At 40.4% G+C, this 576,716-nt stretch overlaps 10 protein-coding genes across 22 annotated transcripts; 6 read left to right on the top strand and 4 right to left on the bottom strand.

Moving 5' to 3' along the window:
• Nucleotides 1–7,689: 7,689 nt before the first annotated feature.
• Nucleotides 7,690–8,392, top strand: LOC128736837 (uncharacterized). The gene is made up of 3 exons (XM_053831332.1): nucleotides 7,690–7,748; nucleotides 7,815–8,165; nucleotides 8,227–8,392. The coding sequence occupies exons 1-3, from the start codon at nucleotides 7,690–7,692 to the stop codon at nucleotides 8,390–8,392; spliced, it is 576 nt and encodes a 191-aa protein (XP_053687307.1).
• A 53,901-nt stretch (nucleotides 8,393–62,293) lies between these two features.
• Nucleotides 62,294–135,780, top strand: LOC128738712 (septin-7). Of its 3 annotated transcripts, XM_053834036.1 has the most exons (11): nucleotides 62,294–62,481; nucleotides 92,466–92,914; nucleotides 102,950–103,060; nucleotides 103,606–104,047; nucleotides 104,112–104,322; nucleotides 104,395–104,647; nucleotides 110,619–110,811; nucleotides 110,874–111,036; nucleotides 111,507–111,672; nucleotides 111,741–111,874; nucleotides 131,977–135,780. In XM_053834036.1, the coding sequence occupies exons 2-11, from the start codon at nucleotides 92,579–92,581 to the stop codon at nucleotides 132,026–132,028; spliced, it is 2,061 nt and encodes a 686-aa protein (XP_053690011.1). In that variant the 5' UTR covers nucleotides 62,294–62,481; nucleotides 92,466–92,578; the 3' UTR covers nucleotides 132,029–135,780. The 3 variants fall into 3 exon arrangements, with proteins under 3 accessions (XP_053690011.1, XP_053690012.1, XP_053690013.1); XM_053834037.1 differs by lacking the exon at nucleotides 102,950–103,060; XM_053834038.1 differs by lacking the exons at nucleotides 62,294–62,481; nucleotides 92,466–92,914 and adding an exon at nucleotides 62,686–62,755.
• A 26,601-nt stretch (nucleotides 135,781–162,381) lies between these two features.
• Nucleotides 162,382–165,644, bottom strand: LOC128738714 (uncharacterized). The gene is made up of 6 exons (XM_053834039.1): nucleotides 165,488–165,644; nucleotides 164,041–164,185; nucleotides 163,140–163,978; nucleotides 162,979–163,080; nucleotides 162,708–162,910; nucleotides 162,382–162,642 (listed from the first exon to the last, which is right to left on the bottom strand). The coding sequence occupies exons 2-6, from the start codon at nucleotides 164,176–164,178 to the stop codon at nucleotides 162,470–162,472; spliced, it is 1,455 nt and encodes a 484-aa protein (XP_053690014.1). The 5' UTR covers nucleotides 164,179–164,185; nucleotides 165,488–165,644; the 3' UTR covers nucleotides 162,382–162,469.
• LOC128736836 (uncharacterized) lies at nucleotides 164,505–165,286 on the top strand. The gene is made up of 3 exons (XM_053831331.1): nucleotides 164,505–164,789; nucleotides 164,857–164,969; nucleotides 165,145–165,286. The coding sequence occupies exons 1-3, from the start codon at nucleotides 164,505–164,507 to the stop codon at nucleotides 165,284–165,286; spliced, it is 540 nt and encodes a 179-aa protein (XP_053687306.1).
• Nucleotides 165,645–187,335: 21,691 nt separating the features above from the next.
• On the top strand, nucleotides 187,336–214,501 carry LOC128733781 (glycerol-3-phosphate dehydrogenase [NAD(+)], cytoplasmic). The gene is made up of 6 exons (XM_053827573.1): nucleotides 187,336–187,827; nucleotides 188,676–188,853; nucleotides 210,820–211,399; nucleotides 211,464–211,617; nucleotides 211,682–211,774; nucleotides 213,907–214,501. Exons 1-6 carry the CDS (start codon nucleotides 187,784–187,786, stop codon nucleotides 213,920–213,922), a joined length of 1,065 nt encoding a protein of 354 aa, XP_053683548.1. The 5' UTR covers nucleotides 187,336–187,783; the 3' UTR covers nucleotides 213,923–214,501.
• Nucleotides 214,502–224,928: 10,427 nt separating this feature from the next.
• Nucleotides 224,929–320,949, top strand: LOC128738727 (kinesin-like protein KIF13B). Of its 6 annotated transcripts, none has more exons than XM_053834058.1 (13): nucleotides 224,929–225,072; nucleotides 225,705–225,855; nucleotides 236,873–236,960; nucleotides 268,934–269,366; nucleotides 292,798–296,185; nucleotides 304,737–304,882; nucleotides 305,987–306,074; nucleotides 306,194–306,283; nucleotides 306,865–307,311; nucleotides 316,459–316,962; nucleotides 317,019–317,152; nucleotides 317,218–317,398; nucleotides 317,463–320,949. In XM_053834058.1, the coding sequence occupies exons 2-13, from the start codon at nucleotides 225,804–225,806 to the stop codon at nucleotides 317,516–317,518; spliced, it is 5,607 nt and encodes a 1,868-aa protein (XP_053690033.1). In that variant the 5' UTR covers nucleotides 224,929–225,072; nucleotides 225,705–225,803; the 3' UTR covers nucleotides 317,519–320,949. The 6 variants fall into 6 exon arrangements, with proteins under 6 accessions (XP_053690033.1, XP_053690031.1, XP_053690030.1 ...); XM_053834056.1 differs by having other exon boundaries at nucleotides 224,929–225,243; XM_053834055.1 differs by having other exon boundaries at nucleotides 224,929–225,263.
• A 7,895-nt stretch (nucleotides 320,950–328,844) lies between these two features.
• Nucleotides 328,845–329,668, bottom strand: LOC128734629 (uncharacterized). The gene is made up of 3 exons (XM_053828915.1): nucleotides 329,605–329,668; nucleotides 329,379–329,460; nucleotides 328,845–329,301 (listed from the first exon to the last, which is right to left on the bottom strand). The coding sequence occupies exons 1-3, from the start codon at nucleotides 329,632–329,634 to the stop codon at nucleotides 328,928–328,930; spliced, it is 486 nt and encodes a 161-aa protein (XP_053684890.1). The 5' UTR covers nucleotides 329,635–329,668; the 3' UTR covers nucleotides 328,845–328,927.
• Nucleotides 329,669–339,681: 10,013 nt separating this feature from the next.
• LOC128737916 (serine/threonine-protein kinase N) lies at nucleotides 339,682–554,244 on the bottom strand. Of its 6 annotated transcripts, none has more exons than XM_053832685.1 (13): nucleotides 491,164–491,444; nucleotides 479,627–480,423; nucleotides 438,520–438,841; nucleotides 424,061–424,500; nucleotides 361,261–362,245; nucleotides 360,956–361,188; nucleotides 359,609–360,115; nucleotides 349,979–350,617; nucleotides 349,724–349,913; nucleotides 349,477–349,658; nucleotides 349,308–349,415; nucleotides 349,105–349,245; nucleotides 339,682–341,306 (listed from the first exon to the last, which is right to left on the bottom strand). In XM_053832685.1, exons 2-13 carry the CDS (start codon nucleotides 479,720–479,722, stop codon nucleotides 341,163–341,165), a joined length of 3,987 nt encoding a protein of 1,328 aa, XP_053688660.1. In that variant the 5' UTR covers nucleotides 479,723–480,423; nucleotides 491,164–491,444; the 3' UTR covers nucleotides 339,682–341,162. The 6 variants fall into 6 exon arrangements, with proteins under 6 accessions (XP_053688660.1, XP_053688663.1, XP_053688661.1 ...); XM_053832688.1 differs by having other exon boundaries at nucleotides 359,609–360,076; XM_053832686.1 differs by having other exon boundaries at nucleotides 479,627–480,442; nucleotides 491,193–491,444.
• On the top strand, nucleotides 421,886–423,930 carry LOC128737917 (UDP-glycosyltransferase UGT5-like). The gene is made up of 2 exons (XM_053832692.1): nucleotides 421,886–422,303; nucleotides 422,365–423,930. Exons 1-2 carry the CDS (start codon nucleotides 422,112–422,114, stop codon nucleotides 423,748–423,750), a joined length of 1,578 nt encoding a protein of 525 aa, XP_053688667.1. The 5' UTR covers nucleotides 421,886–422,111; the 3' UTR covers nucleotides 423,751–423,930.
• A 16,160-nt stretch (nucleotides 554,245–570,404) lies between the features above and the next one.
• On the bottom strand, nucleotides 570,405–572,622 carry LOC128735033 (conserved oligomeric Golgi complex subunit 6). Its single transcript, XM_053829492.1, has 4 exons — nucleotides 572,314–572,622; nucleotides 571,357–572,250; nucleotides 570,748–571,299; nucleotides 570,405–570,688 (listed from the first exon to the last, which is right to left on the bottom strand). The coding sequence occupies exons 1-4, from the start codon at nucleotides 572,500–572,502 to the stop codon at nucleotides 570,458–570,460; spliced, it is 1,866 nt and encodes a 621-aa protein (XP_053685467.1). The 5' UTR covers nucleotides 572,503–572,622; the 3' UTR covers nucleotides 570,405–570,457.
• Nucleotides 572,623–576,716: the final 4,094 nt, after the last annotated feature.

The raw sequence follows: 576,716 nt of genomic DNA, 5'->3' as shown, positions 1-576,716 counted from the left end.
AAGCCTTAGACCGTTTTCGTTGGTTGACAGATAAACGTTGTCTTCCAATGACAAGACGGAAGAATTCCTCCCTCCCGATTTGCGCATTTGTATCTCCGATGATGTTTTTCTCGTCATGTTTTAGGCACTCTCCATTGGTCCTCTCGAGTCTAACACAGAACTCGTCCTTAACATCATCGGATTTATCATTTATCGGTGCGTATAAGTTGATTGAGCTGTAGTTGAAGTTTTTTTTTGAAACGATGATTCTACAATTGATGAAGGGACGGTAAGGGAAAGTAATGAAGGATTTTTTTTCGGGAATGAAGGGGAAGGGTGGAAAGGAAGGGGGGGGTAATAGGTAGCTATGCTTAACAAGTTGTCGTGACTCCTATCTTTTGTCCAATGCTGGAAGATGCATGGGTCGAACCAAGCTGTAATCAGAGATTATAACCGGATTTGAACCCACAACACCTGCCAGGGCGTGTCGCTCACTGGTACCCGTGTACCCTTTGAACCACAGAGGCGCTGGACAAAAGAAGTCTGCACAACCCCCCTTATTAACCATAGCGACATGGGTTGGTCTATTTTTAGACACAAATTGTGCCTCTTCCCTTACCGTTTCTTCATCAATTGTAGAATCATCGTTTCAAAAAAATATTAATATATGCCTGACCGCATTTCAAGGTCATGACTAAAGTCACGAATTTGGAATTTAGTTGAAGAATTTGCACTTAATTCGCTCAACACGCATATACGGTCATCTACGGGCCCCCACTTGCTTTCCCAATACTACGAAACCGACTCCATATTCTACCTTTCTACCGCCACTATAGTAAATGTGGTGCCTGCAATAGGGTCTACTGCGCGAAACTCCCTTTCTTCGGAATTTGGCCATCGAACTTCCTGAATAGCAGAGATCTGCACTCCGAGTCGCTGTAGCTCTCGAGCAAGCAAGCCATGGAAAGTTTCATGCCGTGTCCCGTGTCCTATGCTGTTTGCGGTGGTAAACCAGAGTTTTGATATACTACCTTACCGGGGTCACGATACATATATCCCGCTGACGGGTATGCCATGGTAGGTGTAGCTTACGGGATTCAGCGTTTCATATTCAGCCGCTCGCTCCGAGACAGACGCTGTTTGAGCTGCCCCTCACCCAGGGAAAAGGCGCATTTCATACCCTATCTCCAAAAATACAAACTTTCAAAAAAAATCGAGATCACGTAGTTAAAATTATGCAAATTTTTCGTTTTATCTTCTTGTTCGCCAAATCTTTCAGTGCTTTTAGTGATAAAAGTTTTACGATAGAGCTCTTTTTCGTTCTTGAGTTATGACCAAAAAATCAACTACTGGCCATGCGCCAACTCGAAAGAATTGTTAAAATATTTCTGGCCCTACGATCATAGGTTTTTTTTGTATGTCAGAAAGGCATTGGGTTAAAAGGCCACTGCGACAGTCTTAATGATCGTCTTTTGTGGCAGGCCCCGATTGCTGTACACAGTTTACGGATCGCTCATACCCATTGATGGAGTTGAGCGGAATAGTTGTAATCCTGTGCCCCAATTCGGTACTACATGGTTTACAAAGCCAATGATCGTTTTGGGATTTAGGCTCCATACCCAAAGTAATAGTAGTGCTGCTTGGCTGTCCGTGGAGATACCGATTTTCGCATGCCTGTACTTTCGTTTCAAGCATATTGTTGCACAGATGTACATCGCATATACTTCTGCTTGAAAAACGGTGGGCAACTTTTCTAATGGGATAGCTTCCCTGATGCCGGGTCCGTAGACTTCGGAGCCTGTGCAGGCCCCCATTTTTGAACCATCTGTAAAAAAACAGATAGTTCCAGATGGAAGATCGGGCCCTCCATTATTCCACATTGAGCGATCTGTTTCAATCACCTCATATGGAACGTCCATATTGGGCCTGGCTTCCATGCAGTCAGAGACTGAAGTTACTAAGGGTGTCAGATTGAATTCCCGAAGTATGCGAAGATGACCGATTTGGTCACCTTCGAGTATGGTTTTACTCCTTTGCAACCGTAGTGCACCGAGCTCTGCTTCCTTCTTCACATGATGATGCAAAGGCAGTAAGCATAGCATTGCCTCCATGGCTGCAGCGGGTGTTGTACGCATGGCACTGGTAACTGTAAGACAGGCCAGGCGCTGCACTTTGTTTAGTTTGGCTGTCACCTCATTCACCTTTGACCACCATACGACTGCAGCATAGGTTATCCTAGGCCGTACAATAGTAGTATATGATCAAAAGGCTAGTTGAGGTTTCAATCCTCAGATTTTGCCATTTTTGACCCAGATTTTGCCATTTTTGCCAACACTGTTATCGAAAGCACTTTCAATATCAAGAAAAGCACAAAGCTGTCTCTTGATATTTAAGCGATTTCTCTATTAACGTCACTAAGCAGTGCAGTGCGGTTTCCGTAGATTTACCGTGTTGGTATGCTTGTTGACTTACATGTAATGGAGAGTTTTTTAAAAACTCATTGCGGATATAGTTATCCGTGATTTTCTCCATCAGCTTAACAAGCGTTGAAGTCAGACTTATCGGTCTGAAAGTTTTTTGTAACAAAATGGGTAGAATACCATCCGGACCTGGAGATTGCATTGGTTCAAAAGAGCTGAGTGCCCATTTGATCGAAGCCTCCGTGAACAATCGGCGTGCAAGTAGAACCGAGTCATTTGGCAGGCACATTGTGTAATGACCCATTCCGCTCCTGCCCGCCTATGTCTTGTCCGGTGGTCACTGTCGAGCCAGGGAAGTGCGTGTTCATTAGAACTTCCAGAGTTTCCCTGGTGTTAACAGTGAGACTCCCATCTTCTTTTTTTAGACCATTGCAGTGGTCCTTGGACATCGCTTTCTGCAGACGCGTAGCCTCTGGCAGAGTTTGTATGCTTTCGCAAAATTTAACTCGTGATTTCCTTTTGGCTTTTTGTAGCTCAGCGTTGTATTTGGTGAGGGAGGCTCTGTAGTCATCCCAGTTAGACGTGATTTTGGCGCTGTTGAACAGACGCCTTGCCTTCCGACGGAGATTGCTAAGCGTCTCATTCCACCAGGGCACATCACGGCAAACTGTTCGCGTGTTTACGGGACAGTTTGTGTTGGATGCGTCTGTGATCCTGCATTGCAGGTCACTAGCGGCGATATCCAGCTCAGCTGGAGTTCGTATATCATTGTGACAGAAATTACGTGAGGCAATCAGATGATCTCTAAAGGAACTCCAATTGGTTTTCCTCGGATTCCCGAATTGTTCTCTCTTTAGAGGATTAGCCTCGATGTCAAAAATGATATGTCTGTGGTCTGATAAACTTGGTTCATCAGAGACATGCCAATTTTTGACTTTCTCAGCTATAGAGGGGCTACATAGAGTAAGGTCTAGAACCTCTTGTCTGATAGCGTTTATAAGGGTGGGGTCATTCCCTACATTGATTACATTGACATCGTTAGAAGTAAGATATTCAAGTAGGTACTCACCCCTGTTATTTGTGTCAGAGCTACCCCATATCGTGTGGTGCGCATTTGCGTCGCAGCCTATCACGTACGGCTTGTTGACTGCCCTGCAGTACCGCACAAGTTCAGCAACCTCGGGCGGTGGTATTTCGTCCTTGTCCCCTGGAAAGTAAGCGGATGCAACGACTATCTCCTGCTTCCCTCTAGTCGTCGGGACTACCACCGTAATGGCAACGATGTCGCGTTGGATGAATTCTGTAATTGGAGAAAATGTTATTCTCTTATTTAACAGAATGGCACTCCTAGGCTTGGACTGTGTATTACAACAGATCAACTGACCATTAGCGTTGGATAGACCGAGGATCGTGGTATCGTTGATTCATGGCTCCTGGATCAGAGCAGCACTCAGCTGCTCATTGGTGAACCTCCGGCTTAGGACACTAGATGCGCCCTTGGCATGGTGGAGGTTCACCTGAACGCAGCGAAAGCTGCTCATTTTGTGGCAGGATTACCGTTTTCAGCTTGGTCCAATACTGGATCGAGCCTTGGCGAACGGGTACCAGCAACGTTTTCGCTGAGTTCAGCGGCTGGGTCGCCCACACCGGCAGGCTTCGGTGATGCCGTTTGCTGCAGCCATTTTTGACCGTGTTCTGGTCAGAGCAAGACAGTATCAAGTAGCCGTTCTTGAACTCGCAGCTCCTGAACTTGGGTCTAATGTCTGGAGTCTCCTGGTCAGCTATTTGATCCAGGAGAACGGCACGGACAGTCTGGAGCTGATCCGTAGTGAGCAGGGAAACGGGATAATCAGCCGTAGTTATGGCTACACTGAAAGCATCCACCATTTCCCTCTAGGTGCACCCCGAGGCTCGACTACGTGGTCTCTTTTTAGTGGGACCTTTGTTGCTGATGTTCGGCGACGTCGTATCAGCGGATCGTTGCCTTTTGGTAACGACCAGGTCCCGCTGGCTAGGCTGGCCGGCCGGCAGAAGGGCAAGTTCCTCCGCTTCGTCCTTTGAGTAGCCCTTGCTCCGATACCACTTTTGCCGTCGCCGTTGCGCGTTGGTGAGACGCTTGGCCACAATTCCGGAAGTCTCAGGTTGCCCCTTGACTTCAGGTAGTGTCGTCGGATCGGGAAGGTCGCTCTCCGCATTCCCTGTCTCGGTGAATTCAGGATCAGGGATGAAGCCGAGAGTCCTCCTTCCAGCGACATGCTGTCGAGGTTAAAGTCCTCTTCCATCCCTGTATCCATCTTTTCTCCAGTATCGTCCGTGCCGATCGGACTGCGCACTTACGGTCTACCGTCGTGCGCCACCTCTACATCTACTCCAGTGTTTATCACCAACTCTTGGGGGTCGTTGGTTGCCCCATCAATTATTTTTCAAGGCTATCCATGGCGATGGTTGTACTCTGCTGGGGAGAAAATCAACGGTTCTTTACCAGCTTGGAACAGAGGGAGCAATTTACTGCACAGGGTGCTCTGGTACCATGCAGGCTCCGTTCGACTTTGGGAAACTTTATTAGACCCCCCCCCCCTCAAGCATTCATCTCTAGGGACGGGTCGCGTTACACCGAGGATTGGGGTCCTCCTCCGCACTTTGCTCAGAATGCAGCATGCTCCTAGTCTACTTGCTACATTGAGAGCAAAAGATTTTTACAAGATTTGCCGCGGAAGAGACTCGATGTGCAGTTCCGGATGAATCCACCATAAATTTACCATGGAGCCATCCGGAGCTGCACGCCGAACGACAAATCTCCACACGCCTCCTTTATCCTGGCTTGTGACAGACAGCTCGGGTCCCGATCCAATTTCCCCATCACTTGTTCACTCTTTTTAGGGAGCCACCCGTGGCGGTTCATCAGCGAAGGTCCGTCACTGGCGGAGTTATCGATCATAGGTAGTAGGATCATAGTTAAAAGTCCTCGAAAGTAATACTCCGCAAGTCTCAGATCACGCTTAGCAAGGTTTTGAAATAAAAAGGAAATATTTGAGGGTCAAACACACCAAAACAAAAAAAAACAACTTTGAAGTGATTAAAATTTTCGATCCTTCCTTACCTTCTATGATTATTGAGATCGGTCGAAGCTGCTTTTGAAGGTTTCGACTAAATAAATCGGGTCCAAATTAACATTTTTACAAAACATGTGGTGTTCTTTTTGTTAAACTCAAGGTTAGTCAAGAAACAATAATTAGATTCCTAGTTAGTTAGGTTAGAAAATTATTTTACGTCATAGAAACAGGGATCATGGCACGAATTACTGTGCTGTGATCCCTAATGAACATTGATACCTAATCGCATACGATTTTTATTTGATAGCGATCACGGTTCTCTTTATCATAATAGCATAATCTGAAAAAGCATAACTTTCGCTGTGTAAATGGGAACTAATAGAATTCCTTGTTCGCAAGTTTAACAGAGGGGTAAAAATTGTTGTGGCTACAGCTATAACACCAACCCAGCAATCTGATTGGGTTTAACTGAACCGAAGCACGCGCGTCAAAAAGTTTAATTTAGCCGTGGCCATGAACAAGTTGTAGCACCGTAATCTGGGAAAAGCGGGCAACCGAGGCCAATTCGCGACGCTAAAGCTTCGCCTGAAAGAAAACTAGTGCACTCCTAACTAAACCAATCAAATAACAGATACCTACGCAGGGTGAAATCGTAACATCGCTATGTTTGAGGAGCACCGGCCTGCATCAATATGTAGGCTAGAGCTACTCGCCACCTAATTATAATTGAGTGATAGCCTATAAAACTGGTAAAGGAACAGCGGTTTCGGTTGTCGGGTGCCAACAGCCGCAGCCTTTTATTTCGTGTGAACTCGATAACCCTAACCCATAACACCGAAACATCGCAACGACCGTTTGACACGCAAGGATCGATGGGCTTGTTCAATTTGGTTTGATTTTAGATTTGCTTCCTGGTCAGTCGCTAACAAAAAAAGAACTGAACTCGAAAAAAAAAACACTGGGAGAAAACTTGGGAAAGTTATAAAACTTTTCAAATTATACCTGCACACCACTGTATCACATCAATCAGACTTTATCGAATGCAATTGATCAGCACCAGTTTTTCAAACACGAGGTTTTTATCGCATGCGCCAGGTTACTCTGATCACAATTTAAAACTCAGAAATTCAACTAACCATCAGGCTGGTTCGATCAGTAAAGTCCCTTCTGTAAATTGTTGTAAAGCCGTGAAATTTGTTAAACTGGTAACAGTTTGTGAATAAAATTTAAATAATTACATTGAAATTGAAAGCCCAGATTTGAATTTGACTTCATATTGTTTTTAATAATGTGGCCCTTTCAAAATGGGTTTTTAAAAGAAGGCTTCAATTTTTAGAAAAAATTCTATTAAACAGGCCTAAAAATTAGTTTACACCATTCAACAACCTGTAGCAGCTGAAGTAGTCTGAACCCTCTTTGATATGGAGGAAGCGCGAAAAGCGCCAGCCTTCGCTCTTGTGGTATCGCTTCCGTTGTCTATGCTGAAATGCACTTAGAAGGGTAAAGCGGGGCAAAGTATAAAGCTTCTAAGTTATCATAATTTTACTCTTCTAAAACTTTCAAAGCCTAAAGTCACCTAACGGTGATTTTCAGGGACATTTATAAAAACATTAACTTTTTTGTGGCCGTATGTATAAAAGAGTTAGAGCAAATGCTCCCATAAGATTTACACGGGAAAAGTAAAGGAAACTGTTTTATTTATACGGTCTATTGTCAAATTCGCGTGGATATTATATTCGCAATAACCTTTTTGTTCAACACAGTTTGACCTCACATTACCCTGTTTTACCCTTACCCTTCTAGACTTTTTGCGCGCTTTTTTTATAATATCCAGGTTGTAGTAGAAACTATCAATTGCAATTACCTCACTCCCCCATATTGAACGTTACGGCAGTTCCTCCGTCGTCGGGCTGGCTGGCTGGCCGTGTCGCTCGCTGATGGACGGACAATGTTGCTTTCGAAGCTCTCTGGAATGGTACTACTTAACGGGAAAGTTGTCAGTTTTAGAAGTGAAGTTTAGTTGCACGACCTACTATTTCTATGTGCACAGTGTTATCCAAATCGGGTTCGAACTACAATCCTAGTTCCCCACAAAAGGCAGTTCGATTGTTGACTTCTACGAGAACGGACAACATAGCATAGCGGGGACGGTGTCTAATTTGGAAACCAAAAAATTTAACCGTTTTCCCGCAACGGAGTGAAATTGCATTTTTTCTGCGCTTGCAATCGTGGGAAAAATGATGGCCAACGTAGCAATGCAGGCCTGGGGAACACACCAGAAAAGTGGCAATTGCAAGTAAGATTTAAACGTGTTTGAAATTTTTAAATCTGATGCTCCAATTTCTGTTACATAATTGTAAAGCACTGCTAATGCTGCTAAACTCACGCGTTCCCCAAGTAAATCCAGCGCCAGTGGTGGTCTGTTCAGCGAAACCCTTACGGCCGCGCTCGGAAATATACGAAAAAGCCGATTCAAGGAGATAACCGAGGAATTGAATCAGCACATCAACAAGGAAGAGAAGGACGAACCGTACCAGAAGCCGCTGTTCAACACGGATAAGATCCGACGCATGATGCAGCGAATCATCGAGCGGCAGTTCGAGGTGGACGAAGAGGAGCAACGGTATATCTACGATCCGTCCAAGAATCTCAAGATGTGCCAGAATATTTCCCGGCAGATTAAGGACCGTGTTAAGCACATGAATTATAAGCGGTTAGTTTTGGCAATGATTTAAGGGAGATCTTTTCTTAATTATTGTTTGTACGTTTTTCAGGCACCGAATTATCAGTTTGGCTACAATTGTGGAGAAACAACAGCAGGGTATTTACTACAAAATGAAGTACATCCTGGATCCAAAAATGGACAACTACATTCGGTATTACCATGAAACTCCGCACTTTTATGTGGTGGCAACCGTTATTCTGGTACACAAGGATTAGTTCGAATTTAATATGGACGTAAACGAAATAAATAAAAAATCATTTTTGGACTAACATAAAGAATACCAAATATTTTTGCAGTAACCATCGTAAGCGATAACTTAACGTGAACTAAATTCACCGTTTATAGATTAAATTTTTTGCATCAGTCATCGATCACTTGTAACCTCTTTCTCATTGATAACGAAACCGACAAGGGTTCCGTTTCAGAGTAGAACACACAGATAACACGGTGCTGTGGAAGTAGTTTCAAATCTATTTCGATAATTTAATTTTTTAAATTCAAACAACTTATGAATGTTATTATGAAAAAGAGCTAATTTGATAAACCTTTTAACCCGTTCAATAACTAGCTCGGAAGAGTTTTGCTATTTATTTACTATATTAACAACCTTTGATGCATGGAACATGGTACATGGAATTTAGCAGGGCTTTTGACTGGATTGATCCAACAATGGTACTCTTATAATAACAAAAATAATAGCAGCAAGGTTACCGAGTCTGCTTTAACAAGCGAGTGCTCGTGGGGTCGAATCTTAGTGGAATCATGCCATTCATTGTCCAGTGACTTTAGCATGAGGTTATTCTCAGGTTTTCATTACCCTTCTTTCATACTGAATTCTATATTACCCCGACGAAAGCTCTTGACAGTGAAAAGTAACTCTTATAGTTTAAGTGCACTGGTCAGAGGAACGCAATGAGTTCTCGTTAGGGACAGCTTTGATATGGGATAGTACTAGCAGCGAGGAACGAGTGGGTAGTAAAGTAGAGCATGCTTTGAAGGAAAACACTATTTTTACAAATACAGGGGATTCCGAAACTATTCTGTAAGTCTCACGGTTAATTCTTGACTTGGTTTGGTGAGTTCTGGGCGAAGTTTCGATATGAATTAGGAAAAAAATAATACCTTTTTGGTAAATTTGTAATTTATTTCGTTTTACTCGTTGCTTACTCGATATTTCAATTTTGTATTGAACAATCAATAGCGATAGTGAAAAAAAAATTAAAAAAAACGGTTAATTTTTGTCACGATTTGATTCAAGCTCTTCGCTGTTCTTTTTTTTCTACAACTGGGCTAAACTAGAGTTTTTTCACATTTTGTGCCTTTTTTCTTTTCTGTACCGTTTTCTTAGTTTAGTTAGTTTCTCTTTCCTTCTGTTTTTAATTTTTTTTTCTCGTTTTCCTGTTATTCTGTCCCGTTTTCCTTGCTTCATTGTTCCATTTTTCTTTCTTTCCATTTTTTCTTATTTTTAATCCTGCTTTCCTCATCTTTGTCGCTTATTATTTTGTTGCTTTCTATTCCGTTTTTTCTGTTCTTCGTTTTTTTGTTCTCCGTTTTTTTCTTACCCTTTTTTATCTCCTTTCCTTATTGCCTTTTATCTTCGTCTGTTCCGTTTTTCATCTCTTTGAGGCCTCGTTTACTGTCTGTTCTGCCACGTTTATTCTATTTTTGGCTTCCTTTTTCTCTTTCCTCTCCGGTTCATCTCCGAGTCCTGTTTCATCCTCAGTTTTTCGTCATTTTTACTACCGTTTTATGTTTTTTTATTGTTCGTTTTTCCTATTTTTCCCGTCCTCTTTTACTGTCCCATTTTCCCGTTTTTTGTCCCATATTTCTCATTCTATTTCTTGTTTGACTTTATCCCGTTTTCATCGTTTACTTTCTCGTTTTTTCTCACTCGTTATTCTTATTTTGTTTTTTTTTTGTTTTGCTTGTTTTTTTGACTGAAGTTTTTGGAGCGGCTTAGTAGAATACGAAACTTGAAAGTTAAATAAAAATAAAACTTGTCCAATTTAATTCTACTATACATAGTAGAATTAAATTGGATAAGTTTTCTTTTTATTTAATTTCCGGATTGTTCCGTGTTTTGTTCCGTATTCCCTTTATCGTTACCTCTCTTATTCTGGCTCGTTTTTCTTTCTTCTGCCCGCTGTTTCCTCTTTCTCTGTTCCTTTTCTTTTGTTCCTATCCTGTTTTTCATTTGTTTTCAGCCCGTTCTTGCTCTTTTTCGATATATTTTACCCCGTTTCAACTTTTTTTCTTTACCGATTTTGATCGTTTTTCGCTGTTAAACTCGTTTTCTATGCCGTTTTTCGTTTTCGTCTGTTCCGTTCTTCCTCTTATTATGTCCTGATTTTTTCTTTACTGTCATATTCCGTTTTATCCTTTTCTGTCTTCCGTTTTCATTTTTTTTTCTGCCTCGTTTTTCCTCTTTTTCTGTTTCGTTTCTTCCTGCTAACGTATTTTCTCCTTTTCTATCTTGTTTTCTTCTGTTCCTTTTTTATTTCTGTTTTTGATGCCCCGTTAATCCGTCTGTTCTGTCACGTTTACTCGATTTTTGGCTCACTTTTTTCCCTTTCCTCTCCGCTTTTTCTGTTTCGTCGCCAGTTTTTTGTCACTATTTCTTCCGTTTTATGTTTATATTTCGTTTTTCCTGTTTTTCTTCTTCTTTTTATGTCATGCCTCATTTTCTTGTTTTTTGTTCCATCTTTCTTTTTGTATTTCCTAACCTTTTTTGCCGTTTTCCTTGTTTTATCTATCGGTTCTCTCTCTCTTCCTTTTCTATCCCGTTTTTCTCCTTTTTTGTCGTTTTGTCTCCATTTTTTCTCATTTTCTTGGTTTTCTTTGAGGGTTTTCCTTATTTTCTCTCATTTTCCTACCTATTTCTTCTGTTCATCTTTCTTGTCCCCTTGTTTTCTTTGCCTCGTTTACTATCTTTTTCTTTCTCGATTACTTCTTTTCTGTTCCCGATTTGCCTCCCGTTCTGTCACGTTTTTTTCTTTCTTTTTTGCTATAGCTTTAGCGTACTTTTCCAACGCAGATGTCAAATGTGTGTAGGTTTAATCGTCACGTCGTAAGGAATTTGCGATCTGTTGGCTTTGGGACAAGGAACTTTGTCACTTTTTCTGGTGCATTTTCCTAGCACAGACATCAAATTGGTCCAGGTTTATCGCAGTTTAAAAAAAACTTTATGGGATAAGGAGAGGAGGCCTTTGTCGCTTTTTCTGGCGCACTTTCCAAACTGGTCTAGCTTTAATCGTAAAGAATCTTCGACCTTTTGAGAGGGGAAGCTTCTGTCACTTTTTTCTAAAAATACGTAGAAGCTTTGATGCCGTCTTATCCAACCAATCACGAAGCGAGGATTTCTAGTTGGACAGTGCTTCATTATTTTCAATTTTTCAATAGTGCACACTTAAGAACCAGCAGCGTTCTTTGGATCATTTGGGTCGACGTGTAGAAAGTTTTCCGAACGATTTGAGCAAATTAGCGTTCAAAACCTAGCCATTTTTCGAGAGATATTTTGGAATGACTTCCTGTATCACACAGTAAACATTTTATTTGAAGAGCAGTTTATACAGCCAATTTCCAGTAAACGCTTGATAAGCTATTATACAACAAAACTGTTTGTTGGCCGGCTACCTTCCTGAACGACGTAATCCTACGTCAAAAATCCCAGATTACATCAATCATAGAGCAACCAATCATCAAGGTAGATTAAACAATCGTATTTCGTACATATGTTCAACGGAAGCGCATAGCAGATAGAACTACCGCGCGCACAGCATCATCACAATCGCAACGGTTTCCAAGCCTGATTAGTCACCTGAGAGCTAGCGCGAAGTGAGTCAGCTTCGCTTCGAGTGTCCGCTCCGCATTGTGCAAAAACTATCCTAAAGGTCGTAAGCTAGAACATGTTTTCTGATAGTAAACAATTTCCATTCGTAAAGTAAACTTATTTTGCGCGTCAGACGTGACATTTCACAGTAATCTATACACAAAGAGCTTTCGTCAAAGCACTCGAAATTATGATGCTGTTATAATTCAGCCTACTATGAACTAGCGATGACACGGTCTAAGGTTCATGCTGCTCTGTTGTTCTTTCTAGCAGCCGTACCTCAATTAAGCTGCCCAACCAAATGCAAAGTACTCGAATTCAATCAAAATTTGGATTTTCCACTAACTGGTGTTGGTGCCCGTTCCGTTAAAATTGCTTTGACCGCAGACATGTGGTGGGAATCGCGGTAACTTTTGCCTTAACCAGAGCCAGAGCCAGAGCCCATCATAGCATGGTTGTGCGCTGCCCGTAAGTGGCCTGTGTGCGTGTGCTGATGTGCAGAGCGGTTGCGGCTCAGCTCAGTCAGTCAGTCAGTTGCCAAAGTACACGCTAAAAGTACGCGCGTAGTTCAGTCTCAAGTGACTTCTCGCTACGCAAAGATCGCTCGTTAGTGGTGTGGTTCGACCGCGGTTCTGTAGTATCATATCGCATACATATGCACACAACAGAAGACAGACGGCCGTTCTATCGGAATCTCCAGGTTAGGCGTGCAAATGTGTAATTACTTTTGCGTTTAACGTGAGCACTGTAGAATATTCAACTCAGTCGAGAGCGAAAGCCGACTGCGTCGGAGAATTCGAGGTGTGCTTTTCAGTTAAGGATTATCTCCATCTTCTCAGTCTCCGGTGGATCGCGATCGCGTACGATAGAAATATCATTTGCGGTTAACCGCCGAAATCCGTCCAAGCCGGTCTCGTATAACCTTCAAATGTGAACACACATGTCGGAAGAGTGAGCCAAAGTGAACTGAATAATCCTCGCCTCTTTAATGGTACTTAAGTGCTTAAAGTTTATTTAACGCCGCAACATACCAAGCCAGCGTTAACAAGAGAAACCCCCTTTTGTATAGCGAATTTAATGACCCCTACCAATATCAGTGCATTGTGTGAAAAGCAAAACAACACCGATAAAGTGAAAAGTGAAAAAAAACGCAAGCTGACCAAAAAGTTGATACGTTTGCAATTATAATTAATGCTACGGGAGATATAACGCACCAAACAAAAGCCACTAAAAGTGTACCGTAGCCGCAGCAAAACAACGGAACAATCATGAGTATCAAGGCGGAAAATAAGATCTCACTGAAGATCGAGTCATCTAAAAATAACATGATCAGATCTCCAAGTAAGTACAAAACCGACCTGATGGACTTTTACCGTGACAGTATCTTTCTTTCACCCGCACGCGCCCGACGACGTCGACGACGACTACGACATCGACGAAATAAGTGACTTAAAAAAATTGTCTTGCTTTGCAAGCTGGTTGCTGGACTGCCTTTGTGCAGTGCGTATAGCGTTTTGCAACCAAACTTCGCCCAGGCCAGGCCAGGCCAGGGAACAGAACGGCCGACGACGCGTTATTTATTATTTTTTGTCCCATGCAAATCTTGCACAGAAATGCACATTTTTACCCGTCGATGTCATATTTTGGTTGGCTGTTTCCTTTTTTTGCATTTCTACAGTGTACGGATAAATACGGTGCTGCAGTTTTTTTTGGACTGATTTGTGAACTGAACTTTTGTGCTATGATTTCTATGAGCAGCTGAACACAGTGTGAATATTTACTAGCGTGCGATTACGATCCTGAATTAAGAAGGCGACGATGTCGCATTCTCAGTGGGCTAGATACGGTAAATGTATAACCGATAAGTATATGTAACCGGAAATGGGTTTGTGGCAATGGTGAGAGCAAGTTGTGATCTGATGCTTGAAACCTAAAACTGCAGCTGTGAGTCTCTACGCTAATCATTACAAGGCAAACGTGAAATTTAAGTCATCTCTTATCGAACTTCCTCAGCACTGACTGTGAGTTTTAACTTGACTGGTTAACAAAATAGAAAAAATGATTGATGTAAATTAACGTCCAGCTAGATTATGACATGGAATTTATTATTGGTTAATGGTTATGTACATAAAACTACACGATTCCAAAAACCAACATTTAGTAAAGAATCTCCATGATATTCATTTCAACTTACTTTGACGTAGAACTACGTGATTGTTTACTATACTGGGTGGCACTTTCCTTTGTGAAACCGAACACAAAACTGTAACGTTAGATTAAAAAAACTTAAACACCAATAACATTTTTAACAACTGAATGGAATATAACCGTCAGTATGTCGTTGGAAAGAGAAAAAAATAAAAAGCTCTATTCCTAAGGACAGGAACGAAGACTTGGTGTAGGACTACGAGTACGTGGGTACAGTTGTACCACTTAAGAGGAAATCTCCGTCGAAGATTTTCTATGAGCTTTTTTGCTTATTTTGATACTAGTTTTGTAGCGAATCAACCGCGTAAAGTGGATGAAAAATCCTATGATAATCCTTCATATTGCAGTCAGTGCCTCGCGGAACAAACTCAGCGCAAAATTATGTTATTTATGTTCTGTTATTTTAAGGTTCCAGTATATCTTTTTCTCGGAAACTAAACAACGTATTGAAACAATTATTTTTTTGTTTTGTTGGTATACGTTAGGAGAAAACTCCCAGCTTTTGAGCTGCGTAAACGAAATAGCCAGATCAAAAAGAAGAAGCTGGTCGACACAATAAAATGTGGCCTTCTTTCTCTTCTTCTGCTTCTTTTTTCTTTGTTATTTGATCTCTGTTGTTCGTTTATAAAGCCCAAAAGTTGTAAAAGTCTTCTCCAAACGTATGCCAATAAAACAAAAAAAAAATCATTGAGGCTATGTTATGACTAGTCCAGTTGTTGCATAATGATTTTCTTACTAACTTTTTTGAGATAAATTGATGGCCCTCTTAAATGCCCTTTAAAAATGGTGATTCACATTTCCGCTTTAGCAAAAATCTTATTTTGAGCATTTACGCAATCTTTCAAATCCAAAAAGTTAATGATGATTATTTGAACCTTAAACTTCTTACCTCGAGTTGATGGCACTTCTCCTGCATCCCAACCAATAATGCTTGGTAGCGCCTTACACCGAGCCCGTTTGGTGTCGGTTCGCAACATTTTTATCCTGTTGATGCACTCTGGCGTGAAACATTGCTAACTGAAATTAGAAGACAAAAAACAATTTGTCCCGTGTCAGTTCAAATACTTGCACTTCGAATGGGCGGATTTTCGCCAAAATCTTGCAGATCTCCGAAAGATGAGAAAAAAATTTTCCCGTTAAAATTACAGGATGTTGTTGATCGGCAGCCTTGGGTGTCCAACCAAGTTGAGTAAACTTTTGACAGTTAGCATCTGATTAACTGATCGTTGACAGATTTGTTTCTTGTGAGATCTTGGAGCGGCATTCGATGCAGTTAGCATCCCTTTGTTGACCTGTCCGATGTGCCCAGTTATACGTTCAGAGTATATCAGAGAATGAAGTAATTTACGATTTCGTCACTAAACGTGAATGACATTAGCTGGGGCTCGTTTGTGTAGGGTTCAATTTTATCGTGCAAAATACTCCATAACGTTTGTTTTCTTTTTGCAACTTCGTTCATACCATTTAGTGCATTGAATGGTATTTTCGGCATGCTTATAACTATTGGACCTACTTTGTTTTCGGTGTTATCTGTACCTGAGGAACCAGTTTCTCGCCAGAATTAGTGATGATTTCCCCCTAGGGTACGGAGAATAGAGGGTAGGCCCAACCCTCTATTCTCCTGCAACCTTGGTAGTTGTTACACGTAATGAAAGTGGGGCTACGTCAGTATTAGAATGCAAGAATTGCAAAAAACTTGGGATGCACTTTCAAAAAACTTGGGTGGGGCGCAATGTACTTAGTCCTTTGCTAGTCGTTGCCGTTCAACTTAACGACAAGGTCGTCAGAGTACATTTATGGCAGTTAGTATGGCACCGAATATCACCTTTCCTTTCCTTTCTTCAGTGTACCAACATGATCCCTTAGACTCGGGAAATCATCACAAAAAAATAAAATTAGTTCACCTAACGTGCTAGCCGTACTAAGACCTTGCAACTCGAAGTACTAAACATTATATTCTATAGGTTTTATTACTTTTTGGGGCATAAATTACACTAAATACTGAGATTTTTGCCCAAATAAAATTCATCACTATGGGCTCTATTCTGTAAGTCACGTCGAGCAACTCGGCTCGACTCAGTCACTGTCGAGTGTCGAGTGCAAGAAGAACGGGCAGCATAGCGGCTCAATGCACGACCAAAACAAAGCTAGCTCAGGCGTCACTTGCTAACCGTTTAGTCACTAGCTTTTTGGCGGTGGACTCAGTCGAGTTACTCGACAAAATCGGGTCGCCTGTGACTTACATAATACCAAAAGTCGACTAGTCGAGCAAAGTGACACTCGACGTGACTTACAGAATAGGGCCCATATTTTCTCTTTTTCGCCGACAATTTTTTATTAATTTTTTTTGGCCGTTCCATTCGTCACATCACTCTCAAAACTAAACTTGAGATACAGGAAACTTTAATTTACCAACCAAACAGTTGTTTAGTAAGATATTCTTATGATTTTACCCAAACTGTTCACGATTCCGAATCCACGCCCGCGTTGTTGATACGTTTCCAAGGAAACGGACGCATATATAGAGTGAAGCCAACGTAAACATTTGAGGATGAAATTGACCAATAATTTTCACTATTAAATTAAGGGTTGTAGTGCGTCGATAATATACTTATAAAATTCGCTGATAATAAAATTCACCGTAAACAACATTTGATGTGATAGAATTACTGTCGGATCTAGTTGAACAGCAAAAATAAATACGCGATTCTACGTTTCATAATTGTTCATAACAGATTATTACCTACTACTAGCAACTCAGCATAAAATTAGCATAAACAAAACGATAGTGGCAACAAGTACTGAAATCAGTAAAAAAGCAGCTGGTCTCTGACGACCTTCACCTTATGTAGGGCTCGTCATCCTTCACCGGAAAGATGTTTGTTACCGGCACCTTCAGCTGTGATTACCTGCTGCTCGGATATGGCCGATCTCCACTGACGCGTCTACATAAAAATGTTCATTTTGGAAATGTACTTATTCACCGATTGGCTCTAATCTCCCCAAGTGCGGAAGGCAGAGGCCACCTTGCTCTCGGTTTCCCTTTTCAGCTTTTGCTGCACTTAACCTTTCACCATAAGGGAGAGGATGTTGTATGTGTCGGATCGGCTATATTTGACGGACACAAAGCACCTCAGGATATTCAACTTCTTTACTCCGTGCTGAAACTGTCAGTACGAACAAAGCATCGAGTGTAATTGCTTGACTGTTTTCATCATAGCTGCTGCAAATCAATTGATAATGCTGTCAAAAAATCACTGCTGCATCATAATAGGGTTGCTGCGATTAGCGGTAGGTGGATTCATCGCCAGTTGGCTAGTTAACTGCATGAATAATCGCTAAAATCAGTTCATTTTTATGCATATGTTATGTCCAGAATTAGTAATTTCTTTAACATTTAATATGAGAAGATCAATTTATGTAAATCAGAAATCCGCTGTTTTTATTTTAATCTGGCACTATTTTTGCGATAAATAAATCAACTGCGTAAAAATATTTCCAGTTCCAAGTCCAGATATAAATTTCATTTCAAGTTTAGATTTTCAATTTTAATTTCATGCCTAATTTGAACACTGATTTCAAGCCCAATTCCAAATACAATTTTAATGTAATGTTAATCCAATTTCAAGTCCAATTTCAATTCTTACTTTACGTTCAATTTCAAGTCTAATTTCATGTCCACTGCCAGGTCTAATTTCAAGACCAGTTTGAAATTTGATTTTAAGTTTAACTTCAAATACAATTTCAAGTCAGATTTCGTGGCCAATTTTAAATCCTTTCAAGTTCAACTGTAAGTCCAATTTAAAATCAATTCATATTGATTTTAAGTTTCAAGTCCAATTTTAAGTTAAGTGACTACAATTTTAAGTTAAGTGAAAACTACAAAGAAATGTAGTAGAAAACTTTCCTCTCCAAAGTAGAAAACGGGAGAACACACATAAAAAGAGGGAGAGTGGAATAAAAATGAAGAAAAATAAGTGAAAAGAAAGAAATACGCCAAAGAAAACGAGGCAACCGAGAAAGCAAATGGAGACAAACTGGACAAAAAAATTGACAAAACAGAACGAAAAGGAGGAAAAGAAAAGAATAAAATAAGGGAGCAGGGAAAGGGAGTAAGAAAAAAATAGAGAAGAAGTTAACAAGACAGAAAACAAAAAACGATACTGTAAAATAAAGACTGAAAATGTGCTTTAAAATGAGAGCAAACGGAAGGAAAAAGACGGCAAACGGAGCAAAAAAGCGAAAAATAAGAGGAAAATCTGGTCTGAAAAAGGTGAAAAATGGGAAAAGAAAAGAAGAGAAAGAGGAAACAGCAGCCGGAACGAAAAAACGAGAGAGACATGGAGGGAAAACGAGACAAATAGAGGAAAGAAGAGACAAAAACGTGATAGAAAAAGTGGGAAAACAAGAAAAGAACGGAACAAAAAACAAGAACAACCAAAAGAAAAAAGAAGAATAGTGAGAAAGAAATAAGTAAACCGATTAAGGAATCCAGCAAAACAGAAAAAAAGGTCAATCCGGATATAAAACGAAAAAGATGGAACAAAGTGGAAATTGGGATTGGGATGGGAAAAAGGGGTAGAAAAAGAAAACCTGACCAAAGAAAAAGGTAAAAGTTGACAGTAAAATGACTAAAAACGGGAGATAAAAAATGAAAACCAGAAAGCATAGGGAAAAAGGGAGCTAAAAACAGAATAAACGTGACAAAAAAGAACAAAACAAGGACTTCTAGAAGGTGAAAACGAGAAGGAGGAGAGGTAGAAAAAAACGAAAAATGTAAGCGACTAAAGGAAAAAGGGAAGAGAAAAGATGCTAAACGGGAAAAATGAGTGAAAAACAAGGGGTCTGAAAAATTAGAACAGGAACCTGGAATTAAATAAAAAAAAAGAAAGCTATTCCAATTAAATTCTACTATCCATTATTATTCGTGACAGATACGTATTTCGCCTACGACTTACAGGCTTCATCTGTGTTTGTTTTCGGAGTTCAAAAAAGTAGCGGTGCTACTAATAACATCCTCTCACCTTTCCGCTCTTTCTCCATCACCCTATAGGGTTTAAAGCTTTTTTTTTTACCGAATCCGTTGTTCATCCGTTAGCGTGTTAGCCGCGATTCTCAACGCGGATCTTCGGGTTGAAGGCTCCGTTCCTATGGGACAGACCAACCTCGTGTTTTGGTCTTGACCTGGAAGTGAGGTATGGTATATAAATTAATATTTTTTTGAAACGGTAGCTTTTTACAATTGATGAAGGGACGGTAGAAGAAAGTAATGAAATTTTACACACTTAAAATTTTTTACCGAATACCGTAAATTTTTGACGAAATTAGAACTGCTGAATGTTGGGTAAAAATTTTGATGATGCCAAACGTTACTAGAGGTCCAAAAACGTTGATATCCATCACGGAAATATTTACCGAAGACCGTTCCGTTCAGCAGTTCTAATTTCGTCAAAAAATTGCGGTATTCGGTAAAATTTTTTAAGTATGTTAAATTTCATTACTTTCTTCTACCGTCCCTTCATCAATTGTAAAAAAAAACTACCGTTTCAAAAAATATTAATTTATATGCCTGAGCTCACTTTCAGGTCAAGACTTAAACACGAGGTTGGGATAGACATATGAATGAAGCTTTCAACCTGAAGATGCGCGATGAGAATCGCGGCTAACGCGCTAACGGACGAACAAGGGACGTCACGTGCAGTGCCTGTACAGTTTCGTCGTCCCCAGAGTAAACCGAGTTAGATTAAAACTTCTCAATTCGGTGGTTCGATTACAATAGATCGAGGAAGAGGCACAATTTGTGTCTATAAATAACCCAACCCACTAGATGGTAGAGTTTGAAGATGCGTCGCGCAGGAAATAAGGTATGAAATTGAAGTTGAAACTAGAATTAAATTAGAATTTGAACTGAACTTAAAATGGAACATGCGTGTTGGTTGACTTAAATTGGATATGAAATTAGACTTGAAATAGGTGTTGAAAGTGGCCTTGTAACTGAACTTGAAATTTACATGAAATTGGACTCAAAACTCGGTCAATTTACCTTGCTTGGTTCTACGTCAAATTGAATTTAGAATTGGTTTTAAAATGGGACATGAAAGTAAAACGGTGGTTAGACATGAAATTTGACATGAAACTAAACTTAAATTTGTAGTTTAACTTGAAATTATTTTATTCTATATTGAAGTTTTGAAAGATAGTGGGGCACGTGCCCCAGCTTTTTGGTTACCTAGGTCAACGCCAAGCCAGATTACGCAGGGACAATCGTATAAATCTTCTTTGCACTCGTTCAATTCGATGGTTCGAATAGAACTGGTGCGGGGTTCAAATTAGACAAGCGTTTTCGAGAAGCAGACCGCTCATCTGCTTTGAAACATCTGCTTTGATTTCTAAAGTCTCGTCCAATTTTTGCAATAAGTCCCAGTTGGCGGGTTGCATTTGAAATTGTCATTGCAGGATGGTGAGGATCAAACACCATTTTCTGGTCAAGTGTGATAGCAAGATCGTTAGCATATTCAACCCTTTTCAATAAGGCCTGACCGTTAATATATACGGCGATATAATACAGTGGAATGTAATTACCTTAAATTTAGCAATGCCACTAGTCATGTAGTTCAGCTTATACCAATTCGCAAATGTGTCCAAAATTGTTTGAAATCGATGACAGATCTTGATGCAACGAATTGTTAAGTAGATCGTTAGCATAAAACAATCTGCAGCCAGTTCCATGAACAGAGGTAGCGTCGTAGAATAATTAAATAAACAAAAGTAGTCCCAAGTTACTGCCTTGAGGTACACCAGATTTATTTGTGAACAGCGACGCTAAGTTAGACCCTATCACACAAATACGAGCGCCATGTGACAATTTGTTGCGAGCCACTCAGTCGTTTTTAAATTTATTGTTTTCGTCCATAAGTCTAGTTAAACTCTTCCCTTGTATAAAATTTCATAAAATTTTGGAATGATTTTTTTATTCTCCTTCTTTGAGTGTATACTAACTGGAGTGAACTGAACTCAAAACTATACAACGCCATACTTTTGCACCAAATCAACACCCTCCATTGCATCGGGCACGGGGGATTCGTAAAAAGTCAACAGAGAAAGTGCAGAAAGAAAGTTCAATGTTTATTGAACTAGTTGAACTTCCCAACATCGACAACACAGGAGGAACCTCGTTTATTTTCCCATGGGTGGTAATTGCACTCGCGTCTAGCTCGCTCGGGGCTTTCTTCGGCTGAAACTGGTATGTTTAGTATATCTTTCCGGCTTTCATATCAAGATTCTGACTCAACGCATGATGTAGGTAGAGAATGGATGGGAGGTACTAAGCGACTCGGTGACGCGACAAAGAATGTGCTTCGTTTAATCTGTAATGTACAGAGAGTAAGATTGTTTACACTCATATCGGAACCAGATTGACTGGACTTCGGTTGTTGTACTACTGCTATAAGTAAACCAATTATCCATTTACAGTGGCATTTGCAAGCGAGAGGGCAGGCGATTCGTTTATCTTGGAATGTGAATCCACATGCCCCACTCACTACTACCTAATGCGATTATTACTAGCATCAAACGAACAGCTCAGTTTTGTTTGTTGCCCGAATCAACAATCAGAATCGGTTCATACAGTGAGTTCATGTGCAATGTAGCTAGGTATGCCTAGCCCAAAGCAGGATGCTCGATAATTGAATGTTCAGTTTACAACACCAGCCAGCCAGCCAGCGGACCACAGTCAGTAAAAATCTTTGCAAGATGGGATTGGGGCGAAAAATTGAGTTTTCCGCGCGCGCGTTCCCTCAGTTCAGCTCGGCACCTAATTTATTTTTCAACCAGCTGGCGGCGCTTCCCGTTCCAGTTCTGCCGAATAACAAAAGAAAAATTTGCCCGAGATGAAAAGAAGCAAATTTTCAATTAAAAGTGGAGAAAAAAACCGTTCGAACTAATTTTTCTCCCATTCCCGCATTCCTTTCGTGCGTAAATCATTCCTCTGCTGCTTCCTAGTTGGACAATGATGCAGAAAAAAATTCATCTTCATATAGGCGTTGGGATGTGCGATGTGTACGTAACGTACATCAACGTAGTTGAACCTTCGTTGCGTTCGAGTTAATATTAGAAATTTTTATTTTCACAGAGATTTTGGAATGATGTTTCAATTAATGTTTCACTTCCTATCTTGTCATGATCGGATACGCTAATGTAGAGTTACTATGTGGACCTCCCGCTATTTTCTAATCAGTTATGTAAATTGCACTAGCGTGAGCCATAAACAAAAGGTGGGACAGCCGTCCTTCAGAAGAAAGTTTTAAACTGGAAAACTGGAGTAATCGTAGGATGGCGAATCTATTATTACTTGACATAAGATTACCAGCCGATTCGGTTGCAAACTCCGGATTTTCGGTTGTAGCTGGATTTAAAATTAGAGTTGAAATTGGACTTAATTAGACATAAATCTGAGAATTTACTCCAAACTTAACTGGAAATTGGACCTAAAATTGACTTTGAAATTAACATTAAAGTTGAACTTACAATGATAATTGAAATCGTACAAGTACGGATATAAACTGGACATAAATTGGATTCAAATTGTACCTGAAATCAGAGTATACATTTAACTTAAAATTGGAATCAAATAAACTTGAAATTGGGCTCATGCGATGAACTCGAAATTTAACTTGACATTGGACATCAAATTAGACTTAAAATTGGACTAATTTTTCGTCTTATTCTCTCACACGTTTTACATCTTTTCTGTTATATCTTTTCTCTTTTCCTGTTCAATTCCACTTTGTCCCATTTTCGTTCCGTTTTTTTTTCCTTTTCTCAACTGTTTGTTCTAGAGTTTTACTTCTTAAATTTTTCATCTTTTTCTCTCGTTTTGTCTCGTGTTTCGTGTTTCATTGTTCCATTTTTCTTCATTTCCTGTCCCATTTTTTTAAATTTTCAGTTTTGTTTTTTCTCATGTTTTATAACAAAGGAAAATAACAATTCTTTTTCGTTTTCCGTCGTTTCTTCTCGTTATCCCTTTTTCTCGTTTCCAGTTTTCGTCGTTTTTGTAACTCTTTTTAGCTCCTTATCTTTTCCGTTCGTCTGTTCTGTTTTTCCTCTTTCCCATCTTTCTCCTTTTATATCTCGATCGACCTCTTTTTCTCGTTTGCTCTTTAGTTGCTCTGTTTTTTTTACTCAAAAATGTCGCGTCTTCTGTAGTTTTTCCTTTTTCTGCACACCGTTTCCTCTTTCTCTGTTCCGTTCTTCCTTTCTCGTGTTTTCAGGGCCCTTTTCAGCTCTAGCTTCTGATTTTCCTTTAGTTTTTCTCTTTTCTGCACCGTTTCTCGCACGTTTTCTTTCGATTTCTCTTTTCTGTCTCATTTTTTGTCATTGTCCTGTCTTTGTTTGTCTTTATACCTTTCGTCCCAGTCCCAGTTTTCGTTTTTTCCCTTGTTAACTCTCAAATTATATACAACTGTTCTGTTCATCCTCTTAATATGTCATGCTTCTCCTTGTATCCCGATTTTCTTCCATTTTTTCATCATTTTCTGCGCTGTCTTCCCTCCATTTTGGCTGGTTTTTCTTCCTTCTCTCTCTCGTTTTTCCTTCTTTCTGCACACTGTTTCCTCTTTCTCTGTTCCGTTCTTCCTATCTCGTTCACCCTTTTCAGTCGTCTTCTCTGATTTTCCTTTTGTTGTTTTCTTTTATGCATCGTTTTACGCATTTTTTCTTCCTTTTGCCCTCGTTTTCTGGACCATTTTTCCTCTATTCCTGTCTCATATTTTGTCGTTCTTTGTCTGTCTTTGTTTCCCTTTAATCATTTTTTCGGTCCCGGTTTTCGTCTTTTCCCCCTTTTAACACTTTTCTGCCATTGCACTGTGGTCCAGAAAGCCAAATTAGGTGGAAAAAATTGTTTACTCAGTAGTCGTTGATTTTAGACTATTTACGTCTTAGCAACAAAATCTTGATTTGGGATGGCGCTTTTTTTGGTATGAGCTATTTTAGGGAGACCCTTAAATTAACCAAGATCCAGAAATTATCTTCAAAACGAAACAAGATAGAGCGATATTCACTGCAGCAATTTCATAGCTTGAAATATTTTGAGTAATATTGTAGAAGACGAAATCCTTCTATCTCGAACCGTTTCCATATTAGGGCGATTTTCCTGAGTCAAGTTAGGGTGACCCTGCTATTTTGCGATTTTTCTCCATAACTTTTTTATTTTGCATTTCTCGCAAAACACTTCTTCAGATGACTTTTGAAGCTCAATAAGACGCAACTTTTGGTGAAAAAAGAAATTGGCTATCTATTTTACTTCTACACTTATATTAAATTTTATGATAAAAATAGGCCGTTTTCAAATGTTAGTATCTCAGAAAGGTGCAAGCAGAATTAAAATCGGTTGATTGCGTTTGAAAGATCGTGATTTTTTGTGCATAATATCAAAAAATTGGAGAGTGGATTTTTTTCTATCTCAAATAAATCAACTTTGAATATGTGTGGTTTTAACATATTTAAGTATATAAAAGTAGACGAGTTGCGCCATAACTCCGGAAGGCCTTGACTGTTCTTGATTAAACTTAGCGTACATGTTTCTTGACATAAGTAAATCAGTACAGGGGGTTGACAAAAGCGGGGTGGTCGCTAAAAATGGGAGCGGGAGGTACAAATAAGTAGAAGTGGCTGTAATTATATTGCATTTAAACCGTTATAAGTTGTGTGAGTGGTCCAAATCTAAAAGAGAATGTATAAACTTAACCTCGTGTTTGTTGACTTGAACTTTATCATGAGGTTAGACATTAAAAATGGTAGACTTTCCAATAAACAGAGGGAATGGTAGACAAAGTAATGAAATCATATGTGTTTCATAGTATCATGGAGTGGAACTACCGAATATTTGAGATAGAAAAAAATCCACTCTCCAATTTTTTGATATTATGCACAAAAAATCACGATCTTTCAAACGCAATCAACCGATTTTAATTCTGCTTGCACCTTTCTGAGATACTAACATTTGAAAACGGCCTATTTTTATCATAAAATTTAATATAAGTGTAGAAGTAAAATAGATAGCCAATTTCTTTTTTCACCAAAAGTTGCGTCTTATTGAGCTTCAAAAGTCATCTGAAGAAGTGTTTTGCGAGAAATGCAAAATAAAAAAGTTATGGAGAAAAATCGCAAAATAGCAGGGTCACCCTAACTTGACTCAGGAAAATCGCCCTAATATGGAAACGGTTCGAGATAGAAGGATTTCGTCTTCTACAATATTACTCAAAATATTTCAAGCTATGAAATTGCTGCAGTGAATATCGCTTTATCTTGTTTCATTTTGAAGATAATTTCTGGATCTTGGTTAATTTAAGGGTCACCCTAAAATAGCTCATGCCAAAAAAGCGCCATCCTAAATCAAGATTTTGTTGCTAAGACGTAAATAGTCTAAAATCAACGACTGAGTAAACAATTTTTTCCACCTAATTTGGCTTTCTGGACCATAGTGCATTGTCCTGCCTTTGCTTGGTATTCTTTTTTTCATTCCCGGTTTTCGCCTTTTGCCCCTTTTAAGGGGACATAAACGACTAAAAATTTTGAAAAGTTCATTATTTTTTTATTTCATATTTTGATTCTTCGGTCTTTTCCGCCTATTTTGATACTAATTTCATAATGATCCGATCATGGGAAGTGGCCGAAAAACGATCATACACAAGAGCGTTCCAGTGCGGCGTGGAACAACTTTGACGGAATAAAACGCCGCTCCTGAAAACCAATGATTTTCAAACTTTATGTACCTTTTTCTCAGAAACTACACAACGTATTGGAACAAACTTTTTTTTTGTTGATAGTAGTTTGACATAGACTTTTATAACTTTTGATCTTTGTAAACGAAATACAGCTTGAGAAAAACGAAAAAGAAGAAGAAAAGAAGACTGAAAAAATCAAATTTTGTCTTCTTTTTCTTATAAACAAAATCTGAAGTAAATGAAGTTTTCGAAAATTTTAGTCGTTTATGTCCCCTTAACTCTTTTCCGATCCTCTTAATATCCTCTTAATAAGTCATGCGGCTCCTTTTTTCTACTACATTCTGTTTATCTTCTCCATTTTATCTCTTTTGTCATCCTTTTTCATTTTTCCTTTTTATTTTTCTCTGTCCCGTTCCTGTTTTATTTCTTTTTTCTGTTCCCGTTTCTCCATTTTTCCTGTTCCCGTTTTTTTCTTTTTCCGCTTTTCAATTCTGGGTTTCTCCCAGTTTTTTGTGTTCAGTTCTTCTGCCAGAAAAGTAAACCAGAAACCAAAAAAGCAGACAGACAGAAAAAACTGGACATAAAAAGAGAAAAAATGGAGAATGAAAACGGAAGAACGGAACCAAAGAAGGAGAAGTTTGCAAAATGAAGAGAAAGAACAGACGAAAACGAAAAAGGTATGGAAATGAGGCAGACTAGATAGAAAAAAGCAAGAACCGAACAATTGACACAAGAAACGAGAGAAAAGAATAAAGAAAATGAGGATGAATTGTACAAGAAGAAAAACGACTTTGCAAAGGAAAAAAGAACCGGAGAAGCAACGCACAGTGGTCCAAAAGGGCGAAAAGCGGAATTTTTTTCCTAGTGTCTTTTGCTTTCTTTTATTATTTATGGTCTTCAGCACTTTTGTTCATATGAATATCCCTCTTAATATAGAACTGTCAAAAGTTCGTCATTGCTTACTATAGAAATAAAAAAAAAACTTTTTTGTGTTTGAAAATATAGACATTGTTTCTTCGGCAAAGTTGTAAATATTGTTAAAACAAGCAACTTTGCTGAAGAAATAAAATTTCTATTTTTATCGAGTGCTGAACTATAGGGCATATTCTCTAAAACTTCTTTAAAAATTGGTTTTTATACTTAGCTTTTGTTAGTTGTATTTTACAAAAATACAATATTCTAGGCAATTATCGAAGCTCTCAAAATACACGTTTTTTCAGAAAACCGCAAATCTCTTGGACCTTTAATTGCTGAGTTATCGCATATTCAAGCTTTAAATTTCCATAGCTTCACGAGCCCATGGGGTAAAATGGGGCAAGCGGATTTATGAAATCAGCACTTCATCTCAAAGCTTAAGTCGAGTACTATAAACTTGTATGGGTTCCGCTTGCCCCAACCACCCAAATGAGAGTACGGAATGCATACGTTTTGTGGGTTTCGCGTTCGCTAAAGGCTCCATACACGTCCATTTTTTGTGTTAGTAGATAGACACATGGTTTCTTCGGCAAAGTTATACCAAATCTAAAGGTAAACAACTTTGCTAAAGAAATGACATTTCTATTCCTATCGAGTGCAGAGCTACAGAGCGTTTTCCTTGGAAATTTTTAAAAATTAGTTTTTCATACTTAGCGTATTTTGGTTGCATTTTACAGAAATATATGGTTCTAGGCGATTATTGAAGGATAAAATACCCCGCTGTATCGCTTTAGGCTCGTGAAGTAGAGGAAAAATAAAGCTTAAATAAGTGATAACCTTGTAAGGAAAGGTCCTAGAGTTTTACAATCTTCTGCAAAAATATGTGTTTTGAGTCTTTCAATAATCGCCTAGAACCATATACTCTTGTAAAATGCAATCAACATACGGTAAATATGTAAATATGTAGTATGTAAATATGTAAATATGTCAGCACTAGATAAAGATAGAAATTTTATTTCTTCAGCAAAGTTGCTTGATTTTACAATATTTACAACTTTGCCTAAGTAACTATGTCTATATTTCCTAACACAAAAAAGTTATTTTTTTATTTTCATTATAGTGAGCAATGACGAACTTTTAACAGTTTAAGATTAAGGGGGATATTCATACGAACAAAAGTGCTGAAGACCATAAATGATAAAATGAAAATAAGAAACACTAGGAAAAAAGTGCCATTTTTCGCCCTTTTGGACTACTGTGCAACGGGAGTAGAAAAATGGAGAAACGAGAAGGGAAAAAAGTCACAGAACAGAGGCAGAAAAATAAATGAAGAGAAAAATTTAAAACGAATTAAATGGAAAAGAAAAATTGTTAAATCGTAAAAGCATTTAATTATTTCCCATTTTAACACTTTTCTGTCATTGTCCTGCCTTTGCCTGGTAATCTTTTTTTCATTCCCGGCTTTCGTTTTTTGCTCCTTTTAAGGGGACATAAACGACTAAAAATTTTGAAAAGTTCATTTTTTTTTTTATTTCATATTTTGATTCTTCAGTCTTTTCCGCTTATTTTGATACTAATTTCATAATGATCCGATCATGGAAAGTGGCCGAAAAACGATCATACACATATCCGTTCCAGCGCGGCGTGGAACAACTTTGACGGAATAAAACGCCGTTCCTGAAAATCCACGATTTGCTTTATAAACTTTATGTACCTTTTTCTCAGAAACTACTGTTGATAGTAGTTTGACAAAGACTTTTACAACTTTTGATCTTTGTAAACGAAATACAGCTTGAGAAAAATGAAAAAGTAGAAGAAAAGAAGACTGAAAAAATCAAATTTTGTCAGCACTTTTCTTTTTCTCACATTGTTTGTGAGAAATCTGAATCTGAAGTAAATGAACGTTTCAAAAATTTTAGTCGTTTATGTCCCCTTAACTCTTCTCCGATCCTCTTAATAGGGCTCCTTTTTTTGCTACATTCTGTTTATCTTGTCCATTTTATCTTTTTTGTAGTCCTTTTTCATTTTTCCTTTTTCTATTTCTCTGTCCCATTCCTGTTTTATTGCTTTTTTCTGTTCTCGTTTTTCCATTTTTCCTGTTCCCGTATTTTCTTCTTTTCTTTTTCCGCTTTTCAGTCCCGGTTTTCGTCAGGTTTTTTTGTATTCAGTTCTTCTGCCATGAATAAGTTTTCTTCTGTCATTAAAGTAAACCAGAAAACCCGACAAAAAAACAAACAGACAGAAAAAACTGGACATAAAAAGAGAAAAAACAGGATAATGAAAACGGAAGAAAACAGAATGTGAAACAAAATGTAAAGGAGAAGTATGACAAAATGAAGAGAAAGAGCAGACTGAAAAAACAAGAACCAAAGGATTGATACGAGAAACGATAGAAAATAATAAAGAAAATGAGGATGAATTGTAATTTAATATTTATTGATTATCATGTTATTATAGTTATGAAGCGAATTCTTAGATTTAATTTTTTAAATTGCCCTTATTGATACGAGCATCCTAGTTGTTTTTGTTCGAATCCACGGATGAACCATTCTCCGGAGCATTACCCAAGTGGCGGGCAGAATTAATCGACGACGGCAGTGCCAGCATATCCTTCAGCATGTCGGCATAGGCGTGCAGTGCCGCAATATTTATTTTGAGACACGCGTTCCTGCTTACGGGGTCCTCATTTCCTTTTTCCAAAAGTTGCCTTAATTGTACGTTTATCGGTGTTCCTCGCGATGTCGGAAAACCCTGTTGATACTGTTCTGAGTTGTGCGATGGTTGTTGAACGACACACTGAGCGGTGGCGTGAAATTTCCTCGATTCTGATGCTCGATTACGCCTTTGAATAGAGCGGCTGGAGGGTAACAGCGAGCTCGATTTTTGGCGCTTGTTTTCCATTATTACTGACTTTGATGTTGATACTGGCGAAGTTCCTAGTAGAAGCACTATCTAACTGTGAATGTTCTTGACTGCAGCTCCAGCGATGTTTTATACGATCATAGGTACGTAGGTATCATAGGTACGTACACACTTTCAGGTAGATTCGTTACCTATATCAACATGCTAGGTAATAAGGCTCCGTCCTCCTGTGTTTAGATTGGTAAGAAGAATGCAGTGAATACACTTCCGTAAACAGAACCCCGCTTTTGAACTCAAAAACTACTTCCGATATTGGGCTTTTCGACGAGAAGTTAATGACTGCTAATTTCCCGTTAAATCCGCTTATTTTCTTTTGCTTATATCTCCGCAAATATTAAGGCTAGAAAGGCGTGGTACACAAATTACGTAACGCAAAAAATCCGGATTTTTTACCCCCTCCCTCCCCTAGGTAACGATAAGTAACGCTTGGCATAACCCCCCCATTAAATTACGTAACGTTGGCCAAACCCCCTCCCCGCTTGGCATTGAAAAAAATTCACATAAATCGTATAATTTAAATAAATTGAACAAAATCATGTTAAAAACAACAATCAGGCACTAATCCATGTTGAAGTCAATTGTTTTTCAACCATAACATTGTGTCGCCAGTAATAAATTGGACTTCCGGAAAAACGGCAAACGAATTTTCTTTAGTACCATACATTAAACCTAGTGTCGGAAGTAGTGCGCTATAGCAAATGAGACGTGCTATACAGCACACTACTTCCGACACTAGGTTTAATGTAAGGTACGGAAGAAAAATCGTTTACCGTTTTTTCAGAAGTCCAATTTTGTCCTGGATACACAATATTTGGAAATGAAGTAGGATCGTCTTCATCAGCTACAAACTAGAATTTTTAATTTGAATCTCCATCAGTCTAAATCAATTCACTGTTTCACACCATCAACACGTCCTTTCTTCGTTTTGCAGCTGTTTTTTTGGTGTTCATTATTTTGTTACGTAACTATTCTTCCGACTCCCCCTCCTCCCTATGTAACAAAAAGTAACGCAAACTTGACCCCCCTCCCTCCCCTCCAAGCGTTACGTAATTTGTGTACGAAGCCAAAGACACTATTTTCATATTTTCAAAGAAAATTGTCCAAGCTATTCGAAAAAATAGTATTTTTTAGCACCAGTGCTGCCTGTATTTTGATTCGATTTGAAAACTAAATTTGTATTTTTTCACAATGAATAAAATTTGATCTTAAAAATTCCAACTCTATCGTATTCCCCAGATTTTTTTTACATAAGGATCATTTATCTTCACGAGGTATTCCTTCCGATCCAAAGCAAAGATACAGCGTTTTGAAGCAAGCAACCTCCAATTTCTCATGCAAAACCAAGAGCAAAATTACTTTTTCATGAAGCATTGTTAAAGCATGTATAGAGCACTATAGAGTATGTAGTTAAAAATTTGTTAACAGTGTTGCCAAATTCCAAAATGTCCAGCACCACAACAATAGGCTACAGGACACCCAGATTAGCACTCTTTCTTATCAGTCTGAAATATATCGTGACATGATACCACAGACAAACAGACATAACACTCGTTTTCCATGCTTCCTACCAATTAAACCTTCATTTCAAATTTGAGCTTAGCTGGGAATGTCTCCGTTTTGGTCAAAGTGGCGCTTTTTGACGAAAGAAGGGGTATTCTCCATAAAAAATACTTGCTACTTCGAGGGATACCCATGTTGCTATTTGATAATTGGGAATGTCGATCATAGATGGTGCTAGTGTTCAGGCTAAATGTGAGGTACGATAATTTTTGTTGATTTTTCTTCTAATAGTTATGTCTGTTTGTCTGTGATGATACACTTCGCTTATACAAAGTTGTCGTTCTCGTTATCGAATAAAACCTCTAACCAGCCAAACCCCAGTTCACCGCGTAATTAATGGTCGTGAAATTTCTCTAAAAGGATTGAAAATAAGAAAAAATGGGACAGGAAACGAAGAAAAACAGTGAAACAGTGAACCTAGGACAATAACAAAAAGGAATACGACAGAGAAAAAACGAAAAGAAAAAAACAAAACAAAACAAATTTTCATGTGTATTATGTTTGAAAGATTGTATCTCGAAAGTTGTAGAAAATTGATTTCTGAACATAAAAAAAATATCCACCGGAAAAAATATTTTACCAATTTTTCAAAACTTTGAAAAATACCATCTTTGAAAATTTTTAATTTTTTATTGGAAAAAATAGAAGTAATTTGCAACCTTTTAAAAGTTATCCTAAGATGGAGCAACTTTCATGGACGGACCTCGTAGAACAACGACTTTCATGATTTTTTTCTAACTTGGGATTTTTCAAGTAATATATGAATTTGTAATGCAAATAACAATTCTTTATGTCATTTACAACAAAATTAGTCATAACAATTATTTTTCTAAATGCAGCCGTTTTCGTTACGTTTAGGTAAATCTTGTAAGAGAATAAGACAAAATGTCAAAAAAATCAATCCAAAATGTCAGTCCTAATTTCAAGTAAAACTTCGTGTTTAATTCCGTGTTCATGTCTGGCAAAACTTGAATCTGATTTGATTTGTACAATTCCAATTAGTCCAAATACAAGTCTGACATAATATCTAATGCCGAGTTTAATTTTAGTTCAAAATTAAACTCCGATATCAAATCAATTTGAACTCAAATTTCAAATGTGATTTAAGTCTAACCTCAAGTTCAATTTAATTTCAAATGAATTTTCAATTTCGAGTTTAATTTTAAATCCAATTTCTAGTCCAATTTCAACTTTAATTTTAAATCCAATTGCACCCGAAAGTCTGGGGTTTCAGCTTAATCGGCTGGTATTTTTGAGATAAGTTATAACAAGTCTAGGCCAAAACATTCTTGAAAGGTTAGGTGCCTTTTGTTTGTATCTGGGAACGCTAGTGACTGCAATTAAAATTGGACCTAAAACCATGACCTATTTTACGCAATTAATTTACTTTTCATCAAAATAGTGGCAAATGTTCAGCCTAATCAAAATAAGATCGAAATAACCCATTTCATAAAACCCACTCACCTGCGTGAAATACTGAACATCAGCAAACTCAATCGACTATGCAAAGGTCTTTGATCGTGCGTAGCCGGGCGCAAAAAAAAACGGCCTAAAACTTGACCAGTCGATTGTAGTAAGACTCCAGCTGTTTACTTAATCGCGAAACAAGATGTATAAAATATAACGTGGTTCAACCACTGTACCGAATAGCTGCTACAGAAAAAAAAAATTGTTGTTATTATTTAGATTCGTTTTTTCTCCTTTCTCATACTAACTTTATTGTTGTTATTATTTTTTCCCGGTACTCGTCTTCGTGCCTTTCGTCACACATCGCCGTAAACTGATGGACGTCTACGCCATGCCGCCGTGCCGCCGCCGTGCGCCGTAACTTCAACAACGGACCACGTATCGTGTATCGCCCAACCGCCCTTCTGCACACACACCCGGCATGCTTACAACCGGCTCCCTGGTCCTATCCATCCAATAGCTGTAAGTATCAAATTTTCATCAAACTTCTAGCTAGCTGGCTAGCTACCCGAATAAAAATGTATAGCGAAAAAACATTAAATTTCACTGTTACAAACATTGAAAAACTTCGAAAAACCACATTGAAACAGTGAAAATCTTTGTAAAAGTTACACTGAAGTTACCATGAATACCGCTGTTTTCACAGTAAATTTTAATGGAAACCGCCAATTTTACAGCGAATAAGGGGGTGATTAAGTGATGTAACACTAAATTTTTCGGCTTTTTCCCATACAAATAAAAACCAAAAACAGTAAAATTTGTGGTACATTCACTATAAGTTTTACACTGTTTTACAACGAAGTTACAATGAAATTTAAGATAAGTTCTGCAAAAAAAAAAAAGTAGGCTTTCGGATTATTAGGACAAAATAAAACCGGCTGATTAATTACGGTATTTCATGTTTTTGAAAAGGTATGATGACAATGAATTTGATAGGCTTCGAACTATTATGATTTTCGATTCGCATTCATCGCTCATATTAGGAAAGTATTAGAGGTCAGTACACCTACTTAAACACATTCCACTTTTTCCAATTTACGCCTTATCTCTATCTGTTAGATCCTATCGACTCTTTATTTCATTACTGTCTTCTATCGTTCCCTCTGTCAATTGTAAACACCCTTATTCTTGTTTTCGTTCGAATGACATTCGATTCGTATTCTTGTTTTCGTTCGAATGACATTCGAACGTTCGAACGCCCCTTCCTTTTGCTCATACGAATATGAGAATAGTGCTTCCCGATTCATTCGAAGCAAACTATTCGTACGAATGCAGGATCCGGCCGTAAACAAGAATAAAGGTGAAAATCTACCGTTATAAAAACTTAATTATATGCCTGACACCTCATTCGATGTCAAGACGTACACAACGAGGTTAGTCTATTCCATAGGAACGCAGTCTTTCCCCGAGCACCCGCGTTAAGAATCGCGGCTAATATGTTGACAGACGAACAAGTAAGTCGCAAGCGCCTGCATAGCGTCGTCGTCCCGTCAGTAAAACGAATTAGATTAAACTTCTGGCTCGTCGGTTTCTACAGTAGACGGAGGAAGAGACACAATTTGTGTCTACAAATAACTCAACCTACCAAGGATTGGACCTTAGATAGATTATTTCCTGCTTCGAAACAATTTGCATTGTTGCCGAATTATATGAAAAATTTTCCAAGAACGGTACAGTGAAGTTACAGCATAAAGTGTTGCAAACAGTAAAATTCATTGTAATCGTAAAGTTTTTACATTAATATGAAAAAAATTCTAAGAACGGTACAGTGAAGTTACAGCATAAAGTGTTGTAAACAGTAAAATTCATAGTAACCGTACTTTTTTTACATTAATATTCGTTATGCATTTCTACCCGGGTAGCTAGCCATATTTGCCAAGTAAACTTGTCCGATCGTTCGCTGGACGCAGTTTCCTTATTCTATCACGACGACCTCGGCCAGGGGCGTAAGCCGATACGCAGAGTTACGCCCGAGTTACCGAGTCTACTATATTTAGTGCGGTTCATTATATAGCCGACATCGCGTCAAACCGCCGCGGTGGACATTGCATCAGTCAGCGTACGAAATGGTAGCGATTTCCATCACGTAAGAATTGCATCAAGACGAGGAGAAATCGTGTGGCTTTTCAACCGCGCACACTAGAAGTGCATAAGCTAGCTTGCACAGTATTAAGATCCGCGCTTAAAAATTATGTTTAATGTGGTTCACCGTCCACCTCAATTTTATTTCATGGAAAATCATGAGCCAATAATGTTCTGGGAAAGTCTCAATAATCAAATTGGCAATAACATGACCGTTAAATATCATGAGCGAACAAAAATAGCGCTTCGTATAGGTTAACTCTACTTGTGATTTGTGAATTAATATGTCAGTCTGCTAAACACATCTTCAAGTACCGACCGTTGAAGGGACCGGCGAGGGTGATGACGAATTTCCCGAGAATACAAATACCAGATATAGACTTAGTTACTATTAGCTTAGAAACTTGATATCGAACTGCGATTGATGAATCGAACTGGTTCGATTTGTATTCACGGTTGCAAAGTGTGCTTATATATTGCATTCAACGATAGTTTGTGCTTAAAATGACAAGCAGCTGCTACTTGACTGTTTTTGTTTCATTGCAATTTCTACTTATTTTTCTAGTTCAAGTTCGAATGTTTTTTTCCTCGCTTTCACTAGCCCTCAATCTCCTGTTCCCAGCTATCATAAACGTGAGAACTTATGATGGTTACTGTATTTTAACGAATGTGTTATTTGTTTTTCTAACAAATAAATAAATAAACGCACCGCCAACGTGCGGTGCACTGCGGTTTGATTATGTTTTAACGTGACAAATAAACCGTCATCGCGTTGTGCATTCCATCACGAACCGAATTGCCGAAATTTGTGTTCCACTTTTTTTTCTAGATACCGTTGGAATAAGCTAGGCCTAATGCTGTTTAAAATACAATTGCACACAGAACTGTGTTATTTTTATGCTGGACTCAATTGTTTTAACTTAATTCGCAGACAGTGCCACTAGTCTCTGCCTCATCTTCTTGTTAATATTCCCAAGTAACAATTTGGGTTTTATTACACTCTTATGATGCCATTTAAGACCAAAATTGGTCATGAAAACCACCATAAAACTACAATAAAACTGACATTGTTGCTTGGGTTTTACGTTATATTTTGATGAATTCCGAAAGATGCATATTTGATCGCGCAATCTGGCCATGGATCCCTGCCTACCACAGCCTGCCACATTATACTACCTCCACTATTTCAGCATATTTGTATATCTGATTCATGCATCTGCACTAAACGCTATTTTCCATTTTACCACCAAGTATTTATTGCAGAATTTACGCTCATGATTCATACTCGTAAAGGGAGAATTAGCGCCAGTTTTATGCGAATTTGCAAACTACGAGATTTCAGCTGGCTACGTAATCCGTATAGAAAGCCCAATTCGCAGCTGCAACTCGCTATTTGAATTCCCCTATTATTTCATATGGTTCCCCATCTAGCTTTCCCTCGGCGCCAACACCTTTTGGACTCCCACGTTCCTTGCCAGTAACTATGTACTTCATTTTGGCGAGGTTAATGGTAAGTTCCAATCTCGCTGCTTCCAATTTAAAAGGCCTAAACGGTTTAGTCCAATGATATCTACGTCATCTGAAAAACCAACGCCTGATCTCAACCCATCTAGCGTCGCTCAAATCAGCTTAACTAGTTTCACCGGAAAGCCTCTTTTTAGTAATATCTGCTACAGCTCATTTCGTTTGATTGAATGGCACGCCGCCTTAAAGTCACAAACAGATGGTGAGACCTCCCGGAACTTTTCTGGTAACTGACGCAGGGTAAACAGGGTGATCCGTCATGCATCGATCCCCACGAAAACCAGCTTGGTACTTGCCGACGAAGGACTCCGGTCCAGTCTATCACATGTAATAAAAGATTAGACTTTAACAAAATTTCTTTCACTTAGAACACATTTTCTCCTATATTCCTGCTTCTTCAAAGTTAAGAGTTAAAAATCCACCTCATCATCACATCCACCTCAGTGTCATATGAAATCTGCACACAGACCAGAATGGTCCATGTTCCATGTTGAGAACCCACAGCACACCCTGCACCCTGCACACAGTACAGCGGATCGGATCAGCCCGGTACATGGTTATAAACTCGTCGTCCCCTACACTGGACATCATCTTACGCTTGGATATCGAAGGAAGTGGCCTTTAGCGGCTCTGACGGCAGTTGAATATAGGCAGCCCTCACACGTGAAAACGGCAGCTTTTCCCCGACAATTAACTCCGGAACCTTAGCCATGCGATGGGCAATGAAATGATGGATGTCAGCATGTTCTTCAACATTTTCGTGGCGTTGACGATCAGCTTCTTCTCCGTATTCACGCAGTTATTTGAGTTTTAGGTTCCCCCAAAATTTTTCTAATGGTCTCATTTGAAAGATTTGTTGGGAGGATTAACGGTCTTCGGTTTATCTTCAGCCGGTCAATCTCTTCCAGTGATCTCTTGGTATAATGGATCCAGACCAGGTCCGGCTAAAAGACCAGATCCTCCTTCGCGCAGATACTTCTTAATGAAGGCTGCAACGTCCGACAGGCACTTTATACTGTATATTTCCCTGTTCACCGAAAACCCCGAAGGGAACAATGGCGGCTTGGAAATTCCCTTCTCGGTGATCGTCTACTGCAGAAGGACCTTCGTGGATCTTAAGATCTTGAATTAGGACTAATTTGGGTTGAAACTTTACTACATATTGAACTGGAAATTGAACTCAAAATTGGATTTAAAATTAGATTTGAAATTGGAATTAAATTTAATTTAAATTGAACTTGAGATTGGACTTGAATTTCTATTTGAAATTAGACTTGAATTTGGACTAATTTAAACTTGAAGTTAAACTTGAAATTATAATTGGCATTTTCCGTCTTATTCTCTCACACATTGTAACTTTTTAGTTCCTGGAAAAAGAGAAAAAATTCCAGTCCCGTTTTCCAACTTTTTGTTCCATTTTCCTCTCTTCTGTACCGGTTTCGTGACTATCTTTTCGTCCATTTTTCCTCTTTTTCTCTTATTTTCCTTTTTATCTGTCCCGTGTTGCTCGTTTCATTATTCTGTTTTTTTTTTCATTTTATGTCCGATTTTGTTCTATTTTCAATCCTATTTTTCCCGTTTCCGTCCTTTCTCTTCTCTATTCTCCTTTTTTTTCCGTCTCCAGTTTTTGTCCTTTTCTTGCTCTTCATCTCATTGGTCAATAACGGAGTAGCAGCACACGGGCGGTATCCTATGCTGCTTTTCTTGCTCTTCATCTCCTTTCCTTCTCGTTTTTTGTCTCTGTCTGTTCCATTTCTCTCACGTTTATTCTGTTTTTGCTTACCTTTTTTCCTTCAATCTGCGGTTTCCTTTACTATCTTCCGTTTTACTTAAAGTTGCTTATGCTTAAAGTTTAAACGTGAAAACCAAATCTATTCTTGCTTTTAATAAATACGTTGTTATTTTTCATGCAAAAATCCACGAACAAAAAAACAAAAACGAAAGAAATTTTTTCGTTTCGAGTTTCGGAAATTCCACTGTTTAAACTTCCATTTCTATTTCGTGCTAGAAGCGTTAACTCAACTCATACACTCATTTTGCGTGTTTTTCAAGCCGTTGAGCCCACAGACAATTGATTTTATAAAAAAAATTAACTCATATCCTACAAATTTTTTTTTTGCCCCCCGATTTTTCATGCCAATTTCCAAAGGGGGGGGGGGGTTGACAAAAACTTTGAAAATGATTTGCAATGGCCTTATTCCCTTTTATATCTGGTTTCACTTATTTTTCTCAATCGGCTTTCTTCTTTCTCTGTCCCTCTTCTTCTTTTCTCTTTTGATTTCTATTCTACATGCTTTGCTCTCTTTCTTTGTTCTTTTCTCTTCTTTTCCTGTCTACTTTCTCGCAATTTTTCTGAATCCATATTTTACTCTGTTCCGTTTTTCGTATTTTTTTTTCTCGTTTTTAAGCCAAGACCAGGCGTTTCTTTGTCATTTTCTGTCCCGTTTTGACTATTTTCTTTTTTTCGGTCCCGGTTTTTCTTTCAATTTTTAACTCAAGTTCTATCCCGTTTTTCGTTTTCGTCTGTTCTTTCTCTGCTTATTATATTTCCCCTCTTCTGTCACGTTCTGTTTTTCTTTTTCGTTTTATCCCTTTTATCTTCCGTTTTCGCTTTCTTTCTGCACTTTTTTCTTTTTTTGTCCCATTTTTTCTCTTTCTTCATTTTCCGGCACAAGTATTTTCTATTTTTCTATCCCATTTTTTCTCCTCATTGTCCTGGTTTTCCTTATGGTTTTTCCTTATTTACTCTTATTTTTTTCTTTTACTCCCTTCCGTCTTTAATCACTTTCTGCTTTCGTTTTTTCTTTTTTTCAGTTTTAGTTTTTTATCTCGTGGTTTTCCTTTGTTTTCGTCCAGTTTTTGTCATGTTTTCTTAGATGCTCCTTTCCGTTTTGTACCCTTCTGTGTCATTTTTCCTTTTTTGTTTCTTTTTCTGGAGAGAAGCAGGAGACGGACTGCTTCTAGATACATCGATAATCCATCTGTGATCATGCTAAGACAATTTATTAACATTTTCATAAGGATCATAGGAAGTTTATTATTTACTTTACTTTCTCGGCGACAATTCGTTTATCGAATTCAGGAGGGGTCTCCACAATACTCGGGCTCTTGGGTTGCCGCTCTCCAGTCGCCCCTAACACCCGTTGTGCTAGCATCCTCGTCAACAGCGCTCATCCAACGGGTACGGGGTTTGTCCCGAAGCCGTCGGCCTCTGTTGGGTGCTCTACTATATATTGTTTTCGCTGGTCTCTCATCCGGCATCCTTGCTACGTGGCCAGCCCATTGTAGCCTGTCGTAAACAAATTCGTCGACCACTTCAAAAGTATCTCCATCTATCACCACCGCAGTTCCAACACCCGAAGGGCTACCACGCTCTCTACCAGCCACCATATACTTTGTTTTGGTAGAATTTATGATAAGCCCTATCCTCGCAGCTTCCTCCTTAAGATGCGTGTACGCTTCTTCCACAGCTCTACGGTTAACAACGATGGTATCGATGTCGTCCGCGAACCGCAGAAGTATATGAGATTTCGTGATGATGGAACCGCATCTCAGTTTTGTTGGAAAACCATGTTCAAGCATAATCTGCCACAGCTCGTTTCGTTTAACTGAATCGTACGCCGCCTTGAAGTCTATAAACAGATGATGAGTCTGCAAGTTGAATTCCCGGAATTTATCGAGGATCTGTCGCAAGGAGAACATTTGGTCCGTCGTGGAGCGTCCCTCTCGAAAACCGCACTGGTATTCGCCAACAAAGGTTTCCTGTAACGGCCTCAGTCTGAGAAACAAGATGCGGGAGAGAATTTTGTATGCAGAATTGAGGAGAGTAATGCCTCAATTCGAGTCGATGGCCCTTTTTGTAAACAGGGCATATGAGACCTTCCAACCAGTCCGTAGGTAATTTCTTCGCAGTCCATACTTTTAATATAACCTGATGGATTGCACAATACAGCCGTTCGCTCCCGACTTTCAACTGCTTTGCCGTTTTTCGGCACTCTCGCTGCTTTCCTAACCTCGTCTAAAGTTGGTGGATCCACAGCTTGTCCATCATCCTCAATCGTTGTCCTGTTTCTGTTGACCGCTCAACCTTGTTCAACATTCAACAATGCATCGAAATGTTGTTTCCAACGCCTAACCACCTCCGATCTTTCGGTAATCAGGTTCTCCTCCTTGTCATTGCACATAACAGGAGTTGGCACGGTCCAGTTCCTGATTCTGTTGATCGTATTAAAGAAGCTTCTCGTATCGTGCCTCTCGAAGCAATTCTCCGCCTCCGCAAGAACGCGATCCCAGTGCTGACGTTTTTTACGACGGTGAAGTCTCCTTTCGGCCGGTCTAGCATCTCGGTATCTCTCTCTGCTGGCACTCTGCGTCAAACCACTCACTGGAAGTGGCTGCAGCAGTAGTACCCAGCACTGACCGCGTCGTGGATGTGTCTCCACTTCACTGTTCGTTCAGGTTTCGCTCATCAGTCTTCCGGGAGTACTCTGCAGCAACTCCTTCCGCTGATAACCGCCGAATGTTCAGTCGTATCTTTCTCGTTGGTTTCGATTTGGATACGTTGAACAACCGGGCGCGGATCTTGCTTACTACGAGATAGTGGTCCGAGTCAACGTTTGGTTCCCAGAAGGATCGCATGTCTGCGACATCAGAAAAGTCCGGGCCATGAACCAGAACGTGGTTGATCTGAGAGCAGGCCTCTCCATTAGGGTGTTTCTAGGTGTGCTTCCGAATGTTCCATCGTCCAAAATGGGTACTACAGATAACCATTCCTCTGGCTGCAGCGAAGTTGATTAGCCTCAGGCCATTTTCGTTTGTATCGTTTTACTTATTGGAAATATAGTAGCCTAGTAAATTAAAAACTGCGGACTTTTGGGCTACAGAAATTATTTTACTTTACTTTACTCCTGTACTAAAATTGGCCTTTCAAATCGCTGAAATTTTATGAATGTATAATTTATCATAAGACCTTTAGCAGCCTTTTGCTAAGTTGAATATTTGATCATTTCGTAACATCTTTAAAATAAAGTCAATATCAATAAACAATAGGACACACTTTATATTAGTGAAGCCATTTTACAGCTGGGCGGCGGAAAACTTCTAGCCTTAACGATAAGATCGTCAGAGTACATTTATGGCAGTCAGTATGGCAGCGAATATCATCCTTCCCTTCCCTTCTTCAGTGTACTAACATGCTCCCATAGACTCAACTCAAAGCACTAAACATTGCATTCTACAGGTTCTAACATTGAGATTTCTGCCCAATTAAAATTCATCACTATATTTTCACTTCTTCGCCGTCGATTTTTTAGTAATTTATTTCGGCGCAACTTAACTTGAGGGAGGCACAGAAAACTTTAATTTACCACCCGAACGGTTATTTAGTAAGATGTTATAATGATTTTGCTCAAACTGTTCACTTGAATTGGTAGGAAAAACTTCCCTTCGCTTCGATTGCAATTCCGAATCCGCGACCGTCGTCGTTGTATGTTGCCAAGGGAACGGGCGTTTATATGTAGTGATGCCAACGTAAACATTTGAGCATGAAATTGACGAGTTATTTTCGCTAATAAATTAAAGGTCGTAGAGTGTCGATAATATACTTATAAAATTCACCGTAAACAACGTTTTATGTGATAGAATTACTGTCGAATCTAGTTCAACAGCAAAAATAGATAAGTGAATCTACGTTTCATAATTGTTCATAACAGATTATTACCTACTACTAGCAACTCTATTCTCAACAAAATGATAGTGGCAACTGGCAACAAGTAATGAAATCAGTAAAAAAAAAGCAAATGGACTCCTTCACCTTAAATGTGAAAAGAAACATCTCTTTCTGCACCAACACAAATATAATGACCCATTTTTACTCGCATTTTTAGAATAAGTAAAAATTATTTTCAATCGTTTTAGTAGAAATCACGAATTACGGGGAACTAACTGGAAATGATTAAATGAATTCCTTTTAGTGCTACTATGGTTTGACTAACGTCAGGAATACGTATTTCGGCTACGACTTGCAGCCTTTTTCAGCGTGTAGCAATTTTTTTATATTGTTCTAGCACTGTAATTACACGACTCCACAGCTTTGTTGCAATAAGCGTGTAATAAAATAATATATTTTTTTACAGATAAATTTCTGCCGCAATCATTTTTACTGTCTCATTGAGACTGAAATGGTAACTGTAAACTACTTTACATATTCCCCAGCAATTAAAAGCACGTCCCTCTAACGAGGCCAACTGGAACGTGTCCTCATGAATAGAGTAATAACGAAAGTTCCACTACCTCTTTGATGGACACCTATCGCTTTCATTATTGTGTAGAACCACAGTCGGTATAATATGAAACGTATAGCCGTTGCTTTCAGTTGCATTTTAATTACTGTTCGTAATACATACTAACATCAGTTCACCGATCTCAGGTGAGAATCTTTTCTAACTGACCTCAATCTTACCACACGGCTTGGGGTTAGTTAAAAATACGGCCACTCCCCTTAGATGGGGGTACCTGCTGCAAATGAAATTGAAGAAAAATTGTAGAACACTATGAACCGATGAATACGATTACCGGGCATGTACATATATGTCTTCATGGTTTGCCAGTATGGGGCAGGCAGCCACAGCGAGCGAACACCAATGCCAGTAGCGTTTGAATACAGATAGCCACATTAAATCAAATTCAGCAAATTACAGTTACCGACCGATGATGATGGTTCAATCGAAACCGAAGCAGTGCTTTCCACATCCAACCACAACAACAAGAACAACAAGAGCTTGCATACGGTCCTGCTTACTTTCCTCCGCAAAAAGCCTTCAGCACATGGGCCAATCCGTTCACAAAAGCTAATCGCTTCCGGCTACCAAAGACGTACAAGAATTTTCGTCTTGTGAACGTTGGAAAGCCTGAGTGACATTCGTCAGAGTTTCTTTTCGTGTGGGAAGCTGATCCATGATAGAAATGTTAGATGTCCACGGCTTAGTATCTTGGTGTTGCTTCCGACTTAAAATTTGCTTTCTTAGTTGTTTATCAATTGGTGTTCGTCACCTGCTCAATTCCAATTGCCCTACCACTATGGGAAGAACATTGTGACTTATAAACCGCAGATTGAAAAAGGCCACAAGAACACCATTTTTCAATTAGGCACAAGCTCTATACGGAGCTATGGTGAAGTACCGTCAAGTGCACCCGGGGTGTCTCACGTGGAGCATTTTAAGTTCTCGTTGCAGAAAAATCAAATCTGTGAATATTCAAATCATAAATGAATCTAGGCATTTTATCATATTAAGGATCGTCAGGATAGTAACTTCATTCTAAGCACCTCATTAGTTTTGCTTGGAGGACAGCCTATTTCGAAGTGTACCCACCCTAAGGACAGATTTTGTTTTCGTTTCCCACCATTTGCGGTTTGGTCACATTTGTATATTTACGACACATTGCCACTTACGCGCGACGATTTGCTGCGTCGGTGATAGAAAACAATGATCGCCGTCGTTGTCGTCGTCGTCGTCGTCGTCCGCATTATAATAAAATATTATTAATGACCTCGATATGCCATGGAGTGCCAGCAGTGGCACTGCCAGTGCCAGTACATACACTGGTTCTGAGTAAGGAGTTTCAATAGTAGAAAAGGGTCAATTGTTCACTGCCATGCCAGCCCAGCCAGTAGCGGCGGCGACGATTGGTTTCGATATGGGGAAGCAATGTCAGGATGTTCCACTTACACTTGATGAGGCGAGAAATTTTGATTTACATACAACATATACTGACGAGAACTGCTTATTGACCAACTAACGAATCGCCAATGGAATAAATTAATTGCCCATTTATGAGGGCAGCGGGATTCGCGTTTCAGTGAGCGGTAATTACCGTGAAGTCGATACCATTAGCTGCGCCGCTTAGCGCTTACGATCGGATCATTTCACGAATGCATTTATTGATTGATTGCGTGTTATTGTTATATACCAAACCTAGCCCTTGCAAATCGTTTACCGCGACTTTATTCGATCGCTAGGAAACCGATAAATTTCAATGCGGTAGATAGTTTTATGACATTGCCATCACCAGCAAAAAAACGACTTTATGCGGATTGTGAGTTGTTAGTAACTGATAAATTGTCTGCAACACCATAAGTATAATTAAAAAGATACTTGATGAATGATGTAAACCTTCGAAAATTACATGCAAAGTCTCTGACAAAAAATCGAATACTTCAGTACTATTATTATTAAATATCTTGCACAACATTTGAAAAAGCTAAAATGTAGGTAGGTCTAGCGATCATTTGTCGCGAAGTCGCTTTGCTAAATGTGGATTAATTACATATGAAACATTCACAACATTTCTTAAAATTAAAATCTCAAATATAACCTGTTTTATTATTAGGAACGTTATTCAAACAAGTTCTTCATTTGTTTACAAGCAGACTATAAAACCTTCCACAGGCAACCAAAACGGTTGAACCGACGCTGAGTTGGAAGTAATAATTACTCGTACCTTATTTACGAATAATTACTAAACCAAGAAAGGCATATATTTAGTACCTAACCAAACGCGAATCACAATCTGATACGGCGGAGACATAATCATTAATTTTCACGCAATGCACAGATAGGATCACGCACGACGAAGCGTACATTACATATATGAGTGACAGACATTATATGAGTGAGAAGAGCAGCGAAGCAGACAGTTTAATTTTACTGTTGTGTTGTTCATTTAAGTTGGAATTAATCACACAGATGCTGGACACTTATTAACGATTTCATATAGGGAATTTTGAATTTAATTGAAAGTGTAAGACGTAATCGTATATAGACATAAACGTGAAAGTCATAATCAAGAGAGTTAATTTAATTCCTCAGTCGTACACAACAATTTCATGAAATATTTATGCCTAAACTCAAGCAACTGCTGCTTGGAAATTATTTGAATGAACAATAGCTGTTGTAATAGAGAGCACAGACATCCAAGCTAGTGTGCTTTACTCGGGAGTTTTTCAAAATTACGTACAACTTTGGGCCGAATGGCCTCAAGATTTTTTAAAATTTTATTCATGAGCATAGGTTAAGGACAAGGCCGTCAGAGTCCATTTATGGTAGTCAGTATGGCACCAAATATCACCCTTCTCTTTCCTTCTTCAGTGTATCAACACGCTCCTATAGGCTCGGGAAACCATCACAAAAAAAAAAATAAAATTAGTTCAACTAACTTGCTAGCCGTAACCAGATCTTGCAACTCGAAGCACTAAACATTGCATTCTATAGGTTCTATCACTTTTTGAGGCATAACTTACACTAAATACGAAGATTTCTGCCCAATTAAAATTCATCACTATATTTTCACTTTTTCGCCGTCGATTTTTCTTTAATTTTTTTTTTGGCCGTTCCATTCATCACATCACTCGCGAAACTTAACTTGAAACACAGAAAACTTGAATGTACTACCTGAACAGTTATCTGGTAATATCTTACCAGATTTTGCCCAAACTGTTCACTTGAATTGATACGAAAAACTTTACTTCGTTTTGATTGCAATTTCGAATCCGCGACCATCGTTGTTGATCGTTACCAAGGAAACGGAAGTGACGCCATATTTACGTTGAGCATGAAATTGACCAATAATTTTCACTATTAAATTAACGGTCATAAAGTGTCAAAAATATACTTATAAAATTCTCTGATAATAAAATTCACCGTAAACAACATTTTATGTGATGTGTTATGTAAGAATTACTGTCGGATATAGTTCAACAGCAAAAATGGATACACGATTCTACGTTTCATAATTGTTCATAACAAATTATTACCTACTACTAGCAACTCAGCATAAACAAAACGATAGTGGAAACAAGTACTGAAATCAGTAAAAAAGCAGCTGGCCTCTGACGACTTTCACCTTAATATGAATTGATGAACGAAAACAATACTGTCGAAAAAATCGACACATCATAAAACTTTTATCACTAAAAGCACTTGACAAAAAAAGAAGATTGACAGTTTTCCATGGCGAAGAAAATAGTTTTTCAACTTTTCTTTGGCGTTTTCCACCACTGGAAAATGTTTTGTAAAACTATTCTCAACTACCAAATGGTTTTCTGGATTGCCGAGAAAATTTACATGGACCATTATAAACATTTTATAAAGATTTTGTCCTACCGGTGTTGGGCATCTGAAGAAGGAAGTGAGGTCAAAGAAAAACAATATGTAGGTTTAAAAAAATGAGCTTAAGTAGATTTAAATGTAAATGAGTGTAATAAAATTTCACGTTTGTTCTTGAAAACAACTATTTTTATGCACCCGAGCATAGTTGTATGTATGTATGTATGGGAACTACCACCTATCTTAGCATAAACAACTCTTCATAGCAATGGGCATATCTTGACAAGGGGAATCGTACAAACATCACGTTTGTTTAATGCACCCGAGCATAGTTATATAAAAACAAAATTTCAAAAAATTCGAGGTTTCTTACTTTCCCAGACAACTTCAATGTAAATTTTCCGATTTACTCGAACATCGAAAACAAAGCCTTGGGCATAAACGTATTTAAGACTTGACCGTTCTATATCGACAGACTTTACAGCCGGCGTGGTATAGGACAATTACGGGGCTAGTGCAACGATTATTCTGGCTGTATATAGCTAAGAGACAGATTATTTCTATATGAATGCAGCAGCGGGGTGCTATCCGTATCTTAACGAACGGTGTTTGACAGTCCACTTAACGAAGGGCGCTATTTCAAAAAATGCAAGAAATAGCGCCCGTCTGACAGGTAGATTTGCTGCCAACCTTTGTCGAGATGTGCTGAGATGTTGGCAACAAAAACATGGCACCCATCGCAAGCCCCTGGAATGCAGGTCATAGCAATAAAAATAAAATTGGGCCTGTAGTGAATGACATACAAAGGTAACTTAAAACAAAATTACGTTATGTTTCAGTTGAATGTACTTGTTTAGACAATTCTTCGTTAATAGAGAACTTCGCAATATAAAATAAAGAATCTGTCTAACTTATAACATTTCTCTGAGCGTTTCATCCAAGGTTTCAACATGACACTAGTACAATGAAAAAACAACCACTGCGGAATACTTTCCGGGATACCTGGTCATCCGGGACAAAACATGTCGGGCCCTGGGATTGTCACGCAAAATTCAGAATGCCTGATTAGTTTAGATCACAAATTACAACGATTTATGAAAAATCGTGCTCTGCATGTCGATCACCGCTTTGAAATTGGATTTAAAATTAAACTTGAATTTTTGTTTGACTACAAATAGGACATGACATTCAACTTGATGAACCAATTTAGACTAGAAACTTTACGTCAAATTGAAATGGAAGTTAAAGTAAACTTGAAATTGGAGGTAAACTGGATAGCAGACTTAAAATTTGAGCAGAATTTCTGCTTGAAATTCGACACTGAATCGGACTTGAAATAGCATTTAAACCTTCCGCTCCGTGTTGTACCAGACTTGTAGATTTTTGGATGCCAGTTTATTTCAAAGTAGCAGATCGATGTCAAACCAATGTGTATTCTTCAGTAAATTTATGATGAACAAAATGACATAATTATTCAATACATTATTGGTTTAAATATTCTGAAAAATAGACAGCATAAACCGAAATCGCAGAAACGATGCAAGCGACGTGTGAGGGGTACCGCAAATGGTCTCTACTGGAATTTTCTCTCGTTTCTTCATAAGAGAAAACAGTTTTTGTGTGCAGCAAAATTATTCAGTAGTTAATGATCATTCCCAAGGTGTACAAAAGTTCGCAATTTCGTTACTGCACGGCGCTAGTGTATGGGTCAGTTTTCTGAATGTGTTGTATCTACGGAATCTGTTTATTCGCAAGGTCTTGCTTTAAGAAAATGTTTTAGTGGACCAAAAACGCTAGGCAAATGAACGGAAGTTTTAAATTTTCACTTTAGAATATTACACTAGAATATTACATCATTTAGGAATGATAAAAGGATCTTTCCTAATGCAACAACCTGTATATGGCTGCAATTGTAGGATGTACAGTTTACAGCGCATTTGAGCGCCGTTTGGTGACAAACTTATAAAATAATATCTCCCAAAGGAAAGGTATTGACCTCTGATTAACTTTGCTGAAGAAAGTAGTTTTCTATATAAGCAGGATTCCGAGATATTCCGAGATAAAAAGTGTTGTACAAAATACAACGCGCGAGTATCCGTGTTACAAAAGTTGGCGCGAGTAACGGAAGGTTAAGGAGACATTTACCTTTCAAATCACTATTTGTTTTAGATTTCGTATCTGCAGACTTTTTAGCTTATTTTAATACTAATTTTGTGGTCAATCCCGGTATAGTGGTTAGCATTCAAGCCTCACACGCCGAAAACCCGGGTTCAATCCCCGTAGAAGTCACGAAAGACCCAAACTGTTAAAGTGACTGTAATCAAACAAAAATAATAATATTAATTTTGTAATGATCCGTTCACGGTGAATGGATCCAAAACGAACATATCTACACCTGAATATTCCAGTACCGAGTGTAGCAAACTCGACGTAATAAAACGTTGCTTCATTGTTAATTTTAATCTACTTCCTGTGGTCGGATCATTAAAAAATTGGTATTAAAATCTAAAAATAAACAAAAAAAAACGTAAAATCGAGCTCAGAAATAAAAAAAAATGTGATTTTGTCAAAATAATTCCCTTTTAAAAACTATAAAATAAATTTGAAATTGAAATTGAATATTGAAATTTTATTTGAGATTGGACTAGACATTGAATTGGCCATAAAACTAGATTTGAACTGAATTTTATTTATTTTTTTTTTATTTTTATGCAGTTAGTTTATTTAGGTACCGTAAAATACAGGGCTATTAAATATGAAACTTTCATTAGAATCTCTGCACTTTTTTTAACAATAAAATTAGGGTGACGATGACGATCAGTTTCAACTTTTCATTTGTCGTTATCGTCGGGCCACTGTTATGGTCGGGCCATCACGATTTTGCAGTTTTAGTAACTCGTGATATCTATGATACAACCATTATAAAACTCCTTACTGTGATAGCTAACTTTTTACAATATTGTGAGTTTCAATCGTGTATTCAAAACACCCGTACTGAATTTAGTGACTAAATCTTACAAAAAAAAAGTTTTCCAGGCGCAATGAACTTTTCGTAAAGAAATGATTCATGAAATGCAATTATCGACATAAATTTTGAAAATGTGTTGTGCTGCACACGAAGACTATAGAAAAATCCCCTCCAGTAAGATGTTTGGGAAGGCTAAGGTGAAATACTAGAAAAGCGCTATTTGTAAAGGTCGGGCCACTTGAGAAGTCATGGTTGGGCCACCATAATTTTAAACGCAGAAGCGCAATAAACGCTAGAGAATGTCAGTCACGTAAAATGTGATGAAATAAAGCAAAATTAATACGATAAAAACCTAGATTTTTGTTGCTTTTTTCATTGTAGTTGTACACTTAGGAAAAGGCGGTTGTAGCAATATTGATTTTACAAGATCGCCAAAATTTCGCAAAAATGCAATTAAAAATAGGGTATTTGTACCTATATGACCCGTTGTTCACGGAATTCATTCTTTTCATGTCTCTATATAGAAATTCAATACGCATGTCTTAGATTTTTTGCAGTGGCCCAACCTGTACAACATGGCCCGACTATGACAACATTTTTTGTCTTCACGTAAATGCCTATAACACAACTTCTTAGGAAGTTTCCTTCTTACTCCATATCAGGTATGCACTATGAGATATCAGGCGGACAAAAATCAGAAAACTGACTTTCACTAATCCGCTTAATGAAATTTTCTATTGATAGCAAACACTTCAATTAAGAAAAATCCAAAATAGCAAGTCTCTAGTCGATGTTGTTTCTGAGATAGAGGATGTCAAAGTTGAAAAACGATATGACATATACGCTTTTTGCCATCCAAACACGTTTACTTTCGAATCAATTTTTAAATACTATTTCCAAAATTAAATCTTATGTATTATATATCATTAGAAAGGTAATGAAATGAGCTTTCCGAAAAATAAATGGTTTAGACGGCTGGAGGAGAAATTATAATAATAAAAAGCATGAGAAGAAGGAAAATATAAAAAATAAGAGAATTTTCTGCTTTCTTAGTCGAGAACTTTTTTTCTCCAGATATCTCCAGGTTAATTCCTCCTTCTGGGTTAAATCTCAGGTATATACTATCAACCTATGAAAGAATTACGTGCCACCATGCGCCACTCTGCGAAATATAGTGTTTTGAAAATTTCTAGTCACCATGAGAGATTTCAAGATTAAATATATTTCCAGCGAATAACACACACACACGCACACACACACACGCACACACACACACGCACACACACACACGCACACACACACACGCACACACACACACGCACACACACACACACGCACACACACACACACACACACACACACACACACACACACACACACACACACACACACACACACACACACACACACACACACACACACACACACACACACACACACACACACACACACACACACACACACACACAAACGCGCGCACAGCTAACTGATCAACGTGAAATTATGTGTCAACAGAAGAAGCATTAAGTATAATCATATTTAGAAACTGGGTTAAACAGATTTCAATATGAAGTAATTCATAGGGAGTCACCATCGAGATTTCCTCCATACAACGTTAATGGAACTATGGAGAAAACATGCGCCCCTCCTGTCTTCGAAATTTTTAAATTGCAATCCATATTGAGTGGGCTGAATTTTTAGACCTATGGCCTATTTCAAGATATGTTCTAGATCTGCTGAACTTATGGACCACTTTCGGTAAATCTTACAAAGCTTACATGGGACGAATGAATAACTTAACTGGCCTGATAAACTCCATTAAGTTAAAATATTGTTAAGAATAGGGGAAAATCAGCAAAACTTAATGCTTTCCGATGACAATTAAGGAAGGGGTGGGCACAATGAGATTTGCCGGAAAATTTTACATAAGGTCAGTTATATTTGATCAATTGCCAGGCACTTTCTGAATTTCGTTCGTTTTAGGCTAGGCTTTCCCGTAGTGCTAATAAAGCCATTTTCAAAATTACTTCGTGTGAAACGCATTATATTGCACAAATAAATAGCACAATAGAACTATAAAAATTTGTACGAAATTATTACTTTTATTTAAATACATACAAAAGTATCCAGAACATCAAAATTTATTATGTTGAAAATGCATCTTTTTCATTAAAATACATTATTTAGTCATAAAAATGTCTGGAAGCTTCAGGTAAACGTATCTAAACATACTTTTACTAATAACTCAGATAGAATAACGCCAGCCCCGGATAGTCAAAACACCATATCTCCCAAACTACCAATATTGTCTTGTATAGTTAAGTGATTCTTATGTAGAATTTGTCTGGGAACATTTTGAGCATATTTATTTGAAAATAAAATTGAGTGCTTTGAGATATTCGCATTTTTGGTTTTAAATTGCAAAAAAATGTATGATCTTGACAAATTAGATAAAAACTGATAACATCATTCGATTGCGCGGTCGAAAACCCATAGAAAAAGTATATTGGCATGTCTTCACATCAAACTGTTGCAGAGATATTTAAACCCGAAAAAATGACTTTTTTTTGAAAATCTGTAAAAAAGGAAGCAGCGCCACTGCTAGGGGAATTGATCAATCGGCGTAAAACTTCGGGAAATTGGTTGTGGGGTCGAAATGAACAATTATGCCAACTTTGGTTGAAATCGCTGATGGTCGAATCCAAACGTTTGAGATGGAATGACCCATATTAGTTTTTCACATATGACAAAGGTAAACAGTTAAACCCTTTTCAAAATATGTTCGTGAAATGTTTGCAAATGTACTCTAACAACATATTTTAATCATATAAACTATAAAAACGTCAAAAATCCTAGAAAAAATTCGAAAATATTTTTGTCCGCCTGCTTGTATGGAAATCCCCCATAGTGGTATGGAGCCTAAATCCCAAAACGGTTATTGGCTTTATAAACCATGTAGTAGCGAATTGGGGCACAGGATTACAACTATTCCGCTCAACTCCATCAATGGGTATGAGTGATCCGTAAACTGTGTACAGCAAACGGGACCTGCCACAAAAGACGATCATTAAGAATGTCGCAGTGGCCTTTTAACCCAATACCCTTCTGGCATACATAAAAAATGCCTACAACTTTTTTATTTTTCAAGCAATCAGTTCAAAACTTGCCGTAAATATACCTTATTCTTAGACCTTTGCAACGATGTATTTAGATTTCTAAAATTCCTTTTGAAACGAAAGTTATGGACGAATTCCAAAACGTGGCCCAACCACGACGACACTCTCTTACATAGAGAATAAGACACGTGTTCCACTGGTATAACAATACTGAAACCACGTCTTGGATTTTCGGAGGGAACCTTCTTTTCAGCTAACGATATTCAGATATTTGTGCATGCATAAATTTGGGACCCTACCGTTTTCTCACGAGTATTTTATTTTCTCGATCTATTGTCAATTGCAAGTAAAATTGTACCATCCAAAGTGCGATATCGCTCATAAAAGTGCTATTTTGCATTAAATCGTTTCGGTCTCTTCGGCGCACTTATTGCTGTTCCGTTTTACAGAATGAATGAGACATATTTGTATCTCGTTATTGTCCAATAAAGTTAAGTTTTAATTTGTTTAATGTACGGGTCGTGTTCATATTCATCTTATCGGTCACCTCCGAACGCGTACCGTAACAAAAATGTAGCCCAAATTCTGCTCTAGGTCCAAAATCTGGTTAATTTGATAAAAAAATATGGTCTAAAATGTGGTCCAAAATCTAGTTCTAATCTTTTTATGTCCGGCCGCACTATGGGGGATTTCCATACAAGCAGGCGGACAAAAATATTTTCGAATTTTTTCTAGGATTTTTGACGTTTTTATAGTTTATATGATTAAAATATGTTGTTAGAGTACATTTGCAAACATTTCACGAACATATTTTGAAAAGGGTTTAACTGTTTACCTTTGTCATATGTGAAAAACTAATATGGGTCATTCCATCTCAAACGTTTGGATTCGACCATCAGCGATTTCAACCAAAGTTGGCATAATTGTTCATTTCGACCCCACAACCAATTTCCCGAAGTTTTACGCCGATTGATCAATTCCCCTAGCAGTGGCGCTGCTTCCTTTTTTACAGATTTTCAAAAAAAAGTCATTTTTTCGGGTTTAAATATCTCTGCAACAGTTTGATGTGAAGACATGCCAATATACTTTTTCTATGGGTTTTCGACCGCGCAATCGAATGATGTTATCAGTTTTTATCTAATTTGTCAAGATCATACATTTTTTTGCAATTTAAAACCAAAAATGCGAATATCTCAAAGCACTCAATTTTATTTTCAAATAAATATGCTCAAAATGTTCCCAGACAAATTCTACATAAGAATCACTTAACTATACAAGACAATATTGGTAGTTTGGGAGATATGGTGTTTTGACTATCCGGGGCTGGCGTTATTCTATCTGAGTTATTAGTAAAAGTATGTTTAGATACGTTTACCTGAAGCTTCCAGACATTTTTATGACTAAATAATGTATTTTAATGAAAAAGATGCATTTTCAACATAATAAATTTTGATGTTCTGGATACTTTTGTATGTATTTAAATAAAAGTAATAATTTCGTACAAATTTTTATAGTTCTATTGTGCTATTTATTTGTGCAATATAATGCGTTTCACACGAAGTAATTTTGAAAATGGCTTTATTAGCACTACGGGAAAGCCTAGCCTAAAACGAACGAAATTCAGAAAGTGCCTGGCAATTGATCAAATATAACTGACCTTATGTAAAATTTTCCGGCAAATCTCATTGTGCCCACCCCTTCCTTAATTGTCATCGGAAAGCATTAAGTTTTGCTGATTTTCCCCTATTCTTAACAATATTTTAACTTAATGGAGTTTATCAGGCCAGTTAAGTTATTCATTCGTCCCATGTAAGCTTTGTAAGATTTACCGAAAGTGGTCCATAAGTTCAGCAGATCTAGAACATATCTTGAAATAGGCCATAGGTCTAAAAATTCAGCCCACTCAATATGGATTGCAATTTAAAAATTTCGAAGACAGGAGGGGCGCATGTTTTCTCCATAGTTCCATTAACGTTGTATGGAGGAAATCTCGATGGTGACTCCCTATGAATTACTTCATATTGAAATCTGTTTAACCCAGTTTCTAAATATGATTATACTTAATGCTTCTTCTGTTGACACATAATTTCACGTTGATCAGTTAGCTGTGCGCGCGTTTGTGTGTGTGTGTGTGTGTGTGTGTGTGTGTGTGTGTGTGTGTGTGTGTGTGTGTGTGTGTGTGTGTGTGTGTGTGTGTGTGTGTGTGTGTGTGTGTGTGTGTGTGTGTGTGTGTGTGTGTGTGTGTGTGTGTGCGTGTGTGTGTGTGTGCGTGTGTGTGTGTGCGTGTGTGTGTGTGCGTGTGTGTGTGTGCGTGTGTGTGTGTGCGTGTGTGTGTGTGCGTGTGTGTGTGTTATTCGCTGGAAATATATTTAATCTTGAAATCTCTCATGGTGACTAGAAATTTTCAAAACACTATATTTCGCAGAGTGGCGCATGGTGGCACGTAATTCTTTCATAGGTTGATAGTATATACCTGAGATTTAACCCAGAAGGAGGAATTAACCTGGAGATATCTGGAGAAAAAAAGTTCTCGACTAAGAAAGCAGAAAATTCTCTTATTTTTTATATTTTCCTTCTTCTCATGCTTTTTATTATTATAATTTCTCCTCCAGCCGTCTAAACCATTTATTTTTCGGAAAGCTCATTTCATTACCTTTCTAATGATATATAATACATAAGATTTAATTTTGGAAATAGTATTTAAAAATTGATTCGAAAGTAAACGTGTTTGGATGGCAAAAAGCGTATATGTCATATCGTTTTTCAACTTTGACATCCTCTATCTCAGAAACAACATCGACTAGAGACTTGCTATTTTGGATTTTTCTTAATTGAAGTGTTTGCTATCAATAGAAAATTTCATTAAGCGGATTAGTGAAAGTCAGTTTTCTGATTTTTGTCCGCCTGATATCTCATAGTGGGCCGGTCCGGAAAACAAACGGATGAAATCAGAAATCTCCACTGCTGACGGTTACCCGCCTTGGCTTTTACCTGTCGCCAGGACAGGTTTTCGTCTACAGCCCGGATGTCATTGGCTAAGCTGCGTCGCCATGAGCCTCTGGGTCTGCCTCTTCTACGCTGTCCTTGTGGATTCCAGTCGAGTGCTTCTCTGCAAACCTCGTTCGCTACTTTGCTCAAGGTGTGTCCGACCCACTTCCACCTGCGTTCACGAATTTCTGAGGCTATCGGCCATTGATGACACCGACGATGGAATTCCTCATTGGATATCCAGTGATAATAGTTCTAATCTGTTTAATTTTATTTTGAGTTTATCTGATACAAATGTAGTCCAAAATCTGCTACAGGCCCGGAATGTGGTCCCGACCAAGATTAGTCCTTTGATAGATGTCAAAGTCTAATCCACAATCTGGCTAAAAAAAATCTGATCATAAACGTGGTCCAAAATTTGGTTTATAACCTAGTCCAGTTCCAGAATCTGGTCCAAAATTTGATCCAAAATTAGATTGAAAATGGGACCCAAAATCTACTCCAGGTACAAAATCTGATAAAAAGTGTGGTCCAAAATATCCAAAACCTGGTCATAAATTTGATAAAAATGTGGTTCAAAATTTGGTCCATAATCTAGTTCAAATCTGTTCTAAAAACTGAAACAAAAGCTGATAAAAAATCAGATTCAGATCCGGAGTCTGGTTCAAAACCTGATCCAATACCTGGTTGATGGTTTAAAACTGATCAAAAACTTGTGGCCCAAAATCAGCTCCAAAATCTAGCCCAAAAAATCTGATAAAATATGTGGTCCATAATTCGGTATAAAACCTGGTTCAGTTCCAGAATCTGATCCAAAGTTGGATCCAAAGATCCAAAGCAATCTGATAAAAACTGTGGCTCAGAATTTAGTCTAAGTTCAGAAGCTGATCTATGGATGGTTTGAAATCTTATCAAACATAATAAACTTGGAAGGAACACTGAATTAAGAAACTCGGGAATGCTAAATCGTGTCTTCGCCAAGGGCGCCACAATGTCGCGCTTCGGTTCTGCCTTGGTACGCTCGTGACATGTGGCAACGACATAAACCGCGAAGTAACATGACAAATTACAGTTGCGAATGGACCATTCTACGGATTCCGTAACCAGCTGGAGTCCCGTCCTTGGTTAGAAAATTTTCCTGGGAGGGGCTTGGAGAGTGCCTTTCAACAAAAAATCAAAAATCAAATGTATGAAAACATCGATCTACTAGTAACTGCAGAAATATAAAGTCTTCAGCATGAACAATGTTTTATATTACTAAGTCGTGGCGTCGACGTAAAGAGAAATGAGAATGTTCAAGTGGATAATTCTCAAACCCAAAGTTTATATAAGCACCATCGTCATCGTTGTCATCAGCAGTATAGAACCGGGGTGGCCCGTGCTATTTCAAGCAGTCGTCTCCATTCAACTCGATCTTAGGTGCCAATTTCCCAGTTGTCCCAGAAGTAGCAAATCACTTTCGACCTGGTCAAACCATCCTGCGTGTTGAGCCCCCCTGTTCCAGGTGCCGACAGAATTGTTGAAGAGAACTATTTTCCTCGCATCGCACTATTTTCGTACGATAGGAATCTCTCCAAGCAGTGCCTGTAGCTCGTGATTCATACGCCTCCGCCTGTCAGTTTGTATTCCACCAAAGCAGCAGCACTTTCTCGAACACGGTTATGTCCTATGTATTCCTGGCTATGATATCAAAGTCATCTTAAAAATCGTAGGAGTTGGCTACTATTGATGAAAGTCGTCCCTCTCGTTTCGAAAACCGCTCGTCGGATCACCCCCTCAAGAGCGATGTTTAACAGCATGCAGGATAAGCCATCACCTTGTCTCAACCCTCGCCGCTTCTTGAAGGGACTCGAGAGTGTCCCCGAGATGTACACGAAACACATCACTCGATCCAAAGTAGCTCTGATCAGTCGCGTCAGTTTATCCGCAAAACCATGTTCGTACACTATCTGCCATCGCTGGTCTCGATCGACTGTATCGTATGCTGCTTTGAAATTAATAAAGATGTGATGCGTGGGCACGTTGACCTCCTAACATTTCTGCAAGATCTGTCGGATAATCAGCCCCCAGCCAGCGTGACAGGAACTGGGAGAGTACCTTGTAGGCGGGGTTTACCAGCGTTATGCCGCGGTAGTTGCAGCAGTTGAGCCAATTATCCTTTTTCTAGACCTCTCCTTCGATCCATACCTCATGTATCTTCTCCTCCCAAATCCTTGAAATAACCTCACTGAGCCGTTGCCAGCGTTTCTCGGCCATGTTTATAAAACTCTGCCGGTAGACGGTAGACCAGCGGTTTTGGTGGTCTTTAGTAATCCAATTTCTCGTTTGACTTCTTTGAGATCTGGTGCTGGGACATTACTATCTTCCATGGACACTCCTAGCTCAACTTCCGTTTCACTTGCTTCAGCAACTTCGCAATTATGGACGCTGAAGGAAGCTGATCGATGAGTGCTTGGGGTTTTCGAGCGTAAAATTCTGCGATCAATACTTAGTAGCAACCCATAAAACATTTTTGATGAATAACAGCTTGTCAAACGCTTGTTACTTAGTAATTAGCTGTACAATGGTTGTTTGCTGTACAATTGTTTGTTGGGAAAATGGGGAAAAGGAGTTTGGCGCAGATACATGAACCACGAGTTGTATCAAGTATACAAATATCCCAAGGAACAATTTTTGCTTATTAAACGTTTTACCGACAGCTTTTATTCAGCACATGCTATATAGCTGCTTTTCAAGTATGTCTAAACACCTCTGTTCAATGCTTATACAGTTGGTTTTGGAGAATTTAAACAGCACAGTGCTGAATATGGGCGTGGAAGATGCGTTTGTATGACTGTTATGCAACGTATAGTAAAATGTTTATTCAGTACGTATAGATATGTTTATTAAACTTTTGCTGATGGTACTGAAGCTACGTTTATTCCACAGCAGTTCAACCTTTAGCAAGCAAAAAGAAAAAAAATATGCAGGAAGTATTTTTATTTTATTTTGTGGGTTTCGTTATTTTCATGGCCATGTTGCATATATTATAATTTAATAAGAGGCTTAGGTAGGAAATCATTGGTTGGCTCAAAATTCATCAAGCCTGCCATACACTTTTTTCATTCACCCGGATTCGAACTTACATCCTGTCGGTCGGAAGCCGTCAACGAACACATCTGAGATAATCTGACATATGACAGGCGCCGAGTTTTTAGCCGATGTAAATTTACCAGACCAGCTTAAGTTTGTCAAGCGTGGAACAAAAATGGGCTAAAATACATTTAAGCGCTGAAGAGTAGTTTCTTAAATCATGTTTGGCATCTGCTATACTAGATTACTTTAGAAGTATTTATTCCGCACATGTTAAACATTTAATAAACTATTTGTACTAAAATAAAGCATTTCGCTTGTACCACCAGCAACATAACACACTTACAACGCCGAGGAGTTTTTCATTTTGAATATAGACGACGGTGAGTGGCGCTATTGAATAAAATTCACTGGAAACTAGAAATCCAGAATGTTCGGCTAGCGATTGTTCATTTAGTTAGCAGTGATGTGATTAGCAGCAGCAGTGATTAGTTAACAGCAGGAGTGATTCGTGCTAGTACTTTGCTGAGCTTATTGCTGCTTTAAGTCGCTCGCTGTCTGTGCAAATCTATTTGTCATCGGCTCTGATTTAGTTTTTTTCATCCAAAAAACAAAAAAGAGCAGCGGATGGCACGAGAAGCAGTGGTGTTATCGCGCACCGGCAGCGGGAGCGGGAGCTAGTCACACGATTACGGTGCTACCAGCAGTGGTGGTGGTATCGCCACTATACCACCCGATCATAACAATTCTGGCGACTTCAGCCCGACGAAATTCATCTCACTGAGCAAATCCATTGTGAGTAACTCGCAAAGTGTCAAGCAGCCAGCTGTCTTTGGATATAAGTTTGTTAAATTTATCGGTACGACGAGGGATAACGACACGCCGAGGGCAAAAATACACACCGTACAGGCAACAACACCTAAAAGGAATTCCACTACCAGCAAAGATTTGCGGCGGCTAAAAGTGGTTATGCAAATGTTTTCTATTCTGATTGTATCTAAAAAAAATAAAAATAAAGTGTACCTAATATAAATTTAAAGCATAAATTATAAAGTGTAAAGTATAAAGTGTCATTCAAGTTATTGGTGTTATTGGCTGCCATCAAGCACCTTTTATTCCACACCTGCTCTTGGTGGTGCTACTGATACGTTTGTACGACGATTATTCGACACATACTCCATAATTCCTCTTAGCAATGCAGCTGATGCGTTTGGGCAACTTTAATTCCACTCTTATTCTACACTCGCTCTCAGCAATGCTGCTGATACGTTTGCGCAACGCTCATTCCACACTTATTCCACTTTTATTCCACACTTTCTCGTAGCAATGCTGCGCAACATTTATTCCACTGTTATTCCACACTTGCTCTCAGCAATGCTACAAATTCGTTTGTACAACATTTATTCTACTGTTATTCCACTTCTATTCTGCATTTGCTCTCAGCAATACTGCTGATACGTTTGCGCAACGCTCATTCCACACTTATTCCACTATTATTCCACACTTGATCTCCGTAATGCTGCTGATACGTTTGCGCAATGCTTATTCCACTCTTATTCCACTTTTACTCCACAATTGCTCTTGACTGACACGTTTGCACAACGTCTATTCGACATGCATTTTCATGGTAGCTTTTAAGCAACCATTATTCCACACCTGCTCTTAGCCGTACTGCCGATACGTTTGCATAACGTTTATTCGACTCTTATTCTGCACTTATATAACAACGTATAGATGTTGATTAGAAGCTAGAAAAAATATAGGATATGACGTTTAAACAACAGACAATTCAGCAAATTCGCTTATTCAGCACCGAATGCTACCACACAACTCTTGTTCCACACCTGCTTGTTTAGGTGCTGCCGTTTTGTTCCTTGGGATGCTACTATAGTGAAGGTAGTATAGTACAATGTGGCAGACTGCGGTGGGTTGGGCACATGGCAAGAATGCCCGATCAAAGGGCAACCAAAACTATTTTCACTAGGCAAACAGGACGAAGCCGTCGACTGCAAGGTAGACCCCAGATGCAACTTACCTCCCAGCATGGGGCGCGCATTGCGCGTATGTTAAAATGTTAAAGTAAAAAGCAAACCAAAAGCTGTTGAAGTACATGAAAAATTGCGGAGCTTGCGCTACGATCCTGCTGGCTAATGGCTTATTAGACCAGCATCGCACCTCGAGGCCAACTCGGAGGTTGAGTGACGAAATATTCAGATTAAAAACTAACTCGCCTAATTTGAACGAGGTGCCATTTATGTTAGCGGAGGTTCTCGGTATCCTGTAGCTAATAAAGTAGCTGAAAAAAGGACAAAAACTATTTTCTCATTAGGGCAATGCACCACTTAAGGGTACCGCCAGAGTAAAAGTGACCTGCAACCCGATGCGACTTTTTTTGTTCTAGTTACACGCGCAGCCGTTTTTCGCCCGAAATAGGACTGTGCATTTAACGACATGTGGGCTGTACGGGCCCTTTACTCTGTACGGGCACTGAAACCATCAGTATTATTATTGGTGTACCATACGTCTTGGATTTTCGGAGGGAACCTTCTTTGAGCTGCCGAAACCGGCAAAACCTTTGGCAAAACAGCACAGCTCTGTGTGCACTCGAGCACATTACTCCCAGCTCTGTTTCGAGTATGAAACGTCAAATGTTAGTACAAGCAAAACGTTTGCGTCTGCAGCCACCAGCCACACTTACACATTGCCGAATGTATGCATGCGTCCTTTTAGTAGGGGTGTACTAAATGCATCTTTTGCGATCTGCGCTGGAGCGGGTTGAGCTGAGCGTTTTTTTCTCTTCTCTCAACCCAAAAAAACACCCGGTTTATTACCGCGTCCAGTGTTGCTATAATTAGATATCTTTTTCAAACTTTTATTGTCAATTGCAAGGAAAATTGTACCATCCAAAGTGCGATATCGCTCATAAAAGTGCTATTTACGGTATCTTCGGCGTACTTATTGCTTGGAAGATAACGAAAAAGTGCGCCGAAGATACCGAAACGATTTAATGGAAAATAGCACTTTTATGAGCGATATCGCACTTTGGATGGTACAATTTTCCTTGCAATTGACAATATGTGAAATTAGAAATAGAAATTCGTGACTACGGAAATGAAGCAGAATTTTGGCTTTAGTTTTCAAAAGGTCGCATAATGCATGTAAAAGGGTTGATTATGCGACTTTCTGAAAACTAAAGCCAGAATTTTAATACCCTCCCGTGCCCTATCATGGTAGCATCAAAGAGATGAACCTGCCGCAGGTTGAAAACCATAATTTGTATATTTCCTATTGATTTTGCTGTATCAAAATCACGTTCAGCTGCAGATGGCGTCAGAAATAGGTTGGTTGCCCTAATTTTCATGATTCGTCGAATTAATTACAAATTAATTTGAAAGTGTTCACGAAGCTGTTCTTGTAATCATATTATAAGCAAAGTAGCAAAGTCCCACAAAACCAGCACCACTGTTTTCTTCTCTCTTTCTCCCCGTCAGGCAGCATAAACGCGACCCACCCGCTCGCTAAGCGGATCATCACGGTGTTGTGTTCGTGTGCGCCCGCTCCGCTCGTACTCACTTCGCTTGGTCGCTGGCAAATTGTGGTGTCTTCTTAAACGCACTCTTTAGTCCGGTCGTGAATTACACTTGGAACGGGAGTTTTCGAAAGGTGCATGCTTTGTGTCGTCGTCCGGTGCTCGGGTAGCGTTTGATTTCTGTCTGTCACATTCTCACATACAGTTACAGGAAGAAGAAAGGAAGAAAAATTCGTTGTTGGTCTCGAGAAAAAGTGATTCGTGTTTTTAGTTTTTCCGCATTATTTGGTGCATTTTGGTGGGTATATTTGGGTGCGACGTAAAGTGCAACGGTGCTGCGATATTTTGCGTATCAATTTCCCACTGTGAAGTGCATTTTTGACCGAGGAAACGGAGTTGAAAAGTGCAGATGGAATTTCGTCTGGATAGGCCGAATAGGACTCCGCTTTTTCCTGTCGGAGTCGGTCTTGGTGGTTGTGTTGTGCGCGAGAAGGCTGAAGTGTGACCCATTGCATCGTTTTGGATAGAAAATTATTGCCAGCTTGGATAACCGATTCCCCCGAGGGCATTGTGTAAGTCCGTCGGTAGCCACGCCAGTGAAAATGTCAAGGATGTTGTGCGAAAGCATCAGTGAAATCATATTCTCTCCGGCTGAGGCAGGACATTTTTTTCGGGGACACTCTTTTATGCTTACCATTCACATTTACACCAATAAGGAGAAATGCGATAGGGTAAGGCACCACATAAACAGAAGAACGAAGCAGGCTATGCTGTACTGAACGGAATGGATGTGGAAGGGTACGCGTGGAACGATGGGTGACAGTTTGCTGTGAATGGCCAAAATTGTACCTGCAAGGAGCTTCACTGAATGGTTATTGATCTCTAGGTTTATCCCTTTTTGCTCTCTCTTTCACTGTTAATTGTTTTTGAAATTAAAATTGTTTTAAAGTTGTTTGCTAGTTTTCCGTTACATACAACCCGCTGTGCAAGAGTCGCCTTACGTTTCGGTTGTATTGGTGTAAGAGCTTCGTGACTCAATTACGCCACAGCAACAACAACATGAAATGAACGGCGAGGCGAAGGCGACAGAACGAACCCGCAGGCCGCAGTCGGAGCCTGTCGGTTGGGTTGGGGACGGCAGGAAGCATCTGTCATGTCGTGCGTATGGTTCTCCAGATGGCAGCAGAAGAAGTCGACAAGCCAAGCTAGTTCCAATCCATTAAGAACACTTTCCGGAATTGAAGAGGAACACCTCCCGAGTTGGTTGCAATTATGTTCGCGAGGAGCGTCATTCTTTTTGTGCAGCTAGCGGTTGCCCAGATGAGTGATGACTATGACTATGACTAGTGTTCTTCTCCGAGAAACAGCATATTTATATAAACCTCTAGCCCGGCCAACACCCTGAAATTGCATGCTGCTACTCTCGGGCAATCAGTCTGGTTTTGTTCGGAAAGGAAAAAATCAAGGTTACGAGGCACTTTTTGTATTCTTTTGTTTGGCATCATGCTAAAAACTTGATTCTGCACTAAGGCCAAATTTGTTTCAGCGTTGTAGGTTTTTTTTTGCTTTGAAAAGGAGAAAAAATATGACTGCTGCAGTCCTTTTATGTTTATTGCCGAGCGAAGCCAGTGTTCAACTGCTATTCACAGATATGGAAACATGTAACTTCTAGTGCTGGAAGGCATGAATCACTTACAAGTATGATTAAGAAAAGCATTGACTTACACTTCAAAGAATACATTTGATATCTACATGAAACGCTGGTGAATTGTTTTACTGTTAGCTTGTGGCAATGCATGAACTTGTTTCTTATTTCAAGGTTCGATATGCAAAATATTATAGAATTGAAGGAAACCCTGTGTTTTATTTAAAAGCGGACAAAGGTAACAAAATTGTTATAATGGATAGAGCTGATTATGATGAAAAGATGCTCCTTAAAACTGAGAACGGACCATGCAGGCAACGGAGGACTAATGCCCGAGAATAAAGGGACTCCCAAAAATTCACAAACCTGATAACGAAATGAAGGAAATTACCCAATTCAACCGAAAAATTTCCAAGGACAGGAGATTTTATTGAGTAACGAACGGTAACATTGGAACTGAAGAAATTATGATATCTTTCGATGTAACGGTCTTGTGCCCTGGTTACTGTCTTTCAACGTAGTGGAAATGAGTGGAAAACAAAGGTTAAATGCTACTTGAAACTGACCCAACTTTGTATGGAAGAAAATTATTTCGAATTTCGAGGCAACTTTTCTGAGCAAACGAAGGGAGCCCCAATGGGAAATCGCCTGTCACCTTTCTTATGTAAGTTATTTATGGCAAACATAGAAAATAAAATTAAGGGGCATAAATGTCTTACCAGATGGCTGGTGAAAATATGTGGACGACATCATTTGTATTTGAAAACAAGGGGGCTTCGATACTCTTCAAAATAATAAATAAAATCATGTTAATTTTACATTGATTAGAGAAGAAACAAAACAACAGACTTCCATTGGTAGAGGTTGCTATTGGAAATTGCACAAGTTATGATTCCGAAATACAAAACGGGCGATTCCTATCACGTCCCTTAACTCCATTTAAAACAAAATAGTCCAGAAAATCTAAAAATATTCCTCAGAAACTGCTCTACGATACTAACATCTACAACAGAAGTTCTGAAAAGATCGACTGTCGAGTATGATGGTGATTTGACACTCCAACTCCATACGAAATTTAAAAAACATGGAATGGATAATGTCTGCACTAGTAGAAATAACCAGGTCCAAACACGAATATGGTTTACAAAAGATCCTATTGATAAATTAAGCAAAGCAGGAGTTGGACAAACTACAGAAAAAAGAATTTTACCATTTTAAATCTAATTACTTCTGAAAACATCAATTTTATCCACCCTGTCAATAATACTTGGAAGCTGGATGTTGTCGAATCTCTTGAAATTTTTAATGTAAATCCATCTAAGCTGCTAAATAATCAAGCGGGTAGAATTACATTAAATAAGATTCTCCAACTGTAGTAAGGTGTGCTTCGGCCAGACGAGCAGAAATTTAGAAACTCGCTTCAACCGATTTCAATTTAAGTTTTTATCGGTCTCAAATTAGCAGTGTTAAATTTGACGTAGAAGTAAGTGAAACCGTTAAATTCAGCAGTCAAATCTGCCTAATTTAAATATTGCCACTAGAAGTGCAAAAGCAAACCGCATATCATCTTTGCTAAAAGCTCAAAACCTGCAAACCGTAATTTTTGTTCAACCGCATCTTGCTTGGAAAGCAAACAGACCATTTTTCCGTGGTTTGGCTTCTCGTCGGCACCGTGTGCTGTGCATTAGAGAAAGGATCGGCTGCCTAGTGAATTCAACCAATTTTCACCCATTCACTCTGCACCAAGTCGCTGCTGGCAGCAGCACCAGCGGCAGCGGTGGCAACAACTGCAACCGAAACCTCCATGTGATGAGTTTTGCGTTTCGCCTTAAAATCTCGCATAATTCATGCTGCTCACTTATCTTCATCGTCCACAACAGCGGTGTCGATGTTACCAAACACCCGAACGACGAGCGGCTAGCAGGCGAGTTAAGTGTAGCCACTATCGTGCGGTGCCGTCGCGCAATGTCTGCTGAATTTCGACTTAATTTATGTGAAAGTTTTCACCCAACTGAAACTGGTTACCGGAGGCCGGAGTCCAGTCCAATCACAACCGACCAATTTTAATCACGTAATAAAAGCACGACATCACCTCACAATCGTAAAATTCACCTTGATAACAGCAGATAGGTTTCAGAATAATACGGTTTCATAAAATTGAACTCTCACTATCAGCGTCCAAAGAGGTGCGAAATGATTGACAATCAAAACTGGATTTCAATTCCAGGGCTCCAGGCTATATCGCAGTTGGCTTTTTATTTTGATCATTTTGATCGACTGTATGACAGCTCAGCTCAGGTGCCAAAAATACACCTTCTTCTAGTCCATCTGATGTAGTGGCGGGTTGAGTTTCGTAACCAACGCAAATCGAGGCGTTACGGGGCCGGCCGGTCGGGCAGCGACGTGACGTGGATAAGTCCTGCTGCCAGCAGCTATAACAACACGGCTATCGCGGAGAAGTGTGTCGAAGAAGTGGTTTTTGCGTTAATGTAATATAATAAACATCTTTTTTCTGGTACGAGCCCTTTTCGCGTGCTGCTGCTGTTCTGTTTGCGGTTGGCTGGCTGCATTGCACGCCCGAGCTTTGCTCGGTGGCATCATCCTATTATTTCACTTAGTGTTGTATTGATTATACAATGAAGTGGTGAATTGGAAAACCAACCAAGCCGCAAAGGGATTACAATTCCGAGGGTATTTTTGCACACTACCGCTCTGTTCGGAGCGAATCGAATATGTATTGCCCCGTTCGGTCTGTATAATTACGAACATTCAATTTTACCCTCCTGTTTAGTCGTTCCTGCTCGATGTTTGGCTGGTTTAACTGTTGTAGTGATGCTGGCTGAGTACCCAACCCAGCCCGGGTAGGTACGCGACGCTGAACTTGTTTGATGCGTAGGATTTTCAAGGCCAATCGACGACATGAGTAATACCATAAAACAGGAATCGGAACGGGATGGTACCGGGTTGTGCTGTGCTGTGCTGTGCTGTGCTGTAAGGGGGTAATGGAATTGTGCTGCTCGATTATCTGATGCTGTTTACGAATTCAACAGTTGGACTGATGTCGTTCGTTGGTTTTATCGCCAATTTTTGAAACGACTTGTGTGTGTTATTCGAGGTAGCTTTTTATCGGTTTTTATTTATTTATTTATTTATTTATTTCGTCAACCGATGTAGACTAGTATAATGCATATACAGTTTCTTATGTAGAAGTCTTATAATTAGATGGTGATTAAAAAGTGTTCTTATTCCTTTGTTTCGTTATCTACGCGTTATGATTACGTATTGAATTAAAGTGATGTTTAAGTCTATGCCGAGACATTGTAAAGTCAATGGTTTCGCAGTATTGATTGTACGCTGCCATCATACGATTTAGTGGACCGAATTTTGCATAATTAGTACGATAATGGCTTATGGCAAATAAATTTCGATTACGAAGTTGCCGGGTAGGTGTATAAAAGTTCAGTTTTGATAAAAGTGTTGCTGAGTCAATACGGTGCGAAACGATATCGTTTACAAATGAGACCATTGCATAAATACGACGCTCTTTTAATGATTGTATATTTATAAGCATGCAGCGTGCTTCGTATGATGGAAGAGGAAATGCTGTCCAACCTAATTTACGAAGAGCATATAAGAGAAATTGTTTTTGTACTGATTCTATTCTTTCTTCGTGCGTGATTGAAAAAGGAGACCATACAATACTGCAGTATTCCAGTATTGACCTCACATAAGCAATATATAGTGTTTTGATGGTGTATGGATCTGAAAAATTATAGCTAAAGCGTTTAATAAAACCTAGCATGTTGTTTGCTCTGTGTATTATTGTGTTATAATGGTCGATGAAAGTTAGTTTGGAGTCTAAGATAATTCCTAAATCCCTAACTTTTTCACATTTTTCTACTATTTGATTTCCTAATATGATTGATATTTCCGGTGTAATTCTTTTTCTGCTAAATGATATAAGGTTGCACTTTTTGACATTAAGTTCTAATAAGCTTTTTTTACACCATATGTAGAATATGTGTATTTCGTTCTGGAATACATTGATGTCTTCTTCATTTCTTATTTCCAAAAAGAGCTTCATATCGTCGGCATATATTAGCACTTTAAGTTCCTTGAGAATGAAGGAAATGTCGTTTACATACAAGATAAAAAGAAGAGGTCCCAAATGAGAGCCTTGAGGAACACCAGAAGTGACTTGAATTGGATTCGAGGTCTTTCCGTTAAATTTAATTATTTGTTGGCGATTAGTTAAATACGATTCAAGCCATTTCAGGAGCCCTGGCTCAATTCCAATTTTTTGCAATTTGAAAAGCAGCATTGGTATGTCAATGCGATCAAATGCCTTGCTAAAGTCCGTATAGAGTGCTTCTACATGGTTTCCATTATCCATTGCATTCAGTGAGTGGTCTATGAATTCCAGTAAATTTGTCGTAGTCGAACGTTCTTTGAAGAAACCGTGTTGCATTTCTGTAATTCTGTTTTTAATTTGAAGGAATAGTTTTTCATTGATAATAGCTTCAAAAAGTTTTGGAATGCAAGAGATAATGGCAATACCACGATAATTACGTACGTCAGATTTCCGGCCCGATTTAAAGATAGGCACCAGAAATGAGCTTTTCCATATTTTTGGAAAGATTCCGGATTTTAGTGATAAGTTAAAAAGCCAAAACAGAGGAGCAGTGAACTCTATTGCAAGATTTTTTATGAATACTGGAGGGATTCCGTCAGGCCCAGGACCTTTTGAGGCATCCACATTTTTCAAAGCCTGCAAAATATCCTGAGCCTGAAGTTGGTTAACGCCAATATCCATTGAAGAATCCGGAAAAAATGCAAAATAGTCGCGATCGCGATCTTCTTCAGAAAATGTTGTATAGATTTCTTGGAAAAATTTTGCAAAAAGCTTACAAATATTTTCCGAGCTATCCCCAACATTTTCATCAAGATGCATTATGGATGGAAAATTGTCAGATTTTAGTTTAGTTTTCACGTAATTAAAGAAGTTTTTAGGACTGGACTTTATTTCAAGTTCAATTTTTGAATTGTACTCTTCAAACGCATTGCTGATTGCAAAATTTAGCTGGTTGCATACGTCCAAATATCTTGCTAAATTTTCAGTACTGGCATGTTTTTTATAATTTTTATGGGCCTTTTGTTTGCGATTTTTCAAGTTCTTAATCTTACTGTTATACCAGACTGGACTTTTTGTATTTTTGTGACGTCTTCTTTTCTTTAACGGTATGTTCTGTATCATTACTTCTAATAAAATTTTATAGAATGTGTCTACAGCAACTTCGACATTTTCTTCATTCTTGAGAATAAGTTGCCAATTAACACAGTTTAATCTACGTCTAATGTTTTCATAGTTTGCCTTTTCGTATTCAAAAACTTCTTCGAACTCGCAATCGTTGGGTCTAAGGTATTTGTGTATAAATAAAGAATATTCAATTGCTGTGTGAAACGCCTCATTTTTCCATAGTGGATTTAATGATTCAGTCACACAGAAGTCTTCATAAATGTTCGTAAGCAAAAAATCTAGATAGCAATTTTGTTGGTTTTTAATATGGTTAATTTGGTTCAGCCCCAAATTGGCAGTTTTATCGAAAATAAACTGCAGTGTTTCATTCTCCCCAACGATTGGGAGTAAGATGCATTCATTTTCAGAGTCTGGAATGAAGTCAGCATGGCGTTGATTGAAGTCTCCATAAATGTGAACTTTAACCTCGGGAGGCAGTTGTGATAGAATGTGTTCGGCAATTTGGAAAAATGCTTCGTAAGTTGTTTTATGAGCTTGGTCTGGAGGAAAATACACCGAGGCGAATACATGTGTTTCTCCTGCTAAATGTGATTTTACCCAGACATGCTCGAATTCTTTAAATTTTGTTGTCGTTATAATTTCGGAATTGAAATTAGACGACAAAGCTATGAGGACTCCGCCACCCGACTTCTTTTGAGACTCAAGAAAATTTCTGTCGTCTCTGAATACGTTAAAGGCACTTCCAAAAATTTCTTCACTTTTTACGCTTTCATTCCAGCTTGTCTCAGTTGCCAGAATAACAGAAAAGGATGAGCTATGTAAATTTTTATAAATTTCCTTCATTTTGGCTGGACTTTTCATGCGATTGAAATTTTGACAATAAATCAATATTTCAGTCACATTCTGTTTTAGTGAAGAAATTGACGGAAGAGGGTCGGTTGAAGAAATACTTAAATTAGTTACCTCTTTCTCATCGAAAGGAGTCGTTACTTCCGAAAATTCTGGTTGGTGCTTCGGACCGGATGGCTAAATTTACCGGCGCTTTCCCTCGCACGTTGCAGGTACTGGATTCTCTGATTGTTGAGATGCCGTCGATAACCTTCCAAGTCGTCAGATGCTGCCTGTTTCGGTACACCAAATTCCTCATGTACCTCGAAAAAGATTTTCTGCAGGTCCTGCGCAGAGACCGGTAGTCCTTCTGAAGCCAAATTCACTTTTATGCTGGTGTTCGTCATACCTTCGTAGCAGAACGTCGGTTCCTTGTCGTGCATGTATGCCAGGTAAAGACGAATGAGATACATAATTTTCGGATCTCGCAGTCGCGCTTTCAGGAAACGTCCGTCTCCGCCAGCTGATTGCTGCGTTAAGCTGACGATAGGTGGACGCATCGGGTCGGGTGTCCAGGTAGATGTTGAGTGCGATGATGACGTTGACGGTGTTGACGCAGTGCTATTTCCCGCTGGTGGTGATTCAATTCTATTGTGTTTTGTCTGGTGGCCCGTGTGGTAGGGGTTTAGAATTTCACCCTTTTGGAAGTCAATAAACTTTGGCACTGAAAGTCCTGCAATTGGGTGGTCCGTATTTGATGGTGGACCAGCAAATTGTACTTTCGCTGTGGCCAGTAGCTGTTTGTCCGAAGCATTCGTACGGGTTTGGTTACCGATTCTATGATTGCTATTTATATTGTTCTTAGTTTTGATGCGCTGTTGTTTACTGCGTTTTCTGCTACGTCTGGCTTTTTCCGCAGCTCTTTCCTGAAGCCTACGAGTCCGTTGTTTGGCGTCATACATCGACCAGTTCTGCATCCAGCGCCTGGAAGCTATTTTGGTTGGGCACAACCGCCCAGCTAGCTTCGAGATACGATGCTGGTCTAACAAATCAGTCGTATGTTCGAATCTCGTCGACTAGGCGGTGCTGCTGGATTGAGTCAGTAGGATTGTTACACTAGCCCCGTAACTGTCCTGTACTCTAACAGCCGGCTGCGAAGTCTGTCGATAAAGAAGGGTAATGTCTAAAGACGGTTATGCCCAAGGCTTTGCTTTTTAAGATGCGTGATGGATCCATAAGTTGAACTCCCGGGATTTATCGGAGATTTGTCACAAAGTGAACATTCGGTCCGTCGTAAAGCGTCCCTCTAGAAAATGGCACTGGTATTTACCAACAAATGTTTCCTGCAACAGCCTTAGTCTATGAAACAGCTGCTGCGAAAAGAAATTTTAAGGAGACTAATAGCCCGATAATTGCTGCATCTGAGTCGATCTCGATGGCCCTTTTTGTAAATCCTGCTCAGGCCATACTTTTAGTCTAACCTTACCAGGGAACAGGCGCTCACGGCTATGTCTAAATAGGAGACTGAGGACCCACTACGGGGTCTGTTTGATGCCTTGCCGAGTCATACCAGTCTAATTCCAAAAGCTAGCTTTAGCTAGTGGCGATAAATAAGGGTGATATTCATACCCAACGTTGTCACAAGTTGCAACTGGAGGAGGGGTCTTCCTTCCAGCGGTCTCAGGCCTGAATCTTTGCCTGAAGTGTCTTCACTTTCCAGCGGCTTTATCTTTCTGCCATCTTCTCCGGAGCATACCACCCTCGCGCGTTGCGCTGTGATATAGCTCATGTTGTTTTGTTGTTTTTTTTATCAAAATGTACGAGGATTGCGGACCAAAATCGACGACTTCACTGCTATGGCGGAGCCAAACTTCGATATCATCGTGTCTCAACGAGAAAATCTACTCAGCGCATTTTTTTGGCGATTCATTCATGGTTTTTTCATTGCGATCGGAGTTTATAAAATGGCAAAAAATCACGCGGTTGCGGTGTGCTTCCCCAGTGCTCAGCAGAAGATTTACAAAAGAAAATATCGACGTGATGGGTCTAATTCAAAAGCCCTGGGCGAATAATGGCAGGGTATTAGGTTGCTCTCTACATTTTTGTAAGCTTTTATTTGACGACAGTGAGTCCAGACCTAGGACAGCAATTTTGGTAAATAGGAAGACAAAATTTGTCCCGATTACTGAATTTATTAGTAGGGATATTGTTGCGATTAAGATGGAGGTACCAACGACCCAAGGAAAGACAGAAGTATGCATTATTAGAACTTGTTGATTCTTTTGGGTGAGAATCGGGGTTACGTAATTGGTTGTGAGTGATGATGCAGAATTGACGCGTTATTGTAAGTGATAAATTAGACCAATTAAATGTACTGTAATTAAGAAATCGACTGAAAATTTTATGTTATATGTAAAATGTAATAGTAAATAAATTTTATAATTGTTTTGTAGACGTCTGATGATGGCCGAAGGAAAACAGTAGGCAGAAACGTCACACAGGGTGGCAACTACCTGGAAAAACCTGGAATTGTCAGGGAATTTGAAATTACCTGGAAAAACCTGGAATAATCAGGGAGTTTTTAACAAAATCAGGGAATTTTACAAACAACCCCAATGATCGATTCATTGAATAGTCAAGAACACTTAGAAATAGATAAAGAAGTACGGCACACAAGCGTTAGATTGGGTTATCGATAATTAGCTCAGTGTTTTGCAAAGGGCCTTATTCTGCGAGGCAAGTGAAGTGATATAACAAAATTAGTTTGCACTCACTTTGCGCGTTTCGTTTGGCGTTAGTCAATGTCGAATCGAATGTCTTTGAAGTTTCAGGACGGACATTTTGCGGCACGTGACACAATTCGCAGAACATCGAAGTAAATGCCAGTGGCACCGCAGCGAAATCCGGTTTTCGAGAAAAATGTTGGAGAAATTCCACTGACTCACGGCAGTACATAAACTTGCCATACTGTTGTAACAAATTGTAACCGAAATGCGGGTGTAGCGACCCTACCTTCTACGTTACGAATTTTTGGCTCTATCTTGGACACGGAAGAGTAAATCCCGATCAAACCATGCAAAGTGAAATAAACCGCGCTGGTCAGAAAGTAGAACAGCCACCAGTGGTAAAGCGAAATTAAAAATTAGCTCAATTAAACTGCTGTTTTGCATGGCTTATGGCTCGAAGAACGAACATTAAACATACGAACATTTCCGCATGGCTGGCAGGAAAAGTACCACGGCGGGTTCGAGAGCTAGCCGCAATGGGCACTAAAACTCCGCTTGCGCCTGAGTTTGCGAATAAACTTGCGCGGGAAAAAGAACAGATGAGGAACTTACGGGAGGAGTGTAATTTGCTGGTCGGCAGAATAAGAGAAAGTGATTGAAGAATTCGCCTAGGGAAATAGAGTAGGTGGGGAAATTTTTCTCAATACCTCGTAGATTGATAAACAATTCAAATATCAATGATCCAAACACATTTTCAGTTAAAATTATATCGCAATATGAAACCTAGAATTTTATTAAACACCGGGAAAAACCTGGAAAAATCAGGGAATTTGGTTTTTCGTATCCAGTTGCCACCCTGTTATGGTCAACAGATGCCTATCGTAAAGCTTGTGAAATCTTCACACCTTCCAGGGTTGAATGGGCATTGGGTTCTTTTCAGCCTTTCAAATCAGCTGGGAAAGATCAAATTTTCCCAGCATTGCTCCAACTAGGAAAAGAAATTCTTATTCCTCTGTAGACTGAATTATTCAGAGCAAGCGTTACTTTGAGCTACATAGCAAAAGCTTAGAGAAAGGTTAGAGTTGTTTTCATACCAAAAGCGGGAAAATGAGATGAAACAACTCCTAAAGCCTATCAGTCAATCCTCTGTTCTATAATAATAACGGCGCTACAATCGCTAGTTAGCAAAATCGAGAAATTGTTTCAAGCCAAAGAAATAGCTTTGGTTGCGTTTCTCAATATTGAAGGAGCATTCGATAATGCATCCTATAGCTCAATGCGTTCCGCAATGGAAGCGAGGGGCCGGGATAACTGTATTATCGAATGGATAATGGCGATGTTGAGATGGTGCAGAACAGAGGGCTTAAATGTAAACCCTTCTAAAACTGTTATAGTACCTTTTACTAAAAGGATCAAGCTAAATTTAACACCACCTATTCTAGATGGGGTTCCAATTCAGTTTGAAGAAGAAGTTAAATACCTTGGTGTCACTTTGGATAAAAACACAGTTGGAACTCCCATCTAGACAAGGTTATGTGGTAAAGCCGTGGGGAAAACATGGGGACTACGACCACAAACTGTCCATTGGATTTACTCGGCAATAGTTCGTCCGAAAATTACATAGGTACGCGTCACTTGTATGGTGGCCCAAAATTAATGTGGTAGCCGCTCAAGTAAAGCTAGGAAAACTACAAAGGTTGGCTTGTATTTCAATAACCGGAGTAATGAAAAGTACACCATCAGTTGCTTTGGATGCCCTTCTGCATCAATTTGTGAAACAACAGGCCGCAAAAAGTGCCCTGCAATTCAAACGGTATAACAAGATTTTAGACGGTGATCTGACAGGACATTTAAGGATCGTTAAGGATTTCAGGCTAAACTCAGATATTTTTACAATGGAATATTGGATGACAACGAAGACAAACTATGACGTTTCCTTCAAAGTGGTTAAATCAAACTGCTATGTTTGGGAGTCTGGAGGGCCAAGCTTGTGTCCAGGTTCAATTGTGTTCTATACTGATGGGTCATAGCCCAACAGTATTTCAAGCAGAAATTCACGCCATTATTGAATGTGCGAATATATGTTTAAATAGGATGTACAGATTTGCAAAGATCTGCATATTTTTAGATAGCCAAACGGCTCTCAATGCGCTTATGGCTTTCACATGTAAATCGAAGCTAGTGTGGGAATGCATTCTCTCTCTTAGGCAATTGGTCAGTAGGAACGAAGTAACTTTATCGGGATACAACGGATACATCCAGACAAGCACAACGATTCATAAGACCAAGTGCAGCAAAAGCCCGGATCTTATTAAATCCTAGTAAAAAAGATCTTCGGGTAATTACTGGCCTGTTGATTGGTCACTACCCGAGCAGATATCAAGAGCAGACATAACAAAATAGGTAAAAATGATACTACTAAATGTCGTTTTTGTCGATTAGAAATAGAAACTGCTGAACATATACTCTGCAACTGTGGAGCATTATTCAATCAAAGGATGTCAATATTTGGAAAGGGGTTATTAGAGCCTTTCGAAATTTGGCAAAGCGTATTAGGGGTATTAGGCTTTATAAAACTAGTCGAGCTCAACTGGGACCATGTGCTATGTTAACCATTGTCCATCACACCTTAATTGTGATAGGATATCTAACTAGCACTAAATCAAATATGGGTCATACAACAAGAAAAAAACAGACCTCAAAGTCGACTCCTGTTCAAAAGATACACTTTACGAATGCAATCCAGCTTGGGTGGAAATCCAAAACTAATCTGGTCGTTCGTGAATTCCAAGAAAAACGAGACAGGACTACTCGTAAACATGCTTCTGGGTACCCGTAGTGCGAATACAGTAGAACTTTTCGCCGCTCGCTTCAAGAATTCTTTTAACACTTTTGTTGCTTCGTAAGCTCAAATATTCGCTCGCTGCTAGATCAGATGGGAATTCCTTCATGTGTACTGAAGAAATGCGCCACAGCTGTTGTTCGCCCGCTGGCAATGTTGTTCGAAACTTCTTTCCGGCAGAATGTAGTGCCTTTTTTATGCACTTATGATAGGAAAGACGTGAAAAATTATCGTCGCTTTGTGCCTGCTCGAAGGTGTTGGAAATTATAATCCACGACGCACTTTTTATGTGCAATTCGCAATACTTATCCATCGATCAGCATGAATTTTTCTCTAGAAGATCAGTCGTCACCAATCTAACGCAGTTGGTAAACACGAACAGTTTGCCGTGATGTGCCCTGGTGGAATGAGACGCTTAGCAATCTCCGTCGGAAGGCAAGGCGTCTGTTCAACAAGGACAAAATCTCGTCTAACTGGGAAGACTACAAAAGGAAATCACGAGTTAAATTTTGCGAAAGCATTCAAACTCTGCCAGGGGCTACGCGTCTGCAGAAAGCGATGTCCAAGGACCACTGCAATGGTCTAGGGCTATTAAAAAATGAAGGATGGGAGTCTCATTGTTACCACCAGGGAAACTTTGAACACGCTAATGAACACGCACTTCCCTGGTTCGACAGTGACCACTGGACAAGACATAGGCGGGCAACAGTGGAATGGGTCATTACACAATGTGCCAAATGATTCGTTTCTACTTGCACGTCGACTGTTTTCGGAGGCTTCGATCAATTGGGAACTCAGCTATTTTGAACCAATGAAATCTCCAGGTCCGGATGGTATTCTACCCATTTTCTTACAAAGAACGGACGGTGTTATGTCTGAGCTCATCAACCGCTTTCGAGCCAGTTTCACTTTGGGGTATATCCCGGAGAATTGGCGGAAAGTAAGAGTGGTGTTCAAACCTAAGGCTTTCAGATCGATTAGTCTGACTTTAACGCTTCTTCAGCTGATGGAGAAAATCACGGATAACTATATCCGCAATGAGTTTTTAAAAAACTCCGTTACATGTAAATCAACATGCATACCAACACGGTAAATCTACGGAAACCGCACTGCACTGCTTAGTGACGTTAATTGAGAAATCGCTCAAATATCAAGAGACGGCACTTTGTGCTTTTCTTGATATTGAAGGCGCTTTCGATAACACGTCCTTCGCGTCAATTAATAAGGCTCTCTGTCAAAAGAGAATCGACCACAACAAGCTCTCACAGCTTGGTTATGAGACCATTGCTTGCGCCGACGACGTTGTACTTAACGTCAGAGGAAAGTTTGACGCAGTATTGTCAAGTCGCTTGCAAGGAGCTCTAAACACTACCATGTTATGGTGCTCACAAGAGGGACTTAATGTTAACCTCACCAAAACACTCGTTATACCATTCACTAGGCGGAGGAAACATACCATTACTCCCCCTATACTGAATGGTGTCAGACTGGGCTTCAGTAATGAAGTCAAACACCTCGGAATAATTCTCGATAAAAAACTGAACTGGGCTGCCCACCTAGATTATGCTGTTAAGAAAGCAACTTCGGCTATCTGGGCAAGTAGCTCACTGTTTGGCAAAACCTGGGGATTGAAAACTCAACTAGCCTTTTGGTCATATACTACTATTGCACGGCCTAGGATAACCTATGCTGCAGTCGTATGGTGGCCAAAGGTGAATGAGGTGACAGCCCAAGCCAAACTAAACAAAGTTCAGCGCCTGGCCTGTCTTACAGTTACCAGTGCCATGCGTACAACACCTACTGCAGCCATGGAGGCAATGCTATGCTTACTGCCTTTGCATCTTCATGTGTAGAAGGAAGCAGAGTTCGGCGCACTACGGTTGCAAAGGGGTAAAACCATACTCGAAGGAGACCAAATCGGCCATCTTCGCATACTTCGGGAATTCAATCTGACACCCTTAGTAACTTCAGTCTCTGACTGCATGGAAGCAAGGCCCAATATGGACGTTCCATATGAGGTGATTGAAACAGATCGCTCAATGTGGAATAATGGAGGGCCCGATCTTCCATCTGGAACTGTTTTTTTAAGGATGGTTCAAAAATGGGGGCCTGCACAGGCTCCGGAGTCTACGGACCCGGCATCAGGGAAACTATCTCATTAGGAAAGTGGCCCACCGTTTTTCAAGCAGAAGTATATGCAATATACATCTGTGCAACAATATGCTTCAAACGAAAGTACAGGCATGCGAAAATCGGTGTCTTCACGGACAGCCAAGCAGCACTACTGGCACTCAAGTCCGCCAAATGCGTGTCCAAATTAGTTTGGGAGTGCAGCACAGCATTGAGGGAGCTCTCCCGCCAAAACAAAGTTTTATTTCTTTGGGTGCCCGGTCACTGCGGAATCGAGGGCAATGAATTTGCTGACAACCTAGCAAGACAAGGATCAGCTCAGCAATTTATTGGTCCTGAACCGTTTCTGGGCACCTCCACATCCGCCGTGAAAGGCGAACTGATGACATGGGAAAACATCCTGCTGGCCGCAGTTGAAGCGATTAGCGGAATTCTTTAATTTAAAACAAATAATTAAAGAATATACGCGTATTTCCAGGTTCAGTAGAACTTTAATAGACCACGTTTACGTTAACTTTGACTCTGTTTTGGCAGTGGTGTGCCCTGAGTTAGAAATTACTGATCATGAGACGATAGTAATAAATATCGATCGTAGCAGGAACAGTAGTAGTAGTCTGGTGAAATTAAAGACCTGGAAAAATTACTCGAAACAAAAGGTATCAGAACTTGTTGCACGAAGCTTGGATTTTCCATTAACAGGGAGCCTTGATCAGAAAACGGCGGTGCTTAATGACACCTTAAAAGCATGTACCAATCAGTTAGTCAAACAAAAGTTCGTTGTTATTCGGAACTCGAATAGCTGGTACAATTTGGATTTGCTGCGCCTTAAACGCAAAAGAGACAAATGGTACAAACAGTTTTGTAAAACAAATAGAAGTGATCGTTGGTACAACTATACCGTTTCGCGGAATATGTATTCACAGTCTCTAAACAAGACACGGAGTGAATATATACAGAGGAAAATTGATCAACACAAAAACAACAGCAAAGAGTTATGGAGAATACTCAAATCTTTGTTAAAACCTGGCGATTGTAAACCGCGGTCCCTAACTTTTAACGGCACTGAAGAGCAATCTGAACAAACAATCGCTTCTAAGTTTAATAATTATTTCATCGATAGTGTTTCTTCAATTAATCAATCTATTGAATTAGTTGATGAACCAGATGAAATAAAACAACCGATTGCCACTAACTGTTGTTTTAGCGATTTTCATCCAATAACATTAGTAGAATTTAAAAAGATTTGTTTTTCGTTGCAAAAAACGACTGGAATTGATAATGTTAACGCTAGAGTTGTACAAGATTGCTTTCATGTCATTGGACACGACCTGGTGAGCCTTATAAATGAATCATTGCAAACTGGGCACGTGCCACATGTTTGGAAGGAATCGTTAGTGGTTCCAATTCAAAAAATTGCTGGGACGATTAAAGCCGAAGAGTTTCGCCCTATCAATATGTAGCACACTTTAGAAAAAATTTTAGAGCTTGTTGTAAAAGGCCAGCTGTTGAACTATATTAACAATAACGATTTGCTTATACCAGAGCAATCAGGATATCGGGAAGATCATTCTTGTGAAACTGCATTGAATTTGGTGTTAGCAAAATGGAAAGAGAATATCGAGCGTAAAGATACTATTGTTGCGGTGTTTTTGGATTTGAAACGTGCTTTTGAAACGATTTCTAGGCCCTTATTGTTGCAAACAGTAAAGCGCTTCGGAATAACGAGTAACGCATATAAATGGTTTGAGAGCTACTTATGTGACAGAACTCAAAAGACAATTTATAATGATTTTATCTCAGATCCCGTGAGGAACACTCTAGGTGTACCCCAAGGGAGTGTATTAGGGCCTCTATTATTCATTATGTACATTAATGACATGAGACGAGTCTTACGTTTCTGTGACATCAATCTTTTCGCTGATGATACTGTGTTGTTCATAGCAGCTAAAAATCTCGATTATGCCATAACACACTTGAATGTAGATTTGCGCTCGCTGAGTAGATGGTTGAAATTAAAACAACTGAAGTTGAATACCAGTAAAACCAAATTCTTGGTAATATCGCGCAACCGTTTCAATGATCACGTTGATGTAGAGATTGACGGTGAAATCATTGAACGGGTACACGAGATTAAATATCTTGGAGTAATTATTGATGACAAACTCAAGTTCAATACCCATATTGACAATGTCATCAAAAAAATTGCCAAGAAGTACGGGATTCTCTGTCGTTTGAAAAAAGATCTGAATACTTTTAGTAAGATTCATCTCTATAAATCAATCATCTCTCCCCACTTAGATTTTTGCACTTCCATATTATTCTTAGCGAATGAATCACAAATATCGAGGTTATAGCGTTTACAAAATAAAATCATGCGTTTGATTTTGCGATGCAATAGATTCACTTCCTCAATGTTGATGCTGGACGCTTTGCAATGGTTGTCGGTGAAGCAACGAATTGTTTTCTTGACAATGGTGTTCATATTCAAAGTAGTTAATGGATTGCTGCCTCGATATTTGTGTGATCGAATTGTAAGGGGAAGTGACATCCATAGATATAATACTAGAAATGCGGCAGAGATTAGAACACCTAATTTTATAACTAGTGCTTCTCGAAATTCTTTGTTCTTTAAGGGAATTAAGATATATAATTCGATACCTAGGCACATCAGACGTACAACGACGCTATCAGAATTTAAGAGACAAAGCATTTCACACGTAAAGGCTGTATTTTGAGTTTTTTTAGTATATTTTTTTAATGTAAATAATATTTGACGAAGTTCTTGCTACTGATTATTTAATTTGGACATTTGTTAATCAAGTATTTGTTAGAGATTAATAAAGCACATTAAAACTATTATGTTCGTCATCATGGTGATGATGGATTTTGTAATTGTTGATGTAGTTTAAAAAAAAATAGAGTAGTCTTCAAAGGTTTGAGAACCGCGCGCGTTAAACAGATATAGAGGACTGATTTTAAATTTGACTGTTCTTTCTATTAGAAATATATGACCTTACTACTAGTAATTGACAAATTCGTGAGTGTTCAGGAAGATTTGGATGCTTCTGCTTGTTATTAGATGTATATTTTCCTAGCCAGTCAAGGATTTTTTCGGGTTGGAAATTTTCTTGACTTCCCTGGGTGGGGATGCCCTTATAAGTCTCATACTAAGTTGAAGGTTGGACTTTGCTTTGCTTGCTGATTACAGCGGGAATGGCCTCGTCGGGACTGCGTCGACTTAGTAGCGGGCTAAACTGGGTATCGGCTTGACCAAAATGATATGAACATCTTGGTAACTGGCAGAAGGTTGCAAATTGATACTGGAGATTCTTGGTTTGGCAATAACTTGAAAAATCATACATTTTTAATAGTTGTAACTTGTATTTGAATACTATCGCAGGAATTTATATCTGTGTCAAAAACCAGATCGTTTTGTTTGCTTACCTGGTTCAAATGTATATTCACTAATTATCTATTAGATAAATCGACTACCTCAAACCGTTGTAGGGGAATGAGGTGGGCTTCATCATCATCATCATCTATCAGAAGTTCCTCAGGGAAGCAACTTGGGCCCCTTGCTTTTCTCTGTCTATGAGCGGTTTTACGCTGACGATGTTAAGATATACCTGTCCATAAACTGTTTGAGATTGCAGCAGCTGGTGGATCTATTTTTTAAATGAATAGAAAAGCACATTTTTTCCAATAGCACCAAAAAACTTCATTCTCGTCTTATCTTTTAAGGTTATTTTTCTCCGGAGAAATTATGTAGTTTTCCAATATAAATTTATGTTATGCTGAAACGACAGCATTTTTGCTTAACATGTGACAAGTGATTTCTAGATTTCATAGAACGCGTGAACATTCTTCAAATATGTTTATCTCAATGACTGATAAAAACCTTCGCACAATAATCTTTGTTTACTCGTATGCCTTCACGATTCCAAGCTAGTTCTGTGAAATACGATGGTCACACTTCAACAAACAAATGGCGAAATGCATATGCAAACAATATAACCGCTGAAAAGGCAAAATGTCAAGCGTAAGCGTTTTTCGCTTATGCAAGGTTTCGTAGGAGACTATACACTATCGATGGCTGATATGGCAATCGGGCCATCGATCGACCGATTCGTTCGGGTTCTTATCGGTCAACAGGCGTAGAGTGTGGTTGTGACCGCACCCGGTTCTTCGTTGAGGTATTTGGGTTGAGTGAGTTGAAATTTCTCTGTATCACTGACTGAAACATACCAACCTGTCTTTTTTCTACCTGATACGAAAGGTAATGAAGAATTCCGTGATAGTTATGTTCCCAAAATGTAATCGACAGTTTGTCAATCATTGCCGAGAGCCTAAGTAAACCGGAAGAAAGCCAAACTGTGGAAAGAAAACTGTGTGGAATGGCTTGGTTGGTTGGTTTATGGCTCGAAGCGGGCTGACCATGTTTGGCATATTCAAATAGCACCAAACAATAACATAGAGCACAGAGCAGACTCGGGGTTAATGTTCCGGGGGTGGTGGATCAGCACAGCCTATGCTATGGGACGATTTCTCTCGGCTTTTTCCTTTCTTCTATCGTAGCAAAGAAGTTTACTGGAAAGAGAACCGGAGAACCATAATCTCATTTCGGGTTTTACCCCGCCGGTTCCAATTTCTCCTTCTAACCGCCCACGCATTCTCTAGGTGACACGAGCGAGTCCAGCCGCTTGAATGTCTCGACCCAGTCAGTGGTGTGAGTAGGTTTCGAGCTTTTGATTTCGAGCTATTTTTGACCGGGGTGCGAGTGGGACGTTCTCGCTGTGCTTTGTGTTAAGCGAAGAAATTTCCTTCCAACTGCTAGCATGAATGTTAAATACACACCCAACATGGAAATGTAGAGTCTATAAGGGACTGGTAACGGGTTCGAAAGATTTCAGGCGCGCATCTTTGCTAGAACGGATAGAGAAAAAAAACAATGCATTCAGTGTTGTTATTAGTGATGCAGCCATCGTACTGTCTCTTGAACAAATAATACATTTCGAGCTGTTGGGATTTGTTTGTTTAGCTTTCCGTAGGATAAACGAATGAGAACAATATTTGTCTTACCGGGACGTTTCCGGATAGGATTATCACCAATTTCTAGTAAAGAACAATGGATGTCAGTTCATTTGTTAAATATAATTTAGGTAAATATCGATTAATCAGGTTATAATTTTTCTAATGCGTCTCTGACACCATTCCAGGGAAAGAGTTCCGTTTGTTTACTTCTGTCCACCACCAACCAATCGGTAGCATGCTTCTAATTTGTTCTCACTTGCAAGTTCCCGAACTTCCGCACTGGACCCTGCTTCTCCAGTTCTGACCACTCCGAAAAATAAACGCCATCCGATCCGCCGTAAGCAAGCGAACCACTGCAGCATCTCTATCATCGCAGTCATCATCATCGTCTTCATCTCGATGCACGAGCGTGAACAAATCGACCTATTGTTTGAATTAAGTTACATTTACATATCAACCCTTCGTTTCCTTTCCCCCTTCCACGCTTTTCCGGCCAACCGGCAGCAGGAGTATCGGATGGCAGCATTAAACAAGTACGCATCGTCGTCGCCAGTCACGCCGGGGTACTGCGTATTCCGTATGCTTCGCACAGAGCGCATAGTGCTCTGAATGCATCTTGCATTCATTATCGCTCATTCGTCTTTTCACTCCATTTTCCTAAAATTCTCGGAAACGGCTGCGGAGCGGCCGGTGGCGGCAAGCATGAATGGTGGCGCTTGATAGTCCAGAACCAGAAGTAATGCAGCAGATAAGCGCGGGGGAAACGCGAGGCTATCAACGAAAGTTTACCGTTTAACCTCGTTTGTTTGACTTGCGCTATTTGATAAACCTTTCCGTTACGTCACTTCTTAACCGGCGGATCATTAACCTTTTATTGGTCTTGTTCCCATGCCAAGCCGCGGAATTACGCGCATTTTCGATTTGTTTTGGCAGCGAATTTAGCGCTAGCACAAATTTTGATTGATGAACGGCCGAGCAGGCAGGCAGACAGGCAAGGGCCGTTTCGAGAGCAACCGTCCATACTGCTTTCATATTTTAGCTAACAGTACCTCCGCACTGGAAAGTGTTGTTCTTCTCTTTTGCTGGCCGTATTTCCATACAGCAACAGCAGCAGCAGCGGTACCGAGTGAGAAGGCAAGCGAACCTACATGTGCCAGCGAAAGCATTCCACGAGAAAATAACAATCATAATAAAGAGCCGAGGAAAGAAAAATCGCTCGAAGAAGAAAATACGACAGCCGATATCAATTTCGAGGGTAATTATAAAAATGTAAACAACTAAACGCGCGCACACATCCAGTGCAGCTTGCTTTTGCTGCTGGAAGGGAGAGTTATTCGCTAGACGGACTCTACGTTTTGGACCGTGGCAAGAAACCACGTACTCTAACAGCTCTGTGAATGACAGTATCGTATTCATGAGTCTAACGATGTGCTTGGAATTAATTAAAATATGCGATATGGTATGAGGTGATATAGTTATTTGGCACTAGAAATGCCGTCCTAAATTCATACTTTGAACATTCCAATGAAAAGCTTGTCAATCAACTCAAAATATGTGTTGATTATGCATCACTGTAAAAGGAATTCCAATGATTGGGAAGTAGAAATGGAAGGTAATGGAAAATTACTTCAATTTTTGTCCAAGAATCCACAAACGTGTGGAGATGAGTGGATAACAAAGGCTAAGAGCTACTTGAGACTGACCTAACTTTGCATGGAGTAAAATTATTTTGAATTTAGAGGCAACTTTTATAAGCAAATGAAGGGAGCCCCAATGGGGAATCCCCTGTCAGCTTTCTTATGTGAGTTATGTGAAATCTCTTATTTTAAAATAAGAGGACTTTGAAAATACTCAATAATGTCCACAGAGATATTAATTTTATATTCGAGAAGGAGCAAAACAACAGACTTCCATTCATAGAGCCTGTGGAATTTCTTATTCCACAAATTTCCATGTTATGGCATGAATAATAAAAGGAAATTTTTACTTAGAAATTCCTTTTCGACACTAATCCATATAACAGGAGTATGATAGTGATTTAACACAGCAGTTTCATACAAAATTTGAAAAATATGGGTTGTATATTGTCTACACTAGTAGAAATAACCAGCTCCAAAAACGATTAGGATCCACAAAAGAACATATTGATAAATTAAGCACAGCAGGACTCTACAAAATTTCATGTAGTCACTGTGATAAGGTCTATATCGAAAAAAAACAAAAAGGAATTTTGGAATCCGATAAAAAGAGCATATTTCAGAAGTAACAAAAGCTAGGAAAGAACTACAGGAGAAAGAATTTGACCATTTCAAATCCAAAGTAGCCGAGCACATTTTTGTAGAAGAACATCCCGTTACCTCTGAAAATATCAACCTTTTCCGCCCAGTCAATAATAATATTTGGAAGCTGGATGTTGCCGAATCTCTTCAGGTTGCTAAAGAAAGTTCATCCAATCTTCTAAATAATCTAGCGGATAGTAACATTTCACCGCCTTTCTACCTATCCCCGTCAATTGGCAAATCGTCATCAAATAAAAATAATTCCATTGATGTTCACGCAATTCATTGTCAAAAAAGGAACGCACCTAATCACGTACAATTGCGTTTTTCAAGACCACAACCAGTCTGGTTTTTTTTTCACACAAAGCATCACATGTAGTACCTAGTACATGTAGTTTTGCACCATGCAAACTCGGCAATATCGGCTGACTTTAACTCTCTCTTTCGGCACTTTAGTGAAGTCAATAATTGTGATGTAACTCAACGCAACCAAAAAAAAAAATAGGTGAGCTAGGAATGTAAACTAGCACCGGGCGCCGGTTGAACAAGCACAAATCTACACGCAATTTTTGATTAAGTCTGGGACTTGCATAAAAAAAATATGTTCCAAGCTGTGGTAATGCTCGATCCGACAGACCAGACAGCTTGTTTTGAATCGTATCATTTTTCAATGATAACAGCGTAAAGAGTGGTTGTTATTGTGCTGCTCCAAAAATGGCAAGAAGATGTTTTCCGAGGCACTCAGTCTTGTTGTAATTTTCACTATCGATAGTACCTTTTTTGTGAGGAAAATTTCACTCCACTTGCCTTAGATACAGATGAGATGGTCTGCCAAATGAGATGTTTCGATGCGAATTTCTGCATTTTCGTCTCTTTGAAACCTTTATTTGAGCATTCACTTTGAACTTATCAACATCTTCGTGAACAGCTTTCAAGCACAAATTTTGGCAACAGTTTGCAGGAGTTCGTTGCGGTTTAAAAAGTTTCAACCCTTCTAGCTTTGTGAAACGCCGACCGACCTTGGTAACATCACGTGTTAAAATATTGGGATTTCGGGTGAAATTAGCCTTAACTAGGGCAAGACAATCACGCCTTGTCTCGCACTGGAGACACTACCAACACTACACCTTTGTTTCATTACTTTCTTCTACCGTTCTCTTTGTCGATTGGAAAAAAATCCCGTATAAAAACCAGGCATCAAAACGCGGCATATTCGAAGCACTTCAAAAACCTTAATGCATTGATGGGGCACAGATCAATGGAATAGAAATAGCTCGCTACCAAAATGTGCTTATTCAAGTCACCTCTAGGGTACCCCAGGGTTCCCACTTGGGACCACTATTATTATTATCGTACCTCACATTTAACCTGAACACTAGCACCATCTATGATCGACATTCCCAAATATCAAATAGCAACAGGAGTATCCCTCGAACTAGCAAGTATTGTTTGTCCCTCGAACTAGCAAGTATTGTTTGTAACTTTAACATGTCGCAAAGTTACTGGTACACAAGCACCGAAAAGAAATGCGAGAACGAAAACATCTCTTGGTCTACGTGTCATACACTCTTCGATATCGGGGAGAAAATGTTACCAGTCTTGGAGACACTTTTTTGTATTCTCTTTTGTTGTTGCTTACATAAACCAAACATACAGCTTTCCCCTAAACAACACGGTTTTAAATAAGAAGGTTCCCAATACACCTTGTTCTCCATCACTTTTCCATACTATTCCAACCACAAAGCAAAGCAAAGCAAAGCAAATCCTAGGTGCTACATTCCGTTATCGAAACTTGACCTTCTGTTTTTATACGACAGACTTCGCAGCCAACTGTTAGAGTACAGGACAGGGCCAGTTGCTACGATCCTATTGACTTTAACAGCCTCTCCCAGGCGAGATTCGAATATGCGACGACTGCCTTATTAGGCCAACGTCATACCTCGAAGCCAACTGGGAGGCTAACGAATTCCAACTACAACTGTAAACAAAAAGCGACAAATGCATGTCATTTCTACACGACATTTTGGTCGGCTGACATACGAAAATGTCGTATTCGGGCTAGTCTCGACACGTGCAAGAGATAGGCACTGTCGATGCAGAAACAGTACAGAGCGATGGTATTGGTTAGAGTCTACCATGGAATTACATGTTGGTAAATGTAAAGAAAAGATGTAACCGTTTTGGTTCCTGTTCCCAACTAAGCCCAAATTTGAAATGACGGTTTAATTGGTACGAAGAATGGAAAACGAGTGTTATGTCTGTTTGTCTGTGGTTGCAGGCTACGGGGCCTCAGCTGGCTACGTAATCCGTAGAAGGCCGTGTTGGCAACCGCTATCCGGCTTTTCATTTCACGGCTCGCATTGTTGTCGCAGGTCACTAACGTACCAAGGTAAACAAATTCGTCGACCACTTCAAAGGTATGACCATCTACCACCCCCGCACTTCCGACAACCGAAGGCTACCACGGTCTCTACCAGCCACCATACACTTTGTTTTAGTAGAATTTATAAGTCCTATCCTCGAAGCTTCCTCCTTAAGATGCGTGTACGACTCTTCTACAGCTCTGAGGTTAACACCAATGATATCGATGTCATCCTCGTAAATCCTAAATGCTATAAGATTTCATGATGATGGTACCGCTTCTCTGCACGCCTGCCCTTCGAATAGCACCTTCCAATGCAATGTCGAATAGCAAATTCGATAGCACGTCACCTTGCTTCAAAACATCTAACGTCACCAACGAGTCCGATGTCTCGCCCGCTATTCTGACGCTTGCTTTTGAACCACCAAGGTTAGCACATATCAGCCTAGTCAGTTTTGTTGGAAAACCATGTTCAGGCATAATCCGCCACAGCTCATTCCGTTTAACTGTATCGTACGCAGCCTGAAAGTCTAAAAACAAATGGCGAGTTTGCATGTAGAATTCTGGGAATTTTTCGTTCAGAACTTCTGCCTAATTCCTATGAATATATGTGCCTCTGGTACTTTTCCAGCGAAATCAAATTGGATTTCGGCAGGAAGCAACGCTAAGCTGCATTTGCTGCTCATTCTAGAGTTAAAAATTAGCAAGTCTGCGACAGCCAAAGTGGTTCGAATAAATACAAAGCACGAATGCGTCAAACACCAAACTTGAGTGCAATATTCATACAAATTCATTGTCGGGTTCGAAGTGACCTCCGCAGAAATCCGATCCAGGTTTTTGGAATATTGTTAAATCAAAACGGAAACATTCTGCCGTCCCTTCTAATGCATTTCTCGATCGCGCCCAAGCAAATAGTACTTTAGAAACATGTAAGCTGTTGCGAAGTTCTTAGCTTCTATTTTTGTCGAAAAATCTGTTTTAGTGGACATAGGTACTTTCGAAATAACTTCCGATAGGATTCTGTTTGTTTGTATTCCAGCTCTAGTCTTTTAGCCCGTTGTGCCAATGGCAATCATTTGAGTGTAGAAAATTTCCGACGATTTGGAGGCAATCATTCATGTTCTTTGGTTTTAAAAGTGGCAACCGTCGGTCGGAACGTTCGAAACGTGGCCTCGCTAGTTTTTCTGCGGTGTTCAAACTATTTGAAATAGTAGTGAGTAATTTTATTCTGGCTAGAACAAATCTCCCCCGACCAACACGGATTTATACCAGGTCGATCCGTAAGCACGAACCTTTTGGATTTTACGTCTACTTGTTTATCTCACATGAAACAAAAGGCGCAAATTGATATGATCTCTGCGGAGGTAAAGGCTGCGTTCGACTGTAGACAATTTTGCGACCTGCTACATCTGGTAATTTTACGAATTGACTCAGTTCCTATCTATGTGAGTTATACGTGTGCAGCTTGACTTATGCTTCTCTTTCTGGTTTACCAACCTCTCGGGTGTACCTCAAGGCAGCAACATGGCACCTCTTCTGTTTTTGCTGTTTGTGCTACCAAATAAATGAGCATGTGCTTACAAGAGTCGATCAACATTTTTGTGTAAGAATAGCTTATTCGACTAAAGTACAGCTAAGGCCAGGAGAATAAGTGCTTGATAAGCTATTATACAACAAAAATGTTTCTTGGGCTAAAATTGCACGTGAGTTCAGCGATCCTCACTGGTTGAAGGCGCTTTACTTCTCTTTAGTACGCCCGCTGATTGATTTGATGGTTGGCTTTAGTTAGGTGCCCCTATCAATTGCAGTGAAATCTGCATATCCAACGGGTACAAAAGCGTTTCCTGAGGCTTGAGAGACTTACCATGGCACGATCCAGCGAATCTACCACCGTATCCCGATCGTTGCCGTTTATTGGGTCTTCAGACACTTGAGCAGCGTCGAAAGGTTCAATAAGCTAAATCAAGCTAAATCTGGTGCCTTTCATATTTTGAAATTCCCAGGAATCTATGTATATTCTTATAAGGATATTTATTAATCCACTAAGTTCTTTACGACATAGATTAATTAATTAGATTTGTTAATAAAGATAGAGCAATACTTCCTTCGAGGTTATAACTAATTCTATACGTGAGTGACTCTTTGAAAATATGCTTGGTTGAGGCGGTACAGTCCAAAGAGCAAAACCAAATCAAACAGTGCGTACCAATTCTGCCTCCGATAGGAAAAGGCGTAAAAGCAGTTCAGAGTGTCTGCTACCTGGAAAAACCTGGAAAACTGGGAATCCTCAGGAATTTTTATTTACTCTGGTAAAACCTGGAATTCTCAGGGAATTTCAACCAACCACAGCGAATTCATAAAATTTATCGCAATATTTTCCTCACAGCACTGTACCCAGACGTGGATAATGACCCTTCCCTCTATCTGATCGAATTCAGAAATTTAGCCTAGACCCAGAGGACTGAATCCCGGTCAACCCATGCACAGTAAAACCCGGCCGACTTAGTCAGAAAATAGAACGAAATATGGCATAAAAATGGCATAAAAATACAAAACATTTAATATTCTCCGAGGGTGCGCTCTATGAAATTGAAGGTTAATGAACACATGCCCGGAGGCTCGGTGGCCCGGTGGCTCGGAGAACGAAAATATTTGCAGCAAACGACCACGGCGGGTTCTAGTTAGCCGAAATAGGCGCTAAAGTATTCGGTGCTGCGAGAACACATCACGCATCTGTAAGCGATGAAAATGCGAATGATACTCTCCGCTTGATTAATTTGTTCATCAATCTTTCGATCTCCGCTTGCGCTCGAGCTTGCGAATGAACTTGCGCGGGAAAAAACGGGAAGGAACTGATGTGCGGAGTGTAATTCGGCGGTCGGCAGAATAGAACTCGCCCAGGGAAATAGAGTAGATGGGGAAATTTTCCCTTTTCGGCGGCTTTTGTTAAGACCCGCTGTATAGAGAAAATATACGACAATTGACAAGTCCATCCGGATGGTTAGCACACGGAGAAAATGCATTTTTCTTATTCGCGGCCGTTCGCCAAACTTTTAGGTAGGGTACGGGAAGGTATTTGCATATATTTTTTTCGGCCTAGGCCTAGTTCTAGTGGAAGAACAGATGGTTTTGATGTACCTTCAATAAAAAACAATAGATTACTAACATTTTTGAGAAAATATTTATAACATGCTTAAGTTATATATTATTATTTTTTATCCTAATATTTTTTGCCGCAAATGTTTCTTGAATAACATAGTTTAAAACTTATTTGAGTAATCTGGATTTTTCCTCTAATCCTGGAAAACTCAGGGAATTCTTTTTTCAAAACTGAGCGGACACCCTGAGTTAGCACCTGTCCAAAAAGAATCAAACTCAAAAGTAACACAAAAAGCTTGCGATGGGGTTGAATTTTGTCCTTCCTTCTTAGTTTAATATTGAATGCAATAGTTTCAATCCAGTATCTTCACCTTCTGCCTAACGGGGTTCCCAAAACAGCCAACTCCATAATCCAGCAGGTCCTCAGCATTGGTATTCCCTTCGGTGCGGTGGTCTTCACTCGATAAAAAACGATTAAGAAAGAGTTTTAAGTAGGAAGCCAGAACGATTGCTAGTGTTCTAGTGCCAAATTTTATTTTCGTCTCAGAGTCACTAAGCGTATTCAACTTGTAACTATTTCTCGATTTCACTATTCTTACTACTTCTTACACTATTGTACAAAATGAGCGCAGGTATAACCGGAGCAGATAATCGGAACACCGTCCTATTTAAGCAAATAACTTCCTCTTTCCGACAAAGCGGTTTCTTGATTTTGCATGACACTCGGATATTCAGTACGGCTTCAGTCTCTTTGTCAGAGCTTTTCTGAGCTAATAGCCTACGTATTATGTCGTCGTCGTCGTCGTCGTCAAAACGACAGTTAACAACCGCGCTCTGCACTTATCATCTCGTCTTTAATAAGCTCATCATCACATGCTTACACGCGTTGCCATTTTGCTTGCGATTTATGCTCTCCGCACTCTGGCGGCCCATTCACAGTCGTTTTGTGTTGTTCATCAGTCCGAAATTGAGACAACTCCAATTCAAGCCGTCGTATGCCATATGTGCTGTGCCGTCCGTTTATAATGGTTGCTCTTTGAATCCACCACACTCGGAGTGCGAGTTAATCAAAACGGCCCGCTTTATTGTGGTAATTTGACTGTTTAACGCTTGGAATCGGTTGCAATTAACGAACGACTTTGGTTTACATCTTGTAACTTTGCAGTCAGGTTTCGTATGTTCTTTTGTTTTTTTTTTATTAACAATTTAGACATCACTTACTTGCTGGCTTTAGCGCAGGCATTGTATGTCTGCAATTATAAATCACAACCCCAAGAGCTTGTTTCCGCGTGTAAACCTCCAACACGTTCATTGGAGGGTTGGAATTGCATCAGGGTAGAAAAAAAACACGTTGGGAGTAATTGAACTTCGCCAACGAGGCGCAATGCGATTCATTTCGCGATGTTCGGCCAGAAAACGTTGGTGGGAGACAGAGATAGACCGACCCACTGGTACGCGCCTCTGGGAGAGCAGCGGCAGTAATTTGTTCCAATTATTCGTGTGTGCTACCGGCTGGGGCTGTGCTGTACTGTGCCTCCAGTCGGCAAACAGCGACCAGTCGTCGTACCGCGTAGTTCGGCTTCGTATGAGTTCAGAGTTTGTGTGTTGCGACGTGTGAATGTGCGAGGTGAGAGCGTGCCATGCGAGTCCTCAAGGAGCGCGTGTGCTTCAAATCGTACTGTACTGGAGTAGTGATTAATGAAACGCTTGCCGCTCTGCGCAGTAAGTAAGCCGAAGTGAGGTCGATTGAATCTAGATCAATCATTGTCTTGTTTGGAATTCTCCCCGACGTTCATCGCGCGAATCAGTCTATTTGAGTCGGCAGAAAATTGATAAGCGAACGGAAGCTGGGGCATATTTGTTTGCGTGTTAATGCGTGCCTTGCATACTTCTAAGGACGACAGCCATGTCATGTGAAACGAGATCAGTGGGAAATTGATACGGTTGCTGCAATACATTACTGGAATCGTTGTCGGTTATGTTGTAAAATAAAACCTTCACGAAGCTTGACGCAGTGCTAGAAACAAGCACCGTGTTGGTGTGATTAATGTCAACAATTAGTGTCTAATTATCGTATTTCCAGCTACGGGCAAATAGATTTCCACGAGTGATAACAACAGTGATATAAAATTACCCCCTTAGTGTAACCCAGAGTGTAAATAGCGTAGTGTTTGCCATCAGAAGGATTATGAAAATATGAGTGCATCGACACCAACGCAGCCACCAGCCGGACCACCGGTTCCGCCGGTGAAACCCATTCTGTCGTCGCCCGGTGCCTACATGGCAAACTTTCAGTCGAGTCCACTGAACTCGACGGCCGTCGGGGCCGGTACGACCCCGGCAGCGGTCGGCAGCAGTCCGGCGGCCCCGGTCACCGCCGGCATCCACAGTAGCAACAAAACACACGAAAAGCCAACGATAGCGGCCCGGCCCATTCCACCTCCAACGCTGCCAAAATATTCGTCCTCGTTCAACAAGATCGACCGCGATCGCAACGAGTTCACCAAGATCGACAAAGCGGAGCGCGAGAAGGTTAGATATCGTGGTTGAAGTTGTTGCTTTCAGTGTTATTATTTATTTTAGTTACTTTCACTGTCTGTTTTTAATAGTGGTCAGAGCGGTAATTGACCTGATTATTACAATAATTTACTTTAGCACTGTTATTTTTATCAAGGTTTTTGTAAAAAACTCATATTTTCTTTGCCCATGAACACTTCAAAAATTTAAGTTTGTTGTTCCGTATAGATGAATCATTTCTGTATTTAGAAAAAACTATGTTTCCAACAATTCCTATAACAAACCAAAGCCGCTCCCATGTGTAATACTCTTTTTCCTTGTCTTTGTAAACTTTTTATGGCAATTACCGAAATGAATTGGGCTTAGGGTTAGGGGAATTAGGCTAAAATAATGTATATTTGGCCAAAATTACCGGAAACAAACAGTAAACATACACCAAATCGTTGCATTTCAAAAAAAAATCTTTTTCTGACGAAAAAGGTTACATTGGATCCAGCGGAAACCCGAAATATTTACTTTTGCATTAAGAAACTTCCCAACAAATATTTTTGTTTAAGAATAGCTTATTCAACTATTGCACAGCTAATATCCGTGAAATAAGCGCTTGATAAGCTATTATACAACCTTAAAGTTTCTTGGATAAGGCATTCATTTGATCAAAACAGCAGGAAACAACCATGTGCAAATACAATGCTATTATGGCGAAACTAATTTATTTTATCTCAGCAGAATCCAAAAATATCCATCGAGAAAACTAGCGTAAATTACCTTTCATTTGGCCAAAATTGCTAGAAAAGGACGTGTGCCTCAGACAAACACTAGCCACTGGAATCCTCACAAAAAATATTTTTCTTTTGACATCAATCGTTTGAATCTGGCTCAGCGACATGAGGAGATATTGAAATTTTCTATGAAATTACCATTTTATAAAATGGCTTGTGGCTGTTGTCATAATGCTTAGATTGAACAAACCAAAAGATATTTTGGATTTCATATTTGCTTATTTCCCAGTAGTCCTAAAAAATACTTGGAAAGAATTTAAACTCGGGATTTATTCTTATTTTTTTTGTCGACAATGTTCAATGGACTGCTAATATCAAGCGTGTAAGGCGCTAATATCTCTGCATATTAGCGTTGGCAAGAATTTTTCAAATAGAATTTTTCGGAATAAATTAACAAAATATGGTTTTTTATAAGTACCATTACCATTATATTAAATTTAAAAAAAAAATGTATTTTTGATCTTAATTTCAATAATTACTGACTTACAAGATAATTTTCGAATATTTAGGTTGGTCTCATAGCGCCGATTATTAAGTATCGTTTCGTATGACTATTTAGCATCGTTTGCTGTCTTGCCTCGCAGGTTGCATTTTTCCGACAGCGGTTATGCCAAATAGTCCACGTTTGTCTCGAGACGGCTTTCGCGCATAGCAACAAACGTCTATCGGTATCTAATAACCGCTCGCACACGATTTCGAACGGATCGAATGGGTTGATAGCACATAATCTTCGGTGTCGGTAAACCGATGTCTTTTAATTTTTTTTCTTATATCGATATTTCGGATTTCCACTAGGTAGCAGGAACCTGTTTCACAATGACCACGTAATCAAACACGTCCCTAAATTGTGCGCGAGCTTTAACAACAGCGGTCGAACTACCTGCCTCGGTGGATCCAGATGAATTCCTTTCCATTAACAACTCCTTCTGGTGATATTTGTGGATGATACAGAGAATTCCTCGGTTTCTAGTAGTAGCAAGTGTCGGACAAACATTCCTTTCTCTCCCAAATTGAACTGTATTGGATGTGACCGGCTTTGCTTTTGATCATCACAAAGAAGCACATCTTCAAGCATTATTCTGATAGTTCTTTGTGCAATTTCAGCTAATCTGGATCAATCGCGGGCAACTCATGGGCTATGCTATGCTATGCTATGTTTAACAGACTGCTAGTATTCCACGTTTTGCTTTTTTGAACCTTCCCCTTGTCCACGGCCACCCTAACTTCTTCTTTCAGAAATCCCTATTTATCATCCAGCCCCTGTACAACTGCTATCGGTCCAAATGCGCAATAAATGCACCCCTTCACCCTTTTAAACCTTCCTCCCGCCCTTGTAAGAGGCTGTCCTTCCCTTTTGTTAACCACCCTGTGTTGATTTTGTATGCCAAAGAACGTGTGTATCAAATTTAAGCCAATTATGCATCTGTTTGCTTTCTGAAAATTCCCATAACAGAAGCGAACTCCCCAGTGCTGATTAGCTTATGTCAAGGAACCTGTGTGCCAAGTTTGGTGGAGAACGGGCAAGGCGTTCTGGAGCCCGATCTAACTAGGGATCCCTTTGTCTCTCAATCAGTACATCTACTATTGTAACGAAAATTCTCACAATGCAAGAAACAAAACCCTTTTTCTTCATTGGAATGTATCTACGCCCTTTGTCTCTTTGTCAGTTTCCCTCCCGTTGTCTCCCAGCCATTTGTAATCAACGCAAAGCCTTTACGTTTTTGAACCTCCCTCTTGTTAATGGCCATCCTATTCTCCCTTTCATAAATCCAGCCACTTGTGCACAAGTGCTATCGTTCTAAATGCAAGAGAAATGCACTCCTTTACCCATTTGAATCTTCCTCTCCCCTTGTAACAGACCGTCTCACTCTTTTGTCAACCCCACTACGCTGATTCTTTCATGTCAAAAAACATGTGTTTGACAAACGACGTTTGTTGAACAACCGTCCAGCCCTTCCGGAGTTATGGCGGAACATACATTCATACTCACGTTACACGTCTCCCCCCTGTTGGCTTCTTTCCAATCAGCTCCCCTTTCTGTCACGTAGCTAGTTATCCCTGTAACAAAAAACGAAACCAAGGTTTTCTTTTCCATATATCCCTGCTCGATGGTACCCCACTCTTTTCTCACAGTCACTTGCACAACTGCAATCGGTCTAAATGCAGTAGAAACGACATCCCTTTAACTTATTTGTGCCTCCCCCTTGTTTGGGCGTATGACCGTTCGGCGGTTAAAACCTCGCAACCAAAATAATTAAAGCTTGTAATTTTACCTAAAGCTAATAAAGCATAAAAAGTTTTCCATTTACATCTAGAGTAATTCCGCAAGTCTCGGCTGGGAGAGGCTGTTAGAGTCAATAGGATCGTAGCTACTGGCCCTGCAATTGTCCTGTACTCTAACAGCTGGCTGCGAAGTCAGTCGTATAAAAACAGAAGGTAGTTTCGATAACGGAATGTAGCACCTAGGCTTTGCTTTGCTTTGCAATTCCGCAAGTTTATTTGAAGTGTGCTAAACTTTGCATGGAAAGGGATTGCTTTACATTTCAGAATGAATTCTATGGGTCAATCAAAGGTTTATCTGTGGGACTATATGTCGAAAATTTTCCAGTTCTTCCAATATATCATTCTTCCATCCAGACCCAGTTCCAGATCCAGACATGCTAGACGCTTCTTCACTTTCTAAAAAAGAGTTTTACGTTTGACTGCGTACAGTCGGAGACAAGTAAAATCAAAACAGGTAAAAAAGTCAACATGTTCGATGAAAGTCAATCATCCTTCACATCAGTCTGTCATAACAAATGGTGTTATTTTCGAAGAAATTGATGAAAACCCAGATTACTTGCTTATTAAATAATTTCTTTTCAATCAAAAGTTGTGCGTTTGGATAAGTGATTGTGACCTAGTAGTTTAACCCTTTATAGAACTACAAATTTTAGGAAACTGGTAAAAATGATACACAGAGCACAGCCATTTGGAAAATTTAATCTCGAAGCCAATATAATAAATGTCAAGCATTATCGGATTGCCCACACATGCGTAGATTTATGTCAACCCTGCGTTCATGAATTCCCCTACACACAATCATTCAAACTTTTTAAACATGCAGCGTGCTTCGTATGATGGGACCACAATAGATCAAAATAATGGTCGCAGTGGTCAAATCTTCCGACAAAAAAAATGATGGGAGAGAAAATGATGTCCTATCTAGCTGGAGCATGTAAAAGAAATTGTTTTTGTACTGATTTTACGTTACAAATTTATCATTTGCGAGAGAGATTTCGTTGAAAGTTATTAGCCGTCAAGTTGAAGTCGGACTAACCGTAGGGTTCGTTAGGCCGCATTGCTATAAATCGAAGAGGGTCGTACAGTCCATAGTTTCATTCCGTCCTTGTAGGTGCAGGAAATACCTAGTGCTGAAGTGTCATTTAGAAGCATACAAATTCAGTTAACCTCAGAAGGGCGGTGCAGTCAATATCTCCTAATAACAATCTAGCCAGGGACGTGTCTTGAGCGTTGGTACATCTTTCAAGAGTCTCCAAATTAAGCAAACGGCAGAGTTTCCCATATGGTGTGGCGTACCGTAGAATTTTTCACTTTACTGCTTCGATTGTAGCGATCCAAATTGATTGATATGGACACTGGATCACTGAACCGAATTCCAAAACAGACCTTACAAGTGCATAATAGAAAGATTGAAAACAGTACGGGTTATGGAACTCCTTAGCGATTTTGAAAATAAATCCAAGTTGCTTATTGGCTCCGTTGTAGTGTATACGGAAAAGTAGTGCGCTATCCAAGACACCAAGATCACGAATGTTATGGACGCATTGGACCAAACGTTCCGCGCAGCTAAAGGCTGTAGGCTTATTTTTACGGTAAAAGGAGATGGCGACAGCCTGGTGCCAGGAAAACTGATAGTTCATTTATAAAATGAGAAAAGAGCAACAGTCTAAGGTTGCTCCCCTATGGTACCTCAGAAACGTTGCTGAACGAGTCGGAAAGCTCGGGTCCGATCTTCACATTCATCCTACGGCCTACGGCCTACGCTGTGTTAGGTACGAGTGTAGCCAGTTGCAGAACGGTGCGGAAACTCCCAGCTTCTCCAGCCTAGCAAGGAGGATGCCGTGATCCACCCGATCAAACGCTGCTTTCAGGCCCGTGTACAATGCGTCCATTTGCACCCGTTCATTCTGTTGCGCAGGCAGAACGAGACGAAATCGATGAGATTCGTGGAGACTGAACGTTTTGGAAAAACACATGCTGGTCTGAGGAAATGTAGGGTTAACAGCTAAATAGCGAACAAAGCGTCGTTCGCGATTATCTCGAGCATTTTAGAACTGGAGCATAATAATGTACACTTGTGTACACTTGTACAGGGAACATTACTGATTCTTTCCATAGAGTAGGTAACTTACACTGCTGGATTAATGTATTGAACAATTCTGAAAGAGGTCTAGCGAGAGCAGAACATTGTTCCAGGATGCAAGATGATATTTCATCTTCCGACCAGATCCGGCCGCTAACGAATATTTTCTCCTCCGTTACACGAAAAACTTTGGAGCTGATGACCTCGTTTGGTCTGTTATTCCTAACAGCAGGGACAATTTGTTCGCAAGAAGCAGAAAAAACTGCTGACTGGTTGAAGTGTGTAGCAAAGAGATTCGCGAGCAACGTTTGCTTTACGATCGTCCAAAGACAGGTGGCCTGTCTTTGTTTTTCTTAGAATTGACAAACAAACTTCTTCGGATTTCTGCGAAGTTATCCTGCATTCGTAGAGTATACTGTTTATACAGAAAACGGTTTACGCTCGAAAATTGCTACAAGTACGGTTAAAGTATGGCTTGGTCGTGTGATCTTTGAAATGCGCGCAGAGCAGAGGATTTTGCACGTTTCAATCGGCGAAGATGCGCGTTTCCCCATGGAGGCTTGCGAACGGGTCGATGTATGGGGACATATACGGCGATCAAACTGTTCAAAGTGCGAATGAATTGATAAACAGCGGTGTCAACATCAGGAGGGGCTGGTACCGAATGGCCGAAACACAAATGGTCGCAATCCAAACGGCCGAATTCCAATAACAGTCACAGAAGGCCGAATCACGAAAGGCCGAATCGCGAAAGGCCGAATCACGAATGGCCGAATCTCAAAAGGCCGAATTTTCCCGGAATGCTTTTCGTAAAATTCTGTACCTTAGTTTCAAAAAAACAGAACATACTCTGCGTCTTATTTTTTTATTTCGGTAGATATAGTACAGGTGATTGATAGTTCTTTCTTCCCCTAAGCGCCGTCGGAAGCGCCGGCCACTGACTAGTAGGGACTATCCCTTAGTTAAGTCAGAATGAGCGGCAGCAAGTAAGGACAGCGTATACCCAACATTTGTGTAGGCTGGATACCGTGATTATTTTCGGCCGAATATGACGTTCGGCCATTTGTGTTTCAGCCTTTTGTGATTCGGTCATTTGTGTTTCGGCCATTCTTCGGTAATCCATCAGGAGACAGTAACAAATATTGCCAGTCGACCTGCGCAATAGCCGTGGCCAAGCCATTAAAGTCAGTTCTATGGAAATCTAAACCGTTGCCGTTGATAACATCCTCAAACACGACAGGGATCGGAAAACTGAATGTAATATCAAGAACGGGGTGATGGACATCAAGCAAGCGTAATAGTAGGTTCGCCCGCCTCGGAAATCGAGCAAAGTTGAATGGCGGGATCATTGGCAAGTATCAGATCCAACAGTCGATTATTCCTGCTTAACACTGGATTAATTTGTGTCAGACCGTGGAAACAGAAACCGTCTAAAAACGCGGTCCGAGCTGCGGAAACGTGAGAACATTGATACTTGATGCTAACAAGAACATTCCAAACTACAATGGACTAATTGTATTCACCGAACAGCAGTTCAAAAGAAGACCGACAATGCGCCCCCGAATAGCTGTTGCGAGTGAATCTTGTTGTTAATCCAGGTTCCCGTTAATACGATTACTACGAAGTTCAACTCAGTTACAGCAATAAAAAAAATCATCGATTTTGGTTCGATGTCCGCGCACGTTCTGGTAGTAAATTAGCATTGGGTGATAAGAGTTCAGCTGCGGGTCAGGCACAGAGCTGGAAACGGAGACTGTGTCATCGAAGGAATTGTTATAGGTGTTGTTGCACTTGCCTGCTGTGGAGTTTTCCGTACACCCACACCCAGGCCTGGGACGACTGTTGTTCGCTGGTAGGAATAACTCGGCTGAGGTGGGGGGTCGGGGCTACCATAATACCGAAATCATTGCATCTCGGTACAGCCTCAGACGTCGGTAGAGACGCGATGAGCTGTCCAGACTGGTATGCTCGATGGGTGAGTCTAGACTGATGGGGAGATCGATGTGTGAGGTGACGCTTGGGTCAAAGTGTGTATCAGCGGTAGTAAGGAAATAATCGCACTGATACTTACCAGGGTTTGCGCTTTGGAGGCTTCATTCATCATTCGGGACGACTGATGTGCACTGGTAGGAAAAGATCGACTATGGCAGGGGGAACAGGAGTGGATTTGGATTTATCCTTGGATTCATCCTTTTTGGTCAAGGAAATGATCTTGAATGGTCCATCGCACTGCAAGCATTCTTTAACCAAATCAGTTACAAGTTTGAACCATTGATCTCATATAGACAATATAGGAAGTGTTTTAAAGACATTTGGGTAAAAAAAGTTGATAAATCCTAGCATTTGCTTTCCGTATTACCGTGAACGTACTATATTCTGCGCAGTTAAGACATTTTTATGATTCTTCCGCTATTCTAAGTATTCTAGATTTAAATTAACAACGTGGATAGCGGCAACGTGTAGTGCTACGGTCTATAATATCTGGTAAAAAATATGGAAATTATAAGTCGACCAACAATTGAGTATATTTTTCGTTTTGTAAACTAAGCCACGGACGGTGCCTAATTCTGCGCACTTTCTTACCCATGTTCCTTATTCTGCGCATATTTGCTCCTAATTCTGCGCATCCAAAAAACGAAAATAAATACTCCTGCCGTGCTGTTTATATCTTTATACGCTGAAGGCACACCAAAAAATCCGGCATTAGCCATTACCATAATTAAATCCATGATCCGGCCTTCTTGTGCTGTCCAGGTAGCAAAGGAATGTTGTTATCATTTTGATTGTCTCATTTAAAATATTTTATTCTCGATAACGTGAAGGGCGAATTGATTCGGGTTTTCTGCATACTAAACATTACACTGTAGACTAATACTAAAAATTGTGTTTTCATATAGAAACCTTTTTCCCACTCTCTGACAGCCCCATGAGGTTGGACATTAAAAAAATAGAAGACATGGTTTCATGAATTGGCGCTCATAGGTTCGAACCCCGAGACACAGCACAGGATGCCAATCAATGCAAGTTAAAGATTCTACTTGAATTTTCATGCCTCTGTACCTCAGCCATTTGGGTGAGATTGCGTATTCTTTCGCGATTTCTTCGTAGGATACGTTACTGCGCAGAATTTGGAACATGAAGGAAAAATCTGTGCCTAAATCTGCGCATTATTGCATCGCATTTTTCTAAGGAAAGCAATGCATGCAATCTCTCTTTTTGTCTAAAACATGACTAAAACTAATTATTCTTTCTAATTATGCTAGGTAATTTGATCATTGCAAAGAATTTAGATCATACATTTGTTAATTTTCTAGAAGGACAATCTTAGCGTTGGTGCTAACGATGATGTTTTCTGCCATATAAAATACTTTCAGTTTCACGTTAAATTATTTCGCTCGCAAATATTATGGCCCGTAACGTAATGATCATAGTTATGCACAATGTTAAAAAATACTGATGTAAAGAAAAATGCGCAGAATCAGAAGCGGTCACGGTATGTATTCTAAAGTCATGTTAAAATGAAAACAAAGGTAACACTCACAAGAATAGTTTCAAGTCATAGTAATTAATAATAATTTCTCAAAATTTAATATTTCAACGTAGGGCAGGTAGAAATACGAGGAAAATTTTACAAAGAAATCCGCACTGAAAATTCTTCCTGGCAGTGATGAAACAAATTCATCACCTTCTCTCTATGACTTATGAGTTAGACGCAGAAGTGATATAATGTAGTTGCCGCCATCCATGGTAAAAGTGGCCAAATGACGTTTTAAGGAAGCAATTTAATACCTCTGATGTTCATTATTGATATGAAATTATTTCTGATTCACTTACAGTTTACCGCTTTGCTTCTCCAAGCGCAAAGTTTGATCGTTAAGTAAATTACTTTAATTGTGCCACAGTTTAATTTGCTCGTAAAATGAAGCGTAGATAGACAATGAAAGTTATATTAACAAAGTACAGGACAGAAAACTTATCTCTATATAACCACGTAGCGAAAGTAGCCATGAAAGTCAACTCACTGACTGACCACCGTCAATAGTGTCTCGCCGTAAGCAGGAAAATATATCTCTGCATCATTTTCCTGTCTAGATAGTTTTCCCCCTTTTCGACCCCGTTTGTCAGTAGGTTTTTCGTACGTAAATTTATATCCCTACAAGGTTGCTGCTACCAACCAACTGAAAAGATTTACGTTCTGTAATGTTGAGTTCACCCCTTTTTTTTCGCTGGGCGGCGACGGCCCCCGATCATCACAACACAACGGCGAGCGAGCGAGCGACCGAGCGGACAAAGTTACGTCCATTCACGACAGCTTTATGGGCTTATTTCGCAAAACTTTGCGGATAATATTGCGCTATTTTACTAGGGCACTGCAGTGCCCGGAAGGTTTCGCTGCTTTCTACAAGATTTTCAGTGATTTCAGCTTTATGTATTAACTGCTAGCTCTAGCGACTTCGTTTACTTGCTTGTTAGTTAAGTAATTATTAACAGATTTATATAAAAATGTAACCTTGAACAGCATCAAACTTCTCCCCGACATCCCCTAAAACCGCAGCGGAGAGGGTGGCGAACGCGGCACCGTTCTGTCAGTTGCATGTCCAGTTCCAATCCGTTTCACCGCACCAAACGCTTCCAGCCGGTCGAAAGAACGGCTCCCCCTTTCAAATCAATGTTCCGTACTGCACACCGGCGGCCAAAGCAAATGAAGCAACCAACAACGTGTGCACTTCATGCTTCCTTTCCAATCTCCCCACCAAACATTGTTGTTGTTCTTTGTTGGTCGTTACTCTGTTATTCAGAGTAAGAAAAAAAAAATTTAAACATCAACAGCTTCAAATTGGCTTCAAAGCCCCTTCTAATTCTCCCCTTCTCTTCTTGTTGTTGTGTTGCCTATATTTACAGCTCCAGTCAAAGCGTGAAATGTTCTTCAAATCGGAGAGTAACAGCCCGTCTGGGCCACCCCCGAATCCACCGGTGCTGAGCAATCTCAACTTGGCGAACAATAACATAGTGGTAGGTGTTGTTCACATTCCCTGCGGCCCGAGTTTGCGAAATTCTAGATTTGGACACACTTAAATCGATTGGCCACCAGACTTACTCACTTACAGAATACAAAGATAAACTTTTATTCCGGGTCGTCCGGACGGAGTAGAGTCACGGAAGACTTACTTCTTGAACAACAACAACAAGTAGCACATCGTTTGAAATTGTGAATGTTTAAGCTTGTTTAAACGCTGTCCGCCTCGTAGTTATTTATTGCTATGACCCGACCTTTTTCGTGCTTCATTTGCTGCCACACGGCGAGATTTTTAGACAAGTAAAGAACAAAACTGCCTTAGTACCGGGTCATACAATTTAATGGAGGCGCACGGTTATCAGCAATGTCAGCAAATTAGCATACAATCCATTGAATTAATTATTCGCAAATGCATAGTATTCCATTACCAAGCCTATTAGCATTGACCGGCATAAGTTGTTCATTACCTTACCGCATACACTCCCTAGAAAATTTCTCATGAATTATGTTTTTTTTTTATTTCTGTTCCTTTCCGCTGCAGCATAACAGTGCATCGCATCTAAATAATGCCAACTCCGTCGGCGATAGGCATTCAATTAACTCGCATACTAATAACTCCATCGGCCTGTCGTCTAACGTGACTAACATGAACAACAACATCAACAACAATAACAACAATCACAACAACGTCACAAGCAACGGTACGAGCGTGAACGGACTGGCCAATAGTTTAACCAATATTTCGTTAAAAGAAAAACGTGACGCAATCCTAAATGCCAACAGTCATCACGACGGGGGGCTGCTGCAGAACAATGGCCATCTGGACTCGAACAAGCTGCTGCACGAGCGCCACGAGAAGGAGAAACCGATCATCAAATCGAAGCCCAAGGAGCTGGACGGATACGTAGGTTTCGCGAATCTTCCCAACCAGGTGTACCGAAAGGCGGTGAAGAAGGGTTTCGAGTTTACTCTTATGGTTGTTGGTAAGTTTTTTATTAGTATGGCAAAAAAAATTTGAAGTACTTAACCCCTAACGTTAAATTACAGGTGAAACTGGTCTCGGAAAATCTACACTCATCAATTCGATGTTCCTGTCGGATGTGTACCACCCAGAACAGCACCCGGGACCGTCAAAACGAATCAAGAAAACAGTAGCGGTGGAAAGCACTAAAGTATTACTCAAAGAGAACGGCGTCAATCTGACGCTGACCGTTGTGGATACACCAGGTTTCGGAGATGCTGTAGATAACAGCAATTGGTGGGTTTAGCTCTGACAATACGAATCACTTCTAACAATTTATCGATGCCCTGTTGCGTTCATTCATTACAGCTGGAAACCGATTGTGGACTTTGTCGAGAACAAGTACGAGGAATATCTGACGGCGGAGTCGCGCGTTCAGCGAACGGCCATTCCGGATACACGTGTGCACGTGTGCCTGTACTTTATCGCTCCCTCCGGGCACGGGTTGAAGCCCCTGGATATCGAATTTATGCAGCGGCTGTGCGACAAGGTCAACATCATTCCAGTTATAGCCCGGGCGGACACACTGACGCCGGAGGAAATTACGCTGTTCAAGAAACAGGTTAGTTTTGCTGTTTTTTTGAACTATTTACCGGACCTAACATGGGCAATTTGATTACATTTTGCTAACTGAACTAGACAGTCTCGAAATATAGACTGTTTAAAACAGCAAGGATGATCAATTTTGGATTTCAATGTATTAAGTTCCTTGCAGTTTTGCTGTATTTGATGTACATATTTCAAACTTAGTTTTTCAAATAGAAAAATAGATGATAGTGGGTTGCCCATTGGTGCCCACTTTAGTTGTTTGTAGAAGTTACCTCTGAATTTAAAGTAATTCTCCATATACATTCGATAAGAGTTTTAAATACTCTCCTACTTTTTTCCTCTGCGGGCTTGTATTGTGTTGTTTCAAATCTAAGCATAAGACGCTCAAGGATTCATTGATGAAACTTGCAAGGTGTAGGCAACATACTTATTACTTGCTTGACCAATGTAAGCAATGTCCGTTAGGAATTAACCTGCATTACAATGTTCCGTCCACATACTCGGTCCATGATAGCTGTTTGTCTCACACTTCCTAGATCTTGGTTTACCAACTTAGCTCGCTGCGCACTCCAGCGCCTTTGATACCAACCGGATTCGAGGCTTACACCATTTTTCCGGCATTCTCCAAACATTTTACCCTTCCAACTTTAGCATCTTCCTGGAATAGATCATGAAAAGGGAGTGCAAGTTGACGGTGGCTGCGTGAATGCGTACGCTTTCTGCATTCAACTTGCGCTCCAAGAGTGGTCGTTTGACTGGTTTTTGAATGCAGTCAATCTGCCGCTTGCTAAAATGCATACAATCCATATGTGGCCTTTCAAGAGAATCCAACGGTCCGGACGGTGTTGACTGTTTTGCAATCATTCGGTGCTCCAAACGGTAAAGGAAAGTTGATCGAAACGAATACGTAAAAAAAAATCAGAACGCATTCGTTCTGCTGTACAATCGGAGGTATGACAGAACGAAGTGTGGCAGTACTGTGCATAGCGTTCGAACTCCAGCTCAAAACAGATGGAATGAACGGTGGGACTGACTGCTGCAGAAAAAATGCTGAATTCGTCGAAGGGTTGCGCCAGCTCATGGTCTATCCTCCATACACCCGTCAAAGATGATCCTTAGCACACGACATTCTAAAATGGGCCCCGTCGAGTATGGTTTCGTGCCCGTGGAGAACAGCCGCTCTTGTTAGCTCTATTTGTACATGACACACTTAGTACGGCGGAATCTTCACCGACCAGACCTTAGGCTCTTGTGGGATCCGTAGTAAGCACGACTTCTAGTAAGAATACGTTGGCGGATTTCTCCGCTGCAGTTGTTATTTGACGTCACGTCGCGCCAATTTCGATTAACAGGCATGCTAAACCCGAGCAAAATTCACTTGTATTCACTTGTACAAAATTGTATATTGACCAAAATATACCGAGCAGGGCCCGTCAACATCATCTTCAATTACATAGCGTCGCTTAACAATGAAGTAGTGAAGCTTCAGTTTTAACAATAGCAGCACCGCTTTGCTTTCAAACTGGCTTCAATCAGCGTCAGTGAAGCGGGTTTCACTTCATCATGACTATCGGTTTCAACTTTTCATTTGTACTTTTCTATCAAATATTCAGAAAAAGGCCAGCAACTTTGAATGCAAATGAATTGAATTTGAGTAACATTTTGTATAATGCAACGCATATTATAGTTAACGTAGTCAATGTCGGCAAGTCGTGCCTGACTTTCTGCCGTCGTCAATTGAAACAGTCATCAACTTCAACTGAAGCTTGCTTGAAACGTTCTGTTTAACAAATGAAGCAAGTCACTTCATGTATGATGGGAAGGTAAGAGAAAGTCAGTTTCATTTATTTGTTTCGACGATGCCCGGCCCTGATACCGAGATAAAGTTAACGTTGTCAACATGGACAAAATATAGCAGTGAAAGCTACCCAAAGTCATCTGAAAGTCACCTGAACATCGTCTAAAGCTCGCCTGAAAGTCGTCTGAACACCATCTAAAGTCGTATAACCGGAAAGTCAGGAAAGTCATCCAGAAAATCGTCCGGAAGTTGTCTGAAATTCTTCTGAAAGGCATCTGAAAGCTCTCTAACGGTAGCCTGAAGATCCTGCTGAAAGCAGTTTGAAGACGCGAAAAAATGACTCAAATTTATTTGAAAGTCCTCTAAAACTCGTCTGAAAATAATCCCAAAATTACCTGAAGTTCGCTGAAGATCACCTGAAAGTCGCCTAAAAGTCGTTAATATCCATCAAAGAGTCGTAGGAAACCCTTCTGAGAAGTGAGCTGAAAGGTCGCCTGAAAAGCGTTTAAATGTCTCGAGAAGTCAGTCTAAAAAGTCACATAAAGGCCATTAAAAGGTCGTTTGAAGGTTGCCTGAAAGCCGTTTGGATGCTCTCGATAGAAAGTAGTCTGGAAAGTCGTCTGAATGTCCACTGAATATTATCTGAATGTGGTCCGAAAGCCTTTTGAAAGATGCTTGAAAGTCATTTGCGAGTCAAAAGTCGTATAAAAATCAGAAAATCGTATGAAAGCTAGCAGAACGTTGACGGTCGGATGAAAGTTGTCTCAATCCGTTTGAAGATGTCAAAAAGCTATTTAAAAGCCATCTAAAGCTCTTTCGAAAATCATCTGATAGTTGTTTGAGATTTGTTTAAAAGTAACCTAAAAGTACACGCCGTCTTTACCGTCAGAAAGTAATCTGTAAATTATCTGAGGTTCACCTGAAAGTCATTTGAAAATCACCTAAACACCGTCTAAAAGTCGTCAGAAGACCACCTAGTGAAAATCGTTTAAATGTCTGCTGAAATCAGAATCAAAGCCAACTGAGATCCACCAGAAAGTTAGATGAAGGTTGTCTGAAGTCACCTAAGGTCATTTGAAGGCCATTTAAAAGTAATCAGAAAGTCGTTTGAAAGTTGTCTCAAGTCGGTTGAAGACGTCAAAAAGCTGTTTGTGACCATCTGAAGCATCGTCATCGAACAATTGTCTAAAATCGTCTAAAACTTGTTAAAAAATCCCCTGAAAGACATCTAAGACTCGTCTGAAAGTGATCTGTAAATTACGCGAAAGTCGTTTGAAGGTTACTTAAAAAAAGCAAAGCCTTGGGCTATAAACGTCTTCAGGACAATTACGGAGCTTGTGCAACGATCCTGCTGACTCTTGCAGCACCGCCCTGCTTTTTATTAAAGTCACTTAAAAGTCATCAAATCTTAAAAGTCATAAAAGTCATCTATCGGAAAGTCGTAGGAGTCATCTGAAAGTCAGCACATGAAACTAAACTGAAAGGTCAACTGAAAATCTACTCATACGTCTCCTGAAGTCAGTCTAAAAGTAAAATGAAAGCCGTCAAAATGTTTCGTATTCTACTAAGTCGCTTGAAAAAACTATGGTAAAGCAATTAGGGAAAGTTGTTTGAAAGCTCTCAGGAAGTCATTTGACAGAAGTTTCAAAGTCATTGTTCCAGGTATACAAATTCATTTACAACCTCGAACTCGTCACCGTCGACACCGCGAGCGGCGAGCTGCATATTTATTGGAGTAATACCTACATAATAAACAAACAGTTAAAATTTAGGGCTGAAAAGGTTATTTTTTATAACGGTTGTCTTGCGGGTGTATTAGGTAAACTTATCGGCAGAATTAGTTTCCGCTTGAGAGATTCGAAGTTTCTTGTTTTCCTGTGAAACGACTCGGCCCCATTTTCTCTCCACTACTTTGAAATATGCTTGGACGGTGGAATAGAATAAAATGTAAAACGAATGCGCGGCCCAGTTTCGTCAAGGGTGCGCGCAAAGAAATTGCGGTTAAACACCTTAATTAAATGGCTTCTTCTGCGTGCCTTGCGGCTCGGAGAATGAATTAGATATATGAACATTTGTGCGTGCCTTACAGAAAACGTCACGATCGTTTATTTAGATAGCCATATAGGCGCTACAGAGTTACCGCTCTGCAAGCCGGCATCTCAAAACCACACGACGCTCTTCATTCAGCCAATTTTTGTTTACTAAACTGCGCCCACCGCAGCTTAAGAATGAATCTGCGAACGAGATAGACAAAAAGGAACTCAGCGCACGGTACGGAATCTACGGCTACTGCCAGAATAGAAGAAAGCGATTCTCACGTCACGTCGAGAAATCGCTTAGGGCAACAGAGTAGGTGGGGAAATTTTCACTCTAGGTTCAAAACTAATGTTCACAGTGAATATGATTAATATGATTAGAAAATATCAATATTTTTTAAGCTTCAGATTCCAAACACGCCCCGTTAATACCGGTTCAATCGTTTACACGGTGGCCGGCATAGATGTTTGATCTACTGTTGTTCGTCCGGATCGATTGGGAGGATCGTAATTTCCGCGATTGCCCGCTTGTATTTGCTACCCGCCACGCGAACATGACCATCTGGACCGGCGACGGTTTTCACAATACGGTCTCCACTCATTGCTTCCATTTGGACCGTTTTGTAAGTGGCATAAATAGTCCCTTGGCCATCAGCACCTAAGATCCTATATTTCATTTTCTATAAGCTTGACCCTGATGGGATTGAGAACAGAGGTTCTCCGACAAAGAAATTTCCTGTTAGAGACGAAATATCTTCGGGAGGCCCGGACAATGGAGCCAGCGGACGATAGTTAAGGACGAACTCGATTTGCGCTACAACGCTGTCAACAAATAATCCATAATAAAAGTCCTGTTTGACTGACTTGATACCAGCTTCCCACAAACCCCCGAAGTGTGCTGAGCCGGAATGCATCGAAACTCGGTGCCACTTTACAGATAGAAGTTACTCTACTCAGAAGCCCGGTGTTGCTCGGCAAAGGCATGACGATATTACACTCGATGGCCATTAAATTACCAGCTAGAATTCCTCGTGAGACCCTGTCTGCAGGATTTGGTTCGGATCGAACGTATCTTCATAGTGATCCTTCTGTTAGATGCTGGATTTTAGCTACACGGATCGAGACGACTAACTTCCAGAAGTTAGTAGTTAGGATTTTATATCATTAGCACTATGGTCTAGTCAATTAAAGAAGTTGTTGTATCACGTCAGACCGGTAGATTGGAATTGTTTAGTCGTGCAGTGGAGCGACCCGAGATTTGGCTGTCAGCAATCTTGGATAGAGTCCTCTAGTATTGGCTACGGAGACCGGAGACGACGTAAATGCAGCATCCATAACCAAGTTCAGATGCACCAAAAAAACAATGTGGGGCCATACTGTCGATTAGAGCTTGCAAGCACCCTTCCCGGGAATCTCTAGCGATTTGAAATGAAGGATGCATAAAAAGACGACCTGGCAAAATCTTTAAATGGTTTTGTGGTGGACTGTTTTTCGACAGCTAAAGCTAGAAAGGGAAAAGAGAGCCGAGACAATGTCTTGAACAAAAAAGTTACGCATAGTCTCTGAGGTTCCTCGCAAGGAACCGTATGATGGAATGCTGCAGAAGATTCGTACAGAATGCCTTGCTTATGAAACTAGAATTCTTGTATGAGAATCCAAAATTGTAGTCCCCGTGAAACCTATAACTAGCAAAAAAAAGGAGAAAGAATCTGAAAATTTTATAAGAATTTGGGTAGTTTTTGCAGAGCGTTCTGCTGCCTCCCATAGTCCTCCAAAATTGGGAGCACGCTGTTCAATCAGCTACCAGATAATAGCTTGTCGCTCAGATCCTCTACTTTACTGCGTACTGCTTATTGAGATTCTTGTACAACTCGTATAAGGCAGGTAATTGAAATCTTTCTACCCATTGTGGCTATAGCGTTTCCGGTTAAAGCCACCCGCAGCGAATCTAATGGGATATAGTTTTTGTTTCCCACGATGACGAATACTGAATGCAGTCGTTTACAATAAAATATCTTTACCGCATCTAAAATGGTACCTTTGGAACGACCAATCCCAAAATAAAGCAGGTTCTGGACAATCAAACCTGATTCAATTAAACATGTTGGTTGCCGAAAATATTCAATTAAAAATCCTCTGTTTCTTAACAGATTCTCAACGAAATTGCTCAGCACAAGATCAAGATCTATGACTTCCCGGATCCGTCGGACGAAGAGGAGGACGCAAAAACGCTGCGACAGTTGCGAAGCCGCGTTCCGTTCGCAGTAGTCGGTGCTAATGCGATCGTGGAAATCGACGGACGCAAAGTTCGTGGCCGTCGGCACCCGTGGGGTGTCGTTGAAGGTAACCTACTTCTTTTCCAGTCATCAAGTGCAAACACTCAACATCTCATGCAATATTTGTAGTCGACAATCTGGACCACTGCGACTTCGTCGCTCTGCAAAATATGGTCATCCGTACCCACCTGCAGGATCTGAAGGACGTCACAAACAATGTACACTATGAAAACTATCGCTGTCGAAAGCTGGCCGGATTGGGTAACGATGGAAAATCGAAACTGAGTAATAAGTAAGTCGATCGGCCGGACGGCCGATGCCATTAAATCGTTTGTAAATAGTAATTTTATAATAATGCTTCTCTAAACTGGCCTTACAACTCCCATCAGCTAGCACTTAAATCTCACTCCGCATTTAATATCTGCACACTCACCGACGATTCATTTTCATTTATCACACCTTTCACCCATTCAGCATATGCAATATTGGAACAATTAACGCAAACTCATTCGGTACTGGATGGTAAGTTTTCCATTTCCTCTTGGTTTGAGGTATTAAACTGTTTTCCCATGCTTAATTAAAAAAACATCAATAACAAAGGGTCAAAATTGGACCGCTAAAATTTGCATGCCATATTAAATTCACCTGATCTAGTTCACAATCATAAAAGATCATTTCCCGATAATTCCTAAAGCAGGTCATCACTCCGATTGCTAATCATTTTGCATTTTTCACGCCTCGCGATCGAACCAAACCTGACAGGAACCCACTAGCCCAGATGGAGGAGGAAAAGCGTGAGCACGATTCCAAGATGAAGAAGATGGAAGCCGAGATGGAGCAAGTGTTCGAGATGAAGGTCAAAGAGAAGAAGCAGAAACTGAAGGATTCCGAAGCTGAACTGACCAGAAGGCACGAAGAGCGAAAAAGGGTAAGTGGTTTGTCACTTTTGTTTGGAAATTACCGTCTAGTAACGCCGCTTATTACGCATTCCGTTAGGCCCTGGAGGTGCAGATTCGCGAGCTAGAGGATCGCCGAAAAGCGTTCGAGATAGAGAAGGCCGAATGGGAACAGCAGAATGGTGTAACGCTGGAGGAACTCCGGCGCAAAAGCCTCGAAGCCAACAGCAAAGAGTAAGTTCAACTTTCAACCTTTCTTCCAATCCAATATCGAACGCTTTACTTCTTACTTAAAAGTCGGAAAACATTCGGTTTTACCTTCTTTAACTCATCGGTTTTCTTCGTTTTTTTTTAACTTTCTAACCGTCAACTGAGTTTTCCTCCCACATAAACACATACACAGCTCAACCTCTATTACTCGTCCACACCCAAAAAAAAAGGTGGATTGCGCTTTCCTCAAGTTCGCAATAGTTATTTCGTTGCGGCTTTTCACTTTGGTTTTACGTTTCGTTTCTTGCCTATTCTTTTTTCGAAGTCTAAAAGTTGGCCTAACGAGAGTAGGCCCTACTCTATAACTGTACCCGCCTTACGCACTATCTTGGTAATGGACACGGTTTTTTAGTATTATTTTTTTTGCGCTACAATCATTGATGAACGCGTTAGTGAACTACTGGGATATAATACCGACCGTCTGTCTGCGGCTAATTGTTATCCGCCACGAATCGGATCGGATATGTTCTACTTTCTGCCTTCGGATTTGCGCACGTGGCACGTCCAAGGGAACTTTTTTCCTCAACATCTAAGTGGATAATGTGTATTTATTCTGTGTGGTTACCAATTGTGTTAAATTTTGTTTGATGGTTTAGTTTTGTTTTCCGTCATTCGCTTTGGTCTAATCTGCCTAATCTAACAACACTGTCACATCTCTCACTTTGGCTTACTTTGGCATCTTCCGTTTTGATTGATTCGCTCCATTCGACACAGCGGTCGAACTGGGATCTCTATCGCAACAGACATCATTCCGCACAGAAACTTTCCCATTATTTTTTTTTTGTTTAACAAACAAGCAAAACAAACACCCTTCTAGGTCTTGCAAAAAAAATTGAGCTAAAAGACATATTTTAAAGAAATGAACTTAATTTCTTTTCCTTTTTTTTACATTTATTTACACCCTTCTCCTCTATTGTGTGTGTGGTTATGCGCAAAAATCGATCTATCGATGAAATCAATGTTGTTGTTACACACTGTCATTGAATCACATGAATGATATGACACAATAGGAAAAGAAATTTTTGTGTGAGTAATCCCAAATATGCTGTTTCGCTTTTCTCTTTTACTACTACTACTATAACTACTATCGCTAAGTCACATATCAATATGCGTTTTCGTTTTTCTTTCTTTTTCTTTTTTATCGAATATACATACCATCTTCTTCTACTACTACTACTACTACTTACTGTCTACCAACCTATCACTATCACTATCACGTATCTTGGTATAGACTTTACCGTTTTGTTTTTGGTAAAACACATTAAGTTTTGAAGTTTTCGGTTGTTAGATTTTTGTACGATTCGTTTCTTGTTTTAAATATATTTTGGGTTGTCTGTTGATATACAATTAGTCGAGGAAGTTTTGGTCTGCTGGTAATCATTTTGAGATGAAATGGATTGGTGCAAGGTGTTTTTTTGATGTAGAACTTAGTACAATCGAGATAAAGGAAAATATTTTTGGTTAAAACAAGTTTTTTTTTGAAACCACAACATACCTTAGCTTGGAGTTTGTTCTGCGCTGATAGAATGGCTTCGATCGTATCTTTTAAATCAACTGTTCTATATAAAGATAGGAAATCTGCATATTTCTTGAACATTTCCGGTGTTCCACAGGGCAGTAATTTTGGACTATTGCTTTTCAAGCTGTTTATGAATGACGTTTGATGTTTACTGCCGTTGGATTACCGATTGCTTTTTGCAGACGACGTAAAACTGTTCAAGAGTGTCAAAGACTGTGTAATGCTCCAGCGAATACATAGTTGATTTTTTTCCTCAATGGTATTCCAGCAACCTACTAACGGTTAGCACTGAGAATGGAATGTGATTTCATTTCATAGAAAATATTACGCGATTACGTTCAATTATACCATATTTGGTAAGACGGTAACTAGAATAAACCAGGTTCGTGATTTCGGCGTTACCATGGATATTTCGCTTAAATTCAATCCACACTATAACGAAATAATTGCCAAGGCCAATCGACAGCTAGGATATTTTAAATTGCTGAAGAATTTCGATCACTTTACTATTCTCCGGTGCGTTCCGTCATTGAGACCAACTCAGTTGTTTAGTGCCCATTCAATGCTAATTGATAGCAAGAATTATTAAAGCCGTTCAGCGGATTCCTTCGATGGAAGTAACACCAGCTACATCCGTATGTAGAGCGCTGCCAGCTTCTTGAAATGCAGACTTTAGAGCGAAAGTGATTCGAAACTCAAGCTGTTTTTGTGGGAAAAAATTCGTCTGGCGAGATCGATGCTCCGAGTATTCTACAGCTGCTTAATATGTAGGCACCGGAAAGGAAGAGATCTGCTCTTCTTACCACAACAAAAGACAATATAAAATGGACATGAAATTGAACTTGAAATTGAATTTGCACCTAATATTTGACATTAAATTCTAATTAAATTATATTTGGAATTGTACATATCTTGAAATTGAAGGAAAAAGCAACAGAAGAAGGATCTCTGTTATGCATAATGAGAACAACTAGAGTAGGGCGGGGCATAAGTGCGATGTTTGAAGTGGTCATCAATTTTCGTGAGATATAAATATATTTTATAGTGATGCAGTAACTCAATGTCTTTGCATTCAATTATAAATCATCTGGAATAATAGTGTAATGCGAAATAAATTCTTCATTCTACTGATCAAGTGCCGATTCGCACTTTTACCCCACCAGCGGGGCAAAAGTGCGGAGCTCGAATCCATGAAACTAGCACTACAGTATCTAACAAAACCATATTATCTTCAATCTACGGTATGTTTCGGAACGGAATATTCTTAATCTGTGCCTTTCCTATTTTGCGCTGATGTATTGCAGCTCCCGTCAGATCGAAACTTTTCCAAACATTTGTTTTTTGTTTCATCAGCGGAAAACATCGTTTTCCTTCGGCCAACATCTGAAGAGCACACAGTTTTCTGCAGATCTTCCATTTCTAGTATCTGCAATACAGTGCCTAATACTGCATATAATTAGCAATACATTTTTGCCACGTCCATGAATCGCACTTTTGCCCCGTCCGTGAATCGCACTTTTACCCCGCTAGGTGCTTGACGGGGTTTGATTAAATTACGGAAAAGCGAAATATATTTTGTTAATTCTTTTCACCGTATTTTCAAAACAGATATGTAAGTGATGTAAAACGCTGCCACAAATTTTCAATAAGCAATATCCTCCTGTTGATATCGTATTTGCCGTATAACGAAAAATTACATCAAAACCGCCCTAAAATAACATTTGCACATAACTCATAACTATGCTTCGTGAGCAACCAAAGTTTTCGTTAGATTCAAGCTGTCAAAGTAGTCACCCATCCATGCCAATCTAGTCAATCTACTCGGAATCCGCACTGATAAATCATTGAATCGCACCTTTACCCCTCCTTACTCTATAAGGTGAATCAACCGCGTAAAAACTGCATACTGAAATCTGACACAAGAACAAGAAAGGAAACCTTATCATAAACGACTGCGAACTGGAAGAGATGCTGCAAAAAATCGGCCACCCGAACATCAATAAAGTTGCCGGGAAGAACCACAGCACTAGTAACTGTAGTTCATTGGATAATTTTCAGGATTTAGGACGACAAGAAACTATCGGAGGAATGATTGAAAGTGGAATTAAACATTCTAATGAACATTCCTGAGTTGTATACAGCATAACTGGCTCTTCAGAAATATTTGCATGATTTCTATTGTTTCCTTTTCTCGGCTCGCCTCAGCCTGCGCGCCGATTGTTTACAAAGGTTTTGATCAAATCAATGGGTACTTAGCTCTTTTGAATTAATGAAAGTTACAAGTCTGGAGGGTATTCTACCTATTTTTATACAGAAAAAGAATGACGTTTGAATGTCCGAGCTCATCAATTTTTTTCGAGCCAGTTTCGCTTTGGGAAATACCCGGAGAATTAGCGGAAAATAGAGGTGGTGTTCATACCTCAAGGGAGATCAAAAGAGAAAACCATGCATAAAGCTTTTAGATCGATAAGTCTGACATGAACGCTTCTTAAGTTGATGGAGAAAATTACAGATAACTAGGTATGTTCGCAGCCAGTTTTTAAAAAGCTCTCCGTTGCATGGAAATCAATATACATACCAACACGGTAAATCTACGGAAACCGCATTGCATTACTTAGTGACGTTAATTGAGAAATCGCTCATTTTGTACTTTGCTCTATTTTGAATCACCGCACTGTGTGCTTTTCTTGATATCGAAGGCTCTCCGTCAAAAGGGCCTCACTGCAATGAGCTGAATGCAGCAATGCTCTCGAGCAGAAAAATTACAGCATCATTGGGAGATACGTCGGTCACGATTTCGTTGATCAAAGGATGTCCACAAAGAGTTCTCTCTCCCTTGCTTAGGACACTGGTGGTCGACGGACTCCTTCACAAGTTATAACAGCTTGGTTTTGAGTTTTGAGACTATTGCTTAGGCAATAGGTTGACCCAGTACTGTCAAGTTGTTTTTTGGGAGCTCTAAACACTACCTTACGTTATAAAGCTCATAAGATGGATTCAATATAAACCCCATAAAAACAATCGTCCACTGGGTGAAGAAAACGTACTATTACTTCCTCTATACTGATTGGTGTCAGGCTAAGCTTTAGGGGGGCTCCGTAGCCGCAAGGTTATCGAGTCTGCTTTGACAAGCGAGTGGTTGTGGGTTCGAATCTTAGTAGAATCAGGCCATTCGATGTCAGGTGACTTTAGCACGGGTTTATTCTCAGGCCCTCCATTTACCCTTCCTTCATGTTGAATTCTATATTTACCCTCTTTCGCCTCTTGACAGTGCAAATGTCCCTCCTATAGTTAAAGTGTACTGGTCAGAGGTACGAATGAGTCCTCGCTAAGGACGGCTATAATATGGGATAGTACTGGCAGCGAGGAATATGCGGGTAAAGTAGATCAAGCTTTGAAGGAAGGGTAAACCCCAATACACACAAGCACGCATAAAACTTAATAAGCATATCGCTCATTCAATAGCGATTATAGCTAAAAGAAATGCAGTGCAGGTCATACAGCAAACACCCGGGCGATATCACAATAGATCAACTATACTGGTCGCAGTGATGAGTCCACACATGAAAAAAAGCTTCAGTAATGAAGTTCCTCGGAATAATTGGGCAGCCCGCCTAAATTATGCTTTTAAAAAAGCATCCCATTGGAATCAAATACAGGATTGTAGACAAAACAGTTCAATTTATCTCCGCAAATCCTACAGTAGCTAAAAAACTACTCAACTTAACCTGTACCCACAATCCCGGGTTTCCTAACTGGACTCTGTCCCGCTCTTTATCTTAAAAAGAATATCGGATGATACCGGAAGCTGCCGCTTTTGTAACCCTGAACCTGCAAGTTCTGTGCACCTGCTCTGCAATAACGGTTCTTGCTCTATCTAGACATAATTTCTTTGAAAGTTCCTTCTGACTCCTTCTTACTCCATATAGAGCCTAAATCCCGAAAGGCAGGGGCGTAGCCAGAAATTTTTCTTAGGGGAGGCTCTACAAAAAAAAAATTGACATAGCATAACCTTAAGGAGTTTATTCAGGAAATGGACAATTATTTTCAATCATCATAAGATGTTTTGGTTTATACTCCAGGTTCTTCATTTGACAAAAAAATCAAATTTATATAAAAGAAGGTAAATGTTGAAATTGCGCCTCCCAGTTGTGGTACGTTGTATATTCAAATCTTGGCTGGGAGACACTATTAGAGTCAATAGGATCGAGTCCTTTCCAGGCGCGGCAAAAGTCGAGACAAGTTGACAGCTGACAGCCTTGAGAAGATGATCCGGCGGAGCGAGAGACTTAATTTTCAACGAAGATAGAAAACTTCTTGGCTACGCAGATGACTTTGATATTATAGGCCGAAACTTTGCAACGGCGGAGGCCATCTGCGCTAGACTGAAAGCGGAGCAGTCCAAACACCCCAAGTAACAACGCAAGTTTTATTGCACTCTTAATGCGGTTTTCCCGATCAATTGTGGTCATAAAAGCCATCATAAGAGTGTAATAAAACCCAAATTGTCGCTTGGGACATGATTGTTAGAGGCTCAAAGAGACGAACGTGCACTTTTCATGGACGGTTATCGTTGGGATCGCTGGTGACCACGGTAAACACAAATAAGGAGATCTTGTGGCGCATTTAAGCAGAAAATTGAGACTACTTTGCCCTTCACAAAACGCTTCCATCCGCTAGCCCCGATAGCCACCGTACGATGCCGACAAAATACATAGTCCTTATTGATGAACCGGTAGTTCTTATGGATTTGACGATACTCACGGAGGACATGCCCGCACTTGCGGACAATATTTGATGGAGCAAAAGCTGGAAGCGGAGAGCGGCGGAGATACACTAGAATCTCTTTTTACGTCCATTTATTTTACGTGATTTCCTTTTGCGCCATTATTTTTACGTACGGAATTTGAATTAATGTCGTCTCGTTTTACGTCTAAAATTTGAATTAACGTCCACCCTTTTTACGACCAATTGTGCTTACGTCCCAAAGTAGTGGACGTAAAACGAGATTTGCGTGGATATGAATCACGAGCAGCAGACACAACCTGGGAAGATTACCATCGGACATCTGGTGAAGCATACGGTAAACTACGGTGGACCGGACAGTCATAAGGAAAACGATTCTATTTAACAACCCCACGGGCACCCAAAACGGAGGGACCCTACGAGCGAGATGGCCCAACTTGGTCTTACGATTTGCGCCTTCTGGAATGCCTGGGAAATAGGCAATGAGTAACTCAAGATTGAGTTGCATGCAGCCGACTAGTTGAAACAGCACGAGGTCTATGCTACTGACGACGACAACGAGGATCGTACAACTGGTCCCGTAAATTTTCCTGTGCTCTAAGCAATTGGTAGCAGAAACTTCAAGCTTCAAAGTGTAGAATAAATTTTCATCTGTGGATTTTCATATTTTAATCTGCAAAAATTAATTTTCACGCTGGGCTCATCAGTGGCTCAACATTGTATTAAAATTGGGGCTTGAATTTGAAGTTTAATTTGAGATTGGACTTGAAATTGAACTAGAAATTGGAAAAATTAGTACTTAAAATTAGACATTCCTGGTCCTTTAGAAACATTAAAATTGAAACTAAAATCGGAGTTGGTACTTGACTGTAAAGTAACAAGTTAAAAATCAAAAGTATAAAGTGAAAAGTCAAAATTAAAACTCGAAAGTCATTTAAAAATTTGAAATTGGAACTTGAAATGTCAAATGTTGTACATCGAAATTGAAAAAAACATCAAAACGCTCTCAAAACGTGAAAAGCTCACAAATCAAAAAGCGAAAGCCCAGAGTCGAATCAAATTTCTGCTTTTTAAAGTCAAGTTTTTTTTTCATAACTTTCGCTTTTCTAAGCAGTTTTTTCCGCAATGCAATCAAATTGCTTATTTTTGGGATTTGGAATTAAATTGGACTTCAAACTGGACTTGAAATTTAACATGAAATTAGACAGTAAATCGGGGCTTACAATTTAAAATTTTACCGAAAAATGGCTTCAAATTGGACTTGAAATAGGATGTGAAACTAAACATCAATCTCTGTTGGATGTTACCTTCTATACGCAGAAGAATATTTTCTTTGGCAATGCTTTGCTCTGCTTCCCAATGAGCATCAGTTTTGTTCCATCTTTTTTTTTTCTGCCAGAGTACTACAGAATGCGTGCTTGTTTCAGTCTGTATAAGTGCCTCTTTGGTGTACGGAGAAAATAGTCTCTAGTCGCCCGTATATCGAGAAAAGATTGGGTTTGCTTGTAGTTGTGCCCTTTCTTGTATGATAAGTTGTAAGAGCAAATAGTATTTGGTATAATTCGGAGGCAGAAGCAGGTTGACAAGAAAATGAGAGCTGTGAGAAGAAGATTTTTCTTTCTTTATTCTTATGCTTATGATAAAGGTGAGCAAAAACAAGCCTGTCGATAGGGACAGGGCAGAAATTGATGATGGCTTTAGCACGAAGTGAAGAAAATAGTAAGAGAGTTAAAGAACGGCATCTTGTTCCACAAACTGAGGCACTTACAAAAATCCTTTGTAGGCGTATTCTAACGTGGGTTACGAGGGAGACGCTTCACAATGGATTAGATGAAAAGATGTTCATTTTGTGACAGATCTTCGATAATTTTTGAGAATTCAGTTTGTAGACCTACCATCTGTTTATAGACTTCAAGGCAGCGTGCGATTCAGTACGGTGAAATGAGGTATGGCGGATTCTGATTGAACATGTTTTTCCGATCAAACTGATTAAGCTGATATGTGCCCCTCTGAATGGTTCCACGGCAAGCGGAAAATGTTCTCAACATTTTATGTGTACTGTAGTTCTCTAACATCAAAAATTCACCTGCACCAAGCGAAAAGAAGGCTCCCAGCAGTCCTTCACTAGTGAGTTCCAGTATTCTGTAGATAATGTTTTGTACATTTTGTATCATAATCGATTAATGTGTGGTTGACGATATGATCGTCAATCGAGTGACCTGGCTTAGTAAAAGAAAAGAAGCTACAAGCTGTTTCGCGCGTACGAGTGACAACCTTTTTTCCAAAATTCTCTATCCTTAAGCTAGAGGATAGGCAACATACTTTTTTGTTTTTACTTTCTTTCAAATCAAACACTTACTGATGTCAAAACAACATCCAACCGTCCACCCTCCACCACCACCAAAAAAAACAAACCTTTATCTTCACTCCCCGTGTCCGTTGTTCGCATTTGGACCATTTTTGCAGGACCGCGTCACTTGCATCAAGAAGTTCCGATGAGTCCAAGGGCAGACGCGTCTTCGGATCGCTGCTGCGTAGGCACACTAGCTTCGGCGGCCCCGATACCATCCGTGGCGGGGCCTCGGCATCCTCTTCTACTACTACCATTACTGCTACCACCACTAATAATAATAGTAATAACTGCACGGTACCACCCAGTCCGCAAGAGAACAATGAGTCCTAATCCAACCGCAATGAATGCAAGCAAATCAAGTCAATCGACACCAATAAATAGTAGCAAGCTGAATCTATGTTAGAAAAAAGTTTAAAATTGTGCTAACGACCACAACAACTACTATTACCACTTATTCACACCGAATGTACGCGCAGAAAGGACAAAATGCTATTTCGTTTAGGATGCACCAACTGTTGCTAGTGCCGGAGCCAATCTGGTCAGCAAAAACTGATATCACATGCACACCATACACGCGCGTGCATCGCAATCTCGTAGGACTGTATAGAAACTCAAATAATTGATACTCAAAAAACGACACTTATCGCTAATCAATGTTTAGAAGCATACCCAACATTTGCTTTTTTTAATTGCTACTTTCAATTCTCTTATAATTCGATTGTTTGTGTTCGTTTTAATTTTGGAGAAAAAAAAATCGATAACGTTACGCAAGATTTCAATCAACAATAAATCATCATTACATGTAATTTCGTAATCATAAATCACCAATCAATAACTCTGTATAATGGATAGGGACGTACGTATGTTTTAGTTGAAAGCGAGCGAAGGATCTCGTAGAAAGGACTCTCATTAAACGTAGAATTAGTTGTACCATCATTCGTAACTATATCATACCGCATAAAATCATATGTTTCTTCTGGACGAAATAAACATTCGAATGTACCGAAAACCAGCAGCAACTAGTTATCCTTTTCTCATCCTTCTCTCCATCGTATTTTTCGACGCTATCGCCCCGGGTCTCTAAAGTCTGGATCATACCAACAGTACTTGCTCGATGTTTTCTACCTTTTTTCCCTATTGTTTTGTTACGTTTTAGTCTATCATTTGTCATTTAACATGTAACAAATTCACACCGTCATTTTCGCGTTCATGTTCATTAATAGTGCCATTAGTTTCTCACCATCTGATGCCAAACAGTTACCGAGAACAACGTAACGTAACTTGCATCTCGCTAGATGTGTTTGTGTGCCTGTAACCTGTCCTGTTTGTGTTTGTGTAACTATCAAAAGTGATTGTTTGTACTCTAACCAAACCCTGTTGCCCTGCAGCATGTTATTTTTTCTTCTGTAAATCGGTTACCATGCAGCTACTTTGTCCGATTTATTTTATCTTAGAGTAATTCACTACACATTTACACTTTAAAAGGAATCTATTCAAAGCAATCGCTTTTACCTGTAGTTTGTGTTAAGTTTGTTTGGCCGTAGTAGTTATAGTAGTAGGGTTTTTTGCAACAAAATTTGTGTTTACGAGTTGTAGTACTAGATCAACCCTTTCGACATTACTTGATTCGTTGGAAATCTTATTCGATTAATCAGTTAAAATGAATCTATTACATGCTAGAGAAATAACAGCGTTCAATAGTACAAAGGTTTCAATATAATTGGGTTCCCTATAATGTTGAATTTCCCACAATAAGTACTGGTTGACTTCAAACATCGTAAAAGGCATGCCCATAATTTCTCCAAGGTTGGTATTAGCTAAAACATACCATTAAGAAGATTGAGTACTGCTGTCGAATACTATTTTGATACTTTTGCAGGAATGAAAAGTCTACCTTCTTGATGGGATGTTTTTCAATTAAAACTAAAAACAAAATTATTGAACACTGTTCAAATCTTTTTAATCTCGTCTATCGTAATTATTGTACCAGCTCAACTTTACAACACTAAACTTCTGTACAACAAACAATATCCACATATGTACAGAGGGACGCAAAAGTCAACTGCTTTTTTTTATTATATCCCAGTATGTTTTCGCTAGAAAAAAAAACCACACGTGTTTACCGTATCAAAAGTAATTGTAAATTCAAACTACCGTGAAAAAAATTACGTTTTTTATTGTTCCTAATTTAGCTCACAGCATTTTCACCTATGTATCGCTTGCTTCATCTTCACAGAAACTCTTTTATTATATAATACAATTTTTCAATACGGAAAATATTCCTTCTTAATGTGTCACCGTGTACATGCAACTCGAAAAAAAAAATCTTCTCATTAAACTACAACTTTGCAGTTCCTAGAAAACAAAGTTACTTTTCATAACAATCGAAAATAAACTTAATAAAACTATCAGAAAATTACGTGAGTGTAAGTTCAGTCATAACTCTGATTTCTGATTATAAAATCAGGTCTTTAGATTACACATTCGATAAAATCTTGCCTCTCACCACGAATTAACCCTCTTAGGGCAAATTTTAGCTCAATCTATAAATCCGTAATCATCAAATTTGCAAGAACAGCTCTCCCTTTTTTGAAAAATATAATAATGATATTTTCATTTTTGATGTTAAACGCCGATTAACTTTAGAAATTTTTGTGCCATTTTGGAGGACGTCGTATTTACCCTAGAGGATCGGTTACCGACAATTGCAATTTGGTTTCATGTTTCTATTATAGACTTGCTCGACAAACGTTACGAGAGCAACATACATTGAAGTCGCTTTTTATGCCTTTGTTTACGCGATTTTCAAAATTTACGCTTACGCTTTACGCGAATTTTAAAAAATTCGAGGCTGATTCTATTCCGATTTTTCCGATTTTCTCGAACATCGCCCATCTCAAAAATGTACAGCTCTTGAAATAAACATCGTAGAATAAACATGTTTGTATGGAAATGTTTTCACGAAATTTTCCACAGTAGATTCTCATATTTCAAAAATACATATATCAGGAACCGAGCACCATAGAGGAAATATTCTTTCATGAGTATGTAAATTAAATTTCTCAAAAATTGAATTCAGAAAAAATATTTGAAAAGGTAATTTAAAGGTTGCAAATCACACGATCTAGGAGATCAATTTACAGGCCCCAAAACGACAAACCAATGAGAAGTCAACCATGCCTGCTCACACGCGAAAGAGTATGGGAAAAATAGCATTCAACACTTACGCCGCACACGCAGGCGTAAAAGAAACAGCCGCCGGTGCTGTGTGAGATATTTTGTTACTCACACACCCGCGCACAGTCATCCTCACATCGTCTTCCTGCATGGCTTATTTCCGAGGCAAAAAACCCATTTCCCACGAGTCCCCGTGAGGTTGGTGGCGCACTGGGATACAAATTTTGCATTACTTTTTTCTCTTCTTCATCTTCGCCCTCGATTCTACTCAAGGGCGGGAGCGCGATCAGCAGATCGGGCTGTAACGACGAACGACAAGTGACAACTGTAGCTGTTAGCTAAACACATACGCGCAAAAACTCGTTGCACTGCATGATGAAATAAAAGGGGGAGCATTAAAGAAATTCTCATGCCGGCGTGTTCGTTAGAATGAGTACGCGTGTGCGAGAAAATTAAACCACACGAGTGCGGGCTTCGCAACACTGCGACAAGCCTCATATCTTGTTTCGCGTACCCTGTAACAAGTAGTGCCGTCTTGTGGAGACTACATATTGGCCCGATCTAATCCTTGCAATCCTTGGCCAAAAAAATTCGATGCCCGAATCGGTATCGCGTTCCATTGAGAGTGACGTGGTCATGGTCATTTTGTTCGTCTTTGAAAAAGGACAGTCCGATGATTCCGTTCGAGAATACAAGAAAAAATGAACACTTGAGTCGATGAACATCCCTAATGAATATACTCTATCCGTTTGCTTCACCAACGGATTTTAAACGGTTTTCCTTTACGCACTACGTATACTCCGTGTAAAAAAAAAACTGAGTGTATATATTCAATTGACATCCAATTCAATTGAGTCCTAAAACCTCTGACCAAATGTGATAATTTTATTTGCTGACGTTTCCATTCAATCAGCAATGAGTTTCACCACTGAACACAATTTTTCGGTAATAAAGCCACCGTAAAGTCCACCGGTCAAAAAATTTGCTTTGAGACAGGTCATTCTAAAGTACTAGTTGATCCCGAATCTTTTTTTTTTTTTTCCATGTGTGGACTCATTACTGCGACCAGTATAGTTGATCTATTGTAATATCGCCCGGGTGTTTGCTGTATGACCTGCACTGCATTTCTTTTTGCTATAATCGCTATTGAATGAGCGATATGCTTATTAAATTTTATGCGTGCTTGCGTGTATTGGGGTTTACCCTTCCTTCAAAGCTTAATCTACTTTACCCACTTATTCCTCGCTGCCAGCACTATCCCATATTATAGCCGTCCCTGGCGAGGACTCATTCGTACCTCTGACCAGTACACTTAACTATAGGAGGGACATTTGCACTGTTAAGAGGCTTCAGAGGGTAAATATAGAATTCAGCACGAAGGAAGGGTAAATGGAGGGGCCTGAGAATAAACCCATGCTAAAGTCACTTGACATCGAATGGCTTGATTCTGCTAAGATTCGAACCCACGACCACTCGCTTGTCAAAGCAGACTCGGTAACCTTGCGGCTACGGAGCCCCCCGAATCTTCCCGAATCCCGAATCTTACGATCTGGAATATATAAATGTCTGTTCAGAATTCAGAAAACTGCGGATACATTCCATTGACCAATGTTTGAGTTCTTATATTGCATAATATAGCTCTAAGATGTTGTACATAAAAGAGTCATAGCCGGAAACTGAAATAAACAGTTTTCATGGTGGTATTGCATTTTATTTAACTGAATAAAAACATTATCTCCACTGTGCTGATTCTATAGGATGGCAATATAGCTCTTTTGTGTGAGTGGCTCTGAACCGTCTATTGTCTACCGCAAACCGATTAATATGGTCAGTGTTAAGTCAGACAGAACCGTGTGGCAAAATTCTGACTTCGAGAAAGACGCATTCAAAGTTTGCTGGATTCGAAATCATCTAACTCTGGCTGTGTGCAACATTTATGTAGTCTGATTAGAGTAAAATGTTACCTAGAAAATTCTTGATCGTTTGCTATCATTAACTCATTTTTTTAAATTTTGCGACTTGGTCCGGTCTGATTTAACACCGACCGTATGATATCGCGACAAGCAATCGAGTTGAGCATGCGAATCGAGCAGTCGAGTTGAGCAGTTGAATCGAGTGGTCGAATCGAGTAGTCCAGTCGAGCAGTGAAATCCAGCAGTGAAATCGACCAGTTGAGTCGAGTAGTTCAGTCAAGCAGTTGAATCGAGTAGTCTAGTCGAGCACTTCAATCGAGCAGTCGAATCGAATGGTTTAGTTAAGCAGTCGGGTCAAGCGGTTAAGTCGGACAGTTCATTCGAGCAGTTAAGTCGAGCAGTTGAGTCGAGTAGTCCAGTCAAACAGTTTATTCGAGCAGTTGAGTCGACTAGTCCAGTTGAGCAGTTAAGTCGAAAAGTTGAGTCGAGTAGTCCAGTCGAGCAGTTGAGTCGAGTAGTCCAGTCGAGCAGTTGAGTCGAGTAGTCCAGTCGAGCAGTTGAGTCGAGTAATCCAGTCGAGCAGTTGAGTCGAGTAGTCCAGTCGAGCAGTTGAATCGAGCAGTCAAGTCGAGCTGTCGAATCAAACAAGCCAAGCAGTTGAGTCGAGCAGTGAAATCGAGCAGTCTAGTCGAGCAGTTAAATCAAGCTGTTCAGTCAAGTAGTTCAGTCGAGCAGTTGAGTCGAACAGTCGAGTTGGGCAGTTGAACCGAGCAGTCGTGTCGAGCAGTTTAATCGGGCAGTTAAGTCGAGTAGTTTAGACGAGCAGTTGAAGCGAGTAGTCTAGTCGAGCACTCGAATCGAACAACTCTGTCAAGCAGTCTAGTCGGGTCAAGCGGTTCAGTCGAGCAGTTAAGTCGAACAGTTCAATAGAGTAGTCCAGTCGGGCAGCTGAATCGAGCAGTTAAGTCGAGCCGTCCAATCAAACAGTTAAGTCGAGCAGTCAGATTGAGTGGCTAAATCGACCAACTGAATCAAGTTGTCAGTTGAGTCTAGTAATCAAATCGAGCAATCGGGTTGAGTCGAGCAGTCTATTCGAATAGGCCAATCGAGTAGTCGAGTCGAGCAGTTAAGTCCAGTAGTACAGTCGAGCAGTTGAATCAAGCAAATGCGAACTTTCCGCATTCAAACTTCGCTTTTTGAACGATCATTTGACTGTTTTTTGAATCCAGTCAATCTGCCGCTTGCGCTGCTGCCATCTTACAATTCATGCGGCTTCTCAGCAAAAGCAACCAGTCGATCTCCCGTTTTGCTTTGCGCTTTGAGAATATAAACTGCAAACTGACTGGAAGCATACGGTGACGTATTTTTTCGTTTCTCTTTTTGTCTCCAAATCGGCTGCTCACAGTAATAGTTTGTCACCCGGACGTCGGTCCGACGCAAGCAAAATATTCGTATGTATTGGACGGAGTCCGACCGACTCTTTCCATGCACATATAGTGGTTGTTTTTTTGTAGTATTGAATCATACGATTGTGCGGTTGCTTTTCGTTAGCGTGGCGATTGCCAGTCATTTGACTGTTTTGCAGTCATACGCTTCTCCAAACGGTAAAGGCAACTTGATCGAAACGAAAATGTTAAAAAGCTTTAGAACGCGTTCGTTCTACTGCGTGCAATCGGCGTTTGACTGAGCAAACTGCCAGTTGTGTTATGCATAGCGTTCGTATTCCAGCACTAAACGGACGGTGTGAACTTGAATGTGCGTTGGTGTGACTGCGGTAGAAAAAAAGGATCGGTCGAAGTCCTGGTCCTGTCAGGGACTATTTTTAGTTACCGATAAGCCTCTTATGATGTCCTGTCCTGTTTTCGGTACAGACATAAGCCTCCTATATAAATAGATGGCAATGAGGTAGTACGGCGCACCAATCGAACTGTCGAAGTACCTATCGAACAAAATGGCTGCTTCTATATTTTGTCTCGAAAACTTACCGGGTTTTATCGAATTCTGTATTCTTTTTTTAGGTGGAAGTTAACTTTTCAACGCAGAACTTGAGACCTTAAAATGAAAACAAAACTTGTAGTCAACGCATTCTTGCTAAAATTTCCCGGCTGCCGGTTTAATTATTGAGTGGCAATGTTGCTAAAGTTAGGGAGCTTTTTTATTGCCATACTTACTTATCCTGGTGCGAACAATGCTCCGCCAACAAACTCGGTCCATGGCTATTCGCCTCTAATTTCTCGATTGTGCCACGCTTTCCAGGTCATGTTCCACTTAGTCTAACCAATGAGCGTGCTGCGCATCTCTACGTCTGGTACTAAGCGGATTCAAGGCAAAAACCTTTTTGGCGGGGTTGTTGTCCGGCATTCTCACAAAATGTCCCACCCAGGACTACCAATCTTATTAGCGTTTTGTACATGGTACATTTGGTACAGGAGTGAAGCTTACCAGACCTTAGGGTCTTGTGGAGTCCGTAGTAAACACGACTCCTGGTAAGAATAAATCTGCGTATTTCTGTGCTACAGTTATTGACCGACGCCATCAACAACCCGAGGTATACAAACTCGTCCACCACCACAAACTCGTCCCCATCGACTACCATACTTTTGCCTCGACTGCTCAGCAACCGCCTGCTACGTTCTTCCGACAATATCCACGTGGTCAGCGTAGCAGATAAATTCGATAGATTTATCGAAGATCTAGAACACCTTCTAGAGTGATGCCGAGCGGAGACAGGAAATACCATTCAAACGGGCTTGATAACGCGCTCGATATCCTCACACGGCAATGTACACCATCCATCGTGGCTTTAATCAGTCTTGGTAGCTTTTCGGGAAAGCCGTTTTACTCTCCACGGTCGATAGTATCATAGGTGGTCTTGAAATCTATGAATAGATGGTGCGTAGGGGCTTGGTATTCGCGACAGTTTTGGACGATCTGTTGCAGCACAAAAATTTAGTCCGTTGTCATCGTCTGTCCACAAGCCGGCTTGATAACTTCTACGCAAATCTACTGGCTAGCGGCGATAGACGGCGAAAGATGATCTGATGATCTCACATCTCAACTTGTTACCGTCCAGTAATATTGGGCATATTACCATCCACTCTTATGGTAGCTTCCAGATCCTGACTATCAGCCAGTGCAGACGGGTCGCCAACCTATCCGAGCCCATCTTGATAAGCTCCGGTGCGATGCCATCTTTGCCAGTAGCCTTGTTAGTCTTGAGCTGCTTGATGTCTTCAATCACTTTTGTGGGAGATGTGCCGACTCCGCTGTTATCCGTCGTCTACTGATGTAGTCATCACTCTTGATGTCTTGGTATCATTGTAGTGCTGCTTCCACTTTTCGATCACCTCACATTCCCGATTCGATTCCCGACATGTTTCGGCTCGTGGAATAAAGCCTTTGTGGGGTACGTTCTGTTTATGGTAGAATTTGCGCGTTTCCTGAGAACGATACAGAAGTTCCATGTCTTCGCACTCCATATCCCACTTCTTATCCCGGAAAAACTGGGTTTACTGTCTTCGTTTTTGTCTATATCGTTCCACAGTTTGACGGTTCCCCTGCTGCACCATCATTTTTCTCGTCTATCATCCACTGGCATTCCTCGTCGTTACGTCGACTCCTTTAACGATACCCCAGCAATCCTCAAGAGGGGCTTGGTAACAACGGATAGTCTTTGGCGCATTTTAACCATCAAAGGGTAGTGGTCAGAATCGATGTATGCGCCACGGTAGGTTCTAACGTCGATAATATCGGAGAAGTGTCTTCCATCAATCAAAATGTGGTCGATTTGTGAGTCGGTTTGTTGTGCAGATCTTCAGGTGTAACGATATGGGAGGCTGTATCGGAAGTAGTTACTTCATATGGCCATATTTATGGAGGAAGCGAAATCAATGAATCGATGGCAGTTTTCAGCGAGTGTGCGCTGAATTTTCCAATAACCGGTCTAAATTCCTCCTCCTGGTCAACCTGACTGCTTTGAGATCGGAATAAATCGGAAAGAATGTAGGTACCCCTCCCAGAAAATTGAAAGACTTGCACTTCCATGTTCCAAGCTTCCATTCATTAGTTCTTTTTCGTTCGTTTTCGTTTCGTTCGTAAAAAATTAACAAATTTTTTTAAATTTGATAAACATAGTCAAGTTTTCTTAAAACTCGTTTTGGCCTCGAAACTATTGGACTAGTTTCTCCGTTTGAGGTTCGTCCGAAAATGTTATATCGGTCGCAGCAAACGGACGTTGGGAGGGTTGGTGGTTTTCGGATCAACGTTTATCTTCAGTCAGTCCGTCAACTCCGGTGATCTCTTGGAATAATGGGCCGACACCAAAAGACCGCGTGAAACTTCTGTATGAAAGCGGTATCTTCCGGCACTGCGTACTATATTTCCCTGTTCATCGCAAACCCTGAAGGAAAGTACATCGTTAGCCACAAAAGGGCCTCCTTCGGAAACATAGTGTGGTGGCAGATATTCGACATCATCGTTGGAGGGGCCTGAGAATAGACCCATACTAAAGTCACTTTAACATCGAATGGCCTGATTCTACTAAGACTCGAACCCACGACCATGTAAACCTCGTCATCCATTATGATCACGATGTCACGTTTCGCTGGAAAGATATTTTTCATCAACATCTTCAGCCGTTCCTACTGAATGATTGCCAGCTGCTCAGACATAACCGGCTTCGACGGACGCTTCCGCGCATGAAAATGTCCATTTTGGCCAGGTACTTCTTCACCGTGTGGTCGGTGCCCAAGTTCGACGCTCTCGCCTTTCTTCAGAACGGAAAAGTTGTTGTAAATGCCGGATGGGATATATTCGGCGGATACAAAGTGCCTCACGATGTCCAATTTCTTCGCTCCGGGGTGGAGCTGGCAGTACGAACGAAGTATCGAGCGTAGTTGCTTGACAACAATTTTGCGCCGTGGCTGCAGTAAATCAACCGATAACCGAAACTGGACCTTCTGTTTTTATACGAAAGACTTCGCAACCAGCTGTTAAGAGTGCAGAACAATTGCGGGGCCAGTGCTACGATCCTATTGACTCTAACAGCCTCTCCCTGTTCGAATCTCGGGAACATGTGATGACTGGGACTGGGATAAGGCCAGCGTCGCACCTCGAGGTTAACTGGAAGACTCAGGCAAACGTTACTACAATTAAATTTTAATTAGGGGAAAAATAGTGGTACAGCTGGAATAGTGAGTCAACGGAAATAACTTCGCCTTAAAATATTCCATGATCTTCCCATTTTGTCTACCCCGGATTTTATCAGCTTTTTATACCGGTTTTGTCAGCCTATAAATTTTGTTTAACTTTTGTGCTTTTAAACATGATTTATAAAACTTTTCAGCCTGCAAGACACTATTCTGATTTTCTGGGGAGAGTTTTTGAATAAAATGATGCCTTCTTGCGAGTAATTCGAGGTCAAAATTAGGGTATTTTCATAGTAAAAGTTCTATAGTTCCTAAACAAGCAAAGATAGAGGTATATTACATTCAGTAATGTTGCGTATTTTTACTATTTGTACAACTTTGTGAAACAGGAAAAAGTCATACAACAACTACAAAAACAGCTAAAATAGAAAAACTGATTTTAACGATTTTTCATTTATGAGAAATAGAATTTTTCTATCTTTGTTGAAGAGATAAAAGGTTAGTCTTCAGCAAAATTTCTTGTAATAATATGCTGTAAAACTTTGCAGAACACATCAATGTGTTATATTGAAACTGAAGAAAAATAATTTTTTTATTGCACTTTTAGGGGGATTAATAAAAATTTGAATTCCGCTGAACGATAGAACTTTTAATTTTAAGAAACTCTTCTAAAGGTTCCATAAACCTAAAACCAAGTTTTCCCGCTCAAAGCTAATGCGCACCAAAAAAGGCGAACCGTTTTGTGGTATGTGATAGAGCATTGTTATGAAGAGAAATCATGCTTTGTAGCCTTTTTTTGAATTTCTGGTTATTTTTTGACCTACGGAACGATATAAACAAATGATAAGATCTCTAAGCAATAATATAAGAGCTGTTGTTATGGGAGTTAAATTTATTCGATAGCACACTCGAAGCTGCATTTTCAATTTCAAACAGTCAATTATCATCACCCATAGTTGCATGTGCCCTTTTTTAAGTCTAAAACCTTTTTCTATTAGCTTCGTAACAAACACACACAGAAACACACAACACACACATAAAATGTACACACGCATTTTTTCAAATGCGACATTACTAGCGCGTTCTCAGTATATCACTAATACTACAACACCTAGCCCACCCCGCCATTAGTAAACCGTAGATCCGTAGAAGGTAACCGAACATCAGTTTAATTTCTATTTTCTTTATAATTTATCCAACCCACTTTTCAGAACAATGGACAGTAATAAAGATAAAGGTAAGAAGAAGAAGGGTCTGTTTTAAAAAAGGCAGAAACAGAGTAAAGACAATGTGGTGATGTTGCGTTTCCCTTCGATCGTTCGATTCATTCGAGTTCGTCTAGGGCTTGTTGGGGAGGAAACCCTCAATAGGAAACTGCGCCAACAAATGCTTAGTAGACGATCCTTTCTTCCGAAAAAACAGACACAGACACGTGCATCCCATGTATGTGTGCATTGAGCAACCTTTTTCGACTTCTGCTCCTACACACAACTATTACTACTACTACTATTAGTACTACTCTCACCTATTACTCCACAACTTACCGCTCTAGTAGTATTGGATCTACCGTCACCAATGTTAGTGTACTACTGCTACAACTACTACTACTACTATTACTACCGTAACTATCGCTAAAACAGCTCGCATCGGTTTAAATGCGAACAACACACAAACAACGGTTTGGTTTGGTTTGGTTCAGTAGCTAACGAGACCAACACGAAAACACGACTCCAAAAAAAAAACAAAACAAAACAAAAAATAAATCACACAACAGTTCACTACAACATCGAGCAACAGTGAAAGCATAACAGCAATGGACAGTAGATATGTAATTGTAGGTTAAATTATAACGGAAAAGCGCACGCAGCAGCGGGCGCGCTTGCTTACGGTAAATTTAAGTAAGAAAAAAAAACAGAAACAAAACACTGATTTCCTGTACGTTTTTACTTTTATGTTTTCTTGTGTAAGCCTATTATGACAAAAGATGTGAAAAATTATGATATTCATGTGTATAGATAATGATTGATAATGAGACGAGTATATTAAGTGTAATGATTTTTATTTAGTCCGGCATTTTCGCATTATGAAATAAAATGTGGAAAACGCACGCACACATTTAATAAACTTCACCACCCACAACATTCACAAGCGATTCGAGTGCGGCAAAAATGCGCGTATGTGTGTGTGTGCGTTCGCTTCCGGTCGGTGACGAAATCGTTCGTCGTCTTTTCAACCCAATCGAAGAGAATTCAAAAATTAGGGCCGACAGACACACACACATTTGAAACAAACAACAGCAAATAACAACAACAATGTGTAATCGTTTAACGGATATGCCATATATATTTAGAGTATGTATATTTATTAAATTATTTTATTTTTTTAAAAAAATTATTTTTATAAAATAAAGTTTTTTGAAGCAATTTTATACACCCTTTCCCCGCGCGTTAGTACACAAACAATACAGAGAAAAAACATGCATAACTACAAGCAGCCTATAGAAACAGCAGATAAAAAAAATGACATAAAAATAATGATACACCACTACACGCTTAGTTTTTCCACGTGTTAAAAAGCACGCCGATTTCTTCGCAAGCAACAAAAAAGGCGAAAAAGAAAATCCTTTTTGTAAAAAGTAAACCACCAGGGGTAAGAGATATATCAATCGAAGAACCAGAAAGGAGGAGGTACGCTCTCTCGAATTTTGAGTAATCGAGGAAAGGCAAAAAGAAAAACAATTATTCACGTAAATAAGCATCAGATACGAACAGATCAAAGCAACCAAGTAGGCGAAGCAAAGGCAGAATTTCTCTCATTTTTTGAGAACAACAGGTTTGAAGTGTAATTTTATCAACGATTTCAACTTAGCAGTAAAAAGCCAGTTCAGAAAATAGTTACATTTTAATCAATTATTATTGTTCACCAGAACAAAAAAAAAACGATGAGTGGAAAAAAACTTGAAAGCAATTTGATAAAGCAGACAAGCAAATAAAAAAACGGAAAGAGTTGAACACGGTTTTAATAGACGAACTTTTTCGTAGCAGCTAAAATCTCATTTTTATAAGATTCCGATAAATTTGAAGATTTTAATACCATTAATACCAACTCTAGCAGTGTGGTGTCTAACTCGGACGGTCGGTGATTCGTGGCAAGTTTTTTTTTGCACAACAATCCTGCTTACCGAGCACCGCACGCATTTTCTTGAGGAGGATGACTCAAATAACATAGAGACTTAACTTTTGTCAAACATGAAACAAAGCATAATACAACGAAGGTAGACACTCAAACCGGCGCTTTTGAGGGCGTATCGTTTTTCCAAGTTAGACTTTCCTCTTATTCAAACTGTTTAAAGTTAATGGCGATAAAAGCAGCAGCTCAATACAGCAAGCAAGCAAGATTTCATTTGTCGATTTAATCAATCTAAAACTAACTAAGAACACTGGAAGTTGTGGTATTTTGCGGGTTTCTCACTCTTCGCCGTTTAAACCTTCCACACACACATAGAACCTGTCTGTTGTAGATCTGTCCGGCTTTGTGGGGTGTGGGTTTTTTTCACACAGCCTACACTCTTAAATATTACCAAACTATTCAGAATAGTTTTCAAGTCTAAAAACTTAAATTCTGAATAGTTTTGAACCAAAATATCGGTAGGAGAAACTCAATTTCTAACCATGAATGGGTAGAATGTGAGTTTGTGCGCTTTAAAAGTATTTCAATAACTGTAAGGGGATAATATTTGGGAGTGTAAAACATTAGTTTTTGTTGGTCGTTTGTTATTGCTAGTGCGGTCGGTACCTTGGCACAAATCTCCGCTGCCTAGTTTTGCCAAATGACCAACAATGGCAAATGTGTTGTGAGCAAGCTTAACACCAAACGACAGCTTTGATCAATCTGTACAAAGAAACATTTCTGCTAAAACTTAAAAAAAACAATTACTAGTAATTTAAAGATATCTTACAAATATAAAATGTAGGATAAAAGCAGAATATATATATTTAGTATCGGATCGCTGTAACGTAAGCCGCGTAACGCATATATTCCCAACATTCAAAACTCGTATAAAATATATTTAGAAGGCAACTGATGGAAAAAAAAAATAAAAATAAAAGAAAATATCTGAGAGACTGATACACTATATTGCTCAAAAATTCTATTACGAACGCTACGTTTGATACGAGATTTTTTTTGTTTCTGTTTCGTTCGAAGCCCCACGATTCGCTAATTGGGTCGATCCCCAAATGAAACAGGCAAAATTCAAGAGATGTTTTACTTCTGGTGTACGGAAAATGTGAGATACACCTGACGTAAGCAACCTTTGTTAGATGTTCTTTGGCTTTGGAGAAGCATAACACCTCCATCTCCATGGTGAGCACTGCAATGGGCACACGCTGCTGGTGGTGTACCAATCATAATAGGCCATGTGAATAAAACATCTTTTGAAGTCGAAATCGAAAGTGACAAACAGTTGGGAAGCATTCGCATAATTATTTAGTTTTGTTTTACTGAAATCTTAACGGTAAAAAACCAGAAAAAAAAACTTATTTTCACCTTGATCATGTGATTCGAGTGTTTGACTTTAATAGTGTACCGGATGCTGACTTTTTTGTTTTCAAAACCACGTGGTATTAAGAAAAATTCCTACTACAGTGAGTGCTTGTGTTTTTTCCATACAACAGCACAGAGTTAGAGGGCAGGCAACGAAACATAAAATTGGAACGGGAAAACCCCCATTAAAACTACTAGACCGCGCGCGATAGGTATCAGTCTATAGCATATAAGGAAAAAAACTAAAACTTTCTAATGGAAACTGAATCACCCTCACACAAAACTTTACTTATATATACAAAAGAAACAAAAAAAAAAAAAACAAACAAAACAAAACGTATGTACATTCGACAGCAGGCGATCGTAGATGATATTGAGATTGCACAGACTATAAGCAAGCAAGTGCAAGTGTGTTGTACCGCGGATAAAACTGGGTAAGAACGAACTTTAAAACAACTACAAAAAAAAAATTCAACAAAAATATTCAAATAAATTTGAAATGCTTGAACGTTTCAGGATTTGCTCATTTTTTGTGAAACCTCCCGCATCGTTTAACACCGTGAAGCCGTGATTGGGATAGCAATAACACATTCGCACACGGGTTAGCAGCAGCAGCAGCAGTGTGTTGCGTCGTGATATCCAATATTTTATCTAATCTAGACCCGATGTGGCTCGAATCGGCCACAGTCCAGCTAGCTAGCTAGCTAACTAGATAACACCGTCAATCCGAAATCGTCCTCCCAGTGTTATATTTCGCTCGTAAGCAGTTTATTTTAAGACTGGTGGTGGCAGCACATCAAAAACTGTTCCGGTGGTTGCTTATTTCCGGTCATTTTGTTACCATTGAAGTATTAGCTGGCGGAAGTTAAGTCGGAGTTTCTTCAATGGGACTCTACATCGTGATCCCGTTGATTATTTTTGTGCTGATCATCATTTGGATGTCGGTGGTAAGTATCGAATGAAACTTTACTTAGACTTATTTCAGCGGTGTAAACTTCGATTCTCGTCAGTGCTAGGTTTTACAGTTCTTTAAATCCATTTACGCGACCGACCGAATTGTGGTGTAATTGCATACGACCTTATCGGCTGATTGCACAAACAAAAGCGATGCAACTCGTGAACAGTTGAACAGTTGTACAAAAGACTTCACAGTAAATTGAATGACCATTACATTCATCAGTAGGTATTATTTAGCAATTCGAAGATTATGATTCATAGACTTTTAACAAAAGATCGTTTAAGGTCGTAATTTACTGTCAGGTATGGGGTGTCCCGAAACAAACGTGTTTAAACAAGAGTCTAACCAACACTGAATCGCAGTGACAAAAGTACCCAACATGGAAAAAACACTGAATTTATCATCGAGCAGAACCACGTTTTGTTGAGACCTGCATTCGAATGACGCTTTAGTCACGTTATCTATCACCTAACCCAGAAATGTAGAACGAAATAATGAGGATTATAGACAAAGCACCAAAACGTGTACCACTGTTTTAATGCTCAGTTCTAGCTTGAGTTTAGAAATGGCGAGGATTGGATGGCTTACAAGAACCATCATCAGCAACCCGTCGAATTGACCAATTAATTCAAAATTCAGAAAGGTGAATAAATTCATTTGATACTGCGCACAAAGACTAAAACCGAGAGTGACGTAGAAACTCGGAACCAGCGAAAAGAAGGCGGAAGAAGCTATCACGAGCTCTTAAATGCCCTGGTTGGACTTCAGCACCAAGTAGTTTCAGTAGATTCAGTAGACAGCGGAATTCATAAGATGGCAAGTGGTCATGGTTGATCCAGCGTACGTTTCTAAGTTGTCTCTTGAGTAAGCTGTCCAGGTCAGCGTTTTGGTACACATCGACGCTGAACTCTAGAGCAGGATGATATTCGCCAAGTGGAACTAGAGGGTCAATGACACGGGACGGGACAGAGTAACTAGCTGATTTGCTGATGAATATGAGGTCGAGATATCGCATATAAGGATTACAGGTGCCATTAATCTATAACAGATTGCATCTAGCTGCACCATCAAGTAGCATCAACATCACAAATAGCCGCAATTTCCACGTCAAAATGGGCTGGTTTTAGTGACCAGCCACAATTATTGTATCATAAACATTTGAAACTTGGCAAACCTTTTCAGTACAATCCACATGTGCTTGAATAATCCCGAGATCAGCACGTTTATCTGGGGGCAAATAGAAACCTCCCACAAATAGATGGCTGTTTCTTAATTGAATTACAACGAATATTCTACGCCAGCGGAATGGGTGACTTCGCAATAGGTTGAGTCAAAATACTTTCTGATGGCAAACGCAACACCAACCCGACGGACACTGTCTAAAAGCTTTCGATCCATTCGGTAAACAGCGTACTGATTGCTAAATAGTTGTACAGAATTGATTCTGTCAAGAGCCAAGATTCTACTAGCATGATACTGTCATAATTCTATCCGTCATAAAGCTATCAATGGATCAGGCAAAGTTTCCACCAGAATGGAAAAAGTCGTTCATGTTCCCGGTTTTAAAAAAGGCGTACCAGGACGATCAGTTGATACAAATTTGCTAGCTTTTACTACATTTTGTATTAACACAATTGACTTAGGTTACCAAGTAGATGCCATTCACACAGATCTTAAGGCCGCGTTCGATCGGATTGATCATGATATTGCTCTGAAGAAGTTTGCTAAACTTGGGTTTTGTCAACGCCTTTCTCGCTGGTTGAAGTCATACTGGAAAAACAGGAAGCTACAAGTTAAAATCGGATCATCGCTTTCTGATATTTTCGTTAATGAGACTGGAGTTCCCCAGGGTAACAACCTTGGCCCGTTGTTATTTTCACTGTTTTTCACTGTCTCGTAATTTCATTCCAGCGAAATAGAGCCGTGAATTTTTCGAATTTGACTATCGTATTAATGATCAGATACTTGAACGTGTGGAGTGCATCAAAGAACTTTGGGTTTTGTTTGACACAAGGTCAACTTTTCGGAACCATCTCTCAGCAATCATCGATAAAGCAAATAGACAACTGGGATTCATGTTCAAAATTGCCAAAGAGTTCGACGACCCACACTGTCTTCGTTCATTATACTGTGCACATGCCCGATCTGCCTGGCGCGGTAACCATAGCATGGCGGTAGAGGAAATGCTTCGTCAAACACGAGCGTCTGTTCACCAAGGAGGTGCGGCTCAAACAGCGTCTGTTCTCCATGTTAGGGGCGGCTGATTATTATACTCGTCCTTATGCCAGCAGGGACTCTAAACAGTGCTGTGCACGATGGTCCTCCGGCGAGACAGGGGGTTAGGGGCAGGCCCAACAAGCCGCCCTGGAAAACTAAAAGTTACCAACAACGAAGAAGAAAATAGGGATCGGAACAATCGGCGTCGACCCACGCGACGAAATAAGGACTACGATTGGAAACTCGGGACATGGAATTGCAAATCGCTCGGCTTCCCGGATTGCGATAGGATAATATATGATGAACTACATCCCCGAAACTTCGAACTCGTAGCGCTGCAGGAACTTTGCTGGACAGGACAGAAGGTATGGAAAAGCGGGCATCGAGCGGCTACTTTCTACCAGACCTGTGGCACCACCAACGAGCTGGGAACCGGCTTTATAGTACTGGGAAAGATGCGCCACCGTGTGATTGGTTGGCAACCGATCAACACAAGGATGTACAAGTTGAGGATTAAGGGCCGTTTCTTCAATTACAGTATCATCAATGTGCATTGCCCACACGAAGGGAGACCCGATGACGAGAAGGAGGCGTTCTACGCGCAGCTGGAGCAGATGTATGATGGCTGTCCAGGACAGGACGTGAAAATCGTCATCGGTGACATGAACGCGCAGGTAGGACGGGAAGCTATATATAGACCGGTAATCGGGCCAAACAGCCTGCATGCCGCAACGAACGACAACGGCCAACGATGCGTAAACTTTGCAGCTTCCCGCGGTATGGTAGTCCGAAGTACCTTCTTTCCCCGCAAAGATATCCACAAGGCCAGGAGATCATTAGACCAACGAATAGAAAACCAAATTGACCATATTCTAAAAGACGGTAAATTCTTCTCTGATGTTATAAACGTTCGCACCTAACGCAGTGCGAATATAGATTCGGAACATTTCCTAGTTGCAGTCTGCATGCGCTCAAAACTCTCGACGGTGCATAACACGCGTCGAAGTCGTACGCCGCGACCCAACATCGAGCAGCTACGAGTCACCGGAGTTGCCCAGGAATACGCGCGGCAGCTGGAAGCAGCGCTACCAACGGAAGAGCAACTTGGCGCAGCAACTCTTGAAGATGGTTGGAAAGGCATTAAGACCGCCATCGGTAGCACTACTCTAGCGGCACTAGGTACAATGAATCCGAACCGAAGAAACGATTGGTTCGACGGCGAATGCGAGCAATTAGTGCAGGAGAAGAATGCAGCACGTGCGAGGATGCTGCAACACCGTACGAGGGCGAATGTGGATCGATATAAACAAGCACGGAACAGGCAAAACTCGGTCTTCCGGAGAAAAAAGCGCCAACAGGAAGATCGGGATCGGGACCGTGCTAACGATAAACGGAGGTTCTACGAGAAGTTAAGTTCGCACCGTTCGCGCAAAGGCCATGTGCCATAGGCCGATATGTGTCGAGACTCAGACGGTAATCTTCTGACGAACGAACGTGCGGTGATCGAGAGGTGGAAGCAGTATTATGACGAGCACCTTAACAGCGATGTAGCTGAACATGGAGGTGACGATATGGCAATAGATCTTGGAGCACGTGCAGAAGACGACAGAATACCAGCCCCCGACCTCCAGGAGGTAGCAGAAGAGATCGGTCGGCTGAAGAACAATAAAGCGGCTGGAGCTGATCAGCTACCCGGCGAGTTGCTGAAATACGGTGGTGACACACTGGCTAGAGCGCTGCACTGGGTCATCGTCAAGATTTGGGAAGATGAGCTACTACCGGAGGAGTGGATGGAAGGTATCGTGTGTCCGATCTACAAAAAGGGCGACAAGTTGGATTGTTGCAATTACCGCGCAATCACACTGTTGAACGCCGCCTACAAGGTGCTCTCCCAACTTTTATGTCGTCGATTATCACCATTTGCAAAGGAGTTCGTGGGGCAATATCAAGCGGGATTCATGGGTGCCCGTGCCACCACGGATCAGATTTTCGCGCTTCGGCAAGTGTTGCAGAAATGTCGCGAATACAACGTGCCCACGCATCATTTATTCATCGACTTCAAATCGGCGTACGACACGATCGATCGCGATCAGCTATGGCAGATTATGCACTACTACGGATTTCCGGATAAACTAACGCGATTGGTCAAGGTGACGATGGATCGAGTAATGTGTGTTGTTCGAGTATCAGGGGCAGTCTCGAGTCCCTTTGGATCTCGAAGAGGGTTACGGCAAGGTTGATGGGTTTTCATGTTTGTTGTTCAACATCGCTATGGAGGGTGTGATAAGAAGAGCGGGTATAGACACGAGTGGCACGATATTCACGAAGTCCGTCCAGCTTCTTGGTTTCGCTGACGACGTTGACATCATTACACGTACCTTTGAGAGGATGGCGGAAACGTACATCGGACTGAAAGCTGAAGCCAAACGGATTGGACTTGTCATTAATGTATCGAAAACAAAATACATGAAAGGAAGAGGTTCTAGAGAAGTGAATACTGACCTCCCTCCCCGGATTCATTTACGCGGTGATGAAATCGAGGTGGACAACGGCAGAGGCAGACAACGACACCAGCAGAGAAATACAAAGACACATTATGGTCGTGCCTACTTTGGACCCCGTAGGACGCTGCGATCGAACAAAATTCGCCACCGCACGAAGTTAACAATCTACAAGACGCTGATTAGACCGGTAGTCCTTTACGGCCATGAGACATGGACTATGCTCGTGAAGGACCAACGCGCCCTTAGTGTTTTCGAACGGAAGGTGTTGCGCACCATCTACGGCGGAGTGCAGATGGAAGACGGAACGTGGAGAAAGCGAATGAACCATGAATTGCATCAGCTGCTTAGGGAACCACCCATCGCTCACACCGCAAAAATCGGTCGCCTGCGATGGGCTGGGCATGTCGTGAGGATGTCGGACGACTGCCCGGTTAAAAAAGTTCTCAATAACGATCCGACTGGAACGAGACGGCGGGGCGCGCAGCGATCACGATGGATCGATCAAGTGGAAGGCGACCTGCGGACCCCACGTAGACTACGTGGCTGGCGAATTGCGGCCATGGACCGAGTGGAATGGAGGACGACTTCTTTGTACAGCAGATGAAACCACGGCCTGGAGCTGATTAAGTAAGTAAGTAATTAGCGAAAACCAAAGTAACGCCGCTGAAGACAGTTTTAAGTAGTCGGAGTGGCGCTGAGTACCAAGTAAGCAAACTGTTACCGGTCTAGTCACTAAGTGGAATAAATTCCTCTCCGTGTCTGTAGACAATCTTTGATTCCAAGTACCACGGTTCCCCTACGAGCTCGAAGAGCGCTGATCTGAACAGCGAATGGTTATTGGAAGTGAGGAAGAATTCCGTCTTAGCCATTTCTACGTTTAACATTTTGCCCTAAATGAGATATTCGAAATGTGAACACCACACTTGAGATCTGTATATAAGAAACTCGCCCGCTCGGTGAAAATCAAGATTGGGATAGTCCTGAATGTTCCTGAATGAATGAAACGCTGAAGACTAAGCTCTTGGAAGCCGAGGGTATGATCCACCACTTCAGACTCCAGACCACCACTTTTTATGTTTATCCTGTTGGAGTCTGCAGATGGACATCCACTCAGTACTCCGAAACAGCTGGAAGTGGGCAACATGCTTCATCGATGCTTTCTGGCAATGGTGGCTCAAGATCACTCAAGTGCCTCTGTGTGATCGGAGATGCAAGTATGGAGATGAAGGACTTGGAGTTTGCCGACTAGGTGCTTTAAGTTACGAATGTTTGAAGGTCCGTTTTAAGATCTATTTTTAGCCAATTTTCGATCTGTTTTTTCGCGTTAGATCTGTAATCTGTTTTTTTCTGAATCCAAACTCAGAGAATTTTGGTTTTGGGTTCTAAACTCTAAAGCAAAACCTTGGGGTCGGACATCTCTCAAAGATTTTACCGTTGTTTATCGACAAACATCGCAGCCGGCTTTTAGGTGATCGCTAAGGGATCACAACTTGATAGGCGGGCTCGATAAATTAAATTGTCAATATTTCCTATTTAATTTTTTTGAATTATACACTAGCATAATTACACTTCCTATTTTCTCTACAGTACACATTCGATAAACGATACAATAGGACACGAATTTTGGAAACACGGGGTAAGTATACTTAGCACAATACTTAGAGCCTTTTGTGATGTGTTTAAGATTGTTCTTCGTCTTTAGAGACTCTTTTGCTTTAACCATTCTCAGCATATTTTTTTTTTCTCAGCACTAACTTATAGATTGCTGAAACATTCTTAATCGCTTCCCTTAGATTCTTCTTAGCAATTTCTTTTCTAAATACAATTGCGAAACCAAAATTTAATTTTATAACCAAACAGTTCAATCGCCAGTTTCAGAAAAAAAATCGGCCTCATAAACTGACGCATATGGAGGAATGATTCCTCTATCATTTGACAGGCCTTATTTGGAAGAGAGCTTTTATTCACTGGAAATGGTCGATTAACGCTTTTGATCACAAGAAAAATTTTCGAATTTTTTATATTTTCCCGCACTTCAAACTTTAAGATGAAAGCTTTAGTGTTCCCTAAATACCATAAATGCCATAAACCATACCATAAACCTAAATTCCCCATACCATGATCGTTGATAAATTTTGGTATCGTGGTACATTCTGTTTATGGCCTTGGAACGTCCATGATCGAAACCGACCACAACCGATCATTTTGAGCATGATACGGTGTTTGAAGAACAAACAGCTTCTCATTAGAATAGACCGCTTCCGTTAATCCATGGATTTTACGTTTTTTGAATGGTTTGATATGCAGATCCATTTTCGAAATTTGCCGTGATGTTTGAGGTCATGAAAACTAGTGCCGCATATAGCACCGTTCAACAATTTATTTATTATCAACGACCGTAACTCAAATTATGGTACGTGCACACCGAACAAGACACAATACGAAAATGAAACTATGTCAAGTAAGACTTAAGTCATAATGTCACATACACATGGTCCTAGTTTGATTGTATATGCTGCTGCAAACATAAAATGATTTTTGTTCGAATATATATATGTGTCACACTGTAGATTGGCAACATGTAGAGTAAAGTGGAAAATTTTGAATTAGCAAAATTTAGCCCCAAATTCGATTTGACTTTGAGAGTTGTGGGTAACCGAAAGAATTTTACATTTCTGACACTTCTCTTAAACTCAATAGCGAAATATGATAAAGTATGATGATATCACAATGAATGACCATCGAATTCGGTTATCTTTCACGACAAAAAAACTCTTATCATAATGCACAACTAGCGGTTGGTATTCAGTATTCTCCACGAGCTCTACGAGAAAACGTTCTCCGGTATTCTGTTTCACAAAGCGGGTGATGTCAGTGTTTGGAAACAAAGACAAAAATTGCAATTCATACCTACTATACGCACTGGCATGAACTATTGCTGCTGAAAAATGCACTACTACTATTTGTTTGTGTGTTTGATAGGGGTGCTTTTCGCAATAGTAATATTGGTATGATAACACTTTATCATTTTATCACGCAGCTGAATTCGAGACAATCAAGTGCATTTCCGGATGTAAAATAACAAATCGATTCGTACAGTTTATGGTCTAGCTTATCTCTAGCCAGTCAATCAGCCCACCTTTTTGCAATTTTCCACAATAATAACATCGTTTGAATATGAACGATACAATATCGCCGACGAGTTTAGCAATGATCAATAATTGTTGCGTGACTGTTTTTTTGGCAAATCCAATCACGCAAAGACCACTTATTTTACGAATTGATATTTAAATTTTAGATAGTTTCTAATCGTTGTGAATTGGTTCTAGTATCGACGCTATCAGCACAAACAAAGACTGTTGGCACTTGGTAAGTAAACGGCACGGTTCCTCGTTGTTTGAACTATTGCATTCCAATATTTTAATAGCTGAATGAATCGTAAACTTCTTGAACTAAATAACGCAATATGATGAATTGTGATATCACAATGAATGATCATCATCGGTTTTTGTTATCTTTCACATTCGCATCAGACTCTTATCGTCGTCGTTCAAAACTAGCAATTAAAATTCAGTGTTCTCCAAGAGGCTCTCGAGAAAACGTTCTCCACCAATATTCTGTTTAGTCTAGGAAAATAACATTCGTAAACAGGTGATGTCAGTGTTTGAAGACAAAGACTAAAATTGGAGTTAATACCTACTACGAACTATTATCGATTGTTGCAGAAAAATGTAATACTATTCTCTACTTTGGAGCTTGTTAGGGTTGATTCTCGCTGTACTATTATTGGTAATGAGAAAATCGAAATATGCGTCCATCCTCGAACTCTAATTCATGATAATCTAGTGCACTTCTAGAAGGGAATTTAAAATTCAGTTCGTACAGTTTATGGTCTCAGAATTTTCAAACCACAATAACAACAAACAAAGAAACACACCTGGCAAACAGTCAAATTTCTTCAGATAATTTGATTTTTTGGCAATCAATCTTTGTACAATTTTCCACAACAAAACAAATTTTTGCCGCACACACAGTAGAGACCTCTAACTCTGCGAATCGCTAATAAATCAACCGATTATTATTTGTGCGAAAAGTTTCTAATCGTTATAAATCGACGTTCTAGTTTCGACGCTATCATCACAAACAAAAGCTGTTGGCGCGTGGTAAGTAAACGGTACACACGTTATAAATTACTAGTTGAGCCCGAATCTTACGATTCGGAAAATATAAATGTCTGTTCAGAATCAAGAAAACTGCGGATACATTCCATTGGTAAAATGTTGCTTAGAAAATTCTTGATCGTTTGCTAACATTAATTAATCTTTTAAAATTTTGCGACTTGGTCCGGTCTGATTTAACACCGAACAGTTGGTATCGCGACGAGCAATCGAGTTGAGCAGGCGAGTCGAGCAGTCGAATCAAGCAGTCGAGTCGAACAATCGAGTCGAACAGTCAAGTCGAGCAGCCTAGTCGAGCAGTTAAATCAACCTGTTCAGTCAAGCAGTCCGGTCGAGTAGTTGAATCGAGTGGTCGAGTCGAGTAGTCAAGTCGAGCAGTTGAATCGAGTAGTCTAATGAACACTTGCGTCGAGCAGTCGAATCGAATGATTTAGTCCAGCAGTCGGGTCAATCGATTAAGTCGAACAGTTGAGTCGAGTAGTCCAGTCGAACAGTTTATTCGAGCAATTGAGTCGAGTAGTCCAGTTTAGCAGATGAGTCGAGTAGTCCAGTCGAGCAGTTAAGTCGAGCTGTCGATTCAAACAGAAGTCAAGCAGTTGAGTCGAGCAGTCAAATCGCCCAACAAACACCGAAGCTGAATTAAAATGCTACTGATTTGGTCACAGCTGATTTAACTCTGAATACAGGTGGTAGACGCTGAATAAATTGAAGCAAAGGCCTCTGTATTCTATAAGTGATTAGGCAGCCAACGAATGCGCTGTAAATCAGCTGCTTTACATAATAGTGTCACAAGCAGATTAGGCGCATCTTCAACCTCTCCACAATCCGTTAATATTCTCAATAATTGTGCTATACTAGCTAAATAAACGAAACCCACGAAACATTTATGCGTTGATTAAATATTTTAGCAGCAATTATTATTCAGCCATAGCTGAAAATGCATCGAAGAATAAAATTTATGCAAACAATTCTACAATACTTATTCAGCCGAAATTGGAGACCTTATACAACCTATTTCGTTTGGGGCAGAAAGAACACTTTTTAGGCAATTATATCGCCCTTTATATAACCTCTGTGCGCCTTGTCTCTAGCGTTGCGCAAATTGGTTATTTAAAAACGCGCAAAAGCCTCTATTAAGCTCCTTTGAAGCGTCGAAAGCAGCTATTAGCAAGCCCGAAGCTTGATAAAATCACTAAATATACATGTTTAAGAGCTGAAAAAAGATTTTTATTTCTAAAACTAAACCATAGTTCAGTCACAGGTAGAATAAATTCAGCTATAAAAGCGTTTGATCAGCCTGAAATTGTTGCTTGGATAGCCGCTTTCAAAGCTGCAATGGAGCTTAATAGAGGCTTTTGCGTGTTTTGAAATAACCAATTTGCGCAATGCTGTCAATTCTATTTTTAGAACGAGAAATAGTTTTGCAATGTTTCTTCAGTCGCTTAATCAACGTCTCATCAACCTTTATGCAGCCAAAAAATAATCTATTTTTAAATTTCAAAAATGGAACGCGTCAAATTTATTGGCGTCATCTATACCTATAAAGAAGGATTTCTGTCTGTCTGTCTGTCTGTCTGTCCGTATGTTCCTTATAGAATCGAAAACTACTGAACCAATCGGCATGAAAATATGCATGTAGAGGTTTTTTGGGGCCAGGAAAGGTTTTAGTGATGGTTAGAAACCCCTCCCCCCACTAAGAGGGGGGGCTCCCATTCAAATGAAACACAAATTTCTGCATAACTCGACAACTAATCAAGCAAATAGAACAAAATTTGGCATGTGGGTGTTTTCGGTGACAAGAATTTATTCTATGGTAAATTGAGACCCCTCCCCTCTTTATAAGGGGAATTATAACTCCTCTCCTCTTTAAAAGGGGGGGCTTCCATACAAATTTCCTCATAACTCGAGAACTAATCAAGCAAATGGAACCAAATTTGGCATGTGAAGGTTTTCGAGGGCAAGAATATTTTCTATAGTAAATTAGGACTCCTCCCCATTTTAAGAGGGGGGGGCTCCTGTACCAAAGAAACACAATTTTCCTCATAACTCGAGAAGTAATTAAGGAAATGGAACAAAATTTGGCATGTGGGTGTTTTTGGAGACAAATTTTTTTTCTATGATCAAGCAAATGGAACAAAATTTGGCATGTGAAAGTTTTCGAGGGCAAGAATATTTTATATGGTAAATAAGGACCCCTCCCCACTTTAGGAGGGGGGGCTCCTATACAAACGAAATACAAATTTCCTCATAACTAGAGAACTAATCAAGCAAATGGAACAAAATTTGACACGTGGGTGTTTTTGGAGACAAAATTTTTTTCTATGATGAATTGGGATCCCTCCCCACTTTAGGAAGGGGGGCTCCTATACAAATGAAACGCAAATTTCCTCATAACTCGAGAATTAATCAAGCAAATGGAACCAAATTCGGCATGTGAAAGTTTTCTAGGGCATGAATATTTTCTATGGTGAATTAGAACCCCTCCCCACTTTAATAGGGGGGATCCTATACAAACGAAATACAAATTTCCTCATAACTCGAGAACTAATCAAGCAAATGGAACCAAATTTGACACGTGGGTGTTTTTGGAGAAAAAGTTTTTTTTCTATGATGAACTGGGACCCCTCCTCACTTTAGGAAGGGGGGCTCCTATACAAATGAAATACAAATTTCCTCATAACTCGAGAGCTAATCAAGCAAATGAAACCAAATTTGGCATGTGAAAGTTTTCGAGGGCAAGAATATTTTCTATGCTGAATTAGGACCCTTCCCAACATTAAGAGGGGGGGCTCCTATACAAACGAAATACAAATTTCCTCATAACTCGAGAACTAATTAAGCAAATGGAACCAAATTTGGCACGTGGGTGTTTTTGGAGACAAAAATTTTTCTATGATGAATTGGGACCCCTACCCGCTTTAGGAAGGGGGGCTCCTATACAAATGAAATTCAAATTTCCTCATAACTCGCGAACTAATCAAGCAAATAGAACCAAATTTGGCATGTGGAGGTTTCTGGAGGCAAAAATATTTTCTATGGTGAATTAGGACCCCTCCCAACTTTAAGAGGGGGTGCTTCTACACAAATGAAATACAAATTTCCTGATAATTCGAGAACTAATCAAGCAAATGGAACCATATTTGGCATGTGGGTGTTTTTGGAGGCAACCATTTTTTCTATGATAAATTAGGACCCCTTACCTTTGTAAGAGGGGGGGCTCTCATACAAACGAAATACAAATTTCCTCATAACTCTAGAACTAATCAAGCAAATGGAACCAAATTAATCATGTGGGTGTTTTTGTAGGCAAGAATATTTTCTATGGTATATTTTCTATGGATTTCCCACTTTAAGGGGGGGGGCTCCTATACAAATGAAAAACAAATTTCCTCATAACTCGAGAACTAATCAAGCAAATGGAACCAAATTTGACATGTAAGTGGTTTTGGACGCAAGATTTTTTTCTATGGTGAATTGAGACCCCTCTCTTCTTTAGAAAGCGAGTTATGGCCCATCTCCCCTTTAAGAGGGTGGGCTTCCATACAAATGAAATGCAAATTTCCTCTTATCTCGAGAACTAATCAATCAAATGGAACCAAATTTGGCATGTGGGAGTTTTAGACGGCAGAAATTTTTTCTATGGTGAATTACGACCCCTTCCCCTTTTAAGTGGGGAGCTCCCATACAAATGAAATTCAAATTTCCTTATAATTTGAGAACTAATCAAGCAAATGGAACCAAATTTGGCATGTGGGAGATTTTGGAGTCTTGAATTTATTTTACGATAGTTAGAGACCTCTCACCCCTATGGTAGGGGGATATGGAGAAATTTTTTGCGAACTCAAAAACTAATCGAACTCGAGAAATTCGAGACTCTTCCATAAAACATTAGTCAATACAAGACCACAAAAACAATCTATAGTAACACTAGATCATTCAGGACGAGACGGTCGCGAGTGTTGCCGGTGACCCGCAGTCGGAAGCGCCGCCCACTGGGGGACTTGCAAAACTCGAGATTGTGACAAAGATCATCCGAGATTCATGATTTATGTACAACACAGGTTGATTTGTGGCAATACGAAGTTTGTCGGGTCAGCTAGTAAGCTATATTTTGAGATTATGGATCAGAAGATGGCGGTTCAATTCCCGAAAGATGACGATATGCAATTTTAACTAACTTGCATATACGAATTTAAGTTATTCAAAATTTAAAACATAGCATACGACGCGATAGCAAAATAAATATGACTCGTTCTATTCTTTTTTAAATTTAAAAATAGGTCACTTTTTAGCTGCATAAAGGTTGATAAGACGTTGATTAAGCGACTGAAAAAGCATTGCAAAACTATTTTTCGCTCTAAAAATAGAATTGACAGCATTGCGCAAATTGGTTATTTAAAAACACGCAAAAGCCTCTATTAAGCTTCATTGCAGCTTTGAAAGCAGCTACCCAAGTAACAATTCCAGGCTGATCAAACGTTTTTTAGCTGAATTTATTCAACCTGTGGCTGAACTTATGGTTTAGTATTAGAAATGAAAACATTTTTTCAGCTCTTAAACATCTAAGTCAAGCTTCGGGCTTGCTAATAGCTGCATTGAAGCTGTAATGTAGCTTAAATAACCAATTTGCGCAAACTTTGAAACAAGGCGCACAGAGGCGATATAACTGCTTAACAAGTGTTTTTCCGCCTCGAATAAAATAGGTTGTATAAGTTCTCTAATTTCGGCTGAATAAGTATTGTACAGTTGTTTACATAAATTTTATTCGATGCATATTCAGCTATGGCTGAATAATAATTATGGCAGCTAAAATGTTTATTCAGCGCATAAATGTTTCTTGGTCGAGCAGTTAAATCAAGCTGTTCAGTCACGCAGTCCAGCCGACCAGTTGAGTCAAGCAGTTCAGTTGGGCAGTTAAACCGAGCAGTCGAGTCGAGCAGTTAAGTCGAGTAGTCTAGTCGACCAGTTGAATCGAGCAGTTGAGTCGAGCAGTCGAATCAAACAGTTAAGTCGAGCAGTTTAGTCAAGCAGTCGGGTCAAGTGGTTCAGTCGAGCAGTTAAGTCAAACAGTTGAGTCGAGTAGTCTAATCGAGCAGTTGAATCGAGCAATCGGGTTGAGCAGTTGAGTCGAGTAGTCCAGTCGAGCAGTGGAATCAAGCAGTTGAATCGAGCAGTTGGGTCGAGCGTCGAATCGAACAGTTGAGTCGAACAGTCTATAGTTGACCAGATGATTCATGCTGTCCAGTCAAGCAGTTCAGTCAAGCAGTCGAATCGAACAATCCAGTCGAGCAGTTCAATCGTGCAGTTAAGTCGAGCAGTCGGGTCTAGTAGTAAGTCAAGCAAATGTGTCAAGCAGTTGAGTCGAGTAGTTAAATCGAGCTGTTCAGTCAAGCAGTCAAGTCAATCTGTCCAATCAAGCAGTTGAGTCAGGCAGTCGAATCGAATAGTTCAGTCGAGCAGTTCAGTGAAGCAGTCCAGTCGAGCAATCAAATCGAGCCGTCTAATCGACCAGTCCAGTCGAGCAGTCTAGTCAACCAGTTGAGCAATCGAGCAGTCCAACAGTCGACCAGTGAGGTGACTGAGGATATAACTCATTGCTATGAAAACAGTCAGGGGCCTGTCTTTAGTTATCGATAAGCCTTTTATGACGTCCTGTCAGAAACCTGGTTTTCGGTACAGACATAAGCCTCTTATATAAATATAATAGATGAATGGTTCTAATATTTTTTTAGTCAACGTTTTCCAGTTACGAAACAAAACAAGACCTACGATTGTACATATTAGAGTCAAACAACAAAAATAGAATGACCAATAAACAGTAAAATTGTTATCAACTGTAAAATTATCAGCAAGTACTTGGCGCAATCGGTGATAGGAGTACCTAAATCGCATTTCGACGAGTGTGTTTCCCAAATATTCCGCTTCTTCAGTATAGTTCATTTGCTAGCGAGTCGAAGGAAAGCGTGAAACCAATTTCCAACCGAGTTGTTTGTTGGTGGTGTATTATTGTTAGGAAATTAAAACTATCAACAATCAACCATCGGCAATGGCGGAAGTGGTCGTCATACTGTTGATAATGGCGATAGTTCTTTTTACATTGTCATCTATGGTATGTAACCTGGGTAGAGAAAGGACTTCCGCTGTTTAATTAAATAATGTATCCATGCGTGGAATAACTTTCCTTGGGTTTCATTTTATAGTCATATCGGCGATATAGGCGAATACATAAACAAACGACTCCTCCAGGTTATCCAGGTTAGTGACTGATTAACGTTTTCGTCAATAATTGTCAATAATTGTTTAATAAAAAAGTGGACAAGAATTCCCATTAATTTTGCAAAGTCATTGTTATAAGGCTTTATTTTTTTCGTTTTCGTACGAATCAAATCGAATTAGAACTTATATTCTGTTTTTATTCGAACAAAGTTTCAATCCGAATAACTGTAGCCTTTAGCAGTGGTTTCCTATTGGGGTTCGCGAAAAATTCGGCCGGTAATGGTCGATAATTTGATTCTTACTTACTTACTTACTTACTTATAAATGATGAATGATTCCAATATTTTGTTTTAGTTTTAACCATCATTCCAAAAATAGACCTAATTGATTGACTGGCGATTTTTGAATGATTGGTTGAACGTCATCGTTTTCCAGTCACGAGACAAAGTAAAACCTACGATTGCATTAGATTTAAACAAAAAAAAAATAGAATGACTAATAAACAGTAAAATCGTTATCAACTGCAAAATTATCAGTAAGTACTTAGCGCAATCGGTGATAGGAGTACCTACTTATATCGCATTTCGATGAGTGTGTTTCCTAAATATTTCACTTCTTCATCAGTCCATTTGTTAGTGAGTTAACTGGAAGCGCAAAAACCATTTGCAACCGTGCTTTTTTTGGTGGTATATTAAAACTATCAACAATCACCGCCAGCAATGGCGGAAGTACTCGTGATACTGTTGATAATGGCGGTGGTTTTCTTGGCATTGTCATCTATGGTATGTAAAATGGTGGTAGAGGAAGGACTTCCGCTGTTAAAATAATATACCCACGCGTGGAATAATTTTCCCTAGGTTTCATTTTATAGGCGCTATCGGCGAATACATAAGCAAACGACAACTCCAGGTTAGTGATTGATTTATAGGTTTTTTTGTCAATTAATAAGAAAGTGGACGGGGATCCCCTGCATTTTTGCAAAGTCATTCTTATAAAGCTTTTTTTCGTTTGAATCAAATCGAATTTCAGAACCTATCGGTTCGTATTCTAATTTAGGAGCCTAAAAATAAGGTCCATCTCACTATCGTGGCCGCTAAAAACTGATTCAATCCCCGTTCTTGGATCCATCGAAAATCAGAACTGCGTAACATTAGCAGAGCTGAACAATTTAGCCACAATCCGAATAGCCTACAGCCTGTAGCCTATAGCAGCGATTTCCAAAATTATTGAGGGGGGTCGTGAATAATTTGGATTAATGGCAGCCATTTCGATTCTTTTACTTTTTTGTGTTAAGCTTCGAACGCCAGCATTGAGAGGGCACGAGTCAGACCTGCTAAGACAGCATCCCTTCAATGATACGCCGACCTGAAGAGGCCTGCCTGTTAAAATTGCGCCTAGGGCCTAGCTTAACTCCCTAGCTGAGGAAGGAGTAAGGACCGCCGTGCATGAATCAATGCAAATATGCTACTCAACCACAGAGGTAGCCAGCTTAATTGTTGGGCTGAACAGTTTGAGCAACTTTTCCGGAGCTCAACTATCGCAGGCAAACAAAACCAGTAGCACGTGACATCCAGAGTACGTCTGAACCGCCGTCGTCAGCGAAAACTTAAGCAGCACTCAAACGCATGAAGTCCAGCAAAACACGAAGATAGACTGCATTCGGAGTTGTAGAAAGCTGATTCAGTATTATCAGCGCAAATGCGCATCAGCTTTTTAGCAATGTCTGAGAAACCGCGACCTTTCCAGTAGAGCGTCAGCGTTTGCGGGGCAGTCCCCAAGAAATCTGAATACGTGAACCGGTCCAGCATTATGTTGCTCTGTATCACTTTTACAGTACTCTGTAAGGTCTTAATCGGCTCCAGGTAAAAATTGACGCTACTCTCCAGCGGCAGCAAACTGGATTCCGTTTTGGCCGATCATGCGTTGATCATACCACGACTCTCCGTATTTTTTCACCTAATTACTACTTTGCCTAATTTGGCATTTGCCTCTGTACTCTTCGTATTTTTTCTTCCATTTTCTTGTTGTTACTTAAGGTATGTCTCATGTTGTTAGGTCGTCCGGTTCTTCTCCTTTCATTGGCGTATTTGCAGCAACCGAGTAATATGTGGTGAACAGTAATTGGTTCGCTGCAGAGATCACATATCGTAGGGGGTTTCTTTTCCAACAGGTGCTCTTTATTTAGCCGGGTATGCCCTAGGCGCAATCTCGTTAGTACTACCTGTTCTCGCCTTATTTTTCTGTCGTTCCATTTCTTTATGGTTCCCTTGATGGATCTAAGGCCTCTTGTATCTATGGCATTCCAGTTAGATTGATGTTTTCTTTGCAACATATTTTTACACCAGCCAACCGCATCTTTTGCAGGATCTGAGTGGTACACCAGCTCCGCATTTCGTCCTTCGCGCGCCATATTGTCCACCTCTTCATTTCCGTTGATTCCCTGATGACCGGGTACCCAGCAGAGAATAATTTGCTTATCTTTTATTTCGTTTTCAATTTTTTTGGATATAAGGATGACGCGATACCCCCCTTTTTCTAATTCCTGTAGACAGCTTGCCGAATCGGTGAATATTACACTTTTATTTTGTATTTGTTTTGTGGCTTTCGCGATTGCAGCAGCTTCCGCTGAATATACGGAACATTCATTGCGAAGGCTTCCACTGAGCCGGTAACTTGGGCCTAAGATTCCAACTCCAACTTTCGATAGTGAAGCTAGTGAACCGTCTGTAAACCAAAGATCGCAATCGGCATATTTGTTTTCCACATGTTATTGGAATAATTCTTGGGCAATACGACGCCCTTGACCAACTTTGAAGCGTTTTTTTACAAACCAGTCGATTTGTGGGTCCGCTTTATGCCAAGGTCTGCCTAGTTTAGTGTGAATTTTTGCGATTTTCGGCAGTTGTTGACTGGTTAGGGTATCGAGTGCTTGATTGGCTTTTTCCCATATTGTTTTTGTTGAAGCCTTTTCTCTTTCCATGGTTCTGCAAGTCTTTTTTGCCAGCGTTAAGGTTCCACAAATTCCCACGGAAGTTGTGCTGCTTTTACCATCATTGGTTGTATTGGTGTTGTTCGGAGGGCACCTGATGCCGTGCGGATAACAGCGTTATAGATTGAAGTGAGCTGGATAACGTTCTGTCACCTGCGTATCTCGAGTCCATAAAACAATTTGGATAGGACGATAGCGTAGCAAATTCTTTCGAGAGTGTTCCTATCAGCCCATAGAGTAATAGCTTTCAGTAGATTAAGGCGACTTTTGCATTCTTCGACCAGCTTTTTGGTGTGACTGTTGAAGAAGCATTATCTGCCGAAAATCACACCAAGGATTGTAGCGGTTTTTGGTCTTTGGAGTTCGACTCCGTCCATGATTATCTTCCGTCCTTCGAGTTGCCATTTTCGGTGTTTTTTTTTAATTTGCAGCAGTGCATAGTTGCAGATTTATCGGCTAAAATTTCGAAACCAACGCTGGCAGCCCATTTCGAGATCGCTTGGGTGGCTCTTTCTAATCTTACTCGCAAGTATTTTACCATTTTTCCAGTACTTATAACCACGATATCGTCCGCATAAACAAATACACGAACGTTCTTAGGAGCGGCACTAAAGATGGGGTTGATAGCCAACAATAATAGTGTCACAGATAGCACCGACCCTTGGGGCACACCATTTTCTTGGATTTTGGCTTGCGATAAGGATCCTCCAAAGCACACTTGAAAGAATCTTTCGTCGAGGAAATTGTTTATGAATTGTATCATGTTCTTTCCCGGGTGGTTGCTGATAATCCTATCCATCACGTGACGGTGCCATACACGATCGTAAGCCTTTTTTATGTCCAGAACGACGATTTCACAGTGCTCTCCCTGTTGACGTAGGACTACGTCTTACGGCAAGATTTGAGATAGGGTGTCATTCCAAAAAATCGAAAAATGCGAGTGTCACGAAAAATGATAGGTTTTGAGCGCTAATAGCTCAGCGATTTTTCGATCGATTTTCAATATTCTTACACCAATCGATTGGAAAATCTTCTAAGAATTGACCCAAATGAAGAGAAGCATGGATTCTTGTTGTTGAACTATTGAAAAATTGAAAATGATGAACCTATGTTGAACAAGTGGCAAAGTTTCCTCATTTCAACAAGATTTCTTAACACCGCGGTTAAACCTAGACCATTTTGATGTCCTTGCTTGGGAAGTATGCCAGAAAGAGTGTCAAAGCCCCCTCGTTCCAACAAATTTCTTACGAACGCGATTAAACCTAGTCCAATTTGATGTCTGTGTTAGGGAAGTGTGCCAGAAAAAATGACACAAGTTTATTGTCCCAACAGATCGCAAATTCTTTACTGCGAGACGATTAAACCTAGGCGAATTTGATATCTGTGTTGGAAAAATGTGCTACAGCTGTAGTGTTCGGTTATAATATGACTCTGTATGAATACGCATGCTTGCCGTTTCATTAGAAGTGTAGTGAAAAGATATGCTGTTGATAAAATAGGATTGAATTGGTAAAATCCCTTCAACGTGGGGAACCATGGGTAATAAAAACAATCTTTAATTTCTGTAAGGTACTGTGTTACCTGACTCATAACGAATATACGTTATATACGGGGGAGGGTCTCGTAACTCACAAACTTTGTGGTTTTTCGTTTAATTGATCATAAATTCGAACAAAGTATACAAATATCAACTATATAACATAAGAAATTACATGTTTACTCCAAAAATAAAAGCATGAGAGATTTTAGAATTTCGGAAATAGGGGTGCGTTATGAGTCAGGTAACACAGTAGTAGGAAAGCAATAGTTTGTGTTCTTGATTTTGTTAAATTGTTACCAAATGCACATAGAAGAACTCTGAAATCTTTTTAGAATTGAACGTATGCAATGTTACTACTTTGATAAATGTTACATACAACGCACGTCGCAGGTATGTATGTTGCATATAGCATGTATACATGAAGAATCGAATGATTACAAGCATGGATACATGCTACTATCACTACAAAGAGACTTACATACGTAGTCCTGCGTCACCTGTATATGCGGTCGTGTCTTGTACACAACCCCTCTGATTTTTTCCATCCGACGGAACTTACGGAAAAGTCGGAAGCACAACGTGTCCAGATGTATCACATCTTTATAGACTTCAAAGCATGATACAATACAGTCGATCGAGACCAGCTATGGCAGATAATGCAGGAACACGGTTTTCCACCGGCACCACCAGGAATAGTGGGGCAAACCAGACTGAAAGCGACTTTTTAAGACGCCTAGGAACGCAAAGGGAATCGCAAAAAGTTTTCCTGAATTCGCTACATCGTACAGTGGTCCAAACAGTGAAATACTTGATCGGGTGATATTGCGCCAAAACGTGAAGTTTTTCGCATATAGTGTCTTTAGGAACATTTCTTGATCTGCCACCATTTGCCATCTTGGGAAATATTTAAGCTCAAAGTAGTACTATTTTTCATTAAAAATGCTCAAAATCTCCGAAACTGCAGAAAATTACTTATAGTAATGTTTTACAAAAACGTTACATAAACAACTCTCTATAACACTATGAACACGGAAAAGTTGACCAGAATAAGTCAGGGTTTAAAAACTGTTTTGAAGGGTTTGTCCTCGAATAATGCTTCATAGACAATTTCCATGAAAAGATATAAGTATGGTGTCTCTGACAAAGCTGTTTGTATTGATATTTACTACAACTTTGCCAAAAGTACCAAACCTGTATCTCGAATATACGAGAAAATAAATTTCGTGTCTCACTTTTAAGGGAATTAATCACACAAAGATTTCTCTCACAAGAATGGGCTCGTTATACCAAGAAGTGTTCCTAAAGGCACTATATGCAAAAAACTTCGCGTTTCGGTGCTATATCAAACGATCACGTATTTCGTTGTTTGGACCACTGTGCAGCGCAAGAATTTGCGTTACGTGAGAGGAAGTCCAAACCGGGGAAGCATACTCTAAAATGATGCATACGAGAGAGCAATACAGCGTCGTGAGGCTATAAACGTTAGTCAATCAAGACGCATGACATCGCATAAAATCAAGCACGGTGTATGCTTTAGCAGTGACTATACTTATGTGCTCGTCGAACCTCAATTTCGAGCCGATAGTAATGCTTTAATCAAGGACAGAGTTGATACGTTCCAGACAATCAGGTCCCATGTTGGAGAAAAACGGTGTTAAATCGAGTAGTAATTATTCGAAAAATGTTAAGACCGACGGAAAAAGAAAGTTTCGATGATGAAAGTAGCTCAAACAGATCATTGAGATTTATTTCAAAGATGAGAACTCCAAGCACACTGCCTTGAGGAACACCAGACGATATGTCAAATATTCTGGAGCGCACGGAGTCTACTGCGATACATTTGGCAAAAAGTGGGGGCTTAAGCCGAGGATGATTCACTGGATATATTCGGAAATTGTGAAACCCAGACTGATATATGCTTCGCTATTGTGGTGGCCTAAAACCACACAAATAACAGCTCAAAACAGCTGCTTGGAAAGCTACAACGTATGGCGTGTTCTTCAAAAACTGGAGCAATGACCAGCACACCTTCGCAAGCTCTAGATGCTCTTTTGTATCTTCTACCGTTGCACCAATTCGTACAACTTGAAGCAGAAAAATATGAGGGATTGTGCACATCCACCAGACACGACCGATTAGCGATAACAGGATGTATCCATGCATGTAATAATACGATTCTTCATGTATACAAGCTACATACGTAACGTTTATCAAAGTAGTAACATTGTATACATTCAATCCTCAACCGATTTTGGAGTTATATCCATGAATTGATTGAATCAATTTTATTAAAACGAATGGAAGTCACACTAAACCAAACAACAAATAAATTTTCATGATCTGTTTCTACGTTGAATAATGCTTTTCTCTGGTAATCGGTAGACGGTACGCGCGAGTTTTCAAAAAGCTGTAAAATTTGCGCAAAACTTTTCTGCAGTTTACAAAAGAAGAACATTCATAATAAAGCATTTACAAGTTGCAGACATTTTGGAAGTAGCTGAAAATGTCGCCCATGACCAGTGAACTTATTCCCGCCATTTGTTGGTCATCCGCAATGGCGAAAAACTCAACTTTTCCCTCGTTGCCTGTGTTATTATGGCATTAATTGGGCAAGAAAATATAATAAACTCTTCAACTGCAAGTGACATGGCAGAATTCTGGTCCTTTTGTAGTCGCGAGTGGCATATTTTGGTAGTTGACTAGGTTATAGCAGATACTAACAACGTACCAAAAATCAACTTTATTGGTTAATGGGCAACCAAGGAATCGCCGTGGGCGTACAGCACCACCCACCGCGTTATTCGGGGAACTGCTGTACTTTCCTTTCCTCAGCAGCCGATGGACACGACCAACTGACGACGATGTGCACCGTAAGGCAAACAATGTTTCAAATACAACCTTTAAAATTATGCCACGGATGTGACTCGAAAGCTGCCTGTCCGATCCGATGTGTCGCAAGCTAGCTGCTTGCCGATGTGTCGCCAACGAAAGCCGCTGACCGACTGACGATGCGCAGTAAAAGGCATAGCAGCCAAAACCATATCGTTCACTGGCGGATGAGTCGATGGATTCTTCGGTTTGTTGGCGTCTCGCTTGGCGAATTTGGATGTCTTCGTTGCCTTATCCGGGTAAGCAGCAACAGCTGTAGCTCAACAATTTTCGTCCGATTCTATAGGGTGTAAAATAAATACAATCATAAGGAAGCTTAACCTTATATATTTCTGTCATCCGTGCTAGGAAAGCACGAAAATTGACTGAATTATAAGCCGATGCGTGAAAACGCATTTCCACTTTGATGACGTCATTTCCAACAACCAATCACGAAGCGAGAATTCTGGTAAAACATAGGTTCATTATTTTCAATTTTTCAATAGTTCAACGTCAAGAATCCATACTTTTCTTCATTTGGGCCAATTATTAGTTGATTTCCCAATCGATTGGTGTAAGAATATTGAAAATCGATCGGGAAACTACTAAGCTACTTTCGAAGCACTTTTCGAGAAAGAGTTTTGGAATTACCCCCTATACCAGCTACCTTCCTGAAAGACATTTTCAAGATGGAGATCTCAATGGACACCTACGAATCCTCCGAGGTAACACCCTGGTAATCATGAACGAAGACTGGATGGAAACTAGGACAAACTTCGATATACCCTTCAAAGTAATCGAAACCGCTCGCAGATTATGGGAAGAAGATGGTCCTAAGACTCGTCCGGGATCACTCCTGTTTTACACCGATGGCTGGGGTTACTCAACTGAATTCGTTGGGCCTGAGCCATTCTGCGGGGTGTCTACATCCTGGTTAAAAACTGAGCTGAAAGTCTGGGAATCATCAACGATTGATGCCAATTGGAGAGCTGTTCCAACATTACGACAATCAAAGCGTTTCATTACGCCATGCAAAAGCATCACACGCAGCTTAATCAGTTTGAATAAAGTGGATTTGAGTACGCTGACCGGTCTTTTAATCCGATCACCTCAAAAATATAGGTAAGCTGACAGATGATATTAGTAAAAATATTGGTTGCGCATTACGAAGATGATTTCGAAGCTGAGGGGACCACCACGATTGCTTGAAACTGGAGACCAAGACTTGTGTTTTTTAGGCACACATCGAGTCATAGCACCTAAAAGTGAATCATAACACTTCTCTTAAAGCTATGTCTGTTAACATGAAAATCAAAAACATCTAAATAATTCAACAAACAACAGACAGGTTTTGACCAAACACTGTTCTACGTCTAACAGTTGGGATTAACAAACGTTGCCGGAAGTGATGCGCTGGAACAAAAAACTTTCCCGTAAGAGCTCTGGGCAGACAATCCGTTTGGTCAATATAACAAGAAGATGACTACCTTGCGGCACACCAGATGGAGTTGAAAAACTGCCTGATTTGACCAGTCCTAGTTCCAGGACAGCAGATCTGTCCGATAAGTATGATTGCCATCACGAGATGAGCCAGAGAGGAAAACCAAGTTTTTCCCACGTAAATGCTGTTCACGTTGCAGGGCATATCTAAACTAGAGTTGAGAGGGCTGGTATATGCCATAAAGTTCGAGGTGTTAGAGCGATTTTTCACAAAGCCGTGTTGGTATTCACTTATTATGGGTTTGGTAGCAGAGTACAATTTATTGTGGATCAGAAGTTCAAGCGTTTTTGTCAGACAACAGAGAATCAAGATCGGCCGGTAATTTTTATTATCGTGTTGATATTACCCTTGTCTGGGTAGATTGCCTTATAAAGGTACGCTACCGAATCTCATGATGGGACTGTCATCTTAGCTTTAGTGCCGAGATAACACACGTCTTAACTCAGCTTCCTGCTCGGGAACAAAGGTTGTCGTGAGCCGCCGCTCCTAACCTGGAATACTACCGCTCACTTGGTCGAGCAATCGTTAAGCCGTCAGAGCCGATTCTGACATGAGAACAAACGCTCAATGCTGACAACACGATTCCTTGTTGTTGCCTATGAGTGCCTCCTTCCCTATCGGCATACGACCTTAATTTCTACCGAGGTTGATTACCCGACCGCCACTAAGGTTGCCCGTATTCGGGCTGATACTACGAGGAAGTATGGATAGGAGTTGCTGGATAAGAAGCCTATTTCTTATAAGGTTATATCTTCACTCGTTCGTGTCCGGGTGAGGATGGGAGATCGGCTTCTTCGATAACCTCAATAATATTAGAACCCTTATCGCTACTATTTCCATTACTATTTTTGAGAGGCAAGTATTGCAGGAGTATTACGTATTGTTACTTGTTATTAACTGTTTGAATTTCCCAAGCAAAATGAGTCCTTTGAAACCGCTCATAACTGGGCTCGGTTGTGGCATTTGCCGCTCGTGAATTTCGCTTTCAAACCCTGGTTAATTTGGTCGATGTTTGGTTGAATCAGTTGATCTTTTCCCTTGTGGTAGCCCAGGATCGGGGTGTACCAAAACGACCCGAAGCGACCGAGTAAAAGGATGCATAATTCCATACGACCGATCCGAATAGCTATAGCCACTCGCGATCAGCTCCAAAACTTTTAGTTAAACGTCGGTTGTTAATCACCATACATTTAAATTTATGAGTTAAATGCGTTAGAATCTCAGTGAAAAAATAGCTCTTATTTTTTTAATATTTACCTGCATTTTATCAACCAAAAACTGCAATAAAACTTGTTATAAAGCACGGCACGTAGAAAAACTGTAAAATATCTGTCAGTATCAGTACAGCAATCAATAGATCAAAGCAACCATTGGTTGCGAGGTAAAAATATGGATTGTTTTTTGAATTATGACATGACCGGCGTGACTCAAGACTTGTCAACACAGGGAAATAATATTTAGAATATTTTAATATTTAAAAAAAAAATGTCACTTTTGTTTGTCAAAACCATACTTGTAACGGAGGTACTGCACAAGTGTAGTTAAAAATTTGATAAAACGGATTCTAGGGGACAACATGTGTATTAATTGAATTAAATGATTCTTCACAAAAATCTAGGAAGCTGTTCTATTTTAAAGGCTTTTAAATGATTCATTTCTCATTCAAAAATGCTACGCAAAAGTGCTCAAATCCCCAGCGACAACTTAAGGAATATATTTTAATGGTGCATTCCCCATTTTAGCAGCGGCAACGGAAAATACTGCTATCGTCTACACAATCCCAACGACCCAGCCCACTGGTCAAACACCTTCGGTAGACACCGGAGGAGGAATACTGTTTCCGAATCGCACGACGCCCTACAATTTGCGGCCAGTCAGTAGCGGTAGGAATATGCCTGGTTGATTCGTACAACATAACGGAATTTTCAACGTTTTTTACCGTTCACAGATTTGCCTCCATCGTACGATGATGTTACCAAGAATATGGCGCCCCCGCCTACGGCGGCGGCGGCAGCTGCGGCCACGCCAGCCGTTACTAGTTAATGCTCTAAGGCCTGTGATAAGCGCACACTACTCTTCCTAGCAGTTAAGATCTCCGATTCGATTTTTTTTAATAAACTAACAGTGTTTTTTTTGTAATAAATACCATCACTATTTTTACAAAAATAAAAGAAAAACAAAACCTGACTCACTTGCCTTCAGCGGCCACCACGGGCACCGGTTTGGGTTCCGGGGACTTACTGCACTCCAACAAATCCTTGAGCTTCGGCCCGTGCCGACCGTACGGATCGTCCGGCAGAAAGAAGGCATCCTTGGCCCACGTGTAGCCGATCACTCGAGTTTCGATTATTTTTTTCCAAGCTGAAAAACAAAAATCTTTACACACTCAACAACGCACGCATACCACGGGTCGAGCTTAAACGTACAGTCACTTTCGGTCAGCAGGTCGCGGAAATTATCGTTGGAAATCACCACACCGTCGAACTTTTCCGCTACGGAAATGATGAGCCGGTCGTCGTAGGATGACGACCTTTGGCCGGGCAAGTTTTTGCTCGGAGCCAGCAGCACGTCGCCGTCTTTGTACAGTTTCTCCAGCAGCTTCTGGTCGGTGCTTTTGTCCTTCTTAAGTCTGCAATTGAAATTAGGGGTAGTTTAAGTTTGACCCCAGTTTAAGTTTAACGCTTGTTGAGAGCATACCGAAACTGTGGCACAACTGCGTTGACTTCGTGGCCCATTTTTTTGAAATGTTGGATGCAAATTTCCAGCCCTTTGACTGAGAAACCTTGTCCGCACGTATGTCTGTCATTGGAATGATTGTTTGTTACACTTTTAAATTAATCCGAACGTGATTAACTCACCCAAAAGCTACATTATTTCCATCGATGACAACCATTCTTTTAGAGGTTGTTTCCTCCGTAGTTGCGTTTTCAGCATTAGCAGTATTACTACCGTTATTGTTACGCTTCTTTCGTGGTGTTCTTTTCTTGCGGCTCTGGCCGTCCAACTCGAATCCAATGGGAATAAATTCCAGTGCCTTTTCCTTCGCCGTATCATCCCGATCTAGATCGATCACTTCCGAGCAAAATATGACCGAACAGTCCTCCGAGTCTGCACGTTTTGGGGTTGGCAGTGCCTGGTCTCCCAAATCCACCTCATCGTCAGAGATCGGTATCTCTTCGGCGTTTATTGTGTTGTTTATAGCGTTGCATGTCTCGTCCGCGTCGCGGATCTCACCTTCTTCTAGCATGCTTTCCATCAGCACACCCTGATCGGCCTGAGTCTGCTCGCCATCATTATCCTCCGCATGATACCGTGGCACATATGTCCTCAGTGGGTATGGAGTATCGGGCGTCCGAATCAAAAAAACCTTATCATAGCTTGGCACCTCCTTATCGTTGAAACCTCCGAGCGTGTCCTCGTAGAACAGTGGGACCGGTTCCGGTGGAACCAGCGAATCATCTTCCGAATCGATCACAATCGTTTCGGCGTCCATTGTTTTGAGCTGTCCAATTGCCCGGTTTCGTTGTCTTTGCGGCGACCGCGACGTCGACGGTCGATTCAACAGATGATTGGGTGGCGGAGGTGGCGCTATCGGTGGGTAGAGCATCGTTCGACCCGATGACGACGGTTGATTGTTGTTGCGCTGTTTCCGCTTTTCCTTTTCGAGCGATCGGCGGAGAAGTCTCTGCTGCACGCGCTGTAAGTGTAAAAGTAAAACTTAATTTAATTTTGATGGATGCAACCTTCTTTAGTACTTACTTTCTGTACCCGTTTCATTTTACGTCGGTTAGATTCTCTTATGTCAGGTAGTTTAGGTTTTGAGAGCCGATTGCCTATCGATCTACGCGGGGTTTTACGGAGACCCGCGCTTCGGCGTGTTTTCTGATTACGTGCCATCTGTTATCTATTAAACAAAAGTGATTCTTGATTTCGAGAAATGATTCAAAACAAGCATCGTCCTTGGACGAACCCCAGCCAGTACCGATGACAACAGTAACGAATAAGGGGAAAGCAATTCCGACCCTCTGTCAAAGTGCACGTGTCCAACCAGTTCTGCGCATGTGTCCTTGACATGCTTCAGAAGGCTGATTTTTGTTGTAAAAATCATATTCACATAACTTCTTTCGTCGAGATAAAATCAATCTTCACCTGTCTCCGTTAAGTTAAGTCTCAGTTTTGGTCCAGTGATCAGTTCAGAGCCCAATTCAAGGCATCATTATACAATGGAATCAATTTGGCAAAACATTACAACGGCACTGGAGATCCCGTCGGAAGTGGCCGATAAGTGGTTAGCTAAATTGAAACAACAGTACAACTCCCAATCGAATCGACACTATCACAACGAAGAGCAGATGATTCACAGGAAGGCGAAACACCTGGCCGGAGCTAGTATTTGCGTTCAGCTGGCCTGTCTGTTTCAGTACTATCACTTCGACGCTGGGAAGGATTGTGTCGAGGAAAACTGCGGTGCTTTGAAGGAATTTTTCGCCGAGGCCAAACTGGAAAATGTTAGTTTGACCCAGAGTGACCGGAAGCACCAGCAAAAGAAAGTTATTTTTTTATTTCCTTTTTTAGAAATCATTGGAAAACAACACACTGCGACTGCTGGGAGACGTTGCCGTTGAAAGCAGTGACCTTCCGGAAGAGGATGTGCTCTTTTTCCAAGATTTAGACCTACTAATTTTAGGGTAAGTAGTTGAAATTATTCCTTCCCCAGATATTTACGTCCCAATTTTAGGTACCCTTCAGAGGAATATAAGCAATACACTGAACAGTTAAGAAAAGAATATTCTGAGATGGACAGTGGGTCTTATAACAAAATGAGATTGAAGGTACTTTCCGTTTTTTTTAATCTGAAAGCAGACGGTTAACAATAGTTTTTCAGATCCTTCAAACTTTGAATCGAATCCCATCGATCTACGCTTCTAAGGAATTGGGAGACAAATACGAACAAACTGCCAGAACTAACATCGGAAACGAAATCAAGGAATTGGAAAACCAGTAAAATTTACGGACGAAGCTCCAACAGCTTGCATTGTATCAAAGATTATTGCCATCAAAGGAAAAAAAATATTTATATACATAATACAATGTTTCGTGTGTTGTAACCCGAGAATAATAACTTTACGACGAAGGGTTTGAATTACTGTCAACAAAGCAGGTGCCTATTTTGGTTTCTGAAACAGACCGAACTTCCGGAACTTACCGATAAAACTAAAACACTTCTGCAAACGGAATGAATTACACGCACTAATTAAATTGATTCAATTGATTAATTAACAAACTGATTTTTTTATACAAGTAAAACTCCACCAGCACATGCAGGCTATCCAGAAAACGCTCCAATTTATGGCGCAGAATTACTCCAGCTGCCAGTGCCAGTCTGCCAAGTAAACACAGAAACAAAAAAAGCAAAGGCTGCTGCTGTCAGCCAGACCAGAATGCATTTTTTGTGTTTCGCTTTTGCATTCACAGGGTGGCTAATAAATGTTCGAAGATTGCCTGTACATTACGTTACGCAAATAGTAGTGACCCAAGTAACAATTTATTTTAGGCTGATCAAACGCTTTTATAGCTGATTTTATTTAACCTGTGGCTGATCCTAGGGCTGATCTATGGTTTAGATTTGGAAATAAAAGTACAAAGGCCATGCCTAGTGGCCCGGGCGCAGGCTTGAAGTAGGACTACGAATGTAGCGCAATTCGTCTCCCAATGCTAAAGCCGGTGATTTTTGTATGAATTACATATATGGATGCTCAAGTTGCGCATTAAAAAATTGTGTTCTCACATGTGAGAAATTCATAATTTCAACTCTTCAGCTAATTTATATGGTGGACCTGAATAGGTCCGTTTGTTAATCTCTAATTCTCAAATTTCTGACTCGTAGTGTCCATTGTCAACTTTCGTCCTTCAGATGGGCTTAGTGATGTCCGTTAATCGTTCGATTAATTCAACTAATCGAATAACACAAGGAATATTCGAATAATTTTTAATCGAATAATGCCAGCACGAGTAGTTGGATTAATCGAATAGTTCAATTAATTGATTAGTGCAGACAAGGCTCACCGATTAATCGGTAATCGAATAATTGAAAATTTCGGACATCACTATTCCCACCAATTTAAACCCTTCTGCTTCCGCGACCAAAATTTGGGGTTTCTAGCTTATTTAATATTCTATTATAGCAGTTTATTGTCAATTGCAAGTAAGTGGTATTTTGCATTAAATCGTTTCGATCTTCGGCGCACTTTTTCGTTATCTGCCAAGCAATAAGTACGCCGAAGAGACTAAAACGATTTAAGCTAAAATAGCACTTTTATGAGCGATTGCGCACTTATTGATTGGACAATTTTCCTTGCAATTGACAATAATAGATCGATGTTTCGAATCCAACACGGTCGGCGTAATTTTCACTCCACACCAAACAATAATTGGCTGCTGCCGAGTTTTACCACCTTTGCCGCGTCCGGATCCGGACGGGGAGATAAAATCGTAACTCTCATTATTATTTGTAACCCAAACAACGCGAAAATGATGCCGTTCACAAAATCAATTCAACTGCTTCATATACTTATTCAGTAGTTCTTAAAAGAACTGATTGTTTTCTACCAGCTGTTAATAATACAAATCGAAGAAATTTACTGCTTGGCAGCAGCTTTTTTCGAACCGCATTCTCCGTTAAAACAACTTCTTTTGGCTTTGGAGTTGTCGGTGCCTTTGTTATGGTCTTCTTTGACTTAGTAATCTTGCTTCTCGCTAGCAAGTTTGGTAGGCGAAGGAACCGGAAGCGCCAGTTCTTTGTTTGGACCAGCTTTCTCTTGTTGAAAACTAACTTCAAAGCCTTTTTCACGAATGTGTCCAACCTTGAAACGTCACAATTGAGCTGGCGGCGATATACTTCTAGACGGCTTGCAACGAGGATCCGTTGACTCTTCGGTTTATTGGCGTCTCGCTTAGTGAATTTGGATGTCTTCGTTGCCTTATTCCGGGGAAGCAGCTGAAGCTCAACGATTTTCGAGCGGATTCTATAGAGCGTAAATTAAATACAATCAAACTTTGATCCCTTTGATTCAAAAGGAATTTAATCCATAGCTCTTCTCCTATATATTTCTGTCATCCGTGTTAGGGAAGCACTGGCGTGAGAAGGCAAAAATTTTTAGCAAAAATAAAATTAAAGCAACGTCATGAGTTGGAAGACCGCATGGTGAGTCACCACATATTTAACGTTTTATAGATCAAATCAGAAGAAATTCTTCATGATTTAAAGAATCAGCGACATTTGGAAATTTAATTAAAGAAATTTAGTATACAGAAAATTTTCATCTCTTCATAAACAAATTCCTTCGTCCTGAAAAGGACGGGTTGTGGTAAATTATGTGGTTGAAAATCCGGCCAGCAGAATGGCTTGAATGTTTGAATTTTGAAACAACACCTCCCAGGGCAATGGTGACAATGGTTACCGAACAGAGCATTTTCCATTGATTCAAGGTCTTCCGCTCCCGCAACCAAATATTCTAATACAGCTGATAATAGATCGATGCTCCTGTACCAACGCGTTCGGCGCACTCTACACCAAACAATGATCCGCTGCTGCTGCTGCTGCCGCTGCGCTGCGTTTTACCAGTTTGCCGAGTCCAGTGAGGGATCCGCAACTCTCTGCTGTCTGCTCTGTACCGTACCGATGCCAATGCGAAAATGAAGCCGTTCGCCGGCTTACTTCTGATTATATACCAGAGCAAACGGCAGCAAGTTGCAGGGTGGCCACTCAATTTCAAATTTCAAATTCCCGATTTTTTCCCGACTTTTTCCCGGTTTATGTATGATTTTCCCGACCGAAAAATTTTTCAACTGGTCGGATTACTTTAAAATTGTTTGACCGTTTGAGAAACCGTTTTGAAGTCTTGATAAAGATAATTGTTCAATTTAAATAAATTAAGCTTAGATCGTTTAGAAATGGGGCAATTTAATTTGGCGATAGCGGTGCTCTCAGTCGGATATGCAAGTTTTTGACTGCGTTATGTTGCTTGTAAACAGTTCTGCTTGATTTATATTTTTTGTAGTCTAAAACTAATGTTATTCCGAAATATTTATCATGTAAGAGGAGAAAATAAAAATGATTGACACAGTCAACCCCAAAATCCATCAGCGTCAACTCAGGTGCAGGCAAAACTGCTGGATTATCCCAAAGTTATAGAGGCGTGAGTTATCAAAAACTTTTTAACAAAATATGTTAGAAAATTCTCACGACTGCCCGCAAAGTGCAAACCAAACGTGGGAGTGAAACCCTTGATCGTCAACTGCGGGTAAAGATCATTCGGAAAGTTTTTTTTTCGGAAAGTTAAGGTTAATCCCAATATCTCAGATTGATTTGGAGAAAAAACTGAAGATGGCTGCTACACTGTACGGCGAATTTGAAAGGCTCCAGGTGGTACCGAGCAGGCCAGAATTCGGGCATCTAAGTTGTACGACTAGATGCTAACGAAGCGCAATGGATCGTGGAGGAGAAATTTATGCGAAAGTCGATTACAACCAATTATCGGGGGTCAAGTTTTTCAAAGCTCCTACTCGCGGGATGGTTCTTAACGGATGCAAGTTTGTTTTAGCGGATAAGTTCGTGAAAAAATGTATGATATGCATGCATTTTTGCATGAATATCAAATTTTGAGTTAAATTTCATGAAAAAATATTCATTAGCTTGTTCACATTATTTTTTCTATGTTGCCCGTTAGAAGGTTAATTACTGACGTGTCAAGGTTCCATCCCACACTGGGGTGGGACACGTACCATTAGGCCGTATGAATAAAAGAGTTAGAGCAAACTCTCCCATAAGATTTACACGGGAAAAGCAAAGCAGCCTGTTTCATTCAAGTATGCAAGTATGCAAGCAATAAGAGATTTTAAACATTTTGGCATGTTTTATTCAGAAATATAAGTCTTTAATTGGTTTACATTATGATTTCTGATAAGTGTCTGGTATTGGGAGACACAATTTTTAAGTAATGATTTTTTTCGATTTCTCATTTCGCTTCTAAAATGGTTCATTAGTGATTCAAGTACGTGTATCCTTTTTTATTGGAAAATAGTTTTCTATATTACTCTTCCAGTGAAAAAAACTGAAGTTATGCAGTGTTGCTTTTATATATGTCAAAATCCTTAAGTGTCCGGTTATGGGTGACTTGCCCCTAATAATGCCTCACAAGTCTCCATAAGATTTTGGAATATTTTGTTTTCCGCTCGGTGAACGACTAGTGAAGGTGCCATTTGCTAGTGTGGTGTCGATCTAACTCGTAAGTAAACGAAGTACGTATTGACCAGCCCAACTAACACACTTCGGTCAATTGGACGCTGTTAATCGAACCAAGAGGATAGTGGAGCGGGGTTCGGGTTCAAATCACAATTCCGAAGAAGTGAGCCGAATGAACTGAGCTGAACTCAAACTGAAGTGGCGAGATGAAAAAAACCTGAAAGGCGCCCTGAAGATTGTTACGTTTCAATAATAAGCATAGGCTAATAACTGTTAGATTTAAGGTAAATTGTTCAATCACCCTCAAAACACACCAATCAGGATAGAAGTGTACAGTTCGAATCAAATTTGCCATATGGGCAGTACTAAAACTGTCTTGAAAACAAAAGCAGAGCAGGAATTAGTTCGCGAAAGACGTCATTGCTGCTCGCTGCAAACCACACGCACACTGCTCAACACCATTTCCGTCAAAGTAAAATCAATCGAGTCGTCGTCGATGTCGGCTGCGAATTCGGCTCGTCGTGTCTCTTGCTGTAGAATAGCAGCGTGCCTGTCGCGAAAAATTTAATTAGTGCCATTGACCGCTGCTACGATCGACAACGATAATAATCAAGACGTGCAGCAAATCTCCGTAAGTACGAGATAACCATTTTTCGTTCGACAACACTAAAACGGGAAACATTTAGCAGGTCCCGTGCGACGAATTACCACGTGTCAATTGAAATTGGCGTCGATCGTCGAAGAACGAAGAAATCGTATAGCCATTCAGCCACATTCAACTCCGTAAGTTTGAGAAAACTATTATTCGTTTCATAGCGCTAACATACGAAACATTCGGCAGATCCCGAGTGTCGAACCGACACGAGCCAGTCGAGAAAAAACTCAGTGGCGCTGATTGCCTGGAACCGAAACGATTTACACGTCCAGCGGGAATTCAGCCCGTAAGTGTAAAACAGCTATTCTGGATTCAATGGCGCTAATCTCAATACTTTCGGCAGATTCGAATTGACGAATAGGTACGAGTTAAACAACGCTTACGGCACGGCAATTGATTGCTCAGAGAACAACGCACCGTGCGTGCATACGAAAAAGCCTTCCTATCTACAGGAGGTAAGAAAGCGTACGACTTCGTCACCTGGCAGATCTAGTAAAAGGCGTTCTCGCCTCAGGGCTTTTTTTTTCTGGATTTTGTTTTATTTCACAGTACGTGCCACTCGCTGTGACGAGGCTAACATCTTGCGTGAGAAGCGAGCATCGCTGTGTTGCTCATTGCTGGTGGTCAAGTGAGGACAGATAGCTAAACGACGCCCATTCGTCTCTACGAACGCGTCAACCTGTAGTTGCACGAACGCTGTTCGATGCGACAATTTGTGTGCGACGACAACCATCCGACCTGTTGCAGTATGGCGTGTTGGTAAGCAGACGTTGTGGCTGACTCAGCGTCGCGACGACAGTGCAGCGACGTGCGACGAAGTGAAGATACAATGGAAGATGCAGCGGCTCCGTGAGTAAGCGATTGTATAACATAAAATAAGATGATCAAACGGATAGGAGATTTATTAGGGTGAAGAGCAGAATAGGATTGGTGACGTTCATTAATGTGAGGAAAGAATATTAGAATAAACATGAATTGATATTTTGTATGAGTAATTTGCGTGTTTTGGGCTTTTGATCTGTTTTTTGTCAGCTAGTCGGCGGTCGTTCGGTACCAAGATCCAGTACGAACGTATTAACATTACAAGATTTTGATTGAAAAAATGCAGCTATTGAAAAAAAAACTTCTCGGGCGGGTATTTCCCGGTTTATTTGTGAAATTCCCGGCTTTTTCCCGGTTTTTTCCCGACTGTTAGTGATTCCCGACTTTTTCCCGGTTTTCCCGATTTTCCCGACTTAGTGGCCACCCTGAAGTTGTAACAAAGGCGGATCAACGTAGGGCAGAGAATCATAGACACGAAAGAAAGGCGGTACAACGAAACCGTACTCCGTACATTGTTTGAACAAAACCGGTGTCCGGTGCTTCCTTAATAAAGAGCTACCAGTTTCTGCAGAGCAACCTAATATGAAGCATCGTCTTCATGCCACCGAAAACCAGTGGAAAGGCCGCAAAGCGCGATAGGAAAAAGAAGAAGAAGCCACGCCACTTGGTGAGCAGCGCTATTTTCTTTCATTTATTGCCGACAGGGATGGCACGGCAACGGGCATGGCAGAAGTGCACTCACAGTTGTGTGTGGTTGTGCCGGGTGAGTTTGCCAAGCGCACCGTCTCGGAAGGTACCAAAGTATACCGGCCTATAGTAAATGTATCTGGTCAGGCTTCTGTAACTATACAACAATTAGCCCTTTTTAGGGCCTAATATATAAATGAAAATGCAATTCGATTTTCTCACTAAACGCTTAGTCTCGAATTACGAAGTGGCGCAGTTTTCTTTTGCCAGATAATGTGGCTTACTCGTTTCATGCTTTTAGAAAGAATCTTAAATTCGTATTATTTTGCATGTGTAGGTATATGAACAATTTGGTTCAGAAATATTCTTCGGAAGGTTTGTCTTAAGGTTCAAACACAGGCAATTAATTTTCATGATGATCATGATTTCCGCAGAGTGTGTACATACGCATACAATGCACACACCACTAAAGCAATTTTTCTTCCCGATTTTGAATAGCCCTACCGTAATTTCTACAACTTGTTTCTGAAAAAAGAAACAGTTTATACAGAAAATATACCCCACTTTTGTTGAAAAATATCTTGTATCTTCCAATAATCCTCTCAATGAAAAACAGTAGTGAAAATTAAAAAGCTTGTTGTACACCGCGATTGTGTTGTTTACATATATACGAATACGTTGTACTCTTTCTACTACTACTTGAGCGGAATTATCATTAAACCAGCGATGCCAACTTTAGAGCCAATACTTTTGTGACAGTTTTTATCAAATCGCTGTTTTTTTCTAATTACTCTTCATTTAAGTAATTACAATCTATTACAATTTACTACTGAAAAATCAAAAAATCAAAATTGATTTAAAAACCCATGTAAAACACAATCATTAAACCGTTATTTTTTGATCCAAAATTAATGTGGATGTACAAAAGCCATAAACTTGGCTCCTATGCTGGATTGGTTTCTCCCTGAGAGAGATTCGCGCAGCCAGTACGATCTGTCAAATGCAGCCAGCCGTTATCGTTGGTCAAAAATGGAAAAGTATTGATAACTCGCAGTTGGCGATTTTTGAAAAACCCTCATTTAAAATTGATTTAGTCTTGTTTTTTCCCCTGGAAATTGACTTTTTTGTAAAATGTGAAATAACCGTGGACCAACTAGCACCAACATATATCATTCTAAAACGCACAGTTTACATGCACAATGAAGATTTCACGCACAAGTTTGATTTGTCATCCCGAAAATGAAACCAAGAACAGCCAAAGCATGAGAAAAAGAGGACCGTCTTCGCAACTCTCTCTCAGGGTTTTCTCGCAAGAGTAAGCTACACAGAAAGAAATTTCATGGTAGAGTATACTATATTAGAACGTAAAAATGAAAGAACGCACCAGTAAATATTGGCTAAAAAGATTTTTATTTAGCCCTAGCGTTGTTTAGTCAAATTTATTATATGTTACTTTCGGCGTTATTTCAATTTATAACAAAAATAATAGATTCGTAGTAAAAATTTCTAGACATTACCATGAAAGGTTGTAAAATTGTCTGAGAATATGTTGCTTATTCAAGAATCACAGTAAATTTAATTAGCTTTTTTATGGTACTTTCAATAGCAAACGTCTTCATAAAAATGGTACGAGTTACCATCGTTCTCGTTTCAATGTTGCGATGCTTTTGTTTGAGTCTGTTGAAGCATTTTCAACTGACGTTTTTGAAATTTTGACGATGCGGTATAGCGTAGGCGGAAAGCTAAGGCTAAAGCTTTACTACGAGAGGTAAATAAACGCCTCAAGCAAGTGGATCCGGGAATTGAATTGATGTCCGATAACCGGTAGAGATGATGATTGTAAAGCAATTATGAAATAAGCTTTACGAAAGCGATGTGAGGAAAGTTGATAAAATTTACCGGGATCGCACGTACACCGGTTAGTATGAGTGCAAGCCACCAATAATTCAAGTGAAAAAAGCGAAACCTTGGGCTTAACCGTCCTTCTAAGACTTGACCCTTTTTTATTGACAGGCTTCACAGCCTTGACACACAGAACAGTTACGGGACTAGTGCAACAATCCTACTGACTCTATCTATCAGTGCCGCCTAGCTTTGCATTTAATATTCATGTAAACCCAACCGCTTAGCTGGTTTCGAGGTATGATGCCGGTTTAACAATCCAGTCGTCGTATTTTCGAATCTCGAGAGCTTTATAGAGTCAGTAGGATTGTTGCACTAGCCCCGTAACTGTCTTGTACTCTAATAGCTGGCTGTGAAGTCCGTCGATAAATAAGGGTCAAGTCTTAGAAAAGACGTTTAAGCCCGAAGCTTTTCGCCTAGCTGAGATTCAAAAATACGATTACTGGCTTGTTAGGACATCATTGTACCTCAAAACCAACTAAGCGGTTGAATTCACGTGAATGTTACATGTAAAGTGCGGTGGATGAGAATTACCTATGTTTTCACGTAAACTGGACGTGACGATTTTTTTCGGTGTAGGCAGTATTCCTGGTCGCGCGTCATTTTCAAACCTGAAATTTGGTTGTGCAAACCTCACATACACTATTACCAGCTTTCACAAATACAACAAAAGAGTACTGATTTTTTTGAAAGAAAAAATAATAGAAACGAACTTTTATGATGACCCGTGTTTGAACCTTAATACAGTTTAAGGTTCAAACACGGGTCATCATAAAAGTTCGTTTCTATTATTTTTTCTTTCAAAAAAATCAGTACTCTTTTGTTGTATTTGTGAAAGCTGGTAATAGTGTATGTGAGGTTTGCACAACCAAATTTCAGGTTTGAAAATGACGCGCGACCAGGAATACTGCCTACACCGAAAAAAATCGTCACGTCCAGTTTACGTGAAAACATAGGTAATTCTCATCCACCGCACTTTACATGTAACATTCACGTGAATTCAACCGCTTAGTTGGTTTTGAGGTACAATGATGTCCTAACAAGCCAGTAATCGTATTTTTGAATCTCAGCTAGGCGAAAAGCTTCGGGCTTAAACGTCTTTTCTAAGACTTGACCCTTATTTATCGACGGACTTCACAGCCAGCTATTAGAGTACAAGACAGTTACGGGGCTAGTGCAACAATCCTACTGACTCTATAAAGCTCTCGAGATTCGAAAATACGACGACTGGATTGTTAAACCGGCATCATACCTCGAAACCAGCTAAGCGGTTGGGTTTACATGAATATTAAATGCAAAGCTAGGCGGCACTGATAGATAGAGTCAGTAGGATTGTTGCACTAGTCCCGTAACTGTTCTGTGTGTCAAGGCTGTGAAGCCTGTCAATAAAAAAGGGTCAAGTCTTAGAAGGACGGTTAAGCCCAAGGTTTCGCTTTTTTCACTTGAATTATTGGTGGCTTGCACTCATACTAACCGGTGTACGTGCGATCCCGGTAAATTTTATCAACTTTCCTCACATCGCTTTCGTAAAGCTTATTTCATAATTGCTTTACAATCATCATCTCTACCGGTTATCGGACATCAATTCAATTCCCGGATCCACTTGCTTGAGGCGTTTATTTACCTCTCGTAGTAAAGCTTTAGCCTTAGCTTTCCGCCTACGCTATACCGCATCGTCAAAATTTCAAAAACGTCAGTTGAAAATGCTTCAACAGACTCAAATAAAAGCATCGCAACATTGAAACGAGAACGATGGTAACTCGTACCATTTTTATGAAGACGTTTGCTATTGAAAGTACCATAAAAAAGCTAATTAAATTTACTGTGATTCTTGAATAAGCAACATATTCTCAGACAATTTTACAACCTTTCATGGTAATGTCTAGAAATTTTTACTACGAATCTATTATTTTTGTTATAAATTGAAATAACGCCGAAAGTAACATATAATAAATTTGACTAAACAACGCTAGGGCTAAATAAAAATCTTTTTAGCCAATATTTACTGGTGCGTTCTTTCATTTTTACGTTCTAATATAGTATACTCTACCATGAAATTTCTTTCTGTGTAGCTTACTCTTGCGAGAAAACCCTGAGAGAGAGTTGCGAAGACGGTCCTCTTTTTCTCATGCTTTGGCTGTTCTTGGTTTCATTTTCGGGATGACAAATCAAACTTGTGCGTGAAATCTTCATTGTGCATGTAAACTGTGCGTTTTAGAATGATATATGTTGGTGCTAGTTGGTCCACGGTTATTTCACATTTTACAAAAAAGTCAATTTCCAGGGGAAAAAACAAGACTAAATCAATTTTAAATGAGGGTTTTTCAAAAATCGCCAACTGCGAGTTATCAATACTTTTCCATTTTTGACCAACGATAACGGCTGGCTGCATTTGACAGATCGTACTGGCTGCGCGAATCTCTCTCAGGGAGAAACCAATCCAGCATAGGAGCCAAGTTTATGGCTTTTGTACATCCACATTAATTTTGGATCAAAAAATAACGGTTTAATGATTGTGTTTTACATGGGTTTTTAAATCAATTTTGATTTTTTGATTTTTCAGTAGTAAATTGTAATAGATTGTAATTACTTAAATGAAGAGTAATTAGAAAAAAACAGCGATTTGATAAAAACTGTCACAAAAGTATTGGCTCTAAAGTTGGCATCGCTGGTTTAATGATAATTCCGCTCAAGTAGTAGTAGAAAGAGTACAACGTATTCGTATATATGTAAACAACACAATCGCGGTGTACAACAAGCTTTTTAATTTTCACTACTGTTTTTCATTGAGAGGATTATTGGAAGATACAAGATATTTTTCAACAAAAGTGGGGTATATTTTCTGTATAAACTGTTTCTTTTTTCAGAAACAAGTTGTAGAAATTACGGTAGGGCTATTCAAAATCGGGAAGAAAAATTGCTTTAGTGGTGTGTGCATTGTATGCGTATGTACACACTCTGCGGAAATCATGATCATCATGAAAATTAATTGCCTGTGTTTGAACCTTAAACATGTAATTTCTGACGGGCTCATACTTCGAACGCTCACACTAAACTGCTAACATCACTTTAAGATGTGAGAAAAATCAATTTAACTGCTTCGTATACTTTTATTCAGTAGTTCTTAAAAGAACTGATTGTTTTCTACCAGATATTAGTATTGCAAATCAAGGAAATTTACATCTAGGCAGCAGTTTTTTTCGGGCACCTTCTCCGTTGGAACGACTTCCTTTGACTGGGGCTTTCGGTGCCTTTGCTACGGTTTTCATTGGCTTAGTAGATTTTTGTTCGGGGCACCCGCATATTTACTCCAGTAGTACAGCTTTAATCGGAGCCGCCTTTGCAGCAATTAGCAAAAATATTGTTTTCGTCCGTTTTATCAACCTTGAACAAATCGGAAGCGCCTGTTCTTTTTGTTTGGACCAGCTTTTCGACAGCTAATTTCAAAACCTTTTTCACAAATGTGTCACACCTTGGAATGTCACAATTGTGGCTAGCGGCGATTTACTTCTAACGGTTTGCAGCGAGGCTCCATTGATTTTACTGGGTATTGATAGCAGCAAAAACCATATCGTTCGCTGGCGGGCGAGTCGGTTACTTCTTCGGTTTGTTGGCGTCTTGCTTGGTGAATTTGAATGTCTTCGATGCCTTATTCCGAGCAAGCAGCACCCACTGAAGCTCAACAATAGAGGTTTTCCGTCAGATCATACCCCTCCTTTTCTTATTTTTTCTCGAAAGTACTCCCAATACGAGTGACAATGGTGCAAAAATATATTTTTTTCGTTGACTCTAGAATTTACTACGATTTTTTAAATAATGCAAATTGCAAGAATGTTGAGTTTCTTTTCACCAAATCACGAATGTTGAGTTTTAAAAAATTCGTTTCGGCTGCACTGCTTATCAAAACTTCCAGATTTTCTGGCAGCATTGCACAACAGTTTTTGACATATGTGTATCAGCGGTAGAGTGAAAAGGACAAAACGAATGAAAAGCTAATGATTATCTTCTTTTTCATTTCGTTTGTTGCTTGCCACAAGAGTAAAGAGTGGCACAAATGGTTTCGAAGTGGTGAAAATAGAGGACACTGGTACAAAAAGCCATGTAATACATCCGAGAAGTGACGGATTGAAATATACTTATTTTAGTTTTCCATTTCTACAGTAGTTAGAGGTTTTAATAAAGAAAGTTTTATATGGGTATCATTTCTAAGAGTTAAAACCGAACATTTAGTGAAAAAAAAAATTTTGACGGAAAACCTCTATTTTCGAGCGGATTCTATAGAACGTAAATTAAATACAATCAAAGGTCAGCTTAACCCATAGCTCATCTCGTATATATTTCTGTCATCTGTGCTAGGGAAGCATTGGCGTGGGAAGGCAAAAACATGAAAATAATGGAATAATGAATATACGTCTAATATTTTCTCAATTATTAAACGTCTGTTTGGAAAACATGGAATCTATTGTATTGTTATGGATTTTTTGAAAAATTTCCAATCGATTGATACCAATATCTCTAGAATCTGTTGACGGATGACTGAGTTATAAGCGTGCAAACCATAACCACTTTTCGTTACATGTTCCCTTTTCGTTTTTCTAAAGTGCACCCCAATATAGAAATCAAAGAAGTAGTCCTACTTCAAAAACCTTTTTTCAGCTCTTAAACATCTAAATCTGGTTATTTTATCAAGCTTCAGGCTAATTAATATCTGCTTTCGAAGCTGCAATGAAGCTTAATAGAATTTTTATGCGCTTTTAAATAGCCAATTTGCGCAATGCTGTCAATTCTATTTTTATAATGAGAAATAGTTTTGCAATCTGCTTTTCCAGACGCTTAATTAACGCTTCATCAACCTTTATGCAGCCAAAAAAATCTATTTTTAAATTAAAAAAATGGAACGCGGCTTTTTTTATTTTGCTGTGAACATGTTTCGAACGCGATATTTTTAATTTCGAATAACTTTAATTCGTGTAATAGGGCTTTTGCTACACACACATGGAAGACATCTGTTGGGCACACATTGCATATTTTCCTATTAGATGCAGCAAAAACGTGCTGGATAGAATTATCATTTTTTCGGAAATTATTCATCATTTTAAAGCAATTAATAGTTAAAGTAACCGACAAATGTTCCCTGAAATATATGCTGACTGTTGGTAACTTGGGTTTCGGTGAATTCACGTTAAATCGGTGTCCCAAATATACTGTTTTTTTGAAGCAGTATACGGCATAGGCCAAGTTGAAAGTAACGGAATATAAAATTGGTTTTAGCATAATAAATTGCTTTCTTAGCCGAAAGCAACTGCTGGCTTTTAATATTTGTTTAGTTTTATCCCGCTAACCTAGGTCAAAGTTACATTTTGATCATTGCTACCGCGTCTTAGCTTATTTATTGAAAATAATTTTTTTATTTAGTAAACAGATATATTACCTTGCCATATGTATGAAGCAATTTGTAATTTCTTTTTTAAATGAAGAAAGTAAATCATTTAAAAAATTTTGCTCTTCCCAGCCCGTGTGTTTTATATGGAGCTGTCACTTTTGCCTGCCCAACAGATCACCAATACATATGCACTCTGCAAACACCCTATTAAAGCTAGCTAGCTAATTAAAAATGCACGTCTTTTTTCCGGGAATTGAACCCGCCATCTTTTGATATCCATAAGCACTCACTGTATGATCCGTCCCATTTGCATCTGCAGAACAGATACTGAGAATATCTTTACACTCGAAGCCTAGCCCGCCTAGCGTGAAGCAGTCGATAATGTCGATAACTGACAAACTTTTGCTGTCAGCCGAATTGCGAAATTCTATGATGCTGTGAGCCGAAAGAAAACTTGGTAGAAGTTTGTAAAGCAACTTTAACACCCTTAAGCAGCTTTCAAGTAGTTTGAAAGCTGCGAGTCTAATGAAAGCTTCCACTCTACACTTTAATACCTTTAAGCAGCCTTAAAACGGTTTGATGTTTATGGCTGTTTAGAAGCAGATTGTTTAGCAGAAAAATCCGCTATTAAGCTTGTTTATCCGCTTTTGGGAGAGAACTGGTTTGAAAAACTTAAAGTAGCTTAAGCATCGCTTATTTAAACACCATTTAAGTGCTTACTTTATACAGCTTTAATCGCCTTAAACCAACCCGTAAACAGTCATTACTCTTGCAATTCAGCTACCGTTGTTACTTGAGATTGCATCCGACCATCACCTTGTTATGGCTGAGATGCGTTTGCGCGTCGCACGTGTCTACCGAAGTAACAACGGTAGCTGAATTGTAAGAGCAATGGCTGTTTACGGGTTGGTTTAAGGCGATCAAAGCTGCATAAAGTAAGCACTCAAATGGTGTTTAAATAAGCGATGTTTAAGCTACTTTAAGTTTTTCAAACCAGTTCTCTCCCAAAAGCTGATAAAAAAAAATCAGAGGGGTTGTGTACAAGACACGACCGCATATATAGGTGACGCAGGACTACGTAAGTCTCTTTGTAGTGATAGTAGCATGTATTCATGCTTGTAATCATTCGATTCTTCATGCATACATGCTATATGCAACATATATACATGCTACATGCGTTGTATGTAACATTTATCAAAGTAGTAACATTGCATACGTTCAATTCTCAAAAGATTGTGCATTTGAAAACAATTTAACAAAATCAAGAACACAAACTATTGCTTTCCTGCTACCTTACTGAAATTAAAGATTGTTTTATTACCCATGGTTCCTCACGTTGAAGGGATTTTACCAATTCAATCCTATTTTATCAACAGCACATCTTTTCACTACACTTCTGGCAAGCATGCGAATTCATACAGAGTTGTATTATAACCGTACACTACAGCTGTAGCACATTTTTCCAACACAGATATCAAATTCGCCGAGGTTTATCGTCTCGCAGTCGCAGTAAAGAATTTGCGATCTGTTGGAACAACGTACTGTGTCATTTCTGGCACACTTTCCTAACACAGACATCAAATTGGACTAGGTTTAATCGCGTTCGTAAGAAATCTGTTGGCACGAGGGGGCTTTGTCACTCTCTCTGGCGTACTTCCCATGCAAGGACATCAAAATGGTCTAGGTTTAACCGCGGTGTTAAGAAATCTTGTTGAAATGAGGAGACTTTGTCACTTGTTTTGGCTTACTTCCCAAGCACAGATATCAAGTTGGTATAGGTTTAGATCATCGTAAAGAATGTTCCAACCAATCACGAAGCAAGAATTCTGGTAAAACATAAGTTCGTTATTTTCAATTTTTCAATAGTTCAACATCAAGAATCCATACTTTTCTTCATTTGGGTCAATTCTTAGAAGATTTTCCGATCGATTGGTATAAGAATATTAAAAATCGATCGGAAAACCGCTGAGCTATTAGCGCTCAAAACCTTTCATTTTTCGTGACGCTCGCATTTTTCGATTTTTTGGAATGACACCCTATATCAAAACTTGCCGTAAGACGTAGTCCTACGTCAAAACTTAATAGCGGATTTTTCTGTTAAACAATCTGCTTCTAAACAGCCATAAACATCAAACTGTTTTACGGCTGCTTAAAGGTGTTAAAATGTAGAGTGGAAGCTTTCATTTGGCTCACAGCTTTCAAACTACTTTAAGTCTGCTTAAAGGTGTTAAAGTGGCCTTAAGGCCCAACCAGAATGCTGCGTCAACGCATCCGTTAGCGTCAATTTGACAATAAACCCATGGGAAAACTGTCAGAATGACGCCGACGGACGCGTTGACGCAGTATTCTGTTTGGGCCTTTACAAACTTCTACCAAGTTTTCTTTCGGCTCACAGCACACATACTGTCAGATCATAGAATTTCGCAATTCGGCTGACAGCAAAAGTTTGTAAGTTATCGACATTATCGACTGCTTCACGCTAGGCGGGCTAGCCTTCAGGTGTAAAGATATTCTCACTGTCTGTTCTGCAGATGCAAATGGGGCGGATCATACGGTGAGTGCTTATGGATCAAAAGATGGCGGATTCAATTCCCGGAAAAAAGACATGCATTTTTAATTAGCTAGCTTACTTGTACGAATTAAAGTTATTCGAAACTAAAAATATATCGCGTTGACCGCGAAATATAAAACGCGACGCGTTCCATTTTTTTAAATTTAAAAATAGATTTTTTATGGCTGCATAAAGGTTGATGAAGCGTTGAATAAACGACTAGAAAAGTAGATTTCAAAACTATTTCTCGTTCTAAAAATAGAATTGACAGCATTGCGCAAATTGGCTATTTAAAAGTGCAAAAAAAGTTTCTATTAAGCTTCATTGCAGCTTCGAAAGCAGCTATTAATTAGCGTGAAGCTTGATAAAATCACCAGATTTAGATGTTTAAGAGCTGGAAAAAGGTTTTCATTTCTAAATCTAAACCATAGATCAGCCACAGGTTGAATAAAATTAGCTATAAAAGCGTTTGATCAGCTTGAAATTGTTACTTGGGTAACGATGGGAGGAGAAAGTTGGGTGCCGTTACGACGTACGCCGATTGGGGAATCCTGAGATGAAAAGAGTGTTTGTTTGAACAATTTGAATACCGGGCATCGGAGTTGCCTGAATCGTAACGATCCGGCACCAAGAACGCCTTCATCACGACCAGTAACGAAACCCTCGGCAAAGCACGTTGCGGGCGGAGGGAGTGGCTATCGGATTAAATTTGGAGGAAGACCGACGGGTGGAGAAAGCGGAAAGTCGACATTGGGCGAGTGCAAACCAGATCCGCTAAGACAGTCGCCCGTCAAAGTTACGCCGAACTGAGTTTGTAGGTGAAACTAACTCCCTAACCGAACCAGGAGAAACTGCCGCAGCCAATACCAGCCAGGATGAATACAAAGATTCCATTAAAAGACAGGGCTGAATCAGTTACTGACTGACCGTTCAGAACTAAGCGATGGGCTGAACATTTTGAACAACTCTTCCGAGTTTCAAACGTCAGAGACCAACAAATCAAGCAACATATGACGGTTCATTGAAATAATCGCGTCAACTCGGAGCCCAACAAAAATTTTCACTGTATAACAGCTTATTAAGCGCCTGCTACCCGGCAATTAACTATGCAACGGTTGAATAAGCAACTATTCAACAAAAATGTTTGTTGGGAGGTGCCATTCGGTGCCATCACTGGATGAAATTGAAAGCGCCATCAAGAGTATGAAATTCAATAGAGGCTCAAGGATAGACTGTATATCAGCCGAGATGCTCAAAGTTGACCCATTTTTATCAGCTCAGATGATGCATCAGCTTTTCAGCAATATATGAGAAACAGCGACTTTTCCGGTGGACTGGATGCAGGGCATATTGGTCAAAGTCCCTAAGAAAGAAGACCTAACTGAATGCGGTAACTGGCGTGGCATCACGTTGCTCTGTATTACTCTCAAAGTACTCTGTAAGGTAATCCTCAACCGGATCCAGGAGAAGATCGACGCTACTCTCCGGCGTTAGCAAGCTGGATTCCGTGCTGGCCGATCATGTGTAGACCATATCACAACGCTCCGCACGAGTAGCTCAACGAATTCCAGGACTCTTCTACTGGGGATCGTTGACTTCGAAAAAGCGTTTGACCGACTCAACTATGTATACGAAAACCTTGGACGCACTTAGGCGTAGAGGAGTTTCTGGTAAACTAGCCCATCCCATCGTGGTTCAGCACGAGGTGTTCTCGTGCAAGGTTTTGCACAATGGCGTCTTGTTCGACCCTATAAGGGTCGAACACTATCGACACTGAAATATGGCAGTCCCATCCCGAGACTCGGTAGCGTAAGCCCTATAATACGGCTACCTATCTAAACCCAAAAAACTAACAACAAGAGTCAAGAAATATCTTCGGCATGGACCAAGGCGACGAAATAGGGACATGAAATGGAGACTTGATACCTGGAACTGCAGATCGCTAAGCTTCGTTGGTGGCGACAGGGTGCTGCTCGTTAAGTTAAAACCCCGAAAGTTTGGCATCGTGACACTGCAGGAGATCTGTCGCAAAGGCGAGAAGGTGTGGAGGATCCGTGGCGGCAAAGCCCAATTTTTCCAGAGTGATGGAGCGCCAACGAGCTGGGAACGGGCTTCGTAGTGTTGGGCAGAAGGCAGGATCGCGTAATGGACTGGAAAGCGATCAACGAGAGGATGTGCGTGTTGAGGATAAAGGCCGTTTCTTTATCTATACCATCATAAACGTGCATTGTCTACATGAAGGTAGACCCGACGACGAGAAGGGAGCGTTCTATGCGCAGCTGGAGGCAACGTACGACAGCTGCTTACGACGGGACATCAAAACCGTCATCGGGAATATGAACGCCCAGGTCGGCCGGGAAGCAATGTATAGACCAGTGATGGCCAAACCGCGGCCCTTCGTGATGTTTCGTGCGGCCCGCGGACTGGTTTGAGGAATGGCGGACTTAATAATTTTTTTGATTACGCAGAAGTCACTCAGATCAGTCGTAATACTTCGTGCATATTGTAGATCGGATTGCTTTCCAGTTTAAATCTAGTGGCGATTCCTAAAAATCGACTATTGCTGCCGCCTATGTAACATTTTGTTATTCGCAGAAATGGCCAGAGGTCATTGCGGCCCGCGGACTCATGGGGCGATCTAATTTGGCCCGCCCCACGCCTATGCCTGGGCACCACTGGTATAGACCGATTATCCGGTCGCATAGCCTGCACACCGACACGAACGATAACAGCCAGCGATGCGTCAACTTTGCGGCTTCCCGAGGCTTGATGATCAAAAGTACCTTCTTTCCCCACAAAGATATCAAAAGGCCACCTGGAGATCACCTGACGAACGAACCTCGAACCAAATCGAGCATATTCTCATCGAGGGCCAGTTTTTCTCGAACATCACTAACGTACGCTCCCTACGGAGTGCGGATATTGACTCGGAACACTACCTAGTAGCAGTACATGTGCGCTCAAAACTATCGACGGTTTATACCTCGCGACAAAGTCGCCCTCCTCGGCTAAACATTCGGCAACTAAACAACCCGCTAACTGCCGGAAACTACGCGCGCGTACTGGATGAAGCTCTGCATTCCTCTGTGGAGCAAGATGCTTCGAACCTCGAAAACGGATGGAGTAGGATACGCTCGGCCGTCAACGAGGCAGCAACCGCGGTGCTAGGTGTGGAAACCTCGAGTGCATGAAACGATTAGTTTGACAGGGAATGCCAAGAAGCGATAGAGAGGAAAAAAAGAGCTATCTGAGCCTATCCACGAGAGAGAATTTGATCAAGTATCGACGAGCGAGGAATGAGTTGACCACGATCCTGAGGAGGAAAAAGCACCAAAAAGAGGACAGATCGTTAGGAGCTAGAACAGCTATTCGGGGCTAATGACACCCGCAAGTTTTACGAGAAGGTGAACCAAACTCGCAAGGCCCACACACCAAAACCTGACATGTGTAGGGACGAGGGAGGGGATCTAATCACAAACGAGTGTGAGGTGGTCGACAGGTGGAAGCAGCTCTTCGATGAGCACCTCAACGGAGATATAGCAGCAGAAGACGCAATGGAAGTTAACCTCGGAGTACCTACAAACGACAACAGCGTACCGGCTCCCGATCTCGAAGCGATCCGGCGAGAAATCGGTCTGCTGAAAAGTAATAGAGCCGCCGGAAAGGACCGACTCCCGGCAGAACTCTATAAAAACAGCTAAGAACCGCTAGCAACGGCACTTTACTTGCTGATTTCAAGGATTTGGGAAGAAGAGAAACTACCGGAGGAGTGGATGGAAGGCGTAGTCTGTCCCATCTACAAAAAGGGCGACCGGCTAGACTGCTGTAAGTACCCCGGCATTACGCTGGTCAACGCCGCCTACAAGGTGCTCTCCCAGATATTGTTGCGTCGTCTATCCCCAATAGCAAGAGATTTCGTAGGGCAGTATCAGGCGGGCTTAATGGGGGCCCGTGCTACTACGGATCAAATTTTTACTCTCCGACAAATCCTCTATAAATATCGTGACTACAACGTGCCCAGGCCTACGCACCATATTTTCGTGGATTCCAGAGCAGCATACGATGCCGCTGAACGCGAACAGCTATGGCAGATAATGCATGAGTACCGTTTTCCGGACAAACTAACGCGGCTGATAAAAGCTACTCTAGAACGAGTGATGTGTTACGTGCGCGATTTGTTGACACTCTCAAGTCCTTTCGAATCGCGCAGAAGGTTACGGCAAGGGGATAGACTGTCCGGTATGTTATTCGATATCGCTATTGAAGGTGTGATTCGGCGAGCGGGCATCGAAACGAGAGGAACGATCTTCAGCAAGAGTAGTCATCTCTTAGCCTTTGCAGACGACCTCGATATCATTACTATATAGAAATCGTGGGACGGTGGAGGCAATCAACGCCAGACTAAAAACGGAGGCAACTGTTTTACCTGACTCACTGCGAATATACGTGTTATTGAAATAAAATGTAACCATCCGTTTTATTTGTTTATAGCGCATATGCAGCTAATATCGATAACAAACGATTTTTTATAAGTTGTGTCTTTGTTATTGCATTTAACTTGTAAAAAGTTGCATAAATAACAATTCAGTTTCACAATACAATCATTGCGTACTACGGGCACTTGAAATATAACGTTTAAGTACGTAATTTTGAGTGATCAAAACTAACGATATTTCGTGCTAGATGGCTCGACCAGGTTGAAGCCGCCTTACGTATTGGTAACGGGTAGTCCAGGACCGAGTACAATGGAGAGGAATTCTTGATACGGCAAGAACCACCCCGGATCTCGGCTGAATAAGTACGTAAGTAAGCCTGGTGGTCTGTTAACTGAATATCCAATGAGGAACTCCATCGTCGGTGTCATCAACGTAGGTGGAAGTTAATCGGACACACCTTGAGGAAAGGAGTGAACGAGATCTACAGAGGAGCACTCGAATTGAATCCGCATGGGCAGCCTAGAAGAGGCAGACCCAGAGGCTCATGGCGACGCAGCTTAGCCAACGACATCCGGGCTGTATGGAGGAAAACCTCTTCTGGCGACAGGTAAAAGCCATGGCGGGTAACCGTCGGCAGTGGAGATCTCTGACTTCATCCCTTTATTCTGCAAGACCGGCGGACATAGACTTATAAGTAAATAGGTAAGTTTCCATCGGTTCCCATCCAACTACAAGTTGAAAATCAAATGGCTGAAATTTTCGGGACAAAAAGATGCAATTGATGCGCGTAACGTTTTCATTTGTTCTCGGAGCTTTTCACCGATATGCTCGGTAGTTTTAACAGAGCTCAATTCAAGGTGCAAATGTCACACAAAACTACAAAGAATTATGTAAACATGGCATCATAAAAAAAAACTATTTTTTCGCGAACAAACAAATTCCTGTTAGGGTAATTTTTTGGGTTACAAAAATTAAAAATAATAGTTCATGTTTACGGAGAAATATGGCCAGTTACAAAGAAAAAAATTGGGATTTGTGAAGCTTTAATAAAAGGATTCCATAAATTACCATCATTATTCACATCTATAGATTCAAAGATTCACATTACAAACTGTTATAAGCGCATCGTTAAATAAATATAAGCCATCGTTGTTATTTTTATATGTTGGGCCCGTTAGACCCTTTTACTGATGCACATCAGAATCAGAAGTGTCATCATTTTGTTGCACTTTTCTTTCATTATTCGTAAATTTCCTTTTTCTCACAGCTGACAGCTCACAGCACAGCAACGGAAAACTACGACGTCAACGTCAAGACGCCAGCCAGAGGTTTGGTTTGGCGAGCGCTTACTGGCTGGCTGACTGTTTTCATTCATCATCAGTCGCCTTTGGTTTCTCGTCCGTTTCGGAAGTTGTTGCAAACGTAAACGTTTGTTCGTATAAGAAAATCGTCTCTGTTCATTATCATTCCTTCTATCGCGGAGTATCAGGCAGAGAATCTTTTGAAAAAAGCTGCATCATAAAACCCGAATCGAATAACAAAAGCTACAAATAAACACCGCGCGCCAGTTAGCGGAGGTATCAACACTTGTTTTTTCGTTGATATACAATTACATAAGGTTTTTGTTTCGGTCGCGAGTTGTAAATTTCAAGAGCAAGTGAGCAGATTTTTGTTTTGCCACAGTTTCCACAACCGTGACGGATTTTAGTCAGTTCAGTTCAGTTCAGTTAGTTCAAGCCAGACGGAAGCCAACGAAGGTTGTGTGTTCCTCTCAGTGTTCCTGTCTGCTGTCTACTGTCCTTTTCGCAAATAATAATTCGTAATGGCTGATAAGGTGCGCGTCTGCATCGTTGGATCCGGAAACTGGTTAGTACTGCATATATACTTTTTCTTGCGTTGCAACATCAGAATAACATTAATGTTGAAAGAGAGAAAGTAGTGCTTCCGTTGTGGCATCTTAAATTGTCGTGAAAATAATTATCATAGATGAAATTTCAGTGTCGTAGGGACTAGATTACGTAAACTTGCTTGCCAAGTGCTAAAGGGCTGATAAACGCAGTAAAGTGCGAAACAAAAGTCATTTTGCTTTCTGACTATTATTCTTTTTGTGTAGAAGAAAGAGTGGCAAGAGACAATAATATCAACCATGTTACACAAAAAGGAGAGAAAGCCAGCAAACGATGATTATTATCCACTGTTATCAAAATAAAACAGGTTGTGATTTTCTAGCAAGTTGTGTTTGAGAGCGCTTCTGTTTATGTTTATTATTTTCTAATACGAATACAGAGAGGGCAGCATGCGGACTTCGAGCAAAAATGCGGTTTGCCGTGTTGTCAGTATATTAGATAATCAGCTAGCGTCTTTGTTAGATTTAATTTATTGCATTTTGTACATTTAACTCATGAAGAAGGATTAATTTAATTGAGAGTTGGGAATTATCAAACCTATTGCATTGAATTGTTGCGTAGTCTGATATTGTTCCACATGCTGGAATCGAAGCATGCCCTGTCCACAATATCTACGTCCAGTTCAACAAACAAAATATGAAATTTACATTAAACACCCGAAATGATTACAAATTTACTCTTTATGGATGAAATATTCAATTGGGAATGAGGGTCTTATCAGTTTCTATTTCTAACCAACAACTCCTGCAGAGCAATAAAAAAATCCGCTGACAGATTATCTAACGATGGTTTTTCCTTTTTTTTAAGGGGCTCGGCAATTGCCAAGATTGTCGGCGTGAATGCCAAACGGCTGCCCAATTTCGAAGACCGTGTCACCATGTACGTGTACGAGGAAATGATCGACGGCAAAAAGCTCACGGAGATCATCAATACCACACACGAGAACGTCAAGTACCTACCTGGACACAAACTGCCAGAGAATGTCGTAAGTACCCTGCAACCGGTCTTAGAGCATATTTCTATATCGACAAACCAAATTGTGCAGTGAAGTCTGCTGTGCAGCAGCATTTGACGTATTTCTGTAGGTCCACAATAGTGAAAGCTTGAAGCTATTTTTAGCGATCTTCAGTATTGAGCAGCAGCCAAGCAGATCGATGCCAATGAAATAAGACAGTTGATCAGACCTTGAAGCGAACCGCCAAACCGGCTTAAGGGCATATCCTTCCCACCCACCTACTCACCCAAAGGTGGTTGGCAAATGCGAAAGATCAGCTCATGTCCGGTCGCGTCGCGTCGTGCCGTGCTGTGGGAGAATGCGAGCAATTGTTATTTTTGAAAATTTCCATCACCAACTTGTTCGTTGCTCATAAACAAATTTCATCGCAGACTGAAGAAAAATTACAAATATTCAACGAGACGCGCGCGTCGGCTAACAGCGTGTTTGTTTGATTTCATTCCTCTAGTAGAGTGGACAAAGCTAACTGGCCTGATAGTGACGGTGCAATATTGCACTCACTCACTTGTAATGATTCTTGATTAGCCTCTGCCCACTTGTACGGCTGCCGGGCCAACGCCAACGGGAGACGTTGATTATACTTTATCTTATCAATAACTTGTCAACACCGCAATCCTCCGAGCATGACCGGAGATGTTACCCCATCGTGTGCTGGTTACGGTTCAAATAAGTCCTAATGAAATTATGGTTCAAAGATTATATAATTCACGCTGGTGTATTATAAAGTTGAACTGTGTGTGGACTTTTAGATTGCGTCGACAAATTTCGTTCCATTAAAGCCATTGCATTGTTTTTCTTTTTTTATTGTTTGGGGGGCAGAGTCCAAGTTTCAAAATTGGACTGATAACAGGTTATTCCTGTTCACAGTACACTTTTGTTATTTCGCTTAGTGCCCGAAAGCAAACTATTTCCACTCTGCTTAGGTTTGTTTAACGGTAAATTTGTTTCGAATGTCAAAATGTGAAATTCTGTTTGTCTTTCCTAATGGAATTTTATGCCGATCAGATTACACCCGAAAGGAAAATGCAATGTATTGGCCGTGTCATAATGGTCTCATATTATCGAAGACATTGACTTTGATCGAGGCCATCATTCGTCCGTGGTATGTACCTCACAGAACAACTTCAATAGATTGGTAACATTCCGTATCGGCGAAAATAGGAGTACATCAGCAAGGTTACACTGTAGTATCTGAGGCAACAGAACGGGGGAGCCATTTAATACTACACCGCATGAGTCAAGTGCAATGCTGAAATAAGCGCCAAGACAGCTGTAACGATAGTAAATAGTAGACGCGAGATGTATGCCTGGTTTGTAATAGCCCTGCCATATAGCTATGCATTGCAGTTGCAGTCCTCTTGAACTTGCAGTCGCTGCTGCTGCTACTGCACATGGTTGCATTGATGATGTGAATAATCAATGTCGGAGCCGTGTAGTCGTGTGGAGTAAAATTAGCTGGTTCTTTTCCGCCCGTTAGTGTACCTTTCAGCACACAGTTTTGTTATGCACGTGATGATTCCGGCTCGAGAAGAGGCCTTGCAGCGAATTAATGTTACAGCACAAAACTTACATAAAGCTATTTTTATCCCATATTTTTGGACCTGACCAAAGCAAATGCTGTAAGCGAACCTCAAAACTTTCAGTTGATTCTCAAGCGTTATGTAACTGTTCAGTAAGCATATAAAAGAAGAGTATTAAATTGCATTCCTATTGTCATTCAACGGAGAGGAGAGTTTTATTTGAAATAAAACTTGAAACTTATCCGTAATCTTATTCGGAACTGGAACTATTAACAAAATATAAATCAAGAAGAGAACAAACGCTAAATATAAAAACTAGATACAGCAATGCTTTGTTCATCAATACTGTCAATAATAACTAGCCTCTACAAACGCTACATACATAACTTTTTTTTTAGATTCTGCTTGGCTCAGACGGTATCTACAGTCAAATGAATCTAAATCGAAACGAAGTGATCGTGGCATGCTCTCGTAACTGCAGTTGCACAATCAAAATTGTGCCCTATTTTATTCAGTCCATCCAAACCGCTTTGAACCGGCTTTTATGCCGGATGATTCTCTGGTAGAAGCTGCTCTAAGATTGTTATGCGTTTGTATTTTTCCGTTTCGAACAAATTTACTCAAACTGTCCCCAATTACTGTTAGACTTCTGTGCAAAGTATTGAAATTCTCTAATGTTTTACCGCCCTTTTCTTACAAGGCATTTACTAAAACAATAATTTGCTATGGCATTACAAGCATCTTTGCAGAGCTAATCGCACCTCGTCTTTTTAACGCAATTATTGGCAGACTACGTGAGAGATTAAGCAAGCCATGACCTAAAATAAACGTCATAATTTTACGTTCGCGTGGATCGGGATAAATTTTTATTTTACATGCTAAAATATGCATTTTATTTTGGACTCAATTGGGATGGTAGTTTTTTAATAGATAGTAAAAAAGTTTCATACGCAAGAAGCAGAAAGGGTGTATAATAATAAGAATAATTCTTCTCAAGGGCAATGCCGTTCTGATATTTGTGTGTTCGAAGCTTGTGATTGTTCGAAGTTTGAATCAAAACAGTACTTATTTGCGGTACTTATCCTCCTCTAGCAGCTTACAGCTGGGGATGCTCATGATGTATTAAAAACTTGTCTTGATGGTACTCGACTCTGGGCCAGTTCGTTGAGCGTTTCGACACTCGCAGGCCAGCTTCAACTATGGGTCGTGCTATCCACAGTACGTTGGGCTCCTTCATTCCTGGGACAGGCTGGAGTCGTCCGGCATTGCTGCGGCGTGGTCGGCCCACAGCAGCATTCTGACTTTTGCCAGGTGCATGGTGGGAATCTGTCCAAGTAGTGCCTAAAATTTTCTTGGCGACAAAAGATAGGCAGACTTCCAGCTTGAATGCGTCACTGAATCTCCTCCCTCGTGTTATTATTGGCGATGACTACTAGAGATCTCAAATATGTAAACTCATCAACCACTTCAATTTCATCGCCGTTAATAGTCACTATCCGTGAGACGTGAACGTTTTCTTTGGAACTTCTTCCTACCATAAAGTTGGCTTTAAACTTCTAGCCTACGTTTCTCGCCTGGCGTAGATTGTCTCCGCCGTCCCATAGTTTCCAGTAATGACGTCAAAGTCGTCTGCAGAGCCTGTAAGGTGGCTGTGAGTTGGCTACTTTTGCTTAAGATTGATACTTTCGTTTCGCTGCCGGTCGTCGGATCACACCTTCAATAGCGATGTTTAATAACATATAGGATCGTCCATCCCCATGCCGAAAATTAGCACCAAAACACGAACGAAGCAAATCACTCGCTCCAGGGTAGCTTTGATTAGCCGCGTCAGTTTGTAGGAAAAACCATTTTCGTCCATGATCTGCTATAGCTATCCGTGCTCGACTCTATCGTATGCTGCCCTAAAATCCTCGAAAATATGCATCAGTACGCTATCCTGCCTATATTTCTGGAAGATTTGTCGGAGTGTGAAAATTTGATCCATAGTAGCACAGGCTTTCATAAAGTTTTTTTTTAAAGCCGGGGAGCGTTTGGTGCGAAAAATGTTAGACTGAATACTGGGCAAGTTATCGATCTGCGGCTAAAAATATATTGGGTTTAGTACGTGGCACTGGGACTCCAACCCAGAATTTCTCGATTAGTACTCGAGTGCTTTACGCATCACAAAAAATACACCCGGTGTGGTTTAACACCGTTGTGCCTCGACGACGGTAGGCACCAGACTGTTTGCTTCTACACAATGCAGTCGATAACAGTCTCGTGTAGAAGCAAAGGGCAGTCATATTACAAATAATAACCGTCCGAAACCGTTCGAAAGATGGAATGCTTAGACTGGTAAACTAGATCTGAGACTAATTAATACATGGGTGTGGTATAGTTTAAATGCGTAAAGCACTCGAGTACTAATCGAGAAATTCTGGGTTGGAGTCCCACGAACTAAACCCAATATATTTTTAGCCGCAGATCGAAAACATGCCCAGTATTCAGTCTAGCATTTGTCGCACCAAACGCTCCTCTGTTTTAATCAAAAAAGAGTTTACGTTTGACCGCGAAAAAGTCAGTACCAGTAAAAACAAAAAAAAAAAACATAAAGTTCACCTCCGAGAGTTTCTAGTTCCTCCCAAAAATTGAAAATTATCCAGTAAAGTGCCGTTTATAATAGTTTCTAATCATTTTTGTAGAGTTCTGCTATGAATCGGTCCTTTCTGCCCGCTCTAGTAGTCTTTAGCTGTCCGATTTCTCGCCGGATCTCTTCGAGATCGACAGACAGAATACTGTTTTCGTTTGTAGGCACCCCTAGATTCCACCTCCCACGGATCGTCATTGAGATGCTCACCGAAGAACTCCTTCCAGCTGTTGACCAGCTCGCGCTCGTGTGTGATAATTTGTGATTTCTCTCCTTGATCCCTACACATGTTAGGCTTCGGTATTCCTTTACAACAGAGGTTCCCAAAAGGGGGTTCGCGAAAAATAGAGGAAAATAGACTGCTTTTCAACCTTACTGACTTACTTATTCAGCCGAGAGCCGGGGTGGCTCTTGCCGTATCAAGAATTCCTCTCCATTTTACTCGGTCCTGGGCTACTCGTCGCTATTTCGTTGCGCGTCTCGACACACGCAAGTCGGCTTCAACCTAGTCGAGCCATCTAGCACGTTGGGCCCCTCTATTCCTGGTGCCGGTGGGGTTCTTGAAGAGAACGGATTTCACTGCACAGTCGTTCGGCCCACCGTAATCTTCCAATTTTGGTCAGGTGTACGACGGGAATCTCTTGAAGTAGTGCCTGTAGCTCGTGATTCATACGCCTCCGCCTTGGCATGAATTCATTTGGCGAATTACAATGGATCATTTGGCATAACGACTAGTTGTTATAATTCCTCAAAGGTCGTTTTATGCCCAAATGATCGATTACCTAGATGATTCAGGGCGAGACGGTCACAGGGGATCCGCCGTCGGAAGCGTTGGCCACTGCAGGGCGTCAGAAAACCTCGCATCAATCACCTCTACCTGGATTTATTCGTTTTACTAAATTTACCGACAACAAGTAAGTTTTTCTTAGTTCTCGTATGGATTCGCCTTTGGGGAGACAACAAAGCGGTGTAGCCGCATTGTGTGTTTCTGCCTCTTGTTAGCAAGCACCAGGGCTTGAAAAGGGATCGCAAGTTGAATGTGACTGCCGTGAATGCGAACTTTCCGCATTCAAACTCCGCTTTTTGAACGATCATTTGACTGTTTTTTTAAATCCAGTCAATCTGCCGCTTGCGCTGCTGCCGTCTTACAATTCATGCGGCATCTCAGCAAAAGCAAACAGTCAATCTCCCGTTTTGCTTTGCGCTTTGAGAATATAAACTGCAAACTGACTGGAAGCATACGGTGACGTATTTTTTCGTTTGTCTTTTTGTCTCCAAATCGGCTGCTCACAGTAATAGTTTGTCACCCGGACGTCGGTCCGACGCAAGCAAAATATTCGTTTGTATTGGACGGAGTCCGACCGACTTCTTCCATGCACATGTAGTGGTTGTTTTTTGTAGTATTAAATCATACGATTGTGCGGTTGCTTTTCGTTAGCGTGGTGATTGCCAGTCATTTGATTGTTTTGCAGTCATTCGCTGCTCCAAACGGTAAAGGCAACTTGATCGAAACGAAAATGTCAAAAAGTTTTAGAACGCATTCGTTCTGCTGCGTGCAATCGGCGTTTGACTGACCAAACTGCCAGTTGTGTTATGCATAGCGTTCGTATTCCACCTCTAAACGGACGGTGTGAACTTGAATGCGCGTTGGTGTGACTGCGGTAGAAAAAAAGGATCGGTCGAAGCCCTGGCAAGCACTAAACAACAAAATTTGGCTAGGTTATAAATTAGCAATGTGCCAATTCTACGAGATTCCTGATCACGAGGACCATTGATTCAAAAGCAGCAAGTACCGATGTATTACTTTCCTCGACCAGGCAGGCCACTGCGTTCAATATATATACACTAGCAGATAACTACGTCGCTTCTCATCGATATCTGGCGTTTCTTACAATGGGAACGCTTCCTTAGCATCCTTAGCACATGTGCATATTTGGTTTGGTTCAACGGTTTAAAAACCTGATTCGAAGAAAACTGTCAAATTGTTTTAACCATGCAGGCGTTGCAGTGTGCTGAACGAACCTTGTGGGTTGTGGAAGTTAGCCCAAAACGATGCTTACCAAGACAAGTTGTGTATGCTTAAACAAAATCAGGAGCAACCGGATCAGCGCATAAGTAGGGCTAGATAAAAGCAGCACCATCCATAAATTATCGCCGTTTTTAGGTTCGTATAGTATATTGCGAATGGAAATAAAACCAGATGGAGATAGTGTGGCTTATGATACAAAATACCCAGTAATTTTGCCCAGCATCGCATTACCTTTGACTTCCTTGACTAAAATGGGTTGCCGTCCTAAGTACAAGGTTTCTCCAGTTAACTCGGGCTATCGCTCCCCGATTCCTAGGACAGCGGGTACTTTCCGACCGACAGATCTCGCCCTACCTGATCTAACTATCTTGCTCGCTGTGTTTCTGGTCGTCTTGTTTCTACTGGATTTGAAGCGGACACCATATTTGCAGGGTAGTTGGCATTTAGTTGGCATTGGCATTGGTAGTTGGCATTTTTCCTACATGCCCAGCACATCGTATCCGTCCAGCATTAGCAACCTGTTGGATTCTGGGTTCGCCTTGATTCATATCATCGTAAATACGGTCATGAAAACAGAGAAATAGTCCTCTATGAAATTAGAAATTTCTATATTTCTCGATTGAGAACTGAGGCTCGATGAGTAGCTCGTCAATGTCAGAGGTGTCGAATCTATGAAACCGTTCCTGTACTCCCGAGGATGGCTGTTCTTTCCAAGAGGGTACGTCCGTTTAGCTACACGGGAATTGATTTTTTTGGACCGTATCTTATCTGAATTGGTAGGAAAGTCTCAGTACGGATTCGTGTTAAAAAGTCATCAGTAGATTTATTGCCTGCAGATTGTCTCCACAAGAAATATTCACGGACCAAGGTGCGAATTTTGTGAATGCCATTAGGGAACTAAAAAAGGAGACCATGAATGTCAATCAGGCCCGCACCTGACCCACACGTTCACCGACAGCAACTCACAGCGGTATTTCAACCAACCTTTGGCTCCACATTTTGGCGGATGCTGGGAGTGGATGGTGAGAGCAGTGGAAAGAACGATTGTGTGTCTTTCAATCTTCAAGAATCTGAATGAAGAACAAAATGAACATTGTTGGCAGAAGCTGACATGATGGTGAATTCTCGGCCCTTGCCACACATACCCCTGGAGACCGCTGAAAAAGAATCAAAAAACTCCAAACCATTTCCCTTTGATGCATTCATCTAGTGTAACACAGTCTTTTAAGGAATCCGTCGACAGTGGTCAGGTCTTGAGGAGTTGTTGGAATCGAATTCAATGCCTATTAGGACAATTCTGGACTCGATTGGTAAAAAGCTGTCTTCCAACGATTGCACGAAGAACAAGGTGGTTCTCTGACACAAGACCAATTGCGATGGGCGACTTAGTAGTGATCGTGGGTGAAAACTACTTATAAAGGTTTTTGCGGGCAGGGATGGTAGTGTTCGTCGAGCAGAAGAGCAGAAGCAAACAGCAAACAGAGTAACCTGTAGTAAAACTTGCACTGTTAGAAAGGGATTCAAAAGGTATAGCTGAGATCCAGCCGCCAGTAATACGGGCGGGGGAATGTTCCTACAACAACAGTGAGGCTGAAAATCGAGTTACACCTGTAAAGCCAATGGAGTGATAAATCAATTTAATCAGCGTCATCAGTCACCACTGATAACACCGAATCGTAGCATCATGATTAAGACAAAAAGCTTCGAGTAAGAGACACGTTTCCTATAGTTTTCTTATAAAATATTTTCTCAATAGTTTGAAACAAAATATGAATTCGATCTATTACAACAAACACTGAAAGGAGCTCTAAAATCTGTTGCTTGCACTTCCAAATTAGTCTGGGACTGTGTAAGACTGCTTCAACAGCTATCTACACACAACAGGGTAAACCTCTTTTGGGTTCCCGGGCACTGTGCTATAGAAGGTAATGAAAGAGCAGACGAGTTAGCCAGATCTGTATCTGCTATGGAATTTATAGGTCCCGAACCTTTCTGTCGGATATCCAATAGAATGTGCAAGATGGAACTGAAAAAATGGGAAGAGAATCAGGTCATATTGAACTGGAATAATACTCGTATTAGCCCGTCATGCAAAACGGTTTATTAAGCCAAATGCCTCAATCACGCAAAAGCTATTGAATCTTTCAAAAAAAGATTTGTGAACTTTTAGCGGAGTGTTTATTGGTCACTGTCCAAGCATAATCATCTGAAGGTAATAGGAAAGCTTAATGATGATAGATGTCGTTTCTGCAATCTACAGTGTGAAAGTGCTCATCATATACTGTGCGAATGCACGGCATTATTCAATAAAAGGCGCAAATTTGTTGATAAAGGACTGTTGGAGCCTTCGGAAATATGGGCTAGTTTTCCTCAGAAAGTAGTACAATTTATTCTCAACATATTACCGTGTTGGGATGATGCCTTCAATTAAAATAACAATTACTAAACGACATAGTAGCTGTTCATAAGTAAAGGCATACAGCAAAAGAGGACACACCACAATAGATCAAAGAACTGGTCGCAGTGGTCCAAGGTCCCCAACAAGGAAAAAAAAAGATCCGTAAACATCGATATGCACCACCGAAATTTTCACCGAACGCTCGGTTGTCCAAATCTCGGTAAATTATTTAAGTGTGCACATCAATTAAAATTTTCACACTTATTTACTGCTAAAATTAAACATTTTAGCTCCAACCTTTATAGAGCTTTATAAACATGACGGAGAAACGCTAGCAAAGGCTCTACACTGGGTTATTTCGAGGATTTGGGAGGAGGAAAAGCTACCGGAGGAATGGATGGAAGGAGTGGGGTGATCGGCTAGACTGTTGCAACTATCGTGGTATTACGCTAGTAAACACCGCCTACAAGCTACTCTCCCAGATTCTGTTACGCCGGCTGTCACCGATAGCACAAGGTTTCGTAGGGAATTATCAGGCGGGTTTCATGGGGGCTCGCGCAACTACGGACCAAGTTTTTACTATCCGACATATCTTGCAGAAATGTCGGGAGTACAACGTGCCCACGCATCACATCTTTATTGATTTCAAAGCAGCATACGATACAGTTGATCGAGACATGCTATGGCAGATAATGCACGCATACGGTTTCCCGGACAAACTGACGCGACTGATCAGAGCTACATTGGATCGAGTGATGTGTTTCGTACGCATCTCTGGGACACTCGAGTCTCTTCGAGACGTGACGAGGGTTGAGACAAGGTGACGGTCTATCCTGCATGCTGTTCAACATCGCTCTTGAGGGGGTGATTCGACGAGCGAGCATCGAAACGAGAGGCACGATTTTTACCAAGAGTAGCCAACTTCTAGGCTTTGCAGATGACTTCGATATCATTGCCAGGAACTTTGCGACGGCGGAGGCAATCTACGCCAGACTGAAAGCGGAGTCTAGGAGAATTGGGCTAAAAATAAATGCGTCGAAGACCAAATACATGAAAGGAAGAGGCTCAAAGGAAACAAATGCGCGCTTCCCACGGACGGTAACCGTTGACGGCGACGAACTAGAAGTGGTAGAAGAGTTCGTGTATTTGGGATCGCTGGTGACCGCGGACAACAACACTAGTAAGGAGATCCAGCGGCGCATCCAAGCGGGAAATCGGGCCTACTTTGCCCTTCGTAAAATGCTACGATCAGGAAGCATACGCCGCCGCACGAAGCTAACAATGTACAAAACCATTATTAGACCGGTAGTTCTTTATGGACTTGAAACCGTGACGCTGCTTACGGAGGACATACGCGCCCTTGCCGTGTTTGAGCGGAAAGTGCTGCGGACGATATTTGGCGGAGTACAAACTGAAAGCGAAGAGTGGCGGAGGCGTATGAATCACGAGCTACAGGCACTGCTTGGGGAGACTCTTATCGTACATCTAGCGAAAGTTAGCAGGTTACGATGGGCCGAACACGTCGTAAGGATGCCGGACGACAGTGCGACGAAAATAGTCCTCTTCAACCACCCCACTGGCACCAGGAACAGGGGGGCTCAACGTGCACGATGGCTCGACCAGGTCGAAAGCGATTTGCGACTTCTGAGACGACTAGGAAATTAGCGACGAGTGGCCCAAGACCGAGTTGAATGGAGACGAGTGCTTGAAACAGCAGGAGCCACCCGGCTCTATGCTGCTGAAGAAGAAGAAGAAGTTCCAACCTACATCCGAGTTAAAGACGTCCGAGTTCAGTTTCGTAGTAACTAGACTGAGGCCACTACAAAAATGCTCTGCTGGCGACGGACCAATTGTTTATCTTGTGACATTTGCATTTTTTTCTCCTCTGTCCTCTGTCCACTGCGTCCATTATTTTGAACTATTGTGGTATGCCCCGTTTTATTATTTTACTATACGCTTCAAGCTTACCTATCACTTATTAAGGAAGTGACAGGCTGGTAGCTGGAGCGAGACATGTGCCGATCAGGGATGACTAGGTTTATGAACCTAGTTACCCTGATCCGTTTTTGAAATACTGCAGTCTGCGTACTATTTGTGCTCTACAATTGTAGAGCAAGTGTTCCGAGGTAAAATATCATCTTGTACAAAATCTTGATTCCGAAGATGATATTTGTCGACTCACGAGTCGGCGTGTTGAGGATAGACGAGGATCCCCTAATCTCCTCTCCACCTCATTCGTTTCTTTGTTTTTCTCGGCAGAGAGAGCTTGCACGGTAAAAAATCGTCCACTGCATCAGTGGCTGGCTTGATGCAGCAAGGGCAAATTGCTGTGGAGGGCGCCCTGGTACTCCACAGACTTCGTTGCGGCGAGAAAATTTATAGAACCCCCTTCACCATTCATCCCTCGGCACGGGTCGCGTCACACCTTGGATTAGGGGTTTATACATTCAAGTTTTTACATAATACCCACGGATAACAGCTATTACAACCATTCCCTTTAGGGGCTTTGGACCCTCTGCTTTGGTTCCTGGGAGTCGAGAGAACCGTCCTGCAGGCGGAGAGTTTACACTTCAGCCTTCGCATGAGTGCCCCCTTTTCTGTCCGCATACGACCCTAGTTTCCACCGGTTGTCCGATTTCCACTAAGGAACGTATCCCGGATGGTACCACGAGGAGGTAGAGATAAGAGTTGCTGGATAAGAAGCTGTGGAACCTCATGGTGGTTCTGGACATTTGCATTTATTTCTTTCCTGATCGAAGCCTGGAAGTGATTTCAAAGGCAGTTTTTCGGAATGTAGAACCAGTTGCGTGGCCTCTGAGTGACGTGAAATCATCGTCAATCGTTTTTCTATCGAATGTTGATCTTTGTTTATGTGCGACATGACATACATTACTTACTTCACTTTAGTGACGACGGTCCAATATCGATCCTGCGCTGAACGAATTAAGGTTCTCCAATATCAATCGATTTTGAGCTACGGTCCTCCATTTCCTTTGGATAGCAGCTCAACAGGTGTCATCCTCGAAAGCGCCCATTCATCGGGCGCGGATCTGCTCTGAAGTAGGCATTTTTGGCAATAGTTTCGCCGGGCATTCTGGTTACGTGTCCAGTCCACCGCAGCCTGCCACATTGTACTACCTTCACTACACTACCAGCATATTTGTATACTTGATACAGCTCGTGGTTCATGCTCCTGCGCCACACTATACTTTCCATCGCCATAATGTTCCTCCACAACCCTCTTATACCTTCTTGCTGCTGTTCTACGATTCGTTGATCAAGCTCTCTGGCATGTCCCGCTGCACAGCCATCTACGGTCAATCACTGGATGTTGTCGGTGCGTAGACTTGTATTGGACTGTAGTTGACGAACTTCCCTGCAGTAGGGCCTACTCCAGTACACGGAACTCCACAATTTGGCCACCGAACTTCCTGATTAGCAACTATCTCCATTACAAGTCGCAAACCAGTTCGTGCCGATTCATGGAGAGTTGGGACATTGCTGCTACCGAGTTTCCAATTGTTATCGAATAATCGTTTTCTTGTTCTTTGTCGTATCCTATACCGATAATTCCGTTCCGTATTTCCATTTTCGTTGTTCGTCATAGTTGTTGGAGCTTCGGTATACTACCGGTAATGGGTTTGCCATCTTAGGCATAGCTTATGGGATACAGCATTTAATATTTAGCCGCATGCTTCAAAATACTAGGCTTGGGAGAGCCAGAAAAATTTTTACTGTTCTTCCAGGTAATGCTCCTGGAATTACTGATGTTGAAGTGTCCTTCAATGGGAACCGTTTCCGGATTCTTAGTGTTCCCCAGGATCCGGATGGCGCGTACCATGACTAGTAACCGCAATAAACTAACTGATATGAGGCCATATCGCGGTACCCCAAGGAACGCTGAAATAAGTTCGGGACCAAGAAAAATCACCAAATAAAAATCTAAAATTGGTCTGGTTTAAAAAGGTTTTCAATTGGAACGATTTTGAATTAGCATCAATCGATCAACTTTTATCTGTGATTGAATCATATAGCGGAAAATTGCGTTGCTAAATAAAACAAATTAACTGTAATGTTAGCTTTGACGAGCAAGTCGATTATCATCCCGGTGATAAAATACCATTCAAAGACTATCGCATAGTCTGAAGTGAATTGCGGTAAATGCACAATCGTGCGCATTCTCGCTTCTACATAAAACACACTTCTACGTGGATTGAAATTGTTGTTTCTCGCAGTCGCATTCCCAAGACGTGCCTTCAAAACAAAAACCAGCTGAAAATATGTATAAATTCAAAAAGTCCACCCACCCACGACCGCGATGGATGATGCTCTGGTTCGTTCAAAAGTTACCGCGCTAACAAAAATAACCTGTCGTAATTATCACACGTCCGATGCAACAAAAGACCAGCCAGCGCAGCAACTTGATTGATCGCTTTCGAAGATTCATGTGCAAAATAGCCAAAACAATGGCCTCCCAAAAAAAAAGAAAAATGTTATTGAAAAACAATTTTGATCAGATGATGGTGAAAAAATTAAATAAATAACGAAAATCATTTCGACTGGTTGAGTGACGTATAAAACTGTATCAGGTTCTCGAAACAGCGATCGACTCTAAACACGCGATTAACCGTTTTGGCATCTGTGCGTTGTGGACAGTAGTAGTAAACAAGCAATTACCTACTAGGCATGTGGCAGTAGGAAACTGCAACGTTCTGCATGTTTCACTGTTTTGCTGCGCATACATTTGAATATTTAAAAGTAAACAGCCGTAGTAAAACGCATGCAAATGGGAGCTCTAAACAACTAAGAGGTTAATGCACTACTTAATGTGCAAAGGAGATAAATTCATTGGTTGCAGTCGCCTATGTGCGATTCCTGTATCACGCCGGGAGAACATCCGGTTAATTATCACTTTAGTTATATTCATCAACTTCTAGGCTAATTGATCAATTTCTAGATAACGCAGCTTTGTTGGCACATGTGAACGATCGACGAATTATTCTGAATTAATATATATTGAGTTACATAATGATATCGCATAAAGTATATAGTTTAAGAGTAAAAACACACACGACTATTATCGAAAAAAGTGGTTTTTCCTATAATTTGTGACGTAGTTTAGTTATGCATATATCATGCAGGTTTTTTTTGCCGTCTAGTTTGAACAGAATGACGCTCATCGGGCACACTTTTAAGTATCTAAATTACCGCTCGAATGGCGCAGATAAAGGCGTAATTACGGCAAGCGTTCAAGGGTGTTCAAGCTTAGTTAAGCAGGTTTATAGGTATCTGTGTGAATATTAGACTGCAAGTGAGTGAGATAATTATTTACTGCCTGTTTACTCTTCGTCACGATTAGATCAGATGGTTGGTCAAAGACGGATGATGGCTGTCACTCGTTATGCCTCCTACACAGAGTATTTATACTCATTCAGATTCGTTAATGAGAATGTAACTTAAGCCCATATGTAGATTGAGTGTCAACTTTTTGTGATTAATACATGTAACATATTACATATTATAAAAGCCAGACTCTGAATGGGCACGTTAAAGCTCGCAAGCGTGTTACGTTTTCGGTCAACTAATGGCTATAGTTGAGAGCATGTTAATAACTTAGGTTGGCACCTTCTGCCTTTTGTAGAAAAAACCACATAAAATATAACGAATAAATGAGTAAACTTATTGCTACTGCTGATGTACATCGTGCATGACTAGATTATATAATTTGCACGATGAACCAACTAAAAGCCGGTAAGGAGAACTGATCTACAAGATGAGTAGTGATAACTGTCAGACCATTTACTTTGGTCACAAAAATGAGACGTTTGCATGATTTTTAATTCTGAGTAGATTTCGTGTAAAGTATATCCATAACATTTGCTTTAAATTAGTCCAATTCAAATCTTTCTCGCTTTGCTTTAATTACCAGTCGCAATCGTTGTTAAAAAGTATCACAGCTCTCATTCACAATATTCTGAGGCATTACCCAAATCTTCTCCAAACGTTGCTTGAAAGTATCCACAGTCAATCCTTTGGTACTCCCTAGTTTCTTGGCACTCTTTTAAAGACATAAAATCCGAAAAATTGTTCTTACACCAAGCCTGTGTAGTTTTCGCCTAGTGAGACGGTGCAGAATCTTGTTGGAAGCAGTATGGTGCATTCTTGTAGTGTTTTTGACGACATTATCGTTGTAAGATTTAGTGTTGATTTCGTGTTAACCAGATTCAATAAACAGCAATGGAGTCTTCAAATTTTTGTAGACACATTTACATACCATCACCCTGGAAACATTCTGGAACCTTTGAACAGCCAGTTTGTCCCTAGGAATACCAGAGAGATACGCTGCATATGATCCTATAGCAGGAACATTTTTTCGTCCGAAAACAGAATTTTACACTTTCCGCTTGAGCAGCTGCCGACTTCTTTCGACGCTTACAACCTTCTGCTTTTCAAACAAACCGTGCACGCGTTGTTTTCCGTACCGAATCAATCAAAAATTATTTTTTTTAAATATTTTTCATGGTTAACTGCGAAACCCAGTTCCTTGCCCGTTTTACGTCCAAACTGATCCGTCCCATTCGCTTTCTTACTCGTTTGATAACTTTCGGTATCCTTACAGTACGTTTACGGCCAAGTTTGGGGAGTATTTTCCAAGAACCGGTTTCCTTGTATCGCTTGATGGTCTGAAAGATGATTCTTTCGTTTATTCCGAGGGACTTCAGCTTTTTTTTTAAACACATTCATCACAAGTTCCATTTTTGCGTCGATGATTACCACGACTCTTAAACGAATAAAAATTCAAAAGAAACTTGCAAGCTGTTTTGACATTTGAATACATTTTTAACCCATCACCCAAGGGGCGGGCAGAATTAATCGATGACGGCAGTGCCAGCATATCCTTCAGCATGTTGGCATAGGCATTGGCATATGCCGCAATACGCATTTCGAGACACGCGTTCCTGCTTACGGGGTCCTCATTTTCTTTTTCCAAAATTTTTACTGTTTACGGAAGTGTATTCACTGCATTCTTCTTATCAATCTAACTAAACACAGGAGGACGGAGCCTTATTACCTAGCATGTTGATATAGGTAACGAATCTACCTAGAAGTGTGTACGTACGTATGATACTACCTATGATCGTATAAAACATCGCTGCAGCTGCAGTCAAGAACATTCACAAGTTAGATAGTGCTTCTACTAGGAACTTCGCCAGTATCAACATCAAAGTCAGTAATAATGGAAAACAAGCGCCAAAAATCTAGCTCGCTGTTACCCTCCAGCCGCTCTATTCAAAGGCGTAATCGAGCATCAGAATCGAGGAAATTTCACGCCACCGCTCAGTGTGTCGTTCAACAACCATCTCACAACTCGGAACAGTATCAACAGGGTTTTCCGACATCGCGAGGAACACCGATAAGCGTACAATTAAGGCAACTTTTGGAAAAAGAAAATGAGGACCCCGTAAGCAGGAACGCGTGTCTCAAAATACGTATTGCGGCACTGCACGCCTATGCCGACATGCTGAAGGATATGCTGGCACTGCCGTCATCGATTAATTCTGCCCGCCCCTTGGGTGATGCTCCGGAGAATGGTTCATCCATGGATGTCAACAAAAACAATTAGGATATTTGTATCAATAAGGGCAATTTAAAAAATTAAATCTAAGAATTCGCTACATAACTATAATAACATGATAATCAATAAATACTAAATTACAATTAATATTTGTTTCATTCGTTCACTTTTCAAACTGTTGGTTGTCACTTTACTGATCACTCGCATTGGTTTTCTAGGTATTGAAGAAAATTTTTTTGAATCAGTTTACGGTGCGTTCATTGTTTGATAGTATCTTGACAAAACTCGTGTTTTTAGTCTTTGACCTTGAAATGCGGTCAGGCATTAATGTTATTTTTTTGAACCGATGGCTTTTACCACGCTTTCGGACGAACAACGTCACACGCAGTACCTTGCAAGTCGTAAGGGCCTGCATAGTGTCGTCGCCCTGAAAGTAAAAACAAGTTAGATCAAAACTTCTCGGTCGGTGGTTTCTACAGTTGACGGAGGAAGAGGCACAATTTGTGTGTCTAAAAATAACCCAAAAAACAAGATAGGTCGCTACATTAATAAGTGGGTTGCGCAGTCTTCTTTTGTCCAGCGCCTCTATGGTTCAAAGGTACCAGCGAGCCACACGCCCTGACAGGTGTTGTGGGTTCAAATCCGGCTATAATCTCTGATTATAGCTTGGTTCGACCCATGCACCTTCCAGCATTGGACAAAAGATAGGAGTCACAACGACAACTTGTTAAGCATAGCTACCTATTACCCCCCCTATTACCTTCCCTATTACCTATTACCTTCCCCTTCATTCCCTAAAAAATCCTTCATTACTTTCCCTTACCGTCCCTTCATCAATTGTAGAATCATCGTTTCAAAAAAAAATATTAATATAATTAGTGTTTTGCAAAATAAATACTTCTTTCGTCTGATCAAGTGCCGATTCGCACTTTTACCCCACTAGCGGGGCAAAAGTTCGAAGCTCGAATCCATGAAATTAGCACAACAGTAGCTAACAAAACCATATTATCTCCAATCTGCGTTATGTTTCGGTAAGGAATATTCTCAATTTGCACCTTTCCTATTTTGCGCTGATGAATTGCAGCCTCCGTTAGATTGAAACTTTTCCAAACCTTTATTTATTTATTTCCCAGCTAGCATTTTCATATGTATAAAAAAGGTAAAAGTCAGCATTACGTACCGATATACATGCTAAATAAATCGTATTTCATGCGCAAAAATGGCATATCCGTACTATTTTGGAGGCGATATACGTGATTACGAATAATTTTGAGCGTTACGACTATATACGTATTTTATATACGATAATATCCGATTAAGCTCGAGTCGCTCCGTACTACTCTACGATTTTGTGCTGAAAATCGTATGTAAGTCATTCATTATCATTATATACGACAAAAAATCAACTTGATCCCACTTAATCCGGCTTTAGTTACGATTTCGAGTTTGTTAGGAGATATTTACGATAGTTTTCGTACATTGATATACGAGTTGGTGCTAGTTGGGTTACTATTTGATGGGGCTTTCAACCGTTGGTTGGTTCGCCCCAATTCCAAACCTTTGTTTTTTGTTTCACCAGCGGAAAAACATTGTTTTCCTTCGGCCAACATCTGTAGAGCACACAGTTTTCTGCAGATCTTTCATTTCTAGTATCTGTAATATAGTGTCTAAAGCTGCATATAATTAGCTACACATTTTTGACTCGTCCATGAATCGAATTTTTGCCCCGCTAAGCGCTTGTCGGGGTAAGATTAAATTACGGAAAAGCGAAATATATTATGTAAGTTCTTTTCACCGTATTTTCAAAACAGATATGTGAGTGATGTAAAATGCTGCTAAAATAACATTTGCACATAACTCAGCAATTATGCTTCGTAGTCAACCAAAGTTTACGTTATATTCAAGCTGTCAAAGTAGTCACCCATCCATGCCAATGTAGTTAATTTACTCGGAATCTGCACCGATAAATCATTGAATCGCACTTTTACCCGCATCGCACTTTTACCCCTCCTTACTCTATGGGTAAAAATAGAACAATCTCACCAGCAGTCCTTCGTATGGAATAGAGTAGCGTCCTTTGAGGTTCTATAAGTGCTTCTAATAGTTAATTTAATTTTTCATTCTGGTATCCATGTGCAGTATTAAAACTCGTTTTGGCCAAAGTTTTTACTATATAGCAGGAGATGCTTCATAAGCTAAAACGAAAAAAATAATTAAAATAACTCATTAGGCTTACCTATTAGCTAGGCCGTGTGGCTCCGCCGTCTGTCCAAACCCAAAAACGCCGTCTTTTTGTATGCCAGAAGAGCACTGTGTTCAAAAAGACCACTGCGACAGTCGTGGAGACTATCTTTTGTAGCTGGCCCCGATTGCTGTACACAGTTTATGGATTGCTCATAGCCATTAAAGAAATTGAGCTAGGTTGTAAGACAGTACCCCAATGAGGTATTATCACGATTAATAAAACCAATAACCTTCTAGGAATTGAATCTCCATACAGAGTATGGAGATAATAGGTAGCTTTCAAAGAAGCTGTACTTGGAAGACGCAAGAGCTCTACAGGACCAGAGCAAGTGCGCTAAACTTTCTAGTTCTAAGTTGCAAAAGCGGCAAATGTCAGTTAAGACCTTGCCAATTCTCTTTAAATGATAAAGAGAGGGACAATGCCCCATGAGGAGTTCCCAGGTCATTCAGAAAACGGTTCGGAACCAATAACTGTTCGGAACCAAACTGCTGAGCAAATCCTTGTCTCGCTGGGGCTGTCAGCAAGCTCATTGCCCTCGCTTTAGCAGTATCCAGGCACCCAGAATAATGAAACTTTGTTCTGGCGGGAGAGCTTCCTCAATGGTAAACTGGTTAAAACCATATTAAAATTAAAAAAAAATGAGCTTCCTTAATGTTGTGCTGCACTGCCAAACAAATTTGGATGCACATTTAGTAAACTTGAGCGTCCGTAAAGATTACGATTTCCGCATGCCTATACATTCGTTTCAGATACATCTTTGCACATATGTATATTGCATATACTTCCGCTTGGAAAACGATGGGCCAATTGCCCAGTGAAAGAACTTCTTTTATTCCGAGTCCGTAGACTCCGGAACCTGTGCAAGCCATACCATACCATACCATACCATGAACCCTCCCAGTTGGCTTCGAGGTATGACGCTGGCCTAATAAGCCAGTCGTCGTATGTTCGAGTCTCGACTGGAAGAGGCTGTTAGAGACTGGAAGAGGCTGTTAATTGTCCTGTACTCTAACAGCTGGCTGCGAAGTCTGTCGTATCAAAACAGAACCTAGGCTTTGCTTTACCATACCAACAGTTTGATCTGTATCAATTATAATGTACGGAACATTCATGTTAGGCCGTGCCTCCATCCAGTCGGAGCTGATTGTCGGTACTGGAGGTGATAGATTGAACTCGCTTAGTACGCAAAAGTGGTCAATTTGGTCCCCCTCAAGTATGTTACGACACCTTTGCAACCTTAGTGCACCGCGTTCGGCTTCCTTCTTCACATAAATATGTAACGGCATTGCCTCCATGGCTGCAGTTGGTGTTGTGCGCAAACATGCCAGGCGTTGAGCTTCGTTTAGCTTTACCTGCGCTCTTGTCTCATTCACCTTTGGCCACCATACAAGAGCGGCATAAGTTAGAGGTTTCGTTTCTGTTGCAGTTTCGCTATTGAGTGAGGAAACTGCTGAATATTCGTGCTTGGTTGTCGGTGTTTTATGTTCTTACTACGTTTCGTAACCAATTTTGCTCCTAGCGCCAGGAAGTGCAGAAACTAGTTATAATTTGTTTGTGGACAAGAGGTTTCATCGTCGGTGAAGGTAGATTTCGGCACAAAGATCGGATGCGGAGGAGCCAGTAAATAAACCCAGGTTATTGGTGTATATGGTTCCCCTTTTCCTTGAAATTTACTACTTTGCATGAACAGTTTTATTTCTGGAACCAGGAAACTTGGTCCATAGTTGTAATTTTCCCTAGGAAAACATCGTTAAAAAGTGTAGATATCAAAGGCCCTATGTTACTGCCTTGAGGATCATTTGTACTGTTGAAACAATTAGAGCCCTATCGACGTATGCACATTAAAAATAATGAACTAATTCCGGATAACGATGCATGAAAAAAAAACCTTAGTCATGGTCGATGAGAGGACGGATATTGGCATGTTCTTCGTGGCCTTAACGGAGAAGCAGTTTTGATCAAGAAATTAATGGGGTAGATCCCAATTAGTGGAGTTCGTCCAAAAATTTGTATCGGTCGCAGGCGAAGAACGTTATACAAACTTAGTAAGCGTTGCTTTAATGACCTTACTTTACCTAATTGTTCGATCTTTCCCCTTCACGCTCCCTTCTACCGGCCTCTTTGTCTATTGTAAAGACAGCCGCTATGAAAAAGTGCATCTTCAGCCGGTCTATCTCCTACACTTATCTCTTGGCATAGGGGGCTGAGACCAGGTCCGGCCATCCTCTTTCGCGTGATGCGTCTTGATGAAAGTGGCACCTTCCGGCTGGTACTTCGTACTGTATATCTCCCCGTTCACCGCAAGCTCCGAAGGAAAGAACAGCGGCTTGAACACAGTCTTCTCGATGGTCGTCAGCCATAGAAGCAACTTCTTCGGAAACTTGGTGTTCCGGAGATATATTTGACGTCATCACTTACCTCCTTAGTGAGGGATGTAACGTAGCCAATTGCCGTCCAGCGTCAGCTAGGCTTCGCTGGAAAAATGTTTTTAACCGGCCCCTCCTTCTGTATGATTGCCTGCTGCTCAGACACGACCAGCCTCAACCGACGACACTTTGGCCGGTAGCTTCGACCATCCGGTCCAAGTCGCGGAATGATGATGACACCACCTTGTTGTCCAATTTTCCTTTTCAGTTTTTGATTGGAACCAGGCTTCCGTTCGCGGTTCTCGCTTTTGTCCGGAAGAAGGGAGTGGATGGGTTAAATGCCGGATCTGTTAAGTCCGGCGGTCACAAAGTGCCTCACGATGTAAAACTTTTTCGCTCCGCGGTGGAGCTAGCAGTACGAATAAAGCATCGAGCGTAGGTACTCGACTGGCTGCTGCAAATCAACTGCTAATGCTGTTTATATTTTTCTGTACACCTTTTTCCTAGAAGGCGGCAAGCGAATTTTTCGGATATTCTTAAGTATCGCTTATTTCAAAAACCCTAGGGCAAAGCATCGTATAATATTTTGTTCTGTGAAAGTGCAAGGAAATAGTTTTTTTGTCTATTCGTGTTCTTTTAGTGTTAAAAAATTCATGAAAGCGTTCTTTATTGCTCCTGAGTTATGACCTCAGTTGGAGTTAGAGCTCAAGAGCGCTCCATGAGAATTTCCTAAAGAAATACGATTACGTCGTTAACGTCCTGTAGAACCGTTTTCGGACGAATTTCTGGACAAGAGTTTTATGCCTGGTTTAATTCGGAAGGCTCTAAATTCCCGAAAAACTTGCTTGTTTGCTGCAGCCCGGATGGAAACGTGACGCCTTTGTTACTTCTGGAACGCTGAATCAACTAATTTGTCAAACGCAATGCACTTTGAAAAAGTTGCTGCATTTTCTGATGGAGTAGCGTGAGATTGATTGCCTTTTCTGGCTTGACGACTTGGCAAGCTGTCACTCTACAACTTCGACCAACAGTGGTACAGCGCCAATGGCGTTACTATCGTTCCAAAGGAGTGGAAATCGGTTTTCTCTCAAACTGCAAGACATAATTAAGCGATGTTATAAGTTGTTCAGCACTTGAATAATGGATTATTGCAATTCTTTTACGTCATTTCGACAGGTCGCCGTTCCGGACGTCGTGGAAGCAGCCAAAGATGCCGATATCCTTATTTTCGTCGTTCCGCACCAGTTCATTCGCGGACTCGGTGGCCAGCTGCTGGGTAAGATCAAGCCGACGGCCGTTGGCCTGTCGCTGATCAAGGGTTTCGACGTGGCGGAAGGCGGCGGCATGGAGCTGATTTCGCACGTCATCACAAAGCACCTGAAGATCCCCTGCTCGGTACTGATGGGCGCCAATCTGGCCGGTGAAGTAGCGGAGGAAAAATTCTGCGAAACAACGATCGGTTGTCGGGATATGAAAATCGCTCAAACCCTGCGGGATCTGTTCCAAACACCGAACTTCCGGGTGGTCGTTGTGGATGACGTAGATGCGGTGGAAATTTGCGGTGCCCTGAAGAATATTGTCGCATGCGGAGCCGGTTTCGTGGACGGCATGGGACTAGGGGACAACACCAAAGCGGCCGTCATCCGGTTAGGGCTGATGGAGATGATCAAATTTGTCGATGTGTTCTATCCGGGTAGCAAACTGTCGACCTTCTTCGAGAGCTGTGGTGTGGCGGATTTGATCACCACTTGCTACGGTAAAGTTTTAAACCTGACCTAAGTGAGAGTATAATATAACGAGGTTGTTTTATTTCGCTGCAGGTGGCCGAAACCGCAAGGTATCGGAAGCGTTCGTAAAAACTGGTAAAACAATCAAGCAACTGGAAGACGAAATGCTCAACGGTCAAAAGCTACAGGGACCGATCACCGCTGAGGAGGTCAATTTTATGCTAAAAAGCAAAAGCATGGAAGATAAGTAAGTGATAGTTTAAAACAAAATTCCCGACGGGACCAGGTATAAACGATTTTCTACTTTTCAGATTCCCTTTATTCACGGCAATCCATAAAATTTGCACCGGGCAAGTCAAGCCCCAGGGCTTCCTGGACTGTCTCCGTAGCCACCCGGAGCACATGTAAGTCGATTGCAAATCCACCAACCACCAACCACCACCACCAGAAATTCAGTATCCTTGTGTTGGCTCCTAATTTTCATTGTTTCTTTAAAATTATCGCAAATGTCGACTGCAAAAATTCTCGCACTTCACAAAAGCAAAAACACGGGTTCAAAGCAAAACCAAAAATATCCATAACTACTATCCGTCAATGTTAGCAAGCGTCGCAGCGTGACTAAGTTACACCATTAACCTGCAGGCCATACCGGATTATCGGTCGTTAATTATTCACAAAGTTTTTGTTTTTAAAACATAGAAAACAGTTTCTGTAGAAACTGTTTATATTGTACATTTGTAATAACACACTTGCCACAGCACGGGTTAGGAACTAGTGCTTCACGTGCTCAATGATGTATAGTAAATTTTTCGCGCTCTATTTGCTAACTTTTTGTGTCATAAAGGTAGTTACCATGTGCAATTATATTATCGTTTGAGTGTTTAGTTTATCATCGGTTGTTGAATTTTATGTTTGTTCGTATCAAAGTAAGGCATAATGTATAGAGATAATTATAAAAACTGGCAAAAGACGCAAATTGCGTTCAGAATTGGTGTTTTTCTTTTACCAGTCCATAATGTGTTCATTGTAAAGTAACCGCGATGTTATCGTTTTTCACTAAGTGAGACGTTCCTGATTCTAAGATTGTTAAGCAGTTGATTGTAGTCTCAGTAAAAAACCTATTTCGATGAGCAGTAAAAAAGCGCACACATTAAATTACGAGTCAATTGTGTTCAACGCTAACCTAGCGATGTATAAGGTAGAGTACAAAATGAGTTTAACTAATGAATTGCCAATCTACTTGCCAAAAAACATGCTTAAACAAACGTAACATAATACATGACACCCTAATTCTGAATGTCAATCGGATTAATCAGCGCTAGTAAAGCCATTTTCATTGTTTCCAGTCTTGAAGCTAAGAACCTACTCCTCTTCTAAAGGTGGCCCCCGCCCTTGTGTGCTTCCATTTCACATCACGCTAGTGCATGCGTCTATTGGCTTTCGATTTCGACTGTTATAATTTAAATTATGCTTGTTTTCTGTCTTTTTTTTGGAATTTTACACCCCCAAATAAATTGTGTCGAATGAAAAAAAAACATATCATCCATAAGTGTTTGTTTCATCTGTTTCTTTTTCGTACACTTTTAGGATTCAACGAGCAAGACTTTAAATTTTCCAAACATTACTGTTAATACACAAACGCATCACGCGCACACACTAACTACCGGGTGCATTAATTATTGGGTGTGTGTGTGTGGGTGTACGTTTTCATGACAAAGATTCCTTGCATTTAACTGATAAAAATGAAAAGACTATGCCAGATATTGCAGAAGCCGTGCCATCCAGATTTGTACTCGATTCTGCCGGCATTCAGTAAAAGACTTGAGAGCTAGGAGATTACCCTTTAACCGATTAGTACTGTCGATGGTAATGAGTGTGTCGTTCCATTCCTCTACTTCCTATGAAATTTAAGGTCATTTTAGCAGATAACTTGAACGAATGAGTTGCTTGTTGCACACTTTTTTTCCAAAAATCATTCGTTCCATTACTAGTTCTTTTTTTTTGTTCAATGTTGTGCTTTACACACCGAGCTAGTAAATAAAAACCAAAAGAAAATACTGAAAGAGATTGTGTCAGCAAATAAATTACGAATAAAATTTTAAACTTCGCACGAATTGGACGCTAATTGGTTTTCTTTCTATACAGAGAAATGTTCTCAGTTTTGGTTTTTAGCCATGTTTGGACTAACACTAATCAGTCAATCCCGTGTCCCGTTTTCCTTTGCGTATCGACATTTCCTTCGGTTTTCTAATTGAACATTAGCTAAATTAGTAGTCATTAGATCATCGTACATTTTCGTTTAACCTTCGTTTTTGTTCGGTTATTAGTTACGTTAGAAAACACTGCCCCATTGTTACACAATTAAATTTTTCGTTGTTCACTTGTGATCATGATGGTTCAACATTTCTGTTTTCTGATTTACCTGGGGTAAGTATTTTATTTCCATAATTTCGTATTTAGCTAGAAAGCTACTGTAATAAGTCGTGCGTCTATTGATTACTGTTTAATTTTTCACTTTTTGTTTTTTTTATTACAGGCAAACTTTTTCCTAATTTTTCATAGCAAAATTGTCACACCCTGTACGCTACGTTCCCTCGCGTTCTAACGCGAGAGTATCAATAGACCCTCGAACGTTCAACGAAAGTACAGTTGTTGTTTGTTATATAGGTACCTAATTGAAAAACAAAAGATATAGGAAAAGATATTATAGTCAATATCCCAACAAGAGCCCCCTATTGCCTCCCCAACGAGATGCTGTGTGTGTGTGTAACTTTGGCCTCAGAAAAAAAACGAAGTTATATTTAGAAGCTTACCAAATTCGACTCGGAAAAGGTGTACCTATCATATGGTCTTGCACAGTCACGTGACAGAGTGACTGGCTGAGATATATCTTCCCCAGAATGAGGCGTACAAAAGTATTTGGTGATAATTTAGAACGATATTTTATTTTGAAACTCTAGTTGTACTGTGTCGACCGAAATACATACATATTTTGTCTCTTCGTCTGTTGCATATGAGCAGAACGCGCGATACGAACCGTGTTTGTACTGGAGAAGTGTAAAGTGATTCTAGACGATTAGTAAAAGAGTAAATATTTTTACGAAACGCCGGTAGTTTAATGGTATATTAAAGACAACAACTAATGGCTGTTTTTTGTGGCATTATATCCGAAAGCATCCCCGGTAAAGCGTTTTGATACAATAATGTAGAATAATAAAGAAAGAAATAAAGAAATTGCCTCTAGCTTCTTGATCGAAACGTCTTGCGGAAGGAGAAGTAGACTCGATTTCCACCTTGAATGTGTCGAATCTCCTTACTCGTATTATTATTAGCGGTCAACAAAGATCCCAAATATACGAACTTATCAATCAGTCAATTCCAGTTCACCGCAGTCAATATAGTCACTGTCCATGAGAGGCGAACGTTGTTTTCTCTGGAGCCTCGTCCTACGATATATTTGGTTTTTGACGCATTGATTTGTAACCCAATCCTCCTAGCCTCCGTGTTTAGTCTGGCGTAGATGGTCCTCACCGACCCAAGGATTCTAGGCTGGATAACACCTTCAATAGCGACGTTAAATAACATACAGGACAGTCCACCCCCTTGCCTTAACCCTCTGCGCGATTCGTCGATACCCTAGAGTGCCCCCGAAACGCGCACTAAAATTTTTGGGCTGAAATGCGTTCAAAGTGGAAGAAACATGCTAATTCAGTAGCATCTTCAACTGTGCAGGGCTCGAGAAAGTTCGAGATTTGATCGGAACCAGAGAAATGCAATAATACTGAGTAAAAGTACTGCACTCGAGTCATTTATGGGGTTTTCTGCGACACTTCAGTCCCGACAGATTGCTCTATGCGTCCAAATTTACTTTAACCAGGTTTTACTGAAATGTATGTCAGCTGCACCTAGCGTTGTTGCTGTGTGCAGACATTCTGCTACCTATACACTCACGAACGCACAGCCTCATATCGTCTTTCTGCATAGCCCACTCGTGAGTCAAACAACTCGTGAGCAACCAGCTGCCCGTGCGGGCTTCAGGCGTGCTGGGGTCCATTGCAGCTAGTCTAGGCCGTTAGCCTAATATGCGTGCTTGTTCGCCGCCCAGGTGAGAAGCGGCTCAAACAGCACCTGTCACGGAGCGAGCGGCTGAATACGAAACTCTGGATTTCGCAAGTTGCACTTAAGATGGCAGACCCATCAGCGGCCCCGGTAAGGTAGTATATACTAAATCTTTCACATGCCACGAACAACGCAACTGGACATACCGAATAGATACTGAAAAGAACAAGGAAACAATTAATGGATAACGATTGGAAACTCTGTGCATGGATTGTCTGAACACTTCGTGATCGGCACGAGCTAGCTTGCTAGCTCTCGAAATTCACGAGAAAGAGTTCCGTACAGTAGACCCTATCGCAAGCACTACATCTACAGTGGCGACAGAAATTCCACGTTCTGCCTTTCTGCCGCCACTGTAGTAAATTCGTCTTTCGACCGATGATAATGGTGTGAGGCTCATAAAGTTTGACATACCGTGTCACCTAGGTGACAAAGCGAATCACCTACAGGGTGTTCAATAAGTTCGAATACAACTTTTCATCATTGTGTGATGAAAACACTGCTCGTCAAACCAATTTGCCTCGCCTATGGTAGTGATCGTCTTGACATTTAATCGATTAGACTGTGGATAAAAGCTATCTTTTGTTACAAAGAGCAGATTGAACAAAGTGGTCGCCATAGAGAATAAATAGTGTCTTTTCTTTCTAAGTTTATAATTGCAATTAAATCAGTAATTAAAATTGTACTAAATCATCAGTAAGCTTTCTCGAAAGGGTAGTGTAAGTACCGATTCTCAGTATCAGTTAAATTTATTATCATATCATTTAATATGCTATAGTGCCACAAGTGATACGTACTTTGCAAATGCTTTACGGCAGGCCCGAGCAGCTAATTCATTCGCTGCTGAATAACGTCAGGAATACGAAGGCACCTGAGCAAGACCATTTAGAAACGTTTATACCGTTTGGGCTAGCAGTACAAGAATTATGTGATCACCTAGACGCTACGTTCAACAGTTCCGGTCGCATTGTACCATAAGCGAAAGGCAGTGGCTACTCTCGCATACTTGGATGAGGGATCGTCTATGACCCTTGTGGAAGAACAGATTATTACCGAACTCGGAATGACGGGTAAGCCACAACCATTAACGTTGCAGTGGACAGGGAACATCACCCGGCAAGAGCTGGGGTCAGAATGTGTCTCATTGCAAATTTCGGGAAGCAACGAGGCGAAGAAAATGATTTTGAGTGAGGCTCGAACGGTGAAAAAACTCTACTTGCCAAAACAACGAATCGATTTTGCGGATATCGTTAATCGTTATGAACACTTAAATGGACTTTATGCAGAAAATCAAATTGGAAATAAGCCTAAAATTCTCATAGGACTAAATAACGTCCACCTGCTGGCGCCTCTAGAATCACGTGTAGGAAGGACCAATGAACCAATAGCGGTCAGGTCACAGCTTGGATGGACTATTTACGGGCCAAGAGGAATATCGTCTACTAATGAGTTTCTTGGTTGTCACTATGATCGAACTAACCAGGAGCTCCATGATCAAATGCGTGAATACTTCGCAGTAGAAGAAGCAGGAATTACCGTTAAGCAACTTCCAGAGTCTAAAGACGAACGTCGCGCGAAAGAGCTGCTGGAGGGCACAACAGTGCGAATCAATGGACATTTTGAGACAGGACTATTATGGAAGTCAGACACCTTCCGATTTCCAGATAGCTACGCGATGGCCTATAGACGATTATGTAGCCTGGAACGCCGTCTTAGAAAAAATCCTACGCTTGAACAGACTGTGCGTGAATTGATAGACGAATATCAGGCGAAAAACTACGCGCATAAGGCTACGGTTCAGGAATTAGCATCAGCAGACCCACAAAAGGTGTGTGTTTTTACCGCTCAGTATAGTTATTCATCCCAAAAAGCCTTACAATGTTCGGCTGGTATGGGACGCCGCCGCTCAGGTAGATGGCGTGTCGCTAAATGCCATGCTGCTTACCGGCCCGGACATGTTACCTTCGTTTCCAGCTATAATTCAGCAATTTCAGGTGCGAGCGATAGCCTTTGGAGCGGACATCAGGGAAATGTTTCATCAGCTGCGCATTAGGCAAGCTGATAAACATGCGCAACGGTTCCTTTTCCGGACTGATCCTTCAGCAGAACCGGACATTTTTCTCATGGACGTCGCAACATTTGGTGCGGCCTATTCTCCTGCATCGGCTCAATCTATACCTATAAAGAAGGATTTCTGTCTGTCTGTCTGTCTGTCTGTCTGTCTGTCTGTCTGTCTGTCTGTCTGTCTGTCTGTCTGTCTGTCTGTCTGTCTGTCTGTCTGTCCTGTGTTCCTTATAGAATCAAAAACTATTGAACCAATCGGCGTGAAAATTTGCATGTAGAGGTTTTTGGGGCCAGGAAAGGTTTTAGTGATGGTTAGAGACCCCTCCCCCCACTAAGAGGGGGGGGCTCCCATACAAATGAAACACAAATTTCTGCATAACTCGAGAACTAATCAAGCAAATAGAACCAAATTTGGCATGTGGGTGTTTTCAGTGACAAGAATTTATTCTAGGGTAATTTGAGACCCCTCCCCTCTTTATTAGGGGAATTATAACTCCTCTCCCCTTTAAGAGGGGGGGTTTCCATACAAATTTCCTCATAACTCGAGAACTAATCAAGCAAATGGAACCAAATTTGGCATGTGAAAGTTTTCGAGGTCAAGAAAATGTTCTATGTTGAATTATGACCCCTCCTCACTTTAAGAGGGGGGGCTCCTGTACAAATGAAATACCAATTTCCTCATAACTCGAGAACTAATCAAGCAAATGGAACCAAATTTGGCATGTGTGTGTTTTTGGAGACAAAATTTTTTTCTATGATGAATTGGGACCCCTCCCCACTTTAAGTGGGGGGGGGGCTCCTATACAAGCGAAATACAAATTTCCTTATAACTCGAGAGCTAATCCAGCAAATGGAACCAAATTTGGCATGTAGGTGTTTTTGGAGGCAAGAATTTTTTCTATGATGAATAAGAACCTCTCCCCACTTTAGGAGGGGGGGGCTCCTATACAAATGAAATACAAATTTCCTCATAACTCGAGAACTAATCAAGCAAATAGAACCAAATTTGGCATGTGGGTGTTTTCGGTGACAAGAATTTATTCTATGGTAAATTGAGACCCCTCCCTCTTTATAAGGGGAATTGTAACTCCTCTCCCCTTTAAGAGGGGGGGCTTCCATACAAATTTCCTCATAACTCGAGAACTAATCAAGCAAATGGAACCAAATTTGGCATGTGAAGGTTTTCGAGAGCAAGAAAATTTTCTATGGTGAATTAGGACCCCTCCCCACTTTAAGAGGAGGGGCTCCTGTACAAATGAAATACAAATTTCCTCATAACTCGAGAACTAATCAAGCGAATTGAACCAAATTTGGCATATGTGTGTTTTTGGAGACAATTTTTTTTTCAATGATGAATTGGGATCCCTCCCCACTTTAGGAGGGGGGGTCCTATACAAACGAAATACAAATTTCCTCATAACTCGAGAACTAATCCAGCAAATGGAACCAAATTTGGCGTGTAGGTGTTTTTGGAGGCAAGAATTTTTTCTGTGATGAATTAGGACCTCTTCCCACATTAGGAGGGGGGGCTCCAATACAAATGAAATACAAATTTCCCCATAACTCGAGAACTAATCAAGCAAATAGAACCAAATTCGGCATGTGGAGGTTTTTGGAGGCAAAAATATTTTCTACGGTGAATTAGGATCCTTCCACACTTCAAGAGGGGGGGCTTCTACACAAATGAAATACAAATTTCCTCATAATTCGAGAACTAATCAAGCAAATGGAACCATATTTGGCATGTGGGTGTTTTTGGAGGCAACCATTTTTCCCATTATGAATTAGGACTTCTTACCTTTTTAGGAGGGGGGGGCTCCCATTCAAACGAAATACAAATTTGCTCATAACTTTAGAACTAATCAAGCAAATGGAACCAAATTTGGCATGTGAGAGTTTTAGATGGCAGAATTTTTTTTCTGTGGTGTATTACGACCCCTTTCCCTTTTAAGAGGGTGGGCTCCCATACAAATGAAATACAAATTTCCTTATAATTTGAGTACTAATCAAGCAAATGGGACCAAATTTAGCATGTAGGAGATTTTTGAGTCTTGAATTTATTTTATGATAGTTAGAGACCTCTCACCCCTGTGGTAGGGGGATCTGGACTCTCATACAAATAAAACAGAAATTTTTGCGAAACTCAAAAACTAATCCAACTCGAGAAATTCGAGACTCTTCCATAAAACATTAGTCAGTACAAGACCACAAAAACTATCTATAGTAACACTAGATCATCCAGGACGAGACGGTCGTGAGTGTAGCCGGTGACCCGCCGTCGGAAGCGCCGCCCACTGGGGGGCTTGCAAAACTCGAGATAGTGACAAAGATCATCCGAGATTCATGATTTATGTACAACACAGGTTAATTTGTGGCAATACGAAGTTTGTCGGGTCAGCTAGTATATTATAAACTTAAACGCTTCACAGCATGCAGAAGAATTCCCGGATGCGGCTAAAGCTATAATATGTCGGCATTACGTCGATGATTATCTCGACAGCACTGATACGGTGGAAGAGGCGGTGGATCGAGCTCAACAGGCCCTGGGAGAAAATGCTGTTAAAAATCAAATTCCGCTGCAGATGAACGAAAAGGCGACCGAACGAGTTCTGGGAATTATATGGAATCCCCATCAAGATTATTTCACATTCTCAACGAGTGTACATGTGGACCTTCAACCGTACCTTACGGGCGATAAGCGTCCTACCGAGATGATGGCTCTCCGCTGCATAATGAGCCTCTTTGACCCAGTTGGACTAATGGCACCTTTCACCATCCACGGGAAAATTCTGTTACAAGGTTTTTGGCGTACAGGATACGAGACAAAATCAACCTCTACAAAATTTAGTTCCGAAACCACGTTAACATTGTGTAAGTGCGCATCACGTGCATTCTGTGTATTGGTATTGGTGTCAGCTTTAGCCTTATAGAGCTTGCTAATTTGCGGTTGTGTTGGTGGTTTGTCTTCCCCCAGTTTGAAAAACGTCATGGAAAAACCAACAGCAGCAGCAACAAATCGCGTGTACGTATATGCGGCATAGTGTGTGTACGGTAGCTGCCAGCAATCTCAATATAATCAATATATAGGCTAACCCACGCGCAAGGTGTCGGCTTGATGTCATTTGTTATTTGTTTACCGCGCGCGATGAAGGAGTACCGCAATGTCGTAGTAGTTTTTGGCGAGAGGTGAGCGACCCGGCGACATATTTCGGCGGTTGAAATTCCACGGGGTGAAGCGGAATTTCATCTATAACACCATTCATCGGTACCGAGAGACGGGCACGGCCGAGGACCGTGCTAGATCCGGGCGGCCGCGTTCCACGAGGACACCAGCAGCCATCAAGGTGGTGAGGGAGCGGGTTCGTCGAAAAATGAACCGCTCGATCCGGAAGACCGCTGTTGACCTGGATGTGTCGATCGGTACTGCCCACACCATCATGGCGAAGGACCTGAGATGCAAGCCATACAAGAAACGCAAGGTTCATGGGGTAACGTAGCCTACAACGAAGAATACTGGACAGAGCAAAACTGATACTTTCGCGGCACGCTGGTCAGGAGTTCGTGTTTTCTGATGAGAAACAACTCTTAATCTTGCAACAGCCGCACAATGTCCAAAATAATCGGCTCTGGGCGCCGACGTTGGCCAGCATTCCCTCGTCCTCCAGACATCCCGCGGTTCCAGAGCGCCGTGTCGGTGATGGTTTGGAGAGCCGTATCCAAGTGTGGGAAGCTTCCACTGGTGTTTAACGAGAAAAACGTGAAACGCCGAGTACTATAAGACCGAGGTTCTGGAGAAGGCCGTGGGCCCGGCACTTCGTGGCCTGTACGGGAAAGATAATTACGTCTTTCAACAGGACGGCGCACCGACCCACATGGCGAATATCATCCAAGCGTGGTGTCGGAAGAGTTTTACTGGTTTTCTCGATAAGACTTTGTGGCCTCCCAGCTCCCCGGATCTTAATCGCCTGGAGTTTTATGTATGGTCGTACATGCTGGCCAAGCAGAGCGCACCTAAAGAGAGCACTATGGACTAATTTAAGAAGCTCATTTCCAAGATCTGGGACGAGATGCCCATGGACCAGGTGCGTGCCGCGTGTGATTCTTTTTAAAACCGTCTCAAGCTCGTCATAAAGCACAAAGGGGGGGGGGGGGGAGGGGGGGTGCTTCCACCAAATATGTCGTAAAGGTTCTCATTAAACACTGCTTCAATAAAAATTATCTCAGAAAAGGATATCTTGTATTTTCATTTTTAAACACATTTTTAAAGTGTATTCGAACTTATTGAACACCCTGTAGGGGTGACTCCAAATTAGTTACGTCACTCGCCTCGCAGAATAAGGGTGATTGACTCGAGTATAAAAATTATTGAGGCTTTACATTACTCAATTCTGCCTATCCGGTTCTGGTTTTTACGACGCATCAGATGCTTATCCTGCATCAGTCACTAGGTAAGACCAGACGAAACGAGAACCTTTTCTGGCGGTGGCGACAGGTAAAAGCCTTAGAGATCTCTGATTTCATCCCTTTGTTCGGCCGGACCGGCGGACACGGGCACATAAGTAAGTTACTAGGCAAGTTCCGAGAGTACATTTTACCAATAATTGGTAAAATAATTCATTGATGAATTATTCATCAATGGTTTGCGTATTGTCAGCGACATACGATTCAGCCAAGCGAAATAAGCTATGGCAAGTAATGCTAGAACGTGCACGTGGTGTTCAAACTAGTTTAGTTGATTTGGGCGTCACTGGGTTTTTTCAATGTCATGAATCAGTCAGAATGGCGGGTAAGAGCTCAGCCGCTTTCGTGACTTTAGATGGACTGAAGCAAGGGCTATTCAACATTGCCGCAAGGTGCAGGACATTCAACACTGCCTTTGAAGTCACGCTGCCGGAAAAGGATCAGCTGGATGTAGTCCCTCTTGAGGACTGTTGGTGTACCGTGAAAACTGCCATTAACAGTGCACCGGAGAACGTCTTAGGCCGTGTGACACCGAAGAAGCACTACGATGAACACATGAATGGCGTGCAGGCGGAAGACCGTGATAGTGGAGAAAGTGACTTCATTGGTGCAGCAAGAAGAGGAGTGGAAAGGCGGGGTTATTTACCCTATTTACTAGAAAGGCGATAAGCTGGATTGTGAGAGCTACCGAGCGATCACTATCTTCAATGCGTCCTATAAAGTGCTTTCCCAAGTAATTTTCCATCGACTATCGCTAATCGCCAAAAGAGTCGTGGAAAGTTATCCCACCCACGCAACACCTGTTCATTGATTTCAAAGCCGCATATGATAGTGTAAACCATGGAAAATTCTGGACGAAAATGGCCCTTCGGGTAAGCTTACTAGACTTATTATGGCTGCGATGGATGGGATCCAATGCTATGTGAGAATCTTGGGTGGATTGTCGGCGGTCCCGTTCGAATCTCGCAGGGGACTTTGACAAGGAGATGATTTTTCCTGCCTGTTATTTAAAATTGCGCTTGAAAGTGTTATAAGACGAGCTGCGATCGAAATGGGGGGCACGATTTTCAATAAATCCAGTCAATCTACTTGCTTTGCCGATGATGTGGATGCTGTCAGCAGAACATTTGAGGCGGTGGAAGAACAGTACACCAGACTAAAATGTAAAGCAGACAAAATTGGGTTGAAGATAAATTTATCTAAGTCTAAGTATATGTTGGCGGGCGGGAGCGAGCGCGACAGGGCACAATACCGTGGGCACGACAGAGACAGTACCGTGGTAATCGGCGTCTCTACGGCGAACCCAGTATTCAGAAAGTGGCTAAAGCTGGGCGGATACGTTGGGCAGGTGGACATGTTGCTAAAATGCCAGTTGACTATCCTGCAAAAATGGGTTTCGCATCGATACTGGTAGGAACAAGACGAAGATGGGCACAACGAGTGCGGTGGCAAGATCAGGTGGAGCGAGATCTGGCGAGCACTGGGTGCCCGCAGCTGTCATGGACCGAAATAGATGGAGAAATTATTCTCCGCAGGCCTTGTCATAAGACATTAGGCCAATTTAGTAAGTAAGAGGGAAGGTACAATCTGAAGCGCGAACGTGGAAAGGAACGTTAATCGTTTGGAAAGCAGAGCCATCGACTGCAGCAATTATCGAGGAGTAACTTTCCTCAACTCGGCATACATAATTTTCTTCCGCATCTTGTGCCGCAGAATGAGATCTTTACAGGAATCTTTTTTTTTATTTTTATCAAATACCAACGTGGTTTTTGGAAGGATGCTTTATAACGGACGATGTGGAAGTTCTCCAGCGAGTAAAGCATGGTAGGTTACAGTGAGCCGGACTTGGTGCCGGATGGAGGATGGCAGCCCAATTTTATTACGGATAATCAAACAAACATGAATGCTTCGCTCACGGGAAGCATTGGGAATGCATTTAGTTTTAGACTTGTTTCAAATTTTGCTTGAAGTGAGGTTAAATTAAGAAAGAGTACACATTTTCCGTTAAATTCTACTAGTTATTTTATTATTCCAACCTTTGAGAATTCATTGCAGTTCAAAGTAGAATCTTTAAATCGTCCTTATGCAATCGAACTAAAAAATGCAATGCAATCGCAATCGCGTACAATCGAACTAAAAAATAGTGCTGCTGCTACTCCGTTACTAACCAAGACCGATGAAAATCGCAAAATGATTGTTAGAAAAAGCATGTAACCTGTTCCTCATTGGTCAAGTTCATCAGTTGGGATGGAAAGGAAATTAGTTCAAGACTTGTTAGTTGGTACTAAGAACCAGGGAGTCCCCTGCATCTTCACAAACATTTCAGGAAAGGAATTGTTAGTAGAAGAGGAACTAGATCAGAATCCATTTAGAATAGATGGGGTGAATTATCGGCAAAAGCTATGAGTGGATTCTGTATGGCTTTATTAAAAGGCGCGCGATTATCTTGTTTGTATCGTAGCTTTCATCAAATTATCCATTTGATTTTAAATCTGGCTATGTTTCATGCATCCAATGTTCTAAAAATATCCAGGATATTCCCAATATTTCTTCTCATTCGTAAAGGCCACCCTTACAAACTGTACGAATTCGTTTCCGAAGGGCGAGATAGGTCAACTGACAGATCCATTTGTCAGGTGCGAGTTCAACAATGAAACGCTGCGATTGCGTTTTCTCTCTTCAACTCTACCCACACTCATTCTCAGCCAACGTAAACAAACAGTACCGTTCTCATTCGCACTAACGTTATCGCGGTTGAATGAATCGAATGGAAGGTCCGCTATCCCATTCATACGTAACCAACACATCGAGCGCACTACTCTGTTTCTCGTACCTGACGGAGCGACTGCTGCTTGCACTCGTTGAGGAACTGTCATTCATTATTCAATCGTCCGTCTGCTTGCTATCTGTGTGTTTCATTGTCATTGTGGAATTCCTTCATCAATGCAGCAGCGCACAAGTAGTACGGTTCGACCGATGGATTTTGTGTAAATTCGACTTTCGCGACGACAGGAGGTGCTGCTTTCCAGTGCGTATTAGCTTCCTGAAAACGGCAGCGGTGTGCAATCAAAGAAACAAAAATTTTCAACGATATGAAACCAGAACGATCGAATGTGCAAGTTTTTCTCTAGCCCCGCACTTTGGTTCGGTTGTGTATCGGAATTTTGCCAATCTTTTCGAAAACAGAAGATAGCTGCGGAATTAAGTGAAAACTAACGAAAAAGAGCGTGTGCGTACGGGTTTTTTTCGGTATATGGTGGTGAGAAGAAAAATCCTTGATCCCTATTGGATCGACCGTGAAGGCACAAGGGAAAAAATTAGCCCCAAAAATCAAGATGGCGAGCAGCCCTCGTCACTAGTGTGAGAGAAAGGAAAAGATATCCTCTTCGCCTCCTTGTTCGCTGGAGTGGAGTGTGTTGTGTCATTCAGCTTTAGTGCTGAAACATCGCATCGCGGCTCGGCACGGCAGGCAGTGAAATCGCTTTTTTTTAACCAGTAGTGAACGAGGGCTTTTCATATTGCTGTCATTATTCCACACGATACACTATGGTGTGAGTCAGCGAGAAGAAAAACAAGTGTACAAAAAGGTGTAAACCCCTTCGAACAGTGTTATTTTGCTGCCTGTGAAGAGTTTTCTGATTGAAAAATATTTAATTCATTCATTCGTTCGCTTATTGTTCATGTTTTCAGTGTGTTTCCTAATTTAGTTGATTTAGGATTAGTTTAATGTTGCAATCAAATTGGTGAGTGATTGTTCGAGAAAAAGGATAAAACAGCGAGCCACCGAAAATGTCCGATAAAATAAAAGTTGCGGTGCGGGTTCGACCGTTCAATCGACGAGGTAAGATTTTTTTTTCTTTTTCATTGACTCATTTCCTCATAATGCTCCCCTCGCTCCGGTTTCATCACATGGATCCAGTTTTCGATCCCGTTCCGTCTACGGGTTGCGTTGCTTTGCTACTACCACTTTCGTCAAAGTTTAGTCATCATCATCATGCTTTGTTATGGTTGTTCACTTTTTGACCCTTGAGCCAAGGTGCAGGGGCAGGCAGGCAGCAGCATATTCGTTGGCTCTACAAAAAGAGAGATTTTTTTTCTATACCTACACGTAGAGAATCGAAATCAGCGTTTGACCTTCAATTATTAGCGCAACCGTTGCGTTGTAAAGTAGCAGTTTTGTATTGGAAGGTGGAACAGAAGCGTCTGAAAACGGCTCTGCCTATAGACAGCTCAGCTCCAAGTATTTATTGGACTAAAGTGGGTTTATTTCTTCTTTTTTCTGCTAATGACCTGTTCGTCAAAGCAGGCGAACGTGCAATTTAGATAGAAACATTTAACAAACTTCAATTTAGAGCGGTGGAAAAATATTAAAATCAAACGTAATGTGGGTGAGAACTATTGAATTCGACAAAGTTAAAGATTTCTAATCATTTGTAAGCAGGTTAAGATTCAAATACATTCCGTCGAAATGGAGATCAGTTCAGGTCATCTTCATACCGAAAGCTGGTAAGAGAGACAGGACGAATCCTAAATCCTTCAGACCTATCAGTCTATCTTCGGGTCTATTGAAGACAATGGAAAAAGTTCTGAAAGATTATGTCGATTCAACATACATGCAATCATATCCATTATCTGAATATCAGTTTGCATATCAATCTGGTAGTTCAACAGTAACAGCACTTCATACGCTTGTAGGTAAAATTGAGAAATCTCTTTCAGTAAAGGAAATTGCACTTTGTTCTTTCCTGGATATTGAAGGAGCTTTCGACAATACTTCTTATTCATCTATGAAAGATGCTATGAAAAGTAGAAAATATAATACGCACATAATCGACTGGATTCATACCATGCTGGCAAAAAGAGAAATCACTTCTGAGCTTGGAGGGTACTCTATGACACTATGACAATGAAGGCAATGAGGGGATGTCCACAATGAGGAGTTCTTTCACCACGTTTGTGGTCTTTAGTTGTAGATGATCTACTTAGGAGTCTAGAAGCTGAAGGTTTCGAGGTTGTCGGCTTTGCATATGACCTTGTCATCATGGTGAGAGGAAAATTTGATAACATAGTTTCGGAAAGAATGCAATAGGCTCTAAGGCTTTCCCAATCTTGGTGTAAGAACGAGGGCTTAAGCATTAATCCGACAAAAATCGTAATTGTCTGATTCACTAAAAGGAGAAAACTCAACTTAAAGCTTCTCAAGCTTGAAGGAAAGCAAACAAAATTTAGTGAACAGGTAAAATTCTTAGGTTTAATTCTGGACGCAAAGTTAAACTGGAATGCACATCTCGACGTAGCGATAAACAAGGCAGTCAGTGCATTATGGCTATGTTCAAAAACCATCGGAAGGAAATGGGGCTTAAAGCCAAAAATGATAATGTGGATTTACACATCTATTATAAAACCGAAAGTTACGTATGCTTCGTTAGTCTGGTGGCCAAAAACAAAGGACGCTACTGCTGAATCAAAGCTTGCAAAACTTCAACGACTTGCGTGCATTGCAATAACCGGAGCAATGCGTAGTACTCCATCGAAAGCATTAGATGCAGTTCTCAATCTGCTTCCTTTGCATGAATTTGTCCAATTGGAAGCAGAGAGATGCGCTCTGTGGCTTAATAAATTTAAAAATGTTTCATCGAATCATTCTGGTCACATGAGCATTCTGAATTATTTTAAAATAGGGCCTGTGTTAAGTATGAATGGAGATTGGATGAAACCTGAGGATAACTATGACACTCCCTACAAAGTGTGCGAAACATCATGGTTCGTCAAGGCTCAACGATATTTTTTACTGATGGCTCAAAAATTGGTTCAAAAACTGGTGCTGGAATCTATGGTCCTGGAACAAAAATATCAGTAGCAATGGAAATATGGCCAACTGTGTTTCAGGCGGAGATTTTTGCAATAATTGAATGCGTAAATGTTTGTTTGAGGATAGAAATATAAACATGCAAATATTTACATCTTCTCTGATAGTCAAGCAGCACTGAAGGCACTAAGTGCTTGTAAATGTACTTCTAAAATAGTTTGGGATTGCATTATTTCTTTGCGACGTCTATGTCAAATGAACTCAGTCAATCTGTATTGGGTTCCAGGACACTGCGGCATTGAAGGCAATGAAATAGCAGGCGACTTAGCAAAGGAAGGCTCTAATTCATAATTTATTGGTCCGGAGCCTTTTGCGTAATATCATATTGTGCAATAAAAATGGAACTTAGACGCTGGGAAGAACAAAAATTGACAGCCAATTGGATGGCAGTCAGAGGATGTAACCAATTCCAAAGATTCCAAGATTCCAATTCCAAAAACCACCAAAAATCTCACAGAGCTCAATAGGAGAACTCTCTGTACATACACTAGCTTTGTAACTGGGCACTGTCCGAGTAGATATCATTTTAAAAACATTGGTCGGATTGGTAATGATATCTGTCGCTTTTGCAATCTTGAAAGTGAAACTTCGGAACATCTGTTATGCAGTTGTGGTGCGTTATATACGAGCAGATTTAAATTTCTCGACAAAGGTTGTTTATCTCCCGGTGAGCTTTGGTCAGCTAATCCCGGGAAGGTTATTGGTTTCATAAACCATATCATACCTAACTGGGAACGTGTAGCGGGAAATGGCCAATCACTTGAATAATGGTGTTTGGTTTGCCTGACACGTACAGCAAATAAGGATATACTACAAAAGTTCAATTCAATGGACAAAGTAGTTTAAGTCCCCCCTAACAAAAAAGCAGGTTTATTTTTAGTAACAAGCAATCAGTTATAATGTATCGTAATTGAAAAGTTAGTCATGTTTTCTTATAAACAAAAGTTTCCCTCATGGATAAATGGCTTCATACAATTTCGTTTGTGTTATTCCTAGCTATCAATTTAAACGGATTTTTATCTCGAAAATAAATCTTTATTTTTGGGAGAAACTGTGTATTACTCTCAACACACGCGTCATGGGACGTAAGCAATACAAATACAAAGGAGATAAATGATTAAACAAGAAACCTGCCTTTTAGTTGAAGGTAGATAAGAAAGTGATCGTCGCCAAAAACAATAAATTGAAGGAATAAGAATAACAGTGGCCCATGTTATCAACAGACAGCTTTAAAGAAAATGTGTACAAAAATTCAGATACCTACCCACGGTGGGAGGTTCAATGAATACCTTTTCATTGGAAATTATACTCTTCTAGAAATCTTCTACTCATAAGTAAAAAGTAACACAAGAGTAGTGTCGTCAGAGTTTATCCGATTACATATAATCACAAGAATGACTTGTTCTATTATCGCATCTCAATCCACTAGATGCTTTCACTTTGCATGTGGATATTGCTCATTGCAAGAAAAATGTTATTGTCAAATGTGCGCAATCCCTCATAAAATGCTTTTTAAGGTTGAATCGTTTCGGTATCTTTGGCGCACGTTTTCGTTAGATTCCAAGCAATAAGTGTGCCAAAGACACTGAAACGATTGAATCTCTAAAGAGCACTTTCATTAGTGATTGCACACTTTTCACGATCAAATTCAAATTTTTCATTCAGTCAGTAGTATACAGTATTCAGTAAAATTGTAAGCATAAAAGGTTAGACTTAAGTCGCCGAGTACCAGTCAGCGTTCAGTAACAGCGCTTATGACGCCTACGCTCTCATCGAAACCTAATCAAAATACGACGACTAGCCAGCTGTTTAACGACTCCTACCCCGTTTACCGACAGGATCGGTTGCGTTCAAATTATTGCAAAAGCACAGGAAGTGGCGTCTTGTTAGCTGTTCGCCCCGGTTTTAAGTCCCGCACGGTCCAAAAAGCTCAACAGTTGAACAATTATAGGTCTCGATTACCATTGTTGACACAATATTCTATTTCTGGACCCTTGATCTGTGCTTCGTTAGCATTATACGTAGACTACGCTTACGAAAGCTCCACTTGTAAAGATCTGTAGGCATCATTCTCCTTTACTAAGCCAGCCACAGCAACGCTTCCTGGATACTTCCTAAAGCCTCTCATATTACTTCAGTGCGATCAATTTCAACGGCATGAACGATTTTCTGGTCAATGTTGGTTGGGATGAGGATCTGGGCGATTATGATGTTAGTCTCGCTGCACCGACCATTTCTAACATTCTTGTATATACAATCGATCAGTTCGTGCCCGTTACATCCAAGCGCGTACCGCCTAAACCAATCGACTGGGCATACGCTGATCTCAAGCACCTTAAAATGATGAAACGTGAAGCCCTTAGACAACACAGCACTGATGCTTCGAGAAAAGGATAAGTAGAAATAAAGTGTAATAAATAATAATAAAATAAAGCTACTCAATGATCGTGTGTATAACGCCTACCAGAACAATTTGCAACACCGTCTTAAGGCAAACCCAAAAAGTTTTTGGCGCTACGTGAAAGAGCAACGTAAAGAATCTGGATTGCCGTCTACGATGTTTAATGGCCTGTTCGAAACCGACTCCACCGCTGACGTTGCCGACTTGTTTCGTTCTGATTTCAGTAACGTTTTCACCAATGAACATCTCGAACCGCAGAATGTAACCATCGCCACCGAAAATGTTACACGATTTTCTATACCCAATTGCGGATACCCAGTAAAAATTTCGTCGTTACACAAAATGAAATTTTCCAAAATTTTTATTCCAGTTAAACTCTTTCTACGACTCACGAATGTTCAATTGCTGGGGCCCCATGATTTATGAAATCAACCGATTTGATTTCATTGAACCCATGAATATTGTACTGTCGGCTTAAGCTCCATACTTAGTTTACTTCAGTGGCGACGGTCTGTTATCGATCCTGCGCCGAATGAATTATGGTCTTCCAGTACTCAATCCTGGACTACCTTTTTTCAAACCCCTCGAACACCAACTGAACGTGCATCATCTTCGATAGCGCACATCTATCAGTCTACTCCGAAGTACGGCCTCTTCTTGATTCTCTGCTTAAAATAATTTTGGCTACTCTTTCGTCGAGCATTCTCGACGCATATTTGCATTCAACAGGCTATTTGCATTCTTAATACAGCTCGTGGTTCATGCGTCTGCGCTACACTCCATTTTGGATTTTGCAAAATTTTACGCTAAAACCCCATGCATTCGTCGATTAGCTACTTTTAGCGTCCATGATCCATGTCCGTAAACAGCCACCGAGAGGGTTAGTGTTCTCTAGAGCGTCAGTTTTATTTGCAAGCTATGGGGCTTCCGCTACAAAATGTAATACCTGCGTAAAGGCCAATTCGCAGCTGCAATTATTAGTCGTTTTATTTTGCGACTTACATTGTTGTCACATGTCACGAGCATACCAAAATATATTCAGTTCCTCTGCGGCACCAACACCATTTGGATTTCTACACCATGTACTTCGTTTTGGTGGTGTTAATAATAAGTCCTAATTTCTCAATAAATGACCTAAAGGCTTCTTTCCCTGTTCTACTTTTGATTTTTACTCATCCAGCGTCACACGAATCAATCAAACTAGTTCTATGAGAAATCCATGTCCTAGTGTTAACTGTCACAGCTCATTTCGTTTGACTGAATCGTATGCCGCTTTGAAATCCATAAAAATATGATGAGTCTGCAAGTTGTACTCCCGGAACTCGTCAGTTACTAGACGCAGGGTAAATATCTGATCCATCGTGAAGCGACCCTCATGAAAACCAGGTTGGTACTCGCCGACGAAGAACTCCGCTAACGGTCTCAGTCTAAAACACAGGACAGGGAGAGCACCTATCACCTATGGCAAAATTCTTGCACCTGACCGTTTTGTAGAAACTCCGTTTGTCATTGCTGGCGAACCTCTCCTCTTCCGTACTTCCGCGCTCCGTACTTTCTGCGGCCTCGTAATGGGTCACAGCGCAAGTAAAAATCCCTTAAAACAGCTAGGAAAATTGTAAGATGACTCTTGCCGTTTCTGTAACCTAGAAAGTGAAAATGCGGAACAACTACTGTGCAATAGACCAAATCATCATACTGTCAATTGACAGATACTGTCGCCCTTGTTTACATTTTGGAAAATTTTTCTTTTCATTTATATCGAATGTAGCCCCAAGTAGCACACGTTGTCACAATTGAGTCGCAGCGGCTGATATGCGACAAATTTAAATGTAAAACTTCGGTTACAGTAACCTAAAATATAACAGTTGTGTAACCGAAATAGCGCTTATGTAACTAAATATGGTTACATTAACAGTTACTCAATAACCAATATGTAACATGTATAGTTACAAAATGGTTACTATTGAAGTTACACATAAACTGTAAATTGACTTTCAATTGGTGGCAAATTAGTTATCTTGAAACTTTTATTGCGTAGCGAAAACAATGCAGCAGGTTTATTATTTCAATCTATGGCTGTCAACGTCAAGCAGTAAATTTAACTGTTGAATATAGAAGAGTGTATAAATTTCGGTTGTTATTTCAACACAAATTTTAATGCAGTTTCAAATTTATGGTGAAACGCATGATTCTAGCTTTGGAAAATTCACGCGCTCTTATTTAATCTAGCTTTTCGTTACTTACTTCATTGAAAAATTGATTTTTTGTAAAACAAATATGTACAAATATAAAAATTTTAATTTTAATTTTCTGATTTTTTAATTTTATTCTTAGCAATAATGAATTAGTGAAGCATTCTCCTAGAAATCATTAAACAACAAATTGTTTTCGCTATCACTTAGTAAAATTTATAGCCATTTTGCCTTTGGTTTTAACTACTACACCATCGACCTTGAAGTTTTGTATCGTTTTCGGCATATTGCATGAAATGATATGAAGCAGACATTGCTCATAGATATCGGGAAAATGTGTTTTTAGTGATTGTTGTGAAAAGAAAGTGTTAATTTAATATCAAAGAATAGTTTCAGTTTGAATAATACAGTTTACCAGCAGTGTTAATCATAGAAGGTTACATTTCAGTTACATTCTAGTTACACGTAACCTTAGCCTTCGACCTGGTTACGCTATCGGTTACGGTAACCAATATTGAATCTGTTGTGGTCACTTATTTCTTATGTCATCATTTCTAAGTTACATTGTAACCTATTTTCATTGCCGGTTTCGTTTCGATGTAACTTGATCGTTTTGACGTTTGAGAATAATCAAAATTAGTTTACTTAATACCAATGTCTGTGCGGAGAAGATTCCAAGTACCATCAATTAAGTAAATAAACGCATTTACAAGAGCATTTTACAACCCGTGTACCAATTGTTTATCTTTACCATAAGTAAAATTCTTGAGATCTAGTTTTTGCATAATCCGTTGTGTTTACAAGGAACAGTGAACAAGTTGTTGCGAAAATGTTACTAGCCGACTTTTGTTGACTTCGTAACTGCTCGTAACGGAAAATTAACTGTTTTGCGACCAGCAAGTTGATGACAGTTTGGAAAAAGGTTTCATTTGTGTCACTTGATAACTATTTGGTAACTCGTAACTGAAAGGTGACTATTTTGCGACGACCAAGTTGTTGACAGTTCGAAATTAAGGTTTCAATTTGGCCATTTGGTAACTACCTGGTAACTTTTTGAGATTTTTGTCACTAGAAAACTAAAAAGTAACTATTTTTAATTTTATGTAACCTAACTCGTTACAGGTATCCTAAATGTAACTGCTGTGCAACCTTTTTGTATTTTTTTATATTTATGATTAGTTACAAGTGCTACTTGGGGCGTGTGTGTTTAACATTTTACAGGTATAACAGCTTTTTAATTTAGTCAGTCCACAATCATGGGTCACACACAATTGTGGGTCATTTGCCAATTTCCGTTTGAATATCACCTAATGATTGATCAAATTGTTAATTTTACTTTAACAATTTCTTCAATCAATTAGTATAATATTCACGCATTAATCGGCAGGAAAAGCTAAAATAACCCATAATTTTGTGTGACCCATGATTGTGGACTGACTGTACTCTTTCATAAATGGAAAACATTTTTTGACACGGTTTAACTACAAACTTCAGATGTGTGAATGAGTTCTGCCAATTATTTGTTACATAATACGTTAGTAGGACAATGCCATCAATTAGCAATTGGAAATCTTATTTTTCTTCTTCAGCAGCATAGAACCGGGGTGGCTCGTGCTGTTTCAAGCACTCGTCTCCATTCAACTCGGTCTTGGGCCACTCGTCGCCAATTTCCTAGTCGTCTCAGAAGTCGCAAATCGCTTTCGACCTGGTCGAACCATCGTGCACGTTGGGCCCCCCTGTTCCTGGTGCCGGTGGGGTTGTTGAAGAGGACTATTTTCGTCGCACTGTCGTCCGGCATCCTTACGACGTGTCCGGCCCACCGTAGCCTGCTAACTTTCGCTAGATGTACGATGGGAGTCTCCCCAAGCAGTGCCTGTAGCTCGTGATTCATACGCCTCCGCTACTCTCCGCTTTCAGTTATTACTCCTCCAAATATCGTCCGCAGCACTTTCCGCTCGAACACGGCAAGGGCGCGTATGACCTCCGTGAGCAGCGTCACGGCTTCAAATCCATATAGAACTACCGGTCTAATAAGAGTTTTGAACATTGTTAGCTTCGTGCGGCGGTGTACGCTTCCTGACCGTAGCGTTTTACGAAGGGCAAAGTAGGCCCGTTTTCCCGCTTGGATGCGCCGCTGGGTCTCCTTGCTAGTGTTGTTATCCGCGGTCACCAGCGATCCCAAATACACGAACTCCTCTACCATTTCTAGTTCGTCAACGGCTACCGTCCGTGGGAGGCCGCGATTGTTTCCTTTGAGCCTCTTTCTTTGATGTATTTGGTCTTCGACGCATTTATTTTTAGCCCAATTCTCCTAGACTCCGCTTTCAGTCTGGCGCAGGTTGCCTCCGCCGTTCCGCAAAGTTCCTAGCTATGATATTGACGTCATCTGCAAAGCCTAGAAGTTGACTCCCCTTGGTAAAAATCGTGCCTCTCCTTTCGATGCCCGCTCGTCGGATCACCCCCTCAAGAGCGATGTTGAACAGCATGCAGGATAAACCGTCACCTTGTCTCAACCCTTGCCGCGTCTCGAAGAGACTCGAGAGTGTCCCAGAGATGCGTACGAAACACATCACTCGATCCAATGTAGCTCTGATCAGTCGCGTCAGTTTGTCCGGAAAACCGTGTTCGTGCATTATCTGCCATAGCTTGTCTCGATCGACTGTATCGTATGCTGCTTTGAAATCAATAAAGATGTGATGCGTGGGCACGTTGTACTCCCGACAATTCTGCAAGATCTGTCGGATAGTAAAAATTTGGTCCGTGGTTGCGCGAGCCCCCTTGAAACCTTGTGCTATCGGTAACAGGATCTGGGAGAGTACCTTGTAGGCGGCGTTTACCAGCGTAATACCGCGATAGTTTGCAGCAGTCTAGCCGATCACCGTTTTTGTAGATGGAACAAATCATTCCTTCCATCCATTCCTCCGGTAGCGTTTCCTCCTCCCAAATCCTCGATATAACCCAGTGTAGAGCCTTTGCAATTGGAAATCATCATACTAATAATAGTGATACGACACCCTGATGTGGCTGACAATAAACAGGGGCCTGCCACAATGTATCAAATAACTGGTCGTAGTGGTAAATGTACTCAACAAGGAAAAAAGCAAGCTAAAGTGGTTATTCACCAGAGTACCAAAAGAAAAACTAGAGTGCTCAAAGGATTCGTTAGCGAGAATGCTGGACGAACGATCAGTTTAGACAATATTCAGAAGGAACCCGAAAAAGGCCGATGGCTTTGAGATCTTTCTCGGGTGTTTCGGAAGATTGGAAGATTGGAGTGATGTGGATGTGGAGGACTTTTGAATTTGTCATAGGATCGATATTTGCAACTGATATTTTAAACTTCTCTTTTATTAAAAAATTGCTTCGAGGGTTGTTTTTAAAGTGGTGTGAGATAGTTTTTAAAGCTCTAAAGCACTAGCAATGTGTAATAAATATAATTCAGTTACTTTAAACTTTAAACAATCACATCTGCGAGTGAAAAATTCATCTGCCATGCAATCACCATTGATAATATGTAATTTTTGATCAAACATCAAATACCTGTTTGATTCCCTACAACTGGCAATCACGTTCGCAGCAGATTCGCAATGAACATCAATTTCCTTAGCTAAATTACTAAATGAATACAGTTTAGTGCGTTAGCTTACTCCCATGGATTGATAAAATGTTCAGCCCACCATTGCACTCGTTGCCTGACGGTCAACAGTCTCGAGTACCGGGCCAAAATTTAATCACTTCACTAGCAAAAAAGGACCTGTTTCGAAAGTGCAAAGCAAAAGCAACTTGCTGATATATGTATTTGCATAGCAAATTTGCCATTAACTAGCGTATTAGCAAGTGCACTGCAGTGAGCAGTGACGGTACCGTACCGGCAACAAAAAAGTCATCCGCTCAGAAAGCAGCAGCTGAACGAGTGTAACCAAAGTTGTCCAATCCGACGGACTCGTTGTAGGTGAGTTTTGTTCATTTCCTAATTGGATTATCCGGTGCGATGTTTCGCACCCTTTTCCGTCAGCAAAAAAAATGAAAAGGGTGGTTCTGTCTGTGCAACGTTCGTTCGACTCATCATTTGACGTCCCAACAGAATCACGAGCGCAATCTACGAACGAACAACTCGACCTGTTTGCGTACTGCTTAGAGCTTGGCAGTGGGGAAGGCAAAATCCTATGACCGAATGGGTATTGTACCGTGTTTGAAATTGCAACTTCAAGATGAAACTGAACGAGAGTGTGAGAGTCAGAGAGCTGGAAACGCTTCGAGGTGACCGACGAGTGTGTGTGGGCTTCAGCCACGAACGACTTCCTTTTCTGTTTATGCTGCGCGTTATTAAGGAGTTGCGAGTGTGATTTCACTACTGAAATGCTTCTTTTTTTCTTCTCTTCTGTTCTACTTTCAGAGCTCGAACTTGCCACCGAGAATGTGATAGAAATGAATGGTTCACAAACGATTTTGAAATATCCTGCCACACTAGATAAAATGGAGAGGTAAGTGAAGGTCGGGTAGAACCACGCATTTAATGTTTACAGGTGACGTTGTGGGCACAATTCTGAACGCTAAACGCATTCAGATTTCTATGAAGCTTCGATAGTTCATAATACGCATTCATGGATATATAATATTGAATAAGTTTTTTTCCACTCTGGAGCATTCCGGCGCCAGTGGCCGCGCACCTTTCTTTGATAGCATATGCCGAACGTAATCTAAACGAGTGAAAGAGAGGTGCTCCGGAATTCACCCGGTGACGATGTTTTTTTTTCAAGGACCTTTGTGCGTTCCAAGCATTCGGTTCTCACCCCACCCACGACTTACGCTCCGATACTGTTGGTTGATCCATGGACGACTGGGGCTGCCTGGAGGGGCACACTGTTTTTATGACCGTCCTTCCGATACGAAAGCAGTATTGTGCTTCTCGACTTAATTTGAAATACACATTCAACCTGGGGTTCCATTCATCTACTTTTTCTTCGAAGAGAAATTTATTCATAACCTCACCAACTTTGTTTTATACCGTTCGTTCGCCGGGTGATCCTGGCTGGAGCTCGTTCCAGCCAGGAGCGTGCATTGTGTGCTTCTTATTTATTATCTATTAGGTTATTTATTATCCCGACGAGCTAGAGGAAATTCTTGTTAGCAGTTTTGGTTCGTCGGTGGGGTGTGCTTGGTCCTTTATAATAGAACATAAACGGTCGGGATTGCGTCACGGATTTCGCGGTTAGCGAACAGACGCGCGTAGACGATGCTCGGTTGTAATGGTAATTCCGTCAAAATATTACCTTATGCTCGACACGGCTTGTTGTTATTTGCTAATAATAGTTAGGTACCTGTTTCGTCGTCCCAAGTGCAATGATCTCGCTTCAACTAATGGCTAGTTACGATGGTTGCGTTACCACAGCACCTACATAGGATCTTATCGTCATGTTGGATTATTCATGATGTTTTGATGTAGCCCTTAGTGCTTTTATTTATGGCTTGAAAAGTCTCGACAATTCGTGTACATTTTTCGTCAGTTCCGTCGGTTCTGATTGTTTTCCAGATAAGAAAAACGTAACCAATTTTGACACTTAATCAATGTCAAGTGTTGAGCATAAGAATTAGATCTTTGCTTCGTAACATTTGCAGAACTGAAAGTTCTTATTTGAATTTTCTGATTTTTTTCTGACCGCTGGATTAAAGGTTGTAAAAATCAGAATCGATTTTGCTGAGAACAATAAAAGAAATTACTCCGTTTTATCAATGCTATCCCATCAGACAACATGACTGTATTCTATTTTGGAACGCGCGAAGATCAATCACGTCTACTCGTTTTCATACCTATAAAGAAAGAAGAAAGCCGGCACACATGCGAAAATCTTACCGTAAAAAGTTATAAACAAATTTATTTTTAACTTTTAGTGCATGCATTTATTTTTGGAATTTATGCGAAACCTATATTGGCTCACAAGCGCAGTTTCATCTAGAATCGAACGTCGTTCGCTTGTCGTGATCAAATCTGGGTTAATAAATCGTTTGATTTTCAATGACGGCGAACAATGCCTGCACAAATTGGTTCTATAGAACATGTGACGCAGTGATTTTTTGCTGTCCTCAAAGGCACGGCATCCCGAGGCCACTTCCTTCCGATGCGTGCGTGCCTGCTGATGTACCTTCTGTCTCACTATGTGCTGCTGCTGACACACGCGATTCGTTTTATGTTCGTTTTATTCAGATAAGCTATAATGTGTGGAATGTTAGAGACTTTTCCGGATTCGCTTTTAAGGAGAGTTTTAATGGAATTTTCTCTTATCAAATATTAACGGTTCAACTAAGGTTTTTCTTTTTCCTCGGAATAGTAAGAACTCAATAATCTGTAAGAGCTTTCTTTTCTGGAAGTAATGGACGTATCATTTCATACAATAATTTTGCAAAACAATCATACCTGTGTTTTGCGTCCATTCGAGATTATATTTGTCAATAGCTTTGGGCCAACAATTTTTCGACAAAGGTACTCCGTTGCAATCGCTTCTAAAATAATTTAGCAAGAGCCTGTGATGCTTCGACGAGCTTCAATGCTGCACCGTCAACGTGCACTCCCATTATTCAACCACCGATTTTAACCCTACTGAAGAGCCCAACGAAAAATGATTGGAGGTGAGCGCTGGGCATGGGCGGTCGACTGTTTATAATATTTTCTGCGTCGATCAGGTAGCTTTCACGTACCTCGCTCTTGGATACTTGCTGCGGCGACTTTAGCTAGGATGTTCTTCACAGGTTGGACGAGCCTCTCCCAACAGCCACCCATATGAGGTAATGTGGGAGGTTTGAAGTACGGAGTACCACGACGTTCTTGGTGTGTTAAATTTGCCTATCACTATTAGTTTTTCTTAGTCTGAAAGAACTACCGCTTCTTTAAGCTCCTTATCCGTGCGCAAAACCCGAGTGTTCAAAGATTCGGTGCTGCATATGACGTTTACGGATCTTTACTAACGTTTGGTATCATAAAAATTTTACCAAATGCTCGGCTGTCCAAATCTCGGCAAAATTTAGCCGACTTCGGTGCTTTTTTTAAGTGTGTATGAACTGGTCAGTACGAGATGTATCGCTCTTGCCGTAGGACATCAATCCCCAACGTTTTCTCATAAGGATAAATAGAATTCCCGAAAAAAACGAGACAAAATTGGCCTAATCTCTTGTAATTCTACTATATTTTATGCGACCTTTACAGAGCCAGTCCATAACTTACCACACTGATGACGGTTACAAGTCGTAGGCAAACAGTAGTCCGGAGAATTCAACACCTCCGTACGAAAACGGGACACATCTTTTATTCTTTTGACTCCAGAAGCCTGCCCAGCCGAGATTCCAACATACGAGGACAGGTTTGTTAGACCAGCATCGTATCTCGAATCAAACTGGAGAGAAGTTTGCACCAATCCGACCCAAAAGAAACTCTAATCTTCCAGCCTATCCCAGACGCAATCCCGTCAATGGCCGTCGGGTGTAACATAGCATTCGGATTTCAAAGGACACTGATGTCGCTTTTTACGCGTTTTTTTTACGCGACTATTTTTACGCGAATTTCGGAATTTATGCGGTTTTTTACGCGATTTTCGGAATTTACGCGGTTTTTTACGCGAATTTCGGAATTTATGCGTTTTTTTTACGCGAATTTCGGAATCTACGCGGGTTTTTTACGCGATTTTTGGAATTTATGCGGTTTTTTACGCGAATTTCGGAATTTATGCGGTTTTTTTACGCGTATTTCGGAATTTACGCGGGTTTTTACGCGATTTTTGGAATTTACGCGGTTTTTACGCAAATTTTCGAATTTACGCAGTTTTTTACGCGACTTTAGGAATTTACGCGGTTTTTTACGTGAATTTCGGAATTTACGCGGTTTTTTACGCGAATTTCGGAATTTATGCGGTTTTTAAAGCGTATTTCGGAATTTACGCGGTTTTTTACGCGATTTTTGGAATTTACACGGTTTTTTACGCGACTTTCGGACGAATTTTGGAATTTACGGGGGGGTTTACGCGATTTTCGGAATTTACGCGGTTTTTTTACGCGAATTTTGGAATTTACGCGGTTTTGATTTACGCGGGACGTATCCTTCGCGTAAAAAGCGACTTGAGTGTAGTACGAAATGCAACTAAAACAGTCTTCAGTCAAATCACTGTACCCGAATCGACAGTTTTTGACAGATTTTAGAATCTAGCTAGACTTATAATTTGGTCTCGTGAATCCCAATAACTATCAATTATCATAGAGAGTGCTTGTTCGTCTTGCACAGATAGAGGATATTTCTACTGTAGTTCAACGCTTCCAGAATCGCGGATCAACACTTGATCCTGAAGAGACATACTAATAAAGAGAAAGAGAAGAGGTTTCAGCGAATCTCTTGGCTTGAAGTTGGCTAATAGTCAGATCTGTACATGTTCAAACACTTCTTGCACAACCAACATTACTACTCGCAACGATCCTGGCCACTCCAGGGTCGCCGGCATGTTCGAAAGATTGTGGGAAAAGCGTTACATTTTTTTTGGAGTAATCCCCGAATGGCAAGCCAACAAACGGCTCCGTTGCCAGCAAAATTTGTTACACTTACAAAATTTGTTAAGGCTTTCGTCATGCACCTTTCTCGAACAATTCCGGATGGCAGAGTGAAATAGCTACTACCTGGAGAGCGGCGTCCAGTTTCGATCCGTTTAGGCACGTTCTGCACACTTCGGAGGTTTGTGGGAAACCAACATCAAATCATTCCAATATCAATTCCGTCCTGTTTTTATTAGGGTAGTTTTTTACAATCAACGGAGGGACCGGTAGAAAAAGGTAATGGAATAAAGGGTCTTATAGTATTCAAACAGAGTGAAACAAGACGTGAAGAACGGAAAATTAGGTAAGGGAAGGTCTTAGAAGCAACGTTCATTTAAATTTGTATAACGTTCCTCTTTACCCAATCCCCCAGCTCTTTCCCATTATATTTATTACTTCCTTCAACCGTTTTCTCCGTCGATTGTAAAAACTAGCCGTAAAAAAGTAATGCGCATAATGGGCTCACTGGTAACGGCGGACAATGATACCAGCCGTGAGATTCGCGTATTATCAGCGGAAGTCGTGGTTACTATGGGCTTAACAAGCAATTGCGGTCGAGTAGACTAAGTCCCCGTTCAAAGTGCACCCTGTACAAGACGCTTATTAGACCGGTTCTTCTACGGGCATGAAACATGGACAATGCTCGAGCAGGACCTGCGAGTGCTCGGAGTTTTCGAACGACGAGTGCTAAGAACGATCTTCGGCGGCGTACAGGAGAACGGAGTATGAAGGCGGAGGATGCACCATGAACTCGCACAGCTCTATGACGAACCCAGTTTCCAGAAGGTGGCTAATGCTGGACCGATACGATGGACAGGACATGTTGCAAGAATGCTGGACAACTACACTGCAACGATGGTGTTCGCCTGAAATCCGGTAGGAACAAGACGACCAGGAGTGCAGCGAGCAAGATGGTTAGAGCAGGTGGAGCGAGATCTGGCGGAGAGTACTCGGTGTCCGAGGAATTGGAGAGCGGTAGCCCTCAACCGAATTACATGGAGAAACTTTGTTCAATAGGTTTTGTCTTAGGGCGGCAAGCCGTATAAGTAAGTAAGCAATGGGCTGCAGAGCATTCACTATGTTCAGTCTTTTGATAGCAGTAGCGCAAATCGAATCCGTTCTTAACTCCCGTCCTCTGGCTCCTGGTATTGTATAATCCATTGCCGGTCCAGATGGTCATGTTCGCGTATTTGAAAACAATTTCATGCAAATGTTACGCGCAGCTATGCTCGAATTGGCCTATGCGAACGCATAGACGCACAACTTATCATCTCCCTAAGTCTTAATTGTTGTTCGTTTATCCATACAGACGAGAAACGTAATGCAACCCCCACTAAAAGGTAGCGTAGAAGTGTCAAACCACACCGGCATGTAGTGCCGTCTTGTTGAAACCGTACATCGGTCGGACCGAATGCTTACATTTGGTACACAGATAATGTTCGTAATCATTGACCGATAGCGGGCTTCAGTAACGTGGCAGTAACAGTAGCGTGGCAGTCATCTTCATCTTTTTTTCATCTTCAGCAGTTTTTTAGAATTCAAAAATGTTTGACTAATTTAATACTAGTTGTCATCATGGCAATGGTTTTTTTTACCGCTCGATTAGCACAAATATGATGATGTTCAGCTCATTTTGTCTACATATGGAAATATATGGAAGTAGGTAGAGGATAAGTCGACACGGTATACCGACATCAATGCTGCGTTCGATCGCGTTGACCACACCATACTGCTGCCCAAAATCTGCTGCGTTTGTCCGGTGGTTGAAATTCTTCCTTGAAAACCGCTGTTTATCTGTGAAACTGGGAGCGGTGAGTCTTGCGACTTCCGCAGTATCTGAGGCGTTCCTCAGGGCAGCAATGTCGGACCCCTGCTATTTTCAATGTATTACAACGACGTCTGTATGATAATTCCTCCTGGATCCAGAATCGTGTACGCTGATGACCTCAAAATCTACCTTTCAGTTCGCTCAGTTGCTGTTTGTATTGAATTACAAAAGCTGCGAACGACATGGTTTATGTTTGGTGTGTATGCAATTGGCTTAGCATCAGCGGTACCAAGTGGTTGATAATCAGTTTTATAGCCGAAAGAAGGCTCCAATCCAATACAGTTAGTCCATAAACAGCCAAAATATTGGATGCGTAACGGTCGTCAAGGTCCTTGATGTTCTTCTGGATACTGTACTTAAATTCCAGGACCACTTCGCTTCTGCTTTGGACGGATCCAGTCGAACTTCTTCCATGCCAAATTGCCAACACTGATGTGCTGCGATCCTACCGGCTCTAACAACCTCTCCCAGCACGAACGAGGTTCGAACTTACGACTATTGACTTGCTAGAACAGTGCCTGGAAGGTAAAAACCAACGGTCCAGTTGCTAAAAAATAATCATATTATTACTTAGGGAAACTCAGAAACAATTATTTCAATGAGGAATGCTTTTATCCGTGGAAGTCTAACAAAAAAAACATTTGCATCAATGAACTGCTTCGAGTTGTGTTCCATAACAATGAGTTACCTGATTTATTATTGACTTACGCTTCTTTCCGCATTAACAGAGCTAACTATGTAATGGAAACAAAGCATAGTTTAAGCTTGAACATTTCCGGAAATTAGTTCTTACATGCATATCAGAACTTTATTAGTTTCGCATCCGTATTAAGCTGGCGAACGCAGTATTAAAAGAGCTTCCGATTTTTTTTTCAAATGTGCTTGCTGAGCTGTTACATTTTTAGATATTCCTTCGGGTAAATGATAAACGTAATACTTCATAAAATTCACGTTGGAAACGTAACGATTTCGTGATTCTAATCCATCTTTAATTGTATCCATAAAATTATAAATTGTTTCTAGGTGTTCCGCAAAGTGCATCCTTGCTCCCATTGAAAAACATAAAAATGGAAAATCTGCTGCATTCAACGTGAAACGTGAATGAACAACGCAGATTTTCACCACCCCCGTAATATACCTGTATATTTCGTCTGATTCTGACGAACGGAACCGACTAGGGCTAGGGCTTTTGTTCGAGCCTTGATTCTTAGCTGTAGTTATCAGAACAAATGGAACAGCCTTGTACATGACTGAATACAACATACACAAAAAAAAGCACAATCTAAATAAAAAGCCGCCAAAGTCTGCTTTCAAACAAAACAACACGTCGGCGGCGGCGGCGCTTCACATGCTCCAAGCCGTTCACAGGAACTGTAAAAATGAATGCACAAAAAAGGGGAGAATGGTGCAACTGCTGGTGGAAAAAAGTGTACTACATACAAACCAAATCTGAGGTGCGCTGAGCTCTTATCAGTCAGTCATATAGCACGACCCATATATGTAGACAACGATGGATCGCTGCTGCCGTTCGGTAAAGTAACCGAGAGATATGCTGCAATAGTTATTTTCGTGTTTGTCTTTCTCCAAATCGAAAATATGGCCTGGTTTGTACGTGGTGCGACTTGCAGCCTAGCTCTAGCTGGTGAAAGATAATGGATTGCTACAGAGAAAAATACTAGCCAGCCTGCCAGCCAGCGAGCCCGGAACTGGGATAGCGATTTTATCGTGTGTAGCTGCTGGCTGATGACGATTAATAACCTACGGAACGGAAGAAAAGCTAACTGGCTGTGCTAGTGCTGTTTTAATGCACATTTCAGCACCGACGAAGTTGAAACTTTCAGAACAATAGTGGAGCCACACCATAGATAGATAGGCTAGGGTTTGCCTCTAGCCAGAAAGAAATTGATTTTGAACAAAAACCCAGTCGAAGTTCTTTTAGTACACAGTTGAAGAAAATTGCAACTGTGAATTATAATGACTTTCAAGCCTAAGGTTGTTTTTAAGCATATTTAATTCTCTGGGCTGAACTGTAATGCTCGGTGGCGAGCTCATTTATTCACAAGCAGCTTTGATAATTTCACAAATAAACGACAGGAAATATGCAACTATTCATAGTCCAATAATAGTAATTAATTTGTGACTGGTTTACCACCGAAAACTCAGACAGTAGAGTAACTTTTTTAACGGTAAAAGCTGATAATGTAACTGTCCAGCACACTAAATGTCATTTTATTGATATGATATCATCGTTCACCAATGCCAGCTGCTCTATATCGGAGGCTTACAGAGGAGACAGCAACCATTCCCAACAAAATTAGAAAAGTAAATACTCACGTACACGTTATCAAACGAAACTTTGAAATCAGCGTTAACAAAGACCGACCAACCGACCGATGTTACAATACAGGAGAATGACCTGAACGAAATTAAGTTGAAATTGTGACGACACCACGATTGAATAACGAGCTAAATATATATTGATCGAGGCAGGTCTAATTGAAGCCACGGGATAGTAAATAACCAAAGATCAACAACGAGCAATCCTACACGCAGCGTCAGCCAGCTGTTGCCACGATCGTGTTGTTTGATTTCACTTATGATTAACTTCTTTATGACTCATGATTAACTTTTTCGTAACTCGCAAAGACGTTTCCAAAACTTGCGAACTGGTTTAAAAATATACCTAGGTGGAGAAGTACACATCCGACTTAAACAATACAAAAACAAAGTCAATTTAAAAAACTTCAAAAACTTTTAAATGAATTAGTTCATAAGCAATAGCACAAGCATTAGCAAAGCATAACGCCCGTGTCCCACTATTTTTTTTATTTTTTTATTTTTTTTTTATTTTTTTACTAGCTGACCCGACAAACTTCGTATTGCCACAAATTAACCTGTGTTGTACATAAATCATGAATCTCGGATGATCTTTGTCACAATCTCGAGTTTTGCAAGCCCCCCAGTGGGCGGCGTTTCCGACGGCGGGTCACCGGCAACACTCGCGACCGTCTCGTCCTGAATGATCTAGTGTTACTTACTATAGATAGTTTTTGTGGTCTTGTATTGACTAATGTTTTATGGAAGAGTCTCGAATTTCTCGAGTTCGATTAGTTTTTGAGTTTCGCTAAAATTTCTGTTTTATTTGTATGAGAGTCCATATCCCCCTACCACAGGGGTGAGAGGTCTCTAACTATCGTAAAATAAATTCAAGACTCCAAAATCTCCCACATGCCAAATTTGGTTCCATTTGCTTGATTAGTTCTCAAGTTATAAGGAAATTTGAATTTCATTTGTATGGGAGCTCCTCTCTTAAAAGGGGAAGGGGTCGTAATTCACCATAGAAAAAATTTCTGCCATCTAAAACTCCCACATGCCAAATTTGGTTCCATTTGATTGATTAGTTCTCGAGATAAGAGGAAATTTGCATTTCATTTGTATGGAAGCTTACCCTCTTAAAGGGGAGATGGGCCATAACTCGCTTTCTAAAGAAGAGAGGGGTCTCAATAGGAGGGCCTCACCATAGAAAAAAATATTATTGCCCTCGAAAACTTTCACATGCCAAATTTGGTTTCATTTGCTTGATTAGCTCTCGAGTTATGAGGAAATTTGTATTTCATTTGTATAGGAGCCCCCCCTCCTAAAGTGAGGAGGGGTCCCAGTTCATCATAGAAAAAATGTTTGTCTCCAAAAACACCCACGTGTCAAATTTGGTTCCATTTGCTTGATTAGTTTTCGAGTTATGAGGCAATTTGTATTTCATTTGTATAGGAGCCCCCCCTCTTAAAGTTGGGAGGAGTCCTAATTCATCATAGAAAATATTATTGCCCTCGAAAACTTTCACATGCCAAATTTGGTTTCATTTGCTTGATTAGCTCTCGAGTTATGAGGAAATTTGTATTTCATTTGTATAGGAGCCCCCCCTCCTAAGGTGAGGAGGGGTCCCAGTTCATCATAGAAAAACTGTTTGTCTCCAAAAACACCCACGTGTCAAATTTGGTTCCATTTGCTTGATTAGTTCTCGAGTTATGAGGAAATTTGTATTTCGTTTGTATAGGAGCCCCCCCTCTTAAAGTGGGGAGGGGTTCTAATTCACCATAGAAAATATTCATGCCCTAGAAAACTTTCACATGCCAAATTTTGTTCCATTTGCTTGATTAGTTTTCGAGTTATGAGGAAATTTGTATTTCGTTTGTATAGGAGCCCCCCCTCTTAAAGTGGGAAGGGGTCCTTATTCACCATAGAAAATATTATTGCCCTCGAAAACTTTCACATGCCAAATTTGGTTCCATTTGCTTGATTAGTTCTTCAGTTATGAGGAAATTTGAATTTCATGTGTATAGGATCCCCCCCTCCTAAAACGGGGAGGGGTCTCAATTCATCATAGAAAAAAATTTTGTCTCCAAAAACACCCACGTGCCAAATTTGGTTCCATTTGCTTAATTACTTCTCGAGTTATGAGGAAAATTGTGTTTCTTTGGTACAGGAGCCCCCCCTCTTAAAGTGGAGAGGGGTCCTAATTTACTATAGAAAATATTCTTGCCCTCGAAAACCTTCACATGCCAAATTTGGTTCCATTTGCTTGATTAGTTCTCGAGTTATGAGGAAATTTGCATTTCATTTGTATAGGAGCCCCCCTTCCTAAAGTGGGGAGGGGTCCTTATTCACCATAGAAAATATTCTTGCCCTCGAAAACTTTCACATGCCAAATTTTGTTCCATTTGCTTGATTAGTTCTTCAGTTATGAGGAAATTTGTATTTCATGTGTATAGGATCCCCCCCTCCTAAAACGGGGAGGGGTCTCAATTCATCATAGAAAAAATTTTTGTCTCCAAAAACAACCACATGCCAAATTTGGTTCCATTTGCTTAATTACTTCTCGAGTTATGAGGAAAATTGTGTTTCTTTGGTACAGGAGCCCCCCCTCTTAAAGTGGGGAGGGGTCCTAATTTACTATAGAAAATATTCTTGCCCTCGAAAACCTTCACATGCCAAATTTGGTTCCATTTGCTTGATTAGTTCTCGAGTTATGAGGAAATTTGTATGGAAGCCCCCCCTTTTAAAGAGGAGAGGAGTTGTAATTCCCCTTATAAAGAGGGGAGGGGTCTCAATTTACCTATTTAGAATAGGAGTAAATAAAGCTTAATTTACTCTTTAGCATTGATTCGATAACGAGAATTAGCTGAAAACCGGCTAGAAGCCTGCAGGACAACTACTAGGAGTCTAATATCAGACCACGCTGCCAGGCGGCCATGTTTTTGGAGCTAAAATGTCCATCGCAGCATAACAACATGACAAATTGCCACTACGAAAAAAGCCGCATTTACTGTCTAACCTTAGACTTATCAGTATTCTATGTGCCCTGTCAAAGGCGTTTGAAAAACTTCTGAAGCAACAAATGTCTACGTTTATCAAGGAGAATGATTTGCTATCTGAGTATCAGGCTGGTTTTCGTAAAAGGCAAAGCATTCAAACAGCAGCAGTTCGCGTTTTCGATGATCTAGCAAAAACGATCGACAGGAAGGGTTCGGCCATATTGCTACTACTGGATTTTTCTAAAGCTTTCGACACCATCCATCGTCGTAAACTTTGTTCGAAGCTGAAAACTCAGTTTAACTTTGCCGTTTCTGCTGTTAACCTAGTAGTAGAGTTGTATCTGAAGGAACGAGCCCAAACCGTGTTCGGTTGAGATCAGCAGTCCGAAGTAGGGTTTTCAACATCTGGAGTTCCCCAAGGCTCAGTGCTCGGACCTCTGCTTTTTTGTTGTTATGTCAACGATTTGCCCTCCGTACTGAGATGTTGCTCAATACAGCAGATGTATGCGGATGACGTTCAGCTGTACATCCGCCGCCTTGGTCCCTGTTCTCATGAGTTGATTAGGATTATGAACGAAGATCTAACGAGAATAATGGAATGGTCTCAACGTAACCAGTTGTTCGTCAACCAATCGAAGAGTACAGCAATGTTTTTGAAGAGTCGTCGTAGAAACACAGATCAGACCAACTTTTTACGTTCTGTCACCATGGACGGTCAAACTATTGAGTGGACAGAGAGTGCGAAGAATCTTCAGTTCATTTTCCAGACGGATCTGAAATGGGACAGCCTAGTAAATCAGCAATGCGGGAAAATCTACGCAAGTGTTCGATCGCTCTACGGTTCTACTTCTGCTGCTCCAACCAGCACACGCCTGAAATAGTTCAAAGCGTTGATTTTACCCCAGTTCACATTTGGCGAACTACTTCACGTTAGACCAAGTGCGGGCTCCATGGACAGAATAAAAGTCGCGCTGAATTCATGTGGACGTTTTGTTTACGTGTTGAACCGCTACGCGCATGTAACTCAACTGCAGGAAAACCTGATCGGATGCCCACGGGAGGCCCATGTGTGTTCCTACGCAAGCTGATCAGAACGCAATCTCCGCCAGTACTCTTTGAGAAATTGTTGCTATCCCAAGGGCGTCGGCTACAGAACCTGATAGTTCCTCTCAACAACTCGACTAGCTACTCAAGCTCACTGTTCGTCAGAGGTGTGATAAACTATCACCTTCGATTGTTAAACGCTTAACTTCTGAAACAGTTTTTAAGAGGGGCGGCCTCGGATATTGGAATCGCAAATAATGTTAGCAGTTAAGTATTTTGTTAAAGTTAAGTTTTATGATGTACAATACTAAGACATCCGCAGGGAGCAAATTTGAAAAAGGTTTACCTTTACGCTACTGGGTAATAAATAAATACTACTGCTAAATACAAATCGCAAACATTTTTAATGTTTGCTTTTGGCGCTTTCAGCGCTTCCGATTTAATGCTTTTTTTCCGTGTTGGGGACTTACCACCGCGACCATTATTTAATGTTTGATGCTTCTACCAAATTTGCCAAATGGCAATTTGAACGCACCGCCACAATTAAAATCAAACAAAACAAAAAAAAACAACGAAAGGTGTTTGTTTTGGGTCGCATTCAATACGGCCTGCGATATGTGGGATGCTGTCAGTTGCAGCAGAAATGGATAGGGTTGGCAGTCCCCTGTGAAGACTATTGATAAATTCCTGGAAGACTCCAAAAACTACTGGAAACCCTCTGGAAGATAGGCCTGTAAAGCAGCTGGCAGACTACTATAAGTTTACTGACTGTTGAAAGTGGTTTATAGAGAGAAGACTGTCGAATACTGCTGGAAGATTACTCAAAAACGGTTAGAAAAATGCTGTTGAAAGACTGTCAGGGAACTAATGAAAGGGTGTTGGAAAAACAGCTTAAATACAGCAGAAACAGACAGGCGGAAAACGACTGTAGCACTGCTACAAGGCAAATAACAGTTGAAAGACTAGGGATGCTATACAGGTTTTACCGAAACCGGTTTTACCGGTATTACCGGGCTATTTTCCAATACCGAATTACCGGTTTTTCCACGATCAAAAACCAGTATTTTCGGTATTTTTTGCATGATCAAATAACAACTCAAGAAGCCCGAATCGCTGGAAAACTTTTAAAGCATAGGGTAAACATAATTTCATGATTGAAGGTTCTACAAATAATAGCTCAATTATGCAGTTCTTACAACGGGAAACCCAGAAATACCTCACCGCAGTCAGCATAGAGCCGGTGTGCCTCGTGCTGTTTAAGCAGTCGACTTTATTCCACTCGGTCCATTCCATGGGCTACTCGTCGCCAGTTTCCCAGTCGTCTCAGAAGTCGAAAATCACTATCCACCTGGTAGAACAATCTTGCACGTTGAGCTTCTATGTTCCTGGTACCGATGGGGTCGTTGAAGAGAACTGTTCCCATTGTACTAGCGTCCGGAATCCTTACAACATGTCCAGCCCACCGTAGCCTACCGAATTTCGCTAGCTGCACGATGGGAATCTCTCCGAGCAATGCTTTTAGTGCAATGCCTCCGCCACTCTCCGCTTTCAGTTTGTACTCCGCCAAATATCATTCGCAGCATCTTCCGGTCAAACACGACAAGGGCGCGTATTTCCACTGTGAGCGACGTCACAGCTTCAAGTCCGTAAAGAACTGTTGGTTAAATAAGGGTTTTGTACATTGTCAGTTTCGTACGACGACGTATGCTTCTTGACCGTAGCGTTTTGCGAAGGGCAAAGTAAGTCCGATTTCTTGCTTATATGCGCTAAATAATTAAGAATATTGCACAACAAAAGAAATGTGCGCTATACAGTGAAGCTGTTCAGGAAATCTTCAGTGAAAATTAACGGAGTACTCTAGAGAAATGTCAGAACACATCACGGAAGAGGAATTCATTCGGTTGCTAGTACAAACTGGAATAGAAATAACTTTATGATTAGTTTGAATAACCTGTTGGCAGGGCTGAGCCAATTCTACGGGCTCCAATTATCACCTCGAAGGTCTCTGTCCGATCTAAAAAGCAAGTATGCGCTTTACTTTAGCGATGAGGAATTCATAAAGAAAGACGAAATTGTTGCAGTGCTAGAACCAGTCTTGGCTGCTGCCGAAATGCTGCATCGAAAAAATTGCAAACTCTACGAACTCTGAAACTAACTACTCTCGGAACTCGGTATCGTACCATTGCTCAGAGAGAGTTCGTATATTTGAATATATTGGTTTTATAATTAACCGCACTGTTCGTGATGACTTTGTAATATTCTTCAAGTACAATGTTTTGATAATAAAGTTTTGCAAGGTTTTATTATTTTAAAAGTCAAAGGAATAAATTCAGAAACCGGGCATGCAGAGGAACCAAATCAACTGAACTTTCACTACTTTCAGTATTAATTTATCATAAATGTCAGTATCTAAGCCGCCTGTTAAAAGCAAAGGTTTTCCTATACCACATTTATAATTTAATTTCTAATATCTAATAGATTCTCAGCCTCCGGAAGTTTTTTCATAAAATTTTTTTCTCGTTTAAAAGATTACACGGTAAACTCTCAGCATTGTTAAATATTATTTTGTTAATGAACTAGTCAATTACTTATGCCAAAAGAAATTGAGTACCATTGATTATGGAAAGATCTTCTTCAAATCATATAATTTTTGAATATAATTTTCAAGTATTCACTTTTACCGGTTTTACCGGTATTGCATTTATGAATACCGAAAACCCAGTTTTCGAAATACTCCCCGGTATTGTCATCACTATGAAAGACTGCTCGAAAATTCGGAAAGACCGCTGTAAGACTGCTGAAAATTGCTGAAAGACTGTCGTATGGTTGAAAGAACGCTTAAAGGTTGCTGAAACACTATTGTACAAATTCTGAAAGACAGCAGAGAGATTACCTAAAATCTGCCGAGAAGTAACTGGACTGGTAGACTACGGTAAGATTGATGAAAGAAAGCTGGGAGGTCGTCGAAGAGCTTCTGCAAGGTTGCTGTAAGATTGCTGATAAAATGCTGAAAGACCGCTGGAGGAATGCGGAAAGATTGTTGAAAGACTGTTGTAAAATGCAACTTGAGACAGCTGGAAGACTGCCGGAAACCCGATGTAAGAATGGTGGAAAAAGGCTGAAAGACTGCTAAGGGATTGTTGAAGTCTTTCAACAGCATGCTGAAAGTTTGCTGGAAGACTGCATCGAAAACAGCTGGAAGACTGCTGAAAAACATCTGGAAAAATAGTGTAAGACTGTTGAAAGGCTGTTGGGATACTGCTGGAAAATGAAATGTAAGATAACTGGAAGACTGCCTGAAAACTGATGAAAGACTGCTATAAGACTGTTGAAAGACTGTTTTTTTCTTGTGTGGACTCATCACTGCGACCAAGGCTAGATCTATTGCGATATCGCCCGGGAAAATGAAAATAAAAAAAAATGAGTTGCGAAGCACAGGAGATAATAAAGGGCGAAGAACTCAATAGTAAAGCCTATCTGCAGCCAAACTACCAAACGAAACTTACTAGGGGTCAGTCCCGGTGTAGGGGTAAGCATTCACGTCTTTCACGCCAAGGACCCGGGTTCAAATCCCAACGCCGCTGAAGTCTCGAATGACCTAAACTGTTAAAGTGACCTAAAAAAAGAAACTTACTAAATGTCAAACTAGAGGACTTAAAAAAATACAAAAATAAATTTCGCAAATAATTGACTGCTTTTTTATTTCAAATATGGTCTCAAATTGGTTCGAGATAAATGAAAGAGAAAGAGAAGCGTATCCGCTTCTGTTTATCAACAGAAGGACACTAAAATTGAAAGACTGAAAACAAAAATAAGAAAAACAGAAAGCGAAAAATGTAAAGAAATAGAGGGATTAGACAAAATGATCGAAACAGGTCAAATTTTGACGAAATTCAAACGGCCATAACTTTTACAAAATAAGTCACGAATTGCATTCGCCGGGGATTTTTTTAGTTTTTCTACAATGCTTCGAAATTCACAGTAGCCAGTGAACACCTGAAATATTCCTGGTTGTCCGGGGTATTTCAAAAGTGATTTTATTCATTGCTGATATCTTTTTCTGTCATGGAAATTCAATAATATATATATATATATATATCATATTCTGAAGACGTAGTAAATAAATAAATAAGTTTATCCCAAAACTAGCATTTATTTCCAGTGACAAGAGACCGGAGATCCGTCGAGAAATAACCTAGACATGGCCCTTTTAATACCTTTATGGCCATTGTAAAACATGACCCAAACCACACCAATATGGATGCCAAAAATTAAAACCCGTATTCATATGGTTTCGAATATTCCTTGAAATGATCACTTTCGCAGGGGTCCCTAGAACCTGCTGCAGGGTAGCCATGGCAAGCTGCGGACCTGGCAATGCTTCCAGTGCCAGTGGCTCATAAAACCTTAAAGTTTTTACGCTCATATTAATATCTACAAGCGAAAAGATATAATATAAAAAATCAATTTTTGACATACTCCCGGACAACCAGGAATATCTCGGTGCCCACTGGCGACTGCCAATCTTGAAATATTTTAGAAAAAAAAAAACTAGGAAATTCCTACGTTAAATGCAATTGGTTTGTCTTATTTTGCAAAAGTTATGGCCGTTTGAATTTTGTCAAAAATTTTCCTGTCCCGATTATTTTGTCTAACCCCTGTAGAAAAACTAGAAAGACTATGGGACATATGGCAAATAAAATAAAGTGGATTACAATTATTTGCTAGGGAAAATTATTAATATTAGGCAGTGCTTTCTAATTTGTCTCATAAATAACATGGCGCTTAGGTACTGACTATTTTTTCGTACTGCAGTTCAGCATTGTTTGGCTTAGTGCCTCGCTCGTTGCAGAAATTTTGTAAAACAACATTTTATGTAATTTTAAACTTTTTTGGTTGTATGTAGTAATCATTGCACGAAAAATAAAATGAAATAAGTGATATATATTCTGTTTCAAGCATATATAGATTCTAAATATTTTTGAGGCTTCGAATGCATAAAACTGCGTAAGATTTAAAATTTAATGAGTAGCTCTGTCAGAACTTCGACGAAGACCATGCCAGACGTTACGAAACTATATTGTTTGATAATATTAAAATGATGTTTTGTAGTTTTTTGTGAAAAATGTGTATCGCAGTCTTGGTCCATTTGATAGCCACAATATTTGGCCTAATGAGCGAACCATTCAAACCACAATTGACAAATTTTGCGCGTATTATACTCTAAGGGACATCAAAATACCGATCCGGCACCGCCAGTCTAGGACTAGGACCGTAAATTGAAGATCCGTTACGGCTCTTGACAATTGGGTTCGAGTAAAACATGGTCAAATGGAAGACTCGAGGATAAGAAAAACATTTCGAAAAAAAAAATCCTTCCGCCACCGAAAAAATATAATTTCCTAATTACTGAAAAAAGTTGCTTGAATAGTTGATGTTTGGTTCATGAGATATGAATTTTTGAAAAAGGCAATGGCCGAGAAAATCCGAAAAAAATCCCTGGTGTTTTGTGGGACAGTATGTGATCCCGAATTTTTTAAATATTGTCTATTGTTTGCCTGTTAGGTATGTATTGTATTGAATAATTCTGGAAAATTTCCATGTCTTAAGCTTTTACGAATTCATATGTCAATATTTTCGTTTAAAGTTTTTATCGATTTTCATTATTAAGCAATTGAAATTCAAACCCTGTGAAAAATTCCTTGCCATTTTTGGGGCAACTATTTTAATTTATTCATACAAATTCATTCTGAATAGATAAATATTCTAAATAAACTGCGTCAGAACAAAAAACACCGGCTGTCTGTGGCAGAACTGAAATGAGCTTAATTCTTTACCAATGCTGCAATTGAAGCAGCCCGAAAAGGCGTATAAGCTCTGGTAATTGAGTTACTTGTTCTAGCATGCACGGTCTTTTATCCCCTCTTAATCCTGACCGATGTAACATATCGATTGATGCACGTGTGGCAGGTACATTCAATCTGCTGACTGCAGCCATTGAAAACCCATTTTCTGCTCTTTCAGTGATTTCCAATGGACTGAACTATCACTGCCGGTTTCTGTCGTGACAGGATAACTGTTAGGCTCTGCTTTTTTTTGAAATAGGATACTGATCACATTTTGATTAATTGTCGATACTTCTCTTTTATGTTTGGAATCAAAAAATGGAGGAGAATATGGTGTAGACTGTGCTGAATAACTTCAATTTTTTGGTGAAAAACAGCAACATATTTACTCAATTATATTCATGAATTTGATATGCTAAAAACGACGATCAATTGAAATGTATCAATTTTCTATGTGGTTTGAATAACCAAATCATTTTTGTGAAGATCTATCATAATAATCCTGAAGACATATTTGGTTTACGCGAATTTTTGTATCATAATTGCACCTAAAACTTCAAATAAATACTAATCATTTGAATCTTTCATAGGTTTCATTCATCGAATAGCCCCGATGTTCTATATAAATTTTATCATTAGTGGAAGTCAAACCAGTAGAAGCAACTACCTGCACACTGTTGTATCACTATCGCCGAATAATTGAGTTCAAGCGAGGTAACCTATTCGAAACACCTTGCTGTAGCAGAAAAGTAAACGGACATAATATGAAGTTCTTTATAATTGTCTCTTTACATAACGATAAACCCAAAACGATAACGTTTTCATTTGTTACTTTAGGAGGTGGCGACGACCCTCACATTTTTCTATTAAAATATAAAAAATTGAGTGTTTCACCTGAACGTTAGCTGCTTTTTTTATTCCATGCTCTCTTTATTGAATCCAACGTAGTAATTTCAAACACCCCGCCAAGGTAATTTCGTTACAGACTAAAGAGCCATCCCGTAGCCGCGAAAAAACTTGTGTGCAAATGTGTTGGCTGACTCGGCCTGGTATGTTGTGCCTCTGCTATGTTTCCATTCCGGTGAAATTCAGACCGGCCTGACGGTTGACCTGCTGCTGCTGCTGCCTGCTATCAGTTTTGAGAGGCAGCAAGTTGAAAAAACACACTCGCAAATATATTTTTCTGCTATTTTTCATTCACCGAACAGCGTTTCGAGGGCCGTTCAATCGTATGCATCACAATTGTTTTCGGTGTATAAAACAAACAACATTGTACCTACAACTGCGGCCCCGAATTGGGGAGATTTGTGACTACTAGCCCGCGAAGCAATGTTATGTTTATGATGGGGTGACGGAAAGGGAGTCAGCAAAAAAAAACCCAAATCGATATGAAGCTTCAAAGCAATAACTACCATGCCACTAGAGCTGTGCCCGTTGCCAGCCACGTCAGAAGCAACGCCGTATAGATCGTACCAGGCAAGTCTAGCCAACAACACACAAGAGCACCACCGGGCGTGACTCGGCCAGACTGAACGGCATCGGAAATGGTACCTTATTTCCGTTTTTGTCACTGCCTGACGCTATCCTGGGCTATTTTATACTGCCTCCGCTTTTTCGGCTCAGCTCAGTTCGGCTCGGCTCGGGCCGGCTCTTGCAATCGTCTATTTCTATTACCTAATAATTGCGGAGGTTTTCTATCCACAGGTAACCCCGTTAGATGAAACAATTTCCCCTCTGTGGCCACGGCGTGCTTATTTTAGCCGACCGAAGGTGAATCATGCTGGTGCTGCGCTGTACTATCGGTCAGGAAACGTCGCCCATACGTTTTCGTACACTTTGTTTGTAGTTGCAGTGCTCGATTTAGCAATAGTAAAGGACTTACTTTGAATATTTAATATATTTTGGGAAACCCTTTTACGATGAATTTCGCTACTAGCTTCATTATTCTACCCCAATTCGTTCAGGACCATATCCCTTCAAACATGAATATATTATTAAACTTGTAACGGAAATGAAGCGCTCTATTTCAGGTGAATACAAAATGCTTTCTTAGTTTTGTTAATCTTACCAAGGAAAGCATCGCCTATAACTGTATCTATAACTATAAAGTATCTACCACAATAGCTATAAATACTGGTCGCAGTGGTTAATTATAGAGTCGCCAGAAGTGAATCACCTCTGGCGAGTGAATCAAGATTGTAATTCTAATTGATGGAGTTTGAATGCTTGCTATAATCAAACAATGAGCAGAAGCGATAATCTGCGAAAATTTATTACGTATTTACCTACCGCAGTGTCTGCCGGTTGTATAGAATATGCCGAAGAAAATGATACCGAATTATCTATCTTGTGGCAGACCGTTTGGATTGTCACAACATCTTATCATAAATTTGTTTTGCTATCATACAGTATAATGGCCAAGGGTTTCAACACTTTCTGATTATTTTTTTACGGGTATGAACGACAAAAAAAGGAAAAAATCATTTTTTTCGTATAATCGGAAATGAATTATTTCGATCTGTTAAAATTTTAAAGGGTAAAAATTTATAACTCATCAATTGAGGAACGCAACATCTAAAACAATATGACGTGGGATGTTATTTTCGACAGGCTTCGGCTATTCTCCTCTTTTATGTTTCACGAATTTAAAGAAAAAATATTCACTAAGAAAAGCATGAATAGGCAAGCAAAATTTATTGTTTAGAAATAAAGATTGTTTTTCTCACATAATATGGAGTGGCTGAACTCATAAAACTTGAACCCATGGTCGAAAATTACAGCAAAGGAATTGATATTCACAATGAACCGGTAAACTAGCCGTTTTGAAAAAAGCTGTAACAGCACAGCAGTTGCATTGATATTCAAGTAGATAGGTTGACAATTAGCATCTACATGCATAACAAATGCAATGCAATGAAATATATTTTTATATAGATAGAAAATTATTTCTTTTTATAACAAGTTTAACAATAATTTTTCCGTCTTGTCCATTTGCTGTATTTGAAAAAGTATAAAAAGAACATTATTCAGAAATGAATGAAAAACAAAAAAATGTGAAACAAAAAGTAAGTAGTAAGTAGTAAAATATTTATCATCTTATAACCAAAACAGACACAACAAATAATCCCAAAAATATATTAATCAAAGGACAATAAATCCTATAAGAAAACATCAAAAAATTTTAGTCTTGAAAAGCGAAAAAGCAATCATTATTACCAAAACACATTGTATAAATTAAACAAATTTAGAAACGATTGGAAACGTTAACCTTTTCGAATAATTACAATTCAATCATCCTTTCCTAAGGGGGGTGGTGTAGTTACTTACTACTAAATACTGGTAAAATTTCGATCTGCGGCTTAAAAATATTGGGTAGTTTGTGATAGTGGGACTCCAACCCACAATTTCCAATATTTTTAGCCGCAGATCGAAATTTTACCAGTATTCAGTCTAACATTTTTCGCACCAAACGCTCCTCTGCTTTAATCAAAATAGTTTTTTGACTCTATTGCATCACGCCCGACTCAACTGAATTTCTCTAGAAGGCTACGATGACCTTCCCGTGCGGGCACTGATCAGTAAACCCACCCACACCCACACAGTAAACACATCAGTACGATATGGCTTTGTGCAAGATAATTGAATATATCAAGTGGGAACATCAGTGCTACTACTTATTTAGAGATTATGAGGTCTGTTCTTTGAACCAGTTAACTCATCTTAACCTAATTACAAAATATAAAATATGAACATGATACTCAAATTCACTCACATTCCTTGAAATTAACTGAAAAGACTGTAATATAATTATCCTCTAAAATAAAATCTCTCTGTCTCTCTCGCTCTCTACTGGAACGCTAGAGATAACATGTTTTATATTGAACTGATTACCCGATCTTACTCGGGGCTCCTATGTCTATCTGCTACTTTTACGTCTGTTATTGTAACAAAAATTCTCATAACGCTAGAAACAAAACCTTTTTTCTTCATTTGAATGTGTTGCCCCCAAGTCACTAGGAAATTTGTCTTTTTTTCGGTTTCTTGTCGGTAATTCCAATAAAGCGAGGTAGTGCCTTTTTTAGGGTTTTGAGGACCTCGCCTTTGTCAATGACCACCTTATTTTCCTCTTTCAGAAATCCCATGCTGCTATCGTTCCATACAAGACAGACGCACCCCTTTACTCATTTGAACCTTTCTCGCCACTTGTAAGAGACTGCGGCCTCCTTTTGTCAACCTCCATACGTCAATTCTTTTATATCAAAGAATATGTGTGACATGTTAGATGAAGAACCGTCCAAGCGTTCCGGAGTTATTGCGGAACATACATTCACATTCAGGTACCACACCTCCCTTGTTGGCTGCTTCCCAGTCAGCTCCCCCTTCTGTCACGTAGCTAATTATGCATCTGTTTGCTCTCTGAAAGTCCCTTTGACGGAAGCGAAACAAAGCTTTTTTTTTTTCATATATGTAGTGCTTCTTGGTGGACCACCCCCTTCTTATGTCCCAGTCACTTGCACAACTGCAATAGGTCTAAATGCAATCCCTTTTACTTATTTGGACCTTCCCCTCTTGTTAGGGACCCCCCTTTTTATATACTTCCCTGTGCGGATTCTGTTATGTCACGGAACATATGTGCCTAGTTTGATGAAGAACCGTCCAGGCTTTTCGGAGTTATGGCGGAGCACACATTCATATTGTCGTTAATTGTCCTCCCCCGGTTGTTGGTTCCCTCCCAGACAGCTCCGCCTTTCTTCTGTCATGTAGGTCCTCCGCCTTCTTGTCTCCCAGCAGCCACTTGCGCAACTGCACTCGGTCTAAATGCAAGAGAAACTCAACCCCTTTTACTTATTTGGACCATCCGCTCATGATAGGGATCCCCCCTTTTATTAACTCCACAGTGCCCTTGATACCATTGTTTAAGGAACATGTGTGCCAAGTTTGGTGGAGGACGGTCAATGCGCTCTGAAGTTATGGCGGAACACACAAAAATTCGTTCACTTTTAGATTAGTTAGAGTAAGGAGGGGTAAAAGTGCGATGCGGGTAAAAGTGCGATTCAATGATTTATCGGTGCAGATTCCGAGTAAATTAATTACATTGGCTTGAATGGGTGACTACTTTGACAGCTTGAATCTAACGTAAACTTTGGTTGCTTACAAAGCATAGTTGCTGAGTTATGTGCAAATGTTATTTTAGGGCGGTTTTGATGTAATTTTTCGTTATACGGCAAATATGATATCAACAGGAGGATATTACTTATTGAAAATTTGTAGCAGCGTTTTACATCACTCACATATCTGTTTTGAAAATACGGTGAAAAGAATTTACAAAATATATTTCGCTTTTCCATAATTTAATCAAACCCCGTCAAGCGCTTAGCGGGGCAAAAGTGAGATTCACAGACGGGGCAAAAGTTCGGTTCATGGACGAAGCAAAAATGTATAGCTAATTATATACAGCTTTAGGCACTATATTACAGATACTAGAAATGGAAGATCTGCAGAAAACTGTGTGCTCTACAGATGTTGGCCGAATGAAAACAATGTTTTTCCGCCGATGAAACAAAAACAAACGTTTGGAAAAGTTTCGATTTAACGGAGGCTTCAATACACCAGCGCAAAATAGGAAACTCGCAAATTTAGAATATTCCTTACCGAAGCATAACGCAGTTTGGAGATATTATGGTTTTGTTAGCTACTGTTGTGCTAATTTCATGGATTCGAGCTTCGCACTCTTGCCCCGCTAGTGGGGTAAAAGTGCGAATCGGCATTGATCAGAAGAAAGAAGTATTTATTTTGCAAAACACTTACCGCAGATGATTTATAGTTGAATGTAAAGACATTGAGTTACTGCATCACTATAAAATATATTATGTTGTTGTCCTGCTTTATATCTCTCGAAAATTGATGACTTCAAACTTCAAACATCGCACTTATGCCCCGCCCTACTCTACTAACCAAAATTGAATTTTATGGTTTAATGGTTTCGCTTCACTATGGGGTAATAAGATGATTAGATATTTAAGGGATAGGGAGTGGCGGAATCCCCCCTTTATAGAGTAGTTGAAGTGACTGATATGTGGCTAATACAAGTCATAACTAAGTTAATTCAACTGAATGTGGTAGAGGGTCAGTCCCAGCGTAGTGGTTAGCTTTCACGCCGAGGACCCGGGTTCAAATCCCAACCCCGCAGAAGTCACGAATGACCCAAGGCTGGTTAAAGTGAGTATAATTTAAACAAAAAAAAAATGTGGTAGAAGCGTGTTACTTGAGATGTGTTTTGTTTTCGAACTGTTTTGAGAAGCGTTGCAACAAGGAAGGAAAGAAAGAGATCATTGCCTCTGGTTTTATTATGGTATTACGCAATACCAAAAGGATACGAATCAAAACACACTTATAGTTAGCTATAAGTCCATAATAAAACTGTTAATAAAGTATATTTAGTGTGGTTGCTTTAGCCCAATAAAACTAGTTGGCTGCACCACGTCTCTTATAAACTAACCATAAGTGTGGCGTAGCAATAAAGTATGGCGCACCAATCATAATTGTTCTTATTACGGTTGCTTGTCAAACCGCATTAAATATGTTTAGTTTAGTCGGTTTGTTTTATAGAGCTAAGCTAATAAAACGGTTACACCCTGACCAAATAGATTTAATGTCGCTATTATAAATAATACTTATGACTTCAACACCGGAATTTTTTTATGCGAGGTCATATTGGCATATTCTAATATTTTGTTTAAGCGCGCAAAAAAAATCATCAAAGCCAAGTGTTTTGCAGAAAGAATTATTATCAATCGGTTTTTCTGTCACAGCAAGTAACTAAGTTTTATCGACCTATTATATCAATATGTACGATAAAATTTAATGCGCATATGCTGCCAACGAACGGAGAATGCTCAAAATATATTAAATATCGTTGATACGAACGCGAATTCATCGATACTTAATTTAAAACCGCCACATGTCGAACCATCTCATTAGTTGCTCGGATATGAACCGGGGCGCACGCAACTAGACACCATGAGAGCCCCTGTTTGGCTCCGATCCAGTTCGCGACTTTTAGAACAAATAGCCACAGCCCTACTGTATCCTGCCATCAAAGTCGTCCTGATGTTGTTGTCGGAGTCGAGGCAGGGGTCTCTCAGCCTGTACCTCCAGGCAAGTGCACGTCAATATCCCGTATCGTTCTGCCCCTGAAATGTTTTTGCCCGCAGAGACATGATTACGAATCCACTAGAGTCCAATAATTGAAGGTCAACTATCGGATTGCAACCGGAACGCACACAACAAGGTCCCTTTTATCTTTGATCCCGTCGTGACCTACAGAACGAACCACTTTAGCCGGGCTGTATCCTGCCATCAATATCATCCCAGTCCTGTGATCGGTGTCGTAAGTACATTATCCCAAGGCATCGCACTATGGGGCAGAACCCGAAAAAGCTCGGACAAAACCTCAAAATTTTTATTTGAGATATTCTATCAAACTTAATATTCTACGTATAGTAGACACATAATCTATAAGAAATATACATAAATTGTTTTAATAAGTAGTTTTTCAATAGGCATTAAAGAAGGTGAAACACAGTGTAAAAAAATTTTGGAAAATGAAAAAATAAATATCATTTAATCTTTTAGTATCTGGCTACCATGCTGCTTAAAATTCTATACTTTTCAAGGACAATTCACACTAATAGTTTAGGTGATATTAAGACAGATTTTTTACTAGTAGGCTTTGTTCTGACGAAGTGTTTTAGAACAAAATATTTGTTATTTTTGACAATTTTCAATAGTGTGTAGAAAAAGATTTCCACTGATTTCCGCCCTGACACTACCATAAAATCAACATTCAGGGTGTTAACTAGTAATAAGCAAAAAATTAGCTGCTACTAGTTGCGATGTTCGGAGATATTCAAGTTTTCCGAATGCATGTTTTCCGGCATTTTAGGCTACAAATTAGTAAATGCGCGCGCCAGTGCGAAGTTCAATCCTGCTGTACGTTAAATAGTCATGCTTGTGTATGTAAGACATAGCATTATTATCGTTATGAGATACATCGGAGTCGATAAGGGGAATTCAGGACATTGTAAAGGCGACCACTTAACAGCTTTTTCACAATTAGCTTTGTTTCAAGTCAAGTCAAGACTTTCAGCTCGATTGAACTAGCCTCCATTTTGTTTATTTAGAGTCGAACATGTTGATACGTGTTTGCAGAATAAACAGATTGCTATACTCTGTCAGTTACTCGTTATTTTTTGTGCCTCCTGCCAGGATTTGGCTGAGGCCGATGACAGCCTATCTCGCCACTCGTATCCTTTTGCTTGAATTAAATGAATGAATTAAATCAAAAAAATTACATGAATGCACTAAAGCAGATAGGAGGGTAAGTTAACCTATATAGTAAACCCTCTACCTTTAATGGAAATGGATAAAATTTCGGTATTTATTAGCTTATACTTCTTATTTCTGAGGATATAAAACATAAAACAGAACGTACTAAACATAACACACATTTGAGTTAATAAAATTTTAGCTGCATTGCATTATTAATGCTTTAAAATTGACGTTTTCAACAAGTGGGTCCATTATATACAATGCAAAAAATGTCGCCATTACCGGACTCTCTCCATGCAAAATACACTAAAATTCCTATAATGGACCCGGTCGTTATTCTATTGTAAACCACAATGGTCCATAAAAGGAAAGTGGACATTCCAATCTGTTTTGAAAAATCTGTAAAATATAGAGATTTGCAGCAGAAATTGATACATTTAGGCTTATTCGAAAGTTACTAACATTGTAAGTGCCATTGGTTGGGTTTTTAGCGTAACGAGTTCAAAATAATGTATAGAAAGGTCCACAAATGGTTGATTTACCCTATACCAGAATAATAATACTAAATTACTCTTGATATACAGATTGTGATAATTTGTATAGGAGGTCGTCAGACTACCAATTTCGACTACATACTTAAAAAAATGTGTTTGAGTATTTAAAATATTTATAACTTGATTCCCGTAAGTCCTATTTTGGTATGTTCAGTAACTTTACGTAACTTTACAGGACAAACAACTTTTCTGAAGGCACAATATTTCTAAAGTCATTAATTAAAAAGTTAGATCTCAACGCCATCTATAGGAATAAAAATACAACTACTTAAAATTTACAGAAAGATGCGAAATTTTATAACAAACAATGTTGCTGAAGACAATAAAGCTCTACGAAGCATATGAAAGAAGTTATGAGGTTTTGTCCGAGCGCCGGGTCAATCTGCCCCACTGTGCATCGGTCTGCTGTCGGAGCTCAGCCGGGACGCACACTGCAAGCTACTATGAGAGCCCCTGTCGGCTCTGACCCAATCGTGACCATCAGGACGAATTGCCGCAATCCTATTATATCCTGCCATCAAAGTCGTCCCGGTCTTGTGGTCTTAGTCGAGGCAGGGGTCTCACAGTCTGTACCTCCAGGCAAGTACGCATCAATATGCCGCCCCTGAAATATTTTGCCCGCATAGACATGGTCACGAATCCGTAGAAGTCCAATAATCCAAAGTCAGCTATCGGATTTCATCCGGGATGCACTCAACAAGTTCCGTTTTAGCTCTGATTCCATCGTGACCCTCAGAATGAACCACTGTAGCCGTACTGTATCCTGCCATCAATATCATCCCAGTCTTGTGATCGGTCTCGTGAGTACATTTTCCCAAGGTCGTCGGCACCAATTCGTACAACTTGAAGCAGAAAAAGGTGCTCTTAGGCGTAGGCGTGTTAAACATTTTCAAGATGGAGATCTCAATGGACCCCTTCGAATGCTCCGAGATTTTCAACTGAACACCCTGGTAATCATGAACGAAGACTGGATGGAAACTAGGACAAACTTATTGTTAGATATTGGGAAGAAGGTGATCCTAAGACTCGTCCGGGATCACTCCTGTTTTACACCGATGGTTCTAAAATTGGCAAATCTACAGGAACTGGGGTTACTGGACCAGGAATCGACATATCAATGGGACATCCAATGGGACAGTGGCCCACAGTCTTCCAAGCAGAAATACATGCTATATCAACTTGTACAATCATTTGCTTGAGTAGGAAATACAGACATGCCAATATCTGTATTTTCTCCGATAGTCAAGCAGCTCTAAATGCCTTAAAGACATACACATGCCAGTCAAAGCTGGTATGGGAATGCATCATCTCCCTAAGACAATTAGCTTTAACTAACAATGTTAATAAATTTATACTGGGTACCTGGTCATATAGGTATAGAAAAAAAATGAAATATGTGCCGATCTCTTAGCGAGTACTGGTTCCTCAACTGAATTCGTTGGGTCTGAGCCATTCTGCGGAGTGCCTACATGCTTCTTGAAAGCTGAGCTCACTTCCAACATTACAACAATTGAAGCATCACATGCGGCTTAATCAGTTTGAATAAAGTGGATTTGAGTACGCAGACCGGTCTTTTAGCCGGACATTGTCCGAGCAGATATCACCTCAAAATATAGGTAAGCTGACAGATGATATATGTCGTTTCTGTAATTTTGAGGTCGAGAGCTCGTAACACATACTGTGTCAATGCAGCGCACTAATTCAACAAAGACTGCGTATTCTCAGAGAGGGCGTTCCAACGTCTAGCGAGATATGGTCTGTTGAAACAAAAAAGGTACTGAAATTCATTAAGGAATTAATAGGGCAACCAACACTCTGGCTCATAGTGATGAAACGAACTGATTATGCAAACAGCAAATCGGAGTATACCACAATAGATCTAACTAATGGTCGCAGTGGTTCAGGCTTCCATAAAAAAATCCACCTATTGATATATGTACGATAAAATTTAATGCGCATATGCTGCCAATGAACGGAGAGTGCTCAAAATATATTAAATATTCTATGGAATGAGATGAAACAGGGAGAGGGAGAGAGAGATAAATGCGACAGGGAGAAATTGAGAGATGAGTGACAGAGGGAGAGAAGAGTGAAAGAAGTAGAGATGAGAGAGAGAAATCTGCAGTGATCAAGTTAGCGTCTTTTTTCGTAAATCACTTCGAAGACTTACAATTTTCAATTGCGTGCTTAATTAGAGTGAAACAGCTACAATTTCTAATTTACTGTTATACTTTTGCGACAAACGAGGTAGGGTGCTGGGTGCTATATTCCGTTTTCGGAACTTGACCTTCTGTTTTTATTCGTCCGAACAGTACCCTAAAACAAAAAAAAAACGATAAATCACTTGGATTTTATTTCTATTATTAGTTAGTTACAAAAGCGTGCCTTCGGTTTCCTATTTATGGTTATGGTTTAGTCATACATTTAGCTTGTTACAACATTTAGGTAATCTGGTAAAAGTCAAATGTAGCTTGAGAAATTCTTATTATTAAAAACTCAATTTTTCTGGTTTTGCGGCTTGGTTCGGTTCGGCTTAACACCGATCAATTGTGTTATGACGCTTAGTTGAATGAAACCGCGATAGGTCCCAAGATTGAAACGTGCGATATTTTTCTAGGGGACTTCCTTTAGCCTTAAGTCCAACCGAGCGACAGTGTGTAAGGATGGAATATGCATGTGCATCGACGATCAAACCAGTTGAAACACACTCTTAGCAAGCCGCCTGCTAATATTTGTAAAGTATGGAGTTAAAAAAGAGTTGTTTGGTTGAATGAATCAAAATTAGAATTATTCAATAAAACGGGATTATCTTAGCATATGAGGAAAGAGTAAACATTTTCATTGTCTGGGATTATTTATAGGCGTTATTAATCTGGTCATGCTAGCATATCTAGTGCATATTTAATGTTTTTCTGTCCGTATTTGTTCAGCCTTTTAGTACCTAGGCATCACCGACAACACCCAATCTGTCGTTCTATAAGAATCTAAAATTTAAAAAACATAAACTACCTATGGATGATAAGTAAAAATAAGCAACAGAAACCGGTTAAAACGGTTTGTTAACGATTTCTGTAGTTTTCGATATATGATTCTAACCAGGTTTGAACCGGTCCAGTTACTGCTGAGAAAATCGATTGAGTTTATGTTCCATCATATAAAGAAAACACATTATGTATAAATACATAAATCACTCCTAACCTGATGAACATCCAACCAAGACAATATACAATAGTGATCAACCGGGAGCCCTGCTATCTGTATTTATGGCCCGAAAATGTCTGCACCTATGCTGCCTGATGGATGACCAAACCAGTTTAGGCTGCTCAATCAGATTAGTTGCTATTGACCATCCGTCATAGGCTAGTGATTGATTCGTCAATTCTAATAAATAATTGTTATTCTGGTCAAGGCTGCAGGAGCTGCAAAACTTTCATATAACACTCCGTTAGGTGTGAAAAACGAACGAACGAACGGACGGAACTTCCGTCCCTTCCCCGGCATGTATCCTGTATCCTCGTGCGGACATCGATGCGATCGCTTGTGGAAGGCTATTATGTGTGTCATGTACGCCGCCTCACCGTGAACAGAGTAAACTCGGTTGACGTGCCCGAGTTTTTCATTCATTTTCTCACTTTTGCTGTGTGCCACCCTTCGGCCATTCAATACTCAGACTCACTCGCTGTAGAGGAAACGTTAGGCCACACAGCCAGCAACAACGGGTAGCGAACGACCGAAACAATTTGCAGCACAACCAAGTGCATCACGTCCGCCGTGCAGCACGTATTAAATTTTCCGCCCTGTTCCACATTTTTTGACAGCCGCTGATCCGATACGGTTCAGTATCTTTATAGCTATCCCTACCTAGCTAGAGGAGGAGAGCAAATATTTTTTTAGCCTAAGTTATTCCTGACAGCACATCGGCGAGATTATCTTGCGCTAATTGAAAAGCGAGCAAAATTCTGAGGTGTTTAATTCCTGGATGATGAAGGCTGTCACGAAATATTTCTAGGTTTATGCATCTCCTGGAAATTTCCAATATATTTTGGCATTATTCCAAACGACGAACTAAGTTTGCTACAGGTGTGCAACTTTTAATTAATCACAAACTGCAATTTCCAATTCAGCTCCATATTGGCTGGTTTGAAGCAACGTACCGTAAATGACGATTAGACCTTCCAAATCGAGCCGAGCAACCGATTTGTGCATTGCAGCAGTAATAAGTTTCGTGGCCTCGAAATATTTGCTAGCACTTTTTTTTTCTTCTTGAGTTACAGTTTTGCTCTTTCAGCTCGATGAGGAGTAGCACGCCGTTTGCTGGTTTTGGTCAAAACAAACCGATGCGCGGCCAGCCGGTGGATTACGAAAAAGAAACCGGCTTCCAAACGTTTGTAAATTGCGAAGGATGATGTTCTACTATACAGTACATGTACAGCTGCAGCTGAGTTACTTCGAATTGTCTAGCTAATTGATTGTTTTGTTTAAACGGAGGTATATCTTTGTTTGCAGCAAACTTCTTGGTAACCAGTCTTGATGTATGCGGAACTACTTTTCATTGTCGAAGAGATGACACAATTTTGTAAACTATTCCTTTTTTCCATTGACAAAAATTTATGATGGAAAACGCACATTTCAGTTAAACGAAACAGAATGCTAATCAACGATAGTTGAGCATGATGCTGGCAAACTTTTTTTTTTTTAATTTTCCAAACTAAACCCCTTTGATGTATGTTCGCTGCTCCACAGCCAAAAAGTTTTGTTAATTAAATCAAGTACCACTACAAAGCGTTGGAAAATTTCTAAACGTTACCCAACTTTTGCGGCGGTAATCGGCCTTATCCATTCGTGTCGGCTCTGCTCCACCTGACTGACTGCAGCAGCGCGCCGCGCCGTCGAAATACACTTTAATATCTCGTTATAGTTTTATAACACTTTCTTTTTTTCTCTCTCTCTCGCGTTTTGTGTGTTTTACAGAAAACCGCCAAAAATGTTCGCTTTCGATCACTGCTTCTACTCGACCGACACAGAAGCTCCGCACTTCGCCTCCCAGCGGTTGGTTTTCGACCAGGTTGGCCGGGACATTCTGGACAATGCATTCCAGGGTTATAATGCGTGCATCTTCGCCTACGGCCAGACCGGATCGGGCAAGTCGTACACGATGATGGGCAACCAGGAGAACAAGGGCATCATCCCGAGGCTGTGCGACGAGCTGTTCGCCTCCATCGCGGCCAAACAGACCGACGAGCTGTCCTACAAGGTGGAGGTGTCCTACATGGAGATCTACAACGAGAAGGTGCACGACCTGCTGGACCCGAAAACGAGCAAACAATCGCTCAAGGTGCGGGAACACAATGTGCTCGGTCCGTACGTGGACGGGTTGTCCCAGCTGGCGGTTACATCGTTCCTGGTAAGTAATGTCAGCTTTAATGTTAATATAACTCTTTTTGAACCACTTTAAGTTTTTATAGCCAAGTTTGCAGGCAATAAATTGTCCATCAATTTTTAATTGTTGGTATTGCCTGTGAGATTTATTTACCATTTCAAAATAAACATTTATGATAATGGCAGATGTTTCAATTTGGAATGATTCTTATTTAATAATAAAATTTTATGAATTAAAACTACTCATGAATTCTTTTCGTAAAGCTTGTCATGGGTTAACGTGAAAGTTATTTTCGAAAACAATGAGCAATATGATTCTGGTTTGTCATGCATTCTTCAGGCGTTCTATGCTGGTGCTTTATCGAATTAATGTTTAATGCAATTTTATTGCAGTCTGCGGGAATAATTCCCCATTAAAAAATGTGAATTATTTTACAAACCATTATTATGTGAAAAGATAATTTAAAACAAACAAAATTTTATTTCAAACTAAATTGAAAGGGATTGCGTGTGTTTTGAAGTTTATGAAAATATGTAATGTTTGAGCCATCCTCTCTTCGATATTGCTATTTTTGTTTTTTAGAGAAGGTTGTCAGTTCTTCAACTGAAAATGCTTAAATATCTGCCATTTTGTTAGGCGATCGAATTAAAACAAGGATGATTCAAACAATCAATTCGTCTTTCGCGTAATCGAGAAAAAAATATTTGTAATGAATCAAAAATTATGGTATTAAACGTCTGTGCCCCCTTAAGATGCATTGGAATTTGACTTTTAAAGATTCATTTGAGTTTACTGTACAGAATACCATCTCTGAATGTTGACATAGTCCAAATTTTTAAAGGCAGAAATGTTATACAAATGCAACTTTTAAAACATAAGTGTATTTTTTGTATATCATTTCCGTTATTTTGACAAAGGAGAAACGGTCATCTCATCTTCGAACTCAACCAAGTATTTAACGTCTGCTTAGAACGTCGTTTTATTGTATCAAGTGTCTGCATTTTCCAACAGCTGCTTTCTTCCGCCGTTCGCTCAAAGTACATAGAAAAAGCGCATGCTGGTTTATTACTAAAATGTGCGTGGTTTGCGCATCAATATCGATAACTTTGCCTTTATTGTGGTGGAATCGAACTTTGATATCGTCGCCCTCATGAAAACCTGGTGTGATGAGAAAATTTGCGTCAACCTTTCTGGTCTTACACTATTATTCGTTCAGTATCTGGGCTTGATAGGAAATTTTCTGCAAGTCTACGGCAGTGGTTAACAGTATGCGATGGCATATTTTGGTGGCTTACTTGGCTCTCTAAGAAAGCTTTTACTTCCAAGACTAAGCGCAAATTAATACGGCAGTTAACAGAAGCTCGCACCTTCTCTCGGGTTTGTTTTGGACATCGAATTTACAACTTCGATTTGCTAAGTCCAGAAAGTTGTCGAACCTATAGACCCGTTCGGAGCTCATCGTCCGACCTTTGAAGTCACAGATAGATACCGAAATATTAGAATTGTTGTTATTAATAATCTAGAAAATTTGTGATTCCGAATAAGAAAACGAATTCCATGAGAAAGAACATAAAAAAAATAAGTTAAAGCGACCTTTCTTTGGAATCTTCGACCAAATTTTGCGAAATTCTCCTTTCTTGCTTTACAGTATTGCTGTATTGCTTAGAAAACTTACTTACTTTTTATTACACACTAGCTGACCCGACAAACTTCGTATTGCCACAAATTAACCTGTGTTGTACATAAATCATGAATCTCGGATGATCTTTGTCACAATCTCGAGTTTTGCAAGCCCCCCAGTGGGCGGCGCTTCCGACGGTGGGTCACCGGCAACACTCGCGACCGTCTCGTCCTGAATGATCTAGTGTTACTATAGATAGTTTTTGTGGTCTTGTATTGACTAATGTTTTATGGAAGAGTCCCGAATTTCTTTAGTTCGATTAGTTTTTGAGTTTCGCAAAAATTTCTGTTTTATTTGTATGAGAGTCCATATCCCCCTACCACAGGGGTGAGAGGTCTCTAACTATCGTAAAATAAATTCAAGACTCCAAAATCTCCCACATGCCAAATTTGGTTCCATTTGCTTGATTAGTTCTCAAGTTATAAGGAAATTTAAATTTCATTTGTATGGGAGCCCCCCTCTTAAAAAGGGAAGAGGTCGCAATTCCCCATAGAAAAAAATTTCTGCCTTCTAAAACTCCCACATGCCAAATTTGGTTCCATTTGATTGATTAGTTCTCAAGTTATAAGGAAATTTAAATTTCATTTGTATGGGAGCCCCCCTCTTAAAAGGGGAAGGGGTCGCAATTCACCATAGAAAAAAATTTCTGCCTTCTAAAACTCCCATATGCCAAATTTGGTTCCATTTGATTGATTAGTTCTCGAAATAAGAGGAAATTTGCATTTCATTTGTATGGAAGCCCACCCTCTTAAAGGGGAGATGGGCCATAACTCGCTTTCTAAAGAAGAGAGGGGTCTCAATTCACCATAGAAAAAAATCTTGCCTCCAAAACCATTTACATGTCAAATTTGGTTCCATTTGCTTGATTAGTTCTCGAGTCATGAGGAAATTTGTTTTTCATTTGTATAGGAGCCCCCCTATTAAAGTGGGGAGGGGTCCCAATTCACCATAGAAAATATTCTTGCCCTCGAAAACTTTCACATGCCCAATTTGGTTCCATTTGCTTGATTAATTCTCGAGTTATGAGGAAATTTGTATTTGATTTGTATGGGAGCGCCCCTTCCTAAAGTGGGGAGGGGTCCCAATTCATCATATAAAAAATGTTTGTCCCTAATAACACCCACATGTAAAATTTTGTTCCATTTGCTTTATTAGTTCTCGAGTTATGAGGAAATTTGAATTTCATTTGTATGGGAGCCCCCCCTCCTAAAGTGGGTAGGGGTCCCAATTCATCATAGAAAAAAATTTTGTCTTCAAAAACACCCACGTGCCAAATTTGGTTCCATTTGCTTGATTAGTTCTCGAGTTATGAGAAAATTTGTATTTCATTTGTCTGGGATCCCCTGCTCCTAAAACGGGGAGGGGTCCCAATTCATCATAGAAAAAAATTTTGTCTCCAAAAACACCCACATTCCAAATTTGGTTCCATTTGCTTAATTACTTCTCGAGTTATGAGGAAATTTGTATTTCTTTGGTACAGGAGCCCCCCCTCTTAAAGTGGGGAGGGGTCCTAATTCACTATAGAAAATATTCTTGCCCTCGAAAACCTTCACATGCCAAATTTGGTTCCATTTGCTTGATTAGTTCTTGAGTTATGAGGAAATTTGTATGGAAACCCCCCCTCTTAAAATGGAGAGGAGTTATAATTCCCCTTATAAAGAGGGGAGGGGTCTCAATTTACCATAGAATAAATTCTTGTCACCGAAAACACCCACATGCCAAATTTTGTTCTATTTGCTTGATTAGTTCTCGAGTTATGCAGAAATTTATGTTTCATTTGTATCGGAGCCCCCCGTCTTAGTGAGGGGAGGGGTCTCTAACCATCACTAAAACCTTTCCTGGCCCCAAAAACCTCTACATGCAGATTTTTACGACGATTGGTTCAGTAGTTTTCGATTTTATAAGGAACATACGGACAGACAGACAAACAGACAGACAGAAATCCTTTTTTATAGGTATAGATTTTTAAGGGGTTATAAACGACTAAAAATTTTGAAAAAATCATTACTTTTTTATTCCAGATTTTGATTCTGCAGTCTTTTCCGCTTATTCTGGTGCTAATTTTGTAATGATCCGAGCACGGGAAGTGGCTGAAAAACGATCATACACATAAGCATTCCAGTGCGGCGTGGAACAACTTCAGCGGAATAAATCGCCGCTCCTGGAAAACCACGATTTTCAAAATTCATGTACCTTTTTCTCGGAAACTACACAATGTATTGGAACAAACTTTTTTTTGTTTTGTTGGTAGTAGCTTAGCAAAGGGTAAGTTCCGAGAGCAAGTAACTTTTTGAGCTTTAGCTTCCGCCCCAATCTCTATAATTCCTTGTGTCCCTCTGGATTCGACCTGCAATATAATAATGTTTTTCTAATCTAATCTAATCTCACACTAACGCAGCCAATTCTGGAAGGCATCCTGGAAAATGACGATTATTTGAATCAGTCATTTTTCTTGTTAACGGCCAGGCCAACTGCGCAGCATGTACCGCAGAGAGAATTCCAAGGAATCAAGTGGAACCAGAAAAAATACCTAATTCCATTAGACTCCTTGAAATCAAGGGGAAGGAAGAAAGCGTGGACTTCCCGTACCAAACGCTTCCCATATCCATAGATTATGATTTATTTACAGTCGTTGGGAGTATCTTTGCTAATAAAGGTTAAGTGAAGTGAACTAATGGCATTTAGACCAGAAGCCAGGCTACAGTTGACCCTTCCCCATTTCGTACCCTCGACCTGCATAATAATGTTTTTCGCCAACAAACTCGGCCCATGGTTGTCCATCTCCAATATCTCCCACACTTTCCAGGTCATGATCCACTTGATCTAACCATCGAGCACGCTGCTGCGCACCTCTGCGTCTAGTACCAACCGGATTCGAGACGGAAACCAACTTTACGGTGTTGTTTTTCGGCATTCTCACAACAGGTACCGCCCATTATACCCTTCCAGCTATAACAACTTTCTGGATACTGGGTTTACCGAAGAGCTGCGCCAGCTCGTGGTTCAACCTTCTCCCCTATACATCGTTCTCATTTACACCGCCAAAGATGGTTCTAAATACACGACGTTCAAAAACGACCAGTGCTTTCAAGTCCCCGTCGAGCATTATCCACGTTTCGTACCTGTAGAGGACTACTGGTCTTATTAGCCTATTATACATGGTACATTTAATACGGGGTGAAGCTTACCAGACCTTAGGGTCTTATGGAGTTCGTAGTAAGCACGACTTCCGGCAAGAATACGTCTGCGTATTTCTCTGCTGCAGTTGTTATTCAACGTCATCAACGAGCCAAGGTATGCAAATTCGTCCACCACCCTAAACTAGTCCCCATCAACAACCACACTATTGCCTATGCGACTGCTCGATCACGCTCGATTCCTTCTGCTAACAGGTTGTTTTTATACGTATTCACCACCGATCCAACCTTTACTGCTTCATGTTTCAGTTTGGTATTGCTCAGTAACCGCCTGGAACGTCCTTCTGATGTTCACGTGGTCAGTGAAACAGATAAATTGGCTGGGATTTATTGAAAATCGTGCTCTGAATGTTAAAACCTGCCCGTTTCATAACACCTCCTAGCGCGATGTTGAATAGGACAGAGGAAATACCATCGCCTTATCGAAGTCCCTGCGTATTTCAAACGACTTTGATAACGCGCCCGATATCTTCACACAGCACTGTACGCCATCCATCGTGACCTTAATCAGTCTTGTCAGCTTTCCGGGAAAGCCGTTTTCATCCATAATTTTTCATAGCTCTTTACGGTTGATAGTATTGTACGCTGCCTTGAAATCTATAAATAGGGGGTGCGTAGCAACCGGGTATTCGCGACACTTTACTTTTGAAAAATCTGTCGCAGCACAAAGATTTGGTACGTTATCGATCGTCCGTCCTCAAAGCCGGCTTGATAACTTTCCACGAATCTACATGCTAGCGGCGATAGACAGCGAAAAATGATCTGAGAAAGCACTTTATAGGTAGCGTTGACAATGGTGATCGCATGAAAGTTCTCACATTCCAACTTGTCGTCCTTTTTGTATATTGGGCATATTACTCCCTCCTTCCACTTCTCCGGTAGCTGTGTTGTTGTTCTTGAGCTGCTTGATGGCTTCGATCACTTCACCTATTTTGGCCGTCTCTGCGCGACTCTCCATACTTCAATGCAGTGCAAGAACGAGCATGGATTGTCCCCGTGAGTTCTGAGGCCTAAGCTCTAAGTCACTCCCGTCCCACTACATGTGATCTACTTGCTTGGGCGCTCATGCAGTCAGAAGATGCGTAGAGTTGTTTCATTTTACGTTATATGGACATATTTGTTTCACAGGCCAGATTCTCTACTAATTTCACGGAAAATAGTATAAATTCATCCTGTGAAAACGTTTTTGTATGTCGTATTTGTTGGCTTTCTTAAATAGTCTCCCTAATATCAGAAAATTTATATTCTTACGAATTTTTGACTACGAAAAGTAATCTTATCTGGAGTAAAAATGATTTTTTATTTTATTAAGAAAAAGGGATTACTTTTAAATAAAAATATAGTTTTCCCGTTTCATAATTATTTTTGTTTTACCAGGCTAAGCTAGGCCAACAAAGGGGAGGGAGAAGTTAGAAAGCACGTAATAAACTTCTACAGTTTTAATAATGGGTATAATAACCCATTAAGTCTTACACTTATTCCAGCATAGATAAACAGCTGAAACTTTAAGAAAGGGTTTTTTAGAATAACTACAGATTCGTAAATTAACTTACAGACGAGTGGGAATACTGTCATTAATATTCTCGCTTTCAAGTCCACGATTTCTGGAGATAAATTTACAAGTTTGAATTGCCTAAAAAATAGCAAGACCTGTTATGTTTACACAGCTGTAATTTTATTATATGCAACATTTGAATTTTGGACAAAACCAAGTCGAATGGATTTTTCTGTACCTTTCTTTGTTTTTTAGGTCCAAGTTGATAGCCTTCCCTAGAAACGAAAAAAGACTGCTGAGAGGAAATGGGTTAACCTATTTTTTTTTTAAACTCCCGAGCACGTTTCCTGCAAGTTTTAAAACAAACATTAAAAAAACATTCGTCAAGCATCCTCCAGTAACCAACTTGCGCTCTGTGAGCCATAACTAAATTAAACTACGCCATCATAATACATACACGCTTTGCCAGTAGCGGTTCTGCACTAACCTAAATGCTTGTCGACGAGTACCTACCCGGTGCCCGGTGCCCCGGGACCCGGGGTTAAGCCAGAGAAATGCATCACTGTTTTGATTTATTGGTTGCAACACTAAGCCAACCACTACCATCATAATGGCTTACACCTACGACCTACCGGCAGCCCACACGTTGTGCTATAGTATTGTGGCGGAAAGTCGACCCAACATGGTAATTTCTTCACCCAGTTTCGCTCGCTTTGTGTAGAGCTTTCGACGATGAAAATGCAGAGTAACCGCACATGTTGCTCGACGCGAGTGAGCCAAACATTTTCTGTATCTGCCATGTAGTCACGGATGTCTTCTGGTGTTGTACGCCTGGCTTAGTCTACTTGGCGGTCTGGTTTCTGACTGGCACTGGAAGTACGCTACTGATGTCAAGTGTAGAGGCGACAGAAAGAAGCTGTGATCTCCGTTGCGTGGGACTGGTGAGTGCCTCGAGCTACTGACGATTACATGTATGTATGTTTGTATGCATTCGTTCTCAAGTTACGATGGTAAATGACACAGTAATGACCTGGTGGTTTACACCTTTCGTTGATGGCCCGGCGCGGCGGTTTGCGAAGACGAAACCATTTATCGAAACAGAAAAAGAGCTTAGCGGACTTTACTGCTACTGTTAGAAGCAAATAGCAGGCAGCTCAAAAGGTTACCTGTTAGTTATCTGCGACTCCCTTATAATTTAAGTTCATAAGTATCCTTCACGGCATGGTACGCTATGTAATATCTATCTTCATAGCTGCTTTGCTCACTTACTGCCTCGCCGGTTGTAATAAGTCTGTAAGTATGCCGCAGTGGATCCGACGTGTAAATCGATGGCGGAAAGCCTTGAACCTTCCTTTTATTGTGGCCGTCGTTAGTGTTGTTTATTCCTACGAGCGTTCGAGCCTGAACGTTATCAGGATAGGCCCCGTTTCCTTGTGTGTTATAAAATGCGTTTTCCGCCCTCCGGGCCGGTAATATGGCGGGTTGGCTGTGGATCGTAATGCATACCTAATGAAGCCAAATGACGTGTAGAGAACGTAGGTAAGTGCTTGTTGAATTTTCCGCATGTAACAGAGCTCTTGGCAGGGAAAAATTTCCGGCGCTCTACTGATGGGAGCCAGTCGCGGGGATACCGCATAAAGCAGTGTAACTGATTTGAATATAGCCGTTTCAAAAAGAGGCATACTCATTCGGCTATTGTTCAGTTATAGTTGGCACAATTTACAGGAAAATGCAAGAGTCACCTCGATTGCAGCTTACTTGCCGGTAAAAATAGTTTAACAGTCATTCTCAACCGGAATCATGAACAGAAAAGCAATATGGTTGTAGACATGTGACAACGTTAGTTGCATAGTAATATTCTAAAAATGTAGGCAAAATTTGGAAAATGTTCCGTTTTAACCCGGCACTGACTCGTAATAACAGGTATAATGAAATTAAATTGAAATAAATTCTTAAAACTTACAACTAAATAAAAATATTGAACTATTGAAAATATGTTTATACCTGTGCCTTTCAACTTTTTATTGTCACAGGAGTTCTATAAGGAATTTCATTGATCGTATCCGTAATATCTCACAAAAGTTGTGTACGATGATCACATTTACAGTATACATTCCTTGAAATCCATCAACAGTGAACTGTTTCAAACTGAATTAGAATTGAACAAGAATGAGCCGCTAAATCTTGGAGGCCTCTTAGTTCAGGTTCGATCATTCTAAAATCTTGTTTCATATCTTTTGATTACTTCCCCTAGATTATTTCGATTAAACCAATCTTGTTGGACCAAACCAAAATGCACAGAAACGATAAATTATAACGTTGCACATTGTTTCGACATGATAAACAGGTGTAACTAATCTTTTTTTTTTCCTTCAATCTTTCGCTTATGATGTTTATAAGTTGCTAGCGAAAAAAAGGGAGTCAGCCGGGCGGAGTGGTACATACCTGCTTTAAAGTGTTTTCTGTAAATAAATTGTCTATTAGCAAGATAGTCTTCCCGGCCCTTCTTTTAATCAAACATTGTTTGTGTTGCAGTTCCCCGTCGGATAAGCTTTAAATATTCATAGCGTAAATATTTGATGACTTGAATGAACTTCGCCGTCCATCAGATGAACTTGAATTATTTCCTAGCTCATTTGGGGAAAGTCCAAGTTTAAAAGATGGCGTAGAAAGGTAGTGAATTCAGTACTGCTTAATTTAATGTTGTGAAAGATTTTTTGTTCAAACCTAACACTAAGTAAATAAATAGTGAGTTGCTTAGCACTTTTCTGGTTCTCTTAATATCCGGCTCATTTAATATACTTTTGAACAAAATTGTTAACTGTATTTAGATATTCAGCATATTTAGCTAGGCAGCAGCTTTAAACAATTTCACTAGTACAACTAACAGAACTGATACCACTTTTCGATCACTTATTTTGCTTTAGCTGTTGAAGCTCAGATCCTACGGATTGACATGAGACGATCCGAGTCTTACCAGCACATTTAAGCTGTTTTGTTCCCATCAATTTCGGAGTGACTTGAGACGCAATATAAGTTGATTTGGTTGTTACAAGACAGGTTTTGGTTTGTAGTATAGCTGGAATCGAAATGTCTATTCCTGGACCAGTTACCCCTCCTCCCACATTCACGAACTTTCTGTGCAAAAAAATAGGCTAAAAATCATTCGATCCTGGGCGGAATTCGGGACGTTCATCTTTCCAAGATTTACGCCTGAGCTCAAATTCTATTTTCTCCCAATCTAGTCCTCGTTATTGTCTACAAGACGATTAATACGTTAATACCGTTAATACCGTTAACCTGCGCAGTTGAGATATTTGTATGATTCTTCCGCTATTCTAAGTATTCTAGATTTAAATCAACAACGTGGATAGCAGCAACGTGTAGTGCTACGGTCTATAACATCTGGCAAAAAAAAATGGGAATTATAAGTCGACCAACAATTGAGTATATTTTTTGTTTTGTAAACTTATTCACGGTGCCTAATTCTGCGCACTCTCTTGTCCATGTTTCTAATTCTGCGCATGTTTGCTCCTAATTCTGCGCACCCAAAAAGTGAAAACAAATACTCCTGCCATACTGTTTATGTCTTTATACGCTCAAAGCACAACCATAATTAAACCCATGATCCGGCCTTCTTGTGCTGTTCAAGGAATGGTGTGCAAGGAATATTGTTATCATTTTGATTGCCTCATTTTAAAGATTTTATTCTCGATAACGTGAAGGGCGAATTGATTTGGGTTTTCTGCATACTGAACATTACACTTTAAACTAATACTAAAAATTGTGTTTTCATATAGAAACCACTTCCCCAATCTCTGACAGCATCATGAGGTTGGACATTAAAAAAAAGAAGACATGGTTTCATGAATTGGCGCTCGCAGGTTCGGACCCAGAGACACAGCACAGGATTCCAATCAATGCAAGTTAAAGATTCTACTTGAATTTTCATGCCTCTATACCTCAGCCATTTGGGTAAGGTTGCGTATTCTTTCGCGATTTCTTCGTAGGATACATTACTGCGCAGAATTTGGAACATGAATAAAAAATCTGTGCCTAAATCTGCGCATTATTGCATCGCATTTTTCTAAGGAAAGCAATGCATGCAATCACTCTTTTTGTCTAAAACATGACTAAAATTAATTATTCTTTCTAATTATGCCGGGTAATTTGTTAATTTTCTAGAAGGACAATCTTAGCGTTGGTGCTAACGACGATGTTTTCTGCTTTATAAAATACTACCAGTTTCACGTTAAATTATTTCGCTTTCAAATATTATGGCCCGTTTGTGAATAATGACGTAATATTCAACAGACATTTATAAAAAAATAACGCAATGATCATAGTTATGCACAATATTAAAAAATACTTATATAAAGAAAAATGCGCAGAATTAGGAGCGGTCACGGTAGTTTTTAAAATACTGAGAAGACTTGTGAGATCGCCTTCAAGGAGGTTTATGTATGGTTTGATTCTCCGAGCATTCTTTTCTATTGCAATGGAAGCATAAAGAATAAAATAACCAATGTCTTCAGTGGTGTGCTTTTCATTGCTCCAGTTGTGAAACAGGGAGTAGCCTTTTTCTAGCATTTTTTGAGTAACTTCCTTTTTTAGTTTTGGCCACTAAACCAACGAAGCGTAGGTAATCCCGGGGATATTGGATAATAGATTAGAAGAAGGTAGTGTAAACGGAGCACACACTCGTCCGGAGATTTAGAATTGTGAGTTTCAGTCCAAACTTCGTTCAGTAAATATCATTAGCTCCAAAATTTAAAAAATCCAATCCAATCCAATTTTCTAATTTTTCATTTTTTACATTAGGCAGTTTCGAAAACCTATTAGCAGTCTTGTAGCTAAATGCGATAATATGCAGGAATGACTGATTTTCGATAACTTTTTTATATCAGATCGTCCCTCTCCATAAATATCGGAAAATAACCGAAAGTTGTTATCTTGAATTTTATTATAGTACTAGCTGATTGCGCTACTAAAGATCGGCTCACTCGGGGCCTCTTTGTCACTACATCTTTTTTACGTTTTTTTACGTTTTACGTTTTTGAACTTCGCCCTTTTTAATGGCCGCCCTATTCCCCCTTTCAGAAACAAAACAACTTGTATAACTGCTATCGTTCTAATTGCAAGAGAAACGTACCCCTTCACCCATTTGAACCTTTCTACCCCTTGTAAGAGACGGTCTCCCTCTTTTGTCAACCCCCCAGAATAAAAGAATCATGCCAAAAAACATGTCTTTTACCAACATTTCGTTTAACTAAATCGAACGCCGCCTTCAAATCTATAAACAAATAGTGAGTTGGGAAGTTGAATTCCCAGAACTTATCGAAGATTTGCGTTAAGGTGAACATTTAATCTATCGCGGAGCGTCCCTCTCGAAAAAATGTAAATAGGCCATATGAGACCTTCCGATCAGTCCGTAGGTGGTTTCTCCTCAGTCCTTGCTTTTAGTAGATATTGTATAACCTGGTGGATTGCACAATATAACCTCCCGACTTTCAAAAATTCGGCGGGGATGCTGTCCTTTCCAACTGCCTTGTTTTTTTTCAGCTATCTCTCTAACCTCGTCAAAGTTGGTGGATCCGCAGATTGTCCATCATCTTCAATCGTTATCCTATTTCTGTTGACAGCTCCCTCTTGTTCACCATTTAACAATGCATCGAAATTTGCAATACCTAGCCACCCACTTCCGTTCTTTCGGTAAGCCGGTTCCCCTCCTTGTCGTTGCATATAACAGCAGTTGGCACGGTCCAGTACCTGATTCTGTTGATCGTATTAAAGAAGCTTCTCGTATGGTGCCTTTCGAGGCGACGATAAAGTCTCTTTTCGGTAGCTTGAGCATCTTGGATTTCTGCTCAGGTGTGTCTCTGTTGCAGCCAATATGTGACTTTTGGCTCGATTCGTTGGAACACTGCGTCAAACCACTCCACTGTAAGTTGCTGTACCAGCAGTACCCAACACTTCTCGCGTTGCAGTACTAATCGCGTCGTGGGTGTGCTTCCACTGTTCGTTCAGGTTTCATTGATCCTCTCACCAGTCTTTTGAGAGTACTCTGCAGCAACTCCTTTCACTGATAACGGTCGAATGTTCAGTTGTATCTTCCTCGTTGGTTTCGATTAGAATACATGGAACAACCGGGCGCGGTTCTTGCTTACTACGAGATTTATTTATTTAACTGTTGGGAAAGAATAAATGCTTAATGCGAGAAATGTAGATTCAGGCAAACTGAAAATTCTTGATATTAGGCCAAAAGTATAGACTTAGCGAAGGTGAGAGACGAACTCACAGCTTTCAATCTTTAGTTGCGATTTATTTAACTACATATCCATGTAATACAAGTAACCTTATAATGGTTTTCAAAGTTTGCGTACAATGTGATTTCTGCTAATCAGTTTTCTGCTGAGAAGAATGTTTTGCAAGATACTTTGAAGGCGGCATAGCTTCTACCACTTTTGCGCACACTCGGCAGACGGTTCCAGAAACAGATATTACGGTGACGAAAGGCTTTCCTGCCAACATCAGTTACACAACTGGGTTAGCAAAAGATTGTTTGTTCTATTTGATTGGGAGAATGGGTAAAAGTTTGAAAAATAAGTTGGCCCATCAAACAATATTTTGAATGTTTGAGTGCATATTCGAAAGCTGAGAAAATTTTTAAATGTGTACCAAACCAATGCTACTTGAGCGTCCCACTTCATATAGCTTTCCATAAGTATGCCCAAGTTTTTGACAACCGCTGAAAAGGGAACAATCTCGTTTCCAACCATAATTTGAACAACTCTATCAAAAACCACTCTCTGCTTTCTGAAAATGATTGCTTGAGTTTTTCCAGCATTTAATCGAATACCATTTGAGTTACTCCAATCCATAATTTTCTTTATGTCCATATTAATTTTATTTACGAGAATGTCAATATTATCGCTTTTTCCGGGAAGGTATAATTGAAAATCGTCAGCATAAAGAAGAAATTTGCAGTATAGCAGTTGCTCAGGAAGATCGTTAATAAATATCGAGAACAGAAGCGGTCCTAAAATTGATCCTTGCGGAACTCCGCTTGTTACGTTAGCCAAGTCTGATTTTATGCCGGCCAGACAGATTTTTTTTTGTATGCCAGAAGGGCATTGGGTTAAAAGGCCACTGCGACAGTCTTAATGATCGTCTTTTGTGGCAGGCCCCGATTGCTGTACACAGTTTACGGATCGCTCATACCCATTGATGGAGTTGAGCGGAATAGTTGTAATCCTGTGCCCCAATTCGGTACTACATGGTTTATAAAGCCAATGACCGTTTTGGGATTTAGGCTCCATACCTGATATGGAGTAAGAAGGAAACTTCCTAAGAAGTTGTGCCTTGATAATGCAAGAGCTCCGCAATAGCAGAGCAGATGCGCTGAACTTTCAGGTTCAGAGTTACAAAAGCGGCAGGTGTCAGATGATACCTTGCCGATATTCTTTAAATGATAAAGAGCGGGGCTGTGTCCTGTTAGGAGTCCCGTGATCGTGCGTAGTTCACTACGAGTTAAATGGAGTAGTTTTTTAGCTACTGCAGGGTTTGGGTAGATAAACTGTTTAGCTTGTCTACAACCCTGTGTTTGATTCCAACTGGATGCTATTTCTAGCTTTTCCCATGTCATCAGTTCGCCTTTCACGGCGGATGTGGAGGTGCCCAGAAACGGTTCAGGACCAATAAATTGCTGAGCTGATCCTTGTCTTGCTAGGTTGTCAGCAAATTCATTGCCCTCGATTCCGCAGTGACCGGGCACCCAAAGTAATAAAACTTTGTTTTGGCGGGAGAGTTCCCTCAATGCTGTGCTGCACTCCCAAACTAATTTGGACACGCATTTGGCGGACTTGAGAGCCAGTAGTGCTGCTTGGCTGTCCGTGAAGATACCGATTTTCGCATGCCTGTACTTTCGTTTCAAGCATATTGTCGCACAGATGTATATGGCATATACTTCTGCTTGAAAAACGGTGGGCCACTTTCCTAATGAGATAGTTTCCCTGATGCCGGGTCCGTAGACTCCGGAGCCTGTGCAGGCCCCCATTTTTGAACCATCTGTAAAAAAACACATAGTTCCAGATGGAAGATCTGGCCCTCCATTATTCCACATTGAGCGATCTGTTTCAATCACCTCATATGGAACGTCCATATTGGGCCTGGCTTCCATACAGTCAGAGACTGAAGTTACTAAGGGTGTCAGATTGAATTCCCGAAGTATGCGAAGATGACCGATTTGGTCACCTTCGAGTATGGTTTTACTCCTTTGCAACCGTAGTGCGCCGAGCTCTGCTTCCTTCTTCACATGAAGATGCAAAGGCAGTAAGCATAGCATTGCCTCCATGGCTGCAGTAGGTGTTGTACGCATGGCACTGGTAACTGTAAGACAGGCCAGGCGCTGAACTTTGTTTAGTTTGGCTTGGGCTGTCACCTCATTCACCTTTGGCCACCATACGACTGCAGCATAGGTTATCCTAGGCCGTGCAATAGTAGTATATGACCAGAAGGCTAGTTGAGGTTTCAATCCCCAGGTTTTGCCAAACAGTGACCTGCATGCCCAGATAGCCGAAGTTGCTTTCTTAACCGCATAATCTAGGTGGGCAGCCCAGTTCAGTTTTTTATCGAGAATTATTCCGAGGTGTTTGACTTCATTACTGAAGCCCAGTCTGACACCATTCAGTATAGGCGGAGTAATGGTATGTTTCCTTCGCCTAGTGAATGGTATAACGACTGTTTTGGTGGGATTTACATTAAGTCCCTCTTGTGAGCACCATAACATGGTGGTGTTTAGAGCTCCTTGCAAGCGACTTGACAGTACTGCGTCAAACTTTCCTCTGACGATAAGTACAACGTCGTCGGCGTAAGCAATGGTCTCATAACCAAGCTGTGACAGCTTGTGAAGGAGTGCGTCGGCCACCAGTGACCAGAGCAGGGGGGAGAGAACTCCTCCCTGTGGACATCCTTTGATCACCGAAATCGTGACCGACGTATCTCCCAATGATGCTGTAATTTGTCTGCTCGAGAGCATTGCTTGAATCCAGCTCATTGTAGTGTGGTCGATTCTCTTTTGACAGAGAGCCGTATTAATTGACGCAAAGGACGTGTTATCGAAAGCGCCTTCAATATCAAGAAAAGCACAAAGTGCCGTCTCTTGATATTTGAGCGATTTCTCAATTAACGTCACTAAGCAGTGCAGTGCGGTTTCCGTAGATTTACCGTGTTGGTATGCATGTTGATTTACATGTAACGGAGAGTTTTTTAAAAACTCATTGCGGATATAGTTATCCGTGATTTTCTCCATCAGCTTAAGAAGCGTTGAAGTCAGACTTATCGGTCTGAAAGCCTTAGGCATGGTTTTGTCTTTTTTGCCAGCCTTAGGTATGAACACCACCCTTACTTTCCGCCAATTCTCTGGGATATACCCCAAAGTGAAACTGGCTCGAAAGAGGTTGATGAGCTCGGACATTATAACACCGTCCGTTTTTTGTAAGAAAATGGGTAGAATACCATCCGGACCTGGAGATTTCACTGGTTCAAAAGAGCTGAGTGCCCAATTGATCGAAGCCTCCGTAAACAATGCACAATCCGTAAACGGCGTGTAAGTAGAACCGAATCATTTGGCACATTGTGTAATGACCCATTCCACTGTTGCCCGCCTATGTTTTGCCCAGTGGTCACTGTCGAACCAGGGAAGTGCGTGTTCATCAGAACTTCCAGAGTTTCCCTGGTGGTAACAGTGAGACTCCCATCCTCTTTTTTCAATTGCCCTAGACCATTGCAATGGTCCTTGGACATCGCTTTCTGCAGACGCGTAGCCTCTGGCAGAGTTTGAATGCTTTCGCAAAATTTGACTCGTGATTTCCTTTTGGCTTTGCGTAGCTCAGCGTTGTATTTGGTGAGGGAAGCTCTGTAGTCTTCCCAGTTAGACGTGATTTTGGCCCTGTTGAACAGACGCCTTGCCTTCCGACGGAGATTGCTAAGCGTCTCATTCCACCAGGGCACATCACGGCAAACTGTTCGCGTGTTTACGGGACAGTTTGTGTTATAGGCGTCTGTGATCCTACATTGCAGGTCACTAGCGGCGATATCCAGCTCAACTGGAGTTCGTATATTATTGTGACAGGAATTACGTGAGGCAATCAGATGATCCCTAAAGGAACTCCAATTGGTTTTCCTCGGATTCCTGAATTGTTCTCTTTTTAGAGGATTAGCCTCGATGTCGAAAATGATATGTCTGTGGTCTGATAAACTTGGTTCATCAGAGACATGCCAATTTTTGACTTGCTCAGCTATAGAGGTGCTACATAGAGTAAGGTCTAGGACCTCTTGTCTGATAGCGTTTATAAAGGTGGGGTCATTCCCTACATTGATTACATTGACATCGTTAGAAGTAAGATATTCAAGTAGGTACTCACCCCTGTTGTTTGTGTCCGAGCTGCCCCATATCGTGTGGTGCGCATTTGCGTCGCAGCCTATCACGTACGGCTTGTTGACTGCTCTGCAGTACCGCACAAGTTCAGCAACCTCGGGCGGTGGTATTTCGTCCTTGTCCCCTGGAAAGTAGGCGGATGCAACGACTATCTCCTGCTTCCCTCTAGTCGTCGGGACTACCACCGTAATGGCAACGACGTCGCGTTGGATGAATTCTGTAATTGGAGAAAATGTTATTCTCTTATTTAACAGAATGGCAGTCCTAGGCTTGGACTGTGTATTACAATAGATCAACTTACCATTAGCGCCGGATAGACCGAGGATCGTGGTATCGTTGATCCATGGCTCCTGGATCAGAGCAGCACTCAGCTGCTCTTTGGTGAACCTCCGGCATAGGACACTAGACGCGCCCTTGGCATGGTGGAGGTTCACCTGAATGCAGCGAAAGCTGCTCATTTGGAGGCAGGATTGCCGTTTTCAGCTTGATCCAGTACTGGATCGAGCCTTGGCGAACGGGTACCAGCAGCGTTTTCGCTGAGTTGAGCGGCTGGGTCGCTCACACCGGCAGGCTTCGGTTGCCGCAGGCGACAGGCCACAGATGTCCGACCCGCACTTAACGGCGGATTGAGCCTCTGAGGTCTGCTATCGACTGGTGATTGCTGCGTACGCCTCTTGCGAGGTTTTCGCGGCGCTCGCCTAGTCTTCGCAGGATTGCATTGTTTAGGTGGCGGCGGGGCACTTCCAGTGGGAAGTTCCGCACTTTCCACCCTCAACGTTGCAGGATTGCATTGTCTTGGTGGTGGCGGGGCGCTCCCAGAAGGGAGTTCCGCTCGTACCTTCCTCGACTTTGCAGCAGAGACTGTTGCGCCTGTGTTGATCAGACCTCTACCAACCTGTCGCATGCGTGCTTTGCCAAACATAAAATTTAGCGTAAAGCGCTGCTCAGTGATCTGACTTGCCGACTTTTGGTCAACCTCCATTAACAGTTCCACGGTATTTCCACGCACAATGCGACGGCGTATCTGCCACGCTTGCGTTGAAAAGCCGTCGTTCTGATTCTGGAGGAATCTCAGGATTTTCTCGTCCGTGGTACCGACACTGTCCTGGAAGTACCCTATGAAGGTGTGAGCCTTCGGCAGGTCCTTCGTGTCGTAGGCCCGTAGTTGTGCTCCTTCCCACGGGACGAGAGTAGATGCCGTTTGCTCCAGCCATTTGACCGTGTTCTGGTCAGAGCAAGCCAGTATCAAGTAGCCGTTCTTGAACTGGCAGCTCCTGAACTAGGGTCTAATGGCTGGAGTCTCCTGGTCAGCTATTTGATCCAGAAGAACGGCGCGGACAGTCTGGAGCTGATCCGTAGTGAGCAGGGAAACGGGATAATCAGCCGTAGTTATGGCTACACTGAAAGCATCCACCATTTCCCTGTAGGTGCACCCCGAGGATGGTTTTGGTGCCGAAGGACCCGCGCAGGCTCGATTGCGTGGTCTCTTTTTAGTGGGACCTTTGCTGCTGATGTTCGGCGACGCCGTATCAGCGGATCGTTGCCTTTTGGTAACGACAAGGTCCCGCTGGCTAGGCTGGCCGGCCGGCAGAAGGGCAAGTTTCTCCGCTTCGTCCTTTGAGTAGCCCTTGCTCCGATACCACTTCTGCCGTCGCCGTTGCGCTTTGGAGAGACGCTTGGCTACAACTCCGGAAGTCCCAGGTTGCCCCTTGACTTCAGGTAGCGTCACCGGATCGGGAAGGTTATCCGCGTCGCTCTCCGCATTCCCTGATGGTGAATTCAGGATCAGAGATGAAGCCGAGAGTCCTCCTTCCAGCGACATGCTGTCGAGGTTAAAGTCCTCTTCCATCCCTGTATCCATTACTTCGCCAGTATTGTCCGTGCCGATCGGACTGCGCACTTCCGGTCTACCGTCGTGCGCCACCTCTACACCTACTCCGGTGTTTATCACCAACTCTTGGGGGTCGTTGGTTGCCCCATCAATTATTGTTTCAAGGTTATCCATGGCGATGGTTGTACTCTGCTGGGGAGAAAATCAACGGTTCTTTACCAGCTTGGAACAGAGGGAGCAATATACTGCACAGGGTGCTCTGGTACCATGCAGGCTCCGTTCGACCTTGGGAAACTTTATTAGACCCCCCCAAGCATTCATCCCTAGGCACGGGTCGCGTTACACCGAGGATTGGGGTCCTCCTCCGCACTTTGCTCAGAATGTAGCATGCTCCTTGACTACTTGCTACATTGAGAGCAAAAGATTTTTACAAGATTTGCCGCGGAAGAGACTCGATGTGCAGTTCCGGATGGATCCACCATAAACATACCATGGAGCCATCCGGAGCTGCACGCCGAGCGACAAATCTCAACACTCCTCCTTTATCCTGGCTTGTGACAGACAGCTCGGGTCCCGATCCAATTTCCCCATCACTTGTTCACTCTTTTTAGGGAGCCACCCGTGGCGGTTCATCAGCGAAGGTCCGTCACTGGCGGAGTTGGCCAGACAGATATGAATGAAGGAGCTTAATAGCACAGTCTTGTAGTGAGAATAAACGCTTCAACTTTATACAAAGTAAGTCATTGTTGATTAAGTCAAAAGTTTTGCTAAAATCAAGGAGCACCATAGCTGTAGCAAACTTTCGATTCAACACGCATCGAACATCATCTTCGATTTTGATGAGCGCTGTGGTTGTGCTGCAGTGCTTACGATATCCTGACTGAAGAGGCAGACACAGCAGACTATTTTACACCAAATAGTTATTCAGTTGTTTTGCTATTAGACCTTCAAAGAATGCTGATTGGACGATAATCAGTCTCGGTGGAAGGATTCTCATTTTTCGCAATAGGAACAACGCGAGCAGTTTTCCAGTCACAAGGGAAGAATGACGTAGTTAATATACAATTAATCAGGTCGGTAATAAAAGGCAGCTTGACACAAAGTGTCCTTTTTAGAACATGCAATGGAATTTGATCAGTTCCGGCAGAATCACATGTGGCCGAATTGAATTCGGTTAACACTTCATCTTGAGATAAACTTCTGAAAGAAAAATTTTCCTGAGTTATATCCACAGTTAAATCGTAAAGATGTGTGGGATTAAGTTGAGAAACAAAGATTGTGTTAAGCGATGACGCACTGACGTCCCCGCCACCAGCTCTAGAAGACGCCTCTTTGAGACCCAGCTGTTCGATGTTTCTCCAGAGTTTGTTTGTTGAAAGTTCAGGGTTAAGTTGAGAAGTGAAAAATTCTTGCTTGGATCTTTTTACTTCACGATTCACAATATTTCTTAACCGCGTAAAGTTGTTCCACTTACTAAGACATTGCTTATCTCTTTTCCAGCAATTATATGCATCCAATCGGTTTTTAGATAGCACATTTAAATGGTAAGTGATCCAAGGACATTTGGGATCGATGCTCTTTTTCTTTCACAAGGGAGCATGTTGATCGATGACGGATAAGAGGGTGCCGTTCAAAATAGCTAATTTATCATTTACATCAATACATCATTGTATTGTTGCATTACAGAGAGATCGGCATTGCGTAGATCCTGCGCAAACTTATGGTAATTAATTTTGCCATATTCACGAGTCCGATGATATTCGAGAGCAGAATATTGGCTTTTTATTCTATAACCAAAGCAGATTAGATCATGATCACTAATACCTCCAAATGGGGGGCTCTGTAGCCGCAAGGTTACCGAGTCTGCTTTGATGAGCGAATGGTCATGGCATGGGTACGAATCTTAGTGGAATCAGGCCGAATAGTGACCGCAGAGTTGTCATTTTTTGGTTGAAAGGGACGAACTATCACTCCTTCCGGCCAGTAAAAGCTATCTCCTACAGCAGCTTTCAGATCAGCAGACACTGACACTTTGAACGAGACGAATGTCAGGTCGCTAAGTTGCTTGCCCCTAGGCACAAGCTTTGTGCATCTCACAGAAGAGTTTAGAAGAGATAGTGATCCGAGTCGACGTTTGACTTTTCTTTCACTCAACTTTCGTATTCTGCTAAGACGCTCAAAAACAAGCTTTTGTTTGTGTGCTTCCACAACAGCGCAATGTTGATTCAGATTAAACCAAATTAATTTTGCTTCGTTTGTTATTTGCTTATTGCTAAGAAATTTAATTTTGTTTACAGTTTTGCATGAGAAATTGGGAATTGTTTGTTTCAAAACGCTATATCTCGAGAACGGGACGGAACACCTCGTGGTTTTGAGTGATTCTTATGTAGAAAAGTCTGAGGGACACGATGGTGTTGAAATTTTTGAGATCAAATTGTACTCATTGAGAGAAAAATACAAATTTAGTTTTCAGATGGAAAATAAAAGTATTTGGCAGCACTGCCGCAAAAAACTAACATTTTTGTCGGATTCCTCAGATGATTTCCCATGAAAATGTAGAACAAAGTTTTTTTCTTAATTGAATATTTACGAAGATATGAGCAAAAGAAAATAAGCGAATTGGACGAAAATGATGCTTCTTCTAATAAAAGGGGGGGGGTTCCCAAAAATCGAAGGAAAGTCCAATCGGCACTAAACTTGGGATTTTTGCTTCTTGACCCAAAACGAACAATCTGGTCGAGTTTGGTGAAAATCCGAGAAGGTCGATTATAGGTGACTCGGACACTTGACCTGTCTATTTGCTCGGCAGTCATACAAAAATAATTACCGTTGGTGAGGAAGCGTGTGGTACATCTATGGAATGGTAGAATTGGGGAACAAAATTGGATAGCGAGAACGGCGGTAACTTAACGCAAAAAGCCTTCGAGTACCAAACGAATGATTGTGGGTTGAAGTCACATCTGCCATTACACCATCCGATATATCTTTGGTCTATATATCGAAAATTTTCCAGCTCATACAATTTCTTATTCTTCCTACCAGACCCTTCTTTACATCCCAAAAAAAGAGAAATACACAGGTAGTTTCAGTTGGTAATGTCCTAGACCTTTCATGGCCACAGTCGATTAAAGCAAATTATCAATTTTTATATTTAGTCCTCTTGCATTTCGGTAGTAGACCGTATTCCACCGAAGCTTGACATTTTTCAAAATTATCGTATGGGTTTGGGCCGAAGAGTCTGCGAATTCCATATCCAGAAAATACAGAGAATTATAACTGGATGCTCCGGTTGCTCGAATTTTGTCAGTCAATTCTGGGTTAAATAATGTTAAGGAAATTGGAGAATATCGATTGCAACCGGTGCGGTGTGTGAAATTCTACTTGAATTTGTGAATGTTTGTCTGGTTAATCTAGATAGAGTCATAAACTTTCACAGATTTTTCACTGGTTTTTCGTTTATCTACCATTCAAACAAACGCGTAATATCGATATGTGATGCTTTTCATCGTTGTTATACTTGAGATTGTTGGCAAACTAAAGTATTATCTCTCGCTGTCGTCCAACTCGTTTTCAACTGTACTGCCCTGCAGAGTATACTTGGCAGAAACTAGCAGTTATTGTCATTTTCCAACCCATTATTTACACGTGAATAATTCTGCTGGCCAAAAAACGGACAGGTTTCCACGCTGCTGTATCGATTTAAAAAGAAAATCAATCTCCTAATGGCACGGAAGACAAACTTATTTTTCCAGAACAACAATTGCAATTTTGCGGCGGCTCTACCGCTACTGGGGTAAAGGAACTCCAAACGGCACTTTTTTGCCAAGAAATTTTTTCCAGCCAAACCGAAACTTTGAACGGAGCAAAACACACAAACACAGCAGACGACCCAAATCTTGAGTTGAGCTACGCTCCCAGCGAGCCAGCCCAGTGAATCTCGATAAAGTAATTTATTGTCCTCTCAACCGACCACAGTGGCACCACCGGAAGCGAAGAAGTTGATAGCAAACTCTACCACATTAGTCGCAGTTTTAGTTTAACTTTCTGCTCAAGCAGACAGTCGGACCGCTTTTGTCGCTTTCCCATGATGCCCCCTGTAAGATGCCGCCTTGCTGGTTGCTGCTACTAGCTATTAATGAAGCTGTTCGTGCTCCTAAATAATGACACTAAGCTTGCTCACAGTCATGCCTGTGCCTGGTTCTTCTACCTTAACAACACACTGTCATACTGATATAGCGCTACATATATTGTCCGAAAGTAGCAGGGCGGTAAAAGGAAATATAAAAAAAAATCAAACGACTCTCAGGAGATTCTCACTTCATCCATTGTCCTGCCGGGCTGGTCGGACTGGCTCGGACCGTGCCGACCGCATGCTTTGGCTCTGGTGGCATCAGCTCGTGCGGAACATGCGGATTACGTCAGGTTTTATTCAATGGATATGGATGGGTCTGCTTGGGTGTTATGAGTTTGTAGCGTAGCGGAACGATTGCGATTGCGTGCGATTCCCGCAGTAGTGATTCCCCCGGGATGATTGTCCGAGTATAGTCCGAGCAAAAAACAAAAAAAAAAAAACAACAGTTTCCGTTATAAACGGGGACATAATTATATTGGATTTGTTGTGTGCCACTGCTATGGCTATAGCACCTACTGAGGTTGCGGATTTGCGGTATATTATTAACTCCGGTTGTTTTTTCGGGACATCGCGAAATTATTGTTTATTACCTCGGGGTGTAGTAGATTTGGGGGGAAAAGCGCACGTTGTTTGATCTGATTTATTAATTTATTGTTTTGTTTTGTTTCAATCTCGTTTTAGGACATCGACAATCTGATGGCTGAGGGTAACAAATCGCGGACGGTTGCGGCGACCAACATGAACTCCGAATCGTCCCGATCGCATGCGGTCTTCACGGTGGTTCTTACACAGACCCTAATCGATACACTGTCCGGGGTGACGGGCGAAAAGGTGTCCCGTGTTTCGTTGGTCGATTTGGCGGGCAGTGAGCGAGCTGTGAAAACCGGTGCCGTCGGAGAACGTCTTAAGGAAGGCTCGAACATCAACAAAAGTTTAACGACTTTGGGTCTGGTGATATCGAAACTGGCCGATCAGACCAGCGGGAGCAAGAATCGGGACAAGTTTGTCCCGTATCGAGACTCGGTGTTGACATGGTTGCTGAAGGATAATCTCGGCGGTAATTCGAAGACGGTGATGTTGGCTACCCTGTCGCCGGCAGCGGATAATTATGAGGAAACATTGTCCACTTTGAGGTATGCTGATCGTGCGAAACGGATCGTCAATCATGCCGTTGTCAATGAAGATCCGAATGCCAGAATTATTCGTGAGTTGAGAAAGGAGGTGGAGACTTTGCGGGAGATGTTGAAGCATGCCACGGGTGGAAGTATTGGCGACATGAAACGAGTGGACATTCACGATAAGCTGGCCGAAAGTGAGAATCTTATGAAACAGATATCTCAAACGTGGGAGGAAAAACTCGAGAAGACGGAACAGATTCAAAGTGAGCGCCAGCAGGCGTTGGAAAAGATGGGAATCAGTGTACAGGACAGTGGTATTAAGGTGGAAAAGAACAAGTACTATCTGGTTAACCTGAATGCTGATCCATCGTTGAACGAACTGCTTGTGTACTATTTGAAGGACGTCACCTTGATCGGGGGTAGAAGCAACGACACCAACAAACAGCCCGACATTCAACTGCTGGGATTGGGCATTCAACCGGAACACTGTTTAATTACCATTGAGGACGGAGAGCTGTTTATGGATCCGATTGAAAGTGCTCGCTGCTGTGTGAATGGTTCGGTGGTAACAGAAAAAACTCTTCTGAACCATGGCGATCGCATCCTGTGGGGAAACCATCATTTCTTCCGAGTAAACTGTCCAAAGTCCAGCATTAGCAACAACAACATGCCCTCGGAACCTCAAACACCCGCTCAACACATGGACTACTACTATGCTCAAGAGGAACTGATGCAGAACGAGTTCAGCAATAATCCGATCCAAGCGGCAATCTCTCGGTTGGAAAAACAACACGAGGAAGATAAGCAGGTCGCCCTGGAAAAACAACGCATCGAGTATGAGAAACAGTTTCAGCAACTGCGCAACATACTGTCCCCGACGACTCCGTACGCTCCGTACGCCCCGTACGATCCATTCCGTCTGAGCAAACTCCCTCCAAACACGCCAACCGCTCAACTCCGCGTAGAAAAGTGGGCCCAAGAGCGGGACGAAATGTTCAAACGATCTCTGGGACAGCTGAAAACCGACATTGTTCGAGCGAACTCCCTGGTCCAGGAGGCGAACGTTCTTGCCGAAGAGATGAACAAACAAACCAAGTTCAGTGTCACCCTGCAGATCCCGCCGGCCAATCTGAGTCCGAATCGCAAGCGAGGTGCTTTCGTCAGTGAACCAGCGATCCTGGTACGCCGCATGAACTCCGGCAGCCAGATTTGGAGCATGGAAAAGTTGGATAACAAACTGATCGACATGCGTGACATGTATCAGGAATATAAGGACAACAATTTCACCGTTATGGACGAAAACAAAAACAAATCGGATCCCTTCTATGAGTCCCAGGAAAATCACAACCTAATCGGAGTGGCGAACATCTTCCTGGAGGTGCTATTCCACGACGTAACGCTGGACTATCACACGCCGATCATCAGCCAGCAGGGCGAGGTAGCCGGCCGGTTGCAGTTGGAAATCACTCGAGTGGCCGGCCAGTTTCCGCAGGATCGTATCAACGAGTCGGCTTCGGAAAGCTCGCAGAGTAGCCACGAGGATGACGATATGTGCGAGACGCCCAGCAATCAGGTGACCTGCCGGATCAGCATCAAGCAGGCCTCGGGGCTGCCGCTGTACTTGTCCAACTTTGTGTTCTGTCAGTATTCGTTCTGGAACCATGATGTGGCGGTCGTTCCGGCGACCAATCAGGAGGTGGCTGCACACAATCAAAACAGCACGTTTAAATTCGATCACGAAGCGGATTATATAGTGACGGTGAATGAGGAATTTCTGGAGCATTGCGCCGATGGCGCATTGTCGATTGAGGTTTGGGGTCACCGGTCGGTTGGATTTTCGCGAGCAAAGGATTGGGAGGTGGAACAGCAGCAGGCGAAGGCTCGCTCGCTGGCCGATCGATGGGCTGAGCTTTCGCGAAAGATTGAGTTGTGGGTGGAAATTCACGAGTTGAACGATAATGGCGATTGGGCTGCGGTTGATGTTCAATGTTCGAAAGATATGTTAACCGGAGGAGTTTATCAACTGCGTCAGGGATTCCAGCGGCGCATTTTGGTACGTGTTAAGCCCGTTCAAAATTCCGGAACGCTGCCCATTATATGTCAGTCGATCATAAACGTTTCGGTGGGATGTGTGACCGTTCGTTCCAAGCTGCAGAAACCGATGGATTCCTACCAGGAGGAAGATCTGAGTGTGCTGCGGGAAAAGTGGAGTGAAGCTTTGGGTCGCCGTCGGCAGTATTTGGATCAGCAAATTCAGAAGCTGATCAACAAGGAAGATAAAACCGAGCAGGAAAAAGAACGCGAGCAAAGTTTGGTCAATCAATGGGTGTCACTGACGGAGGAACGGAATGCCGTTCTTGTGCCAGCTCCTGGCTCGGGAATCCCTGGTGCTCCGGCTTCGTGGGATCCACCGCTGGGAATGGAACCGCATGTACCTGTCCTATTTTTGGACCTAAACGCCGATGATTTGTCAACGCAGAGTGTCAACGACGAAGTCCCAATTGCCGGTATAAATTCTATTCTGCCAAAGGAACATGGAAACAAGTTCTACAGTTTGCAAATGATACAACACTTGGAGAAGGATATTTGCGCCGTGTGCAGCTGGGATTCGTCGATACATGACAGCCCCTCGTTGAACCGAATGACCGAAGCAAACGAGCGCGTCTACTTGATTTTGAAGACAACCGTTCGGTTGTCGCATCCGGCACCGATGGATTTGGTACTGCGCAAACGGCTGGCGCTGAATATCTACAAGCGGCAGAGTTTCACCGATCGGCTGAAGAAGCTGCGCATCGGTCGTACCGATTGCAGTTCGCTGCAGTCGGGCGTTACCTACGAGGTCGTTTCGAACATTCCCAAAGCATCCGAGGAACTGGAGGATCGCGAATCGTTGGCCCAAATTGCAGCCACCGGGGAGGATGTTTCCGCCAGCGATGGAGAAACATATATTGGTAAGCTAGAATTATGCTCTTTTAAATTTTCGGTATTAACATTGTTGAGGGTTTCATTAACGACACGTGTGTACAGGAGAAAGTTACTTTATTGACTAACTGTGTTGCTAGCGCACAGTTCTGCCTCTGATTTTTTATCGAACGTTTTATTATCCCAAATTTCCGCATTAAAGCTCGTGAGTGGATCGCCAATGTTATTTTTTCCAGGAACGTGATGAATAGAGTACCGATACGCTTGCATCCTCAGCAACTCAGCTCTTGCCGTTTGTTTGGTGTCGAAGTCTTATTAAAAATATTGGTCAACGGCTTGTGATGTTTAAAATGTGTTTAAAATTTTAATCATGTTAGGTACCGTCGATTCGGGCGAAATTGATCAGTCGGGTGAAATTGATCAGCTTGGACTAACGAGTAAAAAACTCTTTATTCTACGTTTATAGTGATTCATAAAGCTGAATATGCACCCATCCATATAAAGATTGAGTTACAGGTCGAAGTCACTTGGCTTTCAGCAAGATTGATCTTGTAAATGGCTTGATTTTTTAAAATTTACTATTTTGATCGAATCGCAATTTTCAACATGCCCGATAAAACTCCTTGCTGTTAACACAAATTTCGTTGCAGAAGGAAATTTTGATAGAACTAATTCGATTCTCTAATTATCTGGCTGTGCTTTGATAATTTCCATGAATAAAATTATGCGATAGACATTGTTTGATTTGATCTTTTACGAAATAAAACGATTGATAACATCATGAACTGAGGCAACATAGATTTCTAGATCGCTATGGGTGCGAAATGGAGCTGCCACCTGCGAAAGTTTATTCTTTCTGTAAAGCAGAATGGAGATTTATAAAAGGGTGCAAAAGACAGACAATACTTTGCACAAATTTTACAAACGCTCCATATGGCAGTTGCATGAGAGTGCAAGAGATCGGTTTGTGCTTACATAGCGAAATGCAACTACACATTCAAAGAGACAGTCAAGCTCCCGTATATGAGGAGAATTAAATTATTTGTTTCACTAGATTGGTGAAGATTGTATACGAAAATCGTACATTTACACATATATACAGCAATGTTTAAACAAAAACAAACGATTACGATGCTAAAATTGGCTTAATATCTTTTCTATCGTTCATATTTATTTAGCAGATGCATCAACCATGCTAATGTAGAGCTGACTGTTTGATTTTTGTGCTAGTTGCTGTACGTGACATTGTTGCCTACATACAGGCAATAGCTCGATTACGCCAGATTTTATACTGCACGATAGGTTATTGCTGTCAGAGCGTATGGTTTAGTAGCAATATCGTCTTGATTTCTACGTGATCAATTTCACCCGTTATTTGTAAATTTTCAATTTCACGATTACATTAAGTTTTATCTAAAATAAAACTATTTATATAAGATATAGATGATACTGTCGTGTAGCCAGCACTACAGTACTTATTTTAAAATTGAATCATCTTCCTAAATATGTTTCTATTCAAAGATATTTAAAAAATATTCGAAAAAGTGATCAATTTCACCCGAATTCACGGTACATTCCAAAGCTATCGGCTGCCTCTTTGTTGTCCGCGGCTGCCTTGCAGGCTTTTGTTGTCCGCATGATGAATCCTAGAATGTGATTTGCTTTGGCAATTATACTAGAGTAATGCTCGTGAAAAGTGAGACTCGTATCCAGGATCCAGGATAACATTTTTGGGCGGTAATAGTCACGTAATTTCTCAGGCACCAGGCTTGAAAATAATCAATCATCCGCTGAAGTTCCATGCAGTCCTCAATGCTCCATACAGTAATGTATATCTTTCGGTCGTCAGCATATACCAGGTGTACTCCAGATGGAAGCATACCTATACTACTGGTCGTTGAAGAATATTGAGAATACTAGTGGACCAAGGTTAATCCCTTGGGGAACTCCAGAACTATTTGTGAAATAATCAGATTTCACAGCAGCAAGTTTGACGCAAAGGCGACTATCTATCAGGTACGAATTCAGCCAACGTGTGAGAAAAAGGTGGAGCATCTAGTCGGTCCATTTTTGCAATCTATATTCGATGGTCTACAAGGTTGAAACCTGCCCTTAAAATCAAAATCCATGTTGAGCTTTGGAAAAAAATATTTAGACGCACAAAACAGAACCTGCACAAAGCGATGTGATCCCGCGATAGTTGGCCACGTTATTTAGGAAGAATTATGTTCATGCCATTTTTTTGGATGCACGTGGATTGAAGCAAAAAAGTTTTCTTCAATCAGGACAAAATCAGAAAATATTTCTTTAAATTTTCCGACCATTCGGTTCGATTCAGAGTAGACTGGAAGAAAATTTATTCGTTTTTCTCCATCCCGGAAGTGCATATTCAAATGTCCCCTAAAATGTCTCGAAAAGTATCCCAAAAAATGTTTTGAAGTGTGTGGCAAAAAATGTGACGAAGTGTTCTAGAAAGTCTCCCAAATGGTATTTTGAAAAGTCTCTCGAAATGTCTCTCAAAAGTCTTCCAAAAAGTCTTCAAAACAGTAACAAGAAAAGTCTTCCGAAAAATCTTTTCAATACTGCTGAAAAGTCGTAAAAAATGTCATACCCGAAAAGTCTTCTGAAGACTGTTCTGAAGTTTTTCGAAAAATATCTCCTAAATATTCGAAGAGCCGCTGGAAATTCTTCAAGTTTCATGAAATGTCTGATAAAATGTCTCTTGAAAAGTCTCTCGAAAAATTTCTTGAATAATCTCCGGAAAAGTTTCCAGAAATCTCTACCACAGAGTCTTCAAAAACTTGCCCTGTCTACTGAAAAATGCCTTGAAAAGTTTTTTAAAAAAATCTCCCGAAAAGTCTTCCAAAAAGTTTCTCTAAGAGTCTCCCGAAAAGTCGTCTCTCAAAGATTCTCCCAAGAAGTCTTCGGAAAAGTTTTTCGAAAAGACCCCTGAAAAGTCTGTTGAGAAATCTTCTGCAAAGTTTCCTGAAAAGTCTCAAAAACTTTCATGAAGTCTCCCGAAAAACCTTTCATGTAACATGAAAAGCCTGGCGAAAAGTTTTCTCGACAAGTTTTCCAAAATGTCTCCCGAATGGTCTTCTGAAAAGTCTTCCGAAAAATCCCTCGAAATGTCTTCTATTTGGAATTTGAAAATTAAGTAACAAAATCTATTGATTTAGAATCTTCTAGCTGGAAAACCATTGCTCATTCTGTAGCGCAGTTGATAAAATACCATCGAATTCCAATTATTGCAACACTAACCTTGCGAACACATACTGGATTCCTGTATTAGTATCCCGAGCATTCCTATTTCATAGTAAAAGGGATTCCTTTACCGAGTTATAGGTATCCTGAGTACTCTCATAAGAGAATCCTGGTTCTATAGGCAAAACATTCTGTACGAACCTTATGCAGAATTCCTATACACGAGTCCAATGCGAGGAATCCCTGAGAATATTTGCGAATCTGTTTGATTCGTCCGGGTAGTCTCTAAATAAGTTCCCCGAAATGTCTCTCAAAGGCTATTCCAAAAAGCCCCCTGAAAAGTCTCCCGAAAGTCTCTAAAACAGTAACAAGAAAAGTCTTCCGAAGTTTCCCGAAATATATCTCTCAAAAAGTCTCTAGTAAAATCTCCCAAAACATGTCCCAAATATTCTCCCGAAGAGTCTTTGTACAGTTTCTTAAAAAGTCTTCCGAACAATATTTTGAAAAGTTACCTGAAAAGTCTCAGAAAATGCCTCCCGAAAAAAAACTCTTCTGAAGTTTCCCGAAAAATATCTCTCGAAAAGTCTTTGGGAAAACCTCCCGAAATGTGTCCCAAACATTCTCCCGAAGGGTCCTTGAAAGGTCTCACAAAAAGTTTCCTGAAAAGTCATTCAAAAAATCTCTTGGAAAATCTGCCGTAAACTTTCCTGGAAAGTCATCCGAAGGATATTCTGAAAAAGATCTTGAAAAGTCTCCCAAAATGTTACCTGAAAAGTCATCCGAAAAGTCTGCAGAAAGTCTCTGTAGATCATCTGTAAAGTCTCCCGGGAAGTTTCTTGAAGTCTCCCGAAAAGGTTTCCCAAAAGTCCTCTCTCGAAAAGTTTCTAAAAAATTCTTCCATGAAGATTTCTGAAGAGTCTTCCAAAAAGACTCCCAAAAAGTCTTCAGAAAAGTCTCCTGAAAAATCTGCCGCCGGTTTTGTTTTTTTATCACTGCACACTTCACTATGAATCACAAGAATACCCAAATCAGTTGAGATCTATCTACTCAATAAATTGTCACCTTCTCAACTATTTACCACAAAGATCTCCACGCTGAACGATCTTCTTACGCGTTCAAATAATTGGTTTCACGCTCACTAGGATGTATAGACATAGACAGAAGACTGTTTTGGCCTGGAAAATCACAAAATCACATAAATACCGACCGATTGGGTTGAAAACTAAGGAGTGTCGGGTGCAATCAGATTGGAACCGGACTGGAAATTAGAGTTGAAATTGGATTTAAAATCGGACTTGACATGTCTTCGGAAGTATCCTGAAAAGTGCCTTGAAAATTTTTCTAAAAAATCTCCCGATAAGTCTTCCAAAAAGTTTCTCTAAGAGTCTCCCGAAAAGTCGTCTCTCAAAGATTCTTTCAAGAAGTCTTCTGAAAAGTTTTTCGAAAAGACCCCTGAAAAGTCTGTTGAGAAATCTTCTGAAAAGTCTCCTGAAAAGTCTCTCAAAAAATTTCCTGAAGTCTCCCGAAAAACCTTTCATGTAACATGAAAAGCCTGCCGAAAAGTTTTCTCGAGTAGTTTTCCAAAATGTCTCCCAAATGGTCTTCAGAAGTCTTCCGAAAAATCCCTCGAAATGTTTTCTATTTAGAATTTGTATTTGTGCACTTTAAGGGCATTCTAGCAAGCTACATGCTTTTAGTTTTAAGTAAGCTTAACGAATTTTTAGGTTAAAACTTTACCGAGTTATAGGTATCCTGGGTACCCTCATACAAGAATCCTGGTTCTATAGGCAAGGCATTCTGTACGAATCTTATGCAGAATACCTATACACGATTCCAATGCGAGGAATCCCTGAGAATCTTTGCCAATTTGTTTGATTCGTCCGGGTAGTCTCTAAACAAGTTCCCCGAAATGTCTGTCGGACGGTATCTCGAAAAGCCCCCTGAAAAGTCTCCCGTAAATCTCCAAAACAGTAACAAGAAAAGTCTTCCGAAGTTTCCCGAAATATATCTCTCAAAAAGTCTCTAGTAAAATCTCCCAAAATATGTCCCAAATATTCTCCCGAAGAGTCTTTGTACAGTTTCTTAAAAAGTCTTCCGAAAAATCTCTCGAAAACTTTCCTGAGTAGTTCCCTGAAGAGTACCTCGAAGGGTCTTCTGAAAAATATCTTGAAAAGTCTTCGAAAATGTTATTTGAAAAGTCATCCGAAATGTCTCTCGAAAAGTCTTTCGAAATGTCTCCCGAAAAGTCTTCAGAAAGTCTCTCAAATAGGTTCCTGTAATGTCTTCGGAAGGCGCATGGAAAGTTTTCCGAAAAATCTCCCGAAAAATTCTTACGAAAAGTGTCCTAAGAAGTCTCCCGAAAGGTCTTCCTGAATGTCTCCAAAAAAGCCCAAAAATCATCTGTAAAGTCTTCCGAGAATTTTCTCAAAAATTCTTCCATGAAGACTTCTGAAAAGTCTCCAGTAAAGATTCCTAAAAAGTCTTCAGAAAAGTCTTCTGAAAAATATACCGCTGGCTCTGTGTTCTTTACGCTGCACAATTCACTATGAAACTCAAGCATACCCCAGTCAATTGAGGTTTTTCTACTCAATAAATGGTCACCTTTTCCATTATTTACCACAAATATCTCCGCATTAAGGGATTTTCTCACGCTTTGTAGTGGTTGTTTTCACGACCACTAGCGTGCCCAGACACAAACAAAAGGTGCTGTATTGGTCTGGAAAATGCGCGTAAAAATACCGATAGGTTGAAAACTAAGGAGTGTCGGGTGCAATTGGATTGGAACCGGACTAGAAATTAGCGTTAAAATTGGATTTGAAATCGGTCTTGACATTGGGCATTAAATTAGACTTAATTTTGGATTGATGTGAGCTAGAAGTTCCACTTCAAAGTGGACTTGGACACGAAGTTTTACTTAAAATTAGAATTGACATTTTTTCGTCTTTTTCGCTGACACATTTGGCCTCTTTTTTGTTTTCCGTGTTTTCTGTTTTGCTGTCCCGTTCGTTCGTTTCCTTTTTTTTGGCCCGTGTTTCCTGTTTCATTGTTTCGTTTTTCTTCGTTTCGTGCTCAATTTTTTCTTATTTACAATTCTGTTTGTCCTCATTTTTTCACTCGTTTTTTGTTTTTCCAACTTTTTGTTCTCTTTTTCCCTTTTTTTCGTTTGAATTTTTCGTCTTTTTCTAACTTTTTTCATCTTCTTTCATTCTGGTTTTGCCCCGTCTTCTGTTCCGATTTTCTTCTTGATGATGCCTCGTTTTTCTTTCTTTCCTGTCACGATTATTCTATGCTTGTTCGCTTTTTTCCCTTTCCTTTTCGGTTTTCCTTTTTATTTCCCATTTGCGTCTTTTTCTCCTCCATTTTACCTTTTTATTTAATCCGTTTTTCCTGTTTTTTATCTTCTTTTTCCCATTTTTTGTCCCACCTTTCCAGTTTTATACTCTGTTTGACCTCTTCTTCTCGATTTCCTTCTTTCATGTATCGGAGTCTTTTTTATCTCACTGTTCTTTTCTTCTTTTGGTTCCTCTTCTTTCCCCTCGTCTTTTCAGTTCCGTATTCCCTTTCTTGTCCCGTTTTCCTTTTTCCAATGTTTCGCTTTTTTTGCTTTTTTCACCCTTTTCCTTTGTCCTGATTTTCCACTGTGCCGTTTTTTGATTTTTTTCTTTCGTTTTACCTCGTTTGAAGGCCATTTTTTCCCTCTTTACCTGTCTCGTTTTTTCGCCTTATCTGTTCAGTTTTTCTTCGGTTTCTTTTCTGTGTCTTATGATTTTTTATCGTATTTATTCTATCCTCTAGTTTTTCTCTTCAGCTTCACCTCTTTTTCTTGTCTCTTCTCTTCCGTTTTTCTTTTATTTTTTTCTGCCCCAATTTCCCATTTTTGTCCCTTTTTTCTGAGTTTCTTGGTTTTCTTTATCAATATTCCTTCCTTTCCATAGGTTTTCTTTAGCGTTTTCCCATTTCTTCTCTTCCGTTTAATCATTGTCTTTAGTCCGTTTTTCTTTTCTTCTTTTTCTATCCCATTTTCTCAATTTTTGTCCCATTTTCTTTCCGGGGTTCTTCGCTTTTTATCGTTTATCGTTGTTTTCTCTAGTTTTTCTCTTCCATTTTACCGTATTATTTTCTGTTCCGTTTTACCTTCTCTCTCTTCCGTTCAATCATCTTGTTTAGTCTGTTTTTCTTTTCTTCCTTTTCTGTTCCATATTTTGTCCATTTTCTTTCTCGGTTTTTTAATCGTTTTTTCTTCTTTTCTTTCGTTTTTCTCTAGCGATTTGGCTATTCCTTTTCTCTCTTGTTTTACAAAGCAAAGCAAAGCCATGGATATAAACGTCCTTAGGAACTTGACCCTTCTTTATCGACCGACTTCGCAGCCGGTTATTAGAGTACAGGAAAATTACGGGGCTAGTGTAAAGATCCTATCCGACGACTGGCTTGTTAGACTCCCGTTTTACCTTTTTCTTTTCTTTTATATCCCGTTTGACCTATTTTCCCATTTTCTTCGTTTGTCGATTTTCCTTTTTTTCTGCCCGCTGTTCTCTTACTCCGTTCCTTTTTTCTTCGTTGATTGTGTTGATCTTCCTGAGTCCTGAATCACCTCCGTTCCGTTTTTGTCTGGTTTCTTTCGTCTTATTTTTCGTTTTCAGGCCCAATTTCCCTATCTGTTCCTGTCTCGTTTTTTTGCCATTTTCTGTCCCGTTTTGACCTTTTGGTCCCGGTTTCCGTCTCTCTTCGCCTTTAGTACCTTTTCTATCTTATTTTCGTTTTCGTCTGTTTCGTTCTACCTCTTGTTGTGTCACGTTATGCTTTTTATTTCCATTTTATCCTTTTTGTCTTCCGTTTTAATTCTTTTCTCCATTTTTTCTTTTTCTGTTCTCGTTTTTCCATTTTCCTATTCCCGCATTTTCTCCTTTACTTTTTTTTCTTCTTTTCTGTTTCGTTTTTCTACCCTTTTTTGTGCCGTTTTTTCCCGATTTTGTCCTTTTTTTCTTCTTTTCTGTTCAATTTATCCTCATTTTTTTTTCTCGTTCCATTCTTTATGTATTGCCGTAAAGTGTCCTCGTTTTTGCTTCGTTATCCTGCTTTAGTGTTTCGCATTTTCTTCATTTTCTATTTTTTTATTTTCGCGTTCCGGTTTTGTTCTATTCTGTCAAGTTTTTTTAAGTTTTTCTTTTTTTTCATGCTAGACTTTTTTCCCGCGTTTTTTCACTTTTTTCCATTCTTTTTCTGTCTATTTTCATTGGTTTGATACCAAACTTGAAACCGAATCCCGAAACCGACACGCGTGTGGTATACAGGGGAAACTAACTTTATTAACTGACTGTGTTGCTAGTTTTACAGGATAATCTCAACAAATATTCTTCTTCATTTTAATATTTCCAGAAAAATATACCAAAGGAGTATCGGCGGTGGAGAGCATTCTCACGCTGGACCGCTTGCGGCAAAGTGTGGCTGTGAAGGAACTGGAACAGGTGCGAGGACCGACGCTGTCGATGCGTAAAACTGCCAGCGTGCCGAACTTCACCCAGGTACAGTATGAACTCCCGGCAACCACCACCTCCACCGCATCCCGTTTTTTGCTCTCTTCTGTTCGCTTACAACAGCATCGTCGTTGCCGATGTCGTCTTCGCTGTCGTCGACGGGACAACTTGCTTCAAATTGTCAAAGTTTTTATCACTGACACGGTTTTCGTCCTTCCTTTCCTCCTTATAGTGAAGTTTTATTCACCTACCTCTCACTGTAAATTTTTATCATGCTTTGAACACAGTTCAGTTTTTTTCCCTATATATTTTTAATATTCACCTTTTTGAATTTTGTTTTAACGAAACTTAGAACAGCACCGTTTATTTCTTTGAACGATATTTTCCTCCACGTACAAAATTATCTCCCTCTCTCCTTAAAAACCCTCCAAAATTGCGATCTTGTATTGATATTGCTCTCTGTTTACCATCGTTTGTGCATACGCTTTCACACTTTGGACATATATCTCTCTATTTATGCATATTTATCTGCACGCTGCTAAAAACCATTGTCAATAAAAAAAAACAAAATTTCGAATCCACCCTTCCGATAAAACTAAAAATCAATTACGCCCAATTGAATCACAAATAAAAAAAACCAAAAAAAAACGTTAAAGGTCGTAAAAGATACCCGGGAGCACTGCGGCCTCAAAACTTCGATGACCGTAAGTATAGTAGATGTTGCTTTTAATTCACACACACAATCTCTGTTCGTCTTGTTCTCTTCGATTCACTTCACTGTTCTGTCTGAATTGCGTTTCTCTTGCGTTGATTTTGATCTCCAGTAAGTTCCGAAGTAAGTTTGTTCGGGCCCCTCGTGCCAGAAAAGCAGAAAGGATTCTTGTTTTTTCCACAGACGACTGTCCTTTTCTCATGGCGTCGTGTTTTAATTTGATTTTTACTTTTGTCTCTGTTTGGTTTTTTCCGTTTTCTTGCCGAAACAAGCTTCAACACATTAGCAGAATCGTTCGATTTTGTCAGATTTTGCTTAGCATTAACAATGTCCTTAGTTCCGATAAGTTTGTACATTAAAATATTCGATCCAAGTCAAACCCGAATGGATGGGCTTCTAACTTGCGCATTTTTTCTCTCTGATAAATCTATTCCTTGCAGATGAGATTCTTTGATGCTTCGCTTGAGTCTCTGATGGGAATCGGTCGCTCTGAGTCTTACGCTGACTTGAAGGTGGGATTAAACACCGGTAAGTTAGCATAAATAACCATGCGTTTCCATCGACTGCAGCTGTTCGATGGAGTCGCATGGCTTTTTCGCGAAGCGAAAGTGTGATTGTTTCTTTTTTCCCCCCGTTTCTTTCATTAGCTCAAAGCACCCGTGAAACAACAGTGAACCGGCAAAAGCTGAAGAGTCCTAGCAGCAGTGGAGAGGACACGAACAGCTCTTACGGACTAGGTAAGTGTTTCTTTGCTTCTCCGGTGATGGCGATGGTCTCGATCCAATTGCTAGAAATCCCTGTGTCTAAGTACCATTTGAACACAGCCCACTGTAACCATACACCTACATATTATTAACAAACGATAGCTCGTGAGATGAAAGTTTCCAGTTTGTGTGTTTTAAAAGGATTATTTGTGTGCACACACAAACCAACATCATCAGATGATGGTAGTCCGTCTTTCCATCATTCACCACGAGCTCCACTGAATCCACGACGAATCAACAAAACGGAACAAAACGAATCCTTGTGACTAATTATGCCCATTGTCTTGTATTTTTTTTCTTTATTCCACTAACACTTTCACGGAATGCAGCTCGTCCCACATTCCTCAATCTTAACTTAAATTTGAACTCCCTGAGATTACAGCCAACCAAGCGTACGTAGAGAGCGTATTATGCAATTCTCTTTGTGTTTTTGTTTATTTTTTTTAGATCTGATGTGGTATTTCAATGATTACATTCCTTTGTTCTAACTCATCAAACTCTTCGTTTTTTGTGCTCACATTTTCATTAATCATCGGTTTTCTGATTCTGTACAGCCTCGCCAGCGGCTAGCAAGCTAGCGCAGCGGATGACCACGCTGCACGAGGAACCGCTAATCAAACAAATCTGCTACGAGGAGGAAGGTGAAGATCGGTTCAGCGAACCGGAGTACTCCGATTACGATTATTACGAGCCACCGAAGAAGTCCAACCTATCCAAGATGAAATCCTCGTACACGGTGGAGTCGTTCATCGATATCGACAAGCGGCCACGGCCGGATCTGGGTGGAAAATTCGTCGCCCAAGCCGGCGAGCGGACGGGTAAAACTGGATCCGCCGCTGGCAGCAGTGGTAGCAGTGGAAAGAGCCAAACCGTTGCTGCCGGAACGCCAAGCATGAGTTCGTCCACCTCCAGTGGTTACGGTTCGCAGGCGGTGTCCTGCAGTAATCTGACGAATGACGACACCTACTCCATTCGGTCACTGAGCGTTGGAGAAAGTCCCGGTGAGTAGCATATGCAAATCATTCCTCTTGAGATTATTCGGTCTAGAAAACGTCTGTTTAGAATCCACCTCGCGAAATGTCTGGTTAGAGGTTAGTTAATATACCTCATGCGGCCACGTGAAACTTAACGCGGCTTTCCAATTTCGCTTGTTTAGTTGCATGTTCCCTAGCTAAAAGATTGATATCTAATTACTGTTGTTAACATTATTCTGCTAGGTAAGAATTGAGATGCTGTATATCGCTTTTAGAGGTGTGCTGTATCTCTCGAACTGCAATTCTTTACTGGTTTAAAAGCTATTTCTCTGACTGCTTCACCAAAAGTATTGTATAGAAAAACATCTAAGTGAAATTGCTGTACTTTGATTTATTCCATTTTCTACCATTAGTTGTCGTTTGAAGTGACTTGCGTAATGTCCAATACCAACTTCTTTGAACGATGAAAAGCATTTTCTTAAACGACGATAAAAGTTTATTAATTCTTTTGAATATTTTGAACATTTGGAACCATAGTAGAAGTAGGAACGCTTTACGACGGATAAGATGTTGTTTTATTTGCAGTGCAGTGTGTAGACCGTGATACAATATATTAAGCTAAGCTTATCCTAATGTTACCTCTAAAATTAATTTTTGAGATAGTTTTCTATTGTTATGGATTTGAATTGTGTATTGTCTTGAAATATTGCTTCAATTTCGTTTTATTCATTGTGAAGTCAATAAAATTACAATGCTGATTGTATAACTCCATCATTTGATTTATGATCCCGAATTCAGCATAATTAGTTCGATAATGATCCGTGGCAAATAGTTATTGTTGTTGTTGTTGTTGTGGATAGTGATTTTATGTCGATGGCTAATAGGGTTCGAACACGTAAATTTTTAGAAGGCGCGTAAAAATTTGATTCAGATAAGACTGCCTCAGAGTCAATACGTTGTGAATTTGTGAGACTATGTCATTAATAAATTTACCCTGCGTCGGTAATTAGACAAATTCCGGAAGCACAACTTGCAGATGATCATCATCTGTTTGTGCACTTTAAGACGGCGTACGATTTAGTCAAACGAAATGTGCTGTGGCAGATGATGCAAGAGCACGGGTTTTCGACGAAATCGACGATCTTTAGATCGTCGGCATATACCAGTACGTATTCGGAAACCAGCAGAATAGCAAAGTTACTGAAGTACAAGGCGAAAAGCAAAGGCCCCAAGTTACTACCTTGTGGGACCCTAGAAGTATTGCTGAATGCACGTAAAACTATGGAATCCAGTTTGACACGTGAAGTACGGTCTGTAAGATATGAGTTCCACCATGAAACCAAACTATCAGATACAACCAGTTTAGAGAGCTTGTCCAAGAGTATTTGATGATCTACTGTATCGAACGCTGCCTTAATATCTGTGTACATCGATTTGCGTTCCGGCTTACATCTGTGAGATGCAGTTACTGGTGAGTTCGATCAAATTAGGTCTACTGATGGTCTACTGAAATATAGTTTTTGGTTCAGATTTACACTACTGACGATGATTTCAAAAACTTTGATCCAGCAGAAAAACCTGTAATGCCTTTGTAGTTCCGTTCCGCCCAGGATTATACTAGAAGGAATGGAAGAGCTTTTCCTCTTGGAGTTTACGAATGTCCAAAAGGTTTTAGGATTATTTCGAAAACCAAATTGCACCCGCTGTACATAGGATTTGTAGCGAGGGGACTAGTCGGCCTTCGAACTACTTGGCAAGCGTCACTAACATCTTTGAAAGCGGTCGTTGCTTACGAGTAGTCTCTGTTTTGCGTTCCAATGCCGTTTTAATCTGCGCAGTTCACTGTTACTCCAGGCAGGGTTTAAAGGAGGTTTAGCTCTAGATCTGCCAATCGCAGACAGTATCGCAAAACTGCAATGGCGTATCATTCACGTCCATATCGCTCAACAATGTGGCCAAGTCCAGAGTGGACAGGTATTCATCATGTGCCTTATTCGTGATCAAGTGATCGAAGAATCCTGTTATTTTTACATTCCTTTGGCGCAAGAAAGGTTCAACAAATTTCTTTGTTAAGGACTAGGAGATACTCTTATAAGACATTTTGATCAAGGAGTATACACCGCCGCACAAAGCTCACGATGTACTTACTTACTTACTTAGTAAGCCTAACGTCTTATGATAGTCTAATGAGACCCCTTACCCTTTTAAGAGGGGGACTATCATACAAATTAAATTCAAATTTCCTCATAACTCTAGAACTAATTAAGCAAATGGTACCAAATTTATGTGGGGGATTTAGAAGGCAGAATTTTTTTCTATGGTGTACTGAGACCCATCCGTCTTTTAAAAGGGGGGGGGGTTCCTATACAAGTAAAATTCAAATTTCGTCACAACTCGAGAACTAATTAAGCAAATGGAACCAAATTTTTCATGTGGGTGTTTTTTCGGAGGCATGAATTTACTTTATGATGGCTTGATATCCCTTACCCCTGTGGTGGGAGAATAATGACTCTCATACAAATAAAACAGAAATTTTTTGCGTATGTGCCATATTTTCTGCTCTGCAACAAACGGTAAGCTGTGAAAGTGAACTAGTAAAACCTTCTCGGAGCAATTCATGTCAAAAAAGAAGGCCATTCTAATGGCACGTCATATTTGCGATGAACGTGCTTTGGTTTTAATGTTATTTATAGCCAATGGCCCTACCTGGCAAATAACGGAGTAGCAGCACACGGGCGGTATCCCACGCTTATGCTTAATGTTATTTATAGCCAATGGCCCTTTTGAAGGCCACAAGCGAGTTAAAGTAAGGTTATTGAAACATATCGAGCTACGAATAATCATTTTTAATACAAAAAGCTGTGGGCTCGTCATTCATTACTATTTCAACCTTTATGATGCACAAAAGTGATTTTTAAAAGAAATCTCTATGTCTTAATGGTTGCAGGCGTTGTACTTATGAACCCCCGTCCACGTATTTTCAAAGCCACCATTGCATTCAATGAAGAATTGAATCTCAATATTTCACTTTTCTCTTTTAAACATTCACTTAAACAACAATTCTTATAAACATTTACATTAGGCTTTGATCTAATGATCTGATATAGTCCTACGGCACCCTTTCGTGCAACCTGTAGGGATGTATATCTTGTAGTTTTTTAGATACAAATTATACTTCGTCCCCCGTCCTGTGTAGTCAACCAACATACGAGAAGTTAAATCTAACAGGTTTTCTAACCGGGACGCCGTCAGAGTAATCCTTCATTGCAGCACGATCAATGAATCCGGCATCCGGGGGTCAGTCCCGCCGTAGTTGTTAGCATTCACGCCTCTCACGCCGAGGACCAGGGTTCAAATCCCAGCCCCGCAGAAGTCACGAATGACATAAGCTGTTAAAGTGACTATAATCTAAAAAAAAAGTGTTTCTTCAGTATTAGCTGATTCTGCACTCCTCACATTCGATTCAGCCCATGGGCATGTGTAGTCCCAAAGGTAGGTGTAGTTCACAAAGTCGGGACGGAAAGGATAAATGCTGCATGTCCAAAAGCCATTTTAATGGTGTCCTTCTTAATTTCAAAATCTGTTCCATTCTTCTCAATTTCAACAAAATGCTTAGTTGTGAAATTTTCTCCGTTATTTCTGCCTTTCCAGGTATTTTTCGTTGATATGATAATCGCAACGTTTATGGTGATTTGTCTGGTAACGTGATCTTTTTTGTGTTCGGGTAAAGGGTGGCTACCAACCCTGTACCCAGTTTCAAACAGCAGAGGTTTGCTACTTCAACTGCCGTGTGCGATGTGTGACCGTCAACAAAATTTATTATTGGAAATAGTTTCCCTCTGAAAACGGGTAAAATACTTTCCTAATACAAAGTATGAAGTTAGCAGTATCCATCCAGTCTTTGGCAGCTATTTTACGTCATTTTCGTGGGGAGTCACAACACGATTCACCACTGATCCTAAATTGGAAGAATCAGAATTGGAATTGGAATCAGATGGTACAATACTGCCATTATTGTACTATGTACAACAATGTCCAGCCATCTGTTAAGATTTGAGCCGGCTAAAGTTATGCTAACCTCACGGGCAAATAGAAGAAAATAAAAAAAAACAGAATTGGAGAAAAATATTACAGCTTACGTAAATTAACTAACAGTTTTACAGTCGAATTAGGAAGGTCTTCAATATATGAGCCGCTCCGAATTATAGTGGTATAGTGACCATTTAGCAGAATTGTCTCACTACGTGGCGTCAGTGTATATGTAATATTCATATACAGGCTTGCGTTGCTGACTATCTAGAAGGTTGTGGTCTTCAGGAAAGTTATTCCAATCACCCTTATTCTGCGAGGCGAGTGACGTGACTATTTGAAGTCGCCGCGAATCAGGTGACAATTGTCACCTAGGTGACTCACTTTGTAACCTAGGTGACACCGACAATTGTCGTATTGAGTCACGTGACTCGCAGAATAAGGGTGAATGACTACCAGCTTTAGGGTGGTTTGGAAATAGCGCAGAATTGTCTCACTACGTAGCGCCAGTGTATATGTATATTACGTTTTTTTGATACGGCGGTTCCTTCATAGAAAATCATAATAAAAAATTAATTGTTGCTAGTGAATTTTAGATAATTTCTCTTTTACCGTCAGGAGAAGCGTTTTCCTTTTCTTATTCACTGTCAGTATCTCCATATTTGAAAATAAGATCCATTTTTACGTTGAACAATTTGTTGAAAATAACACGACGGCTATTGGATATTCACTACGGTCTGCACCAAGGATTTGTAGATCTTGGAATGTGCAATAAAGGGACAAAGAAATCCAAAGTTATTTGCCTTTGACTTACCTATGCGAGGTCCGTTGATAAAAGAGATCGATTCTGGATATGCCTTGCGCACGATGGCTAGGATCAACAAATGTGGTTTCTAAGGCTACGATATATTGCTTAGCAACGTACAAACACTCAATCCCAAGCTATAGCAAATCTTTGCATTTTTATAAAAATAGTATTAAATGATAATAGCTTACAAGATTTCGATTGCTACGATCTATTGCTTAGCAACGTACAAACAATAAACTCTATGTCATTTCTGTAGTATTTCTACCTTCACATCTGTCTTAATCTTCATATTTTCGAAAAATAATGTAATGTAGTAAAGGAAATACGGATTTAAAGAAATCAACCAAAATTTGTTGAAATTTATATGCTTTTCCAAAAACATTTGCCATGATCCTTGGTTAGCATTATCTCGACTTAAGAATTAAATTTGACTGTAATTTTTGTAATCTGGGTCTGACGCTGACTATAAGCGTCCTTATCCAAACACATTATACAGGATGAAATTTTCCTTCGGTGTTCACTATGAAGCGATCAAAAAACGCGTCCACTTTAGAGCACAGTTCAAATCAAGTGACGGCTCAGTTGTCGCTTTTATTAAACGTCAGTTCTTATCGAGTGTCAATATATTTAAAAGGGTGGATGCCACACTATCACCCCTATTCTGTATTTCGAACGAATCTTTATTTCGTGTGACTTGTTTCGAACGAGATGTTTCGCCCATTTGATTTTTCCGGCGGAAATTTCGTTCGGAAAAACTTTCGTTCGAAATACTAATCCGTTCGAAATATAGAATAGCGGTGTATATTAAAGCGGCAAAGTGTTCTGTTACTTTCGAGAACCATCCGTAGATGTCCGACTCAGTTCTTCGAGCACATGCTTCCGCTCAACGTAATGTATGTACCTTGATTCTACATAAAAAAACAGTTAATCACTTCACTATCAGCTAGAAATCAAAATTTCGGGACAAACATAATTGCGGTTTACCGGCATGTCTCAGCCCAATGTGGTCTTCGGCAAATTTTTGAATGAAAATATGATGCATCTTTTGAAGGGGTCGTCCAATATATAGGTGTTACCTTAACAACAATTTAAGTAATAACTTTTTGAGTACATTTTTTTTTCATCTTTTTGGTTTCAAAATTTTAAAGATAAACCAATTTCAAGTATTTTTTCTGAGCATGTCAAACTTCTACCTTTTACCCATTTTCAGCAATAGACCTATGTTTATAAACGACCCCCCAAATCACATTTCTACTTGTAGCATGTTTATTTCAACAGATAGCTCGATATGATGTTCTAGAAAACATTTTGCACATAAAAGAGGCATATATTTGCTGAAGACTGTTTTGCTTTATCTGTATTAATAAATAGGATATAACTGATTTTAGGTTAAAAACCGTCCGATGAAAAATCCGAATATCTTAGCCATCTGCAATTAGTTTGTATACCAATTTGTAGGGAATCATTTTAGCCATCTGCCCAAATGTTCATTTCAGAGAATACCTGGGAATACCATTCACTTTGGTCCAGACATTAAAATTTCGCGAAAATAAAAACTAAACTTTTTTCTAACCTATGGATCCATAGGTGCTGCGTATTCCAAGATACTGCGAACTAATGAACAGTACAACGTTTTTAGAGCATAGACGTCTATGAAATCCGAAGCATTCCGTCGTACGAAACCAAGTACAGCATAAGCTTTCGATGTCACTATACTGATATGCTCGTCAAATTTCAACTTGGTATCAAGTGTAACACCCAGATCTTTGATAGAGCTGCAACGTTTCATTTCATTTCCGTTCATTTGATATGTGAAATGCTGAGGGTTACGGAGGCGGGAGAAAGTGATTACGCTGCATTTTGATACATTTACCTCCATGCCGTTTGTAACGCACCAGTACAAAAGGTTATTCACATCTCGCTGAAGAGTATCGCGATCAAGAGAACTAGTGATGGTACGAAAGATTTTGAGATCGTCGGCGTAAAGTAATTTTTCGGATTCAAGGCTATCACAAATATCATTAACGAAAAGTACGAAAATTAGTGGCCCTAGAATGCTGCCTTGAGGTACTCCAGAAGGTATATCAAAATAGTCCGATTCAATTCCGTTAAGATTTACAAAGGCAGTACGACCTGTCAAATATGATAGTAGCCAATTTGTTATCCAGTCAGGTAGGCCGATGCGCTTCATCTTCTCGATTGCTAGCAGGTGCGGAACCTTGTCAAAAGCCTTGGAAAAATCAATATATATTGCATCTATTTGTAGGCGTTTTCCATGCGTTTTGAAATATTCGTTACGAAACTCATCAGATTTGGGACAGTCGATCTGTTTCTAACGAAACCATGTTGATACTCAGTAATTACATTACGAACAGCTGAGTATAACCAATGGTGCACGATTTTCTCGAAAACTTTTGATATGCTGTTCAGAATCGAGATTCCTCTATAGTTTTCAATGTTATTCCTGCTGCCAGACTTATGAATTGGTGTAATGGAAGCATGCTTCCAAATGCTAGGGAAAACTCCGCTGGTGAGAGAGCTGTTAAAAATCATTGTAAGCGGCTTCGCCAAAGTCGTAGCAGACTGCTTCAGAAATAATGGAGGCAATCCATCGGGACCCGGTCCTTTAGAGGAATCTACCGCGGCAAGAGCGCTCGCCACTTCACCGGTCGATAATGTTATAGAAGGTAAAAACAGGTTCAGCATTTGTACGTTGCTGATCGCTTCACGTTGAGATGTCGGAGGGTCGTTGCAGTACACGGTTTTGAAGAAATCAGCAAATAAGTTCACAGAATCTTCTGCTTTGGATGATTTTCTATCATGATAAAAAAGGTTTGACGGAATTCCTTTTGAATGCTTGCGACTTTGGGCGAACTTCCAGAATGAAGAAGGGTCTTCTTTTACTTTTGATTCAATCCTATGTATACTCCCTGAAATAAGCATTCCGATTTGCCTCATACTGTTGCTCGAGATGACGAAGAGATTGTTTGTTTTGGTCTGATCTATGCTTGAAAAACCGTTTGCGTGCTTTCCTTAGTCGATTGCGAGAATGGTTTAATTCCGAGTTCCACCACGGTTGATGATTGTTGGACATTTTGCGTAGTTTTTTGACAGGAACGTGCTCGTTGATCAGAAGATTAATTGTATTATAAAAGCGAGGGACTGCTTCGTCAGTAGGGCAATGCTCGAGAAGATTGTGCCAGTTAATATTTGCTATGGCATCGTTAAAGTTGCAGAACATACTAAAATAAGCAACTTTGCTGACTAAAGTAACTATCTATCTCTTACCGGTTGCAAAATATAATGATGTGTTAAAAAAGAGCACTTAAAAATCAATTAGGGGAACTGTGGGTAAAATGAACAGGGGGGGTAAAATGAACAGGCAGCCAAATTCCCAATAAACCGATTAAAATCTGTTCCAGATCAATAGGTATCTTCTCCTAAAAGTATTTCAAGCTGTTTGAGACAATATGTGATGATCATAAGCTTTCCAATGTGAAAAAAATGGAAAAAGTAGAAAATATTTGCAGAAATCTGACGCTGATGGTAATTTCCACTATTAGTAAATAAGCTATTTTGGCGAAACAACTTAAATTTCGACTATTGGTATCATTCAGTGTTGTTTGCTTATCACTATCCTACGGATCTGTCGAAAATTCCAAATATTTTTATCAACTGTTTGTTTATAATAAACACTTGAAAACAATTGGTGTTTTGGGGGTAAAATGAACACCTCACTATGGGGGCAAAATGAACAGTGTGTATCATGATGTTTTACTTTCCATTTATCAGTAGCTACGAAATAATTATAATTCAAGCAACAAAAATAATCGAGTCTCTCGAAAAATAACGGAAAATGACGGAGTGCTGGAAAATGCTGCGAGCTAGAAGCCAAGCATTGTATGAACGTGGCGAAGATACATTATGTTAACTTTGTGGAGTCCCATTTTAAATCCAACAGCCCTGTTGAATACCTACGGCTTATGTAGAACAATGATAATATAAAATAATGTTTAATTTATCCAAACTGCATGTTAACTTTAGTTTTCTATGACATGTTCATTTTGCCCTCACTGCATGTTCATTTTACCCACATAAAAAAAATCAGGCTCGAAAGTGACGCTTTCGAAAAAAAGGATTTTTTCATGACAAACAGTCCTTTTTTAAACATCTTTATATATTGCTACGTGGAATATGAATCCAGCTTTCAATTCATATAGTGCGATCAGCATTTGGTTGGTTCCTGGGGGAGAAAATGGCGAAATTGCTAAGGGTGTTCATTTTCCCCCCAGTTCCCAAACACTCATAAATCTGACCATATCCGTTTCAATTCACAGAAACCATGTCACCGTCCAACACGCGAAACGAGCACACTCCTCCGAACGCAGAAAACCACTTCAGTACTGGCGGCGGCGGCACGGTCATGAGTACAGAATTCCCGAAACGGGTGAATCCCTTCCTGAAGAACATGAACATGACCAGCTTCGACGAGATGAACGGCAACCGCGGCGGTGATCATCTGCTGATGGATGACCAACAGCACGCGCTGCTGTTCAACAACAATGCAAAACGTTCCAGCGAACCGGCCATACTATCGTCGCACAGCAGTGCCCAGGGCATGATTGACGAAGAGGAGGCTGACGATATGATGGATCACCGTGAAGACGAGGAGGAAGAGGTTGATCGTGATAGCGATCGCCAGCGGCGAAGTTCCGCCGAACCGGAGGAAGATCGGGTTGGTCAGGATAGTGAGCGCACTGCGGTTACGCCGGCACCGGTTAATCATGAGGATACTGTGGACGAGGAGAATAATTCTTCCCGCTTGATGACGGAAACGGATGGTTAGTTTAATTTGTTTTATTTTGACAACAATTCTTAGTGAGTTGGTTTGTTTTAGTAATGGAGAACAGCTTTTCGACGCCAAGCAAGCACGAAAACATTCCCGATTGGGTGGTGGTTGGTGAGTCGGTTCAAATTCGACCGTACAACACGAGTGGCGTGATAGCGTTTATTGGAGATACACATTTTCAGGTTAGTGTGATTATTTGAAAGATAAAATTTGGGTGGAAGCTAATGAGCGGCTTTTCGACTTCTAGGCTGGAACGTGGATTGGGGTGGAGCTTGATACACCTACGGGAAAAAATGATGGCACGGTGCAAGGTATACAGTACTTTAGCTGTAAGCCAAAGCACGGGATCTTTGTTCGTGTAGATAAACTCATCCTGGATAAGCGAGGTCGTGCAATACGAGAAATAAAGAAAGCGGAGAAAATGAAAGGTAGGTTTGCTTTTAGTGGGTTCCTTCGTAGAATGATGATGTTTAACAAGAGAACGCTTTTCAGCGGAACTTGCCAATCAGAAGGGTAAACCGGTCAGTGCGAATGGGCCGCGCAAATGATACGGATTCAACCGGGGTCTTAGCACCACCATCATGGGCAGCGGAACCTATTCCGCTGCGCCGGTGCTGAGACCGATGCCGAGGAAACGCTTCGTACCGAAGTCCGCTTCTGTGGCTGCCTTCGGCCGAAGCAAGTAAAGTGAGTGGGTAACAAATGGCAATTGCACTATTCAGCTCATCAAAACAAAAAAAAGTACCAGCATGCGGAGATTCCATTATTAATCCCCGATATAGTACCTTGTTTTATTTTGTGATTATTTTTACAAAGTGATATGTAGAGGAAAGAAACACACACACTCAATGCGGTAGGTATGCCAATGCTACCCTATTTCTGAGCAATGGAAAAGATAATAATTATGTATCGGATTGTTTGTATTATTTATGCAATTTTACGGTGTGTGACAACAGTAAAAGAACACTGGCTTTTTCTTGGCACACAGAAAAAACAAAGCAAAATTAAAACCTAAATCATAAACTTATCGAATAAGTGTTTGCAAGTTTACGCTAGATAGACGACAGGTCAGAAGAGCAAATGTTACGATCCAAAATGATATAAAAAATCAACCAGTTCTGTCCAAAATCATTTGAAGAAACAAAGCTCTTACGATATAATTATTACCATCTACTGTATACATAAAAACAAGCACAGTCAAAGCGAGTGTGCAGATCTTAGATTTTCAGCGGGGACAAAATTATATAAACTATTATATTATGTAACTGCTAAGAGAATCAACTTCGTAGCCAAAATTAGAGGAGCGGGAAATTACGAACCGGGGTTCAAAGATTGAGATAAGCATTATAAATATTTATATTTATACACGCATATTTAAACCAAGTAACAAGTACGTTATATGACAAGTTTTATTCTAATCCTTTGCTATCAGGAAGCATTTTCAATCTCTTTCGTCTGTACATCTATACAAAGAAAAAGAACAACTTTTACTAACAACCGAACCAGTAAAACCCCCCTTTTTCCCTCCCAAAAAAAACACTTGTTGATTGAGAACTAACCTCTGAAAAGACGACAAAAAAACACACTCGCGCCACAGAGACAAACGGAAACGTAAAGTGCAGCAGTGCGAATCCTCTTCTAGTGTGTAACAGAATAATCCAAAATCTAGCAACCAAGAAAATATTGTATAGATAAGAAGCAGCTTGTCGTCGGACGAAATTAGGAGATAATAGGGCACCCCCCCGCAAAAAAACTAGAAGCTAAATATCCTAGATGCTATTCGATGTGATGCAGCAAAAAAAAAAAACTAACAAACAGAAAATGTCCACAAATTTTTGAGAAAACCAAACATTGATTCCATCCCTCTATTAGTTTTCGATTTATGCTTTTACATCGAAATAATTGACTTATTTGGCGCAGGCGATTTTCCAACCGTGCAAGGTGGAAAGTCCATCTGATTAGGTAACAACACAATACTAAGTGAAGTTCATAAGTTACACGAAAACAAAAGATATCATTAGCTGGTAGGAACTGTAAATTATTTGTCCCCTCCCTCCATTTTTCGGTAGTGAAATGTTGAAAACAAATTTTTCGAAGTATTGTTTTTGATTCTCCCAGCCAGTGGGTGGTGGAAAGGAAAAGTTTGTTAATATCGTGTAATACCGTGTAGTTGAGATTTGAGTGAGAAAATTAAACAGCAACAAGTAAAAACAAAATAAGAAATGCTAAACCTAGCCTGTGAGACCGAGGAACGTAACCAGAAAGGTAACAGCATTAAACCAAGCACGTCCATTTTTCCCCTTGAAACTATTCGACGAAAAGGAAAGAAGTAAAGAAACAAGCAAACAAACAAAAAAAAACGTAAATAATCTTCAAATTTCTCAGTGTTTTATAGGCAGTAAAATTGTAAAACCTATCGGGCGCTAACTTAGAGCAACCAAACAAAGGAAGGTGGGTAGTTGAGCTGTTTAAAAAAAACATACCTATGTGTTAAGCAAAACGAATAGAGAGAAAACAATAGAGTTGGACAACGTGTTGTATAGTGATAAAATTAGGGTACCGTTTAGGCACAGCGTAGATTTCGACGGAGACATCCGGCTATTCAGCAATGCTAAATTATTACGAAATTCATTCCAGATTTTGATTGCAAAGTGATTTCTAGTCGAAGGATTTGTGAAGGGTGCGATTAGTCGGACAATGGTTCAAATACTGAACGGACACAGGAAAGTAAATTGTACAATTTATTTCAGGAACAATTTTTACAAGTAACAAACATCAGTCTTTCCTGTGCCGGTCTTCACAATGACGTTTCCTCTTCGCAAAATACGAATATGCTTTCTGCACAATCGACTCCAGCAATTCAAAGCCTGCTGTGACTGCTACGCCCAAGTGCGTACCGGTTGTTAGCGCGTATCGAATCAAGATAAATAATACATATAGGTATGATAATATGATTGTAAACCATTCCCCAGAAACCCACACCCCAGGATTCTACTCCCCAGAAAATCAATCCTTCGAATGTACCATTGCCCCAAAACGTTCAATGGTATTTCCAATAGCCCGAACTTTACCACATACCTGAATGTAACACTAGCGGATGGAACTTTCTATAAACAGCCGCCGATTGTTAATTTCAAACTGTAAATCATTATGAGGGCTAAACGATTGTCTGTAACTAGAGGTCAGTAAACCTAGTGTTCAAGCTGTCGCAAAGTAATGATTTGCGAGTTATGAAATGGAGTAATTCGGCCTAGTCAACTGTTGTCCTTACTCACTGTCGCTCATTCTAACTTTTACGAATTTAAGAGCCACGTGACCACGTTTGTCAGTCTTGGGCTGCCGCTCTCCAATCGTCCATAATACCCGCTGCTCTAGCATCCTCGTCCAATGGGTATGGGGCGTGCCTCGAAGTCGTCGAGTTCTCTGCTGGATATTGTTTCCGCTGGTCTCTTATCCGGCATCCAATGCAATGTTTAACAGCACATTCGATAACCGGTCACCTTGCTTCAAACCATCTTTCCTCTCAAACGAGTCTGTAGCCTCGCCCAAGGGTAGCACCTAGCACGTAATCATTGTAATTGTTGGAAAACTATGCTCAAGTATAATTCGCCACAGCTGATTTCATTTAACTTAATCGTACGCCACCTTGAAGTCTATAAACAAATAATGAGTCTCCAAGGAATTTGGCAAATCGCACTATAGTCTATGAAACAGGATGCGGGAGAGAATTTTGTATGCAGAACTGAGGAGCTCCGATAATCACTACATTCCAGTCGATAGTTTTTTTTTGCAAAAAGGGCATATGAGACCTTCCAACCAGTGCGTAGGTAGTTCCTCCTCAGAATACGGGTGTTTCAAGGTATGCTTCAGAATCTTTCGTAGCGCGTAATAGGTACTACAGGTAGCCATTCCTCAGGCTGCAGTGAAGTTGATTAGCCTCAGACACCATTCTAGTTTTCGGTGGGATTCTTTAATCGGAAACGGGACGAAAGAACTCTTCGCGTCCGATTTGTGCATTTATATCTATGTATATGTCATGTATATGTATATGTCATGTCCTGGACACTCCCCATATGTCCGTTCAAGAAGATCATAGAGCACCTCCTTCATGTCATCGAGTTGGTCATTCGTGGATATACATCCGGCTGCAGTTAAAGAATTACCCTTAATCCTCAACACGCATTGGATGTCATCAATGGGCCTCTACCTAATGAGACCCTTCATGTGTTTTCCATGGGCATCCTTCGGGCATCGATTCAAGTCCTGACATTTCAAGTACGGAGTTTCCAATAAACATTGTCCTTTTTCAATCGCCTGGAACCATACCGATTATTCCGTTGTAGTTCATCTTCCTAAATTGTATTACTTTTCGGTCGACAGTACTTCCGAGAAAGCTCACAGAGCAAGCGACCAGAATTCTTGGGCTTACACTGGGCAATCGGAGGGGCTACGCGAACCAATTATGCAACAACTACCTACTGTATTCCTAGACTGTTCCAAGTTAGGGAAATTAAAAGTTTTATTTTAGCAAGTTTGTTTATTGCTTAGAATAGGTGTTGTGGCTGTGTGGTGTTATCGGTGGGAATTTTACGGGGTTTCACGTACCAGATTCTCATCGCTGGGATTCGTTGCTGGCTCTGCTGGTAGGTTCTATTGATGTCGACTAGCTTCAGCTGATGAAATTTGCTGGCGTCCCAGCAAAATGCAATGGAGGAGTAGTGGTTAGCTTGTCGGGAAATGGGATCTTCGGTGTCTTCCTTCTTTGACTCAATCGGTGGGCCACGGGCCACGGTTCCGTATTGGCTTCACCGAGAAGGGTCCTCTGTTACAATTAGTGCCTGCTGCCCGAGGGTTTTACGGCTCTACGGGACCCGGTCTTCTTAACGGTTATGCACGGTTGGCGGAATGCACCACCTAGGCCGACTCTCGTGAGGTGAAGGATCGACGATAGATTCAAAATCCAATGGAGAAAAAGTCCTAATAGCACGAATTCACGTATAAAACCGTATTTGAAACTGGCGCAGGAATAAGTTACCTGAATAATCGCCTTTATCCTACATACCAATCGTACTCGGATTCGATTAGAAACTTCGCTTCGATCAGAATACTTTTGCTATAACACACGTCGGTCGGGATCCGGAATATGATCTCGTTAGGCATTAGGACACCTTTTTCGAGAATCCGCAGTCTTCATAGAATTAGTGCATCCGAGGTCTCGACCTCAAAATTAAAGAAACGAAATATATCATCTGTCAGTTTACCTTCATTTTTATGTGATATATGCTGACAGTATCCGCTTAAAAGACCGGGCAGCACACTGAAATCTGAGTTCTCCATTTGGCATCAATCATTCATGATTCTAAACTCAGATTTTAAATAGCATGCAGACACCCCGCAGAATGACTGAGGTGTCAGGTCCGACGAATTCCGTTGAGAAATCAATTCCCGCTAAGAGATCGGCCTTTTCGTCTTTTTCTGTACCGGTATGACCCAGCATAAATTAACATTGTTAGTTAAAGCTAATTTTTTTAAGGAGAAAATGCATTCTCAAACCAGCTTTAACTGGCATGTGTATGCCTTTATGGCATTTAGAGCGGCTTGACTGTCGGAGAAAATACTGGCAAGTTTGTTCCTAGTCAAACAAATGTTTGTACAAAGTGATATAGCATGTACTTCTGCTTGCAAGACTGCAGGGCCACTGTCCCATTGGAATTGATATGTCGATTCCTGGTCCAGTAACCCCAGCTCCTGTAGCCAATTTTAGAACCATCGGTGCAAAACAAGACTAGGTAGTCCCGGACGAGTTTCAGGACCACCTTCTTTCCATATGGTACTGCGATCGGTACCGATACCCTTCAAGGGTATATCGAAGTTTGTCCTAGTTTTCATTCATGATTGCTAAAGTATTCAGTTGAAAATTTCGGTGTCCATAGAGATCTCCAGCTTGAACATGTTTAGCGCGCCTAAGCCCAAGAGCACCTTTTTTTAATGGACATTATCACTACGATCAGCATTTTGATCTATTGTGATATCATCCAGGTGTTGCTCCGCAATTAGTTATTTTTGTAGTATCGCAATAGAGTGAGCGAACTGCTGATTATCCGTGCTTAAGTGTCGGTGTTTTCACTCCTTTTTCCTTCTACGATTCTTACTACTTTTCAACCAATCTAGCTCTAGAGCCAGGAAACGCGGAGTTTAGTTATAATTTGCCCTTGGACAAGAAGCTTTATTCGTACCTCGAGCAAGTGTCAGTCTTTTAACCAGTCCCGGCTAGAGGCTTCATGGTTTGGTGAAGCAGAGTTCAGCACAAAGTGGAGGTGTGTATGTATTCCTTATTGCTGTTGCATTACCAATCTCGTTCCTAGAACCGGGTTGTGAAACAAGTTATAATTTTCCATTGAACAAGAGGCTTCATTCGCACCCTTAAGCAAGTACCACTCTTATAACTTGCCCTAGCAAGAGGCTTCATTGTTAGTAAATGCAGAATTCTTTGGAAAGGATGGGGAGGCGCCTGAGAATAAACTCATGCTAAAGTAATTTAACATCAAATGGTCTTGAGCACCTTTTGCTGCAGCAAGTTGGATGAATAGGTGCACCGGTAAAAGAGCAGAGTTATTGAAGAACATGCCATACGTTGTAGTTTACCAAACTGATAATTCATCAGTGATCACAAATCAGAGAACTCTAGGCTTAAGTCCCGAGTTTTTGCCAAAAGTATTGCTACAGTACAGTAAGTAATGCCTCTAGGCCCTAGATGTCATTTCTGGAAACTGCCTACCGGTCGGTTCAAACTCCGAGTATTCTTCACCATCCTTTATTACTGAGTCACTATTGAAAACTGGAAGTTGATTTTCGGAACTAACGGGTGACAACTAAAACTTTGGAATTTTTTCGAGGCCCCTATACTCAACAACAAACGAGCTCAGGGAGAAATGAGAGTGTGTACGTGATAGCTCTTTCTCTCCACTTTTTGTCAGTATTTTTTGTTTTGTTTATGCATGCCAAGTTTTGCTAAAAAAAATGGCGTCAAAACAAGAAGCATTCTGCGAGCGCGTTGTACACTTGTACGAACTTCCACAGAAATCTCGGGAAAAAGTTTACGGTACAACCTTTAAAAATCGAATATGTTGCGGCTTCGACTGTTTACCATATCTCAAGATGCCCAACAACTATTCGCAAGCAAGGTAGTGGAAGGCCAGCCAAAATATTGGTTGCAATAGGACATCGTTCTCTTTCTCGTTTCTTCAATAACAAGCCCTCTGGTTTGGCTATCAATTAAGATGCATCAGACGAATCCACCCATCCACGTATCCAAGTCTAAAAGCTGGCAACGGTCTTCGTAGCGGGGAAGATTATTAGGTAGACGCCACGGCAAATGTCTTAGAGCGATACGGACAAATCTTCGTTGCACACGTTCCATTCTAGCTGTCCAGCACAAGTTATGAGGATTCCAGATCATACAGGCGTTTCCAGTAATGGTCGTACTAATGCGCAGTATAATGCTTTCAAGCAATGCGGATCTTTAAAGTCACGAGCGATTTTTGTGATGAATCCCAGTTGCTGCGAAGCTCTTGAGATGACAGTAGCATATTGTTGGTTGAACGTGAGCTTGCTATCCAACAGAACTCCAAGATCATTAATCTGATCGACGCGTTCTAGAACAATTCCATTTATCTGATAGTCAAATGAGATATGCCCTTTACAACGATGAAATGATATTGCAACACATTTGGCAATGCTTATTGTTAGCTTGTTTCTATTACACCAATCAGCGAAGATGTCCAGCAGTGTTTGCAATCGGCGATAATCGTCAACAGATTTCACAACTAGATAGATCTTTAGATCAGCAGAATAGCAATATCGTTAAAGTACAAGGAGAAAAGCAAAGGCCCCAAGTTACTGCCTTGTGGGACACCAGAAGTATTACAAAACTCAATCGAATTCAGCTTGACACGTAAAGTACGGTCTGTAAGACATGAGCTCAACCACGAAGTCAGTCTATCAGAAACGCCCAGTTTAGAGACCTTGTGCAAGGGTATTTGATGATCTACTGTGTCGAACGCTGCCTTAATATCTGTGTACACAGCATCGATTTGCGTTCCGGCTTCCATTTGTGAGATGCAGGTACTGGTGAATTCGATCAAATTAGTCGACCCTGAAATATGGTTTTTGGTGCTGTTCAGGATTACACTACTGACGATGATTTCAAAAAGCTTCGACCCAGCAGAAAGACATGTAATGCCTCTGTAGTTCCTTTCGTCTCGCTTTCCTTCCTTTTTGAATACGGGAAACATAAAGGACTGTTTCCACAGCGTAGGAAACTTCCGCTGATCAAATGATTTGTTAAAAATCCAACTGAAAGGCAGGGCAAGAGCAGTAGCGCAGCATCAATTTCTTGGCAGCAGCAGTAACCATATCTGGAGTGATGTCAAAAACATCCAGATCAACTGCACCATCAGGAACATCGGATGCAGCTATTTCGGCATCAGATTGTGTAGTACAGCCACTCGCGAACACACAAGAGAAATGATCGGCAAACAATTCGCAAGAATAATTGGTAATTGTCGAGGATTCTATTCCACCCAGGATCACACTAGAAGGAATGGATGAGTTTTTCCTCTTGGTGTTTACGAATGTCCAAAAGCTTTTAGGATTATTTAGGATTAGTACATAGGATTTGTAAAGAGAACTATTCAGCCTACGGTAAGCATCACTGGCATTTTTGGCATGCTAAAAAAACACAATCGTTCCTGAATACCCGCATTCGATCCCATTTTTACCCGAAGACCACGACCCGTAAAATCTGTCTCAGTGCGCCCAATCGAGGATTTCTTCGGAGGATTTTGAGTTCCTTGGTGTACAAAAATAACTGGAGAGCCACGAATTGCAAATAGTTGATTGGTACAATCAAGAGATGCATTCGCAACGTTGACCTGACGGTCGTACAACGCTCCTGTTTCGACGTCAACCGAAAGCTGCGCCGAACCGAATTACGGACCGTTTTCAAATGTACACTAATTTTTTTTCAAAAATGGATAATGTATCTTTCATTTCGGTAAATCAGATATTCTTCATGTGTCTTTGTGCTTGAGAAAAAAAATTCAAAATTTTAGTTGTCACCCGTTATCTAGTACAGAAATTTTGAACAGTTAAAGTAAACGAGCACGTGAATTTGTCAAAACAATGACAACGACACGTGGTCTTGAAAACACTGCCGAGTCACCGGCAACGCAAGTGTGGATCAAAGCATGCTGTGACTGTCATGCGTTTTTTCTTGTTTATTCAAGCGCATACCTACCAACCAGTAATTTCGGTAGTTTTTCTAAGTTTTCGGATAAATATGAAGCCACTAGTGAATAAATTGCTTTTCAAAGTATTCTATTAAGTGCGTTTAACTTTTAAGTGGTATTATGAAGAATTTTGACGATTTGTTTCGACCAAAATCGACTCAGCTTTTACATATGTGACATTACATAACCAAATTGTTTAGAAGATCATCGACTACGAGAGACCACAGCAAAGGAGATAAGACTTGAGGGCAACCTGTAGTGGATTCTGTCGCTAGAGTAGATGCTATCAGTTTTGCTGTTATGGAACTCTGTGGATAAAACTCCGTGGGAGACGTTGTCAGGTGCTGCCTCAATATCAAAAAAGACTGCAAGTAAGTTTTCGTTATTGTCAAAAGACTATTCTCTGTTTTTGAAACCCAACGTGTGAAGTGGTGATTCAGTTTTGTCTTCCAAGACAGCTGAAAAACTACGATATTCGGTCCAGTAACGTTCAACCGAATAAATTATAATAGCTTTTTAAGAAGTCGTTCACGCTGGGACAAAATTATCCAAGAAATGGTGGGTTCTGGGAAATGGTTTTCTGGGGAATACAATCTACATATATACGAGTACTGATTTCCGTTGTTCCTTCGGCAATAAATGCATTACATTCGCGCGCTATCTCTGCACTTTGCTTTCTAAAACGGTGGTTACCATCTCGAAAAGCCTACCTGGGTTCCACGCTTCAGCGAGAGGCGTGCCAGGATGCCACAGGTAGCGCCGGTAGTACAAATAACCATACGCTGCTTGTTTACGCTCTCGGGCGGGGACGGGGAAGAGGATCGTCATTGTCGGTTTGACACCAACGCCAACGCCGACCGTCGCGCATGAGCACCCGATTTTCTTCGACTAAAACCGCTAGGCAGAAGCACTAAAACGCAAACGTAATTGCGAGCAATAGCATATTCCGTTGTAAAACAAACTGCAATTAATTATTATACTACCGATTGATCTCTTCGTATATTGCTTGTATTCGACTAGAAGGCTAAGCTAGAGCGGCTTGACAATTGACTAAAACCGATTGCGATCTGCGTGTTGTTGTTAGAGAAGAAGTTTTTCAAGTTCCATTTTGGTAAGCTAGAACAGGAGGCTTTTTTAGCATGTAGAAAGAAGCGATTGTAGTGGAGAACAACAGTCATAAACAGCAAAAGGAAATTTTTGTCTAGAACTGGTATCAGCGATTAGAGTATAGTTTAGAGTGTAACTTTTTGCTAAATCTGTGTCCTATCGGTGTGTCACAACAGAATCCATAGCCAAAACAAAAATTATCAGTATATTTCAGTCTCGTCAGTTTTTAATTATATAGCATTTTACAGCAAACAATACACAAGCACGTTGACCGAACCGACGAAAAATGGGCAGGGGAAAAGTGCAATAAAACAACGATCTTCTATTTTTTGTTTCTTTGCAACTGTTTATTTTTGCACCGTTGGTTTCCCAATTTGTTTAAATACTATCAAGCATTATCCATACGATGGACGTTTCAGTTTATCCATCCTGTTTCATACAACCCCCTGTAAAACGTGATATCATAATATAAATCAAAATTAGCTTAAGTTGCAAATATCTTGTACTAAAAAAGCAAAGACTTTGTTAAAAAAAATGATACATTTTCAGTTTTTTTTTTGTCTGATGTGATTTAGTTTGATAAGCATCATATTATCCAACCCTATAATAGTGACTATTTTAAACGAAAAGAGCTTGTTTGTATAGGTAACTTAAAATCAAACGGATTTTAGTTTGCGAGTAAAGTTGTCGGTTTGGAAACGGTGTAACCGACCGATAATGGCACAATATTATTCCAAAACAAAAACAAAACATTTCAGCTTGAGCTTAGGAGGTAATTAGATTTTATGTTTTTTGTTTTCACAACCACACAAACAAACACATTTTGGTGCTCCATTCTACTCCCTCATTATCATTGCATCAATTATCATTCATTCATTCATTCATATCGATGCGACACGTGTTAAAGCCGTATAGATTTGTTTCCATCCTTTCGAAGCGACTTTTCGGTTCTTATTATTCACACGTTAGATTAACAAGGAAGCTTTACGCGAACACTTCACGCTACCAACTAGGAGCAGAGTTCACAGTAAACTACCGGGTGGCATTCCACACACACGCAGTCTGAACTGAACTGTCATCATCTTTATTATCATGTGCTACTCTACTAGTACTAGAGACGATGCTCTGCTGGCATCGTTCAAAGATAACCACATCTTTACCTAGGCGTTAAGAGAAGCCACAAAAGGCAAGCAGTCTATCATCTGTTGAAAATAAGCGCTACTAATAGTTGAACTGCAAGTTATGCTGCTCTAAAGGGAGAAAAAAAAATCACGCCAAGAAAAGCAGATGGATATAGGAAAAAGAGGATAAAAAACACAGATTAATTCTAGTCAAAAAAAGGAATAGAAGTCGAGAAAACCGACCCGATGAGAAGAAAGAAGCAAGAACTAACAAAATCTATGATTGCAGCAGACACTAAACATCAATAACGATATACAGAATCAGAGAAAGATAAAAGAAATATATTAAACTGCTTATTCTGTAATTTAAAACAAAAAACCTCCTTACTGGATGAGATCTAAAACGGATGCCGAAAACCACCAGTTTGATTTGGTTCGATCAAATGACCTTACTACTGCAGTGAGCCTCCGGCTCCATTTCGTGCTGCTTTCGTTTGTTCCGGGACGGTGCTTTCTCGGTGATGGGCTTAATGAGGTTCGTCATCCGATAGAGCAGTACAGTCGAGCTGGGATCGCAGAAACCGAGCACGATGCTGCACGGCGATTCGCAGCTTTCTTTGTTCTCGTCTAGCGGCCGCGGTTTAGCCGCTAGAACCGTTTGGTAGCGTTCTACGCTGTCCATTGCGAGGCCTTCGAAGCTCGCCACCGGAATGTAGACGTCCGCCGTTGGAGCGTTCTTCTGCTTGCGGGCGGTTATGTAGATTACGTCCAGCTCCGCCGAGTAGTGATACTGCACGTCCCAGAGGCATCGTTCTGTGGGGTACGAAAATCATGGAAACAATATTTTTTCTCACCCGGTAAAACCACAAAATAAAACATAGCTGACCTACCTTCACACAGATGTAGATAGAGCCGGTAGGCTGCTGCACAGTGGACCTCATTTCTACAACCGAGCTGACGCATTTCATTAAGCTGTAAAAGAGCAAAAATCAAAAACTAAGAATTAGCTTCTACATTTGAACGTTTTTTATGGTAAATTTACGGATCGCTAAAGAAATACAGATTATGCTAAGAGCTAAGGAAAGTTTTTGACTGAAACATACAAAAAATACTTACAATATTGAATGTTGGCACACTGGATTCCATTTCGACTGGATAGATACTCTTTACGAGAAAGTAACTATTCAAAACTGACTAGTTTGCACTGCAAAACTTTTTAGACGCAGTTTTTCATAAATATCTGTAAGATCAACGGAGCCAAAGTTTAAAGTGGGTTGGCTTAACTTCACAAACAAACCCCACAAAAGCACTATACATGAAAGCATAACCAACCGACATAAACAAAACACATAAAACGCGCACTGACGAAATTGACAGATGAAATCGACGAAACCTGATCATATGCAGTAACGCCGTTACCATTATGTCGTTACTCTTTCTTAAAAGTTGCATGCGCAATATGTCGCGTGCAAAGTTGATTTCTACACGCAAAAAAATAATTTCCGTCCCATTTCTCTTGCTGTAAAGCGATCTACACACTTAAACATGAATAGATAGAATCTAGCTGATAATTCCTCCGCTGCACAACGGGCAAAAACAAGTTAGGAATATTATTGCAAATTGCATCAAAAATGCGAAATACAAGAAACTTGCAGACATTTTGCAAGCAAAATCCCAGTAGCGAACCGTCAATTATTCATGTCAGTTTATTGGGATTGACACTCGCAATAAGTTAACATAAATATTTGACAGCTCACTGCTGACATTTTACTTGTACACTGTTCACAAGATTTTTGCATTTCGCGTTTTCAATGCAATTTGCAATACAAGATAAATATCGAGTTCTAATGTAAAAAAAATCTGAGGGGTTATGCACAAGACACGCCCGCATGGGTGACGTAGGATTGTATGTCATTTGCCCGAAAACCACTTGCCAGAATTTTTTTGCCAGAATGAACCAGTTCCTAGAAAACCCTTCCCCAGAACGAACCATTTCCCAGAAAACCATTCCCCAGAATGAACCATTTCCCAGAAAATTATACTCTGTCTAAGGAAACTTCACCAGAATGGACCATGCCCCAAAATACATGTATTTGCATGAGCTTACCAGAAATTTGAAACAATGAAGCGTTTTATTGGTTCTTGACTCTTTTTTTTTGTATGTCAGAAGGGCATTGGGTTAAAAGGCCACTGCGACTGTCTTTTATGGCAGGCCCCGATTGCTGTACACAGTTTACGTACCGCTCATATCCATTGATGGAGTTGAGCGGGACAGTTGTAATCCTGTGACCCAATTTGGTACTACGTGGTTTATTAAGCCAATGACCGTTTTGGGACATGTCCGCCATTATGGCTCGTAAAAAGCTGGATACATGGATCAAGCGTATGATAAATACTTGAAACAAAAATGTTTCTTGCTGTGTAGTTTTCGAATAATTTCCTATTAACAGTTTCCCTAAAATCAGCTTGTAGTAATTTGGGTTTAGCTATTACTGTTCGGAAACTGCGACATCATGTTAGGCCTACTTATTGAGTATATGCTCAACTAAGGGATAGCCCCTACTAGTCAGTAAACCTAGGAAAGCACCTAAATTGAGGTGATCTCTGGTGGTGAGGGGGCTGCCCCCCGCAGTGGCCGGCGCTTCCGACGGCGGGTCGTCGGTGAACACCCGCGGCCTACGGCCGTTTCGCCTTGAATCATCTAGGGAACACTTGCTACTAAGACGGTAAATAACTCACACCTTGTAATGAGCATACACTCAAGTCTTTTTTTACACGGTTTATATTTTTCGTTTACTCGAGAACGATGCAACTTAGCGACCATTTACAAAATACGTGACGAATGTCGGGCCTCTCCCAAATATATTGAGAAATAAATGAATGACCCCTAAGTTGCCCCGTTCTTATTATAAGAAAAAACAAACCGTGTAAAAAAAGTACTTGAGTGTAATTTATTTGCATTTAAGGGAAAGAAAAAAGGATTTGTATTGCAAGTAATATATTCACCTTTATTTATGTTTACGACCATATCCTGCATTTGTACGAATAGTTTGTTTCGAACGAATCGGGAAGCAATATTCTCATATTCGAATGAGCAAAAGTAAGGGGCGTTCGAACGTTCGAATTGATTCGAACGAAAACAAGAATAAGAATCGGCTTAACTTTCGAACGAATGTCATTCAAACGAAAACAAGAATAAGGCTGATTTTCTTTTATGTATGGCCACGTAAAATCCAATGTCCCACTAACCAATGCAAATAAATACCATAATAAACCATATACCATATGCAGTAGATCTTGAGAAATACTTTTTTGTTTCCTTCGTTATCCCATATCCTGCTTAAACGCAAAAGATTAACTTTGAATTGTTTTTATGACGGTCAATGTTAATTGATGTATGATATTATTCGAGAAAAGTTTTCAGGAAAAATATAATTTAGAAAAACGTGGCAAAGACATGAAACAGTCTATTCGGGAGAGTTGTACTACGCGTAACGCTGCTATATAGACAGCAGGATCGTTACACTAGCTCCGTAATTATCCTGTACCCCAATTACCGATTGCGGAATCTGTCAATAAAAAACGGTCAAGTCTTATAACGTTTGTAGTCTAAGGCTTTGCTTTGTACTACACGTAAAGGTTTTTTGGGAGTATACTCTGGAAAATAGAAAATCGTTTTCGAGGAAAAGTCGTACGACTCTTCTGCAGATTGATATATTCCGCAAGATGGTTTTCACCAAAATGCGAAAAATGGTTCCATTTATTAAATTTTTTGGAGAATAATCTATTCTGGGAAATGGTTTTCTGGCGAATGGTACATGCTGGGAAAAATCTTTCTGGGGAATGGTTTTCGGGCAAATTGTATTCTGGCAAAAAAATTCTGGGGGATGGTTTTCGGGCAAATGTCATACAACCTGACGTAGGACTACGTAAGTCTCTTTGGAGCGATAGTAAGATGTATCCATGTATGTAATACATAATACGATATTGCTATGCGATCAACGTAGCCGTTCGTGTATGGTCCTGAATAACGATGAAATACCACTCCAAGTGGTGGCTGCAAGCGACGTAGGATGCTTCTGATCGTTTTGTTGTGGCGTGCAGCATATTTCCTGCCAATTCCAGAACTTCAACAGCCAGATATTTGATCACGGCAGCGAAACGAGTGCTCCAGCTCCAACACACGTTCAGCATACTTTCCTTTCCTCAGCAGCCGATGAACACGACCGACCGGGAACTGCAAACGTGCACGACTGCGTCACCGTTCGTATTGCCGTTGGTGGTACATCTCAATAAGGAATTTTCAAACCAATTATCAATCCACGAGAAAGGGTAGGATTCCATTTAATTCTCTTGTAACTTTATTATAGTAGAATTAAATGGAACTTTCTATTAACTTTCTCGGTGATTCCTGAATTGTACCAAGACTTGTTCGATAATAATTGGAAATTATTCCAACCAAAACGGAGTAGCAGCACACGGGCGGTATCCTATGCTTATGCTGCTTATGCTTATTTAATGTTCAAATGATAAAATCTATCGAAGGGTAGGAATAATCGAAAGGTTGTTTACATTCAGGACATCGAATTCGTTTAGGTTCAGTGTTTAGATAATAACATTGATCAATGAGTGAGGGTAGTTTCGAATTTTTGTAAAATTGCTTACCTACAGGACTTCAATCTGGTCCAGGTTTACTGGTAATGAATAATTCTTGTTCTGCTGGAAAGCAAGAGTTCGGTCGGCTTATTTAGAATCGAAGTACCGTGTATCCCCGCTGGAATGACCTTCCTTAATCTGAACATTTTTAATCTGAACCCCGTTGGTATGAATGCTTTCACATTAAAAATTGATCAAGCGTCATACACAATTAACGGTTAAGCTGACCGGGCAAATTGAAAAAAAAAAGCAAAAAACCTTAATACGTTTCCTCTTGCTCTGCAGCTTTAGCAATATAGCTCATATGCAACTTATCTCTCTCCAACACTCAAAATAGACCATTTTAGTTGATATTGTCGAGCAAATTTCCTCTTCTACGATCTGGATGTTCAGAATTCGCGCATATTCGACATGTTTTCGAAACGTTTGTTTTCGTCAAATCAAAACAAGGTCATAGGGTGCGCGCCTAGCGCGTATGTGAAAGTGAATAGGGTTACCAAATATTCAGATTAAAAATGAATTCGCCTGATCTGATCGGGGTGTTTTTCATATTAGCGGGGGTTGAGTGTACCAGCATTCGGGGGACACTCACTGCTCACGTGTTTTCCGTCTACAGTCTTGCAGCAATTTATTCTCAAAAAAACCTCAGCGTTCTTGTGCCATTGTTCCGTGGTCAACTCCGGTAGGTAAATGTGCTTCAATTCAGCTCACAGAGCTTCACAAACTTCCTGTATAATAGACTGTGAAGTGCTCCTATTTTAAAACTTAACGTTAGAAGCTGTTACGTTTATACGCTTCGTAAACGTTCCAAATATTCAGCAAATCGGTGGTATTCATCCTTCGGAATTAAAAAAAAATAAGAATGATCAGTTCAATTCAATTTTAAGAATGATCAATTCACAAGCGCAGAAGGTCAAAAAATACAAGAGTGAAATCATTTATCAGTTTTTCAGTAGTGTTATTTCGATTGATTATTTTCTAGTATAAAACTTAAATTTAAATATCGCTAAGTCTATAGCAAAAAACAGCTGACCACATTTCGTTAATTTTTCTTTTTAAATTGTAAATTTGGCTTAATTGTTTGTTTACTCTTGACTTTTTATTTTCTAATAAGTTCATATTTCAGTTTCAATTCAAATTCATTTTTTTATGCGAAATTTCTATGTGCAAAATTAAAACTAATTCGACGCACATCAAAATTAAAGAACTGAGCTAAATAAAAATTGCAAGATGTCTTGTCGGAAAAAATGAAAACAGTCTGCTAGTCAGGTCTGACCTGCATTCAGTGCACCTATTTTGCTTATTTAGCTGTAACGCCTCAACCAAGCAAAACTCGAAAATGTTATGTATTGGATATTTATAGAGTCAATTATTAACCACAAGATTGCTGAACTAAGTATTGCTCTATCTTAAGTATTTATGGCGCACTTCCAGTTCACACTGGGTGGTGCGCAGAGAGCGTTCTTGGAGCACCACCCAGTGTGAACTGGGAGTGTGTCGTAAATACTTAAGATAGAGCAATACTTAGTTCAGCAATCTTGTGGTTAATAATTGACTCTATAAATGCCTCATCTATTTATATAAGAGGCTTATGTCTGTACCGAAAACCAGGTCTCTGACAGAACGTCGTAGGAGGCTTATCGGTAACTAAAAACAGGTCCCTGACAGGACGTCATGCTTTCGTAGCAATGGGTTGTATTCTCAGTCACCTCACTGGTCGACTGCCAAACTGCTCGACTGGACTGGTCGATTAGACTGCTCGCTTTGATTGCTCGACTGGACTGCTTAACTGAACTGCTCGACCGAACTGTTCGATTCGTCTGCTCGACTCAACTGCTTGATTGGACAGATCGACTTGACTGCTTGACTGAACAGCTCGATTTAACTACTCGAGTGGACTACTCGACTTAACTACTCGATTCGACTGCTTGACACATTTGTTTGACTTACTGCTCGACCCGACTGCTCAACTTAACTGCTCGACTGGACATCATGATTATCTGCTCGACCCAACTATTCGATTCGACGCTCGACACAACTGCTCGATTCAACTGCTAGATTCCACTGCTCGACTGGGCTACTCGACTCAACCGCTCGAATCGACTGTTCCAATGAACTGCTTGACTAAACTACTCGATTGGACTATTCAAATCGGCTGTTCGATTCAACTGCTCGACTGAACTACTCGATTTGATAGCTCGACTCAACTGACAGCTTGACTCAACTGCTTGATTCGACAGCTCGACTTAACTGCTCGATTAGACTGCTTGACTCGACTGCTCGGTTCAACTGCTCAACTCAACTGCTCGGTTGGACTGCTTGACTGAACAGCTTGATTTAACTGCTCGACTGGACTGTTCGATTTGACTGCTCGACTCAACTGTTTGACTTCTGTTTAATTCGACAGCTCGACTAGACTACTCGACTTAACTGCTCAATTGAACTCAATTAATTTTGCTTGCAGTAGGAAACAATAAATAGTTTCTACGGTAACAATATGCACCGAAGAAAATCGCGAACATTGATCAAGATTGATAGCAAACGAAATGTTTCGCCCTTCCATTCCCTGCCCTACACGGGTAGAAAACGTGTGTATGGTATTTAATAGTATAATAAAAATAAATTTGACGCGTTCCATTTTTGAAATTTAAAAATAGATTATTTTTTGACTGCATAAAGGTTGATGAGACGTTGATTAAGCGACTGAAAAAGCATTGCAAAATTATTTCTCGTGCTAAAAATAGAATTGATAGCATTGCGCAAATTGGTTATTTAAAAACGCGCAAAAGCCTCTATTAAGCTAGTAGAATCAATATATATAGAATGCCAGTGTCGCTGTTTTTCTATAGGACTCATTGTGGTAAACATGATGCTAACAATCTGTATCAAGTCTGTGAATCGGGAACTTCGTTGTCAAAGTTGCTCATTGTTATTTATCTGTTCTTTATCTGTGCGCTGGTTGGTGCTGTCATCAGTGCGTTCTCCGCTGTTTTGACGTAGGACTACGTCTTACGGCAAGTTTTGAGATATGGTGTCATTCCAAAAAATCGAAAAATGCGAGCGTCACGAAAAATGAAAGGTTTTGAGCGCTAATAGCTCAGCGGTTTTCCGATCGATTTTCAATATTCTTACACCAATCGATTGGAAAATCTTCTAAGAATAGACCCAAATAAAGAAAAGTGTGGATTCTTGATGTTGAACTATTGAAAAATGGAAAATAATGAACCTATGTTTTACCAGAATTCTCGCTTCGTGATTGGTTGGAAGATTTTTTACGATGATCTAAACCTATACCAATTTGATATCTGTGCTTGGGAAGTAAGCCAAAATAAGTGACAAAGTTTCCCCACTTCAACAAGATTTCTTAACACCGCGATTAAACCTAGACCATTTTGATGTCCTTGCTTGGGAAGTACGCCAGAAAGAGTGACAAAGCCCCCTCGTGCCAACAGATTTCTTACGAATGCGATTAAACCTAGTCCAATTTGATGTCTGTGTTAGGGAAGTGTGCCAGAAAGAATGACACAAGTTCATCGTCCCAACAGATCGCAAATTCTTTACTGCGAGACGATTAAACCTCGGCGAACTTGATAAGTGTGCCACAGCTGTACTGTTCGGTTATAATACGACTCTGTACACTCAAAAATTTCACGTCGAAATCATAGGAAAAGTTAGTGAATATTTTCCATCTAGCTTTTCCTGTACTATTTACGTGATTTTCAGGTAGTTTGCACGCATACTAATGCGTTAACGTGAAAATCAGATAGATGCTATTATTTTATCCAATAACAGTCAGCTGAAAGTCACGTAACTGCCTGTAGAGAAATTTACGTGATTTTTCACGTGGAACGTAGTCCTGCGTCATCTATATATGCGGTTGTGTCTTGTACACAACCCCTCTGATTTTTGTGTGGAAAGTACCATTTCGCGATCCTCCCCTTACTCGCTGTCGCTCGTTCCAGGAAACCCAAGTAGACCTAGGAAAACCTAGGAAATAAACCTAGACAGTAGTGATTTCTGCGGGGATTTGCCTCCCCCCAGTGGGCGGCGCTTTCGACGGCAGGTCACCGGCAACACTCGCGGCCGTCTCGTCCTGAATGCTCTACCCAGGTAACCAATAAGCATTAGTATAAGCAGTAAATCAATCGTTTATTGGCATCCCTGGCGTTTTTTACTGCAGGTTGCTGTGAATCAGCCTTTTGACTGCATAATTGTTGTAAATTGGCATCCACAATTCTATTTAAATTCTTCTTGTCGGTAACTAGCTGCAAATAAGCATTGTCAGCACTATAAGAGGGCTAGCAGTAAAGTAGCCGCATATTTTGCCAAAATAGCATTTAAGTAGCATTCAAGGCAACTTAAATGCTTATTGGCTTGCATTTAAATTGCATTGAAAATGCTTATTGGTTACCTGGGTAGTGTTACTAGAGATAGTTTTTGTGGTCTTGTTATTGACTAATGTTTTATGGAAGAGTCTCGAATTTCTCGAGTTCGATTAGTTTTTGAGTTTCGCAAAAATTTCTGTTTTATTTGTATAAGAGTCCATATCCCCCTACCACAGGGGTGAGAGGTGTCTAACTATCATAAATTAAATTCAAGACTCCAAAATCCTCCACATGCCAAATTTGGTTCCGTTTGCTTGAAATAGTTCTAGAGTTATGAGGAAATTCATATTTCGTTTGTATGGGAGCCCCCCCTGCTAAAAAGGTAAGGGGTTCTAATTCGTCATAGAAAAAATGGTTGCCTCCAAAAACACCCACATGCCAAATATGGTTCCATTTGCTTGATTAGTTCTCGAATTATGAGGAAATTTGTATTTCATTTGTGTAGAAACTTCTCCTCTTAAAGTGGGGAGGAGTCCTAATTTACCATACAAAATATTCTTGCCCTAGAAAACATTCACATGCCAAATTTTGTTCCATGTGCTTGATATGTTCTCGAGTTATGAGGAAATTTGTAATTCATTTGTATAGGAGCGCCCCCTCCTAAAGTGGGGAGGGATCCCAATTCATCATAGAAAAAATTTTTGTCTCCAAAAACACTTACATGCCAAATTTGGTTCATTTGCTTGATTAGTTCTCGAGTTATGAGGAAACTTGTATTTCATTTGTGCAGGAGCCCCCCCTCTTAAAGTGGGGAGGGGTCCTAATTCACCATAGAAATTTTTTTTGCCCTCGAAAACCTTCACATGCCAAATTTTGTTCTATTTGCTTGATTAGTTCTCGAGTTATGCAGAAATTTGTGTTTCATTTGTATGGCAGCCCACCCCCCACCCTCTTAGTGGGGGGAGTTGTCTCTAACTAAACTAAAACCTTTTCTGGCCCCAAAAACCTCTACATGCAAATTTTCACGCCGATTGGTTCAGTAGTTTTCGATTCTATAAGGAATATACGGACAGACAGACAGACAGAAATCAGGAAAAAGTGCCGTGAATTCACGGTAATGTCAATGATAGCTCGCTCAGATTAAGCGAGTTCATTTTTAAATCGACTATTTGGTAACTCTATTACTTTTAACCCTTTATAAGGCCGTGCAAATTATATTGCCACCAACGAATGTTTGTTTTGCGTCTATAATGACATCAATATAATTATAGAAGCAAAATAAAAAACTTTTGTTGGTGGCAATATAGTTAAAGTGTTAAATGAATAGATTTATCGTTTTAATTTGACGAAAACAAACGATTTGAATACGTATCAAATATGCACGAATTTTCAATGTCCAAATTGTGGTCCAATTTATATTACACGTGGTTCAGATAAAAGAAAGTCATACCAGCGGGGGTTTACAGTAATAAATCCCCGATTTAGGTATTTCTGCCCCAAATCGATTTCTAACGGAAGGGTAACTTTAGGTAAACGTAAATTACCCAGTTTTCAGTTCGAGTTCTAGCACTTTCTGGCATCACTGATGGAAGCATGAGTTCGTAACGCCTGTAACGTTTTGTAGCAAATAAAAGTGTAGCCTCCATCTTTTCTCTCATCCATTTTCATTTCACCGCTGCTTGTGCTTGGGTTTCGATCTTCACAACGACGCAGTTGCTTCGTTTCTCCAAAACGGAGTTATTTATTTTGTATAACTAGAAAGCTCGAAACTAAAAGGTAAGTTAGATCAAATTCATCTCATTTTGCCAGTAAAATTTCTGTCAGAAAAATGGCTTATCTATCGGAATTTTAGATGAATCAAATTCGATAGATTCCGATAGAAAAGCTAACACGCGGCATTGGCCATTATTCGTCTAATTTGATGTCTTTTTTTTCTCATTTCCAGTGGAAAAGCCCGCCAAACGTGCCCCAGTTCGATTTGCGGGTGGCAATTCGTATGTCTTCTTTTGCCCAAAATGCAGTTCTTCCTGTTTTACCCGGCTTACGGCAACCCATGATGAAAAGACGGCGAGAATCCAGTATGGCAGCGGCGGAACGTGCCGTTCCTGGTAGATTAGAATGTATTGTTTAAAAACCTAACTTTGAAATGTGATCTTTGTACGGAACAACAAACTAATAAAGGTGTTTTATGTAACTTTTCAAAATTCTGGTGTATCTGTTATTCTCAAAAAATGCATAAATTGTTTTCTTTTTTTTAATCAATAAACAACTATTAGTACATTTTCATAGTCGCTCGCGCCTGGTTCCACTTTGCACATTCTTTTGTTCTGCTCCAACAATCCCATTTTATGATTCTCGGTTTAGACTTTTTTCAAATGTATGTTTAAACTTTCTGTTTTTTCTGGATAAATGATTTTAAAATCACGTTTTGTGTGGGTGCATGTCTATGCGCGTGTGTGTGTGTGGTTTTGCGTGCGTAAAAAATTTTACGTTAGAAAATTAACAACGCCTACTATCTGCAGCAGCAACTGAGTCCACTTTTGCCTATAAGCTAGTTGAATAGTAGTATTTATTTATAGGTGCTTTTCACTATGTTGCCTTTTAGCTTTACTTAATAGAATAGCAATTCCTACGCGGTGCGTTTAAGTGTGACTTGACATAAAAAAAAACTTAAATATAACAAAAAAAATAAAGGTTGCTTTCCAAATGCCATCGAAGGGGTAGGCAAACAAGAAAGCACAGAAGTGTGTGTACACCTTCATAAATAGGAATTTATAGATTAGACAAAATTCGTTCCTCGCACGTCGCTCTGGTAGAGCCGTTCGTAATTATTTTAATTCCTGCGGGGAAAACCATGATCAAATGATTAACGTTGTATGCATGTATGTGTATTCAGATTAGGGTCAATAATTTTACTATAATACAGAAAAAATCATACACACTAAGGCATAAAAAAAAACTAAGCATTCAACTATCAACTAAACTTAATAATCTTGACGCTCTAACTTGCGGTCTTTCTACAAACGATTCCTATCCTTCCTTTCCTGTAAATCTCGCATAACTCTGCATCTGCACGGAACAATTCAACACAGCAATTGAAAAGGCACCTCACCGATTTTATTGATTTCAACTGCTACTACAATGCAACAACATTTTACACAAGCAATTTTGTGCCGCCTTCCGCTTCCGCCTCCTGTCTGGCATGTGTTTGAGTGTGAGTGTTTATTTGTTTCCATTTTTTTTTGCTTTCAACGATAACGGTTAAGCTTAAATTCGTATCAAAAAACAATAAATTAATACGCACGTGAGTAGGTTCCTCTCTGTGTGGTTGTGGATATTCCTGACGCTTTTCGTCTTGATATTTTCGGAAGACTTCACAATTACCAAAAACGTTTCCTGCCGGGTTTGCAACTCGAACAATAATTACCTACCACGATTTTTTCTGTTTGTTCTTTTGTTACATTGCTTGATTAACACTAGATTTTAACAATTGAATGATAATGCGCCTTCAAGCATCCACATTTAACCGGCGCTTCTAGTCAGTAATAGTAAGGAAATAGGTTTGGCTGATTAGCTGCTCCGATAGGGGACCACAATGATGGATGGGCCGAAAACAACTGACCCGACTCTGGGTGACGGCGCGGGGGTTCACTACACTAAACACTACTCAGCAGCAGCAGCAGCCGCTCACTGTCAACACCAGTCCGCCGTGTAGGTGAAGTCCTTGAAGTAAGTCTGTTCGTTCTCGGTCAGGACCCGAGGGTCCTTCGGTGGCGTCAGCTGCGGTTTTTCCGACGTGAACTCCTCGTCGAAGTTGGACACGTCCTCCGGGGAGCGCTGCAGTTGGGAGGGAATGGACAAATTGAGAAGCGTTAGAGCACTTGATAATGAACAATTGGAACTATTCTAGAAAAAATTATAACCTCAATCTAGGCAGAAGTGAAAGAAATCTTTTTCTAAGGCTACTAGATTTGTGACTGTCAGATAATAGAAGTTAAGTTTTGGAAATCTTCTGAAAATTCTCATCAGAAAAAACAGAGGAGTTGTGATACATGACACAACCGCATAGATGACGTAGGACTGGGTAAGTCTCTTTGTAGCAATAGTAGCATGTATCCATGCATGTAACAATATGATTCTTGATGTATACATGCTACACGCGTTGTATGTAACCTTTATCAAAGTATTACTATTGTATACGTTTAATCCTCAATAGAATTCAGAGTTTTTTTTTATAAATTGATTGGATCTATTTCGTAGGTGTATAACGACAGTGGCGACCTCGTACGGTTGAGGCACTAGTTCTTAAGTCTAGTCACACCGAATTACCGTGCAAAAAGTCCTGGGATTAAACATCGTTTCTAAGACTTGACCCTTTTTTATCGACAGACTTCGCAGCCGGCTATAGGAGCACTGGACAGTTACGGGGGTAGTGCAAAAATTCTACTGACTCTATCTAGCAGCACCATTTAGCCGAGATTCGAACATACGACGACTGGCTTGTTAGACCAGTATCGTACCTCGAAACCACTAAGCGGCCGAATTACCGAGCCAGAACCGTATTCAACACAATGCCTAATTTAGCTATTTAAACCATTTGATCACTACATCTGATGATTTTATATTATTAAAATGGTTTAGATAGCTATGATTTTGTCAATATTTGAGAAAAATCTCCTGTTACTCCGAATTTAACCTCAGGATTATTCAGGAAACAACTAATTCAACTAATAATACCGCGCTTTTCGGACAAATTTGTTAATACCCTAAGTCTCACAAGAAATTTATGAGATTACGACCTCCAACGTTCAGTAATATCAACAACAATATTTAAGCTTATTCATTCGACGGTTTCTTTTTTGGACATTCCAAAAAAAAAATTAAAATTAAAAGCACATGCGTTGTCCTGTCATTTCAGGTTGTTGAATGAAAAACTATTTTTTGTAAAATTGGATGCAAGTATATTTTTTTCTATAATTTTGCTAGGGTAGTTAAAATACCACGGAATTAGGGCATGACAAGAAGCACTCCGTCCTAATACCGTTCTAGGAAACTATTAACAAAAGCATTAAATAATATGAGAGACGGAGGATCTATCAGTGTACAGTGTTCGACATCGGAACGAAAATTGAAGTCCGGGTTCCGGTCCGGTTAAAAATCGGAACGAAGTTTTTAGGTCCGATTTCGTTCCGGTCCGATTTAGCTCTGTTCCGGGTCCGGTTCGGATGCAACATTTACCAATTTTAAAAATGTAGACATACGTCAACGGCATGGGCGTAGCGACGGGAGGGGATTTTAGGGGTTCAAACCCCTAGAAGAATATTTGTTCTACACTTTGAAGTTTGAAATTTCTGCCACCAACTGCTTAGAGCACAGGAAAATTTACAGGACTAGTTGTACGATCCTCGTTGTCGTCGTCAGTATCATAGACCTGAGGTGGCTTGTACTATTTCAACTAGTCGGCTGCATTCAACTCAACCTTGGGTTACTCGTCGCTTATTTCCCAGGACCTCAGGAGGCGCAAGTCGCAAGACCAATTTGACCCATCTCGCACGTTGGACCCCTTGGTTCTGGGTGCCCGTGGAGTTGTTATATAGAACCGTTTGCCTAATGATTGTCTGGTCCACCGTAGCTTACCGACTTTCACAAGATGTTCGATGGTAATCTCCACAAGTAGTGTCTACTGCTCGTGATTCATATACAGTCAAGTCTCGTTTTACGTCCCCTATTGAAGGACGTAAAAAAATCGGTCGTAAAAAAGGAGGACCTTATTTTAAATTTTAGACATAAAACGAGATGACGATAATTCAAATTTTGGACGTAAAAATGTTGACGATGTTGAATGGACGTAAAAAGAGATTCTAGTGTACTTCCTCCGCTCTTCGCTTCCAGCTTTTGCTCCGTCAAATATCGTTCGAAAGGGCGGGCATGTCCTCCGTGGGCATCGTTAAATCTATAAAAACTACCGGTCTAATAAGGGCTGCGTACTTTGTCAGCATCGTACGGTGGCTATCGTTTGCTAGCGGATTGCAGCGTTTTGCGAAGGGCAAAGTAGAGTCGATTTCGTGCTTGAATGCGCGGCAAGATCTCCTTATTTGTGTTATCCGCGGCCACCAGCGATCCCAAATACACAAACTCATCTACCACTTCTGGTTCGTCACCGTCAACGATTACCGTCCTCGAAAAGCGCACGTTCGTCTCTTTGAGCCTCTACCAATTATATATTTGGTCTGAGACGCATTTGCTCCCAACCCTACTAGCCTCCACTTTCAGTCTAGCGCAGATGGCCTCCGCCGTTGCGAAGTTTCGGCCTGCAATGTCAAAGTCATTTGCGTAGCCAAGAAGTTTTCAACCTTCACTGAAAATTGAATCTCTCGTTTCGATTTCGCGCCTCGAATGGACTCGATCCTAGTCTCTCTCAGCCGAGATTTGAATGTACAACGTACCACGATGCCAGGTATCAGCATCTTTGGCTCGAGCAGCACGTTCCTCAGTGCCAACTGGAAGGCGCAATTTCAACATTTACCTTCTTTCACGGTGGTTGAAAACTCTTGTAGAAAAACAGAAACGCTGTTGTGAAATTATTGACACTAACAGATTAATCATCAAATAAGAAAAAAATATTTGAAAATTTCCTAAGAGTTAGAACGTGGGCTTTCCAACATTTCCTTAGAATGTTCCACGGTCATAGAAAAACAAGTGAAAAACTTGTTCCAACTAACATTTTTCCCTGATGGCTGAGACAATTTTATTGCATTTAAAAAAAAAAAAAAGTTCTACAATGCTTGGTTTAACAGTAATAAACTTTCGTAATAAGCGATTTTCGAAAAGCTTAGAAAATTTATAGTGGAGTTTTCTGGGAAAATAGGATAAAATATTGTTTTCATTAAAAAGTCTATATCCTATGCTCATAAGTAAAATTTCATGAAAATCTGAGACTCTTCGGCCCTACAGGCCCGATAATTTTGAAAAATGCGATGAGACTATTGTAATTTTCTTTCAACTGGGCCCATATTTAGGCGTGAAAATCGATTACTTATAATATTACGGAGCCGATTAAATGCCATAATTATGCATAACTTTTAAAATGAGTTCTTTGAAATTAAATTTGGAGGGATCAAAAGGCACGAGCCGATGTTGAGAGTGAGAAGCATCTGGTTTCAAGTGAGATAGACCAACAAATATTTACTAATTTTTCAATGCCAATAAATCGATTGGCAAGGCTTGTTTGAGAGCCTTAAACAAAAAGTGGATTATTGATAGCGAAATTATTGCCTTTCCTCCATACTGAGGAAATTAAAAGAAATTAGTTTTAAACATATAAAGCAAGTCCTAGCCATCGTTTCTACCGCGGTCAATTTTACAGTCAAAAGTGCTCCGGACTTTTCCGGACTTTCAACGGAATACCCGGTCCCGTGTCGTTTCCGGAACGCTTCGTTCCGGTTCCGGTCCGATAAAAAATTGAAGCCTTTTTTTATTAGAGAAGTTTTAAACCTAAGAGGCCAAGTTATTATGCAGAAAACCATTTGTTTAAGCAATATATTTAATGCCGATGTTACAGAATTTTCTTTCGAAATAATTAAATAATTTATTTATTTAACTAAGTACTCATGTAACACAAGTAACCTTCTAATGGTTTTCAAAAGTTTGCGTACAATATGATGCTAATTAGTTTGCTGTTGAGAAGAATGTTTTAAAGAATTTTTAAAGACTGCTTGGCACTCTCGCGTCGAGCCTACTTTTCTCTCCGCAAGACGCTTCGATCAAGGAGCATATAGTACCTATTCTTCAGCTGACGAATTTCTCGCCGGATCTCTTCGAGATCGGGAGTCGGCACGCAGTTGTCGTTTGTAGGCACTCCGAGGTTAACTTCCGTTGCGTCACCTATTGCTATATCGCCGTTGAGGTGCTCATCGAAATACTGGTTCCACCTATCGACCACCTCGCACTCGTTTGTGATTAGATCCAACACCTCACGATCTCTGTTCTCCTTCTGGCGCTTTTTACTCCTCAGGATCATGGTCAACTCATTCCGCGCTCGTCGTTACTTGGCCAAATTCTATCTCGTGGATATGCTTAGACAGTTTTTCCAAGCTATGTTTTCCTCTCTATCGCTTGTTGGCATTCCCCGTCAAACTAATCATTTCGTGCACTCGAGGTTTCCACTCCTAGCACCGCGGTTGCGGCCTCGTCGACGGTCGAGCGTATCATACTCCATCCATTTTCGAGGGTCGAAGCATCTAACTTCACAAAAGAAGGCAGAGTTTCATCCAGTACGCGCGCGTGGTTTTCGACCACTGGCAGGTTGTTTAACTGCCGAATGTTTAACCGAGAAGGGGGGCTTTGTCGTGGGGCATAAACCGTCGGTAGTTTTGAGCGCACTTGGACTGCTACTAGGCAATGGCCCGAGTCGATATCCGTACCCCGTACCCCGTAGGGAGCGTACTTTGAGAAAAACCGGCCCTCGATGAGAATATGGTCGATTTGGTTCGAAGTTCGTTGGTCAGATGATTTCCAGGTGGCTTTGTGGATATCTTTGTGGCAAAAGAAATTGCTTCTGATCACCAAATCTCGGGAAGCTGCAAAGTAGACGCATCGCTGGCCATTGTCGTTCGTGTGCAGGTGTGCAGGCTATATGGGACCCGATCGCCGGTCCATGCATTCCCTGCCAACCTGGACGTTCATATCTCCGATGACGATCTTGATGTCCTGTCGTGAGCAGCTGTCGTACGTTGCCTCCAGCTGCGCATAGAGCGCTTTCTTCTCGTCGTCGGGTCTTCCTTCGTGTGGACAATATACGTTTATGATGGTGTAGTTGAAGAAACGGTCTTTTATCCACAACACGCACATCCTCTCGTTGATCGCTTTCCAGTCCATTACGCGATCCTGCATTTTGCCCAACACTACGAAGCCCGTTCCTAGCTCGTTGGTCGCTCCACCGCTCTGGAAAAATTGGACTTTGCCGCTACGGATTTTCCACACCTTCTCGCCTTTGCGACAGATCTCCTGCAGTGCCACGATGCCAAACTGTCGGGGTTCTTACTGACCGAGCAGCACCTTGTCGCCACCAACGAAATTTAGCGTTTGAGATACCCAGTTTCCATTCCATGTCCATATTTTGTCGCCTTTGTCCATGCCGAATGTTTCGAGTAACGGAGAGCTACATAGTTGAGAATTTTCAAAGACTATGAGAGATTCAAAACGATGTCGGTTATATCGTTATTCAACGGCGCACTCAACAAAAATATACTTGTGCTACAGTTTAGCTTGGTGTATTGTTATTCTGCATTGAATTTTTTTTTAAATGTAAGCCAAAATATTTGGGGCGGGGGGGGGCATTGGTACCCCCCTGGCTACGTGGCTGCTTCAGTCATGCAGAAGACGAAGAAAGCACGACTAATAGACTATTGACGACGTGACCAAAGTGGGTTATCTAAATTCACCACGTTTTCCTGATAGCGTTGCTGAGAACTTATTAAAAATATTGAGTATGAAAAATCCATCCGATCTCCTGTAGCCAGGCGGGTCAACATTTTTTGAAGCATCAACCCTGTGGAGCATGCCTTTCGTAGCTCAAAGTCGCGAGAAAAAAGACAAAATTCGAGCTCATTTGGCAGAGCACGGAATTAGGCATTCTCTTGCGCGGTATTTGGTAAAGTGATTTGTGTTTGATTAAAGTATTTTTTTCTTCATTTTGTTTAAATAAGTCCAGTTATTTTTTTGCATAACATAAGGAATTCCAAGATTACCTAAATTGTCAATTGCAGCTTTTAAGAAATATTTTTTGGGAACCTTTTAATTGGGTGGGTTCTTAAAACCTCACGGTATTAGAGCATGTCACGGTACATCTTCATTTATATAATTGGCCTTGAAAATGTATTGTTGGATGGTTATAGAAAGCCTGACCGGACACATTTACTGTTGATTGCTTTGTACCTTCCGAGGCCCGCGTTCTTGGTCAACTCAACCGGCAGCAACAAGCAAACAAAAGTTTGAACGTCGTGAAAGATAGGAGAGTTTATTTTAACGTCTCAGCAGATATCACTTTACGCGCCTTCCGTTCTTTTTTTTTGTCTTGATTACTTGTTGAATTTGAAACGGACTGAGTTTGCACTGAGAGAAAATTCAATTCAATCCTCAATTTTTATGTGTCGGTCCTTAAAAGGACCAATTTGAATATCATTTATAAACCCTACTTGCTACATTTACTTAAACAACAACAGCCGCTTAGAGGTGAACTTCGCGAAAGACGAACGTCAAACGTACTGAACAAATACTACTTCTGGTTCTTCATCCTTTGGTGGAGTACTTTAACAAATTTCCTGCCGACGCCGACAACGCCTTCGGGTCTGCTTGCTTGCCAGAAACTGATAACCATGCAAAGAGGAACAAAGTATATATATCTTCTTAGACCGGTTCTTTTTTTTTTAAAGTGTGCCATTTCTGACGTACGTAGCTATCACCTTTTCAGTCGATCGCTACTTTAGTAGACAACAAAGGGTAAGTTGAAAATAGGCATCAATTTGTTTGCTATTTCAGACGTGTTGTCAGACATCCATCTGGCAAAGCAGGAAATGGGAAAGTCACGCTGGTCTGCAGTTCCTGGTTGGCATTGCTTGCTGAGAAAGCAAACGACGACTAGGAAATCAGAATCTTGTGCAGCTGGCTGCCCATACCGACGAAGAAATGAGTAAACTGTTTGTTTGAGTTACTATAGCCTAAGGAAGTGTTTTGCTAAACATTCAAGCTGTTGTACCGCCAAGAAAAGTGAGTGCCTAAATTCCTAACAGCTTTATCAATTACCATACAACCGTCCTTTTAAGGACGAACACTTTCTTATATGAAGATATAAAAGATTTTTATACTCCGCTGATCGCAATGAAGTTTTAGTTTAGTTTTAATGCGTTTTTCTGTGCATTTGTTGCAGCGAATTGGTGTTTAGTTGGTTTTAATTGCTATTACTTGTTCACAGCAGATAATTTTTCAATTTAACAATTGTTAAAATTGAAATCACTCGTTTTGACGTCGTTCGTTTTGCCAATAAGAAATTATTGCCTCAGTTGCGGCAGAAAGCCGCTTTGTACTATTCCCTCACAGTTAGCTTCTATTGTAGAGCCGAATCTAGTCACAAGAGACTATTGTCCGTTCGACCGAACGTGATACGCAGTAGCTATTTTTCCGGACTACCCTAACGACGATTACGAACAAAGGCAATTGGCTATCAACGAGAAAGAGTAAGATTTCATTTAATTGTACTGTAACTTAGTTATAGTAGAATTAAATGGAGCTTTTCTCGTTGATTCCTGAATAGTACCAAGACTTCCAATCCACACCAATCACGAAGCGAGAATTGTAGTTAAACAATGCTTCATAATTTTTCAATAGTGCACGCTTAGGAATCAAGAGTGTTCTTAATTTGAGTCAATGCGTAGATTATCTGATCGATATCGATGATGAAAATCGATCAGAAACTGCTAAGTTATTAGCGTTCAAAACCTGCCCTCTTTCGAGAAAGATTTTTTGGAATTATCCCCGGTACCATCTACGAGACGAGACGTAGTCCTACGTCAAAAATATCTAATTTTCCTTATTTAGTATTTGAAATGTCAATAGCCTTATGTCGAAGAATACTTACAATTGTTGGCACAAACGGAGGTTTCACTTTTCTGAGCAATAGATCGTCCCAGACAATGTTCCGGAAGAATGCTTGCCGTTTGACGTCTTCGGCGTCCCTTTCGGAAGATCCGAGCCGCCTTTCGGGATTCTTACGCAGTAGCTGTAAGAGGAAAGTAAATAGTTTAATAGATGTTGAATCACAGAAAACCAAGCGGAACATACCCTTCTCATGATGGCTATCGCTTCCAGCGACAGGAACCTCGGATATCGCACTTCATCGTTGACGATCGAATCGAATACTTCCTCTTCATCGTCACCGGGGAATGGCGACTGAAAAAGTAGATTATTTAGACCGGTAATTCAAGCGGTCTTCTCGAAGTATGGTACTTACTTCTCCCACAAGCATTTCAAATATCAGCACACCCAAACCCCACCAGTCGACGGCTCGCGTATAAGACGTCTCGGTTAGCACCTCCGGTGCTAGGAATTCCGGGGTACCACAGAAGGTCCCCGTCCGATCACCGAAGCCCATACCTTCCTTACACAATCCAAAATCGGCAATCTTCACGTAACCTGCAAAAAAACAACACACCAATCAAATTAAATGATTCAACTTTGCAAGCTAATAACACGCTCACCTTCCGTGTCCAACAGCAAATTGTCGAGCTTCAAATCACGATAGATAATCTTGCTCTCGTGCAGATACTGCAGTCCAAGCACGACACACGCGGCATAGAACACGGCACGTGGCTCCGAAAACACATCCGTATGGATGTGCATCATCAAATCCCCTCCCGCAGCGTATTCCATCACGAAACAGACATGTTGCTAAAACACAGGTGAAGAATTCTCATTTAAAAAATTTGCGATGTAATTTCAGCCGTAATCATTACCTCCGTCTGAAAGCATGCAAACAAATTCACCAGGAACGGGTGCCGCATCGTGTTGGCCACCTCGAAGATGCGCTTCTCACTGAGCAGCGATTCCACCTCGTCCCGCGCGATAATGTCACCCTTCTTCAGCGCCTTGATCGCAAAGTACTCGCCGGTATTTTTGTACTGCGCGAGAATCACCTTACCGAAGTGGCCCCGGCCGAGTACGCTCAGCAGCTGGAAGCTATCGATGTGCATGCCGGTCGCTCCCGCCTGTGACTGCCGGCGGCTTTCGTAGGCACTGTCGCGATACTGGAGAGCTCGAGCGGCCGGTCCTTGCCTTCGGTTGGGTGGCACCATGGCCGGACCGGCTACGGCGGCGGCGGCTATGTCGAGTGGATGCAGCGACGGTGGTTGCTGCTGCTGTGGATGCGGTTGATGGTGGTGTTGTTGGTGCTGTTGTTGCTGTTGCTGCTGTTGTTGTTGTTGTTGCTGCTGCTGTAGCAGCAATTGCTGTTGCTGGTAGTATTGCTGCTGCTGTTGATGCTGGAGTGCGGCTGCTGCTGCTGCCGCCGACGGCGGCTGACTCTGCGAGTGGTGATGTGGTTTCAGTGGTACAACATTGCTCGATACGCCCAGCTGCTCGAATGGTTGGACAATCTGGAATGTTAGCATTAAGGAAATACATGGTCAATACCTGAAGGTAGCGGCAACTTTTCGGTACATGGAATCGCGTATTAGACTGTTGAAGGAAAAGCGAAATAGCATCCGGAAAAACGACAAATTTATGAAATGCGGATGAATGATGAAAAATACCTAACCATGCTTTCACAATGATTTAACACCTAATATGGCGCGTTATGGCATGCTGGAACAAATGCTTGATTAGTTGGTCGCAAAGCGTCCAATTTTTTTAAAATTAATTCACTCTGAGAGACTGAGAGCAATTATTTAAACAACAAAGTAATTTTTTTCCAAGAAATCTATTGAATCTCATTTTTGTTTCAGACTAAACAGACAATCTAGATTGGGCATAAAACCTTTCGGAACATGACTTATTTTACTGCGAATTTAAAACATAATAAAACCATCGATCAATATTGACGATCGATATCGATGGCCGTACCTGGAAATGCTTCGAGCGCCTGTTCCCCAGGTAAGGGGCGGCTCAAACAGCGTCTATCTCGGAGTGCGTGACTGAATATGAAAGGCTGTATTTCGCAAGCTACACCTAAGATGGCAGACCCATCAGCGGTATGTAAGTATCGCGACCTCGGTAAGGCAGTGTACTTGCTTGCTGGAGAGCTACATCGACTCGGAGTAGAGGTCGCAGCCATTCAGGAAGTTCGATGGCCAAATTCAGGAGAAAGCGAGTTCCGCGCAGTAGACCCTATTGCCGGCACTTCTTTCTAGTACCACATCTACTACAGAGGCGGTAGAGAGGCAGAATATGGAGTCGGTTTTGTAGTGTTGGGAAAGCAAAAGCAACGGGTTATCCGGTGGAGACTCGTAGGTAACCGTATATGTGTTTTGAGAATTGAGCCTAATCAACGAATGCGAACCGACAAATGATAAATGATGATGCTAAGAACGAGTTCTATAGGATAGATTAGTGCCCAAAACATGATGTGAAAAGCATCATCGGAGATGCGAAAATGCACAGATCGGGAGGGAGGAATTCTTCCGACCTGTCATTGGAGGACATAGCCTTCATCTGTCGACCAACGATTACGGTCTGAGGCTCCTGAATTTCGCTGCGGCTAGAGGAATTGCCATCTGTAGCACCTACTCTACACATCTGAACTTCCGAAAGCTCTCAGATCGATCCTGTTTGGATTGACGGTCGACAGTCTTCGGATGTCATCGATGTACGGTCTTTTCGGGGACCAAATATCGACATTGACCACTATTCTCGTCGTGTAATCATCGTGTATAAATTTGGGAACCTATCATTTTCTTGGTAGTATTCTATTTTCTCAGTCTAATCTTTTGTACACAAAAATAGTTAGTGGAGTACTTTAAGCTTAAGCAACATTATTAAAACCAGAATTCACAGGAACTGAAATAATTGGTGGGTCCCAAATTTACGCATGCTCAAATGTCTGGAAGGTTGACATCGGCTACAAGGCTACGAAGGCTATACGCCAGAACAGAGAAAGGTATAGTAGAGCGACTAGAGCTACGGAAAAAATAGCCCACGAGGAACCCATGCTCGCCGGCCCAGAGGAGAGATTCGCCAGCAGGCGGCGTACGATTCAGTCAATCGCATTGAGCTGTGACAGATAATGCTAGAAAATGGTTTTCCTACAAAACCAATTACGCTTACTCGTGTTACGCCGGAATAGTCAAAATCTCTCGTCAGAATAGCGGGTGAGGCCTCAGGGTCTTTTAAACGAGAATTAACACCACCAAAACGAAGTGCGTGGTTACTGGCATGGAACGTGGGAGTCCAAACAAGGTGGCAAAATGAAAAACGGAGTGTGGTGCAGACGCATGATCCACAAGCTGTATCAAGAATACAAATATGCTGATATAGTGACTTCAGGTAGTTTGTAGCCAAAACTATTTTCAGTAGAGAACCGGGTATGAAATGGGGAAGGCAAATGAGGAAGCGTCCAACATAGCTGCAGCCATCCCAAACCCGAAACCCGAAGCGGCCTTACCCGGTAATGCTCTATTGAGTAGCCAAGCTAGGAGGTGCGATGATGGGTGGTTCCCGGCTGCCTGATCTCAAAACTGCGGGTTTGGATGACGGCTGAGCCACACGATCTAACATGAGCCACAGCTTAACATAAGTTATTTTAATGATTTGTTTCGTTTTAGCTCATGGAACAAGCACCTCCATGTACAGTGAAAACTCGGGCCGAAGAAAGTTTAAACAATACTCATGGATACCAGAAGAAAAAATTAAATTAATAATGACAGACAGACGGACACGTAACGACAAGACCACCAGCGAAAACTCGGAGTTCTCATGAGGAGCTTAGGAAAAATAACTAGCAAAGCCTCAGTACTACATTCCGCTTTCGGAACTCGACCTACTGTTTTTATTCGATAGACTTCACAGCTAGCTTTTAGAGTACAGGACAATTGTGGGGCTAGTGCTATTAATTGACTTTTTTAGTCGAGATTCGAACCTACGACGGCAACTTTTTGGACCAGTATCGTACCCCGAGACCAACTGAAAATGATTGTGGTCATGTTTTCGCAACTTTGGCTTTACAGCTACCAAACCCCTACCTCCTTGTGGTTCCAAGCGCAACGGAGTGACGTAAAACCAACAAGTCGCATAGCTGATAGGGAAAGGGGGCAAACTTCTTCGAAGTCGGAAGGGAGTTTTCGAGCACTGAAGGAATGCGAAGAACTCGAGTAGCTGTACCGTTGTCATGATACACAATAATTCTATTGAAGAGCTTTGTACCAGGTACCGAAATGTGTAGAGCGGAGGTATTTTGACAGATTATCATCAAGCAAAGCGATACGCGAGATTGCCGCTTACAAGTGCTTTTCACTTGACAGTCGCCACTAGTCAATAGATTTCCGAAACGAAAAATGATGTGTGAGTGGCTATGATACAATGGGGCCCTCGAGTAAGACCGGGCACTCAACTAGTTTACGAATATTTTTTAAAAGACGTATATTTTGCTAAAAAAATATATGAAATTTTCTATTACGTTGTCCCTAAATAAATTTGTTATGTACTATAGATTAGAATGAGCGCCTTGAGTTCGAAAACAGACACTGAGGAAGCCTGCAAGTCGTAGGCGAAATACGTATCTGTCGTGAATAAAATACACATAGTAGAATTAAATTGGATAAGTTTTCTTCTTTTTTAATTTTAGATCAATTGATTGTTAAGATTTGGCATAAGGAACGATTACCAGAGGTGTGGAAAGACGGAGTTATTTGCCTGTTTACAAGAAAGGAAATAAGCTGGATTGTGAAAACTACCGAGCGATCACTATGTTGAATGCCACATACAAAGTGCTTTCTCAAGACATCTACCATCGACTGTCTCTAACAGCTAATAGATTCGTGGGAAGTTATCAGGCTGGACGAAACCTTCACCCTGCGGCAGATCATCCAGTTCATTGATTTCAATGCCGCATATGATAGTGTAAACCGACAAGAGCTATGGAAAATTCCGAACGAAAACAGCTTTCCGGGTAAGCTCATTAGGCTTATCATGGTTGCGATGGATGGGATCCATTGCTGTGAGAATCTCGGGTAAATTTTCTCCCATTAGAATCTCGCAGGGGACGACTTCGACAAGGAGATGATCTTTGCTGTCTGCTATTCAACATTGCACTTAAAGGTGTTATAACATTTGAGGCAGATCAGTACACCAGACTAAAACGCGAGGCAGAGAAGATCGGATTGAAGATAAATACGTCTAAAACGAAGTATATGCTTGCGGGCGAAACCGAGCGCGATAGGGCCCGCTTGGGTCGTACCGTGGTAATCGACGGAGATGAGTTTGAGGTAGTCGACGAGTTCGTATACCTTGGATCACAGAGGACAACAATACCAGCCGGAAGTCGTGCCTATTGCGGTATCCACGCTTGCTGGCGCAAAATTGAACAGTAGTAGATAAGGACCTAAGAGCAGCATTTTGTGGAGGCGAAGAATGAACCACGAGCTCGCGCGTTTCTACGGCGAATCCAGTATTCAGAAAGTGGTTGAAGCTAGACGTATACGTTGGGCAGGCCATGTTGCTAGAATGCCGGACAACTATTCTGCAAAAATGGTTTTCGCATCTAATCCGGCAGGAGGAACAAGACAAAGAGGGGCACAGCGAGCGAGGTGGCAAGATCAAGTGGAGCGAAATCTGGCGAGCAGGCTTGGCACGTTCTTTTCGCTTCAATTTTGCTGTTTTATTTATTGCGCCTAAACCAAGCAGAATTTGAAAAAGTAATGTTTGGGACCATGGACCGCTGCCATGGACCGAATTAGATGGAGGAATTACGTTACCTTATCATAAGACGTAACGCCAGTTAACCAAGTCAGTAAGTAAGTGGTAGTCAGCAGAACTGTGATGAAATATTAATAAATAACACCTTTAATTTCATATTAATAATTCCTCACTGATATATGATAGAATCAAATCGACATCGATGGTTTATTTGTAAAAACAAAATATCCATAACCCTCGTTTTGATTTGTACATCGTTTTCAAACATCGATAGGGAACCATAAACCGGTAGTTTTATGTAGGGGGAAGTCCTGTATGGCAGGACAGGTCTCGATGCCCGAACACTGGCGATTTCTCAAAAACAGAAAATGATAAAAATATTTGAAAAGATTGGAACAATAGTACTTTAATGGTACTATTATCCCATTCTTTCCAAATAATTTTCTCTTTCCTTGTTTTTGAGAAATCGCCCGGGCATAGAGACCTGTCCGGCCATACAGGACTTTCCTCTACTCTTGATTCATATGAGAGATTTAAAAGTGTTACCGGGTTATTGGCGTTTGACTGGCGTCAAGGCTCAATATATGTAGTTCTTATTTACCCAATCTCCTTATGGTGCCAACTGGGCTGCGAATAACCAACGAGAAAACCGTATTGATAGAGGGAAGTGCCTTTCTTCTTCGGAATCGGAATGAAGTCCCGGTAATGCTAGGGACTTAAAACGGTACCAGTCTGTGTGTGAAAAACCCGATTTAATCCACCTAGTGGTGAAAGGAACCTTTGTTATACGGTCTTACTTGCTATTTGAGATAGAAATCGTCACGTCTTCGGAACATAATTCATCTATTGGTTAACGTTGCGTGGTGCGTTGGTTTTCATAAAATTTTTGGAAATTGAATAACTTTAAAAAATTTAAACAAAATAGCAGCACCTATAAATTTTGATAGATCCTTTTTCATGAAATTACTGAGTAAGGGTAAGCTGGTTGTTACTAATTTGAGTAAGTGCAAGTAAAAGCAAGTTATAAGAGGAAATATTATTCTTTAACATATACATTGCGTAGTAAAGGTCTAGTTTATAGGTTTTTGAACTACGCATAAATTTCTGTAACGCCATTATTTTTGATTGACATCAATAAAGTTTTCTTGAATAAATTTCATCAATTTTTATTAACCTTCGATTACTCACGCTGTACAACACGCATTTTGTACAACACGTGTAGGTTTTTGAATGCCATATTGTTATAAAGTTACAAATCTCTGTTTAACTAACGTATATTCTTCAATTACCTTGTTATGAGCAAAATGTCATAATTATTCAATGCATTAATACTTTAAATTGTTGGGCAAATAGATCAGCATAAACTGACATCACAGAAACGAAGCAAACAGCATGTGAGTTGTACCACGATTGGCCCTGGAAGTTTCTCTCGTTTCTTCATATGTAAAAATGGTGTCTGTATGCAGCAACACAATCAGCAAATATAAAATGTTTAAAATGTATCTGTTGGTAGTCGAGTCATTCGGGGTCAAAATTAAGGCATTTTTTTTAATCAAAGTTCTACAGTATCTAAACAAACAAACATAGAGGTATACTATATTCATCAAAGTTGTGTATTTTTACTATTTATACAATTTTGTAATACATGAAAAAGGAATACAACAATTACAAAAAGAGCTAAAATAGAAAAAACTGATCTTACAAATTCATATACAATAAATAAGATTTTTCTCTCTTCGCTTAATAGATAGAAGGTTACTGTATTCAACAAAATTTCTTGTAATAATATGTTCTAAAACTTTGCAGAACACATCAATGTGTTATATTGAAACTGAAGAAAAATATTTTTTTTATTTCACTTTTAGGGGGATTAATCAAAATTTAAATTGCACAAGACGATAGAACTTTCAATTTTAAGAAATTCTTCCGAAGGTTCCATAAACTTAAAACCAAGTTTTCCCAGTCAAAATTCTAATGCGCATGTCTTTTTGGCTTTGGGCCATTGTGCGCGCGAGTAACCGAATTACAAAAGTCGGCGCGAGTGTTGAAGGGTTAATATCTTTTGATCGGCAAAACCGATTCTTCTGAAATTTTGCAGATATATTTGTAGCATTAAAATCTCTAATTTGATGCCAAAATAATTCAAACTAGATAAATCATCTTAGATGAAATCGTTATAAATTATTGTAAATTTTAATGTGTTGTATTCAATTGATCATAACTTTCAAATTAAACGTCCAATCAAAAAACAAATCAATAGTGATCTATTAGGTTATGTTAGCTGTCAAATGAGACTAATAGCGTCTAAATCGGTTTAGTCATTTCTAAGAAACAGGCGATAATTATTACCTTGTCAAAACAGGTTTTTTAAGCATAACTTTTAAACTGATTGTTTGTTTTCAATAAAATTTATCCGAAAAATTTAGTGTTAACAAGAGCTTTCATTCGATACCAAGATCGTTGAAATCGGTCATTTGGGTCCGGAGAAAATCGTGTCACGTAATTTTTACTTTTTTACTTATAACTTTTAAACGAAGTGTCGGACCTCGAAACAATTCAATAGTGATATACTAGGCAATAATATCTTTCAAACAAAAGTAATGGCGAACAAATCGGTTCTGCCATCTCCGAGAAATAGGCGATAGAAAAGTTGCGCCCCGCACATACATACACACATACACACACACACACACACAGACATTGCTCAGTTCGTCGAACCCTGTCGATCGGTATATGTGGCTCGGCCCTCCGGGCCTCGGATCAATTTCGTGTTTTTCGACCAATTCCTAAACCTTTGTTATAGTATAACAAAGGTAAAAATATCTTCAAGATGTATGTATGTTCCACCCTAACTTCGGAATGCCTGGACCGTTCTCCACCAAACGTGGCATACATGTTCTTTGACATAAGGAAATCAGCACTGGGGGTTTGAAAAATAGGGGGTGGTCACTCCTTTTACTTGTTTTGAGGGTAGCTCAAAACAAGTAACCGGAGTGAAATTTGTCTTGTATTCGGATTGAGAGCAGTTATGCAAGTGCATCGAAAGATGGAAGCAGCACGATGATGAACACCTGAATGAAGTGCAGGCTAAAGACTAATGTAGTCAACGATCGCTTCCTTTTTTGGCGCAGCCAAGCAACGAAAATGTACCATATCCCGAAGGGCGAAGTTAAAGAAGTTATTCTGCGGTTGAAAAATACCAAGATAGCGGTCAAGCTGGTATGCATCAATCGATTATCAAGATTTGGGATACGGAACGACTACCGGAGGAGTGAAAGGATTGGGCTCTCTCCCCAGCTTCAAGACAGAAAATGGCTAACTCACACACCTGTCCGTCACTAATTGATCTACACCTGAAGTGGCCAGATTTGTAATTGATCATCGTAAAACTTGGATCACTAGAAGACGCATCTTGGAAATGATTTGCTTGCTATTCCCAAGCATCAAGTTTTGGGCTGATCCTCATTAATACGGACAACAAGTTGGCGGTCAAACTATTCTAGGCTATGCTTTACATCTACAACAAAGACAATACGTTAGACTGTGAATATTAGGTGCTTTTCCGAGTTATCCGAGTTCCGAGAGCAGACTTCAGGCTCTTTACCATGCGGCAGACCTTCCAGAAGAGCCGCGAATTCATCGTATTCAAAGTCGTATATGGTAGTGCTGTAAATCGACAAAAGTTATGGAAAATTCTGGATGAAAACGGCTTTCCGGGGAAGCTGATCAGACTAATCATGGCTCCGATGACTAGAATTAAGTGCCGTGTGAGAATTTCGGACCGAAAGTCGTTGTGAGACATGCGGAGAACGATTTTGTAGTGGGTACGATAAATGAGAGGGAGCACCAGGGTATGTGGCAACCAGCCCGAAACCCCCTGAAGCGACCATCAGGCAAGTTAAGTTTGCATGGCGAATGTTTCTGCTGGAAGGAATGTCTGATAACCCTCGTTCCCGTGATTGCATGTAGGCGTCTTTCCTAAGGGTCCACCTAACCCCCTTTGGTCCTTCATCAACAGCATTTTCGTAAAAGTTACTTGGTAAATAAATTTGATTCTGCAATAGATTAATTTGCATTTGATTATAATCCGCTGACGAAATGAAATGATCGAAAAAATATCCAGGGCTGTAACCCTCCCCTCCTTAGAGTTTAGCACTAGTTCTACCAGTGATAAATAAGCTATAATGAAGACGAAGATTTGATAAAGTAAGCTTTTAAGGAACCATTTGATAGTCAAAATGAGCGATTTTCGCTGAATTTCTAATTAAGACACCAATGAATCAGCCGAACAAGTGTTTAATTTTGCCCTTACAGGAATCGGATTGTACAAACAATGATCATGCTGAGATACAACATCTGTATTGCATTCTCTGCGTTCCTCTTCATAATTTCTAGCTACCACCGAAAAACATGCACATGCAGTATTAGTCACGAGTTAGTCATGCATAGTAGATGTGTTTGAGTGTGTGTATCGTAACTACTAGTCCTACATGGTACTGATTACAAATATTATTAGTACTGATCACAATCGGATTAGTGGAAATTAAGTGCCAGAAGAGATAGCGTCAGGAAAACCGAAACCAGACAATATCTAAACCAACGGAACACACACAGCTTCGATGGGAATTTAGGCTCAACACTAAACGATAACAGTTAGAGAGACAGAGGTTGGTTGCTGCTGCTATGTTTTGGCAGGTTTTTTAGGACATATAGTATGTTGATAGGCGCAAGACTCTGACCTCGATTATTTCGTCGTACGTCGCCGCACCACCGCCATCGACGATACAGCAGCCGTCCTCCTCTTCAGCCGTCGCCACCGAGTACGAGTCATACTTCTCGAAGGGAAAATCTACCCGCGGAGCGGGCGACGGTGGCTCCTCTATGATTGGCGTTCCAGTCGTGTAGGAGATGTAGCTATCGCGATTGCCACCTCCGCCACCGCCTCCTCCCATAAGCACTACCGGTGGCATCGAAAGAACCGGCCGCAACAGATCGCCGGAAAGGCTTTTCTGCAACGGCGGTGGGGGAGATTCCGGCAGCGGCGGAGGCGGTACATCGTAGTCATCATCGTCTTCTGCTTCCTGTTCTTCTTCGGCGGAGCGGGTTCGTTGACTGGCAAACTGCGGTGCCATCTCGTCGTACTGCTGCCGCTGCTGTTGTTGTTGTTGAGTCAGCAGAACTTCTTCACTGCTGGGACTATCGTGCTGCTGGTGGAGGAAATCGAATTCTCTCAGGACGTTCTGTAACTGCAAGGGCGCCGTTGGAGGCGGCGTTCGGAGAGATATCGGTTTTTAGGAGGTGTTGAAATGTGATAGAATTCACAGGAACATGCGCGCGTGTTGCGTGTGTGTAGTGTAGAAGACAAGGGCGGAAAAAAGTGTGTAATTTTGTGCTTTTTTTAGTACAGTGTTACCAATTCCGAAAACCAGATCAACGGTTACTAGTTTGTATTATGTCCAAAATAGGCGAGCAGATAGAATTCATTATTTTCTGGGCGGAATTCCGTAAAGTTCTGCAAAAAAGTCAGTCAATGAAAGCTATCTGCTCCGTTGCTTTTTACCTTTCACCAATTAGAAACCACATTTTTTTACAGTTGGATGGACCAATTTAAACTAAATATTAGTTTCCTATGTAACCAAAAAAATAAAAGCAAAAACCGAACACATTCAACAAAAAAAAAACTCTGGACGGGTGGAGAACTTTGGTCGCGTAAATAGTAACCCGCCGCCGCAAGGGGAAACTTATTTTTGTAACTGAAAAGACAATACCAGACAACGGACCAGCAGCAGCGCAGACAGCGGTGCTAATCGGATTTCGACGCAGAATGATTGCGGGAAAAAAAAAGATAAAATTTTCAATTACGCCAAACCGGTGTGCGAAAGAGAGATAAGCATATCGGCACGGCACTTGCGTTAGGAGCGGTTGAGGAGAAACGCGTCGCACAAACCGATAAAAGGATTTAGATCTCCAACAAATGCATGATGGTGTGGTGTGATTGCGGATGTGGTAATGTTTCCTTGATGTTGGTTTACCGTTGCACCGGGTGTGTTTGAGCTCGCATTTAGTTGGCGTTTGAAGATACGTACCTCTTGATCGAGTTTACTGGATCCTGTCGGAGCAGCCGCCACCGGGCTGGTGATGGGTTGTGATGGAGGGGATGGCATTGGAGGTTTCTTCTGGCGGAAGCTCGGAGGTGTACTGATGGATTGGGTTTGCTGAAGCGGTCGCAGCCCAGCGGGCGTTCCAGTCGGCGAAATGAGCTGATTCTGTAACGAATGTGATGAAGGACTTTCGGGGAGAACGGCCACGCCATGGATACCTAGAAAAGGGGAACCCCGGATTAAGCTGGGTTGTGGTCAATTATGGGATGATTGCAGGATCTTGAACTTACCGAGGGGCCTTCCTCCGCCAAGACCAACGGTGTTGAAGTCCGCCGATTCTCCTAGCGTTTCGGCTGGATCGTTTTCCACGACCGGATCAAACGTGACGGAAGCTGAGCTAGGCGTTGATGGCGTTGTGACAATTGGTTGCGTACCAACGGTTCCAGCCGTTGGTGTGTTGGTGTTTCGTTTCAGCAGACGACCCCACGTTGCCACATTGATGTTCATCTGCTTGGCCCGGGGGATGTTCTTAACCTGTTGTTTGTTGAAAATCATTCGCTGGCGTTGCAGCTTTGGCTTGCGCGATATCATCGGATTAAGAAATTTGATTTCGGCGAACAGCAGACCCTGCGGTTCCAGCTGCAGAGCCATCCCGTGCCGGATATCGTCGATGAATTCCTCTAACCGGAGGAATTTCACCGCACATAGCGAACGCCAGTCCCTCCAGTAGATGCCGATCTCGAGCTCGCGCGATCGATCTAGGTCTATTGAGAAGCGCTGATCCCATGCCTGCTGCGAGCAGGGCCTCCACGAGGTCTGACCTACCGTGATGTTGTCTAACTTAATAACAGCCATAATCTCCGACGATGTTTCATCCTTAACACTATAACTCTTGGACGAGCTCCGGCTGGTGACGCCCTTGACGAAGCTCTTCAAATCTCCCGGACTGGAGTTGGAATCCTTGTCACGCCGCGATCGCCCGGGAACGTCCTCCAGCAAATCCTGACAGCCCATCAGCCGAACCTCCAGCTTTCCGGTGACGGCAGCACACCGGCTGAACGACAAACTGTGAGCCGGCTTGCCCTGAGTCGAGCCACGGAACGGATGCAGCGAGGTGTACTGCACCGGCACCGGACTGGAGGCTTGCACATTCTGCAGTTCCGCTTTCAGCTGGATCGCCGCCTGGGAGTCCTGCGGAAGCTCCAACCGGCGCAGCTCTAATGCTTTCCGCAGCAGGTCCAACTTGCGGGACGATTCCGATAGACGGGTTTGAGCCTGTGTTCGGGAAAAATGAAAAAGAGAATATTAGACTTGTTTTTAATCGGAAATTTCGACGAATAAATTTAAATTTGATTGTGGAACATTCTCGAAACTTATCTGAGATAAATTACCTGAAATTGAAGGTTTTATGCTGAAAAACTGTTCTTAATTATCATTAATTTAGTAATTGAAATAAGAGTAAAAAAACTAAAAGAATTCGACTGTGATAATCACTGAATCAACAACACCGTCGTTTATTAACTGCATATATTGAACGGTACCAGCTAGCTTCGCCTGGTTCCGCTCTCGAAATCATAATCTTAAACTGAATAAAACGCTAAAAATGCACGGCCAATAAAAGCATTATTTACAACAGCAGCGTGTGTGGATGGCACCGACTTAGACACCCTTCCGGTTCCTCAGATGATACTGTTTGCGCATGTCGACGATGTTGGCCGGTATTTCGACGGACCGAGCCCTATCATGGGTGTCCCCATCACGCTCCATCATCCATCGGCGGCAGTGTTCGCAGAGACACTCAGGATTGCGAACCGGTCCCATGTGGACGCCCGGTTTTCGTTTTCCCGTTATCAAACTGCCGAAGCGTCTGGCCAGCGCGAGATATTCACTCGTGTAGCCTTCGATCGGTGACCACGCACGGGGTGGAAAGGTTGCCGAATTGCTGACCGTCAGCAGTGCCTGCTGGAACATTCGCTTGGGGCTGCAATCCGCAGTGGACGGTGCTCGATTGCTGCAACTTTTAACCGTTGATGGGCTCGAATCACTGTTTAACGAGTGAACCGATTCATTCGGTCTCGCAGGGTTGTTGTCGAAAACGAAACTGTGATCCGATTCGGACAGATTGTTATCCGATTCACTGTTTTCACGACGCTTCGGGTTGTGAATCTCCAGCAGTTTCCGCTCGACGGAAGGACTCTTCCACGTCTGCTTGCCCCACAAACGTTCCATCTGATTGATCCGGTAGCGATCCTCGCTGTTTTCGTACTCGAAACTGTCCGAGTGGATCACAACCATCCCGCCACTGGTGGTGGCCTGGGCACTAGTGGTTGCTTCCTCAAGATCAGCGAGTGCACTGGACAAGCTGCTCCCCGTGACGTCCCGCTTCGGTGATCGTGAAGAAAAAGCATAATTTGAACTGATATTATCGTCACTCGTGACGTGCTGCAGATACTCGAAGCTGGGAAAACTCCCAATCTCTTTTTGGCCACCCAAAATTTTGTTCAACAGCATTTGTTTTGATTCATGAATTTCCTCCTTTGTGCTGCTTCTTTTAACCGGTTTCCGAGTGTGCGAGGTTGTCCGTCTTAGACTTCCCACGGTTGACAGTGTGCTTTGATCTGAAACCACCAACATATTTATATGAAAAAAATTTTAATCTTAACTTTTTAAATATTCATCTACAAACCGACAGTTTGCTGCTGCTGCTGCTGCAGCCTCCGTCGAGGAACATCATGTTTCGCGGCCCGTTTGTGGCGAACTTTCATTTCCTCCGATTCGTAGATCGTCGGATGGGTTGCGTTCGAGGGAGTTCGCGCGTCCTGGATCGGTGGATCCAGGTGGCTGGTATCGAACCGACTACCGGATGCCGAAGAGGAAACCGATCGAATCGAGGACTCATCCGAACTGGATGATTCCGCGTCCGATCCCGTGCAGTAGACATCGATGTGAACGGTCCGAGGTTTCTTTTTGCCATCCTTCAGGCTCGAACGCTGCGATTGGAGTGTGTTGCTCGGCGAAACGATGTCCGTTGGGGAGGTGGGAGACTTGCGAGTTAGCTGATAGGTTTAAACGAAATTAATGAAGAAAGACTGTTGGGAATTCAATTGATTGAACTAACAGAGTTGTTTTTGTCATCTCGGCGGGACAGGATCGGCGACAGCAGTGCTTCCGCGGCTTTTTTGTGCTGACTCCGTAGCTCTTCTGCGTCCGCTTGTGCCGCTCTTCTAGTGGCGCTTTCGACGTCGCTTGTCTGGCAGCTGACATCCTTAGCATCGACGGCTTTCGGTTCAGTGAAGGGCTAAAAACATTATTTGTTAATACATACTAAAGTACGAGTACCAGATTGGACTTACCTTTTCCGGAAAGCAAGTAAATTTATCTGCCTTCGTCGGAACCGTATTGGTGGAGGCACATTTGTTGACGCTGACGCTAATGGGCTCGTTACCGGCTGGTACCGGGAGTAAATCTGCTGTTAAAACTATACTGCAGGTACTGGTGCATTTGGGAAACAGTTGCGAGTTAACCGAGAGCAGTTGCGGTTTGGCATCTCCCTGTAAGGTGAAGCTTTTCGGTCCCGGCGTGTTTGCCGTGTTCTTGCTGGGGCTCAAGGAACGACTTTTATGCTCGATTGGATTACGATGCGATGGCTGAAGTATGAGCGTGGTCAGTCATGTTATATTATTGAATTTGAAAGACTGGAAGCTTGCGTGCCGAACGAATTACTAACCCATGTACTTATGGAAATGTCCATCACTAACACATGAAATGTATGCAAAGGATATTTTGCAAAACCTGTTTTAAACGCACAATTTAGTATTTTTTAACTGTTTGTTAAAGAAACCTGAAAATTTCCAATTGTAAAAGAAAAAAAAATTGAAACTCTCCATCTGGAGGCGTCTCGCTCGAAAGGTAGGGGGGGGGGGCGATGTAGCGCCCCTTATTATTTGGAGCCGAACTCGGATACCCAAATAGCACACATTTTGCATTTTTAGTTGCAGCAACTCATTTATGACTAAAATTGGTCACATATCGGTTGCCACAACTGGTTTGTAACCAAAAGAAGAAACTTTTGGGGCCTAGTTTGCCGGATCGTGCCACTTCACGGTATGTATAATGACAGAGAAGGGAGTAACAGATTGCCGGTAAATCGAAAGTGGCCGAACCATTAAAATTAAAAATTAGGTCTGCGTACCAAATGCTCTACCACCATCTATGTCACAAGGTGGACTCGTTTGCAGGAAACCTTTTCTTGGCGAACGCCAACACTGCGCTACTGTGTGTTCTTAGAGAAGGGCTCCACAACGAACCAAACACTTCGTTTTTCACAAGATTCTAGGTAAATTTCGAGAATATAACTTGCAGATTCACAATAGGTGGTCTTCGTTAAAAGACTTCAAGGCAACGTATGATTCAGTAAAGTAAAATGAGTTATGTGAAATTATGTTTGGGCATGATTTCTCAACAGCACTGATTAATAAGCGTCAAGATATCGGATGACATATCCAACTGATTCGTGATATTAGACCAGTGATGGCCAAACTGCGGCCCGCGGACCGATTTGAAAGATGGTGGACTTAAGAGAAATTTTTTTGCTGACATAGTAGTCACTCAGTTTAGTTGTAATGACTCGTGCATGTTGTGAATCGGAATGCTTTCCGGTTTAAATCTTGTGGTGATTCCTAGAAAATGGTTTTTGTTGTCGCATATTTTACATTCTGTTATGCACAGGAATGACCAGAGATTATTGCGGCCCGCGGTACGGCGATCAGATTTGGCCCGCACCATGCCTATGCCTGGGCACCACTGTATTAGACGGTTTGTAGTTCTAGTGAAGCAATGGGTTGTCAAACATACTGTTCAACATCGCATAGGAAGGCGCTACTTTTTCTCTGTATGGAGATTATCACTGCAACCGGAATTTTGATCTATTATAATATACTCTAGGTGTTTTTCTATATTCCACGCCTCGTTATTTGCTTTATTTATAACCTAATGTTGATTTAATTACGTGCAACATTTGCCTTAGCCATTATTCGTTTGCCATAGATTGAATACAAGAGCAAACCAAGGGCCCAGTTTCTACTCGAGGCTAGCCGTCTTCGTCGGGAGGTGCCTTGCTCGGAAGCCGGGAGGAAGGGGGGGGGGGAGATGTAGCGCCCCTGATTGTTTGAAGCCAGAACGCGGATAATGTAACGTCGTGAAGAAGGAACAAGCAATCGGTCGTCAGGTCAGCTCAACAGGGTCACGAGAAACGCAAGCACACAGGTCGGTTGCTTCTCGAACAAGCACAAGCGTTTCCGCGTTGGTTGCGTTTCTCAGAAACACGATTGTTTACACCAACCTTAAGTTTCGGTAGCGAATCTTGCGTTACGGAAATTATTTAAGTACAAATCAGTAATTGAAGTTTTTCCATTGCGAACACTTATAGAGTTTTTTAGGACGCACGGGAGACGCCAACATTGTTTAATAAGTTTAGCCGACATTGTTTGATAACTTTTACCTGCTTGTGCACTAGCAAAATTGCAGGGGATTTCAGACTATGAGCTAGGATTTGGCTACTGCCAGAAGAAAGCGATTTTTCATAAAGGAATATTCACGTGGGCACCAAGTTAGGCTAATTTAAGACATTAATTTAACTTGAATAGACGTGACATCTGTGATAAAATCCCTTGTCTTGGTTACAGCAGTCCCTCGAAAAAGCCGGTGGGTGGTGCTGTACGCCCACGACGATTTCATAGTTGTCCATTAATAATCAATAAAGTTAATTTTTGGTACATTAATAGTATCTGGTACAGGTATACCTCGATAGGACGTACACCCGCGCATCGTTTAGCGTACGTACTATCGAATCACAATTTTTAATGTAAAGTATTATTTTTATTATGCTAAATATTGTCTAAAATTTCCAAATTTTAAGATATAATAAAATAAATAAACATCTTGGGAGCGTGTAGGGCGCTATATCTCTACATATTTGCGTTGGTAAGAGGAAATGCTTATCAACTTAGGGACCAATTACTTCACGAAATGGTTTATTGGTTTAACTGTTCCTGGTTTTTGCTGTCAGGTATTGTGACCAGTTAGCAATGTGTGATTATCTACGTCTTTATGAAAATTGCCAACAATTTGAAATGGTTTCGCAATGTTCCTAACTTAATTCTAATGATTATTGAAGCAAATTTTTATTCTCAGTTTTCGTTAATAGTGCTGAGGTGTTCAAATTCGGAATATTTTATTGCAAGGGATCAGCATCGCTTGCTTTCATGTCTCGTTCGTTGCAAAATCTTTGACAACAAAATTTTTCGGAGCCGTGACAATTACCCAGTTTTAAATTCGAGCCAGTAGTTTGGACTTTGGAATAGTAGTTTGCATTGTAATTTACAATAATATTTCACTCAGGTGAAAGGCCGAAGTCGCAGAGCAGCAAATTTTTATATGTAACGGTTTGTAAACGAATTAGAACGCGTGATTTTGATGACCAGTTGGATATCTTTATCTTGATTTTGCGAGAAACCTCATCCTCATCTAACAAGACGGATGCAATATTATTCGCCCACACAGTGGATTCGCGCGGGACTAGTTTATGTTTTGCTTACAGAAATAAATATCCAAGGCATAATATTCATATCATCGAAACGAATTCAGGCCCAAATACGTCGCACACGTTTTCTAGACGACCATTTGTTTACAATGGTGATCGCGAAAAGTTGAGATGAAATGTAATCGCTGACGCGTTGTTTCGTTGGATCATATCATCTACCAAGATGAACCCTGATCTGTACCTTACTAACATAAATCCTATCCCGTGATACTTGTGGAGATGCAGTGGTACCTGCGGTCCCTAGCAACAACAAGTATCGGACTAATATTCTTTCCTTTTTCCATGTAGTACAGCCTTTTGGCCGTGGCCAGCATCGTTATTGGTCAATTTTCAAAGTATTGAATCAGTAAAAATTGCACGAGTATGTCATGCTACTCTCAAGCACTAATTCAATTGGTTCTTTGTGCAATCTAACTGGTTCGACTAATTACGGAGTGCAACTACGGGCATTCTACTTAAGCTAAGCTAATTATAAAATAAACAATTATCTTGGTAAAATTATTTTAGAAAAAACACTACAAATGTTAAAAAATAGTTGAAAAGTAAAGCAAAAGAAATCCAAAAACATTTAGTTTTTTGCAAAATTCTCTCTCAAATTGAAAATTTACATATTTTAATCGAACAAATCTAGGTAAAGATTTGGTACATAGTTGCCAATATAAGCTGAAATGTTCGAGTCTCGGTTAGACGGTGCTGCTAGATAGAGTCAGTAGGATTGTTGCACTAACCCCGAAACAGCCGGCTGCGAAGTCTGCCGATAAAGAAAGGTCAAGTCTTAGAAAGATGTTTAAGCCCAAGACTATGCTTTATGGAACCAAAATTGGTCATGAAAATCGCCATAAGAGTACAATAAAACTCACATTGTTGCTTGGGTAGTATCTGCAAGCAAACGAATATAACATTGCCTGCTGTTCCCCCCCCCGCATTTGGAAAGATTGTGAATCACAGAAAAGGTTTATTTTCTGAGCAAAAATCTGGAAAATCAGAATGCTAAGACAACTGTTATTTAGAACGTATATTTGATTAATTTACTATTTAGGAAATGTTTTTAATTTTAAAATAATGGTTTTTACATAACAGAAATAACTGATATTATTCAAAAATTTAGAATTATTGAATACGTTTTTGCTTGTATTGACTCATAAATATTCATAAAAAATTTTCTGCTTTATATAGAAAATAAAAAAAAATATCATTGCTGGAAAATGTTCGTACTGTCGAGGCAAAATGTACGTATTATTTCTACGTACTATGACCTGTATAACCTAGTCAACTACCAAAGATCAACTTTATTGGTTAATGGACAGCTGAGATATCGCGGTCGTCGTACAGCACCACCCATCCCCCCTTATTCGGGGGACTGCTGTATTTAAAGAAACATTGACTTCATGTGGTGACAGCGGTGGGAACCGAATGCGCGCCATATCTGGTGCATTAATGCATCTGGCGACACAATTTAAATGATAGAACGAGATAAGCTGTGAGAGAAAGAGACGGATGCTGGCTATTAACAGAGCCTTCATTGGATTGCGTAACATACTTATGGCTCAAAGTTTGCATAGACTCGCGCTTCTCAAGACACTAGACGGTATCGCTCTACGACCACGGATCATGAGGAGCTCCAGCGTTACAGAGCATATTCTGTAACCATTTTTTTTCATCAAATTTTTGGAAAATAGCTTGAAAAATCTATCTTTATAGGGGCTTTATAGCCGCAAGTTTATCGAGTTTACTTTAATAAGTTTCGAGGTCATTTGAGATTGAAGTGGCTTTCACCAGTGGCTTAGGGACCTGAGTAGAGATGCCAATACCGGGGGGTATTTTGAAAACCGGTTTTTCGGTATTGATAAATGCAATACCGGTAAAACCGGTAAAAGTTAACATTTGAAAACTGCATTTAAAAATTATATGATTTGAAGAGAATTTTTCCCTAATCAATGGTACTCAATTTTTTTAATTGCACTAGTTCATTAAACTAATAATATTTAACAATGCGAAGAGCATTTACCGTGTCATCTTTTAAACGAGAACAAATTTTAATGAAAATCTTCCGGAGGCAGAGAATCTTCATTCGGTGTTCGCAGAGAAAGAAAGAACAATTCCTAGTGGTAAATTAGAAATGAGTCTTGAAGCCTTGAAGAATATTACAAAGTCATCCCGAATAGTGCGGTTAATTATAAAACGAATAAATTTAAATATACGAGCTCTCTCTGAAATTCTACCGATATAGTAACTCGAACAGCAGTTGTGCGGTACCTGAAAGGTGTTCCAAGAGTAGTTTTAGAGTATGTAGTTCGTAAAGTTTGCAATTTTTCCGGTACAGCAATTCGACAGCAGCAGACTGGTTCTAGCACTGCGACAAAATCTTCTTTCTTCATGAATTCGTCATCGCATAAGTGAAGCATATCGTTGCTTCTCAGATCGGACAGAAACGATCTAAGCGATGATTGAAGCCCCCAGAATTGTAACCGCCAACAGGTTATTCTAACTGAACATAAAGTTATTTCTATTCCAGTTTGTCCTAGCAACCGAAAGAATTTCTTTTGCGTGTTGTGCTCTTACATTTCTCTAGAGTTAACAGAGTATTTTCACTGAAGATTTTCTGAACAGCTTAACTGATATCGCACATTTCTTCTATTACGCAATATTCTTAATTATTTGGCGCATACAAGCAAGAAATCGAACCTACTTTGCTCTTCGCAAAACGCTACGATCAAGAAGCATACGCCGCCGTACGAAGCAGACAATGTACAAAACCCTTATTTAACCGGTAGTTCTTTACGGACTTGAAGCTGTGACATCGCTCACGGTGGAAATACGCGCCCTTGTTGTGTTTGACCGGAAGATGCTACAGATGATATTTGGTGGAGTACAAACTGAAAGCAGAGGGTGGCAGAGGCGCAGAAATCACGAACTAAAGGCATTGCTCGGGGGATTTATCGTACAGCTGACGAAAGTCGGTAGGCTACGGTGGGATAGACACGTCGAAGATGCCGGAAGACAGTTCTCTTCAACGACCCCATCGGCACCAGGAACAGAGGGGCTTAACGTGCAAGATGGCTCGGTCAAATTTGCGACTTCTGAAACAAATAAGAAATTGGCGACGAGTAGCCCATGGGGTGGAACGAGTTGAATGGAGACGACTGCTTGAAAAACACGATGAGGCACTCTGATTCTATGTTGGTAGCGGTGAGGTATTTCGGGATGTTCCCTTTGGAAGAACTACACAATTAAGTTATTATTTGTAGAACCTTCAATCATGAAACTAAGTTTACCCCATGCTTCGAAAGTTTTACCAGCGATTCAGGCTTCTTGAGGTATTATTTGATCATGCAAAAAAAAATACCGAAAATACCGGTTTTTGATTGTGGAAAAACCAGTAATTCGGTATTGGAAAATAGCCCGGTAATACCGGTAAAACCGGTTTCGGTAAAACCGGTATAGCATCCCTAGACCTGAGGGATTAACCATTCTTCATACAGAAATCTGTATTACTCTGATGAAGCGTCTTTGATAGTGCAAAAGTCCCTCCCGGTCAGAGGAACGTAATGAAGACTTACCAGGGACGGCTACAATTGGAGATAGCACTGGCGTGACTATAGCTTAATGGCGATTATAGCAAAAATAAATGCAGTGCAGCATACAGCAAACACCCGGACGATATCACAATAGATCAACTGTACTGGTCGCAGGAATGAGTCCACACAGGAATAAAATGTCTTGGTGGCCAAGTTACAAAAAGGCTTCAAAAAACTCTCCTCAACTGTGCACATTAAATTTTTTCTTGCAACTTCTCCTCAAACTGAGGCCATTGCAAGAACATTTTTCTTGGAAAATATCACTGCTATTTTTGAGTTTGGCGCTACCCAGCGAATCAAATAGTTGGCTTGTGAAAGAATTAAATTGCAAATACACCATGAGAAAACTCTAACAAATGACGGTTAACATGTCGCTATTACAATTAGAGTAAGGAGGGGCAAAAGTGCGATTCTTGATTTATCGGTGCAGATTCCGAGTAAATTGACTACATTGGCATGGATGGATGACTACTTTGACAGCTTGAATCTAACGTCAACTTTAGTTGTTTACAAAACATAGCTGCTGAGTTACGTGCAAATGTTATTTTAGGGCGGTTTAGATGTAATTTTTCGTTATACGGCAAATACGATATCAGCAGGAGGATATTACTTTTTGCAAATTTGTAGCAGCGTTTTACATCATTCACATATCTCTTTTGAAAATGCGGTGAGAGGAGTTTACAAAATATATCTCGCTTTTCCATAATTTGACAAAACCCCGGCAAGCGCCTATGGGGGAAAAAGTGCGATTCACAGACGGGGTAAAAGTGCGAATCATGGACGAGGCAAAAATGCATAGGTAATTATATACAGTTTTAGGCACTATATTACAGAAACTGAGTGCTCTACAGATATTGGATGAAGGAAAACACTGTCTATACCAGCTGGTGTAACAAGAAAAAAACGTTTGGTAAAGTTTCGATCTGACGGAGGCTGCAGCACGCCAGCGGAAAATAGGAAAGGTGCAAATTTAGAATATTTCTTACCGAAACCGATCGCAGATTGAAGATATTATGGTTTTGTTAGCTACTGCTGTGCTAATTTCATGGATTCGAACTTCGTACTTTTGCCCCGCAAGTGGGGTAAAAGTGCGATTCGGCAGCTAATCAGAAAAATAAAGAATTTGTTTTGCATAACATTATTATCCTAGATGATCTATAGTTGAATGTGAAGATATTGAATTATTGCATCGATATAAAACATATTTTATTGTTGTGCTTACAACAATTGAAAATTGATGACAACTTAAGACATCGCACTTATGCCCCGCCCTACTCTAGCGCAGTGAAACCACCGTATAATTGATTTTTCCGAATTTGAACCTTGAAATATCCTAAACAATCTCATTGCAAGTGGAACAAAGAAATATTTGTGCATCGTCGGCAGAAAGGGTCATTTCCGCTTAAGTAGTGCCTATATTCTTTCTTTATATTGAATACAATGAATACCAACAATGAAGTCTCTTAACAGGCAAGTTTATAAGGTGGTACTGGTGTGAAGTGCGTAATGAAGCCAAAGAGTAATTCTCGCTGAAACGGGGCCACTACCGACACGAGATCTTCAAATATTGGAACTTTTGTACTTAATTGGTTGAAAATGGTTAAAAAATAAGATTTACACTTTTAATACCTCGAAATAGTGGACCCCTCGTTCGCCAAGGGACCTAGCAGTTTCAAAAAAAGTTGAATTTTGAGCAAACCTTGAGATCTATATGATGTGATATTTCATAAATTTGCTATAAAACAACTAACAAATGGCCCGGTTCTGTAAGGCAGAAGAATAGGGCTTTCAAATGAAGTAAAATTTTTTTGGCGGCCATCTTGGATTTGGTCACCATATTGATTTTATCAAAAAATCGCCGTTTTCACCATGAGCCCCCCAACCGATTTTCATTTTAAGGCCTCCATTGAAAAACTGAGAAAAAGTGCTAGAAGAAACATTCATAAAATTAGGTGTGCAATGTCATTAACTGAACTAAACAACCAGTTATTTGTAGCAAGGTTCACAATTTTCATATAATTATTGTGTTATTTCCACAATTTGCTACGAAACAAACTACAAACGACACAGTTTTGGAGAGATCTTGGAGAGATAGGGCTTATAAACGAAGTGAAAAAAAAAATTGGCGGTTATCTTATTTTATCAAAAAATCGTCGTTTTCGCTTAAAATGAAAATCGGTTGGGGGGCTCATGGTGAAAATGCTAAAAGAATAGTGCTAAAAGAATGAAGTGCGGATTACAGAAAAATACACCAGGACTATATCACAATAGGTCAAAATGCTGGTCACAGTGACGTCCAACTACTGCACTCTATAGACAGGAACGAATGGATAAATTTTACTGCGTGATTAAAAATAGAAATAAGAATCCCGGTTTTTACGTCAGTTTAGAAACAAAAACCCAATGAAAAATTCGATAAGATTAAAGATCAATCGAACACTCGAGTAACATCGTCCTGAACTTCATATAAAATGGCCAAATCGAGTGTCACTACTGTAATAAACTGTTCAGCGAACGTTCGTCGAAAGTCGGGAAGCCGCCTGGATTGGGAAGACCGTGCCGAAAGCGATAAAAAAGAGTGACCAACGCTTTCATGCGAAAGCCCAACCTCTCTTCCCGAGAGGCCGCAAACGAGCTGGCAGTGTCATCTACAACCGGGCATCGTGCTACGGCCAAAACATCATGCAGTACACGACAATGGTCCGGACCGGACAAAGTCTGATTGTGTGACGATGGTCGACGATTCCGACGAATCTAGGGTAGGGGTTTTATGCGGAATTCGGAAGGAGAAAGGTGCCATACATCTTTAACCGTATCAAAGTGTCGAAATTGGCTGGGAAATATCTGGTTAGGCAGCCTTGAAAAACGACATTTTCATTGGAATCGCTATCCGTGATCAGAAAATTTACGTGAATAAGTGTCCGGAAAAAGCAAAACAATAATTGTTCCGTGCTGTTTTGGCCGGATTTGGCATTTGCCAACATGTCAGAGCTCCGTCCAATCGAGAAATATTGGACCGTCGTCAAGCGGAATCGGTAGATCCAAAAAAGTGTAGTTTCATAAAAAAATTTAAATGTATTTAAGCAAAATTTAGAGAGATTTCAGTAGCAGGGTAAAATGTTTTCGTTCGACTTCGATTTTCCAATAGCAGTATTTTTGACACTAATCCAAATAAAAAAAATCTTTTTTGAAAACTTTCTTTGAGATAGATAAGTTTTTCTGACGAAGAAGTTACAGAATTATTGCACATGTAATATTTGGCAAAATGATATCTAAGTGATTCTCCGTGCTCAGATCAATCGCGGAGTACAACTATAATGTACGTGGTCATTCAAAGCTATAATCATGCTCTATTCAGACCCTATTAATTTTTATGCTTTGAAAACACTCCTTATATATGCCTTTTTATGATATGTTATTAAAACTTTGTATTTTATTATCGCATTCAAACCATGTAACTAAATGTCACAACTTTTTATGCCACTTTATGGCCGAATGACTATATTACGGGTGCAATGACATCCGATATCGAGCAAACAGCGATAGGTATCAGTCACATGTAGTAAATCATCGCCACTCACTTGCCGAACTGTTTCTGCCCGAAAAATTCGGCAGCAGCGAAAAACAGCCGTTGGAAAATTCACAAACAAAAAAGTATTTCTTTTGTCCCGCCATTGCTAAGCAAAAAAATAAAATAAAATCATATGTTAAACCACGCAAGAATTTGTTGTGGTTTATTTTTAATCCAACGTCTAACTTTTTCGAAGCAGGCATATTTTCAGCTTAGCAATTAGTTTCAGGCGAAATCCAGTACTAATTACAGGGTCATTTCGTTCGTTCGGCACCACGCCTCACCCCAGCCAGCAGCCGACCAGCCAGACCAGCTGGTCGGATCGTCCCGCTTCACGACGAAACAGACACTGACACTTACCTGGCCAGACGCCGCCGATTCAGTGGCGTTAAAAATAGTACCGCCCTGTTTGAATATCACGGTGCCAGTGGCATCGGCAGTTGGAAGGTCTGCAGCAGCAGCAGTAGTGGCAGTCGGTAAATTATTACTACCGGTAGTAACGATTCCATCGAAACCATGAGGTGAGTCGGCGTTGGTACTAAATTTATACACCACCTTCAGGGGCGGTTTTTGGCTGACGTTGATGCCGCCAGCTGGAACTGAGTCACCTGTATTCTCGGCATTGACAGACTCGCTGGCTGGTGTCCCGGAATCTTCCTTGTCCGCACACGCGTTCGAACTGCCCTGATGGGAAAGGGTCAACTGCGCGTGCACCGTCCACTCGGCGGTGATTTCCGGAGCCAGCTGTTTCGAACCCTGAATACCACCACCGGAGTTGCTTGCCATATTTCCTGTCCTTTACGGTTATCAACCGACTAAGCAGAGCATCGTTTTCACTTTAGTTCACACACCAAAAAACAATTTCTTCACAGCATCTCACCAAGAAAAATCACCGGCGTAGGTCGACGTGGCGATGCAGAAAGAAGCCGCCTGCCTTTCAGATGATGCTGTAAAGCACAGAGAATTTGTCAAGGTTTCGCACTAAATAGGTCACACACTGCACACACTGATTCGCTGCTGGTCGTCGAAGCTAGCATCGGCGAAGGTGTTGAATGAAAAGTGCACAGCGGATGAGATCACTCACAACAATACGATAGGTACGTAACACTATGTAATAGCTTGTTGGTGCACTTTGTAGAATTCGTCAACAGGTCAGGTCAGACAGGACCTCGATTTCCTGCTCTCGTCGCTGCAATTAGAATTACAATCCGTTACACCGCTCTCGCTATTGTACGACGGACACTTGTGTACTGATTCCTAGGAGCAACGGCAGGCTAATGGCCTGCTTCCTTTCGGTGTGGTTCCGCGTTGTATTTTTTTTTGTTTTTCTCGACGGCAAGGAGAAGGTTAGTACGAGTGGACTATGCGGGCGGAGGTTGGCTGGTAACACGCACGACGCAAGTACTATTTTTCTTTCAATTTAACCATACTTCTCTCGTTGTTATGCTTTTAAATAGAGACGCCGCAGCACTGCAAAGATCATCGCGCTAGGTTATATATATAGCCGCCGTATAGCAGCAGTCTGCTGCTGCTGCTAGTCGAGAATCAATGAAAATTGCCGCCTCGCTGCTGCGTTTTCGAGGGACCACCAGAGACCAGAGGCAGCAGAGTTGTGAACCGTTACGGATTAAAACGTATGCCACACGGGAATGTTATTTGTTTAACATCGGTTCTTAATGGTTGGATGGGTAATAAACACATTTTGCAATTAATTGGGAGTTTTTTTTAAATCAATCTGCTGAACATCTTCGCCTCGTCAGTTAAATGTGGAATGCCACTTTTGTTCGAGCGACTGGAATTTGCCGCGCGCGATCGAAGGGAGCAAATGTTTAGTTTTATTTTGTTATTTTTTCTCGAAGAAGAGGTCAAATGTAAGCACTACCCAAGGTCCTACGTTTCAAATCATATTTTGGCTTAGGTTTAAGTCCATGACTATTTATACAACTGATTTAATTCCAATTTTAAGCTACGATTCAAAGACCAATTTGAAGTAAAACATCAAGTCCAATTCCAAGTTTCATTTCTGGTGCGATTTCAAGTAAAATTATAAATTCTATTTCAAGTTTCATTCCAACTTCCGCTTCAACTGCAATTTGAAATCCAGACTTCAATTAGATCAACTCCCCCTACTATAAAGCTGAGCCTGCCGTGTTGGGAATCAAAACATCATTGTTCATGCGCAGAAATAACCGACAAAAACGATGAGCGATAAACCAGTTATTCTCTACCTATAGAACAAACATACGTATAGCCACCAGAATGTATCACGATAACAAAATATTAGGACAAACGAATGTCCCTTCACACCAGCAAGCAGGACAACTTTCGATGAGAATATATTTTGATACACACTCGCTCTCACAGGCGCTTGTTGTTGGTGATGCAGGTATACAACAAAATATGTCTTTACCGCCAGTCGGCTGGTTAAAGACAATACTTTATCAGCAACTTGAACAAAAGGGATAAACAGCAAAAACCTTAAGAAAAAGACTACCTAACACTGCCGCTGCTGATACAGCGTAACATGATTAGGATTGCTTTTGTTGCGTACAATACGTATTGCATACAGCAGTGTGTCTTTTTCGCAGGCAACAACGTAGTTGTCATGAAACATCTGTATCCATGATAAACAACCACGACAACTTGTCCTTGTTCTAACTTCCATGCAACAGTGACAAATTTTCATCATACATCATCGCAATATTTTGAAGTAGCCACAATATCTTTGTTTCTTGTGCGTTCGTGATTTTTGATTCCCTGCTAATAAGTAAATGAACAGCGGTCACGTTTAGTTCTGAATGTGGGTATATATTAGAATACTTTTGTTCACTTCTGGTGGCATTCGGGGTAAAAATTACCAAATGTGATGGTTGTTTTGTTTAGAAAGTGCCTTCATTCTGAATAAGGTCAGCTACGGGGATCTCTGATAATTGATAGTTCCAAATTAATCGGACACTTGAATATCCTTAATTCTTACAAAAATCCCCCATCCCTCTTTATATAAAGTAGGCGGCTAGAAATTTACTGTTTCTAAAGGAGTCTGAATATCCGGTTGGATATCGAAGAAAAATCTTACAATTTATTTAATTAATGATTATAAATATTAGTTGACACAAAAATTCTTTGTTCATTCTGGTGATGCTCCCATTTAAGTCAAGTAAGATTTCTGCTAGTGTTGATCGAAGTGTTCTAGAATGTATAGTCATCTCAATAAGCAAGGAAATTCGGGTAAAGTTAACTAGGGAGTCTCATCGCTAACATGGTTGGTCATTTGGCCGTATTACGCAATTGTGAACATGTAACTATGCAGGCCGCAGCCTGGGACAGCGGGGCGCTTGATAGCGGTTGATTTTTAGAATTTAAAGACGAGCTCCCGTTATACTACGCTCTAGGCGTTTGGTCTCGAAAGTCGGGAGGCGGGTGCGACTCTATGGTATAAAGCTTTTGTCGACTACCGCGAACGCCCTGGTTGTGCTGCGGTCAATTTAATTTGTAGACCTATCTTGGGATAGTGCATAAATGCCCGGGGGATAGAAGATGAACATTGTTTAATATTTAATATTTAATATTTATTACCATTAATTCATCTGACCACAACGTCTACATGAATAAAACATTACTTTACAACTAACTATAGTACATTTAATCTTCGTAATCGGCGTCTAAAACTATCACTAGAACAATGAAAATCAAAAAGACTGTACACACGATTAAACAAGCAACACATAGCTCTAATTGGCTCATTTTGGCCGTACTCGGTTCGTCGGAAGTCCAGGCGAAGAAATTGTATGTCTCGAAGCGCACGTGGTGTGGCATTAAAATTGATTTGAGCGAGGATGTTTGGAGAGTCCAATTCGCCCACTAAAACTTTCCTGATGAACAGAACTCTTTCAGTTTTTCTCCTATTGTCGAGTGTTTCAATGTTGAGTAAGTTGCAGCGGTCTTGATACGGCGGTAGCACTAAAGGATTTCGCCAGGGCAAAAATCTCAAAGCATACCGTAAGAATTTGGCTTGTACTGCTTCTAACCTGGAGGACCATATTCCAGTGTAGGGGCTCCAAACTACAGCAGCTTACTCTAGGATAGAACGCACAATAGAGAAGTACAGGGCACGTAAACAATATGGATCTCTAAATTCTTTAGATATCCTAAATATAAAGCCCAAATTTTGATTGGCTTTAGATATTATATATGAGTAGTGTTCCCGAAAACCGAGGCTCGTATCAAGAAGCACTCCCAAGTCTTTGATTACATAAACCCTGTCCAGTACTTCGTTGCTGATGCGGTAGTTTCATATAATGGGTTCTTTCTTGCGACTAAAAGAGATTACCGAACACTTGCGTACGCTAATGGAAAGCTCATTCTTTAGACACCAGTCCGCAAAAATGTCGATTAGTTTTTGTAGTTCACAGCAGTCTTTAGTAGATTTTACCGGCACAAACATTTTAAGATCATCAGCGTACACCAATCTGGATCCTCGTGGAAGTACAGCACACACGTCGTTAAAGAATAAGGAAAACAATAGCGGTCCGAGATTGCTTCCTTGTGGAACGCCAAAATGATTACAAAATTCGTTAGAGGACACATCAACTAGTTTTACTGAGAGGCGACGGTTAACCAGGTATGACTTTAACCAGTTTACAAAATTTGATGCCGCACCCATATGTTCTATTTTGGCTAAAAGCAGGTTGTGATCCACACGGTCGAAGGCAGCTTTCAGATCCGTATATACTGTGTCGATTTGAATACCATTTTCAAGGTTTCGTATGCAGTACGATGTAAACTCCACCAGATTAGTGATAGTAGATCGCCCAGGGTAGAACCCATGCTGATCACAGGAAATGTGTCGCTTAGCTTCGTACATTAGTTGCTTACTCACAAGAATCTCAAGTAGTTTAGAGCCACTGGTCAAAGAGGTAATTCCACGGTAGTTGGTCACGTCGCCACGATCTCCCTTTTTATATACCGGGAATAAGATGGACTCCTTCCAAACATCTGGAAACGTCGATTGCGATATAGACTGATTACAGATAGCAGTGAGAGGTGCACAGAGAGCATCACAACATTTCTTGAAAATAATAGGCGGAATACCATCTGGTCCAGGTTGCCACGATGATTTTAATTTGTATATCGCACTTTTAATATCTGTCTGGGAAAACGTAAGGATCCGCATTTCTAGAATACCTTCTTGAACATTTAGAAGAGCTTCGTTGATTTGTTGTGCGGGAATAATTCCATTTTTGAATACACTGGCAAAGTGTTTGGCAAATAATTCGCAAATATCACTCGTAGAGCTTGCTACATCAGTACCATTCGACATTACCGATGGTAGACTTTCCAACCTTTGTTCCAAAGGTCGAGCCCTGATAAGTTAATAACCACTGATGGTCCGGGTTTTGTCGTCCTATTGGCTCATTCGTGGTTGTATGTGTTGAAAAATTAATAGCGGATGCGTGGTTGAGGACAACCGGTGCTAGGCGGGGTATTATTTTAGGTCCTATTTTAAGTCCAACCTTATTCATGAAATTTAATGAATTTTGATACTTATAATGCTGGTCTGGCTATCCAAATACCTTTATGGCCATATCGGGCCCCACGGGAGCCTATTCCGAGAACCAATCATTTCTTTCAAAGCAATAAAAAATTACCTTCAGGAGCAATTTCATGAATTTTGCTATTCATAATAATACAGTTGGATTTCGAATTTGGCATGGTTCGATTTTAACATGCCTCGATTTTGGCAACAAAAGTATCCGTTTTTGGCAACATAAGACATTTCTCTTCGAAAAATATGCTTAAATATCAATTAGTTTCCGGATACATGCTTTAAATGACGAAAAAATGATGCCCTGAGTATGTTCATGAAAAAAAGTTATGTGGTTTCGAACAATATTTTTATTGCCGTAGGACTACGTCTTACCGCAGGGTGTCAATAACTTATTTGCATCGGACGGATAGCTCTTGTCGGACTTTTCAAACATAAAATGGTTGCAATCGGTTATTAATGATATTTAGTCAACTTCTAAAGCATTTACATTAAATTTTTTCATATCGAAAAAGGGTCTCGATTTTGGCACGGTTTCGATTTTGGCAACATAGGCGACACGCATTTGTTGCCAAAATCGAAACCCAACTGTACTATTATTATATCCAAAAACATAAAAAATACTTCACTTCCGGAACACTTATCCGGAATCCCCGATTTACGAGTACCAGATGAATTGATTACGGATCTTTTATCACCACAGTAGAAGCGGATATGTTCCCGAATCTTTGGGTGCAAAACGACTCTAAATCGATCAAAAATGACCAAAGTTACACGAGCACCAAAGTTTTGTGGGCACCCGGGTACCCTTGTCGAACTCTTAAGAGTGTTTTTTTGTCGAACGCATAATGTCAATTAACCGTTTGTAGAAAAATTTCCTTTTAAATCACCAGCAAAACAGTGAACAGTGACTCACTATCAGCCCTGAAATTATTTTACATGCAGTGGAAAAATGTATAAACAAATAAAAGGAGCACCCATGGGAAACCCACTTTCAGCTTTTCAATGAGAACTTTTTATGCAAAAAAAAAATTGAACGGAAAAAATTTCTTGCCAAATCGTTGCACACTGGACAAAAAACGGACGGTCGGTTGATAAAATATCGTTATGCCCGTCCCTTTCCTGTTTGTCATTGGGAAGTACAGTAGAATCTCTTTTTACGTCCATTCATTTTAAGTGATTTCTTTTACCTGGCGCTTTTTTACGTTCGAAATATGAAATTATGTCCTTCCTTTTTACGTACAAAATTTGAACTCCGTCCTCTTTTTTTACGTAGAAAATTTGAATTAATTTTCTCTCGTTTTTCGTCCGCAATTGGAATTAACATTCTCGTCAAATACCATGAGGTAATGTCAGGAAATTCGAAATAACGTCTTTTCTTTCTACGTCTGAAATTTGAATTACCGTCCTCTTTTTTACGTCCGAAATTTAAATTAACGTCCTCATTGGATACGATATCGCCACTGCGCAAAGCTGCTTATTGGACTAAACGAAGCAAGAATTAGGGGAAAAATACTCAAAAATAAGTTTCGTGTAAAGAAATCCGTAAAATCAAATAGGTTTCATCCCGTTTCATTTGCACTGCAGACATTAATATGTCTTTTTATGTTTCTGAGTTCCCGCATAGTACGATCGGATAAGTGACTTCTGATAAATAATGGGAATAGGAAGACTAGGGAATTTGACGAAGTCTAGGTCTATAACCATTCGATTGTTCGTTTTTTTCCGCATAAGACAGCTTGGGTTTTAATTATTTTTGTACATTCTGCGGTGCAAAATACTCAAATATTTGAAATTTATAAGGGAAGCTGGATGAAATGAGCGCTAAACATTGTCTAAACTAAACGAGATAAGCCCTATCCTACTCTACGGATTTCTTTGCACAAAATAATTAGGCGTTTAAGTTTTTTTTAACAAATTTTTGCTGCGTGTGGTCCAAAAAGTTAATAGTGTTACAAAACATGGGAAAACAGGTATTTTCCGATGATAAATAGGACAGGTGTGGGCACCTCGCGAATCACTCGGAAGTTTCTATTAAGATCAAAATTCTATTGAGATCACTTTTTTTCATCAGCTGGTCGACCGTATCTGAATTGCAGTCCGTTTTTTGGCATGTTTTGTCCATTTTGCAATGTATGATCACAGCCCGTCTGGCTTTACTAAATCTTTTAAATGAAAGTACATACCTTAATTGGCATATTACCAAAATGGAAAAGGTCTTCCAAGTATATTTTTCCCCCATTTATGGTTTTTTCAGCCCGGATTGTTCTGACATTAGCGAGTTAAAGTTAAGAAACTACTCTTAAAATTGTGCTTTATCCTATTGAATAAATTTACCGCAACCTGGCGCTTTGAATTGACATGGTTTCAAGAAAAATGTGTCAAAAACACTTTTGAGTTCAAAAAGCAAGTGTGAGATGCTAGTATTTCTGGAGATTTGTATAGCTCGAACTAGGCCGAAATAGGCGAAATGTGATGTGATTTCCTTAGCAAGAATTCACGCATCACTGATCGATTGAAAGATCGGGATCGCCATTAACAATTTAATTACAGAAATGTATATTTGTTGTGTATAAAGTTGCATAAAAAAATAAAGTTGCAATAAGATAAAGGAGACGCATGATCTTTTGTTTTTACGGGCAAAGAAACGAATAATTGCTGCAAAACGGGACCTAAACTTCTGGACCTTCTTTTTGAAATTTTATTGAACAAAATTCATTGCTTTCCAAAAAAATTGGTCTTTAATCCATAGAACACGAAAAAACGAAAGTTTTCGATAGTTTTACTGTTAGAGTATAAGCGTCGATCCAACATTTTATTCGAACAACAAGTTATTCGTTTTTGAAAAGTCTAAAAGCAAAAATGGGCAAGAATGGCTTACATAAACGACCAATTTTGGACCAACGTAATGAAAAAGGAGGTAGCCTAAAAGCCAAATTAAAAATGCGGGTGTACAATTGTCCGAAAAGGAACAAATACACAAATTTGAACAAAATCGTAGAACTCGATAGGATTTTCTTTGTTGTGAAATCTAAGTTTCTGTTTGGATCTTCGGGTTTAAATGAATCTCGCAAACTAAATTGTGAAAGTATTACCAATTCAGTCTAGTCTATTGCAAACAACGTAAATCGCTGAAAGATATATGCATTCTTTGTTTGAATTTCAGTCACGACTCAAACACATAAGCCATCTGCTGCTCCTCCGCCGAACAAAAACCGATGGAGGCGTATGATATTCTAGCAAGTGATACGTTCGAAGGCACACACCCGATCGTTCCCTTCGTATCGGCTCACAACTCTTTTCGAAAACAAGCAGGCGATCTGCCAATCTGCCAACCATATGTTTCAAAGCCAGAGGGCAGTGATTAACACGCGTGGCATCTTTTCTGCATGTTTTGTAACAATTTCTTCCCCATATTTACAAGCCTAGTGCTCAAGTTAGTGTTTCATCTTGACGAATATTGCCCAACGTTTATCACTGACAGCACATTAAAATCACTCTTCATTTCATCTATGACGTCCGCCCGTACTGGTTGGTGGGTGCTTCAAGTTCACACTGTCACACTTGGAATGCAACAACAAGCGTTCACAATTATCACCGATCTACAGAGAATCGATTATCGCCGTCTACCCTCTCAAAAAACTATACCACTGCGGGATTCAATTCGAAATCCTTAATCTTTACCACGACTGAACCGCGACGCACCGACGTCGATCACGAGCGGAACAATACAACTGATCGCTCGTCTCGGAAAAGCCGAACCGAACGCAGCAGCAGCAGCTCGAAAAAAGAAAAACAACACATTCACACAGGGCGCGCGTAATGCTTTGATGGTGGACGGGTGGAATTTGACATTCACGAAAAGTTGTAAATTTTCTCAAAACAATCGAACTTTCGTTCGTTAGTTAATTTCGAATTCACGTTCTAGATGTATAATTATCCGCAACAGTGCCGCGCCGCGCGTCGTATAGAGATGTGTGTGCCGCGGGAGAGCAACCGATCGTGATCCATTATTATGTATTCTCCCGCCGATGAACCCCCGACGAGGCGCCATTGAGATGTGTTGTATTGTCTCGTGGTCAACGATAAAACCGAGGAGTAGGTGCGATTTACTCTCGTAATCGAAATCGTTTTCACGCTGTTTAACTGCGCGACCGGTCGTCGCTGGCGGTTCTCTGGAGGGTGGTTGGTGATGAATAAGGAGGGATTTCCCGACCAGGGCACCGCACCAGATGCTTACTTAGCCGAAATCAATCAATCACTGTACGTACAAATGGAACCATTCGATCGGAGGTTCGGTCGTTCGTTCGAGTCTGCATTCCGGTGGGAACTGAATTCGTCAGCCGGAACATTCGGCAGTTTTGTGGTTTCTTTTTCTCACCACTCGGATTTCGGATAGCCGCCCACGCAACTGAGGTGTGTCAAGAAGAAACCTCGTCGTCGTGTCCGTTGGTTGACGTCGAACGACGTAAGCGATGATGATGAAAGTTCGCTCCTTTAATCCGTTGGGAAAATCTCTTGATGCACGCAAAGTGGATTTTGGCAACCTCTCGAGAGTTCGTTTGATGGGCGCTCTTATGGTTTTCATTTAAATATTAATTCACACACCACAGAAGGGTCGCTGCTTTCATTGGTATGGGATTGCGACTGCAAAAAAGTGATCGTACGAATGGAGAGGAAACAACCGAATGAGTTCATACGGGTGTGCGTCCGTAGCTGTCATAAATCAGAGCACATAGAACTATCTTACAGCGACGACATATTTGAGTGTTTACGAAAAGCAGCTTAGGAATGTCTGCGAGAAAACAATGTAACAGCATCATCATTGCTGTGAACCAGCTGTCGTCATTCCGAAACGAAGGTTACGGTGCTGTTTTACGGCATGCGTTTAAGCCAATACGACGCTGTGATGGTTGGAATCGTGAATTAAATTCTCGAACAGCTCAGACCACAATAAAAAAGACTTCGTAATGACTTGACAGTATTTTAAGTCCCTATGGGACTGCGTAACTTTCAGGTCACATAACCAAGTACAGAGCCAAATAAATCGGAAAAAGTTTTTGGTTTACGACTTTCTAAATTGTGGATCAGCCGACGAGCTCCACACGAAAGTGCAACCTCGGATAATTACTCCTTTTCATTGCTTAAGTACAAAGAAAAAGACACTAAAGATGTTGGCAAAACCAATAAGAAGTTGCATTACCAAAACGGAAGAGGTTTTCCAAGTATATTTTTCCCACGAGCGATTTTTGTGAGGAATCTTAGTTGCTCGAAGCTCTTGAGATAACAGCAGTATACTGTTGGTTGAACGCGAGCTTGTTGTTCAACAGAACTCCAAGATCATTAATCTGTTAGACGCGTTCGAGAACAGCTCCGTTTATCCGATAGTCAAATGAAATAGGTATATTACAACAATGAAATGATATAGCCGCACATTTAGCACACCGCACACCTTGTGGGATTATAAAATGCACGTGAAACTGTGGAATTCAGCTTGACCCGCAAAGTACGGTCTGTAAGATATGAGCTCAACCATGAAGTCAGTCTATTATCCAGTTTGGAGAGCTTGTACAAGGATATTTGATGAACTACTGTGTCTAACGCAGCCTTAATATCTGTGTACACAACATCGATTTGCGTTCCGGCTTCCATTTTTGAGGTGCAGGTACTGGTGAATTCGATCAAGTTAGTCGACACTAAACGAGCCGGCATAAAGCCATGCTGGTCTACTGAAATACAGTTGTTGGTGCTGTTCAGGATTATACTACTGATGATGATTTTAAAAAGCTTTGATCCGGCAGAAGGACTTGTAATACCTCTGTAGTTCTTTGCGTCTCACTTTCCTCTCTTCTTGAATACGGGAAACATATAGGGAAGTTTCTACAGCGTAGGAAACTGCCGCCCTTGATTTATTCAAAATCCGACCGAAGGGCAGGGCAAGAGTAGTAGCGCAACGACAGAAAATAACTGCTGGAGTACCATCGGGATCAGTTGAGTAGGAGTTCTTCAATTTCTTGGCACCAGCAATAACCATATCTGGGGTGCTGTCAAAAACATCCAGATCAACTGCACCATCAGGAACATCCGACGCAACTATTTCAGCATTAGATTGTGTAGTACAACCACTCGCGAACACAAAAGAAAAATGATCGGCAAAATTCGCAAAATTCGGTGATTGTCGAGGATTCCGTTCCGCCCAGGATCACACTAGAAGCAGAGGTAGACATCAGAAGACCGCTAACGAGTAGTGCGTTCGCTAGATTTCAAATGTGTTAGCGCTTGCTTTAGCTATCGATAAGTTAAAGTGCCACTAACTACTAGCCTCTAATTTTTAAAAATAATAACAAAAAAAGCGCGCGATTCCTTGGAAGTTGATAAAATTGGTCGCGACGCGAGTAAATATAGTTCATACATGGCTAGTTGTACTATTTACAAGGAATATTTCTAAAAATTATTGACTGGTAGTTTATTTAGTGGCACTTTAACTTATCGAAAGCTAATGCAAGCGCTAACATATTTATAACCTATACGTAACTCACGGATCGAGAGGATATGCTCGTCTATGAACCTGACTACCTTGCTTCTATCGGGAGGGATGTAAACTGCTAAAAGCAAACACTTCGTGCCTTTAATAACAGCAAAAACGCAGACTTGTTCGCGACAACTTCCATGGTTTAGATCGACCATCGAACTAGCAAACTGTTGAACAACGGCAATCAATACGCCACCAAAAGAGTTTTTGTGACTATTTTTCGAGCTACGATCACATCGATAAACGTTGAAGAGGGACAAACAGCTGAAGGGTTGAATTGATGCAGCCATCTAATCCGGTTTCAGTTTACATGATTAGGGGCCATTCAGATACCACGTGGACACAAAAATGCCAATTTTCAACACCCCCCTCCCCCTCCGTGGACAAGCGTGGATATCGACTCAACCCCCACCCCCCTCGATTGTTTGTCCACGTGGACATTTTTTTCTTATGTGAAATTCTGTGCTCAATTCTGTTTTCAATAGCGTTATTTTGTAATATAAAAAAATTTAGAAAAAAGCTTACGTAAAAGCATGCTAAAAGGCATGTTATCTTATTACTCGGAGGCCGGAAGGGTCTCCCGCTACTACCCCAAGTCCCTGGTCGAACCACTGGGGACTTCCGGGGTGGACACTCAAGATCTCTTGTTCTTAGGCTAGCTCGATCTAGAGGGAGAGAATCTCCTTCTCGAGGTCGGCTTTATGACACCGATCAGGGACACACGGCGGCTACTGAAAACTCTCACTTTAATTAATTAATTTTATTTAACCTAACTTACAATGATTGTGTGGGTGTGTATTACTGTGGTGGCCGGCCGGCTGCTGCTGGATCTGCGGAGGGGTTACTATCGACGTACGAACGGCTGCTGTTGAGGCTTGCTGCTGCTATCGGGGAAGGTTACTGCTTAAGGGGAAGGCGATTGCCTTCGGCTTCGGCCGTTGGTGTCTGTTCCGGCCACTGCTTGTGGCTTTAGCTGCTGCTTGTGGGAAAATTGCCGCTCTCCGGATGGGTGGCTGTCAGATGTGCCATTGCTAGCGTGCGTATCGCAGTCAAGGAGCGAGGAGTTGCTCGTCGTTGTCGTAATCTCCAACATACATGGATTTTCCTCGGTAAACCTCCTAAACGGCACGTAATTGCCTCTGATAGTTCTTCTGGGTTAAACTTAATGGGTCTATCAGAAGGAATGAAAGGACTGGTCTTAGCTGCTATTCGCTTTTGGCTCGATCAATCGTTTTACAAACTGGATTTAGTTTTACCTGATTTCTGCACAGTATTATTTCAATCGACGTATATCTTAAGCTTATAGCTCTCAAGCTTAAGCTATCTTTTAATTTTATCAGACACTAGTAATAGTTTGGTTAAACTTGCACGTGTAACTTTAGAATATTTTTCGTCAACCTTTTTCCTTTGCTGATTGAACTTGAAATGACCGTGCCCTCCTTGGCTAATTATCTATAACCCTTTTTCAGCTCTAATTTCCCTTTTTCCTTCCTTTTCATACTTCCATCCTACTCCAAATATCCCCATTTTCCGGCAGATCTTATCAGTGTTATTTGTTGCGTTAATTTTGTGTGTGAGTAGATTTACAATTTTATTTGAAATGACCGTTAGCCGCTCATCATTCTATCTAGGTATTTCCTTATTTTCCCTACTTTCATTTGAGCTTCTGTTTTATTAATCATAATATACGTATCAATTTAAATCAATATTATCATAGCATACTTATCATAGTCTAAAATCATAGCATATTTATCATCGATTCAATAGTTTAACAAATTATAGCGTGGATCTCAATTCGATCACCACGAACTCTAGTATGCTTGTTACTCTCTTACTCCGGCTTTGAGTGCTCTTAGGGGGTTCTATGGGGCAAAGTTTTCGAACGGTAACAATCTAGACCTAGTTCTGCTATCCATGCTGATCTTGTCCACTGCAAATAAATGATGGACTACAGGAAAGCCTGTTCCAGCTTGATCTTCGCTTGAAAATTCATCTGCTTCAACGCCTGTTCAACCAGAGTACCTTAACTTGGTCGCTGACTTTAACACATCACAAGACCTCTTCGTTGTGGTTCGTGAAATTTTAGGAAGACGAGTTATTTTTCAAATACGTTGCCAATGGATTTTCTTTTTCGTGGCGAGCTGCATTTGATTGTAAGGCAAAATACAATACACGTCGTGACCTAATTTTAATTAATTCAAAAGGCACAAATGAATTCTTCTATTTATTGCAAAAAATGTCGCTTGTCCACGTGGACATTTTCTATACCCCCTCCCCCCCATCCGTGGACAAGCGTGGACATTCACGTACCCCCCTCCCCCCTCTAAGCTGTCCACGTGGTATATGGATGACCCCTTAGATCATAGCTGCAGTCATGAAATGCAAAGAACAGGTTGTCTACTTTAGTCCTTAGACCGCGCACATTCTGATAGTACGCTCTTATGCCATCCGTATCATTGGTGAATGTTGAGAGTTCTAACATAGTACTCCTTTTACGAGGAGAGCTGCATGCAGGGAAAACAACACGACTGCTAGACGCGGGTTGGAGCTTTCATAATGTCAGCTGCAATGCGCCCCGTATGACCTTCAAGTGATGATTGTCCAGGAGATAGTTGAGACGAACCGGAAGCGTTTGAAAGATCAGCAAGAGTTCAAAACGGCACCATACTTGCCGTACTTGAGAGTGGTTGTCGGGAGATCCTGTGACCAACCACAACTGAAGGACTAGGACGACTCTGTTGGCACAGGAAGTATCAGGAAACTCGACTTGGTCTGGTGGCTCGGGGACTCCCGATGGTGATCACCAGCACATTTTGTGCAGCAGGGAGGTTTATGTCGCATGTGGGCCCCTATGACCATAAGCAGACAATAACATTGACATCTTCCAGAACCAAAGCAGTGATTTCAGTCAACATACGCTCGTTGAAGTTTCATCCGGGATTCAAACAAACGTGCGTCAGTTTCTAGCAGGACATTGACATTTGATATCACAGGGAAGATTATTGGCCTCAGAGCTCTCAAGGGAACAAACCGTGTCTGTTCTTGCACTCCACCCGAACGAATACCAATAATGGTTAAATATTTTAGGCATTTAAAAAATTAATTGGCATGTTTTGTGGGGAAGAGTAAATGTTTAATGCGACGAAAGAAAAATTGGTTGAACTGAAAATTTAATGTTAGACTGAAAATATCGACTAAGTGAAGCTGAGAGTCGAACTCACAACTTTCAATCTTTGGTGAATGACCAATTGGTTAAAACCACATTAAAAATAAAAAAAACTTTCAATCTCTAGTTGAGCGTATTCGTTTAACCGAGGAAGGAAGGAGTTGTGTGCAGCTCCTCTATTTGCATGAATACTGTAGATCAGTGGTGCCCAGGCATAGGCAAGCATGGTCTGGGCCAAATGTAAATTATGCGACAACAAAAAACATTTTCTAGAAATCACCACAAGATTTAAACCGCAAAAGCATTCAGATGCACAACATGCACCAGCCATTACGACTAAACTGAGGGAGTCTAATGCCATCAAAAAATTTTCTCATAAGTCCGTCATCTTTCAAATCAGCCCGCGGGCCGCACGAATCATCTCGATGGCCATCGCTGCTGTAGATGGTAAGCTATTCCCAGTTAATAAATCTGTGTTTCTGATGGCATCCATAGCCAGTAAATCTTGCAAAACTGATTTCCAGTTTATGCCAGCAAATGCATATAAATTCGGTGGGCTATGGGAAACTACAGTAAAGTCGGTCAAAATATACTTGAAATGTAGGAAAGTTAGGTTTTAGATCTTACTTTCAAAATATGCTTGCGACTGTGCAGGACATAGAAGCTGTTCGTAATTCTCAATTTCTTATTAGTATTGCGAACGACCTAAACGATCGTACTGGCCATTATACAACCAGGTGTCTACCAGAGCCATCAAAGATATTAACATGGGACGGCGTTCTTGCGGAGGCGGAGAATTGCCTCGAAAGGCACGATACGAGAAGCTTCTTTAATACGATCGACGGAATCGGGAACCGAACCGTGCCAACTCCTGTTATGTGCAACCAAGGATGGAAAAAGTCATACACTCAAGTGAGCATCGCTGATTTAGGATCATAAGTTGTCAAAGGTAAAAAGATTACTACCGCTAACGGTCAGCAGTGATCAAGAACTATACTGATACTCGCTGTTAGATGTGCACGAACCAGTCTCGAAAGAGAAATGATTCAGAAGGGATATGAAAAAATACTGATTGAATCAGACCCGACACAATCGCAAGACGAACGTAAGCGATGGGAATCGGTTTGAACTTGGTTCAGTTACGCTCACTGATCGCTCAGTTTTAACTCAATGGTATTCACACTTCTGCTATTAAAATATATTGTAATTATTTTCCATATGTTTCAAATATTGAAACACTCAGTAAGTTATGAAACTTATTCAGAAGTTACATAACTTATTGGAGCAAAATTAAAGCTGATTCAAATGATGATTGCAATCATTTTCGGTTCATGAACGATTGAGAAGATGAAAAGCAAAATAAAATCGGATCAGATTCGCCTGTGAACCTGTGAACTTTGGACGAGGTTAGGAAAGCAGCAAAAGTTGAAAAACGGCAAAGCAGCTGGAAAGGACGGCATCCTCACCGAACTTTTGAAAGTCGGGAGCGAACGGCTGTATTGATGGATTGCAATCCATCAGGTTATACTAAGAGTATGGACTGAGGAGGAATTACTTACGGGCTGGTTAGAAGGTCTCATACGCCCTATTTACAAAAAGGGCCATCGACTCGAATGCAGCAATTACCGAGGCATTACTCTCCTCAATTCTGCATACAAAATTCTCTCCTGCATCCTGTTTCTCAGACTGAGGCAGTTGCAGAAAACCTTTGTTGGCGAATACCAGTGCGGTTTTCGAGAGGGACGCTCCACGATGGACCAAATGTTCACCTTGTGACAGATCCTCGATAAATTCCGGGCATTCAACTTGCAGACACACCATTTGTGTATAGACTTCAAGGCGGCGTACGATTCAGTTAAACGAAATGAGCTGTGGCAGATTATGCTTGAACATGGTTTTTCAACAAAACTGATTAGGCTGATACGTGCTACCCTTGATGGTTCAAAATCAAGCGTCAGGATAGCGGGTGAGACTTCGGACTCGTTTGTGACGTTAGATGGTTTGAAGCAAGGTGACGGACTATTGAATTTGCTGTTTAACATTGCATTGGAAGGTGCTATTCGAACGACAGGCGTGCAGAGAAGCGGTACCATCATCTCATATGCTCCTAGGGTTTTTTAACGTAATAAAAATTATTATTGATTCTTAAAAATTGCTATGTGCCTGTCTGGTGATCTTATAAACAAGAGCGCCTTCCACAACGATACGTAGCTGTAGTTTCGTCTTACTAAATTCCTGAGTGTTCACATCGACAGCAAGAGTCTAAACTGTAATTTGACAGTGTCAAATGTATTTCAAATGATATACAGCGAAAAAAATTGCACGACTTCTCGTTCCAAATAACAAAAATGAAGACTTCCAAGAACACTGTCCGAATTTATTTGCTCGGCAATACATCATCGGCAACCATATAAACACATCATATTTCTCAATCACGACTGGGGGCACCGCATTAGAGAAAAAGTCCCATTCGGAGACGAATCAGAAAATCAAACCGCAGCGCAAACCACAACGTTGTTAGTCAACGTCGACCTGCCACCAGACCAGCCGAGGTTCTGCTGGCGCAATAACATCGAAAACCACATGAATCTACTATGCGAACAGGGAGGAGCGAGCTGTTGCGTTGGTTCCAACCTAGGACAAGCACAGCGCGTTCAACAGCACCGAGTTCGAGAGAGCATAAATTTCCCATAGTTACTTTTACTGTCCGTAATCATTGAACATCATAAAGTTATATCGACAAGCATCGGTTCGGCTGTAAACATCGCATAAATCGTCGAGGACTAGCATCCGGTCGTTGCGGTGCACAGTGGTCTATGCGGTTGACCGGGCCGGGCGGGAAGGGCTTGGAAGCTGTCGAAAAAATAATGGCAAATAGTTTTTGGAAACTCACGCCGACGGATGACATATGGCCTTGTTGAACCCCGCGCGTACGGAGAAAGAAGGAAAGAAAAAATAGCAGCAACACCGCCCGACGGATTGGAAAATAAGACAAATCGCTTCGGTTAGCGTCGGTGTAGATTGGTCGGATTGAATTCGGTGGACATTATTTTGGGGGAAAAGCATGCGACGAGGTATAATGGACTTTACCGGATCGGGATGCTGCACGTGTCGCCGAAAAGGCTTGAATTTCATAGACAACAAATCGGTTTGTTTGTTTAACGAATGGGTTCGCTGTTCTGCCAAAAGTTTTTACGGTATAATAAAATTCAATTAAAGAATAACAAAGTAAGATTCTACCATTTGGAACTGCGATGATGTCTGTCATTTTAGGAGGTGCGAATAACGCACTGTTCAAACATGCAAAAATACACACTGTGATTGCGAAGAACACACCGTTAACATCATTAAATTGGTAAGTTCTTTTCCACCTTCTGTATGAGAATTTCTACCGCCGGCGGCGGTTATTTTTGTACTCACTCTTGTACAACCTCACTAACGTAAAAGAGAAGCAAAACACTAACCTCCTGTTGCAGATCCTGTTGCGTGTGATCCTTGGAGGATTTTCGTTTCGTTCGGCTGCGTATCCAGTTCATGCTGCTTGTCGTCCCAGCTACGCACGCGACGAGACGAAATCCGCAAATTTAACTTCCCGACAAAATAAAATTCGACTACAAAATCACATAACACCAGCGAAACGGAAAAATTCGCGCGAATGTTTGGAACCGTCGCGAACGCGCGCGTTCGAGGATTGATCCCTACGATGGGAACGAACGAACGAACGGACGAACGATTGACCATTTGAGTGACGAAGCGAAGGAAACATTGCGGTAGCCTCTAGTGTTTCGCGATGAGACCAGATTGTCCTGCGAAAACGGTTTGCGCGCGCAATTCGCTCTCTCCTATATACGGCCAAAGAAGCAAGCAGGCAAGAAAGCAAGTAGCCAGAACGGACCGTTTCCTGCATTTCACTGCCCCCCCCCCACACACCCCCATACCAAAATTGGACGCTCATCAGAGTCTCCGATGAGGAGGATATTTTTCACGCGAATTTTTTTCGCTGAAACAAAAGCCAAAAATAAACCGTTTTTCGTTACTCTCGTGATAAATGAAAAAAGAAAAAATCGAAGAAAAAAAATGCTAGCAGCAGCAGCGACAACGTTGAACGGACGGCGAATATTTGGCGCTACGGTTGTTTGGACAAGATGCCTTTCGCCGACGTGTCTGGCAAGGGTTAATCGTTGAACTGTGCTGCGGCCGCTGCGATGAGTTAGACATAAACAAATTGGCACGTTCATTTTCGACTGACCGTTGGTTGTTGGGGGAATTACATAACAGGTAGTTGTCAGACTCGAAGCTGCCCGAAGCACATTTTCCGCCTATGCCCTGCCCTGTCGGTTCATTGAGCGATTTAGGGCCGATTTATCAATGGTTTTGACCTTATTGTGAATTCCGACAGGTACTGGTGACTGGAGGCTAGTATTCTGTTTGGCTTCCAAACAGTTAAATAGTGGGGAAGTTAATTGTTAGAGGGTTTGAGGGTTGAGCAGCTGCAGTATATAATGATAAATGAAATGAAAGCAGCGGTGTTTTCAAATTAAAAATTGGCAAAGCCAAGTGTAGTGTACTAATCAGTCAATATTTAAGTAAATTGAACTGCGCAATGTCCAATTTTGTCCGGGAGAGAGGCTCAAGAGGCGCTTCGTCAACAAACGGCCGAAATGGTTTGTTTATTTTCGGCTAAGACGAAAACAGTTTATCGAAGCAGATCATAAATTCTTAAAATTAAATAATTAATTAAAAACATATCCCGGTCGTTAGAATAAATTTGTTTTTCTCAATGGAATAAATCGTCAATAAAGGGATTGACAAGGTGCCTTTAGCTTTTTACCTTTCAGGAGTAGTAATCAATTATTCTAAGCAGCAAATATTACTTTGCCAAGGTATCTCATTTGAAAGGTAACGTGTGCCTTCTACAACTGTTCTACAGGCATTTAAATTTCGAAAAAATTTCTAATTGAAATTTTGTGATGTCTGTCTGTCCTCTACATGCTGAAGAACTACTGAAAGGATCGTCAAGAAAAGTTCCATTATCCCATTAAAGGATTTACGGGCACGGGGAGTGTGTCTGCGATAGCAGTTTCACTCTATCGCAGATATTACTTATAAGTTTTATATGAAACATAAACTAATGGCGTGTATTTTTCAAATTTGATAATTTGATGCTTATTTTGTGGTCAAGAGCGGAAGTGCTGATCAGCCAGGCCATGCCATATCATTAAACGGAACCAATAATAATCCGACGGCACAATATTCAGGTATTTCCAGGCCGATTTTAACGAATTTGATAACGTGAGGCCGAGGCCTGAAGAATCACTAGTGGACCGGTCATCGTAACCCTCCTATATTGGCAACATTGACTTGTTCTGATGTTCGAACTTAGAACAAAACAAGTTTTACTTTCCGTCATAGGTATGAATGGATTATGTCGATTTTTGTGCTTTGAAAGTGCGATTCGCAGTGCCTTGAGTGGCACAAAAATAGTGATTGTGACGTTGAGATGAAGAGGGAGGAAAAATTCAGAAGAAGCTTCAGGACAGTGAAGTACAAGAATTTTTGGACGCAGATGATGATGCTCATACGCAACAACAACTCGCGAATAAAAAATCAAATTTCAATCCTTCACAACTGTGATGGAAGCGCGACGTAGCACTGCCGAAATAGTGAATTGCACGAGGCATGTTCTGATACTGGGATAAACGATATTATGTATCAGGGGTATTCAACCCCCAGATTTCTCCTCTTCTTACAAGTAAAATGTGATTAAAAAACAAAAATTAAATCGACACCATGAAGAACACTATTGGTTAGCCCCCAATATTTTCTGAGAGGAAACACAAGTTTCCGGGCCTTTCGGCATTTAGGATGATACGACTCGTAGGGTAAGCCTAAGAGGAACTCTTTGACTTCACGTAACTGCAATTTTTATCTTTCCAGTAACGGGAAACTCTACTCTTGCTTCTAGTCAGTGAAGTGAATATTTCCTCACACGGTTTATTGTGTCTCTCTGGACCCGCAGGATTCTCTGCTTGGCGATTTGGTCGAGATTCGTCTAATTCTTGTACTTTTCCGCTTAACACATTGCTCTTCTTCTGTGTCTCTCTTTTCATCGTTGAAAATCAGTGATGGCCCGTACATACTTGCATCCTGGTATACTGAATGCAGTGTAAAAGAAAAAAATAGTTGCATGCCATTATAAAGGGAACTTAAACACACTGGCAGTTTTTCAGAATGGATTTTAAAATGGATCAACCATTTTATCTGCCAAAAATCAAAAATAAATCAATAGCTTAAAGCAGAAAAATGCTTCACAATCAAATATTGAATAAAGTCATCTTTTCGACAATGATCGTACAAGACCATTTAATTCACCAATGCGTATCAAGCCATTTCGTTCAACCATATCCATATCTTTTCGTTTAACTATAATCGTACCGAACCATATGCTTCAACGATGACCGTACCGAGCCATTTCATCAATCTATGGTCGTACCGAACCACATACTTTATTCGGCAATGATTTGGTTTTAGTCATCGCGCTTCTCTGTACATGTGTTTAAATTGATTTCGATCGGTGAAACACTGAACTTTGTTGATTACGTTTCGGCTTACGGCCTGAGTTTTATTCGGCCATTTACTTTATTCAACGATAAGCATACCAAGACATTTTATTTGTCTATGATCGAACCGGACTATACAGTTCTGTGCCTTTTTTTAACATTATTATTATTTTCATTAATAGGAGAAGGAAAACCCCTGGGAATGAAGCAATAGCCTCTTTTCCCACAGGCACAAAACCTTTCCATCATTTAAACACAATTACAATAAAGTGCCCTTCCATTGAGCTTAATACTTTTTTAAGGAAGGGCAAGAGCTATTACAATATATTATTACAAAAAATGATTCATTAAATTACGTATCACAGACGGAGACGGACATCTCAGGGTCGGATGGTTTTTTGACGAAGTAGAATCACCGGTGATGCGAAGTAGGTTGATGAGCTCGACGTAGTACTGGAAGTTAAAAAACTTCAAGGAGGGAAAGATCTTGAAACCACGCATACTTGCCTAAAAATGTAGGCTGAGAGACCCCTGTTTCAACCCCGACCTCAGGACCGGGACGTCATGGATGGCAGCAAGCGCTGTAGTGGTTCTTTTTAATCGTCACGAATGGGTGGATTTCCGCTAAAGGTCATGACGGTCAGAGTGAACAAGGGCTCTCGTAGTGCCTCGTTGCGTGCGCCCCGGTCGAACTCCCACAGCAATCCGTTGGAATTGGATTAGTAGATTCATAGCCATTCTCAGAGATTCATCGCTGTTTATAGTATGTAGCAACGTAAATTTTTCCGCAAGTGAGCTTTAACATCTCTTTTGAATTTCCATTGAATTCGTTCAATTCGACAGGCAACGTATTGTATCGCGATATTGCGAAGTAAGAGAAGGACTTTTTCATCAGCTCCGTGTTTGGCCTTCTGAGGATTAGATTTTAGCTCGACCTCTTGTACCGTAACTGTGACTTGAGATATCGATCCGCATGTTGTGGTGCGTATTTGTATTGTACAACATACTATGTATTTGTACTATGCATTGTAACTCCCGTAACGCTGATATCGGCAGTACAGATTCTTCAGATTCGCTGTATAAGTGGATTGTCGGGTATAAACGAGTTTTTTGGTATATAGCCTTTAAACAACGGTTTTGTAGACGTTGAAGCGACATCATCTGTGATTTGCTTGCAGCTCCCCATATCGAAATAAGGTACTGCAGCTTGGACTGAACGAATGCATGGTACAATGTTAGTAGCTGTTTACGTGGAAGGAATTTGGATGTTTTCCACAAAAAACCACAGACTGAACTTAGACTAGACGACACTGCTTCAATGTGATGCTTCCATTTCAACGAAGAGTCAAATACAAGCCCAAGGTACTAAAATTTTTCTTCCTGAAGAACTTCGGTACTGTTTACCATTAGATTGAGGCTAGCACCAGACGTAGATCGCGATGATCGGAACATCATCAGTCTTGTTTTGTTTAGGTTGAGAGACAGGAGGTTTTCAGTGAAGTATTGTTGTAGCAATGTCATATCTTCCAACATTTGACCTTTTATTTCGTCAGCGTTAGAACCAGGATACGAAACAGAAGTATCGTCAGCGAACAAGCGTGGTTTCCCGTGTAGATTGAGGCTGGCAATATCGTTTATGTAGACTAGTAATAACAGTGGACCTAGATTGCTTCCTTGCGGTACACCGACTGTCAAATTGCAGAGACTACTTTTTATTCCGTTGATCTCGACATGTTGAGTTCGGCCACGGAGGTAACTTTCTAAAAGCTGATTGGTGGTGGTGGTGGAATTTGGTGATCGATAGTATCGAATGCTTTTTTGAGGTCAAGGAATAAAACTCCCATGAGCTTCCCAACATCAAGAGCTTTGGCGTTACAGAACCATTTTAAATAAATGCCATACAGAATCATTTTAATCACTAATAGCCCTACTGAAGCATCTCATTCATCTATGGTCGTACCGAACCACATACTTTACCAACAATGATTGCACCGAACTAATTCAGTTTATGACCATACAGAAATATTTTGTTTACCATGGGTAAAAAAAACCTATACTTTTAATATAGTTATGGTTGCATCGTACTGTACCATTTATATTCTGTGTCTGGAGCATCTGAGTTTCCCTTTATCAATTATGTTATGGGAATGTGGACCAATTCTTTCATCGGAAGCGTCGAAAACATGAAAGAAAGCAAGGTAATAAACCAGCATGATAAATAAAATACTTTACAAATCCAGTGAAGTCTCACAAGTCCAGCCCAAGACGACCATTCAAGATACAGCCCTGACATTTGTAAAGCAAATTGCCTTTTCCCGGCAGGAAAGCAACCTCTGATGAAGGTTATTTATTTAGTTTCATTCCAACAATAAAACTATTAGTCAATTTTTGTCTCGTTTCTCTCACATTTCTGGCTTGAACGGTAAAGACGAATTTGTTGGTAACCAACTGCAGTCGACTGACTGTGGACAGCAGTCAGATCATTGAAAGCGGTCGGAATCTAGTCGATACCGATGAGTACCGATATGATGGTGCACCGAACTGTTCAACCCGTTTCTCGCGACGGTAGCGCAACGTAACACTGCCGAGGTAGTGTATTGCGCGAGACAGGTTCTGATGCTAGGATAAAAGATATTCTTTATTCAAGGATATTCAACCCCAACAGAAATCAATCATTTTAAGTTCGAAAAATTGTTTTTTTTTTTCAGCATTGATCCTAGCTGAATTTTCCAGTTAGTCTAATCGTCAAGTAAAAGCTCTGTTATAATCAGAGCCGTAGCGTGACATTGTGGCGCCCACATTTTGTACCACATTCTACCAGGTTTTGAATCAGACCCAGATTCAAGACCGGATCTTGACCTGCATCAGATTTCGGACCACATTTTTTATCAAATTTGGGACCAGTTTCTAGACCTGGACCAGATTGTGGTCCTTGACCCGATTCTGGACCACAGTTTTTAATCAGATTTTGCTTTAAATTCTGGAACTGGATCGGAATTTGAGCCACATTTATGATCAGATGTTAAAGGGTATGAAATGGGGAAGCCAAATGAGGAAACGTCCAACATAGCTTCAGCCATCCCAAGCCCCTACCTAGCGCCTCCACGTGGCCTTACCCGGTAATGCTCTATGGAGTAGCCAAGCTAGGAGGTGCGAGGCTGGGTGGTTCCCGGCTGCCTGGTGTCAAAATTGCGAGTTTGGGTGACGGCTGAACCACACGACCTTATTGGGAGGTAAGCCTAATATAAGTTATTTTAATTATTTGTTTCGTTTTAGCTCATGAAGCATCTCCTGCTGTACAGTGATAACTCTGGCCGGAAAAAGTTTAAATAACGCTCATGGATACCAGAAGAAAAAATTAAATTAATAATGGAAGCATTAATGGAAACTCAAATGATGCAACTCTATTCCATTCGAAGGACTGCTGATGAGATTGTTCTATTTTTGCCCATATATTCACATATTGTATATTCGTATAAAACATATTTTTTTACATTGCCATATACCATCGCGATGGTATAGTAAAGGGGATGGAGCATAAAAGTATCGAATAAATCGAAGACAGAATTAGGGATGTATTAACAAGCCCAAGTCATATAAGGTCGGAGAGGAGAGGACGCGCCCTTCTAGCACACAAATCATCACGCAAGATAAGTTTGCACGACGAAGTTATGTATCTAGAAACCGGAGGTCTATGCTGGAAGGAGTGTCTTATATTCCCGTGGAATCATGTAAGCGACATTGCTTATAGATCCAAACCCTTTTGGTCCTTCATGAACAGCATTGACATGAAAGTTGCAGGGTAAATAAATTCGATTCTGCAGTAATTCTACTTGCATACAATGGGAAACCCTTGAGGTGATGGAGGCTACCCCCTATGTACATACATACATACATACATACATTTATGATCAGATTTTAAACCACCAACCAGCTTTTGGATCACGTTTTGAATCAGATTCTGGACCAGGACCGTATTTTGGACCTGGACTAAATTGCGGATCAAGTTTTTTTTATATCAAGATTTGTTACAGATTTTGTAACGAATTTCGAATTTATTCAGATTTGAACTAGATTTTGGACTATATTTTCAATTAGATTTTGGCCATATTTTGTATCAGATTTTGGACCTGAACCAGATATTGGACTTCCATCAGATTTTGGACCAGATTTTGGAATACATTTTTAATACATTTGGACCAGGTTCTGGATAATATTTTGGATTAGATGTGGGACCACATTTTAAACCACATCTGGATCAAGACCAGATTTGAATCTGGACCAGATTCTGAAGCAATTTTTTTTATCAGATATTGGACCAAATTGCGGATCAGATTCTCAAACTAGGCCAGATATGGGTACCAGGGTACCAGATACCAGTAAGTGACTCTAGAACTTCTAATTTAAAAATTCTCAACTAGACGCACAAAGGTTATCAATACTGAGTACGGAATTTTACAATTATTAATTTCCAAGGAAGGCGGCACGATGTTTTTTTGCAATTTTATTAGCTCATATGAACACGTGTGAACAATTTGCTACTTTTTGTCCATGGCAACCGGTACACTTTTTTTAAACGTTTTACAACGTGGCGAATGGAAAATAAACGCATTGCGATAATTAGAAGTGAAAAATTTAGGTTGACACCAAGGCTGTCTATCAACATAGACAGACCCAAATATTCATGGCTCGAACCTCATGCTGAGAATTGTATTACGTTGTACCCCAGCGAGGGGGGTTGAATGTTCGATTGAAGAATAAGTATGAACGCATAGAAAACCGCAGTTGAACCGCAGATTCCAATTGAAAAACAACATATTAACCAAACGTTTCGCGTTCCGCTGAACATTAGAGAGTACCGTTTTTACGTAAATATGACAGAAAAATTTTCTTCTCGAAATTGTGCGTAGTTCAAAGAGTTTGAACTTCAGAGCGTTTCCATCACATGGACACAAATGGAGTCGCATGGTTATCTATGGATCTTTATTATTTTATTTGCCAGTACCGTTAGTGAGAAAGCCTGTAGGCTTTTATATAATATGGAAAAATTAATGGCAAAGTACGACATTCGAAATAAAAATCACTTCATCTGTGCACAACGCGACCACCGTCCGTTTGGACCAAACGACAAGCGGAGCGACACATTCAACAAGTGTGTGTGTTTGCAATGAAACAAAACAGAAAATGTACACAAATAAATTCAACAAAACAAACCGGTACTTAAATCAGCGTCGTCGTCGTCGTCGTTCGGTCATTCTGTATTTCTCGTTGTGTGGTGGTGGAAAATACCAATGTTCATTAATGAAGGCGAGAGGTTCAGTCGCCGGTATTTGTATGTGAGAGTTCTACCGACCGACCGGCCGACCGACCACCCCGGATGGTGGACGTTCGATTAAATCGACTTGATGCTTACTACATCTTGTCGAGGTTTACTAGTGCACAGTCGAGAGTTTGTACGAGATGATCATGAATCATGCTCGATCAGTCTGTTCTGTTATTCGATTCTCACAGTTTCGGTGTATAGTTCGTGTGCAGCAAAACAGTTTCATACGGGTATTAGTTTGAACTTATTTACAAGTTGTTCCCAAATTAAGAGCCAAATATTTTTTTTAAAGTGAATAAAAACGGACTTGTTTGACAGGTGCTCCACTTCTAAAAAAAATGCCAAATCACGATAGGCTTTTAATGCTTTATTACTGCGTCTTACCGAAAACACCCGAAGTTACTGTCACATATACATGTTGTTGTTTCTGAATTTAACAATTTTCTATGTATACCTTCAGATAAAAAGCATTGTACAACCGAGTTTGCCAGTCATTCTGCTGGAAACTATACCTGCTGCTTGAAGAGGGCAAAACAAGTGCGATACGCATAATGGTCCACAATCGAAACAAAGTCGCACCGTTCCTGCTGCTAATCGCATCCATCACTGTCATTGCGCTTCCCGCAGTGGTCGAGTCGGCAAAAATCCTGTGCCTGTTCCCAACGGGCAGTAAATCGCACGTCCTGGGGGTACAGGCGCTGCTGAAGCACCTAGCCGGCAGAGGCCATGAGGTAAGTTTGCATCATGATTTGTTTTGCGATGAATATTAAATGCTAGATTTCGTTCAAGGTCACCATGGTTATTGCGTTCCCGCTATCGAAGCCTGTGAAAAACTATCGGGACGTTCACGTGCCGATGCAGGGCGGTTTTGATAGCGTTATGTCCGAACTAATGCAGGGCGGCAGCCGCAATATGTTGAAACTTATGCCGACCGTGGTTAAAGTTTCAATGGAATATAACAATTACACGCTGAATTCGCCTCAGTTTCAGCAGCTCGTTAACGAGGAACGTTTCGATCTGGCAATTGTGGGATACTTTATGAATGGATTTATAGTTGGAATTGGAGCACTATTTAAGTGTCCTGTTATCATGTACGTCTCCGCCGGGATTAACAGTGTGGTGAATGTGGTTGGAAACCCGAATGAAATTGCATCGGTGCCACATCTTTTCCTGGGAAATAAAAACCCCATGACTTTTTTGGATCGGGTAAAAAATATTCTGATCTACGTTGCGGAAACGGCTTTTGTAACGTACACGGAAAGCGTAACAAAAACGTATTATAAGTGAGTGTATTAATATGTCATTTTATGAAGCAGCCAGCAAATAATTGTTTGACTCTTTTTTTTTCAGCTACAATTTCCCCAGTGAAAAAGGATTCCCAACATACGAGCAAGCGAAACTGAACGTATCGCTGCTGCTGTGTAACTCTTACTTCACACAAACCGTACCACGGCCTTTGCTGCCGAACGTGATCGAAGCGGGAGGTCTGCAAATAAAACCCCGACCGGATCCGCTTCCGAAGGACATTCAAGCGTGGTTGGATGGTGCGGACGAGCACGGAGCAATTTTCCTCAGCTTTGGTTCGAACCTTAAAAGCTCTACGCTTCGGCAGGACAAATTCGAAGCGATTATTGGCAGTCTGGGGAAACTGAAGCAGCGGGTAATCTGGAAGTGGGATACGGATCAGATGCCCGGCAAGCCGGCGAACGTACTGATTGGCAAGTGGTTGCCCCAGGATGATATTTTGGCGCACAAAAATCTTAAGCTTTTCATCACCCACGGAGGGCTGGGCAGCATAACGGAATCGATGTACCACGGAGTGCCGATCGTTGGGATTCCCATGTTCGGCGATCAGGATACCAACGTGGCACAGGTCATCCAAGAAGGTTGGGGTGAATCGGTTTCGTTTGACGATCTAACCGAAGCGTACCTGACGGAGGCTGTGGAGCGAGTTTTGGGCAATACAAAGTATGCCGAGAAGGTGCGGAGTATAGCAAAGCTGTACAGGGATAGGCCGCAAAGTGCGCTGGACTTGGCCACGTTCTGGGTGGAATATGTGATTCGACACAAGGGAGCAACCCATTTGCACTATCAGGGTGCCGATTTGAATGGCTGGCAGCGAAATTTGCTGGATGTGCTGGTGGTTTTGGCGGTGGTGTTGTATGTTGTTTTGAAGATTTTTGTTATGCTGTTAAGAAAGCTAAAGAAATTGCTATGCGGTTCTAAACAAAGGCAGAAAGTAAAACAAAATTAATGTTGAAAGGATTCATGTACAAATCGAATTCTAAGCATTCGAAAAAATAAACTATACCTAACGGTGAGTTTGCATTTTTATTATAATGATAATACACATTTAGTTTTACAACTAGTACAAACCGTTAGTAAGAAGATAAATCAACATGTCGAATGAGAAGCACAAAAAAACTTTGTTATACCTATTGAATCAAACAGCTAATTAAGCAATAAATCGGACTTATTAAAATTTAGGAGTTTTAATTTCTGGCCGTAGGTTTTTAATATTTTAAAGCGTCAAAGTTACCTAATGAGAGGCTAAGGAGTTAAGCTCTAAGGCGCTAACGCAGATATCAACCGAATATAATAGTAAAATAATAAATTAACAGGTGGACGACAATTTTCTAGAACTCCAAATCTTCTTTTTTTTTTAATTTCTTTAACACACTGAACTGCTAGCTAACAAAAATCCAATAACGTTTTTGAAGTTTTAGGAACGAGTCGCACTCGACCAGAATAATTGTTTGTTGAAGTAAAGAATAAATAGGATGTCGTGTGCTGATAGTTTAATTGTCAAAACACTTGGGCGCAAACCGAGAGGGTGTGTGGGTTAGAGACCCACTCAGCAAATTGAATAACGCAATATATTTGTGGCCTTACATCGAAGTTTCGCTGTATCATCCAGTCTACCATTCTTCCTCACCAAACGCTCCTCCACCTTTAATAAAAAATTTTTATGTTTAACCGCGACTGAGTCAAAGACAAGTAAAACAGAAAAAAGGATAAATGTAAGTGGAATTCGCAAAACTTAGGGTAGGTGCCTAAAATTGATTTGAAATATATATATCAAAATAATTTCTAATTTCCGAATTTAAGGGGGGACCCTACTCTGGAAAAACGGAAAAATCGAATTTTATTCTTTTGCATTTCCGAGACGCTTCGACCTTCAGAAATGTCATGCTAAAAGCATTTTTTGATATCTGATCTCGTTGAAAACTTACGGCCAATATTGTGGAGTCACTTTATGGGAAGTCCATTGCTGTATGAAACTTTAAACACGTTTTCCCCGAAACCATGTTTCTTTAGCTGGCGGCACGTGTATCTTTGAATCTAGTGGACCGGTTTGGCTGAAATTTTTTTTCAGCATGTAAAAATGAATTATCTAAATTGCTACGTAGCCGTTTTTGGATATCTCAACTTTTCAATTTTTTATGAGCTCTTAATTGGCGATTTTTGAGAAAAAAACTCCTCTATTTTGGAAAAATTGCCGGCATTTTGGTAATTTTTCGAATTTTCAAAAACCGCTGCGTAACAATTTAGGTATTGACCTAAAGCTTTCAATTCATCCTTGAAATCCTTTCTACGATACTCCGTTGGTTCCCAGCACGTACCGCCAGCAAGGAACTATTTTCTAGAGGGCATTCACGCGCCCACCTGCCCCTAGCATAATAATCACTATTCTGGTATCCAAAAAATACAAAATATATCTTCAAATATACCTTAACCAATAACCAAAATACCTCAACACAAAACTATAATCCTAGCATCTGAAATTTTTTTACGAAAATCTGTTATTTTTCGGTCTTCCAGAGTGGGGTCCCCCCCTTCAATAAGTATTAAATGATAAAAGCATTAAAAATGATTATTTGGACAAATTTAAAACAGAATCCTAAAAATTTTCCTTGACTATATTTAAAATGAAAATGGTTAGCTTTTTGACCATTCAGTCACAAAAATGTAAGTAGACGCTTAATTTTTGTTTTTAGACCAACGTTTCGATCGCGAATTGAAACTTCATTAAGGTTTCTGCGATATGTATTTATTCACTTTTGCGATCTGAGATATAATTTATTTGTTACGTACAAAACGTAGATCGACTTTAACGAAATACTTTCAAATTTTTGTAACAGCAGTCTTTTCAATAGCCGTAGGGAAAACAACAAAAGGAAGGAGAAGATCAAAATAAGTGCATGCAATGCTGTTATTGCTTATACAATTATAGCGGGCATATACAGCGGGTCCGGAAAGAGTCAAGTTCTGTCATTTTTCTTTCCTCTTCATTAATTCATCAACATCAACTCATTGGGGCGCTGCTAGTGTTGTCTGTATGAACACTTTCGTCATTATCACCTTCTCACAGCCTTGGACAGACTTCGCTCTAACTCCCCCACCTCCTTGCTGCAAAGGAAAGTGGAGCGGATTTTAGTCCAGTTTTGATCCAATTGTGGTCCATTTTCGGCTTGATTTTGAACCAATTTTGGTCCAATTAAAGGTCATTTGATTTAAAGTCCAATTAAAGGTGATTTATTTTTGGTCTAAATTAAGTTCAATTATTGGCCAATTTTCGTTCAACGTTGGTCAGGTATCAATCCATTTATAGTACGATTTTGATCTTCTTTTGGACCAGTTAGTCAAATTTCGGTGCAAAATATCACCCAATTTTAGTCTTCATTTTGTTCGGCTTCTGGTCGATTCGATCCAATTTTAGTACAATTTTGTTAAGCTTTTGGGCTTCTTTTTTTGGTCCAGTTATACTACAATTTTGGTCCAAGTGTCGTTTTATTTTGATCCAGTTTTGGATGCAATTTTGGACCAATTTCAGTCCGACTTTTATTTAATTTGGTTCGATTGTGGCTCAACTTTGTTCTAATTTTGGTTTAATTATGATCAATTTTTGATCTATTTTTGCTTCAAATTTAGTCCTTTTTTGGTTTAATTTTAATTCAACTTTGGTCAGATTTGGGTCCAATTTTAGTTAATTTTTGGTCTTCTTTAGTTTCACTTATGCTCTAATTTCGATTGAATTTTGGCACACATTATACCCTAATTTTAATTTTAGTCCAATTTAACTAGAATGTCGGCCCATATTTGGTCCAACTTCGATCCAATTGTCGTTTTATTTTGGTCCTATTTTGATCAAATTTTAGTCAACTTTTGATTCCAACTTTCTTTTCGATTCTAGTCCAGTTTTGGTCCAGTTGCGGTCCAACATTGTCAGGGGTATGTCCAATTTTAGTTCAACGTTGGTCAGGTTCCAATCCATTTATAGTACGATTTTGATCTTCTTTTGGACCAGTTAGTCAAATTTCGGTGCAAAATATAACCCACCTTTAGTCTTCATTTCGTGCAGCTTCTGGTCAATTCGTTCAAATTTTAGTACAATTTTGTTAAGCTTTTGGGCATCTTTTTTGGTCCAGTTTTACTACTATTTTGGTCCAAGTGTCATTTTATTTTGATCCAGTTTTGGAAGCAATTTTGGACCAATTTCAGTTCTTTGACGACTTTGATTTAATTTGGTTCCAGCTAGTGTTGTCCGCCTAAACTCTTTCGTCATAATCACAAACACATTATCACAAACTCAGCATTGGACAGACTACGCCTCAACTCCCCCACCTCCTTGCTGCAAACGAAAGTGGAACGGATTTTGGTCCAGTTTTGATTCAATTGTGGTCTATTTTTGGCTTGATTTTGAACCAATTTTCGTTGGATTTTGACCCAACTTTGCGCCACTTTTGATCCAATTAAAGGCCAATTTTGATTTTATTTTTGGTCTAAATTAAGTTCAATTATGGTCCAACTGTAGTTCAACGTTGGTCAGGTTTCAATCCATTTATAGTACGATTTTGATCTTCTTTTGGACCAGTTAGTCAAATTTCGGTGCAAAATATAACCCAATTTTAGTCTTCATTTTGTTCGGCTTTTGGTCAATTCGGTCAAATTTTAGTACAATTTTGTTAAGCTTTTGGGCTTCTTTTTTGGTCCAGTTGAGTTTTACTACAATTTTGGTCCAAGGGTCGTTTTATTTTGATCCAGTTTTGGACCCAATTTTGGACCAATTTCAGTCCGGCTTTGATTTAATTTGGTCCTTTTTTGGTTTAATTTTAATTCAACTTTGGTCAGATCTTCTTTTGTTTCACTCATGCTCTAATTTCGGTTGAATTTTGGCACACATTTTAGTTGGATACCCTAATTTTAATTTTAGTTTTAGTCCAATTTAACTACAATGTCGGTCCATTTTTGGTTCAACTTCGATCCAATTGTCGTTATATTTTGGTCCTATTTTGATCAAATTTCAGTCAACTTTCGATTCCAACTTTCTTTTCGATTTTAGTCCAATTTTGGTCCAGTTGTGGTCCAACTATGGTCTATTTTTTTGTTTAATTTTGCATCAATTTTATTACTATTTTGACGCAACTTTACACTTATTCTGATTCATTTTTGGTCCAAATTAGGTTTATTTTTTAATCCAATTTCAGTTCAACATTGGTCACGGGTATGAAATGACAAACAAGAAAGCGATCAACATAGCTCTTGCCATCTCAAGTCCCTCCCTAGCGCCTCCACGCGGTCACATTCGGGAACGTTCTATTAGTAGCTAAGTAGCTAAGCTAGAAGGTGCAATGCTGCGGGGTTCCCTGCTGCCTGATCACAAAACTGTGATTTAGGACACACGACCTTGTTAGCAGGTAAACATATAAACGAACTAACTGCTCCTTCTGCCTTTCGACAAAGCAAAAAATAAACGTTTAATCGTAAATCCCGCGGAGGAGAAAAGATATCAATCACTGGGTATTTACGATTTCCAGACTCGCTAATTCGCTTTTTACAACCCAGTAGTTGCAGGGAAACAGCCTTCAGTTGATGTTTTTCGGATCATTGCTGAAAAAATCATAGCACGCATTGGATTTGTACATTTAAAACGCGCGCTTTTGTCACTCAAATTACGATGAGTTTGAGGAAACTTCATAGTTGCCCTGACAAAAACTGTGATTTGGAAACAATTTAACAAAATCAAACTGCTGTCCTAATATCGTACAGAAATCAACGTCGCAGATCAATTTTACCAATTCGATTATTTTTATCAGTAGCACATCCTTGCCACAATACAATACATTCTCTTTTAATTATTCTTCCAATGGAATGCCAAACGTGCGCATACATATAGAATCATATTACAACCGAACACTACAGCCGTAGCGTACTTCCTCAAAGCAAAGCCTTGGGCTTAAACGCCTTTCTAAGAGACTTGACCCTTCTTTATCAACAGACTTCGTAGCCGGCTGTTAGAGTACAGGACAGTTACGCTTGTTAGACCACCGTCGTACCTCGAATCTAACTGGGGGATCGCGCACTTTTTCAACACAGATATAAAATTGGTCTAGGTTTAACCGCGGTCGTAAGAAATCCCGTTGGGAAGAGATTGTGCACGTTTTCTGGTATACTTTCCAAGCACAGACATCAAATTGGTCTACGTTTAATCGTCATAAAGAATCTTTGATCTGTTGGGACGAGAGATGAGTATCTGAGCTGGCAGCCAAAGCCAAAAAGACGAAAAGTCAAGTTGAAGAATGGAAACGTCGAATTAAACGAAAAGTTAAAGTCGAATGGTAGGAATATTGAAAAGTAGAACAGTTGAAAATTCAACAAGATGAGAAGTCAAACAAACAAAAAACTGGATAGAAGAAAAGTCGAGAAAATAATAGTTTGAAGAAAAGTTTAAAAATCGAGAAACCAAAAGAAGAAAATTTGAAATGTCGATAAAGACGAAAGATGAAAAGTCGAAATATTCCAGTGTTCAGATTTCGAACAGTCAAAAAACCGAAGCAAACGAAACCGAAAAAACGAGAAGTAGAAAAATTGAAAAGTGGAAAAATAAACTGATGAAATAACCAACAGTCGCAGAGACTATCTAAAGTCTTGAAGCATCTAAGTTAAAACGTTGAGAAGTTGAAAAATCGAATTGTCTAAAAACGAAAAGTTTAAAAATAGAAAGGTCGAAACAAAAAAAAAGTCAAGAGTCGGACTATCGAAAAGGCTCAGAGGTCGAAAACGCGAAGCGTCAATGGGACGAACAATCGAAAAGTAGGAGCTCGAAAAGTCGAAAACTAACAGACAATAAGTCGCAATATTGAAGTAACGAATTGAAGTAACGAATGGAAAATCGAAAAATCTTAAAGTCCTAAACTCTTTAAGTGTGAAAAACGAGAAGTTAAACAATTGAAGAGTTGAAAGACAAAAATTTGCAAAGACCAAAAGTTGAAATGAAGAATCCTGAAATAGAAAAGTCAAAAGATGGAAGGAAAAAAATAACATAAACAAAACTAAACACTAAATGGCAAACAAAAAACAAAAAAAAGACACCAAAAACGACAAATTTGACACTGATGATATAAATTGAGTAAAAATGAGTCAAAATAATGTTGCTCACTTTACACAGTTTTAAAAATCCTAATTCTAAGACGAACTTTCAGCATTCGGGTGGCTCATTCTTCATAAATTGGGACATTAAGAAACGAATAATCAAAATCATTACGATGAAGTTCAGACGCTATGGTTCATATTTTTGTTGACAGAGTTTCTCTTAACTTTGTCTCAATTATTTTCAATTCTGTCTAAACTTTACCTTCCATACAAACCAGAGAGATCAAAATTAGGTCAATAAAACGTTCAAGCGGCGAATGCACCGAACTAACTAGTGCAAGTAACTGAAATCAAAACCAAACAAAACATACACCGAACAAAACGTCTGTATTGGTAGGTCGTTACTTGTTTCTAATTTTCATTTCCCACAACACTATCATCATCATCCGGTGCACTGATGTTGTCGTTTAAATATTTATACCCATTCCACACGCTGCAGTGCTGTTGAACGCTTCAACCGAATTATGAAGATCGTTCAAAGTTTCTTCAACGTACTGCTGCTGCTGCTGCTGCTACAGCTGGCACCAGATGCCATCTCCGGCTCCAAAATTCTGTGCCTGCATCCGAGTCCAACCCGGTCGCACGTCATGATCAGTCAAGCCTTGCTGGAGGGTTTAGCCGAACGGGGTCATCAAGTAAGCAAAAAGTTGGAAAAAGTTTAACTCATCTGCTGCGATAGTTGATTTTTTGTTTTCTCAATTCAGGTCACAATGGTTAGTTTGTACCGACTGTCGTCGAAACCGGTGCCCAACCTTCGGGAAGTGATAGTCCCGGATGATGACAAGTACACCAGTAAACTGGCGAAAGGTTTTCTCCAGAAGCCGGCCAACCAGTGGAAGTCGATGCCGCAGTTGTTTATGCACATGTTGAACATAGCAAATCGCACAATTAACGATCCGCAATTTCGGGCGCTTAAGTCGGAACAGTTCGATCTGGTCATTGTGGGTCTATTTATGCCGGATTTTGTCCTTGGATTGGGACCACACTTTGGAGCACCGACCGTTGTGTTATTTCCGGCTGGTCTTTCACCGATGACTGCCAATCTGGTGGGGAACCCACTAAGCATTGCTGCCGCTCCACACATGGTAATGGGAAAAGTTTCGGTAATGAACTTTCGAAATCGATTAATTAATTTTGGGATTCATGCAATCGAGTTGTTAACCGACCCGATCACCCGGTATTATCAGAAGCAGTTTTACGATTGGAATTTTCCCCCAGAACAGTATCCGAGTTACGACGAGGTACGAAAGAATGTTTCGCTAGTTTTGCTGAACAGTCATTTTTCGGCCGGAACACCCCGACCATACCTTCCGAATGTGATCGAAGTGGGAGGACTTCAGATTAAGACTCGGCCAGACCCGCTGCCGGAGGATATTCAACAGTGGCTGGATGGAGCAGAACATGGTGCCATCTATTTTTGCTTAGGTTCGAACCTGAAATCTGCCGATATGCCGGAGGAAAAGTTGAAGATCATCGTCAAGACCCTGGCCGGGTTAAAACAGCGCGTGTTGTTGAAATGGGAAACCGAGTGGCTGCCAGGGCAGCCGGTGAATTTAATGACGAAGAAATGGCTACCGCAAAATGATGTTTTGGCTCACAAAAATGTCGTTTTGTTCATATCGCACGGTGGATTGGGCGCAATGGCAGAAGCCCGATATCACGGAGTGCCCGTGCTGGGAATGCCGATGTTTGCCGAGCAGTGGGGAAACGTTCAGGCGGCGATCGTCGAGGGGTGGGCTCTAGAGGTAGACTATCACAGGATGAGCGAAGAGTTGCTCGCCGATGCTATCCGAAGGTTACTACGAGAGGCTCATTTTACGGAACAGGTGAAGGCAATTTCAACGCTCTATCGGGCTAGGCCACAAAGTGCACTGGAGTTGGCCTGCTACTGGGTTGAGTACGTAATAAGGCACAAGGGTTCACCTCACCTACGTTATCCAGGAGCGGATTTGAACTTTTGGCAGATCAATTCGATTGATGTGATTGCTTTTATTGTAATGGTAGTCTACTTAGTGTGGAAGGCTGTAATTTACGCTCTGAAAGGAATGAAATTCCTTCTTCGCAGAAGAACTCGAAAACAGAAAACAAACTGATAATTACAATCATTTCGTTACGTAATTGGACACGCCTTACACAAATATGATATTATAACAAAGCACAGCCGGGTTCGCTCAATTAAAAAAGGAATTTGCGAAATAAAAGCGACGACATAAAACACACAGAAAGACGATTTGCTGTACACGTCGAAGTCGAAAAGTTTAATTCGCTAACCGGTACCGGTACTAGTACTAGTGTGAAGTTATTTTGCTACTATCTTCGCTTCATCAACGCAAGGCAACAAGTGTGACTGTCTGAATCAATTTGTTGATTAATGCACAACAAGGCCTACACACGCTGATGGTGGGACCGGTATTTCATTAGGAATCTGTGTGTGGGTGAACACTTGAGCTCGGTGATGATGGACGGCGCTTCAAGTTTAGAACTAAATAATAATAAATAAAAAGAGTTTATTATTAAGAAACGGAAAACTTGTAACTCGCAGAATCGGAACAACTGGTTAGAACGGGACAGAGTTGGATAGTATCAAAATGACAAGCTTGGTTCTTAACTGCGTTGTTGTGATATTCCTAATCATAAACCCACAATTTCTCCAAAACACAGCGTTATATATTAAGGTTCGTACAATTCTGATGAAACATTGCAAATAAATGCCAAATCACCACTCACCAGCTAGCGCGATTGCAAGTCATTGTTTCCATACAGACTTCAGCCACCACCAATCTTATCTAATACACTTAAACGACAGGCCGTTATTATCTAGCGTGTCTGAAGCGAGGAAGATTACACTTTATTAGTCGGATCCTAAGATTGCTACACCGCGGAAGATATCGATCAACAGAATAAAAAGATAAGTCAGATTGAAGTGTTAATTCAGTTACGTTTCAAACTTCTCCTGTAGATGATGACAATCGGAAAAGCAGTAATGATGCAACACATCCTCCACAGCTGGTTGAAGGTGGTGATTTGCATCTTTAGTGGTGCCCTTTTGCTCTCGCTTCCCAACGGAACGGAAGCCGGTCGAATATTGTGCATTTATCCCAGCCCGAGTCGATCGCATGTGATGGTGGGACAGGCGCTGCTGAAAGGCCTCGCCGAACGTGGCCATGAGGTAGGTAGTTTGATCATTTCATTTTATTCAGTGAATGATTTCAGTTTTGGTCAACAAACAGGTCACAATGGTTAGCCCTTTCAAGCTATCGAAACCGGTTAAAAACTATCGGGAAATCGTAGTTCCAGTGGATGATTACATTAGTAAAATAACAAGAAGTTTTCTCGAGAAACCACCAAACATGCTAACGACATTTCACCAGATGATCGGGAAGATGCTGACCATTGCCAATGACACGGTTAATTTTCCCGCTTTCGTGGAACTAAAGAAGGAGAAATTCGATCTGGTGATTACGGGAATGTTCGTCGCAGATTTTGTTTTAGGTTATGGTGTTTACTTCGAAGCTCCGACTGCGGTTCTTTGGACTGCCGGTAATACCAAGTTAACATCGGATTTTGTAGGAAACCCAAGGGCAGTTGCAAGTAGCACCAACATGATGCTTGGGCCACAGGATGTCACTAAATTCACTTCTCGGCTGAAAAATTTCTTTGCTGCAGGTGTTGAGAATATTTATTCTGCGTATGCTTTATATAAAAACAAACCATATTATGATTGGAATTTCCCTTCCGATCGCTATCCTAGCTATGAGGACGTGCGCAAGAATGTTTCGTTGGTTTTGTTGAACACTCATTTCTCCCATGGAGGTGCCAGACCGTATTTACAAAATATAGTCGAAGTTGGTGGACTGCAGATTAAACCAAAACCGGATCCTCTGCCGAAGGATATTCAGGAATGGTTGGACGGAGCTGGCGAGCATGGAGCTATCTACTTTTGTTTGGGATCGAACTTGAAATCAGCCGATCTTCCAGCAGAGAAAATGGAAATTTTTGTTAAAAGTTTAGGGAAACTGAAGCAGCGCATCCTGTGGAAGTGGGAAACGGACAGTTTTCCCGGTCAGCCAGCTAATGTTATGGCGAAAAAATGGTTACCACAGGATGATGTCCTTGCGCACAAGAATGTTGTGTTATTCATTGCTCACGGTGGACTGGGAGGAATTGCCGAAGCTCGGTTTCACGGAGTTCCGATTCTAGGAATTCCAATCTTTGCGGAGCAGGACGGAAATGTGCGGACCGTGGAACAGGAAGGTTGGGGTTTGGAGGTGGACTACCAGACGCTTAGTGCGGCAACATTTGAACAAAAGCTGAAAGAGGTTCTAACGAACCCGGTTTATCGCCAAAAGGCTAAGCAAATTTCGGCTGTCTATAGGGATCGTCCTCAAACGGCGATGGAAACGGCCTGCTACTGGGTCGAGTACGTAATCCGACACCGGGGAACCACGCATATGCACTACCAGGGAGCGGATTTGAACTTGTTCCAAATGCTGATGCTGGATGTGATAGCAGTGATAGGGTTGGTGCTGTTTGTGGTTTTCCGAATCTTCGCGTTTGTAGGAAAGCGTATAGTAAAGCTCGTGTGTGGAGGTGGAAAGAAGCAGAAGGTTTATTAGGTAAAAGTTGTAAAACTAACAATTCAATGGATAAAATGTGTTCAATAAGAAACAGGCTTAACTTTCGCGATTAATGGTCAATCATTCCAGCTTGTTTCGATCAACTGTAGCGTACGCTGCGTTAAAATCGATACATTTCTTACGAATAAATATAGAATTTGATAAAACAATTAGGACGCATATTTTTTTTGCTCGGTTAAAAAAATCTCCCCTTCAGTTGCCCAACACCAATCCTCTCAGGATCTCTGTCTTTCTGTTGGCACTTGGCACCTATTTCCTCCTGCGAGTCGTAGTTAACTTTTCTCGTGTTCGTGGGTATTCGATCACATTCTTCCACTGGCAATGCTCAGTTAATTTTTCCACGGTTTGCCTTTCTAGAGCCGCGCTTCTGAATGTCATTATATGACTTCCTTCGCTCTTGGTTTTAGTGTTTGTCGTCCACCACTGGAGAGACGCCGTTGTGAGCCACTTCTAATTTGGGATGCAGCCCCACATTTATTGAGGAGTCGGCTGGGCAAATTTGCACTGGTGACATTGAAAATAGTCAATATAATTATTTTAAGAACGGTAGTATTTTACAATTAACGTAGGGGACGGTAGAAAAAAGTAATGAGACAAAGATGTTGATAGGATCCAACAGAATGGCGTGAGGGGGCGAGAGCGGAGAATTAGCAGGTAAGGGAGGGTCATTGAAGCAACGCGTAAGGAGTTGTGTACCGAACCCACTTTTCCTCTCAGGCTCTGTGGATGGCAGATAGTGATGAACCTTTGAACCACATCAAACTGCAGCAGGGATTCAACCGATTACTTTTTTCTACCGAGGTTACATTCAGATTTATTCAGTTCGATTAGATGTGTAATATGAACGCTATGCATGATACAACCAGCGGGTCATACCTTCGATTGTACAGCAGAACGAATGCGTTCTGATTTTTTTTACATTTTCGTTTAGATCAACAAGCTTCCTTTACAGTTTGGAGCAGTGAATGACTGCAAAATAGTCAATTGACTGACAGGTCACCTCACTAACGCAACTAAAGTAACCGAGCAATCGTATTGAATACTATAAAAAACAACCACTACGTTTGAAGTAGTGATCGGTATGATGTTCCATGAGTAAAACAGTTTGTTTGTAAACTGAAGCCGCTTTTTAGGTATTTTTGTGCTGCGGTTTTACTTTTACGCCAAACGGATTCCAGTCCAGGGCTTGAATCCGGCTCGCGAGTTGACTGTGACTGCGAGCATACGTGCGCTCCCTACATTCAACTTGCGCTTCGAAAACGATGACTGTTTTTTAAATCCAATCAATCTGTCGCTTGCACAGACAGCAGTCTACAATCCATGTGACCTCTCAAGAGAAGCCAACAGTGGGACAACAACTGTTAACTGCTTTACGTTCATATTGGAGAGTGTGAATTGCAAACTGACCGGGAGCAAAAGGTGATGTATTTTTTTGCTTCTCTTTTTGTCTCCAAATTAGCTACCCATAGTAAAAATTTGTCTCCCGATGGCGGTTCGACGCAAGCAAAATATTCATTTGGCATGGAAGAAGTCGTTGTATTTTCTCTAACCGATCAACGCCGTTGAGATAATGGGGATTCCACCGAGAAATATTCCAGCATCGAACGGACAATTGTGCAGGGAATTCCGCCGAGAAATATTCCAGCGTCGAACAGACAAGTGTGCAGTACAAATTCTTCAAGCAATGTATATCAGTGGGTGGAACTTTTCGCGATTCTTAAAATTAGGACAAGACTGTGGGATGCTGAAGCAACGATTTAGTTGGAGTGCTGCTTGAAGATAACCTGTGAGTCAAGCAGGACTCCCAGTTTCTTGATACAGGACTCTCTTTTAATCAGTTCAGCGAAGAGATGATATCTGAAAAGGATTGGACATTTTTTCCTCAAGAACTACTGAACACTTGCTAATGTCGAGCACCATTTTCGCTAATATCATTACACCATCTTGAAAAGTTCTCCAGTTGTTGTTGCAGAAACATGACGTCTACTTTTTAGACCTAGAGAAAGATCTCAAGATCATCAGCAAAGAAAAGCATGGGTCCTCGTAGCAAAAAGTTCACATACTTTTGAAGTATAGCACGAAGATGAGCGAACCCAGATGACTGCCTTGTGGAAATACCGAACGTAGCAGTAAACTCGCTGAATATTGATTCTCCGATTTTAACACCCAGATACCGATCAGCCAAGTAGGACTTCAGCCAAAGCAGTATGGTGCTGCCAAATCTCATCTCCTGTCGAGTTTGACAATCGTAATTTCATGATTTAATTTATTAAAATCAGCAGGGAGGTCGCCACCTCGACACGGTATCCGTAGCATAAGTAATAAATGAAAAAAGATTCGCCATGGTTGATCGACGTGGCATGAATTCATGTTGAGAATCGTCGGTGAACTGGTCTCAAATCACTTTTTCGAACAGCTTGGATCAATGTTGCGAATCGAGCGAGAAGTCAACCATGCCTACTCACACGCGAAAGAGTATGAGAAAAATAGCATTCAACGCTTACGCCGCACTCGCAGGCGTAAAAGAAACAGCTGCCGGTGCTGTGTGAGATATTTTGCTACCTACATACTCGCGCACGCTCATTCTCACATCGTCTTCCCGCATGGCTTATTCTCAAGGTAAAAAAAAACTCTTGGGGAATCAAATGGCCGTGAGGCTGGTTTGCATTACTTTTTCTTCTTCTTCATCTTCGCCCTCGATTCTACTCACGGGCGGGAGCGCGAGCCCTCGCGTGTGATCGGCATCAGCAAATCGGGCCGCAACGACGAACGACGAGCGACAACTGTAGCTATTAGCTAAACACATACGCGCAAAAACTTGTTGCACTGCATGATAAAATAAGAGCGGTAGTTTTAAAGGGATGCCCATGTCCGCGTGTTCGTTAGAATAAGTACGGGTGTGAGAGAAAATTAGACCACACGATTGCGGGGTTCGCAACACTGGCTTGGATGTCGCACACAAGGCGGCGATATCTGGACAATTATCCATGTCCTTTTTATCACCTTTCTTATGAACCGGAGACATAAACGACATATTTCATAGTGTCGGAAAAATACCGGTAGACAGAGACATATGGTGAAGAAATTGAAGTAATGAAGCTCTAAATTCAACTGAGGGGACATCGAGTTACTTCAAAACACGGCCCCATCAGCGTCAATAAAGCCGGTCAATACATTATGAAAATATCTTTCATTTTTTTGTCGAATATCAAGTAAAAAGGCTATCAGTTATTAGAGTACAGGAAAATTACGGGGCTAGTGCAAAGATCCTATTGACTCTGTAGCGGCACCGTCCAGTCGAGATTCGAACATACGACGACTGGCTTGTTAGACCAGCATCGTACCCCAGAGATAACTGGGCGGGCAAACGGAGTCCAAACGGAAAGCGGAGAGTGGCGCAGACGTATGAACCGCGAGCTGCAGCATCCGTTGCTTGGAGATATTCCCCCAAGAGAGAAACCTGGTGAAAGCCGGAGGCTACGGTGGGGTGGGCACGTCGCAACGATGCCGAACGACTGTGCCACGAAAACTGTTCTCTTCAAGAACCCCACGCCGGCACCAGAAACAGAGATGCCTAACGTGCTAGACTAGATGGTTCGACCAAATTGAAGCCGTCTTGCGTGTGTCGAGACACTCTTTATTTTATTGTTTAGACTTATTCGAAGGTTCGACAAACTCAAGATATGTCTCAACGCGGCTAAATTCCCTATCACACGATGCAATTCATTACGATTGAATTGAAATTAAAGAAAACTTTTTTCTTGCAAGCTTCATCAGTGTTTGAGTTTGAAACCTTCGAAGATTAAATCTTTTCTGTACTCGTCCGACCGGAGATTCCAGTAGAGCTAGTGCGGAGTTCAGATTGGGTATGCATTTTCGAGAAGCGGACGGTTTTGGCAATAAATCCTAACTAACGGGTTGCTTTGAAAATGATTGTTGCACGATGACAATCAAATGCCAGTTTCGGATCAAGCCCGAAAGCCCTTTTCAGAACCTTTTTGATTATCGACTCTCTGATTGTCGTAGTCAAATACGATAGGCGATTGGATCTGATGGAATGCAATTATCTCGCATTTGGTAATCCTAAGGGCCAAGCAGTATAATTTGCATCAATTCACAAATGTGTCCGAATTTCACGATAGATCAAAAATCCGGTCGCAACGGTTCAATGCCCCCAACAAGGAAAAACCAGTGCCAAAAGCAGAGACCGGGTCGTTAAAAATAAAATAAATAAAAGTGGTCCAAAGTTACTACCTTGGGGTGTCGAATTGGCGACGAATAGCCCAGAACCGAGTATAGTAGGGAGAAGCGCATGACACAGTACGGGCCACTCCGACTCCATGCTGCTAGAAGAAAAAGAAGAAGCTATCTGCCTGAAAAATCAATCGACTATAATTGAGTAATAAATCTTGCATGAAGTAATTTATTTAAGCGTGCTGTGATATCGTTAAGAACGTTTAACTGCATTACGTTTCTGTTATTGTCATTATATTATTCTTTCTATATACCACTCTAGTTGATTTTTTCGGTGAAAATAAAAACTATGATGCTTTCAGCGGACGTTTCGTCTTACTATCCTTCAGTCGTTGACTACACCAACTCAACTAGAGTGATATATAAAATTCACGGTGACGATCTCTAACAATATTATGCTTTCTTTTCTGGCAACTTAGTTGCCCAAACATTCAATAAAATAATAATGATCAGACGCTAATGCAGTATAAATTATCATTTTCCTTCGCACATCAACCTGACGAATGCAATTAAAGCATTAGTTTTTCGTCAAAAATACTTGAATCAGTGCACTGCAGTGCCCACGAAGCCCACATTCATGTGGTCTAATTTTCTCACACACGCGCTCTCGTTCTGACTACCACACTGGTATGAGCATCTCTCTTGGACGCCCTTTTTTGTTTTTCATGCCCTGCGACGAGTTTTTGCGACTGTGAATTTAGCTATCAGCCATGGTCCTCGCTCTCGCTCGTCATTGCAACCCGAGCAGCTGATACGGAACGCTCACGAGGAGAACCTGCACTCTTCCCGTGTATGAAGCGAGGGCGTCAGATGAAAAAAAAACATGTTTAAACCAAAATCTTCTGTCATATATCTTACTCACGCTCGCGGCCTGTTGACTTCATGAGCGGGCACGCAGAACGATGTAGTGAGGCTGTGTGCCTGCGAGTGTGTCGGTAGCAGAATGTATGCTAACAGCATCAGCGGTGGTTTATCGTATGCGGGTGTCAGTGGAGGAAGCGTTGAATGCTTACGCATTAGTTTTCTGCATGTTATATTTCTTAGTGACGCTGTCTCGAATTTAAACTTTGAATTGATACTCTGCGGGAAGACGTAGTACTACGTCAAAAAAAAAATTGTTGGTTATTTGACCAATTTCGAATATTGGTATAACTTGGTTTACAACAGCACAACATTGAGATTTATGTTTTTACATCACTCGTGTTCAGGAGAAATATTATAAACAAACTTTTGGACCCAGCATGGGTAACAAATTTTCACCAGAAACTTCATGGAGCTCTTAAGGGGAAATGAGCCGTCGTTAACTTTTCGTCGGAAAGCCCAATTTTGGAAGCTGTTTTTGGACCCAAAACAGGGGTTTCGTTTTCGAAAATGTATAGAAGAATACATTCTTCTTGCCAATCTGAACACAGAGAATATATTTTCATAAACAGACTTTTTGTTTCGAACAAAAAAAATCTCCTAAATGATTTCCAGGTTAGCCAAGAAAAACTTTCAAGAAGCATTACCAACCACTTTTCGCATGTATACAAACGGTAGTTAGATGGTGTGTACGCCATATTCAAGTAATAATTTAGATACTATTGTACTCTTTAAATTGCTTCAGAAGCAAGCTTGTAATACTGCTAATAAAACTTAGAAATCCTCCGCCACCTTCTGACAGCAGTTGTACATTCAAATTTCGTTTAATGTCGGCAATAGGAAGGACATAAAAAAAATCGGTCGTAAAAAAGGAGGACGTGAAAAGAAAAGATGTTATTTCTATCTTTAAACAAAAGCTACGCAATTGTTACGTTTATTATGTGTCGATCGGTATGTAAACCATCGAAACTGTTTCTGAATTCACTGAGTTATTCTCAATGTTTCATTTCTTAGTTACGTTGGCTCTTGGCTAGAATCTACAGGACAAACATTATAAACAAACCTTTGGTCTCAGCATGGGTGACACCATGGAGCACGGAGCTTGTTGCGGTAAAATAGCGAAATCAGCCAACCAGCTTTGGTAACTTGCAAAAAAACATGGTTGTGAGAAGAGAAGCCATGGTTTCGCTGTCAGATCATTATACTGATCGGTTTGGCTCATATTGAGCATAATAGAATATTCGAAAAAATAAATAATACATTTTTAGTAGTTGCCGCTGGTGCCTAAAATTAACGTGCCATCGAAAATAAGCAGTTTTTCATTTTATAGCGCACCACCTTGTTAACGTTGTTAACGGAGAAAGAGTTTGTAATTGAAACTGAAAGCATTCACAAAGCTGCTGGCTGAATGACCAGCAGTTTCTAGATGCTGCAATCAATAACTATTTCTGATGAGTCAATTTATTCACAACACGATTTGCGTCGGTACACAAAATACCTTACACTTGATTGCCAATGAATATGCTAGTGTTTGTTTGGTGCAAGCAACGCTTTGCATTTGTTGAAGAGAATAGAATTAGTATGATACTGATGATGTGCATAACTAGTTAGTTTTCTTCCGATACACTATCGGATATGGGTGTTTAGAAAAGGTAATGTGATGTGCATAGTTAAATTACAAATGCTATTTTGTAATTTTTTATTTTCTAATAGTACTAATGTGTTGTGATATTTCTAATTTATAAACTAACATTCCTCTCAAAATAAACCCCCTAATGTCTAGGTTACCACAATTATGATGAAACAAAGCAAATAAGTGTCGAATCACTCGGGTCAAGCGACGGAAAGACATTGTTTTCATACAGACTTGAGCCACAACCGGAATCTTATCTGATACGCTTGAGCGACAACCGCTGGTTGTTATCTAGTGTGTCTGAATTTAAATCGAAAGAAAAAAATACAATTTATTGCTTGGCGATCCAACGATTGGAACACCGTGGCATCGGTCAGCACTCGGCAGAATAAATAGATAAGACAGATTGAAGTGTTAATTCAGTTACGCTGTGGACCTCATCTGTAGATGATGATCGGAAGAGAAGTTGCAATGAAGCACAATTGGTTGAAGGTGATTTGCGTTTTTGGTGCCTTTTTGCTTCCCAAGGCAACGCCGGTGGACGGTAGTCGAATATTATGCATTTATCCCAGCCCGGGCCGGTCGCATGTGATAGTTGGACAGGCGCTGCTGAAAGGCCTCGCCGAACGTGGCCATCAGGTAGGTAGTTTGATCTCTTATTTTTGTTTGGTGAATGATGCAATGTTTTGTAACAAATCAGGTCACAATGGTTAGCCCTTTCAAGCTTTCGAAACCGGTTAAGAACTATCGGGAAGTCGTTGTTCCGGTGGATGATTACGTCAGCAAAATGACAAAAAGTTTTCTCGAGAAACCACCAAACATGCTGACAGCGTTTCCAAACATGATGCAGAAAATGCTAGCAGTTGCCAATGATACGGTTAATTATCCCGCTTTTGTGGAACTAAAAAAGGAGAAATTCGATCTGGTGATTGTGGGACTGTTCATGGCAGATTTTGTTTTAGGTTATGGTACCTATTTCGGAGCTCCGACTGTGGTTCTGTGGACTGGCGGCAATACTAAATTCACGTCGGATCTCGTAGGAAACCCAAGGGCGATTGAAAGTGCCGCCAACATGTTGCTTGGGCCACAAGATGTCACTAAATTCACTTCTCGACTGAAAAGTTTTCTGATCGCAAGTGTCGAGAATGTGTTCACTGCTTATGGTATGTATAAACAAAAGCCATACTACGATTGGAATTTTCCGTCCGATCGCTATCCTAGTTACGCGGAGGTCCGAAGGAATGTTTCGTTGGTTTTGTTGAATACGCATTTCTCCCATGGAGGTGCCAGGCCGTATCTGCAGAATATGGTCGAAGTTGGTGGGTTGCAGATCAAACCAAAACCGGATCCTCTTCCGAAGGATATTCAGGAGTGGCTGGATGGAGCGGGCGAGCATGGTGCTATCTACTTTTGTTTGGGATCGAATCTAAAATCAGCCGATCTGCCAGTGGAGAAAATGGAAATTTTTGTAAAAAGTTTAGGAAAACTGAAGCAGCGCATCCTGTGGAAGTGGGAAACGGACAGTTTTCCCGGTCAGCCAGCTAATGTTATGGCGAAAAAATGGTTACCACAGGACGATGTCCTTGCGCACAAGAACGTTGTTTTGTTCATTGCTCACGGTGGACTGGGAGGAATTGCCGAAGCTCGGTATCATGGAGTTCCGATTCTGGGAATTCCAATCTTTGCGGAACAGGCAGGAAATATGCGCACCGTGCAACAGGAAGGTTGGGGACTGGAGGTGGATTACATGAATCTTAATGCGGTAACGTTTGAAGGAATGGTAAAAGACGTTCTAACGAATCCGGTTTATCGCCAGAAGGCTAAGCAAATTTCGGCTGTCTATCGGGATCGTCCCCAAACGGCGATGGAGACGGCCTGCTACTGGATCGAGTACGTAATCCGACACCGAGGAGCCACTCATATGCACTACCAGGGAGCGGATCTAAGCTTTATCCAAATGCTGATGCTGGATGTGATAGCAGTGATAGGACTGGTGCTGTTTTTGATTTTTAAAATCTTAGCGTTTGTAGGGAAACGAGCAGTAAGGCTCATTTGTGGAGGACGAAAGAAGCAAAAGGTTCATTAGGTAAAAACTGTAAAATTAACAATGTAATGGAAAAAATATGTTCATCAAGAACCAGACTTAACTTTCGAAAATAATGCTCAATCATTTAGCACAGCGTGCAAACTCATTCCTTCGTTCTATCTTATCAGGTGTCTCTCGTTATCGGTTTGATAAAGCACATCGTAGAGTAACATAGGGAAACAAAGGTATATTTTGAATGTACAAATACGACTTTACTTTCATTTGACTGAAACCGAAATACCACGAAACTAGTTTATATAGTTCGAAAATGTTCCACAAAAATAAGTAAATAAGAAACGATTCCACTTACCTCTTGCAGTGCCTTTTTGTCGATGGTTTTCGTACTCTGCAGCGTCCGGATGACGTTTTTCGCCCCGTCTACGACGGCAGCCTCGATCCGCAACCGATGCCGCAGCTCGTCGATCCGATCCTCGAGCGAGTTCTCCAGCTCTCGCGGCTTGTTTTCGCCATTTTCCTCCGAAACTTTATGGTTCAGTTTGTTCTGTCGCACCTTCAGTATCCGCAACCGGAGGAATTCGATCTTTGCTTTGGAATCGGCCAGCATCTGGTGCGCTTCGGCGAGCAGTTTCTTGTCCCGCCCGTGGTGCCCGCTCGAGATGGATTGGATCATATTTTCCGCTCCATTTTTCACCTTGGTCTCTATGCTAAGCTGTTTCTCCAGCGAAATGAGCAGTTTGTCGTTGGGTGTCAGTTCCGGACCGCTCGGTGTGACCGGCGAGGGGATCATGTCTGCAATGCGATGGGAGAATAGAGGAACGAATTAGCAATCATTTAGTTAGCTACGATTTGGCTCAGCGGCTTTGTCACAGTTGAATAATTTATCTATTTATTCTAGTTAAGAAGCAATTCACACGATTCGGTGCTTATTGCAACAATGTTGCAACCTTGCCAACGGCAAGGTACGTAGGCCGCAAATGTTTTTGTTTGAGTTACACACTGGCTAAATCTAGTTACTAGTTATTATTCCAGCAGAAACCAGAAACATAAACTTCGCAGAATTCAATTGCGAATTAGAGCAACATTTTCATCGGTAGGCACTAGCGTGCCCAGGCACAAACTAAGCATGGGGCACCCGCCCTTTCAGACGAATGTTTTAACCTGGAAAAAAAGAAGTAATCATAGGATGGCGAATCTATTATTACTTATCGCAAAACTCCGGATTTTCGGGTGCAATTAGATTTAAAGTCAAAGTTGAAATTTGACATTGAACAGGATTAGAAGTAAGCGTTGAAATTGGACTTGACATAGGACATTAAATAAGACTTGAGTTTGGACTGCATTTGGGGTGGGAACTCTACTTCATATTGAACTGGAAATTGGACATAAAATTTGATTTGAAAATTTGATTAATAAAATTGGACTTAAAATAGAATTTGAAGCTCTTATTTGAAATTAGAATTGAAACCAAATTTAAATTAGACATAAGTTGGAATTAAATTGGGCTTAAAGTTAGATCTGGAATTATATTCGAAATTAGACTTGAAATTGGAATTCAAATTGCGCAAATGTCTTGAAATCAGTTTTAAAAATTTGACTTACAATAGAACCAAAAATGTTCGTTTGGTCTGTTTTTTATGTTCCATTTTTACGTCTTTTGTGCCACATTTTTTCTGGTTTTGGCTCCCATTTATCCCCATCCTTTCCAGTTTCCCTGTTTCATACCTCTTTTTTCGTATTTTTCACTTCAATTTCAACTTTTTTTGTTTATCCGTTTTTTCTGTCCCATTTCCCCTTTTTATGTCCCATTCACCTTTATCGTTTCGTTTAACATTTTCCCTCTGTTTTCCATGTTTCCTTCGTCTCGGTTTTTTTTCTATCTCGTAATTCTTGTTTTCCGCAGATTTCTCTAGTTTTCTGTTCCGTATTCTCTATTTTGTTTTGTTTTCCTTGTTTACCCCAGCATTTTCTTCTTTTTACTTTTTTCCTCTTTTAATCTTCCGTTTTCCATTCCATTCTGTTACGTGTTTTTTCTTTCGTTTTGCTTTTTTTTTCATACCAGATTTTACTTTATTTTCTGTCCGCTGCCTCCTCTTTCTCTGTTCCTTTTTTATTCTTCTACTATCCCATTTACGCCCTGTTCCTAAGTCCTGATTTACCCTTGTTCCGGTTCTTTCTTTCGGTTTTTGTATTTTCCTACCTCGTTTTATGTCCCGGTCTTTTTTCGATCCCGATTTCCGTCTTTTTTCACTATTTTGTTCTGTTCCGATCCTTCTCTTATTTCGTCCTGATGTTTTTCCTCATTTGTCACGTCACGTTTTTTTCTCCATTTTTTTCTGTCCCGCTATTCTAGTTTTCTAGGAAGTTTTTTTCTCATTCTTTGTCTCGTTGTTTCTCCATTTCTGTCCAGTTTATATTCATTTTCTTTCTCGCTTGTTTCATGGTTTGTCCTTCTTCCTTCTCATTTTGCTTGTTTTCTTTCACTTTCCAGTCTCTTCGTCTTTTGCCTTGTTTTCTCTCCCGTTTTCTTCTTTTCCACTTTTTCTCTTTTTCTTCTTTCTCTTATGTCCCTAGTTTTCTATTCAATGTTCCATTTTCCCACGCATTTTACTCTCGTGCCTTTCCTGTTTCTTCTATTCTGTTTTTGTCACATTTTTCCGGCCTTTCTCCTTCTGCCTCATTTTATTTTTAGTTTCTATCTGAAGAGCAGCCGGAGATGAGTTACCTTCAGATCCATCGGTAAACCATATGTAAAGTTATTAAGGTCATTACATTTTTACAGGTTTTGTCTTTCGGGTGCTGGGCAACTCAAGGGGGGGAGATGGAGCAAAAAAAAACAAAGAGATTTGTTTAATCACGCAAAAAAATTAAGATTTTTAGCAATTTTTACATGAAATTTAATCGTTAAACCCGAATTTATTATTTTCCATGCAAAAACGTTCCAAAATAAAGTCAAAATCGAAAACTTTTTTTTGGCGATTTTCGAAAATTCTATTACCGTGCAAGCACCATATTCAAAACAGTGCCTAATTCTGAACAGTTGCAAATTTTTCTTGAATATTGACAGAACTCTAGCTATTTAAAGCATTTTAATAATATGAAATCACCAGATGTAGTGATTAAATTGTTTAAATAGTTAGAACTTTGTCAATATTTATGAAAAATTTGCAACTGTTCGGAATTAGGCACTGTTTTAAATATGGAGCTTGCACGGTACTTGTACTTCCACTTTTGTTTCAAGCTAGAAGCGTTAACATTCCGTAAACTTTATTTTCGAGTTCGTTAGGCTGTAAAACCTTCAAATAATAGATTTTATACAAAAAAGTTTTACTTAAGTTTAACAAATTTTTTTTGCCCCCCGATTTTTAGGCAATTGAATTTAATTAATTTTGGAAATATATTCGAAATTAGACTTAAAATTGGACTTCAAACTGGGACGTGAACACGAGATTAGACACATAGTTTTACTTTAGAATTAGAATTAGCATTTTTCATTTTCTCTCACACTTTTACCTCTTTTCTGTTCCGCTTTTTCTCTTTACCAGTACCGTTTTCCGCTTTTTCGATTTCCATTTTTTTCTATCCCATTCTTTATTTTCAATCTTGTTTTTAGTCATGCTTCACAGTTGATGTTTGTTATTTTCTTTCCCGTTTCCAATTTTTTTTGTCCTTTTCTCTTTTTTCCGTTTTCAGTTTTTTTGAAGTTCCGTTTTTTGTCTTTTCTGTCTATTTTTATTCTGTTTCTGGCTCCCTTTTTTCCTAGTCTTCTGTTCCATTTTTCCTGTTGTTCATTTCTTCTTTGTAGGTCTCACGGAACGTTTTTTCCGTTTCGTTATTCTTCTTTTACCGTTTAGTTTCTCTTGTTTTCTGTTCCGTATTCTCTTTCTTGTCTCGTTTTTTTTCTGCTCGATGTTTCCTCTTTCTCTGTTTCTTTTTTTCTTCTTTTTCTGTCCCGATTTTTGTCCTTTTCCTGAGTCCTGAATTTCCTTTGTTTTGTTTTTTTTGTCTATTTACCACCCATTTTCAACTTTTTTTTCGGTCCTGATTGTCGTCTTTCTTCGCTTTTAAGCTCCTTTTCTGTCCCATTTTTCGTTTGTTTTCGTTGTTTTTTTGGTTCGTCTATTCCATTCTTCCTCGTATTATGTCTTGCTATTCTTCATTTTCTGTCGCGTTCTGTTTTTCTTTTTTGTTGCATCCTTTTTGTCATCTGTTTTCATTTATTGCTTCTTATTTTATTTTTTTTTGTCTCGTTTTTCCTCTTTTTCTGTTCTCATTTCTTCTCTGTGTTGCTCCCGTATTTCCACTTTTTGTTGTTCTGCTTTTCTATTCCGTTTTTTCTCCTTTTTCACCTATTTCGTCTCGTTTTTTCTCCACAGTTTACCCTCATTTTTTGGAGTTGTTCCGTCTTTGCTCATAATTTTCTTTTTTCTCTTCCATTCATCTTTTGCTGACTAGTTTTTTCGCTGTTTGCCTCGTTTTCCCTCTTGTTCTCTCAAATTTTTTCCTTTCCACATTTTTTCTCTTTTTATGTCCCGTATCTCTCGCATTTCCGTTTTTTTTTCCATTTTCATTTTTCATGCCCTCTCTCGTCCAGTTTTGCTTCTTCTTCTCTCTTTAAATTAGGTGAATATTCAGGAAAACTTAATTTTCCAGCTCTTTACTTAGGAACAATAAAAATGTTTCATGAAAATTTTGCCATTAAAAAATTAGAAAGTATCTCCAAACAATTCCATGTGACATAGGGTATGTTGCTGCTTCGTCGTAATTGCCTATTCCCGTCCTATCCAAAACAAATTATTAAAATTACGAGCATTTTTATGACGTACAATGCAAAACTAGTTATTATCTAATATTTTAGTTAATTGTCTATCATACGCGATCAATCAAAGTGAGCTGAGATCTATTTAAATGCTTTTTATCATTAAAGAAGGCCTACCAGCCAAATTTCCTACGTTTTTTTCGTGCGACGAAGAAGAAAATGTCGACTAATCGTTTTAATTCCCGTCATTCATAAATGAAAATAACTCATTCAAGACATTGTCGTTATTTTACAGCCAGGACCTGAATTGCTTGACCTGCAGAAATTTTGCAGAATAACATTTGTCATGCCGTCCTACACAAATACATGCGCGTTAGCTTCGTAAACATTGCTGTGATTGTTAGTTTGGACGATGAAAAATTTTGATGGACGGATTTTAAAACGGTACGACGAATTTAAGAAACGAAGTTAGTTGCGTAATTTCAATAATATGCTTTAATAATCGCTTTTCAGTGATTTCAAACTTCACGGATCGGAAGGTAAGTGTGTTTTAGTGAAATCAGCACAAGAACTTTGGGAGTATTCATTAAATCCATCCAACAAATGATGAAAATTAGAATGACTTTACTTACTACGGCGGGAATTAGAAATAAACCCTACCATAGTTTTCTTCTGTAATTTTTCCGCCATCACTTAGCTTAAAATTGGGCTTGAAGATGAAAATGATTTGGTTTAAAATTGCGGTAGACTAGTCTTGAAATTGGATTTGGATTTACCTGAAGTTGGATTTAAAATCGAAGTTTAAATTAGACTTTCCAAGTAACGGCTTTTATGACCAAAACTGGTCATGAAAACCGCAATAAGAGTACAATAAAACTCCCATTATTATTTGGGTTGGTAATGGACAGGATATTAGGCATGATTTTAAATTTAAAGTAGGTATTGAAATTGGATTTAAATTGCACTGAAAATTGTGTTTGTTTGGAGTTGGGCATGAAATTAGAATTGAATTTGAGCTTGAGCTTCGTATAGACTTAAAACTATAGCGGAAATTATACAGAGTGGGACACGTGCCCCAGTGCGGCTCAGCCTGGGTACGCCAGTGTCGGTAGGTACCATGAATAAACAGGCGGAAAAACATTGAAACAATCCCTATCAGCTTTCAGCTTTTCTCACCTACCGGCAGGCAGCAGCTTCAGTAGGTGTACAACAATCAGTGCAAAACATTTTCTGGGTTTTATGTAAAACAATGGTACAACAATTGCATAACACATTCTGCACTCTTGTATCTCAGCTCAGCGCCACCCGGTCGGTCGGTCCGTCGGTTTGTTGCATGGAAAATCTGCATCGGAAGCGCATTGGAAAAACATAGAACAAATGCCACATGGTTGATGCTTAGCATTGAGTGCCGAGAAATGCATCTGTTGTTCAAAGTGTATACAGCATTCCGCCCTCGGCTTTTCTGTGGACCGCTACCACCGACCGCGCTCTGATGGCAGCTTGAATTCATTCATCTGTCGTTATGCCCTGAATGTAGACCAGCAGCAGCAGCGGGTTTCCATCTATTGGTGTGTCCGTATCATGTGTGGGAACGAATATCGATGGCACCCGGTACAATGCACAGTATCCACTATTCGCACATACGTCAGACAACTGAGATGTCTCAATTATATCACAACGAGGGACACAATTATTGTTGAGGCCATTAGTGAATGAAACTGCCGTCGTCAGTTCAGTATAACTGCTCTCGTTTTCCTCTGCTCAAACACTTGAAACGGAGACAGTTTCCCACAACGCAACGGTGTCAACCGAACGTCTAAATGCGATGAATGCGAAGGTGCTGGTCCGGTAGCACAAATTCAATAAATGAGTTGACGTGGGTTGAATTAAGACAGCAAAATTACCTTCAAGTTTCAAGCTGTCTCAAACGTTATAATTTGAAGGAACAAATCACTCCGGATTCTGGGGAATTCCAGAACAAATTTTTTTCTATCCAACCGGTAAGTTACATCAACACAAGCAGTCAAGTTTGATAAATGATTTGCCTGGTTGGCTTTAACACACTGAATCAATTCCCCAGCCACATCGATCGCCGGACGCCGGACAACGGGACGTTGCATTCATTGATCATTAATCTTATTTCCCCGGGGGCAGCTCGTGTCCGAAACGAAGCCACAAACCATCAGCTGGTTGCCGGGCTGGCCGCGTTCGTCGACCTTGCAGCCATTATGGTGGCTCGGTGGCTTCTCGTCCACCGCCAGCCATCCGATTACACCACGCCAATTCTGGGCTGCATATTATAACATTTTATTGTTACATGCTGCGCTTTTGGCACACCAGAAATGCAATCCACGATGCATGAGAGGTAAAGAGTAAAACAGCAACGAAGAATGTGACGTGCCACCACCCCGGCGGTGGTGCTTGGCTTGGCTCGTATCGTAACGGAACGGATGCAGTGCGCGAATTGCACAAGCGGAACGAGCACAAAACCCCGAACAATGCCATTTTTCAATTTCTATTTTATCTATACATCGTTCATTACCGTTTTTATTGCTGTCTCGCCCTGTCTTGTTGTTGTCTTTTGTTCACCGGAAAGACGGTCTCACGAGTCTCGACACTTAGCGTCGGAAGGCGCGTGACAAAATAAGTCTCGAAACGTTCGTCTATTGTCGTTTGATCGTTCAGGACTTCTCATTCACCTACGTCGAGATTCAATGACTATGTACTACACTAATTTTAGAAACTTAATTCCACTCTTCGATCATTCCCCAAATATTGAATTTATTGCACAAGTTGCAGAACCTCTTAGAAGCTTCTGTGTCATCATGACAAAAATATAATCGTCTTATGAAAGGAAGTTCTGCCTTACCAAGCCTAAAGCCTAAAAAAAATGAAAATAAAAAAAAATTAAATTAAACCGAATAAGATTTAAATCATAAGGGGATAACAAAGCACTTCCCAGCGAATGCTTCAGGCGAGCACTTTTTTCGTGTGTGGGAAAACTAGACCATACAAGTGTGGGCTTCGCAACACTGGATAATAATAGTCGAAACAATAAAATACTGGACTGGTTGGAAGCTATTAGACCTTCTATTTCTATTTACTAAAGGGGACCTCGACTCGATTGCAGCAATTATCGAGGCATTACTCTTCTCAATTCTCTCCCGTAGCTTGTCTAGTAAAATGAGACCGTTGGAGCAAACCTTTGTTATTTATTCGCATAATTCATCGGATAATTTGAGCCTAAATGAACACTTAAAAATTATTTACGTATTAGTATTTACATTGTCAAGTGCCAGAATTCGTTGACGGTAAATGGGTGATGGTTCGTCATAGGGTCATTCCACGCGAAGTGTCCGAGCCCCGTGTAATCGACCTTCACGAATTTGAACCAAATTTCGCCAGATTGTTCGTTTTCGGTCAGAAAGCAAAAATCGAAAATTTGGTGCCGATCGGACATTCTCTCGATGATTGGGAGCACCTCCATTTTCAAGGAAAATACCCTTTTTTGTCAAAACCTCTTATTTTCTTTTGCTTATATCTCCGGAAGTATTGGGTTCCCCACGACTTTTTTGGTCTGATGAATAAGCTATGCAGGAAGACGATGTGAAGATGTGCGTGCGCGAGAGTGTGGGTGGCAGAATGTCTGCACACAGCACCGGCGGCTGTTCCTTTTACGTCTGCGTGTGCGGCGTAAGCGTTAAATGCTATGTTTCAAGGAATTTGAAAAAAAAAATATTATTTTCAAGCACCAGTGCTGCCAAGTATTTTTAAACTCAATTTGAAAACTAAATTTTCATTTTTATCTCAATGAAGACAATTTGATCTCAAAAATTCCGACTTCATCGTATTTTGCAGATTTTTTTACATAAGAATCATTTATCGCCCCGGGGTATTCCTTGCTGATCCCGAGATACAGCGTTTTAAAGGAGGCGATACCTCATTTTTATGTAAAATTTTTTTCTTTTGCTTATATCTCAGGCAATATTAAGTTTAGAAAGACACTATTTACACATTTTCGAAGGAAATCACCCAAGGAATTCGAAAAAGATATTATTTTTTAGCACCAGTGCCGCCAAGGATTTTTAAACTCAATTTGAAAACTAAATTTACATTTTTCTCTCAATGGAGACAATTTTATCTCAATAATTTCAACTTTAACTTGTTCCACAGCCTGGGGCATCGTTTAAGGAAATCGTGGTTTTTCGCTATTAAAGCTGAAAGCAAATATGAAATACTGAGCATTATCTCATGAATATTAGTTAAAAGTTTCTGAAGCTATCATCCTATGTCTTCTAGGGGGGCCTGCCACAAAAGACGATCATTAAGACTGTCGCAGTGGCCTTTTAACCCAATGCCCTTCTGGCATACAAAAAAAAAAAAAAATGTCTTCTAGTCTAACAGACCTGACAGACTCGTGCGGGTTTCTAACGATGCTCGCAAACTTCAGCGTCGACCGTACAATAGAACAATAGAGGGCTTTGCAGCAATGTGGGTTATTGAATTCAGTGATATAAACTAAATATAAACCCAATATTACGATTGGACATATCAATGATGGCAGGAATGTGGAACTTCGTGGTGAGTTTCTGGTCCAGTTTGGCTCCGGAAATTTCGTAATCAAACTCGATTGCGTTTCTAATGCGAGGAGAGCTGATGACGTAACATTTTTACAATTTCTTACGCACCAGTCACTAAATAAGTCCAGAAGCGTCTGTAACATTCTGCAGTCCTCGATTCGTCTGACTATAAGATAGATTTTCAAATAATCAGTCAACAAAAGTCTTCCACCATCATTGACTATTAGTAACGCTGCATCGTTTATGATAAACCGGATGAACCAAAAAGATTCGTAAAAATTCTCTGGGATTCCTCGCGTTGAAATCGTGTATAGGAGTTCTGCATAAGATTCGTACAGAATGCCTTGCTTATAGAGCCAGAATTCTTCTATTAGAAGCCAAAACATGAAGCCCCAGGTATAACTCGGTAAAAGAATCTCCTTTAGTATGAACTAGGAATATTCGGGATTCTGAAATAGGAATCCAGTATGTGTTGGTAAGGGAAAGCAGAATAGCAGTGGTCCCAAATTGCTACCCTGTGGTACACCAGAAGTTAGTAAGCTGTACGAAAAGTTGCCTATCCGTAAGGTATGTTTCCAACCATCTGCACAATCTTGTGGTACACCAAAATATCTATAGGTTATTTAAATGAATAGTATGATTAACGGTTGAAGTTTTTGGAGCGTCTTTAATTTTTGACAGACACGTATTTCGCCTACGACTTGCAGGCTTCCTCAGTGTCAGTTTTCGAACTGACTAAGCCTGCAAGTCGTAGGTGAAATACGTATCTGTCAAGAAGAAATATACATAGTAGACTTAAATTGGAGTTTTCTTTTTATTTAATTCCATGATTAACGGTATCAAAAGCGGCTTTCAAATCATTATAAACTGTATAAACTTGCGTTTTGGAACGCAAACTAATTACGCAGAACGATGCAAAATTCACCAAATTTGTTTCTACACATCGTCCGGAAAATAATCCATGTTGTAGTGTGCTAATAAACTTTTGGCTGGTTGCAAATAAGGTGTCTGTCATGACAGTCTCGAATATCTTGGATTCAGCGCACAGAATGGTTATTCCATTGTAGTTAATGACATTGCATTTATCTCTACTTCTACAGATTAAAACCATTCAGGAATTTTTGAAAGTATTGCTGTTGCAGCCAATGTTGCGTATCGAGCGAGAATTCAACGATGCCCACTCGCACGCGAAAGAGTATGAGAAACATAGCATTCAATGCTTACGCCGCACATGCAGGCGTAAAACAAACAGCCGCCAGTGCTGTGTGCAGACATTCTGCTACCGACACACTCGCGCACGCACATCTTCACATCGTCTTCCTGCATAACTTATTCCTCAGGTCAAAAAACAACTGCCCGCGAGGCTGGTGGCACACTGGAATATAAATTTTGCATTACTTTTTCTTCTTCTTCGTCTTCTCCCTCGATTCTACTCGCGAGCGGGAGTACGAGCCGCCGCCAGTAATCGGTATCAGCAGAGCGGGCTGCAACGACGAACGACGAGCGTCAACTGAAGCTGTTAGCTAAACACACACTCACAAAAACTCGTTGCAGTGCATGAAGAAATAAGAGCAGGAGTTTTAAAGGGATGCCTGTGCCGGAGTGTGTGAGAAAATTGAACCACAAGAGTGTGGGCTTCGCAATACTGGTTGCAGCGTTAAATTAAACATGCAGGTCAATGGAGATACCAGGTAATCGGAGCACCTGGTTTTAAAATAGTTGTAGGGATTATAGCAGGTCCAGGCGAAAAAGACGACTGACTGAGTTAATTTGCTTTAATCTTAGGAAAACAATTCAATCCAGTAATGTTCGGCTGTTAGATGAGGGTGATGAATGATTCCACAAAAGCATATCTTTATCCGACATTGTTGATGAAAAGCATTGCGGTTTTAGAAAGGGACGCCCAACGACGGACCAAATGTTCACCTTGCAAAAAATACTCGATAAATTCCGAGAATTCAACTTGCAGATCAACCATTTGTTAATAGATTTCGAGGCGGCGTACGATTCAGTTAAATGAAATGAGTTGTGGTAGATTATGCTTAAACATTTTCCAACAAAACTGATTACGCTACGGATACGTGCAACCCATGATGGTTCAAAATCTAGCTCCTCACAAGTTCCTAGGGTTTGCGGACTACATCGATATCATTGGTGTCAACCGTAGAGCTGCTGAGTACACGCATCTTAGGGAGGAAGCTGCGAGGATAGGGCTTATCATAAATTCTACCAAAACAAAGTATATGGTGGCTGGTCTCGTGGTAGCCCTTCGAATTTTGAAAAAGCAGTATTGATAGATGGAGACGCTTTTGATTGGTTGATAAATTTGTCTTCCTTGGCACATTAGTGACATGTGACACTAATGTGAGCAGTGAAGTGAAAAAGCGAATAGTAGCTGCCAACAGGACTTTCTACGGATTACGCAGCCAGCTGAGCCGTAGCCTGCAACTCCGTACCAAACGGTCACGAAACATGAACGTTGAAAGAGATTGACCGACGAGCTCTTGGCGTTTTTGAGGTGAGGTGGCATAGAGCAAGTGAAGGACTGAGCGAACTTGCAGGAACGTATATACTCAAGTTGTTGATATCGACCACTGTGAGTTGGTAGCTGTGAAGGATTAGCCGAATTTTTGTTATAGCAATGCTCTGATACGGACACCAAACAACGGAGCTGGTTTCGAGTATCACTCGCACTAAAGAGGAATATAGCGATTAGAGGCACATACCGGATCCCGGAGCTCATTGACTATTTTAAAAATGAAACCAGGCTGATGGTTAGTATTTAGTAATATTTTTACTGTAGCGTAGTTTGAACGAAAGCATCATCTAGAGAAACTCCAAGGTCACGTACCAGCATGACTTGGATATGAATGGTAGAACTGAATATAACAGGCATTTTTATCCGGCAAAAGACGATAATGTAACTTTTTTGGAAATTGACGTCAGTCAGAAATTTTTGATTATAAAAAACGTTATCGCAGCGCAATCCAAAGTAATTTGAACGACTTTGAATAGAATTTTCTTCAACCATTCGGAAGCGATAGCGATACAGCTTTGATAAACAAAATAAAGCGCAGTGGTCCTAAATTACTACCTTGAAGTACTCCTGAGATATTCATAAACTGGAAGCTGCAATCCGATTTTCACACAAAGGGTGCGGTTCATTAGGTAAGATCGGAACCATTCCACAAGAGGAGGCGAGATTCGTAATTTACGAGTTCAGATCGGTGTTCACCGTATCATTTGGAGCACCAGCACTCATGTTCAGCAAGCATGTTGGGAAGAAGTGCAATAAAATAGTGGTTGTCGAACGTATTGGGATAGAAACCATGTTGCTCCTACGAAATGTAGTGTTAGCAGCTTATGAACAGCACACCATTCATAATGGTTTTAAAAATATTCAATCGTGCACAGTGTCAAAGTGATGTAACACCTCTGTACGATATCGGGGATTGCAACGCTCAGGTCGCATACAAACCGGTTGGTTATTGAGGGGTTTAGCTCACACCCACCCACATGGATCTCGCGCGGCTGAAGCAGCCCTCCTCGAAGTTGCGCCACCGGAAGAAAAAGGTCGAGAATACAGAGTTCCCACGTACCATTTACGTTTATTTCAAAGCTGCGTATGATACCATCGATCGAAAGGAACTATGGAAAACCATGGACGAGAATGGCTTCTCTAGGAAGCTGATCAAACTAATTCAATGGATGGTACACAGTGCTGTGTTTGGATTTCGGTCGGGGATAGTTCGGTTGAATCTCACAAAGCGCTTCGTCAACGTGATGGTCTCTCATACCTGTTGTCTATCTTGGTTCACTACTGGCGGAAAATGACACCAGTCGTTTTTGGATGCGCATTAACAGCGGAAATCATGATTAGAATGGGCTTCAGACGAAACTGCAGTCCAACAGAGATTAGAAGAAGTGCGTGGAAGTGCGTTCGAATGGGCATAATTGGGACAATGGACCTACAGCGACTGTAGTTTACAGAGCCGCTGAGACACTCAAAAACCGCTAAATTTTGAACGAAAGTGCAGTTACCTTTATTTATGATGGTACTCTCCGTTTTGTTTCAAAATTTAGCGGATTTGGAGTGTCTTGGCGCCTCTGTAATCTACAGTCTCTGTAAATGGACCTAGTCGGGTCGACTGTAAAATGGACGAAGAGCGCGAAGAGTTTATCGAAATGAACCGTAATTTTCTTTAAAAAACTCAAAAGAGATCTGCTCCCAAGTAGCACACTTTGGTCATTTATGGTTGCTGCAACTTATTTATGATTGAAATTAGTCATTAATTGGTTGCCGCAACGGACTTGGCGGACTTTTTAAAAATAAAATGGTTGCAATCGTTGATTGTTGAGATTTAGTCAATTTCTAAAGCATTTACATTAAATTTTTTCATATCGAAAAAGGGTCTCGATTTTGGCACGGCTTCGATTTTGGCAACATAGGCGACACGCATTTGTTGCCAAATTCGAAATCCTATGAACTTTGGATTTCCATATCCAGACGGCAATGATACTGAACCGTAAACAATTGCATAAAATATCATTTGAAAACGATATAGTACCTTGTATAATATCCTTTGTCAAGCTTCGTCTACTTTTACGCCTTCTCCCGAGTCAGTCCAATGATACTGGTTTTTCGAAGGCTAATGGATAAAGTTTGACAGAAAACGTCACATTAAGTATGTAAGGGTTGTACATTGATGCAACAGCAACCTAAAGTTGATAATTGGGCGAAGTTTACAAGGCAATTCTGGGTTAATTCTAGTTAATTACCAGGCCCTTAGTTGTAATTAATTAGATTCGTATATTCTATTTTTAAAAATAATAAAGCGTTGTCCCAAAGCTTTAGGGTAATAAAAAGAAAAGTCCAGCTGAGAAATGTCGAACAAACCAACCCAACGTTCACATGAAAAATTGATCTTGAAGGCACCCTAACTAAAACCCAACCACATCGACCGACCTGCCTCTGGCTTTTCCAGCATCATCCGATTTTTCTCGTGCACACCTGAACCAACCGAGCTAGTATCAAACGGTTTGGCCTGTGCGCCCGTGCGTGTGCGGCGCGGCGGCGCTCACGGCGATCGGTGAATCGTCCGTGAATTATCAGCGCTAATTATTTCGGTTTTACAACCGTTATTGAATCAGTGCCGGCGCATTACAACATTCAAATAAAATCGCTACGAAATTAGCTCTAATTGGAGTAGATTATCTTCTTGTTTTTTTTCGTATGTTTTTTTTCTTTCCAATTTTTGAGTGCAGCAAGCCAATGGAAACGGTCGCACAAAAGAGGTCAACTACTATAGTAGACTGCAAAATGAGAGATTTGGCAAATAGTTCAATAAAAACTAATGATACGCTGACGGTCGAATAATATACGATACCACCCCACGTCGTCGAAAATTAGTCAATGTCTTATCGTTACATTGGTGGTGGTAGAATAAATAGGTATCGCAAATTTGCACTCACCTTGTCCATTACTGCTACTAACACTGTTGCCCTGCGTCAGTATGATCTGGCTTTCCAGCTCGTGCAGTTCCGACTTCAGTTCGGCCAATTTGTTGTTGCTTTTTTTGACTATTGATGCTACGTCCGACAGCGACCGCCGGTCGGTGGCCACTTCTCGCAGTTTTTCGGCTCCTTCTTTGATTTTGAGCTCTTTTCTGATTTCGCGTCTGATGGCTTCTTTGATTTCCTCCAGCCGATTGGGCAGCAGGCTCTCCGGTAGGTTGTCCGCCAGTCCATACTTGTGGCTGAGCTCGTACAGGACCGGATGTTTGATGTAATCACCCTGCGGATAGAAGGAAGCGCAATAAAGAATGTAAATTAGTATGAGATTAAACTTATAATCTATACCTATAAAGAAGGATTTCTGTCTGTCTGTCTGTCTGTCTGTCTGTCTGTCTGTATTTTGTTCCTTATAGAATCGAAAACTACTGAACCAATCGGCGTGAAAATTTGCATGTAGAGGTTTTTGGGGCCAGGGAAGGTTTTAGTGATGGTTAGAGACCCCTCCCCCCACTAAGAGGGGGGGCTCCCATACAATTGAAACACAAATTTCTGCATAACTCGAGAACTAATCAAGCAAATAGAACCAAATTTGGCATGTGGGTGTTTTCGGTGACAAGAATTTATTCTAGGGTAATTTGAGACCCCTCCCCTCTTTATAAGGGGAATTATAACTCCTCTCCCCTTTAAGAGGGGGGGCTTCCATACAAATTTCCTCATAACTCGAGAACTAATCAAGCAAATGGAACCAAATTTGGCATGTGTGTGTTTTTGGAGACCAAAATTTTTTCTATGATGAATTGGGACCCCTCCCCACTTTAGGAGGGGGGGCTCCTATACAAGCGAAATACAAATTTCCTCATAACTCGAGAACTAATCAAGCAAATGGAACCAAATTTGGCATGTGAAGGTTTTCGAAGGCAAGAATATTTTCTATGATTTTTTTCTATGATGAATTAGGACCTCTCCTCACTTTAGTAGGGGGGGCTCCTATACAAATGAAATACAAATTTCCTCATAACTCGAGAACTAATCAAGCAAATAGAACCAAATTTGGCATGTGGAGGTTTTTGGAGGCAAAAACATTTTCTATGGTGAATTAGGACCCTTCCACACTTTAACAGAGGGGGCTTCTACACCAATGAAATACAAATCTATACCTATAAAGAAGGATTTCTGTCTGTCTGTCTGCCTGTCTGTCTGTCTGTCTGTCTGTCTGTCTGTCTGTCTGTCTGTCTGTCTGTCTGTCCTGTGTTCCTTATAGAATCAAAAACTACTGAACCAATCGGCGTGAAAATTTGCATGTAGAGGTTTTTGGGGCCAGAAAAGGTTTTAGTGATGGTTAGAGACCCCTCCCCCCACTAAGAGGGGGGGCTCCCATACAAATGAAACACAAATTTCTGCATAACTCGAGAACTATTGCTTGATTAGAACCAAATTTGGCATGTGGGTGTTTTCGGTGACAAGAATTTATTCTAGGGTAATTTGAGACCCCTCCCCTCTTTATAAGGGGAATTATAACTCCTCTCCCCTTTAAGAGGGGGGGTTTCCATACAAATTTCCTCATAACTCGAGAACTAATCAAGCAAATGGAACCAAATTTGGCATGTGTGTGTTTTCGAGGGCAAGAAAATTTTCTATGTTGAATTAGGACCCCTCCTCACTTTAAGAGGGGGGGCTCCTGTACAAATGAAATACCAATTTCCTCATAACTCGAGAACTAATCAAGCAAATGGAACCAAATTTGGCATGTGTGTGTTTTTGGAGACAAAATTTTTTTCTATGATGAATTGGGACCCCTCCCCACTTTAAGTGGGGGGGGCTCCTATACAAACGAAATACAAATTTCCTTATAACTCGAGAGCTAATCCAGCAAATGGAACCAAATTTGGCATGTAGGTGTTTTTGGAGGCAAGAATTTTTTCTATGATGAATAAGAACCTCTCCCCACTTTAGGAGGGGGGGCTGCTATACAAATGAAATACAAATTTCCTCATAACTCGAGAACTAATCAAGCAAATAGAACCAAATTTGGCATGTGGGTGTTTTCGGTGACAAGAATTTATTCTATGGTAAATTGAGACCCCTCCCTCTTTATAAGGGGAATTGTAACTCCTCTCCCCTTTAAGAGGGGGGGGGGCTTCCATACAAATTTCCTCATAATTCGAGAACTAATCAAGCAAATGGAACCATATTTGGCATGTGGGTGTTTTTGGAGGCAACCATTTTTCCCATTATGAATTAGGACTTCTTACCTTTTTAGGAGGGGGGGGGGCTCCCATTCAAACGAAATACAAATTTGCTCATAACTTTAGAACTAATCAAGCAAATGGAACCAAATTTGGCATGGGAGAGTTTTAGATGGCAGAATTTTTTTTCTGTGGTGTATTACGACCCCTTTCCCTTTTAAGAGGGTGGGCTCCCATACAAATGAAATACAAATTTCCTTATAATTTGAGTACTAATCAAGCAAATGGAACCAAATTTAGCATGTAGGAGATTTTTCAGTCTTGAATTTATTTTATGATAGCTAGAGACCGACCTCTCACCCCTGTGGTAGGGAGATATGGACTCTCATACAAATAAAACAGAAATTTTTGCGAAACTCAAAAACTAATCCAACTCGAGAAATTCGAGACTCTTCCATAAAACATTAATCAATAACAAGACCACAAAAACTATCTATAGTAACACTAGATCATTCAGGACGAGCCGGTCGCGAGTGTTGCCGGTGACCCGCCGTCGGAAGCGCCGCCCACTGGGGGGCTTGCAAAACTCGAGATAGTGACAAAGATCATCCGAGATTCATGATTTATGTACAACACAGGTTAATTTGTGGCAATACGAAGTTTGTCGGGTCAGCTAGTTGGAAGATAAAAGAAAACAAGCTCTTAAATTTTTAACCAAAATTTCTGTCGAATTCGTAACACTGTGCATTGATGAAGTTGATCGTGTGCTAAATAGTTTCGGTGAAGAAGCTCGCACACTAACGGAGCGGAAACCGTTTAATTGTCAAATGTGCAAACTGTTTACGAAAGTCGGTCAGCTGCCTGTTGTTAAATACGGTTGTGATCCGGAACGGCGGGGAAAAGTAAGGCACTAGTGTGTGAGGGCCTCTTCTCGGTGCCGCGATGGAACGAACAGGCGTGTACGAAAATTTATGTAAATTATACAGTTCTACGCCGGAGAATGACCGACCACCCTTTTTAGGGGCCATGCCCGAAAAGGTGAATTCGAAAGAGAAAACGATAATTGCGGTCCAACAAGCTTAGGGGGAAACGACATATTTCACGACCCTTCAACAAAAAAAAAACGAATTTCTTCGGCAAGATGCGATGATACCGAAAGTTTGTAGGTCACCGGTATGGTATCGTACGTACTCGAAGTGTAAGTTAAATTTAATTAAGTCATTCAAATGACAGAGAAAATGTAAAATTAGATGCTAATGGAGGGACCAGCCAACTGTATGTAAACTGTTGTTGAACTCTTAGATGCGACAAGAGTACCAGACAGAAATTACGGACATTTAGAATGGGGGGTAAAGTGCTGAAAAAGTAAGGTATAACTGTTATTTACAACGGAGCTGGGCGAACCATGGTGGGCATATCAGACAGAGAGTTAAAGAAGCGAACATTGAATTTTAAATCACTTGCCGGTTGTCTGTCAGCCAGCCAGCGAGTGTTCGCATACATTTGCTGGGATGAACCCAAAACTGACTTGACTTCGGGTAAGTTTCACGCAACTTATAATGAGAAAGATGCCTTCGCAGCCCATGAGGAAAGCAGCACAATTTGCATTACATTATCATACTTTTGCATCAGCATATCTTCAAGTCAGTGCATGGGCCTAGGGAACAGTGATTTAGCTGTGAATTTGGCGAGCGAGGTGTTGAGTGGTGGTTCGCTGACAGAACTCGGCTAGGTTAGGTTGTTGAATAAATTTTCTTTCCAGTGGTGAGTGGTGTTCCTACCTCTGGACAACGTGTTGTGGAAACGGCTGTTTGACAGAGTTCAGAGCTTGTAGAAATTTAAATTAGATTGATCGTTCCAGCAGCAGCAGCAGCAGCAGCACCGTTGATGGATGAAAACACTGGTTTGTGTTCATTTTTCAAAGTTAAGAACATGTGTAACAGTGCCAACCAGGCAGGCTGGACTAATTGTTTTACATGTTTGTTATAATTGGCTCTTAGCAAGACTAGTACAAAATAATTAAATCACAACATAGTATCATGTATGTGAGAGAAGCATTGCAGGTTTATTATTAGAACAAAGTAAAGGAGCCGGCAAACTTATATACGCAAATGCAAATTGAGTCCTTGAAAGTTGACAACTTGATAAAGGCAGTCACGTAAAATGTGACGTCAATCGACGCGTTCAACCGTTTAGGAACTTTAACTGCCATATTTGGTCACTTCGTTGCAACACTGCCGATAGTGAAATCATTGAACGCAGTATTGAAGTATTTCGGTACATGTTCATGATCTCACGAAAATTATTGGCTGGAATTGTTTGGGTTTTCGGACACCATAAGATAAATTCGAATATGAGGCATTCTACGGAGTTTCGTTTGATCGAAATGCTGCCTTCAGTAAAGTTGTAGATATTTTGTTAACACTTTGCACTTTTGAAACAACTAAAAAAGCAAAGCCTAGAGCTGAAAACGTCGTCAAGACTTGACCCTTCTTTATGTCTGTCGATTCGCAGCCAGCCGTAAAGTACAATCCAACTTGTTATTTGCTATTTATTTCTTTCCATCTACCACTTAGTTTACGGTCACTTCCTGGTTCTCTGCTGAAAATAGTGTTGGCTACTCTTTCATCAGGCATTCTGGTCACGTGACCAGCCCACCGCAGCTTGCCACATTGTACCACCGTACCATATCAGCATATTTGTATACTGGATACAGCACCATTTTTCATTTTGCCTCCAAGTTTTTTACGCTCAAAAACCCCAAACACTCGTCGATCGGCTTTCTGCACCGTCCTTGGATCATGTTCATAAAGGGTCAGCGGGAGAATCTGTGTTCTGTAAAGCGCCAGTTTTGAGCGAATTTGTAAACTACGGCACTTTAGCTGGCTTCTTAATCCGTAGAAAGCCCGATTAGCAACTACAATTCGTTGATTTACTTTGCATCCCAACCGCTATTCAGCGTAACTAGTTTCGTCGGAAACCATGTTCTAGCATTATCTGTCACAACTCATTCATTTGACTGAATCGTACGCCGCCTTAAAGTCCAGAAACAGCTGATGAGTCTGCAAGTTGTACTCCCGGAACTTGTCTAATAACGTATGCAGGGTAACCATCTGATCCGTCGTGGAGCGACCCTCACGAACACCAGCTTAGTATTCGCCAACGAAGGACTCCGCTAATGGTCTCGGTTTACGCAACATGTTACGGAAGAGCACCTTATAGACAGAATTGAGAAACGTAATGCCTTGATGGTTTTCACACTCAAGTCGATGTTCTTTTTTAAAAATAGAGGGCAAATGAGGGCATCCAATCACTCCTCCGGGATGGATGGATGGATCTTCCTCCTAGAAACTGACAATGATCCAGTAAATTGCTTCATACAGAATGCTGGGGGATCTGTAGATGCCGCAAACGGAGCCTGTAGAGTACCAGGGCGCCCTGCACACTAATTTACCATTGCTGAATTAAGTCAATTACTGATGCAGTGGAACATATCTCGTGGGATTTATAAGAAGAAACTTAATAAAAATCTCTGGTCTACACCAGCCTCTGTCTGTCTGTCTAGCAATGGAAAAAAGCCATCTCCCAAAAAACCGAAGAGGAATGGGACAGGATGTTCGAGTGCAAACCAACCATCCCGCTCGCCCGTGGGGAAAGGACAGGCTACTGTTGAAGCCTCCAAGCTTTCCATGGACTCCACTAACTACTGGTGTCTCCTACAAGGAGGCCGTAGGTCAGATCAAGGTTGGGATCCTCTCTGACGACTATTCCAGCACTGACCTGAGCACTGCACGTACAAGTGCTGGCTCTTTCTTGTAAAGACCAGCAAACTTCGATTAGGTTAAAAAAGGTGTTGTCCAGCTTACTATAAAGAGCAAGATTCGTTGCTCTGGATGTAAACAGTGTTCCGCATCCTAAAATTCTTCATGCTTTCTTCCCACAAAGCGCAACATTTGATGATGAGACTCAGATGACTCATAGAAAATCAAAATAATAATCTCGTCACCGAAAAATGGAGAATCCTGCACCCTCAAATGTGTTAAATGAAATGATAGACTCTGCATAAAATAGTTATAATCCACTTAAAAGAGTTACATGAACTAGGAAAGTTATCTGGTGGAACAAAAAGTTCTAACGGCTTCGCAAAACGGCCCGAAAATTGTTCAATACTATGGGCTGAACTTTATATATGAGAGCTCTAAAAAACATTTCGAATGCCGAGATAAATTCTATACGCAAACAAAAGGGACACTCATGAGAAACTTCGTTTTATTTTTTTTACATTTTACAGACAAAAATTCATATTATCAGGTAGCTGGGAATTTTTCAAACTGGTAAACGATCACCAGAGATTAAGCAGAGCTGACACGCACAGTTTGATTCGAATTTGCTCTTTTGACCGTACCGCCTCAGCGAAGCGTAATTTGCAAAATTCATGTACGAAACATTCACAGAGCTATTTATAATCTACAATATCGCTGAAATAGGTATTGCTTTATCTTTAATAAGTAACAGTGTGGTCCGGCTCCCAATCTAGAAGAGATCCGGCAAAAACTCGGTCGCCTAATAAATAATAGACCCGCCGGAAAGTACCGACTCTCAGTAGAACACTACAAAAATGGAAAAGAACCACCAGAGCAACGGCACTTCGCTAGATATTTTGAAGAAATTTGAGAGAAGGTAAACTACCGGCAAATTCTCCAGAAATGTTGGGAGTACTTATAGGTCAACGCATCATATTTTCGTGGATTTCAACGCAGCATACGATACAGTCGAGCACGAACAGCTATGGCAAATAATGCACGAGAACGGTTTTCCGGACAAACTGACGCGACTGGAACGAGTATTTGAAAGAAAGATGTTGCGGACTTTTTTTACCGGAGTACAAACGGGTAGCAGAGAGTGGCGTAGACATATGAACCACGAGTTACAGGCAGTGCTTGAAGAGATTCCCGTCGTGCCCCTGAAGAAACTTAGGAGACTACAGTGGGCCGGCTACGTCGCAAGGATGCCGGACGACTGTACCGTTAAGTCTGTTTTCTTCAATAACCCCACCGGATTCAGGAATTGAGCGGCCTAACGTGCTAGATGGTTCGACCAAATTGAAGCCAATTTGCGTGTGTCGAGACGCTAAACGAATTGGCAATAGGTAGCCAGGACCCAGTACAGTGGAGAGAAATTCTTGATACAGCAAGAACCATTCCGGTTCTATGCTGCTAGAAGAAAAAGAAGAAGAAAAAGTGAATTCCTGAATGGATCAATCCAGCAAGCAATGAATTTGTCCGCCATTTTTGTAATAATTGTCGGTGATGGTATTCACTCATCCAAAATCTTTCAAAATATCTTATACTTTTCAATTAATAACACAAAATTCTCTTTTGCGAAATAAATTTATTACCCAAAAAGTAATAACGTGCATTAGTTGGACGGTGTATTGTAGTTGAAAGTAGTAAAATGTGTATTGTTTGTAGAGTTTCATCAAAATCGAATATTCTTTATTGTTATAGATGATGAAACCTACAGCAAGGCAAATGTCGAGAAATAAACACTATGTTGCCATCTCTAAGTTTGTAGTTTTCGAGAATTTACGGAAGAAGAAGCTGTTGAAATTCGTTAAAAAATTCCTTATCTGCAGGTGATCTGCAGATAAGGTGATGGTAAAATGAATGGGCACGTTCATTACATCGGGGATCGCCAGCGGACAAATCTACAAAGACGAATATTTTCGTACCAAAAGTGGGTAACCCTCCAAACAACACTTCGAAACTTCGTCTAATTTAGAAATGAAGGCAAAGGTACAGGCCTTTAGGTCAGGAGAAGACGGTAAATAACGCAATAACATCAATACGTAATCATCTCTTTTAGTACTTCTAGAATGTGTATTTTCTAGATTAGTATTTTCTTGAATGTGAAGTTTCAACTTTGAAGTGAATCGGACCTAAGAAGAAAAAAAATCAGAGGGGTTGTGCACAAGACACGACCGCGCGTCTCTTTGTAGCGATAGTCGGATGTATCAATGTATGTAATAATACGATTCTTCATGTATACAAGCTACATACGTAACGTTTATCAAAGTAGTAACATTGTATACATTCAATCCTCTAACGATTTTGGAGTTATATCCATGAATTGATTGAATCTATTTTATTAAAACGAAACCAAGTCAGTAACTCAACCAAACAGTAAATAAATTTTTATGATCTGTTTCTACGTTGAAAAGTGCTTTTCCTCGGGTAATCGGTAGACGGTACGCGTGAGTTTTCTAAAAGTAGAAAATTTTGCGCAACTTTTCTGCGGCTTACAAAAGAACACTGATAATAAAGCATTTGCAACCCGCAGACGTTTTGGAAGTCGCAGAAAATGTCGCCCGTGACCAGAAAATTTATTTCCGTCATTTGTTGTCGCCTGCAATGGCGAAAAGTTCAATTAACTGTGCAAGAAAATATAATAAGCTCTTCAATCGTTGTGTGGCCCTTAAAAGGACCGATTGTTTGATTATCATAACTCCAGTTTGCAGTAAACTTGCACTAACGCACTTAACGCAATTCTCTGTTCGGTAAATTGTACCGAGTACCGATAACCGCAAACCAGGCACGGCTTGTTGCGGACCGGACCAACCGGAAAGCCTCAGCAGCTATGCGATCAACGGAGCCGTTCGTGTATGGTCCTGAGTCACGATGAAATACCACTCCAAGTGATTCTGGTCCTTTTGTTGTCGCGAGCTGCATATTTCCTGCCAATTCCAGAACTTCAGCAGCAAGATATTTCAGCACGGCAGCGAAACAAGTGCTCCAGCTCCAGCACACGCTCAGTATACTTTCCTTTCCTCAGCAGCCGATGAACACGACCGACCGGGAACTGCAGACGTGCACGAGTCGAGCGTGACTTTCGTTTGCCCCTGGGTGCTTCTTCCTTTGACGCGTCCAGACAATAAGCTGCCAATAAGATGTTGGCAGTAGCTCACTCAGCTAGCGTTTAAATAATGCTGTTCGCCGGCTTACCTCGTGTTATGTACCAGAGCAAGCGACAAGAATTGGTTCCGCCTATTTTTCATGACCCTTCATTCTATCATGTACGTTAAATAAAATGGAGCATTTCAATTTCAGTCTGAACAAAAGAGTTAACCATAAAAGTTACCAGTGAGCCGTTCGCCTTTTACTGCCAAAGAAAAATTGCGTAACGTATTATTACTGTAGCATTGGTGATGGATAAATTTGTGTTGCTAAAGAAAACCAAGTGAAAAGCCCTAAGTTTCAAGTTTCCTAGGTTTCATCAATTACCGAAAACCGTTCTTTGATGAACGAACAAATTCTTATATGAAGATGCAAAAGATGTTACTAAAACTATTTCAACCCATAGTTTTATGCATTTGAACGCTTGAGTGAACACATTTACCTGGAGCTGGTATATTTGTTGGCTGCTTTGGTACCTTCCGAGACGGCCAACTCAACTAGCAGCAACAAGCGAACAGAAGTGCCAGAGGTGATCGGTTAAAATTATTTGATAAGAAGGGAACAATTAGAATCAATCGAATTAAAAAGAATTAAAATCAGTGAGCGAGAATTCCTCAAATCTTCATGAACATTAAGTTTGGTTCTTTAAAAAAACATTTTGTCGACGTGAAATGTTGGAAATTTAAGACTTTTTTTCCGTCTTCTTGGGCAGCAACAAAACAGCTTGGATGTTTGGAAAAACACTTCTCTGAGCAGTGGTGACACCGGACAGCAATTTGTTCAACTGTTCGTTGTTGCGGATGGCCAGCTGCAAGTGACGATAATTCTGATCGTTTCGTTGTCACGAGCAGCATGTTTCCTGCCAATTCCAGAACTTCCAGAACTTCTCGGAAGATACCAAAGCAGTCAAGAAATATACCAGCTCCAACACACGCTCAGCACGCTTTCCTTTCCTCAGCAACCGATGAATACGACCGACTGGGAACTGCAGACGTGCACGACTGCGTCACCGCTCGTGTTGCCGTTTTCGTGGTACATCTCAATAAGGAATTTTCAAGCCAATTAACAATCAACGAGAAAGGGTAGGATTCCATTTAATTCAAAACCACTGTTAAAGACTTAGGAATTTCGCTGTAAGCTTCCTTTTAAAGATCATAGCACGTAAAGATAAATTAGCAGACCTCGAATTTTTTTCAATGTACTGTTTTCGTTCATAAGTTCATCAAATATCAACTGCAACGTAGCCGTAGGGTACATTACCAGTTGGCATCCGAAGAAATCTGTCAAAAAAAGTAGGTCATCTCTCGAAAACAAAATGTGGAAGCGAGGCTTTCGTTTTTCTTTAATATTCATGTGAAGCACTAAGTTTTTTTCAACGCCAATACTTGACCTTGGTGGAGGCACAGTATAGCGGCAAATTTGAATTCCAATTAAGTCGAACTTAGCTGACTCATACTTGAGGTACGCTTGGAATGAAGGAAACCATTTCAAAATATCCGGAAAACTTTCATCCGGTAGTTTTACAGCTATGTGGCTGAAACAAGCATACTTAGCGACTACAATCATTATTGGTTCGAGTTAATGGTTGGCCACAAACAGATCGGGAAATTACCGTAATATAAAGGTTTTTATTGCCTCAGCAGAAACATAATCGTAGGAGATAAACAATCAATGTAATTAAAGCAAGCATAATATGGAGCAGAATACTGTTGATTTTTTTTGAACATTTTCCATTCGACTTTCCCTCCCAAGACGATTGTAACATTTCCCGATGATTTATTGAATCAAACCTACATCGGATAAGGCAACACACATAAATAGTCTTACGCACGATTCCGTTACAAAAAAACGCTGGTGGGTAAAATGGGCATCATCATAGCAAGGAAGGAAATACCTTATCTCCGGGTGCGGCGCTAACGCAGGTGCTAAACACACGGCTGCGCCTCTTGCTGCTGGTCCGGCGGCGGTGGCTGTACCGGTACTCGGCAACCTGAAGATCCATGCTCCGTTAATTATCTACCAGGGCAAACTTTGTGTTCGACACTATTTTTCGCATTGGGGTCTCTGTTTTTCTTTTCTTCTTCTCTGGACCGCACCAGCTTCAGCTTCAGTCGGCCCGAACGTCCGAGTTTCCACCGTGGCCGACGAAGCACCCGAAGGATTGTTTCTGTTCAGCAGCAACGCCCCGCACCAACTACTGTGTGTACTAAATTTATCGGATTTTCTTTTACGCTCGAACTCCGGCTTATCGGCTACCGCACTTTGATTTTACTGCCGGTACAAGATTCCGCACGCATCCGACGGTCGACCGTTCAACTGGGATGGGGAAGAAAAATTAAGTCTTCGGAAGGCAATTTATCGATTCGAGATTGGTTTCACTTTCATATCACGCACAGACAGTTAAGTGTGCCGCAGTCTACTTCTTCTCTTTCTCCGCTGAAGAACCCCTCTTAGCAGGTACCGGACGACCGGATGAGTATGCTTACTTGCAGCACTGACTGGTAGCAGCACTGACTGGCGCAGCTCTCGATTGGTGCCATGTGCATTCAAGTCAACCCCCCTGGGGAGCACCGGCACCGGCACCGACCGGCACGCAGAGCGGAAGCACTTGACGGAGCAATACAATTAAGGCTTATTACGCCTGATAGTGGTGGCTGGGATTGGGAGGGCATGTGGACCCAACAACGCAACGGGGAGATTGTGGGAAATATAATAAACCGGCATTGCGTAAATAGCCTTACTACACCATTAATATCAGAGTGTCAGTATAAAAAGCTTCTCCTAAAATACAGTTCAAATTAGTCTACTCCTCTTTCTAGTAGCAATTTTTTGTTTAAATTTTATTTAAAACAATTCATGCGGTGTCGTTCACCGCTAACCGATAACACCTGTACCTGGTAATTAATTTCCAAATTAACAACCATTTAAGTGAATTTACCGGGGAAAAACGACTAATCGTTGTTCGCTACCGGAGACAAAAAATCTGTTAACCGGCCATAGCAGAAAACAACACGGCACCGGTAAGGGCTTAAGTGAAAGTTTGGGATGTTTCCTCCTACCGGTTCTCCACCTTTGCGGTGCGTAGACATTGTTTTCATCGAAACGAATTTTTACTGCCGGGCTCGAATAGCTTAAAAACTATCCTAAGCCAGCCGCCACCGGCCGGTATTTCACCATTCAGTGAACAGTTTTTAGAAGAAGAAAAACTATGTTTCAAACATATCCTTTCCTCGGGTTGATGAAACATCAACCACTCGGTGAAATATTTCTGAGTTGATGAGTTATGCACTGGGATCTGACCGTATGAGCCTCGAAGCATGAAATACGGGAGATGCTATGCCGCAAAGGAGATACTTTCGCTCCTTACGGTGTACGGTGGGACTGAAACTTGGTCTTAATTCACCAAACATCAAACACTTGTCCGTTTCAGTCGAGCAAAACATTCCAACATTGACTTTGAAATAGTTGAGCGATGACGATGGCTTATCCGGTGACAGACAGAACCCCGCTTAAATTGTTTCAATGAACTAACAGCTGCATGCGTTGAATAACTAGCGAGTTTTCAGGTTGGAGATAAATTCCAATTCCAGTAACGTTTGAAGCACACTTCACTTTCACTTTTAAATCGAGTCTTAATTTTATTTTTCAGTTTCACAAGCTTAGGCTAAGAAAGCCTCTGTTGCAACACCCGACGCGTCACGTACGAAACAGAATAAACACTAATGATTGATTCACGATAAATGAATCATGACTTCTCCCCCCCCCCAGTCTGATGGATGCGAGCGGTGGCACGATTCGAGCGTGTAGCAATCCTCGACCACGCTAAGGCACCAGCGCAGTTCGTTCTACGCATACCGCGACAAAGCTGCGAGACCACTAACACCCGCGTTATTCCGACGAAGCGGCCACACTGAACCGAATCGATAAGGATCTAATTAATCGCACTTCGCGCGCACTGGCTTCACCCTATTCTGGCTGGCGGCTCATTTCGCGTTATCAGCCGCGGTTTACTGCCGATTACTGCTGTGGTGGTGGTAATGAAGCTGGCTGGTTGGTTGGTTGGGTTTGTGTTCTCGGTGATTCATCCGAAATTCACTAAAACCGTTGGCAAAGGCCAACGTCGAGCAGGAAAAAAAAATTCAGCTCTGATAATATTAATCAATCGGTGCTGGCAGGCATTGTGGAACGATTACCACCAAGTAAAAGTTGAGTGATATTTTTTCCCTTTCAAGTAAATTTTAGCCAACTTTAAGGGTGAATAATTATCCGTAACTTATAAGGAAGGCTATGATTTTCAGCCATTCCCGAGGTGCTTATCTTATCGCTGATAGGCAATTTGCATAATGGTAATTCTAGTGTAGCGAGTCGTAGTCCGCATCAGCACTGTGAAAATAATAATTAACCCACGCGAGTAGGTTTAACCGGTAGATTTTGCTCTACGCGAGATAGTGATAGGGAAGAAGGATACAAGCAGTTACAAGTAGTTATCAAAATGCGTGTAGATTAGTAAGAGGATAAACATTTTTATGAAATTGTAACATTGACTGGAATATGTAATTAATGTGTAATAAACATATAATTTAGAAAATCTAACAATTTATACAGATTTTCAGCCTTTCGTATTTTGATCAGACGTAAATATATGTTTTTAACATAATAAAGTAATTGACATTGTCTCAAATACAAACAGTCTCAAAAATAGAGTTACGTTTCTTTGTTGAATTGACCAGATATTCCGGTCATATTTCTTTGTAACGCCAGTCTTTGCAGTAGATGAAGTGAATGACAGCAGAAGATAGTGAAGAAACATAGGTGTTTTATAGAATCCCCAAGGCACAACAAAACGCTTACGATGTCGCGGTTAGCAAAAACTAAGTGTGTGGTGCGTGTGCGGAATGGTAAAATGAGAAGAGCGCAACAAAACAAAGATATTAGACTGCCTAATAACTTAAATTAGGGCCAGAAATATCAAAACACAAGTAATACAACCACGGCGCACTCATAGATGCCATCGAAAGTTGAAACGTTTCTATTGTGCACTACCAGAATGTGCGGGGTTCATGTACCAAAACGAGCGATTTACGACTACTACTTCCCGGTTGTGACTATGATACCTTGGTATTCACTGAAATCTGGTTTCGACCCAATATTTACGATTCAGAGCTAATATCCGAATACTGTTTGTTTCGATGTGACCGTAGCAAGCTTGTCAGAGATCCGAGAGAGAAGCATGGATGAGTGCTTGTTACAGTCAAAATCAATCACAAATGCATCTCAGTCTCGCAGTAAGCTTAAGCAGGTCGCAGTTCTAGTCAAACTTCTAGCCCTAAAGTGCTTGAAGTCCCTGCAGCTGACACACGATCACGCTATTGAAAAGTTTAACTACATGGGATTTGCAGCGCAAAAATGGTGTTTGCCCCAAATCCGGTTAGTACCAGACGCAGAGGTGTGCAGCGTGCTAAATGGTTTGACCAAGAAAGGCAGGACGTGGACGAGATTGACAGCCATGGACATCACTAGATGGCTCATATCTCACCAAGCACAGTTTCAATCTGTGTCACCTTAATTTGCTCCAGTGCATTTTTCATCACGTTTGGTGCACCACAGGGTAGCGTACTAGGTCCACTCATATCGATTCTGTTTGTGGATGACGTGTGTTCTCGACTAAGGACGCCGTAACAAATGCTTGCTGGTGATCTCAAATTCAATTATTAAGCTCTACAAAGTGTTATCGACGAGCGTTCGGGTGTCAAGAAAATGACATAATTTCATACCAAACTATACACCAAAATGCAGGGTGATCTGCTTTGCATGTCGTTTCGTCTCAATCAATATTAGATTTAACGTCCTCTCTTTTCGCACCCAAAATTTGAAATAACGTGCTCGTCAAATATCGTGAGGAAATTTCAGGAAATTCGAAATATCGTCCTTCCTTTTTGCATCCAAAATTGGAATAACCATCTTCTTTTTTTACGCTCGAAATTTGAATTACTGCCCTCTCGTTTTACGTCCAAAATCCAAATTTACTTTCTCTTTTTTTACCCCCCGACATTTGAATTAACGCTCTCTACTTTTCCCTACTAGCACAGTTGTTATAAACTGGTTGTGGTAACCGATTAATGACTAATTTCAGTCATAAATAGGTTGCAGCAACCAGAAATGACAAATGTGTGCTACTTGGGTTACGTCCAATAAATGAATTACCATCCTGTCTTTTTACGTCCAAAATTCGAATTGCCGTTCTCTCTTTTCACGTCCAAATTAGAATTAGTGTCCTCACTTTTTACGAACGATTTTTTTTACATCCCCCCTCTAATAGTGGACGTAACACTTGAGACTTTAGTGTGTAATACTTTTGAGATATTCGAATTCTTCAAAACAAATTTTTTATCGTTGCTGTATTAGGCCATTACAAATATTTAAAAAAGTTTTTGTCCCTCCGGTGTTGGGCCACTGAAGGAGGGGGGGGGGAATGCGAAAAAAAAAGAGAATTTTTTAATCGAGCAAAAAAATATGGATTTTAGGCATTTTTATTTAAAGTTTAAACGTGAAAACCAAATCTATTCTTGCTTTTAATAAATACGTTGTTATTTTTCATGCAAAAATCTACGAACAAAAAGACAAAAACGAAAGAATTTTTTTTTGGCCGAGTTTCAGAAATTCCGCTGTGTGAACTTTCATTTCTATTTCGTGACAGAAGCAGCGTTAACTCAACTCGTACACTCATTTTTCGAGTTTTTCAAGCTATAGATCCCACAGACAATTGATTTTATAAAAAAAATTAACTCATATCCTACAAATTATTATTTTGCCCCCCTAGTTTTCAAGCCAATTTCTAAGGGGGGGGGGGGGTGACAAAAACTTTGAAATTGATTTGCAATGGCCTTATTTTGGTGCTTTTTATCACAAGTCATTTTGGAGCAATTATATTATCATTTTTAAAAATGTTTGTTACCCTGTCAGTTTTGTGTTATTTCTCTATCGTTATTGTAACATGTTTACCTCACTTTTTTGTATTGCTTTTGAGCCATTTTAAATTTAAATATCATTGGTGTATCATTTTTGTGTGATGTTTATAATTTTTGTGTTGTTTTTGTACTACTTTTATGTTATTTGATTTACATTTTTTTGTCATTTTTGTAGTATTATTTTCATCAGATTTACATCATTTTTTAAGAATTTTTGTAACACTTGTAACATTTTTTATGTTTTTTGTGTCATTTTTTCCACACTTTGGTTTTGGTATCGTTTTTGTGTTTTTTTTGTGCCATTTTTGTATTATTATTAGTGTCATGCGTCCTTTAAGCAATTTTTGTAATGAAATATTTTATTCTTTTTATACGATGGTAACAAACAAGCTGTAATCCAAATTGGTGGCAAACCCAACCTTGTAGAAGTCCTGAATGGCCCAAGTTGTTAAAGAGACTAATTAAAACAAAAAAAGAGAACAAATGTGAATGGCTTACTTATAATTTGTAACATTTAGCTTTCTATACATAGAAGCATATTTTCGAGTTACTTTTGTGAACTATTTGTATCATTTTTGAATTATTTTTATGCCAGTATTTGAACTGTTTTTGTATCTTATTTGTATGATATTATTTTTAAATTTTTTTAATTTTTTGTCATTTGTACTTCCTTGTAATTTTTCAATCTTTATTTGTACCATTTTTGTCTATTTTCCCGGTATCTTTGTGTCAGTTTTTGTACCATTTTTGAGTAATATCTTTATTAGCATCATTTTTGTATTGGAAAGAGTTTGTATCATATGACTGATTCAAGTTTTTGGAGCGTCTTAGTAGAATACGAAACCTGGAAATTAAATAAAAAAAATTTATCCAATTTAATTCTACTATGTATCTACTAAGACGCTCCAAAAATTTCAGTTGCTTGCTTTTATTATTCACTGTTTATGCGCAATATCATTGTTTTCGCTTGATAACGTTCTTTGGAACATATAACCAATTAGTCAATTCCCACGTACGTTCATAGGAAGATTCATCTTGTAAGCTTCCATGTTTGGAACTCATAACAATCAACTAAAGTGCAGAAAAACAGGACATTTAGACATATTAAAAGAGACTACGAAAATCGAATTACTTGTCGCGGGAACCACCGAAAGATAAGATAAGGGTTCTCTTCACCGCATAACTACCACCGCTTTAGCCAGAAATCCCTCTTTCTCTCTATCTCAATGAGGTGTGTAGTGCACCTGTACCTTCTTCCAAGTTGAACCACTGAACCAAGGGCAACCGACCGGTGTAGAACCAACTCGAAACGAAACCGAACGGATCGAAAAGGATGAGGATGACCTCAAGCCCACCAGGCCGAAGCCAAAGATGGGAAAAAGACGCACAACCGCATCGACCGCCACTGCCACGGTGTCCACACGGTCCGGTTGCGCATTCCTGCCTGTTACATACTACGTGTGTGCGAACCTCCTTCTCCTCGTCATTCTCGCAGAACGCGTGACTCCCACGCAAGGTGCGTCCACATTTGGCCCGACCGAAATGGAACGTTGTCCGCCGGGCCGCTCGCTCGTGCCTGTAAGTCGACATCGCCGTCTGCTGCTGCTGCTGCTACTACGGTTGGCAACGCCGAACCGGGTCGCACTACTAGAATGGCGATGTCGATGGCCAAACTGGAATTTCGATTTGCGCTGCCAGCAGCCTCGGCTTGGCTTGGCAGTGATTTGGTGTCGTAGGTTGCGGCGACGCGACGAGGGGAACAACCGGCATTCATTTCGATTTGATATGCAGAGGCGCGTCGGTGTCAGCCGTCGTTACTGACAGTGTGCAAATAGGGGATGTCGGGTCGAGGTTTCTCTTAGTGACGGCGGTATAATGTGGAAGGTCAAGCAAGCGAACCAATCTCTCCTTAAATAAGAGGATCCTATGTCTAGCTTAATGAAATATAGACCACTGTCAATCGCCGCTGGCGAACAAGCGCGGGTGTGGACGATGGCCATTGATTAAGGTTCAATAATTATACACAATCTGCTTTTTTTTCTCTCTCTCGGGACATGTTTGCCGATAGCGCGATGGCGATGGCGTTAAGCAATGTTACAATGACCGACTAATGAGAGAGAAAGACGCCTTTGGATCGGTTGGTGATCGGTTTTGGAAACCAGAATCTAATTAATGCAGTGTGTACAGCCCACGTATAATTGTTTTGTTTGGAACCTGACGATGCGCGGTTGAAGTGTTTGCTCGACACGGCTGACATTCCCATGGCGATAATGATGCTTGACTAGTAATAATTAATGGGGACTTAGTGTCGGTTCCTCGAGCATCGGGGATTTTTTCTAGCATCTGAAGCGTACGGAAAGATGAGAAAATTGAAACTCCAGCTAGCGGAACAAGGAATCCGTCACCAAATGGTGAGCAAATGTTAAAAAAACTAATTCTATGTGAAATAATATTTTTCCCAGCGTCACGCATTCGCTTACCGTTATCGATTATCCAACTATTGTACTGAATATTGTTCTACTGTCAGTAACAATGTTAGTTGTTATGGTCTAGGTGTGACTGGTGTTTTTTTAACTGTGTAAATCATTCATCTCTAAAAGGGGAAGGTGTAGTGTTTGTGTACCAAGTTAACAATAAAGAAAACAAAACCATTTGGAAGCTCACTTCTGCAGGCTGTTAAATTCGAAACTAAACACCGATTGATTTGCTCAAGACAAATTGAAGACAACCGTCGTATGCGGCGTCACATTTCCCCTACACCCTAATTCTAATTTTCCCTCGATTCATTGGTTACCCATTGGTACCCCGTAAGCTTTTCTAATTGATTTTTGATATAGTAATGGAGCTAGTTTTACGCTCAAATCGGCGTAAATTCAGAAATTTTCCTGAGAAAATCCGCGTAAATCCCAAAATTTGACTGATAGATTGTAATATTTCTGTGAAAAGGCCACATAAATTTTGAAATTGACGTAAAAACCAAAATGCTTGCGAAAATTTCAAAATGCTTGCGTAAAAATCCCAAAATTCGCAGAAACAGACCACCTAAATTCCGAATTTATGTGACAAAAATCGCGAGAATTCCAAAGGAAACGTAAAAGCCGCGTAAATTCCGAAATTCGCGTAAAGAATTGCGCAAATTACAAAATTTGCTTTAAAAGACCCCGTAATTCACGTAACAAAAATCGCGTAAAAACTGGAATTCTCGTAAAAATCCGTGTAAATTCCAAAATTTGCGTACAAAAATTGCGTCAATTCTGAAATACGCGTAAAAAATTTCGAAAATGTCGTGATAAAAACCGCGTAAATCACGAAATTCGCATATAAACTGCATAAATTCCAAAAATTTTGTAACAAAAACCTCGTATTTCCGAAATTTGTGCAAATAATTGTGTAAATTCCAAAATTTGTTTGAATAAAATCGACGTAAATTTCTAAAATTGCTTTAAGAGACCGCGTTAATTTAATAATTCGTATAAAAACACCGCGTAAAACCTTAAATTTACGTAAAAACCGAGTAAAATCCGAAATTCACGTAAAAATCTGGGAAAAACTCCAAAATTTTTGTGACAAAAAGCTCGAAAATAATAAAATTTAACACTCTGCAGAAGTGAGCTTCCAAATGGTTTTGTTTTCTTTATTGTTAACTTGGTACACAAACACTACACCATCCCCTTTTAGAGATGAATGATTTACAGTTAAAAAACACCAGTCACACCTAGACCATAACAACTAACATTGTTACTGACAGTAAAACAATATTCAGTACAATAGTTGGATCATCGATAACGGTAAGCGAATTCGTGACGCTGGTAAAAATAATATTTCACATAGAATTAGTTTTTTTTTAACATTTGCTCACCATTTGGTGACGCATTTGTCGTTCCGCTAGCTAGAGTTTCAATTTTCTCATCTTTCTGTACGCTTCGAAAAAACCGCGTGAATTTCGAAATTTACGTCATAAAATTTGAAAAAAATCGGCATAAATTTCAAAATTTGCATTAAAAAGACAGTGTAAAGTCCGAAATTTACGTGAAAAACTACCTTTAAGAGACTCGCGTAAATTTCAAAATTTACGTGAAAAATTCTGAAATTTGCGTACAAAAATCCATCTAATTTTGAAATTCGTGAAAAAAAATCCGAAAATTTTGTGGTAAAAAGGGATTAAATGAAAAATTCGCCGGAAAAATGCGTAAATTCTAAACCTTGCGTAACAAAAACCACGGAAATTCCGAAATTCGCGTAAATTTCAAAATTTAAACTACGAAATATGCGTGACAAAAACTGCGTACAGTGCAAAATTAATCACGTAAATTTTGGAAATTTGTGAAAAAATCCGCGTAAATTCCGAAATTTGGGTGACAAAACCGCGTGAATTCCGAAAATTTTCGTTTCGAAATCCGTGTAGACTTCGAAATTGGTGTGGCTAAAGCTGCGGGATTTCGACATTCGAGAAAAAAATCGAAATTTGCGTATAAATATCGCGTAAGTTCCGAAAAGTGCGAAACAAATTCCAAAATTTGGTCAAAACATTAAAGTTTCATTCCGAAATTCGCGTAAATTACCAAATTTTTGTGAAAATCCACGTAAATTTCGAAATTTGTGTCACAAAAACCTCGCAAATTCAAAAATTCGCGTAAAATTCCAAAATTTATGAAAAAATTAGAATAAATTTCAATATTTCCTTTAACCCTATATAAATTTCAATATTTCCTTTAACCAGGGTTGGTGATCCGCGAGAAAACTGTGAGTGGCATTCAACTTTTTCTCGGTATATGAAACGACATCGTCTATCAATGTATTGCTATATTCATCGTACGATGCTGCTCCGTGTGTGAGCACAATCGGCAATCCTGTGAGTTAATTCTCTCTGTATTGTATCCTAAACGTATACGCGCCATGGGGAATACGATTCACTCTCTCGTGATTCGCTCTGTGTGTAAATATCACGGAAAAGGATCGCCAGGCGATAATTTTCGCAGATGAGAAAGGATTGCGATCATTGGATGATTATCGTTCTTTTTTCGCTTGGAAAAAAATGTAAGATTTTTCGGTTATGGATATTTTTGTTGCAATTGTGTTGGCGAATGGAGGATATAGTGATGTCTGATATTGTTTTAATATAAATACAAGGCAGCAACTTGCTGTTCATTAAAATGTTTGCAAAAAATATTATGGCTGAATTAAACAGATGTTCAGCAAGGTTTGAAATTTAAGAACGAGGTAGCGCGTGGAAAGCAAAGATTTGAATGGCCCTGCACGTTTATAAAACCGCTTTGCGTACTCAGTTGCGTTGATACACTGTTATTCTGGTTATCTATATCACCACCTCTGTGGATTTGGGGCCATTATATAGTGGGATTTCACATTTGGCATAGTTCAATTTTGGCGTGCCTCGATTTTAGTACAACAAAATAATCCGTTTTGGCAACATAAAATATTTCACTTCAAAAAATATGCTTAAATAACAGTCAGTTTCCGCATACAAGCCTTAAATGACGAAAAATGAATGTTACGAACAGTAATATTTTTATTGCCGTAGGACTACGTCTTATCGCAGGTTGCAAAAAACTTACTTGCACCGGACGGATAACTCTTGGCGGACTTGCAATCGTTGATTAATAATATTTAGTCAATTTCTAACGCATCTACATTCAATATTTTCATATCCAAAAAGGGTCTCGATTTGGCACGGTTTCGATTTTGGAAACATAGGGGACTTGGATTTGTTGGATTCGATTAGAAAAACTTGTGAATTCGCATAAAAACCACGTAAATTTCGAAATTCGCGTTAAGAAACCTTATAATTTTCAAACCTAGGTACGTATAAAAAAGATGTTTTGAGCACATCCACGTAAATTCCGAAATTCGTGTAAAAACCGGATTTAATCCAGCTGGTGGTGAAAGGAACCTTTGCTATACCATCTTACATGTTATTTGATATGGAACTCGAAACATCTTGGGAACATAATTCAACTATTAGTTGACGCTTTACAATTTATTCCATATAACTTGGACTGACATTTAAATATAAAGAATGACAAAACCATTTATTTGGTAGTAAAATCATTAAAATCGATTTGGTTGTCCCAAAGTTATTTGAAAATTGATTTTTAGGAGAGGGCCTCAGAAAAAGCCAACCTAAACGCCAAACGAAAAAAATACAAATCTAAAATTGTTTTAAAAACCAAAAAGGTTTACTAAATTTGAACATGATTAAAGCACTTCTGAGTTTTGATAGATCCTTTTTACAATAAATTGCTGAGTATGTATAGGTAAGTTGTATTTAGTTACGTCCTTTTAAAGTTTTAAAGGGTAGATTGCTCATATAAAGTAAATAAAAATCATCAATTACACTTCCGCAATGAACATAAATCGCAGCCTGTATTGTAATTGTTTTGCGAAATATGAGAAGTTTCGAGCCGGATTAAGTTGCCGTCGAGGGAATGACTACTTTACGACCTAAACCGAATCTTTTCATCCGTGATCTCAAATCACACTAGAAATATTCAAAATTTTACAATTGTTATCTCTTCCTCTTTTGCATCCGCCAACGCGGTTCGATACAAATCCACCTGCAAAGTCAAATCACACGTTAAGATAGCAATTTCAAACCTAGTAAAATATTTTAAAATGAAGTCTATTATGTTAAAAGACGTAGTGCTACGTCAAAATTATCAAGCTCATTTTTATGTAATAACGGCCATCTTAGTGTTTACACAGCTGTGCTAGTGGTATACGGCTTCTATTTGCCAATATCAATTCAAAATTATGCGTAGGTACCCGCCGCTCGTGGATTCCTGTGTTTGCTGCTTGCGATAAAATTTTCTTCCGATCGCTGTACTGCATTATCGCCAAGTGATTCGATCGGAAGTTCAAGACTCATCACTCACTCGTATCGGGAAACGATAATTATCACCGATCCGTTCACTCGGAGAGAATCAAATATGACACACGCAAGCAGCGATACACACACAAAGGTTTATCGGCGATAGAGGTTCACGTGTTGTTCTTTCGCCTTATACTTTTGCGTCTTTGGTTCTCTTTTCGCAAGAAGATACAAGCATGTCGTGATCTGCATGTATTGAATCGGCAAATGAATGGGGAGTGAGTGAGTTTTGATACGATTCGAACCAACCTTGCCTTTAACCCCTAACCCTATATAAATTTTAATATTTCCTTTAACCCAATATTTCCTTTAACTAATTGATCAACCAAAAAATCAACGCAATCTGATCAACCGGGTACGGGTGTACCCACTTAGTAATTCCATGACAAGAAGTGCTCCGATTTTGCTCAAATTTTACATGTTTGTTCGTTATTTTGGTGCTTAGGGATCCCCCTTCTGACTTTCAAAAAATGGCGGTTCAAAAAATCATCACCATTATCATCCTCGAGACTTTTTTTTTTTAAATTCATAAATTATGATTCACTCGACCGATTTTAATAATTTTGATAGCAAATGAAAGATATGATGATGAGCTTTCAATAAAAATTGTAGCCCCAATTGTAGCTTTCTGTGAAAAATATTGGATTGAAACCCAAATTTTTACTTACTTTTTAAATCATTGAATTTTAATAATTTCATGATCCCAGCTTTTATATTTTTTCTGAAAATCTGATTTTTTTTTACATAACATATCCAAATTTTAGAAACGTATCTTTTTTAGTTTTGAAGATAATTTTTTTTAAATAGTCGCAATTATTTTTAGGATCACCCTAACTCACCCCAAGCGCAAAATAAAAAATTATGATACATATAAAATTTTAAGAAAAGGAACAAGTACACAACATTTGAACTAAATCGAAGCACTCTTTATCGTGGAATTGCTGAGTGGGTACATCTGTACCCGGTAGATCAAAATCGGGGTATTAGACTTTGACGGTCCATTCCTCAAAAAAAAATTTCAACGTCTTTCTAAATAAATGATTGAATTTGTTCAAATTCGTCTAAATAACAAGGAACAGGAGGCCTTAGACATTATTTCGAAAAGAACATGCCGAAATCGGAGTATGAAATATGAAAAGGATACAGGTGCACCCGGTTGATCAATTGAGGGTTAAAAGACAACGTAAATTTTATAACTCGTGTAAAAACCACATAAATTTCGAAATTTATGTGTAAAATTCACGTAAAAACTGTGTAAAATACGTGTAAAAATCCGCGTCAATTTCGAAATTTGCTTAAATTCCGAGACCCGCAATAAAAATATAAGCTGATTCCGAAAATTTTATGATTAAAACCGCGCTAACTCGAAAGTTCTTGTAAAAAACCGCAATTCCAAAACTTGCGTTTCAAAATACCGAAATTTGCGTCCCAAAACCACCGTAAATTCCAAAAGTTGAGCAACAAAAAGCTCAAAAATTTCCAAATTCACGTAAAAAGACTGCGTTAATTTCAAAATTTGTGACAAAACCACGTAAATTCCAAAATTAGTCTGACAGAAAAGACCCCGTAAATTGCGAAATTTGCGTAAAAACACCGCATAAATTCTGAAATTCGCGAGAAAGCGAGTAAATTCCGAAATTTTACGTTTACGTAAATTCATAAATTCGTGTAAAAACCACATAAATTCCGAAATCTTTGCGTCAAAAACGCGCAAAAACTAGGTAAATTATAATATTCGCATACGCACCATAACCCATATAACCCACCGACATTTCGAAATTCACCTAAAAACCGCGAAAATTCCGAAATTTACGTGGCAAAAACCGCATAAATTTTAAAACCCGCGTTAAAAGGCCGGGTAAATTCTAGAATTTGCGTGACGAAAACCGCGTAAATTCCTAAATTTGCTTTTGTTGCAAAACAAATTCCGAAATTTGCGTAAAAAACGCGTAAATTTCGTGTTAATTTAGTTTAATTTTATTCAAACTATGTCGTGGTTAAAAATTGAACGGACATTAAAATGAAACTATCATCTCGAATGGGTACAAATTTTGAGTATGATTTCCCCTAGTTTTGATTCTATTGTGTTTACGACGTTGCGACCATTGAAGAAGACTAAAATAAATTTTGGTTGAAAAGATTAATTTTTAAAGAATTCAGGTTTAGATAGTGCAATGGCGACGCATGTTTTTTTTATTTAACTTAACTCAAGGAAATAAACTCCTCTGACTTTTCATCCATTTCTCTGTACTTAACAAAACATGATCCATGTGTCTTCATTACATTATTGAAAAAAACTTCTTCACACAATTAAATTTCGATAAATTTAACAAAGCGTAATTAATAAGTCCCCAATTTCCGCCCATTATCATCAACCACCGGTAGCTAGCTAGCGTGCTCCACAATTTATATTCAGTTTTAATTCCTTTGTTTTCACTTGCTTGCCTGTCTTCACCCAAGTGCGGTTGCATTCCTGGGCGTGCCTTTGCACTTCAACGAGTCGATTGGCAAACAAAACTAACCGCATATGTGAGTGAGCAAGCATAAGTCAACAAACGAACACCGGCTGGTGGCTTCGACTTCTCACATTCCCAAAGACTACTACCGATTTTTTTTCCTACTTTTTGCAGCATATGTCTCTGATTCGCACCATAACAAAATAGCAAAATACTCAACTGGACGCGAACACCGTTTTTCACTGAGCAAAAAAAAAGCGAGACAAGACTTGGTTGAAATCGAATATCTTCTTAACAGGAGGGGTACAAAGTAACGGCACTCGGGCCGGAAGCGGACCGGATACGTAACTCGATCGAAACACGAGGCCAAGCCGGCGGTGGCCTATCCGGTTCAATCGGGTCGCGAAGGTGCACTGAAATCCTAAGCTCCTATCGTAACTTATCGTCGCCGACTTGGAGGGAGAGGAGGAGGAGAAGGAGGAGGTCGCAGGTCGGGTAGAAGACTATCATCATCGAACACATGTGCCACGGCGACGACGACGACGACGCTGTACTGCGTCAACATATTTCACGTATTACCGCAGACCGGTGTAGTTTTGGGTCATCTAATTATGTGACGAAAGGAAAGTTTTCTGAAGAAACGCCGATTTACGGTAGGAACAGCCAGTTCGAACGCCGAATACGAAATCCAATTATCGTAGGTATATTTTATCGATGGCAAACAGTGCAGTCCACATATCGGACAAAAGTCACACGGCAAGGCGGTCGCGGTAAATGAAGGTGGCAGGCTAGCTGAGTAAACGTATGCTATACTCGTGCACACATATATTTTTGCACCGTTTCGTACTTATCGGGAGGAACCCCATTGCATTGGTGCTAGGTTACAAATATTCGCCCCCCCCCCTTAGAAAAAAAAAAGAATTCACAATGAGCTTAAAGCAGATTACCAATCATTGGACGTGGGTTTTGTTTGTATGGCTTGTTATTTGTGTGACCGCAACAAACTGTCAGCTAACTTTATCCATTCGTCTTCGGTTTGGCGAACTGTAGAAAAACCATTTCGCCACCAAACCATTCCCCCACAGGACACAGGAGAGTGCATCTCGGCGTGTCCTCCCCGAAGATACCGTTCTTTTAATAACAATTTTTCAACCAACAACATAAATTGATGCAATAACTCATTCCGCAATTTATGACAGGCCGACTTCCCGACTTCGCGCCGGGCAATTGTTGTTCGAGCAGACTCTTACTTTCGTTCACGCCGCCGCCCTAAATCACACGGCTCGTAAGGCAAGCCAATCATAATAAAAATATTGCTTTCCTTCGTCCCGCTACTCGACTTGGAGGCGCGCGCGGAGGCCTCGCCCAAGAAGGAAACCTCGAATCAACATGCTAAATACGGGGCCGATGGAAAAGAGCTTCGAGACCCACGATTTGCTCTCTATTCACAGCATCGACAACGGTCTGGCCGGGCTGGGGTGCTTGCACAAGTTAAGCTTGCATGCACACTCGCACATGCAGGGCGCGCGCGATAGCAGTAGAAAATAATTGATGCCTAGGCGAGTACGAAAATTAAATATAGATCATACATCTGGATGGCGCGACGACTTTCACCGCATGAAAAATCGATTTCCTGATTTGTTTCCAGCCGAAGTTGTCGTAAATTTGCGCGGAAAGCATTAGTGCGATCCTATTTCCCCCTCCGGTAAGATGTAACTTTCAGTTTCACGGTGTAAGAAGAAAAAACTAAAGGAAATTTGGTTCCTGTCCGTCTCCTACAGTCAGTCACGTATCGGTCAAATGAGGGCTGCCTGCCTGCCAGTGGGTATAAGTGGCAGAAAGAAGCTTAGAGACCTAACAACTAACACAACATGCGAAATCTAATTCCTCCGGGGTCGACGCACTGCGGACCGAACGTGGTCGATGCTCGTGAGAAGGACGTGCCGCATGTGGCTTCTGCGTAGGACAATTACGACGTCGACGATCAGGCATATGTAGAATTGGATGCAAAAGAGGCATGGATTTCCTTTTTACAAGCGTGGAAAAGTTCCGTCTGTGGGAAGTAGCTGAAATTGATTTTTGAAAGTTGCTCAAATCTGTGGAGAAAATCATTTACATTTACCAGAAGTTTACATAGGAAAAATTATAGGAAAATGTTTCCACCAAATACAGATTTTAAATTTAACTTTGAAAGACAGCTGACGATTGAATCAATTGATATACAGATGCTTTAAAATTCTTCTTAATTTGGAATTTTCCAACTAACAAGGCTTGCTGAGATCAAAACATTTCATTAGAACAAAAAGAATAGTGATCCCAAATTACTACGCTGCGGGATGACAAATAGATTCTAAAATCTTTCAGAATGCTGCTTCAATCCGCACGAAAACCATTTATTTCATTCACTCTAATATATAAGGACAAAAGCCACTTCTGTCGTAAACATAAGGTATTAATTCAAACACGATAACTCACACTTTCCAGCCATTTTTGTCATCTTTGCTCCCAGATTTCATCTCATCTCATTTATCATTTTCAGCTCAATTATGTGTATGTTTTGCCTTGCACCATATCGTAAAAACAGCCTACGTCCCCTGGGAACGGTAAATTGCAGCCTTCATAATGACGTCGTAAGATGGTAAAATTCTTTAAAATTCAACTCAATTGAGAGAAGTATGCGGCCTACCGTTATCAACTTTTAAATACAGGTAACCATAACTCCCGGGTATTTGGACCATTTCTGCTGGAATTTAATACTATGTCCGATTAAGATTAAGAGCGATCTAATGTTTGAATCCCGTTAACAATGCAGCCGTTAAATGTTAATCAACCCGTTGGCAGTGTTGTTTAAAAGATGGAGTTGTGTTGATCCAACGTAGTCGTACGCGATTGTTATTAAAATTGTCAACAAATCTTATTGCGTACCGTTATCCGGGGATGCTCGCAATACTTTTGAACTTTGATTTAGCATTAGTTTCGCAGTGCACCGTTTAGCTCCAAGTGCCAGTAACCAAAAAAATGTATTGTGGTATGTACTTTTGCATTATGGTTATGAGGAAAAATAGCAACTAAGCTCATCGTCGATCGTAACCACTCAACATTATTCTTATATTTGCCTGAAGGGAATTTTGCCAGTCCACAGATGGGTGCAATTCAATTTACAGCTTTACTGGTGGGACAATTCTGAACATAATCTCCTACTGCCCAACACCGCAATTTGGTGGATTGGGAATATTTCTCTATAGGGTAGTTGATCCAGTAGTTGTGGTAGTACCAATAGTTGCGCTACTATTCATTATTAATGCATATTTTCGTCACAGTAGCATTTTAGATAAAACAATAAAACATTCATTTTATAAAACAGGCTTTTAGAAGTATTGGTAGTTAGACTACACCATTTAAAATTAAAGCATTATTTGCTAAAATCCAATTTTCCAAAATCTAACGCGCAGTTGGAGCGCACAACTATAGGCGCTCATCTATAGTTTTGCTACGATGTTTTTTCACTTAGCAACCTAGCAATGTATATGGAATAACACAATTAAAGGAACATCAAACTTAATTAAGGAAACATTAGCGCAACTGTTGGTACAATATAATTGAATCGGAAAATTCATTTTTTCTTTATAAAGCTTCTCGTACAACGAAAGCAATTGTCTTGCCTTGTGACAAATACCTTGTATTTGATAAATTTATATCCCACAAGCATTAATTGAAGCATATACCTCAATAAACAAGCAAAATGAGGGTATATTGTGCTTAGTGGCGCAACTAATGGATCATCTACCCTAAATATTCGTATGAATTACTGATGCTTCTTTTTCAAATATTGATTAGGTGACCCGGTAAACTTTGTACTGCCACAAATTGAACTGAATGTTACAAATTGTAAATTTTAGAAGAACTGAGAGAGCTTCAGCTGTTTAGAAAAAGGAGTGTACTCAAGGTATAAGTCAGGTTTTGCAATTTTTCGAGGAACTCAGCGTTCGGTGTGATCGATTAAACGATCGAAATTTATTGTCCACACGTTATCCTACACGTTGCATGTCAATGTCAATTTCCCACACCTAAGTCCTTGAATCCTTGACAATGGTGGTAGTTTTGACAAAAACGTCACAAAATATTTGTGATGGCCTAATTAGAAAATCAGATTATCAGAAAACTGTTGTTGTTTCGGGCGGGCGGCCTTCGAATTCTTTCTCGTTGTCGATGCATTAAACTCACGAAGATTTCACAGTCTCGCGAGCGTAATTTAGTGATACTATACTGTTCTTTATACTGATGAACAAACAATGCTTAATAATTTTAGTTACTAATACATTGAGTTTATAAAAAAATAGTCAGGTATTCTAACATGTCTCGATGGCATTATAAGACAACACGTTGTGTCCGGGCAGGAATAAGTAACTGATTTACCGGGACAGACGAAGCAGTTTACGATATCTATAGCATATACCCGATTGAAATAATCGAATATCCAAATTAGTCGGTGCTAAGAGACTTTGCGGGCGTTTTAAAGAAACCACATGGAAACTGCGCGTAGCTTTCGACAGATTACATTATCCAAGATGGATTCTACTACTTCTACTACCAACAATTCCTTTCCCGAAATACTTGTAAAGATTTAGAGGATTCCCTAACAACAGTAGCAACAAATATTGGACTAACATTTCATCCCATTCCCCTCTGAACCCGCGTTGGGACGTGACCGGCACCAGTATTGAACAGCATGGGGGGACCAGATAAGGTTGCACAATGAGGAATAGAGTGCTGTTCCAAGCAGGAACCGCAACGGGGTCACTTTTTCTACACATTTACCAGCATGCAATACCATGTCAGACTCATAACCAATACCATCGCTCTGTACTGTTTCACCTGTACCGACAGGCCCAATCTCTTGATGATAAGCAAACATTTTCGTGCGTCAGCTGACCATTCATACAAAATGTCGTGTTGAAATGACATCCATTTGCCGTTTTTTGCTTATAGTTGTAGTTGGAATAGTATGGAGAAGCGGGAGAGAATAAGGTGTATTAAAGATCTTCTTATTTAAAACCGTGTTGTTTGGGGGAAAGCTGTATGTTTGGTTTATGTAAGCAACAGCAAAAGAGAATATCAAAAAATGTCTCCAAGACTAGTGACATTTCCTCCCCGATACCGAAAAGTGTACGACACATAGAAAAAAAGATGTTTTCGTTGTTCTTGCAATTCTTTTCGGTACTTGTGTACCAGTAACATGTCGCAAGACTGACAGCAAGAAGCGATAGTACATGTCTTTCGTTCCTAAAATTAAAAAAGAAGAAAACTTATCCAATTTAATTCTACTATGTACGTGTACACATAGTAGAATTAAATTGGATACATTTTCTTCTTTTTTAATTTTAGGTTTCGTATTCTACTAAGACCTACGAAGACATACTCTTGCACATTGAGTCCCCTGTTCCCGGTGCCGGTGGGGTTGTTAAAGAACACTGTTTTCATCGCACTGCCGTCCGACATTCTTCGACGTACCCGATTCACTATAACCTACCGATTTTCGTCTGATGTAATCTGGACCGCAGACTACGCGTCGTAGTTGGGACGCGTAGAGGGGCGCACAGTGGGACGGCTTCAAAAATAGTTAGACATGAGTAATAGCATCGAAACCTTAAGACATTATGCTAGTTGCTTCAGAAAAGTTTCTTCATTCAAAAAGCACTTTCTAGTGGTGAAAAAATATTCGGACATTGGGGTGTCCCTATTCAGATACAACAAATATTTTCTCTATTTTAAGTCAGAAATGATTGCTACCTACAGAAAAGTTGTGGCTAAACTATTTTTGAGAAACTTTGTTGAATACTGAAGACTTCTATCTCTTACAGAAAAGAAGTTATAGAGCCAAACTCTTAGGGACACTCTTCAAAACAGTTTTTTTGATCTAGCTCTTTAATAACGCTTTATATGATTTTCAAATGTTCTAAGAAATTATTATTCACATTAAACTGTACATTTTCGTCGAAGACAGTAGAGCTCTATCTTTTTCCCTTTAGCAGCTATCACTGGTTTTTTAATTTTTACATGTAACCTTTAAAGCAAAGCATGCAATCTTTAAAGAAAATGTGTAATTTAATGGGATTAATAATTTCTTAGAGCATTTAAAAAGCATACGAAGCGATATTAAAAAGCTAGATCGAAAAAACTGTTTTTTTTTTCAAAATTCAAGACATAAGACCTTGCAATATCGAAGACTTCTACTAAAAATTAAATTTTAACCCTCAATTGGTCAACCGAAAGCTCAATGAACCGGGCACTGCACACAGGTCCAGAACCTTTTTTGGTGTGCATTAGCTTTGAGCGGGAAAACTTGGTTTTAGGTTTATGGAACCTTTGGTAGAGTTTCTTAAAATTAAAAGTTCTATCGTCCAGCGGAACTCAAATTTTGATTAATCCCCCTAAAAGTGCAATAAAAAATTTATTTTTCTTTAGTTTCAATATGACACATTGATGTGTTATGCAAAGTTTTACAGCATATTATTACAAGAAATTTTGCTGAAGATAGTAACCTTCTATCTCTTCAGCACAGATAGAAAAATCCTATTTCTCATAAATAATCAGTAAAATCAGTTTTTCTATTTTGGCTGTTTTTGTAGATGTTGTATGACTTTTTCTTGTTTTACAAAGTTGTGCAAATTGTAAAAATACACAACATTTGCTGAATACAGTATACCTCTATCTTTGCTTGTTTAGGAACTATAGAACTTTTACTATAAAAATACCCTAATGTTGACCCCGAATAATTCGCAAGAAGGCATCATTTTATTCAAAAACTCTCCCCAGAGAATCAGAATAGTTTCAAGCAGGCTGAAAAGTATTATAAATGAGTCATTCCATGCCAAATGATCGAGAAAAAGCTCAAACGTGTAATCGTCCTTCACGGATTTGAACCAAATTTTGCCAGATTGTTTGTTTTCGGTCAGAAAGTAAAAATCTAAAACTTGGTACGGATCGAACATTTCCTCGATTAATGGGAGTGCCTCTATTTTTAAGGAAAATACCCGATTTTGTCAAAACCTCTTTTTTTTCTTTTGCTTATATCTCCGGAAATATTAAGTTTAGAAAGACACTATTTTCACATTTTAAAAGAAAATCATCCAAGGAATTCGGAAAAGATATTATTTTTGAGCACCAGTGCTGCCAAACATTTTTAAACTCAATTTGAAAACTAAATTTACGTTTTACCTTTGTTATACTATAACAAAGGTTTAAAAATTGGTCGAAAAACACGAAATTGATCCGAGGCCCGGAGGGCCAAGTCACATATACCAATCGATAGGGTTCGACGATTTGAGCAATGTCTGTGTGTGTGTGTGTGTGTGTGTGTGTATGTATGTAATGATTTTTTCTATCGCCTGTTTCTCAGAGATGGCTGAACCGAATCGTTCGCTATTACTTTTATTTGAAAGGTATTATTGTCTAGTAGATCACTATTGAGTTGCTTCGTGACACGACGTTTCGTTTAAAAGTTATAAGCAAAAATGTGAAAAATACGTGACACGGGTTTCTCTAGAACTACATGACCGATTTTAACGATCTTAGTATCAAATGAAAGCCCCTATTAAAGCTAAATTATTCAGGAATTTTTAATTGAAAACAAACAAGTAGTTTAAAAGTTATGCTTAAAAAACCTGTTTTGACAAGGTAATAATTATCGCCTGTTTCTTAGAGATGGCCAAACCGATTGATGCGCTGTTGGTCTCTTTTGAAAGGTAATATATCCTAATAGATCACTATTGAATGATTTTTTGATTGGACGTTTAATTTGAAAGTTATGAGCAACCGTATACACCACACTAAAATTAAAAATAATTTATAATGATTTTAACCAAGATAATTTACCTAATTTCAATTATTTTAATATCAAACGAGAGGTTTTGACACTACGAATATATATGCAAAATTTTATAAGAATTGGTTGTACCGGTCAAAAGATATTAACCCTCGAACACTCGCGCCTACTTTTGTAACACAATTACTCGTGCGCACTATAACCCCAAACCAAAGAAAACGTGCGCACTACAGGTTTGACTGGGAAAACTTGGTTTTAGGTTTATCGAACCTTAAGAATAGTTTCTTGAAATTAAAAGCTCTATCGTCTGGTGGAATCTAAATTTTGATTAATCCCCCTAAAAGTGAAATAAAAAAAAATTCTTCAGTATCAATATAACACATTGATGTGTTCTGCAAAGTTTTAGAACATATTATTACAAGAAATTTTGCTAGAGACAGTAACCTTCCATCTCTGCAGCTAAGATAGAAAAATCTTATTTATTGTATATGAATTTGTAAACTCAGTTTTTATATTTTTGCTCTTTTTGTAATTGTTGTATGACTTTTTCTTGTATTACAAAGTTATACAACTGATAAAAATACACAGCTTTGCTGAATATAGTATACCTGTATGTTTGCTTGTTTAGGAACTGTAGAACATTGATTATAAAAAATACCTTAATTTTGACTACAAATTTCTCGACTACCAGCAGACGGATATATTTTCAACATTTTACATTGGCTAGTTTTGCTGCATACAGACACCATTTTTCCATATGAAGAAACGAGAGAAAATTCCACTTGGGGTCAATTGCGGTACACCTCGCATGCTGATTGTTTCGTTTCTGTGATGGCGGTTTATGTTGATCTATTTTCCCAACAATTTAAATTATTAATGCATTGAATAATTATGACATTTTGCTCAGAATAAGTTTATTGAAGAATATACGTTAGTTAATCAACGATTTGTAACTTTATAACAATATGGCGTTGAAAAACCTACACGTGTTGTACAAAATACAACAGCGTGAGTAACTGAAGGTTAATAAAAATTGATGAAAATTATTCAAGAAAACTCTATTGATGTGAATCAAATAGAATGGCATTACAGGACCTTTACTAGGCAATGTATATGTTAAAGAATAAGATTTTCACATACAAGTTACTTTTATTTCCACTTACTCAAATTAATAACAACTTACTTATCCTTACTCAGCAATTTTATGAAAAAAGGATCTATCAAAATTTAAAAGTATTTCTATTTTGTTCAAAATTTGTAAACTTATTCAATTTTCATAAATTTTTTTTTTTTTTTTTTTTTTTTGAGTGGTTTTATTTCATAAATTTTATGTAAACCAACGCATTACGCAACGTTAACCAATAGATGAATTATGTTCCGAAAACGTGTCGATTTCTATCTCAAATAACAAGTAAGACCGTATAACAAAGGTTCCTTTCACCACTAGGTGGATTAAATCGGGTTTTTCTCTTAATAAAGACAATTTTATCTCAAAAATTTCAACTTCATCGTGTTCCGCAGATTTTTTTACATTAGAATCACTCATCGCTCCGAGGTATTCTGTGCCGAACCCGAGATACAGCGTTTTAAAGCAAGCAATTCCCCATTTTTAATGTAAAACTAAGAGCAAAATAATTTTTTTTGTAGCAGTAATACTCTACACAATGTAAAAATACTTTGGCATATTGGAAAAGCATTTATACAGTACTAGAGACCCGCCGCGCGTAGCTACGCCATTCTAAAAAAGGGGTACATGCATAATCCTGAAGATTTGATTAATTGCAATCTTGCAACCAAGAGCTTTCTTTTTGACAACCCATGATATTGCTAAATCATGCCGCAAATTTCTAATCCAACGCATCAGCATTTGTGACTCGAGCAGCAAGTCCAACTAACGATTTGGGTTTTATTACCAATCCTTAAAATGGTAATGTTGGCCAAATCGTAATAAAATATCAGTGCAGTTCGATTGAAATCAGTTGAAAACTGGTCAGAAACCATAAACTAAATGTAATCTCAACATTATTTTCTTTATATTTTCATTTCAACAATGTATTTTCTCTTCAATTCTGTTTTTAAAATAAGTATTATATGATCTTACTTTTATTTAATTTGACCCATTATCTAGGCTTCACCGATTTATTCTTAACAATTTTGTTCCAAATTTATCTAATATTTTAGTATGGACGGCAACACTTGCGAGTTCGATTACTTTTTGAATATTGTAAAAATTTTTTTTATTATTTTATTTTATTTGTATGGGAGCCCCTTCTAGAGGGGGAGAGGTCTCAAACAACCATAGAAAAAAATCCTGTCTCTCGAAACCCCCACATGGCAAATTTGGTTCCATTTGCTTGATTAATAGTCAAGTTATGAGGAAATTTAGGCTTTATTTGTATGGGAGCCCCCCCTCTTAGAGGAAGAAGGGTTCTCAATCTACCATAGAAAAAATTTCTGCCTCCAAAAACCTTCACATGCCAAATTTGGTTCCATTTGCTTGATTAATTCCCGAGTTATAAAGAAATTTGTGTTTCATTTGTATGGGAGCCCCCCCTTCTAGAGGGGGAGGGGTGTCAAACAACCAAAGAAAAAAAAATCTGGTTTCTTGAAACCCTGCTTGCCAAATTTGGTTCCATTTGCTTGATTAATAGTCAAGTTATAAGGAAATTTTTGTTTTATTTGTATGGAAGCCCCCCCTCTTAAAGGAAGGAGAGATCTTAATTTACCATAGAAAAAATATCTGCCTTCGAAAACCTTTACACGCCAAATTTGGTTCCATTTGCTTGATTAGTTCCCGAGTTATGAAGAAATTTGTGTTCCATTTGTATGGGAGCCCCCCTTCTAGAGGGGGGAGGGATCTCAAACCATGCTAACAACATTCCTCACTGCCAAGTTTCATCAAAATCCGTCGAGCGGTTTGCGAGTCTATACCGGACACACGAACAGCATTTCATTTTTATATTTATAGAAGATATAAAAAGGTTTTTCTTAACAGTGTTGCCAACTTTTCAGTTTCCCGCATGATTAGTTACATTAAGTAAGTGAATATTAGTCTCCTAGCAACAATAAACGCAATGAACAAGGAAGGTAAGAGCTTATGTCTATTGGCGAGATGAAAAACAGTTTACAAAGCTATGAGCAAACAACTAACGTGTATTTTACGCCTTTTTGAATTAACATTTCCTTATCTAGTGCTATAAACCAAACGAAAATCTGAAAAGCTAGCAACACTGTTAAGAAAAACTTTGAGATACATTGTATAAATGCTTTTCCGATATGGCAAAGTAGTTTTACATTGCGTAGAGAATCACCGCTTAAAAAAAGTTATTTTGCTTATAGTTTTACATAAAAAAATGAGGTATTGCTTGATTTAAAACGCTGTATCTCGGGTTCGGCAAAGAATACCACAGGGCGATAAATGATTCTTATGTAAAAAACCCGATTTAATCCACCTAGTGGTGAAAGGAACCTTTGTTATACGGTCTTACTTGCTATTTGAGATAGAAATCGACACGTCTTCGGAACATAATTCATCTATTGGTTAACGTTACGTAGTTCGTTGGTTTTCATAAAATTGTTGGAAATTGAATAAGTGTTCACAATTTGAACAAAATAGCAGCACTTATAAATTTTGATAGATCCTTTTTTCAAGAAATTACTGAGTAAGGGTAAGTTGGTTGTTACTAATTTGAGTAAGTGCAAGTAAAAGCAAGTTGTAAGAGGAAATATTATTATTTAACATATACATTGCCTAGTATAGGTCTAGTTTGTAGGTTTTAGAACTATGCATAAATTCCTGTAATGCCATTCTTTTTGATTGACATTAATAAAGTTTTCTTAAATAAATTTCATCAATTTTTATTAACCTTCGGTTACTCACGCTGTTGCGTTTTGTACAACACGTGTAGGTTTTTGAATGCCATATTGTTATAAAGTTACAAATCGCTGTTTAACTAACGTATATTCTTCAATTAACTTGTTATGAGGAAAATGTCATAATTATTCAATGCATTAATGCTTTAAATTGTTGGGAAAATAGATCAGCATAAACTGACATCACAGAAACGAAGCAATCAGCATGTGAAGTGTACCGCAATTGATCCCAACTGGAATTTTCTCTCGTTTCTTCTTATGGAAAAATGGTGCCTGTATGCAGCAAAACTATCAGCAAATGTAAAATGTTTAAAATTTATCTGTTGGTAGTCGAGTAATTTGGAGTCAAAATTAAGGTATTTTTTATAATAAAAGTTCTACAGTACCTAAACAAACAAACATAGAGGTACACTATATTCAGCAAAGTTGTGTATTTTTACTATTTGTACAATTTTATAATACATGAAGTCATGAAGTCATACAACAATTACAAAAAGAGCTAAAATATAAAATACTGATTTTACAAATTCATAAACAATAAATAAGATTTTCTATCTTCGCTGAATAGATAGAAGGTTACTGTGTTCAACAAAATTTCTAGTAATAATATGTTCTAAAACTTTGCAGAACACATCAATGTGTTATATTGAAACTGAAGAAAAATATTTTTTTTATTTCACTTTTAGGGGGATTAATCAAAATTTAAATTGCACCAGATGATAGAACTTTCAATTTCAAGAAATTCTTCCGAAGGTTTCATAAACCTAAAACCAAGTTTTCTCAGTCAAAACTCTAGTGCGCATGTCTTTTTGGCTTTGGGCCATTGTGCGCGCGAGTAACCGTATTACAAAAGTTGGCGCGAGTGTTGGAGGGTTAATATCTTTTGATCGGCAAAACCGATTCTTCTGAAATTTTGCAGATATATTTGCAGCATTAAAATCTCTAATTTGATGCCAAAATAATTCAAACTAGATAAACTATCTTAGCTGAAATCGTTATAAATTATTGTAAATTTTAATGTGTTGTTTTCAATTGCTCATAACTTTCAAATTAAACGTCCAATCAAAAAACAAATCAATAGTGATCTATTAGGCTATGTTACCTTTCAAATGAGACTAAAAGCGCCTGAATCGGTTTAGCCATCTCTAAGAAACAGGCGATAATTATTACCTTGTCAAAACAGGTTTTTCAAGCATAACTTTTAAACTACTCGTTTGTTTTCAATAAAATTTATCCGAAAAATTTAGCCTTAACAAGAGCTTTAATTCGATACTAAGATCGTTGAAATCGGTCGATTGGTTCCGGAGAAAATCGTGTCACGTAATTTTCACATTTTTGCTTATAACTTTCAAACGAAAAGTCGGACCATGAAACAATTCAATAGTGATGTACTAGGCAATAATACCTTTCAAACAAAAGTAATAGCGAACAAATCCGTTCAGCCATCTTCGAGAAACAGGCGATAGAAAAGTTGCGCCCCGCACATACATACACACATACACACACACACACACACACACAGACATTGCTCAGTTCGTCGAACCCTGTCGATTGGTATATGTGGCTCGGCCCTCCGGGCCTCGGATCAATTTCGTGTTTTTCGAACAATTCCTAAACCTTTGTTATAGTATAACAAAGGTAAAAAATCTGCAAAACACGATGAAGTTAGAATTTTTGTGATCAAATTGTCTTCATTAAGAGAAAAATGAAAATTTAGTTTTCAAATTCAGTTTAAAAATATTTGGCAGCACTGGTGCTTAAAAGTAATATCCTTTAAAAATGTGAAAATAGTGTCTTTCTAAACCTAATCCTTCCGGAGATATAAGCAAAAGAAAATAAGAGGTTTTGACAAAAAAGGGTATTTTCCTTAAAAATGGAGGTGCTCCCATTAATCGAGAGAATGTCCAAATCGGCACCAAATTTTCGATTTTGCTTTCTGACCGAAAACGAACAATCTGGCGAAATTTGGTTCAAATTCGTGAAGGTCGATTACACGGGGCTCGGACACTTCGCGTGGAATCACCCAAATAATGTTTAAAAGCACAAAGGTTAAGCAAAATTTACAGGCTGACAAAACCGGGATAAAAAGCTGATAAAATCGGGATCGCAAAAAATTAAAAAATCTGAAAATCAGAAACATCAGAAAATCTTCAAATCAGAAAATCAGGATTTCAGAAAACGAGAGAATCTGAAAATTAAAAAATCTAAAAATCAATAAATTAGAATTTCAAAAATCAAGAAAATCAAAATTAGAAAACCAGAAAATCTAAAAATCTAAAACTTGAAAATCATAGCATATGAACATTGGAAAACCAGTAAAACTGATTAACAAACAACATAAATTTACTGGTATCGATAGATACCATATGGAGATTAAAGTGGCGAAGGTAAAAGAAAATAGAACAGGAAATAGTAATCAATTTATAAAAAAAAAACATGTTTCTTGATTGTTTCTGCTTCTGCTGGAAGTCTGAATTAGAACCTTCTTCTGCAAATGTATAATAACAACTATCATCACATTGCATGGAATCAGCAAACCCTCAAGTAGGTATCTACTTTTCAAATCACATTTGGATCTAAATTAGTTTTCGTATCTCACGTTCGTAATGCATGGGAATGAAAGAGAACAATAACATGCTCCCGGTTCCGGGGTTCGCGAACTAGAAGAGATAGAAACGCTTGCCAGGACGATGATCGATAAAACATCGGCGAAATGGGTTTTCCAAAAAAAAACAAAACAAAGTAAAAAAACGAAACACTATCATGGCAATTTGCAAGCTCTCGGAGGAAACATTTTCTGGGCCACAACGACCACGTGTCGGTGTTACGGTGCAGCCTTCTAACGCTAATTGTCAGTATCGGGGTCGTCGCTCCGTTTTTTTTTGCGCGGTACGATTGCGCCATCCATGAAAATGATGGAGGACTAAGTGCAGTGGCTCGGTAGGTAATCGATTATGATCGAATCGCTTCTATTTTTATATCATATCATGCAGATATGTATACCTACAGTGAGCCACAGCGCGTGTGAATGAATGCAAGGGCGAAACACACACCGGTCATGAACTGCATAACAAATAGCGCGCTTCACAATTGCTTACAACAAGAGGCCACGACCACCACCGCCGGCCGCAGGAGAGGGTCGAACCGCTACGAGTACGCGCTACAATTGCAATTCATTTATCCTCGTAACTCTTCTGGAGCTTTACCGTGTATGAAAACAGCTTACCCCCCCTGCGCCCTGAAACGGACTGAATGCGGCTTCTTTAGTCGAAATATGAAATTATGTCAGAAGCTCTGGCACTGCACGGCACCACACCACCACCGACCGGACCGGTACGACGGTGCAGCTAGATGCCGGTAGATGAATCGGACTGGTGTTGGGTAAAGTGTGGAATTGGCACGCGGGAAATATGTATAAGGGAGCAATTGCCGAGGCAAAACAATAACAGCATAACAGTAGCGAAAACCTGCAATAATACTAACTGAAACAAACGAAAGCAATGAATGGTGGCAATAACAGGGCCCTACCGTTTATGCTAGTCGGACACGAATACAGATAGTAGAGTAGACTAGAGTAGATATTTATGTAAGAACCGAAAAGCCACAGCTATTATGCAGGAGGTGGCGCAGGCACAGCGTTGCTGCTGTGGGAAAACTTGCAATCGGAGGTGCTAAGTTCATTATGAGGACCCCGAAGAAAGGCGGTTGGTTGATATTGCACACGGCAAAAGGCGCTAATTTGTGAAACTGCAGTGCATGTGAGGCTAGCCTTTCCGCTTGTGTTAATTTAAACTTTATGCCATCGGTTGCGGTAATTATTTGCAATGAAATAAAGCTAAACTTTTATTAAGGAAACTAATATAAAAAAATACTTTTCCTTTATGAGGAAAAAAATTACTGTTTAAAAAATATACCTACAGTGAACAGATATCCTTTCAGCTTCGCCGTCAAATCCTTCAGCAGCACCATTTTGCTCGATTTGAAACTGTAATCGTTGGGATCGTTAATGCTCATGGCTTTTCGGGCTTTCTGCACGATACGATGTCCTCCAATTTGCGAAACACTGACTGACTGGCCGGCCTTCAGAACTTCCTGCTGCTAATAAATTTTCGCTGCTGTGCCACCCAGTAGTTTCGGTGCGAAAGAATTGCTCATTTTGCGTTCACTCACAAACACACTCTTTTGTCCCACTGGAAAGATGGCTTAATTCGTTCGCGTACTGCTCGCCGGATTATACCACAATTACCACGACGATGTTTCTCTTCTTTTTCAGCACAACAAAACAAGAACATTTTCGGGGTCACTTTAGCGCACTGGCAGTTGTTGCCTTAAGCAGCAGCAGCAGCAGCAGGGCACCGCACTCGGGATGAAAACCGGGAGTGATAATTCGCACATTAGCAGATTGCTTTTCTTTGCCCACCAACCACTCAAGTAATCTCCCCCTTTTATGCCGGTTATCAAAACAACTCACTTTCCTCCATAAACAACGCACTCTCGATCGATTATTACCTCTGCGTTCGCTCGCTCGCTCGCTCGCTCGTTCGCCCGCTCACTCGCCCACTCGCGCTGTTTTGGGGGGGAATTCCGCACAGCCCTCCGACAGTGAATCAACCCGCCACGGATTGCAAAATAAATCGCACACCACAGTTTTTTTTTCTCTTCTAAGCTTCTCACTTACTTTGCTACGTGCCAATTCTTCACATGGGTTGTTGCCACTGTGTATAATTATAAAACCTGACGGTTAGAGAGTGTTGCAGAGTAATGCTACGTAATTACAGTTTGATTTTTTTCTGTGTTCCATTCGCGTGTATCGTCGTTTGTGAATTGAACACCAGCCATCCATCGGGGGGCCGGTAAAAGCAGCCGATTATTGAGGAAGCAACCGAAGAAGAGTGCTGTCTCTCACGGTGGTGCTGCTGGGCTGAGCTGATCGGTCGGTCAATGACGTACCCCCTAACCGGCACTGCTGGCTCGCTGGCTGGCCTACTCTAAATATGCAAATCGCAAGAGCGCATCGCTCGCTGGGCTGAAGAAGGAATGCGGATGACAAATCGATGTGCATGCAATAATGCAACAGCACAATAGTGTTTCAATTGCTTTTTGGGTGGTGGTTTTGTTGGGGTGGCTGGGCTCGGTGGGTCCACAATTAGGTGGATCCCTGATTGCTGTCTGCCGAGTATTGTTGGGTGGTGGTAATGGTTTGGCAATTTCCAAATGGTCGGTCGTGTAAGAGACTCCTTCGAAAGGTGCCGTTGCTTCTTTGTTTTTTTTTTGGTTGCGCGAGCACAGTCTTACACTGTACTGTCATTTGCTATTGCGCGCTTACTACATGCATAGGTGTTTGTTTACAAAATAAACGCGAGTGCGTGTCAAATGTACAAAATATGATTACGTAACAAGGGCAGCGGGAAAACGTAAACCAAACAAGGAAAAACTTGAATGATGTGCTGCATAAGACAGGCTAAAATTTGAAATTGGGGCGAATCAACTATCGGCTGAAAGCTCCATTAAAATAAGTAAACATAATAATTAAAATTTGAAAGAAGTTACTTCTTAAACTTGTTTACACATCAGCTAGCATATACATTTATTACCACTAAACTACTAGTTTTACTAGTTTTTTTTTGGAAAAAACCAAGTTCACTAATAATTTAGTGCATCCGAAACTAGTTGGTTCAAAAATATGTTTAGAGTACCACAAGGTGGCCCATTAGGACTTTTACTTTTCTCGTGGTTAAGAAATGATGTCTCTGTCTGCAGGAGTAGTTTTTTTAATGTGCTTATGATGTCAAATATAGGGTAAAGAACCGGTTTTAAGCAGTCTAAGCGGGTCACTGATTGTTTTGCCTTATCACAAGCGATGGGTTGACTAAGTGGAGGATATCAGCATACCAAGCTTATTGCTACCTTTAGTTCTTCAAGCTATTACCATTGGAAGACACTATTCTTGAGCTAAACGTTTGACTTTTCGCTTTAAAAGTTGGAGCGATTGGAACTAATTTTGATCACAACGAACATATTGTCACCCTCAAGGTGCTTTTTTAAGCAGTCCTGAAATCTGATTTTTTTTACGCGCCCATAAAAAATCCCTCGAACTTTTCCCCCTATTCAGTAAGTTTGCGTTCCTATCCGTGATCCTACTAATCGGCATCTGCATTAATAGATTTGATATTTTTGGTCGGTAGATGCGTAAAATGTAATCTGTCTAAATAATTGTTTATCGGGGCAAACGGTATTCGTCGTCTCTTTTATTCTCTAGTGTTCTTATGGGAAACTGCGAGTTTGACGTCTCACTCGCTGTTCATAAAGATGGTGGGAGAACAAAAGAGGCAAACATAGCAGTGCACACGGTCCGACTAGAGACCGGTGTTGTTAAAGCAAATAACATTGAAACACATCATCACACAGCACAGCTTCATTAAATCACCGAGAATATCTTCGAAAATTATTGAAAAAACTGTCTTTTCTGTTGTTTTTAATAAAGAAAAATTAATTATGAACATATATTTCAGGTTTCACTTAACCTATAATTCTTATTTCCAGAAACGAAACAGTGTCTTTGCAACATGTTCATGAGCTACGCTGCAGCTGCTACTACTGCGGATCAGGTTCCGGCAATTCAGAATTTATTTTCAGTTTTGTTATAAAATAATAAAACTTTCGGCTAGTAACAAAGTCTTAGATAATAGAAAAAAGGCAGTGAATAATATGGTGTGACAAGCGAGTGGTCGTGGGTTCGAATCTTAGTAGAATCAAGCCATTCGATGTCAAGTGACTTTAGTATGGGTTTATTCTCAGGCCCCTCCATTTACCCTTCTTTCATGCTGAATTCTACATATTTACCCACTCAAGCCTCCTGACAGTGCAAATGTCCCTCCGTTATTTAAGTGTACTGGTCCGAGAGGTACGAATGAGTCCTCGCTAGGGACGGCTATAATATGGGATAGCGCTGGCAGCGAGGAATAAATGGGTAAAGTAGATCAAGCTTTGAAGGAAGGGTAAACCCCAATAAATTTAATGAGCATATCGCTCACTCAATAGCGATTATAGCAAAAAGAAATGCGGTACAGGTCATACAGCAAACACTCGGGTGATATTACAATAGATCAACTATACTGGTCGCAGTAATGAGTTCACACATGGAAAAAAAATGGTGTGACAATTGAGCGCTTAACTTTTAGAGTGGTAGCAAGCAGTGCTGAAAAATGTGATGGATTGGTTAGTAGCGAGGTGGCGATTGCCTTTAGCAGCTGAAAAATGTACGTTTTTGGACAACAATTTTTAATTCATCACATTTCTTATCGGAAACCCAGTAAATTGAGTTAGTGTGAATTAAATCTATGGTTAAGTGATTTGTGAAGATGTTCCTATTAAAAGGTCATTTATTTTCAACTGATTAAAATAGGTGACACTGTTTAATTCGTTCCTTACCCTATCAATTTCAATTTTTTGGGTTTAATTTGGTCAGCTGAGATCGCCTAAAAATTGTCATTTTCCGCTTAATTGTTAGGAACAGTTCTTATTTTATTTTTTACATTCAAGACGCGTTTTACATGTACGATACGTTCCGCATAAATCAAAATCGTGTCGAAATAATTCCAAATACCGCAAAAAAAAGCGTAAACGCGATTTTCTAAATTTTGAAATTTTCGCGTTTTAGCGCGAATTTTAAACTTCACAGAATTGCGTAACAAAACCACGTAAATTGCAAAATTCGCTTAAATTTCGAAATTTGCTTAAATACCGGAGTAATTCTCGCTGAAATGGGTCCACTACTGACACGCGGTCTTCAAATGTTGGAACGTTTGCGCTTAATTGGTTGAAAATTGTTAAAAAATAAGAATTACACTTTTAATACTTCGAAATAGTGGACCCCTCGTTCGTCAAGGGGCTTAATAGTTTCAAAAAAGTTGAATTTTGTGCAAACCTTGAGATCTATATCACGTGATATTTCATAAATTTGCCATGAAACAACTAACAAATGGCCCGGTTCTGTAGAGAAGCAGAACAGGGCTTTCAATTGGAGTAAAAATTTTTTTGCGGCCATCTTGGATTTGGTCGCCGTATTGGATTTTATCAATAAATCGCCGTTTTCACCATGAGCCCCCCAACCGATTTTCATTTTAAGACCGCCATTGGAAAGCTGAGAAAGAGACATTCACAAAATTAGGTGTGCAATGGCACACAAGGTTAAAAATTTTCATATAATTATTGTGATATTTCCACAATTTGCTATGAAACTTTGCTACAAACGATACGGTTTTGTAAAGGAGAGATAGGGCTTATAAGCGAAGTGAAAAAAAAATTGTCGGCCATCTTGAATTTGGCCGCCATGTTGGATTTCATAAAAAAATCGCCGTTTTCGGCATGATCCCCCTGACCGATTTTAATTTCAAGACCACCACCGGAAAGCTGAGAAAAAATGCTACGACGACTGGCTTGTTAGACCAGCATCGTACCACGAAGCTTACTAGGGGCTTAAAAACCGCATAGATTCTAAAATTATCATAAGAAAAACCTCTTGAATTTCAAGACTTTTTTTCACAATTCTTGATGCAACGCACATAAAACACTGATAAAAGTGGAGTACAAATAAAGCCTTGACAGTAATGCGGTACGTAAAAAGGAACACCCACGGCCAGGCTTGGCATACTCTTTTTGTTTCGATTTTGCTCTTTTGATTACTACCCCTCAACCGAGAAGAATTTAAAAGATGGTATAGAGTAAAACCGAAGCCAAAAGAGCGTGCCAAGCCTGCTCACGGCCATTGGCGGTTTCTATCGTGGCGGCGTATGCTGTCCTTACTCACTGTCACTTTACTTGGTTTGTTACTCTCTATGAAGAGGCAAAAGGTAAAGTAGTTGTTTGATTGCTTGTGCAAAGCTAGTTGATGTGAGGAGTATTAACCGACTGATATCTGACACTCCAATAATACCTGCTTCCTCGTGCCCATTTGAATCCATTAATTAGGCTGATACAAATTTGAAAAAAAGTTTATGTCACCCCCCCCTTCAAAATTTTCCGAAGTGTGAAGGGGCAAAAAAATAAAGTGTTATATTATTATGTTGAACTCTTTAGTGAAAAGCAGATTTTTTACAGTTCAACGAGTTTACATCTATAAATTAGCCAATATGTGCAAAGTTATAGCAATTATCCCGTTAGTATCGATCAATTTTCTTTCACCAACTAACCTTTATGGTTCCTATTGCAAGTCACAGGCGACTATTTCGCGTTCGTTTATGTTCGCGTTCGCATTTTAATTCAACTTGTTTTAAAAGAACCGAATTAGATTGAGGCAAAAATCATTCAAGCAATATATGAGTGAAATTCTGTACCACTGTTGACGGAGAAATTCCAAATTGCAGTTGGAGTCATAGGTACTAGATAAGATAGAAACACGACAAATTAGACACTCCGGAATATCAGCTATTGGTGCTTGAAGAGCTCCAAATTGGTCATTTTATTCGGTAAAGTGTCCAAGTACGTACCCTAATTTTGGATGTTAGGAATGCAAAACACAGAGATACAGTTCTTTACCATTAATTGGATGCATGCAGGAAGCATGTGACTGAACTGTTCGCAGCTTGAAATTTACGAAACAGTTTGCAGCCTTAATATACAAAGGTGAACACGTTATTGTTGGAGAACAAGCATCAACAGAGGAATGAATGGCCTGATATTCATGACTAAAAGGTTGACCAAGAAATAAGCGGTTTCAAACGTGAATAGTTTCAGAGTTTTGTTTTATTAAAACATGACGGTAGCAGTATATGCGTTTCAAGTAAAAACGTGGTAGGGACCTAAACTGCCATTTTCACACTATGATCAAACTGGTTCATCTCTACCAGGATCCTTACTTTATGTGCATGGGTCGAAAAATTTCGAAGTTTGGTTCGGTTTGAACTAAAATTTAAGTACTGTACAAAATATCTATATTAAATTTTTAATAATATGGAAAAATATACGCTGGTTTCTTCTCTTTTGTTTAGTTATTGAAGGTTTGATGTTATTATTTTTTTCTTGCCCCCCCCTGCAACAATATTTTGAGACCAGGACATAAACTTTTGTTCAAATTTGCATAAGCCTTATTAAATTTATTAAATTACAAATGCATCATCATTGCGGCACAAATAACTTCCTACTGGTTCTCCAAGTTTGTGCATAATTTGAGCTACTTCCACAGATCAGTTTTATGTTTTCAGTTTTATGTTTTCAGTTTTATGTAGAAAAGCTGTTGTTGTAACGAAAACTCTCATAATGCAAGAAACAAAACCCTTTTTCTTCATTTGAATGTCTGTACTCTCTTTGTCAACCCCCCCCCCTCCCCTCGCACTCCTTGTCGCCGAGCCACTAGTAAATCTCTCTTCTCTTTCGTTTTTTAGAACTCCTTCTTGTCAATTGCCTATCTATACCCCCCTTTCATAAGCCCCCTCTCCTCTCCCTCTCCTAATGCAAGAGAAGCGCACCCTTTTACCCGTTTGAACCTGCCTCTTCCCCTTGTAAAAGACCGGCCCCGTTTTGTTAACCCCCCTGTGCTGATTCTTCAAAGAACATGTATACCAAGTTTGATGAACAACCGTCCAGGTATTCCGGAGTTATGGGAAGTCAGTTCCCCCTTCTGTCATGTTCCCAATTATGCATCTGTTTGCTCTTTGAAAATCCCTATAGCGGAAGAGAAAAACACTTTTTTCCAAATACTCTCCTCGAAGGACCCCCTCCCATAACCCTCCACCGCTTTCTTCTTCTGCAATCGGTCGAAATGCAAGAGAAACGTAATCGCTTTTACTTATTTAAATCTCCTTCGCTTGTTAGGGAGCACCCCCATTTGGTCAATCCCCAGTGCTGATTCCCTTCTTATCTTAAGGAACACGTGTGCCAAGTTTGGTGAAGAACGGTCAAGACATTTTAGACAAGGCATGACGGAATTTACATACGTACATACAAACATACTGAAATTCACTTTTATGTATATAAGATAGGACAAGTCCTTCAATCATTTCCAGTAACAATTCTAAATGTTATTGTGTTCCTCTGGTGGTTTTCATGAGTAATTTCATGAAATCGCTAATAAATCTTTCTGATGACCGCTTTAAAACCGCCTTTCGACCATGGGGCTCACTCTTCAGAAGGTTTTTTATAACCTCTTTAAAGATCAAATTTTTAGCATAAGTAGTTTTATCATACTCTGCAGAAAGCAGCAGTAAAACCGATTAAGCTTTTCGCTATTTAACAGCTACCGCCATAGTTTAATGAATTCTCGTTACAAAGCTTGAAAGTATACAGCTTGCTCCGGGGAAAAGTTAAATCAGTCCGCCAGCTTTGTTAACTTGAAAATTGACTGAAGTTTTTGGAGCGTCTTAGTAGAATACGAAACTGACAGATACTGATGAAGCCTGCAATTTGTAGGCGAAATAGGGTTTGTTGCTGCTTCGTCGTAATTGCCTATTCCCGTCCTATCCAACACAAATTATTAAAAATCATCAATCAAAGTAAGCTGAGATCTATTTAAATGCTTTTTATCATTAAAGAAGGCCTACCAGCCAAATTTCCTACGTTTTTTTCGTGCGACGAAGAAGAAAATGTCGACTAATCGTTTTAATTTCCGTCATTCATATAGTTCATGCAAGGCATTGTCGTTATTCTACAGCCAGAAAAACTTGCCTGACCTGCAGAAATTTTGCAGAATAACATTTGTCATGCTGTCCTACATAAATACATGCGCGTTAGCTTCGTAAACTTTGTTGTGATTTTTAGTTCGGACGATGAAAAATTTTGATGGATGGATTTTAAAACGATACGACGAATTTAAGAAATAAAGTCAGTTGCGTAATTTCAATAATATGCTTTAATAATCGCTTTTCAGTGATTTCAAACTTCACGGATCGGAAGGTAAGTGTGTTTTAGTCAAATCAGCACAAGAACTTTGGGAGTATTCATTAAATCCATCCAACAAATGATGAAAATTAGAATGACTTTACTTACTACGGCGGGAATTAGAAATAAATCCTACGTATCTGTCGCGAATAAATATACATAGTAGAATTTAATTGGAAAGTTTTCTTTTTTATTTAATTTTAGAGGTAACTTGGAAATACATCATCAGATCAGATCATTATGATCGATTTGGTTTTTTAGCGACCATAAAATATCTCATTGAATAAATAATAGATTTAAATTTTTAACTTTAAGCAGTCTCCGTTGGTTTGCAGCACATGCGCATTAAATTTGTTCGTGCATATTAACGCTAGTGAAACCAAACTAACCCTGCGCCTCGGAGGCAATTTCTTTTGCATGGTGCCGAGCTATATGTTTTCGGAGCACACCGTGCCAGAACACAGTAACAGAGCAACTGGTACCGTGCGCATCGGTGCCGAGCCGTAGCACCGCGTTCGAGTTTTTTATTTCTGAGGTAGCGAGCCAGTACACAGTACTGTTGACACTGCGTTTAATTATCAAAAGCGGTGTCGCTAGCAACCGTGTCACTCAGAACGGTGCTTTTGTTGTCTGATCTTTTGACACTGTTGCCAATACTCGGCAGACAGCGGCGTTTTATTACAACTAGTTTGTTCCGTGCGGCACTGAAATACTTATGTATACAAATCGCTTTTTATCCACTTCCCGTGGTCGGATCATTACAAAGCTAGTATCAGAACAAGCTGAAAAGTCTGCAGATTCAAAACGTGGAATTTGCTTGAGAAGCGATATTTTGTCTCCAACCAAGATGTAGATGAAATCGCCTTCATCAAAAACTCTTCTCTTTGTGCTAAAAACAATTGCTTGACTTTTTCCCTAACTCCGTGTCCATATTGAGAGTCCTATGAGGGAGATCCGGAAAGATATAATTGGAAATCATCAGCGTACAGACAAAATTTGCAGTACAGATAGGGTTTAAGCGGACAGTTTATAAACATCGTGAACCAAAGCGGTCTTAAAATTGACCCTTGCGGAACTCCACTTGTTCTAGGGGGCTCTGTAGCCGCAAGGTTACCAAGTCTGCTTTGACAAGCGAATGGTCATGGGTTCGAATCTTAGTAGAATCAGGCCATTCGATGGCAAAGTAACTTTAGCATGGGTTTATTCTCAGGCCCCTCACCACCCTTCCTTCGTGCTGAATTCTATGTTATCCCGATATGGCCTATTGATAGTGCAAAAATTGAGACCCTTATAGTTAAATGCACTGGTTAGTTGTTCCAGGGATGGCTATGATTGGGGACAGCGCTGTCATGTGGAACGAGGTGGGTAAAATTAGCGAAAAAGCATTGAAGGAAGGGTACTCAATTACACACAAGCACGCATAAAAAATATTCAATAAGCGTGGACAATACTTTCGGGCCCAAAACTACTCAATTCATTTTTTTTCCTAGAAACATGGCAAATGGATATCAAGTCATAAGATTTTTCGAAACGAGATCTTGGATGAAGATTTGGATGTATTTTGCTTCAATCTGGATACTGATGAATATCCATTATCGGTCCCACTGGGACCCAAAACTAGTCATTCTAATTTTTTCAGAAACATGGTAAATGGGCTAAAAAATCTGGTAGCACCGATGCGGTGTCAACTACAGAAAGTAAGCTATTTCAACTTTGCTTTCCAACCCAAAGAGACCCAAATGTGTATTCGCAAATACCCTTCGTTTTGATGTCTCAGACGTAAAGGCCGGAGATGCTATGTTGTATGTTTGAAAATAGATTCTATTAGAGATCAGATTAGAGCTGCTATTTTCAACAAGCTTTACTTTTGCGACATCAACCTAATGGGAAAATTTGAACAGTTCAAAACCACTCTCGGACCAGTCCATAAATTGAACGTTGAATTGTCTTGACTAATGAGTTAATGCATAATAGCAGCACGAATAAAATTTTCAATTAAAAATTATGCCTATTTTTTGAACAAGTTGAATTGACGGACATCTTTAGGAGACACTTTTATGCTATAGAAAGTACAACCTCACAGTAGGTTATATAAGATCAATCATGTTGTTTCCCGCTAGTGTAAAATGCGGTCTGAGTTGCGCAATGGTTCATTACGATGAAAAAAAATATGCAGAACATAAGAAAAAATAACTCTTTCTATGTGCGTTGAGCATGGACATCAAATCGCGGTTGATGTTTTTTTATCCATCCATCAATTTTTAATTGCATTATTGTGCAAGTAATGAGCAAAGGCATAAAACCTTTCATAATTGAAAAAGTTTAAAGTTTAACTTTAGTTTCATAAACACAAGTAGATCGTAACAGGTGAACGGACAAACTGCTTTAAGACGACATTTCGATCGCTCCAACAATCAGTGATAATATCCGTGCTGTCACCGAAGTCGGGGATATCTTGTATACACCCCAAGGTTTCATTAAATGATTTAAGTACAAGAATCATCGAAACGCCACTAATCTAGCTCCATTCAAAGGGACACACCGTGTGTGAGGTGCTGAGAGATTGATTGAAAAATCGTTTCACTTCGTTGTTTACGTTGCGGTTAGATGAAACCGGTGTATAATGTTCTACAATTTACATCAATTTACTTAATTTCGAAAGCTATTCCGTCATTCGATTCCGCAAAATTGCGCGTCTTTATAGCCGACATCTGTTTGGCGGCTAGCAAACAGTCGCACCACTTGTCACACGATGACATGTGATATTTCCTGTTTCACCACCACCCAACAGCACCACCTCACTCCACTCTCATACTGTTCGTGCATTCCTTCTTCTTGTGTGAAAAACTTGTGTGAAAAGAATCTAATTTATTACATTATTCACCAAACAATTGCACTACTGTTCTCGTTCTGTTCCAGGTCACATAGCACTAAATCTGTCTATCTTCATTCTCACCCGCCCCTTGTTCTTCAAGTGTCAGCTAGGCTGACACATCAACATCAGGTGAATTATTTAATTTCAAGGCGTATATCCTTGAAAGACATGCAGTCTGTGTACCTGATGCCGACGAACAACCTCACAGTTTTTTCTTGAAACACTACTAAAAATAGCTACAGCCCCAAACGATCTACTATCAACCAGCAATTGTACTTCGAAGATGCAATCACTTCTATTATTGGTTTTTTCCTTTTTTTTCGTTCGATGCCAACTACCAATATTGCTTGTTTACACGACACCGCGCGATGCTAATCGATGAAATCGAAGGTCGCATTGTCGAAGGTGCTTGCGGTTACCTATTTGAAAGCTTCTGAGTTCACCCCGATTAGGCGGCCGATCTCATTGCCCCCAGGCCGATAACGTGGCTGACATAATATACGTTTATAGCTCGCTCCCTTTCAAAGTCGGTTGATCGTGCATAATTAAACGCTACTAATGGCTTTCGGTGAGCGATACACTAATAAAAAAACAAACTTGTTAACTATCAAAACGACACACACACTCCAAGGGTGTGTGAAGTTTCGAACTGGAGGACATTAGAGATGGTCAGTCGATCGATCGTAAAATAAACTGGAACGCTTACATAAAACATCTCAGTGGGTCATCACTCACTACATCACATCGCGCGTGTTGCTATTTCCAATTTCACTAATCGCACCTCGTCTGTCACCATTTCATCGGCTTCCGGATCCTTGAGACCAATGAAACGATCACTTTCAAAAAAAAAAAAAATCGAAACAATATCTCTCACAGGAGGTTATCACGTCCGCACACACGCTCCCCAAAATAAAGAAAAAAATGCGAGCGATGAACTTTGCAGGCCGTGTAAATATTCGACCCGGACTTTACTGCTACTGCTAGAGTTTACTGGTGATCGATGTCCACGCGGGACGGAGACACTGCACTCCACACGGGTTCCAACCGATCGACCGACGAAACATTCACCACGAAAGCCAATTTGCTACTAACGTGGTGTATAATTTTTTTTTCAGCCCCGCCGTTTGACGCGGGCTCTATGCGGTTTTGGGTTCCACCGAACGAACGAACCAACCGAACGCAACCGTTCCGTCAGTTCCACTCTACTCTACACTAACTACACATCCAGCTTCGTCAGCAGCAGCGGCAAACGGCCGTTGTTGAGTTGGATGGAGCCTACTCTCGCTGACTCCACTATAATACGTATGTACCTACTCCGCTGTGCTGTTCGGTATCTGTTGTTTTTTTATTATTATTTTTTGTTTGGTTTAAAGTGTTCGCCCAGCGGCAAACAAGTGGTTTGCGAATGATTCGCCGCTCGCTCTACGGCTGTGGCCGCTGCTGCTGTTGCTGCTGCACAAACCGGGCCTCAATTGCCTAGTGAGTAGTGGTAGTAGTAGTAGTAGTTAAAATAATAGTAGTTGTGGTAGTAGTAATTGTTGTTGTTGTTTGTTTCGGCCATCCCACTCGGTTCACTCACTTCTTCAATTTAAGCTACAGTGCGGCTACCATTGATACGGACTCGATCATCTGCACCAGGAGGAGGTGCTTTCACTAAAAGGAGACCCACTGCATTCTTAAGAAAAGTCCATGAAAAATAAACAGTCGAAAATCGGTTCGATCGGATTTTCTTTGTTGCACAAAATCGAAACTTTAAATCCAAGAGCAACAATTTGAAGAAGTGGAAAATATAAACAAACCCAAAGAGGGTTCATTTTTCTATGCTAATCCAGCAAAAAATAATTCTCGCTCGGTTTGTTTACATTTTCGACTTGGGCCCTTTTCAATTGTTGGTCGAGATTTGTGACCAGGATTTTTAAGAATGCATAATCTTTTTACTTTTTTTTTAGGCTTTTTTGAGGTGACGACCATTTCGAGCATGACTGCTTTTAGAAACTTGGAACTTTTCCTGTACCATACGAATCCTGACGACTAAAACAGAATAACCGCCGCTAATTTGTTTAAAAACACTGACTAAAACTACTCAAAAATAACAACCAAATAATAAAATTGGACATCAGCACGTACCACATTTCTCCACACATGGGCGGCATATGGGACCGTATGGTGAAGAGCATTAAAGATCCAAGAACCTTCTATGATGGACGGAAAATAACTACCGAAATTTTGACTATTGTCAGCTGTGAAAACGTAGGACTTAAGAAACCTGGCTGGTGAACGGGAAGTACTGAAGCTAAATCTCTTCATAATCGAAAGTTCGTCAGAATTGCCGGAAATTCCCGTCAGTGGAGACGTCCATAAAATTTCTGCTTTTTAAAACCCCCTCCCCCCCGCTGTGTCCCTTCCAATCGCCGTCAGCTGGATCGACCACAAGTTTCAATTAAAAAAAGCCTTGGGCTTAAACCGTCATTCGACATTACCCTTCTTTATCGACAGACTTCGGAAAATTACGGGGCCAGTGTAACGAACCTACTGATTCTATCTAGCAATCACCGTCTAGCCGAGATTCGAACATACGACGACTGGCTTGTTAGACCAGCCTCGTACCTCGAAGCTAACAGGGCGGACAGTTTCAACTAACGTTCACTTGAAAGGAAAACAATATTTTTGTAGCCTTTTTAATATTATGTTTTTCGATGGATGTCATTAATAAATTAGCTGAAGCATTAAGAAACAGTTATGGTTCAAAGAATACTTTCCTTCAGTTGAGGCAGTTCCTTCGTGAAGGCCGGATTTTTAGTGTATGTTGCAGAGCATTGATGCTAGGGTTTGGTGAAGGAAAATCCCTAGTTTTACCATCTGTATTTTGACGTAGGACTACGTCTTTGTTTACTATCTGAGACTGGGTAGCACTTTGTGAAAACGAAATTAGAAGTGTAACGTTGGCATGAAAGATTTCAAATGCTAATAACTACTAAACTACTGAACGTAACTGAACAATTTGTGTGTCGTTGGATAAAATGACCAGCAAATTTAGAAGGGGGCGAGAGAGCAACTTTATGGAGGGTGTAGGAGGGGGGCTTCTATACAAATGAAACACAAATTTCCTCAAAACTCGAGAACTAATCAAGCAAATGGAACCAAATTTGGCCTGTGGGGGTTTTTGGAGGCCTAAATTTATTTTATGATGGTTTGAGATCCCTCACCCCTGTGGTAGGAGGATAAGGACTCGCATACAAATAAAACAGAAATTTTAGCGAATGTGCCATATTTTCTGCTATGTAACAAGCGGTAAGCTGTGAAACGTTACGTACCTGTTGCCATTCATGTCAAAAGAGAAAGACATTCGAATGGCACGTCATAATTGCGATGTACGTGCTTTGGCTTTAAAGTTATTTGTAACCAATGGCCATTTTAAAGGTCACAAGAGAGTAAAAGTAAGATTAATGAAACAGCTACGCATAATTATATTTAATGCAATAATCTGTGGGCTGGTCATTCATTACTATTTCAACCTTTATAATGCAAACAAGTGGTTTTTAAAAGAAATCTTCAATGGTTGCAGGCGTTGTACTTATGAACCCCCGTCCACCTATTTTCAAAGCCACCATTGCATTCAATGGAGAATTGAATCTGAATATTTCTTACTTATGTGTCCATGTCCGCCGGTCCGGCAGAACAAAGGGATGAAATCAGAGATCAGATCTCCACTGCTGACGGCTACCCGCCATGGCTTTCACCTGTCGCCAGGAGGAGGAAAGGATTTCGCTCTCTTTTAAACATTCACTTAAACAATGGCACTCACAGATTCTTATAAACATGCAAGTTCAATTTGAAAGGTTCGGGATTTACTTAAAAAAAATAAAGAACACAAACTAAGATCAACTGCACAAAGTTGAGCACAATTTAGCGAAGGGAGTATTCCGCTCATTAACTTGCATATGCCAGAAATGCAGTTTACATTAGTCTTTGATCTAATGCTCTGATATAGTCCTACGTCACCCATTCGTACAAACCGTAGGGCTGTATAACTTGTAGTTTTTTATCATAGTGTATTTTTTATCATAGAACTGAGGGTTATAAGTTCGTTTCAAACTAAGTAGGAGGCACATTGTTAATCAAAGTTTAAACGAGATTTGTGTTTCATTTGAAGGTTTGTTAGCATAAAGTATTTATTAGTTTGTTAGTTGAAAAGTATGAATTAATTTCAATGTGTACTGCTTTCTGCTACACTAGTTTCTTTTTATGAGGATGAATCCCGCTTCATTCCGCCTAGATGTGTGATCATTTTTTATCAAATAGATATTGTTCCTGATTGTATCTGAAGGAAATTAATACATTTTTGAATTAAAATCTGTTCACGATATATTTCAAATTTGACTAAATTATTTATGAACGCTTACTTTCGACTTTTGTCACTGTCCTACTGTCTTTGCTTTTCGTATTTCATCTTTCGTTTTCATCGTGCTTTTATTTTTTTTCAGCGATTTATCGTCTTTTTTATTTATTTGTCATTGACGTGTCCAAACAGGCTAAGCTTAGTTAAGTTGCAGTGATTTGTTGTCATTTTTTATTGTTGTTGTTTGTGGCGTTATTAATTTGATGGTGTCTCCACTCGAAGACTATAATTTTTTGGCATTACTTGTCGTGGGTTTGCTGTCTGTGTTCATTGTCTTTTCTGCATCTATTTATAGTATTTCTGTTTTTACGCCTTTTTCATCGTTTTGATCGTGTTTCGTCTTTTCGCCGGCTTTCTTTTCATTGTCTTTTCACTCTCTATTCGTCGTCTTTTTATCGTTCATTTGCTGTATTTTCGTCATCTTTTTGTCCTCTTCAGCCATTTGCTTATTGTCATCTTTTATCTTTCTTGTGGCATTTTTGGTTTGATAGCGTCGTCAGTTGGAATTTCTTGTTGCCGTTTTGCTATCTTTTTATTGTCTCTTCTTTGTCTTTTCTATTTATTGTCTTTTCATCATATTGTTGTTGCTTTTTTGCGTTTTTCGGCATCTTTTCATCGTATTTTTGTCGTCTTTTCACTTTTCCTTTTTGTTGCTGATCTGCTGTCTTTTCGTTATTCTTATATCGTCTGTTCGTCATCTTATCGTTGTTGTCTAATCGTCATATTGTTGCGGCCTTTTCGGAGCCTTTTTTCCGTCCGTTGATTATCTCTTTGTTACCCTTTCTTCGCATTCGTCGTCTCTTTGTCATCTTTCTGTTGATTTCTTGTTGGCTTCTTGCCGTTTTTGTTGCTGTTTTGACATCTTTTTGTTGGTATTTTGCCGCGATTCCTTCGTTTTTCATATCATCTTTCATCCTATTTGTTGTAATGATTATACATCAATATTTTTTCTAGTCTCTTTGTCGTTTTTTTTGACGCATATTCGCCATCTTTTCGTCGTTTTTTTTGGATATTTTATCGTCTGTTTGCCACATTTTAAACATCACTTTGCACTTTTTTGTCACAGTTTTGGCGTTTTTTTCGTCCTTGTTTCAAAGTACTTTCACGTTATTTCCATCGTATTTTTGACATCTTTCCCATGGTATTGTCTTGTCGTTGTCTTTTCTACGTATTTAAGTCGTCTTCACATCGCTTTTTGAAGGCTTAAATAAGTGAAACGTGAAATAGCATATAAAACAATGCATATAGAACAATGATTCCAGCTACCTTATTCGCTTGATTTGGAAGTTCTATTGCACTCAGAGAACTGTCAAAATGTGGGGAGGAATAGACACGAATATATTTTGCCTTTTTGCCGTACTCCAACCAGTAAAATATCAGTATTACTATATATGTGAATATACTATACAGTCAGAATACGAAAGCCTGAAAGTGAAAAATATTATGCCATTTTTGCACATAATGGTTAAAATTTCAAAATCCGCACAACTACGGATAATACGGATAAAATTTTGCCTTTACTTTAATAATTTATTTTTGCGATAGATACGTTCACATTCACACAGAACTCACATTCTAATTACTGGTTTCATTTGACGAATTGTTGGTGTCCGCTTTGAATATCCTCAATGAGGCTCGGAAGTCGGAGGCCAAAACGTATTTGATGTGAACGTGAATCGCCCGGTTAGCTACAATGCTGGCCTAACAAGCCAGTCGTCGTATGTTCGAATCTTGGCTTGGCGGTGCTGCTCCTGACTAGAGTCAGTATACCGTAGTTGTCCTGCGCTCTAGAAGCCGGCTGCGAAGTCTGTCGATAAAGAAGGGCCAAGCCTTAGAAAGACAGTTAAGCCCAAGGCTTTGTCTTGCTTTGCTAGACACACTAGCACACAACTTATCTCCTATATAAACTGTAAAGTCGCTATGGTTCAATTTAGTTCGAAAACAGACACTGATGAAGCCTAGAAGTCGTAGACGAAATACGTATCTGTCATGAATAAAGTTAACAGTGGAATTTAATCGGAAAAAGTTTTCTTTTCTTTAATTTCAGACTATAAGAATGCACCATACTGATTCCAACCAGATTCTGCACCGTCTCACCAGCCGAAAGCTACACAGGCTTGGCGTGAGGACACTTTTCCAGATTTTATCTTCGAATTTCTTCTTTTAACTTCTATCCATGGGGTTACATGCATGCTAGGAAAACTAGGGAGCACCAAAGGATTGGCTGTGGCTACTTTTAAGTAATATTTGAAGAAGATTGGCAATGAAATGCCTCCGGATATGGTGCGTGCCAGCTGTAACGCTTTTCAACAATGTTACGGATATACATTACACGAAAAACACTCAAAATTAAAATTTATTGAAGCGTCTTATTTTTTGTTGACTAAATTTGTCTATCTTGGCTTATTCGTAACGGCGGACAATGATACCAGCCGTGAGATTTGGAGGCATATTATCAACGGAAGTTGTTCTTACTATGGACTTCACAAACAATTGCGGTCGCGCAGACTAAGCTCCGTACAAAGTGCACCCTATACAAGACACCTATTTAGACGCTTATGTTCTCTACGGGCACGAAACATGGACAATGCTCGAGCAAGACCTGCAAGCAGGGACGTAAAATGTACTGGTTGGTGACCAAAATCTGAAGACATTTGACATTATTTCTTGTGACCAGTTATGCGGCAGATTTCTAGTGCACACGCACCGAGAAGAAATACCAGAATAACTATAACATCGCTTGTTCGTCGTGTCGCACACACTTCGGAGCGGCAGAGACACGCTTCAACATTCTAGCACAAAAGGTGTAGTGGTTTTTGGTATTCTCATTTGCTGCTTCATTCGTATGCCTCCAAATAATCCGGATTCAAAGAAGAACGTTCCTAAAATTGAAAACGAACTCTAGTGCATATGTTCTTACAAGATTTGTAAAGTAGTGATCAACCACAAAACAGTGCAAAAATTCAACAATTTTCATTACATAAATTTCAGGTGAGAAACGCATCAATAATTACACCTTATTCTCTATCGCTTGTCCATACTATTCCAGCTAGAACTGTAAGCAAAAAGCGGTGAATGCCTGTCACTTCTATACTGTGACATTTTTTTCGACTGGTCACAGTGAAATAAGAATGTTTGCTTATTTTATCATGTACGTATTCCAGCTAGTTTCAACACATCAAGAGATAGACTCTCTCGATACAGAAACAATACGAAGCGACGGTATTGGCTGAGATTATGACATGACACTATATACTGGCAAATGTACAGAAAAAATGTAACCGTTTCGGTCCCTGCCTGCGAGTGCTCGGTGTTTTCGAATGACGAGTACTCAGAACGATCTTCGGCAGTGTACAGAAGAACGGAACATGGAGACAGGGGATGAATCATGAACCCGCACAGAACTTTGGCGAACTCAGTATCCAAAAGGTGGCTAAAGCTGGACGGATACGATGGGCAGGGCATGTTGCAAGAATGCCGGACAACTACCCTGCAAAGATGGTGTTCGCCTCAAATCCGGTAGGAACAAGACGACCAGGAGTGCAGCGAGCAAGATGGTTAGACCAGGTTGAGCGAGATCTGGCGGAGAGTACTCGGTGTCCGAGGAATTGGAGAACGGTAGCCCACAACCGAGTAAATTGGAGAAGCCTTGTTCAACAGACATTATTGTCTTAGAACGGCAGGCAAGCCACTTAAGTAAGTAAATATTTTTGTGACTTTACTGACAGTTATTACTACTAACACTGTATTATTACAGTTAAAATTTTATTATCACTGATGTAAGGAAAAAAACATTCAATGGTTGGTTTCGGTACATGATCTAGCTTCCTGGATAAATATCAGGGTGAATTACTCGTGCCAATCTTTGATTACTGCTAAGCAGTTAGTTGTTTTTTTAGTTGGTCGATACCTCTTGGATGAATTAGACTGGAAGGTCGCGTGTAAGGACAGCATACATCTGCTGTTTTAATATAATGCACAGGGCGATGAACGTGTATTTCAAAATGCAAAAAATTTGTACAATAGCGTAAACTAAATGCTTCAGGTACCTACCGTCGAAAGTAGGAATCGGAATTTTACATTCACGGGATTGAAGACCCAAAACATTCTTTATGAGGAAATGATTTTGTATAAAATCATATAAAAGATATTTTAAAATATGGGCCATTCCACGCGAATTCCACGGTACATTGATAATTTCTGGTCAAAAAGTTTAAATCCCAGATTTGGTACCGATTAAGTTTCTCCTCGAATTGCTTCATCAAATCCTTTTAACTTTTTTGAATTTCTGAGGTAAACTATTATTCACTGAAAAAAATGCCAAAAGCAAATAAGAAGACGAAAACAACGGGACTTTTTTAATAAAAGTAGTGATCCCATAGCTCGATGGGCTAATTTGGTTAAAATCCGAGGATGAATTGATTTATTTGATGAATTGAATCTAAAAAAAGCTCTTTTTTAATTTTCCACCTGCTTGTTTGTCGGGCTAAGCGAACGGTTTACTGTAAGCTACACGTCAGAAGCGAGCTTGACTTGATCGTGTGTTGCATATACGACTAATAATGATTCGTTCGAGGCGATGATCGGTGGTGGCGCTATGGAAAGGCACAACACGCGCGTCTGGTTTCTGTGTGTACCAACAAAACAGACGACGCAGAAAAAAAGAGAAAGAGTAGAAAAGTAGGTAGTAAAGAGTGCAACAAACTTCAAGAGAGCGCGCGCAAGTGACGGACTGACTGGCTGGCTGCTGATCAGACAGCAGTAGGTATCAGATGAGGCACAATTTTCAGCTGTTCATCAAATTAGAGTCCATATAGCGGTACACACTTGTTATCAGTTGAAACAAATAAACATCGATGTACTTTTTTTGTAATTAGCTTGCAGCGTTTTGTACTCTGTACAATTGGCTGTGGGTGAAATAAGTTGGTAATCAAACAGGTAGAAAAAATGAACTATTTATTCAAATAATGCATTTTAAAATAGGGACGAATGCGATGGTACACAATATACAATAACCTTTCCACTTTGTTCAGGTCCACTGACAGCGAGCGTCCCCCCGGTGGTCATCGTTTTGTAGCAGAGTGCAAGAGAAGTGGAATGAAATATAAATACAATGCTTCTAGCTGAAGCGAGAAACGGTCCTTAGCAAACAACAGTTGCGACGACCGACCAGCCTCGTGAACCACATTTCAGCAATGTGTAGAATAATAACCGGCTTAATATTAGTCTTGAAATGAAATAGTCCTACGCGAGAATATTGTATATTAATAAAATCTCCAAAGGAGATAATTGAAAGGTAGAAAAATTAACAATAAATCAAAACGAAATTGGCTCTAAGAAACATTTCCCTTAGGGCCACAGTGAAAGACGCCGACCGGGAATGATTTGCGGTTTATTTCGTCTACAGCAGAAGAAGTTGAACAATAACAGAGAGCAGCAATAACTAGAGCAGTTCATTAGGAACGTGCCAAGTGCTTTGGAAACAGATATTTCGACCAGACCAGCTAACTAATGACAACGAAAGTCAAGTTCAACATTTCCTGCGGGCATGCCCTAGCCAAAACAATGGAACCATAAAGCAGTGGGGAATGTGCTGGCTGCATACAAATATGTATGTGTATGGATCGCAACGCAACGAATGACCACTCTCTATATAGGACTCAAAAACAACAATGCAGTCATAGTTTTCTCCTAAAAGAAAATAAACTCTGACATTTCGTAGAAATTAGAATCGATCTAAAGAAACAGAAACGGAGAAAATAAAAAGATACTGTTTTACCGATGATTTATGAATACAGCAGCGGCGTAAACTAAAGTCGTAATGATGAAGGGAAATGGATTTTTGTTATTACCGCGGGAACAATTAAATGTTTTTCTGTTTTTTTTTCTCCTTTCAATGCGGTAATTTCGTGTTACGAATAGTATCGTTCGTAGAGTCTTGCGCGAAAACTGAAAATAAAAAAAGCTCGATTGGATCGGATCGGATCGGAAGATGGTTGGTCGCATCATCTCGCGCGCGTATGAAGTCGTCAATCGTGCAGAGACGTACGTAACCGCTATTTCACACCGGATTAGCATCCTGGGAACCGGACGCCACTCCGGTCGTCGTTGCGTTGGTTGTGAAGCACGGCCCGATTGCCGGTTTTCTATGGGAAGATCATCCGGAGAACTTTGGCTACGGTCGAGAATCAATTGTCTGCCGTAAGAATGGATAAGTGGTAAAACATGTACAAGTAGCAACACACTTAGCTTGGCTAAAGGTTGAGCGAGCGTTGGATGTCCGACGAAATGCTTTTTGATTGCGATTGCTGGTTCAAAACGGAACGGATCTTCTTTTCAATTTTTTCCCCGATGGTGATTCGGTGGTTTTGTTGGTTATAATAAAAAAGCAGCCGGGTACCAACCTGAAATTGGAAAAAATAGAAAAGAAAGCAAACTGTTAGGGAAAAAGTGTAATAATGTATAGCACTTGAAGGGAATAAAAGCGAAACAAGCAGCCCCCATCGAAAATTCGAATGAAGAGGTTTAGTGGAAAGTGAACGAAGAATCAGGTTAATCACATTTCACTCGCAGTTGCAGTCGCGTCGGTCGTTGGCAGGCAGGCACAGACAGCGCGCTTACTTTACTAAACACAGACAGCCAATGACCGACGACCGCCGGCGTTAATCAGAAGCTTCCAGGCCGGGCTGGCAGTCAGTCAGTTAGCTCTGTGCTGTATTGCAGCAGTAGGACTAGCTCTCTTGATTAGCAAATTGCACCGATGGACGACGACGACGACGTATGCCGACCGGACCGAATGTGTGTCATCAGATTCGCTTCATTAAGGTTCATGGCGGAAAGCAACCGCCATCGATCGACTAGCCATTCGAGACAAACAAAACAGAACACACCATTCAAAGGCAAGTGAAATAAATGCGGTGTTAATTGCACACGAACAAAATGATTTCAGTCGGTTTTCGGGTTAGAATAACTGTGATTTCGGTTTGTTTACTGTTCGAATAACATGGTCACTTTATTTGCACGAGTTTATTTGGAGAGCTATTTCTGCGAAAATAAGTACCACTTGATTTGAATTTCACTTCACAAATGAAATGAAATGAAATTTACTGAATTCATAATTTATTGAGGTTACAATTGATGTGTCGTTTGTGCGTATTGGGATAATAAAAATTCACCGAAATCCTACACCTGTCTTTTCGTAAACCTATCAAGGAGTGTGCCGATCATTTTGAACCCATTTTTATCATTATCATAAAACTCAAGTAACAATTTTGGTTTTATAACACTCTTATGACGGCATTTAAGACCAAAATTGGTCTTGAAGACCACCATAAGAGTACAATAAAACTTACATTGTTACTTGGGAAGCGCCCTCATATTTCCAGAATTTTTTTTGCCAGCAGCTTTGTGCGATGTAGGAAACGTTTTTGTCCATAAATAAATAAAATAAATAAATAGAATTGTCTCGCTCTTAGTAAGCGTAATCGCAATAACAATGAAGTGCGGAATACAGAAAACATCTAATGATATAAGAGCTTTATTCGGTCCTTTTCTTTTCCCTCTTTTCGTTCGAGTTATCCAGTTGTTCGCTTAATAGCGTATGAAACTCTAACCGGGTTCTTTTGTCTTGTCATCCTCAGAGTATCAGGGAGACCTCAAACGCCAGTTCTACCTGACGAGACAGGCAATGTCGCCGGCTCTCTGACAAAGGCTGGGACTTTAAATTTAAAACATGCTGATGACGATGATGAGAAGAAAAATTATAGATCGAAATTGAAAACGTGCTATGCCCTGGACTTTTTGTACTACTTGAGTTGCAAAATATAATATAGTAAAGAAGTGGAGATCTCGTCAGCTCCGCCTAGCACCGATTGTCCTTACCCGCGCACCTGCCATCAATGTTCTAACACAAACAACCACAAATAAACCAATAGGATAATAAATCTTGAACCATCAGCGGTCAACTAATGAGAGCTCGACCCATGGAACAAATTTTATCTTCTACCTCCCGGGCATTTATGCACTGTCCCAGATAGGTCTACAAAGTAAATTAAGCGCATCACGACGTGGGCGTTCGCGGTAGTCGACAAAAGCTTTAAAGCATAGTGCACAGTCAGGGCTTGTTCGTTCACTTTGACTCAATGTTGATTCATTTATCAGTACCGTCTCAGGCGAACAAAATTTGACAAAGTTATATATGGGACATTTGTAGAACCAGTTATCATCTACAATTTTGCTGAATGAAGTTTTACTGTATCTTTTGTATTTACGGTGCTACAATGCTGGTACCTTATTAATGACTAAATGAATGCTCATTTAGTTACTACTGACGTGCTAGCATTTTAGCATCGTAACTACTACAGATACAGGGTAACTTCATTCAGCAAAATTGTAGATAATAACTAGTTCTACAAATGTTCCATATTCAACTTTGTCAAATTTGTACTGGCAAATGAATCAAAATTGAGTCAAAGTGAACGAACAAGCCCTGCGGGAAAGGAAAAGAAGAGAAAAGGAACAGAGAGGAAAGAAGAAGAAAAAAGGTACATAGAAAGAGGAAAGGAAAAGAAGAGAAAAGGAACAGAGAGGAAAGAAGAAAAAAGGTACATAGAAAGAGGCAAGTTTAAGTGTAATTTCTAACACCACAATAGATTAAAGAGCTGATCGCAGTGGTTCAAATCTAATCTCTAGTCAAATTTATGTCCAGTTTCAATAATAATATTAAGTTCAATCTCGATCTTAATTTCAAATCCAATCTTATATATAAAAATTGATTTCTGTCGGGATGTTCCTTATAGAATCAAAAACACAATGAAATGAAACACAAATTTCTGCATAACTCGAGAACTAATCAAGCAAATAGAACAAAATTTGGCATGTGGGTGTTTTTGGTGACATGAATTTATTCTATGGTAAACTGAGACCCCTTCCCTCTTTAGAAGGGGAATTATGACACCTCCCCACTTTAAGAGGGGGGAGATTCCATACAAATTAAATACAAATTTCCACATAACTCGAAAACTAATCAAGCAAATGGAACCAAATTTGGCATGTGAAGGTTTTCAAGGACAAGAATATTTTCTATGGTGAATTAGGACCCCTCCCCACTTTAAGAGGGGGGGCTCCTGTACAAACGAAAAACAAATTTCCTCATAACTCGAGAACTAATCAAGCAAATGGAACCAAATTTGGCATGTAGGTGTTTTTGCAGGCAAGAATTTTTTCTTTGGTGAATTAGGACCCTTCCCCGCTTTAGGAGGGGGGGGCTCCTATACAAATAAAATGCAAATTTCCTCATAACTCGAGAACTAATCAAGCAAATAGAACCAAATTTGGTATGTGGAAGTTTTTGGAGGCAAAAATATTTTCTATGGTGAATTAAGACCCTCCCCACTTTAAGAGGGGGGTGGGGGGGCTTCTACACAAATGAAATATAAATTTCCTTATAATTCGAGAACTAATCAAGCAAATGGAACCATATTTGGCATGTGGGTGGTTTTGGAGGCAGCCATTTTTTCTATAATGAATTAGGACCCCTCCCTACTTTAGAAGGGGTGGCTCCCATACAAACGAAATACAAATTTCCTCATAACTTTAGAACTAATCAAGCAAATGGAACCAAATTTAGCATGTAGGGGTTTTTTGTAGGCATGAATATTTTCTATGGTGAATTAGGACCCCTCCCCACTTTAGGAGGGGGCGCTCCTATACAAATGAATAACAAATTTTCTCATAACTCGAGAATTAATCAATCAAATGGAATCAAATTTGACATGTAAGTGGTTTTGGTGGCAAGATATTTTTCTATGGTGAATTGACACCCCTTCCCTCTTTAGAAAGCGAGTTATGACCCATCTCCCCTTTAAGAGGGTGGGCTCTGGGCTTCCATACAAATGAAATGCAAATTTCCTCTTATCTCGAGAGCTAATAGAGCAAATGGAACCAAATTTGGCATGTGGGCGTTTTAGATGGCAGAAATTTTTCTATGGTGAATTACGACCCCTTCCCCTTTTAAGAGGGGGGCTCCCATACAAAGGAAATACAAATTTCCTAATAACTTGAGTACTAATCAAGCAAATGGAACCAAATTTGGCATGCGGGGCTTTTAGGGGGCAGAATTTTTTTCTATGATGAATTAAGACCCCTCCCCAGTTTAGAAGGGGGGGCTCCCATACAAATGAAATTCTAATTTCCTTATAACTTGAGAACTAATCAAGCAAATGGAACCAAATTTGGCATGTGGGAGATTTTGGAGTCTTGAATTTATTTTATGATAGTTAGAGACCTCTCACCCCTGTGGTAGGGGGATATGGACTCTCATACAAATAAAACAGAAATTTTTGCGAAACTCAAAAACTAATCGAACTCGAGAAATTCGAGACTCTTCCATAAAACATGAGTCAATAACAAGACCACAAATAGAATAGAATTGCCATTCTACGATGACTCCGTTTGGCCAAGTCAAAACATTCTTTTGTTTATGTCTGAGTATACTAATGTATGTTTAACTTCCGTGTTTAATCTTTGCTTGAAGCTTCTAATATAATTTTTCATTTAAACTGCTAAGTTACTATAGTACAAATATACGCAATCAATGGAGTACACCAATTCAGCTTTTCGAAACGTAACCAATCTCCTTCGGTTTCGTTGCTCAATTTCTCCATCCAGTTCGACCACATCATTCCAACAGCCGAGCCTGACAATCAGCAGCAACAGCGAAATGCTCTATTAATTCTGCATTCTACACGCACCAGAGTGCAGCCAATTCTTGCAAATTACATCGCGACACGGTCGTCTTTCAACGTAAAAAAAGCCTACCAGACCACAAACTGACTCAGCAGCTAATCGTCCACTAGCAAGCGAGAAGACCTACAAAATTGTGCCGTATGGATGGATGGAGCAAAACCTACTTCGCAAGTTGTTTGTTTTAGGTCACTGCTGGACGGAATCAGTACAACCTGTCGCTGTCGGCTAACGGAGTGTGGAAAAAGAAACCTGATTTGCCACGCAGTGGCGAAGCCCAAAATCGAGACAAGTTGAACATTTTGTCTTTTGCTTTTGTAGCGAAACAAAGTCACGACAAAAAGCTAGCCTAGCTTCTGGGTCAGTCTCGTGCCATCTCAGTCAGTCAGTCAGTCAGTTAGTTCTTGGAACTTCCAGAGCAATCAAAACGGAACCAAATTACCTTTCGATGATGTTAGGAGTCCTGCATGAAAAATAGCCATTGCCGCGTAGCAAACGTCGAATCGAAGATAATCACTCACGGCACGGATGGACGACCGGATGGACAAGGCACATATGGACGTGCAAACACAAATCTGCACGGCCCTCGTTGCGCTGCGTTGCGCTCCGGTTTGCCACCAACCGAGCACATCATCTGCACGTCATCAGGTGGCACCAAGCAAGCGTACGGTGCGGGAGCCAGCCAGCCAGCCTCTAGCGGGACTGTGTTGACGCACACACCCGGCCAACAGGCCGGGCATAGCATGCCATATGCCGTGTGCCTGATGGTAGGCCAAACCAAACCGGATCGTACTGCGTGATATGCGATCGACGACAACGACGACGACGACGACGATAGTGTGCCGGTCGAATCGAGAGTACGCGGTAGCGCGTTAATTAGCGGGAAACTGATGATCGAGTCTAGCGATGCGATGGCTACCGAGGAGGAGGGCAAGACCTGGTGCGGTGGTGGTGTTGTTATTTGGCCCCAAGGTTCAATTCTCTAGCATGCATGGCGTGTGGGTTCGAGGTTACCGAAGCTGTTACTTAATTGATGCTGGATCTCGGACAGATGAAGGGGATTGATTTTTTTTTCGTATTACTCGTACGTTGCTGTCGTGTGCTGTGCGCCGGTTCTGGACCTGGACCTTTACTCGTTTGCCGGTGTTGATTGCCTTCTGGTAATTATTGGTTCTAGCAAGAGCACTTTCCGATAGAGATCTTTGCGTTGTTTGCTGGTTACGTTGGGTCCTAGACCGGCAGCTGAAAAGTTACAGCCTGTTGCTACTATTTAATACAATTCACAGGAAAGTGGGGTACCCCGTTTTGATGGGCTCTCTGACTGATTATTAGTTTGTGTAATAATAGTCAACACAATGCTTAGAGTGTTTCCTGGTTTATTTATAAAAGTACCCCCCGTAAATGATAATTCATACACGATACTTCAATCAATAACTACTTAGAAAATTTTATGATAATGTCAGTCACGTTGTCTCTCAACCTTTTATCCGGAAAGGAGAGGACTATTTTCGCAACGCATTGCTTTATTTCTATATCACTCACCAAATAGATAATATAACAAAGAGCAATCAAACAAAAAGAATATCGTCGCACGGGGAAGTGTATGACGCATAGACGGCGAATGATAGAATTAAGAGAATAAAACAAAATTAGGTACTAGACTACCTAATATAACGGGTGGCAGTAGTTTAGTTGATAAAACATTCGGGTACCAACCGAACCATCAACCATTGCACAACCCGATATATTTATGGTCTATATCTAAATTTTCCGGTTCATCCAACTGATAATTCCTCGCATCAGATACTTTCTCCCTTTCCAAAATAATTAATTAGTGCCCAACGAAAAGGTGACGGTCTTCCAGCAGCCATATTCGTTGGAGACAACACTGCTACTAATTTGGATACGGTTTGTAAACTGTTCTCGCGGAAATTCTCCAGTGTCTCTTTGTAGATGAAAGGCTGTCTTAAACAGAACGACCTGCTGCACTTGGCAGCGTTGTCAATCTCAGTGATTGAGATCGAGCAATCTCACGAACCGGTCCAGTGGCAAACCTTCAATCTTTTTAAAGAACTGTATCGATGGCTTGATAGCTCCAATCTAGTGACTCATCGATTCGTTCAGGTATATTTTCTTCTGCTTGGGTTTTGAAGCTTATATGTTTTCTGTACATAAGAAGATCAAAAAACGTAGACAACTTCAGTGGGATCTTTGCCTTATATATGTGCATTATTGAAACTCTGAGCTAAAACGAGGGAATTTTAATTAATTTTCTTCACTCAGGTTGGGGCTGATTTTAAAAAGTAGGCAGTTTAAAAAACTAAGTTTTAAAATCTAAAATATCAGTTAAGAGCAAGAAAATTTATTTACAGGCTAGTCGAGCAATTATTCAGCACTGCAATTCATGAATGAATTGTGTTGAATGGTATAAAACTGAGAAAGACAAACAGCAGTCAACCGTTCAGTAATCATGTCCATGGGCTGACAGATAAAAGAATACTACCAGGGGCAAAACTGTATGCGTTGAATGCCTTTTATATTCCCCTTCATGCAGGGCTGTGAATTTTTTTGAGCACTGATAGTAGCAGCTCGAACACCTAAAGAGGAGACTCAAGCGACTCTGTTAAAAGAAACGGAGCGAGAATTTAGCAAACTAGAAGCCGCTTACTTACATCTCGTTGAAGGCAGGAGAATAATAAGGCCGTTTGCTCTTACTGAGCTCAAGTGTTGTGTTACAAAATTCTAAACCAACTAACCTTCTAAACTAACCAACCAACCTTTAGGAGGTAATTAAACCCCCCTTTAGGAGGGCTTAAACGTCTTTCTAAGACTTGATCTTTCTTTATCGACAGACTTCGCGACCGGATGTTAGAGTACAGGAGTCCAAAGTCCCAAATTTCTTCTAATCCGTTTTTCTTCTTCTTTTTCGGTTTTTACCGATTTGCAGCAAGGTTTCTCCGCTTTTTCTGTCTCGTTCGAAAATCACAAATTTCTGTTTCGCTTCTTTTTTCTTTATTTCGGTCCCGATTTAAGTCTTTTTCGCTTTTTAACTCCTTCTGTAACCTTTTTTACGCTCGTTCTCGTTTTTATTTTCTATTTTGTCTCGTTTCTCCACTGTTTAGGTTCTCGTTTCTCCATTCTTCTGCTCCCGCATTTGCTTCTGTGCCTCCTTTTTTGTCCCGTTTTTTGCTCTTGTTCGTCCCGTTATTTCTCTTTTTTTAGTTTAATGGGTTTTACTCTCACTGCCTTCCGTTTTTCATCTTTTTCGTTTCCATTTGTTCTGTTCAAGAAAATATAACATTTAATTGTTCAATTTTTTTCGTTTTCTGTTCCATTTTTTTCTTATTTTCTGTCCTGTTTTTCACTCGTTTTTTGTTATTTTCTATCACGATTTCCGCCTTTCTCTTCTCTTTCTCCCTTTTTCCGTTTTTCAATTTTCGTTTTTGTTTTTTAAATTTTTTATCTGCTTTCCGTCTCGTATTTCGTCTTTATATGATCCGTTATTCTTTTTTAATGTCCAATTTTTTATTATAGTCACTTTAACAGTTTATGTCATTCGTGACTTCTGCGGGTTTGGATTTGAACCCGGGTCCTCGGCGTGAATGCTTACCACTATGCCGGGACTGACTCTTTTTCCGTTATTCTTTTTTAATGCCCAATTTTTCCGTCTTCAATTTTACCTTTCAAACTTCTTCATTTTCCGGCCCTTTTCGTGTTGTTGTGCCATTTTCTTATCACATTTGACCTTTTCTCAATTTTCTCGTTTGCTTTATCCTATTTCTCTCTCATCATTCTTCTTTTTTCATTTGGTTTCTCTTGTTTTTTGTTCCGTATTCTCTTTCTTATCTGGTTTTTCCTTTCTCTCTCTCGTTTCTTTTTCTTCTTTGTTCTTTTTCTCTAGTCTGCTCAATTTCTCTTCTTTTCCTGTTCCATGTTTCACCCTTTTCTTAAGACCAAAATTTCCTGTTTTTCCGTTTTTCCTCTTTCTTCGTCGTTTTTCCCTGATTTCAGGCAAGTCTCTCCTCTTTTCCAGTCTCGTACTTTGTTTTTTCCATCTCGTTTCGACTGTTCTCTTTGTTTCGGTTCCGGTTTTAGTCTTTTTTTCGCTTTTTAATCCCTTTCCTATCCTGTTTTTCGTTCATTCGTCTGTTCTGTTTTTCCTGTTATTTTGCCATCCTTTTCCTCCTTTTCCGTCACATTCTGTTTGTCTTTTTTGTTTTATCGTTTTAGTCTTTTTTTAATTTGTTGACTTCTCATTTCATTTTATTTTCATTCTCATTTAGCTTCTTTTTTTGTACTCGTTCCTCCATTCTCCTGCTCCTGTATTTTCAGGTTTTTCCTTTTTCTGTCCAGTTTATTCTCTCTAGTTTCCTCCTTTTGTCTCATTTCTGTATCCTGGCTTTTTGCTTCGTTTTTCTTCGTTTTCTCTCCTGTTTTATATTTTTTCATTGTTCCATTGTGATTCGTTTTTTGTCCCATTTTTTCCTTCCTGTTGTTTTTCAGATTTATCATTAGTTTTTTGTTGTTCTCGTTTTCATCTTTTTATAACTCTTCTTTCTTTCTCGTTTTTTGTCTCCATCTGTTCCGTTTTCCTCTTTTTGAAGCCCAGTTTTTCCATGTTTTCTGTCATGTTTTTGGCTTTTCCCTCCGGATTCCCTGCTTTATCTGCTGTTCTTCGTTTTTGTCTCTTCCATTTTACCATTTTCTCTACGTGCTCCGTTTTACCCCTGTGGACTAATTTCATTTTTATTGTTTTCTTCTTTTTTTCTGTCCCATTCCCCCTTTTTATGCCATATTTCTTCTATTATAACCAAGTTGACTTTATTTTTGTTTTTTATCGGCTTTGTTATTCTTCTTTTTCTTTTAGTTACTGTTGTTTTTTTTTGTTCCAGATTCCCTTTCTTTTCTCGTTTTTCCTCTTTTTCTCTCTCGTTGTTCCTTTTCTCAACTGCATTCCTCTCTGTTCCTTTTCTTGTCCCATGTATTGTCCTTTTCCTTAAGACCCAAATTTCCTCTATTTCGTTTTTTCTCTTTCCTCGTTTTTCCGTTTGCAGGAAGGTTTCTCGTCTTTCTTGTCTCGTTATTTGTTATTTTTCATCCCTTCTTTTTCTGACCCTTTCCATTTTTATGTCATATTTCTCCTTCCATATCCCTGTTGACCTGTTTTTTCGTTTTTCTCATTTCCACTATCGGTTTTCTTCTTTCTCTCAAATTATTTTTTTTCTTTTTTGGTTTCTATTTGGTTTTCTATTCCGTACTCCCTTTCTTGCCTGGTTTTTCTTCTTTTTCTCTCTCGTTTTTCATTTTATCTACCCGCTGTTTGCGCTTTCTCTGTTCTTTTCTTCTTTTCCTGACCCGTTTGTTGCCCTTTTCTAAAGTCCTAAATTTCCTTTGTTCAGTTTTCCTCTTTCTTGTTCCATTTTCCTCGTTTTCTGGCAAGTTTCTCCTCTTTTCATGTCTCGTTCTTTGACATTTTACATTCCGTTTCAACTCTTTTCTCTGTTTTGGTCCCGGTTTTAGTCGCTTTTTGAATCCTTTTCTATGACTTTTTTGGTTTTACATAGTAGAATTTTATTGGAAAAGTTTTCTTTTTTATTTAATTTCAGGTCATTTTCTATCCCGTTTTTCGTTCGTTCATTTTTCTTTCGTCTGTTCTGTTCTCTCTTATTATGTTTACTTGTTTTTTCGTTTTATCCCTTATATTTTCTGTTTTCATATTTTCTTCCTGCATTTTCTTCGTTTCGTTTCCTCCTTTCTTATCCCGTTTTTTCTCTTTTTAAGTCCAGTTTATCTCCATTTTCTCTCCCGTTTTCTTTACGAATCTTGCTTCTTTTCTCTCATTTTTCATTTTTTCTTTTTCATTCTTTATCTTTTGCTGTCCAGTTTCCTAATTTTCTGCATCGTTTTCCCTCTTTTTCTCTCCCAATTTCCTCTTTTCCACATTTTTTTATATTTAATTTTTCTGTTTTTCATGTCAGTTTTTATTGTTTTTCTCTTGTCTGTTTTCCTCTTTAACCCATTTCTCCAGTTGTGTTTTCCTTCGTGATTTTTTGACACATTCCACGCACTTGTACACCAAGAAATCGGTATTTAAAACTGCATATTTCAACTCATATTATACTGGATATGAACCAGTGATTATTGAACTACAAAGAAAAGGTAGTTCTCAACACAATCAACATCCAGAACGTTTAATAATTAGCACATTGAAGGGTACACATATTAAACATGGTATTTCTGTATTTCATACCTAAAATAACAATCTAAATCAAAAAGTAAATACTACGTTAGAAAGTACATTTAACAGACATAATTTAAAACTTGTTTAATAACTTAGTCACAAACGTATTTTTTGCTAGCGGGAGCAAAATGTCAATGAACTTTTTTCTCTGTCCCGGTCACGGTCTCAGTCACTTTTTAACTCCTTTTCTATTCCGTTTTACCGTTCGTCCAATTCGTTTTTCTTTCGTATGTTCTGTTCTTTCTCTTATTATGTCTTCCTTTTTCCCTTTTCTGTCACGTTCCCTATTTTTCGTTTTATCCTTTATGTTTTCTGTTTTCATTTATTGCAGTTTTTGCACCATATTAAAAACTCCTGCACAGTGAAAATATTTGCACACTCACCTCTCACTCATACTTAGACTTTGTACTGTAAGAAATATGTACTGTTTTCATGTACTGGCAGACGATTTTAAGTGTTGAACAAACGTAAACATGATCAACATTATTGATTATCACCACAAATATTTAGTAGTATTAGTGACTGCGCTCACTTGCTCACCTGTGATTGGAATTATTTTGCAGAAGTCTAAGAATTCGTGCAATTACGCAATCGACTGTGCGCTCACAGACTTACTTCTGTTCAGTCCCGTTAACCAGTTTGTCAATTGGGGGAACAAAGAGTGCTTCCTATTAAAGGATCAGTTTGTGCGCAGTTCTATAGTCCGAAGTCCGGTTCAAAGTTGATTCTGTCGAAACATTTTTGGGGAAGAAATATCAGCAGACGGTCAGGAAACTATGACTAGATGTTGTAAAAATTCAGAATCAACCATGCGATGTTGTCTCCGAAAAACTGTTTGTCTTTATGTTGGCACTCACTTTATCAGAATAACCCAAAGCAACAGCGAACAAAAAAGAAGTGAGAATCGGTGTTCCTCATGGAAACAACATTGGCCCACTTTAGTTATTAATTTTGATCGACCTAATCTAAAATTACACTGGGAATGTTGATACTTTTTTGTAACATACATCACTAAAGTAAGCGTGAGAATCAATTTCATAGGAATAATGGAGCACCAACTTCAATCTTAGTTTTTTAAGTGTTTTAGAGTCCTTGACGATCTCGACAAAACAATGGCAGAATCTTCATGTGTTATGTAGATGCACCTTGCGCCCATTATTATGTCCATACAGCAGAGCAGTAACGAGAGTCAGTCTGAGATTGAACACCTAAACGAGTGGCGCTTCAACTGTTGACAATAACCCACAAACTATACGAGCGGACACAATGCATTGGCCCACCTTCCTCTCGTGTACCTATTTAAGACGAGTAGCACGCGATACTAGAAAGGGTCTCACGTTCTCATTCCGTTCCGACAGCAACGCAGTCAGCTGATGTTATTGTTGCTACGAGCTTCAGCTGTGTCAGCCACAAAGTCAAAGCTGATGGCTCAACTAGATGAAACTGTTTTTCTACCTTCTCCGTCAGTGTACGTAGACTAACGACTAAGTAGCTAGCTAAATGACCAAGGAAAAACAACCCCGTAGCCACGCTTCTTGCACGGTTCGAGTGGGTAACTTTGAGATGTTTACTTTAATTTTCGTTAGCCGCATAGATCTGAAAGCGCCGGAGTAGAGAACTGTTCCAAACTGACGCTACTCTACGGTGATGAAAAGAAGTGTAATAAAATGTTCAAATGCTTCACGCGCTCTCCAAAAGCCACTCACAATTAGACAGTTTGCTTAGGGAATGGCAACGAGCAGGAAACGCTGCAGTACACGCCGTTTGGGGAGGTTTAAAAAAAATACTACGCAGCATCAAACGGTCTTTTACATCACATAGAGCAGACTTTGAAGTAGACCCACCACCAGCACCAGAGCCAGACGTACTAGCCGGGCAGCCAGTTTAGACAATAAAACGTTTGTTATGCAACTTTCGCGGGGACTGCGACGACGACGGTGACGAGGACGGATGGCTTAGCATAGCATACCTCCTTGTTTGACCAACAACAGTTTGCCGGAAAAAAGCCGCAGACTGACGGACTGACGTAAAACGGCGATTGTCAAATATGCAGCGAATTGTTCTTATCCAATGGATGCTGTTCGTCGTTCGTTTGAGGTCGAAGGCTGAGAAACATGGCGGCAAAGTGTTGTTACACCATACTTTCCCAACCTAATGATTCCCATGGGTTGTCCCATTAATTTTGATCTAGCATCAGCGAATTGCTGCCACCACACGCCGATAATGGTTGCACTTATCCTGCGAACAACAACATACGAGATGTCATAATATGACAAGACGTGACTGGACCTGAATACATGGCACGGGCGGATTTGTATAGGCAACCCATAATAGAGCGCAGAACGAGCTGATAATGACAAAAGTATCGATTATAACTTACCGGGCAACTGGTACTCCGCGGTACTCGTCGTCCGCAGCACATCACGATGGACCGTGAGGATTTTGTGTTTGAAGTTGCTCTTCCAAACGCGTCCGACCCGACGATGGTGGGCCGATTTCGCTGCTGTGAAAAGCAGCATATTGCGTAACGTTCGAATCGGTCCCCCATCGGACCACCGCACCCGCCCTGGTCCGGTCGAGGGGATCGATTTAACGGTTTAATAAAGGCTCACGTGGTATTCGGGGAATGGTACACATATATGAATGCGGGACACGTTTTTGATCGGTGTTCCTACGGGTGGGCCTTCAGTCGATATGCCCTATTCGTGCAACGCTCCCCGTGATATTACATGAGACCAACACTCAAACACTTCGTGGCGTTTGGGAAAGTATTTTCTCGAATTGGAATGCTTTTTTGCCATATGACCGAAACGATAAATGAGCAAAGTTTATTATTGACCAGCACGACCTTCTCGCATATGGGAATCACAAATAGAGGGGTTAGACAAAATGATCGGAACGGGCAAAAACAAGATTTCATTTCCAGTCGATTGTTGAAAAGAGAACGGAAATCCGTCGAGAAACAACCGAGATATGGCCATTTCAGTGAAATCAGTTCTGGAAATGTTGTCAGTAACGTCCTACCTTTATGGCCATTTTGAAATATGGCCGAAACCATTCCAATATGAATGTAAAACATCAAGAATTTACGTGGGTTGATAATCCTGAAGTTTGATACCCACATTAATATGGTTTGCGTTATATCCTAAAATGACCAGAGCAAGAGATGTTATTGGTACTGACTTCACGAAAATGGCCGTAATTTGGTTGTTTCTCGACGGATTTACGTCCTCTTTTCACCAATCGACTGGAAATGAAACTCTAGTTTTGGGGTAAAATATGAATGTCATTAAATTTTCATGACAGAAAAAGATATAACCAACCGCTTTCTATCAGTAAAACTAGGAAACTGCAAGTCTCAAGAGTTCCAGATTCAGACGAGAACAGAAGTCAGGCGTGCCACAAGGCAGTAATTTGGGACCACTGTTATTTTCGCTTTTCTTCAATGACGTCTGCTTAGCACTGGCACCTGGTTGTTGGATAATTTATGCTGGCAATCTAAAAATCTTCCGCGTCGTACGACCGAAGGAGGACTGCTGGCGGCTTCAACAGTTAGCCGATTTGGTTTTTAAATGGTGCTCGTGCAACCGACTTACTATCAGTGTAGCAAAGTGCATTTCGTTTAGCAGAAAAAAATCGCCTCTAAACTATTGCTACACCATCAATTGGCAGCCAATTCAACGTGAAACAGTAGTGAAGGATATTGGAGTTTTGTTGGACACCGAATTGACCTTCCAATGCCACTACAGCCACATCGTTGCAAAAAGCAAACAAAAGCGTTGGGGTTCATCATGAGAATTGGAAGGGATTTTCGTGACCCTTACTAGGTATTTGAAATCTCTCTACTACTCGCTAGTTCGGTCTATCCTTGAAACAGCAGCAGTAGTTTGGGAGTTCATATTCGACATCGTGGTCCAGAAGGATTGAAACTGATCAAAGAAGGTTTATCAGATCAGCATTGCGGTTCCTTCCGTGGACTAATCCGTTCGAGCTACCACCACATGAAAGCCGCTGCAGATTATTATAGGCAAGGATTTCTTGGAGAAATGAAGAAATTGTATGCGTGCAATATTTATCGCAAAATTGCTCTATGGCGAAATAGACGCATCCAACCTTTTTGGCGCAAGTGAACATAAACGTCGCTTCGAGGTCGCTACGATCAAGCAGTTTTTTACGCCAAGCATTCCATCGAACGTCCTACATCCTATGGCCAAAATAAACCGATTCGAGGAATGTGTGTTATGTTTAATAATCTTTCTCGAAAAGTGGTCAGGTTTTGAACGCTAATAGTTTAGCGGTTTCCCGATCGATTTTCAATGTTCTTACACCAATCGATCGGAAAATTTTCTAAGAATTGACCCAAATGAAGAAAAGTATGGATTCTTGATGTCGAACTATTGAAAAATTGAAAATAATGAACCTATGTTTAACCAGAATTCTCGCTTCGTGATTGGTTGTTGGAAATGACGTCATCAAAGTGGTAACGCGTTTTCACGTTTCGGTTTATAATTCAGTCAATTTTAAATAGATTTCCAGGATATTCACACCAATCGATGACTAAACTTCAATCCGGATCCGGATCCAGATTCGGATTTTCAACCCGCGTCATTGAAAAATTGAAAATAACTCTTACTCGGCCTAACTGGAAATTGTCGCTTCGTGATTGGTTGAAATAATTTCCAATTATTTTCGAGCAAGTCTTGATACAATTCAGGAATCAACGAGAAAGTCGATGTAAAATTCCTTTTAATTCTACTATAACAAAAGTTACCCGAGAACTAAATGGAATCCTACCCTTTCTCGTTGATTGCTGTTTGCCTTGATAACCCCTTATTGTGCTGTACCACCAACGGCAACACGAGCGGTGCCGCAGATATTTTAATTTCATTAACCGTCACATTGAAACATTGCCGTGAACAAGTGATAGCGATTAAAACCAAGGTAACATCAAATGAAACACCAATTCACCGCAACATGCGCAGGAAAATGCATTAAAACTAACCCTAATGTTTTGTTTTAATAAATACTGCTAGCTCAATAAACTGTATGAGTAATTCTCGCAGAAACGAAGCCACTACTGACACACAAGGTCTTCAAATATTGGAACTTTTGCGCCTAATTGGTTGGAAATGGTTAAAAATAAGAATTACACGTTTTATAACTCGAAATAGTGGACCCTCGTTCGCCAAGGGGCCTAACAGTTTCAAAAAAAGTTGAATATTGAGAAAACCTTGACATCTATATCATGTGATATTTCAAAAATTTGCCATGAAACAACTAACAAATGGCCCGGTTCTGTAAAGAAGAACAACAAGGCTTTCAAATGGAGTAAAAATTTTTTTGGCGGCCATCTTGGATTTGGTCGCCATATTAGATTTTATCAAAAAATTGCCGTTTTCACCCTGAGCGCCCCCCTCCCCGCTTTCCGATGGTGGTCTTGAAATTAACACCGAAAACGGCGATTTTTTGATAAAAACCAACATGGCGGCCAAATCCAAGATGGACGTCAATTTTCTTTTCATTTCATTTATAAGCTCTACCTCTCCTCTTTACAAAACCGTGTCGTTTGTAGTTTGTTTCATAGCAAATTTTAGAAATATCACAATAATTTATATATGAAAATTATGAACCTTGCTACAAATAACTGATTGTTTTATTCAATTATAATGCCATAATAAACCTAATTGTATGAATGTTTCTTATAGCATTTTTTCTCAGCTTTTCAATGGCTTAAAATGAAAATCAGTTGGGGGGCTCATGGCAAAAACGGCCATTTTTTGATAAAATGTAATGTGGCGACCAAATCCAAGATGGCCCCCAAACATTTTTTTACTCAATTTGAAAGTCCTGTTCTTCTTTACAGAACCGGGCCATTTGTTAGTTGTTTCATGAGAAATTGATGAAATATCACATGATATCTCAAGGTTTGCACAAAATTCAACTTTTTTGAAATTGTCAGGCCTCTTGGCAAACGAGGGGTCCACTATTTCAAATTATCAAAACTGTAATACTTAGTTTTTAACCATTTTCAACCAATTAAGTACAAAAGTTTCAATATTTGAAGACCTCGTGTCAGTAGTGGCCCCGTATCAGCGAGAATTATATCTTCATAAAGGCATGTTTTCATCCTTAAAAGGACGGTGTCTGGTTATTGATACAACTGTTGGAAATATCGGCATTCTCACTTTTCTTGGACAATACAACAGATTGAATGTTTAGCAAAACACCTCTAGTAACTCCGAAGAAAAGTTTGTTCATTTCACGTTTGTTCACGTTTGAAACGGCAATCAAGCTGATGAAAATGAACTCGAAGTAATGAGCGGCTGAAAGGTAGTGTTTACTACGAATGGCAGAAATGACGAACCACGAAAACAGGGCCGTCCTTCGAAGATGTACTTTTTTCGAATAAAACAAGGCCTACAGCTTGGCATAGTTATCAGTTTCTCTAAAGCCAGCGGACCGCACTATGGGCCAGAAATTAAAATTTCGGGACAAATATATTTGCGGTTAAACGGCATGTCTCAGCTCAATGTGGTCTTCGGCAACTTTTTGAATAAAAAAATGATGCATCTTTTGAAGGGGTCGTCCAATATTTGGGTGTTATTTTAACAACAATTTAAGTAATAACTTTTTTAGATACTTTTGCACGCGCCGCCGCCGCCGATGATTTAGAACCGGCGCGCCGCCTAGGTCCTTTTTCCCACGCCGCCGAAGCCATTTATCCACGCCGACGATATAGTCCAACATTGACAAAAATGCGGGTCAACATGTTCACAGCACATAGTGAACCCATTTTGTGAATTCATTCTTATATGTACCTTTAATTTAGATTCAATTAAACTGCCGTGTTGCTGTACCCTAAGTGTTACCATGCGTCCAACTGAGTGCGAATCGAAAATCCTAACGTAAACGAACTTTAGCATGACGTTTTCTGTCAAACCTCTGTCTTGCATCCCGGTGCTCATTTCTTTTTAAAGAGACATAAGCGACCAAAATTTTTGAAAAAGTAAAATTTTTTATTTCAGATTTTGATTCTGCAGTCTTTTTCGTTCATTTTGATACTAATTTTGTAATGATCCGACCACGGGAAGAGGCCGAAAAACGATCGAACACATAAGCAGTCCACTGCGGCGTGGAACAACCTCGCTGGAATAAAACGCCGCTCCTGAAAAAACACGATTTTCAAGCTTTATGCACCTTTCTCTCAAAACACCGTAATGAAAATTTTTTTTTGGTTTTATTGGTAGAAGCTTGGCAAAGTCTTTTATATCTTTTGAGCTTTGTAAACTAATCACACCTTGAGAAAAAGGAAAAAGAATATTTTTTGAAACTGTAGTTCTTTTACAATTGATGAAGGGACGGTAGAAGAAAGTAATTAAATTTTTAGAGTGAGGAGAAAGAGCGGAATTAGGGTTGGGAGTACCGACAGGATTTTTGAGAACCGGTATTTCGGTACTGGAAGGATCAGTACCGGTAATACCGGTACTGGTACCGGTACCCAAAGTTTAAAAAAAATCCTTGTTTTTTGAAAAATCTGCTAATACTTTCATTTGAGGTCCAATTCTTAAGTCACTTCACCTCACCTTGCAGTTACCATTTCATTTGTACTGTCACTTAGGTAACAGGAGTCACCCAGGTACTTTCAAAATCGCTAATTGTATTCTCATCCAAGATCTATGAGAATAAGGCCCTTGTAAAAATGAACAAAGCTAGCGATTGCAGAAATTGGAGTGATTCCAAACGACATCTGGCGAAAGTCGGGAGGCTGCGATGGGTCGGCAATGTCGCAAGGATGACGGATAACTGTGCACCGAAATCTGTTCTTTTCAAAAAACCCGGCGGTACCATAAATAGAGGGGCCCAACGACCAGGTTGAAGCCGACTTCGAGAAGCTCAATGAATTGGTGACAAGTAGCCTAGGACCAAGTACAGTGGAGATAAGTTTTTGATACAACACAACCCTCCGGTTGTATGCTGCTAGAGGAGTAGCTTGCAAAATTCAACTTTAAGATGCACAGAATATTCAATGCACTGTTCATCATGCGAAAACGAACCTGCCAGACGCTGAAAATACTTTCTCAGCATGTATCGCTGAAGGACAGGCTGTACTCAGGGTACCGAAAAGCATACTTGCTTTTCAATCCTTGAGTTACATCGAAGCGAATTCATTCCGCAGAGTGTTTTGGTATACAGGTATAATCGAACTTCTTAAAGCTTAAACAGCTATAGGCGACTGAAGTCCGTTCTAATTTTTCCTTCATGATCAGCTAGCCATATTCATTCCAAAAACTAACGCTCAACAATTTCCTCAATCTCGTTACTGGAGTTAAATCGAGTTCAATGCACTGTTCATCATGCGAAAACGAACCTGCCAGACGCTGAAAATACTTTCTCAGCATGTATCGCTGAAGGACAGGCTGTACTCAGGGTACCGAAAAGCATACTTGCTTTTCAATCCTTGAGTTACATCGAAGCGAATTCATTCCGCAGAGTGTTTTGGTATACAGGTATAATCGAACTTCTTAAAGCTTGAACAGCTATAGGCGACTGAAGTCCGTTCTAATTTTTCCTTCATGATCAGCTAGCCATATTCATTCCAAAAACTAACGCTCAACAATTTCCTCAATCTCGTTACTGGAGTTAAATCGTTGTAGTAACTCATCCGCTTGCTTTATCAAACTATAGCGCGTAGGTTTAGAAATTATTTTAAAATTTTTATCTTCGATTTTACGGCCGAATGTTAGAAAACATGCATAATTGATCAGTACCGAAAGTACCGGTTTTCTCTTGGGCACCGGTATTTCGGTACTAGAAAATCAGCCGGTAGTACCGGTATTCCCGGTTCCGGTACTCCAGGTATCCCAACCCTAAGCGGAATGGTGAGCGCTAGTATTGCTTTTCATTTCGCGGTTGTAAACTGACTGGTGCCAAAATTAGGTGCCGGTCTTACCCCCATACTGATTTCCTCGTGTGGTCTAATTTTCTCACACGCGCGTTTTAGTTCTAACGAACACGCCGGCATGAGTATCTCCTACGGACTCTCTCTCGACTCACTTTTGCGAGTGTGTATTTAGCTATCAACCACAGTCGCCGCTCTCGCTCGTCATTGCAATCCAAACAGCTGACACCGATCACTCGCGAGGACTCGCAATCTTATCCGCGTGTGTAAGTGAGGACGTAAGGTGAACAAAAAAGAAAAAAATGCAAAATAAGCAGTGTTGGGCACCGCTAATTCGCTAACCGATACAATTTGCTCGACAATCGTGGAAATTTCGCTAATCACTACTCGCAAACTGCAAATTAACAGTCACTGTCTATATTTGAACATATCGCAACAACTTGCATTGTAATCTATCACTGTACAACTTATAACTAATTTGTATATATTACACGACTTTTCTTAATTTAGCTAAGATCAAAACCTATTATAATGGATAAAATGCTTTAGTTTATTAATTTTAAAATAAACAGCGGCACTTCGTTTGGAATTATGGACCAGCAACAATTCGGCTAGTCAGAGAATAAATAATAAAGTATAACTAGCGTTCCTCGATTGGTCGTTTAGCGAATAGCGGTGCCCAACACTGAAATAAGTATCCATACATCCTAGTATGCCGTCAGCCCGCACGGGCTGTTGGCTTCTCACAAGTTGTAGGGTTTGTGAGCGGGCTGTGCGCTCGCTGGTAAGTAGGTTGCAGGATGTATGCACGCAGCATCGGCGGTTGTGTCTTGTGTATCGTGCGCTTGCGTCTGTTGCGTCAGCGTTGGATGCTGTTTATACTCGCACGCATGAAACTGGGCATACTTTACTTCTCGCTCGATTTGCAACATTGCCGATTTCACCCGCCTAGTTTTAGGCGCCGCCTTAATTAAAAAAAACATATTGGCAGAAAACTGAAATTTAAATTCGATCTATAGCAATCGCACGTTCGTATGTACGGCATAAAATCGAAGGATAGGGTGCGTATCCCAATCTTCCTTGTCTTTTACGTACTAGTGTCTACCATATCGCGTATTCACAAACATACAAATGAAAAATTATTCAAAGATTTAAGGGTCATTAAAAATCATTCACAAAATAAGCATTTTGTGCATAAGCATAAGCGCCGATAATCTGACCGGCGCACACCTCTAAACTTTTTGAGTAATTTTTTTTTCACCTTTTTGGTTTCAAAATATTAAAGATAAACCAATTAAAAGTATTTTTTCTGAAGATATTAAACTTCTACCTTTTACCCATTTTCAGCAATAGACCTTTGTTTATAAACGACCCCTCAAATCACATTTCTTCTTGTAACATGTTTATTTCAATAGACAGCTCAATGTGATGTTCTAGACAACATTTTGCTATGATAATCAAACAATCGGTCCTTTTAAGGGCCACACAACGATTGAAGAGTTTAGTATATTTTCTTGTCCAGTTAATACCATAATAATACAGGCAACGAGGGAAAAGTTGAATTTTTCGCCGTTGCGGAGGTCCTACCAATGGCAAAAATAAGTTTTCTGGTCACGGGCGGCATTTTCTGCCACTTCCAAAACGTAGTTTATAAATGCTTTATTGTCAGTGTTCTTCTTTTGTAAGTCGCAGAAAAGTTTTGCGTACAATTTTCAGCTCTTTGAAAACTCGTGCGTACCGTCTGCCGATTACCAGAGGAAAAGCACTGTTCAACGTAGAAACGTTTCAATATAATAGATTCAATCAATTCATAGAAATAACTCCGACATCTGTTGAAGATTGAACGTATACAATGTTACTACTTCGATAAACGTTACGTACAACGCCTGTAGCATGTATTAATGAAGAATCGTATTATTACATACATACATGCATACATGTTACTATCGCTACAAAGAGACTTACGTAGTCCTAGGTCACCTATGCGGTCGTGTTTTGTGCACAACCCCTCTGATTTTTTACCAATTTTGACTGATGTTAAGTTTTAGTTTTGTTCATGTAGACCTTCGTGTCAGATGATGTTAATATACGTTAAATATACAGCGCACTTTGGCGGAATCTGGGAAGCTGAAGTCAAAACGTACAAGTTCTACTTCCGTCGTATCATGGGTAACCGCTCATTCAGCACATTAGACCAACTACAAAAACCCCAAGTGGGCGCTATAAAAGGGCAATCACGGAGATTGCCATTCTCCTAACCAATCCTGACGAAGACGATCAGACGAAGGAAATAAGGGGGACCTGTAGCCGCAATGTTACCGAGTCTGCCTTGACAAGCGAGTGGTCGTAGGTTCGAATCTTAGTAGAATCAGGCCATTCGATGTTAAGTGACTTTAGCATGGGTTTATTCTCAGGTCCCTCCACATCCTTCCTACTGCATTCTGCATTTACTAACAATGAAAGCCTCTTACCAGAGCATGTTATAAGAGTGGTGAGGTGCAAATGAAGCCTTTTGCTCAAGGGTGAATTATAACATGTTCCACTACCTGGGTTCTAGGAACGACATTGGTACACATATACATAGACCTTCACCTTGTGCTGAACTCTGCTTTACCGACCATGAAGCCTGTAGCCGCGACTGGTTATAAGAATGATACTTGCTCGAGGTGCGAATGAAGCCTCTTGTCCAAGGACAAATTATAACTAGTCTCCGCACTTCCTGGCTCTAGAGCTAGATTGGTTGAAAAGTAGGACAAAGCGTTGAAGCAACTCTTACAGCCACTCCCTTTCGAGCTTTGAACAGACCAGTATCGTACCTTGAGGCCAACTGGATGAAGACAGAATTCTTCGCGGGGTTCAGATTGAAACAAACGTCTAATTGCAATCAAAAATATAACCTTGAAATCTGTTTGTTCAACTGACCAACATTTCATACTTGGGACATTATGCGTGAAACTTCGCAAAATGAACATTGCTGAAACTATAGTAATTGTCTCTACGGGCGTGGAGGGGTTCAGTGAGAAAATTCCACTTCGAACGGAATGTGCTCGGCCGACTTTTGACCAATTAGTTGTTTAATGTACAAATACCTCTATATAAGAACAGTCATGCTTTGTACAAAATGGCTAACAATAGCAATCGATAAAAAAACATAATAAATTTAATTATATCAACAATCTAGACGTGACAAGCGAAAAATTGCAATGTCATACGGCACAACAATTGTGTCGTTAAATGCTTTCAGGGACTTGCTGCCAAACTCGTAACTGTTAGCAGTAAAAAATAAATTTTTCAAAGAAAAATTTTAAGTTGAATTCGTTTATTCAACCGCCAATCGGCTGATTGATGGAACAATTAAAATAGTAAAACGGCTATAGTTTTCCAAAGAAAATCATAAAAAATGAAGTTAAGTTTTTATTGCATTTTTGTTAGCCTCCTTGCACCGATCCGGTAGGGTCGAAAGTAGGAAATTCCAACAGTAGCGGCATACCTTTTCGGTAGCTTACGCCAATTGTGAAGAATTGCAAACCATTCGCAAACGGTCGATAATTCATTTGTGAATTTTTCGCTCGGTTCCGACTGCCATTCGTTCCACCCGCTTCGCTCTCGCTTCGGAGTCACATTCCACTACGGCGGAAAAATAATAATCGCCATTCAGTGTGCCTCGGAGTCGCTTTTCCTGCGCCGACGAACGGTTCCGCAAATCGAGAGCAACTATGCCTAGCCTCGTCGTCTCGTTTTAATAACTTTCCCGGTCCACGGACGGTCCAGATTATTGGCGTGAATTTTTGCCTCACCTCCGAATCGGATGAAAAGACGGCTAAACATGGCTGGGCACAGATGGTCGGTCGACAGCCGAAACTTGGACAACTCGGACAATGGGAAAAAATCCATTTGCCAAGCTACTCGATGCGGAACCCACGGTTGTGGTTGCCCGAGCTCTCACCGACCGGTCCGGGATGTAATGATGCGTGTAACTGCTGATCGCCGTAAAGAGGTAAATTAATTCGGCACTGACTGTAACCAGCGCTGTCAATTCTTCTGTACCTCGAACAGGCTTCGTATGTCGTCTGGTGGCTTGTGTCTGTTGACTAGTTTCCTCTTTCGCAATCCATTAACCGAGACACACACTGGGAAAAAAACCGATGAAAAACTAGTTGACTTAGTTTGATGCTCTGCATCGCGATGGTTGTGCCGATTCAAGCGAAAACTTAATGCACCACCGTATGGTCGTCAACCGGTTCGGATCTGGCTGAAAGTTGGTTGGCAATAACTTCTACGATGTAGAAACCATTCACCCAGACGCCCCAGACGACGACACATTCATTATCTGAGTTTGAGGAAGCTGCGCTCAACAGGACAGACAGACAGACAGCCAGATACCAAAAGGCAAACAGAAACGATAATCATTTTAAATTTAATTCGATGAAATCATCGATTCCGTCATCACTTGCAACCGCGCCGGCAATGTTATCAGTGCGCATCCTGGTCAATTCCGAAGCAGATGGACACGCTGCCAGCAGCGCCATTAGATGACGACAAACTTGGTGGCAGGTAAATGAATGTTTACGAAAATATAAAAGGCTCACGGGAGAGTACCGCATGCAGGCAAGGCAGGCAGGCACGAGGCATTAAAAACTTTCGCTATCCATTGGCCTTTTCAATCGACTGCGAGTTCCGAAGGTGAGTTTGCGGAAAGCGATGCAGCTGTTCAATAATAGATATGTGAGTGGTAAAAAATTTTAACGTGAACATTGCCCGGCAACATAACATAACAGTTTTACGTTACTAATGATTACACGTAATTACGACAGCAAACAGATTTTAATGATATGATATAAAATACTTCGAACGGTATTGAAAAGTACCTAACCCTCCTTGGGGTGATTGGTCACACACACAGTCTAGACCATTGATAAAAAAAAACAATAACACGAAATTACGAAAACGGTAATCATTAGAAGCTGATTGGAGGGAAAACGAAAGTTGTGCACTATTCTTTTTCGATTTGTTTGCAATTTTATGATACCTCCCTACTATTACATATGCATTTCATATTACATCCAGCAACCTTTCGAATTGGTTTACTTCACGATTTACGAAAGATAAGCCAGAAGGAGATCAGTATGCATTGTCTTAAGGGTTTTATTTGATAAATGGCGAAAAGAGCTCTGTGAGCTCTCCTCATAATGGATCAGTACAAAAGTGCTGATAGTCAATGTTCGATGAAATGAAACTAGCAAGTGTCGCAGCACCCTCCTCTGCTCACGATAGCACCATGCCGAATGCTGAAAATGAGCTATGCTGGTTCTAACCGCAGTGCTCAGCCGGCTGCTTATGTTTGGTGGAACAAAACCATTGATATATCGAGGGGGGAGGTGTGCCGAAAAAAAAAGAAAGAGTTTTTTTATTCGACCAAGCAAAAAATATGCGTTTTAAGCATTTTTACTTAAAGTTTAAATGTGAAAACCAAATCTCTTCTTGCTTTTCATGTAGACGTTATTATTTTCCATGCAAAAACCTTGCGAAAAGAAAGTGTTGGGTTATGTCGACCAACTCTGAGCTAAAAAGCTAAAAAATATATAAGGAAATTTTGTAAGAGAGCAATTCAATGCTTACAAATTTGGTGTACACTTTCTGGAAGTGGTGTAGCCTGATCTCCACTTTTCACAGCATCAAACTTTCATCTGTACATACATTTTACTATTGGTATTAAGTTTAACTAAGTTCACTTTTTATCGATCAGTACTTATATATTTTAGTTTACACTTTTGTTTAGAGTGAGTTATAACTGCATGTAAACTTGTCTTAGTATTTAGATTTAACAATAGCATAACAAACCGTTACGTCAACCACGAGGACCAAGTCGCCTTCCGCCAGATCCTTCTTCACGTCCCGGAACCATTTGCATCTCCGCGTAATTACGGGTAGATACTTCTTCAGCCATCTACTCCAGAAATCGTCGACTATGTACCTGGCTAGCTTCCAGCTACTGCGAAGGGTAGAGCGTACGTCCAGCTGTTCGGTCAGTAGGAACTTCGACCCAGAGGAGCTACCCAGCAAGAAGTGGTTGGGGGTTAGAGCCTCCTGATCCGCGGACTCTAGAGAGACAACGGTAGGCGGTCTAGAGTTCATCATTCCCTCCGCTTCCAGAAGGATGGTCTCTAAGGTTTCATCATCCGGTTTGCGTGAACAGTGCAGGATTGCTCCAATCGCAGCAAACTTCACCAATCGCACGAGCCTCTCCCACACACCTCCCATGTGCGGCGTCGCTGGTGGGATGAATTTCCAGGCGGTGTCTGCCGATGTGAACTATTCCGAGAGTGCTTTGTTTGAGGCGTCTCTTTGAGTTCTCAACTCGTTACTGGTACCTTGGAAACAGGTGCCACGAAGCGTCGCACCGCCATGATGCAAGATTTGGTGCTCAGTGAGTGTACTAGCTCCATATGCACAGCTCTGATTGTTAAGCAGGTCGCAGGTGAAAAGGGCAAACCAGCGTGCCTCTGCCCACCTTTACGAATACTGGCCCGAAGTAGTCCAATCCGGTGAAAGTAAAGGGTTGAATGCTGGCGCTGGCGAATCTCGTTGAAAATGGTCTCGCGGTTGGCATGACGGAAACGGCGATGGTACCAGTCAACAAGGAGGAATGTAATTAGATGTTGGTTGGGAAGGATTATGGGAAACTTAGCTTCGGTCGGTGCGTACGGAGCGGCACGAGGACGAGGATGTTGATTTCGTCGGCGAAGCACTCACTTTGAGCGGTCTTCAGCAACGCTTCTTCAGCCCGGCGGAGTTCGTCGCCAGTCAGGAGACCCAGCTCCAACTTGTCCTTGGTACTACGCCGGCGGAAGTTGTCGATGCCGCGAAAAACCGATCAATTCTTGCGAATACCATGTTAGGGGCAAAATGGGTGGCGTGAAGATGAATTGGACGAAGCTCTTCCTCAGTCGGTGTGACGGTGCGCTGCTTAGGCCACCGATCTTCAGACTCGTAGAGGAAGTTCGGTCCTCGAAACCAGGGATCGTTTGAAGTTACCTGCGGGTTGTTGTTCCTTTTGGTTGCCTGATCGGTAACGTTCAGTGTACACGGTACCCACCTCCACTCCGACTGCTGTAGCTTTGTGACTGCTGTAGACTTGTAGTAGCGGCGATGATCGATTGAACGTACCCACGCGAGTACAGTGCTTGCATCGCTCCAACAGTAGCGCTGATTGACCGTGTACGAGTGATATTTCTGGACGGTCTCCATCAGGCGGATGCCCGGAACCGCCGCCTTCAGTTCAAGTCGAGGGATCGAGAGCGTCTTCAGCGGCGTCACCTTGGTCTTCGCCCCGACAAGTGCCACCTCGATACCACGTTCGGTTTCCAAGCGGAAGAAAACTACAGCAGCGTAGGCGGTTTCGCTGGCATCCACGAACAGGTGAATTTGTAGACGAGTGAGGTCATTCGCGGAGCGGAAATAACAGATCGAACAGACTCATGACCACCCTGGCAACTTCTCGTTTGGTGGGAATATGATCGTTCTTCAGAATGCGCAGCAGATCGTCCCGCATACCGAAGGCATAGGTAAACACGTCCTCAACCGGGATCCATTTCATTCCTAACACCGACTCAGATTTACGACCACGTTCCAGCTGTAGGTTTTTCGATCCTCCCTCTGCTATCTCGCCAATTCCACGCAGGACCTCAGGCTCATTTGACAGGAATCGTCGGAGAGTGAAACCCCCTTTGGAGTGTACCAACTTGATTTCGTGCACCACTTGAATCGCCTCCTCGGTCGTCTGAAAGCTGTCCAAGTAGTCATCAACGTAATGCTTCTTGATGGCTGCTGCAGCTCTCGGATATTCGCTGGCAAACTCATCCGCATTGAGGTTTTTGATGTGCTGCGCCGACGCTGGGAACCAGGACGACCCGAAGGTAGCGACGTCCATGACGTAAATTTGAGGAAGGTCTGTTGGACGGTCGCGGAACACGAAGCGCTGCGATTGGCAATCAGGTGAACGTATTTTTAACTGATAGAAAATTTCCATTACGTCACCAGTCACCGCCACCGGATATTAACGAAATTGGTATAGTACCATCGGAAGCGAAGTCAGAAGATCTGGCCCCTTAAGGATTTTCGAGTTGAAAGACACGTCACCCAGCTTGGCTGCTGCATCCCAGATTAGCCGAACTTTTCCGGGCTTTTTCGGGCTGGTAACCACACCAGGGGGAAGGTACCACACGCGACTGGCTTCTATAGAGGTCAATTCTTCCAGGCTCGCACGATGTGCGTAACCTTTCCGTTCATAGTCCATAATCTGCTCATGTATTACGAGATCCAGAGTTACGGTTTCGTAACTCTGGATCTCGTTGAAGACGATGCTCTAGCGACTCCAAACGTCGAACCGCCATCGGATAGCTGTCGGGGAAATTGGGGTTGTCCGTTTTCCTCAGTAGACATAACCCAACAGAAAGACAAAAATGAAAGAAATTTAATTTTGTCAGATGTTCCATTGTTCGAATTTCCATTTCTGTTTCGTGTTAGAAGCGCTAACTTCACTCGTACACCCATTTTACGAGTTTTTAGGCTGTAGAGCCCACAGGCAATTGATTTTATCCGTATTTCATGACTCGCATGTACGAGAACCACTCTTATAACGCTTCGGATTGGTAAACGTGTCATTGCTGAGCCCATGTGAGTTCAAAATGACTTTCAAAAACAACCGCTGTCGGAAAAATGCAACGAGCGAGGCACAAAAGCAAATGATGCTAAATTGCCATACGTAACGGTACTCATCTATACTCATTATGTAAGCACTGGTGATGTGAGACTAACTTGGATATTCGAAAATTTTCTTGTAAAGCCAGTAATTACGAAAATTAAGATCAAACATACACCTTTATTAATTTAATATCATAATTTGTTAATTTATATCGAAAAATACAATGCAAATGCGAGATTTACGGTGGCTAGAAAACCACGCGGCATACTTGAATTAATTATACGTATACCTGAAAATAAAAATCAGGCACAATTAAACGAGCCAATATAGTCCCTAAGTTGATAAGCCTTTCCCCCTAACCAACGCTAATACGCAAAAATATAGCGCCCTACACGCTTGTTGGCCTAAATTAGCACAAATGTTACTTATAAATCCACCAGAAATGTCGGGAGTACGACGGTGTTCACGCATCATATCTTCCTAGATTTCAGGACAGCATACGACACAATTGAACACGAACAGCTCTGAAAGATAATGCACGAGTACGGTTTTCCCGACAAACTGACGCGGCTGATCAAAGTTACCCTGGAGCGAATGATGTGCTACGTGTGCATTTTCGGGGACACTCTCGTGTCCAGAGGGCGCAGAGGGTTGTGGCAAGGGAATGGACTGTTCTGTATGTTATTCAATATCGCTATTGAAGGTGTGAGCCAGCAAGTCGAAACGATCGACTATGCAACTCCTAGTGTTTGCAGATGACTCCGACATCCTGATGGAATTTCATCCATATTGCAGAAAAAATGTTCTGCCAGCCTGATTAATCCTCGGCACCGCATTTTTAATATATCTTTGGCAGATGGTAAGTTTCCAACTTTTTGGAAATCGTCGTTTTTGTTTCCTGTTTATAAAAAGGGGGACAAAATGCACATTGATAATTATCGTGGAATTTGCGCCCTGAGCTCGGTTGCAAGGTTGTTTGAGCTCGTTGTATGCTAGTTGGGATTCTGCGGCACTGCTATCAGCTGGTTACGTTCGTACCTCGTTGGTCGTCAACTAACATTGAAATCGGAAATAATTGTTCTGCGGAATTTGTTGCACCGTTTGAGATTCCTCAAGGTAGCCACCTCGGACCATTGATTTTCCTCATATATTTCAACTATGTGAATTTCAAACTGCGTTTATCTTTTCCCGATGATATGAAAATCTTCAGTCAGATTAGCTCTGATTAGTTCACTGATGCTCGTATGCTTCAACAGCAATTGGACAGTCTTGCTGATTGGTGTGGTACAAACCGTATGAAGGATAATCCAAGCTAGTGCGCCATCATCACTTTTTCAAGAAAGAAAGAACTTATCACATTTGAATATAAGCTTTTGGGAACCACTATTGGAAGAACGAATTGTATCAAAGACTTAGGCGTGTTGTTGGATAGTGAATTATCATTCCACCAGCATATAGCTTACATAGTCGGCAAAACCTCTAGAAATCTCGGCTTTATCAGGATTTCAGCAACATCTACCGTCTGAAGTCCTTATACTGTACAGCGGAACTGTACAGCGGAGATATGTGCGCTTTGCCCTTCGACGCCTTCCATGGAGAGACCCATTTCGGCTGCCATCCTACGCAAGTCGCTGCCAACTCGTACATCTGGACATTCTAGCTGTCCGCCGCAACGTTGCCCATGCCCGTGCTGTGTCTGACGTGCGTACTGCTAGAACGGAAAGCCCAGCTTTGCTCACCAATAACCGACTACAAGCACAACGAAGAGTTCTACGAAGCCGTGGATTTCTGCAAATCCCAGCCAGACGAACGATTTACGGGACCTACGGTAGTATAGTTGGACTTCTCCGATTATATAATAGAGTTACCGAAGGGTTTGAGCATATAACTAGCCTGTTGATAATAATGTAAATAAATAAACACCATTACTAGAAACCTTGGGACGGCGGAGGTAATTAACGCCAGACTAAAAACGGAGGCTAGGAGGATTGGGTTACAAATCAATGCGTCGACAACCTAATATAGGAATAGGCAGAAAGAGACTCCAGAGAAAGTAACGTAAGCCTTCCACGGATAGTGACTATTGACTGCGATGAACTTGAAGTGGTTGATGAGTTCGTTTATTTGGGATCTCTGGTCACCGCCGACAATAATACGAGTAAGGAGATTCAACGACGCATTCAAACCGGAAATTGAACCTACTTTCCCTCCGCTAGGCGCTACGATCAAGGAACGTACACCACCGCACAAAGCTGACGATGTACAAAACGCTAAACAGACCGGTAGTCCTCTACGGTCTTGAGACAGTAACTATACTTACGGAAGACATACGTGCACTTGCCGTATTTGAACGAAATGTGTTGCGGACTATTTTTACCGGAGTACAAACGGACAGCGGAGAGTGGCGTAGGCGTACGAACCACGAGTTGCAGGTACTGTTTGGAGAGACTCCCATCGTACACCTAACGAGAGTTGGAAGACTATGGTGGGCCGGTCACGTCGCAAGGATGCCGGACGACTGTGCATTGAAATCCGTTCTCTTCAAGAACACAACCCGTACCAGGAATGGAAGGGCCCAACGTGCTAGCTGACTCGACCAGGTTGAAGCCGACTTGCGTGTGTCGAGACGCGTAACGAATTGGCGACGAGTAGCCCAGGACCGAGTACAATGAAGAGGAATTCTTGATACAGCAAGAGCCACCCCGGCTCTCGGCTGGTAGAAGAAGAGGTTATTTACTGGGTTTTGGATAATTGGGTTCCATTATAGCTTGGTTCGATCGGCGGATCCCCCAGCTTGGGCAGACGAATGTTATACAAACTTAATAAGCGTTGCTTCACTGACCCCCCTTACTTAATTCTGGACTCGAATGCCAGACAGTGGTAGATGAGAAGAACCAGGCCAGAAATTGCATGCGTTAGAACAGAGAAAAGTATATAGAGAGCAGAGCTGCGGAAAAAATCGGTTACGGGGAGTACGTGCTCGCCGGTGTAGAGAAGTGATTCGCCAGTAACGACACACGGTGAGGAGTAGGAATTTTGACATGCCGGTGATGTGCAATGATAGTACAACCTGCTTACTGACAAAACGATTGAAGGAGCTAGATGGCAGTAGCACTTTCAGAAGCTGTTGAATGGAGTATACTAAACTTAAATGGTGCATACACTATTCTATTCACTTTGTTGATGAACACGACCGAAACTTATATGCCTTGAGAGCGCAGCTGCGCATACGGTTGCATCGGATCTACTGTCATCACGTTTATAAGTAAAACATGGACTGATTGAATATTATTCTGATAGCTGGTTGCTGGTGCGGAAAAATTCAGTTGGATCAGGTCATACCAATGCAGCTATGAGAGTGTCGTTTATTAATTAACCTCGGGTATTTATCTAAAAATAAAAAATAAGAAAACTTATCCAATTTAATTCTACTATGTGTATTTTATTCAATGACAGATACGTATTTCGCCTACGACTTGCAGGCTTCCTCAGTGTCTGTTTTCGAAAACAGAGTTTCTTATTTTTTATTTTTAGGTTTCGTATTCTACCAAGACGCTCCAAAAACTTCAGTCGGGTATTTATACCCATTCCTAAAAATCATTAATTCCAGTACGTACGTTAGAGTAAGCGAAACAACTGAATAACGATATACGTTTAATTGACTGTGCCGAGTGCATCCTTTTTGTCACCTCAGCATTATTGTTAAAATCGGTCTGTGCTGTGCTAGTCCTATGATACCTTCATACAGCGAGTCTAGCGCGAACGTATGAAGGTGGAACAGAATGTAACGTGTACAGCCACAGTCTGGTCAACATATGTTTTTGACCAGCTATTATTACTAACCTGGGTTACGGTTTGTGACTCAAGTGTGCGGTGGCCATGCTGTGGGGCCACCAATACAGGAGGAGATTGAGAAGGTAACCAGTAAGGCTGCTGGGATGGACGAACTTCTAAAAGCGGGGAGCGAGCGGCTGTATGGCGGAAGGACAAACGCCGGAGTAGCTGTTGGCCAGCCTCATTTGCCTTCTTTTTAAAAAGGACATCGACTCGAGTGTGTGACTGTGAACTGCCGAGGAATATCATTGCTCTTCCGTATTCTGTTCTGTTTAATTTTCGCCAAGGTCGCTTCACAACAGATCAGTTGTTAGACAAGTTCCGGGAGTGAAACTCGCAGACTCGTCATCTGTTTGTAGACTTCAATGCGGTGTACGATACAGTCAAACGTAATGAGCTGTGGCATATAATGCTAGATCATGGTTTTCCTACAAACTAGTTAAACTAACGACACTAGATAGCACAAAATCATGCGTCAGAATAGCGGGAGACTTCAACCGCTGGGTGAACTGAACCCAGGAGGGCCCTCTCCAATCTGCTATTCAACATTACCTTGAATGGTGCAATACGAAGAGCAAGGGCAGACACTAATAAAATCAAACAGTCGAAAACGAAATGCGCTTTTTATCAAAATAACAAATAAATAGTACAATAGTACAATAGTAGAGACAAAAGTAAAAATTTTCTTTCCTTTTTTTCGGGTTATCCAACTGGTCGCTTAATAGCGTATAAAACTCTGCACTGGGCCCTTTTGTGATGTAAACAAAGTGTCAGGGAGACCTCAAACATCAGTTCTACCAGACGAGACAGGCAATGTCGCCCACTAAAACACAGGTAGAGCCCCAAGCATAGCCGTCACGCCTATGCCGGCAGGCGGAGGCGTTCCGGCCCTACGCGGATTCCACGAACTGGCTCTAAGATCTCTCTGCCAAAGGCCGGAATGTCGTTTAAATATAATGATGATGATGATGATGATGACGATGATGATGATAATGATGATGAGAAGAAAAATGATAGATCAAATTTGTAAATGTGCTTTGGACTTTTTGTACAATTTGAGTTGTAAAGTGTAGTATAGTGAAGAAGTAGAGGATTCGTCGGCCCCGTCTAACATCGGTCCTCAACCGCGCGCTTGCTATCAATTTTCCAACACAAACAACCACAAATGAACTAATAGGAAAGACAAATTTCGGAACATGTATTAGTGGTTGTTAACTTATCAGGGCAAATTTAATCTTTCATCCCCCCAGCATCTGCATTGTCCCAAGATACAAAGTAAATTGAGCGCAGCCAAAGCTGGACGTTCGCGGTAGTCGACAGAGGCTTTAAAATATAGAGACGCACCCACATTCCAACCTTCGAGACCAAAGAGCTAGTGCAGTAAAGCTGTGGGCTTAAACGTCTCTCTAAGACTCGACCCCTCCCCATCGACAGACCCCGCGGCCAGCAGCTACAGGGCCAGTGCAAATATCCTACTGACTATCTAGCGGCACCGCCCAGCCGAGACTCGAACACACGACACGAATTGACCTAATTTTCCCATTTGCTACCTAAGCACTTCTATTATTACCCGCAATCATTGTAGAGTGGTCCTTCGGCATCCAACCAAATCTGGTATCCCGCTTACAGTCTAGTGTTCGACATCAGAACGAAAATTGAGGTCCGGGTTCCGGTCCGGTCCGGTAAAAATCGGCACGAACTTTGTTATTCCGACTTTATTCCGGTCCGATTTGGCTCTGTTCCAGTTCCGGAACCTGAATAGAGCCAAATTATTAGTCTTTATAGTCGGAATAACAAAGTTCGTGCCGCCTTTTAACCGGACCGGACCGGAACCCGGACTTCAATTTTCGTTCCGATGTCCCTTACTAACCCTAAGCGCCCAACCGACCCAATCAATCCGACATTTTTCGGAGATATTTGTAACAGCTGTAATAAGTAGGGATGAATCCCAGAAACATTCCTTATTCTTAAACGGAGTAAAAGCACTTTCTGAACAACGCAACAATCACATTTGGTAAATTGTTACCCCGAGTCCCACTAGAAGTCACAAAACTATTTTGTCATATACCCACATACAGAAGTAAATGTGACCGCTGTTCATTTACTGATTAGTTAAAAAGCCCTACACCGCGACAAAGCTCAGTTTTATTGCAGGGCAAATGGAAAAAATTTCTTTCCCAACTAAAAACACTAAATCCTGAAAATAATCTGAAAAATGTGCACACCTTTCTGGTTACATATTATACAACAGAGAATTTTTAAAAATTAACGTACAAAACAGGCCGAAGGGTGTTAGAATTTCATGAAATGGAGAGACTTGTACGAAAAAATTTATTAAAATTCCTAAGGTGTCCTATTTTCCCAGAAAACTCGAAAGGTTTTTCTTGATTTTTTCGGACATCACTTATTTTTAAAGTTCATAACTCTTCAACCACGCGTTTTAAAATAAACATGTTTACATGAAAAAGCAAGACAATTTTGTCAACAATCCAGGATAAATATCAGCTGAAATTTCATGAAATTTTGAGGCCCTTCGGTCCAAAACTGTACGATAATGTTTTTAAAATTCCTTACAGTTAACCTGAGTTGATTGAGCCATAGCCAAAGTTCCTTTCACCGCTAGTTAAAATAAATGAGTTCTCTCTTTTTTGTCAAAGCAAAAGTCCACGTTTTAGTATCATACTGCCGTGTGCTTTCATGAACTATTAGCTGCTGATTGGCCATTGGAGTACTTTCTTTCGAACAACGAAACCTATTGATTCCATGCATTGAGACAATATTACAAATGAAGTACTAAAATACGGCAATGAGGAATCTGAATGCTAATTGTTTATTCGTGAACGACGTGAATAGGCTTACGTTATGGGTTTCTTTGATTTTCATAAGCCCGTTATGTACAAGCAAATTCAGTCTTACGATTACGAGTTTGATTGATAAGTATCTTAGATAACCTCTACACTTCCGAGGCAGATTCCACGGCGCACCGTACTCATGTCGGCTGCAAGTTGATCAACTAGGAAGCGATTCAACTACCTATAATGTAACTTTTTTTCAATTTACCTCTTTAATTGAATTCAAACGAGAAGGGCCTCGGGCCACACATCACATCTACCTACGAGGGAGAACATCTCGTCGCTTCGCAGACGGCTGTATGTTTCTGTTTTTTTTTCATCTTCCGCAACTTGATGTTGCAGTAATCAAGCGGGAAAACATACAACAATCAAGTGCCTCAATCACGAATCACGAAATGTTGAAATGCAATCAATGAAGAGATACCGTGGCGCACTTGTTGTTCCCCATTCACGCGCGCAGAGAGTTACAGAACAAGTTGGATTGGTAGACAGACAGCAAAAAAAAAAAAAAGCTCACAGCTGCAGCACCGCACCGATAAAACCGATGAAGGAAATGAAAGTGCGCCCTTACATCAATCTCTCTTCCTGATCATCGTCGTACGTTAGTCCTCACGTGCGTCGTCGTCGTCACCAGCTTAGCCGGTACCTACATGCTTCGAGCTCAAGTGCTGATGATTTTGATGTTTTAACCGCCACTTTTTCGCTGCCTCCATCGTGTCTAGAGTGCCAGAATCTAACGATGATTGTTGGCTCTAGTTTGATTGTTGGACTAGTTTTTCTTTACCCTCTTTGCAATCTACAAGCGGCTAACGGTCGGTCGGTTGGTCGGTCGGTGTGGGGCCGTGTTTACATAAATTGAAACACGACACCGCGTGTGCAAGAAACGCGCAACTCGACGACGACAACGACGCTTACCGTGCGCGGTTTTACGGGCAACATTGTTGCATCCGTGTGTTTGCTTGCTATCTGTGATGCTGTGCTACAACCGCGAGCAAGCAGTGATTGCTGAGCCAGTAAGCAGTAGGTTAGTGGTGCTTTTTTCAACAACTTTTGTACCTACCTGGTTTCGTTAACTTGATTTCAAAATTGACAAACGATACTTGTTTCTAATAAAAGAAAGTAGCAACAAATTGAACATCGACCAATTCGATGTCCACAAGTAAAAACAAACTGCGAGGATAATTTACTCAATTCTGCTCAGATCGTCATAAATCACTCCCGCAACAGTGCTGCTACGCAGCATGTGTTGCCAAGCACCAACGACAAGTACTGCTCCCGTTGTTGGGAGCACTCCGACATAGCAAAAAAAAAAATCCACTACGTCTTATTCCAACAACAACGGGATTGAATTTCACCGAATACCCACAACCGACGACGCGACGACACAGTAAATGACGTCGTTTCAGTTAGTTTGGCCATACCCCGTTGCGTTGTTGTTGGTGGTTGTTAGCAGTTGGACTGAATGAATGCTCTGGAATGTCTACTGACACTGAATGGTGATGCAATTAAAAGCAATTTAAAAATTTGCACTTCCGCCCAGTGGTCGTTAGGAGAGGTATCCCGAAGCATCATCGAAGTCGAAGTCTGAGATGGGAGGCTTGGTACGCGCAAAATGAGTGTATTCATGCGCACTTTGAATGGTTGAAAAAATAATACCGAGTATGTAATAATATGGAAATACTCTTCCGGCTGATTCTACGAAATGACATTTCTTTGCATCACATGGCAGTGGATCTAGTGACGCCAAACCAAAATCTAACAGCATTCCTTCTATAATGCATCTTGATGAAAACGCTTCGGATAACTGAGAGATTTACATTTTCTTTTTTTTGCAAATTTGTTCAAAAAGACCGCGACCGCGATTATTTGGCATTTTATCCGGAACCATAAAAGGGCCTTTGCGTCAACTAACTTCAGGTTCAAAATTGCCTCAAACGGTCCTGAACCTAATTAAATCTCCTTACTATCTACAATATTGCGAATCCAGCGAGAAGTCAACGATACCTACTCACACGCGAAAGAGTATGAGAAACATAGCATTCAACGCTTACGCCGCACACGCTGGTGCTGTGTGCAGACATTCTGCTACTCATACACTCGCGCGCACATCCTCACATCGTCTTCCTGAATAGCTTATTTGCGAGTCAAAAAACTCGTGGGGAATCAGGTACCCCTGAGGCTGGTTGATACAACCATTGTGAAACTTCTTACTGTGATAGTTAACTTTTCACAATATTGTGAGTGTCAATCGTGTATTCAAAACACCTATACTGTGACTGTTCAGTGACTAAATCTTACAAAAAAGTTTTGCAGGCGCAATGAACTTTTCTTCAAGAAATGATTTATGAAATGCAATTATCGAGATAAATTTTAAAAATGTATGAAGTGTGTTGTGCTGCACACGAAGACCATAGAAAAATCCCCTCCAGTAAGGTGTTTGGGAAGGCTAAAGTGAAATACTAGAAAAGCGCTATTTGTAAAGGTCGGGCCACTTGAATAGTCATGGTTGGGCCACCATAATTTTAAGCGCAGAAGCGCAATATTGATTTTATAAGATCGCCAAAATTTCGCAAAAAAGCAATTAAAAATAGGATATTTGTACCTATATGAGCCGTTGTTCACGGAATTCATTCTTTTCACGTCTCTATATAGAATTTCAATACGTATGTCTTAGATTTTCTGCGGTGGCCCAACCTGTACAACATGGCCCGACTATGACAACATTTTTTGTCTTCACGTAAATGGCTAGGGGATTGACCCTGTTGTGAAACGGCCCCGGTTGTGAAACACCCGTAATTTTTAACGTTTTTATTATCCTAGTACAGTCAAGTTACTACCAACGTCTAGTCTCATAGTAATATAACTTACGAGCAAACAACGGTCAAACTTCAACATTTACAATGCTTTGTAGGAAAAGTGTTTGAAAAAACATCCAAAAAAGTTTTTTCGCACGTTTTGCAATTGATTATTTTGTGTACCAAATGGAATGAAAAAGCTCAGGTAAAGGTATATAAGCTAAGTTCTGGACCTCTATTTCATCACACAGACAAAATTTAGTTGAAATAATTGACTCAAAAATTATAATATATTTTTTTTGCAATATGGCCACCGTCCCGGTTATGAAACAGTCGAGTTCCCCGGTTGTGAAACATCTAGAAAATCAATTATTTTATACTTCAATGATCGTACATTACTTCAATTGGGGCATAATGAGTTTTGATGGCAGCAGGATTCATTTAGGTTTAGCGAAAACTCAATTCCTTCTAACACATGTACCAGACCAGAGCATTTGAAATGCGCCAATATAATTGCTTGCTTTTTTACATGCATTCATTGCGATTCAGATTTAGATGATTAAACGAAGAAATTGATTAATGATTTTGTATTTTTAGTATTTTCCATGAATAAATGATTTTAATTTTTGATTTTTCTTCGATATTTCTATATTTTCCTTTCTTTTCTAAAGATTTCCCGAGGTGTTTCACAACCGGGGACACTTTTCTTTTAGCCACAAAAAACCATGTTTGGAAATTTTGCTATAACTTTTGTGTTTTAAACAAAACCCATATACTTGCTTTGGCAAAAAGATAGGTATGCGTTTAAACTTTCCAATGCTTCAAAAAGATTTAAAATTGGATGATCCGATCAAAAGCTATGGTCAAAAAACAAAACCTGTTTCATAACCAGGGACATTCCCCTAAAACTTTTTTATTTTTCAAGCAATCAGTTCAAATCTTTTCGGAAATATACCTTATTCTTAGAAGACCTTTGCAACGATGCATTTAGATTTCCAAAATTCGTTTTGAAACGAAAGTTATGAGCGAATTCCAAAACATGGCCCAACTACGACGACACTTCCCTACTCGTGAAAACTCGTTGCAGTGCATGAAGAAATAAAAGCGGGAGTTCTAAAGGGATGCTTATGCCGGCGTGTTCGTTAGAATGAGTACGCGTGTGTGGACCACACGAGTGTGGGCTTCGCAACACTGACTAGCTAATCTAGTGATGACTTTAACCACTCTATTGTACAGTGGGAATTTTTTTCAAACAGAGGGTCAAATTGAAAACTTGGACGCCAAAGGAAACAGAGATCTCAGAGATTCGGCTGCCCACTTTATATCGTAATTTTGAAAATTCCCCGGCAATCATCTGTATCGTAAGATTCCGGCCGCTTTCTACGACCTGATGCTGATCACAGTCCGTCGTCCGCAGTTGCTCTTTTTGGAGCATTTTATATCAGAAAAGAAAAGTCTGGAAAGAAGGTCTGCCCGTGTGGATTGAAAGATTCTTTGTATTTCACAACGACCGGCGAGAACTACACAAAGGAGTGCATTAAAAAACGGCTCCTGTCTATCTACCGAGAGCACACAACTTCTTTATTGTTTCGGCCGGATCAAGCATCTACTATGTTGCTGTGACTTTGACGCTGTTTAGAACTGAAAAAGTTGATTTTATTCAAAAATGTCAAAACCCACCTAACTACCCAGAACTGCCACTACCACTATCCAGAACAGAATTCAGAACTGCCCGTTGAAAGACACTCGGCTATAACCAAAAGGCATTTCAAATTTTATCCTGAGGTGCATTGATGGAAACCCCGGAGCCTCCCACCACAGTAGAGTCATTGTAGCCAGAGTTCCTAAGTCGTCTCGGTCCGGTGTGGGAGTGGTGATGAGGTTTTTTTAGCCTGCAACGTCAGGCAAGTATATTCGTCAACCCGAATTTTTGATATCTGATGCTGCTTCATAACCTAGCACCTCGGCTCTTTCGTCCGGTACGAGCAACGCTATTTTTGCGAATACTCCAATTAGCAATCTTACGTCGTAACCTGGTGCATCTAGCACTGAAGTCGTCCCTGCGGATACTCCAGTTAGCAGCCTTACGACGCACCCTAGCGTTCCAGACTGTACATTCCATCGCACTCCTTCGGTGTACTATCGGAATGTCAGGGGTTTGCGGACTAAAATTGCTCGACTGCGATTATTGCTGTCCAGTTGTAAGCATGACGTACTTGACTTTACGAAAACATGGCTTAAGAGCCAAACGGAATGCTGCGTCAACGCGTCCGTCAGTGTAATTCTGACAGTTTTCCCATGGGTTTACGCAGCATTCTGTTTAAGCGACAATACAGTTTTTTGCAGGCAAAGTTCCGAAAGCCCTGGAATATTTCGACTCAATGAAAGGACCCGGAACAAGCGACCTACCTTCAATTTTTCTGAAAAACTGTGCCGTTTCGCTTACGTTACCGATTGCCGTCGTCTTTTATGGCTCGCTCCAGGAAAGGGTATTTCCAGCTAAATGGAACAACAGCAACCGTAGTTCCAATTCACAATCCATCCTTAGCTGTCTCAGTAAAATATTTGAAAAACTAATCCGCAGTACTTTGTACAGAGCAGGAGTTGTATGAATCATCTCAAACAGTCAAATCGAAACAGTCAAATACGAACCGTGACGTTCGTAATATCGCGTCAAATTGAATTTAATTGACAAGTAGACTCGATTTATTTTGATGTTTCCAAAGCTTCTTATGCTGTCCCACATACTCTCGTCATGGATAAATTGAACCACATGGAATTTCCATCATGGATCACTGAATGGCTCGGCTCATACTTGTCTGACCGCAGAGCTCACTTCGTTAAAGTGAATTCCGTGCACTCCAGAATATTCTGTATATCGTCTGGGGTACCTCAAGGCAGTGTGCTTGGCTCTCTCATTTTTATCATCTATATCAACGACTTGGTGGAGCTGCTTTCTTTTGCCGACGATTTAAAAATTTTTCGTGTGATTATCACTAATTTTAATTTAAAAACTAATTTTAAAAGATAATTACCTACAGACGCTGCAATACTGTTTCTCTACGTTAGTGTAAAATGGGATCGGATTGTGTCAACTCTATCCTCGATTAAGGTGTTACAATCGACTCACTAGAAGCTGAGGTTTTGAGTATGCTCCATTCCCTGTTTGGGCGCCTTCCCAAATAAAGCAATCCTTTGAGATTGAACGTATCCAGATGTTTTGTTGCGACTCGCCTTGCGTCAGCTGCCTTGGAATGGCCCAAATAATCTTCTAAGTTATCCAGACCGTTTGTTAGTTGATTAACTTGGAGATACTCTCAGCCAGGCGACTACCACATATTTTCCTCAATGGGACACGCACTTTGCAGAGCAGCGCTTCAATTTTTAGGAAAAAGTGGGAAAATACCTCTATAAACGGTTTGCTTCTACAGACGAACAACTAACTCTATTGGCGTGGCATCCGCAAATCGCCAGAGAGATGGAAAAAATCGTTAGCCACTCTCGGTAGAGCTTTCTGGCGCAGGGCTTGGCCTCCGTGTTTTGTTTGTCGTTCCGGTTTGGTGCCTTCCGGACTTCGAAGACGTGCAGAACGGCACGTTTCGTTGATTTTTTGGACAAACCAGGTGGATTACGGGCTAGTGCAACGATTCCACTAACTCTAGATGTACCAGCCATACGAGAATCGAACATACGACGACTGGCTTGATAGGCAAGCATCGTAACGCAGAACTAACTGGGCGATTGATTCGACGGACAGAACAAATTAAAAGAGCAAGTATTCGAGGACAACTCGCTTACTAATGTTTGTTTGCTGAGCGTCTCAGTAGTCTTTTCAAATTGCGACCACTGACATGCCAAAGCACATGTGTACAATATTACGGTTACGATGTTTCCTTAAAAAGAAGCATACTCGAAGCATGAACCGTTTCGAAAGCGGTTTTTAGTCCCCTATCGGAGACTCATTCCTACTTCATCCATATTAATTAAAGACACACATTTCTATACCTACGTTTATTTCATTTCATAATTCTTCACTGTTTGGTTGGACCTTCAGTGATTCCTTCGAAATTTAAATCAACAGTTAGCAGTGCAAAGACTCTTTTCTTACAAAATCTTGATTTCATTCCACAATTTGATCGAAACCTTTCGGATCATCTTGTACGATAATTTTTAAGAATGCTCTTTGAAAGATAAAATTAAATGTATTATAATTTTAATTTAAAATCAATTTAGGCAAAAAATTACAGGCAGAACTCTCCTATACTTTATATTCGGTGATTTTTTTATCGTAAACCGAACAAATATAAAGTAGGGAAAGCAACTTGTTTGATGACTTAAACTTTGTCAAATATTACGTCGTGTTTTAGTTTACCGAAACTACATTCATTAAATTTACAGAAAAAAAGAAAAGAAACAAACAGAAGAAAATTTCTCTGTCGTTTTGTTCGCGACTAGGTAGTGGCCACGCTTCTACTCATATCAGATGTTTATGTAAATCTATAGCAAACTTCGACTCGAACAGGCAACCGATTCCGCAACTATTTGAACCTACCGAAAGTTAGAGCGGGGTCGCATGGATATATTAACAAATCATGGAAACGGCCGGCGCGTTTTGCCGCCAATTGACGACGACGACGACGACGACGCCGGTGGTTGTTTGCTGTCGTCGTAAGCTCCCTCGGATTCTGCAACCGGCTTAACTGTTTCGCTTTCTTTCCTGCCGTCCAACCCACCATCGCATCGGGACGTTTATTGAATAACGAAAACACCCGATCCCAATTGTACCTCCTCGACTGTTGACTATTCAAATTCGGCCCCTGGCCGGACCGGACCGGACCGGATAAAGTACGATTGGTTTGGCCTTTCGAAAAGCTTAAAACGTCGACGCGTGCCAAATTTGGCGTTTTGCGGAATTTTAATGTTGTTTGTCGCTGTCGATTAGCGGGCGCAGTGCCTATTTGTTTGTTGAAGAATCGGAAACCGTTGCGTTGCGTTTGGCCCACCGCGGCGCGGCGGGGATGCTGAATAAGTCTCAGACTTCGAACACAGTGACCGTGACGTTCGTACATCTCTGTCTGTCTGTCTGTATGTTTGGCGAATGGTCCCACGGATTCAAGACAAGAAGCCATTATTTTCAGCTGCAGTCAGCGATGCGGACAGGATACAGACAAAAAGCAGATGGCAGATAAAAATGATATTGCTTCGGAGGCGGCATTAAAGCAGATTACTATCCGAGTCACGACGATGACGATGGCAACGAAAACGACCATTGCGTATATATATTTTGCTGATCACTGGCAGGAGATTTTCCTCTTTATTAAACACTAACTCCGGAGCCGGACCGGACGGAGCCGAGTAAGCGGCGGAAATCCAGCATAGCCGTGCTTAGTCGGAATTATTCTCGGAAGCGCGAGCACCTGAAGATGAAGTCATCAATCAGATGTAATTAAATTTTACCCCGAGATGGCAGATAAAGCGGTTGATGCAAAATGTTTCCGAAAATGGGTGTTTCTGCCAGCTAGCAGTCAAACAACTTGACTGGCAAGGAGTGCCAAATGTGTCATCGCTGCCCTATGGGGTGCGCTGTTCTCAAGATAACAACAACGCAACAACGGGACGGACTGGAAGAGCTGCACCTCTTTCGCGTGCTCGCTTTATCTCTAATCCGGTCTTATCGGGTTCGGTGTAAGCGAGTCGTCGTTCTGCGATAAACGTTTTCGTTTCTTCGAGTTTCTTCGGGGTAAAAATATCCCTGCTATACTTGCAAAGTTAGCTCTAGCAAATGACTTGATGGCACGCCGCGCCGCTGCTGCAGGCGAATGTCGCGGTAGCAATTAAAATAATTTTCTTGATATCTAACAAAGTCGAAACGGCTTGTTCACGCGATTGGAGCTCGCATCGCGAGCTAAATCTATCGCCGCTGCTGCTACTGGATTCCATTCTGGACACGTTGTTGTCGTTGTTGTTGTTGTTGCCGGTGCCGTTGTGGTTAAACGTGGGTGTCGATTACGGTGGCATTTGCTCGGAAACTGCCAATCGACAAATGAAATTAAGTAACACGCAATTTTCCTGTCTTTAATTTTGTTACATGGAGTACCTAGCTGTAAATAAATATTCTAGATCTGGATAAAGTTTATTACATTCTGGATAAAGATTATTGAAAAAATAGAAGGGTTTGTGTCACAGACTCTCAATAGGCAATACACAAAGGTAGGCTTGGCGTAGGACTACAAGAACAAAACTACTGCTGTTCTGTTATTTTGCAGAAACCAATGATTGTTTTATTACCAACCCTTCTCCCACGTTGAAGACATTTCGCCATTTCCCTTCCAATAAAATGACAAACGTGTGCACATACATATAGAATCATATTACAACCGAACACTATAGCTGTAGCGCATTTTCCCAACGCAGATATTAAATTCGCCTAAGTTTAATCGTGCGTCGTACAGAATTAGCGATCTGTTGGGACAATGAACGTTTGCCTTTTTTCCGGCACACTTTCGTAACAGAGAATATCACACTGGTCTAAGCTTAATCGCGGTCGTAAGAAATTTCGTTAAGACGAAGAGACTTTGTCACTCTTTCTGGCGTACTTCCCAAGCAGGACCAAATTGAGAGTCCCTTAACGATGGAGCAGCTAAATGACCTCGACCTAACCGACTACATTGTCCTGCTCGGACAACGCCGAAACGATATGCAGAGCTAGTTAGATGGCCTCTCCGAGAGCTCCCCGGCAGCAGGTCTTACAGTCAATGTAGCAAAAACTAAGTCTATGGTAGTGAACACTGACAATTTCACCAACTTCACAGTAGCCGGACAACAAGTTGAGCAGGTAGATGCCTTTAATATCTTGGTAGCCAGATAACGCCCATATAACGGCTCATATAGCTACACGGATTAGAAAATGCCTTTGCGGGTCTGCGAAACATTTGGCGCTCAAACCGGAACACTCTACATACGAAAACCCGAGTTTTCAATTCAAGAATAAGTCGTTAGAAGGACCAGGATGCGTCGTAGGGCTGCTAACGTGAATACTCGCAATGATGGGTGGTCCGCTATTGGCGTTGCGCGTACCGGACGAAGGAGCCGATGTGCCAGCTTCGGATTGACGAATATGCTTGCCTAACACTGCAGGCTGGAAGACCCCATCGCCACTCCCACACAGGGCTGATAGCCAAAGAGGCAATCCAAAAAAGTGATTTTAGAGACTACCCGAGCAGGAGCGAAGAGCAAAATAATATAAAAACAATATCAAACTGTGTTATAATGGTATATTTTATTATTGAATAGATATTAAGATACATTGATAACACATTTTGTTATTGAGTAGATATTTAAAACAGTGGTTGTAAGATGAATTTAATGACTGATTTTTTTTTTTTTTTTTTTTTTTTGTGGGGTGTTGAGGTGGAGCTGCTGCCTGGCAGCTTGATTTTCAAGGCTCAACCCAAAAACTAAATTTTAACTTCTATCTTGCAGAGCAGTACTCCAGACGGACTAGCCTATGTTGGCCGGTTGAACACTGGTTGGCCAGTACTGTCTTTAGATAGGTTTCGAAAACAAAATAAGTTTACTGTAGTGCGATGTAGTTGTGCATGGTGGCTGAATATGATTCTGAAGACGAGTGATGGTCAGATGAGTAGGTACGTAACGTCGAACGTTTCTCCTTTCTTAACTAAGAAACAAGTCGAGAAACGGATTTGAATTTGGTAATGCCTCATCAATTTTAAGATACTTTGTAGGATTTGAGAATTTTTAAATCTTGTCTTTTTGAGTCTTTAGAGGTAATATCACCCACTAAATTATTGTTTTACTAACATCATGCGCATATCTCCATCAACAGTGTACATACTTGATATGTGCATAATGGCAGTATATGCATTGCATTGACGTAAATCTAAACTTTGTTCGCTTAATACTTCTGAAAACTTCAAGAAAACTCAATTGATTGCCAAATGTATTAATGAATTTTTGAGTTACTGTCGACCAATCTAACACCCGCTTCTAGGCAAGTTTTCATTTAGTATGCAACTATGTTATGTTTTTCGCTAAAGAAATAATAATAAACTTAGTAATATTTAAACCTATTAGAAAACATTATAAATTATGAATATCACTGGTTCGCTTACCTTTCTCTTGCCTTTTTCTTTGTTAGCTTTACCTGGATTCTCTGTAGCCCGTCACATCACCTGAATCAGTTATTGGTCCATATTATTGTTGTTGTCATGTTGTTCCAGATTCTTTTCTTGTTCAGGTCATCTTAGATTGCCGACATTTACTTGGTCTTCCAGCGAAAACAAACTGAAAAAAGAAAAAAAGACGAAAACCCCTTGGGCAACTGCCCTGGATAGATTAAAATTCGCGATTCGGGCAAGCCAAGTCAAAGGTAATATCTTTGTGATTAACCTTACCAAAAGCCCTGAATCAATAGAAAATAGATATATGTATATAAATTAAGATTCGTAAATCGAATCTTCAAACGTCTTGCTACTATTTTGAACGTTCTGCCAAATAAATTGATTCAAAAATACTTTGGGTAGGCTTCACCACATTTGGCATCACTAGTGTGCATCTTTCATTTGTGTAAAGATACAGACCAGCCCTGGGACCTGGTTGCAGTTAAGCAATCCTCAAGGTTATGCCATGCCCAGGGAGTTTAATGACTGATTTTGTTATCATATCGTATTTTGGTCTTAAAATGACATTCGATATATTTCATAAATTTTTTTTTATTAATTAAAGAAATTTTATTCTTTTGGCCTTGAAGGAATAAGATTTTGATATTATTTTTTGTTATTTTACCAACTATGTCAGCCAAAACAAGACCAAATTTTGATATGAGTTACTCGATTTCCAATAACACATTTTGATATTATTTTACTCTTCGCTCCTGCTCGGGTAAATGAACAGAAATAGTGACCAAAAAGTGACCAAACGGATACAAAAAGTGACCAAATGGAGCAAATTTTAAGTTTGAAATTTGATGCCAACATAATGAAATTTATGTAGGAATTTCAATGATCTTCAAAGTACGCATCTGTTTTTGTCAGTTCTGGGCAAATAAAGGGCGCTACTTTTCTCGATCAATATCACTGAAATCCGCAAGATAAAACTATAATATTTGACAAAGTTCCGTTTTTCGGTGAAAAATCCACGAATATGCAGGAAAGGGAAAATGTCAACAAATACAGGGTACAAAAGTGACAAGCTCCAACAAAAGTTGCTCTCCCGTTAACCCAATGAAAACTGCTTATAATTTTTTGCCTAAAAAACCATTTGATTTTCAATTTGAATTATGATACATTTAATTTTATCTTTCAAAAATAAGTCTCCGAAAGGGGACCAAAAACCGCTTGCGAAACGGTTCATGCTTCGAGTATGTTGCTTTTTAAGGAAATATTGTTCCCGTAATATTGCATACTTTTGCTTTGGCAAGTCAGTGGTCGCAATTTGAAAACTTTCAAGATCAAATAATTTCAATTCATATATTCTACTAAGACGTTCAGCAAACAAACATTAGTAAGCGAGCTGTGCTTCCCGAGTATTTGCTTTTTTAATTTGTTCTGTTCGTCGTATCAATCGCCCAGTTAGCTCCGGGGTACGATGCTTGCCTAACAAGCCAGTCGTCGTATGTTCGAATCTTGTCTGGCTGGTACAGCTAGAGTTAATGGAATCGTTGCATTAGCCCGTAATCCACCTGGTTTGTCCAAAAAACCAACGAAACGTGCCGTTCTCCACGTCTTCGAAGTCCGGAAGGCACCGAACCGGAACGACAAAGAAAACACGGTGGCCAAGCCCTGCGCCAGGAAGCTCTACCGAGAGTGGCTAACGGTTTTTTCCATATCCCTGGCAATGTGTGGATGCCACGCCAATAGAATTGTTTGTTTGTAAAAGCAAACCGTTTATAAAGGTATTTTCCTAAGAATTGAAGCACTGCTCAGCAAAGTGCGTGTCTCATTGATATAAATATGTGGTAGTCGAAAGGAACCAAGTGTGGTGAGCAAGCCGCATGTGAAAAAATTTCCCAATCAAATTACTTAATTGTTTCCTTGATCGGTTTCGCAGTGTGTGATGGAGCTTCACCATGCTTAAAAATATCTTTGTTGCCTTTCTTTTTCGGCATTCTAGTCGTTTTGCACCCAAACGTGGAACCAAATTTGATCATTTCTTGTCGGTAACTTCCAGTATTAACACTTTCGCCACCTTTGAGCAGCTGCCGTAGTAGAGTCGTAGTAGATCTAACCCTTCTGATCCCACCAAACAGAAAGCATTGTCTTGGATGATGGTAGATGGTTTCCCAGATCTTACCCAAGATATTTGACGCTTAAGATTCTCGAAATGAATTCACTTTTCATCGCCTTTTCATAATCCGCTGGAGAAATAAATTCCCTTTGCACCTGCAGTGTAAAGCAGCTTTTCCCATGTGACTTTTTCACTTTCCTGCTGTCTTTCGTTCAGCGCACGTTGAACCCATTTTACGATCTTCTGGAACGGACTGCTGCAAACCACATTTTCTTGAAACTTTCAACGAAGTCAGCTTCTCTACCATCTTTCTTGGTTCTTGATTTTATTTCCCATCTCCAACTACGTCGTATAGATTACTAACTTGAAAAAAGCTTTGGGCTCAAACGTCCTTTCTAAGACTTGACCCTTCTTTATCGACAGATTTCACACACAAACACATTACAAACATCATTAAAGGACCGTAAGCAAAAACTAATATAATTATTAAAGCCGTAGTTTGTTCTATGAAACGAAATTGTAAAAAATGGTGGATTACTAAGCCGCCAATGAGGTACATTCCCTCGCATCGGCTCCAGGGGTCTGGCTAATCAGGTTGATCAATCAGGTTCCAGTTCCGGGTTCTTTCGTGGAGTCGAGAGCTTCCAGGGCTTTCTGGACTTTGTCTGCAAAAAACTGTATAAGCGGTAGATTGATATTTAAGTACGGTATGTGTGCGAACCGGTTTTACCGCTGGACGGGTGATGATTTAATCAATTCCTCCCAGATAACCAATAAGCATTATCAATGCTATTTACATGCAAGTCAATAAGCATTTAAGCCACCTTAATTGTTACTTAAATGCTACTTGCTAACCCTCTTATAATGCTGACAAGGCTTGTTACCAGCTTATAACCGACAAGATTTGAAATCGAATTTTGCATACTAATTTACAACAGCTACGCAGTCAAAAAGCTAATATACAGCAGCGTACTGTATAAAATGCCAGATATGCTAATAAGCGATTGATTTACTGCTTATGGTAATGCTGATTGGTTACCTGGGATACTCTCAATCCAAAATCGAGACAAACAGATTGCCTGCTTCCGAGTTGGAGTGAGAAGTTGTTTTCTCGAAATTGACGGATGAAGGAACATTGTTACCGACTTTTCGTTTCTTAATAAAATCCCAGAAACGCGAAGGATTCTGTTTGACAGCTGACTGAATCCTGTGCAGAAAGTTTTCATGTTGTTGCAGGTTGCAGTAAGAACGGTAAGAACTATTGGTATTGGTTCCGCATTTTACGAAGGTTGTTACGCAGGTTACGTTTCGAAATTCAGGAGAGGTTTAAAAGCATCTGGTCAACTGAAACAATATCAGAAAGATAAGTACTCCACTCCCCGTCTGCAAAAATTGAATTCAGCATCTCGTATCGGTGCGTCCACCTCGTAAAGTAGTAAAATGAATGGCACGGAGAAAATGGCGCGATTATGTCAAAGTATTCCGGCAAATTGGTAAATGCAAGATCTAAGACTCTGCCATTCGCGTTGACAAAATGATTAATTTGTCTCGAGCCCTTGCCGAGTTTTGCTCAAGAAATATGTCCGTTAATGCCATCGTCGATATACCACCTCAAGTCAGGTAAACTTAAGTCTCCAATTGACAGAATTACGTCCGACTCCGAGAGACGATCCGCTATTTTCGTGGGCGGAATGGGCGGAAATAGTAACTATGTATATTAACCGAGCGACTTTGCAACTTAATACGGACTGCGATTTGTGCAAATTCACTACAATCCGCAGGGATAATGGACTCGCATTCGATTGCGTTATCAATTGCAATCAATACTCCACCGCCCCGTGAGTGCTTGCTGGTTAATTCGTTACGATCACAACGGAATAGAGCTTTGTCAGCCCTAAGCCATGTTTCCGTGAAGACACGTACGACATACTCACAACTGGATAGCAATAATCGTAGTCGAGCAATTTTAGTCCGCAAACCACTGACATTCTGATAGTACACGGAAGGAGTGCAACGGAGTGTACGGGCTGCAGGCGCACCAGGATGCACCGTAGGGCTGCTAACGTGAATACTTGCAATGATGGGTGGTCCACTATTAGCGTTGCGCGTACCGGACGAAGGAGCCGATGTGCCAGCACTCCCACACAGGACTGGGACGACTTAGGAACGCTGGCTCTAATGACTCGACTGTGGTGGGGGGCTCCGGGGTTTCCATCATGCCAACTGGCAGTGCATACCGGTGGGCGTGAAATGATCTTTGTGTGGTTTTGGGTTCTAGTCGTTCATCGTGCTCATTGTGAAATACGAATAATTCTTCAATCCAAACGAGTAGACTCCCTGCCATACCAAGACAGAGTGCATCGATCGGACTCTTCGGAGGAGAAGGTTATACCAGATCCCTAGCCTTTTCTTCGAGAAAATTTGCAGTGTAGAAGTTCTTTTAGGTGCTCGTTGCTTCTTGTAGGTTCTGCTGTTATGGTGCTTCTTGATTTTTTGCACAGCTCCGATACTTATGTTCATTTTTTTATACGAACAGAATGCGTAACATTTAATCTCAAGAGGCGAACTGCTTCAAGCACCTTATTTCAATCCCTTCCTGCGTCGGGTTTTCGGTAAATCCTCTATAAGTTTATCCATTCTTTTCAACGATTTTGAACACCGCAGACTTGAACATTTCAGGATTTTCGCTATTAGAATTATTCTGCGTGCCGACATGCTAATCCCACCCATGCTCTTGAAATTTGAACATTTATCAGTTGTGTTGCAAAAGTGTGCATTGCAACACAGTTTTCATAGTTTTTCGTCAAGAATGAACCTGGAACCATTAAGGTTTTGGGTTTGATTCCGCACTTATTGCGTTGCATTTCACTACTAAGATAAATGGGTTTAAATTGACAAAGTTTTACATTCCACTACTTGCATTTTCACATATGACTTCAATTTTGAGTAGATTCTTATAGAATATCGATGCAAACGATCGAACCTAAGAGATGTTAGCGCAGTTTCATGAACACACTTTACGAGCAGGACATCATATTGATATAGGTTGACATAATGAACATAATGTATGACCAGTTGGGACGGAAAATCCCTGTTAGTTCCTCAGAAATGAAAATAATCAAATAGCAGGTATATATGGTTGACATCTCAGGTCTAGGAAGGAAAAGTCTGCTCATATTTGATTGGTTGATTAATGAATTATGACAATGCTTAACATTTATGCATTTTTCATCAATTTTTTTTTCAAAAATAAAATTACTAATATGTATTGTTTAATCCTTAGAAAACTTTCTGATCGATTGATAAAAATATTTTTCGGATTGCTTGAGAAACCAGTTAATTTTTGGTGACGTCAGCAGTTTGAGACTTTTTGTAACAATTCCCTACTTTCCAGTAATACGTAGTCCTACGTCAAAATGTCAATCTATGACAGAAGACCATGTTCCACCTTATGGAAAAATTTTAAAATATTTTTTTTCTTGTTGGTATAAACGTTTCCCAGACATTTTTTCTGAATTGCGGAAAAAATTTACTTACGTTTTTATTAAAAAAATTCAAAATTTTTTGAAACTGATAAATGCTTAAGAAATCGAGTTTTTAATTTTCAACAAACTAAGTTCCTAGTAGCAATTGGGAACTTAGTTAAGCGTCTATATAATTTCATACCTCGTCCAGTGAAATAATCCGTTTTCACACGCAAGACGGCCGTGGATTGCATGAATGAAAAACGCACACCTGTCAACTACCAGGCAAAGAAACGGGACCGGATTGAACATTGAAGTTGAAGGGAACAATTTCTGCTGCGAAGGTGATCACAAGCACCACACAACCGTAACGAGCTCGGTTTCTGGGATTGTTTTTTCCTCACCTTTCTCACAGATTTGATGACGATGATCGGAGATCACCTCACACCTCCTCCCACTCATAGACGCACCCAAGGTATTTTTTGCGATCGCAAAACAGTGACCTTCCGCGAAAAAATAACTTCGAACTTTGCAATATGACTTTTGGCTCGGTTCGATTTCCATCAACCCAAAACCGACCAATATTCTGCATTAGCACCAGCAGTAACTACATTGGTTTGCATCATCCAATCCGGTTATCTTCCGTGACAATCGACGGGGTGAGTCGTCGTATCTATCTATACATAAACAACCGTGATCATACCTGATAATACGAGTCCGCCATTTTGAGATTGTGGTTCCGCTCTGCTCCTCTGCTAGCTAGTTCGCTGTTGCTGCTGCTGTAGTTCGACTTGCAAATTCCTTCACTTTTTTCACTGGTCTCAACGGAGGTTCAAACTATTTTCACACACTTTAGGAATCCACACCGTTTTTCTCGTAGTCTATAAAACACCGGGAGCTCTCTATCGAAATCAACCGGATCAGACACTTGGCTAACAAAGCAGGCTCCCCTTTTGCGATCGCGCAATGTTGTCACAAACGTAGCAGACCGAAAACACAACACATTCACCGAAAACTTTTGGCTGAGTGCCGTTCCGACATGAACGATCCTCTGTACAAAACAAAAAGCTTACTAATCCTTTCCCAAGTAGAAAATAACCGTCACAATAATTGAATTATTCTTCTCATGCAGCAAAACCAATCGAATTTTTCTCGACCACACAATTTCCCTTACACAGTATCGAGATGTTGAAGATCGCGGACATGGAACGGAATTTCCTGAACTTCCTCCTCCTCCCCAATCGTCTCACAACTCCTTGCCAAGATCGAACAAACTCTTGTCTGTATGGATGAAGAAGGCAACCAACACACTGCCAGTTTAGTCTATCACTGGAACACCCTAAACACGCACACGACGATTCATAACAACGGAACGAACAGCCACGGACTGATCGCGAACTTTTGAGAAAAATTATAACTTTTATCCGCGTACCACAATGTGGCACGATTCACTGCACCGGAAACTGGACAAGCTTGAGTCCAAACAAACCGGATATAGTGAAAAATTGCAATCGATTCGTTTAATTACACTTCGCAGCGAAGACACAAACGGGAACTAAACTAACTTCACTTCCACACCAGCGAGCGACGATGATGAGTAGAAAACTGACTAACTGGCTGACTGATGTGATGTACGTTCGTCGGTTGTTTGAGTTGGTCACATTCCACCGTGCAGTTTCGTTCGCTTCGTTACGCTGCTGTATAAAAGCTGTGGCCTGTAAATACACAAAGAAAAGAACACCATCGCGTTCGAGGAACGAATATGAGTGCGCTCCTCAGTTTGGATTTTACTTTGTCGCACGCACGCACACACACGGAGAGGATAAACAAAAACAAATACGACCAAAACTCCGCAACTCGCTTCTTGACGTTTCGTTTTTGACAGCAATGTGCGCACTGGCAGATGCTGTCAACGCGCGCTGTCAATCGATAACCCTTATGCGGCTGAATGTAAATTGAATTTCATCTCTCGTTTTGCAATTTTTGAATTAAATAATAATTTTCGGTTTTTCGGTTGAATAAAGCAACGAAATAGCGAGTTATTTTAGGGCAAAATCAGTCGATGGGTATTTAATCGGGTTTCCATTCCAACTGCAATTTAATAATATTTATGTAGGGTAACCAACCGAATTTAGATCCCTAGAGGAAGTAATTTTACATTTTTTGGAATAAAATGTGTATTAGGGTAGTTGATCCAATAGTTGTGGTAGTACCAATAGTTGCGCTACTATTCATTATTAATGCATATTTTCGTCACGGTAGCATTTTAGATAAAACAATTACATTCATTATATAAAACAGGCTTTTAGAAGTATTGGTAGTTAGACTACACCATTTAAAATTAAAGCATTATTTGCTAAAATACCAATTTTCCAAAATCTAACGCGCAGTTGGAGCGCACAATTATAGGCGCTCATCTATAGTTTTGCTACGATGTTTTTTCACTTAGCAACCTAGCAATGTATATGGCATAACACAATTAAAGGAACATCAAACTTAGTTAAGGAAATATTAGCACAACTGTTGGTACAATATAATTGAATCGGAAAATTCAATTTTTCTTCATAAAGCTTCTCGTACAACGAAAGCAATTGTCTTACCTTGTGACAAATACCTTGTATTTGATAAATATATATCCCACAAGCATTAATTGAAGCATATACCTCAATAAACAAGCAAAATGAAGTTATATTGTGCTTAGTAGCGCAACTAATGGATCATCTACCCTAACCTTGTTTTGCTATGCAAATCATGCAATACTCTCTTTTAGAACAACTTATCTAAAAGCCAAAGTGTTGTAGGATCTTCTATTTGTCGATAAAAATGTGCTATAGACATTTTTATTTAGAATATAGTTTTCATATTTTGGACCCTCTCCCTTTATTTTAGACAGTGTCCAAAATGTATTTTGGACACGGCAAATATCAACGAATATATTTTGGACACTCTAAGATGCATTCAACCAGAATACTAGTGCAGTTTATTTTTAGTATTTAAATTCATTTTAAATCAAAAATTTATCATGGGGTGCGATCAAGTAAATCTTATATATAAAAATGGAAGTGAAAAAGTTCGACCGCGCATCACTTGAGAACGGAGCGTCCGATTTGAGCCGTCTCTTCTTTATGGTGTTCGTTTCCACCACTGCTATGTTTTTACGGCGAGAAAAGTTGAAAAATTTACTCGGAAGATAGGAAAACTCAAAAAATTAGTTTTCCATATAAAACCCGCAACGCATTGTATGCGCCATGTCATTGGCTGCTATGATCATCGTACGATTTTTTGCAGCACCGTTGTCGTATTCAAACAAACACGTGGTTACCTTCATTGGAATCGCCACATCTAACAATGCTATTAAACATTTTGGGGGTTTACAATTTCAGAAAATAACCAATCAATAGGTCCAACTTATTAATCAACCTAAACTCAATTAGACTTAAGTCTAAAGTGTCAGCAATAAAATTCGTTAATTTCATTCATTCGTTCATTCATTTATCAAATTTATGAAACAAACACGAATCATTTTTATTTCTTTTTACATCGGATGCGTAGCCAGAAGATGCAGGTTAACAAAAGGTTTAAGCACTAAATTCACTAAATTGCCACTTCCCAATCGTCAAATGAAGAATACATTTTGCATATGTTAACGGATTATGAGCATATTCGGTTTAACTGAATATCAAGCTAATAAATCAACAGTAAGAGCATATGATTTAGAATTTAAAAAAAAAGTGAACTAAGCAACTATTATACATCGTATTTAAGGGATCAGTCCCGGCGTAGTGGTTAGCATTCACGCCTTTCACGCCGAGGACCCGGGTTCAAATCCCAACCCCGCAGAAGTCACGAATGACCCAAGCTGGTAAGTGACTATAATCAAAACAAAAAACAATCGTATTTAACTTTCAGTCGATTTCATTTCGTATTAGACTCTTTAGAAGTGTAAAAAGGTTTATAAAATGACGCTTTTATGTTAAATTGTTTTAGTGCGTGAATTACCAAAGGAACAATACAGCGATCAATTGATTTTGTGGAATAAAAAAAACTTAGTTTGTTTTGAGAATTGAGAATAACAGTTATCGAGATTCAGCGATGCAATTCCTTTGGGTAATTCTTATCAATAGATTTATGAATCAAAAAAAAAAAATAAAAATGTGATTACTATTGATATTGAATACATATCAGAATATAAAATTGGCCCTTAAATTATCGAGAAATTTCAAAGTTGCAACAGACGATATTAGCCGTCGTACCAAATTTTACAACAAATATATTACCATCCAGTATTACTATTTTTAACCAGCAGAGTTTATAGTTTCTAAAACAAGACTCAATGCAACTACCACAAACACGACTGTTGATATTGCTGGGATTGGCAAACCAACTTTTACACCGCTATGCATTTCTTACTAATGACTTAATACAGTTGTTAAATTTAGACATTCTCTGAAATCCCAGCGTTTAATAAACCAAACGCAGAACTCCTTAGACAATGGCAAAACTTGACTTATACCTAGAAAATATCCCTTTTTCTAAAACGCAGCAGGAGTTCATCTGTTTCAATATAAAGTCAATCACGACTTTATATGGTTTAAATACGTTTTTAATTTATGCTTGTTTTATATTTTCAACACAATTGGATTACTGTAGATAAAAAAACTCTCCGTTTATCATATAACATAACAGTAATCAGTCTTCATGCTTATTGATTACATCTGACGTGAGATTAAAATATACGATATAATATAGTTGGAACGTTAGAAAATATCCTCAGGCAGAGGGATAAAATATTTAATGTAAGTGAAGTCCAAATTGTTACATTCTCGGTATCGGGTTCGTCGAGAAAATCGCATCAAGTGAAGTTTTTCTTCTGTTTCCGATTGAATTACTAAAAACGCTTTCAGGGAAGTTTGAGCTGTAATTTCCAGCTCACTACCACTCTCGATTTGCGAATCATTCCGTTCATGATACAGTATTTAGGGTAACCAACTTGATTTGGACCCCTACATGAATTGGACCTTTTCAACTTATTTAGCCACATTACTACGTAGCAGCTATAAATTCGATTGGTTTGATACCGTAATAATATTCTTTGAATTCTTTTCTAAACTAATTTTAGCAAGTGGTAATGTGAAATGTGGGTATGAAATGGAGACAGCTAGCTGGAAGGAGTGTCAAACATAGTTCTGGCTCTCTCAAGCTCCCACCTGGTGCCTCCACGCAGATCTAAGTCAAATGTTGACGGTCGATGCAGATCCCTGTCACGACAGCTGTCAGCTGAAGCCGCCTCTGGTAGTGGTGGTACTAGAGGTAGACAACAAATTTTGAAACAAAATTTATACGAGACAACGCATGTATTTAATGCTGCGCAGTATGACGAATGCAGCGTGTTGTTTCCCCTCTGTCGTTTATCGTAAAAAACTAACACTATCAAAAGTCAGAATTTTTCCTATCTTACGTTGCCGATAACAGAAAAAACGAACATCTTTCACTATCTACATTCCACATGCAACAAATTTTCTGAAGCATAAAACCGTATGATTGCGTAATTCTTACAGCTGCTGTCAAATTTGACGTAAAATCGAGCCAGCAAGCCTGGCACAAACGGCTTCAAGGAAAATGTATGAGAATGACGTTCGTGCCAGGGATGTGGGTCGATGGCCTTACCCGGAAATGCTTCATATACTTACTGAAGCAACTAAGCTAGGAGGTGCGAACTAAAGCGCCTGTTCTCCAGGTGAGGGACGGCTCACACAGCGTCTGTCTCGTAACGGGCGGCTGAATATGAAATGCTGTATCCCGCAGGCTATACCTAAGATGGCAGACCCATCAGCGGGATGTAGGTATCGCGACCCCGGTGAGGTAGTATACCGAAAACTCAATTACCACGAACAACGAACAAAGAAATTCAGGACGGAACAATCGGTATAGGACACGGCAAGGGACAAGGAAACGATTAAGGGATAACGATTGGGGATAACTTGGTACCTGGAATGTCCGAACTCTCCATGAACCGGCACGGGTTGGTTTGCTTGCTCGAGAGCTGCATCAACTCGGAGTGGAGATCGCTGCTATTCAGAAAGTTCGGTGGTCAAATTCCGGAGAAAGGGAGTTCCGTGCAGTAGACCCTATTTCAGGCACTTCTTTCAAGTACCACAACTACTACAGTGGCGGTAAGAAAGCAGAACATGGAGTCGGTTTCGTAGTGTTGGACAAACAAAAGCAACGAGTTATCCGGTGGAGGCCCGTAGATGACCGTATATGCGTGTTGAGGATTAAGGGCAAATTCTTCAACTATAGCCTAACCAACTTATACGCACCGACAAATGATAAATCCGATGATGCTAAAGACGAGTTTTACGACAGGCTTGAGAGGACACGACGTGAAAATCATCACCGGAGATGCAAACGTGCAGATCGGGAGGGAGGAATTCTTCCGTCCAGTTATTGGAAGACCTAGCCTTCATCTGTCGACCAATGATAACGGTCTGAGGCTCATAAATTTTGCCACGGCCAGGGGAATGACCATCTGTAGCACCTACTTTCCACGTTGGAATATTCGGAAACACACCTGGAGGCATCCAAATGGAGACTCTAGCTCTCAGATCGATCATGTCTTGATTGACGGTCGACACTTTTCGGATGTTATCGATGTACGGTCTTTTCGGGGATCATATTGACTCTGACCACTATCTCGTAGTGGGTAAGATTTGCGCAAGGCTGTCGAACACGGCGAAAGCTCACGCTGAGAGGACGCTGCGTTTCGACATCCAGCGGTTAACGGTAGACGGCGTAGCAGTGGAGTACGCCAGGAAGCTTGACCAACGAATCGCAGAACAGCAGGTAGAAGGAGAAGATATAAATGGGCTGTGGAGGAACATCCATGGTGCCATCGAAACAGCTGCGAGAGAGGTGGTAGGCACGACGCGTGGAAGACAGCGTAACAGCTGGTTTGATGCCGAATGCGAGAGAGTGACAGATGAAAAGACCAGGCCAGGAGTCGCATGCTCACTGCGGCAACGTGTCAAAACAGAGAGAGGTATTGACTAGAGCTGCGGAAAAAAGAATCCATCGTCTAAAGAAACGCGGGTACGAGGAGCACGTCCTCGCCGGCGCAGAGGAGCGATACGCCAGCAATGACGCACGGAGTTTCTATAAAACGGTGAGATGCAGGGATTTTGCCATGCCTGTGATGTGCAATGATAGTGCTGGCAACCTGCTTACCGACAAAACGGCAGTAGCAGCCAGGTGGAAGGAGCACTTTCAGACACTGTTGAATGGAGACGTAAATGCGGAGATCAGCAGGGACAAGATAGGAATTGTAAGCGATGGTCAAGCTGTGGAGCCACCAACACAGGAGGAGGTTAAAAAGGCAATCAGTGAGCTGAAAAACGGTAAGGCTGCTGGGAAGGACGGTATCTCGGCTGAACTTCTTAAAGCGGGGAGCGAGCGGCTGTACGAAGCAATCCACCGGATCATTGTCAGGATCTGGCAGGAAGAACAAATGCCGGAGGAGTGATTGGATGGCCTTATTTGCCCAATTTTCAAAAAGGGACATCAACTGGAGCGTAAAAGCTATCGAGCAATTACATTGCTCAATTCTGCCTACAAGGTGCTTTCCCGTATCCTGTTCTGCAGACTAAGATCGTTAGCGGAGTCCTACGTCGGCGAGTACCAAGCTGGTTTTCGTGAGGGTCGCTCCACGACAGATCAGATGTTTATCCTGCTTCAGTTGCTAGACAAGTTCCGGGAGTACAACTTGCAGACACACCATCTGTTTGTGGACTCTAAAGCGGCGTACGATTCAGTTAAACGTTATGAACTGTGGCAGATAAAGCTAGAACATGGTTTTCCGACGAAATTAGTAACGCTGATTCGTGCAACGCTGGACGGATCCAAATCATGCGTTAGGGTAGCGGGTGAGACCTCGGCTGCTTTCGTGACGTTGGAGGGACTGAAGCTAGAGGATGCACTCTCTAACCTGCTATTCAACATTGCCTTGGAAGCTGCATTACGAAGGGCAAACGTGGAAAGGAATGGAACTATCATCACGAAATTTCACATGCTTCTTGGTTTTGCGGATGACGACTGTATCAACCAGTGGAAGCGGTGGAAGCGGTCTTCAGGCCCTTTAAAAGGGAAGCAGCGAGATTGGGACTTTCCATTATGCTATACGCATTAAGCGATGTTTAGAATTTACAATGACACATGACAAAGACCAGACTTTTCCCAAAAACATGACCAACCAACATTCCACAGATGGTACGAACCACAATTCCCACGAACATAACTCATACCAAACCCACTCTAAATCCTTACAAGAAACCCATATCAGATTCATAGAATAACCCGACACCTTACAACGAAACCAGAACCAAAACACCGTTAAAACAAGATTCCTTAGAAAACATCAAGTACAAATCTCATAAACAACCTACAAGACAAAGCTCAGCCTCAAACCACCCATATACAATCACACCTCATCAAAATACACGAAACAGACACGATATTTTTCCTCTATGCAAACAGCAAGCTCAAGTGCATCGTGCGATCTTGAACTACTTTACACACGTCATTCACCCAAGAGAACTCACGCTATATTCACCACCGACGCGCTATCACAAATTCTCTCTCTCGACACTCATTCAATTCTCCCTCTCTACACTCATTCAAACTCGTTCATTCTAACTCACGTTCTATCTCACGTATCCGACTTAACACGACATTCTCGACCAATCATATTGACTCGACTCAGACTTTGCATCATGGTTGAATAGATTAAGCCACACCTCCAACAATACCCTGTAAACTTACTAACACTAGGAAATAAGTTGATCAGATAAAACTAACCTGTTGGAGCAGTAATAAAGTCAGTTTTATGATGTTCAAGGAAAGCAACGGATTTGTTTCAACCAAGAAAAGAAAACCTTTTTAGCATAATAGGAAATGGCGACCGTAGACTTCGAGCGCGCAATGCTCGGATGCGAACAAAAATGGTAAAAGAACAGTGCAGTGTCTAAACGTTGGTAGTTGTCTGAAGTGCAAAATTTGTGTCTTGTATGAACCCGAAAAAAGATTAGTTCTTAAACCGAATGAAGTAACTCCAAAGTGTGAACCCGAAAAATGATTAGTTCTTAAACCGAATGAAGTAACTCCAAAGTGTGAACCCGAAAAAAGATTAGTTCTTAAACCGAATGAAGTAACTCCCAAGTGTGAACCCGAAAAAAGATTAGTTCTTTAAACCGAAGGAAGTAAACCAAATGATGGACTGAAGTCAAAAAAAAAAAAAAAAAAAAAAACTATGGGAAACCGAAGTGCACGTATAAATGGAAATAACGACGTGACGGTAGTACAAACCCAAACCGTACATACGTCGATACTAGAAGAAAATAACATCAAATTAAACATCATTCTGGTGTTAACAGTGATCCAACTAACTGTAACACTGGCGAAACTAGTAACGAGCCACCTAAGGCGACAAGCCCTAAAGGCAGCAAAAACGCTAGCAGCATTAAGCCCAGCGTAAAACGGACAAAGAACGACGAGAAGCAAGGGAAATTAGAATACAGCGATCTACAGCGGAAGCAGCAGCGGAAAATTGAATAAATCGACCAGCATCGAACGACGACGGCAGCAAAGCGGAAGCAGCAGCGGAAATTTGAATAAATCGACCGGCATCGAACGACGACGGCAGCAAAGGCAAGTGAAAAAAAAAAAAAAAAAAAAAAAACATTTTAATTTTACCTTTATAAATTTATAAGTCAAAAAAAAAGAAGAGATGAAAATATTTATAACGATAGAAGACATACCACCAGAAATGTGGATAGAAATAGACGAAATTATTAAAAATAAATAGACATTTGTAATTTAAATTTGAAATTCTTGTGCTTTGTGCGAATTTTAACCCTTCCGTAACACCAACCATGTCCGAATGGACAGACTACAAATAATTGAAACGTTCATAAGACGAGAACACTTGAACCTTGAAAAAAGTAAACTTCGAACACGAACTTTACAAGGGATAGAAACCAAGAAACTTCAGTTACAAGATAGCTTCTCTGAATACAAAACAATTATAAGGTCTTACGAATACAGGTTGTCCACCTCGAACTGGAATAAAGCGGTCGAATCTTATAACGCACTAAAAACAATTTACGAAAAGTGCATTAAAATATTAAATAATACCGTTATATCCCAAAGAGCATACGACAGCGATCCTGAAACCACGCAACATAGACCCAAACCGCAAACTTTAAGACGAAGACTTCTAACCGAAGATTCCCTACTGAGAGCTGATAGTTCCATCAACCTCAGACAAAGGAAGTTAAAATTGAAAACTATTACAAAAATCATTATCTGGTGCCAAAGAAAAAGCAATATGGCCCTAAACATAAAAACAGCTTCCGAGTTAGCAGGTTTACTACCGGCTTACAACGGAAATAGTGAAAATTTAAATTCATTTACGGATGCATTGGTGTTAGTAAAAACAATAATACCAGCCGAGAACAAAGTTTCCGCAATCCAACTGATAATGACTAAGCTAAGTGGGAAAGCCAGAAACCTTTTCGCAGGCCCCCCACAGGAAATCGATGATATAATAAACAAACTCAAACTACATTGTGCAGACAAATGCACCTCAGACCTGGCGCTGACCAGTCTGAAGGGAATTAAATGCAAAACAGCTGACGATTTCAAACAAATAGAAATCCTCACAGAAAAACTTCAACAAACTTACGTTCGAGAACAAATCCCGAACGAAGTAGCACAAAAAATGGCCAGAAAAGCAGCCATCTCTGCAATGATCGACAATACCAGCAACAGTACCACCGAGATGATGCTTAGAATTGGAAAATTTGAGACTATAGAAGAAGCCATCAACGTAGCGATGGAAAACGAACAGAAAAAACGCGAAAGCCACTCATCATCAGTTTTACAAATTAACAGACGATATAACAACCAGCAAGTCTCAGGACAAGGACAAGGAAGAGGATATTATCATCAACAAACAAATTTCAGACGTCCCTTCGAAATGAATAACAGGAATTTCAGAAGTCAAGAACCTCGACGATTCCAAAACAACAATTACCAAAATCAAAGATCTAATTACCAACAACGCGGACGCGGATATCAACACAGTAACGCACGCGGATACCAAAATAACGGACAACGATTTACACAACCACAAAATAATGGACAAAGATTCGCTCGAGCGTACTTAGCAAACCAACAGCAAGTAACGCAAGTTGAACCAAATGTACAACAACCAACACTTAATCAAGGCGTAGACATGCTACCCTTCAATCAAGAAGTGGAACAAATCCACCGACCATCATTATCACCACCTGACCAAAACTATTTTTTCGCCCAACAGTAACAATTGATCAGAGAAGTCGACACTCTGGTTACTTGTTACCGACAGGCACACCCATATTAACAATAAATTTAAATACATCAAATTTTATTCGAGTCAAGGTGCACATGACTGGAAATAAGATTTGCAATTTAATTATCGATACAGGAGCAGATATTTCACTATTTAAAGCACAAAATATACACCCTGACCAATCTGTAAATAAAGCAAATAAAATTAAATTAACCGGAATAACGGAGAATACAATAGAAACTTTAGGAATAGTTAATACAATACTATGCTTTAATGATAGTTTAACATTAAATCACCAATTTCATTTAGTTACACCTAATTTACCAATTAAAGCAGACGGCATTTTAGGTCGCGATTTTTTAGCAAATTACAAATGCGTAATAGACTACGAATATTGGCTACTTACATTTAATATACAAAATGTACAGATAGCAATACCAATAGAAGACAATATGCAAGAAGGCTTTATGTTACCAAGCCGAAGCGAAGTTGTCAGAAGAATACCTTATTTGGGCATCTCAGAGGATATGGTAGTCCATTCCGAAGAGATCTACCCAGGAATTTTTTGTGGAAATACCATAGTTTCCCCACAAAAACCTTATGTAAAATTTGTAAATACGAACGACAACCCATCATTTATAGCATATACGCAATTTAAGCCGACATTAAGTAGTTTAAAAGATTATATTATACCAATAAAAAATAAGACAAATGAGAATAGCAGATACGAGCAAATTCTCAAAAATATAAATACTGAACAAATTCCAAAATATGCTGTAGAAAAATTCAAAAACTTAATCAGTCAATATCAAGACATATTTTGTCTTCCAGAAGAGGAAGTCAGTCAAAACAACTTCTATACGCAAAATATAGCGGCTAGTGACAACGTCCCAGTATATATTCCTAACTACAAAACGATCCATTCCCAATATGACGAAATTGACCGTCAAGTAAACAAAATGCTAGAAGGAAACATAATTGAACCTTCAGTATCCCCTTATAACTCACCAATCCTACTAGTACCGAAAAAATCACTGGATAACACAAAAAAATGGCGTTTAGTTGTAGACTTCCGACAACTAAACAAAAGGATACTAGCAGACCGATTCCCACTACCCCGGATAGATGATATACTTGACCAATTAGGAAGAGCCAAATTCTTCACCACATTAGATTTGATGTCTGGATTCCACCAAATCCCACTTGATATGGAATCCAGAAAATTTACAGCATTTTCAACCAAAAACGGTCATTATCAATTTACTCGATTACCGTTTGGATTAAACATCAGCCCAAACAGTTTTCAACGAATGATGACTATAGCAATGGCAGGTTTAACGCCAGAATTAGCCTTCATTTACATTGACGACATCGTAGTAATAGGATGCTCAGTCAATCACCACTTATCAAATCTAACACAAGTGTTTGAACGTTTGAGATTTTATAACCTAAAACTCAACGCCCAAAAGTGCAAATTCTTCAGCACACAAGTGACTTATCTCGGTCATAAAATTACCGACCAAGGTATGTTACCCGATGATTCAAAATTTAATGCAATTTTAAAATACCCAATTCCAACAAACGCTGACGAAGTCAGACGATTTGTAGCATTTTGCAACTATTATAGAAAATTTGTACCAAATTTCGCAATAATAGCACATCCCCTAAATCAATTACTAAAGAAAAACACAAATTTCATTTGGACAGCTAACTGTCAAAGAGCTTTCGATACCTTAAGAAATGCTCTAATTTCCCCGAAACTACTCCAATACCCAGATTTTGCAAAAGACTTCATAGTTACAACTGATGCATCAGACATTGGATGTGGAGCAGTTCTGTCTCAAGAGACCCAAAACGGAAACTTACCAATCGCATTCGCAAGCAAATCATTTACACCAGGTGAGAAAAACAAACCTACAATTTTGAAAGAGTTAACGGCAATCCATTGGGCCATTAACTACTTTAAACCATATCTGTATGGAAGAAAATTTGTTGTTAAAACAGATCACAGACCTTTAGTGTATCTGTTCGGCATGAAAAACCCCACTTCAAAACTAACGAGAATACGGTTAGATTTGGAAGAATACGATTTTACAGTAGAATTTATACCAGGCAAAGGAAACGTAGGAGCTGACGCATTGTCACGAATAATTACAACGTCAGACGAACTAAAACAATTAAATATTTTAAGAGTAAATACAAGGTCCATGACCAGAAATTTGCAGAATAACGTGAAGGAAACTACAAACAAAATTCAGAATAGTGTACCTAGAGAAATTGATCACCTCTCGACGTACATGACTAACAACCCTTCTGAAACAAACAAATTACTAAAACTCGAGACAAAAATTTATAAAGGAAACGAATTGAAGTTTATCATAAAGAAAAATAACAAAATTGTTGCACAAGTGCATCAAAATATAAATGGAAGTCAGGCTTTAGAGTCTGCTCTTCTAAAATTAGAGGAAGAAGCAAGAAAAATTTATCAAAGCAAATTAGCATTGTCAATAAAAGACGAATTATTCAACATGATATCACTCGAGAACTTTAAAGCAATCGCAAATGCACAAGTGCATTCAATACAAATTATTATATACAAACCACCAACAACGGTGACGCAAAAGGAAATTATACAGAAAATATTACATGATTTCCACAACACACCAACAGGAGGACATGTTGGACAACATAGACTATACCTACAAATTAGAGAATTATACAATTGGAACAACATGAAACGATCAATAGCAGAATATATTCAATCATGTGAATCTTGTAAGCGAAACAAGGTCATAAAACACACAAAGGAAAAACAAATAGTAACTACAACACCATCATACCCATTTGAAATTATATCCATAGACACTATCGGACCATTACCGAAAAGCAATAATAACAATCGATACGCAGTCAGTATTCAATGCGATTTAACAAAATATATCGTATTGATACCAGTACCCACAAAAGAGGCCAACGTCATCGCTAAAGCATTAGTCAATGATTTTCTTCTCACATACGGTTCATTTTTAATTTTACGTTCAGACCAAGGAACAGAATACAACAATGAAATCTTCGAACAAATATGCAAAACCCTACAAGTAAAACAGAAATTTAGCACCGCCTATCATCCACAGACAATTGGCTCATTGGAGAGAAATCACAGATGTCTAAACGAGTATCTGAGATCTTTCGTCAATGAACATCAATCTGACTGGGATGATTGGTTAAAATTTTATGCATTCAATTACAACACAACACCACACTCAGACCACGGATTTACACCACATGAATTAGTTTTCGGAACCAAAGCAAAGTTACCCCAGGAAATTTTCGAACATGGAACAGAACCAATTTATAATTTTGACCAATACAGCAAAGAATTAAAATTTAAATTACAAAAATCAAACGAGATAGCTAGAAATAGACTAATCACGCAAAAAATCAAAAGAACAGAGTCAGCAGAAAACGATATTAATCCTATACAACTCAATATCAACGAAACAGTTTATTTAAAAATAGAAAATAGACGAAAATTAGACCCATGGTATGAAGGACCATATGTAGTCGAAGAATTACTAGATCCAAATTGTAAAATCAAATGTATTAGAACCAACAAATCGACAATAGTACACAAAAATAGATTGATAAAAACGCAACAAAACAACAATCACATATTATGTAACAGTTTACAATTACCATTACAATAAGTATCCAACACCCAACGGCTAATCAACAACCTTTTTCAAATTTATCAAAAAAAAACTTATATGACAACAATATATGTTACGAAAAAACCCCGTCCTTTTTTACTACCCCGTACCTTACTCTTCAAAGGGAAGGTATGCTATACGCATTAAGCGATGTTTAGAATTTACAATGACACATGACAAAGACCAGACTTTTCCCAAAAACATGACCAACCAACATTCCACAGATGGTACGAACCACAATTCCCACGAACATAACTCATACCAAACCCACTCTAAATCCTTACAAGAAACCCATATCAGATTCATAGAATAACCCGACACCTTACAACGAAACCAGAACCAAAACACCGTTAAAACAAGATTCCTTAGAAAACATCAAGTACAAATCTCATAAACAACCTACAAGACAAAGCTCAGCCTCAAACCACCCATATACAATCACACCTCATCAAAATACACGAAACAGACACGATATTTTTCCTCTATGCAAACAGCAAGCTCAAGTGCATCGTGCGATCTTGAACTACTTTACACACGTCATTCACCCAAGAGAACTCACGCTATATTCACCACCGACGCGCTATCACAAATTCTCTCTCTCGACACTCATTCAATTCTCCCTCTCTACACTCATTCAAACTCGTTCATTCTAACTCACGTTCTATCTCACGTATCCGACTTAACACGACATTCTCGACCAATCATATTGACTCGACTCAGACTTTGCATCATGGTTGAATAGATTAAGCCACACCTCCAACAATACCCTGTAAACTTACTAACACTAGGAAATAAGTTGATCAGATAAAACTAACCTGTTGGAGCAGTAATAAAGTCAGTTTTATGATGTTCAAGGAAAGCAACGGATTTGTTTCAACCAAGAAAAGAAAACCTTTTTAGCATAATAGGAAACCATTAACACCGCGAAGTACATGGTGTTGCTGGTAGGGAACGTGGGAGCCCAAGTGGTGTTGGTGCCGAGGTGGAGTTAGATGGGGAATGATATGAAGTATTGGAGGAATTTATGTACCTTGGTACACTCGTGACATGTGACAACGATGTAAGCCGCGAAGTGAAACGACGAGTTGCAGTCGCGTATCTGGCATTCTACGGATTACGTAGCCAGCTGAAGTCCCGTAGTTTGCAAATTCGCACAAAACTGGCGCTCTACAGAACACTAATCCTCCCGGTGCCCTTTACGGACACGAATCATGGACGCTAAATGAAGCTGATCGGCGAGTGCTTGGGGTTTTCGAGCGTAAAATTCTGCGTTCTATACTTGGTGGCAAAATGGAAATGAATCACGAGCTGTACCAAGTATACAAATACGCTAATATAGTGAAGGTAGTGCAAAGTGGCAGGCTGCGGTGGGCTGGACACATGGCCAAAATGCCCGATGAAAGAGTAGCCAAAACTATTTTCAGCAGAGAACTAGGAAGAGGCCGTAGACTCCGAGGCAGACCCCACACACGGTGAGTGTGTGCTGTCGAAGACGATGCACGTTCAGCTGGTGTTCGTGGGGATTGGAGAACGGCAGCCTAGGGCCGACGGTACTGGAGGACCATATTACGTTCGGCGCATGATCGGTAACGGACCGTTGCCACTAAAGTAAAGTAAAGTAAGTAAGTGTCTCACCAAACGGATTTTAGTCTTCATGAAGTCCCATGACGGCCTGCTTTTACAGCAAGGGCATGCTACCTACAATGGTACAGCAACAATGGCCTTCAGTTAATCTCAAACGAGTTGAGTATATAAAACTGTCCTCGGCTCTATCCAATATTGAAGGTACTGGGGGATAATCAAGCGAAAGCTAAAGATGAAGAGAACAGTCACCAACGACATTGGTCAAATGAAGAAACTGTTTGGCCAAAACCGTAACTGAAGAAGGTGTGCGCCTGCTGATGAGCGGTATCAACACTCAACAGTAAAGTAAAAGAATTTGTTCGAAATATCGATGAGAGAATGAGATTTTTCAGTTTTCTCATAAAATATAACATAATTACCTACGTTTCATTCTTAAAGTGTTTCGATGAAAAAAGTAATCAATGCGGGACACTTTCCGGAACGCTTAGCAATCGGAGACAAGCCATTCAAATCCGGGACGTCTGGCCAGCCTAGGTTTGTCCCATCTCTCAAAAAGGTTGATCGGCTCGACTGCTGCAACAATCGTGTCATAACGCCGGTAAACGCCCCCTACAAGATACTCTCGCCGATTTTCTTACGCCGGTTGTCACCGATAGCACAAGGTTTCGTAGAAAATACATGAAAGGAAGAGGTTCAAACGAATCAAACACGGCGATAAACTAGACTTGGTCGACGAGCCGCCTCTGACCTGGGAACAGAACCTCACGACTGGCATGGCTATTCCTCGTACCAATACTAGAGTAGATTCATTATTTCAAAGCTAGGTTTGCCAGAATCTAGGTATTTTCAAAGTCCACAATGCCTCCAAGTCAAAAAAAAAAGTATTTTGTATCATATCAAGAAAATGATCCATTAGCGAGAATATTTACTTAGCCTTTATTGGGAAAATCTGCTAATTAATCCGGTGTGAGTGGTATTGGATGTCCCCGCCGTTATTTTACAGAAGCGAAAGTGCATATATTTTTTTGCGAATCACTCGCAATTCTAGAGAATAAAAAAACAAAATTTGTTCTAAATAAAGACATCTTACTAACCAGTTACCACGAGCCAGGCTCGTATATATTTTGTTGCATAAAACATTTAACACTCAACCACACAGCAGTTCCGTTACTTGTTCGGGAGTTTTTGAAAGTACCGCTTCAGGATTCTCGTAGCCGCTGCTAGGATCGTGAATGCGCTCGTAAATTTGCTTATAGATAGCCACGATTACGTTGAACGAACGCTTCTGTACCGTTGAGCGATGATTGCCGCTCAACAGCAGGTTAACTTGCGGCAGCAGCAAAATCTCCGGCATCTCCAGAAAACTGTCCAACTTTGACTGAAACCGGCAAATTTAATGAAGTACGTTTCAACTGAATTGAGGAAAAAACTGCTTACCATAAACAGCTGAAGATGTCGCTGCTCGATTTGGGAAACGTTGCTTTGCAGTACGGTGTAGATTGGACCCAAATTAAGATTTGCCACCAACGATGAGGCCTGCTCCGAGGTCAAAGTATCAATCTGAGCATCAGACTGCGCCTGCAGGCGCTCCAACCGATCTTCCATGTATTCGTAAATCGTCAACACACTTTCGATTTGATACAGTGAATTGAGAAGATAAACGGCCATATCTGTGGTGGGCAGATGGGACGCCGACTCCTGGATGGACTGCAGCAAGGGATCGATTACGCAGGAAACGATTTTCAAGATGTCCGACTGGCTTCCTTCGACCATACTGGCGACGGAAAGAATTTCTTTCAGTAGATTTAGCAACCGACCGACGCTGGGTGACGGAACAAGATCGGTTTGTGGCGGTTCAAGGCCCAGTTTGTGCTCGCTAGGGCCCTGCAGCAGTTGTTTAACCTGATAAGCCAACGAGTTTAAATAGGACGTTTCGGAGTGTGCCAATAGCTCCGCGATGCACTGTTCCAACTGTCCACCTTTGACGACCTAAAACGGAAACCAAATTGAAACACGTTCCAGTTGTTGGAACAATGAAATACTTACATTTGAAATAATATTTTGGTAGAAACGAATCAAGTTTGAAATAGAGTACAAAACAATCGTGTCCTTTTCACTGTTTAGAATCATTTCCACGCGTACTTTCAGCGGATGGCAAACGCCATCGGAAATGTTGGTCATTGCCAGCTGCGTTTGCTCGGTGACATCTTTATCGCACTTCTTGACCAAGGCAAGCAAATTCTCACGCTCAACTGGTAAAATTTGATGAATATAGGCGAGCATATCTCCGATGTAGCGCTTCGGATCATGCGCCAACATTTCTATCGGTTTTACGTGTGCCTCCCCGACCGTTAATGCATCGATAAAGCTTCTAACCACGACCGATCTTCTGGCGGTCGAATATTCATCGATGACGTACTTGAACAGAACTGGCCGCTCCTGTAGACGAGCCATAGCTTGCGTCAACAAGTGGCCAATCTCATTGGTATCCACATTTCGGCAATGGCTTTGAGTCCACCGATATAATCGCTCCAGAGCTGCTTCCTGATGCAAAGTCATTTCCTCCATAATGTCCAACGCCGCCGTCTGGTAACCACTCTGCAGAAGGGTTTTACAATCCGAATGAATCGTCTGAACGTGATCGAGAACGGTGAAAAATTCCTCCGTTATCGGTTCGTCTCGAGTCACTCCATAGAGCGTCTGGTGTTCGGCTACCGACAGCTGAAAGCGGGACAGAAAACCGGAAGCGATTTTCTGCTGCAACAGCAGCTTGTCGTGGTCGGTTTGCAGAGAACTTGCCTGCTGAATCAAATGCTTCTGCTGGGCTTCGGTGTTGCTCAGCTGAGCCTTCATGCCTTCGACCGAGCTGCTGATGGCGTCGATGTCTTCGCAAATGCCATCCAGCGCTTGCTTGACCTCGCGAAACGCAGCCAGGAAGTTCTGTGATAAGGTCGACAATTAAAATTGTTGGCAATAACACATTGTAATAAAAACTCTACCAACCTCATTAATCGCCAAACTTCTTCGTTCGATTTGACTGCGAAGATTTCGCCGGGATTGAATTGAGTTTTCCGTGTAGAATTCCGATAAATCCGTCAGTGCATCGAGGGTTTCACGGTCCGACTCGATGCGCGTTTCCAGTATTTTGTTTAGTCTCTTCTGAATGTAATCATCTTTGCCGGTGTCCTCCATTGTGTTGTTCGCTGCGATGGAATGTTTTGGCCACTTAAAGGCTACTTTTTTGCGACTCTAGATTTTAGAAACTTAGAATTTTTACGTCCACATCAACACTTTTTTGTTTACAGTTCACATCCAGTCAGAGCTCAGAGGAGAGAAGTCGGCCGCAGTTTTTTGTTTGACGTTTTTATTTGTTATTAAATTTTGCTAGCAACGACAGAAACAGCTGTGAAGTTAGATTCTGATACTCTCAACGTCACACTCGTCACATGGCCACACGAACATCACATCGCTGGAAACAAATATTGAGGGTTCCGTATATTTCAACAAATCTCTATGAATGACTAAATTAAAGTATGAACTACCTATAAATTAACCTGGCACAAGTCAATTAGCAAATAATTTTAGTGGAACTGCTGTTAATAGGGTTAAAAAATTACCCCAGAGGCGAATAACAAATTAGGCAAAGTCTCCATCAAAAAATTATTTGATAATGTATTCCGGTTAAACTAGAAAAGCAAATTGTTAAGCGCAATTTTAATTTTAAGTTAAGTTAATTTATATCGATCAATTTCCTTGATACGAGTAATTCCGGTCAATTGAACAACATGTTGACGAGTTAAGTTTATTTAGAGTTGCGTCATCAACCTTGAAGAAGAAAATGAATTGATGCCCCTCAGATGGGATGCTGTATGCTGCGAATTCGAATCCCAGCTTCACTTAGCGAATATGTTTAGTGTAATATCAAGATTTTTCAGTTCACTGTTGCATATGCTACCGCGCAATTATCGTGCTGTTGGTGAAATTCGGTGCCTACTCCATGCGCTAGATACGTCCCTGGTCGGAGCGATCGCATCTGTATACGTGTTACGTGACAAAACGCACGGCAAGAAAAGTACCGTTAGTGGATCTGAATATGCTATGCGATCGATAGCCTGATGCAGATCAGCCCCAATGGGATATATACAGGTGTGGCAAAGTTGGTTAAGTGGTGTTAGTGCAATGAAGAAATTTCATCATGGTGTGGGTGAAATCGTAAATCGACCAATCACGATGAAGCGTGACGTAAAACTCCAAAAACAAACCCCATTGTCCGACGCGGTTTGTTTTTGTAGTTTGACGTCGTTTTCTGATTTTTCGCTACTAATACCATCAAATGTCTTCATCTGCCACACCTTTTTAAACCTCATTGGATCAGCCCAGTCTAGAATCGATCGTCGGTCTTTATGGTTCCTCGGGAAGTGCGGTCTCGTGCTATTGGCACACGTGGCGAGTGAAAAGTGCGATCATGTTCTGCCTCCCAATATCGATACCAATCGTAAATGAAAATCGCGCAAATAAAGTGAAGTGTTTGAATTCTACGGGGGATTAATTTAAGCCTAATGTCTCATCGTGTTGGTAAAGCAGCTAAGTAGTGGCGAATTATTGTGCGGTGAATAAAATTAAACAAGCCAACTTCGTTTGCTGCCCGATTCGATCGCGTCACCTACGGACATATTTAAAGGTTTACAAAAGCTAGAACAAGTGTCGTTCAAAAAAAAAATCACCGGTGTAAAAGGGGCCGGAGCTGTGTGAATCCGGGCGGAATTGTTTGGCAAAGTGGAACGCGCGTCTGTTCGCGATTTGGTGCGGTAGATTCGTGTATCCGCCATTGTTATCTTCGGTGGTGACGCGACGACACCGCTAACAAGCGAACGGGGAAACCTACCGTTTGACTTCGCCGTCGTCAGAAGGGGCTGGCGCTACCGCGATTTAGGTAATATTCTTTTTTACTTAAGGGAGAAGCCTTTATATTTGAATTATAGACATGCAAAATTATGAGCTTGCGGCGATTATTTTTAGTCTGTTCTAAATATTTTCTAAAATTATTCTATAACATTTTGTCGAAGACCATATATTGCGGATTCCTACTGCTTTGCGAAAAGTATTATTTTGAAAACTATTTAACAGAGTAAACTAACCTGAGGAAATCTCTCTAGCAAATTGTACAAGGTATTAAAGGTAAATATTTTATAGACGAATTGATATCCGCTTCGGTTCATAACACTGTAGCGCTATGTTGAACAGCAGGCATGAGAGACCATCACCTTAACGAAGCCCTCTGTGTAATTCGAAAGAATTTGAAAATCCACCCGAAATCCGAGCACAGCACTGAGTTTGATCTATGATAGATGGATAGATTGAATCAGTTTGATGAGCTTCCTGAGGAAGCTGTTCTCGTCCATGATTTTCCATAGCTCTTCCCGGTCGATGGTATCATACGCGGCTTTGAAGTCAACGAAGAAATGGTGCGTGGAAACTCTGTGTTCACGGCCCTTTTGAAAGAATATTTGATCCGTTGTGTAACTCTACTCCCCTCTTACGCCTGTAAGAGCGATCTCAAGGTCGTTCAACCATTAATGCTGACAGATTATATTGTCTCCACGAGCAGGTTTGAATTTGGGATAACTTTCATGGATAGGAACAGATAGAAATCGCGAAACAACAAACATCGACTAACGGTCAACTGTGGCAAGACTTACGCAACCGAAACCTAACAAGGAGGGTCCGCTCACAGGCCACGCGGTGCCAGCGTTCTGAACCGACTTACGAGAAGCAAGGCTGATAACCCCTTTTTGGGTTCGCAAACGACGTAGCAAAATTTAAGAAAAGAAAAGTTTAAGTGTCGACATGCATCTAATATCAGGGTTTCAATCGTTTGACTAGCAAATAATCGGGGGATGGTGTACAGGGTAACTGGTCTTATTTTACTTACTGCTAAATTAGCTCACTTTCCACTTTCTCCGGGTGGTAACCTTTCCACCCCAGAAATGCGGAGTAGTGGTTATTTTCCGCTATCGTGGCACACTAATCTGCCATAATCCCGCCGAGTCTAGCCGAGGATCGGCCCCGTGGTCGCTTCCTCCAGGAACAGGCGTTTGTTTCCCACCGGGAACGCCGGGAATGGTTCTCCGCAACCGTTTATTATCGTCAGCAGTAAGATTGCCGATTTCTACCCGTATTCCATCGATGGATTGTAGGATTCCGTTGACAGGCGTGCCGACACGTGGCTCGTCCGTAAAAAATTCGCAAAAGATTTCTCCTGGGTTGCTGCCGTTCAGTCCCGTTTCCGTTGTCTGGTTCCGTTGCTCCGGGATTCTTCCAGCAGCTGATTCCGGGGATAATATTTCTGTCCGACCTTCTTGCTTACACGTGGGAAGAATATGCGAGGGAAATGAAAACTGGGAATTTTGATTCCAAAGAATCGAAAAAGGCTCTTTTTGGACCTGTTCACTTTTATTACTATTTGAACAGATATAATTTTACCCGATTTTAACATCCTATTTTTACATCAAATTATCTTTTCCTTATTGTATTTGTAGTTTCTATGTACACTCCGTTCTGTCGTGAGTTTTAATTAGCTATAAGAATTTTTAACTATTAACAATTTTAAAAGTAACAATTTTTATCTTTTAACAGTTTTTACATTTTCTATTTTACATTTATGACACTTTTTAATTTGTAGCTATTTTGACACTATCCTTTAGACACTACTTCTTATTTTAACGATTAACTTAATAGATTTTAACTTGTGTATGTCCTTCAGATTTTAATCCTTAATAGATTTTAACTTGTTGTGGATGTCCTTCAGTTTTAAATTAGCCTAACAGGCCGACACTAAACCATCTTTTTTCTTTACTTATGAACACTTTTATCACTTTTAACGACTATCCGACGCGTACTTCTAATCTTCTTGCTAGTCTCAGACAGAAAGAAAGAACCGTGCCAGATGCCGAGCCTTTTACGTTAAGTCTTCTTAGGAGGGATCGCAAAATTGACACCAAAAAAAGCCGAATTTTGACATTAGATCCACATCCGTTTGGCAAATCATGCCCTCGATGAATGTAGTTAGTGGAATGTCACTTAAAATAAACATATTACCGAGTGCGTTCAAATTACTCGTTTTAGGAAGGTATCCCAGTGGGAGCGCGGTATTAGAGTAACACCGGTAACGTGTATTACGTTAGCAGGGTTGATTCTTTCACCGCTTCGCTAATATTGACAGTGTAAGTGCTTTTATTCAATACTCAGGGATTAGAGTGTACCGTTAAGAGGTGCGTTCTTGGGTTGGAGACCCAAGAAATTATATTTTATGGAATCGCTGGTTACAGTTGTGAACCGTCCTTCAACGAAGCCGGTTTGATAAGTTCCCACAAATCTGTTTGCAATTTGTGTAGGCTGACCAGACG

This window comes from Sabethes cyaneus, chromosome 2, assembly GCF_943734655.1.
Source record: "Sabethes cyaneus chromosome 2, idSabCyanKW18_F2, whole genome shotgun sequence".
Lineage (NCBI taxonomy): Eukaryota > Metazoa > Arthropoda > Insecta > Diptera > Culicidae > Sabethes > Sabethes cyaneus.
The sequence above is the reverse complement of the archived record's forward strand: the minus strand, read 5'-3'. Positions and strand labels throughout refer to the sequence as shown.

Coding starts and splice junctions, on each gene's coding strand:
- LOC128735033 (XM_053829492.1), bottom strand. CDS start 572,502: ATGGAGGACACCGGCAAAGATGATTACATTCAGAAGAGACTAAACAAA. Junction 571,300..571,356: donor ACCAAAATATTATTTCAAAT/GTAAGTATTTCA, acceptor TTTCCGTTTTAG/GTCGTCAAAGGTGGACAGTT. Junction 570,689..570,747: donor GACATCTTCAGCTGTTTATG/GTAAGCAGTTTT, acceptor TGCCGGTTTCAG/TCAAAGTTGGACAGTTTTCT.
- LOC128737917 (XM_053832692.1), top strand. CDS start 422,112: ATGATGATCGGAAGAGAAGTTGCAATGAAGCACAATTGGTTGAAGGTG. Junction 422,304..422,364: donor TCGCCGAACGTGGCCATCAG/GTAGGTAGTTTG, acceptor GTAACAAATCAG/GTCACAATGGTTAGCCCTTT.
- LOC128737916 (XM_053832685.1), bottom strand. CDS start 479,722: ATGAGCATTAACGATCCCAACGATTACAGTTTCAAATCGAGCAAAATG. Junction 361,189..361,260: donor TGGCGGAGGAAGGCCCCTCG/GTAAGTTCAAGA, acceptor CCCCTTTTCTAG/GTATCCATGGCGTGGCCGTT. Junction 360,116..360,955: donor CCAGTAAACTCGATCAAGAG/GTACGTATCTTC, acceptor GCGCCCTTGCAG/TTACAGAACGTCCTGAGAGA.
- LOC128733781 (XM_053827573.1), top strand. CDS start 187,784: ATGGCTGATAAGGTGCGCGTCTGCATCGTTGGATCCGGAAACTG. Junction 187,828..188,675: donor ATCGTTGGATCCGGAAACTG/GTTAGTACTGCA, acceptor CTTTTTTTTAAG/GGGCTCGGCAATTGCCAAGA. Junction 211,400..211,463: donor TTTGATCACCACTTGCTACG/GTAAAGTTTTAA, acceptor ATTTCGCTGCAG/GTGGCCGAAACCGCAAGGTA.
- LOC128734629 (XM_053828915.1), bottom strand. CDS start 329,634: ATGGAATCCAGTGTGCCAACATTCAATATT. Junction 329,461..329,604: donor GTGTGCCAACATTCAATATT/GTAAGTATTTTT, acceptor GCTCTTTTACAG/CTTAATGAAATGCGTCAGCT. Junction 329,302..329,378: donor CTATCTACATCTGTGTGAAG/GTAGGTCAGCTA, acceptor CGTACCCCACAG/AACGATGCCTCTGGGACGTG.
- LOC128738714 (XM_053834039.1), bottom strand. CDS start 164,178: ATGGCACGTAATCAGAAAACACGCCGAAGCGCGGGTCTCCGTAAAACC. Junction 162,911..162,978: donor GCAGTTGTGCCACAGTTTCG/GTATGCTCTCAA, acceptor TTTCAATTGCAG/ACTTAAGAAGGACAAAAGCA. Junction 162,643..162,707: donor CCTGCTGACCGAAAGTGACT/GTACGTTTAAGC, acceptor TTTGTTTTTCAG/CTTGGAAAAAAATAATCGAA.
- LOC128738727 (XM_053834058.1), top strand. CDS start 225,804: ATGTCCGATAAAATAAAAGTTGCGGTGCGGGTTCGACCGTTCAATCGA. Junction 307,312..316,458: donor GAGCGTTGGAGAAAGTCCCG/GTGAGTAGCATA, acceptor TTCAATTCACAG/AAACCATGTCACCGTCCAAC. Junction 317,399..317,462: donor GAAAGCGGAGAAAATGAAAG/GTAGGTTTGCTT, acceptor AACGCTTTTCAG/CGGAACTTGCCAATCAGAAG.
- LOC128736836 (XM_053831331.1), top strand. CDS start 164,505: ATGGAATCAATTTGGCAAAACATTACAACGGCACTGGAGATCCCGTCG. Junction 164,790..164,856: donor CCGAGGCCAAACTGGAAAAT/GTTAGTTTGACC, acceptor TTCCTTTTTTAG/AAATCATTGGAAAACAACAC. Junction 164,970..165,144: donor TTAGACCTACTAATTTTAGG/GTAAGTAGTTGA, acceptor ATCTGAAAGCAG/ACGGTTAACAATAGTTTTTC.
- LOC128738712 (XM_053834036.1), top strand. CDS start 92,579: ATGAGTGCATCGACACCAACGCAGCCACCAGCCGGACCACCGGTTCCG. Junction 103,061..103,605: donor TGGCGAACAATAACATAGTG/GTAGGTGTTGTT, acceptor TTTCCGCTGCAG/CATAACAGTGCATCGCATCT. Junction 111,875..131,976: donor CTCGAAGCCAACAGCAAAGA/GTAAGTTCAACT, acceptor CCCACTTTTCAG/AACAATGGACAGTAATAAAG.
- LOC128736837 (XM_053831332.1), top strand. CDS start 7,690: ATGATGGCCAACGTAGCAATGCAGGCCTGGGGAACACACCAGAAAAGT. Junction 7,749..7,814: donor CAGAAAAGTGGCAATTGCAA/GTAAGATTTAAA, acceptor ATAATTGTAAAG/CACTGCTAATGCTGCTAAAC. Junction 8,166..8,226: donor AAGCACATGAATTATAAGCG/GTTAGTTTTGGC, acceptor TACGTTTTTCAG/GCACCGAATTATCAGTTTGG.